Raw genomic sequence first — 525,646 nt, 5'->3', positions numbered from 1 at the left:
CTGAGACACACTGCCGTGTTGTACAGACCAGACGTGAGGCCTGCGAATGTGTTTATACAGTCCTGTTGGTGCTCACATTATTTGCATGCAAGAGCTTATACGCGAGACATGTTTGCCCATTTGTCAGATGATTCTTGGCATAAAAATGTGGGTGAACGTCACAATAAGCGCTGTCTAAATAGCGCACCAGACATTTAGCTTGACGGCGCCATAGGAACTAAACATGGGCATTGCTTCACATCATAAACGAAAACTCGATAGAATTCTAAAAACAATCAAATCAATGGTTAACACATAGGAAATTTAATTTTTTAAGAGTTATGAATGCATTAATAACTCAGATGTAAAATGCAACGTACCATTTTTTTAAATAAGCAGTTAATAAGAGGCTATCCGTGGCAATGTTATCATTGCAAAACAGGGCTTTAATATTATCTAGAAAATAAACCGGCGAGTCAACCATCTACCATGATCTATCCACTGCTGGATGAAAGCCTTCCCAAGCTATAATCTTTGCTGGTGGAACATGCTGACCCGTCCATATTGAACATCTGTGAAAAAGCGCTTCATAGCGCATCGGATTCCTCCAGTCTAAATAAAGATTTTTGATTTGTATAATCCTTCCGTCATGTTTTTGTGACGCAACAATCAATCGATAGCTCCTGCACAGAAGCTGATTTCATTGCTCCATCTTTGCAGCAGGGCATCCTCTCGGCTTTGTCCTCTCCATTGCCTGCCACTTTGTCGTTCGTCTCGACCACTGTGCCATCATAGCCCTCCTTCATCTCTTGAGTGTTCACCTGGTCTAACAAAATTAACTTAAAATTGCAAAATATCGGCCCCTAGCCTACTTTATCTTCGTGCCAGTCCATAATGTACGTGTTTAACTTGCATATGTTTTCGAATGCACGTGTTCCTCTTTCTGTCCCTCATGCAATCCAAGCGTGCACTTCTCAGCGGTCTATTGAAAAAGCTTATAAGCCTTTGTTCCATTTCCTTTGTCAATGGTCCATGTTTCTGATCAATGTCATAGCAATGATCAGCAAAGCTATTATCTGTCTTTCACTCTGCCCACTCAAGTCAAAACCAAGGTATATTACAAGACTTGGCACAATTCCCCAAGGTTCCAAAAGCCATTCCTGTGGTCTGAACACTCGTCATAGATGCTAGCTTGTGGAATAAGCGTGCTTTAATATCTCAAAGTACACTGCTGATTGAAATATATTATATGCGCTCTATGCAATTGTATGGCATGCCCTGTCATTAAAGACGTACCACAGAGAACTGGCGCTAGTTGGCACAATGACAAGTGTCACTGATCCTACCCTTATACCAATGAAAGCCTTCCAACGGCCTGGTGCCATGGTTACTGCAGATTTCAAACAACTCCGTTAATTCTGCTCATATACGTAGGCTTGAAACCTTATTTCCATGTGCAGAATAATTACAATGGGAATTAATCACGCGGTTCAAATTAATGCAGAGGGGGGGTGGGGGGCACATGAAAATGACTGACCCAGCGACACAACATTCACAAGGATGTTTACATAACCGTTTATGATAAATCAATAGCTTGTACATTATTTAAATAATGGCTCTCATTTAAGTTATGATCACCCAGCAAATACAATGCAAAAGCAAACGATAGTCTTTGCAAGTTTACAAACGGCGGACCTGATTTTTTTGTAGCCTTACTGATATTATTGTTTGTAATAAAAAAAAAAGGATAAAGATGCAGCCCTGCCATTTTCTTGCTCACACCACTGCTGGCACGAGGGCCTGCACTAGATGCGGATGTAGAGAGCCCTGCTGGAGGCTGCAATGGCCTACTCTTCCACACTGACCTGGCATCTTGAAGGAAGTGGGAGTACCCACACTGCACCCCACCATATGCATCCTGCCAATGGACTGTTATTATCTGTACTGTACAATAAAACAAATATCCAAAGCTTCAGGGACACCACATCCAATAAACAACCACACACAACCACCATTCGTTAGATCCATCCACTGTTAAATACTACCACCATAAATTACGAAGCACGTGTTGATGCCATTTTGAGAAGCTTCTGAAATTGGCTAAACATGAACACACCAAGAGTAGTTTTCACAGACACAGCACCCACCACACATTAGAAAACCCAACGCAAGCACCCAATAAATCCCAAGGTGTAAATTTGTACCCTGGACAATTGCAGGCTTACTCACAACTTACGAAATAAACACATGCAAGCATACATCTTAACAACTTCACGTCAGTGGTCGAGTTATAAATGGAGGTATCTGCAAGTGATCTCCTAAACATTTACATCGAGTGTACTCATTATTCTCAAGTTGGCCATGTGCAGCACGTGGCGCTGCATTGCTGGCACTCAGCGCTGACCTGATACCGTGTGACGAGCAACGTGTCTGTCAGAGCCAATCCTGCACAAAGCGCGTATCCTCTCCCCCTCATTCTACCGGTAGGGACACATGATGGCACGAACAGCTGATCAGATGGCGGCAGACTTGGAGGTGGTCCAACACACACAAGTGACTGCCCGCACCTCTAGCCAGCTCGTTAGAGGTGACCCCAATGATTCCCACAATGAAATCATGAAGCGGATCTAATGTTACATTTAGTGGAGCTCCTGTGTGGTTTCTCAACGAAGACATCGATTGTTTTTCCCACGACTGAAATGCGATACAGTATACTTTGTGTTTATTTTTTTGTAAAGCAAGTCTTTCACAATCATCTGAATGTTAAACAATGGCATGCATATAGAACAGTGTGAGATTTCAGTTTAGTAATAGCATTTGCACAAGTTTGCGTGTTGTTACATCGTCAAGAGCTATTTGCTCACAACACTGGATACACACCAGCACTTCATGTTAGTTATTACCACAGTGACAGTGACACAGCGTCAGTGTAATTACAAAGTGTCAGCCTTTAAATAAATACATATCCCAGCATACCAGGGTACACCCCTGGCAGACAAAATACGATCTTCAAGTTAAATTGTTATTGGAAAGTAAAAGGTTTACTGGCTCAACAATAACTGAGTAATCTTCTGAATTAGGCGGTTGAGCAATGACTAAAACTTTACACCAGTCGTTGTAGATAAAGAAAACCCATGACATCTGGAGCTATTGAGTCCATGAGCACAGAAATTTTTTTTTTTATAAATCCACCTCTTGCTTAGAAGTTAGGAGGTTGAAAAACGTAACTGTTAGTCTTCAGGAACTTGACTTGAAGGTCGATTATTTCAGATGCATGTGGTAGGTCCACTGCAGAAATAATGGCAAGTATGTAACTCCTTATTTACACATTATACAGAGACGTGCACACACTATGTGTGTCTTTGGTTGACTCAGCCTCAAATGAGTACCTTGTCTGGAGAGACAAAGGCGGCCAAGCGTATGTGCTGGCCCCCACCCCCCTCGTGTGCTGTTCCAGTCTTTATAGGTGCTCACCAACAGCACTTGCTCCAACATCCTTTTGAGGCTATTAGGAGGATCTTTGTTTTTGTTTGAGTGCCTGTTTGTATATACAACCACATCCAGGCACACACAAACAAACAATAGTTTTCTCAATGCATGAGTACAAATTCCTACAAGTCACTTTAGTGGTTAATACAAACTCAAATTACTTGAAATACATATATAAATATTGGAGGGAAATTATACAAGAAACCATGGGAAAATAAACTGTTCTACTGGATATGTGAAGCACGTGATTATTACGAGCTTAAACACTCGAAACTACTAAATATGGGTTTGATGTGACATTACATGGCACTTACATTTCATTTACAGAAATAAGACGTTTAAATGAGGATGTAAAATGGACAAATCAATACCACTCAATTGAATTTCACAAAGCACAATGTTTCCCGTTAGCAATTTAGAAGTGCTATCAAAAGGGCTACTTATGGTGAACCATGGATCCAAGCTAAATTTGACTTAACACTAGATTACAAAACATTAAAAAAATCGGTGTTTTCTACATGAAGAAACCTCTTGTGCAGATCTCAAAACTTTCTCTCAGCCATATGTCCACTAGCCAATTGCTCTATTCAAAGATACTTCCAGATATACTTTTAATTTACACTTTACAAGTCCAATTGGAATACACAGACAGGAATGTGCCGTTTAAGATTAATATTTATTTTCGGTGTTGATAGCATTGGCATAGTAGTTAGCAGAGGTGGGACAAAGTCATTGTTATGCAAGTCCAAGTCGAGTCGCAAGTCATCAAATTCATGACTCGAGTCTGACTCGAGTCCAAGTCACATGACTCGAGTCCACATCTCAGAGGTGGGACAAAGTCATTGTTATGCAAGTCCAAGTCGAGTCGCAAGTCATCAAATTCATGACTCGAGTCTGACTCGAGTCCAAGTCACATGACTCGAGTCCACACCTCTGGTAGTTAGTGCACTACATTGCGAACCAAACTATCTGAATTATATTCCCAGCCACGACTAACATCAGTGGCGAGTGTCATCAATATAGTCCTGGTCCACCCACTTCACCATCATATGCATTATCTCACATGTATAGTATACAACATAAAGTTATTGGACTTTCAATGAAATGCTGCCATTAAAAAATATTTGCGAACTATTAGATCAATAATATTTCAAATTAAACCTCAAATACAAGCCATGATTGACACTGCGTATAAATATCACTTTTTTCAATTAATTTAACCATATTGATTTACAATGTGAGATTGGTACGAGAAAACTCACAAAACTGTGATGTTTTTTTTCTCTTTGGTTAAACTTGTCTATAACACCTGAGAAAAAAAAACTGCTTTTATAGTGGAGGCAGGGAGCATGATGCATGTGACCACATATATGAACAAAAAAGCATCAATTTAGGGGAACAACTTCAGAAAGGTTACCCCCGCAGACTTTAAAAGTCCATAAATTATTTGTCTGACTTACAAATTACACCGTCTGTTTCGCAACACACCGCCAGGAAGCTTGCGTGCAGTAAATAGCTACTCTGTTGCCCTTTCCACTTTCCCATCGTTAAATTGTACAAAATGTGGTAAAAGCGTACAAACCTTTTTATTATCTTCATTCTTACAGCACCTCTTGCAAAGCATTACTTACCCCTAAATATGTGCCCGAGGGGCGATATCTACCACAGTCTGCACTGTCCTGTAACAGCTACCACGAGGGGAAAAGCCCTTCAACACAAATATTTTACTATTTTTTACTACTATTATTTTACCAGGTAAGGCCCAATGAGCCTTATATCTATTTTTCAGAAACAACCTGGCCATAAATGATAGCTCAAAGAAGTGGGTTACCATGTGGAAATATATATCGGCCAAATACTCTAAACGCATGTTTCTAAATGTGGAGGGAAAAACCGGAGAATCCGGAAAAAAGCCACGTGACCACGGTGAGAACATGCAAACTCTAAATATACAGCAGGCGTCAGGGTCGGGATCAAACCCACGTCCTTCTGTATACCAGGCGAGGATGTTAACATCTTGCCACCGCAATAGGTTCCTGCCAAATATATTATCTTATACCTTCCATCAATCTGCGAATTTTACTATTATACAAAAAATCATGGATAAGAGACACCGCATGGAAAATGCATCCTATTACAGTCATTCATGCCGATAGAAGTGCATGCGGAAATGGTATCTGTGAGTGCCAAGTTCTTTCCATTATACATACATTTTTCACGAAGTACAGATATAACAGCCTTCACCAATTGCACCTCCCACATTGCAGATTATCTAAAAACGACAATCGATGCAATCATTTCCTGGTATACAATGGTTTTTAGTGTGCCTTGTTGTACAATCGCTCTTATTTCCTTAACTATACATTTGTCCGGCAGCATCCTTGACTAAATGTTCGTGTCATTATTTATTTAGAAAACTACAACGTACATTTAGATGTACAAGTGTTGCTATTCAAAGAAATCCATACACGGGAAAAGAAAACTGATGTTTTGTAAAGATATCAAATGTGTGTAAACACACAACATATACATAAAAAAACGAAGATAAATCGTGTCTTGGTAGAGCAGTGCACTGGTGGTGCATAGCCCCTGGAAAGCGCATCGGCCTGGTAAGTGCACAGTGTTAACGAAGCCACTTGGGAAAAATCCAGCGTGTCTCGAGGGCCCAGGGTTAAAACAGCTGCCGAACATTTAACCTTTAGGCAGGTTTTCTGCAGCTTCAGGAGCACACAAACATGAGGGCCATTCCTTCAGCTCCAGTAAAGAAAAACATGACCTCTGGGTTAATTGTGCCCATCATCCTGGAATAAACATCTGAGAATTATGCATTCTGCCGAAGCTGCAGCGTCTTATATATACGCATGCTTTCTTCTGCTTTGGCCGAATTTGTGGAGTAAAACTTGCGTGCAAGTGTTTAAGTTTATTTAGTTTGTTACACGCATGGGCCCCTTTCGCCAATTGCCCGGCTTTTTTACAAGGCACAGCCTCGGTGCGTGAGCACAGCAACAACAAAACAGAGACAGAAACAGACGAGTACAGGGTCCTCAAGGATCATTGTGTGTGCGTGTATGCAGAATGTCCGCAGGAGAACATATGTACTCAATTCGTTTTATGCAAATCGCATATATATTACACATTTTACAGGACCATAGTGGTGAGTAGCACAGGAGTTATTCTGCAGTATATGTCATACGATGGAATGAGCCATCATGTAATAATCCAGACTGTATTATGCAATTTCAGTACAGGGGCATAATGGTATTCTATTTACTACATGAAACAGTTAAACAACAGACATACATACTGCAATGCAGTTACACAAGTACAGGTACTGGTTACTTCATTACAAACTTTTTGTCATATAAGGGGCTGAACACGTTCAACGGAACGCCTTCGCGGTATGGCTTGCCCTTTAAAGTTACCGGTGTTATTTTTGTTATAACGGCAACAGGAACACCAACACAGAGAAGCGCCAGCCTTCAGCAAACACACAGACTGTGTGTTAAATTAACAGATGCATAGTTACACTTTCATCTTGAAGGTCCGTATGTACACGGGAATGAGCGTTGGCAAATCGGCTCCGAAAAGGGGCTAAGCATGCCATTCAAGTTAAACTCACTCCTCTTGGAGACACACAAGAGCTTGAAGCTGATCTTCAAGCGGAAGACGGAAGGGATGCACTCATCTTCAAGCGTAGATTGGGGAGCTCAAGTCGCGAGAGCTTGAAATGCAGACTCGAGGAGGCTTACATTTGTTTTCGCCCACAGCCACATCCAGCTGCACCATCGACAACGTTGGACCGAGCTTGATAATGCACCACACTATGCACTCATACTCTTTGGTTCTTTCGCTAAAGTCACGTAGTTCAGCAGTTCTACTGCTGTATCTTTCCACCTGATGACGATTGCTTGTGTTGCGATCGAAATGTCATGATTTATTATTTTATTTTTCTACCTACGTGACTTTACCGAAAGAACCACACAGTATGGATTCCTGCAGTCACGAACACTTAAAATCACCATGCACACACTTTTGCAATACCATTGCTTAATGACGATACAGCATTACTCGTTATCGTGTGCGGCCTTCACACTTTTGATGACGGCAACAAAAAAATAATGTAGTCAGTGTAATAATTATTAAATTGATCATTTTGACAACGCTTGCCCCGTCAGTAAAAAAACACAAATAAGAGACATGGTTTCCGCACAGAAAGCGCCACGTACTCATGAGAAATATTCCCTCAACAAGAGCAGAAATGCAGATACTGAATCTACAAAACCAATCAGCCTTGAGGATTATGAACTCTTTGTTGTGGAAAGAAAGGCGAAACACACAGGTGCAGTTGTGTCACTTGGAAACCCAATCCTCCTTACCTTCATCTCCAATTAGTCATTTGTATCTGGCCACTTTAAGAGCTTGCAATGCAACATCATAGGAATGTTTGTTATCTTCAGTAATCATTATTAAATATAGCATAATGTTTAGCGAGTTATGGGGGGCTGTGGCGCAGTTGTTGGTACACTGCGTTATGAGTTTGATATTCGTGGCGAGTGATATGTGGAGGTGTTCTGGGCCCCTGCACCAACCTGCACTGGTCCAGCATGGTGAAGTAAGCTTGAAAGAAAACCACGACCATCATCATCATTAGACCTCCTTTGCCAGTACCAAAATATAATAATATGGTTTCTCCCCTTTTTCCTGGCAACAAAATTGAAACCTTTTTACAAGGATTCATGTGTGCATTAACCACAATACTTGTGGTCAAAATGCAAACAAAAACCCACTCTGATAATATATGCATTGTCCTTGAAACCGAGTGGTCCATACCAGAGACGGCTTTCTTTTGAGCCTCATCTCAATTGGTGCTAGACCAGAGGACGCCAAAAGGCGTACAGCTCAAAGACAAAAGGGAAAAACCCCTATCATTATATTTTGGTACTGGCAAACGAAGTCTAATGATGTAGATGCTTACCCCGAGCCCTCATTACCTTGATAGTGCATTGTCTTTGAGCTGTACGCCTTTTGACGTCCTCTGGTCTAGCACCCATTGTGACAAGGCTCAAAAGAAAGCCGTCTCTGGTGTGGAGCAATCCGTTTCAAGGACAATGCATATATTATCAGAGTGTGTTTTTTGTTTGCATTTTGACCACAAGTATTGTGGTTAATGCACACATGATTCCTTGTAAAAAGGTTTCAGTTTTGTTGCCAGGAAAACCCTATTATTATCACGACCATCATCATGTGGTGGGTAGACCATTTTCCCGCAGTGGATTAACAAAGTGCAGGGCATTGTAACTCTTAGGTAGTCAAAGAGTGCTGCTGTTACAAAGTACTGCACAGCGCATTGTAACTGAACATTATTTAGTTTATTATATTGAGAGTAACCACTTTCCTGCAACTATGAAACTCTATACTTTCATTAGATGTTTTAATATACTGTACACATATCATATTATTGCACATTTCATATATTTATCGATTCTGACATTTATTGTGAACATGGTGCTGTCTGGCAAAAGCAAAGTCCTATAAAAACAAGCCTTTTATTAATTTTAATGTCACACAACTGCTTACTTGTGGAAATGGTAACCAAATGCCTCATTGCAAGCAGAAGTAACTACAAAGGCCTTAAACAATAGAAATGCATGCCAACATATACAGACAATGTGTTCCCAGTACTTATCATGTTGCTGAACAAATGGCTAAATATACACACACGTGGAAGCGCGGGTACCTATTATTTAAAAGGGGTTTATTTCTTTTTTGATGTTGCGTGGCCTTGTACAACTGCCCAGTTGATTGTCACATCTCTATTCAAAATGTAGCGATGGCTTTGTGGGAGAAAACGGCTTCACTGCACCACCTGTAATCATCCCACCCCGTCTGCTGTACATCTTCACACACCACACACGAAGCAATCGTCCGTTGCTGGCTTCCAAACCACGTGGGAACATCTGCAAGTTTATGTGCCAGAAGTAAATGCTTGCGTTTCATCAGCAGACGGCTCTTTCAGTTCACATCCAAAATTCAAGTGTATTACCAAAGCAGTGAGGTCGGTGGGGGGAAATGGTGGTACAGATATTAGCGCACTGCCCCATGAACCAAACCAACCCGAGTTAAATTCCTGGCCCCGGCTCCCATCAGTTGTGAGAGATATCTGAACTAATCTACCCCCTTGCCCTTATCTACGCACGCTGACCAGCATGGTGAAGTATGGTCCAACAACCCCCAAGACCAACATGGTTTGGATTCACAGCAGTGGATTGACAAATGGCTTTAAAGTAATAAGACCCTAGCATGGAAAGTACTTCGTTTTGTCGCATCTCTTTTATTGTTTCATACATACTATATACAACATATGACTTTCAGTGAAATGCTGCCATTTAATAAATGTTTGTTACCCTTTTATATTAATCGGTATTTGAATTCAACATAAATTTGGTATAAAATTAACTCAACTTTGAGTACAGATAATGAAGCAAACGCTAAACAGACATTGCAGAAGAATGTGAATACATTCCCATTACTTTTGAAAAACAAAGGGTTTTTAGAGAAATATGGTTAAACATGTGAGTAAAGGTCATGGGTTAGGGATTAGGGTTTGAAGGCTAGAGGATAGAGGTGGATATACAGATAATTGCACATAATTACAAGGGACTCCATTTTGTCCAACATAGTCTTCCAATAAATCGCTTTTATTTATACGATCGATCAAGTTTTACTTCATGGATTGTAGTAAGACCATTTGGCCAAAGGAACCAACGTACGAGTTAATATCTGCCGTGGACGATGGTGAATTTTAATTTCCTCCTAAATAATTTGGAGTGAGTGGGGGAATGGACATCAAGTGCACCCTCTGCGTTGTCGCAAGGGCTATGGATCAAGCGTGCAAAGCTATTGCTAAGATCAGCTATAGTTAATTTTTTTAGCATTCCATTCAGTGGGTGGTGCGAAACTATCCCATCAATCCTGTTCTCTTCGAATGTGGGAAGGAAGAAAAACAATAATGGTTTTCTGTCAACAAATCGTAACTCTCTGCCAGCTGTCCAAATACTCTGTATAGAAGACATGTTATCATTTCATAGAGGTAACAACTGTAGTGAGCTAGACAAATAATACTTTAGTAGCATGTGTGTGTTTGTGCCTCCGCTCATCCGGAAAGCTATCGTACAGTATGGAAGATTTGTCCTGTTCCCTGCATCGTTTTCAAATGAATGAGTACATTATTTAACGGTAAAAAGTATATTTTTGTATGTTAGTTTAATGTAAATATATTTAAGCACATGGAATTAATTCTGCTTAGAACTGAGAAGTATTTTTTATAGCTTAATTAGCAAAATATAAGGTTATACTGTATTTGTGTGAAATTACATACAGCTTATCTTCCTTAGAGGTATATGTCACACTACCTGAATACATAATAAATTAAAAGCCAACGTTTGTACTCAAGTTTAAAAGCTACAACATCTTTAAAAACCCTATAAAGTCACTCAGACTATACTTCTGAAGGTTTTCTCCCAATATAGGAATGTGTACAATAAACCATGATTTATGACCGCCCTCGCCGCACTGAGTACATAATCCCAGCTACAGGCAGACTTGTAAAACCCCCACAATGCTTTAGGTGCTATGCGCCATGTGCCTAGCATTCACAATACAATACTGATTTAATTATTTCCAAACAAATACTTATTCTTCCATTGTAAGTCCAACAATGCATATAATTTCAATTAAATGCCTAAAAACAAAGAATGCTTTTTTGTTTGCATGTTCACCACAAGTATATGTGGTGAATGCAGACTTAATTTCTTGATAAAGGTTCCAGTTTGGTGTGTTAATATCTTAACACCGGTTTTATTGCCAGAATGGGTAAAAGCTATTCTTATATTTTAAAGAATTTTAACTCACTTCAGCAAATTTACCGAATAAAACTGCAATTTAAAAAATGCGACTTCAAAGCCCGGTTTGGCAAACTAAACCTGTCCCATTACATTACAATCCTCGCCATAAATAGTGGTGCACTATTCAGTGAGTCTGGCCCCAATTATAGGTTTCAAGCAGCCACTGTGCTAAACATAGATGGGTGAGCTGCAGTTGACACCGCCATCTCACTGGCTAATTTGATCTAACAGGACTCAAGGGGCACTGCCAATGAAAACGAACACACACTGGCCTCTGCATTCAACCGGTTCTCAATTAAAACCAAATCCCCAGCACCTGCCAGGTTCCTCCTCCAAGGGTGGCATTTTACCTCCCGAGGGATTTTCTTCCCGCCCAAGGCAGTTTAAAGGTCAACACAAACAATGGACATTATTCCAATGATGCTGACAAATCAAAGCTGTCACAGTCGTTGTGATTAGACCTGAAAGAAATGTTTACTCAAGGTCTTATTTCTGACAGGTCAGACTATTAAAAACCTTCAAACTCAACCTAAGTCCTGGAAAATAGCTGACCGACCAAACAGGCACTGCTACTAATTCGGAAGATACTGCGATTGAATTGTGCGTGACAGTACAATACCTACACAGCAGTTTTTAACATATAGAGAAATGCACCATTATTATTTTACAATAAACACGAGTGACAATAGTGCCCATTGTCTACTATGAAATATACCTGTGGCACTAATGTGGTATTTTTTAACTTTTAATGACAGAGGGCTTGTGAAATCAGTTGAAATACAAAATCAAGAGATACCACTGTCCACAAAATCGAAAGCATCACATTCTGTCACTAACAATGCTGACCATACCATTTTCATAAATGTAGCACTGTAATGATTTACAGTTTACTATTCTCATCAATCCAGCGCTAGATGAAGGCCCCCGACACTGTGTCGTTCATGGCAGTTGTTAAACCATACTTCACCATACTGGTTCAGTGTGCATTGGTGAACGTAGGGGGGGGGGGCATCATCAGGTCAACCACCGATGTTAACCATGGCCGGGAATCAAACTCAGATGATTGCCCTCACAGTTCAGTGTGATAACCACTGCGCCACCACTGCACCCATGCCATCATTGTAACATCAAAAATAATGCAAACTAACCTTGTTTATTTACGAATATTGTTTTGAATATTCTTTGAGTTGAGTGTGTACACTCATGTCCCCAAGGAAACTTTATCACCTAGTAAAATGCATGCTTTCATTTTAAGCTCTGTTGTACATTCCACTTTTGACCCACCTCCTAAGCCTTTTGGTCCATTTCCATGGAAAGGTAAGCCACTCAGGCAGACAGAACAATAGGCCTATTGTGCCACTTTACCGTGATTGGGTGTCAAGTTTCAGTTTCTCACGTAAAAGTTGTGTTTAATAAGAGAGTTATAATAGATGTATTAGTCGTTATCACTTCCTTAGATTAATTTTGTCAACAAACTGAAGAAAGCTGCAGCTAAAATAATTCCATATACCGTGTATATTAACGATTATACACGAGATAAATGTCCCCCCCCACCCTACATTGTGCAAGAGCACAGAAGCGTGGTCAACACATCTACGCCTCTATATAAGGAACGAAATAGTAAGACTTCTCCACAAATCTGTCTGTCGCCTGATGAAGCTAGTTGTAATTACTGGCGAAACGTCGTACTCAGATTGTAAATGTTATGGCTTAGCTCTTCAACACACCGGTGTACTGTACTAGTGACGAATTGGCATGTTCTGTTGACGTGACAACCCTTACTAGTTGGCTGTGTCGGGTGGTGGCGGATTTAACGACACATTTATATATATGCGCGATCTAACCCAAAAACCTCTATTATGGAGATAAATGTTGTCTAAATTATACCCTTCTGTGGAAAGAGGGGGGGATTTATAAAACTCCATCACGTTTGAGAAATTAAGGAATATATTGTCACCAGCTTCGAATGGGGATTCAGTTTAATTAAATAAAACTTGCTGCCTGCACAATCACATTCTTCAATCGTACAAGTATAGAAGAGGCAGAAAAAGGTTAAGTGTTGTTTTCCCCTTTACAGCTGCGAATTGACTACTCGATGTAGGTTTTCCCATGATGTGTCAGTCACGGGGGGAGAGGGGGTGGCAACAGGAGAGGCAGAAAGTAGAAAGTGAGAGGATAGGTTAAGATATTACCACAAATGTCAGCCGTAGCCAAGAATCAAACTCAGGATGGAGGATTAGGATAGTGTGATAATTGAGTCATACGTTATTCTCATATCGCGCTCCATATTTGAACAAAATCTCAGGGAACATTATTCAATAGCACAAATTGAGCACGCTATTATAAACACTCGGGTCACGCACATCTTAAAAGCAAAAGGTCCCACTCCTGCGTTCGTGAATCGCTTTCTAATGCCCAAATTACCATTATTATCATACATGACTACGGAATAAATAAATCTTTTGAAACAAAAGTTTAAGCATGCGCCATCAAGATCTGTGGAAGTGCCCTCTTCTCGCATTCCGTGCTGCAAGCCGTGGGCGTTTGCCAACGCACTTGCGCGCGCTGCCAGGGGCGCACGAGACACGACAATGCCACGCTTGTGCACAGCCGTCTTTGTGCTGAAATACGAGCCAGATCAGAGCCTGTCCTGCCCATGTTCCCTTGCATGTTTAAAGCATACCGATTTCTGCAAAAATAGACGTGGCATTGCATTCAGCCGATCGCATGTCAGTACTGAATGGATGGACGTCCGCAAAAAAAGATGCAAAATGCATTCGCTGATGCAATGCTTTTTGTCATGCAGAATTAAAGGCAGAGCATTCAATGATGACCAATGCGAGGCTGCTGTTAGTGGTGTTCGCAAATGTAAATGAAGGCTCTAGACAATGACATGGATAATACGAAACTTGTGAAAAGAAGAAACAACTGCAGAAGTATTGGACCAAAAATCCACAACTCTGCTTATTTGTCTACTAAACGTTCCAGGAAATAAAAAGTCCATACATTACGACTGGCATGCTATTAATTCTGAGTATATTGGTGGCACACACTATTATTTTGGTATGGAAGCTAAACGTAGTATTAGTGATGTAGAATAATGAGGCAGTGTTTTTCAAAGTGCAAAACACAGAATGTGAACATTTTTTACATATGCATGCCGTAACTTGTAATCACATATTTCTGAACGCATTGTTATAAATAATGACGGTATGTATTACATTCTGGAAAAAACATGGTCAAATAAATGTGTACATTCCTTCAATGTGCAGGGATATAATGTAGGCTAGGTATTACTGTCAATTGTGTCGGTGACCCGTAAAATTCCATTTAACTATAGTTCCTGGAATTCAAAACAAACTGCATACATCCAGAGCTCAGGTCATGGCTATCATCAACCGGGCAGAGTGGATTGCATTTAGAGAGCTGGAAAGTGGACCATTTTGCACATATTTCAACGAGCATTTGAAGATGTGGGTCATGGAAACCTCGCACGCTGATAAGAGGGAGCCAATAATCTTCTTATCAGTGCTCGACGCAGGTGTGCACTTTGTGTGGAGTCTGCTATTGAACTCGCATGCAATTTTTGTCACGTGATGCATGTCAGGGGTTTTGCAGAAAATGATAGCATAAGGTGCATAGAGAGTGGGGTGGGGGGGGCTGCCAATACTGCAGATACACAGAAAAACAGATGCAACGGAGGGGTTGATGTACTGTGGTCTGACCATATGAAGGTAAAATAGGTTTTCTGTTAGCACTGTGTCAGTCGACAAGTAATAAAATGTACAATTTTTACTGTGCGCTACATGGAAATAAATTACACCCCTTGTCCATTTAAGTGCTATGTGCAGAGGGGACAAACAATAGTACTGTGCAAAAATAATATTTTGGCAGCTGTTCACCTGACAGGAATCACATCTCCTCCTCAAGAAAGAATCCGAGGCATTGGCATAAACCATTCAGCACTGTCCATCAACCTAAAACTGGCTATCCCATTATCTCACAGTGCACGGATAGGCCTCATATATGAAGGAATTTCTCTGTTCACAAATATGCAGCAGTCGATGAAAGGCACCTTTGAGGATGCGGTCAAATGTTTGTTTTAGACGAACGAAATGTCGGGGCGCTAAAAGAAGCCTGCGGTATCGTTTTGTGAACAATCGTTCAACACACGGCGCTGAATGAATACAGCGCACTGCTGATGTACACTTTTACAGGCCCGCGCAAGGTACACAATTACGTCTGAAAATATCGAGGCCCTAACAAATATTCTATCCGTTTAAGATCCACGAAGGGGGTGGGGGAGGATAGGGCGGGCTGCTGTTGTGTATTGGTTGGTGCACTGGAATTGCCATCCGCAGGTCACCAGTGGAAGCAACGGGCAAGTTTATTTCTTGGCCATGAATGAGTGTTTACATGGGGCGAGGAAACCGAAGAACCTGGAGAAAACCCACACGCGCGCACGAGGAGAAAACACCCAATGCCATGCAAACGGACCAGGTGGAGGCCACATTTTTGCTTCAATTAATTCTACTGACAAGCCCAGGGTACGGTAACCTCATCGATGCACGCGAGAAGGGGACTTTCACAACATGTGTGTGTGTGATCTACCAACCCTGGCCTCCACAGTGCCGGATTGCAGGTATGTGCCACCACATGTTTGAATGTACAGGACTGTATTGCTGTGTTAAACATCCGCCTATGCGCATCGTTATAAATTATAGCAACCACCTGTGTTGCATTCTGGAGCAAATATACTTTGGACGACTGACTGCAGTAACTTGACTGGTATAGTCTTTGGTTCTTTCGGTAAAGTCACGTAGGTATAACATTAAATAAATCAAGATTGACTGGTAAACGTTAAAGCCATGCGTCTTATGCTCCTGGGACATTTGGTTTCATTTAATTTTGTTAGCTGACGTATTTTTCAAAATGCACATTCAATTGGAAATAATCCAAAGTTTATTTTTTTCACGTGAAATTAGGCACACCGGTTATACGAGGGATTTTTGCCCCCTCACAATGCACTAACACAACAAGCTTGTTTAGCCTGTGGCTATTTACCGCATTCTTAAACAAAAGTCCTTAGACCAACAGTGGCTGTGTTTACATATCCACAGCACCTTAACGCTACCAGCCACGCTCATGTAACAGTGAGGTCCAAAGTTAGCAGGGAACAATGCTGATATGGGAATGCCGCCTCTAAATGTATACCGTCGAAGTAATGTCACGCTCATGGACGCTCCCTCAGATGCACTGCTCAGTGACAGACAAGCCCCATCACACTCTTCTACATTAAAGGGACACCCGACCCTCGACCCTTCAGGATACAGCGTGCCTCTGTTCGCGAGCTGCCGTTAGGGGAAGCTAAATATCTACCAGTGACCTGCATCGTTATGCTGGCCTGAGCGGAAGTTCCGACGACAGACTGCTGCCACGCCAACTTGGTTCAGCTGCACCGGCTAACTCCGGCTCGGACGGCCTGACACTCCTTCCCACTGTCACTCCTTCCCACTGTCACTCCTTCCCACTGTCACTCCTTCCCACTGTCACTCCTTCCCACTGTCACTCCTTCCCACTGTCACTCCTTCCCACTGTCACTCCTTCCCACTGACATCTGAGACACCCAGCGTCTTGGCAGGTGTCGTCCAGGTAACTGTAAAAAAAAACAAAGCAATAGCCAAGCATGATGCGACGTTCCCCTGGGTCACTTCTTAAAGCAGTTTCTTAAAGAGTGAAAGCAAATAATAAGAACACGTTTCACGAAATAACAGAGCCCTTATCCAATGGTTGTTTTCACTTGCAGACAAAACATGCATTTGTTTGGCCTTGCCAGCAGGTAGAATAGCATTTCATTGCGAGCAAAACAATGTTTGCATGTAGAATGTTAGCCCTATTTATCAGCCAGCCAGACATGTGGATAAAATCATGCAGATAACAGATAGCACTTTAGAAAGATACGATCCTATGCATTTGTATGGCTGTGAAAGCTATTACACAAAGCAGTGCACATATATTTTGACTACGAGTGCATTTTTGAAGACACCACTGTAATGTGAGCCTTTAGGGGGGGGGGGGAAACTCCACCGTTAAGTCCATCAGGCACACACAACAGAGTTTTTTTGTGCATCCAACCACATAATGCAACAAAATTATGGTATGAAAGGAGCCAATGCACTACTTCCTCCATCCGGAAAACGCCGGTCTGATCATCCACCTATCGTGTCTGAAAACGCTTCACATGTTCTCATGAAAGTTACAAGACCCCTAAATCAGTTGCAACCATCGGCATGCTTTTTTTGCTGCGTACGCGCTCGAGCCGCGTTAGGAACACAAAACGCGTGCGAGTGTGAGTCCACAAGCCGAGTGCGTCCGTCTATTCGTATTAGTGTGCGCTCGAGTGTTTCCGTACGAACATTTTTGTTTTTAGCAATTCCCCAAACCAAAGTTATGCTCCCTTAATGGACTGGCTTGCCAGCTTGTGATGGATTGCATTCCCCCAGATGAGTGTCTGCAGAGAAACGCCGATCATAACGGGTGGTGACATTTCCTTGCGCTCAGGAGCACCCCTAGTGTTTTAAACCTTTAATTGCATAGACAGGACTCTTCCAAGTCACGTAGAAGGGAAATAATAAAATGATAAAAATAAAACATAATAAAATTAAAAAAAATAAAAATAAAAATTCTCACGACGTTTCGATTACTGTACAAACTAAGCTATAAACTATTTTTATTTTACCAGGTAGGGCCCACTGAGCTATATAGCTCTTTTTCAGAAGCGACCTGGCCACATATGATAGCCAAATTAAGTGGCTTATCACGTAGGACATTTATAACAGCCAAATACTCTAAAAGCATGTTTCTAAATGTATAGAGGAAAACCGGAGGACCTGAAGAAAAATCCACGCAATTCCACGCGTCAGGGTCAGGATCGGGATCGAGCCCACGACCTTCTGCATACCAGGCGAAGTAGTTAACATCTCGCCACCGTGGCGCCCTTATTCCAAAAACTACGGCCAAATGACCCGAAATGTCCCCAATTTTGTTAGTAAATCTGCTTTATATATATATTCCTATTATAAGGCAGTGTTGATATAGAACAATGTGGTGAGGTTCTTTCGTTAGTGCATATGCTGTATAACAGAGCTCTGCTTTTATGAGACCAAGAGCCGCATTCCTTCATCAGTCATTTACAAGGAGACGTTTAAATAGTTTCCAACACTCGATCCAATGAAGTAAAAGCAACGTAAACTATTTCATCGCAATGGTGCTTCCATATTGTTATATAAAATAAAAAGTAATGAGCATTAGCTTGCACGTGTTTTCAATATATTTATTCTCAAAACTATTTGGCTTCACTTTGCAGTTGCAGACTGAGACTCAATTTGCAGTTTTTGGCCTCTGTATTAACATCCAGGATTTCTACCGAGCTCATATAAACATTGTTTAGCTGTGCAGATGGTAAAGATCCCACAACACTCAATTCAAGGGCGTAGGGTCATTATGTTCTGGTTTACAAACACATTAGTGCTGTTTAACAATATATCCGTCATGGCATGAAAGTACTATTTTCATTTCAGTCATCTGCTTAGACACTTAGTGTTACATTTCATTGCATGTGCATAAATGTAATAAAAATATACATGTGCAAAACAAATGTCTAAAGATTGTATAAATAGCCTCTAAACCCGCCTTCCAACTTTTTCAGTGATTTGAAACTTTACACTTTAAACTAACATTTCTCTAGTTTTGATAAAGACTACCAATATATGACGTTGTAATCGATACTATTTCAACGCAGTCCGACTGCGCTCATCCAGAGTGCAATACACGAGCACCACAAGCACAGCGTACAGCATAAAGTGTGTGTGGCACAACGCACGTTGCCATAAGGAGGTCACAGGGCAGCCCATTTGTCTTACTTGAACGAATCAATATCATCTTGCGCAAACTGGCATAGCGGGATAAACAGCTGCACGACCCTTAGGTTGTACAAACTCGGAGCTGCTCACAGTCCAAAAGAAATCATCGACCTGACGACAATAAATCCGCATTCTGTATCTGAATTATGCACAATGTCGCCGCATGCAAACGCGGCACACGCGCATCGGAGCCTGCGTTCGTGCGCGCACACAACGCAGCATTTAGCCCAAATATGCAGTGGACTGCACTTGAGATCCATCACGAAGTTCTCTAGCGACTAAAGAGCCGGTGGAGAGGGGGTGGTAATCCTCTCCAGCGGATGGCACGCTAAATTAATGCTCATCTAATAACACACTGTACTGTCGGGGTGGGGGGGGGTGGAGGCTTTAATGGGTTTTTCTTTTTATGGAGGTCATCTAAAACTGAAGGCCATATAAATATAGCTGGGCACAGTTTTTGCCAAAATATTCCAATGAGCCATGCCCTGCTGGGTGCTGGCCCTCTTTGCTGTCACCGAGCGTGCTCCGTGTGCCTGCCCACGTGCTTGTTTCAAGAGGTGATGCTTTTTACATGGCCGGGTAGCCAGTTTACTCGGCCACATAAACTGAAATATGTAAAAATAAACTCCTTAAAATCGTTTTTTTTTAAACAACGGTTTTATTTTAAAGTGCTATACAAAATAAGTATTGCTTTAAACGAGCGATTTAATTGCTTATTTGATGGCGATGTTGATACAAAATCCATTGCCTCCGGATCTGAGTATGTGTGCAAAATTTAGGATTGATACTGAGACACGTGGCGCCAGCTTCTGGGGCGAGGCGATTCCAGAGTTTAGGGACCGCGGCGTTTTTGACCACCACAAATATCTATAATTAATAAGTCGTCCATAAAAAAAGTTAATTGCTTTCAAGGAGCCAATTTATTTATTATTTGATGCCGATTTTGATACAGGCATGCATTGTCACCGGATATGAGTACGTGTGCAAGATAAAACTTGGTGGTTTGGCTTTTTAAATGTAATTTCAATCATATTTTAGAAACCATGTGGATATTGCACTCAGGCTGATACCTAATTATAATTCCGAAGACGAATGTAGTTTAAGAATTAATTAAAAAAAAATTGCTGATGAACAATGTTTAAAAAAAAAACGAATGTAGAGCTCATGCGTAAAATGCTATAAGATGCTAATTCTTTCCGAATTAATACATTTAAAGTCACTCGTTAGCCGATACGAGAAGTTACACAAAAGCTAAAATTAATACGTGAGACAGTCATATGATTTAGTGCACCGCCACTGGGGAACTCGGCAAAGTTACAGCTGTTGGAAGGACACACTCGTTCCATGCAGGGGACACATTAATTCCGTGGAGAGGGCACACGCGTTACCGTATGCATTAGAGCAGCCTGACATCGGGTGACGCAACCTGTCATTAGGCAACAGACACCAGGAAATTGCTGCTTCACTTTGTGTCCATATCAATTTAAATCCACTGCTCTATGAGTTACAAAAAAAACCCCACACATTCCAATGCCTTTCGCAGAGACATTTATCAGGAAACATCCATTTGCACAGATGTCTCTCCGTGTATATTGTTTCAGTCCATCTCCCCAGGTTTGTGCTCACACTTAAAATGTAAGCCAAGCTGCATGCTGTAATGCAACTGGCTAAAACCCTGGTGCAAGCCTCAGTGTACACACTTGCAAGAGGGGAATTGCACGAATAATGTAAATAATTATTATGCAACAGCAGCGTCCCAACAATTTCCACCTTTTTGTTCGTATTTTTGGAAACCTTGTCGCTGAGAATAGCAAGAAAAAGTGTTAAGAGTGTGTTTTCTTGACTCATACACGCTCGTTATTAAAAGAAACCAAACCAAATGCCTCAAATTAATTAATACATCTATAAAATACATTCCATACCTTTCAAAGCAAAAAAAAAATGTCCACTCTCATTACTCGTCAATGAAGTACATTTTTCAGTGTGGAGGCAAAGTTCACGTAAATCAGCGATGACTGCCTTCTCGCGTAATTTTTTTTTACTTCTCCCTCGGGAAAATAATGCAGAAAATTTTGATTTGAATGCCAACCCAAGCAACTGTACTTGTGAAATGTATTTATATCCAAGGTGCAGTCAGAATGTTTTTGGAACCACTGATGGGTAATATATAAAGGAGCGGCCCTGCAATGTCTTGCATCACCACTGCTGGCAGAAGTGTCTCCACTGGAGGACGCTTTAGAGAGCCCGTCTAGAAGGGTACTTGGCCTGCTCGTCCAAGCTAGCCAGATGTCTTGGAAGAGATGCCAGTACCCATTATTTATCCCACCATACTGGACTTGCCGATCAACGAATTGAAATGTATAGTATATGATTTGTGGTTCAATATTTGTTTCAAAAAATTAATCTCATGCTTACGAGCAAACAAGCCAGGGATGACAAATATGTTCATTATACAACATAGTGTACATTCAAACTCAATTTATGGCATGGTCATGGAAAGCGGGCTATACTCTCCATAATAGAGAGTATTTTAGCAGTCTCCAGGATATAATCGAACACCATTAACTTAATGTTCTTTATCGTCGTCATCATCATCATTATCATCTACTTTCAGAACTGTTTTCATAATCATCTTCATCATCCCGCACCTGTTATCTGAAGTCTTCTCATGCTGGACCCCACTACATGGGTTCATCTCTCATGCAGTGGCCAACCTCTCTGGGTGCCAACTCCAATTCTCAACCCAGTGAGACGTCTGGACAATCGTGGCTGTGATGGCAACGGCCATTATCAGCTTCCTCATCAGCTGCCATTGATGGGGGCGGCGGTGGCAGCGACGATGGCAGTGGAGGGTGACAAGGGTATTCATCTTCATTATCATTTTTGTCATCATGGTTTTCTATCATCATTTTCTAGACTATCCATGGACAATAATAATGTCCATTTCTCCGTAGCATGACAAGCCGTTATCAGGGCACTCAGAGTAGAATAACGGGATCCACCGAGTACTCGTTCACATTTCCTTCCAAGCTCTTGCTCTTGTTTTTAAAATAGCAGGCAATAGGAACACCAATATGCCTATATCAGAATAAATCATATATCGACCAGACACTACAGATATTTGGCATTACAGATAATCGGGCTGCAGAAAAGAGTCGTTTAAATGTCTACTTGATTTTCTAAAACTAGACACAAATTTGATATGTGAAATACAAACACTACTGTATGTGGTATATTACTCTGTGTATACATCTACGTGTAAAGTGGTAATTGTCTACACCGTATGTGCCCGAGCACTTGACTAGCCACGGGTTCATCTGATGCATAATTTTAATATGCACGAGTGTGGTATTCCTATTTTATTAATGTGACACCACATAACAAATCTGGTTACTTAATTAGGTAAATGTGGCTTCATTGCTACAAAGAAAAGATAGAAACTTGGGGTTTCAGGCAGGCAAAGGAGGTGAGGTCTTGGTGGTTTAGAGAGTTGCACAGAAAATGTCATGCTTAAAAGTTAGTGACTATATAGTTACAATTGTAACAAAAATGTGTACTGCATTTAACCAGAGTTCATGTAAAATACTTGTTAATGTAATACACTACTAGCCATGCAAGTGCTTTAAAATGCAACTTTGTAAAGTGATGTTGCTTGAGCTTCAAATAGCTGCAGAGATACCCAATGGACCATGGTTTGACTTACCCAGGGCTAGGAAGGATCAAGCAGCTAAATATACAGTACTGGCCAAAAGCAGCATCACTAGACTTGCCTTTATTTTGGGCTTCAGAGGTCATACACAAACAATCTTTCAACATCTTTAACATGGTTGAATTCTCAAGCAAAACATTACTACAAGTTCAGCAAAATTAGTTCATAACTTTTAAAGGAAATTGGTAGTCTTCGTCCACGATTCATCATTTCACAGTTTCAGTATTAATCTAACATCAACGAATAAAAATGCAAAGTTAACAACCAATTTACGTTCAAGTGTTGTTATTTTTTTATGGATCGGACAATTGCGACGTTAACCAACAGTAAAACTAGTGCGAGAGAAGCCAAGCGTACACGAGTATTGTGATGTGACGTGGCACATGGGGCTCTCAGAATTCAAGAGCATGTGACAGTCCTGTCCTCAGCAAAGGCATTCCAGCGATGTCCACCAGCCTAATCCTGTGCTCAATCAGCATAGGGGTATCCCTTCACGCACATCTGAGTGGCACGTGGTACAATCCAAGTCAGTCGGGAGCACAGCCCTGCCAAGCAATCCATGCCACGCCACACAACGTCACGCCATGCTAAGCTCAGCACATGTCAGTCACGCGCTCGGGGACGAGGGAAGGACTGTGGAAGGTCAACGACATCCATCAACGTTGTTGCTGAGGACGTTTCTTGAAGAAAGACAAGCCCTACAATTGGCAAAGAATCCCTGCCCCCAGTGAGTCCAGAGGATTGGAGAGACGAGTCACTTGACTCCAGTGACTGAAGCATCTTTCACTGCAGCCAATTCTGATTTGTTTATTTAATATATTTTACTGGCATCTTCCAACGCCAAATAGTTTACAATTCATCGATTACATTCATGGAAGGATCAGGCAATAAACCCATCGTGCAAACGTGCTGTCATAGTTTCTGACATTTCTCAGTTTGTGGAAAATTTTGCCAGAATATTTTTTTGAGTGTAAGCCCACAGATTGCATGTAATACCCCATCAATCGGCATTAAGATTAAGATGTCCGTTATGGGACAAGCAGAAATATGTGACACATTTAAAGCGATTCATAACACATTTGCCTTGTACAAAAAGCACACACACACAATTAATATTTTCCACTGGAAGTGGTGCATACCAATATGCGTGCTCGGTTGCCCTGGAAGCCGTCCCACTTGCTCAGTTTCTTTCAAAAAAATGTTAAGTGTGCAGCTGGCTGCTCCTAACATTCCATGTCTGAGTCTACCATGGACGGATAAATAATCAAAATTAAATAAAATGACAGTATTCTAATTGCTGGATTTAACATTCAATGTTTCAAGGATATTAACAAATATACTTGTTATTATTGGATATGGTCCAAGTTTTGGTTTCCTTAAAAATATCCTTTAAATGATAGAAGTATTGTTAATTATATACTTTTCTTATTACCATATTGCCCAAATGTTTATCAATAAAGGCATCACCACGCAAATGTTTTCACAAATTTACACCTGGATATTTTCAAAACAGCAATGCAATAATGTACTAGGCCTGCTTAAGAAACATTACATATATTATATACTAATACATATGGACATGAGATGATCTTCTTTAGGGTAATTACATTATTAAATGCGAGTTCGCACATGTTTTTAGTATCCAGTCCAAAACAACTTTTTATAGCATTTAATATACCATCCTGTACATGTACATCATGTATGACATCATAATAATCATGATCCAGGGGCTTACACGGGGTTCCGGCATCCTCAGCAGAGGCCAATTAGTTCTAAAACGTTGATCAAAAGGGCAAAGAAAAGGGACAACTGAATATATATATGTGGGGCATGTTGAGTCACAACAATCACCAAGCTCCTATTCGCATGGTTGGCTACGTACGGTGCGAAATAAGTTCAACATACATACATACAGAGAGTAGATCCCTGAAAACGCACATTGAAGAAGGTAAATTTGGATTTAAATCTGGGACCAATAAACCCATCGTGCAAACGTTTTAGTGACTATGATTAACACATTCTAAGGAACAAAACCATAACATGCAAATTAGGATAGCTCATAGTAGCAAAGACTTACAAGTGTTGTGAACACATTGAGATTATTTTTTATATCTGTCACGGATGAATCATAGTATGAGCTGCAAACGTATCCTCTGATGATATTGATCAGCAGCCACTAGCATCTCTTTGCATGCATAGCTCTATAATTACACGTCGCCCTTACCAGCAAAAGTACTGCATGCAAACATATCCGTGCATTAAATTCGCAACACATTTCTTTCAGAGAATTGGCTGCCCGTTTGATATTGGACTCCCTTTATTTTCTTTTGTAACCATAGTTTAATTCTGTCTTGATTACGTTCAGATGAGCAGAAAACAAACGGGTCTAGAGTCACAAGCCGATGAAAAAAAAAAACCTGAAACGTGGTTTACATGATCGAGGAGACACTGACACAATTTGGTCAAAAAAGATCGGATGAAAGTTTTACCTTGAACTAATTGGGCAAAAGATCACTGATTTATATGTAAGAAAATTCATTTTCAGCTTTATGTTCATGCGAGGTGTTTTTTCTGAAAGTAAATAATTGGGCATTGAAACACACATTATAAACCGTTAATAAAAATGTAATGTTTACTAATGTGTATTGAAAAATATCCTATTTTCATTGAAATCACTCAAATATTGCTAAACATTTTGGTATGCTATGACATAACTGATTTTTGTCGTCTTTGACATTTATGTATGCGTTAGAAGTTTAAATATAATCTAACTTCAGCCAAAGTTTTCAGGTTACAAATATATAGTATTAATGCTTTAAAATTGTTATTTGTTGCTGTGAAACAAGATTTACTCAGAGCGATGACTAATAGAGAGATTCTTTCAAATATTTACAGAGCTAAATCAACAAAATACTCTTGAAAATTAGACTATCCTGGTCCCTTTCAGTTCTCACCTGGTTAAACAAAATAAACTTGAAACTTAAACTTGAAACGTGAGAAAAGGGCAAGGAGATATTCACTCTCGCAAAGATTATTCACATCAAAATTAGAATATGTTACCAAACGTGTTTGAAGAAATACATTTATACAATTTAAAAAGAGAAAAAATGCCCATCTCAGAATTACTGATGACATTATCTTTTTAACAACGAATGGTAATTGAATAAAGGAAACTATTAAGGCATTTACAAGACAAGGCTGAAAATGTAAGCTCAAGATACATTTGCACGAAATAAAAGTCTCGTACTTAAAGTTCGATGACCAAATTATTGTTGGAGGAACAATTGGAAAACACAAAAGAGTGCGTAGAGCTATTATTGCAGGAAGACTGGCATCTGGATGATGAAATAAAGAGCTGAGTTTCAGCAGGTTTGAGCGCTTTTGGAACATTGAAAATGTATCATGAGAAATAACGTAACAATATGCCTACAAGGGATCTCTTCATCCAGTGCATATTTCCTCCTGTGACATATGGATCAGAAACATGGAAATAGACAATAAAATGTAATAAAACCTAAAAGATACACAAAGTTGTAATACAAGATGCATGCTGGGAATTACACTGAGGGAGAGAGAAAAAGACGACCACATGGATCAAAGAAAAAAACTTTCAAAATAGAGACATCTTGTTGACTGTGAAGAAAAGTAAGTGATCTTGGGCAGGTTATGTTGCTGGAAGGAATGATGAGAAGATCGACAACACTTGGTGATGGAACGGCAGCCGAAGGAGACATCATGCCTGGAAGGTCGGCCACCGAGGCGTTGGAGCTATGAGGTTATCTCAAATGCAGGAGCGGCGTGGATTCTGGCACGTAAGATCATGAGGGATGTCAATGACATGGATGAGAGATGCTGGCTGTTGACGATGACGATGATGATAATGGCAGACAGAAAAACATGACACCATTCCGTGGTACTAAGGTTCGGTTGGAATGCACTAAACTCGAATCTGATAACGGACATGTCAACCTCTTTCTGAAGACTGGGGTCCAGCTAGTTAAGCCTTAACAGGGTAATCCATGCGTGGTTTAGATATTTATGTCATCAGGAAGGGCCCAATGAGCTGTTATGCTATATTTTATGGGTATTCTGCAACGGTACATATATTAAACAGTAGAGCAATATAAAATAATCTGGAATCACGTCAGACATTAACAATGCAAATTATATTAATTTATAGCAATGTATTAATCCACTGCTAGATGATACCACTTGCCACTGATGTTGGCTATAGTTGGGAAGCAAATTCAGGTCACTCGGGTGCCATCCACAGTACCACCATTCCATGTATCGGGAATTATGAAAATTAAAGTATTAAACGTTGTGTTGATTTCACCAACCTCCACTAACCAGTGTGATTAAGCATGGTAATAATGATTTGTTTTTGATAAATGGGATGTCTTGATGCATTTGAAAAGGGCACCCGTAGTGACAGATGTCCCCGCGGACACAAAGTGATGTTAAATCTTAGTCAACTTTATTGTTTAAATTGTATGTATGCATGTATGTGTGAACATCGTTCGCACTGTACATAGCCAACCGTGCAAATCGGTGGTGCGATTTTAAGGCACAAGGCAACGTCTGTTACTTTCTTCTGAATTCATTTTGTGAGGAAAGGAACAGAATTCCCACTGTGCGGCCACGAGACAAGGGAGAGTTATTTGTGTGGAAGGTAAAAGGGCAGACAGGTGAAGCTTTGCAAGATATTTGTGGAGATCCGGCCTTATGAAGAACATTGCCACTCTCAACAGATGCTTAACAACCACTCCTTTGTATGGGCCCCCTTGCAAATGAACGCCTATCACGCCCCAGAAGGTCTCACAAGCTGCTGTACAATACCTAGCCGACAGGACCGGCTAAGAAACACTACGCACATTGTTCCACTTTAACATTTCACAGATGTTTCAAATTTCTAGCACTTTTGCTGGGTGCTATATGTGTGGTAGACACACATGTTGACAATGGACTTTTTTGGCAATTTTAGGTCAGGTGTGGAATTTAAGGAATTGAAGTTGATGGTGCTTGATAAGTCGTTACCAATAGGTAAACATCAACTGATTGTGTGCTTGTGTTTGTGTAGTGACTAGCCACCATATGGCATGTTTATGTACAAGGCAAGACCTAACATAGCCAATCATCCTCTATAGCTTTACACAATATGTACACGTAACATGTGCTTGTAATGTGCCATATACTTGCAAATAAGTGGCACTCTTCCATATCTAGTGTGCACATGAACGCAGATAAGCCAACGGTAAAAACTTAGACCAATTTCTACTATAGATTATTTAAAAAACGAACGTTCTTGAACAAGGCTGTGGTCTTAAAATGGAAAAATATATATGATAGGTAACGTTTTGGGCATTGGCTCTTCTTCATAGCTCACGAAGGGCCACTGCCAACGTAGCATTACCAAATAATTCACGACAGATTAAGAGCTCAACGCTGGCCAGATATTTAACAACACGTGGGAGTACGTACACTTTTCCGCACCACATGTAATCTGCCGATAAACTAACTCTGCCATGCCCATTTACATTGCTGAGAGGACAGAGGTGGAGCAATTAAGAAACTTACCCATTATTGCAATTGTCTCACTGAGATATGTTTAATATTGAACACACATTATATTACATACGTATTGCTATCTGATTTGTCTAAATAGCTAACCGATGAGTCACTTCCGAGACGGCCATTATATGTTCAGCAGCCCAAATTCCACAGAAATGCAGGATTTAGTGATGCCAGGTTGTTTTGTTCCGTAGTCAAGGAGCTCGGATTTTATCCAGCCTGGAAACCTAACCCAAGCCGATTCTCCAAAGGGAAAACATGGGGGAAACAGGCTTAGAGAAGCATAATCCCTTTCATCAACAAAGGGGTCTTGTATACGCTACCTTTTCCCGACACACATCAAACGTGAATGCATGCGGGCAAGCCAGACGCTGTCAGACCTCGCCTTCACACTGCACGTACAGGTGCTAACAAGACGTTGTTGTGATCCAAGACTTCACGGAAATACTATAATATTTAGTGTTATGCATCCGGAGCTTGTCTGCTTCGTTGTTTTACATGACTGCGTAACATTTTACACACGAATTTAAGGGATAGTGTCTGGTAAAAGATTCCATCGTGCTTCTCACTAAGCGGCGTACTAGGCGAGGTAGTTAACATCTCACCACAACACAAGGTACATCCGTAAAACACATTGGAGAGCTACAGTTCATTACAGATTATAAAAAAAAACCGTTACCAATAACCCTTGAACAAAGTCCTCACAGTAACACGATGGGACAGATATAAATGTAGGAAAAGAGTGCGGTAGTGTAATTGCTTTTTTAGCTTGGTATGAGCTTTTTTCTTACACATACATTTCAGTCATAATGGGCAATTTGTGAAAATGCACTCTTATTAAGAAACCGGCACACATCTTGATAGCCTGAATCAAATATAATGGATGCTTCCTTAGACCAATACTATGCAATACCACATCACAAACAATGCCAACACCATTCCCATCATCGCAATAACTAAAATGGCCACGAAAACTAATCTTATCCACGATAGTTACCTTTTTCCACTAAATCTAAGACGATGCATTTTAAAAGTTATTCCATCGTCATTCTGTGTTTATCTCTAGTACTTGAAAGCATACTTTCAACTTGACATTCGCAATTCATTTCCAAAGAAACGTGACCCACTCACTATATGGGGCAATATACTAACAGAGAGTTATTGTTCTCACTGTATCACACGCCCTTCGAGCTTGAGCTAGAAAGTATCATGGTGGAGTATTTCATAAGAGCGGATAGGTGCATAAAATCCCATTAAAGTTTTTTATTGCATTGGATTTTCATGATGAATTAACACAGATATTGACATGAAAACAAGATTATAGTATTTTGGTTTATGGTACAGAACAGGTGATTATTGGTGTATCGACTCTGTACTATCATACATGTTTTGGACGAAACAAGCAAGCGTAACATACAATCTCACAGTACTTTTTCTGCAAATGTACAGCCATTTTGTTGAAGATTGCTGGATGAAGGCTTCCCTGTGCCATGAGGGTTATTTTACAATATCTCACCATGCCGGTCAGTGAAAACAGGGAAGCATAGACGTACAGTACAATATATATTCCTGCACTGCCCCATTTCGTGAGCACATCACACCCGTTCTCTTGTCTTTGCATTGGGGACCAATCAATATCGAATTTCTTATAAGGTCCTGGTATTGATGTATAAGGCTGTCAATTGGCTAGCACCACATTACTTACAGGAACTGATCCACTTATATACACCACCAACGAGGTCCTTCTTATATTCTGATCTCCTTCTTCTTAGTATTCAAGGCTCCTTTCCTGGGGTGATCGGGCTTTAACCAGTGCAGCTCCAAGACTATGGAGCGCGTTGCCTCCGATAATAAGACAATTCAAAATCTTTAGTGCCATTTAAATCTGCCCTGAAATCTCACCGCTTTAAAATGGCCTTTCCCCATTAGCTTTGGTTGTTTACGCTGCTGGCTCTGTCTAGTTCCCTGTTTTCCATACACAGCACATTAGGATTCTTGGATGAAATGCGCCTTAAAAAATAAAATTATTATTCTATTCAATTAATCACATACTGTAGCACCAAAAGTCTTATAGATGGGGCACATTTCGGTTTATTCAGTGATAGAGTATGCAACGTTCAACTTGCAATACGTCATGTACGTAACACTTACATGTAAATGCACCTCAAGATGCGGTACATAACTTAGTGTGGTTTTTTGCTTTTCTTTTTTATTCACATTTATTTTTTAATTTTAAATCTATTTTATTAGTATTTATATTTTATATCTACGTGACTTTACCGAAAGAACCAAGAATACATAACTTAGTCTTTTAAGACATTCAAAAAAATCACTCTGTAGAGATCTAATGAAAACGGGTGAAAAACACCAAACACCTAAAAAGTTACGAAACATGAGTCTTATGGGTAAAATTATATACAATATAACCCTTAATCCTCATGGAATGTAACAACAAGCTTTAAAAGACCGGTAATGAATTGTAAGCTTTTGGGTCAGTTTTAAGCTGTGGAAATGAAGTAATTACCATTACATTTTTTCTGATTTATTTTCTTTGTAACGGTGCCAAATGTACATAATGAATGGTGTGCACATGCAAGCAAGTTACTTTTATACATAAGCTCTTACAGGTAAGTTATAACAGTTCCTAAAAGTCAGCTTCTAGTTACTACAATGAGTAGTAGGAGTGCATCATTCTATTAAGACAATCCATTAAGACATAACGTGAGTATGAAGGCCATCATGGCACAGAAGGGGGTGGGTGGGTGGACAGCAGATAACTGCCACTGGTATTGGTCGTTAGCGGGAACCGAACTCGGGCTGCTATGTTCATAGCGCAATGCGCTAACCGCTACACAACCGCTACACAACCGCTCTCCACCGTGGTGATATTACCCCCCCCCCCCCCAACTTCACCAACACACACCGACTAACATGATGAAGTATGGACAAACAACACCCATGACCGAAAAAGTGCCAGGGGAGGCCTTCATCCAGCAGTGGATTGACAAAGGGCTGTAAATCATTGTTAAACTAATTACGCATTTCTATTTTCCATCTTGGAGGGGTGATGTAGCATGGACATTTTACATGTATATAAAAATGCAAAAAATATGTATATTTGTATATGCGTGGATACAGAATCTCAAAAGAGTTGTTCTTACGAGTGCTCTGTCAAGGGTGCAGTGACTGCGATTGCGTGCTTACACAAAGACCACACTCACGTTCAGCCAAAGGACAAATCAAGGTTTGACCGGTGAAGTTTTTCCACCTTCTTAAAACAAACGTAAGGTTATGAAATCTGCTTCTGTACTCGACACCAAGAATATGCTAAAGTCATTCAGTAAAGATGAAGAAAAATTATGACTGCGAGACCCATATTAAAACAAAACGATTGAATGCACACTTCTTGCAACCTTATAGTCAACCTATAAGTCAACATTCCATACGTTCCAAAAGCACATATACAGCTTTCTTGGTGTATACACGGATAAAAATGTCAACATGCCATGGAATATTGTTTTCAGAACACACGTTGACTCAAAGACAGCTTCGCGATTTGGCACGAAAAACCATCTTCCCTTGCCTTCTCCAGAAAATGCTCAGCCATGGGGGCAAGAGTTGCACTTGTTTTGACATTCTGCCTTGAGCAACTGCTTGAAACTATGGAGCGAATGTTTGTTACAATTTCAGTGCTGCTCATAACAAATGTTGAAGCCGTATGCTCACACATGGTGTGATCTCACCTGGACTGCAATGTTGACATAATTCACCTGATCGAGTCACATACACAAAAGCTGCAGGTCCACACAGAGTACATTGGGAGGACACACGGGTGAATGCTGGAAAGCAAGGGCTTAGCTTCCTAACTAAATAAGTTTGAAGGCCCATGGAAAAAAAACATAGATCAGCATTTTAATATCATTCCGGTAATGAGCTTTTGTGGAGGAGTTTTCTCCCATGTCATTGAATAGGATTTTAGTGCTTTCAATTGTTGATGTAGTGCCAAATATTTTAAAAGTGGTGGGGTGCGGCTGATAGTGTGGAGAATGGAGGCCCTCCTCGATTTATTCGGCAAATGTGCAGCCTCAAACATTGAGCGGCATAGCCTATTTGACGCAGTGCCATCTCTACATGCGGACATGAACTGTGATGCTTTGTCGTAACATTTAATTTATATTCGCTTTGCAAAGACACATACATTCACTCACATGACCATAATGACCAAAGCAAATGAGGCAAATACAGGATCTTATAGTGCAAAGAATGAAGGTAAATATGTAGCCTTAAATGAGATGCTCTCAAATTACAAGCTGATGGAAGAACTTCTTGTATAGGGAGCTGAAACACTCCCCCTTCTTGGGAGTATTACATCTACCCTTCCAATTATTTTTTATCAGAATCAGACTCTTTATTTATCCATAATATAGGTTGTTTTTGGGTTAGATCACGTAAATATAAATTTGTCGTTAAATCTGCCACCACCAGACACAGCCAATTAGTAAGGTTTGTCACGTGAACAGAACATGCCAATTCGTTACTAGTACAGCACACCGGTGTGTTTGAGATTTATCCTGGAGAAATCCGATGAGCTATGAAGCTCTTTTTCACAGATATCCAATAGGGGTCGCCAGATGTTTTAGAAGAGGTATGAGTTACCCACACTTTACCCCACCACACGTGCCCTGTCAATTCAGAATCAGAATATGTACTTATACTGGAGGAATCCGATAATATATAAAGCTCTTTATCACAGATGTCCAGTAGGGGCGGGTAAGAACGTTTCAACAACAACAGTACAAAAAAATAATAGTCGTGCAAAGTACAAGAAATGTAAAAAAAAATCACCCAAACACACTAACTTCGCTCCAGTATAATAATGGGAACCCTTAGCAACCACATGACATTTTTTTTACCCTGGCTGAAGTTTGAAGCCAAACACCACTTGGTTCATAATAATTTACGATGGACATATTCCTGTTAGAAAAGGTTTGAGAGAATATGATAGGGAAAACTCACAATTTAAATTATTATAATTTCACAGACCTTAATAATTTATACGAACAACCTGCAGATTTCGGATCTGCACAGTAACCACAGTTATTGGACTGGCTCCAAATTATACGTGCCAACGTTTCACACAGGAATAAAGGGGATTTGCTTGATAACTGAGATAAGCACAGTTTCTGCAGTCTGCTCGACCAACAATAATTAATCCTCACTTGGCAATGTATGAAAGAGCGGAGTTTAAATCGAAAACAAAGCCAGAATTCATGGCTGTCGGTAGGATATCCCTCTCTCATCACCTTTGTAATAAATGTTCTATAACTTATTGGGTTACATTAGATTAATTTTAATTAAATAAAAACTGGCAACTCCTTAGATTCAGAGTACGGTCATTTAATTTACAAACATATAAAAATATAATTACAAACAAACCGTGCATACGTATTTACTACTATAATAGCCCATAAATGTGTGTAACGCGCGTGACGTCACTCCACATGTGTTTTTTTTCTCACAAAGTTGCTTCAAATATGACATTTCTTTACAGAAAGTGACAGTATAAAATAAATATACGCTGCACAGTGCTACATCCGTACGTGACGTCACTGCAAAAGAGGCCCCCCCTACCGTCATTAGGGGCCGTCCATAAATGACGTCACGCACCTAGGGGGGGGGGTCAGACATTTGTGACGATGTGACGAGGGGGGGGGGGATGAGAAATGTGACGTCACATCAAAATGCGCACACGTTCTACTTAATTAAATAGACTTTTAATAAATGTTTTTTCCTACAACATCAGAGTGCGCACTACAATGACAAGTGTTTAAAACGATTTGAAGCATGTTTTATTTTGGGGGGGGCAGAGCTTTGTGACGTCATATTTAAGGGGGGTCTGACTTTTTGTGACGCCGTGTGACGAGGGGGGGGGGGGTCAAAAATCGTCCAAAATCGCGTGACGTCATTTATGGACGGCCCTTTACTATCATAAGCAAGACTTTTTTACGCAAATTCGCTTTAAATTTGACGTTTCTTTGTTGAAAGTTAATCAAATAAATAGCTCTACGCAGCAACAAAGTGTATTTTGTGTCTTTATTTCTTCAGCACTTGAAACAAAAGGTAAGTCTAGTGTTGGCTTCTCAATTATGATAAAACTAGCTTGACTACCCGGCTTCGCCCGGGACTTGGATTCACCACGCCCGGCTGCCTTTATCTCCCCAGTGGCGATGTTCACACACCACAGCAGTTACTTGTTTTAGGCTGAGTCGACCTAGGGGAGGCCCAGGACCGGTTAAAAGAATCGTCACCGGTGGTGGCCGTAAGCGGGAATCGAACTTGGGTCGCCGGGTTCGTAGCGCAGCGCGCTAATCACTACACTACAATGCGTTACGCTTCCACGTGCGCGGGTCACGTGACAGATGTGACGTCACAGCTCACTTGCCGTGCAAAAAATAAATGCATTATTGAGCTCCCCCCCCCCCCCCAAAAAAAAAACACAAAAGTGTATTTTTATAATTTTTGCATGGTGTACAGTCTGGAAAGTACCCACATGGCAAATTTCAAGTTTGTTGCATGTCTGGAAGTACGCTATACATTTTGAACAGACACACATAATCAAAACTTTGCCTTTTATATATATGGAGATAAAATAAAATTTATACATTTCTCCGTGATTTTCCAGACATTGTATCCAATTTAAATTGATTACAACCCCAGCGAGCGAAAGCAGAAGAAAATAAAGTATCAGAGCAGTGATTTTGAACTAATTGAAGGTGAGTTAAATGCAGTGCTACAGTGACATGAAGTGAGGTGTTTTATGACATCGTTTGTGCAAGATTCACTGCCATTAAACAGTGATATAGAGAACTGCAGTGACGTGTTTGATGACATTCTTTTGTGCAAGATTCACTGCCATTAAATTTACACAAGATACAATTATACTACATTTTTTCGTAAATATTAGAGCGTCTGTCCTAGGACGGGCAAAAGGCTAGTTTTATTATATTATTGCAATATGTTCAAGAGCTAAATGCCAATGTCAAGGTCTGTTGACCAGAGTTTGTTAAGTTTTGTTATTCCTCAATTGAAGGAGCGCAGACTGCAGTGATTTATTGTGGTCCATAGTTTGGGTTGAATGGCCACAATCGCACTCTATTGTGTTTTTAATGTTTCATTTATGAAGGACATGTGCACATCGGTCTGTTGTTGTTCTGATAACGTTGGCGGTTACAATGTCTTCGAGGGATGTCTAATCCAGGAGGTATGCGATGTTTGGGTCTTGATTGACGTGTTTATTCTAGACATTCATGGTGTTCCATTCTGTTCGCCAGCGACATTTACACGAACAGTGACATTTTTACTTTACTTTGTGTTTTAATCTGAATGAAAATGTTCCTTCAATTGATTTTCTCCTTCACCGTAACAATAACATTGCACTGTAGTTTTGTATTTATTGACACGCTCCAAGTGGCTTCATAAAAATTCCACACGCGAGCATCTGCAGACACAGCAGCAGTGAGAAGATGTCTGCTGAGCCCCACCCGTCTGTCTTGCCTGAAGCCAGATACCATTTACAGCTTTACTACACACTGCTGCTGGACGCCAACAAAAACTCTGTTCACGGCGGTGCATTTACACTTAAATGAATGTTGCAGCACTGATAAAAAAAAAATTCAATCTTTATTGCCAACTTGGTCAGTTTGAAACGTATGGACAGGTTGTATTAATCAATGTATACAACTGGACACAACTTCACAACTACTATACCGTACCCCTTATATTACTAAAATGATATAAATGTGAGCATAATTCTAACAGAATGCTTCCTTTAAAAGATTATTGAAACATTGTCCACAGTGCTGTAATATAAACATCGTATTATGTGAATTAAAATCAGAGTATGTTTATTGACAGACAACAACAAGCACACAGTGGAGAACCTTTTATAACCTGTGCATGTGTATTCCTTAAGCAAGGAACCTCTACTGAATAATGATGTTAAGCTTCAATCTCTTGCCAAAAATACAAATCAAGAGCAGCAGGTAGGTACATCTCATTAGTTTGGACATACGGGCGGGCTGAATTTGTAGGAAAGCCCTAATACGCTGAGGCCAAGGTAAGCAAGCTAAATTATAAGGCCCACCGGGTTGGTCAACTGTAAAGCTACTCAGTGTTCAAGCCTAAGCATTGGCAAACATATGCCATTCCTGAGAACAGGAAAAAGCAGTTCTGAGAGCACTTCACGGTGTCGTTGGCGGACTTGCAGAGGAAAATGCGCGAGGCTTACTGAAGTTGCACCCTGTTGCCAAGTAGAAATGTTTTCCAGGAATTCGACACGCAAAATAATCGCACGTCTACACTTCCGTGAGCAGGTGATAATCACAAATCCTCCCACAATGATAAAACACTAATACTATATCTGTATATCGGTTATTTAAATTCAAAGCATGCTGTGAACTGGAATTCCAGCAAACAAAAACAAATGAAGGATTCGGGTCAGATTTCCCAGTGCACAAAGCAGATATGATCAGAAGGATACTTCAATTATCGTTCTAAATTAACATGACCATACCTTTGTATCCGCTGAGTCGTATTCCACATTGTGCATCGGAGAAACTGAGAGTGAGTCCCCCCCCCGCCCCCCACAAGGATCCCAGCCGGCAGTGGTGTTGACGAAATCACCCGCAGCCAGTGACCCGGAATGTGCTCGATTTGCTTCGTTAGCAAGGGCAGTCATTCCGCATTAGTGGGCCGTGTTCCCGCATTGCACAGCAAAGTAACAGTCTGGTCGGCACAGCAAGCGTGAAGCGCACACTCGACTTAAAGGGCGGGTGTGAAGATTGAGCAACGTTAATGTGATCCTGAGCCAACGGACAGACGCTGATCCGAAGAAGTCAAGGGATTGCACAGATCTAAACTAAATGTATACATGATGACGCAGCTGTGCGACCACTTGCTCAGAAACTCCACCAGAGGGAGCTCTAGAGAACCCCTTTTGAAGGTATTTGACGTAACTATTCCTCACTGACTTAGACTTCTTGGGAGAGGTGGGAGTATTCACGCTGTAAATCACCGCTTGCACACTGCCGATCACATGCAAAAAAAAACATGCTCTGGTAAAAATATCGATTTCCAGATATTTGCATTGTCTTGTCTTTCTTTATGCATGACCTTGTTGCAATCAGTGCACCTATATTTACACTGGGGTTGGAAAAACAACGGACTGGAAATCCTCTGTGATGTCAGAGCCTACGTTGGTTTTGATAGGAGCACTCAATACATGCTCCATTGCCCTTTGCTGTAATCACAGGACAAACCGAACAAAGTCTGGGACTTTAGAGAGGGCCAGGCCAGAAATGCTGCTTAAGTCCAACTGATTCCAATAGGAAGAGACTCCTACTTCTATAATAACAAAGATTAGAAGAGGATTGCAAATGGGAAACTTGTGTTTTAAAGCACCAAAGACAACTCTGTTACTAGAAAGGGTATTGAACTCTGACATTCACTGTGAAAACTACAAATGTATTATTATAGCCTTGGATGCCTTGAATATGTGCAACTTTCAACTACGTAATATAAAAAGCTAGTTTACACAAATCATCTCGTTGTATGTATGTTATTTTTTTAAATGGACTGTCACTGCCTTTATAATATATCTATATTATGTAGGGATATGGCATGTATGTCAAAATAGAATGTTGGTGGCATCAATGACATTGAACGTGCCGACCTGAAGACGAGGCGCTATACTGTACTGTAATTTACAGACCACTGGTGATCCCCTACCGGACGGAGGACTACTCATGCCTTGTCAGTCATCAGGTTTGTGTGACCATACTTCACCACAACGGTCAGTGCAGATTTGTAAAGGGAAGTCCAGGTTCAGTTCAGATATAATTCATCACATGTTGGCCGTGGCCATGAATCCAACACAGCTGTGGCCAGAAATCAAATTCTGCATTCGTAGAGCAGTGCACTCACCAATGTTGCATCACCCCATCCAAGACACTGGACAATACGGTTTACTTTTTAATTTCTTCTCCTGGGAGATATTATTAATATATTTCATCAAATCATATCTTTGTATCTTAATCTTCTTCCACTACACATTATGTGTAGACAAAAGCTCCTGACCTCTAGTTGTGAAGTGCAGACATTCAAATTGTTACACAATAGATCAATGGGTAAAGTAATGAGAACATGCTGGTTACGGAGTTAAAGTGGTAACAGTCATAAAAAAAATCAGCACTGGACCCATCTCGTGCCACGTCTGGAAAGAAAATAAAAAACCGATGCGTCAATCAGAAAGCCAGCACAGGTCGTTTCCACGAAGACATGAGCACATGAATAATCAAACTTCTGCTACGAAAACAATAATTAGTTTAAGAAATAAAATACTTTCACAGTGTATTTAAGAACTGTGGGTTGTTGCAAGTTTCCAAAGACACGCGAGATCATGTTTAGGATCTTGCAATGCAGTGTCAATGCCATTATGCTTCAACAGCCAAACTCAATCAACTTGTCAAAGATCCGAAGAGTAGTGGGAGAAACGCCCAATGCCATTCTGTTCGTTTTGTTAATCGGCAAGGCGGCCTAACAACAACACGTTGCATCATAAAATAAGTAAGCCATCTGTTTGTGTGTGGGCCCTTAACTTCATATACCATTGCCTGCTGGTCTCACTACCAGTCAAGTAAAATTACTGGTATAAGCAACGACATTTGCCCCGTGTGAATGCTTAGGCGAGCCCCATATTCCTGTGCTGAGCCAGTGTGCTGATCCCTTCTTGTCAAATCCAGAAGGAAATGCTTGGCACTTTTTTGCGATGACATTAAATGCGGCACAGGTGAATGTTTTAAGTGTATATATTTTCAATGCGAGGGCTTGGCTATTCAACTAGCGAACAACCCGCCTCATCAGTCTGCGATGATGAACAACAGTGCACGGGAGAGACACTGCAAGGCTGCTCCTAATTCTTCAGTGCACTTCTAGTGAACAAGGGCAAGGCCTGTAAAAGAGACCACCACCATAACCAATGCTACCTCAACATCTGCATGTGCACGAGCAGTTTTTTTTTGCGAGGCAACGCATATGTTAGCAATGTGCCGCACTGCATTCCACTGCAGGTTTCTGACATTAATTGATACGAGCGTCTCTGTATACCTTTGCCAAGTCATGAATGAGGAACACTTGCCGACCGCTTTTGTGGGGGGAGGACGTGGAGGGGGGCACAATTTCAGAAAAAATTAGGCTCAGAAAATCACGAGCACGAACGGCAATGCAGCTTAGATATGCTACAGCCGTCAAATAGTAGCTCAAGAAAACATTTACTGGTTTAATGTATTGCGACGTTATTGCGGACCATGAATTACAATTACATTTGGGAGTAAAAAAAACCATCAGAAGATCATCATTGTTCATAACTAAACACTGTTTTTGGCAGGGGCGGTTTCTTCATTAGGGCGATTGGGCGACGTATCACCAATGTCATTCAACCACAGAGTTTCGCGAGCCGTTACTGTGCCTCTGGATATAGTCCAATCAGCGTCATGCTACGTTCTGTGGAGTACCGCCTCTTTTTGGGCGATTTCACTCCGGCTGAGAATCGCCCCGAGTGTTCCCATAGACTTACATTCAAAGATGTTTTTTTTCGAACGGCGGGCGCTGCAATGCATTCTCTATGGCTTCCGGGAGGGCTCGCACTAACGTGCTTACGTCATCATACGTAAGCACGTTTCAGTCAACAATATTATTTGTCGCCACTTAGTGGAATCTTTAATAAAAGAAACTGAGTGGATTGTAATAATAGTGAGTATAGAAACAAACAAGATGTATTGTAAGAGTCACTTTATTTTTCATTAATATTAAAGAAGTGAAGTTGCCTTTACATGCTTAAGCTGTTAATTTATCCATTGCATGGGTGGACCTTATCCTTATCAATCATCCAGACATTTGCCCCCCCTGAGAGATTTTGCAGGAGCCGCCACTGGTTTTTGGGTGATGCTGCATTGACAGTGGTGTACGCGCACACTTAACAAGTCTTCTTTCATCGCACAACAAGTGCTATTAAGAAGGGCCATTGCCCAAAACGTCGCCGATTTGTTTGTCTTTTAAGGCAGTGTCGTTTACGAGTGCGTGGAGTTTGTTTGCTCAGTGTTCATAACATGCATGACCCCTTACAACCACTCCAGCAATAACAGCAGAATGACAACCCTGACCGTACGTGTACTGTATAGTCTTTTGTCCCCCATGGAACTCAGGGATAGGCATTCGGATCAACGGACGTTTGGTATTGTTAAGTTGTTGTGATCAAGGATGGTGCGCGCGCGTGCGGCCGTGTTGTGCTTGAGGCGGCACAAACGCTGCACCAGATGGGACAACGCCTTTTCCAGGCACGCTTGAGAAATGACAACAGCTGGTGGCCTTTAAGAGTAAAATTGGCGGGGGGCCTCGACCCCCCATCCACCGATGCATAAAAAAAATGTGCGGCTCGCACAACACAGGGTCCTTATACCGAGCACTGCAGGTGACAGCAGACACCAACAGCTTGGCTTGGCGAGCATCCAAAGCGGATTGAATCGTCATTAGTAAACCAGGTCGCTCTTGCTCTCAGCTTTATATATAATTCACAGCATCTGTTAACCCGGTATTTTATTCTGTCAATATGATTCCGTGCTCTCTGTTTTGCTCTGCATTTCTACTAATTTGTTGGTCGAAAAGTGAGAATATCTCAAGCGTTTTCGAAATTAAACACCATGATTATGTCCCTCTGTTATATTTTTTTAACTAAACAATTCTTAAGTTGGAAATGAATGCCATTTTGAAAGCAGGTGCTAAACAAACTGACGTCGTCCCCACGTGATGAGAATCCCCATCAACTGGGGGGGGGGGGGGGGAAATGTGTGTAGACCGAGAAAAAATGTCAAACACACGTCAATGTGATGGGTATTTAGTGTGCAAGGTGTCTTTGGAACATGTGTAAGCCCCACCAGAAGATAGACATGTGTTATGTGCACAATTACCCTGACCTATAAACCGTAAAATGCAGATGTGCATTTTTTTTCATACCATCGTTTAAAAGGCTACATAAATGTAAAGTACACATATTTCACTATCGTGTGTCTACAATTTGAAGAACATGCAAAATATTGTAATTAGCAATACATTTTATTGCATTCCTCACCAGGTGCATAAAAAAAAGATGTAGAGGTGAATTTGCCAAACTAAGCACAGTAATACCCTGGTTTACGTCGCGGATGCATTCCTGAAAGGTGGGACGAATATCGAAAGGACGTCAATTGACAGGGTAGGTGGAGGCAAAAGACGGAGGTGGTGGATTGCGGGAAAATAATAGATGATGCTGTCAGCGACGTGTGGCTTGAGGCAAAATAATAGATGATGCTGTCAGCGACGTGTGGCTTGAGGCAACGCAAATCAATAAAGTTACGATTAAAGTGGTAGTAATAAATAAAGTGGTATTAATAAAGTGACGCCGTGTTTGCTTAAATCAAGATATTACCGTATTTATATTTCTCTGTTAATAGAATAATTTTTCACTTTAAACATGCTTATATTGGTAACGAGGGATTGTTAGACAGTTGTCTTCTTCACTTCTGCTTGCATTTATTATTAATAATAGGGAGTTTGAGTTTCATTTATTTAGTATAGCCCTGTGAGCCATTCGGCTCTTGAATCGGGTGCAACCGCAACAAACAAAAAACAAAAACATGAACAAGAAATCATCTTAAAGTGACTATGCACAAACAGAAAAATCCAGGAAAAAACAGCAAAAAATCTTCCAGAAAAAAGCACCGTACACGAAACGCTCTGTGCAAAAATCCCGGTGGTATGCAAGTCAAACAACAAACAACCACAAGACAGCTTAGATTAAAGCCATCATTCTAACTCTGTACTACAACAAGATGTAGTGGGAACACGTTTTCAACTCGCAATTCTTTTACGAAGTGGATGAACCATCCCAGCCCTTGAGCCCGGCATTCAAAAGCAGAGGTCACGCACAGCATTGGGCGAATTTAGCATCGATAACTTCAGCGCGCTCTAATGCACTTTGCGTCGCTGGGCAACTGACGGGGTAGAGTGAAAACTGATGTAACTAACTCGTGCTGGCTAAATTCGCCTCGAACTCACGTGGGACCAATTTGCTTTCAAGGGTTCTCTTTTCTTTTTGGGCAACCTTCAACGGTGCTGATATCGGAGATGAATGACAGTGACTTCTGTTTCCTAATTTTACTGGTCCCCAGCGGCTCTCTTCAGGCTAAGTGACCTAGTCTTTGAAAAGGACCCCACAGTACGGAGTTTGCAAAAAAGTGTAAGTGGGTTTTAAATATATCTACACTATATACTGTGCACACACATTTTTCAAACATGCTCACAATATATATTTTTAACCACATCAACTGTCAAGACAAGCATACTTCTACAGCATCACATAGCAATCCCTACTATAATAGTATGATTGTTATTTTCAAGGGCAAAATATTAATGAAGAGCCTTATAAACTGTTGGGGTAAATGCTGTCACCAAGCACTTGTCAGGGTCAGCATAGCACATGAGGGTATGTGTGGCTAGCACCACACCAGGCCATATTAACATATCTTTGTTGATGGTGATCACAGAACCACACCAGGTGCTTTAAACTGAGCTGATGTAAAAAAAAAGGCGCAGATCTAGTCTAGATACCAAAATATAATTTGTCAAACTGGGAATGTAAGCAACATCTAGCGCAGAGATGGTTAAAACACCTGACCCTAGCAGCTGCCTGTCAAGATCTTCATATAGCAGAGCCACAAGACGCTGAGTGACTTCGTTGCATACAAACAAAACCTGAATCACAGTACAATACATGAATAAATGTTGATAAACCACCCAACATAGTTAACGCTTATATTGTTTACACAACGGAGGTCTTTATTGCAAAGTATCGTAAATGTATTGCATTTTAATTTACGTTCGATAACATTAAGACCAAGGTAAACTTTGTGAAGAAAGTGGAAAATGTGTTTTAATAGAATAGTTCTCATATCCGTGGCGATGTGTATTGCAAAGAAAATACACAAATACATTAAAAGTTCACAGAGTCCACTCAGTTATGCAACTATCGGTGGTGTGGGAGCAAATACCCAAACAGCTTAGTCGGTATTGGCTCCATTCCATGTTTAATATCTCACACATGCACGACTCTGCACAGATCACTTTGGTATGCACAGGTGTGAAACTGCCATTGTGCAACAGTGATGTATCAAGTTCACTTGTTCATCCGAGCTCATCCTTAGTTAAGCCAATGCGCACGCAACCACGTTAAAATAATCATCAGGTGCGGAATTCAAGTGGTCATATAATTGTAGTGTATTAGCGCCAGCTAGTGGACAGCAGCGGCAGCTGTGGTGGACAGACAGTACACACGCCGGTGAGCGTGAGCACGGGTGTGTTGGCAGAGCGGAGGAACTAGGGCAAGGTTCACGGAGGACCCCATCTGGAGGCCCCTAGAACCTGCTAGCAGGTTTGAGAAGGGAGGCGCGGTTAGGGTGGAGCCAGGCCGCGCTGGCAGCATAACACATTCCTGCGGAGGGAGCTGGTAGGAACGTTGGGTTGCTCGGTCAATGGCCAGGGTCAACGGCAGCGTGGTGTATTCCGCAAATATGCCCGACTGTGAGGGCGGGCACAAGCCGGCGTGAGTAGGTTAAACGTTGAGTTTTATAAGGGCACCACGGGGTGACCAGCCCCTCCCCACCCAGCCCCAGCCCTCCCACCCCCCACCCAGCCCCACCCTCCCAACCCAGCCCCTCCTTCCCCACCCAGCCCCTCTCTGCACGACGGACGGACACAATAATCCCCTTTGGGCTGGTGTAACCAGGAGGTTCCTACTAGTAAAAGAAGCCGAGAATAGGAGCTCCGTGGCTGCCGGTTCTGGGAGTGGACTCGTCTCGTCGCCGCTGTCGTCTCGTCGCCGTCGTCGCTGCCGTCTTCACTGATAGAAGTTGTTGACTATCTCAGTCGGCGCCGTGAGCGTTAGACGGCTAGTGTTGTGTACAGGCTGGGCTAAGCGATTGTGGAGAGTATGTGGACGAGACCGTGAAAGTTGATAAATAAAAGGTGCCTCCAACAAACCTTGTCTCCGAATCACTGAGACTACACAATTATGGAAAATTATACATCTCAATACCTGACGGGGGGGTTTTTACCCCTCATTTTTATTGCATTTACATATTTGTGCATAACATTTGCAGATAATTAGAATCTGTTGTAGAAGTTATAGACGTCATTTGCTCCAAGGTATCATTCTTGAATCCAATCTAGATCTCCCTTGCCAGGCTAGGGATACGTAAAGGCCACCACTCGTTACAAAAGGTACTGCAATACATTTGGCAAGGCATCTATGAAGTGCAATATGTAGGCACAGGCCAATCGCGGAAATTTGATTCAATCAGCTGTATTGTGGCAAAATTGGAGAATCTTAAAGATGGCAAACATGTGAGGTTGAGTTTAGAATGAGTACAAGTTCCTCAAGGAATACTGCACAACATGCATTCATTGTCAGTCTCTCACTTGCCATTAGTGTATTTCCATGAATGAGAAAAATGCTCCGTGTATCAGCCACACACGGAGTATTCAGAAAGCGGGCTAGATTACATCGCATTTGGTATCACGAAGTATGCCGAGATCGTGATAATTGGTTTTTTACCCTTATATCTGGCAACAAAACTGACACCTTTTTACAAGGAGTCATGTTTGCATAGACCGCAATACCTGCAGTCATAATACAAACAAAAGACATAACTCTGATAATGTGCACTGTCCTTGAAGTTGATTGGTCCACACCCGATACAGCTTTCCTTAGAGCCTAGTCTCACATGGGTTGAACCAGATGACGCCTTTGGCTGTCTCGGGTGTGGACCAATCAACTTCAAGGACAGTGCACATTATCAGAGTTATGTATTTTGTTTGTATTATGACTGCAGGTATTGCGGTCTATGCAAACATGACTCCTTGTAAAAAGGTGTCAGTTTTGTTGCCAGATAGAAGGGTAAAAAACCAATTATCATATTTTTACTGGCAAATGAGGTTCCCATAGTATGCCGAGATCATTTGAAAGTTAGCAGAGATTCAGACAGTTCTGCAACATAAGCGGGGCGTGCTCATCATCACGAGCGATTGAAACGTACAACACGATCGCCACCTGTTGACAGGCTTATGAACGCACACGCTAAGAGCAAATGCTGCAACGCAGATAATAAACGCCCACTGATCTGTAGATAAGGGCCCGGCCATGAATGACGTCACACACCTAGGGGGGGGAGGGGGGTCAGACATTTGTGACGATGTGTGACGAGGGGGGTTTTGAGAAATGTGACGTCACATCAAGATGCGCAACTTTAAATAAATATAAACAATAGAATTGTTATAACACTAATTTTGATTAATTTTCATTAGTAACTATTTGATTATTTAAATTGACTAAGGTCACCTTTTATTTATTCCATGAAGGAGCATTTTGCTTATCCATGGGAGAATAGAGAAGCATACATTTTGTAAAAAATTTGAATGATTGTTAATAAACATTTTCATTTTAATGATTCTACCAGGGCTTTTCATTCTGTGGAATGAATATGTAATTGGTATACTTATACTCTACATTTTGCTTCGTTCTACTACAAAGTTTCAAGTATTTTTTAGAGTTATAATTACTTTTAATATTTTATATTCATAAGAGAATTTCAATATAAAATTCTGAACATCTGCAGTTTTAGTTAGACGTTGAATATTTTCAAGTGAATTTTATGCAAAATTTCACCTTTCCAACGCCTTTTAATGTGTTTTCTCCTACAACATCGGAGTACAGCGTCACATTAAATACGCACTACAATTACAATAGTTTAAAGTGATTTGAAGCATGTTTTATTTTCAAAATGGAATTTTGGTTTGGTCATATTTGAGGGGGGGTCTGACTTTTTGTGACGCCGTGTGACGAGGGGGGGAGGGGGGGGGGTCAAAAATCGGCCAAAATCGTGTGACGTCATTTATGGATGGCCCCTAAAGTAAACATTCAAAATATGTAATCACGGTAGAATAAGTAATATTGTATTGTAGAAAAAAACGCATGTTAATTAATACATTTTTCAATGTTCTTCAGCCGTATCTTAAGAATTCCTCATGAAGTAATTTTACATCTGAGAATGATTTTAGTGTGCACTTCCGGTGGCAGTTGATTACCCATGACTCTTCCCATAATCCGCGGAACAAACCTAGTATGTATTACACGGATATAGACTTCATTAAATAATTCCACACCATAGTGATGTGAATTAAGATGTGGATATACAATCAACACTGTCCAGTATTGTCCTTTATACAATACAGAACTGTGTTTAACTTCCAAGTTGACGTTTTGTTCCGATGGATACAATGTCAACTGCACTTTGGCCAATGTTATCAGTCGGCCTTTGTCAACAGCACTGAGTTTATATTAAGCGTTTAACACATTAAAAGTAGTCAGGTGGTCTAGAGGGCACAACTTTCACAGAGTGAAACCCACAAACCCTGCGTGAGATGGCACTAAACACTAATAAATTTACTTTATAATTTGTGGATTTAGTTTAAAAAACAAGTGTAAAAATGCCAGTGTGTTTTTTGTATCTCAATAAAAAAAATGTCGTCCTTGACATTAACTTTCATTAAGTACTGCATTGTAGGGAATTGTGATGTGGTGCCACGGCCTCGAAGCCACTCTGCAAGTGCCGCGACTCCCCCTGGCCCCCACATTGAGTACACACACGCAGCGCACACACGTAGTGTCCTGGCGTGGATTGCTTGGCAGGGGACCCTATGAGGGAAGTTCCACGGTTTCCCGGTGGCTTAATAGTGTATGGGTGCAAAAAGGTTTACCGGGCCAGCCGCGATTCACGACATCGAGAGAAGCTGGGGTGGAATAAGCGAGAAAGGCAGACCATGAGGTCAGGGGAGCGCAGCGTCATGACCCCTCCCCCTCCGACCCCCATACCGAATATACACTCGCAGGGTGTGTATTCGCCAGTCGGGCGTTATTCCGGATTAACGAGGGTGAGTAAAATATATTCCTGAGTTCGGTAGAGAGGACAATGAATCGCAGAAGCACCGGCCGTAGCGATCCATGTGTCCGCCATCTCAGCGTATGCACCATGAAGTGTAGTTTTCTTCCCAGCGGGTATGGCTCGGAAAACAGCGAGGGCGTCGTCGTCTAAAACCGTCGGCAAAGCTCTCAGCGCCTCCTCCTTGGTCCAATTTACTAACCGGTGAAGGTGCTTCAATCACCCCCTGCTGCAACGAATTCCCTGACAGGAGGCAATAGACGGGTACGTTCAGTTCCTCTTTCTCCGTTTGCAGCAGCGGTCATCGCTTCCGGCGAATCACGCTCGAGTTGTAAAATGGCGGCCACCGGCAGCACTTCTCCCGCACCATGCGTAATGGCGGCCTCCAGCTGCGTGTTCTCTGCGTCACGTGTAATGGCGGCCGCCGTGCCCGCGGACGTTCCCGCCAGAACGTCGTTCTCCAGGCGCCTGATCTCTCTCCGGCGAGGTCTGTGTGTTCCGCCCCGCCATCGTAGTTGCCGCCATGAGCCCCACCAACTGTGAGACCGTCACCTGGAGCTCAAGTTGCGCCGATACCATGCGCCAGCCCTCTTCAGTCTGCTGCTGCGGAGAGGCTGCTCCCAGTCCCACCATATCTGGCGCAGCCAACTCTCTCACCGCGGCTTCAATAACCGGGACCACGGTTCCCTGGGCTGTCAGGAGGTCCTGAGTCTCGTTTTCATCGTCATCGGAAGACGCCACAGGTGGGTTCCACTTCTTTTGGTACTTAAAACATTCTTCCGTTGAATACAATTTTCTTCTCAACCACTTCTGACTCCAAATGTAGTGAGCGACTTCCGAGACACGTTGTGTAGAGGCCTTCTTATTTATTCTCACACTGAGCACAACACTGAGCAGGTTCCCGGAGCTTCCTGGCTGACTCCGCCTTTCACCTTTACCCCAGATACGCCCCCTTATGATTGGTCATTACATATCTTCTAGATTTGAAGCTTTCGTGACTGCAAGGATTCATACTCTTAGGTTTTTTTCGGTAAAGTCACGTAGGTAAAAAATAAAAATAATAAAAGTAATAATAGAAATAAAATAATAAATCACGACGTTTCGGAAGCAACACAAGTCTCAGTCATCAGGTTGGACCGTCACAGCTAGATTTACTGTATCAAGTGAGGCAAAACATTTCAAGATACAAGTTCATAAATACAAGTTAAGGGGAGGGGGGGGGGAGAGGAGGGGGGGAGGAGCTTATCTGAGTGTGGTAGCCAATGAATGGAACGTATTGGGGGGGGGCAGGGCTAAAAGAGAACAACAGGTCACATGCTAAGGGTGCACATGGTGCTAGAAGAGAACGACAATGCACATGTTGTTTTACCCAGTGTTGGTGGCCATCCAAATACACTGGTGACAAGGGGGAGCCCATAGGGGTACCCTCATTCTGTTTGTAGAAGGTGCCATTCCAGGTAAAATAAGTGTTGGTGAGGCAATGCCTAACCAGCGCAGGTACATCCGAATTCAATCCATGTTGGACCAAGTCCTCAATTATTGTTAGGGTGTCAGGCACTGGGACTTTGGTAAACAGAGATACTACATCAAAACTGACGAGGATATCATCAGGAGATAGTACCATGTCCTTGACCATAGAGACCAATTGGGTTGAGTTGAGTACTGCCGAAGAGGTCTTACCGAGTGTTAACATCCCCTGCATTTAACAGCACTCTCCTTTTTTGTATTTGGATGGCCACCAACACTGGGACCGTTTGAACAGTGTTCTTCCACATCTTAGCAGTCAAGACCCCCCCCCAGCTCATCCTGCCTTCCCCAGCCGCTCGCAGCATTCGTGTGACGCTAGCGAGGCAGTGTGAGGCAAAGCTTTCTCGTCCTCTTCCCTCCGTCTCTCACAGCGTCCGTGTGAAGCCGCGAGTACGGCTACGAGGTACGTGGTAGGACGCTTGAGTGAGCAGGAGTGTAGATGGTAGTAGGCTAGGCTTTTCTTGCAAGATATTCCCCCCAGGTAGTGCCGACTGAGAAGCTTAATTTAAGGGATTGTGGTTTGCGCCGAGAATAAAAGTTAGCACAGAGCATAGGTGTGGTGTCCGTGATATCTGTGTGGAGCGACTGCGTGTGCAAGCCAAATCCCGGGGTAGCCGTGGGGGAACACATGGCGAGAGTGAACGCAGGGTTGTGATCGCGGGAAAGCTACCACATTTGCGCGAGGTGATTGCACAGGTGTGAGCGCGCTCGCAGTCCCCCTTTTGTAAGCGGGGCCGTGGTGTGCGTGCGCGTTAAGAGTTAATTGCGTGCAGGGGGGAGCGTGCGGTCCCCGCCACTGATAGCTAGTTAATCGCTCGACGGTGATAGCGCGGTTCTCGATTTGCAACAGCTGCGGTATGCATGGGGGTGTGTTTAAAACCCATGCGGCTCCGAGGCCAGCAGCACGAGCATGTCCCTCAGAGAGGGCGCTAGCGTGGATGGTCCCGTCACTCGGTCGGCGGGGGCCCGGCGGGAGCCGACCGACGTGGTGGAGGAGGGAGCGGAACAGGCGGCCGTCGGGCCCCACAGTGACCTTGATTCTGAAACTCATCAAAAATCGTTTGCTTCTTTGTCAGACATGGAGCAAAGTGCAGCGAAGTATGGCGAGAGGCACACCATATTTACCTTTTGGTCGCTCTGTCCACAGTTTCAAGAAGGCCCCTGCACTCTGCGAGATCTTACTGTGGGCAAACTGCAAGCGCCGAGATGTTGACATTGGTGGGCGGACACGAAATGAAAACATCGACCTATACACCAAATTTGCTATCGTCATTGCAGTCATTGTGCAATATCAAACCCCTCAGAGAATTCAATGACAGGTGACCACCGCCCAACTTATGTGGGTGCATATCACGCATGAATGAAGCTATTTCTGTACAGCCTGAAGAACTGGCCTAGAGCACAATTGCGTCACCATTAACAGCAACTCATCACCCACCGATGAAACACGCAGCATTAATAAGCATGGCATCCTTTGGTGTGGGAAACATTTTATAACCATTCTAAGATGTTCATTATTGCTGAATTGGCATACAATTATACGTGTAATTTGATTTATTTTAGAGCTGATGACTACTAGAGTACCTTCTTAATTATTAGTATTGCCAACTCTGCCAGTTCTATATTTAGGTGGAACCTCATGTTCTCTAAAATTGCCCAGATGAGGAATGCAGTTGTACCGGAATTTACTTATCCTGCACGTACTATATCTGTTGTTATAGTTTTATCTGAACTCAAAAAAAAACAAGAATGAGTGGAGAAATGTAGCAAAAACATTATAATAATAAGGAACAACCACAAGACAGACCATACACATATATGGCCAACGTGTTTAATTATATATTGAAATAATTTTAGCAGGAGTGACCTCTATTACGTAAAAGCATATGGAGTTCATGTAAATGTAGTACCGTTGAGGACGCGTGGACACCGGAGTAGAGGCACACGTATTTATTTCACAACAGTCACTGGGGACATACAGTACTGGAGGGGGTATCGGCCCCCTCACCCGGATAGCTGGGAACACACGGCTAGCTACCCCTAGTCTGCCTCCTAATCCTCCAAATACTGGGCTAGGGGAGGCTGTCTGGCCCGACACTGGTCAGTCGGGCTACGGTACCCGGAGTCCCAGAGTCCTGGCTCTGGTTCACGGGACCACGCCGCTGGCTCGGTCCTGCGCGGCCCTGACAAGGGCGGCGTCCCAGGGGAGTCCAGGGCTCTAGCTAGGCAGTCTTCGGTCTTCAAGAGTTTACTTAAACATTCTGCCCCGAGCCCTCTGACACATCCCCCTTTATACTCCACCCCCGCTGAGGGGTGGGGCCCCGGGCTGCCTGGTGCGGACGTCGTTGAGAGCACCCCCCCCGTGCACTCACGTAGCCCCGCCCACTGTGTTTGTTTCCCATAAGCTGCCATGCATAACGGCTCTCTCTCTAACACCCCTACACTAGTTTCCCGTGTGATCCCATACATACAGCTCCTCCGTAACACCCCTACATCACCCCCCCCTGTACAGCTCGCAGCCGTCCCGGCTGCAACCTTGACAATAAAAGTTTATTCACCCCTCGATCCCCCAGCGTGTGCCTCATTTTTACAACAATAACGCAACGAGAAGAACAACAGGAAGGGAAAATAACCCGACGCACCCCACCCCCGAATAAATACGAAATCCGTACAACCAACGTATATACATTTTTTCCCAGGAAACCCCCCAGCACACACACAACACACAGCGAACACAACATTCGTACAATGCAATGTGCCAGGAACACACCACCGACGCCGCACACAGTGAGCATAACATGTGAACGTACACAGGAAAAAAAAAATATTTCAAAAAAAATTTTCTTCTTTTTTTTTCCCATTTTCACTCCGTGCATCACAAGAGTCTGCGCATTTTTGCGCGCGTCCTCGCCGCAGGCCGGCAGGCCGTCAGGTGGCAAGTGTTCATCTCCGAGTGAGTCTGTTGTTGACGTCGCAAGACCCTCGGCATCCCCCGTGGGGGTCGGCGGGCGTGAGCCCGTCACTCCCGGTGCACCTGGGGGCGGGACAGCCGGCAACACGTCAGGCGAGAGCAGCGGAGACGAACTCTTTGAGTCGATCGCCCCCCCACATGTTCGGCCACGCGCGTGTGTAGTGGGACCTCGCACCGCAACGAAGGGTTTGAGCCTGGAGGGGTGTACAAACCACCGGCGCTTCCCCCATTTAATGCGTACGCACTGAGGTCTCAGGACCTCAACCACCTCGACGGGGCCCCGCCACGGCCGCACCAGTTTTGAGGAGGTCGCGAGTGGTACCTGGGGACAGTGCAGCCATGCCCTGTCCCCCGGCTTCCACTGTAGCACATGCGCGCGACCCAGTCTGAGGCGCTCATTAGCCCTCTGCCGCATGTCAGAATTCTGCATGGCAGTATCCCGCGCCTCTGTCAATTTTTGCAGGTTAAATTTAACATGTTCGGCCAATTTAGTTTTTCCCTGTGGCGCTGGGATCTGCAGCTGGGCCCGAACAGGTGGGTCAGGTTCGCGGCCATACATGAGGAAGAAGGGGGAAAATCCCGTCGCAGCATGGGGGGCCAATCTGTATGCTGCCAGGACCCCCTGAATTTTCAAGTCCCAATCTGTCTGTGAGTCCGAAACCTGCTGTGACAACATCGACGTGATGGTACGATGCAACCGCTCGACCATCCCGTCGGTTTGGGGGTGATATGGAGAGGTACGAATCTTTTTCGTGCCCAGGATCTCACAGACCTGTTGGAGCAATTTGCCAGAAAAATTTTTACCCTGGTCGGTCAGCAGCCGCTCGGGAGCACCTTTGTCAAGGACATATCCCTGGACAAAGGCCTCCACGATGGCTGCTGCCGACTGGTTGGCCAGGGGCCAGGCCATAGGCCAGCGCGTGAAGTACTCCACCCCGGTTAACAAATATCTATTTCCTCTGGGGGTGGCGGGAAACGGTCCCAGAATATCCAGCGCGACAAGTTCGTTCACTCGGGAGACCCTGATAGACTGCAGGGGCGGGTTCGACTCCCTCGCTGGTGGTTTCCGCTGCGCACACCTAGGGCACGACCCTAACAGATCCCCGACATCCCTTGTCATGCCCGGCCAAAAAAAATCAAGTTGGAGCAAGGCCAGGGTCTTTTGGGTTCCCAGGTGGAGGAGGCGCTCGTGAGCGGCCCACACCACCCTACCCCGTAACCCCGAAGGGACCACCAGCCGGTGTCGATGGGATTTCCCGTCCCAATGCATTAACAACCCACCGAGCATTTCCCATGCGTCGGCATCACCCCTCCCCCGCCCCCGGTCCCCGACGCGGCGGCGCAACGCAAGGAGGGAGGTATCTTCCATCTGCAAACGCCCCCATTCCGTGGCAGGCAACCCCAACAGGAAATCAGATCCCTGCTGTGCGATGGAATTCGTCATTGACGCTGCGTCGTCAGCAGCCGCCAAGACCGGAACAGGCATTTCACCAGGATGCCTGCACCGACCCGACCCCAGGAGGCATGCGCATTCGGGGGTGGTTGGCATGCGCGATAGAGCGTCCGCGTTGGGTTGGCGAACGCCCTTACGGTACGTGGTCTCAAAATCAAAATCCTGGAGAACCTCCAGCCATCGAGACAATTGTCCCGATGGTTGTTGGACTCGCAGGGCGTACTGTAGCGCCGCATGGTCTGTACGGACGGTGAAACGCTGCCCGTACAGATATGGCCGGTACTGCTGGATGAAATAGACAATTGCCAGCAGTTCCCGACGGGTGACACAATATCGTTGCTCCGCTGGAGACAACACTCGACTACCATACGCGACCACCCGTTCCACGCCCTCAACCACCTGGGAAAGCACGCCCCCAATACCTGTGTTGCTCGCGTCGGTATCGAGCACAAAGGGTTTTGAAAAATCGGGATAAACCAGGGGAGGGGCATTAACCAGAGCATCCCGAAGGGAGCGGAACGCAGCCTCCTCCTCCTGTCCCCAATGGAAGCGGACCCCCTTTGACGTCAAAGCGTGCAGGGGCTTAGCAATGGTGGCAAAGTCCGCGACAAAGCGTCGGTAATATGACGCGAAACCAACGAAGCTCCTGACCTCTCCCACCGAGGTGGGAGTCGGCCAGGAGCTGACGCACTGCGTTTTGGCGGGATCGGTAGCAATACCCGAGCGTCCAACGATGTGCCCCAAATAACGTACCGATTCGCGCAATAAATGACAATTTTGGGGTCTAAATTTCAAATTAGCAGCCCGCATTTTGAGGAAAACGGCCCGCAACCTCTGGAGATGCTCGTCAAATGTTCTGCTAATGACGATAACGTCATCCAAATAGATTAAACACGAATCCCACTGCAATCCAGCCAAAACCAATTCCATCAATCGCTGGAAAGTCGCCGGCGCCGAGTGTAATCCCATCGGCAACCGGTTAAATTGGAAGAGACCATGTGGTGTACGGAATGCAGTTTTAGGCTTAGATTCATCGTCCAGAGGAAGCTGCCAGAATCCCGAAAGCAAATCCAATGTGGAGAAGAATCGCGCCCCCGCCAAGGCATCCAGCGATTCGTCAATACGGGGAAGCGGGTATGCGTTAGCAACGGAAATTTTGTTGAGGCGGCGAAAATCGACGCAAAACCGCAACGATCCATCCTGTTTCTTAACCAGAACGATCGGCGCTCCCCACGGGCTGGTAGAGGGAGAAATGATGTCGGCGGCTAACATGTCATCAACAGCCGATTTGACATGGTCCTTTTCGGCGGGACTCAGCCGGAAGGGATTTTGGCGTATGGGCGCGCTGTCACCCGTATCAATATGGTGACGCAGCAAATGGGTACAGCCTAAATCAAATTTGTTCTGACTGAACACGTCGGCAAATTCGCGCAGGAGTGTCCTAAGTTTTTGACGCTCTACATCCGACAGGTCCGTCGATCCCGCACAAAGCGCCTCAAGCCACCCTTCATCGGTGTCCGAATGTGGAAGCGGCAGAGTGGCAGTGCCAACGTGATTGGCGACAGGTTCCTCGCAGGGCACCGGCGTTGCGTGAGCAAGCACGGTCCCTTGAGGAATTACCACGGCCTGCGACCCCACATTGAGGACCGCGATGAAAGGGTCCCCGTCCCCCCTTACGATGGTCTGGGCGGGAATTAAATGCGGCCCGCTAACCCCGGCCCTAGATGGCCCCAGCAGGACACCCTGGTCCCCAACACCCTTAGCGAAGGGCCTGTGAAGTTTTAGGGGCACCAACATTTGTGCCCCCGGCGGCACGCGAACCGTTTGAACGACAAACGCCGGTACCGTCGCGAACGCCGACCGAGCCGCAGTAGGGGAAGGCAAAAACGCCATCCGTCGTCCCGACGGGAGCTCAATGCAACCTTGATCAATCAAAATCCGAATTGGCATTTTGCCCAAGAAGTCCGTCCCCAGCAGGCACGGAACCGCCAGCGAGGAGGAAACAAAAATCGGGCCGGACAATTTAATATCACCGATCGAAATTTGTGCGCGAATCTGACCCATGATACCCAATGAGCCCCCGTTAGCAGCGTAGAATGGGACATTAACCGGTAGCAAAGGACGACTCTGGACAGGGAGAATGTTGTATATGAGTTCCGAAATGATAGTCGCCGACGCTCCTGTATCGACGAGGATACGCACTTCGACCCCGTCAATGTGCCCTACTACGGCCGACGACCCCGACGACGCAGCCACAACGCGATGGGCCAACACGGACCACTGCCTGGGTTCGATTTGGGTCCCCATAGTGGTGCGTGTTGGCCCGACGGTGCGCAATGTTGGCCCCCCGTTCGTTGCGGTGTGCTTGTGTGTAACGGGTGTGTGCTTTGGCCAAACATGTGGGGTGCCGCGACTCGCCGGGTCATGTTGATGGAGCTTGGAAGGAGGAGGAGGGCCGGCGTCCCGGCGAGGCGTCGTCCCCCGCTGTCGAGGAGAGCGGCACCCCGAGGCGACGTGGCCCCGGATGCCGCAGTTATAACAGCGCGGGAGCGCAGGCGGTGATGACGGACGGTCGGAGCGGCCCGACCCATCCCGGCCCGCCCGTACTCCCACCCTCTGCTGCTGTCGGAAGTCGGCGGCGTAGACCTCCTCCGTCGGGGGGGTGACGGCAGCCACCGTACGCCCGGCCGCTGCCCTGCTGGCCTTCCGTCGCTGTGACAGGAGGTTAGCGTGGAGGAGCCGCGCCGCCTGGAGGGAACCCATCTCCTGTGCGACGATGGCGATGTCCAGGTCGTCCGCCAGCAGAATAATTTTCTCAGTGACCATCGCGTCCACGCCTTGGTCATCCATACGAGGGAAGGCCGTCTTTGCCAACGCCAGAAGGCTCGTATGGTAGGCGAGGGGCGACTCCTTTGCACCCCGCTGGCGATCGTAAAATCGCTGTCTGCATTCCGCCGAAGGTCCGTAGACCCCAGCCAGCAACTGCAGCGTCATCTGAAGAGTGGAGCGCTTGTCCCTCGGTGCCGACGTAAGAGCAGCGAGGGCGTCGCCGTCGAGGAGCGCCGGCAGCGCGCAGAGGGCTTCGGCGTCCGACCACCCCGCCATTTCTTGGTGCGCGAGGAAGCGCCGCTGGAACCCCCCCCAGTCGCCCTCCTCAGCTACAAACTCTTTCAGCGGAGGCAGCCTTTGGTGTAGCACAGCGATCGCCGTGGAGGCCCGCGCTTTGCTGTCCCCGCAACTCGGCTGAGCGTCGGCACGAACGACAGATGTAATCGCCTGTCGCGCTGATGGTGACGCTCCGTCCGTTGGTGGTGACGCGGCAGCCCCTGCGAGGCCGATGTCGGACCCCAGGTTGAGGCTGGCCATGCCCTCGGCAGCTGCTGCGGCGATGGCGGGAGATTCGAAGTTGTAGTCAGTAGAAATGGCGGGAAGGCGCAACGGTCGTCGGCCGTCCTCGCCCCGCGGCGGTCCAGCAGCCCCCAGCCGAGTGATGCTCTCGAGTGTGGCGGCAGCAGCATACAGCAGCTCCGCCAGCCTCGCGTGCGCCAGCCGAAGTCCGTCGGATGGCGACTCCCCTTCCTCCCGATGCCCCGGTAAGGATGCATTCGGCCCCGGCTGCTCGTTGCCCCCATCAGCCGTCTCTGGCACCGCACTTCCCGCGGTGTCCTCCGCCTCCTGCACCCCAGCCCGAGCTGTTCGGCGCGTGTCCATGTTCGTAGTTGTTCACTTCTGTCACCAGATGTAGTACCGTTGAGGACGCGTGGACACCGGAGTAGAGGCACACGTATTTATTTCACAACAGTCACTGGGGACATACAGTACTGGAGGGGGTATCGGCCCCCTCACCCGGATAGCTGGGAACACACGGCTAGCTACCCCTAGCCTGCCTCCTAATCCTCCAAATACTGGGCTAGGGGAGGCTGTCTGGCCCGACACTGGTCAGTCAGGCTACGGTGCCCGGAGTCCCAGAGTCCTGGCTCTGGTTCACGGGACCACGCCGCTGGCTCGGTCCTGCGCGGCCCTGACAAGGGCGGCGTCAGTTTAACACGTAGGCTTTTGCGACCAATATTGTTCATAATCAACGATTTTTGGGTTTAGATCGCGTTATTTATAAATGTGTCGTAACCCTCCACCACCCGACACGGCCAATCAGTAAAAAGTGTCACGTTGACAAAAGACAAATAGTTCACTGCTTTAGCCCACCGGTGTGTTGAAGCGTGAAACCACAACATTTACAATTTGAGTACGACGTTTCGCTGGTAATTGCATCCAGCATCATCGGGCAATTCGCCAGAATGGTGAGGCTCTGCTGTGTCTCCCGTTCTTATATAGAGCAGCAGCAGGGTGACGTCATCATTAACTCATTAACTCATCAGGTGCAAAGATTTGAGGGGGGGGTTATTGTAATTATATACTTGATTAGTAATAAGGCTATTGTTACGATGCGAGTTGTAGATTAGTAATCATTTGGAATGTGTTCTATTGTGATTATGCTACATTAATCATCAGTTAGTGCTTGTTTCCCTTATAAGGAATTGTAATGCATCTTATTTAATAATACGCTTCCAGGCCGCACTAAGCCTGTAGCTGTCTGAGCGATTAAAGTTATTTCTGTTTCTCTCAATCTCAATGGATTCTCTAATTAGTCTTTGCCAGTAGTAACTAGTTTTACACAACACTTCAACGTTGTCAAAATCAATTGAGTGTCCCTGTTGGCAAGCATGTTCTGCCACTGCCGACAGTTGTGTTTGCGATAGTTTAATATTTCTCTGGTGTTCTTTTAGTCTTACACTAACGTTACGCCCTGTCTGTCCAATATAGCATCTGCCACATACACAATTAATCCGATATACACCTTCTGTTGATAATTTAGGTAATTCGTCTTTAGTGCACGTTACTAGTTGTTGAATTTTGTGTACTGTACCAAATCTTACTGTAATGTTTTGCTTTTGCAAAACACGGGCTAATTTGTCAGATACTCCTGAGATAAATGGTATTTTTATTGTTTTAATAATCTGATCGCTTTCAGCAGTGTTGCTTTGCGATCGTGATTTGGCATTTAGTGCTCTGTTAATTTGAGCATTATTGTAGCCATTCTGTCTTAGTGCTTCTTTAACATGTTTAATCTCTCTCACTAGACTTTCATCATCTGACACTGTTTAGCCCGATGTATGAGCGTCTTGATAAGAGAGGATTTCTGAGCTGGGTGATGATGCGATTTCGCACTCAGATAGGCATCAGTGTGCGTTTGCTTTCTGTAAACGCTGTGTGTTATTTTACCATTTAGGCCATGCCCAAGTAAAATATCCAGGAACGGGAGTGTGTTATTCACCTCCATTTCCATGGTGAACTGAATGGCCGGGTTTTGTGCATTGAGATGATTTAGAAAATCGTTAAGTGTATCTTTACCATGTGGCCAGACAACCAAAGTGTCATCCACATATCTAAACCAAAAGGATGGTTTTAATGTGCTCGAGGCAAGTGCTCTGGTTTCAAAGTTTTCCATGTACAAATTTGCTATAGCAGGAGATAAAGGAGAGTGTGGGGGTCGCTAGCCCCCGAGATCCCTCCCTCGATAATGCTAACGGCCGGGCTAGCATCATCAATCGCCCCCCCGCTGCTAGGTTCCTCACCCGTGGCGTGGGAACCATCGCCCGAGGATTCCCCTCCCCCGCGGGTCCGCGTAGCCGGCATGGCTAATTACCGAGTAGTATTCTGCCCCTCCCTACTACGATACCTCCCTGTCCTAATCGCGCGCCTGCAACCCACACGGAGCGAACGTACGCACACACACGCAGCTCCCCACGCGACACACTGCTCAACAAGATCACGCGAGACCACGCTTCGCTATTAATGATTTATTATATGCTACCTGCGAATTGATGTTGAATCAGTGAGTCGACGAGGCTGGCCTATTCCACCCAAACCTGTACCTATTCCCTATTTATCGGCTTACGCTACCCTACTTCACCTCCCCACTCACTGTTTGGTGCCCGCGGTGGTTCGCTGCTCCCGGTGCTAACAGCGCACCTCGACACGTCGCACGGACGTCCGGGTCGCTGGCTGGAGCTGCTGCGGGTCCGCTGGCCTGGAGAGAACCGTCCGATTTCCCCTTTGCGCTTCCCATTTATCCTGATTCCCGGACCCCTACCCCCTTCCCACGCACCGTGCGCCTTCGCTATGCTAATTAATCCTTTGTCCGCGCGGCGTGAACTCCAAACAATGGCACGCGCCCCCCTCGCCCGGGCCAGGCAGCTCCGCGGTGCCTTTGTTCCGCTAATCAATGAGCGACCTGCACGGCGCAAATTCCAATCAATCCTTTTTTCACGCAGGCCCCCATCATCGAGGTTCATGCGGCGGTGTCCATCACAAAGGCCCGTCGTGGGAAGCTGTGCATGGCTCCTCGCGCGCCTCCCCTCTCCCAATTATTTATACTAATAGCCTTATCCTTAAACTCCCCTAACAATGGTGCCTGCGCGCTCAAGCGTAATTATCCCAACCCTCCATGACTATGCGCAACAGCTCCTGCGGTCCCGCTATTCGTGCTGTCCCGTCCCTCCCCTGCTTGCCCCGTCGACCCGTGGGGGTGTGTGTGGGGGGAAAATGCACCTCAACCGCGGTGGCCGAATGCCCCATGCCGCGACCACACCATATTACGGCTGGTCGCAGCGCCGCGGCGCAACGTAGCACGGGGGAGGTCGTCCAATTCCCTGATCGCCGGAAACCGTGAGAGTTAACCCCGATAAGGGTTTCTCGGATAAAAACCGGTCGGCCAGGTGACCTCCCCTCGGAGCTCTATGGGGGGGGGGAATGCGTGCGGGTGTGTTCGTGTGAGGTGAGGTGAGGGGGACGCGGGGTTGGCTCCGTTGCTTGGTGGTGGCGAAGTCGGGGGTTTGGGCGCCTGCCGAACGGCTTCGTGGCGGCGGCATCACATAGCCCCCCGAGGTGCCAGTCCCCGTCCCGGGTTGACTGGAGCACCTCGCTTGGGCCGCGCCCACGAGGAAACGTTGCGGGGTCCGGGGGATCCGTCCGGACCTGGTGGCTGGCCTCGGGGCGGGTGGTTCCGTCCTCTGTAGCTCCTGCGGCGGTCTCCTCCTCCACTCCAGCGGCTCTCCCCGTCCTCCGGCACCTGTGGGCTGGGGCACAAACTCAGCAGCGGAAGGGTTTAGTGGCCGTCGTCCGCGTCTTCTCTGGACTGGATCGGGGCGTCTCGGGGGCCCGGCGGGGCCCATGTAGTGTGCGAGGCCCCCCAACACGAGGGGTGCGGGTACTCCGGGATTTCGGGGCCTTCGGGTGACGGGGTCCTCTCTCGCCGGGGCCGCTTTCCACGGTTTTAAGCGGCGGACGTTGACCACCGTCTCTCGATCCCTCTCCCCGCCATAGATTAGTACCGTCCAGGGGGATATCTGCCGCACCACGGTCCAGGGTCCCCGCCAGTAGGTCGTCAGTTTCCCCACCTGCCCGGCCCCGACGCGAGGGGTGTGTAGCCACACCTTAGCACCTGTCAGGAATAAGGGGGGTTCCATGCGGGGTCGGGTGCCCTGTTCCTGCCGCCGATGCGCGGCTTCCCCTTGCGGGTATGCTCGGCCTCGGGCTTCTCGCAGGGTCTCCAACAGGTGTTCCACGGGGCGGCTTCCCTCCTCCGGCTGGGGGGAAGGGACGCCGAATAGCAGATCTGCGGGTAAACGAGACTCACGGCCGAACATCATTAAAAACGGGGTTTGCCCCGTCGACGTGTGTACGGTGGTGGCGTAGGCGAAAAGTGCGTAGGGGAGGTGTTCGTCCCAATCCCGTTGATTTGCAGCCGCCATACGTTTGAGTTTCCCCGCTAGGGTCTGATTCATGCGTTCTACCATACCATTCGCCTGGGGGTGGTACGCTGTGGTTCGGTCCTTCTGGATTCCGAATTCTCGGCACAGTGCCTGGAACAGCTCGGCCTCGAACTCGCTACCCTGGTCGGTGAGGACTCGTTCTGGGATCCCGTGCTTGAGTACGTAATGTTCCACGAATGCCCGGGCCACCACCAAGGCCGTTTTATCAGGGATGGCCACTGCCACGGGGGTAGCGGGTGAAATACTCTACTGCGACTAGAATATACCGGTTGCCTCGATGGGATCGTGGGAATGGCCCCTGTAGATCGATCCCGACCAGCTGATTCGTGCGGCTGACGCGGAACGGCCTTAGGGGTACCTGGTATCGTGCCGGTTTCGGCCCGCACTGCTGACAGGCACGGCAGCCCTGTACCCAGGCCGCCACGTCTTGTGCCAATTTGGGCCAGAGATACTGGCGACGCAGGGTCTCTCGCGTGCGTCGTTCCCCATCGTGGCCCCCGAGTGGGTGGTCATGCACCAGCCGTAGCAGCTGGGGTCGCACCTGGGCAGGAACACAGATGCACCCCGGCTGGCCGGCCTCGGTTAACTCCCGTACCACTCCGTTCTGCACACACAACCGGGCATACAAACCGCTCCAGGGTCCAGGTAGGGCGCTCTTTTCCTCCCGCAGGGCCGCCTCCACTGCCGCCAGATCGGGATCTCGCTGCTGGGTCTGTCTCAGCTGCTCGTCGTTCAGGCCCGGGAAGGCGCAGCCGACGTCCTCCTGGATCCGTCCGATCGGGTCCCGAGCCGCGGGTCCCGCGCTTGCCGGGCGGTCGACGGGATCCTCGGTGCCACCTGTGAGGGTCTCTGTGGCGCACACTGCACTCTCTCTCGCTGGGGGGGGGTCAGTGGCCGCGGCCGCTCGGGGGTCCGTTGCCTGCCGGCAGCGTCCCCCCGTGAAACACGGGCAGGCCTCCTCCGCCCTTGTCTCGGCGTACACCGTGGGTCGCCTCGACAAGGCGTCCGCGTTTGCATGCGTCCGGCCAGCCCGATACTCGATTTGCAGGTTGTACTCCTGCAACTGCGCCAACCACCGGGCCATCTGCCCCCGCGGCTCCTTGAATGTAAGAAGGAACTGCAAAGCATAATGGTCGGTGCGTACGCGACATCTCCTGCCGTACAAATACGGCCGGAACTGTTTGCATGCGAAAATCACGGCGTACAACTCTTGGCGGGTCACGCAATAGTTCAGCTCGGCCCCACTCAAGGTCCGGCTGGCGTACGCGATGACACGTTCTGTCCCATCCTGTACCTGTGACAACACCGCACCCAGCCCGCTGCTGCAGGCGTCGGTGTCCAAAATAAAATCGGTGGTAAAATCGGGGAAAGCGAGGGTGGGGGCGTGGGTGAGGTGGTCTTTGAGAGTGGTGAAGGCCGTCTGGCAGGCCCCCGTCCACTGGTAGGGGTGCTTAGGGGAGGTGAGTTGGGTGAGGGGGCGTGCAATCTCGCTGAATCCCTTTACAAATCGACGATAATAGGTGGCGAGCCCCAAAAATGATCTGATCTCCGTCAGATTCCTTGGCCGTGGCCACTCCACTACGGCGCGTACCTTCTCCGGATCGGTACGCACGCCTGCCTCGCTGACGCGATGCCCGAGGTACCCCACCTCGCGTTGTGCGATGTAACACTTACGTGGCTTGAGCTTGAGATGAGCCGCTCGCAGTCGCTGGAACACCTCTCGTAGCCTGGACCAATGCTCAGACAAAGATCTACTGAACACGATCACATCGTCCAAGTAAATCAGGCACTGTTCCCATTGCAAACCCCGCATCACCAACTCCATCAGCCGCTGGAACGTCGCGGGTGCATTGGTGAGTCCGAACGGGAGTACTCGAAACTCGAATAGTCCCATCGGGGTGGTGAATGCGGTTTTCGGCCGATCCTCCTCCGCCATCTCCACCTGCCAGTACCCGGACGCGAGATCGAGGGTGGAAAAATATCGCGCTCCGGCGAGGCTGTCAAAAGTGTCGTCGATGCGGGGTATGGGGAAGGCGTCGCCGAGCGTGACTGCGTTCAGTTTACGGTAATCGACGCAGAACCGGGTTGACCCATCCTTTTTCGTTACTAGTACCACTGGGGCTGACCAGGGGCTCGCCGAGGGCTGAATTATGTTATCGCGAAGCATGTCCCCAACCGCCTCTTTGATCTGGGTGCGTTCGGGTGCGCCCACTCGGTATGCAGGGAGTTTGATGGGTCGGGCTGCACCGGTGTCAATTTGGTGCTTAACAAGATCGGTCCGACCCACGTCCGAGTCGTGTTCACTGAATACGTCGGCATACTCCCGCAGTAACTCGCGCAGCCGATCGGCCTCTCCCTTAGGTAAATCCGCCCATGGTACATGTAACGCGTCGAGCAGGGGAACGACCTCGGCTCGGGGAGTCGGGCCGACTCGCCAGGCCAGGTCCTGGTCACCCTCAGGACGCCCGGGGTCCTCCGCCCAGAGTGCGAATACCGAGTCGTTAGAGTGGCGTGCGTGCAGGGGGTGTACGGTGGCTATCGGGGTGCGCCGTCGCAGTATCGCTGGGGTATTGTGGGGGTTAAACATCCGCATAAACAATCGGTCCCCATCTGCGTTTACCAACGTGGCGGATCCCACTATCCCATACCGTTTTGCCAACTCCGGGTGAGGAGTTAGCATTACCTCTCCTGATGGTCGGAGCGCGGGGTCGGTGGGGAATGTTGCCACCGGCACCAGCATCTCGGTGAGCGGGCCGATGGTGACTGCCGTCGCCAGGATAGCGGCCACAGGTGCGAAGCGGGGGCGCATCGGTTCTCGTCCCAAGAACGGTATCCGCTCGCCGTTGCTCTCCATGGTGGCGCATCGCTGGCGGGGTTGCACGTTGAGTCCCAGCCGTTCTAAGAGGTCGGTACCTGCGATGCACTCGTGACACAACGCACTCGACACGTAGAACTCCTGGGTGCACACCTGACTGCCTATGCGGACCTCTAGGGTGGCTCTCCCCAGCAGCCCCATTCCGGCTCCGCTCGCCGTGTGCAGCGCGCGGTCCGGTGCCTGCAGGTGACGCACGTCGACCCCGATCGCGCTGCAGTGCGCTGCGCTCACGAGCGAGGCCACCGCCCCCGTGTCTAGCAGGATTCGGGTACGCACTCCGTTAACCTCCCCTTCCACCAGCGACGTGGCCCCCGTGATCCCCGCCACCAGCTCCCGTAGCCAGTCGCCAGGAGTCACCGTTTCCGTGGGCGTTGTTGCTGGAACCTGTGTGGAGATCACTCGCTCGCCATTATTCTCATTACCGTCTATTTGTATCGGGACCGCGTCGATTGCACCCCTAGTTGGTCCGCTCACTAGGAGGCGTTGGAGTTTAACCCCCGCGCCTGCCGAGGCTCGGGTGATTTCAGGACAGTCTCTCACTAGATGCCCTCGGCGGTCGCACATATAACATGCCCGGGGAGGGGGGGCGGTTCCGTAGCGGGTCCCCTGTCCGCTCCCTCTCCCTCCCCCAGTACGCAGTTGCCCCACATCGGACTCTAATTGGGACACCCTCCCGGCTAGTCCCCCTACTGTCGAGCGTAGTTCACCCATCTCAGACTGGAGGGTCTTCACATTTTTATTTGCTTCCTCGCGTACTTGGTGTACCTGGCTACCAATATCTCCCATGCCGGTCTGTAACCCAGCTACCCACCCCGGAGTTGTTTCGCTGGGTCTCTGGGGCTCCCTTGCCCGTCCCCTTACTGCAATGGCGAGCTCTTCCTCCTCGTCGGAGAGTAGGCTCGCTACGGCGCACTCTCGTCCCCTCCCTCGAGGCTGCGCGCGCTCACCCGAGAGTTTCTCGCATTTTCGCGCGCGCTCGACGAGGGTGTTAAAGGAGAGGCGTGCACCGTCTACATTTGGCTGCCACCACGGGGTGCGTGCCAAATATCGCTGGATTTTACCGGCGGCGAGGCCCTCAATTATTTTTGCCTCGTACTCTGGGTACGCGAGCTGGGTCAACATGCGCACATCCTCGGCGTAATCTCGTAGATCCTCGCCGGGTTGACGACGGCGTGCCTCTAAGGCCGCCTGCGCATCCTCCTCGTCATAGGCGCCGAAGCGCCGTTCGAGTTCGCACATTACTTTTTCCCACTGATTTTGTGCGCTTGCGGGCAAAGCTTCCACAAAGTCAGCTGCCCGCCCATCTAAATGTAACTCTAACTGCTGCAACGCCTCCTCATCTGACCACCCATTAACTTTTTTAGCCCCTCTGATGCTGCGGGCAAACGATTTCCATGATGGAATTCCTTTGCCCGTAAATGTGCATTTGATTTTAATCTGGGTTGGGGGGCCTCTTTCCCTTGGGGGTGCGGGGGATCGTCCCGTTTCTGACACCAATATGTGGGGGTCGCTAGCCCCCGAGATCCCTCCCTCGATAATGCTAACGGCCGGGCTAGCATCATCAATCGCCCCCCCGCTGCTAGGTTCCTCACCCGTGGCGTGGGAACCATCGCCCGAGGATTCCCCTCCCCCGCGGGTCCGCGTAGCCGGCATGGCTAATTACCGAGTAGTATTCTGCCCCTCCCTACTACGATACCTCCCTGTCCTAATCGCGCGCCTGCAACCCACACGGAGCGAACGTACGCACACACACGCAGCTCCCCACGCGACACACTGCTCAACAAGATCACGCGAGACCACGCTTCGCTATTAATGATTTATTATATGCTACCTGCGAATTGATGTTGAATCAGTGAGTCGACGAGGCTGGCCTATTCCACCCAAACCTGTACCTATTCCCTATTTATCGGCTTACGCTACCCTACTTCACCTCCCCACTCACTGTTTGGTGCCCGCGGTGGTTCGCTGCTCCCGGTGCTAACAGCGCACCTCGACACGTCGCACGGACGTCCGGGTCGCTGGCTGGAGCTGCTGCGGGTCCGCTGGCCTGGAGAGAACCGTCCGATTTCCCCTTTGCGCTTCCCATTTATCCTGATTCCCGGACCCCTACCCCCTTCCCACGCACCGTGCGCCTTCGCTATGCTAATTAATCCTTTGTCCGCGCGGCGTGAACTCCAAACAATGGCACGCGCCCCCCTCGCCCGGGCCAGGCAGCTCCGCGGTGCCTTTGTTCCGCTAATCAATGAGCGACCTGCACGGCGCAAATTCCAATCAATCCTTTTTTCACGCAGGCCCCCATCATCGAGGTTCATGCGGCGGTGTCCATCACAAAGGCCCGTCGTGGGAAGCTGTGCATGGCTCCTCGCGCGCCTCCCCTCTCCCAATTATTTATACTAATAGCCTTATCCTTAAACTCCCCTAACAATGGTGCCTGCGCGCTCAAGCGTAATTATCCCAACCCTCCATGACTATGCGCAACAGCTCCTGCGGTCCCGCTATTCGTGCTGTCCCGTCCCTCCCCTGCTTGCCCCGTCGACCCGTGGGGGTGTGTGTGGGGGGAAAATGCACCTCAACCGCGGTGGCCGAATGCCCCATGCCGCGACCACACCATATTACGGCTGGTCGCAGCGCCGCGGCGCAACGTAGCACGGGGGAGGTCGTCCAATTCCCTGATCGCCGGAAACCGTGAGAGTTAACCCCGATAAGGGTTTCTCGGATAAAAACCGGTCGGCCAGGTGACCTCCCCTCGGAGCTCTATGGGGGGGGGGAATGCGTGCGGGTGTGTTCGTGTGAGGTGAGGTGAGGGGGACGCGGGGTTGGCTCCGTTGCTTGGTGGTGGCGAAGTCGGGGGTTTGGGCGCCTGCCGAACGGCTTCGTGGCGGCGGCATCACAAGAGCCCATTGCTGCTCCCTCCCTTTGTTTAAAGAATTCACCTCTCCATAAGAAGTAAGTGTTATTTAAACAATGGTCAGCGAGTTTCGGAATATCTTTTGGTAAATCTGTATTCTTTACCAGTGTATCAAGTAATTTAAGCGACTCGCTCACTGGAACCTTAGTGAATAGCGAAATCACATCAAAACTCACCAAAATATCATTAGGGTTAAGTTTAATATCTTTGATCATATTCACAAGATGTTCTGAATTTCTTATGAATGATGATGTCCTACCGATGTAGGGCTGTATTTGTTTAGTTACATATTTTGCTAATTTATATGTGGCAGAGCCAATTGTACTGACTATGGGTCGTAAAGGGATGCCGATTTTATGGATCTTTGGTAGCCCATACAGTCTAGGTGGTTTTGAAGCCCTTGGCTTAATTAGGAATTGCTCATTTTTTGGGATTAATGAATTTGCAATGATTGCAGTAGTCTTACGTTCCAGAGTATTAGTTGGATCTCGTTTAATTTTAATGTAGGTACTTTCCTCTAATACATCTTTAATTTTATTATCATAATCGGCTCGTGACATCACTACAGTAGTGCTGCCCTTATCAGCTGCTAGGATTTGAATATCTTTATTTAGACGAAGCTCTCTTAAGGCTTTTGCCTCGTTCGAGCTAATATTTACTTTCGGTATTTTACTATTCTCAATTATTTTGGCAACCTCGTGTCTAGTCATCTCTGCCTCATTATGTGGAAGGAGTCTTACTGCTGATTCTACCTCAGCAATTATCTCATCCACTGGAATTGTGCGTGGGGTAACGGCAAAGTTAAGGCCTTTAGAAAGGACAGAAATCATGTCAGTGGTTAAATCAGTGTTAGTCAAGTTCATTACGGTTTTGTTTTTAAATTGTTCGTTTTTAATAGGGATTTGTTTATTGTAAAGTCTAGAAAATTTGTTAATTTAGTTAGCATTTGTTAGATTAAACACTTTATCAGCCGATTGTTGTGTTATAGTATCGATTATATTCCAATCATGCATGGACACACTATTGCTTATATTTAAATGTAAATGCTTTAGCGATTCAGAAATGCTGGATAATTCACTGCTGTTGTGTTGTATTCTCTCTATTAATAATAATTCGCTAGCTTTGTGTAGTATTTTGTTAGCTTTAGAAGACTTTATGTGATGTGTTATTTTAACTGCGTTTGGTATTACCTTCGAATCTCTGCACCTTTTGAGGAACGCCAATGAAGATATCAATTTCATCCGCTTAATGCGGAGCTTCTCCAATTTTATGGTTTTAAGAAAAGTATCCTCCCCATAGAGGTTAGTCAGTTTAACACGTAGGCTTTCGCGACCAATATTGTTCATAATCAACGATTTTTGGGTTTAGATCGCGTTATTTATAAATAACGCGAAAGGTGCAGAGATTCGAAGGTAATACCAAACGCAGTTAAAATAACACATCACATAAAGTCTTCTAAAGCTAACAAAATACTACACAAAGCTAGCGAATTATTATTAATAGAGAGAATACAACACAACAGGAGTGAATTATCCAGCATTTCTGAATCGCTAAAGCATTTACATTTAAATATAAGCAATAGTGTGTCCATGCATGATTGGAATATAATCGATACTATAACACAACAATCGGCTGATAAAGTGTTTAATCTAACAAATGCTAACCAAATTAACAAATTTTCTAGACTTTACAATAAACAAATCCCTATTAAAAACGAACAATTTAAAAACAAAACCGTAATGAACTTGACTAACACTGATTTAACCACTGACATGATTTCTGTCCTTTCTAAAGGCCTTAACTTTGCCGTTACCCCACGCACAATTCCAGTGGATGAGATAATTGCTGAGGTAGAATCAGCAGTAAGACTCCTTCCACATAATGAGGCAGAGATGACTAGACACGAGGTTGCCAAAATAATTGAGAATAGTAAAATACCGAAAGTAAATATTAGCTCGAACGAGGCAAAAGCCTTAAGAGAGCTTCGTCTAAATAAAGATATTCAAATCCTAGCAGCTGATAAGGGCCGCACTACTGTAGTGATGTCACGAGCCGATTATGATAATAAAATTAAAGATTTATTAGAGGAAAGTACCTACATTAAAATTAAACGAGATCCAACTAATACTCTGGAACGTAAGACTACTGCAATCATTGCAAATTCATTAATCCCAAAAAATGAGCAATTCCTAATTAAGCCAAGGGCTTCAAAACCACCTAGACTGTATGGGCTACCAAAGATCCATAAAATCGGCATCCCTTTACGACCCATAGTCAGTACAATTGGCTCTGCCACATATAAATTAGCAAAATATGTAACTAAACAAATACAGCCCTACATCGGTAGGACATCATCATTCATAAGAAATTCAGAACATCTTGTGAATATGATCAAAGATATTAAACTTAACCCTAATGATATTTTGGTGAGTTTTGATGTGATTTCGCTATTCACTAAGGTTCCAGTGAGCGAGTCGCTTAAATTACTTGATACACTGGTAAAGAATACAGATTTACCAAAAGATATTCCGAAACTCGCTGACCATTGTTTAAATAACACTTACTTCTTATGGAGAGGTGAATTCTTTAAACAAAGGGAGGGAGCAGCAATGTGCTCTCCTTTATCTCCTGCTATAGCAAATTTGTACATGGAAAACTTTGAAACCAGAGCACTTGCCTCGAGCACATTAAAACCATCCTTTTGGTTTAGATATGTGGATGACACTTTGGTTGTCTGGCCACATGGTAAAGATACACTTAACGATTTTCTAAATCATCTCAATGCACAAAACCCGGCCATTCAGTTCACCATGGAAATGGAGGTGAATAACACACTCCCGTTCCTGGATATTTTACTTGGACATGGCCTAAATGGTAAAATAACACACAGCGTTTACAGAAAGCAAACGCACACTGATGCCTATCTGAGTGCGAAATCGCATCATCACCCAGCTCAGAAATCCTCTCTTATCAAGACGCTCATACATCGGGCTAAAACAGTGTCAGATGATGAAAGTCTAGTGAGAGAGATTAAACATGTTAAAGAAGCACTAAGACAGAATGGCTACAATAATGCTCAAATTAACAGAGCACTAAATGCCAAATCACGATCGCAAAGCAACACTGCTGAAAGCGATCAGATTATTAAAACAATAAAAATACCATTTATCTCAGGAGTAACTGACAAATTAGCCCGTGTTTTGCAAAAGCAAAACATTACAGTAAGATTTGGTACAGTACACAAAATTCAACAACTAGTAACGTGCACTAAAGACGAATTACCTAAATTATCAACAGAAGGTGTATATCGGATTAATTGTGTATGTGGCAGATGCTATATTGGACAGACAGGGCGTAACGTTAGTGTAAGACTAAAAGAACACCAGAGAAATATTAAACTATCGCAAACACAACTGTCGGCAGTGGCAGAACATGCTTGCCAACAGGGACACTCAATTGATTTTGACAACGTTGAAGTGTTGTGTAAAACTAGTTACTACTGGCAAAGACTAATTAGAGAATCCATTGAGATTGAGAGAAACAGAAATAACTTTAATCGCTCAGACAGCTACAGGCTTAGTGCGGCCTGGAAGCGTATTATTAAATAAGATGCATTACAATTCCTTATAAGGGAAACAAGCACTAACTGATGATTAATGTAGCATAATCACAATAGAACACATTCCAAATGATTACTAATCTACAACTCGCATCGTAACAATAGCCTTATTACTAATCAAGTATATAATTACAATAACCCCCCCCTCAAATCTTTGCACCTGATGAGTTAATGAGTTAATGATGACGTCACCCTGCTGCTGCTCTATATAAGAACGGGAGACACAGCAGAGCCTCACCATTCTGGCGAATTGCCCGATGATGCTGGATGCAATTACCAGCGAAACGTCGTACTCAAATTGTAAATGTTGTGGTTTCACGCTTCAACACACCGGTGGGCTAAAGCAGTGAACTATTTGTCTTTTGTCAACGTGACACTTTTTTACTGATTGACCGTGTCGGGTGGTGGAGGGTTACGACACATTTATAAATAACGCGATCTAAACCCAAAAATCGTTGATTATGAAGGGCGGCGTCCCAGGGGAGTCCAGGGCTCTAGCTAGGCAGTTTTCAGTCTTCAAGAGTTTACTTAAACATTCTGCCCCGAGCCCTCTGACACATCCCCCTTTATACTCCACCCCCGCTGAGGGGTGGGGCCCCGGGCTGCCTGGTGCGGACGTCGTTGAGAGCACCCCCCCCCCCGTGCACTCACGTAGCCCCGCCCACTGTGTTTGTTTCCCATAAGCTGCCATGCATAACGGCTCTCTCTCTAACACCCCTACACTAGTTTCCCGTGTGATCCCATACATACAGCTCCTCCGTAACACCCCTACATAAATGATGAGATACTCAAAAGTGAGTTCAGGCTGGAAACAAATAAGAGTTATTATACAGGCAGAATATGACTTCTGGAATCCAAAAGGGATGACTGACCATTAGATTGGTCCTTCCATCATACCAGTGAGACAGGCCTGTATCTTGTGGCTTTATCTTCTGGTTTTTCAGGTTTTACCAGGGCAAGTACTTTGCTTCCTTCCAGGCTCTCGGGATTGTGCTGCGTAAATGGACAACAGGTAATAAGGTGGCCAGCCAGTGCTGGTCGACAGGTGCCAAGTTCTTGAGGAATGTGGGGTAGATGTTCTCATTGCCTGTGGCTTTTTTGGCTTTGGTAGCCTGTAGTGCGTCAACAATCTCTTCCCTCGAGTACGGATGGGGGAATGTGGAGCTTGTTGGTAGGCTCCAAACAGTTGCGGTGAGATCTTCATGCACGTCTTATTTGTACTGCTCGTATACTGTGGCTTTAGCACAGGCGAGAAGGTGAGAGGTGGTTTTTGTTTCTGGTGACCTGGGGCACCTTTTGATAGCTGGTATGCTAGCACCACAATTGTAAAGGGGAGGGGGGGGCAGTGGGGGAAAGATGTTAACTGCCTCGCCAAGTATACTGGAGGCATGGGTTCGATACCTACCCTGACGCCTGCATATTTGGAGTTTGCATGTTATCCTCGTGGTCGCGTAGATTTTTCTCCCGGTTCTCCAGTTTTTCCCTCCACATTAAGAAACATGTGTTTAAAGTATGTGGCTGCTATACATTTCCACATGATAAACCACTTCGTTGAGCTATCATCTGTGACCAGGTCGCTTCTGATAAAAGAGCTAAATAGCTCAGTGGGCCTTACCTGGTCAAATAAAAATAGTTTACTGTAGTTTATAGATTCCACGCTTAGCAGTCAGAGTGTGCAAAGTCAAGCTCCTTAACCGTTTCTCACGATCACTTTTGTCAGGCAGAATTTAATGCCTCTAAAAGCGCTGATGATGCCTTTGTCTCATCGCCAATTCTTTTGAACTCCTTCAGGAGTTTGAACTCCTTCAAGAGTTCACCGCTCTCTGGATTCCAGCACGGAGTGTATCGCTTTCGGTTGCCTCTGGGGTTATTTGTTGATGATGGCGGCGGCGGGAAAATTTTCATAGTAATGTGTAGCTGAATTGATAGTTTGCAGAGTGATTTCTGTTACGACCTGGAAGGACAACTATCCATAATAGAAGTTTATTTTTGGGTTAGATCGCATAAATAGAAATGTGTCATTAGATCCGCCACCACCCAACACAGCAAATTAGTAAATATTTGTCACGTCAATAAAGCATGCCAATTTGTTACGAGTTCAGCACTCATCCGTTGTGTGCTGGAGAGTTCACCCACATCATTTACAATTTGTGTTCAACGTGGAGTGGACACTACCTCGTTTTTCGGATGGGATTTACAAACTTGAAATCGAATACGGTGTATAAACAATATATACACGATTTCCCAAAAGGCCAAAGTGAGGGTATAAGGCGTGCGATTAGACACTTCACAGGTGGTCTGCGTGAAGGCAGCCCGAAGACTGTAGTCATAATATTCATTGTATTTTCCGAGTTGAACTATAATTTTGTCACAACAAAAAAAGGTGGAGCAGCACAAACCATTAAACAATTTGTAAAGTATGTTCACGCAATAGTCTTAGCCTGAAGAGATGGTTGTGTAATCCAGTCATGGAACAACGACTCAGTGATTCATAAACCTGTTGCTGAATTTTAGCTCTTGCACAGTATGACAGATTCACATTTTTCTGTCACGTGTCAATTCTGCATTATTGAACCCTGAATGTCACGCACCAAATCTATATATATATAATCGCAAATCTGTCTGTCTGTCTGTGTGTGTGTCTGTGTGTCGCCGGACCATACGCAGTTTCATTGGACGGCGGTTGCCCCTGGCAACGGGTAGCGACGCATTCGCTGCCGGGTGGACGCCATTTTTAATTCCCGTTAAAAATATGCGCACGCATTTGTGGTATAAACTCGATATACCCAGCGTTGCCCGGGGGGGGAAATGCATTTAAAATCTTATGAAAACTTTCAAACATTACATACCAATGAAAAAACAACTGTGTAATTACTTTTAAACCCGACGCGCCAAGAATCGATTCTCTGAATCCCGCAAAGGAATCGAAGGTTGTAGATTCCTTTAGATTCGGACGATTCCCGTTTACTATAAGTTGCTTAAAGTCGATATAAACTGCTACAAACGGGAAATATCCGGCGTTGACCGGGGCAAAAATGTAATTAAAAACTCCTGAAAAAATAAAACAATGAAAATGAAACTCTATCATTCAAAATGTAAACCCCCAACATGCCAGGAATCGATTCTTTGAATCGCACAAAGGACTAATCGAAGGTTGTAAATTACTTTAGGATCGCGCTTCCTGTTTAATATATGTTGCTTATAGAGTTGATATAAACGGCTACGAATGGGAAATATCCGGCGTTGACTGGGGCAAAAATATAATGGTGAGGGCGGTTGTGAGTGGCGATTGTTAGTGGTGATTAGTGAGTGGTGAGGGGAGGTTGAGTGGTGACGGTGAGTGGTGAGGGTGAGTGGTGAGGGTGAGTGTTGAGGGTGAGTGGTGAGTGGTGATTGGTGAGGGTGTGATTGGTGAGGATGAGTGGTGAGGGAGAGTGGTGAGGGTGAATGGTGAGGGTGAGTGGTGAGTGGTGAGGGTGAGTGTTGAGGGTGAGTGGTGAGTGGTGATTGGTGAGGGTGTGATTGGTGAGGATGAGTGGTGAGGGAGAGTGGTGAGGGTGAATGGTGAGGGTGAGTGGTGAGTGGTGAGGGTGAGTGTTGAGGGTGAGTGGTGAGTGGTGATTGGTGAGGGTGTGATTGGTGAGGATGAGTGGTGAGGGAGAGTGGTGAGGGAGAGTGCTGAGGGTCTGATTGGTTAGGATGAGTGGTGAGGGAGAGTGGTGAGGGTGAATGGTGAGGGTGAATGGTGAGGGTGAGTGGTGAGGGTGAGTGTTGAGGGTGAGTGGTGAGTGGTGATTGGTGAGGGTGTGATTGGTGAGGATGAGTGGTGAGGGAGAGTGGTGAGGGTGAATGGTGAGGGTGAGTGGTGAGGGTGAGTGTTGAGGGTGAGTGGTGATTGGTGAGCGTGTCATTGGTGAGGATAAGTGGTGAGGGAGAGTGGTGAGGGAGAGTGGTGAGGGTGAATGGTGAGGGTGAGTGGTGAGGGTGAGTGTTGAGGGTGAGTGGTGAGTGGTGATTGGTGAGGGTGTGATTGGTGAGGATGAGTGGTGAGGGAGAGTGGTGAGGGTGAATGGTGAGGGTGAGTGGTGAGTGGTGAGGGTGAGTGTTGAGGGTGAGTGGTGATTGGTGAGGGTGTGATTGGTGAGGATGAGTGGTGAGGGAGAGTGGTGAGGGAGAGTGCTGAGGGTGTGATTGGTGAGGATGAGTGGTGAGGGAGAGTGGTGAGGGTGAATGGTGAGTGGTGAGTGGTGAGTGTTGAGGGTGAGTGGTGAGTGGTGATTGGTGAGGGTGTGATTGGTGAGGATGAGTGGTGAGGGAGAGTGGTGAGGGAGAGTGGTGAGGGTGAATGGTGAGTGGTGAGTGGTGAGGGTGTGTATATATGTAAGGTTATTAAGAAATATATTTTTCACCCGGGCAACGCCGGGTACTTATGCTAGTTAAAGTATAAAGGTGGGGGGGGGGGGTATTGGGGTCTCTATTTTCTGCACATATCTGCAAAAATAACTCCTACCATCCACAAGACTATACACGGATAAATGTGGATAATAGGATGAATTTGTCACCACTTCCAGATCATTACTCTTACCTATGCCAAAAGGAAACATATATTGAGTGTTAGCACTCTTTAGGCGACCATTCACAACCAGGTGACTTGCCCATGAATAAAATACAGAAAATAGTTCACATTTTCCACGACTTCTGAGTAAATTATATTAATTTAGCACTTCTGGTGGACGTATCCACGGGTAAACGTGTCTAACAGGAAGAATCGATCCAATTGCAGGTAATAGGGATGCAAACTCCCGGACCCGATGAGCCACGTACCGAAAATCTTCATGTGGAGAGGAGCCACAGGAAAATGAGTGGGTTACGTGGGATGATCACTCGCGTTTGTTACATGTGAAAATTTATTTTATTATACATGGAATATTCATGTCTGGATTTGTTGTCAAGTGTCAGTGTCCTTGTGGTGCCCCAACTTCATCAGATTTTCTTGTTTAAAATAAAGTTGCATTAAAATGTAAAGAAATGCCAAGTATCTATCCAGCCACTCTTGGACCTGCACATGAGCCACGGTTTGGCCACCCCTGGTATACTGCATTAATCATGGGATCTCCCTAACCAGTATATCAAAATATAATAATATATTAAAAAATAGCATACGACATTTAGATTGCAACACAATCAATCATCATCGGGTGCAAATGAAAGAGAAAACAAACCTAGTAAACTTAGAAATATAATGCAATACAACACGGATAGTCGGCTAGGTTTGTTTTATCTTTCATTTGTACCTGATGACGATTGCTTGTGTTGCAATCGAAACGTCGTGTGCTATTATTTAATTTATTTTTTTCTATACCTACGTGACTTTACCGAAAGAACCAAAGAGTAATTCCTGCAGTCACGAAAGCGTCAAATCAAGTTATAATAATAGATTTTACCTTTTCTGGCAATAAAACAGGTGTTAAGATGTTTTAACACCAAACTGAAACCTTTTGCAAGGAATCATGTCTGCATTAACCATATATACTTGTGGTGAACATGCAAACAAAAACAACATGCTCTGATGATATACACATTGTCTTTGAAACTAATTGGTCCACACCAGAGACAGCTTTCTTTACCAGAGTTCAAGTAGTTCTCACAACAGCAACATTATGGTGATAAATGCATACATGTACACGTGCATACATTGTAGAAATAGCCATTGAGAGGCAGACACCACATAACGGGTTTGATTGGTCTTCCTTTAAATGTTGTGACACTTTGTGTAATTTTTTAGAAACTACGTCAATGCAGACACAAATGTTTGATGGGGGAAAGTAACTGGCTCACAGTGTCACATCGCAAACATAATATTATCGTACGAACATGTAAAATCTAGTACCAATGAATATATGTTGTATGAATGGCAGTAAATTAAACAGCACCTAATTAAGTATGGCAGAGTGAATGATTAAATAATTTGACAGACATTATGGATAATTTTTGTAAGACTAAAATACTTGCGATAAAATGCTTGCCAAACTTTTCCACTCACTGTAAAATAAAAAAAAATACTTCAGACTTGAATCACTTATAATTTCAATGTATCTGTAATGACTTAAATAATTAAATGTCATCGGCCACAAACGTATTAGTTAAATGGAAGACACACCGAGTAATATATTATATTGCTGAAAAGAATGTGTTAAACATAGCCAATAATTACCACCACTGCACACGAACTCACGAGGAAACATTCAATACAATTCACCTGGGCGGTAGAGCATACATTGCGCCTTTAGACCCGTCAAGGCAAATTAGCATTTCCCAGAAATGGAACGGCTGCGTCACATTGACGTAGCTTGCTAGCCAGCAGCCTTATTTATGCCACATTTACAGGTTGTTGTGCAGAGCGGAGAGAATGCATGGCATGCACACAAGTCTGGACCATCTCGGTGAGTGTGAATTAAGGAATATAATACTGCGCCAAAAGCGCTTGCTAAGATTGTGTGAAGTCACACCGCAACAGTTAAATTACATTATGCCAATGTCGAATTAAATAATAGTTGCGAAGTACAGCATGTCTTTCTAACGTGTTTCTGTTTTTTTATTGCTACAGAGAGATGATAGTTTAATAGAAGGTTAAATGTGCTTTCATTAAAATAACAAGTGAGATGGAGCGCCGCGTAAATAGAATACGAACTCTGTTTTGTGCTCATTCATTTGTCTTCAGTTTGGACATCTTATGACTTTCATTAAGCGAGAAGCACAATCACGTATGAGTGTCCAACTCATACGTGCTCAAAGTCAATTATTTCACGGGGATACATCTATCGTCTGGCTTTGGTAGTATATTTAAGCATTTATTCAATCGTCAAAGTATGATTCCTCCCGAGTAAAAGTTGTTCGTTTAAATATGCTTGCTTAGTCTTGTACCCTCGCATCGCACAGAGTAATAATAGGGCAACAAGTAAAGCTCAATGCAGGCAAGCACAGACAAGAGGCACACTATGGCAACACGAGTGCAGATCACACAGCATAGGTAAACAAACACACACACACAAAGAGCTCACCATTACTCTCTACTGACTGTCAGGTCAAGTATTATTACTGACCTCTCATGAAAATATGTCATACCCACGCTTCACAACCAATATCAGGATTCACAATTGGTTTCGTTTAGGTCCGGTCGTGTGAATTAGCAATAATCCTCCACCACGAAACAAAGAAAGATGTCACTTGGACAAATGTGACAAGTGATTGTGTTTTTTCAGCAAATGTTGTAAAGCAAGCATGTGTTTTTTTACAATGTATACGTTTCTCTGGAAATCACACTCAGCATCATCAGAACTCAGATCTTTTACTTGCTTTTTAACATACCCGTTCTCTGAAGAACATTATATCAGTTGGCACATGACAACGTGATTTGTTTTGCTCTGTCCGGCGATGAAGGGTTATAGCTAATTGACATACACTCCACGATATGACCCGAACTAAACCAATCTTAGCTCATTAAGACTATGAATCTTAGCAGTGTGCAATAGTGGGCAGTGTGGCGAAACAAAAGACCCAGTCAGCCCCCTTTATCGCCCAACATGGCAACAAATACTGAACTCATTTTAGGCAGGGGTTGATTTAAAAGGGGCCAGATCCAGATTCCACCTGCCAATGGCGTTGTGGGTGGTTGAGCGTTGAATGTAGGTGGGCTACCAGGATTGCGTCCCTCCACACCCAAACACAAATTGTAAACAGGCACACCACAAGAACATAATGCACTGTACTATATAACTTTTTCTATATAAAACAATTAACTTGTTTGCAAATATTGAACAGATTATCCAATAATGTCAGTATAACGTCTGTATGTGTGTGTGTATATATACACTGGCCTCAAGGTGCACATGGCCTGGCACAAGCGTCGTGGTGACGTCACCGCCACTTAGTGGCGAATGGCGGTTGTTGTTGTATATACACTGTAGTAGAGTGTGGTCAAAATTTCCCAGCTCAAGGTACTTAAACAACTCGTCTTAAAGGAAATAGGCAATTTTCGTTCACGCATTTTATTTATTCGGTGTAGTTTATAATGCAGAGGTCCTGTGCCGGTGGTAATAGAAGGTACAGGTAACAATGCAGCCCCGTAATTGCTTGCTCAGGATCCCATTTTAACCAGGATAGTTTAAGGCGACTGGAGTCTGTATTAAACTATAAAAGCACATACGGTACATTTACTGTGTACATCAGTGTTCATATTCACGACATATATATTTACCACGTTAAAAGGCCAAACATGCCACAGCTCGCCTCGGGGTCTGTTGAAGCTGTTTGTGGGCACTTCACACGCACATTCACACTCATAGGTTAGCCGTACAGGTGTGTAAGGTGGACATGAGAACAGGTTGGGTAATATTTAAACAGAGAGAAAATGATAGTTACGCCATTGTGCACAAATGGGTCACTGGACAAACATCAAGTGCGAGTTGCCTCAAACATAGAGACACAGTGGTTGTTTGGACTTGATAAGTGAATGTATCTGAAATTAGAAGTACATTTATTCGATGTGAATAGGTTGGATTTGTGAACAGTTATATGCAATGACAGTAATAAGATGCACAAATACGGCTCTAGGGGTAGACAGGAAATTGTTTTTTGTGTATATGTACAATGTACAGTACAGTGTCGCATATCCAACCGACTTATCTTACAAATAGAGTGTACTGGTGTCCAGTTCAGTTTTCACTTAGAACAGCAATTGCACCATAGCATCACATGCCCTTCCTGCTATGAAACAATAACAAGAAAAGTGACCACGGTTGGGAAAGAGCATGCCCGCTTCACGCACACGAAAAAATAAGTGATGTGATGTAAAGCAACATTAGCAGATGGCTGTTAATCACAACATCCCAGATCACGAGACACATTTTTGCCTATATTGCTTAGGTTGCTTAGACCCCAAACAATCGGTCCAAATAAACTTACTTTATGGATAACCTTTGCACAGCCATGGCACCGAAGTTTTACTTTATGTAGTTGTGAAGCCTTTTTTCCTGTCTATATATATCGTCAAAATTACCCAAGAAAATTTGGCTGATGAGTTAAAACATGTTATTAAAAAAAATATACAATACAGTTCCATTATTTAATACAAGGTAAACACAATGGGAAGGCCTACATTCAGGAGTGGATTGAGAAAGGGCTGAAAATTATATTATCTTAAGCACCAGCTGCGACCAAAAGTCTATTTTAAAAAATAGAGCTTGGTAAAAAAAATGGACATGTTGTAACAGGAAGCAACTGTAAATGCAACCAAGTAAAATCCGGAATTAAAAAACCACAAACTCCAAATGGGGGTGATATGGCCGAGCGGAACGGCATTTGCCTAGCGATAGCAGAGGTGCATGGTTCGAATCCAGTGACCGCCCTCATTTTTACTGCCGTCTGTTTCGCAGCGGATATTAAATTTACCCTGACATCATTCGTGAGAGAGTCGGCCCATTGCGTGACAGCATCAGGGTCAACATTTTCCTAATTCAAAATAACCCAATTAGAATTATGCATAGCAATAATCGCCTCCTACTGGCTGACTAATTCTCTGGGTCACTCTTGCAAATGAGACTCTCCTGGTGTCTTGAGTTCTCACCTGGTTCTACAATTTTACTTGAAACACTGTAACAGCAACAGGTTCTCAAGTGCAACAAATGAAACCTGACAAATTGTATACATGCCCCCGGAGTCTGTCAGTTCATCATCCCTCTGGGGTAAATTAAATACTACCAATGTGGAGAAATGTACTGGTTGTCCTAACTTCCCAGGCATTGGATTTTCCTTCACTGGCTAAAGGCTTCATCTTCTTGGTTCTTTCGGTAAAGTCACGTAGAAGGAAAATAATAAAATAATAAAAATAAAACATAATTAAATAATTCTCACGACGTTTCGGCTACAACGCAAGAAGCCGTCCTCAGGTGAAGAATGAAACGCCACCAAGCTTGGAGCGTATATTTAAGCTGGGTTGGAGGGGGAAGAAGAGCGCCTTGACAAAATAATTTGTATATCAAGAGGAATTTAGCATATTTATGGGAAATGCTAAAGGCTGTGAACAGGAGATGAGCACTGCTTCAATGCTCATTGCAGCAATAAATCAGCGATTATTTGAATGTATTGATACATTAAGGCCTTCGTTTTTAGTACAATAGCTGAGTGCATCAGTTTCCACGATATTAAATGTCTTTTCATGGTCTAAAATAGCTGGGAGAATGTGTATTTGATATTCATTTAGCCTCTACATCGTCCACTATTCGAATCTGTATGATACTCGTGAACCATTCAGGACATTTATTCGGGTTCGAAATAAAAAAGTATGTTGGCATCAGGGAGGAAGCAGGTAGTGCTTATGCCAGCTATATAGATTAAATTGTGGCTTCATACTCTTCGTTTTTCGGTAAAGTCACGTAAGTAAAAAATGAAATTAAAATTAATAAAAAATAAAATAAATAAAAATCACGACGTTTCGGAGGCAACACAAGTCTCCGTCATCAGGTGGGACCGTCACAGCCAGATTTGCTGTATCAAGTGATAAAGTATCAAGTGATACAGCAAATCTGGCTGTGACGGTCCCACCTGATGACGGAGACTTGTGTTGCCTCCGAAACGTCGTGATTATTATTTATTTTATTTATATTTATTTTTATTTCATTTTGTACCTACGTGACTTTACCGAAAAAACTAAGAGTATGAATCCTTGCAGTCACGAAAGCTTCAAATCTAGAATTAAATTGTGGCTGTTTGTGTTTCGTGATATGGCACAGTACAGGCAGTTACAGAAGGGTTGTGTTCCTGAGAACGATCCGTATCCCGAATTTTCCGTAAGTCGGAAACTGAACAATTTCCCCCCAAAATCAAGAAAAAACCCATAGCCGGTAACAGTTGTGCCTCCCCTACAGTTTTCTCTCAGTGCTGTATGGCACTGTCCGTTTTCTATCGCTACCTTAATCGTATCGCTGTGCATACACTATGCACATCCTACGATTCTTTAATTTCATCGAATATCTACCCTAACACTAACTCACAATTAAAGTAATGGAACATATACTGTGTCCAGTTGTTTATTAATTCCACGAAACATTTTAATATCAATTGTTAACAGAAAGCAATCACTTCCGAATGTTCGTTTAGCGTGCATTAGACTAGGCCTCGACCTCCCCGTTGGCTGAGACCATAAGAAATCGAAGTGTAATTGTGTTAAATAAAGTACGCACAGTAAACAACTCATGAAATAAACTCAAAATTAACAAAACTGGCAATAGAAACATGGGCAAAACAATATATTTCTGAGCATAGAAAACAAATAGGTAATGCCACGAAAGAAAACGAATCAGGTAACGTTTCAAATAATTCCATTAACCTGATTCCGAGCGAAGCATGGCCCCCTGCCTTACGCCTCTTCGAATTTCTGTAAGTCGGGTCTTCCGTAACCCGAGAACTTACTGTTCCTGTAAAACATGTTGTTATGTTAATGATTGAGCCGCGACCAAACCACAGAAAACTCATTAAATGTGGGTGTAGTACTGTAAAGCATGTTGTTGGATCATCGAGACCCTTCAGATAACCTCCAAAAACTTGAATTGTAAACTCATCAATTTAGTATCTTAACCTACAACATATGATATCATTCATGCATGTGGGTGATGTTATACATCGCAATGAATGGAAAATAAAATGCTTAACATGCATACTAATCACTCACGAGTCAGTACATTGTGGTCTGCAAATGAGTATTTCACGAAAATAAACATTCACTGCGTGTTTCGTATGCAAAAATATGATCACCATGACGCAAGTAAACAATTGCACTGTAAGATAACTTTAATACACATATATGCAAAATATTAGGCCTTTTAAAGTTCTGTAATGCCGTCATATGTTGCGTTCAGGTCGATAAATTACTTTACAAAACAATTTTTTGTTCCAAGAGATATTAATAATGGTTGAATTTCAGGAATTCTGGAAAAACAAGATTTTTGTCAAATGCAATCACGAGGCACACCCAATGCTTTCAAAGGTATCTCCGTGTTTGGTAACACTGAGTAAACACCCAAAAATTAAGTTTCATACCAACGTATTTGTTTAGTCATAGGCTCATAGCTATAAAAAAAATATTTGCATAGTATACACACACATTTGTGTTGAACGAGGTTCACGCAAAGACAGAAAGCTGCCAAACCCCAATACTACAGAGTAAAATTTCGATGTAAAGATTTCGTGACTGCAGGGATTCATCTTCTTGGTTCTAATTATGTTATTATTTCCCTTCTACGTGACTTTACCGAAAGAATCAAGAAGATGACTACAGAGTCAGTTTACAAGTGGTCCAGGGCTCAGCTGTCATGCAAGCCAAGCATTTCAATTAAACGACTACGACACCACCTGCACAGGGATAGTTTAATGGTGTTAACAGTGAGTTACCCCCTTGCCTGACCCCACATGGTTATAGAAAATAAATGTTTGAATAATGAACGTAAATATTTGAACCCAATTGTCCATTTAGTAACTGCAAGCGAATACAAAAAAAATCAAAGGAAAGTTCTACATGCGTCACGTTATTTGTTTGCGCTCGCTGGTTACTCTTGAAAACCGCATGGTTTACGATAAAATGAGTTTAGAAATGTATTTTATATCATTTCTACGTTACAATATGGATTGAAAATGTATCGTAGTTATTTTATATTGGCAAATTCACACGCGATTATTCGCCATGAACCTCGTGCACGATATAAGTTCACACATTTATAAATAACCTCACGTACCCCCCCCCCGAGATATTGCCACGTGACCCCCAGGGGTTCGTGTACCCCCCGGTTGACAACCCCTTCAGCCACCAGTGTCGTGAGCGAGACATGGCAGGGTCACAGCGGGGATCAGTTGCCCACACATTGGGCCACCACACGCGTCCTAGCTACCGGTCGACTAACTGTGCTGAACTCATATCATGGGACCTTTTTCTTTTTTTGCCAGTATCAAAGTAGTGTTCGCCTTTTGGCGTTCTCTGGTCTGACACTGGTGAGGCGAGGTCATGAAGAAGGCTGCCTCTGATGTGGAGGCCAATCGGTTTCAAAGACAGTGCCATATATTATCGGGGCATGTTTGTATGCATATTCGACCACAAGCATGTGTGGTGGAAATGCAGACTTGATTCCTTGAAAAAGGTTTGCATTTGGTGTTTGATCATCTTAACACCTGTTTTATTGCGAGCAAGGGTAAAACGTATTATTGTACCACCTGCATATCTTCTACAGTTAATAGTAAGTCGAGGTCGATGGTTGCTATCTTAATCAATGTAAAATGGGATGTTGTGCTTTTTGTGAAGGCATGTACAATTATATAATGAGCTGTGAACGCGATTTTTGAACTTGAATGTCACTGAACATTACTTTTCTTATCATCCAACATGCAGGTAAAGACCAAACTGCGCCCGCAAAATGGACGGGTCAGAAATCTGGCTCGAAGAGCTGGAGAAAAAGCTCTTGCATACAGTCGCCTGCCAACAGTGCTGCAAAACAATTAATTCCATCGATGTTCAGCTATCACGCCCGAATGCTCACCTGTGCAACGGTAACACGCTGCTCGTGAAATTTGCAAGCAGCATAAAAAACAAAGGTCAGAAGAACGCGCCGGCAAAGCACGACGTTTGGAAGATAGTCCGACGTCGGCCGACTAGTTGTCAGCCACACAAATACGTCGTGTGCTGGCATTTTGACCTGAAAGAAGGCTGCTCGGTGCATCGAGCCAGGTGTACGTTCGCATGGTCAGAGGAGGAAGTCGCCCTTTGGAGCTTTGAGAAAAATCACATGTGCACTCAGGCACAGATGGTCGAAGCTGCACGAAGGAAAATCAGAGAACAAAGTTCAAAGGGCATGGCATCCACCGGTGCCACTCCTAAACAAGACACAATCTCAGAGGTGGCAATTAAACAAATGGATGAGTTTGGTGGTATGTTCAGAGAAATTTGCTGCCAGTGCTTCTATAGTGTGCCGCAGGTGATCAGTGACGACGCTTGCCGTCGCCTGATGCCGCACTGGCCTTGGGAAGGTCTGCTGGTCCACGTGAGCAAAACAGATAGGTCGGTCAGTTACAAGGAAGTCCGTCCTCTCAATGACAAGTCAAGGTTGGCACCATGTCACTATGCTTTGAAACAACACCATTGTCCAAAAGGTGAAATGTAAGTTGTCCGTTTTGTTCAGACTTTCATGATTTTCACGTCAGATTACTGTCTATGCAAAGATGTAAAACAATTTTATCATCTTCCTTCTGCGATAAGCAGTCGTGAGGGTTTTTTTTCTGTAAAAGATAGACATGGTAGATATATATAACTTAAACAGTGCCCTTATCGGTACGATATTATCTGTGAATTAGCATTGCACCAACACACCATTGACTGTACAACAATACATCCATGTGTATTGGTCTTCAGATGAACAATACTGTATGGCCCTTTATCTCACCACAAACTGCTGCAACTGCTTGACTTTAAGAGAACGCAATACACTAAGCGTCAAAACATACCGCAGCACCGATATCGAGTACTGTACTGGTTGACACTCCAGGCGATAAACCTCACCCAATGCCTCTTGCATTGTCGAGACAGCCTTAACTGCACTTTTACAACTGGAGACCACTAAAGTCCCCATGTCGAGTAATGATCAGTGTGACTGGTATGAGGCTATGGAATGTACTGCTGCCGGAAAGTATTTTTTGTTTTTATCAGAATATAACCGTCGGCTTGAAGTCAAAGGTCTAAAAGGGTACTTACACTAACTCAGTAACTCAGCACCATTTAGTGTTGGTGACTGAACTAAAAATCACCCAATTATTCACCTGTAATGTGCACCACTAATTTAAAACTGCAGTACTTTGTAACTGGTAAATAGGAAATACAGATGGCTGCAAAGAAAACAATAAGTAACTCCATAATCTGCAAAACGTGTTTAAACAATTGTGCGTAAACCACGCGCTAATTATTCACAATACTCGTCAATGACATGCAACACTTAATTTGAGCTCATAAGATCGCACATTGAATGTATGTTTTAGTACACAGAACAATGATATGCATGTGGAACGCAAACTCCATGATTCTGTATGATCATGGTGTGTTTAAGATTGTTCCACAGAATGGACTCTTAACAATTGACGTGGGGGACAAACGCCGCAGGGCATACGTGCGATTTCATTCCACTTATTATCATCGCGGATAATAATAATAAAATAGTGCCCCAGGTAATAAGAGTTTTCACATACCCTGAAGCTCCTGCGAACATTCGGAATCGTGGGTAACAGAATCGCGGGTGAGTCCTCTTGGACTGCAGCACCAGCTCGGTTACTGTCACACTACGATGTTTTTCTTCTTTTTCTGATCGCAGATGTCCGCACGCACACAATAATGTTGAGTTGTCCGTATGGAAGGCTGAAACCTCGGACAGATTAAATCGAGCGCACCTCTTAAAGCTGTCGAATCAGATTGCCCCGGCGAAAAAGCACGCAGCGTTACCCACGGACGCGAAAGAGAAATTGCCAGAACGCATCTATTGCTGCTTCTGCCTCGTCACCTGCGAATCGCCGCAACAGTTTGCTGCCCACAAAACATCAGCCGAGCACAGGCGCATGATCGCCATGGACTCAGATTTGGATTGGCAGCACAGAAGTCCACCACTGAATGTCACAAACGGACGCTACACAACATGTATCCGGTGAGAAAGATATTCGGATACAATGATCGGTTTATTTGTTTGCTGTGCTTGGCACATTATGAACAAAAAATGTGTTATGAATTAACAAAGTGGATGCGATGATTGCTACAATTTGAGCATTTAGTCAATCTGACGACTGTGGAATTACAGGCAATCCAATAAACAACCCGCACTTACCAGCGTGGTGAAGTATGGCAAATCAAACCTTATGACTGATACGGCGTTCGGAGGCCATCATCCAGTGGATTAACAGAGGGACGTGCATCATTATAGTACTTATTTTTAAAATGTATTATTACTTAACTGAAAACACACGTAAAATGTATTAAATGGGTTCGGACATAGTTTACACGATAGTGTAGAATGTTTTTTTCTCGTCAATACAGTATGGCCATGGGTTGGATTGGATCCAGCAGTGTGTTGTCAAAGTGCGGTGCATCATCATCATCATTGTTATCATCATACCTGTCCACTCCTTATCAATCCCTACCTTATTGCAGACCGATTCAGACTTTATTGGCCACCCCGTGCCCTTATACATCTCAACGTTCATCCTACAGTCCCATCACATGGGAGAAACACACAAGCAGATAGACACTAACACGTTTTTTGTTGCCCGCATTGAAACGTCTGTATGCCGTATGGACCTGAAACCCGATTTCCCTGCACAAAAATACAGGTTTAAACCGTACGGGTCGACAGCTATGCATCATCATCGTCGTCGTTGTCATTGCTGTGTCGCGCAGTGGAGAGGAGTGCGAACTTGGCCGCGAATGCCCCAGGGCGCACTCGACGGAGGAGCTGCGCGAGTGGGAGAGCCGCCTCAAGCTGCGGCAGAGTCGGGCGACGAAAGCGCGCCGGCTGGGTCTGCAGCCCTACCGCGAGCAGCTGCTGGACAAGTACGCCTCGTCGCCGGCTGAGGTGTCCGTGGTGGGTCAACGCAGATCCCCCAACGGCGGTCTCCTGAGCGCAGTGAGACAGTCAATCTTGATTTGAAGCTTTCGTGACTGCAGGAATCCATACTCTTTGGTTCTTTCGGTAAAGTCACGTAGGTATATTCTTAGGTTTTTTTGGTAAAGTAAAGTCACGTAGGTAAAAAATTAAAATTAAAAAAATTAAAATTAATAAAAGTAAAATAAAAATAAAATAAAAATAAAAATCACGACGTTTCGGAGGCAACACAAGCTTCCGTCTTCAGGTGGAACCGTCACAGCACAACAGCTGTTTCAAGTAAATGAGAGATTACAAGAGATACCACTCCGTATATATAATGGTTCAGGGGGAGGGGGGAGGGCCAGGAACGGCTCACTTTTTATTATTATGGTAAGGTGCGGCTTGAGACTATGGCTAGACTACATAACAAATGACTGAGCCTTTATTAGGTATAAATAAAATAAAATAAATCACGACGTTTCGATCGCAACACAAGCAATCGTCATCAGGTGGGACAACTACAGCAATTTACCAATTTTAAGATGATGATGATGACGATGCACATAATTGAGTGTGAAATGTCTTCACGAACAACCGTTACCCGTGTCAAACATTTTTTTCATTGCATTGTAGTGCTGTATTAAAAGACGGCTGTGTTTTTTTTTATAGATTGCAGAGAAAATAGACGATGTCACTGTGAAATGCCAGAAAAGCTTGAGCAAAACCTGCCAACTACGGCACCATATTTCATGGGCATTTAATGTTACATCGAAGGTACGTTTTCTCAAATTGAACAACAGTTGACATTGATGCCAAGAATAGTAAAATAGTTGTTTTGTGTTATTGAGCAAATGTCGGAGTCACAGATGAGCATGTTGGGAGTTACTATATTGAAATAAAATATGAGTCTGCCTGAATATCTTATGTGCATGTATTTCCTGTACAATGTGTGAGCATGCAGCTGCACTGTGAATTGTCTCATGGCCATTGATATTCACTCTCAATATTGATTAAAATGAAGTTGTCTAAACTATACATCATTTTAAAAAGTAATAGTTTAAAGCCATTTGCACTTCAACACAAGTATGGTAGAAGTCAGGAGTCAACACAATTAGTAAGAGTGAAGGGATGTTGCCATAGTGTAATGGTTAGCACACTGGACTTTGAATTGCCAGTTCAACATGACCTTCTGGGGTGCAAATTGAAACAAGGAGGCATGTTTCTAAAATGCCCCTACCTCTGTCCACCCAGCAGTATAAACGGTTACACCAGAATTAGTTGATTGGCAGTTCACATGTAGTGTGGTAAAATGTGGACACTCCCACCTATTACAAGAAAAATGGCCATCATGGAAGAGTAGGCCAAATTCCCTCGAGGGGCTCTTGCGATTCCCCTCGGGAAGGGCCCTTTTGCCAGAAGTGGTCCAAGATGGCAATTGCAGGACTGCACCATTACATGTAGGAGTCACATCAAACCCCACGTGCACTGTAACGCAATGCTCGATATTTGTGTCGCAGAGACCCCTCTCGCAGGTCGCCCTGTTGCAAAGTGACCCTGACGTAAGCTTCCAGCTGGTGGGGCCAGGTCTGGGAGAGACCTGTGTGGAGGCAAAAGGAGATGTCTTTGCTATCACACCAGCCACCGACCCTGGCAGAAATCAAGGGATGTCCTTAAATCCTCAAGATGACGACAAAGCGAGCCATCACGCCATTGTTCAAGTGTCCTTTAAGGCCACAAGGTATGGATGTTACCAGCAATGGCTGGTGTTTGACTTTGGGAGCGGACCTGTGCTCAAGAAGGAACTCCACGTGGAGGTGGTTGATGCCGCTGCTAAAAGAGTGGACTTGGGTAAGACCTCGCATAAATCCACTGTATTTAAAACATGTTTTAGTGGCAAACGTCTGTTATCTAGAGCCTTGGCGGTAGAATGGGAAGACAGATTTCGCCACATGCCATTGAACTACAAAACCCGCTGGTCTGTAAGGTGAAGGGGTGCCCCTTTGGCAAGATGTTATCTCCCCTGCCTGGTATACAGGAGGTCATGAGCTCGATCCTGACCCTGATGCTCGTATATTTGGAGTTTGCATTTTGAATTTTTCTCCGGGGCCCTTTGGTTATTCCCTCCAGATTTAGAAGCATGCGTTTAAAGTATTTGGCTGCTATACATTTCCACGTGATTATCCACTTCGTTGAGCTATCATTTGTGGCCAGGTCGCTTCTGAAAAAGAGCTAACAGCTCAGTGGGCTTTACCTGGTAAATAAAATTGTTTAGTTTTATCTAAAATAGCTTATTGTTTTTAGCGGTCCCCAACCTTTTTGGCACCAGGGACCGGTTTCGTGGAAAACACATTTTTTCACGGACCTGGGGGGGGGGGGGTTCATCATTAGGTCTTTCCCCCTTTTCAAAGAAGCTCTCCAGCGACGTTTGTTTTTTACTCATTTTGGCTAGGGTTAGAGCTTGTGGGCTTACCAAAACTGTGACTGAGACAAGTGTGTAGTGCGGGAAAGAGGCGCGGATGGATGTGGTCAATAATAAAACAATTGGGGCGGGCCACGTGCGGACTCACCGCTCAACTCCTGCTGCTGTGTGGCCTGGTTCCTAACAGGCCACGGACCGGTATCGGTCCGCGGCCCGGGGGTTGGGGACCCCTGCTTTAGATGATACATTTCCATAGCAATGAAGGGCTGTGAGGTGACCAGGAGATGGCAGGACATCAAATTGGTTCATAACGACTCATCCTTGTGGAATTTTGAATGTTATCACTGCATACGTTTAAGTTTTCTACAGGTTCTCCAGTTTCCAGGGAATCTAATGCAACAAATCACCACCCTTCCCGAGTTTTCACGATTCTAGATCATGATTTGATACAAGAATCGGGAGCTTTTTTGTGTTCTTTTTACAATCTAACTTGAATTGTGTGTTCTCTTGTTTGTACAGTATTATTTGTCCCATTAGCTTAAAAGTAACATTCACATATAATTATCATAAACCAGTCAATTCTCACACGCGATTATTTAATGCAACTATCGTATGAGAATCAATGTTAATTTACGCTTTATTACATGCATAATAATACATATTCATGTATGTATCCATTTAATAATTACTCGTGTACTCAATTGATCAAGACTGGGCATTAAAAATGTAGTTTTTTCCCATCCGAATGTGTATTGAAAATTAATAGAGCTCAACTCAACCATATACAAGTTATTCAGGCCATACTGTACTCACAAAAGGCAATACAGAACAATACTTTTATCAGATAATCGCTTTAATTTAGCAATTCCTTTCTTCATGAATTACAAATTAAAATAACCCCCTATTATTGTGCAACGAAAACGCACATTCATCAATAACATGGCCCTCGAAATATGGGAAATTATACAATCGCCAACGTTTTGGGTAATTGCCCTTCTTCGTATCAGATGATGAAGTAGGGTCTTGTCCAAAACAAGTTATGCTCGTATCGAGAACTAAACTACCTGAATATATAAGAATGGGTTTTACCCTTTCTTGCAATAAAACAGGTGAGCTCTTTGCCTTTTGGCGTCCTCTGGTCTCACACTGTTTGAGACTAGGATCTAAAGAAAGCTGTCTCTGGTGTGGACCAATCAGTTTCAAAGACAATGCACATACTGTCAGAGCATGTTTTTTGTTTGCATGTTCACCACAAGTATATGTGGTTAATGCAGACATGATTCCTAGCAAAATGTTTCAGTGTTTTAACATCTTAATACTTGTTTTATTGCCTATTTTTATATTTTGATACTGGCAAGGGAGGTCCCATGATGTACCTGAATATAAACCAAAATATATGTGAAATAAACCCATGGCTACAAACAAGGACCATATCCAACATGTGCCCTGCAGGAAACGTGGGTCACGTGCCAGTGATAAGCACACGGTGGCACAGCGGAAACCGCACTGTTATGTTGTTGCGAGATTACTCGGAGGATGAGCATCGTCTGCTGGCACGCTATAAGAGTCCTGCAGTCACACTGGACCCCCTCGCAAAAAGACCGCTGCCAGCACAGATCACAGTTGACAACTATCAGCAGAGCCTGCACACAGCGCTGTATCGTGAGGAAGCGGCACAAGAGACGGTACTGTCCAGGTGAGTGCTTACTAAACCTGGGACTTAATCCCAGAGCACTCTTTAAACGGGCATGCTGCTGTGGTGCAATGTTTCGCGCATTGAACTTGCCATCCATAGGTCGTCATTTCAATGTTACCTCTCAGTGCGGTAACTGAAACAAAGGGCAAGTGTCTTAAACCCCCGCCACACATCTCTGTCCACTGCACCTCCGATTAGCGCGGTTGTCTACGTACGGTGTGAAAGAAGTTCAACATGCATACACCCAATAATATTTTTAAAAATCCACCACAGTTATTAAATCGGCAGTTCTCGTGTGGTGTACTCAGGTGCGGGTACTCCGACCTCTTTCACGACGTCTGGCCAACATGGACGAGTAGGCCAATATCCACTCTAGAAGGGATCTCTAGTGCTCCCTCTAGTGGAGGCCCTTCCACCAGCAGTGGCACGAGTGAGACATTGCAGGGCTGCACCTTTACCTTTTACTCTTTAAAATAATAATTTGAGGAACAAACTGATATCTGTTGGGTTTGCAGATACCATATAGGGTGTATGTCCTAAGGTTATGTTGTACAATCTTTGTTCCATCACACAGTTTGGGGTTCATCGTGGAAAAAAACATGACTTTGTTCCTGTTTTAGCTGTGCAAGCTTCATCAGTTCTGACGTGTTGTGAAAAGTGTTAGTGCCCTATAAGCTGCCAATATACATATTGGGTATTATATGCTGTATTCACTGATGGTTATATATGTGATGCGTGATTACAGGCTCAATTTGCAGACCGAAGTGCTGATTAAAAATATGGTAAACATGCCAACGGGGGAGATATACAGAGCATCGACAGGGAAGCTGTATGCAGAGGTGCCGATACCTCCGCAAATGGGCCCAGACTCAGAGGAAGGCATGCTACTCTGGTAAGATAACAACAACGACAATAACCACCAGTCACACATGGCATTATAAAGGAATCCAAAAGAATAGCCACAAATGCAACACACCAGCGTACTTACAATGACTGCAGTACTTAACACGTTGCGGAACTTTCATTGTAATATTCACTGTCTGCATTGAACACGGGAAAATATATGAAATGTACTAAACACACCTACTCTACATATCATATACCAAGCATGATTATCCTCGCTTGATTAAAGTATATAGAGTTGTTAACACAGTAAGGGAGTTAACATTGGTGGGGAGAAGACTGGTGAAAAGATTTGGGTGGCCCCAATGCATTAGTGAAATAACTTTAATTATTAATACTCTAAACGCTGCCCTCTGATTGGATATAAACTAATATGAAGTATGCAATATTATAACCTACAGTATATACAATTATCAAGCTTGAAGACATGACATATCCCCACAGGGAACACAAGCAGGACAAAATATATTACTACTGGACAGACGTTGTGTTGCGATTTATTATTTGAATGAAGAATAACTAAAATGTTTCCAATTAAATGCCAATTCCAGTTATTTACATTTATTACATTTAGAAAGTGTTAATGTACGTATTTTCCCGCATATAGCCCGCGGGGTATACCACTTTTTACAAACAAAACAAGACCCTGCGGGGTATATGGAGGTGCGGGCTATCTGAAATTTGTTTTACACAAAACGCTATTTTTGCGGGGTATATGCGTCTGCGGGTTATATGCGTATGCGGGCTATATGCGGGAAAATACGGTAATTCAGCCTATGATCAAATCACACAGAATGCACCCAAGATCAGCATTAGGGTTAAGCATCGGTAGAAATTGCACAACCACTATAACACAGGTTTTATAGGCTGTAGAGTTATGTTGTGATCAGCCAAATAACCCCTACAACCCGCACATCATGGAGAGGGCCTTCATCCGTGTATTGACAAAGGGCTGTGCACAAACATGTCATGCAATGCATAAATGGATGGTGCATCACTACCTCATCCAAATGATACGTGTATTGCAATACAGACTGACTCACATGTGGACAAAATTAAGTTTCTTAAAATATACTAATTTATTACTGCCATCACAACTTGCATTAAGATGGCTACACCTACACTCGGTATGGGTTGCTACCCCGGTGGCCAAACACGCAATGGCGGTGCCAGGATTTTCAGGTAGGGGGGGGCAACCCCTCCAGAAATGAAAAATGATAGGAGTTGTTAGTAAGTAAGGACTTGTCCCTTGCTTTTTATTCGACGCTTTTGCGGCGATAGCGCAGCCATCCATCGAGGGTCGAATTCGAACCGTGTTGTGTGATCGCATCGCGCTCGCTGAAGGTGTTGATGCCTTCAGGGAAGTCGTGTACTCCATACGCAACTGCGCACAATTCTGTGGGTCACTTATAACTGCTTTCCTGTTACTTATTGCCAATTATGGACACAGACTATTGTCCTATCATCTCATAGAGTCCCTGGCACATAATAATATGCTACACAGTGGCAGTGGGGGTCGCAAAATGACGATTTATTACAAAAAAACGTCAATTATCCGATCAAAATTAGGGATTTTGATTGGATCATTGGGGAGGCACATGTCACCCCCACTGGCTCCGCCAGTGCACACACGTGCACATCACGCTTTTAAAACACGACGCGTCAACGTTGCTCACCCCTCCGCCCTCCCGGTTCGGCTGCTGCTGCCCTCCAGCCAGAGTGTGAACGTGGCACTGGTCGCTCTGCCTGGCAGCGAGGATGGCTCGCCAGTCTACGAGGTTTCCCTGTCCAAGGATCTCTGCTCCGCCGACTGCTTGCGCCTATTGCTGCCTGAATCGGTCTGCCGTGCTCTCGCGCTCGACGACGGCACCAGCCGGCCCCTGGACGTGCAGTTCGAGTTGGACCACCACTCGTTCTGTGTTCGGCACGCAGCGGTCGACCTAATGGATGCACGGCTCATCCTCCCCGACATCACCAAATGTGCCTTGCCAACAACAAGGCCAGACATGCTCCCTACCACTCTCAAAGGTGCCATATCAGGCTACAGCTTTCAGAATATCAGAATCATAATATTTATTTATACTGGAGAAATCCAATGAGATGGAACACTATTTTGCAAAGATGTCCAGTAATTTTCACAGATGTCAAGTAGTTTTGTGCAATACTATACAGTAGAAGTATTCATTAAGATTACACTCATTACACACAAAGTGCTTTCCAAAAATGAACCACAATACCTTGCTGATCTCGTCAAGGAGCATAAACCATCACAGCAGCGGCTTTTGGCTAGCCATCGAATATTTAGACATGTATTGCACGTGCAAACATCTTGTTTGTAAATGAAGCATGCCATGCCAAATCACCATTATTATTACCACCACCACCACAAACTTAACACTTATAATATCCACACATCACATACAACGCATTGCCTTGCAGGCAATGACAAGCAGAAGAAGGTGATCATGTTTGCAGTGGGGGAGAGAACGTGTGACAAGCCAACACCTCCATTCCTCATGTACGGGCCTTTTGGCACAGGCAAGACCTACACTCTCTTCCAAGCAACAGTGCAGATCCTGGCCGAGCCAAACGCTCGGGTGCTCATTTGCACCAAGGCAAACAGGTGCGTTCTCTCCCGCAGGGCTTCGTGGATGTCTGCCAGGTCCCACGTCGCATTGTGCGTGTCGTGAATCTCCTGCAGTCCACGTCGATGTTGGCGATGATATTCGCGGACCCTCTAATTCGCGATTTAAAACAAATGACTCACGTGATAAATGTGAAAAATCACCAATTTTAGCAGTTTATTATATGCGCAATGTTCTACACTTGTTTATCAAGGAAAGTCTCAGTGAATCTCATGACTCTTTTTCAGTAGTGAACACCCAAGTTTTCACAGTAGGGAGCGATGATTGCTATGTAGATTCCAAATGAATATTTAGCTTTTTTGTTTGGCCCATATTTTTAAGGTTAATAGATCTGCAGTATTAATAAAAGCGGCCACAGTTCTCTAACAAACGGTGAATGCACTACTGCTAGGCCAAGTCACCACCCTTTATAGGCCATTTACTGCTGTACTAGTAGTAAAATAGGCAAAACAAGTGGTGGATATTAGCTAGCATGCCTTTTATGGCAGAGCCAACAATATGCATTCATGCTCTGGGTATTAGTGACCTCCACTGGACTTATTTTCACAGGCATTATTCGTGGTGCAAATCAGTTGAAGTTTGGATTGATTCTTTTACTGACAAGAGTTATTTTGCAGTGCGGCTGATCTCTACATCCAAGAATACTTTCACGAGTACGTCACGTCTGGCTTCAAGGAAGCAACGCCGCTCCGCATAATCTACAAGTTGCGGAAAATAAACACCGTAAGCGAGGTCGTGAAGAAGTACTGCTGCCTGGATCCTAACGGCCAATCATTCACCGTGCCAAGCCTCGAGAGTGTGAGGGCTCACCGCGTGGTCATTTCCACGTACGCGGAGTGTGACACGCTGCGGCAGCTGGGGCTGCCTCGGGGCCACTTCTCTCATATCCTGCTGGACGAGGCGGCGCAGGCACTGGAAGCAGACGCGCTCATTCCACTCGCCCTGGCCGACTCGAACACCCGTGTGCTCTTGGCCGGCGATCATAAGCAGATCACGCCCAAGCTCTACTCTATGCCAAATGATGGTCAGTTTAATAATGCTGGATACGTTATTGCCTCCAATGTGAGAATGTTTCTAACGGACGTGAAACACGTAAGCAATTTAGACATGAACAAGTGGATTACTTGGCTAGTGCAACCCATCTGTTATATGTTGGCCAATTAAATTGGTAATTTAACAGCGTTCTATTGAATGGAATATCCAAAAGTTAATGGTTTTTTAACTATATCAGTGCCTACGTAGAAAATAATATTTCCAAATAACCGGCATTATGAGCCATTACATCTCAGCAGTGCTTGCTCATGAACACAGAAACCGATGAGATGTAAACCTGGGAATCACAGTATGATACTTGTATCTCGGTCCCCTTTTTTTCAGATAAGCAGTTCGTCATACGGACTCTACTCCAGAGACTCTTCCACCATTACCAGCGCCAGAATCACAACACCGCACAGTGCAGTCGCATCATCCTGACGGATAACTACCGTTCAAGGCCGGAGATAGTCAACTTCGTATCAAAGCATTTTTACCTGGGCAACCATGACAAGGACTTTAAAGGAATCAAGGCTCGGGCCGATGTTCTTCGTCACCCCGATCTCTACCCACTGACCTTCTCTCACGTCAGCGGCAAATGCGACTTTGACGAAGTCACTCGGACATGGTAAGAAGCATGAGCAGCAGCCAAGCCAATGTAGAGTCACAATATGCAATTACCAATGTTTCATCTGTAGTGAAAAAGAGTGTATGCATTGCTTTGTGTGGTTATAGGATACAATAAAATACACATAGATTTCAACCAAACCTGTGATTGATACCTGATGTTAAAGTAAAGAAAAAAATATTTTCGTAATTTTAGCAATATATGCCAACAGAGCTCCCACCCCCTTTTCATTGTTGTAAATTCCCAACTGTCCGCATATCTTACACAGCAATAACTAATACAGTATTCAGTATCTATACACTTATGTACAGTAAATAATAGTACAGTAGTAGATGACACCGATTGTGTAACAACTGTTGAGCTCAAATGTGTAATTAGTATACTGTACCCATGAATATTAAAGTTAAAATGTTGTGTGCTATACTCATTGGTTTTTTCGGTAAAGTCACGTATGTAGAAAAAAAATTAACTAATAAAAAAATTAAAATAAATCACGACGATCATCATCAGGTGGAAATGAGGCACAGCATACAGCAAGGGAACACACAGGGGGACACCAAGCACACAGCACACAGAGAACGGTAAACTGTACGGAGGCAAACAAGAAGATGGGAGACGAGAACTCAACAAACCTTAGAAACATAATGTGATGCAAAACCAGTCGGCCAACAACACAGTCAGAAACTAACCTGGTTGACCACGTATTTCAAAAGACTGCTAAATCTCGTGTTCAACTTCTGGGCTGAACGTACCAACGTAGACAGAGTTGGTATGTTCATCCTTGCAGTCACGAAAGCTTCAAATCTATTGTGAAAATATGCCCTTGCCTGAAGGTACAACACCACGGAGGCCCTGGAAGTTGCGGAGCGTGTGGCTAACATCCTACAAACTTGGCCTGAGAACCATGGACGGCTGGAGCAAAGCCAAATTTGTGTCATCTCCTATTACACCTCACAGGTTCGAGTCTTTCGGATGCTTGCAACAACAAAATCAATGAAAACCTTCAGTCGTACAGAAATACTTTACTTGATTAATACTGTGGCTTTGGCTAAATCTTCTCGCTCGTATATTGTTACCATTTTTAAACAAGTCGTGAGCACCAGAAACATTGAATACTTTAAGAAAACAAAACATAGTGACATTCCATTATTTTTCAAGCATATACAATAAAAATGTAGTAAATTGTGGTTTTGTAGAATTTAGGTGGTGAATGAATACACTGTTTTCAGCATGCCAATTCAATTTAATATCACCATACTTTTACTCGGGTTGCTTTTGTGTGCCATCAGATCCATTCATAATTATGTATATATAGCGTCTTTCAAAGATCCCCAAGTGCTGTACATGTGAACATTTCAACACACAATGAACCATCTATGTAAAAAGATGGTAAATACAAGATGTTGAGCACAAAACATTGAGTAGTACATGACATTTGCATTAGTTAAATACATTCATTTGTTTAACACGTAGACTTTCGCGACCAATATCCATGATACAGGTTTTTTTTCACACGATCTAACCCAAAAAACCCGTATTATGGACATTAACTTATGTGTGTGTGTGTTTTCAGGTCAAGCTAATCCGGCACGTGTTACGGAGGAATCACATGGCATCTGTCAATGTCGACACTCTCCAAAACATACAAGGTGCTGTCAATACACAAACTGCTCTGCACACACTCGCACAAGAGATTATTTACGTCCAGTTGCGTTACATCGTGACATCACATTCGCTTTTTTCACATCCGAAGAGAAATTTCATTGCAAATGTGTTTTTCCAGATTGCTCCTCATTATTTAAAGTAGTCAAGGGTATAGTGAGCAGCATACATGGGACATTTTAAATTGGAAACATTTAGCTTATTTTCACCTTTTAAAAGTGTTTGTGTATCATGGATGTATACATGTTTAATCTATTGTGATTCTCACATCGTAAAAATGTTTTGACTTCATTTCATGAGGATATTGCAGCAGACAACATGACACAACCTGCCAGGGAAGTAACAATACCGAAACCCTTGATTGATAATTTCCTTATCAAGCCCAAGAACCTATGAATGTGTCTTAGCATAAAGTTAGCTCTTTGATCTTCATACCACCATGACTCCTTCTTGGTTTCGATTTAAAGCTTTCGTGACTGCAGGGATTCATCTTCTTGGTTCTTTCGGTAAAGTCACGTAGAAGGGAAGTAATAAAATAATAAAAATAAAACATAAAACAATTCTCACGACGTTTCGGCCACAACGCAAGCAGCCGTCCTCAGGCGAAGAATGAGACATTATCAAGCTAGGAGCTTATATAGGTGTAGCGAGGAGGAGCGCCTTAACAAAAGAATGTGCATATGAAGAGGAATTTAGCATACCAATGGGCACCACCGTAGGAGGTGGGCGGAGGGGTTTCAAAGTCCCATTATGCCCATGCATTATGCAGGATCAACAGCACCACGGGGGGGCGCAAGGAACAACGTTAATAAAGGAAAGGAATGTTAATGATATGTAGCTGCATTTACCAAACAACCACGTAGAAAACCAAAGTAAAAACTACATAAAAAACTAAAATATAAACTGATACTTATGTAGGGGTGTTAGAGAGAGAGCCCGTTATGCATGGCAGCCTATGGTAAACAAACACAGTAGGCGGGGCTACATGAGTGCACGAGCAGGTGCCCTCTGCGACGTCCGCGCCAGACACCCTGGGGGGTCGATTCGGTCGTTATGATCCCCCGGGGCCCCACCCCTCAGGGAGGGGTTGGGTATAAAAGGGGAATGTATCGAAGGGCTCGGGAGTGATGTTTAGCTAAAGAAGAGAAGACGGAAGACGTCTTAGATAGAGCCCTGGACTCCCCCTGGTACGCCGTCCTTATCAGGACCGCGCAGGCTCGAGCCAGTGGCGTGGTACCAGAGCCAGAGCCAGTGCTGGTCTGGACTCTGGGTACCGGGCCGACTGACCAGTGTCGGGCCAAGATAGCCTCCCCTAGCCCATTAGTGGAGGACTCAGAGGCAGGCTAGGGTTAGCTAAGAGGTGTGTCCTCAGATAGACGGGTGAGGGGGCCGATACCCCCTCAAATGTGTATGTCACAACGTTGGTGTTAAATAAACAAGTGTGCCTCCAACTCCGGTGTGAACGAGTCATAAGCGTTATTACACTTACTATACTCTACAATAAGCTGAGTTACTAACAACAAATAATAAATTACAATTCTACGTCGTAAGAAGTATATAATATACTTCCATCTAAACTTTATTCTCTTAGCATATACAGTACTATATACTGCCATAGATAAACCCAACATTAAATTATATACTGTATTGCTGTAAACCACCCTATACTTTATACATTTTAATATAACACTATGTATCATTCAACTCACCCTAATGTGTATCGAAATGGTTTATTACGTCCTTCCAATGATTGCTAAGCCTGAATCCATCTTCTCGGTTAAAATTTTCTCTGTGTTTGTATATGTGGATCGCCTCATGAACGAATCTCTCATGATAGCCAGATGGCTTGCAGAGAACCTCCGTCTTGGAGAAGTCAATGTCATGTGAGCCCACTGAGTTGTAACAGTGGTCTGCCACGGCTGAGGTGTTTGTCCTACCGTGTTTTAGATCAGCTTTATGTTCACGAATGCGGTCTGAGACGTGTCGTTTGGTTTCCCCAATGTAACTGCTACCACAGAGGCAACTTAGTTTGTAGACGCCAGGGTACTGTGTGTCTGGAATCACATCTTTTACAGACGGTACCAGATCACGGATTTTATGTACTGTGTTGAATCGGACCTGGATCTTGTGTTTAATCAGGATTTTGGAGATCTTTTTTGTGACCCCAGCAATGTAGGGTAAGGTGATGGTCTTGAAAGGCTCCTCAACAGGATCCTTCTTGATGGTTGGAGTGATGGCTTTGCGGATTGTGTAGTCGGAGTAACCATTAGCCTTAAGAGCTTGGCGTACGTGTTTGAGTTCACTGGAAATGTGTTCATGGTCGGAGATGCATTGGGCTCTATGATATAGAGTCTTGATGAGGGAATTCTTCTGGGATGGATGGTGGTGGGAATCCGGTTTTAGATAAGCATCCGTGTGGGTGGCTTTCCTGTAGACAGAGTGGCTCATTGAACCATCAGGTCTCCTTTTGATTAGGACATCCAAAAAGGGTAGCTTGCCATCATTTTCGACTTCCATGGTGAATCTGATGGCTGGGTGTATGGAATTGATGTGGTCGAGAAATTGGTCTAGAGCAGGCCGGCCATGTGGCCAGATGACAAAAGTGTCGTCTACGTACCTCTTCCATAAGGTCGGGCGTAGAGTGGGAGTCTGGATGGCGTCCGTCTCAAATTTCTCCATGAAGATGTTGGCTACAACCGGAGATAGGGGGGAGCCCATTGGGGTGCCCTCAATTTGCTTGTAGAAGGTTCCATTCCAGGTGAAGTATGTATTGGTTAAGCAGTGTCTCACCAGGGGGGGTCCCCCAGCATTCAGTCCTTGATGAACCAAGTCTTCAATGATTGTGATGGTGTCAGGCACAGGCACCTTGGTGAACAAGGAAACCACATCAAAACTGACAAGCAGGTCGTCTGGGGACAGGGCAATCCCATTGATTGTCGATACCAGGTCAGTAGAGTTTAGTACTGCAGAGGTGGTTTTTCCAGTGAAAGGCCGTAGGATTTCGGACAAAAAACGAGCCAGTTTGTAAGTGGGGGAGTTGATAGTAGAGACAATGGGACGAAGAGGTGTATCTTCTTTATGTATCTTTGGCAAGCCGTACAATCTTGGTGGCCTGGCTGCAGAAGGTTTCAACGAGAACTGTTTGCTCTGATCAATTAATGCGGTTGAAGCAGAAATGATGTTGTTGGTTTTGGAGACGAGGCTGTTGGTGGGGTCTCTTTTTATTTTTGTATAGCTGCCATCGTTGAGTAGTTCTTGAATTTTGTTGTTGTATTCTATTTTGTCCATGATGACAGTGGCATTGCCTTTGTCGGCTGAGAGGATGACAATGTCATCCCTCTTTTTTTAATTGAGCTAATTCAAAACACTCATCTTTGCTGATGTTGCTAGCTGGCATCTTAGCGTTTTTGAGGGTTACAGAGATTTCAGATCTTGCTACGTCTGTAGCGATGTGACTCAAGCCCTTGAGAGCTACATCTACTCGAGCAATTATATCATTAACTGGTATGTGTCTAGGTGTGACTGCAAAGTTTAGTCCTTTAGCTAAAACGGATTTCAAACCTTCAGAAATAGGACTGTTACTGCGATTAATTACGACTTTGTTAACATCTAGCTTTTCAATGTGTGGGTCCGGTTTCTTGTTTGAGAGGCGGTTGAATTTGGAAATCAAGTTGTCCTTACATTTAGTCGACATAGCGGCAGCTGAAGAGGCAGTCATTTTTTCCACGTGTTCCCAATCCGATGTGGACATTGTTGCACTCAAAGATAAGTGTGATTTGTAGAGTGTCTTGTCTAACTGATCTAGTTCGGTGCGCGTAAGTCTGATTTTCTCTGAGATAAGAGCTAAGCTAGTTCTAGACAGAATTCGTTTCGCATTAGAAGAAGTTACAGCAGCAGATGTTAGTGTAAATGCGTTTGGTATTACCTTAGAGTCGCGGCATCTCTTCAGAAAGGTGAGAGACTCGATTAGCTGAGCCTTCTTATCCCGGAGCTTGTTGAAGGATCTCAAAGTTATGTGGAAACCCTCCCCGTAGAGGCGGTTAAATTTCGATTTAAAGCTTTCGTGACTGCAGGGATTCATCTTCTTGGTTCTTTCGGTAAAGTCACGTAGAAGGGAAGTAATAAAATAATACAAATAAAACATAATAAAACAATTCTCACGACGTTTCGGCCACAACGCAAGCAGCCGTCCTCAGGCGAAGAATGAGACATTATCAAGCTAGGAGCTTATATAGGTGTAGCGAGGAGGAGCGCCTTAACAAAAGAATGTGCATATGAAGAGGAATTTAGCATACCAATGGGCACCACCGTAGGAAGATCCTTCTTGGTTATCCAGCCACCGAGCTTTAATTTATAATTGTGTAAATTATATACATTTACTTCTTATCATATGGTTCATAAATGTGGTCATTAACCTAAAACTATACAACAAAAACGAAGAAGTGCCCAAAGAAGCATGGAGTATTGCATGCTTGGTATTATACTTCAAGACAGAAAGAGGAGCACGTGGATGAGAGCACATATGCCGGTTAATTTCATCATTCAAGTGGGCGTGGGCAGGATGTGTTGCTAAAAGTGATGACGGTCGATCATGAAATATAATAACAAAATGGCCACCACGGAAACTTATATATCAGGTTTCCACAGCCTTGATAAAAATTGAATTTTTCAACTATATTCAAGTGTGACTGCATTTGTGATTTCATCACCAGTTGATGCTTAAGTGGATTGTTCAGCAGTAGCCGCTTTGCTTCAGAAGCGTTGTCTGGCATCAGATTTGTTTGATCAGCTTCAGGCTGTTTCAGGCCAAGTAGGACTTTGTGATGATGGGCATCTCGTGTGTGATCGGGGTATGTAGACTTTGTGAGAGACCACAGTGTGATTACATCGTCCAGTTGGATTCCTGAGGATTGTCACAAATGGAGTGTTTCCTGGCGAAACCTTGTAACTGCAGATTGTATTCTTTGGGTCTTTCGGTAAAATCTCATAGATAGGCTCAATCGATCGCAACACAAGCGACGTCATCACCTGATGACTTTACCGAAAGACCCATAGAATATGAATTCCTGCAGTCACGAAAGCTTTAAGTCACTGCAGACTGTAATATGAAAGAAGCATGTCCTAGAGTATGTCCGTAGAAGAGTTGAAGTGCCAAAATCAGCTTCTGTCCAGCAGCTGAGTGGATTATTACATCGCAATACAAATGGTGACAGCTTTGAGGAGGCCTTCAATGCCGATGATGAAAATGACGAATGTCGATATTTAATGCTCAAGTCGACCACTGTCTCCCACCAGGGAAGGAGTTCACTGTGATCGTGCTGAGCACAGTGAGGACGAGGTCCAGCCGGCAGAGCGTGGTGACGGACGGTAACCTGGGATTCCTGGCCGATGCGTGCGCCCTTAACACGGCCATGACGCGGGCGCGTGCCCTCGTGCTTGCCGTGGGCGATGCCATGGCGCTCTGCTCCTTGGGGAGCTGCAGCCGCGTGTGGCAGAGTTTCCTGCGCGAGGCTCACGTCCACAGCAGCATGCTACCGCCCAACATGGTGCCTGAGGACATCGCCGCCAATCTGTCAGACTTGGCCAAGCTGGAGGGTGTTGAAAGGCAATCGCAGCTTCCTGGCTTAAAAGGTAGCACGTGTCCACTTACAGATGTATTAGACGACTGAACTCTATATGGCGTTAAAGATGCATGGCTTATAGTGTACAAATAGACTCCAGCACCTTACCACAACCAATTTTAGTATTTAGCCGAGCTGGTTCATCTAAATTCGGAATCCGGCTAGCCGTGGTACAACTAATTGGGGTATTACTTCATTCATAGTTTAAGACCATAAAATGATCACTCCCATCAAGGTGTCTCGTGAATTTTAGGAGCAATTAGTGGCCCTTCATAATATGCAAAAACTGTCTGATTGTGGGGTTGCCACAAATATAAAATCTGTAGATTATTAAAATCTACTGTAGCATATTTCTTGAGATATTCTGTTTGAATATTTTCACTTTCTACATTTCATAATTTACTTATACCTCTGGCTCCATTGCATTTTCTCCTTTAAGTTTTGTCAATCCGTTTGGACGGCGCTGGGATTTAGTGCGCGACTCACATAACGTAAGGGTGAGAGTTCAAATCTAGATCCAAATATGTGAACAACCTTTCAACTCTACATGGCTATAACACGACTTCCACATCGTACAAAGTCAGTATAGTATAAAAGTGGTTAAATTGAGTGTAACATACCCGCCCGTGGAATGTGGAATTTTCAACTATGGCTCACAGCTGTAAACAGATAAGCACTGTTCCACACTCATTCTAGAAGGAACCATGACGATTTTCTATAAGATTATTGTATCTCTCATGGCAGGGATGCTTCCATGGTTATCGGCCTAGACTTGCTGCCCATAGCCCACCGATTTGATTTGATCTCCTAGCGTGGCAGTTGAAACTATGGGCAGGGAAACTTTCTTAAATTCCCTGTCTCTATCCAGCCAGCAGTATAAAAGGGTGCAGCACAATTAGTCCATCAGAGGTTGCGTGTGATCGGATAAAGTGTGGGTTCTCCCACCTGTACCAAGATGTAATACCCTCTAAAGGGGCTCTCTAGGGCTCCTGCTAGTGGAGACCCTTCTACCAGCAGTGGTGTGAGCAAGCAATTGCAGGGCTACACCTTGGTTCATATACTGTGTGTATATATAAAGAGTATCTTATCACATTTGACAGCGTTATATTTTGCCTTTTTCCACACAGATGAGTCCTGGGTCTCAGCTGACAATGGTGAAAGTGATTCTTTAAATGACCCAATTCTCTCCGAGTTGCTGGATGAAAGCAAAGCTGTCTATATCCTGACAACAAAAGAAGGCTACACTACAATTTCTGAGAAAAACTCAGAAGAAGCCAATTCATCACCACCCCCAACTAATGCAGCCAATCCAGAAATAACATCTGGTAACAAAAACATCCAAAACAAGTTTATAAATCATTCGAAAGACAGACTTCAGGAGCTATTAACAACACAGCCACATGTTTACAAGCACTGTGAGATAGTGATACAATCTTTTCATAGTGGCTACGGAATTCCAAAAGACCGAAGTATTCCTCGAATATGTCTTCAATCGAGGGAAAGCATTGGCTGTTCATTTTCAGGAGATGAGGTTGTCATTGAAATTTTGAATAAAAATGATAAAAAGCAAGGTCAGAAAGCTGCCAATGTTGGTGAAAAAAACACCAATGACAGTGGCCGCGTGGTTGGGGTACTTAATCAGGACGTTGAACGTCACGATAGTGTTGTGTGTGGTGTAGATCTCTATGATGCCAACATTATGATCCCCATTGACAAATGCATGCCCAAGATTTATAACCCACCTATTTACAGAAGGCAATGCCCGAATCGGAACAAGGTCGCTGTAAGAAAAAAGTGTCCTGATGGAAGGTGGTACTATCATGAACATTTAAAGGATCAAAACAGGAGCAGCAAGCTTTTTTTGGTAAAAATCCAAAAGTGGCATAGGGGTTTGCCTTACCCACTTGGTATTGTGGTTGATGTCCTGCCTGAACCAAAAGACGTTCGTGGTCAACTTGAGATGTTTAAAGAAATTAATTTGTCTAAGAATGCACATCAAATTCATTCCATGAATACGTGGACATATGAACAAGAATGTGCAAATAATAATGGCAAAGATTGCCGCAAAATATTCACATTCACTGTGGACCCGCCAGAAGCCAAAGATCTGGATGATGCAATTAGTGTTGAAGACCTTGGAGAGTGTTTCAGAATTGGAGTGCACATTACAAATGTAGTGCATTTGGTAAGGAAGGACAGTGATGAAGATACATGTGCCCAGGAGCAGGGAAACACATACTATGAGGATGGTGAAAAACCCCTCCATATGCTACCCAAAGGCCTGCGTAAAGCTTGCAGTCTCCACCCCGATAAAAAACATTCAGCCTTCTCACTTTTCTTCACATTCAAAAAGTGTGCCAGCACCATTGAGCAACTTGAAACGTCACTTGAAACGTCCTTTGAACAAACAGTCATCCACTCGAAACGGAAGCTTACATACGACGAAGCCGACGAGATCATCAGTCGCTACCAATCGATGCCCCTGGACATAGAGCAATTAGATGACTACATCGCAGTAGCCTTTTTCTATTCACAGGTAAGATTAATAATTGCAGGCATCCCAGTTTAATGTCAATTATTACCTGTTAAACGTAATTTTCCAATGAGAAAAGTGTTTATTTTCCCATAGCCAAGTTATGCTATGCACACACTGGGTAAATGTTACGTCTACCTGAGACACACTAGTGAAACAACTAATAATGGTTATGTAAATAAGCCATGATGTCAAATATAGTCTCAGAGGCTCGCTGCTTGTCTGGTTAGAAAATAGATGTTTTTATTTATTTAAAACATTATATACGCAAACATTACTGCTTTATACTGCATATTTTACTGAAATGTGATACAGTACAAACATTTATATTTATATGTGGGGACACAATGGAACTCTGCTTATAAATTAATTTACCCATAAATCTCCACAGCGCATATGTTTTTATACAATGTTGCTTTTGAGTTGAACAAGCCCTCATCGCTGATGTAGATTAACACTGGTAACCCGGCAGCATTTGTTGAACAAGCATGACTTACTGATGAGACCCAGGAGGATTAAAACCGGTCCGTTGTTTGCTTGCTTAAACAATTGCTGCTGGCTAATATTGGTCGAGAAAGCCAATCTGCCAATGTACTAGAACACGTTTTATTTACGTGCAGACACAACACAGAGTTCAGCTTGTCTATACTTTTACACCCATCGTGCTCAGCAACAGTGCATAATGATTTAAAGCTTTCGTGACTGCAGGGATTCATCTTCTTGGTTCTTTCGGTAAAGTCACGTAGAATGGAAATAATAAAATAATAAAAATAAAACAGAAAATATTTTATTATAAATATAAGTCACGTAGAATGGAAATAATAAAAAAATAAAAATAAAACCTTTTATTATGTTTTATTTTTATCATTTTATTATTTCCATTCTACGTGACTTTACCGAAAGAACCAAGAAGAAAAAAGTGCATAATGAGTTTGTTATCCATTTTGTGAACAAGTTTATAAATTGGTTAATTACGTCTCCATTTTATTCGCACCTTGCATGTCTGGGTGCTTGTTTGCCCATTCGTATATGATCAAGATCCTGCGTCAGAGGCGACTGTGTGCCGGCGCCCTGTACATTCAGCCGGATGAAAATAGGCCCATTGACGGGTGCCGGGGACGCGTCATGGTTGAGGAATTCGCGATCACAACCAACCACTTGGTGGCGAAGAGGTTGGTGGAAAATGAAGCCACCGCCGCCATTACTCCATTGTGCCACCAGCCTCCACCGTGTCCAAATGACATTGATAACTACTTGGAAGAGTACAAATCGGTCATCCCTTTTTCGCTGAACCTCACCACCATCCTCTCTCCAATGCCAACAAAAGGTACATCAATGACCCTGCCTCTGGTGAAGCGGTATGACGTGAACGTCTGCAGCAATTCAAATTACAACACTGTAAACGTAATACAACATCGAAGCACATTTTGCAGTAGTAAAGCTTTGTTTAATGCGATAATACGGTAAATACGGTCTTGCATAATTGTGTTGTTGAAGCCCAATTTTGACCAAAGGTCTCAGAAAATGTACGTGACAATCTTTTATTATGCCAGGGTATAAGGCTTCAATAATATGTACCATCCAATGTAGGAACCTATTTTAAAGATATTTTTTTTTAGGTTTTTTCGGTAAAGTCACGTAGGTAAAACATCAAAATTGATGAAAATAAAATAAAACAAAAATCACGACGTTTCGGAGGCAACACAAGTCTCCGTCATCAGGTGGGACCGTCACAGCCAGATTAGCTGCATCAAGTGAGGCAATGATTCAAGATGTAATCCCTTATAAGCAAGTTGAAGGGGGGAGGAGAGGGGGGGGGGAGTTCATCAGAATGTGGTAGCCAATGAATGGAACGTATCGGGAGGGAGGGGGGCGGGAGGGGGAGGGAGCCAACAAAAAGTTGGCGACGGCTTGGACGCGGTTGCTGCACAAGCCAACACAATGGACAGAGGGGGGGGGGAGGGGAGGTCTGATACACATGATAGAACAAAGGAACGAAAATGCCCATGTTTATACCAATGCTGGCTGAACAATGAAGAGAGTACTGTTAAAAATAACTGGGGATGTTAACACTCGGTAAAGTAAAATAAAATAGTGCCTGCAAAAAAGTGTAATTAAGTCTTTTTTGCGTGGTTGATAACATCTTTCCAATGATTACTTAGTTTGTACCCATCATCACGGTTGAAATTATGTCTGTGTTTGTATATTTGTATGGCTTCGTGTACAAACCTTTGATGGTATCCGGGAGGTTTGCAGAGAACCTTGGTCTCGGAAAAGACAATTTCATGAGAGCCCACCGAGTTGTAGCAATGATCGGCAACGGCAGAAGAATCAGTTCTGCCGTGTTTCAGATCTGACTTGTGCTCGCGGACACGATCAGAAACATGACGTTTCGTTTCTCCAATGTAGCAATCACCACATATGCAACTCAATTTGTAGACTCCAGGATACTGTAAGTCAGGAACGACATCCTTCACAGATGGAATCAGATCACGGATTTTATGCACTGTACTGAATCGGACTTGGATCTTATGTTTGTTTAGAATTTTGGAGATCTTTTTGGTCACGCCTGCGATGTATGGTAACGTGGTGGTTTTGGTCGGAATTACATGTGGCTGTTTCTGTGTGGTGGGAGAGACAGCTTGGCGGATAGTACGGTCAGAGTATCCGTTCATCCTGAGGGCCCGATGTACATGTCTTAATTCACCGGTCATTGCTACAACTCGGTGGGCTCTCATGAAATTGTCTTTTCCGAGACCAAGGTTCTCTGCAAACGTCCGAAACGTCGTGATTTTTGTTTTATTTTATTTTATTTTCATCAATTTTGATGTTTTACCTACGTGACTTTACCGAAAAAAACCTAAAAAAAAATATGATTCCTTGCAGTCACGAAAGCTTCAAATCTAGAATTATTTTAAAGATATTGGTGAATGTGTGCAATGGACAATCAAAGATACAATTTTAGAGAAGGATGAACTTTAAATCCAGTTAAGAGCCCACTGATAATTCTAACGAAAAGCTGGGTAAAAAATACAGGGAAATTATTTTTTAATTGTATAAACAAAAAAGAATACACCCATTAGATATGTGACAAAATTAATAGTAATTACTGAATGTAGTTACTACGTGACGGTTTGTGCTGTCTACCGGGCTTCTACTGGAATATAATATAAACATTTACAAAAATAATAACATTTTAAGTGAAATCTTGAAGTGCCCACAATGAAAACTTTCCTCCTAATCTTGGCTCCCCTGTGCTTCATCTCACAAAGGTTTAGCCCATCAAATTATACTCTTGGCTCGCAATGATTGGAAAAAATGCCTTTCAAAGGGCTGGTGGGTAAAGACATTGTTGTCTCAATTCCCCCGAACACGGTAGCGAGGTATTACAGTCGGAATAAGTAAGGCTGAGGGTGGCATTTCCTACTTCTGTAGAACCCAGATGCACACTTTGTCACGAAGCTAGTTGTGTATGGTGACAGCGGTGTTGGGTGTACTGGAGTGACTGTAAAGCTCACGAAAATTGTTGCACTTTTAAGTATTATAATTGGAGCCAATGTGTACATCACATCATAATAATTGACATAAACGTGATTGGAAGGGTTTCAAGATAAATATGTATAAAATATACCTGTATATCTATTGGAATCAGGAAAAGCCAAAGTATTGAGCCTTTGGGAAAGTTTTGAAACGTAAGTATCTGATATGATGTGTTACTAACATTCAATGAAATGTGTTTTTAAAGCTATTGAAAATCTGAAGACACCAAGTCATCTGGAGTTCATGCAGTTTATTTGGGAGAAGATGAAGAAAGCAATACAGGATAATGATTCCTTCAGGCTATTTACACTAATTGCCTTGGATGACATGCATCCTTTTTTGGTGGCTGCAGTGAAGGAATTCCGTAAAATTCAGTTTCACTCAAAGTATATCTGCTCTTCTCCACTATCGACGGAGATGGGCCACTACAGCTTACAGCCTTTGTACACAAAATCAACATCCCCCATTCGACGCTACATTGACCTGGTGGTGCAGAGGCTCTTGGCAGCCATATCAATGCATGAAAGACCAGCCTATTCGCCTGACGAAATTGAACGCCTCTGTCGTAAATTCAACGATCAGAGGAAAGAAGCTGCAGACTTAGAAAAATTGGCCACCAAATTAAAGTTCTCTGAAAAACTTTCAATTCGAGGGTCGCAAAAGCTGGCACTGATTTCCTCAATTGACGAGCAAAACAAGTACTTTGATCTGGTATTTCCACTCGATAAAATTAACTTGCCTGATTATTACAATGTACATTTTCAGTCTCTACAGCTGGCCACACAGCCTCTGTTTGGCAAAGATGAAAATGGAAGGAAAAATGTCACGGTCCAGTGGAGAATCCGCATGTACTCAGTACAATCAGATCCCCCTATGCCAAAGCATTCCTCGACAGACGTTTGTAACGTTAGGTTAGAATCTTGGAATCAAATTCTGTTGGCTGCTAAGAAAAACGATTTTGAAAAGGCATGCGAGCTTATCCAGGAAGAGGACAAGTACATGGATGAAATTGGTGCAAGTGAAAGCAGTACAACTCCATTAAAAGACAAGGATTACGTAAGTACTATTCAGTACCACAACAATTGGTTAAATATAATTGAATGTGCCATGGTGGAAAGATGTTAACTATCTCGCCTAGTATACAGGAGGTTGTGGGTTCGATCCCGACCCTGGTGCCTGTATATTTTAAGTTTGCACGTTCTACCCCATAGTTGCGTGGAGTTTTTCCCTCCACGTTTAGAATCAACGTGCATTTAAGAGTATTTCACTGTGAGACATTTTCACATAAGCCACTTCGTTGAGCTATCATTTGTGGCCAAGTCGCTTCTAAAAAACGCTACATTGCTCAGTGGGCCTTATCTGTTAAAATAGAAAAAAGTTGAGTTTAATAGAATGTTGGTAGGAAGGTGGTTTCAGTTATTCCTCGATTTTTACATGCAAACCAGAGTTTTAATTCCAGGATCATGACAGCTCACCTTTGTCCCAAGTTTACACTGCATAGCACGTCTCCCACCGATGAGCAAGTGCCTCAATGTCGACAGCATAGAAGGAAATGCCTCTCTGCTTGAACCATTTCGGGGCACGTCTTCACTTTGTCCTCTGCTCGGAGTTTGTTGTTCACCAAAGCGCTCCTTTAGAGGGACTAAACAAACGCTTTCTGTGAGCAAAAGTCCAGTAACCTTCTCATTCAAAATACAGACCAATACTTTTTCTATTACTGTGGTCAGTGTAAATGAACGAGCTACACACAATGCCCTCGTTAATGACGCGGATGTATTATGTTATGAAGTAGCTTCACATTCTTCTTTCCGTGCTTCATTCCTAGACGTAGATGATACACGGCATAAACAGGACTAAATACTGAATGTCACACCCCTCTTCCACCCAACATGATGGTTAAACTATTAATTATTCTTAATTTAGGAGCTTTCGTGACTGCAGGAATTATTCTTTGGTTCTTTTCGGTTAAGTCACGTCTGTCTATAGTTTTCTAGTTAGATTTTTGTTGCTATTTCTTTTATGCCTGATGATGATTGCTTGTGTTGCAATCGAAACGTCGTAATATGTTATTTTAATTTATTATTTTATTTTTAGACGTGACTTAACCGAAAAGAACCAAAGAATAATTCCTGCAGTCACGAAAGCTCCTAAATTAAGATTGAACCACTTCTACGGGGAAGTTTTAAGCTTATCCTTTTTCTTTCTGGCTATTTGTTCTCTCTGCCTGTGTCATCTCTTTGGAATTTTCACACTTAAAATTCTAACTTAGCAAATTTTGAAACACGTAATCAACCAGGCTATGCGTTAATTGTGTCTTAACCGACTCTCTGTGTTGTATTACATCACATTTCGATATTTTGCTAGGTTATTTCATTTTCGTGTGCCTGTCTCCTAATTTTCAAGCTTGCGTGCCCGTGCCACGTCGTCATCTTACTTGCAGCAGCAGTACGCTGCCGTACACTCATTGATATGCTAATTCTCTCTGCCCCCTCCCTCTCTCCGTCCCCGCCCCCCCTCTCTATATTTAAGGGACCGTCACAGAAACGACCCCTCTCTTTGTGCCGATTTGTGTCCTCTCTCTGTGTGCCGTTGTGATGTCTGTCTGCTTGTATGTCTGTCTATAGTTTTCTAGTTAGATTTTTGTTGCTATTTCTTTTATGCCTGATGATGATTGCTTGTGTTGCAATCGAAACGTCGTAATATGTTATTTTAATTTATTATTTTATTTTTAGACGTGACTTAACCGAAAAGAACCAAAGAACTATTAATTATTATTTATTATTATTCAATCGTTTTAATATGTATGGTCTTTATTCTTTTTTTTGTATTGTGAAAAGTTATATAGGTGTATTTTTTTAGGTTTGGAGTAGAGTTGGAAGGACTGTCTGAAAAACATCCTAAATTTCTCGTATTAAATTAACGATGGTCCATGAAAACAATGTTGTGGGTTGTGCAAATATCTGCTGCTTTAGAAAAGTTGGGAACCACTGCAACAGAGGCTGATAATTAGCATTTCGATTAACTTCGTGCAATGTTTCTCAAAGCTCTGATGGTATTCTCCAGCAGATGAAAGAGCATTTCAACATCGGGAACGTTGTTCTGAAGACCGGTACTCCCATCAGGGTGCAGCTGGGAGTCAGGGTGCAGGGCGCATTCCTGTCCCCTGTAGTGCAGCTGCTCTCTCTCAATGAGGCCATACCAGATATCTGTATAGAACATGCGGAAGACCCTGTGTCCACGTACAACTGCCATGCTGAATGCAAAACCAGAGACCGCTACAAAAATGTCAAGGTAGGATAAAAGCTGTGTACATATGAAGAATTGTTCCCCGTTACAAATGGATGAGGACATTTCCTCATGTGTAGAACACGAGGAAATGAAACTACTCGAGGATGATGCAGATGAGTTAGTATCACTACATGAAGAGAACATTAGAATTTGTATTGTGAAAAATCTGCCTCTTTCCGAGGTGTTAAAATTCTTGTGATCGGCTCCCCATGTCACGTGCCCTAAACAAATACCTTACCTCTGAAATTGCCTCACATTCACATAAGTAAGCTAATTCGAATAAGCCAAAGATGAAGTTTCCATCAAAAACACTATTCAAAACTGCACAGGGAGCCACATTTGGTCACGTGTGCATGGCTTTAGTTCCGAGCTCTTGGAAGTGACGGTAAAGTATTTATGAATACCATCATATTTCAACGTCATCATCAATCATCATCAATCATCATCTTTCGATAATCTATTTCACTCCTGCACCTGAGTTAACCTCACACCCCCACCATCTGCACAGTTGACATCCTCTAGAACAGTGGCGGCTCCTGCAAAATCTCTCAGGGGGGGCAAATGTCTGGATGATTTATAAGGATAAGGTCCACCCATGCAAAGGATAAATTAACAGCTTAAGCATGTAAAGGCAACTTCACTTCTTTAATATTAATGAAAAATAAAGTGACTCTTACAATACATCTTGTTTGTTTCTATACTCACTATTAATACAATCCACTCAAGTTTATTGTATTAAAGATTCCACTAGGTGGCGACAAATAATATTGTTGGATGCAACGTGCTTACGTATGATGACGTAAGCACGTTAGTGCGAGCCCTCCCGGAAGCCATAGAGAATGCATTGCAGCGCCCCCCGGTCGAAAAAAAAACAGCTTTGAATGTAAGTCTATTGGACCACTCTGGGCGATTCTCAGCCGGAGTGAAATCGCCCAAAAAGAGGCGGTACTCCACAGAACGGGACATGACGCTGATTGGACTATATCCAGAGGCACAGTGACGGCTAGCATGACTCTGTGGTTGAATGACATTGGTGGTGCGTCGCCCAATCGCCCTAATGAAGAAACCGCCCCTGCTCTAGAACTTGTTTTATCCCTTTGGTTGTTATTCTGTCGCACACTGCATTCATGCAATTGCAATTTGGCCAGGTCTCTAATAGCAATGCAACTTCATAGTAAAGTTTAATTCATTTTGAATCACCTTTCTAAGAGCTATCATGGCCACCCACCGCCCACCATTATGGACTGATGGACAGAGGCTAAATCGACAGAGCTAATGCGTACATGCCTCAGTTGGAAAGCATTTGAAAACGAAGATCGTTGTTTGAATAAACACAGCTATTTTATATTTTCAGAACTATCAAGGAATATGGGCACCATTGTCTGCAATGGAATCAGTCACAGTAGCAGTGAATGAACACAGTTCTATAATGCTACGTGGCATGAGGATCCTATGGAGTAGGGATGGCGAGATAGACCATTCAGAGGGAGAGATTCCAACAACGAACAAAGACAAACTGAAAGGAATGTTTGCTCTCAAAAAAGTTTTATTGGATAAGAACTTCATAAAGTGTGATTTCAGGCACTGTTATCTTTGCATTCGTTGCAAGATCAACCCCACCAAGGTCAGTGTTATAAATATGCATTATAATCTATCTGTGCAGATATTACACCAACTTTATTGTTTCGTGAAATGTTTTTACTGTATATTCCTTTATATAAATTGTGTGATCGATGTAATTAATCGAGTTTAGCTCATTTATACTTTCACCTATTTTTTTCACTCAAAAAAGGGTCGTATTTTTTTTTCTAATTAAGAGTCTTGAAAGCTTTTTTTTTTATAATTAGCTTCACCATTACTACCATGACAATTATCTCCAACTTAAAAATTATTTCACTCTCAATACTCTGCCCATAAAACTCATCCACCATTGCCTATCCACGTTGGCATCCTGTATTACTGGCTTGGTAAATGCCTTCATCTCTTACAATACCGTTCCTGGAGCTCTTGAGACTACAGCTGTTTCTGCCATTCCAAAGGGTCATCTGTCCAATCACATTTCCCTCCATGGTCGAAATTAAACTGGTTTCCACACTGCTCTCCTATCTACTGAACTACCTTCTCTCCTAAGACTGTGGATTTCTCTTGACGCCCTAGTATTTCTAGAGTTCCCCGATGCTCTTTTCATTGACCACTCCCTCCTCATTAAATATCTTGACAACCACATCAGCATTTCCAACACACTTCTCTTATTCCAATTCTTACCTCTCAAACCACTTCGACCTTATATCCATGCCAGGATTGACTCCTGTTAGAAACCTCTGTGCTATGACACCCCAGATAGTACCATTCATTACCCTTTCCTCAATATATCTCCTCCCCTTGGAAAAATAGTCTCCGGCTCTCATGTCAAATCTCACTTCCATGCTGCTGGCACTCAGTTCTACATTTCCTTTGCCACAAACAAACCATGATCACATCCTACTTTGATGTGTTTTAATCTTGTTTTTTTTTATCAAGATGAATATAATTAATTTCGAGTTATTATTCTCTTCCCATATATCTCAGCTCGGCAGGACCTCCCACCGCCACCTGTGCGACATTTCCATTATCCAACGCTTCCCTGCCCCAGCTGCTGCCGAAATCCTTGTGCATGTTTTCATCACCTCATTTACTCAACTGCTGCCACTCTCTCCACTACGTTCTCCAAATCTGTCCCCTCCAATCATTAGGTGCAAAAATATCACGACCGGATCCCTCACCCGCACCGGTAAATTTGACCACATAACCAAATGATTTGACCTATCCACTAGTTCTTGATCCTATCTGCGATCAACTAACTCAAAGCCCATCCTCAGTGACTTCAGGATCCTCCATAGACCCATCCCTGCCACCTCTTTCTGTTCACCTCAATGACACTCCTTCAATGCTCTATACGAAGGCCTTTTAGTGAAGCCCTGAGTTAACTTTTTCATATTACTTCTACTCTGCTGCCACCATAATATGGCTATCTGCACAGTAGTTTCTTCTATTTAAGTTCAGGGTCATGACATAAAAATTTCTCCTTTGCCTATGACCAATCCTTTTATTTAAAATATATGGTCAGTTTTTTCCACCATGATGCTTCTTTCATTTATTTTGTATGGCATCTTAATATTCTGTTCCATTTACATTTTTATAAATCCATATTGTTGTAGATTTTAATTGATGACGTGCAGAATTGTGTTTAAATCTTTCTTCAGGGTGCTCAAGATCAGAAACTCACCACAGACAGTGACTGGTACACCTGGGTCTGTCATGCAAAAACGACAGAAGTACACATCCCCAAAGTCAATCATGATGAGACATGTAAAAACATGGATGATACTGAGGTGAAGGTGAAGTTTGTGGAATGCACAAGGTCTATGCAGGAGATTCCAAAGGAGATTTGCAACAAGTATCAGCCTTACATTATTGAACTTATTCCCAAATCCATCACGGATGTGTACGTATAACTTTCACAAACAATGTGTATTTAAAATGTCCATACGTTTCAATTCAAAGAGTTTTTTTTGGGTTAGAGCACGTTAATATATAAATATGTCATTAAACCTGCCACCACCCGACACAGCCAATTAGTAAGGGTTGTCACGTAAACAGAACATGCCAATTCGTTACTAGTACAGCACACCGGTGTGTTAGAGAGCCAAGCCACAACATTTACAATCTGAGTACGACGTTTCGCCAGGAATTACAACTAGCTTCATCATAATTACTGGTGAAACGTCGTACTCAGATTGTAAATGTTGTGGTTTGGCTCTCCAATACACCGGTGTGCTGTACTAGTGACGAATTGGCATGTTCTGTTTATGTGACAACCCTTACGATTTGGCTGTGTCGGGTGGTGGCGGGTTTAACGACACATTTATATATTTATGCAATCTAACCCAAAAAACCTGTATTATGGATGATATTGGTCGCGAAAGCCTACGTGTTAAACTGAGTTATATTAGTTTACGCTTATTCTATGACAAGTGAATTTTGTTTAATGGTCACAATAAACTTCGATGATTCTGTGGATATACAAATATAAATACTGCATACTAGAATGAAGGAATATTGGTACCTCAAGTTGATATTAGTTTACCTTCTCTACATCAGGCGGAAGGAGAAGGCGATTCAAACGCTGTATGAAGCTCCCCTTGCTAAGGATATTGCCCTTGGCTATGATGATATAGCTCGAAGTAAGTTTACCAAAACGTACACATTCTTCACATCTTGTTTGTGACTGGACTGCAGCGTGTTTCTATTTACATTTTTAAACTATTCTATTTTCCATGTAACTTTCTTGCTGAAAAGTTCTCGCACATACGTTGACAATATACGACCACTTTATTATATTTCTATACTGCCCAAATAGTCGTTATTTATGTCTTCTTGAGCTAATGTCCTATGCGGCTGTTGTTCAGCAAGTGCACAATCATAGCTCAAAGCCTTACTAAATGTGTAATTCTCTTTAACTTTCCTAGTACACCGACATCGAGTTACAGAGAAAACAGATTTCAACATTCCAGGCTTTAAACTAAATGACATGCAGGCGACGGTTATAAAACAATCTCTCACGTCTACGTTCACGGTCATCCAAGGCCCTCCAGGTTCGTAGTGAACATGTATCGACACAAATGTGTTTGTGGCTTTTGGGTGGCTTGATATTATCATTTATTATTATGCTGAATTTTAAGTTTAATCGTATGTCCTGGGACCAGTATTCAATTACATGCACTCCTATCCAAATGTAATAAGGAATCATGATTTGAAGCTTTCGTGCCTGCAGGAATCCATACTCTTTGGTTCTTTCGGTAAGGTCACGTAGGTAGAAATATTATTATTTTTATTTTGTTTTATTTTTCTACCTACGTGACCTTACCAAAAGAACCAAAGAGTATAATGGGAAAGTTAGGATTCAAAAATTATCAATCGATGCTTGTAATATTTGAGTACTTGTTTTCGAGAGGACTTTATTTCACTCACGAGTAAAGGGGCTGGGAGTATAAAACTATTAAAGTACAACATTCTCTTAGCTCCTATTCACAACAGTGTCAATGATGTTTCACTTGAAGTATTTTATGCAAATCCACACAGGTGTATTTGTTTTTCATAATTAAAGTTTTTGGGTTAGATCGCGTTATTATGTCGCAACCCTCCACCACCCGACACGGCCAATCAGTAAAAATGTGTCACGTTAACAAAACGCCAATTGGTTACTACTTCAGCTCACCGGTGTGTTTGAAGAGTGAATCCACAACATTTAGAATTTGAGTCCGACGTTTCACTGGTAATTACATCCAGCATCTTCGGGCGATTTGCCAGAATAGTGAAGCCATCCACCTGCTTCCGGTCTTAAACAGTGCAGCAGAACGACGTCATCGTTGTTGAACCCCATCACGTTTCGAGATCAGAGGCAGAGGTGGGGGGTATTGTAATTATATAATAGATTAGTAATCAGTTAATTAGTATGTGATTCCTCTATAAGGAATTGTAATATGTATTGTGTATTACTTAATAATACGCTTCAAGGCTGTGCTAAGTCTGTAGCTATCAGAGCGGTTAAAATTATTGGTATTTCTCTCAATTTCGATGGATTCTCTCACTAGTCTTGGCGAAACGTCGTACTCAAATTCTAAATGTTGTGGATTCACTCGTCGAACACACTGGTTATAATGGCTTTTCTAGCGGCAAGGATCACAAACTATTTACAGGTAACATACGAATTTAATTATACATTTTCGGATGCACAATTTGATGCATGCATTGGAAGCATGAGAATTCGTTTGAATGGGATGAATTCGTTGATCGTTGGACACGTAGTTTTTGTGTATTTTGTATTGTCTAACAAATATGAGCACTGTCCCAAATACTCCTTTGAGCATAGATGCCTTTTTGGCTTCCTAATTAATGTTCTCCTTGGACCAACAGGCACTGGAAAAACCGTTGTGGGAATCCACTTGGTCAAATGGTTCCATGAAGTCATCAAAACACTGCGAGAGAACTTGCAAGCTGATGCCAAGCATATCTGCAGCCTTTATTGTGGACCTTCAAACAAATCTGTGGATGTAGTAGCAGGTGGGTTATCAGTACCAAGGATTGTATTTCTCAGAAAACGAAATCTACACTATGAACCATTGATATCATAATTTAGCATAAACTAGAATGTTGGCCAAAAGTGACACACATTTCGTTAAAATATATATTGTGCGAGATTTTGTGTGATTAATTGAAACATACGTTGCATTTCATTAAGAAATGCAACTGACATTATTAACAGAAAAATTGTAATGGAGGTCATGTCGACTATTCCAGGGCATTTGGTGAAAATTGAAGACTTAAAGCCTCTAAGAGTGTATGGTCAACAGACAGAGGAAGAAGAATTCCCAATTCCAGGGGAAACTGATGTGATGTTTCTAAGGAGCAAGAAAGTACCAAGAGTCAACCTGACTATCAAGTACATTACATCAAGTGCATCACGTGTTTTTATCAACGCACCTGCTGACAGATAATATATGATACTATATTTAAAGTTTAATCATAAAATATGATTCCACCCATGTTAACATATCACCCAATATTCTCACGAAAAATGCGAGGGTATATCTGCCAGACTCATTCAAATCAAACCATTTCAGGAATTCTGATACAACATGGGACCTCCTTTGCCAGTACCAAAATATGAGAATAGGTTTTCCTCTTTTTTCTGGCAACAAAACAGGTGTTGAGATGTTAAAACACCAAAATGAAACCTTTTACAAAGAATCATATGTGCATTAACCACAATACTTGTGGTCAGAATGCAAACAAAAACATACTCTGATAATATATGCATTGTCTTTGAAACTAATTGGTTCACACCAGATACAGCTTTCTTTCGAGCCTAGTCTCAAACAGTGTTAGACCAGAGGCCCGAAAGAAAGCTGTCTCTGGTGTGGACCAATCAGTTTCAAAGACAATGCATATACTATCAGAGTATGTTTTTTGTTTGTATTGTGGTTAATGCAGACATGATTCCTTGTAAAAGGTTTTAGTTTGGTGTTTTAACATCTTAACACCTGGTTTGTTTGCCAAAAAAAAAGGGAAAACATATTTTCAATTTTGATACAAATTGGTGTCACCAATCGGAGTACTTCTATAGATTAATATGGCAGCATTAAAAAAAAAATAGTAGATAGATTTATAATTGAGGTGTGCACAACCCAGGTAGCACACTGAACAATTCATGTATTTCAATTGAATATTTGGTATCAAAAGCAACACAATGGATTCTAAATTCCAAATATATTGTACTAGACTAAGGCCTCCTATATCTGCGTATTCCGTATGTAAATATCTCTCTACTCAAGCCTTCAACTGCTCTTTAAGAAATGTTATGCTCTCCATTTCAGATCCATCACGTTGCACTACAAAATCAGGGAGGATACCAACCCGAATGCACAAAATATACGTAAATATGATGACAGGATTAAGATTTTGAAAATTAAGAAAGAAGAAAAAGAAAGACGCGAAAGGGCTGAAAAGGAAAAACTTGAAGCTACTGAACAGTAAGGCTCTTATATGTTGCACACTCGAAATGAAGGACGTGGGCAGGTGCTCCAAATCGAGGGCAAGCACATTTATTTATTGTGGTTAATAGCAATCTTGTGAAGAACAGCACCGTTACTCTGTAAAATGCAACAGCACGTGTTACAACAGCATTTCTTCCGAGTCGCCATTAACCATGTGGCTGGTGTATCCGCGCGGTCATTCAATAACCCTGCCAGCCACCTACAGGCCCGACTCAGTCATCACATGCTGCTGTACACACATGCATTGATGCACTGCACAGCACATCAGGACTTTCACAGAACCACACTTTACTCCCTTGCTGCACAAGGACATAATTAAAAGAGTGATCCATTCCTAATGTGCCACATATACTTTACATGTTTCGGAACATATGTTTCTAATTTGTTGTCTAAACATCTGGTAACTTTAAATACTCTATTGCAGCAGAGGAATGAGTTTTATTTTGGTGCAACTGGGAAAGAGCACAAGTTATGGGATTGAATTAAATATTATGGGAAACTAAAACAGTTGCAGTGTCTCACATTTTCCCAACGTGTACCATTCTTGTACACGATGTCACAACATATTTAACACTCATCATCATGATGATCCATCTAGCACTGGATGAAGGCCTTCCTGTCATCACCATCCTTTATGGTTTCATGATGCAACATTATATCTCATTCCTGCACACCAACTAATCGCATTGAATCAGAATCTTTATTTATACTGCTTGAATCCAATCGGCTATAAAGCTCTTTTTCACAGATATCCACTTCCACGGTGATCATCCTCTCAGGCTGTTACTCCATTTCCAGTCTCTACCATTGGCAATCGTCCCTTCTAGCGATGTGTCCTGGACAAAACTCACTCTTCTGAATAATCCTTTTTGTCGCAAATTAGCATTTTTTTTCTCCAAACCATGTGTTTCATCTTCTGTCTTTGTGTAATTATATCTACTCCCCTCTCCATTCTTTTCACACTTTTCAGCTTTTGCTCCATGATATTTGTTAATGTCCACGTTTCTGATCTAAAACGGGTTTTTTTATACTTGATTAAAAACAGTCTCGTTTTGGCACACTGCTCTGTTGGTTTTCATTAAAATATACAGACAATAAAAGTAACAATACAAGTAACAAGATAAAAACATCGATGCTTGTGATTATTATGGTATGTATTGTACAATGACGCCACACATGACATCATTGGGAGTGGAGGGGGAAAGGAGGCACACACATCATGGCAAGAAAAGCGAATCCATCTAGCGCTGGTTTTCGTCACCATGTTTTGGCCACCCTTTATTAATTTTGCTGGTTTTCCATAGGCTAAGTCCCTTATGACAGAGCACATTTTATTGACCTTTACGAGCGTTATTATGCCCTGTTGCAGATGGACAAAGTAGATGCATGAACACTCTCGAATTCAGCTGCAAAACACCAAAACACCAACATTCCAGAAGCTACAAAGTGGACTGAAATCACAAACGTTCCTTAAGTAGATTAAAAATATATATTTGTTTATCTTTGCTCACTGCCTAATCTACCAACCGTGTTTCAGCATCTAATACAATTACTTTCTTATCCTCAATTCAGATCAATGCAATCCAAGAACTGTGAAGATTCCCACCCAAGTGTGGCAGAATTGGATGAATTTGATGATCCTGATGGACAAACTGATGGACAAACGGAAGAAGTAAAAGACCTTACACCTGAAGAAATTATAGAGTAAGATGTTTATCTGTACATATTACATGTGACTTGATGCCCTTAATGGTGATTCAAAAGGTTTCGAACGTAGTAGCTTTGATTTATGGGAGTCCACAAGTTATAATACTTAAATGAACGTTGCATGCGACATTTTCAGTCAAAATCCCTCAACATTTTCCAGTTATTGCTTTTTTTTTCAGTGAACGTTGTTCGTGAGTCTCTCACGTGCGTGTACCTTTGTCCTGTACCATGTAGATATAAAAAACTCATAAAAGAAGCAAAGGTAATTGAGCTGAAGAAGAGCGACGTCGTTATAACCACGTGCTCGACCGCCGCGACGAGCATTCTCCTCGAGAACCTGGATCCTCGCGTGTGCCTCGTAGACGAGTGTGGCATGTGCACGGAGCCGGAATGCCTCATCCCTCTCACCAGCTACAAAGATATCGCTCAGGTTTGTCAGCACACCGTAAACGACACAAAGGCTTCGTCAGTCAATCTGGGCACAACATCGGCTAATGTGCATTTTATTTGTATTTGTTTATGCGATTGCATGTCTTAATAATAATAATAATGAATATTGATGTGCTTCATGTATCCCGGAAAACCTTGCCGAGTGTAGATATCTACTGTATGTTGAACTTCTTTCGCAACGTACTTAGCCAACCGTGATAATCGGAGGTGTGGAAAGAAATACTTGTTAGGGGTCTTGCATTAGGATGTTTGACCAATTCAATGTAGTCTTTTGACTCATTAATGACCAAGTAAATCAGAGAGGGGCTACGTAGAAAGATGTCTTGTTGTACTATACTTCTCATCCCCCATCTATTGCTTTCAGCCTTCAACTTTAAGTGACCAGAGTGGTGAAGTATGGTCCAATAACCCCCATGACGTGCATGGTTTGGGGAGGCCCTCATCCAGCATTGTATTCACTTGTTAATATCACAGGGGTGTGATATTAACACATCAATGTACCCAAATGCAAGAGCTATTTTTGCAAAGATACCTTTTTTGTTGACTCTCGTATCTGCATTCCTTTTAGGTTGTCCTGCTGGGAGACCACAAGCAACTTCGCCCCTTTGTGCTAAACCAGACGGCAGCCAGACTGGGAATGGAAACGTCTATGTTTGAGCGCTACGCAAAACGGGCCATTATGCTCGACACACAGTATCGCATGGTCAGTCCTAGACATGTCCATTCTGGTATAGAAAGACCAGGCTATGGACATGTATACTTTGTTTTCACTAACACTATATAGCTGTAATTAAAACATATCTTCGTGTTAAGGTTACATGGTTAAATGAAACTGTATTTTTCCCCCTCTTTTTAAGTGATATTACCAGTGTTGTATATACATATTCAGACAGTTTGAAACATGAATGACTCGTACCTGTTTCTTCGATTTATAGCATCCAGATATCTGTGAATTTCCAGCAAAGCAGTTCTACAGTGACACCAAAACAACTCTTAAAACTGCAGATGAGGTTCTTGGACGACCTAATAGCATCCTAGGATATGCTGATAAACCCAGCTGCCCAACCCTGTTTGGTCATGTTGTTGGAATAGAAGTGACACTGGTGGTGTCTACAGAAGAAGGCAGCGAGAACTCCAAGGCCAACAAAGCGGAGGTTGAACAAGTGGTGAGCAGAGAAGTATACACCAAGCATGGTCTAATATTCCAATCTGGTGCAACGTTCGCCGTCTAGATTTTCCCCGGTGCGGCAGTTTAAGCCACTTGCTTAGCACCACAGCCGATTGGGAAGGTTGCGTGTGGTGTGGTAAAGTGTGGGTAAATCCCACCTCTTCCAAGACATTGAGACAACATGAAAGGGTTGGCCAAATAGCCTTTCAATGGCCTCTCTCGAGGTCCCATTCACAGAGTCCACCCCCCTCTGCCAGCAGTAGCATCAGCAAGCGCTCGTAAGGATGCACCTTTGCATATAACACTGCAGTGTAAATACATAGATTATTGTATTTTTTGTGTTTAACAGTATATGTTACATTAGCAGTACTCATTATTTCCAAATTGGTGAGGGTGATTGACTTGGAAATGTTAAACTATAATCCTGGAATAGCCTTCTACGGCATAATGTGCTAATTGTCTTCAGCAAATGGCTTTTTGAAAGATCCCCTTTGTATTCTCTACAGGTGCGTCTCGTAAGTGAATTGGTCAAAAAAGGCTCCATTGCAGAGAAGGACATTGCAATCTTGACGCCATACAATGCACAAGCGAATGAAATTCAAAAAGCTCTGGAAAAAAAACACATCAAAAAAGTTACTGCAACCACCATTACGAAGAGCCAGGGTAAGCACATGTCCTCTGTTTTGTAATGTATAATTGTTTTCATGTATTATGGATGTATTATGGATGTTTTCCTGTTACACGCACTACATTAGCACAGTGCATATATGTATCGATACCTGCAATATATTAAAACTTTAGTTTGACATACACCGCCCTTAAAATTCTTTTACCAACACTGATGCCACCATAGATTTGTCTTGGTATCTATCACACATGACATAAATATATTGAATAAACTTTTACTTATACCACAACTGGCATTCTTTATTTTAAAAAGGCAGAAAACTAGAGGTATAATCAAATCAGCACTCTCCAAATGAAGCCTCTTCTGAAGTTTCCATGTACGGTGAACCAGCGTTCACTGCCCTGCAAATATCTAGCAAGTAAACGACCACAAAAAAGAGCCGAAGATGTGGCCATCACCCTCATTTAATGAGCCGAAAACACATCTAGTGTTGGTAAATCCTTAATTTCATACCAGGAATCCATGTGCCTTCACAAAAGAGGATCACCTCTTACCTTAAAGGCATAATATTGTACCAAGAACTGAATTATTCCTTGAAAAGCTCCTAGCAAATGAAGAAAAACCTGAGACATTGTGCCAAACAACACGTATATCCCAGACTGAATGGTCACCCAATTTTCAACAAGTAATATTGGGGGTTACAGAGGTCCTATCTAAACATAGGTATACTCCAAAATACCATAATAGAAAACCATCACAATATTCAAGTCTCACTGCAGGTCAAACACTTCTTTCTGCACTTTCACACACTGCTCAACTTTGGAATTCCCTACCATCATCTCTTTTCCAAAATTCGTATAACCTTGCTCAATTCAAGAAAAGTATTCACTCTTTAGCTGTTACAATTTCAAGAGCACTGTTTATCGCTGGCTGCTCGATGTTTTGGGCCTATGTGCTTGTGCTCAGAAACCGTAGTGTATACCTCTTGACAGCACCTCCCTGCCAGCCACATTGAGGTGACCAGGTGTTCCAGGGAAGAACACGTGGAAATGTCCATGGCATATCCTGTTCGAATAACACAGAGGGCGCACATGCCCACTGGAAGAAGAGGGAGGGGGCAGCTATGAGAGAAGTGACTTCACAATACTGTCAATTATAGCCGGGAAGGCAGCAAGTATGGAGCAAATTTGGAGATGGCAGATGGAGCAGCTCCAACGGTCCTAGAGAGGTTTCTGCCGGTGTATTCACAGTTAGTTCTGGGTTATACAGTCGGTCATGCAGTGTTGAATAAACACGAGTTTATTCGGTCTGCGTGAGAAATATAAGCAAAATGTATGGTGTCGTCTAGTGTGTGTACTATAGCTGAATGCTTTACTTGCAGAGATTTGTGTTTATGCCAAATGCTAGAAAATGATCTTTGTACATCCACTATTGTTGTCCATATCGCAGGAAGTGAATGGCGCTACGTTCTACTATCAACGGTTCGTTCTTGTTCTCTCGACGAATTACAAGCCAATCCATCAAGGGGCTGGCAAATGAGGAGGCTGGGATTCATCACCGACGAAAACCAAGTCAACGTGGCATTAACCCGAGCAAAGGAAGGGCTCTGCATTATAGGTAAAATGTTTCCTTACATACACAAGATTGTAAGCATTCTGCTTAAAGTGCACTATAACATAATCATGGGGGATCTTCTTAAGTTAATAAGTGAAAGTTCAAATATATATTTTCCAAAATTTAATGGGATTCATTTCCATTGGCAGTCCTAATTCAGTGGCAGAAATTCCACATTTGTACAGCATGGACCAGTCTCGATAGCAAAGCACTGTTAAAGTAAAATTAAGGTCTTGAGCTTATTAATAAGTGTAACATCCTTGGCCTATGACCAAATCATGTGCCAAGCACCCGATCTCGTGAGGTCTCGGAAGTTAAGCGGGTTGAGCCTCGAGAGTGCTTGGATGGGTACCACCATCCACAAAGGGGTTGTCATAGGCTGCTGCGGAGCTCAGAGATGGGCAGCAGAGGGCAGCAAAATCCATTACTATATTCCCACTTGGCCCTTGCATTTGTAGAGTAAAATGGGGACGTGACGTCAGGTGTGCCATTCAGTACGATGACGTCACGTCTCCTAGGGTACTTAAGGGATACCCCGTGACGTAAGCGGGGTCACTGTGAAAACGGGTAAAGTAAGCAGGGTGAAGAGGGAACCAGGGGTAGAGAGAGGGATCGAATAGGGAGTCTGGGGAGAAGCCGGTGGTAGCCGTAGAGGTGCTTCTCTCTCCGGTCGGTGGAGTCGGCAGAGTCCACGATCCGACACGAGAGACCGGAGCTAGCCGGCAGGGACCCAGACTCAGAGTAGGACCCCTAGCCCCTGCATTCTCTACAACTATCAACCCATACTCCCGTGAAGGTAAAGTCACCCCCATGTCCCATATGGTGTAGTGACGCCCTCGTCCTGAGGTTATGGATACAAAGTGGATATGTACAATCCACTTTGTGCATCTATTCTATGCGGAATACAGGTGAAACTGCACATGACCAAAGACATGCATAATTCAGTAGCATTTACCTAAGAGTAAAATGCTGCCGTTGCAATCCAGAGGTTACTAGTTGGGTGGCCAGTCAGGTTCACCCCCCCCCCGCCCCATATTATCTACCGAGCAGTAGAAATGCCACAGCGGTGAAGCACTCCTGTAATCCAGCACTGTCGAGGCAAATGTTGCGAAACTCCCTTCCCGTGGGCATCTAGGTACTATTCCCTGGCTTCCCAGAAGGCAGTTCACCATGGGATCTTGTTTCCCCTTCATCTGTGTGGGCTTTCTCAGGGTGCTCCTCTTTCCTCTCGCACTCAATAATTGGCTGATAACACCTTAATACATAGAGAACCCAAAGAGCTTTGGCAATTGTAGGCGACTCACCGCGTGGCTGCCTTCCCACTTGTCTGTGGTTCCTCACGCCTCCCGAGTCGTTCTCTTAGAGAGTGAGTGAATACTGTGCGCGTTACGAGTTGACGTTAAATAGGTAAGCCGGAGTTAGTCAATAGGCAGATCGCATGTGATGAGGTAAATTGTTGATACTCGCCACCTTTTCCAGGACAACTCGCCAGGGTAAATGAGTAGGCCAAATACCCTCCAGAGGGGTTTTATAAAGATCCCCCTCGTGGAGGGCTTTTGCTAGCACTGGCATGAACAAGGTATTGCAGGGCTGGAACTTTATCTAATCTAAAAATAAACATAGCAGCACTGGATAACGGTTCCATCCGATGCTTGCTTTTCTTTTCCAGGAAATCAAGATCTGTTGATGCGCAGCGATTTGTGGAAGGAGCTCATTGAAAGTTACCAAAAAAAGAGTTGCGTTGGTAATGCCAATCAAATCATTGTGAGCTCAGCTAGATAACAGGGCCACACGTTGATTCCCATAATGGAATTATACTTTTTTTTTAAACATTAATCCCAAAAACATGTGGACATTACAAATCAAGATTGAATGTATATTTTATTCGATTTAAACTATGAATAACTGAACGAGCAGAAAAACATTAGCAACTTACCTAACCAGTAGGTATAATATGTATACTGCACTTCATTTTTCCAAATGAAACAACTTTCTTAGTGTGTTTGCATTTCCATACATATTATTTTAAAGTACGTAAAAAAACCTCAACTTGCAGTGATCCTAAATTCAATTATAATTGATTTCATCAAAAATCCTAATCATGTTTGCAACAAAACATACACTGTGCTTCCTAATTATGTTTTTGATATCCTCTAAATATATATATATATATTTCCTATTTAAAGTAATAAATAGTTATTTATAGATCTTTGTTAATCCACTACTCGATGATGGCCTCCTCACGCCAGGGCTATCATGTATAGACTTTTCGTTGCCATGTGCAGACATTCGCACAGATAACAATATGATCTATGGATCAATTCAGGGAACATATAAAGGGCAGAAGAGATAAGAGGAGAGTGTATAACAGGAACTTCCCTTGATGTATTGGTCGATTTAAAAGCCATACAAGGGTAACCGGCTGCTATAAACACAGTTGTTTGTTAGTTCACCAGATCTATGGATTTAATATGGAGCTTTACAAATTTGATAATAGCCATCAAGTGACATAAACTAATAATACTAATAATACAAGCAAGTTATATAGCATATCGCTAGTGCAATTATGATATAAAATCAGTGCCAATTATACTGCAAGATTTAATTCCTCTAAAATCTGCAGGATTAAACAATTATTTTGATATTTGTAAAATCGCGTTTTATTAGGTATACAGTTATTCATAGTTTTTCAAATTACATGTATTCGTCAGGTAGCACTTTGTTTATTGGTCTAGTGATTAAAATGTTTATACCATAGCCGTTTGAATGTTTTTATGAGTGTCTATACGATTTTCTGTTCCATACACATATAGTACATATTAGCAATTTGCTCCTTGGGAACAAATCGCAACATTCCGAGTAGCCCTGCACATATCAGTTACATAAACATTGAAACATGCCTTTGAGATTAGAGGTGGCATGTTTAAACTCTATTGTTTATTTGAAACAAATCTCTTACGGTCAAGTTCACTTCGTCAGGGAACCAAGTAACAGATGATTTAATGACATGAAATACAATTTTATACTTTGAAATGCTACTTGTTATATAGTTTAAATAAGCTTTTTAACCAAATGTAAACAAAAAATTGTGTGTTTTAAAGCCTATGAAAGTGCTCGTTTTACATTGATTAAAAAATTTGATTCTATAAATTGTTATACTTTTTTTTATTCTACATCACACGTCTGTGGGACCAGAGTTCCATTTTCTGGTCTTCCTTGACCCAAGGGTTGGCCGTGAGATGGACTCTACTACGTCACAGGGCTCTGTGTTCAGCAGTTCTTGCGAGTTTTCCCATACTGAGCCCTGTCCAAAGCAATTGCATCATCAATCCACGTTCTTCTGGTCGGCCTCACTTTCTTGGGGGCTGAGCCTTGAACAATCATCTTCTCCGGGCAGTCTCCAGGGTTTCCACAGGACGTGTCCCAGAAACACCATCTCCTTAATCTACTCACGAAATACACTTTGGTTGCCTGTTTAATCGAGGATTGGCTTATTTGTCTGGTGGGCTGTCCAGGAGATTCTTAGAATGCAGCAGAGTCCATTCATCTCCCAGGCCTGGTTCCTTCTTTCTTGACCTATTCTAGATTGGTGTGCTGTCCTCTAATTTTGGAATAAAGGTCAAACACTTGCCTTTACTAAATAAATGCAGGTCTCTTCAATGATGAAACATGACAATTGCCAAATTGTTTTAGTCAAAATCACCATGTCACTTATATGCATTTCTAAAGCATTTTTCATATATTAATATCCAATGTCAGAAAAATGGTCCATGTTATTATATACTTATATAAATGTGCCTATCTTCAATACCAAATCAATTCAACCTGTAGAAAGAAGGGCCTTGAGTTCAGAATCTTCTTTCAATAGATCGCAGGCCTTCCTACACTTGTTGTCAACAATGTCCTTCAAATCAGGCTGCTGTTGGACTAGCAATTTACAGACTGATAAATGCCCTCCCTCGGCCACCTGCAAAATCAGATTTTAGTTTGAGATGTTCATATTGCTAGTATACATTTTATTTTAAAAAAGTATAAAATGGGCATTGCACAGAAAGCACCTCCTTAATGCTACACAACACCTGGCATAATTAAGTAAGTTTCTACAGAGTGAGTGAATTAAAAAAAAATACTTCTGCTAATAATTTAACTATAACTGTGTGACTTGCAGAACTTTGTGACGTATATTATAAATATTAAAATGACATACCAAACAATCTCAAAAGGCCAACAGAGAATTCACAATTTAAAATGTTATTTGGCCATTGCTTTATCTTCTTAGATTTAAGTAAAACAATCATAAACATCACTAAAAAATAGTATAAATTTGAAATAAAATCGAATGCTAAATATTATTGCGAAGATAAAAAAAAAACCTGTTGCAACTGTTCAAATACTTAGCAGAAACGACAGGCTTACTTTGTGAAGCGCAGTCATTCCATCGCTGTCACGAAGTCCGCAGTCAGCTCCGTGCTTGAACAAAAGGGACACAATGGTAGCGTGGCCACAGTACGCCGCTCGGCTCAGTGCAGTGGCTCCCCCCGGCGTCTGCGCGTTCACGAGTGCCCCATGGGACAGCAGCGCCCGGCAGACTGCCTCATGCCCATTCCGGCTGGCGTAGTGCTGCCACACACAATAGAGGACTCTTGTATTAACGTTGTTTACCAGCAGATCATACATCTGGCCAGCATAGACGAGTAGGTCAAACGCACCTGTTACGAGGGGCTCTCGAGAGCTTCCTCTAGTAGAGGCCCTTTTGCCAGCAGTGATCCATACCAGTCAACCCATATGGTTTAACCCGTATTCTTGTACAGGGAAATTTAGTTTTCAGGTCCATACGCCGTACAGCCGTTTCAATACGGGCAAACACATTTTTTGTCTGTGTTTCTCCCTTGTGATGGGACTTTGTAGGATGAATGTTGAGATTTATAAGGGCACGGCGTGACCAATAAGGTCTGAATTGGTCTGTAATAAGTAAGGCACTGATAAGGGGTTGACAGGTATGGTGATCTGAGCAAGAAATTGCAGGGTTACACCTATCCTCTTTGCAACCTTTCTTCTTCACATTGTTTTAAAAGCAGACCAAGCAATCATCGTGCAAGAGTTCCAACTGTGCTCTCCTGAACCAAACAGCCAATTTGGCCTACTCACTTTAAAAAAATGCAAATTAGCATTACAATATATCATCTCATATTTGGATTGAAGGTACCACTGTTAATAAAATGTAAGCACGTAAAAAATATAATTGTTTTACAGTTGCATTTGTAAAAATTAAACGACTGAATTATATTGTTACTCTTCTTGGTTCTTTCGGTAAAGTCACGTAGAATGGAAATAATAAAATAATAAAAAATAAAACATTTAATAATTATCACGACGTTTCGGCCAAAACGTCGTGAGAATGATTTAATTATGTTTTCTTTTAGTTATTTTATTTCCATTCTACGTGACTTTACCGAAAGAACCAAGAAGATGAATCCCTGCAGTCACGAAAGCTTTAAATCGAAATATATTGTTACTATTACAACAATTGGCCACAAATAGCCATTTATATATTTAGAAACTCTAATTTAATTTCTAGTAATTTTACTCAAGTGTTAATACATACGAGCCTCTAGAAATATATTCCAATATATGTTTACATATGGCAGTATTCGTAACAAGCAAATAAAAAATGCTTACTAGTCCAGTGTAGCCAGAAGCATCAGTCTTGTTTGGATCAGTCCCCTTATTCAGTTGAGACACCACTCTATTGAGGTCCCCTTCACCGGCTGCTGACCAGATTCCTGCATGCAGCCAGTTTCGACAAATTATTATATCATTCTTCCACAGAAACACAGCTTCTGCAGACATTTGGGTTACACATAATTTAGATGGATATGGTGTCTAAATACAACAGCAAACCTCAAGATGCTGCGCAAAACAGTCGGTCATGTGCTTCCTTGGGATGATTAGTTTCATAGAATGAGAGACAGTCATAGGTGTAGGACACAAATTACCTCAAACTGCAACAGGGGCAGGGAGATGACAGCATGGATAGCAGGAGAAAGGGGACAACAGGCGAAAGAGCACTTTCCCAACTCAGGGAAGGTTGACTGGGGGCTTCGATAAAAGCCTTGCTTACTGGAGTAAAGAGTTTGTCAGGAGGAGTAAAGTGAGATGAGAAGTTAGCATAAAGAAACTAATCGAAAATGGAACAATAGCAACACAGAATTTGAGAGTGGATCGTGAATTTGAGTTCATGAAGTCAATGCTAATAGAGCTGTGTGTGATCAGGTATGATTTGACGGTCAACTTGCAAAAATGTACGTGCCTTACGAATAAATTAATGTTCATGCTTCGGAGTCACAATTGATGAATACAATTTTTTTGACATTGTAAATGTAGTGCTGCCCGTGTAAGCAGAGGTCTCATGAACCCATTACATACAGTACATACAAATGACACATAATATATAGTGAAAAACCATAATCTGACATGTATCGCAGGCATAATCAATAATTGAATCAATTAAAGTATGTGTAGTGACATCGGGGATGTCACTGTATGGTGCCGGCCTGAGAGGGCCACGGCATGCGATGCACTGTCATCGCATACACCCCGTGGCAGGTGTAGTACCAGCCCTAGCGGCGCTTGGTGAGTGCTGGGATAGCGCGAGCACCACGCATAGCGTGTAGTGCGGGCCCCCACAGGGGGGAGTGGGAGAGTGTCAGCCCAGGGGCAGGGTTGCCCCAGGCCATGGCACTCTGGTTGACCCCGCAGACACGTGATCCAGAGTGTCCACAGAGAGGCCCCCAGGTGGGGGGGCTAGGGGGTGATCACATGTCTGGCGAAAGCTCTCGAGAGGAATCGAGAGGGAGCTGGAAGGCTCCAGAAAGGAGTGGGGCCAAGGGCGGAGCAGCCCCGACCCATGGGGGGATATAAGGCGGGTCCCTGAGAGGGACCAGGGTCGCTGCATTCTACAAGCTGGAAGCTCCACGTCTCAAGCTGGAAGCTCTACGTCCTACGAGGCATCAACACGTGGTCGCGGACCCGAGTGAGAGGGTCCGACCCTCCGTAGCTGTAACTCCTCTGTGAAGTGTAGTTAGCTGGGTGGTCACCACCCTAGGCTGTATCTGGTAAAGGGGCAGTTATCCCTTTGTGTTACAGTGTTACAAATAAAAGTGTGGCCTCTGAAAGGAACAACGTCTGCGACTCCGTTGGACCCACTACATATGTATCATGACATGCCTATTAAAGAAACACTCATGGAGTTTTAAGCTTGCATATGATGAATGGGACCTTTATAGCCTTTTGCCAATCCACTGTTGAAGATCACCCTATGTCGTGTCATTCACTGGGGTTGTTTGATCATACTTCACCATGCTGGTCATTGTGGGTTAAATAAGGGGGGGGGAGGGGGAGGAGACCCGGGAACGTTTCACATATCGCTCGCCACTGATGTGAGCTGTGGCCAGGAATCGAACCCAAGGTTATTAGGGTTTGCAGCGCGGTGCGCCGATCACGGCCCCACCGCTCAATCTTACCGCGCTCAAAGTCCATCTCATCAAGGGTCTGGTGCACGCCGGTCGGAGCAGGGTCCAGATGACAGCAGGAAGCGTGGGGGCACTGGTGGCCAGACATGATAGTTCAACTCCACTGCCAGAAGGGGGCTAAAGAGTGAACAAAAGTGTTCATGGTTATTCATCATCTGAAAAGTGTTCATGATTCGAGCCGAATGGCTCACAAGGCTATACCTAATAAAAGAACTTGAACTTGATCTGAAGGGGGAAGCTAAGCGTGCAGTTTCCTGCAGTGGTTCTGCAACTCTTCGAATGCATTGTAACGTGCAAAGGGTTGTATGCAACTTAGTTTCTTTTTGTTTTTTACCTGTTGTACCTGACCGAGCCAATACAGTTAATAACGGGACAGCGTGGTGAAGTATGGTCAAATAAACCGCGCCCCACGACCCGCAAGGCATGGGGAGGCGAAATCCACCAGTGGGTTGATAAAAGTTATATATTACAAATATATATTGCGATCAGCATTAGGGGCCGTCCATAAATGACGTCACGCACCTAGGGGGGGGGTCAGACATTTGTGACGATGTGTGACGAGAGGGGGGGTTTGAGAAATGTGACGTCACATCAAAATGCGCAACTTTAAATAAATACAGACAACACGTTCTACTTAATTAAATAGACATTTTAATAAATGTTTTCTCCTACAACATCCGAGTGCAGCGCCACATTAAATACGCACTAGAATGACAATAGTTTAAAGCGATTTGAAGCATGTTTTATTTTATTTGGGGGGGGGGGGGGGTAGAGCTTTGTGACGTCATATTTGAGGGGGGGGGGTCTGACTTTTTGTGACGCCGTGTGACGAGGGGGGGAAAGGGTCCTTACACGGGGCAGACACTCGGGGGGTGGCACATTCCACGTTCCTATGACCGAGTCAGTCCATCCAGAGCAACGTCTTATCAGGGCACGGGGTGACCAATGAGGTCTGACTTGGTCTGTAATAGGGTCGGGCACTGATAAGGGGTTGACAGGTATGGAACTAGAGGCAATGCGAGCGGCGTTTCAGCACAGTACTCACGCTGTAACTTCGCGGACGCACTTTCGATCCGTCGGGGATCACAACATTGGTGGTATCGAGACGAGACGAGAGGGTCGTGGAATCGATTCCTGTTCATCGATACTAAAAACATTTATTTTCGATTCCCCCCACCCCAAATAAAAGTTATAACAAATTTAACAATCTATCGTGTTTGAATACAATCGGTATATTTTAGGTCTGTTTGTTGTGAACGTTAAACGTTCAAGTTTGCTTTTATTTAATTTGTATCTATCGTTTATAAGGTCGATTCCTTTTATTTAGATTAATATAAAATCGACTCCGTATCGGACGGCGCGCGACGAGGGCCACTGCACTCTAACACGAAATCGCTTTTCACGTGGTGCCAAACTTGCACGCGACACGGAGCCCCTTTAATCCGAGAGGTGTCAGACTCGGGCCAGAGTGGGTGGCCCTCAACACGATTCACTCTCAACAAATGTATTTTAATTTTACCAGGTATGGCCCACTCACAAATTACAACGGACCTTTACGCGAGAGTTTCATTCAAAGTGGACCCACTTGACGAGAGCAGCCGTGAACTAAAACTAAAATACTTAATTTACCAGGTAAAAGCGCACTGAGATGTGTGCAGCTCTTTTTCAGATGCCACCTGGCCACAAATGATAGCTCAACGAAGTGGCTTATCGCGTGGAAATGTATAGCAGCCAAATAAGTACGACTCAACTTATGTTTATAAATGTGGAGGGTAAAACCGGAGGACCCAAAGGGAAGAAAAAAAACACGACACCACGGGGAGAGACGTGCAAAATCCAAATATACTGGGGTCAGGGTTTGGGACCGAACCCAGGCGAGGAAGTTAACATCTCGCCACTGCGGCACCCCACTATTACATGCGACCCCATAGAACGCTGATTCGTTATGGCACTTTGGACTGGAGCATTTTTTTTACGAAAACGTTCAATCAAAATATCGACAAAGGTCTTACGAGCAAGAGAACACACAGCTGCACCGGCCGAGGAAACGTCATTCGCTCAGTCAATGCAAGATTAATAAAGAAACGACCACTCCACATTAAAATAAAGGAACGACCAATATTTTTCCAGGGCCATCTGTTTCAGCAAGACAATTTTCGACTGGTTTTGCCTTCCAATATTCCCACCAACAGTCAGATCCGTGATACAAATTCTGCTAATTTGCCAGATGGGTTATTCACTCGGCCACCAATCAACACATCTGAGCCTATTCATTACAAATACAGTTGCTTTAAGATAGTTGCGTTCATGTTTTATTTTCTGTGAACAAGTTTCTATAACCAGGTATCCATTCAAAACTGAGCATGTATTGCCAAATGGGGTTTGCCCGTGCCAAAATAAAATGCAATTAAGCAAAATTGTCCAAATATAATTTTCCACCGTCATGCACGACGACGACGATGATGGTGGTGGTGATGAATAACCTAAGGACAAAGTCATGTCTGTCCACGTTCAAATAAAAGCGCTCTTTTTTTGAGTGTGTACGTCAACTTTTGAGAAACTATCCCGAGGCAGAATGAACATTTCCGGAGGCCAAATCTGCGGTTATTTTGTGCGCTGGTTGGCGACGTTAATTTTATTACGGATCTCACCGTCTCGTATACAATCACATGCATTCGCGGCTCTTGATATTTTTAAGTTGTTTTTAAACAAATAAACTGGATGCTTATTGTTAATGTTGTACTTGCCGGGCCCCCTGCACGTAACGAAAGAGGAAGTGTACAGTACATTTTAGTTTTAAAAAGGCACGGCAAGACTACGTACGGTAAGTCGTGTGTTTTTTTATAGTAAAATGTCTTCTATAAAGATAATGACAAGTATTCACTGTTTGTGGTTTTGTTGCATACACGTTGTCGAAAAGTATATCTTTAAGTTTTCCCGTGGAGGGGGGGGGGTTGTTTTGTGTGTTACAAAGAGAAATTGAATGTTTCGGTAAGTTTAGCGTGGCGGAATCAGGAACCGGCCTGAACTAAAAACAGCGCTCTAACAACATTCGCGTTCCATGCTTGTCATTCCTCCGATAGCTGCGTAATTTCTTTAATATTGCAAAAATGTGAAGCATCGGGAAAGCAATGTGTAAAGATATCAAGCTCATACCTGTCAGCCTACCTTACAGACCAATTCAGACCTTATTGGTCACCCCGTGCCCCTTATACATCTCAACGTTCATTTTATAAAGTCCCATCATAAGGGAGAAACACAAACAAATAAACAAAAACATTATTTTTGCCGGTATTTAAGCGGTTGTGGGCTGTATGGACCTGAAAACTACGCGAATACAGGGTAAACCGTATGGTTTGAGAGCTATGCAAGATTGTTTGCCATCATCATCGAACGCATCATACACGTGCTGTAGAGTACTCACCAAACTTTTAAATGGTAAATAGCCGGTGTTAGAAGAGAAAAAGATTCAACACAGGTGGATTCTTAACATCGCAACATCGTGATGTGGCAAAGGCGAGGCCTTCATCAAGCGAATGGCTCACAGGGCTATACCTAATAAATGAACTTGAAGCAGTTGATTGATAATGACTGATTAAATAGCTGTGCCAATAAATCAGAAACATTTCCTCGATTTACAGGGTAGTCCAGATGTCTTGTGACCCCCATTTAATTATCTAGAACTGAATATCTTGTGGAAGTGAAAGACATGTTCGGCGTTATTAAATTGGGCTGTGCCTATGTCATGGTGAACGAGGCTGTGCCGATCAGTGGTGTTGCCAATACTCACAAAAAACTTACTGGTGAAGAGTTCAGACTCCCTTGGAATTGTCCTGGGACTCACCGATACAATTATGTTGTTAGATTTTGTTTTTACTAAATGTGTGTACAGGTAGTCCCCGACTTACGATGGTCCGACTTACGATATTTCGATCTTACGATGGCGATAGCGATACGAAAATTGCCACCAACAACCTAACATCATTCAAGTATGCAGACGACGGACAGAATCTTGGCGAGTACAGTATAATATGATACGTTACGATACATTCAATGCATGTTTGATACGTAGTTTTAGCGATTTCATTTAGAGTCATCACGATACGATACATACGTTCAATGCATGTTAAAAGTTTTTTTTTTTTTATAGCAGATAGGATTGTTTCCTGAAAAAACTTTCTATGAAATTGCAGTTCGTATAGGTAGGCTAAGAATTTACCTTGTTTTTTACTTTACATTTTACTGTGCAATACAGTATTGTAATTAATAATTACATACACACAGGATATAGTTTATACAGTACTGTACTGTAAATTGCTCTGTTTTGCAAAATTATCACCATTCTTTAAGACACCTGGGTAGGCTAGGCCATCTTTGACTTACGATCATTTCGACTTACGATGGGGTCGTCGTAACGCATCTTCATCATACGTCGGGGACTACCTGTATATTCAACTTCTTTCGCACGGTACGTAGTCAACCGTGATAATCGGAGGTGATGTGAAAGACAACAAACTAAACAATAAGCAGCTCTAAAGAAATTAGTTTTCAATCTAGGTTTAAAAGTTCTATAGCTGCCGTGGCTTACTAATATCGGAAGAACGTTCCAGACGGCCGCAGAAGTGCATCTCAAAGCGAGTGATTCATTTATGTAAATGTGTCGTTCATCCACCTCCACCCGACACATCCAATTAGTAAATATTGTCACGTGAACAGAACGTGCCAATTTGTTACTGCAGTACTTCAGCACACCGATGTGCTGGAGGGCAATTCACAACATGTAAAATTGAGTGTGACGTTTTGCTGGTGATTACAATTGCAGTTTTGTTTCTAAAATTTGTTTTAATTGTGATCTTCACAGATAAGAAGTGCTGTATTAAAGAATACATTATACATGGTACGTATGTTGCAATATATATACACATTCATCTGATCTGTTCTACCTATCGCTGCCTAGTTTTCTGTAATCAATTGTATTTTCTACACAGGATAGTCGCCGATGTCACCTGCCTTGTCTGAACAACCTGTTGAAATCAGCTGAAAATCTTCTCCCCATTGCATACACGAGGTAAATGGCCAAAACCCCATTTTCTCATAATATTCATTACAACAGCAAACATTCAGTGCATTGACAGGACTTTGTTATAATTGTTGCTTGTGTGTTGCATCAGGAATCAGAAGAAGGAAGCACTTGAACAGGTCTTGACTTGGCACTACGTAGCTACAGATGTCCCTTGGCGTCAGCAGCATGCTGTTATGAAGATGGCCAAGGCGTACCTTGAACACAGGAAATATGCGGTAAATTGCATTTTAATGACAGCTATCAGATTAACACTTTATACACAGCAGATACGATGTGAGAACTATGTAATTTTAATGTAGTAGAACATCCGTTTCAAAATAAAAGCTATAATTTACAGTTTTAACAATACAACATACATTCCAATACAGTAATTACCAACACCTTTTCCAACCATATTGAATGAATAATGGTGAATGTGTTTTTTTAACAGGAACCAACCAAGATATCAACAGATAACCTTCGTAAGTTCACAACACTGCAGATGACACTAATATCTGAAATACAACTTAACTACATTACTGTAATCCATTCCGTTCCTGAGTTTCCATTCCTGATTTTGCACTCCCTACATACATTGTTCGGAAGCAGTGGCATATTGGTTAGGGTATTGATTTTTTTAACACAACGATCCCAGTCCAATACTTGATCACAGTGAATTATTCTTGGGTGGGCCCCTTCAATAACCTCGCCAGCATGGTGCATGCATTTGGGGAAATACACCATAGCCCCAATTATCCACTATTTTTATGGATAAGAGCATTGGCGACGCAAATTCCTCCAATTTTCTGCAATTAAATTTCGATTTAAAGCTTTCGTGATTGCAGGGATTCATCTTCTTGGTTCTTTCGGTAAAGTCACGTAGAAGGGAAGTAATAAAATAATAAAAATAAAACACAACAAAATAATTCTCACGACGTTTCGGCCACAACGCAAACATTTTACTCGCAGTTAAGTGGAGTAAATTCACACCACGAATAATATGATTTGTGACATTGTTCTCCCCCCTCCCACCACGGATAGGGGCCATCCATTTAGTAGGGACGCAAAAATCTGTCAAAACTTGACCCCTCCCTGTACGCACGCGTACTTTTTACCCCCCCCCCCCCACCTGCGTACATACGCTTGACGCACCGCCCCCCCCCCCCGAATCCTATGCAATGGCCGATATTTGGCCGATATTTAATCCACGTAGAAACGATCAAGGATTAATAATATTAACGTGTTTAAGCAAACAGATAGTCCACGCCGGCTGCATTAAATAATTAAGTTGCTACCTTGGCCACTTATTTTGCTGAGCTGCGTGATAGCTCGCAGTGAGGGGCACGGTGGCACACAAGTGACACCTCTCCCACAGTCCCACTTCTCCCGGTAGTACTTGTTGTCTCACAGCTGAAGAAACTGAACTGTGGCTCATTTGAAGGCCAATGTAGACAAATTATTATCGAGGCTTCACCCCCCCCCCTCGTTTCCTATACATACGTACATTGTCAGTAGACCCCCCATACGCAAGCGTACGCATTTGGGTTAACCCCCCCTCCCCCTCCATGCGTACGTATTAAATGGATGGCCCCATAAGAGTTTTCCTATAACGTGCATAATACCAAGCAAGACTGTTTTTTTTACACCCTGTGGCTTTTGCCTGCAGGCAAAATCCGGCAGGAGAAGATAAGTCCTGCACAAGCACCCATGAATAAGGTATCATACGGGAAGCACCCATATAAACCAAAACATTTAACCCGGACACATGGTAACAGTTTTAAAAAAACATTCTTTTAATGTGGTCAACCAGCCAGTTGGCTCAGTGGTAGAGTGAGCAGCTCACAGTTGGAAACTCGCAAGTTCAAATCCTGATTTGGGGTTGACTCAGCCCATCATCACTCTGGGGTTTATAAAATACATACCACTTGTGGAGAAGTCAACAGTGGTTGTGTTATGGGTAGACTCGCCCCTGCCAAAGGATCATGGAATCTCCTCCACTGGCTCAGGGTAATAAACAGGAGGTGAGCACCGCTTCAATGAGCATTGAAGCAGGAAATAACTTTGACATTACTTTAATGTGGCGTATTGGTGTGATTGCTTACATTCATGAAAATAATGCATTGGAGGATATTTAAGATCTTGCTATATTTAAGACCGGAAGCAGGTGGATTGCTTCACTATTCTGGCAAATCGTCCGATGATGCTGGATGTAATTACCAGCGAAACGTCGTACTCAAATTGTAAATGTTGTGGATTTACTCTCCAGCACACCGGTGGGCTGAAGTAGTAACTAATTGGCGCGTTGTTTGCGTGACAAACCTTACTGGCTGGGTCGGGTGGTGGAGGGTTACGACACATTTATACGTACGCGATCTAACCCAAAAACCCGTGTTATGAATATTGGTTGCGAAAGCCTACATGTGTAGTACCGTTGAGGACGCGTGGACACCCGAGTAGAGGCACACGTATTTATTTCACAACAGTCACTGGGGACATACAGTACTGGAGGGGGTATCGGCCCCCTCACCCGGATAGCTGGGAACACACGGCTAGCTACCCCTAGCCTGCCTCCTAATCCTCCAATTACTGGGCTAGGGGAGGCTGTCTGGCCCGACACTGGTCAGTCGGGCTACGGTACCCGGAGTCCCAGAGTCCTGGCTCTGGTTCACGGGACCACGCCGCTGGCTCGGTCCTGCGCGGCCCTGACAAGGGCAGCGTCCCAGGGGAGTCCAGGGCTCTAGCTAGGCAGTCTTCGGTCTTCAAGAGTTTACTTAAACATTCTGCCCCGAGCCCTCTGACACATCCCCCTTTATACTCCACCCCGCTGAGGGGTGAGGCCCCGGGCTGCCTGGTGCGGACGTCGTTGAGAGCACCCCCCCCCCCCCCGTGCACTCACGTAGCCCCGCCCACTGTGTTTGTTTCCCATAAGCTGCCATGCATAACGGCTCTCTCTCTAACACCCCTACACATACAGCTCCTCCGTAACACCCCTACACATGTTAAATTGACGGTAGTTTAGATTGTCACTTTGCCCACTTTTTTAAAGTCTATGGTTTATGTATGTTGTATTGTAAAATTGAAATTATTTGTCTTCTCTTTGCATGATCAAAGACACCACCAATTCAGGAAACTGGATATGTGGTAAGATATATCACAGTGCTGTTTTGAAGTAAAAAACAAACAGGGATATAACAATTTATTGTAAAGCCTATTTCATATGGATTACATGCTACGACTATGGTAGTTTTATAGTTCCTTATTTTATATATGGTAATTACAGTAATAGTAAAACAGTTGTGAACATGTGGAGCATAACAGCAGCTTTAAATATGTGTGATTAAATGAACAGAAAATGTGGCTAACATGCAATTCATGTATTTCGGGAATCACCCAAACACCCTTTTGACACGTTTTATCATTGTTCAGGAATATAAAAGCTGATGAAAAATTTTACTTTGATGAATGGTATTTGATATTGTAATCTAGGAATCTGAATGTTGAATAAATAATGAAGTGGTAAAAACCACATGCAACAAATCCCTCTCTGTATTGCAGGGAAATCCAAGAGAAGAGTTTTTCCAAGAGGAATACCTAAAGATGAATGCTCTCGGCTTTAAAAAAGTAGCACTCTTCATTGTTTACGATACACTGCATAGCATTGAATGCAGTTTCCACTAAATCTTATTGCCTGACAATCTCCGTCAATTATATCCTTGGTATGGCCGTTTGCTTTTTTGCCCCTGTGATGTCCTGTAATCTCAAGTGTCATCATGGTTTTAATTAGGCAGGTCGTAGGCTTAGGTTATTAATAGGCTAGGTGGGAAAGCGTTCTTATAAACATTACAAAACTAGCAGATTAACCTTTTAACATCATGATTTATGAGGTTTGAAAAATTCAAAATCACATGTGTTACAGAATCCTTATCTCAAATAAGGATATTTCCTGGTCTTTCTGTACTCCTTGAGTATGGCTACAACACTGCCTAAGCATCTATATATTCAGAAAGCCATTTTTCAAATAGAGTAATTAATTTAGTATGAAATGTACAGTAATTTATGCTTAAATATATATTAAATTATTTCCAGGTCAATGCTTCAAGGTCAATCATACACGATGCTAGAGATTCACTTTTTAAAACCTAACCATTATGCAGAGGTAATGCTGAGAAATATCAAACGCATGTAATACTAGGGGGTGTTCATGAATTGTGACCAAAGCTGTGTAAAAGACAATGATCCTTCCATAAAATATACACTGTGAAATTCATGTCATGCCAATTATAAATCCGTTGTAAAATTATTTGAATTTACATCTTGGCTAACATTTACAGAACATGTTAAACGAATGTTTTTTTTATATTTTACCAGCTCGTGGGACGTCAATATATCATTGAAATGTGCTTTTAACCTACAGGACTGTATACTTTACTTAATATATAGTAAAATACTTGAATAGTTAACGATGTTATAAATATATACATACTTACTTAATATATTACTTTATTCAGCCATAGAATAGTGCTTTATGTTGTAATCATAAGGAAAATACAAGCGAAATTGATACCAGGATATTTTTATGTGGATTCACCAAGAAATAATGTCAGTAAATATCATAACCTGATAACAATTTTTTTTATCGACGATCAGACACTAACAACACAAATTGTTGACGACTTGATTAAAATTATTTTTAAAGACTACCCATCGGAAACTGCTCGATTTAAAGATTCCGTTTTTGTATTAGAAAGAACAAAAAATAATTAACTTAATAAGCTATGAGGGGAAGCTCCTATCTTTTACTGTTTTCAAATTATTTTTAAAGACTACCCATCGGAAACTGCTCGATTTAAAGATTCCGTTTTTTTTATTAGAAAGAACAAAAAATAATTAACTTAATAAGCTATGAGGGGAAGCTCCTATCTTTTACTGTTTTCAAATTCAGATTTGAACATCATAAAATGCGTGTTTTTTGGTTCAACCCCACCTTAATCCAAAATATCTCAAAAACTTAAAATAGAAAAATGGTTCTCCCTTTCATTTTATTTGCTGTTTAACACTCTATCAAAGGGAAAAAAACGCAATTCTTTTTTATTTTGAACGGTTTCTGAATGACACGCACACACGTTTATGGTTCACTTAAAATCGAGATTTGGGAGTCTTAAAATGAAAAATCCGGATTTTCCCTGTTTATGTCTGAAAAGCTACATATATACCAACTTTCAGCATTATGCCTTGATTTTTGAGACATACAGATTAAGGTATTTTTTTTATTTATATGTGTGTATGCCAACTATTTGTATATTACATGACTTCAAGCCACATTGCATTTCTTTTCAGTTCTTAAATAAGCTTACATTTATTTCAGTTCGTACGTAGTGTAGTAAAACGACACTGCATTGGCTCGGTATGGGGGCTGTAGGCAGGTGTCACGGGGGTCGTGTCGGGCCGTGACACCGTGAACCCAACAGGACACGTGACCGGATAAAGGGGTACCAGGGGCCCCAGGGGGGTCACGTGGTTGGGGGCTCGGGCCTTCCCGAAGGATCGGGAAGGGGGGCGTGGCCTGGGGCGGAGCCGGCCACGCCAGAGTAGTTATAAGCGGGGTGTGGACGCTGTTCTGTTGTGTCAGGTCTGGGATGAAGCCACCATCTAAGATCCTCGGTCTCGGGTCCAGTAATGTAGTATCACCGTGTGTTAGCAAGTTAGGAACGGTGGTTACCAGCCTATGTCGTTATCCTGTTAATGTTCAGAGCTACCCGTTGTGTTTAGCTAATAGTGTTGCCTCCAAAGTTCCAGTGTGCGCCTGAATTTAACCCACTACATATGTAATGTTGCGTTTTCATTTGCACTGCAACATATCCGAAAGACGGGGCACAACCACGATAGTTAACATCAAAATGTAGACCAGCAGGTAACCGAATATAGGCGAACTCTTAAGCACACAAATTCAAATGGCTATAGAAAATGTATCAAAGAGATGCCACCAATTAAAATAATGAATTAACTCGGATAGTCATTCCCAGTACTGTACAATATTTTGAAAGTGTGTATGGAAAGCTAAGAAAACTAAATTTGCCTGAAACCACAAAAGATTTGTTGGGGAAAAGGAGAAATATAATCGGAGATAGAAATACAAAAGTGAAGAATGAATACACACAAGTCTGTAAAACAATCAGGAAAAGAATAAGAAAACAAATCTTTAAAAATGTCATAGCATGCAATGGGAGTGTAATACATTTTTAAATAATTCCATTCCACCACCATCATCATGAGCCATGGTCAATCCACTGTTGGATGAAAGCCTCCCAAGCCACAGCAATGTAATATTGCATTCCCTATCTCCACATTGTGTATATGTTATCGGTTTGTTGATTTCCCAGGCGTTAAGGTATCCGTTTGAGACTACTGACCGTTTCCGAGTTTGCTAATCCAGTTAAATCCAGTTCAGAATGAGCACGATCAAACAAGTTCTGCCGGTGACAATGTTTGGAATGCCAATACGTTAAAAAAAAGATTTAAATCGTTTTAAGTGGATAGAACGGAAGGTGATTTGTCTCCGTAATGTTGGAATCGTGTTACCAATGTACTGTACCCCCAACGCAGTAGCAGACCTATTAAATTAAGTATTAAAGGCATTAATTCCGAACGACAATCTGGGCAGTCCTATAACAGCAATTTTCGGCCCTTTGTCAGTCCTGTGCTGGGTGAAAGGGTCCCCCATACCGTGTCTATACATCACAGTGCTGTCATACACAGGACATTAAAAGTTTTGCTGTCTGAAGGGAAGGACGGACTGGTCACGACCAGAAGACGTGCGGGTTGCTACAAACATACGAGCAAAAGTGTTATTTTGGCCAGGACATTCCCGCAAGAGTGTGGCTCTTTCCGAATGAACAATTTTGTCCCGCCGCCCAGGGGAAACAAAAAAAAAGTCCAATGGGAAAGCCAAAAAAACTACCCGAAGCGATTCCCTCGCGTTATCTTGGTTAAATCAGACGGAATGCGGCTTCTTCGTTGATTTACAGCCGTACGAGTACACCCGATGTTGTTTACGCGAGCCGTGATCCAGACCCGTAAGCCTCGGCTATGACTTTTCCCACCCTCTCCTTCTCTGACCCAACTGCACTGCCCCCTCTATGCTCTCAAAATCTAAGCTCCACCTCTACCTTCACAATCCACGCTGCCAGTGTGCGGTTGCGTCTGATCAAAAAGCATTGTTCGTGGCTATTGAAAGAGGGCTATTAAGTTACGTATTATGAATGTCAGGGCATGTCGATGACCACACGTACGCACGTTTACTGTCGTGTTTAGACACGTGCGTCATGCAAACAAGGACTTACACTCTTGGGGAGTTGATGCGTCCAGCATGCTCACTTAGAATACTAAGCTTAAAAGGCACGAGTCTTATTGGCAATGCAGAGTGCTTATCTGAGAGTTCTCAAACACGATGTTTATCTTAATTTGGAGCTTTCGTGACTGCAGGAATGTTTATTTTGAGGCCAAAGTAAAAATCCATTACGTGTAGATCTTTGATTTTTTGTTTGCGTTTGTACGTGATATGAAAGCTAGGTAAATAAAAACTAGGTGTATGGCCATTCACGTTGTGTTTCATTGTGAAATAATGAATACTGACTGGGATTCGTAAGCATATTCATCTTTACTTATAGATTGCGCAAGGAGAGGAATTTGTTAATAACAGATTTAAATATTGAGTGAAAGCAATGTGCTTAATGATTCAATTTACAGGCAAAGGGAAAAAAAACACGTAGACTCTCCAAAATAGACAAGGCACATACTACAATACAGTGTTCATGTTCTTGGCTCTTTCGGTAAAGTCACGTAGATATAAAAAATCAAAATTACAAGTAAAAAACCCACGACGTTTCGATCGCAACACAAGCAGTCTTCTTCAGGTCGCTTGTGTTGCGATTGAAACGTGGTTTTTTTTTGCTTTTAATTCTGATTTTGTTTTCTATCTACGTGACTTTACCGAAAGAACCAAGAATATGAATTCCTGCAGTCACGAAAGTTTTAAGTCAAAATTTTACAATAGTGTTTATTAAAAACTACGTAGACACTCCCAAGATAAACAAGGCACATACTACAATACAGTGTTCATTAAACAAACTACGTAGACACTCCCAAGATAAACAAGGCACATATTACATTACAGTGTTCATAAAAAAAACTACTTAGACACTCCCAAGATAAACAAGGCACACACTACAATACAGTGTTCATTAAACAAACTACGTAGACACTCCCAAGATAGACAAGGCACACACTACAATACAGTGTTCATTAAACAAACTACCTAGACACCCGAAGACAGACGAAGCACATACTACAATACAGTGTTCATAGAAAACTACTTAGACACTGACAAGACAGACTAGGCACATACTACAATACAGTGTTCATAAAACCTATTTGTATCAATGCGTTGTTTTTCAAAGTTACGGTAATGGTATCAACCCTTATATAGAATTATCATTTTGTAAAACACAATTTTTTGCTTGTTATTTGATGATTCTGTATTGGTAGTGGTGCACAAGCGCAATAAAAAAACGCACATCAACACCACTTCCTTAAAATTAAAAAATATATACAATCGGTGGCGTTTTGGCCAATTCTTCTTCTTTATAGCACACGAAGAAGGGCCATTTCTCGAAACGTCACCGACTACATGGATTTCGGGCAGTTATTTATGAGTGTCTTAATGTTTGCATGGAGTATAATGTTAATGCAATTCACACATCGCCGCTCGAAATCATAAATGCAAAGGGCACAACTCTCATCTGAAATTATCACAAATTAGCAGACAATTATTGTTCACAATAGTAGATGCTATGGCCAACCTCTCCCGCAGGGTTCCTTCACACACACACAATTGAATAAAGTTGTTGATGACTGGTTGCTAGGTACGGTCACATATTTTACACGGCCATTCTTATTCTATTTGACCAGATACACGCACGGTATCGTAGCACACTCTAAATGCACCGTCTAGAATAGATCATGAAACATTGTAACGCATGTAAACGGCACGGTTCAGATCTCACAATAGCTCAATTGGTTCGTCATTTGTGAGACACTTGGCACGTAGAAATTTGCTTCTGTTTCTCTGACTGTGCCTCACTATTTTCTCATATTCTACATAACGTTAACTCATGTTTGCTCTCTCCCTGACCCTCGATCTAAACCATGTGTCGGCAACATGTGGCTCTTTGGCTACCCCTTGTGGGCAGCCTGTAAAAAAGTTATCTTAAACAATTCAGATAATGTATCAAATGTGGCAGAGAATGGGTCACTGTGGAATGTATTGGTGACAACAAAATGTACAGTTGAACACTATTTTTAAAGAATAATTACGGGGGAAATAAATTAAATAGATGCAGTTTATTCCACCACATAATTTGTTTATTCAAGTCAGAATTTGTTTGCCATCTGCTGTATAACTGTTGCTGTGTTTGTGTTCAAGTGGCTGTGGGTGTCATGCGGCTCTCGAACTTTTTTGCTCAAAGACATTTTTTTAATTCTAGATTTGAAGCTTTCGTGACTGCAATGATTCATATTCTTAGGTTTTTTCGGTAAAGTCACGTAGGTAAAACATTAAAATTAATGAAAGTAAAATAAAACAAAATAAAAATAAAAATAATAATAATAATTATTATTTTTATTTTGTTTTATTTTACTTTCATTAATTTTAATGTTTTACCTACGTGACTTTACCGAAAAAACCTAAGAATACATTTTTTTAATCTTCTTTGAAAGGTTGTCGACCCCTGATCTAACATTTCCTTGATTAAAAATTTTCCCTTCCCCTCGCTTGTTCCTGGAATCTAAATTAAATTCCTGTAAATATGTGTGTCGGCAAATGCGTTGGCTTTTTTTGACCGACCATTCTTTCACGCTGCAACAATCTTAATAAATAAAAACCCCACTACGGGCAGACTTCAAATACCCCAATAGAATTTTGGACGGGCCTGACTAAAGTACTGCAGTAGAACGTTGCAGGTCCGACAGTCACATATCTACTATCACCCAGTGCAGAATTTGTACATGATGTAACTGTAATTTTTTATGCATGTTCACATATCCGACGTTTTCCCATATCCGATAAATACCCCACTCAAGTTCCCAGCCTGTCAGATATGAGACGGTTTTACCGCACTAAAGTAAACACTAAGATTGGGCAAGACAGGAAAAAGTACGCAGCTTAAATATTGCACTGTAATATAGCAAATTCCCTTATTCTCTTTCCAATGCCCACAGTACTGAATAAACTACACACTGCCATACGCTTAGCTCCAGCCTAACTGAACAACAACAGTGTGGTTAATGTGTCTTGGAGGAGAAAAAAAACCCACACACACTCGTTTGCAACTCGAGATTGTCAGAGGTGAGTCTCAAAGGCAATGCACTACAGTGGGTGCTGTGCGTGGCCTTTGGTCCACATTGCGACACAATTCTGCCGACTCGAACCAGCCCGTCGGTGGCCAAGACGCAAACACGAAACAGGTTTTCAACCAGAATCATCGCAGTTCAGATGCATTTCGTCTTCCACTTCGATGTACACATTCGTTCGCGATGGAGGAAAGGTTACTGAATTTGCAGCCGCGTACATAATGGGGCATTCCAAATCAAATTATCCAGGGTGAACCATTTTATGGGTATGTCTAATCCGTGACTGCGGGGTGGAGTGGTTAGCCAGTGCACAACGAATCCGGCCCGAAATGAGTTTGATTCGATTCAGAGCCACGGATAACATCAGTGACGAGCGATACACGAGCCAATTCTGCGGGGCCCCAATTCGTTAAACCGCACTTGACCACCACAGCCAATACCAATAACCCCGACATTCGCCGTGGCACCACCACGGCGTCTGTGCCAGGCTAGGTGCACTTTGAGGCCACGTGAACAGACCCAGCAGGTGCCATGAGTCGACTGAGATGACCTGAAGATGCACCACCAGCTGGACCCCCCTACTGTTCCAACTTGCTTCTTTTTATCCGTCCCGGCGATCCGCTCGTTGTTGTGAGCGTCGCTCCTCCACCCTCCGTCGTTGCTGGAGGGCGACTGCCTCCACCTGCCCAGCAGCAGCAGCGTCCTTCACGAGCCTCCTCCTCCAACGGAGGTCGATATTGACACTGCTGGTACCGTCGGCAAGTCGTCCACTCAGCCCCACGTCCTCCCCCTACCGCACCAGCTCCATCTCTTCTCCAGCCCGTGTCGTGCCCCCCTCGATGCGGTCAAAACAGAAACTGCTTGGACTCCCCATGCCTGACCGACAAGGCATGGGGAGTCCTTCATCCAGCAGTGGAGTCAAGGATATAATTAATGTATGAAAAATAAAAACAAGGAATGGGAAAGGGGAGAGAGAAGATAAAGAATGGGAAACCAGAGGAAAGAGATGTAAATGCTTTTATAGTTAGACCCACATGAATCAAACAATGCTGTATTCAACTACACTAACAATTGGTGTAATTTGTTTAATTTGCAGATCCAGTTAAGTGAGAAGATATGCTGCAAATGGTGATGGTGCACGTTAACCAAATCAAATGTTTTCCTCGCTCAGCCATAGAGTCAGTGAAATCAGTGACCAATTGTTTCTGATGGGATTAGGAGGTAAACACAATGATGAATGGAGAGCCCTGTTTGTGGCGTGCATGTGACTGCCTTTGTAGCGATTAGTGAAATGTTGGTCCGATTTAAAGTGGCGAATGTTATGGTGCGACAGGATACGTTTGATACGTAGCTCATGTAGAACACTACTGCAATAATGGTCGGTAAGCGGTAATACGTTGTAAGATACGCTGAACGTAAGAACCAAACACAACATTAAATATAATGTGGTACATATTTGCAGACATGTACTTTTCAGCAGAAGTAATCATAGAAACGCACACGTCTTGACCTACTGACAGCCATATTATACGTGAGGAGTCTCCAAAACAAACACCTCTGTCATCTTTAATCACTAAAGGAAGCTTGATACAAAGCCGCATGCTTCGGATAAGATAAACTAATATGGACTACCCACAACTAAAGTGTGTTGTTTTCATTTTGGGAGATAATCTATGGTTTTTAAAGGCCAGTGTCAAATATTATTGACATTACATTAAATGCAGCTGAACACAGAGCCGGAGGAAACAACTTTAAAAAAGTAACTCATCGTTTAAACAATCGAAACGTCGTACTCAAATGGTAAATGTTGTGGATTTACTCTCCAACACACCGGTGGACTGAAGTAGTAACTAATTGGCACTTTTTAAAATATGACTAACCTTATTGGTTGGCTGTGTCGGGTAGTGGCGGGCTAATGCCAAATGTATCTAACCCAAAAGCCTTTTATAAATAAACAAATACAACACTGTACTACGTACTAATACGACTACTTCACGACAGTACTAGTACAGGACTGATATTTTTAAAAAGCCTATCAAGACATCATGATACACAAAAGCAACACATTACATATAAGACATCTGAGAACGTTTTTGTATGACCTTGTTTGATTATGTAGGGTACACTGGTAGGTTTAATAATTAGCAAATCCCAGTTTGATCTTGATTTGACCAAGCAGTCTGCCATATGATGGAATGGAGAGATAAAAAACACCACTTGTAACAGCGCCTGACAACAGGATATTTCGGCTCAATCTTCTGTCGTGCGCATCCATTTGTTTAGAGTAATTGGTCTTCTAATTACTCAGTCTGACACTTCATTTCCCTGCCAATTGTAGGGTTTTTTTTTTAAATGATCAAATATATAAATAAGTACAATGGAATTAACACAGGCTCTCAGCTATATTTATAGACTGCAGTTAGTCGACTTATTTCAAGCGTTCCAAACAGAAAGAGCAGGTTTAAGAGGGTTTTAGGTTGCGCTGGATCTGGCTGGATTTTCAAACAATTACCACGAGCTGTTGTCGACTCAACCCGAAGAGCTTGCAGAGAGGGCTGCTTCTCAGACCACAGGACCTGTGTGTATTTTGCAGTCCCTGACAAGGGACGGCACTTGTGGCACACTGGGCTTGCAATGGCCAAGGACGTGTTATCATGGTTCACCGTGGCCTGCAAACTGCTTGGGATCTCCACTGCCGGAGGTGAGTGTATTTTACCCGTAAATGGTTCGACTTGTAGCTTTTAGTCAACAGACTTTATACTGTTTGAAAATTGATATGTTGGATATCCAGCAATGTGCGGACTTTGATACCGAAAGAAGGTCACAGTGCTATTTGCATGGCCATGCCACCACTGCTTGCCCCTTTACAATGAGTGACAAGGTCTATACCCTGTATATTTGAAATGTACCCCAAGACTCTTGGGGTACTTTTTTGATTCCTTACACGTACCCGTACCCGGCCGCACCAGGGTCGCAAATGGGTACCGGTACCCGGCCGGGTACGGGTAGCCGTTCCCTACCCATACCCTACCCGAAATGGGTGACAAACGGCTACTCACCAGTGACTCACCGCCTACCCTTACCCGGCCGCACCAGGGTCGCAAACGGCTACCCGTACCCGTACCCGGCTGGGTACGGGTAGCCGGGTATCGGGTAGGGTACGGGTATCGGGTACCCGGTTGCGACCTCTGCCCAAGAGTAGTATGGTATTGTAGTGAAATAGGTAAAGCACTTTAATCCACCAGTAACAGTATATTAGTGTTTTATCCACTCGTAATCTGGAATGTTTTTTTGCTGTACTGTAATGGAAATTATTCAGTTATTGTTTAATGATATCTCAACAGTAAGTATTTAAAATGGCCTGTTGAGATTGATATGACGTATATTTTTTTTACATAGCACAATTATGAACTGAGTGAGTTACCGGGCTGTTGGAGTGAAATACTAAAACACGCTGTTCGCAATAGCAATCACTAATCGCCATAGCGATTGCCCCATTAAAGCCAACCCTTGGGGTTGAGAATGTGAAAATTAAACATTACTAAGGCACCAAACAAATCGTGGACTAAGCTTGATAATTAGGAGGAATTCACAGTCACATTCCCATCGGTTGTATAACCCTGTGTTAAAGGAATACTGTGCATTCGAAAAAGCAAAGTCTATTTCGCCCAGATGTTGGTATTAGTTGTGTTTAAAGTAACACGACAACACATAATAGGTGGGCTACCGTCTTCCACAAAGTGGTTTATCATAGAGTAAACCACTGTAGTTATGCATAATCAAATGGAGTAATAGCTAAACTACACGCACTGTCTCTCCTGAAGCCCTCTAGTAAACAGCAGAACTAAACATTGGCCTTTAGCTCCTGAACATATTGCAATGAGCAAGAATAGAATAGAACTGGGAAATGTGGCTAGAATTGTTATCGTGTTAACGAATGTGTATGTTACGGTATGTGAACTGGATGTTATTCATCCAACGACTAACAACTTTGGAAAAATGTGTGATTAATGTTGGCATACCACTCTATTAGAGTCCATGCCTTTTTAACCATATCCTCTTTTTAACCATATCCTTGTTGCAATAATTCTGGGACAGTCACCATGTTCATATAAGCCTTCAGTTTCCTGTGATGTTTATTATTCTCTTGTCCCTTGCTTCCCCAAACTCTCTTCACGATGACGAGTTACAATGTGTTCCTACCAATCATTATGGCACACTGGCACCACCTACATTTGTACCATAATCGCAAATAGTGAAATAATAGGTGACCTTATTGTTTTCATTACTTGATGGCACCGCACATAAGATGTACAGTACCTTGTTCAGCTATACAATATAGCAACGTTATTACCTAACGTGTTCACAGTTGCTAATATTACATCTCCAACATTTGCATCGGGCCATTTCTCAGAGGTGGCAAGAGATGAAAGGCTTCTGCAACATGAAGGGATAATGGATCATGCATGACAGAGTTTGTTGCTGTTATTATTCTCAGTGGAACTGCCATTTCAGGAATGTTCAACCTCCTGTCTCACTGCTGTCGCCATTCCTTATACATGCTGTCTTGACAAAATACAGTATTACAACAAACCACGGTGGAGGACTGTCGTTTAAAATATAATAGCAAGTGAAATATTTTCAGAACATGTTAGGATATAAGGAGTTTTCTTTCTGTTGGAACTTTTTTTTAACACCCAAATACTGTTCTGTATTCATAATATGAAGGGTACTTTAATGCTCTGCTGCCTTTTAAGGACATGTTATTAAAGTGTCACAAACGAAATGCGTATTCAGAAGGTAAAATGCTGAATCGTTTGCTCACGAGACTAGCAGAAAGACCTCCACTAGACGGAGCTCTTGAAAGCCCCCTCTAGAATGCATTTGGCATACTATTCCACACTGGCCAAATGTCATGGAATAAGTGGTACAACCCACAATTTACTCCACTACATCATGTGAATTGCCGATTTGAATAACTGTGGTGTACACACTGGGGCGGTGATGCGGCCTGTCGGTAACATGTTGCAGAGCTTCACGGTTCAAATCCAGTGGCCACCCTGGTTAACACAGCAGATGTATTAACAGTAACAATAGGAGCCGTCTGGTTCACAGACGCTAAAAATCCTATGATGTCATTCGCAAGAATAGGCCCCTGTGTGCTAGCGTCATGGTCCAAATGTTCCACATTTTATAAATTACCTGCAAATTATTCAGTTGGATTTATGCTCTACGTAGCAATCATTACCCACTATTGCAAACACTTTGCAGGACCCTCTCGAAAAAATCATGAGACTCTGGCTTTCCTGGATAAACAAGCTTAATAATAATGTTTAACATAACGTTCATATTGCTGGGTGGACAGAGGCTGAGGGGATTTAAAAATATTGCACCATTATTTCAACTGCAACTCAGTCCGGTGCACTAACCATTATACACGATGACAGGATGTTTAGAAAAAAATATATATGGAGATAAAATACAACTCTTTACCCCGAACACTTACAAAACCAGTGGTGTCTCCATAACTGGGGAAATCTCCCCAAAACACAATTTATTTCTCAAATGCTGTTCTGTGGTCACTTGTGATCAGCTTTCTCGGGGCAAGCACATTACATAAAATGTTACAGACGAATGACTTACATTGTGCTGGACTGCATTGGTCTATGGTTACAGTCCTGTGGGCAGTGGGAATCGAAACATCTCTGGATGGGACCCACCCTGGACTGGCTGTCTACCTGCTGTAAGTGCTTTTTGCATATTTAACATTTTGCATATTTAACATTTAGCATATTTAACATGCATCGGGATTAACAATACGGGATGTCACAAGGATCGATACGTAGTAGCTAAAGAACATGATTACACTGTGTAACAATTTTTTGTTCCTGGGTAGTTAAGTGTTATTTCCTAATTGCTCTTGCCTCAAAAGTACAGAAAATGGCTATTATTCCCCACAAACTTTGCTTTTGTGACCAGGACAGTGATATTTTGAAATGTACCTATTTTCAATGAGAAAATGGGCGAATTTGTGTCTTTTCGTTCACGTAACGTCATAAGAAAACAACATATGAATCAAAATTAATATGTATTTATACTAAAGTAATAAAAAAAATTACTACAAAAGATTTAGACACCAAGGCGCACTACCACAGGCGGGACTAGCCACAGCGGACCGAGTTTTCTGTGGGGAGGTACAACGTAAAGTGGGAGCCACTGGTGGACCCCCGGAAGGCGCTGATGCCACCACTGCACATCAAATTGGACCTTATGAAACAATTTGTCAGAGCTGTAGATAAGGAGTCGGCAGCCCTCAAGTACCTTCAAGACTTCTTCCCTAAGCTGTCTGAGACAAAGGTCAAAGCCGGTGTCTTCGTTGGACCAGAGATAAAGAAGATCCTGGAGTGCAATGAATTCCCCAAGAAGCTCACTAGTAAGGAGAAAGCGGCTTGGAACAGCTTTGTCGCAGTGGTTCGTGGCTTCCTGGGGAATCACAAGGTCGAAAACTATGTGGAGCTGGTTGAGACTGTGGTGAAGAACTATAGCACAATGGGCTATAGGATGTCCCTCAAAGTCCATATCCTTGATGCTCATCTTGATAAATTCAAGGAGAACATGGGAGCGTACTCGGAAGAGCAAGGCGAGCGCTTCCACCAGGATATACTGGATTTTGAACGCCGCTACCAAGGACAGTATAACGAGAACATGATGGGAGACTACATTTAGGGGCTGATTCGTGAAAGTGATTTACAGAATAATCGTAAATCTCGAAAAACTTCTCACTTCTAAATCTTTTGTTGTCATTTTTGTATTACTTTAGTATAAATACATGTTCATTTTGATTCATATGTTGTTTTTTCTGACTTTAATGTGAATGAAAATACACAAATTCGCCCATTTTCTCATTGAAAATGGGTAAATTTCAAAATATCACTGTCCTGGTCACAAAAGCAAAGTTTGTGGGGAATAATTGCCATTTTCTATACTTTTTCGGCATAAGCAATTTCGAAATAACACTTACTACCCAGGAACAAAAATTGTGTTACATAGTGCTATGTGTCATGTGTGTCGCTTTTGCACACCGTGATTACTTGGTTTAACACGTAGGCTTTCGTGACCAATATTCATAATAAAGGTTTTTGGGTTAGATTGCGTAAGTATAAATGTGTCGTAACCCGTCACTACTTCAGCCCACCTTTATTATGGACCGTGATTACTGACTAAGCCTCCTATTGGCTATTACGTATGTACGTATGCAGAACTTCTTTCGCACCGTACTTATGGGAGTTGCGTTTAGAGTGTCTCCCCATTACATTTTGAGTGAAGAGATTGTGCAACGAAAAATGTAATGTCAAAAATACACAACACACCGAAAGTGATGCACATGGTGTAAAGTTGGCTGATTTCATTGCTTATGTGATTCCGCTTTAATGTCGCATGTTGTAGGTCTCTGAAAATAGAAGAAATAAAGGATTTTTTTTTGCATGTGAATTCTCATAGTTTCATGAATTCAGTTCAATCGGTAAAAATATACGAGTCACCTTATTGGCGTAACAAATATTTGCAAGTACTGTGTACAATTGCAGAGTGCTTCATATGAGATTATTTAAATTAGCTATTTTTACCCAGTATAGTACTGTACTGGAGTAAAATACTATTTTTGTGAAGCTCATAGACGAAAGAACCTCATTTAATGTTTAGTTACGAGGGACATTTAAAATATGTGATGACATTTATTATTTTTTATAACTTTTTCCCATTCTCTCGTTGCAACAGATGTTTCATTGGAATAGTATTGTTAGTAAAAAAAAAACTATCATATACAAAGTAAATAAACATCTACAATAGTAAGAATGATTGGAACGTTCAACTGTTAATGAACTCCTCCCATTCATGTGTTAAAGGATTTCTGCCGTGGCCATAACATTTCTGGAAACGGCTTACCTGGTGGATAAGTTTATTATGGCATGCTGCAGGTAAGAAACAATTCCTGTCGATTATGTACCTTTGTCAAAAGCTTTGTTTCTTACAGTATGCAGTGTTTTGTTCATGATAAGTTACACATTTTTTAATCATTAGGTTGCTGCTTTAGTGAACGTATGCGTAAAGTAAGAGGTTAATTGATAATAATATATATTTTTCCTGTCACTGAAAGGGAAATAAGTTATGGACGCTTTGGATGACTGACCTTCTGATGTATATCCAGATGGAGATCAGTTGATCAAAACATTCTGAGACATTCCTTTCCTCACAGTGAGAGTATTAAAAACCTGCTAATGACATAATGTTGCAAAATTGTATCATATTTGGGTTTGGACTGTAACCCGGGTCTCCCTTGAGAAAGATACAGGCTCTTACCTGATGTAAATAAATAAAGGATATTACTTCAAAGTTCACTAAGGCACACTGTTATAACCTTATAATGCATCGTCTTTTCTAAAATGTACACGTAATATGTAAATTGGGTGACCCACATTAGTATGCTTATAAATAAATCTACACCCTTGTGACCAAGCTAGAGTAAACATCCTTAGTGGACTACAATCCATGAATAACCCAGGAAAACTTAAATGAGTCTCAAAGCTCTTTTTGAGGACATTTGGAATGTTTGAAATAACGTTTTTTGAATACAACAGGGAACCAATAATGTTGAAACCCAAGCTTTATGGGATAAAACTCAATATGCAATACAAATCAGTTTATTAACACGCAAGCTGTACTGCCATTTCCGAGCCATATCACAGCCCAGCAAGTTTAAAATCACACCATCACGTGGAGAAAACTGTCCCCCCACCTCCGTGGCATTCAATGATTTGGCCACACCTGGCCAAAGCTTATCGACGCAATGTCCAGCAAATCTAATGCTCATACAATAACGGGGCGTTGGTGACTGTGCAGTCCTGACGGCAGGGCGGTGCGGGTGTGGAAGAAACTGGCGTGGCTCGACTACTGCCAGAGGTTCCTGCTGTACGGCCTCATGTCCGTCGTGTGCTTCCTGCACCCTGTTGCTGTGTGGCTGGCCACAATCCCAGGTACTCTCCTCCAGCAGATAAAACACGGTTGTTATATTTTATTCGTATCGGCCTCGTAGTACCGTGGAGAGAGCACTGGAGTAAAAATATAAAAACAGGATGGTGCAATGTAATAAAGTTAGGGCACTCAATTGCGTTATTTCTAGGAAATGCGTCACCATCGGAATGGATGTTTGTCCAATACCAGCTATAGCTTCCCGAGCACGGATAGCGACAAGCAGAACAAAATGCGAATAACAGCCTGAACCCAGGCACCAACCCAAGTTTGAGTGGCCAGTGTACAAGTATGTATACCACTGCAGCCACGCTGTGTAAGGTGGTACCATATACCTTGTGCTTGACAGTCGCATTTTCAGGAATAAATAAAAACTGGACGCATTTGCCAATGGCATTGCCATAAATGAGAAAAATATATCTAAAAGGCATGGTAATGGCCCTTTTTCATAGCAGATGGAGACCAGAGATTAAATTAATAACTGGAGACCGCATGATACACCATGGGGCATTTAAATAAAAATGTTAAGAATGCTTCTGGATTAAGTCAAACTGATATACTCTTTGGTTCTTTTGGTAAAGTCACGTAGGTATAAAATAAATCACGACGTTTTGGGCGCAAAACAAGCGTCCGTCATCGCTTTCCCACCTGATGACGGACGCTTGTGTTGCGCCCGAAACGTCGTGATTTATTTTCTTTTTATTAAATTCTTTATATTAAGTTCGCTTGCTTGCTTAGGACCGTGCAAATCTTTCGGTCGTTTTTTAACCCACTTCCCGTGATCCAATCGAGCTGACATTTTGCACACAGTCTCGTTGTGCGTGACAATGCATTTTCGTGAAAAATTTTTTCAAAAATTTGACACTGTTTAGGGAATTTTTTTTAAATATTTAATTACCAATTGTTTAATGCTGCCAGACAATCATTTGACCCATAGGTGGCAGCCATTTCAAGCCAGAGGACGAGAGGACTCTAGCCGCCACGCATATAAAGGATTTATAGTGAAAAACTTTGTTTTTACGGGTTATACTTGTACCTCCATGACTTTACCAAAAGAACCAAAGAGTATGGATTTCTGCAGTCACGAAAGTTTAAAATCAAGATCAAACTGATATGTGAAGAGTTACCCCAAGTTTAGGAATGTTCACGTAAAGCATTATCTATCTGCAATGAAGAAGAGGAATTGGCCAATGTTTAGGTCAGTGCTACTGACAAAACGTCTGGAGTATCTTTGTAATTTGTGCACAACTGCAAACGCAGCATCACAGACGTTTTGTTTCACTTTTCAGGAATAATGTTGATCGCCAGTGGCACGGCCTACCTCGCCCTCAGCTACAAGGAGCGAATTCGCAAGTCGTTCACAAAGGGCACGCCTCGAGGCGACCACGCCGACACTCGCTCGACATCGGCGGCGTCGGTGATGGGAAGACCAAATGGCAGCGAGCAGATCTTCACGTTCGAGTCGGAAGCTGGCAGCCAGGAGGGCGAGCAGAGGAAAAATCTCACGATCGACTCGGCTCCCAGGGGCCCATCCGATAAGTCGGAGGACATGATGGAGAAACGATCTGGGACGACGACGGCGGCGGCGGCGGCGGCGAGGAAGCAGAACAATCAGAAGCGCGTGCGGTTCGAGACTCTGCACGAAGCTGCGGAGCAGGACGAGGTGGAGCCCTCGGTGGGCAGCGCGGCCGAATTCGTCACCTCCGACACGGCCCCCATAATCGCTCGGGAAAAATGAAACGAACGTTGTTTTTTGGCCGGAAAACACGCGCGAATGTATTGTTGACGTTTATACTCTTCGGTTCTTTCGGTAAAGTCACGTAGGTATAACATAACATGAATTAAATCACGACGTTTCGGGCGCAATACAAACGTCCGTCATCAGGATGATGCCGGATGCTTGTGTTGCAGATGATGACGGACGCTTGTGTTGCGCCCGAAAATTCGTGATTTCATTTATTTTATTTTATACCTACGGGACTTTGTCGAAAGAACCAAAGAGTATGGATCCCTGCAGTCACGAAAACTCCAAATCTAGATTGTATTGTTGAAGTTTATACTCTTTGGTTCTTTCGGCAACGTCACGTAGGTGGAAAAAATAATAGATCACGACGTTTCGATCGCAACAACAAGCGACCTTCTTCAGGTGAGAGAATCAGACTGGTGTGGACGAGGTATTAATGCCCAAGGGACTTAACTTGCCTCGTCCACAGCAGTGTGATTCTCTCACCTGAAGACGGTCGCTTGTTGTTGTGATCGAAACGCCGTGATCTATTATTATTTTTACCTACGTGTCTTTACCGAAAGAACCAAAGAGTATGGATTCCTGCAGTCACGAAAGCTTCAATTCTAGAATTAATATACTGAAAACAAATTTAAACATGTGTTTTGAAATGTCCAATATGTAGCTGTAACTGGGCACTATTTGCCTGTTCCCACGTATTGGTTACATGCCCCCACCAAGATTGTTGAAGTTTCTTTTGGCGGTGCTGGGGAAAAAAATGTGCGTAGCCGCTGTTGTGTGCAACTTGTGTGTGAATGGTTGTGCGTGCGTGAAAACCGCATGAACGGAAAGTCGTTATCAAGTCGAATGCAGGACTAATTTGGACAACGGACGATATGTGAAAAGGATTATCATTTGTATTAGTCAAACAATAATTGACATTGTAACGCATATACTTAAATAAGAAATGTTCTTACATTTATAGTCATACATATGCAGTCAAATGTCCTGTTGGATTGTAGCTTATACAGCTGCAATATTTGTACAGTACTGTAATGCTTATTCCGTGGAGTTAAAAGTTGTAAAAAATTTGCAAACGGTAAAAAAAAAGAGCTGAATATAGTTTGCATTTTTAAAAACCGTGTATAAAGCATGCTTAATCCACTATTTCAGGGGTGGAGGAACATTTGTTCTGCCAAGGGCCATTTGGATATTTATAACATCATTCGCGGGCCATACAAAATTATCAACTTAAAAATTAGCCTGTTATATTTGGTCAAACATTTAATTAACTCACCCCTAATGTGATGACTGAAACTGCTTCTCTTTGGCGAGGCGTGTGATGTTAGCTGGTGTTGATGATGTTGCTACTCGCAACTGCTTTTCCAGGTTTGCTCCTAGATTTATTGAATTTCGAGTCCCGCCTGCGGTTTCCCTGCCAGTGCCACACCAAATGATTTTGCGGGCCTCATACGGCCCCGCGGGCCGGACGTTTCCCACCCCTGACTATTTAACTTCAACACCATAACCTGTGGTTGCGCAAAGGGACTTAACTTGCAGCGGTTTTATGTAAACAGCTATTTAAATCATGTTCACCTTAATGGGGTTCTTCTATTTATGTAATGGTGCAATGTGTATCAGGATTTGTGTGCTTGATGCTATTAATATTGTATAAGACAAATGTAAACGTATTATGTTGCTGTTAAGTACAGTAGATATATATACGAATGTTTTGATGCGTGTTTATAAACTTCGCTTTGGTGTCAGATATGAAACATCACAACATTTTAGCATTACGTGATAGATATAGCACAATTAAATCATGATAGTGTTTTTTTATATAAATGCTCATTATCGATGGGGAAACTGGTTACAAACGTGGCGACTCAACAAATATTAAAATGCCTTTGCGAAGCTGCCAATGTTATGAAGAGATGATGTATGATCTGAGATATGGGCAATTAACAAAATGCTCTCACCATTGCAGTCTGACACTGCATGAAACCTGTACATAACAAGTGGAATAAGAGCTGATCAGTCAAGGGGATAAGGCATTATAGAATTATTTGAGATATGTTTTACTGTGTAAGACTTTTAAATGTTTTTTTTTTATAAATGTGAACACATCTACAAAACTTACCCTCGCAGTGGAAGTGTTATGAACTCTCGGGCAAGAAACACACATCTGCTTTTAATCGAATTAAAACTGTAGACTCGACACCAGTGTTCTTATTCATATTCTTGGTTCTTTCGGTAAAGTCACGTAGAAGGGAAATAATAAAATAATAAAAATTTTACATAACAAATAAACATAACCAGTGTTCTTCACTCATTTTCAGAGGGTAGGGGGGGGGCCCTTTCGCCAATGAGACATCATCAGTGCGAGGGCCGCCACACATTTGAAACCATTGGGGGGTTGACAGCACGATGATGATGGTGGAGGTGTTTTTCACCTTTGGATATTGTCCGGTGCCGCACTAAAGGCCACTAGAGGTCGCCAGTAGCCCGCGGACCACTGCAATGAAGAACATCGCAAGTAGACATTGACCCGACAGGATGAATGGAACAAGGCAAGCCATACGGAGTAGCGTATCATAAATGGTTTTGTAAAAGGTGTTATAGTGTTATCATACATTACCTATGGAATGACCTTGCTTGGCCACCCCAGCTCACTTTTAGCATTAAAATAAACCGAAGCTGGTCCAGGACAGTAAGAGCAATGACGCCTGTAGACGAATGTAGCGCATAGATATGTAATATTTTACATGTTTATTAATGGTGTATAATATTTTCTAAACAATCATTGTTCTAAGATCGCTTTGTATGGTGTTTTCCTCGGCTTACTTTACTTCGCGTGTGTCCACGTCACACGTGCATTTTTGTGATGTTGAAATAAACTTTAAATGTCACCATTGACAAAAGCATGAAAATGCTTAAGTACATTACGTGTCGTCTTGGCATGAAACAGCACTTGAGTCATAAATTGTGACATTTCAAATGCCTGTTATTTTAAACCGCGCGCTAGTTAAAGTGCTTCAATCGTACTGGCATGTCACTGGTGTTGGACGTAATGTTATGAACATTTGGTTGAACATTTTCTTACCGTTTTCCGTACCTCAACAACCGTCCAGCAGAAAAATATATAGTAAATGGATATGCATAAAAAATATATGGACGATTCACAAAAGCTAGGACAATGCCTTTCACACACACACACCACACTTAAAACATCATATTAAGCAATTCACTTAAATTGCCCCTGAAGATGTGACACTGTTTGGGGTTAAAAATAACGTTATATTTTCTAGCTTTTTGGCTTCTTTTTTCAACAATTGTACTGTTAAAAAAATCAAATGGATCATCACAATAATTGTAAGCATGCAGGCGTGTTTATTAATAAAATGGCAATACAATTGAATCAAATATGCACCAAATATAAATGAAAATCAAATGATTTTCCAACTAACAAAATGATACCAATGTGAATTGACTATAAAGGCACATGACATTTGTCCAATGCATGACTTGACATAATATGGCAGAATACATTTATACTAATATTTTGAGCACACTTAAATGGGAAAATGTTATACTGGATGGCACCAATAAGTTCGGCATTCACAAGACAGCTGCTTACATTCCATCTGCCATCATATCAACTTAAGTCAACCTTTCAAATGTGCATTTACACAAAAGTATCAGCAATCCTTTACAATTGCTGGAAGCCGACTTGAGATCTAGAACATATAAAGAACCCCCTAATATTTAAGTGTTGAGAAACAGCCAGTGTAGTGATGAACTCGCTAGTTTAACTGTAGAAATAAACTGGAGGAAAATATGACGTACATCACGGACATTTAATGTTACGTAACCAACACTTGGGCAGGATTGTGTATTTTGGCTTACACGATTGAGACTGATGTGGCTGAAAATGTACAGTTTTCTATTTAAAAGTGTTTTTACCCATTTATACCTGTTAAGCTATACTTACTACATTAACAATTTCCTCATATGCACCAAAACAACTAAGATCAGTCAACTGAAAATAATTCCACAAGAGCTGCGGGAGTGGCTCATGCATTTTACCTTGTACACCACAACACATTATTAAAAAATATAGACTATACTGTAAAGTTGTATACACTTACTCATGATTTTCTACAGAAGTTAAATCTAGAACATTGGCTCAGAAGTGATATTACAATTGATGCAAATATGGGAGGGGAATTGTTTATAGATTATACACTGTTGATTGACAGTTCACCATACCATATCTTGTTTTATCTTTGAATGGTTGCTTTTGGATTACTGCCGATTCATATGGCCACTCATTAGACTTGGCAGCTAAGTGTGGTGGGATTAAATTAATGTTTATACCATTGGAGCACAAGATATTTGGTTATAGTAACACGCTATGTATAAACATTCATATACTGTACATACATTATACAACACTATATATACACATGTCTACGTTTTGAGAATGGGATGTTAATTAAATATATGCATTTATATTCAGTGTAATTCACAGGACTATGACCAAATTATCCAGAATGTTTCGGATTTTGTCAGACCTCAAGATTGTTTTAGTGTGGGCGAGTGCTTGGGATCTGCGACCACCATGCACAGCAGGCTGTTATGGGCAGCGGGATATGCGGTGGGCAGCAGAGGGCAGCGCAGCAAAGATCCATTGTAATACTTGATACTTTCACACGTGTGCTAACCACCTTCACCAATCTGCACTGACCAGCATGGTGAAGTATGGTCAAAAAATCTCCACAACCCACAATGTGGAGCCCATTATCCAGCAGTGTATTGACAAAGGGCTGTATATTATAAGTATTGGCCAATAACAATACATGTGCTGTTGTTTACAAACCGATTAGAATGTAAGTGACTTGAAAATAAGCACAAAACAAGTTGATGTATATTCTTGATTCTTTCTTTCCCTTCTACGTGACTTTACAGAAAGAACCAAGAATATGAAGCCCTGCAGTCACGAAAGCTTTAAATCAAAATTTAAGTTGATGTATATATTTTAAAAACACTTTTTCTTAGCATCTCATTCTTAAAACATGTTGATACATGGTACATATAGAGTAGATATTCAGTGAGTTAGCTTCAACTAAACCAAAATTCCCACGATACAATAAAATATCGAAATTTAGATAACAGATTTTACGTAGTTATCCCACACCAAATTAATATTTTATTTCATAAGCGTTCATTAGATACTCGTAATGGAAGTTCATCCAAGAAATATATCATGATAATGTATGTGTTATTGCCATTGATTTTAATATCATAGTTCACCCCAGGTATCTGCAGACAATTTGATTCAACTTATTTAAAACTTATTTGTCACAATATAGGTTCACATGATAAATGGCATCTACATTAATGAAGACACGAGAAGTAGCATTCCACTTTGCAACCGAAAAAAGTATAATTTCATATGCACAATTAGTTAACGTTAAAATTTAAGCTTAATCAATGAGTGGAGTGTTTTAAATTATAATTAAAAAAAAATACTTTTGATTTGCTATTCTTGCTAACGTTTGGAATCACTTTGCTGAAGTTAAAGGCAATAATCATATTTGGAATTGGTCAACAATTTTTCATGTTATATTTCCCCCTTTACAAATCATAGGCACATTAACCAACTGTTGTGGCCATCTTATATTTATTTTGGAATTTGGCACGGGAAGGATAATACGATTAATTTAAAGATACCAGTGGCACCTTTAAAACACTAATTTCAATGAGGTCATGTGAATGGTTCAACAGTAGTGCTGGCATTTCATCAGGCTATTTGCAGTCATATTGGTTACAATGACATTAGCTATAGCCTGTTAGTGTATGTGCTGGTTGTGAAAATTCTATTAACGCATAGAAGCATTTGTCATGCGCGTGTACATTTGTATACACAGTTGCTCAAGAGTAAATGTGTACCTGTGACCAATGTGTGCGTGTCGAGAGTGCTGCAAGACATCATTAGTTCATTCCCACTATGGCCACCAGGATGCGCTTGTAATCCCCGCTCGTGTCCCCCTGGATCATGGTGTACAGGGTTTTCTGGTACTGCTGCAGGAAGGCTTGTTTGATGTCTTGCAGGTCAATCTGCAGGAATAAAGTCAGAATAAATTCACAAAAATATTTATTATAATTGTCGTCACTTATATTTAAACTACGTCTCCAAACGAGTGCATCTCAAACCCCGGTGGCAGCTGTTACTGTGAGGAGGGTGGACGCAGCACCAGTGAAACAATTTGCCGTTTGGGCAGTTGGGGCCATAATTTGCTATGTTGCTTCCCAATTAACTAAGTTGTGAGTAATTTAACCCATCTCTTCTCCCAGGCACATCCTACTGCCACTTCCTGCCCCCCCCCCCCACCCCCAGCTACGACCACAGGCCAACCCCCAAGCATTCTTTAACCTCTCCAGCCTCTTCTCCTGTCAACATAATGACACCACCACTATTAATATCCCCCCACTCTAACAATTGCTGCAAAGTGCCTTGGAATAAGACGCTATATATGTATATCTATGTAAGATAAGATGTTCTGCTACGAGGAATTGATTAAAACTAGAGCTGGGCTCACTATACGAGTTGACGTGCCGCTCACCTCACTGCGAGAGACGATGACACGGATGAGCCCAGAGTCGTCAGTGCCGAGCCCCTTCATGGAATGGAAAAGCCTCTCGGCAAAGTACGCCGGCCGGCTGCGCACGCACTGAACTGCAGACGGAAACACAGGGTGCAGCGAGGTTAAAGAGTGCACACTTCAGGAAATGTAGCTTATTGTTACTCGTATTATGCGATGCGTTACTGCGACAGAAGGTTGTGTACGGTGCTTTACCAATAGCTCTCATGCCGTCACGAATATCACCAGAAAACTCCCGGTCAATTGTGTTCACAATGTCACGTTGCGCCATCTGCAAAGAGCACAGGTAAATAAATACCTCATTTGTATTTGCAAGTCATTGCTAAAGAAGGAATCTTTACCTTTTTTAACCGTTACAAGACAACAATGGACAGAATTTACACATTTAGATAAAGTGTATCATTACATGCCTTGCTAAACAAACGACATGTACGGTAAAACATAATGTGTCCGACTCACTGGGGATCGATGTACAGGCAGATATGTGAAACGGTCAGAGATATGTGAACATTTATAGACAATCATAGCAGTTACACCAAGCACAATACTGGCTGTGGGCGGTGAAACAGTCTGGACAGACGTGACGGTTGGATACGTGACGTCGTATTGTACGTGGACAGGCAACACAGGGACATACGTCGACTGGACATCTGTAATACTCGTAAACATCTGTGAAAAAGAGCTTCATAGCCCATCGGATGCCTCCAGAATTCCGATTCTGAGATGGTGTCCAGGTGGAGCGTACCCGGGTGTACTCGTTGAAGGTGGCCTGCAGCTGTGGGAAGCTGCGACAAGCCAGGATCATGTTGAAGGTCGACTCGTCGGTTCCGAGTTTTCCCTCTCCGGCAGTGTACAGTCGCTGCGCATCGGACTGCGCTTTGCTCATGTCCACTGTCTGGGACTCATCACGATTACCCTGTGTGCATATAAACATTGTCCAATGAAGACGGCGTACTCAGTTGCAGTCACACGTGTTTGACAGATCTGATACCAATGGATTCACTTGGTTAACAGACATCAAATGCAAGCGGATGTTGACAATGCTTCAGACTGAGAATAGGTTTTCCATCTTTATTCTGGCAACAAAAACAGGTGTTAAGATGTTAAAACACCAAACTGAAAACTTTTACAAGGAATCATGTCTGCATTAACCACAATACTTGTGGTCAGAATGCAAACAAAAAATACTCAGATAATATATGCATTGTCTTTGAAACTGATTGGTCCACACCAGAGACAGCTTTCTTTGGAGCCTAATCTCAAAAGGTGTTAGACCAGAGGATGCCAACAGGTCATTTTATTTTTCTCCCCCTTTAACTGTAACTCTAGCCAGTGAATAGCTTCGGCAGGCTAGAAGCCCTGTGGAACTATTTAAGGATCTCTGATGTAAGGAAGTAATGTTTCGCAATCGAAAAAGGCGGCATCATTTATTAATTAGACCACGCCTCCCATACAGTACATGTTGAGGCACCAGAATGAGTATTTGAGATAATTAAAGGTTTAAGGTAAAAAGGTTAATTTTAAATGTATTATCACCCCCACTCAGAGGTATCAAAACAATGTAGAGTACAAACAATTACTCTATAAGGAAGTTATTTCGGACCAAATACGACGTTTAAAAACAACACAGTAGAGAAATGTATGCAAAACACCAGAATAAATTTGTGTGAAAATCTAAACTGTTTCTTCTTCTTCCACGCGTTTGTCCCACTCATGTGGGGTCCTCTGTCCTTGCCAAGCTTCTCCATGCCGCCTTGTCCTGCACCATCTCTCTTTCCGCTCCTCGGGCCACCATGTCTGATGGCACTACATCACCCCACCTCTTAGTCTGCCTTCCCTCTAGATTTGAAGCTTTCGTGACTGCAAGGATTCATACTCTTAGTTATTTCGGTAAAGTCACGTAGGTAAAAAATGAAATTTAAAATTAATAAAAATAAAACAATACAAAAACAATAAAATCATGTGATTTTATTGTTTTATTTTTAGTCACGTAGGTAAAAAATGAAATTTAAAATTAATAAAAATAAAACAATAAAATCACATGTTTTTATTGTTTTTTTTATTGTTTTATAAATTTTTAATTTCATTTTTTACCTACGTGAGTTTACCGAAAGAACTAAGAGTATGCCTTACCTCTCTTGATCTTTCCTTCCACTTGCATCACTTGCACCTTCTGACTCACAATTTTCCTGTTGTCTTTTCCACATAACCAAACCACAACCAGCCTTTTCTCTATAATCTTCTCTGAGATTTCTACCAGCTTGAGTCTTCCTCTCACTTCTTAATTTCTCACCCTGTCCTTCCTGGTGAAACTCAACATCCACTGCAACCTCATCTCTGTGACTGCCATCGATTTGTCCTCCTCTTTTCTGTGCCCCAGCACTCGTTCCCATTTAACTGCACCGGCCTCACCACCGTCTTTGTACACTTTTTCCCTTCAGCCAAACTGGGACCCTCTTATTGCACACCCCACTAGTCATCTATCGCTATTTCAGCCATCCAGCCCTCGTTCTTGTTCTCATCTCTCCTTCTAGTGATCTATCAGCACACACCATTGCACTCGGCTACTTAAACTCGTTTGTTTGTCTTTATTAACTGGTCACTTCCAATTTGCAATCATCCTTCTGCTTTATTTCCACTGAAATTTGCCACCATGTACTCAGTTTTTGTCCAACTGATCCTCAACCCATTCCTTTCAATTTTTTGCACCCAGAACTTCAAATCCTCTTCCACTACCCCTCTGCTTTCATCACATAGCACAACGTCATATGCAAACAGCACACATTAGGGGGGGGGGGGGGCTCCCTCTGAAAATCTAAACCGTTTCAAACGAATGCCTTAAAAAAAGTACCTGGCACATGGAAATGAGGAGGCGTTTGAAGTGTCCACTGGTATCAGAGCGAATGTCCTTCTCCAGTGTGCGATTAAACTCTTCACGGTAGACACGAACAATCTCTTTAATCTCCTGGTTGGTGCGTGTGCACATGATCTCAATGAGGACCTTGTCATCCGTGCCAGCTCCCTAAAATGAACAAAAACAACAACAATAATGTTATTAGTTCAAGGAGCATTGACTAGATGCAAATTGTCTAACCATAAAAGCGAAAATCTAACTGGAATATTAGTGATCCAGAGTAAAAGTCAGATGTGAGTTTTTCCATTTGTGTTCTACAAATCCTAGGTCACAATATAAAATGGTACCCTTTAATACGGTATCGCGGCATATATACCTTTAGTATTTACCTAATTATTTGTTCAGATTTCTAAATATAATATTTGAAGAGTATAAGACTGCATCATTAAATATGTAAGAGTAAAGAAAACAAAAACTGAATGCTAAATGAATGTAAAATGTTAATTTACATTTGAACCAACATTTTGATAATTACCAAGTCAGTATCCACTAGATTTGCCTTAATATTTGTCCATCAATCCACATAGGGTCCTATGAACGTAAACATTATGGAAGCACTACGACAAGACATTAACGACTTCTTGTGTGCACTGAAATGAAACGCCATACCTTGATTGCCTTCATGAGGCTCCAAGCATCGTAGTATGTGGTAGGCATGAAAAGAGCCAAAATTATTTCCTCAAAATTACCACTCAGTTCCGACCTCAGATCTCGGATTAAGTCCTAAAAAGAGAAGGAAATATGCAAGTAAATATATAAATAAGCACGATCATTTACAGTTCCAAAAAAGTTAAAAGAATAGGATAATGCGATTTATAGAAGATCACTTTTATAGATAGTTTAACCATGTTACATTATTTAAATTGATGTGCTACTTGTGAAAAGTATTAGTGATGTGTAATTAAATAAATAAAAATTTTACATGACGACAAAAACCTCCGAGTTCATATAACTAAAGCATTTATTTGGCCACAAGTACATTTTTGGCAGAAAAAAAGCTTTTCATGGTTGTGTGCTGTTTTCACCTTTCCATACATGGTTTTAAAAGCCAGCTTAATCTTCTGTCGCTGATCGTTGGAACGATTTACAATTATATCAATTAGCGCTCTCTCGTCAGTGCCTGTAGAAATAGAAAAATAAAGCAGCATTACAAAAAATATTTATTGTTACGAGTAAAGGAATCTGGCAATAACATCAAAACATTGATTCACATGACTTGCCAACCAATCCCTAAAAGTTCAGGTTAAAGCTGAGGGCAGCATCAGTGGTATAAATGTAACTTTTTGCCTCGATTGAAGCGCTGAAATATATTTAGATCTGTGCCAGGAGCAAATAAAATACAACAAATGCAATATTTTATCTTGAAGGCATTTGTACTTCATTTATTGCCCAAAACCTCTCTTGCAGCCTAAAGAGTATAGGTAGCACCACATCTTACTGGTAGGAACCTCCTGGTTACACCAGCCCACAGGGGATTATTGTGTCCGTCGTGCAGGGAGGGGAGGGGCTGGTCACCCTCACAGGTCGGGCATATTTGCAGAATACACCATGCCGCCGTTGACCCTGGCCATTGACCGAGCAACCCAACGTTCCTATCAGCTCAACTCCGCAGGAATGTGTTCAAACCCGTTTGAAAAGCATGGACAAGGCAGATACATGTCCTTGGATATAGGGGGTCTGAATTGGTGTGAACATTAGACAAAATGGTCACAATTAACTTAACTTTAAGATGCTGAATACATATGTAGGTGTAAAGTTCAATACATATTTATGAACACACACACACAAAGCATGTAATCATCCAGCACATCACCATCATGACCAATCATGAATTATACTTTAAGCAGTTGAGAAATCAAACAATTAAACAAGCATAGCCAGGTGTTACATCCCGCTGCTAAAACTAGTTGGGATGAGTGTCCAAGGATAGCAGTCGACTTGTGTAGTGTCCAGAAGTGCATTTTTATCACCACACAATTTATCTGGGAATATATCAGGAGTGCTTGATGTAAACTACGGCTTACCAAGGCCCTTCATGGCACGTCTCAGCACCTCAGCGTCATCCTGGGCATTGAAGTTACATGCAGTACGGACTGTGCCTCGTGCTACTCCACCAGCACTCGGGTACGACACCTGAGACGAGATTCACGCACACAACGGCTCGTACCGCGTCCGTCCAGTGCTCGCCGAGCTGCATTGGCATACATCACTAAGTCACACTTATTATACACAAAGTGCTTGCCGCAAATGAACAACACATTGCCGATCTCAAGCAGCATGAACTATAACGCAAACTCCGATCATCCTCGCAGAGGCTTTTGGCTCGCCGTCGAACATGAAGACAGTCACTGAACATTGCATAATTTAAAAAAAATATGCTGTATAATACACACTGGCTAATAATTTTACATTTTATGAATTGCGCCACAACAATTCAGGTTTTTACTACCTCGTCTGAGATTTAGGCAGCACCTTCCCAGCTGGCCTCAATCAGTGTGAAGCAGTGTGTAGTATTATTATTGTCAGCCAGGATAGGCACACCTGAGCAGGGGTGCTCTGGGATTGCTGGTAGGCTGGTTGTGCGTAGGAAGCACCAGATGGCTGCTGAGTAGGAGGTGCTGAAGGAGCATATGATGCCGGGGGATTCTGGTACATGCCACCTGTACGCACGCGCACACACAAATACCAATATATACGTGAATGGATTTCGACCTACACACAACCAGTCAAAGCTGAAATCGCAGGATCCGAGTGATAAGAGCGCCATCTCGCGAGCAAAAATAAGACCCATTACCCAAATTCGCAACAATGCACTGGGAAATAAGGTTGTTCAAAGCAGAGCTCGCATACAACATTGTCATTTGTGGGGAGTTAATTAACATTATTAGTTATGACACTTGTTTTCACTTAATGTTATGCCTATGACCACATAACCCAGATGGAACCCTATCTTGTCAGATCTCGCAAGCTAGGCAAGGATTTTGAGCTCGGACAGTGCTAGGGTGGCTGATCGCCAAGCACACAACTTGGCGTTGCAGGCTACTTGTAGGGGCAACATTGTCAGCGTTAATTGTTGCACTGTGCTCACACCTCTATGCTTGCCGCCTTCACCAACCCCCACTGACCAGGGCGGTGGAGCGTGGTCGGGTAACTCTCGTGGTGAGACTTTCACCCAACTGCAGATTTATGAAATGACTGCATGACTAATTTTATATCAAGAGCTGTGAGAAGCCCTGGGACAAAGGGCGTTTTATATATATATAAATGTCATACAACTTGTTGTATGACAGTTGTAATCTGCCATGGAAATTAGGTAAAATAAGAAGAATCTTTGTGTCTGTACACAATAATTCTAACGAGTGACCATGAATGAGGATTGAGTAGCATCAGTGGTTCTAGTATGGTCAAGAACCTAATGACCTGAAATCAATTCCTGGCTACAGCTAACATCAGTGGTGAGTGATACCTGAACTTATCCTGGGCTTCTGTGTCACCAACCCACACAGTCCAGGTAAGGTGGAGAGGTATGCAACCAGAAGAGAATTTACAAAGGGGCTGAACATTTGTTTTGTTAAAATTGTATACAATTATTACAGATATTGAATGTCTCATGATACGTGTACTACAATAAATCATATTGCAATTATGAAAAAATTAGAAATTTCAGCCTGCAAACAACATGCATACCAACCCCTTTGACAATACGCCATGAATTATTTAAAAAAACTGAGCTTTCAAATCGGTTGTATTTTTTGTTAACCAACACAGATTGCATTTTACAAGCAGTCTCACGTTGAATGTGTGCCGCAGCCAACAGTGAAGGAAGGACATGCCCTGCGTTGTACGATGGGGTCTCGATTTCCTACTTCTTTCATACGACTGATGTAGATGCAGCAACAACTACAATTTCACATTTCGGTGGTCAAGCCAGATAACCATGTCAGGAACAGCGGAGTGGATCGCTGCAATGTCTTCCTTCGTATTTGTGCATTGGGCATCACGTTGTGATGTTGTATGGTCTGTTCTGGATGACCAGTCGTACACTGGGGATTTTTTTCTTTTCCATTTGTGCATCAGGTATCCGCTGTGCTGGAGCAAGTGTTACCTTGTGGACCGGGTTGAGGGGCGGCCTGATAGCCAGGTCCTCCAGGGGGCGCAGAGTATCCACCACCAAAGCCACCGGCAGCAGGGCCTACACAAAACACACGCGCGGGAGTTGAGGCACAATCGAGTACAGCGGTACTCCCTCCCACTCAAGTGGCATTGTACCTCACCAAACATGCATAACACAACCGCGAGCAATTCCTTGTGCAAGAGACCACTTCCAGTTCAAATCCTTTAAAAGCAATACACAATTCGCCGTTCTCAATAATCAGAAAGTAACTAAACGTCAATCCAATGTTATTGATCTATTACAGTGGTATTTAAAATAATTTAAATATTGAAAATGTGTTACTTTCTGATTCAATGCATTGTTAGTGAGTATACACATTCATTATACAATGTGCGGCCAATGTATACCTGGAGAAGAACATTTGAATTTCACATGAACATGCTTTACAAAATGTTAATCCTGCAATTAAAACTCTATATTCATGAATAATTGAAACTTCTGCAACAGCCTGCTATAAGTGTAAGGTGAGCTTTTTTTTCTTAATAATAAAGACAAAGGTTTCAGCAATATTGTTTACTGAAAAAGGTAGCATATCTGTTTCCCACCAATAACTTAGGATTTTTTTTTTTTATAAAACACAAACACTATATTCTTTGGGTCTTTCGGTAAAGTCACAAGATAGGTTGTTATGTTTTTTCAACCCATCTACGTGACTTTACCGAAAGAATATTAATTCTGGCAGTCATGAAAGCTTTAAGTCAACACAAACACTGGTTAAAAAGCAAAACCAAGTTATTTTATAAATTGGTTTGCAAGTGTTTTTTTTGTTTGGTCGATTGTAGGTTGCGCATTTGAACTCAATGGATTAACTCGTTGGATGGTTTAAAGAAATTGGTCTGGTGGATTAACTTTTAACCATTACATTTAGAACACTAACATTACTGTATATATTGTATGTAGAATGGTCCATGCTATTCTATGGACATGGACTGCAGCATTCTATTTCACATTAATAAACATGGAGGGGTATATGGGTCACAATGCCCCGTTCCAGAAAATATGACATTCTCCGCATTCAATTAGCATCCATAAATACTTTCTGGCATGACGTTTTAGAGTTTAGACCATGAACACACACACAAAAACATCGATAAAACGTGCACACTCAAATACACAAATTGCACACCCATGTGTGACTGTGCCAAAATTCTCACAATGAAAAGGTAAAGCTGCAAAAGCAGTGGCTGGCAAACCAAGGGGCAATGTTCAAGTTTTGGCTTCGGTTATCTTAATCCACAATTAAAAATACATGGTGTACGAGAATAAAAACACAATTTGAACATGCAAAAGGCCAGTCAGGAAGCAGAATGTATTAACCAATGTGGAAATAATTTCCATTAACGTTTAATTACATTGTCAAAGACGAGAGGATCACACACTTTTTTGTACAGATCATTAATATAAAATTAACACTCCATCTGGGATTGCCAGTCAAGGTGAAATAAAACGAATGTCTCGGGATGAGAGAGTGGATGTACAACCCTTCCAGAAGAGTAGGTCTAGCCCTGGAGATGAAGATAGGAGACACATAAAAAGATAGCAAAACAAAGCAGAGTACAGAAGCATTAGCTAAGAAGCAAAACAGAGCTTTCCAAGGCATCTAACACATTATTAAAACATGGCAGGGGTGGTGTAAACAAGCTACTAAACAAGTGAAATCCCATGTTGCCAATTTGTGTAATGTTTTGGTTGTATATTCAACAATGAAATTACATTGGAGTTACTTTCATGTTGAATATTAACACAAAAATAAAATCAGTCACTGAAAACACACATTCTACACGTCAACATAAAGACATTATTGTACAGCAAAGTATATTATTTCTAAAGGTATTTTCTTAACCCGTCTGCATTAATCTCTGAAGTGGCAAAATTAGGTATCAAGATGAAAGGCGAATAAAGTTATTTGAAGAAAAGTGCCAACGACATCGGTTTCCATTATAATCAGCAGCACATGCTCAATCGACTGCTGGATGAAGGCCTCCCAAAATTTCTGCCATTTTTCATGATTTTGCAATGTCATAATAAATCTCATGCCTCCATAAGAGGTAATCTCATCTCCACATACATGATTATCATCCTCAAATACATTCCCTCATTTGGCTGTCATTCCATCATCATGTGATGTGTCCTGACCAAATGCAACTTTTCATAAGATATACCAAACTTGCATGTCTCAGATCTGTTCCTTTCACTCAATAAGTCCCAGAATGCGTCTTTCCATGTCTGTATATTTTTGGTTTTAGGTCTATTCTATATGCCAGTGTACAGATGTCCAATATGTTATAGTAGGAAATAAACATGGAAAAAAAATGTGTATTCTTTAAAAAGTATAGTCGTATGTTTCTTTTAATTATCAAATTACATTTTTTTAAAACACTGCAACCTACTCAAGCTCGCCTCTATTTAGTACCCTAAAGTTTGCCACGATATACATCATTTTCCCAGTAGTGCAAAAAAAGTTCCAAGTACGTTGTGTTTTGCTCATTTATCCTTAAACCTTGCAAGATTCTTGTTCTTCAAATCATATCTTGAAACATATGGAGTCTATAGTATATTTGCCTCTCAAAATACTTTGCCCATAATTATAAAACATCTAATTTGGCATTATATTATTCAAAGGATGTGCTTTAACAATACTATTCAGCATGTGTAATTACATCTGCATGTATTGCACACTCAGCCCAACACTTGTAAAAATGACAATTAGTGTGCAATTGCATTACACTGTCTGTAACAAAGTCAAGATTAGCTCTTCAATGTGCTTTGGGGTTGCACGACAAATAGTTCTGGATGATGTCCTGTTTCACTCCAAATACTGCAAGCTTCTTCAGAAGCTGAATTGCTGAAAGCTAAACGTTGCACATCATGCCGAACACCACCTTTGACCATACAACCAAATAACACGTAAGTGAGCTATACGGAACAATGGCAAACTCGTACGAAGTAAATAAGTTCTTTCGGTAAAGTCACGTAGGTAAAAAAATGAAATTAAAATTAATAAAAATAAAAGCAATATTTTTATAAATTTTTATTTCGTTTTTTTACTTGCGTGACTTTACCGAAAGAACTAAGAGTAGGACAAACACCTCAGCCGTGGCAGATCACTGTTACAACTCAGTGGGCTCACATGACATTGACTTCTCCAAGACAGAGGTTCTCTGCAAGCCACCTGGCTATCATGAGATTCGTTCATGAGGCGATCCACATATACAAACACAGACAATTTTAATCGAGAAGATGGATTCTGGCTTAGCAATCATTGGAAGGACGTAATAAACCATTTTGATACACATTAGGGTAGGTAGAATAATACATAGTGTTATTTTGAAATGTGGTTTATTGCAATACAGTATATAATTTAATGTTGGGTTTATCTATGGCAGTATATAGTACGGTATATGCTCGGTTGATGTAAGAGAATAAAGTTTAGATGGAAGCATATTATATAACTTTTACGACGTAGTATTGTAATGTATTACTTGCTGTTAGTAACTCAGCTTATTGTAGAGTATAGTAAGTATACTGATGGTGCTATGCAGTTTATATTTTAGTCTTTGTATGTAGTTTATACCTTAATTTTCTACGGTGTTGTTTAGTTACTGCAGCTACATATCATTGGCATTCCTTTCCTTTGTTAATGCTAATCCCTGCACCCCCCCTTGGTGCTCTTGATCCTGCATAGTGCGTGGGCATGGTATGACTTTGAAGCCCCCCCCGCCCCCTGCGCATTTCCCATGTATATGCCAAACTCATCTTGATATGCACATTCTTTTTGTTAAGGCGCTCTTCTACCACCCCCAACCCAGCTTATATGTAAGTTCCTAGCTTGAAGTGTCTCATTCTTCACCTGAGGACGGCTGCTTGCGTTGTGGCCGAAACGTCGTGAGAATTGTTTCATTCTATTGTTTTATTTTCATTATTTTATTACTTCCCTTCTACGTGACTTTACCGAAAAAACCAAGATGAATCCCTGCAGTCACGAAAGCTTTAAATCGAAAATTGAATCCTTGCAGTCACGAAAGCTTCAAATCTAAAAGTAATTAAGGTTTAAAGGCTCACAATATTTAATGTAACATTCTTCACGAGGGTCCACCTTAAATGCAATACATGACAGCATTCACTGGCTTTGGCAATCAAGTATTATACTGCACATATCTATGTGTTTTAATAATTCAAATAGGACCCTTTTGCACACACGTGTTTATCCATTGAAGAGCTATGTTGCTTTTTCAGGTACACTGTGGTTACTCTTTTGTGATAAAACCTCAGAAGTAAAATTTGACAATGTCTGTGCTGCTAAACGCTGTCAGCTGAAATCAATTCTATTAACATTATGACCTTTAAATGATGTTATAGAATTTCCAGCTGTGAGAAAGTAGTCTCATTTAAGTAAAATCATTCATTAAACCCCTACTGAAAATACAAAGGAAAAAGGAAGCACACGCAACAGATCAGTATAGTACTTCATTTATTAAATTTCTAAACATTACATAGTATTGAATTGCAAAGAAATACACCAAGATACATTAAATCAGCAAAATTTGATTACAAGATTAATGCCACAAGTCTACCACGAGAACACCAATTTTGAGGAGACATTTTACCATATAGCCAGAAACAGCGTGATTTTTCAATTTAAATGCCTTTACAAAAACGCAACTTCACAGACAAGCTTTGGGTCATTTAAAATTAACATTAGTGCATTCTAAATGGCATACGATCTTTGGCACCAGTGGAACTAGAGCTAGGTGTGTGAGCCAGAGTAGTCGTGTGCTTTTTTGCAATATATTTGTAATGGCATACATGCATGCAATTGGTTTAGAATGCTCGAATGAACAGCCATTTAAATATAACAGCATTAATTAAAACAGGTTTACTAAAAGCTATATACAATATTCAGCCCCAATGAAATCAAGGCAAAATATTTCGTGGAAAATTTTTGTGGCGTGTATATTTAATTTAATCGGTGCAAGAGTTCAACATTAAACTATTATTTTGTAGCATTAATCTAGGGCCAGATCAACATAATTTCCACACTTGCATAACGATTAATAAAATTCGACAATAACCATATGTTCTAGTTAGCAATAATTGTGAGCACCAGGCAAAACAAAGTATATAAAACATGGATATTTGGAATTTTGATTAATCATTTGCAAACTTTCAAAGTTAAATTCTACCGAAGAAAATGACTTTGTTCAAAGCGGACCTGTCTCGGGCAATTACTGTTAGTAATGGAAAGTTGAGAAGATTATATAGCATTTTCTGCTACACTCTACATGGGATCTTTCACATTTGAGTTGGGGAATCAGATTGTTGAAAATATTCATAGCCAACTCATTATCCATGAAGTAGATTACCATGTATGTTTCTTGTTGGTATCAAAATGCCATAATTATTCCCAGGTTAAATGGACTTTATTATGCATGTTGAACTTCTTTCGCATTGTACATAGCCAACCGCACTAAATCGGAGGTGATTGTAAGCAAGTCTCTAAATATTTCTATAATTAGTAGTTTATATAACTGGATCATCAACAATATAATCGAACCTTTTTGCTGAAAAATACATGGGCCAGTGGACAATCAAATGACAGAAATTGGACTAAGAATAATTAACATCCAAGTGCCTGGTTACACATCTCTCTGTACATGTGAGAATGATATAAATTTGCAACACTTTCCTGTACAGGATATCAACAGAATTGGGTGAAATGGTTTCGGAACTTAAGCAATAATGGGTTCAGTTGAATGTTTACAAAAAATCCCTCAAACAATAATGAAAACCCCTTAAACGTTTAATTACTCCCAAGTCATCATAATCTCTGATTTGGCTATATGTGCCCCATTGTAATTCTGCAAGTAGAAATTTAACACCCATAAAGATAAAAAGTCAGGGGATGCACTGTTTGGGGAATAAAACACATGTTGACATGTTTGCCTGCAGGCATAACATTGTAAGAGACTTTGAAAAATGCATGCAAAAAGATAATTGTGCAACAGTGCCTCCCTTGTATTCACATCACTGCCAAAGACATATCACAGAATACATGAAACACACATATATTACACACACACACACGTGTACTTGATATTCACCAACTAGTTATCAATGTCTGTCAAAACACAATCATTATGAGCTATGTATGGGTGTTCAGTTAAATTAACCTTGAGTTTTTTTAATATATCATAACTGTACTCATATACCATGCATACTTTGGGATACATATCATTTACTGAGATAGCCTTGTTTCCTTTAAAATTTGAAGATAAATCCATTTCACATTACTTTAGCTACTGACAGTATTCAAATCAGCACTGACCAGAATGGTGAAGTATGGTCAAATAACCCTCAGGACTGACGGCTTTGGGAGGTCTTCTTGGCCAAAGGTTGAACATTATATAGGGAATATTAAAATCAAAGTAATGTGTGCTGTATAGTACTGTGATTTACCTTAGTTTAAATATTTTTGGACAATAAGGAAAACATGTTTAAGTACATGTAGCAATGGTATAGCTGAGTAGAATTATGGTATTATGGTATTTCATGAGCAAAATATGACACCTGTGTATATTGTGAAAATTACAGTTATTTAAAGTGCCTAAACAAACTATAATTGGAATCTAACATAGTATGTACACTAAATTCCAAATATTTGTAATCACAATAAAGAACATTTATAGTCTTAAAAAGACGCACCATTTCATATCATGGCAATATTGTTCAAAGTATGTCCTTGAGTTTCACGGCTGACTAGAGTTAAAGGCATTCAGGTTGCTTAACAATTAATAAAGGATCTGCTTCATGGGGAGGCACTGGATTCAGTATCCACCTGTTTGAAAGACATTAAGAATGTATGTTTTATTTACAGATCAAAGTAAAATTTAACACAACTTGTTAGCAATGATACAAATGTGATATTTTGGCCAAGTTTCTATAAACAATTGCATGATTAAGATAAATAAATTCAAAACACTATTACTGTAATTGTGCATAAAGCATGGGTAGTGATCATACCCAGGATGTACAATGTTTAAGTATTTTCAATGAATAATATGCAACCTGTACAATAATTCTCATCAGCGTACATATACAGTAGAACCCCAATTATCTGAAACTGGTTCATTGTGTCTTGCATATCATCAGGCATTTTCACAATATACCGAGTTGAAAAATCATGAACACTTGAAAAGCAGTTTGATTTACAAAGCACATTGGGAAAGATGCTGATGATGATGTGTTCATAAAAACAGGCTATTCTGATTTTCATCAGGCTATTCTCATGTCATCTCCAGTCCAGGTAGAAATTCTTGAAATTCATTCCATTCTTGTACAGCAGTTGCATAAGGATTCCACGTGAAGCAAAATAGTCACTCAACTAAAACAGCAGACATCTCAGACATTGAGTCAGTCAAGCCCGAGGCTGAGCAACAATTGGAAAAACTATAACATCCGGTTGAGGGCATTTCCTGAGAGTTAAACTAAATCAATTTTCTTTATAAATCCAGACCTGATGACATTTATAGCAATTGGTGCAACAAAAATAGTTTGCCAAGAATCTTTGGCTGAAGCATGGAATTCAACTCGCAGAAAATCAGAAAATCCTGCGAATCGGTTTTCCTGAATGGGCGTGCTCCAGGGCATCTTCTGAATACAATTCCACAAGTTGTATTTTCTTGGAATATTTTAGAAGCATAATTTGACAATTATTTCTGCAACCATGCTGAAGCGGGTCATCTGGGTTTAAAATCCTTCTTGCTTCAGATCCTGGGTATTATGAATCCACCAACTTGGTCAAACTTCCGATGCCACAATGCTTCATATTTCAGCATCAGAGAACATTCCAAGGTGTTGAGTAAATCCTGGTCACTTGCAAGACCCACACCATTCAAAATTTTCAGTGAAGTAATGATGAAACCATGCTATCTACATCCAGAAATTTGCTCAATAGTGATGGTAATATTGACTCTTTAAACCAGGCTATAGAATGTTGTCTTTTCCTCTATTTGTTCCTTCTCCCAATGTGATCAATAAAGCGGACTTACTGAAAACAAAAATACCTAATGCAATCGTATAAACTCCTAAATCTGCACATTTTCATTATCATGTGCTTATTCTTTACAGTCACTTGGCAGAACTAGGACCTCATTCCCATGCTGGCAACTTGTCAGCATAGACTTACAAAACCACATTTGTAGACAGGGCTATTTGGTACCATTCATTAGTAAGCTAGACATTTAGTAATGAATTCTCGCATGTGTACATCCCTTTTTGGAATCCACTGCTGGATAAGGGGCCTCCCCATTTAGTTCAGCTTGTGGAGATTCTTTGACCATACTTCAAGCTGATCAATGTGGGTCAGAGGCATGGGAGAATATAAGAAGAGCAACATATCTTTCTGCACTGTCCTTTGCTGCCCACAACATAGCCCCATATGCCCAAGATGATAACTTGTTTGTATATGGTCACCCATTAAAGCACCATATGTGCTCAAGCCTGGATATTTAGTCATAGGAAATTAATTACCATTGTATGAAGATTTCTAACAAATATATCATCATGTAATAATTATGCCATAAAATTAAAAGTCCGTAAAGTATTATATTTTCTGCTCCACCTACCTTACTGGGAGCTTATTTAAAAGGTACAGCCACATTCATCCACTAAGCATTTGAAGTGATATGGGGGTGGGTTAAGCTTGCTAATGCCTATCAACAACCTTCATTTGTGTATTCAGTAATGTATTCATTAATACATTTATTCAAACTCTGTCATTGCTTTAATGGAAGCAATCATTGCACCAGTTAATAAAGAAAGCGAAAGTGATGGACATGTAAAAAAAATAGAAACACTTTTTTACAAGATATCACAGATGGTGAAATGGTGACAAAGAAATATACAAGACAGTATAAGTCTATATATAGACTTCCTTAGGTATTTCAGCAGCTCGACACCATTACAAAAGCATATTAACATGTTTGTGTGCTTAAAATAGCTTGGGTTAAACTATTACTGATATAATAGGTTGCCCTTTTTTTCTGACAACAAAACAGATGTTAAAACACCAAACTGAAACCTTTTACAAGGAATCATGTCTGCATTAACCACAATGCTTGTGGTCAGAATGCAAACCAAAAAACACTGATAGTATATGCATTGTCCTTGAAACTGATTGGTCCACACCAGTGACAGCTTTCTTTTGAGCCTCATCTCAAATGGTGTTAGACCAGAGGACGCCAAGAGGCATACAGACCAAAGACAATGCACTATTAGAGTAATGAGAGCTCGGGGTGAGCATCTACATCATGGGACCTCCTTTGCCAGTACCAAAATATGATAATAAGTTTTCCCCTTTTTTCTGGCAACAAAACTATTACTATTTTTATTTTACCATGTAAGGCACAGAGCTATATAGCTATTTTGCAGAAGCGACCTTGCCACAAATAGCTCAACTAAGTGACTCTTTACATTTCTAAATGTAGAGGGAAAAACTGGAGGACTCGGGAGAAAAATACACGCGACCACGGGGAAAACATGCAAACTCCAAAATATACAGGGGCTATGGTTGGGATCGAACCCACGACCTCCTCCATACCAAGCGAGGTAGTTAACATCTCGCCACCATGGCACCCCACATATGCAAGCAGCACAATATCCATAAAACCCAACCAATGTTTCATTCCCATAAAATTTTTCAGCTGCAAGATTTATAACAGATTAAAACATGTCCATGTCTACATGTCAGCATAACTCACCAGTAGACATGAGGCAAAGGTTCCATGAAATCAGCAAATGATACCGCATCAAGAACTTCCGTTGCTCTCCCAAACACAATACTTGAACTGTGATTCCAATAAGGAATGATATTGCCTCCTATACCCACATTGTTTTCACACTGGAACTGCCACGGCAATTTATGTAGTATGAAATACTGGCGTTTTTCCATGTTGTAGATATAGTAACTTAAATTTGCAGGTAATTTAGCTTGACAGCACGTGCAGCCGTGCAAAGCAACACATGTTTTAACAGGAAAACAACCAGAATAGGAATGCAGTACTTACTGTACAGATACTACAATGCAAATGTGAAACGTATTTTCTAAATTATTTATATCTATAAAAGCTGAAAATAGCATTGGGCACTGTCAAATTCCCTTTCCGGAATTTTCTTCCACTGGCCATCTGCAGTCCAGGCTCAATACATTTCTCTTCGATTCTACTTATGACTTCGTTCCCAAAAAGCAGCTACATTTGCACTTCTACTATAACATCTTAAGTCCCTCTGGCTTTTTAGCATTTCCTTTCCCTAAAAAAATAACCCTTTTCTTAAAATTCTCTTATTGTGCATACTTAAACAATATCTTGAGATAAACCAGTGGAATTAAGTCCAAAGTTTATTACATTACTGTACTTGAGATTTTTTTTTAACAGTAAATACTCTATTTTAATCAGTCGGCTGGAATGAAGGACAATACACGTGGACCATGGAAATGGAAAAATAAGGAAAGCTGCATTACATCTCTCAGTAGAAGACAGGCAGCAATGTGTGAAGTTGCCAGTGGATGGCATGACATTCGCTAGTGGTAGCAAGAGACCAGTAGAGATAGAAGTGGGGGTCAAAGTAGCATTGACTAAAGAGCATTAAAAGAATGCAACATAAAAATTATCAAGTAATATATTACAATCGGTATTGCTGCCACGAGTGCAATACACGTGCATAATCATGAGTTTTCATGTGGAAAACATGAAACTTTGTCTTTATTTGGGATCAGCCCAAAACATGATAGTCCTTGTGACTAATACAATTTGATCAACCAATGCCTACAGTGTTGCTGTGAGCTTAGCTGCAAAAAATGTAATCTTCTACATTTACAAAAATAAAAGTCACACAAAACCAAATGAAACCAAGACACACAAACAAGTCAAGATTACCAAGTGTTCTGATAATCGGGGTTTTACTGTATACCTGACTACAAAGTCCAAAGCAGGTTGCACATTTCCAAGATGCTGTACCGACAAATGAAATTCTTAAGCACAATAAATACATACTACATGGCCGATACAAAACTGTTCATACCTGGATACTGGGGGCCTGGAGGACCAGCGCCATAGGGGGGAGCTCCAGGCGTGGGATAGGGAGCTCCGCCAGGGTATCCACCTGCACCGGGCTGCGGCGCGTACTGGCCTGGGTTGGACGGGTTGTATCCCGCCGGTCCGGTTGGGTAGCCCCCGGCAGCTGGGTATCCAGCTCCAGGCTGCTGTGGGTACTGAGGGAAGGAGCCCGGAGGCTGCCCGTACGGCCCTGCCGTGGGCTGGTAAGCGCCTGCGTTGGGTGGGTACCCCCCAGCGGCAGGTGCGTAGCCACCGGCTCCGGGAGGGTATGTGGCCCCGGCCGGAGGGTACGCTGCTGCTGAGCCCGGGTATCCGCCTGGCCCTACTTGGGGGTAGGCAGCGCCCTGAGGGAGGTTAGAAGAAAACGTGGCACCATTATATTGTCACAGGACCCTTCGTGGCTCACACGCTGGGGATGAGAACTGCAAAATGCAGGATTCCACTCCTGGTGGAAGCAGTTGAAATTTCAGGCCACTTTTTCATACACTGCAGCCAGTCCCCCACCTAGTAACAGTAAAACTTCAGAGTTAATTCGAGCCTTTTAGCGAGATAAACGGATGTGAGCACAAGTGTGCTTGATGAATTGTTTTTTTGCTGCAAACGTAAAAATAATCAGGGAAGCAACAAATAGTGTTTATAACAGGTAGTTATTTGTTATGATAAGTGAATAGCCATTGTACCCAAAATATGCATTTGCATACGGATAATGGGATTTTAAGTCACTTTTAAATTTTTAAAACGTTGAAACTGACCACTTCAGACCAATGGGATATGTTTTTATAAGCATATTATCTCCAGGAAATAAAATGTATAGTATTTTTTCACCAGTTGTCAATCTATACATTATTGTACGGTATACGAGTTTAGATTATCCAAGTGATAAATGCATTGATATGAAAAAAATGTTTACCCTTTCTGGCACTAAAAACAGGTGTTAAGATGTTAAAACACCACAGAAACCTTTTGCAAGGATTAAAAAACACATACTTATGGTGAACATGGAAACAAACATGCTCTGATAGACGATGCATATATTATCTGACTGGCCTACACCAGAGACAGAAGCCTTCTTTAGGGCCTAGTCTCAAGTGTCAGACCAGAGAACGCCAAAAGGCGAACAGTATAAACACATTCCTGCGGAGAGAGCTGGTAGGAACGTGGTCAATGAATGGCCAGGGTCAACGGCGGCGTGGTGTATTCCGCAAATATGGGAAACTGTGAGGGCGGGCACAAGCCGGCGTGAGTAGGTTCAACGTTGAGTTTTATAAGGGCACCACGGGGTGACCCGCCTCTCCCCACCCAGCCCCACCCCTCCCACCCCTCCCCGCACGACGGACGGACACAATAATCCCCTGTGGGCTGGTGGTAAAAAGAATGCACTATCGGAGCATTTATAGCTCGGGGTGAGCAGCTACAAAATGGGACCCGTTTGGCAAAAAGGTACCAAATGCATCCATTTCTACAGCACTGAACGTAGCTACTTCAGGTGGTTATGAATAAATCACGTACTTTCTTCCAAAAAGTTAAGCCATTTTAATATTATACACAGTCAGAGTTTCCTGCTTCATGCTGTAAACTCCTTATTGATCGAACCATATTTATTTAGGGGTTAAGCCACGTGGGAGTTTTATAGCAAATTCTTTCCATTAAGGGTCGACCATCTGATACGATTGCAATGTTTACAAATATAAACTTATCCTTTCCCTCATTTATTAAATTCTGACCAAAAGAGTTAACTAATGGCTTTTGCCTGTTAATGGATAAATGCAACATCAACATACGACATTGCACTTAAAACTCCATTGAGCTTCCTCATCAATCATTGTAGTTGGGCAACCCATACATTTTCAAGTACACCAAAAACCCTAGTCCATTGCGGGGGTTATGTTCTTGAAACTAGCATAAAAAAATCGGCAAATTCACGAACCGCAAACTCAAAGGCATTGTGAAAAGTAGGGTTTGGTTCGCAGTTCGTAAGACAACCGTTCCTTTTGTTACCCTACATTAACCCACAAATTAAACGAGATGCATTTATAATGTAAATTATTAATCATTTCTGCAGTATTAAATATAAGTTGCACAGCAAAATAAAGATACGGTTAATGACATACGTACTCTAAATATTATGCAGTTAAAATTTGTTTTACTTGTATGAATGACTATGGTGTGTGTATTCTTCTGCGGCCAGCATCACTGCGAGTAGTGCAGTTAGGAGTACGGTACTTTAGAATGCACTACTGTACAACCATTTTGTGGTCAACCACAAATGGCCAAGCCACAGAGACACGATCAGCGAGCTCTACCTCAAGGAGATTTGGCACAAATAGTGAAATCCGCGATGGGAAAACCCGCGATGGGCAAAGAGTATCTTACTATAACAATCGTAAAAGAATGTACCAAACAATTACATGTAGAACACAATTGTCAGTCCACTGCAAGATGAGATGAGTACCTCCCCACTTCCAGGCAGGCAGTGAGGGTTATTTGAGCATACTTCATCATACTGGTCACTGTGGGTTGATGGAGGCAAGGAGAGTACAGAATGGCAATGGATTTTGCTGCACTGACCTCGACATATTGCCCAATGTCAAGCGCACTTATTTTTTGTGCTTGATAGTTGACCATGCAAGTACTGCCTAGGCTCAACTCTGTTAAGCTTTCGAGGTCCGAGGGGATGGAGCACATTACTGGTGATTTTTTTCACAAGCACCAAACACGTATACAAAACGGCTTGCAATAATGCTTATCGAAAGAGATGTTTCTTGAAGAGCAGAAATGTGTTTTTACTTCAGAGCATGTTTATCTCCAAGTACAGTGTACTGTACTGGAGCACAAGTAGGCTCCAGTAATTTGTACAACTCAAATAGAACTGGAAACCACAAAGGCACACCCTGACAATCTTTCCGTTTCGTGTGCGAGCTTCGCCGATTGGACCATTTTGCCCTGACTATTCCCACCCCCTAAATACTTTTTCGTTGAAAAACTGTCAGCTTAGGCTTTAACTGATTCCAGGCAAGTGTTTTTTTATTACATAATCAGAGCCAGAGTAGTGTGGAGAGTTGAACTTTTGAGGCTGAATGCTATGCGAATAATTTTCTCGACTCGGACCGTGGGGCCCTTTCGGTCCGATACATTATGCTCCATAAAGCTCGTTGAAAACACATTGCTGGTATGTCCGAGATTTCTAAATATATCAATCAGTGTAAAATCGATTTTTATTTATTAACTGAACATAAAATGACACGTAACAATACAATCTCTAGTGTCCGATGACAGAGTGCTCGAGGCACGGCACGTTCTCTGACACACACACAGAGGGCAGCGAATGACATGGCAAACTTGAGTCACATTTTCCACCAACACCCTCGGTTAAGGCAAATCCCCAAGTATGTTGCCATCGTTCCATTTTACGAGGTCTAGACATTCTGTAGGACGCTCATCGCAACCAGTCTTCAACACCGAGGAGCCATCTAGCCCAGTCACCTATCCGCATTTACACATCAGGCTAATTTCCACCGTTGTTGACATTTAAATTCCATTCAGTAAAATTAAAATCTTTGCATCCGATTGACTTCAAAAAGCAGCATATTTTTTATTACTTAATGTTAGCAACATTTATGGTTGAGCACGAAAATGCATTTCTAGGTCACTTGAGTTATATGGAAAGTTTCCACATACAACATGGTAAGGCTGTCCGAAACAGAATAGTGCTGCATGACGAAGCAGATTGATAATGCACCGGGGTTTACTTTACAGTGCCGTGTCCCAAGTTTGTCAAACCCCCAATTCTCAAAATGTAGGTACAGTATGGGTGCGGCGATAATAGTAAGGGTCTGTGGGATGGAGTAGAGCTCACCAGCACAGTGCTGGAATTTAAGGGAGGGTTGTAGTGCTTGAGTGCCATTGGTGAGGATGTGCGTTACAACCAAATTTAAATACAAGGCTAATAATATACCAATGCCCACAACTCCCTTCACCACACCATATGCAGCCATGTATGTGAAAGCGAGTGGTAGTGAGCTAAAGCTTACTGGATATCCTGGAGCTGGTTGGTAAGGGCTGGGGTTTCCACCAGGGTAGCCGGGATAAGACATCCTGCAAAACATAAAAAAACACAAACATTATTGTGCTTTCATGTGAAGCATTTGAAAAAACAATGCATTAACAACATTGAATTCCAAATTTCTATTATATATTATAGCTAACATTAATATTAAAATTGGCAAGTCATCCTCTTATGCCAACAAGGGTATATCTAAAAAACACTTTATATCAGCCATACCATACTTGCATTAATCTAAAACGACCCTCAAAGTCATGCAAAAAAAACTATGAAGATCAGCATTTTCATTCTGTATGCCAATGATCCTTCTGCCGACAACATGTTTAGGTCGGTAAAGATTACTTTCTACAACACAGCTACAATGAGGAAAAGGCTAATACAGTACAGACTAACGCCATTCAGGAAATGCTACATTCTTAGATGCGAACAGGGCCCCAAGACAGTAAATTCATTTCATTCTGTGGTGAAAGAGTAGAAAGAACACATGCAATATGTTTTTATTAAAAGCTATTCAGTATCATCTTGCAATTTATACGTGAATAAAATATTTTGCTATAACTACACATGCATTACATTTGTGAAACAAAATGCTTGCCACACACTCTAGCCCAAAGGGCTCGCTGGCCTTGGTCATAATATTGAAAATGCTGCGTCATCAAATACTTTAACAGAAAAAACACACTTATTTGGGCATATCCATGATTTTTAATACATAACTGAACCGAGCCAGACACATTAAATCCTGAACCCAACAGGCAAATTCACAAGCACGCATTATAATATACGCAGGTGGAAGGACATTTACAATGGCCCAACTAGATAAAGGGTTGAACCACTATAGGTGTATGTTATTCAATTGTTGTACCTCTTTGTGGGTTATTAACATATTGAACGAGTGGCGCTGAATGGTCTTCCATTGGCAACGGGATGGCGTGAATAGCCACAGCAGAAACACTTAAACAAAAAGGAAATTACCACTTCCTTCACAACAAAGCAAAGTGCCTTTGTTTTGGTGCATTTCAAAATTCAGACTTGACAAGACACCATGAATTATCCATAGCCACCCTTTGCTTAACATTGTAGCTTTCTCCATGGTGTATTATTTAAGCACCGTGACACTCGACGTGTTATTCGAGCACCACATTACCCGCAAATGCGGGCCAGAAATCAGCGAATTATTTAACTTGTAGGAGGTGTCATGGTGTCTATTACAAATGAGTCCAGGTGTAGCAAATAGCATAAACACTAGGAGGCAGTCAAAACCGTGGCGTGTATACATACAGTACATAATACAGTAGAGTACAGGGTGTACGAAGTCTGTACACTACGTACTTAATATGCACAAAATACCACAGTAACATGCAATAATAAACATAATTAAGCCAGTGACGGTGCAAAATACATAAAAAATATAAAGGAATATGTACGGTAGGGGGCAAGCCAAATTAAAACTGTACATTAAAGACGATATCTTATATTCTTGGGTCTTTCGGCAAAGTCACGTAGATGGTTATTATTTTAACCACCTAGGTGGACTTTACCGAAAGACCCAAGATTATGAATTCGCGCAGTCACGAAAGCGTTGTCAAGAAGACGACATCCATTTCTTAAAAACTTCGTGTAATTATTACAAAGCAATGCAAAACGTTCAGTGTCGAATTGCGAATTCCAACCGCAGCCATCTCGGGCACGGCATCTTCACACAAACACCACGGTAACGCCCCAACCACAAGCAACATTGCCCCCCTTTGGCATTAAAGGCGGCTTCGCAGAGCCCACACAACACAACACACAAAAGGGCGAATAACAAGATAAATTCAAATAAATAACATCTTGGCCGAGGCTGGGAATCGAACCCCGGGGTAGCCTATAGCGAGTGAGACGACCCTCCCCAACCACGGGAACCCAGCAACGATGGTGAGAGAGACACAGCAGCGTCAACACCCCCGCCCCCCCCACGACTTACAACCCAACACAGACGACGAACATCGCCAACAAACCAAACCCGAGCCGAGGCAGAGCCGCGCGGGGCTTTGAGGGGGCGGCGAGACCACAACGCGGTCGTCGTCGTCGGAGAAGTGCGCCTATCGCTCACCTGCTTTTTGAAGACGTGAAACGGCGAAGAGGAGGAAGACGGACGGACGAGCGAGGACGACGACGATGAGGAGGAACCTCACGGAGACGATGACGACGACGTCGTCAAGATGGACTCTTTTAAAGGGAGCTCGCGGAAGCGCGCGCGCGCGAGCGAATCCCGTGCGCGCGATTGGTCCAGCGGGCACCACGTGACGGCGCGGTACGTTACCACAGTGGTGGGAGAGGCGCGCGCGGGCAAGCGGTGGGGGTAGTGGGAGCGGCCATCTTTGTCAAGGAACAGCGAGGAGGGGTGGTGGTCAAGCGGTGAGGGTAGGGGAAGCGGCCATCTTTGTCAAGGAATAGTGAGGGGTGGTAGTCAAGCGGTGAGGCCGTGAGGGTAGGGGAAGCGGCCATCTTTGTCAAGGAACAGCGAGGAGGGTTGGTGGTCAAGCGGTGGGGGTAGGGGGAGCGGCCATCTTTGTCAAGGAAAGCGGGAGGGGAAGATTACAGCATCCGGTCCGTGACGTCACACGGCACCCGTGGTTTTCTGTGGGGGGAGAGGCTCAAAGCCCTTTTTGGACCCCAATGCGTTTATTAACTTTCAAAGATGCGAGTTTAACAGCCACCCCGCCTCCGAAGAAGCTGAATTTGAGTTCAAAAGAGACTCGCAAACACACACCACCATTTAACACGTAGGTTTTCACGACCAGTAGTATTCATAATAAAGGGTTTTGGGTTAGATCGCGTTATTATAAATGTGTTGCAATCCTCCACCACCGGACACGGCCAATCGGTAAAAAATGTGTCACGTTAACAAAACGCCAATTAGTTACTTCAGGCCACCGGTGTGTTTGAAGAGTGAATCCACAACATTTCGAATTTGAGTCAGACGTTTCGCTGGAAATTACACCCAACATCTACGGGCGATTTGCCAGAATAGTGAAGCCATCCACCTGCTTCCGGTCTTAAATAGTGCAGCAGAACGACGTCATCGTTGTTGAACCCCATCAGGTTTCGAGATCAGTTAGAGATGGGGGGATATTGTAATTATGTAATAGTAGCCCACTTCAGCAATTGTTTCTTGCTGTGGTTGTCCCACCTGATTACGGACACTTGTGCCTACGTGACTTTACCGAAAGAACCAAAAAGTATGATGTAATAGATCAGTCATCAGCCAGGAATCGGATTATTAAGTAATACACAATACATATTGCAATTCCTTATAGAGGAGTCACATGCCAAGTGGCTGATGACTGATCTATTACATAATACTGGTAGGAACCTCCTGGTTACACCAGCCCACAGGGGATTATTGTGTCCGTCCGTCCGTCGTGCATCCAAAAATGGGAGGGGTGGGGTTGGGTGGAGAGGGTGGGTGGTGGGGCTGGGTGGGGAGGGGCTGGTCACCCCGTGGTGCCCTTATAAAACTTAACGTTTAACCTACTCACGCCGGCTTGTGCCCGCCCTCACAGTCGGCCATATTTGCGGAATACACCACGCCGCCGTTGACCCTGGCCATTGACCGAGCAACCCAACGTTCCTACCAGCTTCCTCCGCAGGAATGTGTTTGCAATACTCCCCCCGCCTCTGATCTCGAAACGTGATGGGGTTCAACAACGATGACGTCGTTCTGCTGCACTATTTAAGACCGGAAGCAGGTGGATGGCTTCACTATTTTGGCAAATCGCCCGTAGATGCTGGATGTAATAACCAGCGAAACGTCGGACTCAAATTCTAAATGTTGTGGATTCACTCTGCAAACACACCCGTGGGCTGAATAAGTAACTAGTTGGCTTTTTGTTAACGTGACACATGTTTTACTGATTGGCCGTGTCCGGTGGTGGAGGGTTGCAACACGTTTATAATAACGCGATCTAACCCAAAACCCTTGATTATGAAAAACACCACGTGAAAAATCCAACGCAGAAAATCCGTGGGTTTGATATTCCACGAAGCTCATGGTGCCACCCCTAAACCGAATCCAATGCACAAACCACGGCAGTAGAGATTGCGGGGATACCCGATGCACAGATTGAAAAAAATAAATTGAAACATTCTCCAGTGTTGCCGTAATGCCCGATCCGCAAATACGAAGGACACAATCACAGTGAGGCATCGCTTGCTCCTCCTGGACGCGGTTATCTGTCTCGACCGTGCGAAATTGTAGTCGTGTCAAAAAGCTCAGCATCTCCATCAGCCCCACGAGAGAAAGAAGATCCCTTACCAACATGCCCGCTCTAAATATGGCACGGCCTCTTCTGGCTCGGATTTAAAACATAAACATTTAGTAGGTTACCCTCCCACCCCCACTTGCTTGACAACAACAACAATAATACTAATGTAATAACCGTTTATTATCTCGTTCAAAGGGGCCTTCCATAAATGACGTCACGCGATTTTGGACGATTTTTGCCCCCCCCCCTCATCACACGGCGTCACAAAAAGTCAGACCCCCCCCCCCCTCAAATATGCCCCCCCCCCAAGCCATATTTCCATTTAGAAAATAAAACATTCTTCAAATCGCTTTAAACTATTGTCATTGTAGTGCGTATTTAATGTGGCGCTGCACTCTGATGTTGTAGGAGTGTTGTTATAACAATTAGTGTTGTTATAACAATTATATATTTATTTATAGTTGCGCATTTAGATCTGACGTCACATTTCTCAAATCCCCCCCCCCCCTCGTCACACATCGTCACAAATGTCTGACCCCCCCCCCCCCTAGGTGCGTGACGTAATTTATGGACGGCCCCAAATTCGCGTTGAGTCATTCTCGCACATTCCTAACCCTCACGAAAGGGTAATTATTACAACGGCGGAGAGTTGCGACAGCGTGTCGACATTTGCGTGTGGGTTTTCTTTTAAACTTTAACCCGGTGGTTAAAGTTAATGGATTTAAATGTTGCCCCGTTGGGGGAGCAGCAGGAGGAGGGGGAGGGGGAGAGAGAATGGCGGGGGGGGGGGTCATGGGAAATGACGTCGACAAAAACGATTTCGATTTAAAACACGCGGTAAGGCCTTTCGCCATCGATATTACCCATACAATTATCCGTATATATACAACGCGTCGTTATTTACGCGATCTAAACCCTCTTATTGTGCAAAGAGATTTTTTAAAACAAGAAAATCGGTTGCGCAACGCCGTGACGTCACAAGGGTGTGGGTGGGGGACAACGCCCCGACATTTGCTGTTGCCGTGGGGTCAGCGCGCGCTCTCCCTCGTTCGCGTTCTTTCGTGAAACGCCGTCGTGGTTTTTAATGTTAAATTCTTATTTATGAAAAAAAAACCGGTGTTGTGTGTGTGCGCGCGGTGGCGCCAGTCGCTCACAACAACGAGCGGAGCGCCGGGCGGTTAAAACACAGCAAGTTGGTACGGCAGGGGGTAGAGCAGCTGGTAGTGCAACTATCGGTCATCGTCCAAAATCGCGTGACGTCATTTATGGACGGCCCCTACCCCCTTACTGCGTCACCAATACCAATAACCTCGCCATTCGCCACGAAGTGACGGCGGCGCCTGTGCCAAGCTAGGTGCACCTGCTGGGTCCGTCCCGAGACCTCCTGTCAGCAGCAAGCCTTCGACACTTCACTTGGCCTCGAAATGCACCTAGCCTAGCACAGGCGCCGCCGTCACTTGGTGGCGAATGGCGGGGTTATTGTTATTGGTGACGCAGTAAGGGGGTAAGGGGCCGTCCATAAATGACGTCCCGCGATTTTGGACCATTTTTGACCCCCCCCCCCCTTCGTCACACGGCGTCACAAAAGTCAGACCCCCCCTCAAATATGACGTCACAAAGCTCTGCCCCCCCCCCCCGAAAATGTAACATGCTTCAAATCGCTTTAAACTATTGTCATTGTAGTGCGTATTTAATATGCCGCTGCACTCTGATGTTGTAGGAGAAAACATGTATTAAAAAGTATATTTAATTAAGTAGAACGTGTTGTCTATATTTAAAGTTGCGCATTTTGATGTGACGTCACACATCGTCACAAATGTCTGACCCCCCCCCTCTAGGTGCGTGACGTCATTTATGGACGGCCCCGTAGAGCTGTTGCATCGGGCAGCAGTCATCTCGGTCGGTCGACCCATGGCGCCTGCTGGGTCTGCCCCGTGACCTTTTGCCAGCGGGCGTTCGACACTTCGCGTTGGTCTTAACGTGGTGCACCTAGCCTGGCACAGGCGTCGTGGCGACGCCACCGCCACTTGGTGGCGAATGGCGGTTGTTGGTGGCCCTGTGGTTAGCCGACTGCGATACGAACCCGGCGATCCGAGTTCGATTGTATGCGTGTACAGGATGTTGAACTTCTTTCTCACCGTACTCAACGGAGGTCGTGGGGGCGGACAACAAACTAAACACAATAGGTTCGATGACGACTATCTGAACCGGTTACGGGCCCTCCCCTAGATAGACTCGGCCTCATATTAGTATTGTACCTGGGGCGGTAGTTAAACATTGGCACTTAGGAGACAAAGGCAGTTGTGGCGCTGGTCACCCACCCACCCCTCGTGTGCCGTGCCGGCCTTCATAGATGCTGGCTAACAGCACTTGCACAAAATTCTATTAGGGCTATATGGGGGATCTTTGTCTTTTCCTTACATAAATGCGTTTATTATGCACTAGATCCTTGTTTTGATCATATATCAATACATTTAAGATGAAGTGGATGACAATGGAAAAGCAAGATACGCTTTATTTAAATTCCATCCATGATTTTATTTTATTTCTACCTACGTGACTTTACCGAAAGAACCAAAGAGTATGGATTCCTGCAGTCACGTAAGCTTCAAATCAAGTAGGAAATATATCGCTGGAAGATGTGACAAAAATCCGTCAAAATGACAGGTTTTATGGTATTGGTCGGTCTAATATATAGGGATGAGTTTCTGATTTTAAAATGCCAGGTTTCATATTCTCAAAGAAAAGACCTTTTATTTGCCAGGCAAAGCCCACTGGATTCCTGAACAATACTACTATTAGTTGCATTCTGTTTTCATGGTATGTTGAGGATACCAATCTAACTCTTGAATATGCTGTACCTTATTGCAAAAGAAGCAAGTACTTGTACAGATGCTGTTGTGGCTAGTAAAAACTGGCCAGTGTAGAGGGCAAATGTAATTAGCTCAAGTAGGGTGCAATTTTGAGCAGTTTTAACTGGTTTTTGCGTGCACGTAAAAAGATGGAATTGGATAGCAACACAATACTGGTTTGAAAAAGGTTTAATTCGGGGTTTGGCAATTGGCTGGAATGCAAATAAGACGTTAAATGGAAAACTATATCGCATTCATTTGCTGCACAACTACCTTTATCCGTGAAAAAACATTGCAAATATGATGCTGTTTCGCAAAGCTGAATGCGAAAACCACATAATAGAAAGAATAAGGACAATATAAGATTTCACTGACCCTACATCTGTGGATAATTAGAATTATGGCTAATAGGGTCCTAGATAAAAGGAGCTTTACTAGATGTCACAAAAGGTCAGCTACTTGTAGTTTAATAAGTTGTAAAATCTTATATATAAACATGATTGAACAGTTCAAGATCATTCAGTGGTTATTTTTTTATTTTAAAATGCTGTAAGTCAAATTTCCATAAATCCAACCAAGACCATTTGCATGCTTTCCCGCTTCCTTCAGGTTGTACATACCTTATTCATTTTCATCATTAGCCACATTAAAACATCCTTGTAAGTTCATTCATAGTTCGAGTAATACTAATTAAACTCATAATAGCAATAAGCCACCATTTTTTTTATTTTATCAATTCGATGTTATCAAGGGTAATTTTAGATATAAAAAAATTAGAATTTAAATTATATTATGTATTTGTCTGCAAACTCAACGTCACGTGACCGCTTTTGTTAGTAAAAGCTTGGAAGGGTCATCACATTGGTGGCACCACTTCCAGTGTTTGAATCGGTCCAAAACAAATAAAAATCACATTGTCAAAGATTCAGATGAATATGAAAATAAAATGCGGGTACCCACACAATTGACAAACTACTGTACTTGAACATATGTACTAAAACACAGGTGGATTCTTAAATACATTTTTATGAAACAATGTGCATGTACAGTCCTATGTCAGCCCACTTGTGGATGAGATTCTTCCCACACTGTGTGGATAGTGGGGATTATTTGACCATACTTCACCACGCTGGTCAGTGCGAGTTGGCGATGTCAGCGAGCATAGGTGTGTGATCATATAAGCACAGTACAACAATGCCATTTGCTGCACTCCCCTTTGTTGCCAACCACACTGCCCCACTGCCGATGAACATCTCTTACACATGGTTGCCCATCCAAGCTGTATACCATACTTATCTTGGGATCAAACGTCATGGGTTCAAGCACATTCTGGGTGAATTGGTCTTAGGACTCCAGAGCAATACTATGATTAATGATATTCTGTTTTCATGAAATGCTGATGGTCTCAATCTAACTCTTGAAAAAAGTGCAACTTATCTGACCCGCCCCGACTGGGCATCTGTGAAAAACTGGTTATTAGCTCATTGGACTCCTCCAATGAGCTGATTCTGAAAATAATGACACACTCGTACAGCCACTATTGTGGCGAGTAAAAACTGGCCAGCGTAGAGGGCAAATCTAATCAGCTCAAGTCAGGTGCAATTTTGAGCAGTATTAACTGGTTTTTGTGTGCACATGAGAAGATGGATCTGGATAGCAACATAGTTGACATCTTCAAAATACTGGTTTGGAAAAGAGGGTCATAATTAGGAGTTGGTAAATTGGCTGAAACTAAATAGTAAAGTCTGAATATTGTAACATGCAAATAAGACGTAAAATGTATTACATTTATATCATTAATTTGCCGCACGACTACCTTTATCATTGTAAACTTTGTAAATAGAATGCTGTTCCACAAAGTAGAATGGAAAAACGATAGATAATAGGAAGACTAAGGATGTAATATGATATTCTGACCTGAGAGCTGTGGATAATTATATTCATGATTAATAGGGTCCTGGATAAAATGAGCTATATGAGATGTCACAAAAGGTCAGATACTTTGAGTTTAATACAATGCTGTTATGGCTTTAGATATAAACATGATCGGACATTTTAACATCAATCAGTGGTTATTTTTTTTAATTTTAAAATGCTGTATGTCATATATCCATAAAATCAACCAAGACCATTTGCATGTTTTCCCCCTTCCTTCAGGTTGAACATACCTTATTCATTTTCATCGTTGACCATATTAAAATGTCCTTGGTAGTTCATTTGTAGTTATAATACTAAAACTTATAATAGCAACATGCCACAATGCCTTATACTGGTAGTAACCTCCTGGTTACACCAGCCCACAGGGGATTATTGTGTCCGTCGTGCAGGGAGGGGCTGGGTAGGGAGGGGAGGGTGGGGAGGGTGGGGCTGGGTGGGGAGGGGAGGGTGGGGAGGGGCTGGGTGAGGAGGGTGGGGAGGGGCTGGGTGGGAGGGGTGGGGCTGGGTGGGGAGGGGCTGGTCACCCCGTGGTGCCCTTATAAAACTCAACGTTTAACCTACTCACGCCGGCTTGTGCCCGCCCTCACAGTCGGGCATATTTGCGGAATACACCACGCCGCCGTTGACCCTGGCCATTGACCGAGCAACCCAACGTTCCTACCAGCTCCCTCCGCAGGAATGTGTTTTTATGAATTCAAAGTTTTGTAAAGTTCGACCCATCTTTCTTTAACATTCTACTGAAGTAAAAAATACCACTCATTAGTATTTATCATTAACTATGTCCAACAGTGGACTAGCACAATGCCTTCATAATAAAAATTACAATGCAGTACCACACTGTAATAGTTGTTTATGTGAAGTGTAAAATTAGTTATACTTCAAATCATTTTAACCTCCTTGATCAAAATTGAGCTGAGAACGTGGAGCCATATATGCTGCATATACGCAAGTATTGGAGATAAAGAAATTTGTGCTGTATATATATATATTTTTTACGTATATTTCAATAATTTAATAAGTGCATTTGGGTTACTCTAGCATTCAGATCTAACTACACTCCACCACAGTGGCAAATCTGGAGAGATACGGCACCATAAGCATGCCATTAAATGTACAATTCATCCACACAGCATGACCTATGCACAGTATAGTATTTGATGGGTAATATGTTTTAACCAGTTCTAAAGTAATTATAAAGTGGGTCCTCATTTATCACTACTGGCCACACTTAGGGAGGATAAAGTATACATTTGTTTGCAGATTGTGATGCCTTACCTGTTATCATGGCAAGGCAGTACAATAATACACAGCGTGTTATGTCATAATAGATTCCGTTTTTGCTAACGTGTACAATATTTACAGCAGATGTTATGAAATGTATGAACACCAATTTTTCATTATGAAAATAAACACCTTGTAAAATGACAACAGCCTTAAAGGTGCATGCTGTACCAGTCTGTTCTTATATATAACAAGCTTTGCTTGGATATAGCAAATAATGCTGCGTAGTTGAGAGATTTAGTGAGATTATCGATTTAACATGATCACTTTTATGCTGTGTTTGGATGATACTTAAAACTATTATAACTACACAATTCCTTGAGCGGATTGAATCTAAAGTATTTGGATAGAGCAGCAGGAAAAAAATACTTTAAAAAGGCAATTAGAAATGTCATGAAGACTTGCAAATATGTATACGTATAATTTCAAGTTCAAAATTTGTATCCCTTTAAAGTACTGTACCGCAATAGAATCAAATTCATATGAAAGTCTTACATTTAATGCCGCATCATTTTTCTGATTCTGAAATATCACATTTTCAGGGAAACCCGACTTCGAATGTTTCATGAAAATTGAACCTGTCTTAAAATTTACTGCAAACTCAGATTATTTTAATCCGAGAACTTTATACGAGAACGATTGTGCAACAATTCCAGTGGCTAGCTTTGCATCCAGTTTAGAGAGACGTGCTTTCCGTTACATGTGTCATTAGCTCAAGCAGCAGTACTCAAGCGTATTTTCAAGCTGGACCAAGCTCAAACTCAGCTCAGTCCTCTGATAGCTCCCAAGATTCCGTGGCCACCTGCTGTCCTGCCATCTCCTCTGCTTCGTGCTCTGCCTCCGTTGTTGAGAAATACTTCTTGGCCTTGCCAATGAGCCGAAATCCGGTTGCCGCCATACACAGAGCCCTGCCTCCATACTGCAGCACTGCCGTGGCTGATGGGCTCATGGGGGAAAGCAGGGCTTTGGCCGAACTGCCTCGCACGGGGCTCTGAAAGGGGCGAGTTGTGGGGAGGGGGGGGGCAAACCACACGTTAAACTAAACTATGTTTTATTTTCCCAGGTAAGGTCCACTGAGCTATACAGCTGTTTTTCAGAAGCGACCTGGCCACAAATGATGGCCCAATTAAGTGGCTTATCACGTGGACATTTATAGCAGCCAAATACTGTACTCTCAAAGGCACGATCGAAATGTGGAGCGAAAAACCCGGAGGACTAGGAGAAAAATCCACACGACCACGGGGAGAACATGCCAATTCCAAATATACAGGCGTCAGGGTCGGGATCGAACCCACGACGGACCTCATGTGTACAAGGCGATGGAGATAACATCTCACCACCATCACAACACATTGCTTGATAACATTGCTTGATAATCACAATTTTAAAATGCGTGACCTGTATGCGTAACAAATACAAATCCTGTATTATAGTGGCCAATTTGTATGCGCGTTGACTTACTTGTTTTGAGGTTGTTCGTGGATGAGGTTTTTTTCCACTCACAGCTGAATGTTTCCCTGAAACTCCGCTGCTGTTTTTAGATGCCGGGTGAAAAGGGGCACTTGGTGCTTGTGGCATTTTCGAATGTGAACATGGTGGCTCTAATCAAACAGATCAAACCATTATTCACAATGTATTCTGTATTGCATTGTGCTATATTATATATACTGTACACAAGTCACTTTAATGGTGAAATCATCTGCTGGGCTCCAAAGAACGCATATGTTATATACATTATAAACGGTTTAAGGATACACTGCTAAAGGATATACATTGATAATGTTGTGGAAGAATTGATAGGCACTTGCACATTAACACAATTTCCTACCTGTAGGTGGTTGTTGATGCTGAGCATGGAACGCCCAGGCTGCCTGGTCTGGGAAATAGTTGGGCCCTTGCGCCATCAGTGGAGCAGATTTTGGCGGAGGATACATCGCAGAGTGTTGAGGGAAGACCTTACCAGCAGGCGGTGGATAAACGTGGCCACATGGTGGAGCTACCATTCCGTCTGGCCCGATGAACCCTGAATGACTCGGACCAGCGAAGCCACTCACTCCCGGTGAATGGATATATTTGATGGAGGGATCTTCAGCCAAAGCATTGCCCCCAGAGAGATGATGGCAAGGCTGGCTGGAGCTCGCAGGGTACGCTGTGCCTGTGTACACGGGGCTGTTTGGTGCCGCAGAATAATCCGAACGTCTCACTGGGAAGGACATGGCACTCGTGGATGATTGATAAAATGTGGTTTTGGAAAGGTAGAGCATTTCGGTTCCTGGTGGATAAGGGGCACTTATCGTGGCAGATGGCTGACTTGGATTATTAGCATTGCTGGGCACATTTTGGTCAGGATGGTTTGCGGTTGGGTAAACCAGGCTGTACGTTGGAGGCTGGGCCATGTTGCCAGCAAAAGAGGCTCGTGCTTTTAAAAGTGAGTTGGAACAGACTTCACTTGCTCCACCTGTTGAAGCTACATTCGAACAAAGGGTTATTGTCTGTGTGTGTATGGCATATTCTATATATGAATACTGAATATTATAAAGCAAAGCCTCATACAAGAACGTCTGCTGCATTTTCAAACAATGAAAACTGTGAATGTGTATGCATTTACATTTGAAAAGTTTATCTGAAATATCTAAGGGATGTAGGAGAGTAACGATATAGTAACCCGAGGACTGCTTTATGTTACACAAGTACGTTTTAGGCAATAGCAATGAACAATACATTCGGGATCAATTACATTTTTTATTACATTTTGGGAGAAGAAAAATCTGTGACATTTTAACAATTATAAACATTATTAGCTCATGACGTCCACGACAAAAGATGTGTATAAAACGGTATGGTGTACATTCATAGACATTATTGTAAGTTTTTATCATATTTGGTATATCATTCCAAGTTCAAATGCTATTCAGTGGGTCAGTGAAACATGGGTCTTTAGAGATATGGATGTCACAGCACCGGTTTGCATTACATTACCGCATGTACATACTAAACAATACTCTATCACGTAAAAAATCACAGATTTGATACAAATCCGTCAATATGCAGCTGAAATCACATTGTAACAATAAGGAAAGTATTCAATAATAAAAAATGGTAATTAAAAACCCAAAAAACTACATTATTAACAATATAGCTAAATCAAGTTCATTACTGTAATTACAATTCTTTTACGTTTCCACAATTGTACTTTCCACAAAATAACCTGCGGACATAGAATTAATTGACCATTAAATATCGGATATAAAGTGAACTTTTATTTTCCAGATTTGCCACCAACACGATACTTACACAAGGGTGTCTGGAGCAAGGCAATTGGAGAGTGACTCTGCTAAGGAACACACGGCTGATTTCTATAAGAACACGACTGCTCTCATTTGAGTTTAATGGTTGAAATAACTCAAGCACCGAATCGCGCCAATGTATTGTGCTGCAGCAAAAGAAAATAATGATAAATGTGCATTTCAAACCACCATCCACTGCACTGTGGATTTACAGCAGTTTCAATTGTTATTGTGCCAAACAGAGCATTTGATTACACAGCGTTTGGTGGTAGATTTAGAGACACACAAAACAGATGCACACTGTGCTTTGTGTTTGTTCCAGAACCATTCGTGGAAAGTCAGCTCAATTTGTATTATACAATTTTTTTTTACAATTACATGTGTGCGTTATGCTTAAACTTAGTCGCTACGAATGTAATTTTGTACAATCGCAAAAAAAGGTTTAGGAAAATAAATATATAAGAAAGCTTTCATTTTGGCCAGTAACTGTTTACATTATTATTTTCATTTTATTTATATGAACATTTAAAGTTTAAGAATATAACGGTATCTTAATAATATGTACAGTACAAAATGAAGCTGAACTTTCTAATTTAATGGACTTGTATTGTATTTTACACATTGTAGAAAATAAAACAAAGTATTTGTGCATTGACCCCTAAATTACACAAGAGAAAGTGTATGTACATCATTTACTCGGAGATTGTAAATATTTAGTCCTGATACATAAAACTTATTTTATTGGATTTTCCCACTCATGAACTTGTAAAATAGTTATGGCATAAGACCTCAAAATAATGTCTTAAATCTTTCATGGGGTCCCCATGAATCTTGCCTTGTTTTACAAAGTCAGAAAGTTTGTAATCTATATATATAAAAGGCAAATTTGCGAATATGTGTGTCTGTTCAAAATGTTTAGCATATTTCCCCGACATGCAACAAACTTTAAATTTGGCATGTGGGTACTTTCCAGACGTGCAGCCTCTCTGCGAATCCACTGCTAGATTCGGGCCCTCCCCATGCCGTGGAGGTCACCTGGGGTCATTTGAGAACACTTCATTCACAGTGGTCAATGGTGGTTTGGTGAAGGTGGACAACATTGACGTGGGAGCTCATATGCTGCAGTGCCCTCTGCTGCCAAATATGTAGCCCTACGGCCTATTATGCTTCGTTATCACCTGATCGCTATCAAAGGCTCAACCCCGCTTTTCTTCTAATATTTGGTGATAGTGGGCACGCACCCCTGGTCATGTGGTCACTGGCAGCTCTGAAACAATCCTTTTAAAAAGTTTCACAGTCTCTCACAGGCGCTTGCAACACTTACACTTCTGAATTAAAGCTATCAACGATTATTGTCATAACATTTTATAAGACATTTTCTGGATGCACAGTCCTGTAATTTTTTTTATTGCTCGCAATCGGCTGGATTTTCAAGCAGGAACTAATTTAGGACACTGTTCTTATGAAACGCAACCTTATTATCCTATTTCTTTTAAAAGTAAAGTACACTTTTCCAGAGAAGACATACAATATTGGATTTACACACATGTGCAACCCCGCCATGGGCTTCGACACAGTATAAATCGCGTTTACAATTTCTCTAATGTGGCACTTATGCGGGGAATACGACAGTGTTTCAAGTCGAATGACACGCATGATGTGATGAGGCAGGAAGGAAATGGTGAACATGATGATGGTGGCGGCTATAAGCCTGGCCGATCGACTTCTTGCCGGCTGCATCGTTCCACGGCTGCGCCGGATTGTCCTTACAATGACACACTGGCACAGCACGATGACCGAATAGGGCATAAGGAAGCCAAAGACGATCAGGCACCAGCTGTAAGCAAACTCCTTGTTCTCATACAGAGACCTCACCAAATCGTGGCACAGTGCGGTTCCATTTGAATCGGTGGTCTGCTCTAGGGTCGCCACCTTGAACAATCCCAGGGTCACAGCGAGCCACATGAACACGCAGCTCAAAATGACCACGCGCCTCCGAAGTATTTGTCGAGCGCGCACCGGCGACACGACCCCGACGCAGCGATACACGCTCATCCACATCAGGATGGTGATGCTCAGGTAGAGGTTCTGGTAGAATGCGAAGGTCGTGAACTTGCAGCGAAAAATGACTTGAGGCCAGGTCATTGGCGATTGGTCAATGTAGTTGTACATGCAGATGGGCAGGTTGAGCAGGTAGAGAAGGTCCGACAGCGTCAGGTTGAACAGGATGATGGTGTTGCAGGACCAGGGACGGGGCTTGCCTCGGTAAGCCAGGAGGGCAGTGCAATTGAGAGAAATTCCCACCACGAACACAATGCCGTAGAGTGTGGGCAGCACGTACGTTTCCATAACCTTTTTTAAGCTACAACACTCGACCAAAGAATCCTGAAAACGGGAAGGATTCATTCTGTCCATGGCATTCCCTGTAATGTCTAAACGGCATTCATGCATGCAACGACAGTGTCACAAGTTAACAAACGAGCAAAGGTAAGGATGGAATGGATTAATTTAATCCGATGTGAATTCGACAATTAAATTAGCTTCAGTGTTCCGTATGGGTACTGTATACTGATTTTAAAACACTTAAATATCTTCAGATATTCATAAAAACAAAGTAATATTATTCATTGAATTAAACTACTGTCATAAACATTGGTGGCCCACATTAAATATGCAATGCATTTAAATGCACGTCAATAGCCATCATACGTCTGGATAATTATTATTATAGATGAACGAAACATATTTGTATTGAATGAATAACCTCACAATGTGTGAAGTAATTTTCCTACACAGAACGAAAGGACACTTATAAGTAACTAGATTTAACTTTTCCTCACCTGAGCTCTTGATTATGTTACAGAAGTCATGATGCGGCATATTACTCGTGGACAGTTAGTCGATTCAAACCGATGTACCACAAGATCTCCGTGCTGGGGACTGGATACATGAGATGACAAGCTCAAGCTTCACGTCATTATATATTTGTGTGCCTTAAACAAATGTTATATTTGCTTTTGTTTAGTGTCTGCAATAAACTGGGATTGCAGCCTGTGCGACACTTTTACAGCTGCCCGAATACGAGGGAGAAGTGTGCGTTCGTAATTAAAATATGAGATTAAATTAACATGAATGATTGGAAAACAATATATCCTCGTAGCTGCCAAAGCCACCCATTGTTAAAAAAACAATGAAACTTTCCCTCTGTCAGCATTCATGTGAGAGACACTATTGGCAGACACTATTTTTGCCGTTTTAGAACATTACTGAGGTGTTCCACACAGATAGCCTCTGATAATAGAATAAATGTCACCAGCTCGGGTGATACCTCTTATCTGCAAAACACATGAATACAATCTTACGAATTTAGCACTTTCACGAGATCATCTCTGGGCGACTTATCTGCGGATAAATGCGAATTACAGGGTGGATTTGCCAACACTTATGGACGACGCCTTCTGTAGATCGATTGGAGGAGTCTATACAATGAAGGAGTTTTTCCTTAAATATTCTTATTATAGACACTATAGACATAGTGTAATGACAAACAATTGTTCACATTTAAAATCTCTGCATGACCTACCTAGCCCCCACATTCTATGTCGCATGTTTACAATAATGCACCAGTTTATTAGCCAACTACAACACGGGCAGGACTGTTTAACTATTGTCATCATATTCACAAGTGGGGGTAGATGTTGAACTTCTTTCTCACCGCACGTAGCCAGCCCTGACAATGGTTTTCCACCTTTTTGTGATCATCAGTGCTTCTCATCAAGATTCCCATTAAACTTCCGCACATTTGTCCCACGAAAGGGTCCTTTTCCTCCCTCGTCCATTTTACGTTTCCGTTTTCCCATATAGGGTTATCTTTTTAATTTCTCCAGCTGACTAACTAATACATTTATAACAACGAATACATATAATTATCTACGCACGTATTCACGTAATTCCTTGTGCAAATTTTTCAGACAAGAGGACTTGTATGAAGGAAAAAGCAAGCAAGATTTTTCGTAATGTAATCAAATTGTTGGAAAACACATTGTTAGCTCACATTTAAGATGAAATGCAATTAAACACAACACTAATTATTAGTTACACAGCAGTGTTTGACGTGACAAACGATTGTGTATAACAACCGTATAATACCTTACCATAAATATATTGGTATAAATGTAGGTTTTAACTGTTGTTTGTGTGTTAAATAAGCACGGTATTGTGACATGCTCCCACATTGCAAACCGTTTAATTTCCAGCAAATAACAGCTCACATTATTTCCACTTAGTACTGCACACATAATTTTAGGTCAACCCCCCCTCCCTCCCCAGACATGATGTCGTACTTGCTCTGTAACGATAAAAAAAATAAACATTGACATACCTTTTCTTGGCGTTATGAAACACATGTTTTCAACCCAATTGCTGCATTGTCTCATTTTAGATCATGTAATATCCGGAATTGCCTTTGCAGAGTAAAGAGAAAATTGTCTTTACATAACCTGCACAGAATAAACAGCATGTCCCACGAGAAAAAGGTTACCTTTTTCATTTCTGTGGTTTTTGGTTTATGTGGCCTTAATAACAGCGTGAAATAACTAAATGAAATATCCACGGAGGGGAAAAACATCTTGCAATTATACCAAACCAAGTAAACATAGATATATTTTACATTTATTACAAAAAATCTAACACAGAGTATTTAAATTATATTCTGCACTGTTAAGTGGAGTATGCAACAATTTGCATTACATACACATCTCACCATCAACCACTAAATGAGTTAGCCCCCGATCTCCCGAAAAACCTACGGGAGGCACTAAGTCAATCCACCACAGGTTAACCAAAGCAATTTTTCTCGACGTAGAATTTTAAGTTGCTATTCATCCAGCCACACACAAAAGAGAATGGCCAAATGTTGTAAAAAATATGGCACGGTTCTTGGCAGTGCCATTGGTAAGCTGCGCGGCAAGTTGTGTAAGCGATTGGTGCTGGGTTTTTTTTATGAGCGTGAAAATGATGGATGTCTTATGTAAAATGTTACACTAAGTAGCAGAACAAGCTACTTGAAGGCACTTAAGCGTTGACCTGATGCAATGCTTACACCATTAAAACACATGAATAGACCAATGTAAAACACACTACACCATGTAGTAATATGAACTCAACAGCAAACATAACGTTTATAAAGTGTACTTTATTGTACTCATAACATCAATAAATGATAGCTTCCATCAGATATTAAAAATATAGGACTTCATAAGGCACATCAAATTCTATCCTTTTCACTTTCCGATGGGCAAGGGGATTTTTATTTCCTATTTTTCTCACCCCTGTCCCTGCAGGATGGATCCATCTAACATCTCCACGAAGTATTATCATCCCAGTAATGTCAATGTCAAATGAAAGTATGATCTAACTTGAGTCGAAACAACTAGAAAATGTAGTGGTTATGTTTGCGCCTTCTCGTATTTGTGGAGGTGGGGAATTTATAATTGCAGCTCTAGAGAGCCCCTCTTAGAGGGTAACTGGTCTACTCTTCCAAGTTGGCCAGACGACTTGGAAGAGGTGAGAGTACCCACACTTTACCCCACCATATGCAACCTACCGGGGTCAACCAACTGTCCTGTACCCATTCACACTGCTGTGCAAGAGGCAGGGGAATTTTGCGAAACTTGCACCATTATCTCAACTGCTGTGCCAGGAGATCTAATCAAACGGGCGACCTCTGCATTCCAAGTCCAGTGTGCAGATCGTTTCCAGAAGCAGCACAATAATTGTAGTCGTAGTAAAGACTGTTAATGTGAGTAATTACAATGCCTTTATAAATCTATAAAACACTGTTTAATAATTGCTCAATTTGCCTGCATAAATATACAATCATAAGACATGAAACGTTCTTAAAATGGTACTGTAGTTCATTTACTAATGTTATGTGCATGTGTTTTGATAACATACCCCAAAACAATATGTAAAGCTATATGTAACGTGTATGCAAATTCTTGATGTCAAATAAGTAATTAATGAAGTTGAATACAGACAAAAATTCAATGATACAAGTTAAATGGATAGTTGTGAGAAAGAAATTGGCTTTAGCTTACGACAATACGTCTTTGGCAAATACATGCATTTCAAATGCTAACTGAAAATCAGATAATGCTTTTAATACATTTTAAAAACAGAATTAACTAAAAATATTGTGCTGTCGTATTATAGCAAATCCAAGGTGTAAAGTAGCAATTGAAAGTTAAACATCGAGATCAAACGTAAAGTTGATCAACGTTAAACATTGAGTTTCGTATGCAAAATAAATGTATGCCGCTGACATTTGCAATAACATTCGTACATATGTTGTTATTGGGCACAAGTTGCACGCTAAAATATTTTGCAATGCATAGTTGTTTGTGAGTGTAACTCGACATGAAAAAATTGCATTGTCACATGTACAATAAACATGCATCGGGAAAAGAAATAAACAAACCACGTCGTTTTTCAACAGAGAAGTACTGTCAAACACCAAATTAAACATTTTATTTCACAACTTTTTGTAAATCCACGGATATATTTATGAAATTAAGCATTCTGTGCCTTTCTCACACGGGCATAAGTAATGTATCGTGTGCTTCTTATTTAATTGTCTCAACTAGTCCACAAATAAACTCGTAAGACGACGACAGGTGAAGAATCGCCGTCTAAGAATCTCAGCTTCCATTCTGCTCAGCTGTCATTCTACTCGGGCATTGGAGTTAAGCTACTTAATCCGAGCCCCCAAGTCACAGAATCAAGCTGGAAGTCTTATAAACAGTGGATGAATTAACAATACAATTTTTTTTAAATATGAAAATCGCCCCACTCGTAGTTCATGGCTATAATTTTCAAGACAGTGTTCGTGTTTTATTCCATCATTTAAAAAATACACTTTTCAGCTTCAATTAAACATTTTCGTTTTTTAAACGTCACTCACTAAGTGTGTGGACACTCCACAAGAGCATACCATAACATCCCTAACCAAATATACCTGGGGTGTATCTCCCGTGTAATCGCAGCAACTTCTAGAACATCTCCTCCTCTGAGCTTGCCGCTTACTTGGGGGACACCGCTTTCAGCTCGTAGCCAGCGGGCGGTTGCAGGCGCACCTTGGCGTGAGCGTCGCAGTAGATCTGCCCGTCCACAAAGTAGAAGCCCTTCTGCTTGAGGTTCATTCCACAGTCACCGCACGTGAAGCACTCGGGGTGGTGGGGCTTATCCCGGGCTCTCACCACGGGGCCTCTGTGTACGTCACACACACACACAAACAAACAAATAAAACAGGTCACCGAGATCACGTTTTGCTCCAGGCCAATGAATAGAAACAGATTTCTATTAGGATCATGGCCGAGCGGTTAAGCATTTGCTGCTTTTTGCACCGACTGCTGCATAGTGGGTGACCAAGATCCTGTGATCCTTATTTGAAAGAGAGAGTAGGAATCATAAATGCCGGCATTCCAGAATCCAATTTACTAAAATGTGGAAAAATATCCAGAACAAAAAAAAAACACGGGAACATTATCCCCTACTGGAAAACTTTGACCATCTGTCAAACAGTGCGGCCATTACAACTTTGTAGGTGAAGTATGGGACAAATGCCAAATGTACTCCAGGAATTATAATCATTCTATCAATAGTCCAAGTTAAATTCAGCATGGAGGTTTCATGGCGTAATTCATAAAAAGTCCAGTATATGATTGCAGAAGCACCAATAAAACCATCAACTACACAGTAACGAACCGCTGTGAACTCTGAAAATTGAATGGAGGCCTTGGAGCAATCTACCATGATCTGGCTAACTAATACTCATCTTATACGTTGCTGGGTTTACACTATTCATTATTTTATTATTTACATTTTAAAACGATTACCAGTTCACTTAATATAAATGAAAGAATGCATATGTTTATCTTTTTGTTCATGTTTTGAATAATCCAAAGATAAATGGCACAACATTTTTCATTATGTGAACTCTACAAAGGTTTTTAATTAATTGCAACCATTTGGTGGCTGTGGTTCCTTCTGTTAAGGGAATTTGCATAAAACACAGCTAGCATTAATTAATATTTGTACCATGGTAACTTCCCCACGTGGAGATGTATTCAGGAAAAAATGTAACCATTTACAAGATGCATTCCCATAATGTGCTTTAAATTACGAACGTAATTTTTTTCAAACAAAGGTGTACTAATTATTACGACATATTCCATCTTAAATACAGCTGCTAGTGAATTATAAGGCAGGATATGCAGACCGATGCAATGCCACTTGGTAGTGGGTCACTTACACAATTCCATTGCCACACTTGGAACAAATAGGCAGCTTCTGCACTCCACCCACATCTGCTCCCACTTTCGTAACAGGTGCCTTCACACTCCGTATGCCCACAGTGCGTTCAGAGCCTGTGAACATTCAGCAACACACTCACAATGTAAATAAAAACATGCACCCCCCCTTAAAAATGCACAAAGTACGAGCGATAGGAGAAAGGGGGGTATAAATATTCCACGGATGACAAGCCCCGGGGCAAGGTGCCCACGAGATAATGGGAGAGAGAAGGGCGATTGCACTCAATGCCCCCCCGACTCACGTGGGGGTAACGATTGGGAACGTGGTATTTTTAGGGGGAGGGGAAAGAGAGGGAAGGTGGTGAGGGGGGAGAATATACTCAAACAGAACAGCAAACCAAAAAAATAACACGCATGCGCCAAGTGAACTTGTCAAAGAACATGCACCTCTAATCCCTCGGTAAAATGCTCAGATGCAGACAGTTGAGCCATGACTGTCATTGACGTGACATTCGAGGTGGCAGAGTTGACATGTCTATGCCAAATACTCTCTTTAGGCTGAGACGCCTTAAAATGGAGGGCCACAAAAAAAAAACAATTTCTACCGCTGTCCATGGCCTGGAATCACTTTCACTTTGCTGGTATTCTACTGCGGTGCATTACAGCACCACTGTTACACAACCACACAGTCGTGTATTGATAGCACTTTTGCCAACCCACTGTTGGGGAAGGGCCTCGCCCCAAGCTGTACAGGGTTTATTTCAAAATACGTCACCCGACTCGTCATTGCGAGTTGGTGGAGGTGGGGAGCATCAATTTCGAAACAATACAGTACAAGAATGGATGTTCCTGCACCACCATCTGCTGCCACGCCGTGGCCTATAACACACGTTTTTAGGCAATGTGATCTCCCATTCAAGCATTACCCACCCTCAACCCTGTTTGGCCTTTCGAGATCTGATGAGGCAGAGCGCATTCTGTGCGAATTGCTCATCACCACATAGTTTCACGCAAACAGATTGCGCAGTGAGCACGGGGATTAAATTGGATTAAGGGTTTCAATACGCTCTTAAGCCTTGCCTGCACTATGAGTAATGCAACTGTGGACATGAGCAATTACACCCCATGCAGCTACACCACTGCAAAACTTTTTTTTACGGGATTTGCCCACCTAGGCAGATGTGCGATCGCCCCCCCCCCCTCATTGTCATATAATTGTGATCTTCCGAGTGTGTGCGTGTGTATGTGTGCAGGTCTCCCACCACCTGGGGCATCCTCCAGCATCTCCTGCAGCCTCTGGAAGGAGCCGGACTGTTTCGGCCCGTAGCCACCCTCTTGGTTCTCTTGCCTCAGCTTGTACACCTCCGAGTCGGCGAGGAGTCCACCCTTGAGGGTTGGGCTGTGTGGCTCGCTGGAACACGCGTCGAGAGATGTGGTGCAGACATGGGAAGTATAACCGTGATCACAATGCTCGCTTCACTTGCCCAAGCCTTGTGTAATTTCTGGAGAGTGCAGGAGGCTACCTAATTGATCCTGCCGTTATTGTGGAATATATTAATGTTTTGATTTAAAGCTTTCGTGACTGCAGGGATTCATATTCTTGGTTATTTCAGTAAAGTCACGTAGAAGGGAAATAATAAAATAATAAAAATCTAACAATAAAAATTCTCACAACGTTTTGACTGCAACACAAGCAATCATGATGATGATTGAGAATGTATTGTTAATTTCCCTTCTACGTGACTTTACCGAAAGAACCAAGAATATATTAATGTTGACCAAAAAACTTTGCCCAATGACGAACACTCTGATTAAAGGAATATATACGAATACTGTACTCAATATTTGGACTACTTTAGTCGACTAGACTAAGACAACAAGTCAGTGAAATCCACAGACTAAGACTCGACAAATATTCCACACATTTTTGGAAAACGGCGATTTGCCCATGGTGCTGGCTTGCTCTCTAACAAACAAGGTTGCACTTCCCTAAAAGACTGTCAAATGTATAAGACATATTGATGTGACACTGGTAGCACAATCGGATAATAATTTAGGCAATCCTCCGCCCATCCCCCCACCCCCAAGACACATCACAGCACCCTCTCACTCACTGAGCACGATCGACATTCGCGAATCCTGGCTTGCTGTGCGACGTACCTTTGCTGACCGTCGCACGCCAAGGCCGAAGAGACCTGACCCTGCAAACTGTCCATGATGTTATCTTGAGAGTAAAGCTGCATGGGCGAGTTAAACTGCGCGTGGAAGACCTTCATGCCAGGCACCTCCACCTCAATGGGTTTGTTTGGTGCGGCCCTGGCCATGTCCTTCAGATCTTGAGGATTCACGCTAAGCAGGCTGGTCACGGACGGGGTGTTGCGACCACTGGACGAGGAGGGCACGGCGTGGCTAACGTAGGGCTGGATAAACTCGACTGGGGGGAGCGAAGGGGTGCTACGTTCACTTGAGGGCACCGGCGTGACATGCCCGCTGTCTACGGAGGGCGGAGGGGTAACGGTTCTGCCGCTGCTTTGTGAAAATGGATTTGCGACACGTGTGGGGGACACCAAAGAGAAAGAACGTCGTGGAACGAGATCACGAAAGCAAAAAAGTGAAGAAAAGTTGAAAGGAAATAAACGAGGAGAAAACGGGGAAAGGGACAGAAAACAGAAAGGACAGAGAAATTAGATTTCATCGAGTTCATTTGGAAAAAATATTGAAAGTACATGAGTTGACAATGCAACCGTTAAATGTTAATCTAATTATTATATACATCTACACGTTGAACTGGGCATTAATGTAAAGACGACTTTAAGCCGACATTTAAAAGATGACATTGTGGAATAGGATTACATTTAACTTATTTAAATTCACACTATAGTTGTCATGTGTCAAGTAGCCAAACAACTAATCATACAAATCAACATGTAAAAGATATAACTATATTGCGTCTAAGCTATGTCATACTTCTGATACATCTGCATTGAAAACATAACCTATAAGAGGACAAATATTTTCACCCAACAATCAATTTTGCCAATCATCTGCAACCACAGCAGGAAGCTACAGACATCAAATAGAAGGAACGTTTGACATAGCGCTCAGCTAGGAGACAAAACGACCCAGGCAAAACAACTTCTAATATTGATTGCAAGCATTGTATATTATTTTGTTTTTATGGATTTTGTTAAATGCCCTCTCCCACGTCTTTTCCCGTTTCTTTTGTTCCTCTTCCCTTACCCTCTTCCCCATGCAACAGCCTACGCTCCCCGCTCACGGTCAGCAGCGGGGCAGCGAGTCCAACCTTCTCTCCCCTTCTCAGAACCCAGGAGCACCGAGTTCGGGCTTTGGTCCGCAACATTTCTCTACCCCCTCCCCTCCCCCCCTGTTACATTCTGTGCCTTGTATCGGGCTCTTGTTAAAGTATAAATATATAAAGATTGGTTGCAAGCAGATTCACATGCACACAACGTTGTAAGGAAGCAGTCGAGCGAGACCTGGGAGGAACGTAGGGCTTCGGCCTGGCATTGAATTTGTGCTCAAAGTAGTCTTCATCCTGGCGAGAGAGAGAGATACGACTAGGAGAAACAGAGCAACAGAACAAGGTGAAGGAACGTGAACATCTTTGAGAAGCAAAACAAGGGTAGATGAAGGAGATGAAGAGGAGAGACGTTAGCCAGTGGCAAACCGCAGATGGCGCAGGATAAACGTTGCAAAAGAGTATCTGCACACGAGAAAGTCGAGGTTGGGGGTAAGAAATTCGAAGGAATATGACAAAAGGCAGAGCATGGGAAAATAAATATAGAAATTGGCTTTCATGAATCACTTGATGATGACTCGGACTGAATGTTGCCATCATCAATCATCAATCGAGAAGAGATTCTCGATTTAATGCAAGTTTTTAATATTAGTTTCAGTGCCCTCATGTAATGTTTACTTTGAGGCACTGCCATCTTTGTTGTAGAATACTCTAATTTCATTCATGTCGGCAGCTCTTCTATTGAAACTTTCAATCAGTAGGTGCCATCCGATTACTTTTAAATCACATTCTCTAAACGTGTCCACACCTACCGTATGCATGTATACGTGACGACACACTTGCTGCAACTTGATTAGTATGCAGAGAACCGATAGCAGGCACAGTCTCGTCCATGTGTACGTGCCAACAATAGTACCACGAATGCACGTGTTTAACCTTCTTACATATGAATGCCAGATCTCGATGTTCTAGCTGGTCAGATTCTAAGATGCCCAAAACTGTTTAAGTTTTGAATAAAGTTTATAAAAATATATATTGCTGTAGTATTATCTTACCAACATGCATTTTACTGTGAGATATCCGATATAAAAGATCATACAATGCCCATTACCACACACTAACAATATATAGCCATGACGGACACATTTATAGACTCTTAAATCACTGCCAACACAAAAATGTTAACATGAAACACGTGTAGAAAATACTTTAGTCAAAACACACTGTGGGTAAGTTCAGACAGGGTTAGTTACGCTTAGGTCAGGGGTCACAAAACAAGGTATATGTAACTAAAATCTTTAATGCCTTACTATATTTTAGTCGTGGCATTTTGTTTTTTTTAACATACTTTAATATATTTACACTGGATGTTACCGAACAAATCCTGCAGTGGATTCTTTGAAATGTAAACATCGTGGTGTCTAGGCAGCTCAGAGGCCAGAGTGCTGAACCAGCACGACAAAGAATCTGGGTTCGAATCCAGACAGCCACTCATGATTAAAGCATGTTCTCAAATCGAGCGAGTTGGTCTCATGACGACGTGAAGAAAACAAATATCACATTACATCTTGTTATTTGTTTTACCTTATTGGGCTAAAATCAGTTCGACTGGCACATACTGAACATTTCTCTGTAGCAGGATATTTGGGGAAGTTTGACTTCCCTAGCGTGCAAATAAAAAGTGTGATTAGAAGGGATCTTAGAAGAAGTTCTCTGACATTTCCTTTTGTGGGCCACCCTCCCACACGGAGTTATGCACTGCTGTCAGAGTTATTAATGGACACTTCTCTTCATGGCATGACACAGATAGCACAATTGGTATTAAATTGTGAAAAAGACACACACACACAAAACCACGTAATTTGCTTGTCTGAAAAGAGTAAAAAAAACCTGTAACACATTCAACACAATATTTTCCTAAATAAACCAGCTCACGGTGGTATTAATTAATGAATCAAGGACATTTTTTTTTTTTACACAAACCACCAGTTTGGATAAACAGTCGTTAGGTGGTAGCTGCCATTTGTTACATTTGCTTTGGAGAGAGACAGAGAAGACACAATAAGAACGAAACCCAAAGCAACTTTATAGGAGGACACATACGGGGATCTGCTGGCCGGTGGTGCGACGGCACACTGCGTCTGCAGAGCGTGGTGCAGGTTATCGGACGAGTAGAGCCCCGCCGGGTTGTTGTATTGGGGCCCAATCACCTTTGGGGCACTGCCCGCGGGGGCAAAGGGTGCCGGCTTGCGGTTGTGGCCGACGCCAATCGGCTTGACTTCCTGCGGATTTGCGCGAACCAACATGCACGGGGCAAGGCTCACATGCCAGTGGCAAGCATGCGCGCGCGCACACACACACCCACAGGCATGCAAACAGACCTGCCAACCGACTATCTCATGTCAGAGAGTACGCCAAGCGGCCGTGCTGCTGCCCTTGCGCTGTTGTGGCTCTGGTTTTCACTGCACCGAGGCCCCAATTAGTGGCAGAGTTTAGCTTTCAATGTGTGGACGATGGTGCTTTGTCTGCAGTCAACATTGTCCACTTCACAATCAATCACTGCCAATCCATCTCCAGTATCTATGAGTGTAACTTTGTCAAGAGTCTTATACGTGATAGGAAGGATCATGAGGTATCAAAGATGCCAAAGCGATTATATTTGTATTATACTTATAGGTTGTTCACCAATTAAAATTATATCACCAATTTAGCCATGATGAACCTTGTATTTGTTTATATATGCATTTCCACAATTAATAAATTAGAACTGTAAAAAATATTTTTACAAATCACAGACGCCCAAGCTTAGCTTTGAAGCAAAATAAGGGACGTATTATGATCCAACATCAAAACTAATTATATTGGTCACGTATGAAATGCAAATAATAGTTTTCACAAGCGTGAATGCATTGGCTTTTTGTCTTTCCGTTTACTGCTAAAATACACGCGAGGTTTTCATTCACAACCTGCCACTCCGTCCAATTTACTTTGACGTCTGTCTTGAATGAGGCCAGGATGATGCCATAGGCCTGCAGGCAGCATAACGCCATGGCTGCACTGTTTGGACATGTTATAATTGGCCTAAATACGGTTTGCACCTGTGTTGGCATTTTGTATTAAAAAAATAACTTGTACAAACCCAGGTACCACAACCAATGCCTCCCATAACCACAATATCATTATGATGACCATCACAAATTAAAAATCTCCATAGAAACAGCCTTTGAAGTGTTCATTAATAATCTATGGAATAGTATTGGGTCCAATATGAATCCTTATTTTAGTTTCATATATAGTGCCGTAATTTATCCTGTACTCATTCCATCAGAATATTTAGCAAATTGGCAAGTCTGTATGAAGCTATGCAGTTTTACACCATTCTTTACACAAAGCAATGCATTACACTTTAGAGCATTCCCTGAAACTGCAGCAGAAATAGTTCACAAGTAATGTATGGGTTATGAACACATGTACACACCACTCATGAGTCTTACATTCTTACCACATATCTATAGTCAATGTTACAGCCATGCAGTGCTGTTTTGGACCTGCACTATTGTGTAAAATATAAAAAATACAGCTTGAATTATTTTTTATTGTTACTACTGAACTATATTAAAAAATGTTGTAGTTATCCATTCAACAAACAGGGAAGGATTTATTAGAAATATTTTATTTATTAATTAGCTAAATACTTAAGTTGAGTTGTTCGTACAATCACTAGTATCAAGACAGAAATTATAAAACACAACCACAATTATAAAAGCTAAACAAAATATGATTTATTTAATCTGCAGCATTTGGTAAATGCTTACACTATAAGTAAAACTCTGCTCTGTATCTCCTCATATAAAACCATATTTTTTGTTGTCCATAGTAATCAAGGTGGTTTATAGTGCATTTTTGTAAACTGGCATAACTTCAAAGCATAGGGTATGACCAGAGGAACAAAAGCTTGTAGAATTATTGAATTTATTTAAAGCTGAGCAAAATTTTACACAAAGAGCACGGACCCAAGCAAAACAAAAAAAGATAGCTGGATATATGTAACTATATGAATGGATTAAAAGCACAGTTTTTAAACTACAACCAGTAAATTGTTTACATATTCGAGAACCGTTTCTGAAAATCAGGAACCCGTAATTGTTTACAGTTTAATTTTCCATAACGAATGCACCGTTTGGCGCACGCGAACGAACAAACGGACATGTCGGCCTTTCCACTTTCCTCTGTCTTGTGCTAATATGCTCAAGTAGTGACCGCCACATCTTCCTGGCACCAATCTCTTATTATTATTATTATTTCGTCAAACCATTCTCTGTTAGGTCTTCCTCTCTTTCCGGTTCCTTACATTTTTTCCCAAACAACGCATTTTTTTTTCGATTTAAAGCTTTCGTGACTGCAGGGATTCATCTTCTTGGTTCTTTCGGTAAAGTCACGTGACTTTACCGAAAGAACCAAGAAAACGCATTTTTTATTTTCCTGTTGCTGCCCATTCTACACGTGTCCAAATAGTGCCAGTTTACTTCTCATCACGACCTGCATCAGGTCTTCTTCTCGCTTCTCACTTAAAAGATAACGGTGCGACCTTGAAGCTGCTTGCTTGTTTGCATGCTCATTCGCCACTGCGGGTGGGTGGACAGATTTGGTCAACTCCTCTCTGTCGATCGGATATCTTGGAAGAGGTGGATGTCTAGCCCCACTTAATCCCACCACATACCAGCTGCCAATAGACTGTCCTCTTAGCAGTCTAAATGTTTAAGCAACAGAGGTGAGGGGGGGGGGATTTAATAAATGTGTGCCATATCACTGTGGCAACTGCCTTCGTTTCTCAGTTGTAAAGATCGATCATGTTACTGCTTAAGACATATCCATGTACGGAAAAGACATTAGCCTATAGCGCCCTCTGTTGAGAACACAAGCCCTACATTGCATGCTTTTACATTCAGGAGCATTTTCCAATACATATTGATATTAGAAAGAAAAAACAAGCCACACGAAGCATACACGTTAAGATGTTAAATAATGTAATAAGCTGAATTTTAATACCGGGCCTTACCTGTGGATTGAATAATGGTCGATGCAGTTTTCAAGATCCAGTGCTTACCTTTGGTACTACAGTAAACGTACTTTTCAAATAGTTAAAAGAAAACCTTCGCAGATGGCTTACCTGTGGTTCGGAAGCCAAATTAACCTTGTAGGGATGAACCTTGCCTTCCTCCATCACATTTGGCCTCCATAGAGTTGTTTGAGGCCTACACAAGGAACAAATGTAAGCACTTGATTTAGCCTACATCCTGAAAGAGATTAATAATAACACAGTATGTTTGTTGAACTTCTTTCGCACCCTACGTAGCCAACCGTGCTCATCGGAGGTGCGGGGAATGACAACTAAACACAAGAAGTAGTTCTAAAGAAATTAGCTTTCAATTTAGATTTAATAGTGCATATCTCCAATGGCTTCCTTATATCGGAAGGAAGAGCGTTCCAGACCGCCGCAAAAGTGTATCTGAAAGCGCAATAATAATGGCAAATGTTTATCCAGGAAAGACTCGCCGAGTCCTAAGACACATCTTCAAGGTCCTGTGTTTAACATTATACAAATTAAGGTATCATCTGACATTGTTATATTGTATCATTCCCCATTTAATACAAATGCAGAATGCGTAATGAAAATCTACACATAGAAAACTCAACAGGAGTATAACTTTGGTAATGGCTGGATGAACTTGTAAATTACGTGATGAAAAAAGGCAACACACAGCCAATCCACTGCTGAATGAAGGACCTCCCCAGGCAGTGTTTGACATGAGGGTTGTTCGATCATCCATTACCAGTGGTTTGTGAAAGGAGGGCACCTCCCCCAGGACTGGTTCAGATATCGATAGCCACTAATAATAGCTGTGGCCAGGAACAAAAAACTACAGCGCAGTGTGCTGGGCTCAAGGCGCATAACAACTGTATCACTGTTCAACCAACCCCAGCCGTGCATATGCATACAACTGCACAGAGAGGCACACACCACAAGGAATACAGAGTTCTTGAAACACTTTAGCAGGTCACCATGTATTGCGCTATTAATAAACAAATGAGCAACACACTGCCAGATTTAATCTCTGCAATGAGGGACTTTGTTATCCAGTCAAGGTCAAATAAGTGTTTTGATGTATTTTCAATTTATAATGCTAACACTACCAAGGTCATTCATAATTGTTTACAAAGTTTTCATTTTGATTTGTTTGGATAAAATTATGTTAATCCAGAACTCACATGATCTGCTGAAAATGGCTATACATTGTCAAAAGCTTAAATAGCAATCATTCTTGGCAGAAAAAAAAATCAAGTAGGCTTCCCCCTTGATTAATTTTGTAAAAAAATGTTTTACCTTGTTGCAACACAACCCTCTACTATTTTTTTTTTTAATCTGGATAATGTTTTCAATGGTCATGGTGCCCTCAGAATGATTGAAGCGAATGCATAATAACCGCTTTAAACCTTAGTGAGAAAACACAGAAATTTTAAGAATTGAATAAATTTGTACCGAGGTTTGACAAGTGAAAACAGTCTCAGACGACTGAAAATAAACAGACGTGGGGTTTGGTTGCTGGAAGGTTGGGCGTTTGCAAGATTCCATCATTATGACGATGACATTCGGAGGGAAGAGAAGTGGGCAACGACAATCTAACAGTGCTATGATACGAGGCCGAGGCCAGGCAAGGCCAGGTGAAGTGCTGGATTGTTCCCAATTGTGAAATGTCATGATGTTCATATTCTAATCAACATTATGTGCAGCTGCAGACGACATTTGCCTCGGAGACGCTGGTCGGCTGTGATGGGGAGCCTCTCTGGAATTGCGTGCCAAGCATTAGGTCATGCTTTAAGGATTTGGCAAACAACCCAGGGGTTTGATTAGTTGCAGGTGGCAAGAGCCAACGGTGGTGGGCTGTGATGTGTGCAATGTTAAGAGCATTCAGGTCGAGATGTGCCCCGATTATGTATCAGGCCTATAATCCTGCTTGGAACCTGGACAAGCATGCACACGATAAAATGGTGAACTCTTTGAAATGGAGCTTACATCGTGTGCAGTTTCCAAAAATGAACTGGATCAATGTGCATGTCTTAAAATATTAATTACATGAAATCAGTGATAAGATGTATTCGAAAAAAACTTGTCCGAGGTAAATCCTTTCAAAATGACGTGGATAATGTGCGTGATTGTATTTGCAATCTACAGTAAACATTGCCATATTTGTATAGGGGCAAAAAGCCTTTCTGAACTTGTAACCATAAACTAGCTTCTAAATAAAAGCACGCTTAAAAGTTATCGTTACTTACAAATATTCGTGTTAAACCTCACGATGGGGAGCTCAACAAATCGCGCTCGCCACTGCTCCACCTCAGCCATATACCGTGCCCCATGTCACTCCACTGCTGGATGAGGGCCTGCCCAAATCACGCAGATCATGTAGGGTAGTTGACCCATAACTTCACCGTGTTGGTTATTGCGGGTTGTAAGGGTGCATGGAAGAGATTTGGGAGCACAGAAGCACAGTGCAACTACGTATTTTTCCGCACTGCCCTCTGTTTTCTACCAAACATCCTCCGTTGCCAATAGCCAATCACGGCCTTAAATTAATGGTGATCGCCCATCCAAGCACCATCTCGGTTAAACAATGCTCGCCTCTCGACATCGTCTCGGGTGATTTGGACCAATGGCCATATGCCGCATATAAGTTATTTCTAAATATAGATCAGAATGCAACAAATCAGGGTAAATTAATACACACGAACTATCACGTATCACAGAGCTTAAGCGCCAGGATTGATGGCAGCTTTACTTGGGCGATAGAAGAGTTTCAGCGTGCCCTTAAAAAAGAAAACATGACAAATTGCTTGATATCCTCAACTCCGTGTCACGCTGTGGTTCCCTGTGCTGGATTTCAAAGCAGAGTCCGCATGAAATCAGGGCTTGCCAAGATGTTGCTCGGCTTTAAAATTCAAATGTCCATATCGTCCGCGAAGTATTATCCATAAATCTACCGCGCCATCCAAACCCACGGTAACATGTGAGGTCTTGTTTTTATTTGACCTTAATGACATTTGCCGACATATTTGCTTATTATTGAGCTATTAAATGTAATAATAATAATAAACTTTCCAACCTACTGCAATAATACATTATCTTCTTGGTTCTTTCGGTAAAGATGAATTTCGCATATATATATAAGCTGGGTTGGGTTATATATATATATGCTAAATTCCTCTTGATATGCAAACTATTTTGTCAAGGCGCTCTTCCCCCCCTCCAACCCAGCTTAAAAAGACGCTCCAAGCCTGGGGTTGTCATTCAGACTCTGTCTTCTCGACAGACCTGTTCTTCACCTGAGGACGGCTGCTTGCGTTGTGGCCGAAACGTCATGAAAATGATTTTATGTTTGATTTTTATTATTTTATTACTTCCCTTCTACGTGACTTTACCGAAAGAACCAAGAAGATGAATCCCTGAAGTCACGAAAGCTGTAAATCGAAAAATAATACATTAATCAACATTATCCATCCCTTCCGTTAGCTTTGTAGTGATGGTGGGGCTGAATAACAACCCACCATGGTGTTATTTATTTAGCGAGTGTCACTGTTTAATTCAATCTCAATCCCTTTTCTTCTTGATCCTTTACCACTACATTTATCTACCTGATTTTCTTTCTTCCCTACTCATATTTCCTGTGTTCCATTGCCAGGTACAGCACCCTGTCCAGGTGGATTCTCGTAACATGTCCGACTAGCGGCACACCTCTTTCCTTTCACCTGATCTAATAAAGTTGCTTTCACTCCTACGTGTTTCTATTGCAACAATATGAAGGCTGCAGAGACTGTAAAATAACAATATAATTCGTGAATAATAACATTCAAAACATGTATGTGTGTGTGTGTGAACTTCTTTCGCGGGGGAAGGACAACAAACTAAACACAAACATTTTGTTGTATCATTCGTATTGCTTTAACCAGTTCATTTTTGTGTAAACAACTATCCTGTGCTGGAATATATGGATACATCATGTATCTGTATTTAGAAAAATAAGATGCACAAATGTGAAAAACAACACGATTGATTTACCTGATATAGTTACCACCAGGCCATTTTTATAGCACCATGCCATACTTAAATTTTAAATCTCTGCAGTAGAGAGCCCATTACATACACCCTTAGGTATTTGTATGTGCAGCACAGTGAGCCAAGGCAAGTGGTATTCCAAAGGGAGAGTTCACTAGATCACAGAGATCTACAACACGGACCAATATAGGCTTAAAGGGGGAAGACCTGTAACCCAAGCCATACTCCAATCCAGCACCTCCCCCACCCACCAGTTCACCCCGATGAACCTGTGGCTCAATAATCAGTTCAGAGACAACAACACGAAAGGGTCCAACTTACATTTAAATACGTTAAACAAACGTGAACCTTTCACTTTTATAAATATATCTCCAACATGTATGTAAAAGTTAAATAAATAATAAAAGCTGGCATTGTCACTTTGCACGGCAGTGAAATAGTGAAGTGAATGCTGTCGTTTAGACGCAAGGGAATCAGCCCAAGCCCAATGGACCCCAAAATGCATACAAAACACGCAGCAGAGCGTTATAAACCACTACAAATTATTTGATATAAATACAGTCCTTAAATCCTCAAGCTAATAAAACACTTCAACAAATTATTTCATGAAGCTACATTGGCAGCGGTGGACGAGCACCATTAACAAAATACGCTGCCTGAAAATAAAATATAACTGGCCACCTTTCGGGAAATTATCCTTCAACGCACATCATAATTTAACAACCACAACGGTAACATCTCTCTTGTCATTGTAAAAAAGACACGAGTGGAAATGATGTCAGGTGTAAAAATCCCATCGTTGTTGACTTTTCCCCTGATAACCCTAACAAGTGCTGCCTACATGCGGTCATGCAGCTGCTATGTGAACATTACGCAATATCGACCAAATTAATGGGACAATTTAAATGCACTTGACATGCGGACATAATTTGGAGTGTGGCGGCTCTTTCGACATGTTTTGTAACCCATGTCGGCAAGCGTTTTGCACTTCATACGCTCATGTTATGTTGTTATTGGGTGTCCATTAACAAACTGGCATACGAGAGATACATTTCAGCGAGGTGCATTTTTTTATTCACTTTAAATAACAAAACTAAACTCCTGGACCAGATAGCATAACTGTGGACAGTTATTTAAGAACATAAATACATCTGCAAAGTGGAACTCAAGATGAATGACAAAAACATACAAGAAATGTCCGAGTGATCAACTCTAGTTATCGAGTTGGTTGAAGCCAATTGCCCAGCGAGTGTTAGGGTAGTTGTACAGAAACAGTGCCTCTCTGTATTAGTACTTAACCCATCCCAATTGTGTAATACCTTCAAGGTAAGAGTTGCTCTTCATTGGTTTGGACATTTGCATTTAGATACTTATTTGTTGAATTTAATATACATACGACAAGTCTATTTTTTTTATTAGTCTATCAACGTATTATTTAGTATTTGGCTAGTATACATTTCCACGTGATAAGCCACTTCGTTGTGCTATCTTTGTGGCCAGGTCGCTTCTGAAAAAGAGCCATGCAGCTCAGTGGGCCTTACCTGGTAAAAAATATAAAGTTCTTGTTTTTTTATGGGCTCTCTACAGCTCCTCTTTGGTGGAAGCCCTTACACCAGCAATGGCTTGAGCGAGCAAATTCAAAGGTGCATCGTAGCGTATTAAAGTACATTATCATTAGCGTAGTCTAACACTTTATCAAAACTCATGCCGAATCTCATGGACCGATTACGATCGATCCCATGGAAACGTAGAACAGATCGGCCCGATTGTAAAATAGATCTTCAATACGATTCGGCCCACGTGGTCCATTACAACAACCAAAAATGACACCAGCCCTAGCAGAAAACTAAACGATATTTGCAAGTAGCTTACACGTAATGTAGAACAAAGTGAAACCACTCCCAGGCAGATGCTCATGTGAAGTGGGAGCTGAATTAGGAGTAGCAATAGGCAAAGTTCAAATTCCCACTGTCGAGGCTGTTGTTGTGCAGGGCAAGTAACCGAACCTGGATGGGGCAGTGTGGTGGTCACGTATACAGCAACACAACACTAAATCAAAGCATTCTTCATTTCTCACAAGGAAGACATGTAGGCATTTTGAAAGGTTCAAACACCAAAGTTTATGTAATCCAGCTACCTGCCTGGGAAAGGTAGCTGCACAGATTCAAGCAAATAAGGCGTAAGTGCATTTAACTACATACATACATTCTAAATTTCAGATACATTTTGTTCGAGTAAACATTTTCAGGACTGGCCCTGGCCATTCTAGTGCATCTACAGCACAAACAGCAAAGGACAAACTGGCATGCGCAACACTTCTTTTAGAAAATCCCTCAGCGCTTCACGACTCCCAGCAGGTGTATCATATTACTGGGGTGGTAGGCGGGGGGGATCAGCCTGGACATGTGACTCCCCAATCAATCCGTGAAAATAGTTACTGCCACAAACAAGAATCATACTTCGGAAATTATTAAAGTGGCTAATGATCCACTTTTAGCAGCACAATGGGGGGAAAAGTGAGGTGCTTCTTTGTCAAACTCCATTGACATTCAATTTAAATGGATGTAACTTCAATATATTTATAGTGAATACACATTTTTCGTTGTTAGGTTGTTGCCATGGCCCGGGGAGTACAGTCGTGTATATTGCCGCTTGTGGCAGAGGTTCTGAATTTGAGCTCCATCGCCGCCCTGGTTAATACCACGGAGTATATAAACCATACAGGCTGTGCGCGTACTGCAAAACTAGCTGCAAGACTGTCACCTTACGTGATAGCCGTGAGCTATTAGAATGCTGTGAATAATACTAATGCTTTGATTATTTGACTTGTTGTCCACTTAAACATTTCCTACTTGTCAGCTAGTTTATGAGATTTCGAGTCGTAGAAAAGATGGTAATTTTTTTGACATGATGACATTACTTCCACGTGGACAATATATATATATTTTTTTACATAAGCCTGCACTTACATCATTAGACCTCGTTTTGCCAGTAACAAAATATAATATGTTTTTGTTCCCTTTTTTCTGTCACCAAAACTGAAACCTTTTTACAAGAAATCATGTCTGCATTAACCACAATACTTGTGGTCAAAATGCAAACAAAAAACAGATAATATATGCATTGTCCTTGAAACCGATTGGTCCACACCAGAGACAGCTTTCTTTTGAGCCTCGTCTCAATTGGTGCTAGACCAGAGGACGCCAAAAGGCGTACAGCTCAAAGACAATGCACATGTTATAAAGCCTGCACTTGTGTCTCAAAAATTACCTCAACCTCTTCTTCTGAAATGCACATGATGTTAACCGAAATAGAATTGATTAGTTGAAACTCAATTTGTATGAACTATCTAACGTAACTTGAGTTGTGTGTTGACTGAACATAAACAAACCGCTCAGTAATATTGGAAAGCCTTTGGAAGGAATAGGGTGCACAAAAGTACGGGCCACTGGAGCACAATAACCACACTTTACAAAATTAATGTTCTTAAGCACATATTAGAAAATATTTTTTTTATAGGAATGCTAAAAGTGGGAGTAAATTAAAATGTACGTTGCTTTATAGTATCAATCTACACGTAGGTTAAAAAGGCACCTCTTTTGCATACAGTTGTCAAGTAATCTCAAATATGAACAAGATAAATTGCCTCAATAAACAACACTATGATTGATTGAGTTGATAACTATCGTTCGGACGTGTAATGAAGTCCATAAATCACAATGCATTAAAGGAGAACTCCCAATTTAATAGTTGAAACTAAAAACTCTCACTTGGCTGTGATCCAAGCCAAGAGCAATGCAAGCATTTAATCAGCGGAATTTACCAGGAACAAAAGTTATCTTACACAGGATTCTTGGAATGTTATATTAATGAAGCAATTTAGATACAGGATTCACCTACAACCCATATACATGCTATCATCACCAACTGATTATTGCTAATTATTTACAGCTTGAATCCCTTATATTTTGCGCACACTTATCCGGCAGGGTCCATATCTTTTTCACTCGGAAGGCCATTCCGTTTATAGATTCCGAGCACGTGCAAACAATCACCTTTGTTGCGAGTCTCCTCACTGGTCGAAAAAAATACCATTTCGAGGGTCCTTCAAGTTGGACTTTAAGATCTTGTTAAACACCCTTGCCATGCACGTTGGGTTTCAAGTGCAAGGGTGTGGGGCTGGCCCTTTATACAACTAAAGCTTTACACAGTTGACATGCACTTTCTAACAATTCTAGACCATGCAGCACTTTCCTTATCACACCTTTCAGAGATTCCAAGGTTCCAGATGTTCAAACAATGGGGTGATGTAAAGCACATGCGCTGGAGGTTCAAGTTCTACGTGCAGGATAAGTAATACAGCATTATTTTTCTTTGCTATTTAGATCAACACTGAAGAGTGACGTTATCAACAGTATTACATAAAAGGTAAGTGTTATAAAATATGAAAATGTAAAGTTGCAGATCTGCCATGACTTGCTCAAGACACTGCTGGTGGAAGGGACCTCCACTAGACGGAGGAAGGAGTACCCACACTTTACTCCACCACACACGACCTGCTGATAGACTAACTACGTTGCACCCATTTATACCTCTCGGGAGGACAGAGGCACGCAATCTAAGAAACTTGTCCGTGAACGTATCTTCTCAAGACTCTTTCAGGAGGGCCATGTGTTCCCATTTATGATTGTTTGTAATGTGGGGGAAAAGGCATACCCAACAGAATACCCACACATATTAAGGGGTAACACTCGACCTGCCATTACAGCAAGCAGTTGGGTTTTACTAAATACAGTATATAAGGTCACACGATGGATGCGTACTGAACTTATCTTACTGCCCTGGCACGTCTAGTGCCACTTGTGCATGTTCACAGTTCTATCGTATGGAGTGCATTCCACATTTTCAAGGCACTCGGTTATCAGCTGCCAATGGCATTTGGCCGATTATGTTTTACTTTGGCAACTGCTAATTGAGCATATGCCTTGAAATGCAGTACTTAGTTGCATTCCATTAACAGCACTGCAGTTCAAAACATCATTAAACATATGTGAAGAATTTAAGTTCATACAGTATGCATACATTCCAACTCACAGATTTGTAAGCATGAAGGAATACTGGGCATGATTCTTATTTGTTTGACAGGCGTTCATTCATACGTGGTTGGTGGCCGTGAGCAGACATGGACATTGCCCTCTGTGACAGGGTACACGTCACACAACGTCCTCGCTTCCACACTGCTGCCCCCATACAAAAACTGGTCTGGCCATTAACAAGCCTATTGTGTGCAAGGCCTGAAATGACCCAAATACAGTGCAGTCATATTTCACTTAAATCTCTACAGCACAGTGTACTGTACAATCTTTTTAAAAATTATACTCAATCTAAAACAGTTTTATATTAAGATGAGGACAGCAATGGGCGAAGATGCATTTAAATAGAAGAAACAGCTCACGATGGCAAATGTTGACGAGAAACTGATCAATGCATGCATCAGAAGCTTAGGCCACTGAGAATGGACACTGCTGGGAGAATGGACAGGTTTTGAAATGTGGATTTGACAAAAAATAGAAAAGACCGGCTGGAAAGAAAGAAAGACGAGTGAAGACGTGTTAGGATAAGACAAGCAAAGTCAGGTTTGCAAGATAATCGTACAAATAAAAACAAAATACAATTGGCCGTATTGTAAACGATGAACGCTCGATGAGAGACGTGTGCGAGGGATGAAGGGACAGGAAGAGAACAAGGAGCCGTAAGAGGGAATATTGCTAAATGAGTTGAGGAAGAAAGACATTTTGAGGATACAAAGAGAAGAGCAAAAAGACAGGGGAACGGAGAAAATAGCGAATACTTTGACGTATGCCGAGGACCCGCTGAAATAGAGAAGGCACATATTGTATTGGACTATAAACGTGAAAGGAATTCACGACGTCGCGATTGCAGACTATATGTCCTTTAGATTTGAAGCTTTCGTGACTGCAAGGATTCATACTCTTAGTTCTTTCGGTAAAGTCACGTAAGTAAAAAATGAAATTAAAATTAATAATTTTAATTTCATTTTTTACCTACATGACTTTACCGACGGTAAAAAATTAAATTAAAATTATTAATTTTAATTTCTTTACCGAAAGAACTAAAAGGACATATGTCCTTTACTTCAACCATCATAATATACAGCCACAGAAGCTCAAGCCTCGGCGCCAGAAGGACTCCCTGGCACCGCCCTGCTCTGTCCTGATATAACCCCAACCAGTCCTGCCACCTTAATTTGGAGCTTTCGTGACTGCAGGAATTACTCTTTGGTTCTTTTGGTAAAGTCACGTATAAAGATAAAATAATAAATTAAATAATAGTATACGACGTTTCGATTGCCTCGTCACAGAGACGTTCTCTCTCTGTGTGCCGATGTGTGTTCTCTCTCTATGTATCTTGTGATATGTCTGCTTATGTCTGTCTATAGTTTTCTGGTTAGATTTTTGTTTCCATTTCTTTTATACCTGATGATTGCTTGTGTTGCAATCGAAACGTCGTATGCTAATATTTAATTTATTATTTTATCTTTATACGTGACTTTACCGAAAGAACCAAAGAGTAAGTCCTGCCACCCTGGGTTTATTCCCCATTATCCACTCCAGCCTGTCAACCACCTGCAGACTTGTTGCCCATTGTGTATGTGGGTGCAGACTCACTCCCCAACCCCATCATTACCCAATTGTCTTTGATATTACACCTCTGCAAATGGTCGGAGTAACTTGCTTTGTTTCATGCACAAAAGGGTTTAATAATTTTGTTACATACAGTGCCGTATTTTAATGTTGAACCTCTTTCGCACCGTACGTAGCAGCCATCCCACCTGTGTATAAACTTTTTTTTTATCCTCAGCCACGAGAGGCTGCTACATTCACCACAGCATTACCATTTTCACAAACACGGGAACACAATTGCGAGGAGAGCGTATCGCTACACCCCCAACATATACATGTGCGTACATTACAGTGCATCCACGCTGGGGCGTGTAAATGCATAATCGCTTGCACTTGCATGTGTGGACTCGTTTCCTGTCTTGTTACCGCCCATTGTTGCTGCAAACGTTTTTCCTGTGAGCTCAACCGTTTATCACCACGGAACAATAAACAGCACCGAATTGCAGTTTTTTTCTCTCTCCCCTCTCTATCCATTAAAAGTCCATCCGAATTGTGCCAAGAGAATAAGAACCCTCAGGAATCTCACGGGCAGCTCGTCGCGATGTAGTGAACTTACGCGAAATCTCACAAGCACCCAGGGGGGACACGTGTCCAAAAGGTGAAGGAGCATCATTACCCGTCCCTCTGTCAGGTTTCTGTGGCAGCTGGTGCACAAGGGTGCATTGTACACCGAACATTCATTCCCACATGCTTACCGAACTCCCATTCCATCCTCTTTCAGATGCGACGCGGAAAAAATACCTGCCGATAGACGAACTGACATAACTATCGGTCGATGTACAAGAGGCAACCACTGGAAATCAGTGGTTGCCTCTTGTGAATGATATTTACTTCAGAAGTATCTCTTTTGAAGGGGATTTGCATGATTTCGTGTGTTTGGGTATGATAATGTTTCGCCTGTTTTGCCAATCGCCAAGTGGGCTTTTTAAACAGAATTTAAAAAATTAAGAACGAATAGCTGCAATGTTTTTGCTATCCATTCAACAGTTAAATTAATGTATGGCGCTCCATAGCTGTATGAAGGCCTCCCACGGCTGCGAGGTCATGGTGCTTGTTTGACCGTACGCAACCACACTGGTCAATGTGGGTTGATGAACGGGGGAGTAGGGGTCCAACAAAGGTGCAAATGTAACTCTAGCCACCGATGTTAGCCATGGTCGGTGATCAGACTTGGATCACCAGGTTCGTAGTGCGGTGCGGTAACAATTGTGCCACCGCTCCACTCTAATTGGTCTGGTATCTACCTATCTATCACATCTGATTTACAAGATGGCTCCGTAGGTGCTTGACAATTACCCCACCACGTGCAAGTGGGTGGCACAGCACGTCCCATCCCACCGTGCGGATTTGTTTTTTTTTTAAATGTGCGTGGCACTTGCCGGTCGATCTTGAGCGTGAGCGTGGCGGTGCTGCACGCCTTGATGCGCTCCTGGGCCTCGGCGTGGGTCATCTCCTCCGCGTTCTCCCCCTCGATGGCCAGGATCACGTCGCCGGGACACAGGTTAGCCGAGGACGCGACACTGCCGGGCGTCACCTGGGAACGCGAGCAACAAAAGATGAGACAGCACACGCGAGCGCGTTAGCCTGAAACGCACCCTCGAACACACACGCACACACACGCGAGACAGGCGACTGAGTACGGTTAAGATCACGCATGGCATGCATAATAACATACTTAAGCGCATATGTGCAAATACACCGCTGAAGAATGTGTATGCTTTGAATGAATGTAGGGTCAACAAGGGGCATTTCTTTACAAGGATCTGTACAAATGAATGAGCAAACGTGCATTTGAGGCGAATCCCACGCCCACTATAAGCGAGTGTGTTTAACAGTGGGGGCATAGCGAGACGTGATCGAAATTGTATCACAACACCTGTGCACGATGGTAATTTTCCATAAACAGACTGGAAAGTTTTGAGATGCGAGCATGGTCACAAGGGAGAATATGGGTTGGATGGAGAGATAAGAGTTTAACACGTAGGCTTTCGTGGCCAATATCATTCAAAATAAAGGTTTTTGGATTTGAATAATGATGAAGGATGGGTTTAGGAGGAAACTCCAGTTGAAACAATCCAGGAAATACAAACGATGTTTATTGAGCACATTTTCAGGAGGTGAAAACATTACAAAGAGGCCTAGAGGCAGACAAAGAAAAAATGCTTCTTGATTACCTGAAAGGATAGGGGTCTAATGCAGTTAATTGAAGAAGCAAGCTAAAGATCGGACAGGATGCTTGAGGCAAAAACTTAATAATGAAAATGCGCATCAAAAACCGCCATTACTATGTAGAATGGTGGATATGTTTGCCAATGCCCAAGGCCAACGCTTAGGTGTCCATGCGGTTCTCAATAGGCCATACACTCGGCAACAACAGCGCAATTTAAACTGTCATAACCACGACATCAAAGGATACAACACCACACGATCTTCCACGAGAAGCTACGAGCGCTACATGGCCACATTAAGCGTCCATTCACAACGGTTATGGTGAAGAAAGAAGGAGTGCCCAGGGCCCAAGTGACCGCATTCTGGGGGAGAGGCTCCCCGCCAGATGGGGTGGGGACCCGCATTCCGTTTATAGCCACAGTCACCCAGGACAGCTGTCATCACCTGCAAGCCCAGAGTGGCGCAAGGCGAGATGTCCTGCTCGTGCGCATGTGCTCAGCTATGCACGAGAACTCCTTTTGCCAATGCTTGACGATGGCCTCCCCAACGCCCTGGCCAATTAACCGCCCACACCCACGGTGTTAACTGCCGTTTGCGCAATGGTGTAACGGTCACGTTCTATATATTCACACATCCGACCTTTGCAAAGATCCACCCACACCACAATCCCCGGCGAGTGAGTCAGCCATGCAACGCCATCCTGCAACTTGGCCAAGCTCGTCGGTGTGGGTTGGTGAAGGTGGAGAGCACACATGCGGGAGCATTGAAATATAATATGGCGATGTACGTCTGCACTGCACTCTTTTCAGCAGAAGCGTAAGATTATAATAAATGCATTGTGGTAACTAGAAGGCAGCCAACAGGGCAATCTATTCGGTGTCTCCAGAGACTGTGAAGAGAGCGCGAGCTTGACGCAAACAGGAAAGCATGAAGTCATTGTGTGGGAATACTTTGACAGATCAACAGTTGTACAGATAACTCCAGAACATCCTTGCAGCAGAGATGGCCATGCTAAATTAGATGTTGGGAAATATCTCGAATAGAAAGGAATTTGAAGTTTAATCCATTGCAGAAGTTATTGTTATTCAACTCTAGACTTAGATGGAAATCTAGACTTACCTGGTTTGGGTATGTATTGAGAATAGAGTGAGAAAATGGCATTAGCAGGGTATGGAGATGTTACCGGTGCAAGGCAAAAGGATAAAGGAGACCAAGAGTGAGATGGCAGGATCTGGTTGAATGAGATGTGAAAGAGATGCGCGGAGAGTGGATTTAACTTGGGGCAAACGTACATGAGGAAACAATATCTGAGCATCAAAAGAAATGTAACTTCTGGCTAAACTAAAGAATTCGATTCTTGCAGATGTATATATTATGGTCTTGCTCTGAAAGCCTTCACAGACATTGGCTTTGGACGAAATGCTAGCACAGACGTTATGAACAATGGAGTGCTTTAAGCTAAGAAAAATTAAACCACAATTTTTTCTGGCGAAAGGATTGCACATGTGAGGGAAAAATAGCTAAACGTGCATTTTGTTAATGGCATGGTGTCAAAAATGGAAGAAAATAAATATAAAATTCAGATTTTGTAGTGTTGTGCCTTTAGTGCTGAGAAAAATGTGTTTATTTGAACATTCAGCATATGTAGCGCTTCTCACACTCTAGTTTGAACGCGTCTCCAGAGGCAATGCCTATCCAGATATCCATATCTTTAAAAAAAAACAGATGCTAGCAAACTACTATTGCTTAAGTGAAGAAATCGTATGAAAACAGCAGAGGGATGGTCCACTTGTGTTTAGTTTGTTGTACGATTTAAAAAAATATATGAACTGCCTCTATGGCTAGTGATTTGTGCATCTAGTTTTTTTTAGGAGATTGAACTCCAAAATATCAGGTCAAATCGACTAATGTCCCCTATATAAAATTAAGCATTTAAACATTTGAGTAACATACCTGGCAAAAAGCACCGAGGTCAGACACGCGGTAACTGAGGCGATGCTTTTTCGAATGTGACTTCAGTAAAAGTGTTCAAAAGTGAGGCATTATTTTTACCGTCATCTTCACCCTTTAACGCATACTCTTTGGAAAGCCATCAAGGGACACAAGAAACCCCCCTCGGCATCATAGACCAGTTGTGCTTCTGTCGTTTGGGTTTTAGACTGTGCGAGTATATTTAGAAAACAATCTGCAAGACTGATCACATGAGCTTTAGCGACACACAAGGGCAGAGGCTGCCCAGCCAACGCGGGCAGAAACACCGACACACGTCACCGGAATGAGAGGCCGTGGCTGGGAGGCGAGCAGTACACAGCTCTCTGGCTGCACTCCACCGGAGGAAACCTTCACTCGCCTTTCAAAAAAGATTCCATGCTTGTACTACAGCGCTGTTTATTTAGACATAAAAGCCTAGCTTCTATCTGCCCTGTGACTCTCGCACGAGCTGCGTTCAAACGCATAAAGGCCTTCTTCAAGCTAACGCCGATGCATTGGAGGGCAAGCCGCTTTAAGCTGGCATGTTTGCATTTCCTCTCCCAAATGTTTTCAGTGCATTAAGACCACCGGCCACTATGAGCCAAAGCTGCCTTTAAAAACTCTTACTCATTCCAAACGACGACGGACGAACGTGCCCCGACATTTCGCGACGGTGCCCTCAATACACAGGTTATGCTCAAATTGTTACCACACCAACATCCTATTTAACCTCGACTTGTTCAATTCAGAGATCTAAATTGGTGCAGCGTTTATGTATGTGTAGGGGTGTCAGGGGAAGGATTCCCACCAATAGATGGGTTAGGGGGAGGGGTGATCGAGGTGATATAAGGGGAGAACGGGCGGGAAAGGGGGGCCTTTGGCGGGAACGGGATTGGGACGGCTGGCGACAGGTGTGAATGGAAGGAAAGGAATAAAGGACGAGACCCCTGCAATCTCGTGTCGGCCCCTCTCTACATTTGGTGGCAGCGGTGGGATCCTAATGGCTACAAAGAAGAATCCTCGCGGGAAGGAGCCGAGGGAGGAGGAAGCAGGGGCCGGGGATCCTTCACATCCTGGGCAACAAGGGGGCCTGCTGTCAGAAGCAGCAGAAGGGGGCCCGGATCGCCTGGAGGATCGCATGGAGGACCGCATGGCCCGCGTGGAGAGGGCGCTCCAGGAGCTCTTGCAGAGGCTCCCTATGGGGGGCCCGCCGGCACCGGGACCCCCACCCCCACGCGTACTACGGGAGGAGAGGCCACGGGAACCGGACGCCGACCAGCCGGCCGGGCAGGAGCCGCAACCAACCTCGTCACGCCAGCCGCCGCCGCTCCCGCCAAAACCCCCAGGGCTAAACACCCAACACGGAGAGCAGGTGGCCGGACGGCCGCGTCGGCTGGGGCCCGTCGACAAGTTTGTGGCTGAGGAAGAAGATTGGGAGGAGTTTGTCCGCCGATTCGAGGCTGCCTTCCACGCTCTCGAGTGGACAGACGAAGAGGCCCTACGAGCGCTGCCATCTGTTCTGGGCAAAGAAGCACTCTCCTCTTACACCTCCCTTCCCTCGCACAGCAAGTCCACGCTACAGGCGGCCTACGAGGCTTTGGGGGAGATCTATTGCCCGGCGGAAGGAGCCTTTAAACGGTTCCAGGATCGCCAGCGAGGGGCTAAAGAATCCCCTTTAGCCTACAGGGGGGCGCTGCTCGTGTTGGCGAGGAGAGCTTTCCCTCGCCTGGCTGAAGAAGCGCTCGAGGACCTCGTGGTCGAGCACCTCATCGCCTACGCTTGCCGCGCCGGCGTTGTAATGCCCGTAGTGACGCCGGAAGAACGCACCTCGCTGTGGGCTGCCCGGACCATCCAAGCCCACGAGCAGGTCATGGGCCGGGCGCCACCCGTGGGCCCGGTGGCTGGCGCGGCGGGGGGGAACAGCCCAGCCGTTGCCGCGGCGCTACTTGGTCCAGCGACACTAACCGCCGAACCTGCACCGTCACCACAGGCTGCCGGTGGGGCATCTGGGGACGGACCGCCGACGTCTGAGACGGAGCCATCGCTGCGGGAGGTGTACGCGGCGATCCGGGGACTGGCGGAGCAGAGGGACCAACCGCCGCGTCGCTGGCAGCCGCCTCTACAACATCGCGCCGAGCCCCCCCGACGCAACGCCCCGTGGGTCTGCCACCGTTGTGGTCGCGAGGGGCATGTGGCGAGGGGGTGCCGCACGGAGCCGGAGGCCGCCAACGTCACCTGGAACCTGCCGGGGCCGAACGCCGACAGGAGCCAGGCGAGTGACGCCGTCCCACCCGGCCTCTCGGGCGGGCCGGGTAATTACACTTCCGACGCCGCGAACTCACCGGGAGTCTCCTCGGGGTGGGCGCCGGTGGTGTCGTTTCCCGGTCCCCGCTGTTCTGGTCGGGGGAAGGGGATAGCGCCGGGGCCTGTGGTCGCATCGCGACCCGGAGTGGCGTCGCGAACGGACGTGACGTTGCGTCCGGAAGTGACGTCGCGGTCGGAAGTGGTGTCGCGGATCGCGCCGGGAATTGCGCCGGGGCCGTGGACCGCGCCTGGAATCGCGCCGGGGCCAGGGACCGCGTCGGGGATCGCGCCGAGGCCGGGGACCGCGCCGGGAGTCGCGCCGACGCCGGGAGGGACGTCGCGGACGGAGGTGACGTCGCGGGCGGAGGTGACGTCGCGGGCGGAAGTGACGTCGCGGCCGGCAGCGACGTCGATGCCGGGCGTGACGTCGCGCGCGGGCGGGGTTTCGCGGGCGGGCGTGGGTTCGCGGGCGGGCGTGACGTCGCGGGTGGGCGTGGTTTCGCGGGCGGGCGGGGTTTCGCGGGCGGGCGTGACGTCGCGGGTGGGCGTGGTTTCTTATGTATGAAAAGGTATCTCTTCATGGGAGTTATGTTCAAGTAGCTCATCATTCACTTGGGTAATTAATGAGCAGTGTCACGGTACTACATTTACATATATTTGGTGATTTAATAGTTGAGTCCCATACTGCTCAATAATGTGTAATATTCTCCGTGGGCTTTTTGCAATACCAGTATTTATACTGTACATACAGAAATTTGTCAGTTTACAGACATCACCTACTCTTCTTCTTGGTTCTTTCGGTAAAGTCATGCTCCAAGCGTGGTGGTGTTTCATTCAGACGCTGTCTCCCCGACAGACCTGGTCTTCACCTGAGGATGGCTGCTTGCGTTGTGGCCGAAACGTCGTGAGAATTATTTTATTTTATTATGTTTTATTTTTATTATTTTATTACTTCCCTTCTACGTGACTTTACCGAAAGAACCAAGAAGATGAATCCCTGCAGTCACGAAAGCTTTAAATCGAAATCACCTACTCGTTGTTTATGCAACGTTGCTTTATAAAATAAATTATTGGTAAAAAGCCAATATATATCCATGAATCTCCATTCCAATCCCATAAAAGGAATGATTTCCCTTTCAATACCAATGCCTGATCATCCCTGAGCATCACAGCTATTATGCATCACAAAGGAATTGTACCCTCAGTTCACATGAGCCCTGAAGAGCACGCATCACGGGACTGAATGCAAACAAGAGGCCGAGTGCTGCTCTCTTTGTACAGGAATTCAATGACATCATCCCCACGATGCAAACAAATGGGTGTCAGCAGAGTTACCAAACTGAAAGTGTGTTCTGGAGAAATGCCCATATAAAATGACTGCAGTTTCCTGCAGGTTTCACTATGATAGTCAACTTTGGAAGCATGTTTCTTGGAAATGGTGCAACACTCGAATTTGAAGGAGTCTTCTAAAATAGAATGTGTAAATGTGTCTTCTGTGAACTCTGCTAGGAACTGTGAATAGTGGAGGAAATAAGAAGTTTAGTTTCAACATTTAATTGAACTCAGAACAAAAAACACGTCAATTAATGCACCACAGTTTATAAATAGCCCGAAATGTGAGTATGCCTGTGTGCTTTTTCTTCTGCCCTTATAAGGTAATCATTACGATACGAGTCAAAATATGTGACATGACTAGACTGTCACTCCAATTAATTTTGATAAGAGGATGCTGGTATGATATATAACTCGGATATGTTTCATCTCAAATAGTGCATCCACTTACTGGCAGCACACGAATCCACAAACGACTGTCGCGTGAACTGCAAACACAATTTCTGATTTTAAGAAACTACTCAAGCGCCATTGTTAAACAATGTTCAAAAATGTTCACTATTTTTTCCGAATGGTTCTTTTCTGGTAACCGCTTGTTTGCCCATCATTATGATCGTGGCTTCATGCTGTGCTCGGGGACACTGGACACAGAACTGGCCACTCAAGACTGAAATGCGATCTGTGCAGAACAGGTGGCTGGCAGGGCTGCCCACATCCTCGCAGGGCCCACACTCGCAGGTGATGATTCACGTTGCCCAAAAAAGATCGCTTCAAAATGGAGCAAGGCTCAACCACAGCAGGAACAATATCCTTCAGGAAGCCATCTTCACAGCTGTATTATATACCTGGTAGTGGACAACCATACGGTATTCTATACAATGCAGTGGATATATGCGTTCACAGCTGTATTATATACAATGTAGTGATCAGGCATATATGGCATTATAACAAAATATATGCCTGTGTGATCAGGCATATATGGCATTATAACAAAATATATGCCTGTGTAATACAATGTTGGGTCAGAGAATGGCTGCAGAAGGGATTATTAATAAACGACATCTCCAAAAAAAAAAGCCCGTTTTGGTGGCCTATTCATCCTTTACGTAACAAAGGGCCCACTTTTCCACACGCAGCTTTGTTTGCCACATGACAGCCAAACTGATGTGTTTTTTCTTCTCAGAGCTATAATTTAGGCGAATTAAGTACCCAAAACTACATTTTATGTGACTGGGGATTTCTTTTTGCGCAATCGGTGACCAGGCTGAGAACATCAACCCGCGACACTGGAGAAACTGTTTTAATCACAGGTGACCAAAATCTAGATTCCCACTCAGAAACTCAGCGGTGCCAACAACACACTCCCACTCCGACAAAAGCGGTGCTTAAGAGGCAAATTCGTGGCCCATTATCGAGTGCCCAAAAGTGAATTTCCAAGACTGACCACTCATTCAATTTTGGTTTGACCACTGTAATGTACGTAAGCCATGTCATGGTTCCAGTGTGTAGGGCCAAGATATGTATTTGTGGCATTATTGTGAATACACTAAAATGGAAACTCCTATGTTAGTTGTACAAATTTACTTTACAGCACCTCAATCCCAGTGCCAATAGCCCAATTGTCTTGTAGATGAAACAGGTCTTGCAACCGTAAATATATCGAGGGCTTTAAAAAAAAAAATGCACGCATTGTCAGACGCCACAATGTTGACTGCAATCATAACTGAAATTTTATTTTGGAGAAAGTCAATAACCATTGTTTTGGCCTGGATTTAAAAGTAAAAAAACCACACATCCCAAGCCTTCAACAGCTTTCCAGAAATATCCAATCTACTCAGACCTGCCCCACAGAGTCCACAACCCTGTGGGCATATTTTCTCCTCCACTTTGAAATTCAACATGTGCCCATGACATCAGCGTTTTTGGGCCAAGTGTACAGCTGGCACTATGTTAAAATAATGTACAACTTTCCCATCTGTATTTCACGGTCTTGCATAGGCCAATAGAGCCATGATAATTGCTCTACTGAGGCTAATTTACTGCTAATTTACATGAAAAACACACACAGGCAAAACTCTTGCAAGTGCACGCAACTTGAAATGTCTCGTTCGGGAGCTCAAATCACTGTGCCACAAATGGGTTATTATTTGGAGTTGTGTCCCAGAGGTAAGTGCACTTGCACTACGAACCTGTCCAGCCGAATTTGATACCCGACCACGGCCAACATCTCAACCCGCCATGGGTCCTCCACCCGCCACCAACCTGCACTGACCGGCGTTGTTTAGTTCGCCAAAACAAGCCCCACGACTGACGTGACCTGGAGAAGTCTTAATCCAGTCGTGGATTGGACAATGACAGGGCCAATGAGATCAGGTCACGTTGCAGGAGTGAGATGAAGCATGAAGGGATGGCGACATCATGGGGAGGCTTTCATCCAACAGGTGATAGACCATGGCTGATATTGATGATGTTCAAGCTGCCTGTGTTTCCTAGACACGTACTGTACAATTGTACTAAAAGTGTGGTGAGGAACACGTTCATTAATTTGACTACATCAAATTAATTTGTTACAGTAAAACACAGATCGTTCTGACTGAAATTTGACCACAACCAGGCAATAGTTATCTACATTTAACCATTTTAATTCAACGATTTATTTTCCTTTAAATATTAAGCAGGTAAATTGTGATATTAAACGCTCGAGACCGCATCTGGCAAACAATTGTATTTGTGCTCAAACACTTTAGAGCAACCCAACACACACACACTGTACTGTGCATCCTGTCACTCCCAGGGGCTGCAATTGATGGCTGCACTTTGTACCGGCAGTGAAAGTTAAACAAGCAAGAATATGTGCTCAGAAATCATAAATAAAGGAGTCCATTTACGAGGTTACACTTAATTACAACAGTGTGTGAATACTACAAAGCATTGTGCGTCAACACTTCTATGTTGAAATCTCAAATGTGTTCAGGCGACCAACAATGCATTTTAAAGTTGAGTATAATTTGAAAGAATATATGTAGAAGCAGACATCTTGCCCGTGTAAACATTACCTGCGTTGCTGTGTACGGCATCTCTTTTTAAACGCCACCGATTGCCGAGTATCAAATAGCATGCTATACATGCGTCTGCCAATTAAAATGCTACGCAGCACTGGAATGTAATGCAGAGCTGTTCATGATAGTAAAAGCATCAGTCGCGCAAACAACTGCATTCTAATTTCTGACCCAACAGAGCAGGTAATTGTCTACACTTCCACAGCGGCCAGACGTTTTTGAAAGAGTTTAGAGTTATCCACACGTAACCCCACCACACGCCGACTGTGGTGAACTCATTTATACTGCTGGGGTACAAACATTCTGTGCTATACATGCGGAACAAGGTGTTGCTGAAAGATAACGTCGGTTTCTCGGAGTGATTGCAAAAAGAGGGGCAGCTCTGACATGCAAGCGTGTAAAACTGGCATCGCAATACTTAGAGCCCGTGGCATTTAAATCCTCACCAAGTGTGTAAATGCTGTTGATCCAGGTAGCCGTCTCCCACCCCCCCCCCCCCACTTCTTTAAATGTATAACCAGTTAACCAGACAAACCACCTGTATTGTCATTTAAACGGATATATATACAAACTGCTAAATTATTAAGTGTGTAGATCCCAATTTTTCCTACATGCGTTCATACAAATGGAGGTATTTTCATCTCCTTCATAATATTACGAGGTCAGGGCTGGGTTTATAAGGAGCACGAATTCCACATGGAGTCACTGCTACTGGGATTTAACAGAGGAACCTGGAGGACAAATTCATCGACAAGGTGCCAAGACAATGTTCCCGAAAAGTTAAATACTGTACCAGATTCCAGGAATTCGTATTCATCCACGATGTGATCCATAACGATCTGTTTCATCGTTACTTTTATTTCTGAATGCGTGTATGCCTCATTTAATTTTGCTTCCTTTTTACAATGCTATTACATTCACATCCTGCCATTATTATGCATACGCTTCAATATAACAAAAACTCATCATGTATTTAATACAGTATTTCAATAATGTGCTGTATTTTTGAAGGTTGAGTTTGAACTCTGTCAGGTATTAGAATCTCTGTTGTTCCCTTATCTTTATATGCTCACTCTGTATGTCAGTGCACTGTTTTTACACGTTGATGTTTCAATGTGTAAAAATACGGTGCACTCGGGTGCTGCACGTCAAATATTTTAAACACTGAGCAACGTTAAAGACCTCCTTCATGTGGCTGATGTCGATGTAGAGCAACAACTAGAACTTCACATTGAGGTGGCTGAGCCAGATCACTGTCACGAGTACTCGCCGCCTGATTAAGGAGCCCACTTTGTAATGAGGACCATCGCATATTTCATGGATGTTACTATTTGTTTAGCAAAAAATACAAAGTAAAACCTTCAGGTTGTCACCCCTGCACCAATAAAAAAACATCACAGGTCACAATTTGAGTCATTACCACCTTGAGGATGGTGTTGGGCCATTTATACCCGAAGCATTAGGCTCGCAGTGTCACTCACCATTTCCCAAATAAAGTATGACATTGTCAACAACTTGTGATTTTATAAATGCGGAGGGTGAAAATAAGCACTGGAGCATAGCTATAATATTGCTTACAAAGCGTCATACATCCAAAACATCAACACAGCGTCATTGTGACAGCACCGTGCTAAAGATAGCAAGACAAACTGCGAAACTGCTGAAGATTTTCAGAAATTGAAATGTGACCCGCTTCATGTCGAATCGTAATTTATTCTTAGAATATTGCTGTTGACACATTTGTATGACAAGAAAGGCTGAACCCCATAGCTGCATGAACATCTCGTTTCTTTTTAAACTAAACATTCATCTTTTTCATGGCAATGGGTAACCCTTGAATTATGGTACCGCTAAAAATACGTTATACTCGACAGATTTACAACATTTCTCACTTACAAAGCACATTAATCTACGTGTTGTAATTTAAATACAGACCACTTTGTGGGTTTCATTTCAATCAACAAAGCCGACTACAGTAATGAGTAAGTGGCCGATACATTACATGCACAAATCTCTAAAGAGAGTTCACACACTTCTATGCTATAATGGTCAAAATGTGTAAAACATTAAAATGGAAAAATAAAAGACATTCAATGTAATTAGAACTATAGAGGTGAGAATAAAATGGGAGCTTGCTGGTGTGTCATAACAGGAGACGTAAAATTAAGTGGCGATGGAGTGGCAGTAGCAGCGGATGGCTGATTGTGAAGTCGGCGACCTGAGTTCAATTCGTGGTCAAAATCAGTGGAAAGTGATTCCTGAACCTGTGATGGGTTCCTCCTCCACCACCCACGCTGACAAGCGTGGTGAAGTATGGTCAACAACCCTCATGGCTGACACACAGAATTGTATTGGCAAAATAATGTATATTGTATGTACTCTACTATGTTACAGTACAGTATATAAAAACAATACGTTTACAGTATGCATACAGTACTGTATATTATAGTTGACAAACTGTATAAACAGACACAAAATTAACAACAGTATTTGTTTGTACTGTGCGATTACACACTGTATTTAAAAAAAACAGCCACACATTTTTCTTAGGATGTCAGGAGATGCATTCCATGTAATAATATTCATCACCAAAATTAAGCCATTATTCTTTGGAATCTAGATGAAAAATAAACACATTGAGATGCAGAGGAAATGAAGACAACATTCCAAACTTCTTGCAATAGAGAGGACGTGTAAACGAGTGGAGGTTTTAACCCCTTTTTATTCCAAAAACAGGGACATCATACGGTCTGCCCAAGTTTAGAAATGTATGTTTTCATTGGCATTTAGCCTGATTTCTATCGTATGGACTTTGTAACCTGATCTTTGGCAAAAAACACTCATTTAAAGAATGCGATTAGCCATGATTATTTGTTCACCCAAATTCAGACAAAAATGTAATTTGAGAAGAAAGAAAGCAATACCTAGATGTTTTCACTTTTTTTTACCTCATGACCAATTTGGTCTGCCATCTTTACAGACATCACAGGAGAACATTCTGAGAAAAGTGGTGCCGTATCCACCAACCCCTCTCCCCCTATGCCACTTTTACAAAATATCAGTGCAAGTTGAACCCATTTTTCCCACAATACTTTTTTTTATGTTTCTATATTGTTAAAGTTATCTCTATGCACGGCCATGAGATATTACGAGTGTTGTAGACCACCGTTCTAGATACGTAGAATACTTCAACTGTGATCCAGGGCCTAGAAGTGGTCCATTCGGGAAAAAAATTGATTAAGCGCATTCGTATGGCCACACCTAACCCAGCGGCCCTGCAGTTTGCCCAAGTGTCAAAGCAATAAATAACTCGATGGCAGTCACTCCTTGAAATACGACATTTTGGGACCTCCAAGCTAAGCACAACCACCAGAAGACTTGCGGTAGGCAAAGGTAGAACACACACGCCACTATACACAGCTTACAGTGGTGTAGCTATCTAGTAGTGTACATGCAGTGCAACTACACTGGGGCCCAGGGACCAGGATACACGAAAGGGGGTAACTCTTGGTTTGGTGACCCTATTCAATTTCTTGCACCAGGGCTCTCATGTCGGCCATACAAGTGCCACCGAAAGCCAAGTAACTGCCACTGTATCTTGAAATTCGCTTTGTGTTTTCTGTAGTTTCACAACTCTTTTGATTCACTCATGTCTATAATTTAAATGCAAGTGCCGACTAAATGTTATACATTAAATTACATTGAATGGTGGATTCAGGTCTGGAGGCCTGGAGTTGCCACATAGATCACACATGATGTAATTTCTAACCAATCATACGGAAGTTAAATGTGCAATGGAACGTGGTACAGTGTGAACCGATGAAGATGATATGTAGATAATGACAAAAAAAGTGACCAGATGTTCAGTGCACATGACCGATGTCCACACGCAAAGCGTTTGATTTATGGCAGCAAGTGGCCGTGACGCTACAACAAAACAAAACCGTTGGCCTGCAGTGACAAACGTTTCAGACCGTCAATGATAGTGGGCGAGAGATGGCGAACACCGATTCAGGCTCCTGGCGGACCTGCCAGAGCACATTCCCCATGAGCCACACCCACATCACAATGTCAAGCGCCTCACCCCGTTGCTCCACCGTTTACACAAACCTCGTCCAAGCTTCTTTGCAGCTACAATGCCATACCTGTCAACCCCTTATCAGTGCCCCACCTTATTACAGACCAATTCATACTTTATTGGTCACCCAGTGTGCTTATAAACCCCAACGTTCATCCTACAAAGTCCCATCACAAGGGAGAAACACAAAGACAATTGTTTTAAGATTTTTGTTTTGCCCGTAGTGATACGGCGGTACCCGTATGGACCTGAAAACTCTATTTCCCTGAAAAAGAATACGGGTAAACCGTATGGTTGGACAGGTATGTGCACCCGTTCACATAAACCTCGCCCAAACTGCTTTGCCGGCTACAATAAAAAAAAATGTCAGGATAAAACGGTTTGTGGTGCGTGTGCCTGAATAGTTTATATATATACGCATATTTCCGTGTTATTCATCATCTTTTCATTTCAGTAAAATGTATGGATTCATAATCCTGCCAATAGTTACATGTTCAATTATTGCCACATGTAACAATAGGCTAAAAATGAAAGAAAGTCACAAGGATATATTTGTCTTGTTTCCACACGAGACGAGGAAGCAAGGTCTCTAAAATTCTGCCTGCTAACTACTGAATTTGAAGACATTCATTTTCAGTAGTTTCGAGATGAATCATGATGAATGCATCTCATACTCCCACACAACACATTAATGAACGTGGAACAACCGTATGTCGCAAAGCATCTCAAGTGCCCTTTCATATTAATTATATCATATTAATTATACGGTCTATAACATTACTGTATTACGTGTAATTTACAGCCCTATATGGTGGCGCATGCCTGTAATCCAGCACTGTGGGGGAAAGGGTTGGTGGGTCGCACACATGCAGCGAAACTCCCTTCCTGTGTGCGTCAAAGTGCCCATACCCTGGCTCACAAGGAGGAAATACAGCAAGTGTACTGAACGCCATCTGTTTTTTTTCACTTCTATAAACACTCATTAATTGGCTGAAAACATCTTAACATCAAAACCCAATGCAGGACCCTCCTGCAAAGCAAGTCATAGGACTTGTGTGATTTTCTTTGATAAATAAGCAAATTAACTGCTGGATAAAGGCTTCCCCCTCGCCATATTGGTCCTGGGGGTTGTTTGATTATACTTCACCGTGTTGGTCCGTGTGGGTTAATTAATAGGGGACCTCCGAATGGCTCGTATCACTTGTGTTATCCATGGCCAGGAATAAAACTCAGGTCACCAGGTTCATAATGAAATGCGCCAACCACTTCGCTAATGCACCACCACTATATAGTAAGTGTCATTAATATCAACAAAAACATCCGTTAAAATGTCTTTCAGTTATAAATCTAAGTACAGTACATTACTTCACCTGTGACCACATTACTCAGATTTCACCTAGTCTCAGAAGCTAAGCAGCAGAGTTGAGCATGTGCAGTGCTCGGATGGGCAACCGCCATGCATGACACGGGGGCTATGGAGCTGCATGATGGGACAGCAGCGAATCGTGCAACAGAATCTGTTGTGACACTGCCCAGTACTTTCTGTGCTCCTCACCTTCAGCAGCCCATACTAAACAGCACAGTGAAGTATGGTTAAATAGGCACCCCCCGTGACCTGCTAAGCATGGGGAGGGCCCTCATCCGGTAGTGGATACAAACAAAAAAACTGGAAAATTGCACGCACGTAAATTATATCAATCACAATGCAATATCTGCATGCGTCGGTTCAATGTTTTTGGCTCATTTCCACTGTTGGTTGCTCTCTTTTTGTTTCCCCACCGCCCTCGAGTTTATTTTTTCTTGCAGGGTCCCCCATTGACTCTCGACACAAAACAGTGAAGCACAATCGTGAATAAGTCAAGACACAATGAAGCCGTCGTTTTCAAAAACATGACAACTGGGCAGTAACGTTTTTCGTTGTTTCATTTAAGTTCTCATTCAACAAGACTCTTCAACAGCGTGCAAAGCAGACAGAACGTGGGACTGCGCGGCACGTGCGAAGGAAACAACAAGCACATTGTGCAAATGTTTCTCGTTCTGGCACGTGGAAGCCAACGGCAACGGTTAACACGCTAGGCTTTTGGGTGCTTCTTCGCCAAACCGAGAGTTCACTTTATAAATGTGTGCGCTTTTAGACGGTGATTATAGTCCCGTGTGTTTTTAATTGACTAATCGTTTGGCACGAGGAATTATGTTGGCGTCAAACAAAAAATTCAGAAGAAATTCATGTTCGTGACGACTATATTGGAAAATGCGGTATATTGTTAAGCTCTAAGGCAGCCAAATTCGAAACAGATGCATGATGATGATGCGTCCAAAAAGTTATGAGGCAGGAAGCCTTGGGTGATCACTTTTAAAGCCCATTCATTCTGAGACTTAACAACGTCATCCCTTAACGTCTAACAAATTACAGTGGCCAGCTGTTCCATATTAAAACTGAACAATTATTTAAAAAAAAGGTTGCTACTCTCCCCAAGAATAGTAGCTACGTACCAATACTTGTAAAATAACTATAATACCTCGTACTGTGATGAAGAGGCACTACACTCACGATTATAGTATGTAGTACCCATCGGGTAATATTTCATTGACAGCCAACTAACCGCATAGGTGTAAATTAAAAGTAAGAGGCCCAAACATAATTCTCGATTACAAATTCAGGTCTGCAAATGGCTCGTCAACCCTCTTGTCATCCGCTCACGGGTCACAGATTAAATGCCAACTTGGAGAGGCCACGCCAGTCCTGCCGGGTTTGCTGGTGCCACGTTAGAAGTCCGGGGGTATTTGTGGAATTTCCTGCGTTGGCCAGAGCTACGCGCAATATCGGAACCTAGCAGGCCGTGAGATAATTGCACTGTACGGCAGATATAAACATGTTTCGCCAGGCAGGCTCTGACTGCTATATTGCTGATAAAAAAAATATCTGACAACGGTAGCATGGAAGATCAGGGGGGCTGCCAGCCTTGTCGCAATATCGTCCTCTGTAATCTTGATTTGAAGCTTTCGTGACTGCAGGAATCCATACTCTTTGGTTCTTTCGGTAAAGTCACGTAGTTTTGTTGTGATCGAAACGTCGTGATCTATTATTTTTTATACCTACGTGACTTTACCGAAAGAACCAAAAAGTATCGTCCTCTGTACCCACACACCGTGTCCATGTTACCCGTGAAACAATGCTAAGAAGAGTGGAGTTGTTTTAAAGTGACGGCAGGCATCCCCCAGTCAGTTTTAGCAAAAGGTAGCATGCATGACTGGAGATGATATAATGTACAAGGTTGTAACTTTACCCTGTAACAGATAGTTGTCACATCACTGAACATCGTTACTTTGAGGTGAGGATAAACACCTAAATAATACATGCTGGTGTCCACCATAACAATGGTCAGTTGCAGTTATATAGCTGTAAATGTGAGCCATATAGAAAACCCCTCCTAAGTTGTCATCCTAAAACTGAAGGCAACACGTACAATCAGTGACCAGCGTATGAACTTTAAGTTGAACCGGTCACCTTTGTATTCATGGTAAGAGGGTGTAAAACCGCACAGAAAATGGTGTGATATCTGTAACGATCACCCCACGTAGAATGCCCGCCCACGCACTGACCTGCTTGAACTCAATAAACGACCGAGCCAGCACGGGATCAATGAAACGGGGAATTACGGGGCACTCAACGGAAAATTTAAAGCACCACTTGTACCCTTCGGGTTGTACGTCTGATTTGTCCTGAATTAAACTCTTAAAATATGGCTCCCCAGCAGTTGTCAGCATGGCAGCAGCCATATACTATCGGCTCGCATGTAAAATTATGTGAGGGGTGCTCAAAGATAATCTTTTGTGAATAAACACGTGTGTTAAATATCACCTTCGGAACGTAAAGTCTGCTTTGATGGAGGTGCGGAGGTGCCTCCGATTAGCACAGTTAGCTACATACGGTGCAAAAGGTCAACATTTATATGTACACGGTGGCTCTGGTGGAGAGAAACGATAGGTTCACTCATCTGCAAATTAAGTGTATTGCTTAATGATGAAGCCTTCGGCGAGGACACATTCCAGCCGTGTGGACTCCCTCGTGCCACTGGACACAGGTGGTGGAGGCAACGACAGTGAGCCTGGGCGCCACGGTGGCGAGATGTTAACTACATCGCCTGGTATGCAGGAAGTCGTGTATTAAATCCCAACGCTGACTCCTGTTGTATATTTGGAGTTTGCATGTCTCTTTCCCCGTGGCCGTGTGGATTTTTTCTCCGGGGCCTCCGGTTTTTCCCTCCACATTTAGAAACATGCTTTTAGAGTGTTTGGCTGCAAAAGATTTCCACGTGATAAGCCACTTCGTTGGGCTATCATTTGGGGCCAGGTCGCTTCTGAAAGAGAACTGTATTGCTCAATGGACCTTACCTGGTAAATTAATAAAAATAGAAATAACAAAATATAGCCACTGGGTGTGATTGAGAATGTATTTGAAAGAATCAGTCGTAAATGTAATTATATAGTACAGATTGTTACAATGGAGAGGGCCAATAACATCATTTACACTGGCTGGGGCAAACATTCACCAAACTATGTGGCAAACATATCTTCACTTACTGTGTTAGCTGGTCACAATTGTGGACAAATCATAACACTGCCCTCTGCTCTTGAACGTGCACAAGTGTCCTCCTCAGTTGGCAGCTTCAACTTGAGAGTTGTTGTCAGCAGCATTATATTCATTTGTATCAAAGTATATACAATGATGTATCTTCTTCGAAGCCAAACGTCTCATTCTTGCATGGGGTCGGCTGCTTGCATTTACTTTATCAGTGTACGTCTATTCAATACAAATAGAAAGATCCCCCGTATCACCTTAAACTGTTTGGGCAAGTGCTGTTAGCAAGCACCTATGAAGGCCGGCACGGCACACGAGGGGGTGGATGGCCAGCACCACCTTCGTCTCCCTTATAACGATGCTTTTACACTGCACTAGGTACTCATTTGAGGCCGAGTCAACCTAGGGGAGGCCCAGGACCCGTTCAGATAATCATCAACGGTGTTGACTTCTCCCCATATTCTGCCTCCCCTTACATCACACCCACTCTCTTGATATCTCATTCCACCACATTGTTCCATCAACCCTCGGTCTCCCTCTACTCCTCTTGCACTACACCGGAATAATCTCCAAGGACTTGTTCGCTCCCGTGTCTCTGCTCACCCGCCTTCTAACAAACCTGCACTGACCAGCGTGGTGAAGTATGGTAAAATAACCTTAGCGACCCCTGATGGTGTGGCGAGGCCCTCATCCAGCAGTGCAATGACACGGCTCTGTACATGCACACGTTCAAAATTTTTTATTTTGTAATTAAATACCGTGCCACTACTGAATAATGGAATATTTCCCTTGTCAGCAAGTATGCTGCGCTAATTCGTCAGAATGCTTGCGGTCGCTTAATCTGGAACCATTGTCTGGGCGGATGGGCTAAAAAAAAGCCTCGGCGGTAATTATAAGAAGCGTCTGTTAATGACGACGGTGGTAAACTATTCCGTGCATTTCAGCTGCTCACACATTCCGAGGGTCATTCCATCATGCCCTGAAAGCAATCAGGTGGATTCCAGCAGACAGCCAGTTTTGCCCGACATGTGGTTAAGCCCAATAAATAGCAAAACACAAGAAAATTGCCGAAACAACAAGGCGACTGGATAATGTACCGAACGTAGCTGTAAATGGTTAATTAGCAACATGGTGCACCCTGGCTTTGCGTAATTAAATGAGTGCTTAAAAGGCTGCGGTTTTACAGCCGAATTACAAACCTTAAGGTAGAAATGTCATTACAGTAGTTATATTTGAGCGTGGAAAAGAAACAGCTTCTAAAGGCTGACCACGTTATGTGCCACTGGTTTCCCACCGCATTTCTGAAACACTGAACTGCATAAAACAAAAACATCACCACATGAGCATAAACACCAATAATTAACGGTGTTTAATTTTGTAAAGTTCAGCACACACCGCATGCAGCAGAATTTGCCTTTTTCCCACACCGAATCAATGCGCTGCCCTTCATGGAAAACAGGCGAAGATTGCTTAGAGTTTCATCACCTAACGTGCAAAACTCGGGACCGTTTACAACACCGCACGCATTTCCCCACGGGTTGTCCCGAATGGGATGGACGTCAAACATCAATGGACGTGATGGAAGGGTTGCCATCTCTTTCCCACACATCCTCCGATTAGCACGGCTGGCAACGCATGGTGCGAAAGAAGTTCAACGCGTATGGATGTGCAGTACATACAAGCTCCAAATTAAGTACACACATCTCTGTTGAAAGCCGCAGCAACGGGTGAAGATGCGAGTGAAATCTCAGAGGTGTCAGTGAAGGTGAACGCAATCACACGTAGTCGCGCATTGACGGCCCCCAAAAGGAACTCGAAAGATACGGCGAATGAGACAGCTGGAGGAGTTGATGATCGAGTTATGGGTGAAACTTGTTGCCATTTGCCAAGGGAAGAACGACGACTTACCCGGCTGATGGTGAGAGGCTGGTCAAGGTCCCTTCCTCCCACGAGACGGAACCCCCACGGCGCTGGACCCGTCAAGATGACTTGCTGCGGCATGGCTGGACGACGGCTGGGAGGAGTGATCTTCTACTCGTGGCTGTGTAACGAAACGTCAAAGAAACAAAATAACCAATAAAGGGACAACTCAAGTCCAACCCCGCCACCACTACACACACGCGCACGCGTTCACACAGAGCGTACACACTCGATACGGCAGGCTCTGGGTGTGGCTATGCACAATGCAACTTTTATTCGCACGAAATTTGAGTGATGTTTGTGCTTTGCGGATTTAGGAGCGTACGTGAGATGCCGTTATAGTCTTGGTGTAGGGTATATACCTGAGAAAGTGCTCCCAAGTATGTGGATTTGCGTGCTTAGGGACTCGGTGTGTTGTGATTTAACCTGAGACTATCAGCTTAGAGCCCCGTGTGTGGTTTAACCTGAGAACAATATCGGCTTAGAGCCGGTGTGTGGTTTAACCTAAGACCAATATCAGCTTAGTGCCCGTGTGTAGTTTAACCTAAGAACAATATCGGCTTAGTGCCCGTGTGTGGTTTAACCTGAGACCAATAGCAGCTTAGTGCCCGTGTGTGGTTTAACCTGAGAACAACAGCAGCTTCGTGCCCGTGTGTGGTTTAACCTGAGAACAATATCGGCTTAGTGCCCGTGTGTGGTTTAACCTGAGAACAACAGCAGCTTCGTGCCCGTGTGTGGTTTAACCTGAGAACAATATCGGCTTAGAGCCCCGTGTGTGGTTTAACCTGAGACCAAAATCAGCTTTGTGCCCTGTGTGGTTTAACCTGAGACCAATATCGGCTTAGAGCCGGTGTGTGGTTTAACCTGAGAACAACAGCAGCTTCGTGCCCGTGTGTGGTTTAACCTGAGACCAATAGCAGCTTAGTGCCCGTGTGTGGTTTAACCTGAGAACAACAGCAGCTTAGTGCCCGTGTGTGGTTTAACCTGAGAACAACAGCAGCTTAGTGCCCGTCTGTGGTTTAACCTGAGAACAACAGCAGCTTAGTGCCCGTCTGTGGTTTAACCTGAGAACAATATCAGCTTAGTGCCCGTGTGTGGTTTAACCTGAGAACAACAGCAGCTTAGGGCCCGCGTGTGGTTTAACCCGAGACCAATAGCAGCTTAGTGCCCGTGTGTGGTTTAACCTGAGACCAATAGCAGCTTAGTGCCCGTGTGTGGTTTAACCTGAGAACAATATCAGCTTAGAGCCCGTGTGTGGTTTAACCTGAGAACAATATCGGCTTAGAGCCCCGTGTGTGGTTTAACCTGAGACCAATAGCAGCTTAGTGCCCGTGTGTGGTTTAACCTGAGACCAATAGCAGCTTAGTGCCCGTGTGTGGTTTAACCTGAGAACAATATCAGCTTAGAGCCCGTGTGTGGTTTAACCTGAGACCAATAGCAGCTTAGTGCCCGTGTGTGGTTTAACCTGAGACCAATAGCAGCTTAGTGCCCGTGTGTGGTTTAACCTGAGAACAATATCGGCTTAGAGCCCCGTGTGTGGTTTAACCTGAGACCAATAGCAGCTTAGTGCCCGTGTGTGGTTTAACCTGAGAACAATATCAGCTTCGTGCCCGTGTGTGGTTTAACCTGAGACGAACAGCAGCTTGGAGCGCGTGCGAGCCTTCACCTATGGCGACACGCAGCAGAGCTCCTGGCGCGTCCTCTCCTGCACGGCGCGCCTCTCGGAGTGAGTTGAAAAGCGCTGCGCCAGACGCCGCCTTTATGAACGACGAGGGGGTGCAACCAACGGACGGAGGCGACAGCATCCAACAACTCCTCCTCCCACCACCACCTCCTCCTCCTCCCCACTACCCTCACCATCAACCCAGCCCAGCCACAACGCCTTTCTCTCTCGCCATCACACAGCGATTGTCCATCAATTCGTAGATTTTTTTTGGGGGGGTGGGGGGCCCTAGAGAGCCCCTATCCAGGGTGTTTGGCCTACTCTTCCAACGAACGTCCGACGCATTGCAAGAGGCGGCAGTAAACAGTGTCCACGTGTTTCCCACTTAGGGGCCGTCCATAAATGACGTCACGCGATTTTGGCCGATTTTTGACCCCCCTCCCCCCCCCTCGTCACACGGCGTCACAAAAAGTCAGACGCCCCTTAAATATGACGTCACAAAGCTCTGCCCCCCCCCCCCAAAACCATATTTTCATTTTGAAAATAAAACATGCTTCAAATCACTTTAAACCAATGTCATTGTAGTGCGTATTTAATGTGGCGCTGCACTCTGTTGTAGGAGAAAACACGTATTCAAAAGGAGGCGTTGGAAAACTGAAAACATTCACTTGAAAATATTCAACGTCTAACTAAAACTGCAGATGTTCAGAATATTATATTGAAATTCTCTTATAATTATAAAATATTAAAAGTATTTATAACTTTTGAAAAATACTTGAAACTTTGTAGTAGAACGAAGCAAAATGGAGAGTGCAATTATCACAATCACATTCATTCCACAGAATGACAAGCCCTGGTCGAATCATTAGAATCAAAATGGTTAATAACAATCATTAAAAAATGTACTAAATTTATGCTTCTCCATTATCCCATGGAGAAGCAAAATGCTCCTTCATGGAATAAAAAAAAAACAATTATTTTTTTGCGCACAAAATACTAAATCGTGCACACGATATACTGAATCGTGAGCGGTTCAAATTTGTTTTTATTTCCATAAGGGAAGTCCGTAGTTAAAACAAAGATCCCAAATGGTTAAATTCAGTCACTCATGGTTCATAGTAGGAGAATGGCGAAAAGAAGCATGACGCCATTTTCTGGGTACAAAGAACTAAAATTATATAACGACTGCATTAAAATTTTATTTACACTTCCTCTTTCTGACGAAATATTATTCTCAATAAAAGTGTGACGTAGATTGACTTCTGGTTCTTATGTTTAACATTATAATATAATCTATACTTTAAATAAAAGGTGACCTTAATACATTTAAATAATCAAAAAGTGAATAATCAAAATTTATCAAAATTTGTGTTGTTATAACAATTCAATTTAATGAAGTAGAACGTGTTGTTTATATTTATTTAAAGTTGCGCATTTTGATGTGATGTCACATTTCTCAAACCCCCCTCCCCCCCTCGTCACACATCGTCACAAATGTCTGACCCCCCTCCCCCCCCTAGGTGCATGACGTCATTTATGGACGCCCCCCTACGACATTTGTGCGTCAATGCACGCATCTTAGCCGCACTAAACAGATACTAGAGGGGCATATTTTCGACCTTACGACACCTTCGGATTGTACGGCGCTCAGTCACTTATTTGACTGCAAAAGCTTCTTTACACTTCGCTGATTTGCACGTTGTTTGATTATTACTATTGGATACCACTGAGGTGTGTGTGTGTGTGTTATTGTTGGCCCACCAAAGTTATTTGATAGCTCGTCATTCGGCTCACAGAAAGAAAAAAAAGAAAAAGTGCCCGGTGAAGTGATGTGTCGCGAATCACAACCACCGTCATCACCGCGTGTTCCTGCGGCTGGGTTCATCCCAACACGACCCGGTTCACTCGCGTGATCCGTGCAGCACGCGGGGTTGTTGCTGTTGTTGTACGCGTCTGTGATTCAACAAACACCCTGCATATGAGAGGGAGGACAGGAGCCCAGATCATTATTGTGATGGCTGGTGACGGTGAATGCCTCGGAGTGTACAGCCCTTTGTCAATCCACTGCAGGATGAAGACCCCCGTTCCCCGACCTTTCAGTCGTGGGGGTTGTTTGGCCATACCACGCTTGGCCATGCAGGTCGTCTACGACCGCTTCAGATATAACTCAACCACTGATGCTAGCCGTGGCCAGGAATTTAACTCGGGTGGTTCATAGCGCAAACCCAGTAAACATAGAGTGTCGGGCTAATATTGGGGCAATTTTGGTCGTACGGTTCCAACCATATGTAAAGGAGAGCCGACACAAGATTGCAGGGGGTTCGTCTTTTAATCCTTTTCTCCCATCCACACCTGTCCCCAGCCGTCCCAATTTCGTTCCCGCCAAAGGCCCCTTCTTCCCGCCCGTTCTCCCTTTATATCTCCTCGATTACCACTCCCACTAACCCTCCTATTGGTGGGAATAATTCTCCTGCCACCCCTACAAATATGCTAACGCTGGCCCCGACGTTACATGTGTAGTGGTTCAACGCGTGCATATTCGAGAATGGCTGCATGTCCGCGCTGGGCAGCCAGAAGAGGCGGTTGGTGAGCATCATCATGGGAATGTCAAGAGCAGCCAGGGTCAGGATGACCTTTGGGGTAATTCCGTTGGGGTAAACAAGGGGGGAGGTGGACCGGAATTCAAAAGACCGGTATCTGCCAATCATAGAGGGATCTTCTGGAGAATGTTCTGGAAGGGGTCGCGAGGGATATATAAGACGGCCAAAACGGACAGATCCGCCAAGCTAGTTAGAGTATTCTTGGGCGAGAGTAGTCCTGTGTGGACCTGGGTAGGCTAGGATAGGTTCGCTAGGGGCAAGCGCAGTCCGTACGTCAGCACGCTTGACCCCCGGGGCTGCCGTGGTGTCAACTCGCTGAGACAGCGAGACACGGCAGCCGGGAGGGGTGAAACAAGGAGGGTAGAGAATAGGATAAGGAAGGAGAGTAGAGAATAGGATAGGGACGCGGCGAGTGAGGGAGCGAACGAGCGACGGGCGGCGGATCCTCGGCTTAACTAAACAAGTGTTATATAAACAGACTGGAATATAGTGGCCCGGACAGAAGACAAGAAATCGTCCGCCTTTATTTACTGGGAATGTGACAACTACTACACCACCACTCCACCACATGAATTCATGGTAACCATTTACTACTATAATGAGCCAAGAATGTCTGTGTGTCCCGCGCGTGACGTCACTCCACGTCGACCAGCCCCCCTAATTAATAATCATGAATAGATGACGTCATCCACATGGACCCCCCCCCCCCTCATTAATATTAATTAGCGGGGGACGTCACTCCACATGGGGAGGTGAGGCACCTCCTCCCCCCTCCTCAGCGTCAACTTACAAGGCTAGTTAGTTATACTGTAACTAGTTAGTTATACTCTAACTAACCATTTGCCCGTCCAAGGACGGGTGTATTTCAGTAAATTTGATACTTGCAAGCGAAAATTAATGTGTGTGCAATTTGTAAGGGTGCGGTGACACAGACCTATTTCATTTAAAGGTTATAATCACTTGTTCATCATGACGTCCTTTTTACTTCGATGTCTCAACAGCGTTACGGAGATCAAGTGACGTGAGGGTTCTGCCTTTGTAGTGAGGGTTGTCAGTTGACGCCGAGGAGGGGGGAGGAGGCGCCTCGGCCCCCCATGTGGAGTGACGTCAGCCGCTAATTATTATTATTGGGTGGGGGGGGTGTCAATTTGTAAGACGTCACCTCTTCATGATTATTAATTAAGGGGGCTGTTCAATGTGGAGTGACGTCACCTGTTCATGATTATTAATGAGGGAGGCTGGCCGACGTGGAGTGACGTTACACGTGGAACACACAGACATTCTTGGCTCATCATAGTAGTAAATGACAGTAGCAAAACATCCACGTCACACCTCCCTGTCATCATCCCACTCCGTGTTCGATGTATAATCCAGAGGATTTTAAGTAGTGCTCGTGCACTATTCAGATATTGCACAAGTAGATGGCACCGAGTTAGCCAACTAGGTTGTCTGCGTGAGGTGGTACAGCAAGTAGGGTTATCAGAGGTTACGTTGGAGGTGCTTGAGAGTTATTCTCGTATGTTGAAACGGAAAAGTCTAAACATCCCAAGAAAAGAAAAAAACTTCTAAAAAATGGTGAGATCCTCTGTAAACTCTGCACGTTACTCAGGTTGTGTGCTGTGTTGGGATGAATAGGTGATGGGTAACACCACTTGAACAATCCATGCAGGCTACAAAGCATATATTTGTGTGTGTGCGCTAACAGACCACACACCTGGCGAGATATGTATGTAAACACTATACTGGAAAGGTATTTAACAGGAAGTGGGCACAGTAATGAGACGTTAACAAATGGAAACATTTCCTTTTAATAAATGTGAAAGTAAACAGCAATCGAAGACGCCCAAGACGCGGAGCTTACGCGCAAAACATTGCGTTGGCAAAATCTTAATGCAAAATAAAACCCTTAAAGTCCTAAAGAAGACAATGCAATTGCCCATCATCGCCATTATCAAAATGCACAGGTGTGCGATGATTCTGACAACACGTCATGCTATATTAGATGTGTCTTCAGGCCCATTACTTTAGAGACACCCCACTGAATTCTAATTACCCTATTTACTTTATTCGCAACAGGCCACTGAATACTGTGGAAGTCATGGCTCAGGATCTCCAACAAACGGGTGTTAAATTATGTACGGTAATCCATCCGCTTTAGATTGGTGAAATGTTGTTTCCTCTGTGATGTCTAACACACACAGGTCGCCGTGTATACTGCGTGAGTCTTCCAGCACTTGCACAAGTACTTTGGACACCTGTTTATAACGCAGTAAGAGGCGTCGTTTATAAAACGCCACGGAAGACACAACATCCACGGTAGATAAGGATGCAGCGTGGGAATCACGATAACTCCACTGAAGCGGACAGCCCCGTCTGGCATTTGGCCCAATGTGAATCGTCTATACGTCTACGATAACAAACAAAAAACAGCGCTCTTCCTGTTGCCGAGACGACGGTGTTGTGTGTGTTTGGGTTTGAGTCTAGGGCGTTCACGCCCTTTCATCGTTTAGCTCATCACCTGCCATGCGACCCGCGCAGGTAAGTCACACACCTAAGTCACACACGTGTGCGGCTCGAGCGCCCTGATGAGTCATGCAGGACGAAGGCAACGTGCCCTTCCTTAAAAGCAACGAGGGCCAGAAAGGAAATGGCCAATGTAAGCAATAAAACAATACCACCTCTTATGCCTTCGGCACCGCACATTACTTGGTTAATGCACTCCGCGTCAACACCTTGGCTGCCTTGACAATTCAGCCATTGATAGTAACACAATCACAGTCGTGTAGCTTGATTTATACGGTGATTTATAACAGCAAATAACCCATTTGTGTGTGTGTGTAGGGAATATAGCAATTTCACTGGATGCGAATTGTACGAGTATAATTTGTAAACCTGTGTGAAATGTGTGCAATTTACGATTCGAACGATTAAAGTGGAATGTGGATGGAAATTCCATGTCCAACGGTTGAGAGGAAAAAAAGAACATTCAGGAAAAAAATGTTTCACAAGTGATTAGCTAGTAACCGTAATACAATTGTGCGCGAGATGAATGGTGAGAACCGAGCCAATCTTAACATGGCTCGAATAGAATCCTACAAGTTATCGTCTTATCACCTGGGCATGGCCCTTCCACGAATGAAGGGGGGAAATCTCCAGCTCGCATGCGTTCACTGAAACACCAATGATACCACCGAAGGGCAAGGCGAATGAAAAGTTCAAAACCAGGATTTATCATTCGGAGACCTCCATGCAGAACTTCCTCGTTATCGCTTGTAAACATGTACACTATGTTGTAGGCTTCCAGTGAGAACGCATTCATAAAACAGGGGTAATAACGTCTCAATTGCCAAGGTTACGCAGTGGCAGGGCTATACGTTACAAACAGGCAAGTTTCTTCCCTCCCATCAGCCTTTTATAGTCTTTCAGGCGACATCAATGGATTTGTGGTTTCCAACTTAACCTGGGCCCTGAAAAAATGTGATTTTAGAAGCCCAATTCTTTATGTATTTGAAGAATGTTTGAGTGTTTCAGTTTTGTAGTTGAGTACTCATGATGTACAAAACGCCTCGCTCTCGGCTTCACCCTGTGGTTGGACTAATGTCACAGCATGTGTAACAGAAACTAAAGATGCTGCGGCAACGAGCTGTTATTTCCCTCGGCCGGTATAAGTACGTTGTGGGTTCGACTTCTAACCTTATTCCCTCCACATTTAGAAACATACGTTTAGAGTGTTCGGCTGCTATACATTTCCACATAAGCCATTTCGTTAAGCTTTCATTCGTGGCCAGGTCGCTTCTGAAAAAGAGCTAAAGAGCTCAGTGGACTTTACCGGGTAATTAAACGTTTATAATTTTAAAGATAAATCAGCAATATTCAGCCTTGTGTGCTGCCAGATTCATTTTAAGTATAAATAATTATCTTACGCTATTCCCCACAATAGAGGCAGTGTACCTCTTAGCCCAGTTATGGATGTTTTCCAAAGATAACGGCTGCAGAGCCGAATCTTCAAACGAGAGGGCAGGATAAATGCGCTCTGTGCATTAAAAATAATATAACCCGTAAAAACAAAGTTTTTCACTATAAATCCTTTATATGCGTGGCGGCTAGTGTCCTTTCGTCCTCTGCCTTGAGATGGCTGCCACCTATGGGTCAGATGATTGCATTGCACCATTAAGCAATTGGTAATTAAATAATATTTTTGTCCTAAAAAGTATCAAATTTTGGAAAAAAAAATGCACGAACATTAATTGTCACGCACAACGAGTCTGTGTGGAAAATGTCAGCTCGATTGGTTCACGGGAAGTGGGTTAAAAAACGACCGAAAGATTTGCACGGTCCTAAGCAAGCAAGCAAGCGAACTTAATATAAAGGATTTAAAAAAAGAATGGAGCTACCAAGTGTAAATAAGTTAAATACACGTTACTCTGTGGTTATGCTTATATGTGACTGCGTAGGTGTTTTTTTGTTTGTGCCGTGTAGCTCTCAGATGTATTTTCTTAAGCTCTCAATACGTGGAGCGAAACCTCAAGACATCATGCCGAACAACACGTGGTACAACCTACAAGCAGAGAACAATAATTTGTACGCACAAATATATTTTCACGTCGTCTCTATAGATGAAATCAGATTGGTAAAATACAGTACGGGTTCACTTTGCAGATATTTATGGCTGTTAAAAATGCGCAAAATAATCCAATAATCCTAAGTGTTTTCCAGAAAACCCGGAATGACAAGACTTTAATTCGGCGGGTCCTGCATTGGGATGGTTTTCCAATTTAATTAACGAGTGGCACGAAAAACCCAGATAAACATGTCGGGTACCATATTGTTGAGTAAAAGTATTGAATCCTTTTTTCACGTGATTAGTTAGGTCTGCGAGTGCTCTGACGTAATATTAAACGAAACATGACAAAAAGAATATGGCAAAGTTTTCTAAAGTTCCAACTTTATTGAACATTGCAAATTCAAATTGAAAACAGCAGCGCACAGATAATGGATCTCCAAGGCATATAAAGGATACATATTGTATGCGAGGATAATGTCATAAGTACAAAGGAGTCCTAAAGTACATGTGCGATACCAATTACCAGAATTCCGTAATTAAAACTGTAATCTTAATCTGGAGTATCAAAGGCAAAACGCTTTTTGCTTTGGGTAATGGCCACGTTTGAAATTTTGTTTCCTATCTTTTAAGTACAGTTCTGCATTTGAATTTATATTGGGGAAATTGTGTTAGAAACGTAAAGTGGGAGAAGTGATTTAGCCTTTACACTGCAAAAAGCTATGATATATAAATAATGGCTTAATAACATACCTGTCAACCCATACGGTTTACCCGTATTCTTGTACAGGGAAATTTAGTTTTCAGGTCCATACGGCGTACGGCCGTTTCAATACGGGCAACACAATTTTTTGTTTATTTGTTTGCGTTTCTCCCCTGTGATGGGACTTTGTAGGCTGAACGTTGCGATTTATAAGGGCACGGGGTGACCAATCTGAATTGGTCTATAATAAGGTAGGCACTGATAAGGGGTTGGCAGGTATGTAATAAGGCCATGTGACTTGCTCAAAGCTTTTAATTAACGTTAGACATGCAGCAAGCCACAGTTAGTGAGAAAACAATAATGCAAAATATATTACTGCTATAGCAAGACATTACAAAAATATTTGGATGATATAACTAATATACTGCCAAAGCAAATAAAATAATTTTCAAGACAAAAAAGCATTCATAATGGAGTCGCTTTATACAGTAATACTCTAGTTTCACTTATAATAAATATTGCATATACTGTACTGTAGCAAACCAAAATGAAACATTTTTTAAATGAGTTTACATAAAATATCATTTTACAAACACCACTATGAGTTGAGAATGCTTTCTATACAAAGTAGCTTTGTTTTTATCATATATATTTAAACATTTGAAGGATTTTTTTAAAGGTTTTATTTGTTGAAGTTTACGTTATATACAACAGTGCAGCAGCTGCGTAGACATCTGAGATATTCCAGCCTCTGTTTTCTTGATAAGTCTAGAAAATGATCACTTGATGCCTAAAGCCAGAGTTTTAACCAACATTAAAAGCGGGGGATATTAATAACTTCGTTTCATATTTAGTTTCGTTTTTTACGGTTAATATTTAATCACCCAAATGTTTTCGACCAAAATTATGTGCGGGGACAAACTTACGCCGATTTGTTTTAAGAACTGTGGAGAGCAGTTACGTAACAATTCCATTTGCTCAAATGTAACAGGACCCTGCGGGGTGGGCTGGTAGGAACGAATAACCAAAGAATATAAACATAATGTATTATTACACTTGTTAAGCCAGGAAAGCCCCACTGAGTCAAAAGGTTTTTGTAGGGTCCTGCCAAGTGTTTGCAGTAGGGGGCGATGTTGATACACGGACGGACGGACGATATAATCTATTGGTGGTCTGGTCCACTTCGTTCCTACCAGTATAAATGTAGTTTGGTACACCTGCAGGCATTGATGGGTAGATAGCACCGGTGCACCTGTGTTTTGATTACATGCAGGTGCATCTTAGTGCGGTGTCTTTTCCCAATTCCTTTGACGATTTATTGGAAAGCACACTATATCATAACTAAGAGTACTCCCCAGTTGACATGCTACACTTGCTATTCACCCCCAACGCTGCCCTTAGATGCAGTCAAAAGATTAAGGCACTCCGCCAGGGGAATACCAGAAAAATATTGTGGTGATTAAGGCAGGACAATTATACACTGTGACACTGGTTACCACCATAGAAATTGGGGGCTTTTCAACATCCTCATGGAGAATGTATGGTTTGTCATTTACTTAACCGGCGAAATAATTTACAGAAGCATAGACCGCAAGGAGCCTTTGCTTATTGCCCACATAAAGCCAAAGGGAAACACTGGAAAAAAAATTCTTTGAGATGCTGTGTGGCATCTTTAAACACGTGGAAAAAATAAGGCGATTACAATAATGCTGTGATGCAAAAGCATATGCGTCATCACTTTGGCCATCGGGGCCTTCACCAGAACATTATGACGAGTCCCTTTTATAGGCCTTTAGATTACAAGTCTGCCGGGTTTGCGTTTGTATCATAGTAATAAATTGACAAATGTCACCTTTTTGCTGTAGTCTGCGATACATATAATTAATATGAGACCATACTATATTGTATTGGTCACATCACACCTTGACAATTGTTATACAGTTTTACCCTGCAGGGATTTTCGAAGTGACGTAAGTAGGCACTGCAGAATAACACAGAAGTAAAACACTGTCCACCTAATGTAATTTGCTTTCAAAATACCTTGCACTACAAGTATTGTGAAAATGTTAGAAAATGTAAGATTGAAAAATTGCGTAATTTTTGCCCTCAATAAGAGACGGCTATTCACGAATGTGTAACGGTTCAGAGCACATTCATGTCCTTAAAAGTTGCATGCTTTAGAGTTGAAATGAGGCAAAGCACAATGCCACTGCGCGGCTAATGCATTAATAATGAGCTGATTTTACATCAAATAGCGGTCAGATGCAGTGCGTACTCCATCAAGTGCCAATTTAGATACATTGACTATCTTCCGTGTTGGTAATTGCCTTGTAAATATTACGAGTAACAGGATTCATTTCCAAAATATTACTTCTCACATTACCATGAGCCACAACAGAGCAGAAGGAGGCATTCTGAGATAGTTCAGTAGTTTGATTTAAAATCAATAACAATGGCAGATCAGTAAAAGTTAAGATCTATTATTCAAAAGCAATACGTTCATATATGAAATATTGTTTTACACGTTGATTGAATAACATGTATTTTCTACTCTCAAATTTCAATCAATGTCGGAACAAAGAAAAACATTAACAATAAAACATTTTAATTGCATTCTGAACTTAAATAACAGAGCACACAAATGAAACTGGCATCGTATTCATACAAGGATCAATAACTCAATGAAAGCAATAATAACATGCAGGTTATTTTGCATATCAGCAAATAAAATATCATGGCTATATTAAAGTCCACTGAAGAATGCAACACTGACTGTTTCATTGGGAGTCTATGTTTTTAAAACAGAAATAGTTTCCTCGATGTTTAAGGAACTTCAGTTTAATATACACATTATGTCACACCATTTCCAATCATCTTTAACCAGTACAAATCCTCCCGAAACTGTGAAAACTTTATCAACTGCCTAACTCGGCAAGCCATCCGTTTCTCCTAACACCGTCCCTTCCAATAACATACAAAACATTTAGCAAGAAAGCAATGGTTTAGATCTTTTTTTTATTCTAATTTGCAATCAAAAATAAATCATTCAATCAATATTATATTTTAAGAAATATGCTTTTCTCATTACAGTCTTGCATAATAAATTCTACAAACATCTGCCTTTGCTGTCCAGAGAGCTCCGTTAAAAGAATGCCCCTTCCCACGACACATTCGCGCGGTAGCTTGTGGCAGCTCCCTCTCACACCCGCTTCACGTAGTTGCCAGGGAACGTCCCAAACAGCCTTGTGCGTCTCGATGTACCTGCGGAAGCAGTGAGAAAACCCAACGGTCACCAAAACAACGAAAACTCATCTCCGCACGCATTACAGTACATACAAAGTGTGTGACCTTGCATGATCTCGTCAACAAGCGAACTCCGGTCATCCTCACAGCGTGCGTCTTCTGCCTAGCCATCGAACAAAGATGGTCACTGCATTGCACGCTTTCAGATGCGTTTCTGCAGCCATCTGGAATGCTCTTCCTTCTGGTATGAGGAAGCCACTGGAGCTATGCACTTTTAAATCTAGAATGATAACTCATTTCTTTAAAACTGCTCATGTTCAAAGCTTGTTGTCCTTCCCTCGCACCTCCGATTAGAATGGTTGGCTGCGTACGGTGCGAAAGAAGTTCAACGTACGTAAGTTCAACGTACGTAGGAGCAGCCTGCATGCTGCAGCACAAACTCCGCCTGCAGTTTTCAGCCAGGTTCGTACGCACCATTATTTTCAACCACATGCCTCTGTTATTGGATTTTAACAGTGCTAATCAGTCCCATATAAAGGTAGGCCTTGCTATAAATGAATTAGTGATTCTGTAATAATACCGAGGATGCTGCAGCCATGTAATGGTTAAAGAGTTGAACTCGCAATCTTGGCGTCTAGTTGAAACAATGGGCATGTTTTGTCGTGCCAATGGGTAATTTGTGTGTATATTCAAAATTAAACAAACATGATTGCAGTCTGGCCACTAATTATAACGCTAATGCCATGTTTATGCTGTAAGTTTGTGATGGTAGTGTAGAAATTTTAGACATCTTCATTAAGTTTAAATGTAGCCATGAGCTCTTACCTACAAACCAGCCATCATCGCATTTCTCCATCACCTCCACCACGTCTCCCACCAGTAGCTCCAGCTCATCCTCGTTTTGGGGCTTGTAGTTATAAATTGCCTGGAACCTGCTAGCCGCACAGTACGGACAAAATCCCTCTTTCTGCACAAGTGGGGTGAAGGCAATGCAAACGGTCCACATTTTGCCAAAGTCTAACATGACCTGCATATAACTCAATTTCGAGCAATCACCACCCACTCCGGGCAGGCTAATGTCAATTTGCAGGCCAGGCGCCGAGTCGCGCTTATCGCGTGTAAAGCACATTGAGACATCCCCACGGCATCACGAACGTGCTAAAAAAAACTAATCATTATTACGATGAAGACCACTCTCTGATTTTTTAAAAATAACTTAATCTTTGAAATTAAAATATTAACATTTAATTGGGCTTGTAGTTCACGTGTCCTAATTATTTATTATAATACATCGATGAATTACAACCATTGCGTCACAATAGATAGCCTCTATCCATTTACATATAGCTGGCTACAACACATTGGCGGTGTAAAGTGTTGGTACCCTCGCTTCTCAAATTCACATGCTCGGTTTGAAAGAGTTAACTAAACTCCTCTCAATACAAAAGCGAAGACATCCGCATTCGGTGGCGTGACCTTTTTCCATATACGGCGCATTAATTGCTTACTGCCTGTTCATTTACACAGCGACACAGACCCACGTCTGTTTATTACTTTAGTGCCCGCGATCCTCGACGACATCACAATAAATTGTCTGCAGTGTTAATTAGAAAGTTTGATTCATCATTATGATGATGAACATTATGAACACGTTTCATTTTAAAGGGAATCTAGATTATGGACATGGCGAGGCCCAAATGGTGCATTTAGGAACGAGACTGACTTTACTCGAAGGGATAATCCCCAGATCGGCGCAGACGCTTCATTCAACAAATTCAACGCGGGACGTTATCACAGACTGGCGAGATATCACTTGGACTTTAACATAGACAAAGAGAGAGCAAAACCAAGTGCAGGTTAAACCAAAATCATTTCATTGTTGTCTCTTTCTCTGCAGTACTTATCAATCATTGGCGCGTACTAACAACAACACAAGAGTAACACAAACTGCCATTGGGGTGTGAATGAAATGCCATGTTACTTACGGCTCTCCTGTAAGGTGGAAGTCGTCAGGGATGCGGACTGGCTGCTGGGGCTGGGGCTGCTGAGAGATTATAACAGATGGTGTTTTATCATAGCCTGAACCAGGCCGCGACATTGCCCTCTGGTCAAAGTCACGCTCTGCGAGTCTGGACCTATAGCTGCTCTCTGCCAGCCGATATTCATAGCCGTCCCTGCTGCCCCTCTGCTCGTAGGCTGCCTGCTCTGTCGACCGAAGGCCATAGCCGACCTCCAGAGGCCTGTATGCATAGCCCCGCTGCACTGAAGCATAGGCATATCCTGGATCGTATAACCTGGAGTCGTAGCCTGGGTGTGATGAGCTGGGCCTCAGCCCGGGCTGACGTGCCAGGCTAGTCCTCGAGCCAGGCTGGGAAAGGCTGGTCCGACAGGCCATGCTGGGACTGTGCATCGCGCTGGGTATCAGGTTCGGGCTGTATCTGGGCTCTACGAGCCGGAGGCCATAGTCTCTGTGGGAGGGGCTGGGCCTACGTTCGGTCTTCGAGCGGCCGTACGAGCAGCCGGCGGCCGGGCCCAGCCATTCAGACTGTGGGAACGGGGAGAGGCTGCTGCAGTACTGCACCGACTTCTCGGCTATCTGCAGGATCTCGTTACAGACGGCCTCCTGATGTCAGCCACGCGGCATGGCGCGACAGCACGGCAAGGAACAAGGTTAGGGTTAGGCATATCGGATCGCGATTTCACAGTGGGTTATAAGCATGTAATTTTGTTTTGCCATGGTGACAAGAGAGGCAAGAGAAAGGATTTGATGCCCAGGAGTTGTAGACAAATCCAGAAGAAGCGTGAGCAGGGAAGAGAGAGAAAGGCGAGCGCATTATAAGCAAAAAGGTAATATGCTGACATATGCAATTACCAGTAATGGATGTCATAGATGCTTCAAACAGTGCATATGCTCAAATGCAATCATGCAAGTTCCTTTGACTTTCATTTTGTTGTTGTTGTTGTATAAGTTGCAGTGTGCCACAAAATCTAAAGTTGCCGAATCTGAAGTCCGATTTATGGATAAAAAAAATTACGAAGTCTTTTCTGCTCAATGATTACATTATTTCCATTTTCTTGAAGATAAATTATTGTAAAAATGTACTTCACTCCAGTATGTTTTTATGTTATATATATGAGAGTATATCTTCGTGAGCATATACTACACGTGAATATATTAAAACACTTTAAGAAGTGTGCAAGAAACCAAGGCATTAATGAATAAACAGGGCTTTCACATTTTCATGTCAATGGGAGAGTAAAAGTAAAACTTGGAATTCAATTATGTAAACACTGATGACCTCCTGTTTTTGGGCTACAGATGAATGAATGAATGCATAAATATTCCCGTTTTCTTGTAAAATAACTTGGTTTAATTAAGTAGGCGGAATACTTTTCTTCACACAGCTTCCAAACAGGAAATGAATCAGCTATAATGGTAACAAAAATGAACACTGTTTGTGCTTTGCCGAAACATTTCTCTCCTCAACCAAACACACTAACCAAGGCGCAATTCAAAGACTAGCGGTGTGTGCCGGACTGGAATGTATTTAATTATTCGATTTAAAGGCATATTCTGGACCTTAAATTCTAAATGTCACCATTCTTTATGGAAGCTGCATCATAAATAGAGCCTACTTTTAAGTATACATTCCTTTTAATTTATTATCATGTATAGGCTGTGATAATTACATGGATGCATCATTTTGTGAAATAGCAGTCTTTTGAGAACCAGAGGGTTAAGTGTATTACGTAAGATTTAAAGTAAGATTAGCGGTGCACGGTATTGACATTTTAATTACGTATGCACAGGCACGGGCATCTCTGTTGCACAATATTTCTCACTGTGAACAGCAGTGTGATCTTGACAAATCAGAGATGACAAACTTAAAAAGCAGTCTGAGTTGATGTGGCACAAGGCTTCTTTAAATAATAATACAAGTTCATTCACCTCTATATGTAATGTGCATACTGCCCCCTACTATTAATTACTGGAGTGCTTGACTGCATTATTTCCTGAAACCAATTAATCTATTTCAATTGTCATTCATCAACACAATTGTCATTCTTCACAAAGCCATCCCTGTAGCATAGTGTCATGGTCATATTATCTACTATTATACTGAAATAAGGACACAAATCTATGCTTGTTGGTGAATTAGCTATACGGAAGTCATTCAACTTAAGCTTTGTAAAAATTAAGATGATCATATAACCTTCACTTTAGATTAAAACCATACATTTGCAATTCCTAAATAATGTAGTACTTTTGAAATGAAAATACTATCGTACTTATGGTCATTTCAAGATGTTCTTAATATATTTTTTTAGAAATCGTATATTTTAAAGTGTTTTGCTGAAATGGCATGAAGGTCATTTGCAAAGCATGTCAATCCAACTGGAGCGCATGGGTTATGAGCTATAAGCTTACCACATAGCTGGCCTCACTCATGGTTAGTGGCAATCCAGCAGGCAGCAGCTGATGGCACGAGAGCAGGCAAGTGTGGCCATGGGGGGCAAAGGCAGACAAACAGATGGAGCCGCAAGAATGAGAAGGGCAGGAGGATGCAGCAGCCAAGAACGGTTTAGAGGCAGTGGGCAGCTCGCGTGGAGGTATTGCAGCACAGTCCGTTTGAACGCCACTTGCTGGCACGTGACTCAGTGCGCATTTCTCCCTACAGACGTAGACCCCGCTGTGCGGAAAATAGCTTACAAAATATAACAATTCACAGCCCCTTTTCAGTCGACTGCTGGAAGCAAGTTTTTCATGTCATTGCTCATGGGGGGTGTTGGGTCGGGGGGGGCGGGTGTTTGACCACACTTGCCAATGATGCCAAATGTTGATTTGGTTGGTGAAAGGATCAACAGGGCACCAGTTCAGATATTACTCGGCGGTGAAATTATCTGCCGTCCGATTTATTTAGTAGCCACTGAATCACACCTCCACCTCAGGATAGCTTATATTAACAAATACAGGATGGAAGATGCCAATATTGAACACGTCCTTAAAGTAATCAAATATTTCAGATATAATAAAAAAACCTGGGCATTATTTGTGAGAAGGTTCCATTATTGTTACAAGGGGTAAGTGTATATTCACATTATGAGGTAGTTACCTCACTCCATAACCAACAGCCATGCCACTCAGTTGAGCAATGACAGCTGCATTGAAATAATTATTTCAAATAAGCACAGGTCACTGTTCATGATTTGTGGGGCCATTACAATCACACATCTGCCAAGAAACACCAACTGACATGACCCACATGCAAGCTCTAGCGCTGGAGCATATGTTAAACAAACAGCTTTGCAGGAACAAATGAGCAAAAGCATGACGAGCAAAGAAACGTTAAAGGTCTTGACATGCTTAATCACATTAATCACATTACGCATGTAATGCATCAAATAATTTCACCACACCGTTGTACACAGACATACACTTCAAAACCAGTTTTCATGTATCTGTTAACTTTGTTGACAAGTATAGATGAAAGAATAATCATTTACACGCACACATGTAGGAGACATTTTGACAATTTACAAACACGAATATATTCATGTGGCTGTCATGTGATCAACATTACTGCCGTATTCAGCTGCGGTAGGTGCATGCTTCCCTCTGCTGTGTTGACTAGAGGTCGCTCCCAAGAATCTCAGAGGTAGCGCTAGAAAACACACATTCTTGCGCGGATCGCTCTCTAACACAAAGGGTTGCGCTGCTGTGCCAGAGATTCGAATAGGCACTTTATCTTGTGACAAAGTATCTAACCCGGCAACTCCGATTAGCACGCTTGGCTACGCATGGTGGTGAAAGAAGTTTAACATACATACGTACGTGACACCGACAGCATATCGATTTAAAGCTTTCGTGACTGCAGGGATTCATCTTCTTGGTTCTTTCGGTAAAGTCACGTAGAAGGGAAATAATAAAATAATAAAAATAAAACATAATAAAATAATTCTCACGATGGCTGCTTGCGTTGTGGCCGAAACGTCGTGAGAATTATTTTATTATGTGAAATTTTTATTATTTTATTATTTCCCTTCTACGTGACTTTACCGAAAGAACCAAGAAGACACCGACAGCATAGTCGGGATGACAACGCAAAGAGCGTGGGATAGAGAGAGAGAGGGATGATGAGGGTATGGGACTGTAAGGGTCAGTACCTTGATGGAGTGGGTGCCTGCTCCTCGCAATGGGGACGAGTTACTGGGAGGCTGGGAAGGCACAGGGCTGCGGGAACGGCGACCCCACATCATCTCGTCATTCCACACACCAGGCTGTGGGGCCACAACACACGGACCCCGCCTTGCCGTCACACTCCAGCCACCCGGCGCACACACACACACCTACAGCTCAATGTATCAAGCTGCTCGCAAGGAAGCAGTCGTACGTTGTGGATGAATAGGAATACCCACGGGTGAATATGTGATTGGAAAACTTAAACAATCAATGGACGGAGAAAAAGTACGGAGATGCATATTTGTGAATAAAAACAACTATCATTCAAGTACCACGAGTACGTGTAAGCCTCCTTACATGTGTGCAATGAATGCATTGATTAGTAGGCAACTAATGAACCAAAAGGGCACTCGGTGAGTGAATGAATGTCAAAATTGTTGTAAAATGATTAATTCTATAATGGTCGCAAGTATTAAAGCAGCACATTGTCTTACGGTAGTCTGATGAGAATGGGGCGGTGGCAATCACCCATGAAATGTACTGATTGCAATGTTGTGCAGTGTGAGGATGATACATGCCAGGCAGCGTGGCTCTTACAATAAATGACCACCCTTCTTAATGCTGATAAGTACAACAGAGACCACGTGTCTCGTTAAATCTATAACACTATCCTTTAATCATAACACTCACGGTTAGGAAGTAATAATAACAATTGCAGCTTACACTGAGCCTTGGCTAATATCTCAATGCGCTTTAATGAAATTGAAGCCAACAAAGTGAGATTTGTCGTTTTACTGAAGAATAAATGGAAACTGAGCATAATACAGTGTTATTGTAAAACCAATTCAATGTACAGTCCATCTATTGATCATCGTCACAGGATTGCCGTCTTTTGCCTAGAGCTGGTCAGTCACAGCTGTTTCAACGTCACCATGGCCACCTTTGTTTTGCTCACAATGTGCTATCAGGATGTGACATTAAACTGGGCACCCTTGAACGAAAATGTGCTATCTTGGACTCTATTATAGAGATAGGTTTTCAGAAAGATTTTTAATGTTTACGTGAATAAATATTATATATATATTTAACCTTTGTATTACATTCCTCCTAAAGTACAAGACTCAATGCATTCTGTCAACCAAGAGTTTACTTGAAAAGTTTTGTTTTAACAAGTGAAAGTATATTTCATTTGAAATATATATATTTCATTTGAAATATACTTTGCATTACAGCTCATGCAAATTATTTCAAAACATAAAGAATAAGCTGGAACTTAATGATACATACAAATCATGTTTTCGTTAAAAGTGAATCATGAACCGTGGATGGTGTGGTTCTTGCACAGCCCGGAAATTTCCAAAAAATACTTCTGAGAATTCCTGGCTCATTTTGTCAGGCTCTGTTTAATTTTACGCTCTGATTTAAGGCCACGCTTTCACCTAAACATTTTCGATCAAACCAGCCCTGGATACGGGTGGTCCCAGCCGTACTTGTGGTCGCCCGATTTGTAGGAATAAACATGAAGGTACCTTTCCCTGGGGGGCCCAGGGCTTGCAGCGGTGAAAGGGTTTGGAGGAATTGCGTGTGGGAACGGGAGGAGAGTGGGAGGAGTGAGGCAGAGGGGAGGGTGCTTCCTTGGTGTCAGACACCGCAGACCTCCTTACACAGCCAATGAGTGATGGTGCCAGGGAAGGAGTGACAAGCTGTAAGGATTTCATTGTGGCTATCACCTGTGGAGATATAATGAAGACTAATAGCCATCACGGTTCCATTCAACTATTGTGCAGCATATTTTTTGCCAAGCTCTTATTAATTAACGCACTGTGATGTTGTTTGTTGCCAATGTAATGAAAAGGATTTATAACATATTATTGTAAGCGCAACAGCTTCTTTACAGTGTTTATTTAGCCAATCGCATTGTCCCAATATCTGATAACACAGCAAGCAAAGCTCCGATGTATGAAGTATGAATGGAAATGGGTTGCAGATAAACAGGTGATTTGTTCACAACGTGTGGTGGAGCCATGCGCAAGGCGAAGCTTTCAGCAATTCAGATGGGAACACGGTCAGCTGTGGAAGCAGCAAACACCACGCCGTGCGTGTACCTTTTGCCACGGTCTCGACGGTGCCTTTTGGCTATCCTCCCGTGGCCGGGTGCCACTATCTGCCACAGGCTCCCCTGACGTTTCCTCGATAGCACCTTGCTCAATCGAAGGTACTTTGATGACTCGAGTTCTCTGGGGCCTAACACGCTGCCTCACGACTTCCTTGGTTGGGCCAGGCTGTGCCGAGCTAGCTGCCTTTCTCACCACCAGTGTGTCAAGGCCATTGTCATCATCAATGTAATGCTCCACTTCCTGAAACAATCTGTCTAGGCTCTGCCCATTGCAATGCTCTTTGCCAGCTGCGGCCATTGGGTATCCTGTTGGGCACAGATGCCTGCCTGCACCTGCACTGTCCGAGTCTTCTGGTGGTGACACAACGAGGAGAGGAGGGGAAAACAAAGCGGGTGACGATGAAGTGACAGGGGACTGCATGGTGGGGCTGGTTCGATGCATTCCATAAGCTTGAGCGTGACTGCAAACCTTTGGTCTGCCACGAGTCGTAACATTGCCATGGCGAGAATTTATTGGCAGGGTTGCGAGAGACCTAGACAGCTGTTTGTGCGCGCATCCCTGCGAGGACGGGGAGGAGGAACAGGAGACCTTCAGGGGATGATCGGCCTTGACAGATCGCAGAGTATATCCATCAAACGCAGGAACTTGTTTGGGATCAAAGTGCGAGATATTTGGGAGAGTTTTGTACGAAACCATCTGGTAATCGACAGGTGACAGGCTACGCTTGTCTGGCGATGGAACATATCCGTGTCTCACAATGGCCACCGAGGAAGGAGATGGAGGATTGACCTTTCTCCCAGGAGCGGAGGCGAGCAGGTCAGGAGTCAATGGAGGGGGGGGAGGAGTGGGGGTGCCCGAGGGCGACACCCTAACAGTCAGGTCGAGCCACTCGGACGTGACGGCCTGCAAGAGGGCCCTGGAGCCGTCTGTGCCCTTAGCGGCATGAGAAGGGAGGGTGGAGGAGCGAGGAGGGAACTTTCTGCTCAGACGACCAGGCTTGAAAAGGAGCACAGGGCAAGAGAGAGGGATGGTGGGTAAGAAAAGAACATGGAGATGACAAACAATGAAAGATAAAAAAAACAACTGCAGCACATTGGAAAGGATGCATTATAAAATAATATATTTTGTTGATCAAGATATTCAACGTAAAAGAAAAGCACAGTATGCATGTGTTGAAGAAAGTAAAAAGAATAGCTTGAAAAATGCCAGAAAAATACATTGGGATATGAAAACATGTTAAGAGATGATGGACAGTTTCCAAACGCTATTTTAAATCAAAGCAACATCCATCTGACTTTGAATTAGGTTTGCAAACCACTTGAAAAAAAATGCTTATATACTATATAAATGTATTAAAATGCAACTTGCATATCCAATTAAAAGTTTAAGCAGATTGGTGACCCACTATCGTCTAAACTTTATCTACTAAGCGTGAGCAGCTGGTCCACCAGTTTCAATGCAAAAGATGAGCCAGCTAGAGGGTGGGGGTTTGGAGTGGGGGGGTTAGGGGGGGCGTTGATGCGAGCCCCCGTACCTCTGCGTTCCCTCCTTGCCCTTGGTGGTGGCTGTAACCGAGAGGCGACGGCGCGTCGGGGTAGTCGGCGGCGTTCTTCACCAGGGGCTTCCTCAGCACCTCGACGTACGACGCGGGGAAGATGCCGTGCCGCGCCGTGCCGGGGATGCGGCCCTCGTACCAGTTCTCGTCCACTCGCCGCAGAACGGCGATCCGCTCACCCTGCCGGAGGACGCAGGGTGCACCGGGGGGTGTCAACACTCGCAGAGCGCTCGTTCAACATCCGGCAGGGTATGCTCAAATACCTAAAACAAACTTTTTTTTATTTTACCAGGTAAGGCCCACTGAGCTGTATAGCTCTTTTTCAAAAGCAAACATAGCCACAATTGATAGCGCAGCCAAGTGGCTTATCGTCACGTGGAAATTTATAGCAGCTAAAATAATCTTAAACGCATGGTTATTTTAAATGTGGAGGGGATAAACCGGAGGACCTGGACAAAAATCCACACAACCACAGGAAGAGAGAGACATGCAAACTCCAAATATACAGTCGGGACTGAGCCCATGACCACCTGTGTACCAGGCGAGGTAGTTAACATCTTCGCCACCGTGGCACCCAATAATGTACCATCATCCCAATCAACAACATCATTGATTTGTATGTAAGTAGAACTTCTATCGCACTGTACATAGCCAACCGTGCTCATTGGAGGTGCGGGGAAAGGAAAATACACTAAGCACAAAAATCATCTCTAAAATAAATACGTTTTCTATCTTGTCCTATGTAACTTCAACTTCACCTGCAATTGTGGTAAAGGTGCAGTCCTACAATGACTTGCATATGCCACTGCTGGAAGAACAGCTTCTATTCGAGGTACCTCGAGACAGCCCCACTCGAGGGTATTTGGCCTAATCTTCCACAGTGGCCAGATGTTTTGGAAAAGGTGGGAGTGCCCACACTTTACCCCACTACGCGTCACCTGCCGATTGACTGTTGTATACTCATGTACACTCTTTGGTGGACAGAGGAGGATAATTTAGGATAATTGCCATCGTTTCAACTTCAGCATCAGAAGACTGAGTTGAACCGATGACGTCCGAGATGCAAGTTGAGTGTGCTACCCATTTTACAATGGTAGCATCAATGTTTGCGGAACCCGAAAAAAATCCACATTAAAATAATAACTCCTTATGATCAATGACAGACATTTTAAAGTACAGTACAGTAATCATGTGACCTTGAGTATGCAATGGCAGGACTATGTCGCTCAGCTGGCCTGGGAATTCCTCAGGAAGAACGAGAGTCTGTGTCTAGTAGTGTATAGCGTAGTGTATAGTGTAGTGTATAGTAACGTAGAGCGAGAGTCTGTCGCCAGGGAAAGGGAGGTCTGGACCGCCCTACTCGATGTGGTGCCGCCACGACCCTCACCAGGACAAGTGGACTGAGGAACAGACGAATCTAATATTTTTTAGCCACGGACTATACAGTATTGGATGAAGATTTTTCAACACCATTATCAACCTTTACAATACATCTATCTTCTATACATGGGCTGATCTCATTACTACATATCATCAGAGGTGATTTTCCTCTCAAACATGTTATTTATTCCTTTGGCCATCATTTCATCACCAGTCTTTTCCACTGGCCACCGTCCCTCTTATTGATGTGTCCTTAAAAAACTCACTTACGTTCCTTTAGTCAATTTGCCATTTTCAATTGAATTTGTGCCCTCATCAATGTTTGCTTTTCTGTATATCAGTGCAATTCTAAGCATGTACCCCTTTCCACGCTTATGCACTGTTTCATAGTTGTGTAAAATGTCAACTTTCTGCATTTGATGCCCAAAAATCTGGATTGTTTTTTTTTGCGATTTGGGATAATTGTCTCATTGCATATGTGACTCTACTTAATTGTAGTTTCTTTTAGTTTTGTATATTTGGACTGCCTTTGATAATGAAGCCAGGGCTTGACATCTGTTTGGTCTCAGTCTCAGACCTGATAATCCATTGTACTGTCATCCGTTGGCACTGTGGTGAGACAAAAGCTATGCAATAGATAAACATATCAATAGTTTTGAAAATTCAAGGACAATGTCTGAGAAAATACTACTCATATCACTGGGGGGTTCACATTTATGCTGTACATTAAACATGTCATGAGTTCATGGACAATGTATAAAAGAAAATGAACAGAGGGCTGACCTTCTTGAAGGACATCTCGAGGTGGGAGTCGGCTGTGAAGTTAAACTTTCCCACGGCTTCGCCACACTGGATCACCTGCGGGGGGGCTGCAGGGAGTGGGCTCAGCGGAGCTTTCTCCTGAGTCGGCTGCAGCTGAGCGCAAATCAGATGATGGGGAGGAGGGTGCCACAACAAACCACAGTACACCGTTGTTAGAATCACTTTCAACAAGTAATTATTGATGAGTAACTCTATCGGTGCAACCCTACAATTTCTCACCACTTGTGCCACGACTGGCGGATGAGGGTATTTTGCCTATTCCTCCATTTTGGCAAAATGCCTGGTAAAAGGTGGAAGTACCAACACTTTACCCCAGGACACATGACCTGCTGATTGACTTATTTATACTGCTGGGTGAGCAGAGCCAAAGGGGGAGTTATTAAACTTGCTGCCACACCAGACTGGTAATGCAGATGTCCCGATGGGGCTGTTAAAGAATTTAACCGGATTATTAATGCCTCTTATTATACTGTAGTTACCATTTGGAGTGACTGGCCTCTATCATATGAATATGGAACTTTCGTTCCTAGCTCCAGGTCATGAACCGAGATAAACGCCACCCCCCCATGCTCGCATGAGCATCGAACAAATATTTTTGACTCTAAAAATGGCAACGCTTGAGAATGTGACACATTATTGTGGATCAAAAGGCCTGGAGCTCACCAACTCAAATGTGACTCACCTCCACGTAAGTTGCGGGGAAAATTCCAACTCTGCCGTGGTGCTCCCCTTCGTACCAATTCTGGTCGACTTGCCTGTTAATGTACACGACATCCCCCTTGTGGAGGGGAAGCTCCCTGGACCAGGCAAACAGAGCAAGCAGCAGTGATTAAGACCTTTTTTTATGCTAGGCAACGTGGTACCACACTTGACCATTTTTCCCCCCACATACCAACTTTAAAATAATCCACTTAATAATATTTCTGAAAGAAAAAAAACCTGTTTTGACGCATTTTTTTTTGCTTTGAGAATCAGTCTGCGATAAAAGGATTCAAAAACCGGCAGCTTGCCGCTTAAGCCAGTATTGGTCGGCCACCTTCATGCTTACATCCATATCATCGGCAAGTTTGCAAGATCCTACATTATTTGAATATACATTTTTTGTTTTGCAAGCAACAATACTTTTTTTATTTGAAGCTTTCGTGACTGCAGGAATCCATACTCTTTGGTTCTTTCGGTAAAGTCACAGAGGTATAAAAATAATAGATCACGACGTTTCAATCGCAACACAAGAAATCGTCATCAGGTGGCGATTGCTGAAGCAGTTTTTTTCTAAACTATAATGTTATTGTACATTTCTGCACATTATATAATCTCTGGCATGAAGCAGTTTTTTCTTGCTGTGGTTGTCCCACCTGATGACGATTGCTTGTGTTACGATCGAAACGTCGTGATCTATTATTTTTCTACCTACGTGACTTTACCGAAAGAACCAAACGGTATAAGACTTTTTTTTGTACAGTGATTGCTGCTCGATCCAAAACTATGATTTCAGCTGTTTTGTTGGTGCTGAGTCATGCGAATTGGAGCCATTAGCCCCTCGGCTACCTCCAGAACTGCTTTAATGTACATCTCCCATTGTCATGGTTTATTTAACCTGTTAGTAATCAACCCACAGTGTAAAGAAAATGCATGAATTCAAATTCAGAAGCTTAAAACGGAATCTGACGATTCGTGCACAAATTGCAGACTTACTTTTGTGATTGGGCTCTGAAGTTATATTTTGCTCTTGCAGTCTGTCGAGTGGGCTGAACAGAGCAAAGCATGTTAATCCACAGTTGCACAAAGACATTGACATCTACAATAACAAATTAAAAAATTGTGGAAACCATACATTTTTGCAATTATGATAAAAAAAAACATGTTTGTGAAATAGGTAAACATCCATTGAGTTAAACTGTAATGGTATTGTACATTTATGTACATTATATAATCTCTGGCATGAAGATATGGTATAATTAACAGTCGAATACAGTACCCTACAAGGTGGGCTGATTGTTATGGTCTAAACAGGATCAAGGTATAATTGAACTCACACTGCTTCTAAAACAACAATCTCAGCCAACCTCTCGTACAAGTTTAAGGTGTTTCAGGTCTATTAGCCAGATTTTGCCTTGCCTATGTAAACACGATAACACACCGGCTCTCACAAAGCTTGTGCTGTAATGTTTACCGTTTTCCTAAATACCATACACGGTACATGTTGTGTAATGTTTATATGCATAAACAATGAGTAATGTTTCTAAACGTGTTTGTTGACAGATATGATATAATGTTAAAATGCCTAACAACATCTATGTAAACAGGACAAAGGACTCATAATCCTTGTTATTAAGCACATTTTCTAATGAACATTATTTTGCAATAATAAATGGGGCAATAGATCACAATTGACAGAATTTTCCATAATGTGTGCACACCGCTGGGCTTTATTAAAGCATGTTAAATTAATATTATACTAACCAGTCAACAAACACTGTTAGAAACGCATCACAACTGCAGCACATTTATTACGCAGTAGTTCTCAACAGAAACGACTCTGGAGGGATTAAACAATTTATGATTAATTCCTTACACTCTTGAGACACCGTGTGTTTCTGAGAAATTAAAAAGGTCAGACAGATGGTCAATTAAACACCCGATTGATTTAAACAAAAATTTTGCAATTTAAATGTTGAGAACCACCACTAAAATTACAAAAAAGCACTACACGTTTGACCAGGAAGTGTTAATTATGACACGTGTTGACAGAGAAGCAAGGTAAGTATCATGCAACAATTGGGCAAATGACACCGTGAACAGTCAGATGGATTAGCGAGGTCATTCAAATTTAACGGTTGGTGCTATGAGTTATAAAGCCAGGCAAAACGTGTGAAGAGCATCACTCAAAGAAGCTTGTTTTCACAACATAAAAAAAACAACGTTGCAGGTGAAAAGAGGTTAATCACAGCACAGAGTGGAAGAAGATTATGTTGTGAAGAAGGGGAAAAGGGAAACTAAAATTAAATTAAAATTGCTAACTTGGGCTGGCGATGGCGAGCTGGGACAGACCTCTCCCACCGATGTCCGCTTCCAGGAGTCATCTATGTTGAGGAGATCTCCAAAGCGATCGTTGGTGATAAACTGGTGGTGGGAAAGGAAGACTCCCGAGTGGCGCCGGGAAGCGATATCGGCCTCCTCCTGCTCGCGTCTTATCCTGCGCTGCTCCTCCAGCATGCGCTGTTGTGACAATTGGACACACGTTGGACACCCACTATCTGTATATCTGTAACACGTGTCCACACGTCTAGCAAAAGTCAGACGTCCCAGTCATATGTCGCAGTGACTACTGTTACAGCCATCAGTCAAACGTCAGGTGTGCCCTACACGTGCTATTCTTTTTTTACAGTATTAATGTGGAAATGTAATTAAATGTTTTAGCTATCATTCAGTGATAACATTACTTTACACATGTAATTAAGTTACTAATAACAGTAATCCTGTTGATGTGGAAATGTATTTAGATGTTTTGGCTATCGTTTAAGTTATAACTATATTTAACATATGCCATTCTGTTACGAATAACGATAATCCTGATGTATTTGAGATTTTTTTTCGAAAACATTCCATTTTAAATATAACATGTCATCTTTGGAAGCAAAACATTGCAGGATTATAATTCAAGATATATTAACGGCCTGGAGTCAGCTGCACAAAACAACTAAAGTACATTCCCTTAACTCCTATATAAATGCCAATTAAAGGATATGTTTACCTTTTGTTTTTAAATGTACAACTGCCCCACTGGTTTTCTACTTTATATGCAGGTCACGCTGCAACCCAGCAAACATAACAATGTACACACATTATTATTAGAATCCCTGTGCATTTGGCCTTGTAGTGCAAACTAGAATGTGAGAATTTTCCAGTATTATTTTATGAAAATGAGACTCGAAGCGCTGATATACACTCAAGAATGTAAATAGTAGGTATTTGCCAAATGGAATTTTATATCTACCCGATGTTATTGTAGCTGCTGGCTAAGTTTGTAATGGTTCTCAAGTGGCCCCAGTGTCTTGGCCAGCATGTGGTGAGTATATCTGACGCTAGTCTTTACATCTCTCCATGGCCCCACCTTATCTTGCCTCACTCATCTCCTTCAATGTCCCGTCTCATCTGCTTCATTCTCAATCTTCTGTCTCTCTCTCTCTCCCTCATCTCTGAACCCATTCCAGTTTTTGGTCCTTCTCCCTCCTTGCACTCCTTCCCTGTACATTAAGCAGTCACCCTCCTTACCCTCCTTATATTCCTCTCGAAGAGCCTCATCTCTTCTCTACTGGCCATTCTTTTCCTCTTCCCTCCTCTCACCCCTCCACTCCTTCCCATCCCTCCCATTTCATGATCCCCAAGTACCCGCTATCAAGGTCACTCATTCCACAACCCTTGCCAGCCCCTGTCATTCGATCCGCTTCTGTCACCATTAAAAAAAACGATGTTAAGCACCTTTATTGAAGGTGCTCTTTAAATACAAAATTAGATTATATTACTTTCAAACAGCATTCATATTTCCTCAGCTACCATCCCTGTGGGGATAAATATATTCTTGGAAAAGGCATTTTTTTTTACTCAAACTCAAAACACGATGGTTTAGATCCTTGCCATTGCTGACAAAAATGACCAAAAAGTAACTCATTGAAGGGTTCCATAAGCAGGCTTTTGATTGGAGAAATTTGACAAAAGTTATTATTTGTTTTGTACATCTCCTGAACATTCTTACTGGAGGAAAAAATCACCCTTTCATACTGGGCAATAGATTCCCAATCAACAACACAGAACCTCACCAATTACAATGCCCCTAGCCAGGGGCTATACTCAAGTGACCTCTTTCAATACAGCACGTGGTCCTTCTGGAATTGGCCTGGTTTTATTTAACCTGTAACATAATCGGCATACGAGGTTGAAACAAGGACTTGAGTTCAAGAAAAAAGAATTTGGCCAGATCAGAAATTAATACCATCTGAAATGGCAAAACTCCAAATGGTTCCAATTCCTTTGTAAGTTCAATAAAAGTGAATGATGTGATGATCTGCTAGTTTGAGAACTTTAATTGTATACTTTACAGTAAATAAAAGCGGTTATTGATGATATTAAGAAAATAGTGCTCCTGAAGATTTGACGTCCTCAGTTCATATCTAAAAAAAAGGTAATTTATCTGGCTTGGGCCCTTGGAAGTAAACGTTAAAAATGGGGCAAATAAAAAGGCGGCATTGGATCCAAAGAGGGCCCATCACCAACAATGTAGCTCCAGCTCATATTTGAATCGCCATATAAATAACGCGTTTCTTACCCCGAAATGTGTACAGGTTTCTATTATTGTTTCACATATGAATCTGATTGAAGAACGCTTAAATTAATTATTCCCATTGCAGTTAATTAATGACTAATATCTGATACAATGCACAGTAAACCTCTTGATCCACCCTCAAACACCGGCTTGATGATCTGGATATTAAGAGCACTATAATTTAGGCTTTTCATGCTACCCAGCAATTGAAACGTGAGATGGGACTGAGCCCCATGAGTAATGCTGCTGGCTGTTGAGATGAAAAAAAAAACGCATTGCCGACATGAAGTTTCACTATTCTTTATCCAGCTGCTTCAGGTTATTACATTCCCATGGGATATTTTCCCCTTTCATATCATGTTTTGCCCCCAAATGTTTGTAATCAGCAGCAGCAGCAGTAGTAGACACGTGAAGGACTGAAAATACTTCTCGCGATTGTGAATCACCAAGAAGGCACTCAAAAATATCGCCAAAGTCTTTAATTACGTGCCCAATGCTCGATTTGCGGACGCTTAAGTGGATGGGATAGATTTGGAAGGGACGTGGGAAGGTGACGACGGCAGAGGAGCCACGCGCTCACCTCCTTGTCCTCCCGCCGTCTTCGAGATACAACTTCTGCACTCTCACGGCTCTCGTAGATGGGAGGCGGGCGGCCCGTTGGGGACGAGCAAGCGGACATCGGCCGGGGAGACAGAGATTCTGTACACACGCACACAAAGCACGCACGCGCACACACACCACACGCAAAGCACGCACGTGCGCACACACACCCCACAAAGCACGCACGCGCATACACGGACACACGAAAGATGGTGCACGCATAACAGGAAAACGTTCAAGACGATGATTTATGGACAAGTGCACACGCACGCAAAGCACATTGCAGATGCAGACGTAGTCAAATCAGCGCGCATCTGTGTCAACCCACACAAAACATTTTCCACTTTCGTGTGTTTTTTTACACATATATCTCCTGGTGCTCAAGTATATGTACATTACACTTAAAATAAAGACATTAATTTCTACATGTATAAGCATGGCCAAGTATGCTGAAATGTATATATTAAGATACTAACGCCCAAGTTTAAAAGTACTCAAGCACGTAAATTGGTAATCTGTCACTTAAATAGGCTCACTCGGTTCATCCATTAAAATAATTAACTTGGGGCTTAAAAAGATGCCCATCAATATATTGGTGCCTTCCATTTACAGATGTCTTTCTCTAAATGTTTAATTCCTCATTCCACTAAAAACATATCAATCGCTATTACAACAGGTTATGTTTAACTGTTCCCCACCCCCTTTTTTGTTTAAATAAAAAAATGTAATAAAAAATGAGCAATTCACTTCTTAATGAACATCAAGTTAACGTGAATGCCGACACAAAGCTTAATTAATGGAGAAAGTCATGCATCGCTATGAATTATTGGTGTGCAAGTCAACATAAAAATGAAGCACATGCCCTTCAATGGATATGTACAGAACACAGTGTTGCCTTTCACCATTACAGAACAACGATATAATTTTTTCCAAGAACGTACATCTCGTAATTACTGTATTTACAAATGCGCATTTTTGGTACTTTATTTTGTGCACAATTAGCGCATTAAGAGGTTGATTTCCTGCAACACCACGCAAAGCACTTTGTGCTAAGAGTAGTATTAATAAAAAATAATTCCAAAATCAAACGTGATAAATGCAAGTCCAATCGCCTTCGTGAATTTGGAAGCCATTGAAGGGGTGAAAGTTGTTCTGGTGTGCAGCGCAATAATGCCGGACATCATATCCCATTTGCTACGCTCCTACTTGACCGCCTCGTTGCCTCAGGACGAAGCAATTGGCACAAGTGTGGTGCTAATGTGCCTCCTTTTGTTCATTGCCTCTTCAAAGCATTATCATGTAAACGAATGCATTTTAAAGGCATCTGCAGATTGACCAATATGAATGATTATAAACTGTGTTTTGAACAGTTTTCTTTTTTATACTGCGTTGGTAGTGGCTCACTCCCAAGCAAAAACTCAAGAAATTCCTCGATAAAACGACTCTAAAAGAAAACAGACAACAGAAGAGGTGACACGTTCGGAGCAATGTCCCTTCTTCAGAGCGGTGTTACTGACGAACATATTGTCCTTGGTGATGTTATGTTTTTTCATGCTCAAAACAAATTCGTACATTTTCTGTGGCAATTTTTTTTATCTCTTATAAATGCATCTGCAGAAATTTTAATTCAGGCCAAACTCAAGCGCAAGCCTCCAGCAAAGGAAATGAGTACGTGAAGACCTCTAGGTTTGTAGCAAATGACTATGTATGCAATGCTTAGTGCTGAATGTATAATAAAATGTGTATCGCAGCTTTGTAAATAATGCAAACGAGGAGACAGTAAAGAACACGGGGTTGTTAGAATGTTAGTTAGTCTCAAACCAAAGTCTTTCATTTAAATAGTTCTCAACCTGCGTAGCATTGACAGTCCCACCACTAAGAGATTGAAAGTGCATCAAGAAATGCATAAAAACGGTAAGTTAGAAATGCTTTGGAATACTCTGCAACAACCCCAATGTCCTCACTTCAAAAAGGAACATGAAAGTGTATGCGTGATGTAAATTACGAAAAAGTACATCCAAGTGACACTACATTCATTGCAGTTGGAAAATGACATACGCAATGACATGACATAAATATAATGAAATGGAATTTAAGGACGCATTTGATAAAACAATCATCACATCTGACAGATATCAGCGATCACAGGACATATACATGACCAATCACTGGACACTGACGAAAGGCAAGGCAACAGATTTCCACCTTGGCGATGGACAAAATGGTAATCTCCCTGGGCTCTGTGGCTGGGGTCCAGGCTATGGAGCGAGAGCTCAGAGTGATTGAGGTTCGGCTGAGGGTAGAGCGCTGCCTCCAGCGGTAGAGGGCTGCTGCCCAGCAACCACAGGGGTGACATTGAACGACCTTCTAAGCCATCCACGTGGCAGCTATAAGCTCCTCGCACAGCAGCAGGCAGGTACGTGGGCTGGTCTCTGTCCAGAAGGTAAGTTGATGGCGGGACGGGCGAGATGGGTTTCAGGAGCGGGTAGGATGAATCTACAAGGTATTCTGCATATTGTCTCTTTGGAAGAAAAGGACAGGGCATCTCAATGTTCTCCAGATGACCAGGATAATGGTTTTCTGAAAAGTAGGGGTAAGGGGCTTCGGAATTTTCCCAGATGTATCGAGAAGACTTCCTCTCTGGTACAAACGGTTTGATCTCGGTTTTGAGTTCTCGAAGAAGTCTGTTGTCAGGCAAACTTCGTCTCCGGGTCTCCCTCCGCATCCTCTCTCGGTACGTCTCGTGCACGGATGACAATGTTTCTGCCCTGTGCTCTTGCCTGCTCGTAGTCTGCAGTGGGGAGGTCAAACACTTCTTCTTTTTCTTGAGTCTGACAGGAACTGGGTTGATGAGACACGCTGCCCTGGCAAAGCTCGAGCGGTCTGGCTGTGCCTGCGTGCGGTAGCTTCTCGCGTAGTTTTCCATTTTCATGGATTTGTAGTTCAAAGGAGAGCTCCTGCTCCTGTAGTAGTCGTAGTTATTCTTGTCGTACAAACTCATGAGCGTGAACCGGGCCCACGATGCCGGGCAGTATCCGGTGCAGCCCCCAGAGAGGTGTTTATGTGTTCGCCTGCGTGCCTTCTCTAAACTCTCGCACGATGCGAAGGACAAGCGATCGAGTTCACTCTCCGTGCACACGGACGTCCTGTCCACCAAAACAAATTCACTCAGCTTGGACGCAAATCCATCGGTGTCCGCATCGTCGTCTCTTTCCCTCTCCAATGAGATTTGGTTCACCACAAGTGGTGGTGCTGCCGCGCTTCTTTTGGGATTGACCGCATCACTGCTTGCAAAGCTCGTTTTCTTTCTGGGCACAGCGCTCGGTTTTCGTTCGGTTGATTGCCACTTGCTTTCCATTGCAACCTCACTGTCTAGCAGCGAGTCAGCGGAAAACGAATTTCCCATTCGCCTGATGGAAAGTGTATCGCTTTTACACATCACCATGACAGCCACTGGCGATGGAACAAGATTTGCTATTTTCAGGTTCGGCATAGACTTGGTCCTTTTTATGAATTTTTCAAACTCTGTAATCCTGCTGGTTACCAGGTCCTTCGGCACTTCCTCTGTTTGTCCGCCCTGGTTGGGCAGCAGGCCCATACCGCTGCCCTCGTACCGTTTCACCATGGTCCCAACGCAGCACAGCGACGGAGACGGAGTAATTTGCTGCCGATCGATCTGATGCATGGTCCTGTACAGCTCGGAGAACTCCGGGTCGGTGACGCGCACCTTGCGCTTAACTTTTTTCCTCTTTCCGCGATCCCTGCGGTTGATGTCGCCGATCTCGGCATATTCGTTGCGCTCCTTGGTGGTGAGGTTTTCGGCGCTCTCGGACTTGAAGGGCTGCTCGGTCTCCACGCTGTGGCTCTCGTTGAGGAGGTCGTCGCAGCTGTGGGACCGCCGCTTTGCCAGGCCTTGGTCGACGCCGACGTCTTCGTCGCAGGTCAATTTTGACGGCTCGCTTGGCCTATCCGCCACGGTAAAGCGAGAAGCGCCTGGGGCCTCTGCTTCTGCGCTACGGAACGGATGAGTCTGACTGCTACCGGGGTTACTACAAACTACATCACTGTCAGAAAACAAGAGGGCAGATACCGAGTCCCCACCTTCACCATCCACAGGAAGCGTTAGGAGAGACGAAGAGAAGGAAAAGAGCAGTTGACGGCAGAGTTAAGAACAGGATCAGAACGTGAGAGAGTGCAGCAAACAGGGGAACATTTCACAACGAGGTCTCTGCAATTGTTGATTAATTATTTTTGACGAGATAAAGAGTCATGCAAATTGGCGAAAGTGTGTGTTAGGTCATCCATGTTAATGCATTCAACACATGCTTGTTACGATAGAGCATCTCTTTTATGTGAAGATTAAATAATGTCATTAAATTTGATTACATTTATGTATTTATGTCATTCAATTATTAGATTTTATAAATGCATTTGCGGCAACATTTTATGTACAAGTAAACATTTGCAGACAGGAAATTAATTTGTTAACATGTAGAATCGGAAATATTGAAAAGATGAAAATAAGAAACATGATATTTCCATGATATCAATCAAAACGATCAACTAATAAACAAAAACATTCCAGTGCACATAAAAGGTAAAGGTGCAGCCCTGCAATTGCTTGCTCAGATCACTGTTGGCGGAAACGCACTCCACTAGAGGGAGCTCCAGCGAGTCCTTCTGGAGGGTATTTGGCCTATTCTTCCCTGCTGGTCAGACGAGACATCTTCAGAGAGATGCGAGTACCCACACGACCTGCCGATCGTTTTACTCTACATATTAAACAAATTATGCATTATATGTGCTATCGAGGAAGACTATATCCCTTGATATTAATTATACACATTCACTTCTGCCCGAATGAAATACTGGCTCGAAAGGTGAAAATAATGTTTCAATGTGTCAGGAGTTTGTTTTCGGTGAAATAATATGAAGAATAAAAATACTAAATCCAAGCAAAACAAAACCAACATAAACACCACACAGTGAAGTGATTACTGTATTAACAATCCTTTTGTATTCGTTTCTACATAACGCGTTCTAGACAAACAAATTACATGTAATCCTAACAATTTAGCCTCGAATTATGCCGTGAGCCGAGCGACACGGCATGTACCAGTATTGAAAGAGAGACGCACACAAGGGGGCACACCCGCTTCATCTGGGGCAACAAATTTAGCTCTAAGCCTTGCAGAGTGGCGCCGGTTTGCAATGCCCACTGTCTGGCGCACGCCAACCACACACACGTGCCACTGCTGACATTAACCGCACGGGACTCCCGTTGAACACATCGATCCAACAAGTCACCACGGTGGCTCGGGGGGGGGGGGCTATGTTTGTGTAAACCAATCCATGGGTTGACAAGTTGAGCGGAATGCGTTGAGCGTGCCATGTTTTTCTCCAATGTAGAAATTCCGCGAGTAGGTTTGGCGAATCGGTAAGGCGACAAGCAAAACGAGGCGTTTACAGCAACGTCGACTCGCCACGAATTGCGCGCTCGTGGATGACGTGAAGCGAGGAAGCGCGACAGGGCTCGGCCATCGTACCTTTGGAGCGAGGAGAGAGCGGTGCGGAAGTGATCGAGGGCCTCTTGATGACGCTGCTGAGGCCCTGCATGGGGATGTCCCCTCCTTCCAGCACTGCCTTGTACACCTGCCTCTCTTCCTCCTCACAGCCGGGGGCCCCCACGGGACTCACTGCCGGCTCCGACTGCCTTCTCACGGCGTAATATCCCGGCTCCATGGAGCTGTGCACAGGGGAAACGAGCACACAAAAAAACAAGGGCTTTTTGGTCCGTTGTCCGTGCGCGCGACACGGTTTTCGTCTCGTCTCCGCGTGCAAGTCTCCCGGCCACGGACGCTTGCAGAATAGCAATAGGATAAAAGTGTGCCAGCGGTTGGTGGCAGCCGCTTTATTTATACAATGCTGTAACAGCTCGAGGGTGGAGGCGTGAATAGATTGCAATTGATGACTTGATAACAATAGCTGCAGTTTATCCTCGATTGTCAACCTACATTAGGGTCTGAATGCTATGTAGGCAAGTGTATGGCGGCTTTAATATGTCCACCTAAAGAGAAAAACATACGATGCAGCTGGAAATGTTTGAATTTTGAATTGCTTGACATCTATTCGAAGAAAAACTCACCGTCAAAAGACCGTGTAAAAAAAAGAAAACTTGGAAATAGATATATGCAATGAAATTAAAAGAATATAATTTCACATACCTCGTCAGCGGTTAATGCTTTAACATTAATTCAAAAAACTGTTCTTCATTGTGCCGATATCAAATCATAAACATCTAAGCAGGCTTGAGCTTGGACAGAACTTGAATGGACAACCACCGTGCACAGAACAGGTATTATAGGCAGCTACGGTTGGTATGTTGCATACACCAGTGGCTGGTCAAGCAAAATCTATTGTTGTACTATACCTTTATGCTCACACATCTACGCTCACCCTTCAACAACCCACACGGCACAGCGTGAAGTACGGTAAAAAAAAACTCCATGATCGCACAGCGTGGGAGGGCCCTCACCCAGTAGTGGATTCACAAAAAGTGCCGCGTGCACACAGAGACCCAGACAGCTCCATTTCCATGACAATTAGAAAATGAGCCGTGCTGGCTTAATGCTGGAATGGCCCAGCACAGCGTATTTATTGTCCCAATGCTTTGAAAGTTGGGCAGTCCAGCCATAAGTGGAGGGAACAGGTAAACTTTATTTTTAAATAAGATTTAATATATTTTTGGGTGAGTTTACACTGTCCATCCCGGGCTAAGGTCTATTATTTTTAACAAAACATAACCCAGAAGTTGACCTAAGTGAGGGATGCATTACTTTACTGTTGATTTGACAGTGTCGAATGGCAGCTCGGATGCTTGCCCATTGCACGCTTCTGATAATCCTTCTCCACTGGCACAACTGAGCCGAGCTAGGCCGCAGCTGTCACGATACACGTGGTTTCCCACTAGCAATTTGATGTGATGAGCCGTGACCAAACTGTGATAAGCTGGACTAACTAAAAAAGATAACCGAATCTACCTCATGACCAAGCAGGACCAAGCAGGACCATGCGCAGGGCTAACGACACATGTATCGCATGTGGCATCAGTCACTCCACTGAGGAGTATTAATGATATGGTGTCACCACGTCATATACGTGCGTATCGACATTGTGTTACATCGGTGGCATAGCTTGGCTTTCTGCAGTGGGAAACAGCCCGTACCCTCCTTACTGATCCACGATGGTTTGGCCTGGCACAGCCCCGGCACAGCATGGTTGTGCCAGTGGAAATAGGGTATTGAAGGGAGCGAGCGGATTGGTCATCCTGTTAAGGCCTGTCCATAGCAATAAGCGTCTGGCCTACTGGATCATTGAAAAAAGTGGCAATCGGAACATAGCATTAGCCACGCATTAACAGAATCAAACCAAATATACTTTTAGAAAAAATGTGTAACATTCAACTTTTGATGTGATGTGTAAATTTTTTTAATTTGAGTATATCAAAAAGATGGAAGAGTAAAATCACCTCACACTTTCAGCTGCTAAAGGAAGACCTTGAACCTCTTTTTCAGTTAAAAATATATAATTTAAAGGGATTCATTATTGTGAGAGCACATCAATGCAAACGATGAATCAACATAATTACAAGCAGTGATTAATATCACGGCCTTTATTGTTATTAAAAATGCAAAAATAAGACAAATCTAAAATATTAATGACAAAATTACCAGACACAAATTTATAACTTGCATGATAAGTGATATTATAATGACCTATTCTTTTTTGTAGTTTCCTTAATGCACTTAAAAACAAACAACCAATCTGTAAACAGCTTTACGCATGTGCATGGAATTCTGATGACCACCATTGGTTCCTTCGAATATTCTTTTCAATTACTTTAAGCAACGAAAGTGAAAATTGGCTGGAATCCAAGCAATTATCACATGGACAGCAATACCCTATTGGCTGCACTTTCCAATCGAATGGTGCACTTTCCAAAACAGATACAATTCTTCCCACGGAGCCCATTTTTCATGTTTACTTGTTGAGATCGGCTCGTCTTATTTACACCAGCCAATTAAATTGCCATAAATCCTCAGGGAATGTTTTAATGGAGGCTGTTATCTTTATGCAATGTGTTCCTCCAGCCTAAATAAAGATTCTGATTCTATAAACATGCTTAATACTTGGAACTCTGTTCTCCAAAAGCATTTTACCTTCACACATAGCTATTGCAGTATATGGCGAGAACAAAATGCACTCAGTTTCGCGTGGCTTTTAAGAATCCAGTATTGATGCTGATAAAATAATTAGCACTTGACTCACTCTTTTTAATTAGAATCTGACTCACTCTTCTCATTAAGCTCATTTGGAAGTATAGGGCATTTCACTGCCGTTACGTACATTAACTACAGCTCAGGTTTGATGGACACATTGATGCAGTCTTATCACTTTTCACGTGTGGAAGACTTACATACATATACAAATGTTACAGCACACGAAGCAACGTTATTTTTTTATCTCCCTTTTGCATTAACGTCGTAACATGGAGAATGTTATGCATAATTAGCGATGGGACTGTCTAGACCTGTCTTCTCCACACTGCCATGTTAAATCCAACACACACACAGCAGCAGCGTGCCTTGAATGGGACATCTGGCCAAGGGGGTTAAATTCCACGGTTCATGCCACTTCTAAACCATCTCAGTTATTCTACCATTTTTAAATAGGCGATACAACTCCGATGCAACATTTAAACCCGAATACAAATATTTCGATACTTAATAGTAATGCTATAAATGCATTCTTACGGAAATCCTCACCTCATTTTGGTTATCATTGTTACTAAAGCAAATGTATATGCAAAGAATATACAGTACACCATATAATCACAGAATATCATAGGTTACGGCTTTCGGAGCTATTTTGTTCCAATAGAAAATAAGCGTGTGTGTATATAAAAGCAGTTTATAAAACAAATGGACTATATAATACATGAAACAAAGTGTCATGCCATCCAAATGCAATGTGTTGGCAAGACAATAGCCTCCGATAATAGACAACAAAGAGAAGCAAAGGGGGGCTGGGGCATAATCGTCGTGAGTTGTGTAGATGGAAGATACTCACTAGCCTGATTTGTCTGTGGGCTGTTCAGCAGACGTGCTATAAGCAGACATCTGAAACAAGAAATGGCACTGGGGTTAAAACTCAATTTTTTTTAAAAAACCCAGAAGATACACATATCAGGGTGGGGACACTTGCAGCAATGATGCTCGAATAAAAGCAACGTAGTCATCTTGGTACACTCGCCGACGAATGAATAAGCTTACCCACATGATAAAATGCACACACAGAAACAAAAGCAAAAATAATGACGAAGCAAGCAATGAAGTTCACGTATGAATTGTATTTTACATGTAATGCAAATACAATGTAAACTAAATAACTACGCAATAAACGCCGAATCGTATTAGCTTAACGACGTCGCAACCTGACATTTTCTTAACGCAGATAATTTCCCAACAAAACCATAGCCTGGGCACAACACAATGCACAGGATAAAACACACAAATGCCGGCCGGCTTTGTCTCCTAATACAATGCGTGTAACGCAGATCCTTTGTTACAAACCCACAAACTGGGCATCCTTAAGCAGCAGCAGCAGCACAATTTTTTATCATTCTTTTTTTTAAAGCCCACCCCCTCCCCTCCTCTCTCTCTCCAGGCACCACCACGGGGATCACTAACTTACCATTCTTAACGAACCACCACCAACACCACCGCGCATTTCGTCCCATTCATGATATCATCTGCTACGACTTGCAGGGCAAAACAATGGGAGCGTGCGAAAGCACACGCCGACTGCACGGCGAAGCTCATCCCTCGTGTTGACTGCATGCAGCACGACTGTACAGTGCTCCACACACACACAATGTGATCTGCTTTGGGGGGGCAGCAGCGGCTGCTGTGCCGTGAATTCAGATGACGGGGGGGGGGGGTGATTTAAGGGACTCTGAGTGGGGCAACCTCGTCACTTGCTCAACGCTGAGCATTATACGGCGTTTTGATTGTGGGGAAACCTCTGGGTCGGCTATTTTTCATCCACCCCCCATGACATTTAATGCCTCTTCCCAAGTATATGCTATAACAACACCTACCGGGCACGCAATGGTTTTTTTTCTCTCGATATTTTTGTAAAAAAAAAACACTATATAATCATGAATATTTACCCATCTTTGTATTTCACTTCCAATTTTGATTTATGTGACTTGGAATTGTCTATTCCACATGTAACCATTATTCTAATTACAAACACAATAGACTTTGTGCATTTAATGTATTATCTGCAAGGATTCACACTCAATCGATATGCATACTGTCTGATAAAAAATCAAATGCAGAGGTTTCCAATAACAACCTTTAATGCTTCCTGTTAAGATAACATACTTTACAAACCAGCTCTCCAACTATCCAATATGCGGGTGATGTTAACAAATAAAATAATTATTTAATGTTACGTGTGTTTCAAATTATCGTTCATAATATAAATTGTACAATAATTTATAATTATCATAAAATATAAACACACTATAGCTATTTAAGTAAAAACAAATATGTTGTCATTGTTCTGTACATACATTATTTTTTATTTTATTTTTATTTATTTTTTCACCTACGTGACTTTACCGAAAGAACCAAAGAGTATATATACCAATACCATTTATTAAAATAAAACAAAATGTCCATGGGCAAAATACTCGGGGCTTAATTTCAGCCAGATCCTGGCTAGCAACGCAGAAAATATGAACACACCTGGCAAATACATCTTGCTTTGGTCACATGCCACCCTCCCAGAATGTGTAGCTATAGAGCGACCCAGAAAATATTCGGTCAGATATGAACCCTGGAAATACTTTCAGTTAAACCTACGCCCACCACCGAGCAGTAAAAGAATTAAGGCAGGCGAGTCAAGTCGAATGAGAGTGACACACGAGCCCTTCAACCGATTTCAAATGTTCTTCTCGCCCACGATAAAAATGGGATGGTCGCAAAGAGAAGCGCAAACCGACTGGGGGACACCAGCTGTGCTGCATCAACACCTGGACCTGCAACGCTGCATTGCTGGCAGCCAATATAATCCACCTAAAATCGGACAGCTTACGCCTAAACCCCTGCAGACGCCCTCACCAGTTGGCCCATATCTTCCCCCCTCTTACCCCTGGGTGTACGTGAATCACGGCCACACGTGTGTAGAGTGGTGCCCAGGCACACGGTGGGGGGGGGGGCCCTACGTGGGAAGACGCCTAACATTGCATACCATAAATGTGGGCGAAATGTGACAGCAACACAAAAAAGGCGTCGTCTTTTGATGAATTTGTTCCAGCGGGGATATGACACGCGATTACAATGTGTCTCGTGTCGCAGCGAGGGTTTTGAAGAAAATAAATTGCAAACCGCTGAAATGATGTGCTGTATTTTTCATTCGGAGGTCGAGCAGATGATTTCAAAGCAAGTTGAGTTTGAACATTGATATAGCATAGCACTGATGAAGGCTTCCTAAGAACAGCTGAATTAGATGAGTTGTGTTGGTTGCATCAGCAGTGTTATTTTGCTTCCCATCTAGACTTTGTGCGTTAGCCTATCAATGTTACATGACAAACATTTAATACATTACTGAAAATAAAAAAGAGCCACTTACAGTGATCGCATTTGGAAAATGAATAATTTGAAATTAGGGGAAAAAACTATGACATTTAGGAAACTGAAATGTATTACATCTGGCCAAAGATTATGAATTAACACAACTCCAGATTAAAATAACTGTTTTAATGGTGTGCATGTACCTTCAATGTGCATTTTTTTCCCTATTTTAAATTTATAATATACACAGCACAGTACATCAGTTTGATTTGCACGCTGTCTGTTGTTTTGAAAACCTGTAAATTCAATATGAATCCATGAATCTGCGATGCTTGCGAGTCTGACCTCAAACCAATGCTGACCGACAATGAGAGGAGACTGCATTTAATAACAAAATGCTGAAGAAGCGGTAACAGAACATTACGATGGGCTTAAGCTATGAATCAGAACTAATTAAAGCTTACGAGGCAAAACTTTACACAATAGATTTCTCCTCCACATAACTTACCATATTCGAATCTAAAATCTATTGAAAATAGAAAAAAAACTCTCGTTGAAGCTGCACCTAAACATCTATATTAAAGCCCATTTATATATATAAAAGACAAAGTAGCTTACCAGAATTTATAAAAAGGATCTAGACATTAATAAGTGTAAAACCAACATCATCTTCAGCCATGGTCAATCGACTGCTGGAAGAAGGCCTCTCCAAGTAAAAAAAAAGTACAAGCAGCCTGTTATTACTCAGATAAATATGTCGTATTTGCAGATCAGTCAACATATTTAATTTCCACTTGGTTAGCCTGGCATTAGACGATGAAGGCTGGTCAAATCTTGCCGTTACCATTGCCAGGCTCTGCATGTAGGTTCAGGCAAGCACAGCAAAAAAGCATGTTAACAATACTCCTGGGCGGAGACATTAATGCTAAACGAGGCCCACCAGCGCAATGGTGCTTGGTTCACTGCAACCTTGAACGTTTGAAAAACATCTCTAACATTAACACACGAAATAACTTGACAGCACGTAAATACTTATTCCTAAAAAGCCCTTAAGAATTGGCTGACAACTCCCAAGGGAAATTATATTACCTAGAATTTATTGTGCAAGAGATTAAAATGGAAGTAAATTTACGAATTACTTTAACGAGTATTCGGTCATATATTATGCACGAGTTTAAACACATTTTGGTACTCAAATGCACAAAAAAATGGGACGGTAAGAATGCAAGAAAAACTTCACAATTTCCGTAAAAAGGTAAAGACTCAGCCCTGCAATTGCCTGCTCACGCCACTATTTGTGAAAGGACATCCACTAGAGGGAGCTCTGGAGAGCCCCTCTAAGTCATACGTTGGTTCTAGATTTTAAGTTTTCATGACTGCAAGGATTCACACTCTTTGGTTTTTTCGGTAAAGTCACATAGGTAGAAAATTAAAATAAATTAACTCCAGTAAAAATGCTGTAGCGTATGAAGCAGTTACACCTGATGACGGAGGCTTGTGTTGCTTCCGAAACGTCGTGAGCTAATTTATTTAAAAATTTTACCGACGTGACTTTACCGAAAAAAAACAAAGAGTATGATACGTTGGTCTACTTTGGCACATTTGTCAGAAGTCTAGGAAGTGGTGGGCATACCCCCACACGTTACCCCACCACACTTGACCTGCCAATCAACTGTGGTGTGCCCATTCACGCGGCTGGGTGGAGAGAAGCGGGAGGATTTAAGAAACTTGCCCATTGTTCCAACCGCCACGACGGGTGACTTCTGGATTGCAAGTCCATTGTGCTATCCATGATACCACTGGCAGCCCCTTTCTAATCAGCACCATGATTGAAATATTATCAATTAAGCCACATTATTGGGGGTAACTGAATTGAGAAGATAATAAAGATTGCATGGGTTAATGCATACACCTGCAATGAGTAGAATATTGCCACTCAGCTGTGCTTTAACGTGCCACACCATAACAGTGTAGCTGAATCACATGTGCGGTATACTGTACTCTGCAGATGTGGGTGTCCACAACCACATGCTCAGCCATCAGACGCCCAATGTGTCTGGTCAGCAATGAGCTTCTCTTGGAGTAATAACAGGAAACAGATTTCTATTGTCATGGGTGAGGTGGTGGGAAATGGCAGCACCCACAAGGGAAATCCCTCGGCCAGGAAAACATGCCACCAAAAAAAGACTTAGCAACAGCTCCCCCGACCCTAGCCTCAAAAGCAGCGGTGGCGGCTTTTACTTGTGGGAATATATCAGGAATGCAAACCCCTTTTGTTTTAATTCCAAAGCAATGTGTTGTTATTCACTCGTGCAATGCACTTTTTCAAAAGTGCACAAAAATACACTTCATAAAAAAATGCTGGACAATGGATAAGAGTGCAACATCACAATTTCAAGCCAAAACCATTGATTTATATTTTTCCGTTATTTTTTTCCCCAAACAGCTTTTGGTTGCCATGAATAAACTCAACACGATCGATAAATAGCTCTCACGGACACTCAAACAGAAAGCTTTGATGGTGAAATATCTAAATTAAAGCTGAAAAATTAGCAGTTCTCTTTTTAGCTATGAATAAAAATAATGCAATTTTTGGAAATACCTCAGATTTTTTTTTCTTGGCCTGTGTGTCACACTTTCAAGTTGCGTGCCACATTCTGCATCATATTGCGACACCTTCCTTTACAAAAAAGTTTAATAATTTGCTTGTCCCAACGTGGACAATACCATTGGATCATAACATTGAATGATATAATTTGTGAAAATTACCAGTATCAATTTTATTTGAAATAAAAAGCTTATATGAAGGGAATATGTATTTATACGAATATAAATGTGGAGGAATGTGTAGATGCGTAAATAAATAATACACTTGATATGACCTTGGTCAGAAACAGAAATCTGAGAAGTTAAAAAGGATTTTTAAGACACGACTGGGTTTCAAGCTGAGCTTCAGTTAACTGTGTCATATAATACCACGGAGGAATTACTGTCTCCCAGTCACCTTGTCATACGCCGAGACAATGTCATGCAACACGTGAAAATGTCGAGTACATCAGAACTGTGCGTATTGCAGGAACTGACAATATACTAAGTGACATCACTGCATACCGAGATTACACAGAGATTCCAGTTGTACCCAACATTACCATAGAGACACTGTCACAACACGTGTCGAATGAATAGTCACATTCTACTTGTAACCTTTAAGAGGGTTACAACAAACCCCCATGTTGTGCGGAATCTAGTGCCTTCAAGAGACGACCACTTCGCAAGCGGCATCACTGAACCATGCGCACAGCCTCGCGAAAGGAACGATTTTGCTCTACATTATAGGACCTCCTTTGCCAGTACCAAAATATGATAATAGGTTTTTCCCCTTTTTTCTGGCAACAAAACAAGTGTTAAGATGTTAAAACACCAAACTGAAACCTTTCACAAGGAATCATTAACCACAATGCTTGTGGTCAGAATGCAAACAAAAAACATACTCTGATAATATATGCATTGTCTTTGAAACTGATTGGTCCACACCAGAGACAGCTGAGCCAAAAAAAGGGGAAAAACCTATTATCATATTTTGGTACTGGCAAAGAAGGTCCCATGATGTAGATGCTCACCCCGAGCTCTCATTACTCTGATAGTGCATTGTCTTTGGTCTGTACGCCTCTTGCCGTCCTCTGGTCTAACACCATTTGAGGCTCAAAAGAAAGCTGTCTGGTGTGGACCAATCAGATTCAAGGACAATGCATATATTATCAGAGTATGTTTTTTTTGCATTCTGACCACAAGCATTGCGCTTAATGCAGACATGATTCCTTGTAAAAGGTTTCAGTTTGGTGTTTTAACATCTTAGCACCTGTTTTGTTGCCATAAAAAAGGGGAAAATCCTACTATCAGATTTTGCTCTACTCGAGCACAATTTCCTACAGTTATATTCTATCCACTTGAAAGTTACCCCTCTGCAAAGTTCAACTGCCAATTACCAGAGGTGGGTCAAAGTCATTGTTATGCAAGTCCAAGTCGAGTCGCAAGTCATCAAATTCATGACTCGAGTCTGACTCGAGTCCAAGTCACATGACTCGAGTCCACATCTCATAGGTGGGACAAAGTCATTGTTATGCAAGTCCAAGTCGAGTCGCAAGTCATCAAATTCATGACTCGAGTCTGACTCGAGTCCAAGTCACATGACTCGAGTCCACACCTCTGCCAATTACATAAACAAATAATATCGACAAAGCTCCCTAGTTCACCCACTGGCATACAACTCCTCTGCTTCACGCTGCCCTGATATTAAGATCTCCGCAACTGCTTTTACCTTTGATCTGCTGCGAGTACTAAATTTACTTGCCACGTTTACTGCTCACCACGCGACTATTTGATCCTGGGAGTTGGCAACAGACACCAGGCTGGGGACCCGATCGTACGCATGATTAAACAGCGCGAGCACTCTAGCCATAACCACAATCTGTAATTGTGAACACATAAAGAACACATGTCAAATTATATTAGTGCCCATTAAGCTAGATGGATTCCATCAGGCTCGTCACTGTCTAATTAATAGATATTTAGCATTATTTATACAGCGTACGCTGGCTATGAGCACACCCAATGAGAACAAGATCAGGTTATGCTTTGTATGTGCGGTAGTTTACTCGTAAACAAGTATAACGTAAGCATGTGTTGTTTAAATCAGAACTGTGCTTAAATAAGGTGCGCTTATATCCAGCTTCCATCGTTCAATTTAGTCAGCAGCAATACTTTATTAAATGAAAGACTGATCAACCCAAGTTAGGCTTCAACACTATATCATAGTTGTTTTGTCTGAAAACATTGTTCTTCCCACAGATAAGTTATTGCATTCAAGATATCTACAAGCTGTTAACACACCGAGACGCAAGTTCCATGAATGCACATACCACACACTCACAAGTTATGCAACGAGGGGCGTGCTTACACCCACATTTATGCACACACATAGCCAGTTATAGACACTCTCTCATATTCATACTTTAGATGTAATGTAGCCCAACAAATATTTGGACAGCCACTGAGATATGACCCAGTCACAGCAATCAATGTATTAATTTCCTATTGTCACGACAGCCACCTTGGATGTTGCAGAACATCTACGTGAACCAGTTTCTTTTCTCCGATTGGCAACAACCACATGGTGGATTTGTGATAACGCAGTAATTAGCACACTAATCTATGAACCAATGACCTTGGTTCGATACTTGGCAAGTGATATCTGAATCAGTCATGGGCCCTCCCCTCTCATAAACCATACAGACCAGAATGACGACATATGATCAAACAACCCCCACAACCAATATGGTATGGCAAGCCTTCATTCAGCAGTGGGCTTACAAAGATGTGTACATTATTGATACTATAAGTAATCCGTTAATTCACCATTATAAATTGTATCCATTCATAACCTATTTATTACTTTTACAAAAAATATAAGTTGTGGTACCCTAACACCACATTCATAGAAAGATACCTTTGAATGTTAAAGACACAAAAGACACATTTCTCCCGTATAGGCTTAAGATACTGTTGGGGAAAGTGCTGTTAGCGAGCATCTATGAAGGCCAGAACGGTAGACGAGGGGGTGGGTGGTCAGCCCCACGCCCAACCGCCTTTGTCTCCCTAGTGGCGATGTTTACACATCGATTTAGGGGCGGCCCAGGACCGGTTCAATAATTGTCACTGGTGTTGGCCGTGAACGGGAATCAAACTCCGGTGGCTGGGTTCATAGCGCAGCTACATATACGTACACATTAGTCCATCCATTGGTCCACCAATACAGCAGGAGGAATGTCAAGATATATTTGTGATTTGTGCTCAACATCGAGAGAGAAAATGGAACGGATACATTGTTTACACGATGGTTTGGCAAAGAACGATACTCCGTAGTTTGCAGTTATTCAACAATAAGAGTCAAGAAGCATGCCCTATAGCAATGAGTAGACTGCAGGTGAGGTTCCACGATGCATACAAAGCAGCAGCAGCAGCGAAAAGAGCAACAAAACTACGAATGATATTAAGCATTAGAACACCAAGTGCACATAGCTTGACTGTGTCCGACTGCTGTTGTTAATATAAGCGGCCGAGTGCAACATGACGCGGGCTAATGAAGATAATCTTCCCTGACAAGAGCCTTGGTCAATCGAATACAATTTTACTAGAATTTGATGCGGTATTGCTACGTATTCTTCGTCTTCTTTCGTATGGCTGGTGTAGATACAAAGCAACAACAACCTGAATTTCACGTTTAGGTGGTCAAGCCAGATAACCGCGTCAGGAGTAGCTGAGTATGGTAGCGTATCGCTGCGATGTCTCTTTTGCGACGTATTAATGAATACAGTCCAATTGAACGGGCTATTATGCAATGTTACATATTTGTTAGGTTACTAGCCGCTATTCAATCTTATTTTAGCAAAGCGCTTATTGGTGTATATTAGATTTGGTTTTATTATGGATATTGTGTATATGATGTACACGTACAAATGTAGAATTCAAGAATAAAATCATTGCCATCTTGTGTTCATATTTGTATTGTCTTTAAATACCGATCCATATGCTTTTGACTTTAAGAATATTTCCAAATTGAGAATTATATTACAAGTGGACATACATTTTTTACGACTATTTATCTTTTTTTCTCTCTAAAATCAGGCTTTAGTAGAGAGAGAGAAAAACCCAGTTCAATAGCATTATAAATGTATTCTGACTTGATTTGTAAGTTTATAATACATCGTGAATGTATTTATGTGCCTATAAATATTATTTTTAAAGACTGAAATCGCTTTAAAATAGATCATGGGTCTGCGCTGAAAAATACTACACAGGTTCAACAAGATTGAGGGTAGTTGGTGACCCAGGGTGGATATATATTACCTGCTTTTCCTGGGGAGGCAGAATGGAACAGTTGCCTGGCGTGTATTCCCAGATCTTTCTGCGAAACTTATGAGGAGGAAAGGACAGATGAGATGAGAGTTGGAAAGGAATTGAGGGACTAAGATAAGACATGCAATACGAGGAGGCATTAGTAGCAGAAGCGTCATGCTGGGAGACAGAAGAGACTGGGAAAAATCCATAAATCTGAGAATATACCAGGGTCGCTTGTGTGGAGGAAAGGAGCCATCCAGGCTTCACTGGTGAATTTTGCATTTGCACCAGCTAATGAGATGAAATGGAGTTACAGTGCAAATGTGTCACTGTAGAATAAAATACGTGTACACATTTAGCAGGCACACCGAGATAAAACATATAGATCGTGATTGAAAAACATAATCTATTTTAAACAATAGACAGTTCTAGGCATCCTATTAATATATGTATAAGCCAAAAGAAAATGATAATGGATGATTCCAAAAGATAATAATCATGATGATTTTTACAAATTACATTTAAACAATACAGGATATTTTTTGTTTAAATGTACAATTTAAATATCCGTATCATGAAGAAAATATTAGTGAAGTATGAATGTTTTTTTTTGTAAAATGTGTGATCTATATTGTACTTGCAAATACAAATGTTTTTTTGGCAATATTAGTATTTATCCGACTTTATTTTTTTTCAAAATGAGATTTTCTCGTGAGCGAGGATTATATGAAAATTGGCATTACAATCATCAAGCTCATGCCCAATGAAAATAAATGTCATTGTGAAATGAACCTGTCATTTTGCTGACAGTTCTGCAGATGCACAGGATACTGTTTTTTGCAGCTGTAATAATCATAGACTCAGTAAACACTGTAGTATTAGTTAATGATGTACCTCCCCGTATTGCAGACATACTTTCAAAACACTTCCTAATAATTGCAAAAGTAAAAATTACCATGATCAATGATAAAAACCAAATTAATTTAATGTTCGAGCTATGGTAAACACAGTATCATAGCTCTCATAAAAATATAAATACACCATCCCAAATGCCTACTAAAATATATTATAACAAATCCTTCTAAAATATCGAAAATGAATTTAAAATTAGTCTTAAATTCATATTATCAGCGAGGTTCCTCAACTGCTGTAGGAGAATGTGAACAGCTTCAGCAATTATAGTAGGGTCCTAAAATTCATACATATTTCTATGATGGGTGGCCGGAAGTAATACAATATCATGTGCCCACTGCCCAGCTGTGGACATGGAAGCAGCATCATGATTCAGGTTAACCATTCGCATGTGAAGTTGCCGGGACTGAGGACTCGAGTACAAGATGGTCATGCCGGGCATTGAGAACATGTGCTACGCAGGACCATTTGTTTTCCTGACCCAGCATACGTAAGTGTGGAGGTGAGGGGGTGTAAAGGCCTTTATTCGTTTTTTTTCCCAGAGCCTGCAACAACACGTACTCAATTCAGGTTGTCCTGACCTGGCATGGCCCTCAAAGAGCACAATGGATATAATCAATTGCAAGCCACAGCAACGGGAGCACAGTGTACTACCCACAACACCGTTACCAAGTCCATCCATATGGATTTGTGCAGCCTCACAATTTCTAAATATATATTTTGCCCTGACTGCAAAGAACACATCCTATAGAATTTCCAACATACCCATGAGATTATTTTAAATGTCCCAGCCAATCAACGAATTGCATATAAACAGAGGTGTTTCTGATTTAATAAATGCAAAGAGTAAAATATTTATTATACAGGTATCTAATCAGACAATCAATAAGTTTGTTGTCAAGGAAAACATTGTTTCAATGTTCAACAACATTACGTAAAATCATGAAATCACTTTAAAAAAACGAAGCCTGATAAAGCCAGTGCCGTGTATATTTAAATTGTCGATTTTTATCACACAAATCGGCATTTTTAAATTTCTCACAGTGATATGATCTCAGTAAAAAAAAAGTATAAATTACATGAGTGCGATTTATAATTATTTTGAAAAAAAAGGCTTCATTTCACACCGCGACCTTCGAATATAGTTGCGTAAGGAAATAAAATCACCCATGGAATGATTTTCCACACAGCGGTTAGACCGATAATGGGAAGGACTGAGCCACATTAGATGAAGACAAAGCTGAGCCACATGATATCACACGGTGCTGATTTGCCACTAGTAGCGTGAGATGGTTGCCGTGATCAGGGCAGGCCCATGATTCAGCTCAAGACACCCACTTACCGGCCTTTGGCCAAACTCCAGTTCGGCAAAGAACTTATACCACTCCTCGTTCTGAACGTCTATCTCCTCCATACTTACATAGCTCGGCTAGAGGATGCACAAGTGAGAAACAAGCATGACACAGGAGGGAAATTTTTCAAACAAGAGAAGGAAAAAGGAAAATTAAAACCCTGATACAACATTGCCATTGGACAGAAAGGACCACCATAATTCAGAATCTCTATAGAGAAGAACTGCCAAAAACAAATGAGAAGAGTGAACACTAAAATAAAACAAAGTAGATTAATTTCCTTTCAGTGAGATATCTAAATATTAGGTATACTTCCAGACAACAGTTTTACACAATTTCAAATTCACAGTACTTTGTGATAGAATGCAAAACAACTAGCCCGCAATGTACACAATTCACATGGGTTTAAGGAATCAACTTTTCTGGTCACCCAGCAGTTTATTCAGGAAGTAAACTTACTCTGCGTGTCATTCCTGTTTCCCTTCCATTCTGTCTCTCCACCTGTTCCTCCTCCTCCTCCTGCACAATCTTTCTTGTACCCACTGCTTCAGGCCCTGTTTTCATTCGCTCGGCTGCGTTCTCAGCTCGTCCGTCTGAACCCAGCCTTCCATAGGCCTGCGGCTTCTTCACTGGGAGCTCCTGCCACAGTGTTTGTGGCTCCTTCACCATCAGGCCAAACGTGGTACAACATGCGGAAAGAAGAGACATTGTGCTTTTTTTCCTGTCCCGTGTGCCTTGCCGTGCAGTTGAAAATTTGTACCTACTCAACAGCTGTTTAACTGTCAGGCGTTTGGCTCCCACTAATGCACAATTGTCATTTCACTCAAAAGGGTATCACCTGCTCTTCATGCATAAATAAAAAGCAGCCACTTGTGATCTTGGCACCCATTGTCTGGACTCGTCATGGATAGAGCTAAAATAGGGGCCATTACTTCATCAACAAATGGTAAAATGACAAAGAACAAGGAAATCAATATCCGAATGACAGTCCAGAAAAGTTTTAATACAGCCTTAAGTTTGAACATAAGAGAAGATGCTGTGACAGCAGTTTTTGTTATTCACCACAACTGCTCATAAAAATGTCAGAGCAGTTAATAAACTTGGAAAACACCTCAGTGTAATTAAAAACAAATCCAATTGACTCAATTAAGTAATAAATTATCTCCAATTATGTCACTCCCATTCGCACATTAACAACATTGATGCTAGTAGATACCACATTAATTAATATTATTCTCCTGAAACAGAAAACCTTCTTTCTTGTATAAAACAAAAGGAAAATTGTGTATTAGAGTCATGCCAGGCAGGCTTTTTCATGAAAACAATATCTGGGCACAAGGTCAATTATGCCCAATTATGTTCAGAAAATGTAAAAAAATAGATATATACTTTTTATGAACAGTTATTTTGAAATTTCATTTTTACCTTCTCATTAAAGTCACAAAAGTGAATTTATGAATACAATTCAACATTTCTAAGCATTAACTACAAAGCTGAATCACTTAAAGAGTCCAAATAACACACTAAATAAAAAAAAACCTGGGGGGTAGTAGCATTGGTGCGGGTGGTTAGCACACTGAAATAAACCTGGCGATCTCGGTAAAATATCTGGCCGTTGCAACATAAGCTGCGATTGATATTTGAACCAGTCACAGCTACAACCTCATTTTCTTCACCAAACAACAATGACCGATATGATGAAGGAGACTGGACTGTACTAAAACAACCCCCATGACTGAAATGTGGGACAACCCTCACCCAGCAGTTAACAAAGGGCTTTAAAAAATAAGGAATTCAAACATACCGTCCCCTCTAGAATGCAGAAATTTAAGTGGACTTCCTTCACAACTCAACAGCCATCACTGGACTCAAAGGGCCTGCCAGGAACATATTGTGCCCCCCCCCCCTTTGGATGACACACACATAAAGACACCGGGAGTAATAGGAGGATCGAGATACACATCGTCAGCTCCTAGCATATCTCAGCAACCCAGCCAGCGAGACAGAGCAAAGAGTCACACGAGCAGAGCCTTCAGTGACAACCAAAGCAACTAGCTCAGTCTGCTTCGGCATGGACACAGCATCCAGAATCAACCAGTGGGGTATGAACTCGGCACACCCTGTACACAGTCCTTGGAAGAATTTAACACACAATGGGGGTAAACAAATGTGTATATTTTCTCAGTTGATAAGGAATAAATAATGAGCAACATTTTTTTAAGGCAGCAAACAGCAGTTATATATGTAAAGGGCACAAGCTTATGAGAAAATGTTGTTTTGGTAAAGGAGTAACTCACACATTGCTAAGTGTTTGCAAAAAAAAGCCAAGTTAAAAGGAACGAATCGTGAGACAAAGTGCATAAATCCTTCTCTTACCGGCGCTTCCTTGTCTAGAACGGATGACCTTCCCGGCTCATACTCAAAAATACTCTTGGGCTCCGCACGATAGCTCCGTGTGTCCACGCGCTTGTCAGGGGGCTCCCACTCGCTGTCGGGTGGGTGGGTGCAGGGGAAGGCGAGGGTGGGTGGGTTGCAGGATGGGGGGCGTGGGGTGGGTGGGTGCAGGGGGAGGGGAGGGTGGATGGATCCATGGGGAGGAAAGGGAGGATAGATGGGTGCAGGGGGAGTGAGGGTGGGAGGGTGCAGGAGGGGAGGGTGGGAGGGTGGGTGGGTGCAGGAGGGGAGGGTGGGAGGGTGGGTGGGTGCAGGAGGGGAGGGTGGGAGGGTGGGTGGGTGCAGGAGGGGAGGGTGGGAGGGTGGGTGGGTGCAGGAGGGGAGGAGGTGCAGGAGGGGAGGGTGGGAGGGTGCAGGAGGGGAGGGTGGGAGGGTGCAGGAGGGGAGGGTGGGTGGGAGGGTGCAGGAGGGGAGGGTGGGTGGGAGGGTGCCGGAGGGGAGGGTGGGAGGGTGCAGGAGGGGAGGGTGGGTGGGAGGGTGCAGGAGGGGAGGGTGGGTGGGAGGGTGCAGGAGGGGAGGGAGGGTGGGAGGGTGCAGGAGGGGAGGGAGGGTGCAGGAGGGGAGGGTGGGAGGGTGGGTGGGTGCAGGAGGGGAGGAGGTGCAGGAGGGGAGGGTGGGAGGGTGCAGGAGGGGAGGGTGGGAGGGTGCAGGAGGGGAGGGTGGGTGGGAGGGTGCAGGAGGGGAGGGTGGGAGGGTGCAGGAGGGGAGGGTGGGTGGGAGGGTGCAGGAGGGGAGGGTGGGTGGGTGGGTGCAGGAGGGGAGGGTGGGTGGGTGCAGGAGGGGAGGGTGGGTGGGTGCAGGAGGGGAGGGAGGGTCGGTGCAGGAGGGGAGGGAGGGTCGGTGCAGGGGATGGGTTGCAGGAGGGGGGAGCGTGGCGTGGGTGGGTGGATTGCACGGGGAGGGGTGGGCGTTTGAGAGAAATGCGGAAAGTGAGAGTGGGGAGGGCGGCAATTGGTTGTAAACTCCCAGCAGCATCGTCATATGGCAACAACAACGACACAGTGCGCATGGCATAAAAGAAGCCTCATAGCGAGCCGTCATATGCGACACCAACTATCTTCATCACGGATGATATATTCAAAAGAAAGGAAACTGTTCTTTAATACAATACATGTTTTAAAAATACACACTGAAGGCATAGTTTTACTCAAGGACAATACATTATAACAATCATACAAACTCCTGTCATTAAAATTATTACGTTTAAATCAAGTGTATTTCAAAACACAGTTCATCATCACATCATAGACAGTACCGAATTATTAATTTATATTAAGCAATGCAGAGCTGCTCACATAATAGTATTTACTTTTTAAATAGAAATTACACAGCTACAATGATAACTATCTCACGGCAATAATTATCAATCCTTCTGGTGGCAACACACAAAAATGTAAACCCCATTTTTTTAATAAACGAGCAAACCGCACATCCTTTGGATGCGACCGTCCACCCCTCCCAGCCAGCCAGCAAAACTTTAATTCTTCTATGGAGCCCATTCTCTCTCCACCTTCTCTTGCCTTCTCAGTACTGTCGGAATTTATCTCGATTTCTCGCCGTCTCTGTTTCTCAAATCTTGTCTCCTCTCCTCCATCCGCTATCTCAACACCCCCCCCCCCACTCCTTCCATCTCTCCCCTTGTTTTTCTCTCTCACTTCTCTCCCCTCCTTAATTCCCACCTCCTCCCCCCTTCCGTCTCAATCTCTCTCACCTCTCCTCTCCCGAATCCTCTCTCTCCCCACAGCCCGTCACGTTCCCTCGCTGTGCTCTTTCCGTTTTGCTCTCTCCCGTTTCATGCCCTTTCACTATCTGCCCCCCCCCCCACCGTGTCTTCCTCCCCTCCTCTATCTCCCACCCTCATCTCTCTCCTCTGTCTCTGTCGCTCACCTCCCTCCTCTATGAAGTTATGGCCGTATGATACACAAGATGTGACAGCAATGGCCGGGCAATTGCACTGGAGACACGTCCGGAGTGGAGGGTGGACAGAACAAAGACAAAGATCCCCCCCGTATAGCCTTAACAGACTGTTGGGGCAAGTGCTGTTCGCGAGCACCTATGAAGGCCGGCACGGCACACGAGGGGGTGGGTGGCCAGCACCACGCCCGACCGCCTTTGTCTCCCAAGTGGCGATGTTTACACACCGCACCAGGTACTCATTTTGTTTTAGGCTGAGTCGACCCAGGAGAGACCCAGGACAGATAAAGATAATCGTCACTGGTGTTGGCCGTGAGCGGGAAATCGAGCTCGGGTCGTCGGGTTCGTAGCGCAGCGTAGCGCTAACCACCTCTCCATGGAGTGTAGGGGGGGGTGACGTCGTCACGCAGATGTGCCCTGTGACGTCACCACCACGCACGCGCACTTGGGAGCGCGGCAGTCAAGCCAGACAGGAATCCACCCAGGTCATCAAGCCGAAGAATATTTTTTGTTATTATAATGCAGTATATATGATACTGCACGTGCACGAACACTCTGCCGATATACAAGTGAAGCCATAAAAGCAATATTCTCAAAATAATACAAACCAAAAAACACAATACATATATTTGGGATAAACATTACCCCAAACAAAATACATCTGTCAACGTTTTTAAGGGAACCTTCGAATAACTTTGGAAGAAAAAAATCCTCCTTGCTTAAATACTCACCTATGTTAAACGATTGTGTTGTTGGTGATGATGATGAAAAAATGGTGATGCAGCAACATGGGGGAAATGTTGAAGTTAACTTACTTGCACGCCACTGGGGCGAGAATTACGGAGTCCATGCTGCCTGTTGTTAGGGTTGAGGCACACCGCACAGTGTGAATTCACAACTGAAGCAGCATTATTATACCCTACAGGGTCCGCTGGGAATATCACGCGGCTTTCCACAATTCTCTCTCAGTCTGGGGTGGTGGTGTGTGGTTGGAGGAGAGAGGGGGGGGGTAGATTTCCTACAGTCACGCCACGTGACACCACCACAAGAAAATGCTCTCACGTGTAAAACAAACTAATGGCTTATTGTTGCTGGAATACAAACTATTGGCAATGTTGTTGAAATACAAGGCACAGAAGGACGGCGATGAAAACTCTTCTTACTCGTGATGTTTGTTCGCGACAATTCTGTTAAATGACGTTTCGCTTACAATTCTCTTGCAATGAAATAAAGGTCACGCAGAGAAAAGTTTAAAGAGTCAGGAAATGGCTCGCAAGATTTTCTTTTCCTGGCTCCTAAACTGCACCAGTTAAATGCAACTTCCCGTCCCTGGGCAAAAGTAAACATACCCTCCCCATTGCACACAGCGTTACCAGCCCATCCACACTACAACTGTAGCCTGTGTTCCTCTATCCTAATTGCCATCGAGAAGGCCTCACACTGCTCTAAAATATAAAAATATAACACATGTAACGTCAGAGCACGACACTGCTATGCATAGGTTTACGAAGTGTGTTTCACATACGTGATTAATATATATTCCTTTTTATTAAATTATGCACTTCATTCACGCTGTAATTATTATGGTTCTGTGCAACATTCACCACAACAGAACAGAGAAGACCGATTTGCAGTCCGATCAAATCGGTCAAGAAAATCTATATTTTAAGCAGACATGTGACTATATCCCTGATGTGTTACACAAACAAGAAGTATGTACAAATGGAAGTAAACACAGTAAGCCTTACCATCTGTTACGAATTAAGCACAACCCTGCACTGTAAATACACAGCAGGCAGAGTGAGGTTTGATGCAGTAGTAGTGTGGATAAGACAAGCATTAACTCTTTTTGTGTTTGGACATAATAGAGGGGTGGACATATTTGCTATATTTCGGTGTTCATTATGACGCTATTTTTTCAGACAGCTCTGTTCTTCACCTGAGGACGGCTGCTTGTGTTGTGGCCGAAACGTCGTGAGAATTTTATTTTATTATGTTTTATAATTTTATTATTTCCCTTCTACGTGACTTTACCGAAAGAACCAATAAGATATTTATATAGCTATTCCTCCCATTTGTTTTTCTTTTCTCAAAATAATTTCGAAAACTCCATCATAAAATCTACGCATTGTTACATTATCATTATTATTCTGGCATGAAAATATCCACCAATGGTACATGGCACATGGCGAACCACTGGTCTTTCCATCAAACCCGTGCAATATTAGTAAATGAAACTACACTATTAAACTTGTTTTACCAGGTAAGGCCCACTGAGCTATATAGCCCTTTTTCAGAAGTGGCCTGGCCACAAATGATAGCTCAACGAAGTGCCTTATCACGTGCAAAATAAAAGCGGCCAAATATTCCAAACGAATATTTCTAAACTTATAAAGACAGGTGGGATGTTTCATGGAGAAAGTCTGATGAGTAGAATGTCATTGTCGTCACCCTCTATGGGTGTATCATCAACGTGTTGGTCATCATTCCAAAGTACACAATCCGGAGCCATCCGATCAGCTGCTTCAGAAGATAGGCTGAAGATTGCCACAATCTAAAAGTAATTTCACAAATAAGGCTACTTCTAACCGTATACAGTATATATAAAGTGTTTTTTCTTTACAACTTATTGAACATATAAGTTCGCTAAAGCAGAAACTTGATAACGTGAAACGGCGATCAATCACAATGAACATGTTAAAAACATTACCAGTGCCAAACAGTCAAAATGCCTACGATGAGATGCTAAGCGGGTTAAGGCCTGGATAGCTCTTGGATGGGTGACAACCATGCATTAACCAGGCATTGTAGACCTATGCGGGGCAACATTGTCTCCACCTTCACCAACCCACACTGAGCAGCATGGCCAAATATGGATAAGCAACACCCATGACGGTTATCACGCGAGGAGGCTCTAATCCCGCAGTGGAGTACCACACTTACTTTACGTTGTTGGAAATCATATAAATAAAAATGAATTGTAACAAATATCATGTCATACATGTACACTAAACAGCCAATATAGAACACATTCCTGCGGAGGGAGCTGGTAGGAACGTTGGGTTGCTCGGTCAATGGCCAGGGTCAACGACGGCGTGGTGTATTCCGCAAATATGGCCGACTGTGAGGGCGGGCACAAGCCGGCGCGAGTAGGTTAAACGTTGAGTTTTATAAGGGCACCACGGGGTGACCAGCCCCTCCCCACTCAACCCCACCCCTCACCCAGCCCCACCCTCCCCACCCAGCCCCTCCCCACCCAGCCCCTTTCCACCCTCCCCACCCAGCCCCTCCCCACCCTCCCCTCTCCACCCAGCCCAACCCCTCCCATTTTTGGATGCATGACGGACGGACATAATAATCCCCTGTGGGTTGGTGTAACCAGGAGGTTCCTACCAGTAATAGCAAAAATAACTTTTTGCTCTGGCTTGCAGAACAGTGCAAATGTATATTCTTAAAAGATGACTAAACATGCAATGATGCACCATCATCACGAGTTAATTCAGGAATCGGTTCTGTTTCGTCTTGTTTTTACAATCTCATTTGTTCCGACTCTGTGTAATTCTCCCTTTTTCACAATCTTCATGTAACGATGAATCAATTCGAGTTAGTGAAGCCGTACGATATGCAAATAATGCAATATGCAAATGAGGCCAGACTGAATTTATGAAGTCTGATCAATACTGAAATTGTGGATCAGGTCCACTTTGTTCTGAATTAGATTTTCACTACAATACTGGCAACGTGATTATAAAAAAAAAACACTCCCCTTGTACTTATCACTGATTTATCCGAATTGTAATCTCCGTTATCCAGCTGTTCAGTATAAACTGGGGGAAAAAGCACATCTGTTACGTGTGCCTGTTTTAAGCAAAAAGTGGCAGCTTACCGCTGGGCCGCCGAGCGGAGGCAGATGCGCGCAGGCAGCGTGGCAGATCTCTGCTGCTGCTGCGCGTCAAAATCCGGGCCGTCCGACAAACTCTTGGAGCGCGGCACCGAGTGATCTGCAGGCAGGCGAAGAGCAACGCGACTGTTAACCTCGCGCAACACTGCGAGGAGGATAAACACGCCGCCAAATGACAGAACGATGATGCATCGACAGCTCTGCTAGAGCCTCTACACGTTCAGTGGACACACACGTACTTTGTTGTCCTGGAGAGTCGAGCTCCATTTTGATTGTTATTGCAAACAAGTACATGCAGAATTAATATAGAGTATGGTGATCATCATCATCATCATCTATTCCTTCTGTTGGCCCATAAGCGACAATGAAACTCAACAAATTTCTGCCATGCCTCTCTTTAGCCAGCATTACGGCTTAGTTCAGTCCCAATCCTTTCTGTCCTCGATATTTTACGTCACCTATCCACCTGGTTTCTGTCACCCCCTACTCCTACTTCCTTTAAAATGACTCCAGATTTATTGTATTTGGTGAAGTGGTCTAGGAGGAGTGTTCTGGACAAATGTACACACATACATCTGAGCTGCTTATAAGGTAGATGCTATGAAAATGAAACACGTAAGAATATTTCTATTTTCCACACATTCAAACAATAATTCCCTGCACAGGACCAAAATAACACCTGAGATTTCGCAACAGAGCAATACACACTTTTTTTTTTATAACTCATCGCAGCTAAGTTATGAGTATATTTAAAATGTAGGAGCTGAAGCGTGACAAATGGGAAAGTGGCCTACATTTGTGAAAGTAGTGAAAATTAACAAAATGTGGCACATTTAAAATGGCTGGTGACAGATGCGCATTTGCAAGCAATCGACCGTAAAGGCAAGCCTTCTGGTACGGTTGCTATGTGACAACCGATAAAGAAACGTGCAGAGCACAGTTCTGGCCAATACCTAACTGTTCTGCAAAATTACATTTTTTTTGTATCACTATGGGATAGAAAGGTGTTAGTGGTAAGTTTGAAAACATTATTGTGATCTGTAAATGCATACAATACATATTCTTATTCTTAGGTTTTTTCGGCATACAATACATCCATCCTGAGCTCTCTCTTGTCACAAAAGTGCCACATATTCAGCAAATTCCACGCATGTCACATTGTCAGAAACATATTCTCGATATCACTGTCAGCACCAAAGGTAGAATTGCAAATGATCTACATTTGCATAGATATTGAAAATGTCGCACTAATATATGCAAATGAGCAAATACATAAGAATATAATATTTTAATTACATTACATTGACAGCAAGAAAATGAAGTTTTGGGATATATAACGATACATTAGCTGCACAATGTTCAACAGGATAATCGTTAAATGAAGCAGGCAACTGCACCAGGCCAAATTAATTATCCACTGTAACGTACAAACTAATTAATTATATTAAACACATTGATTATTTTTTTCACTTTCACCTGTTTTTTACGTGTATATGCATTTCGCGTATTTAATCATGTTCACGCCTCCATTTGTAAAAAAAATATACAATCAATTATACCTAAGGGAATACGTAAAAAATACTGTAATTAAGGCATATGCAAAAAATATATGTATGCAGGTTAAAACCCACCAGACGTACCATCTGACCGAGGTGTGAAGGTACCATCTACTTCATCATCTTCTGTAACAACAAAAATCACATAAACCGTGAAAATAGCAACAAGAATGAAAACACCACGAATTGTCCCTCCACATTCAAGCCTTCGCGAGTGGCCCGTATCTGGGTGGGGTACCAAGCCCAATTCTGTCCCCTTCATTATGCCCCGCCGGGACAAACTTGGGCAATTTTTTGCGTGATTTTTGTTCTCCCTCCATTCTGTGATCGGCGCTTTGTACCGGGCTCATATTCAGTTGTTATTAAAAACTATTTTAAAAACACACCATTAATTCATATCAGTATTGTAGTGGAGGGCACGACTGTTAGCACCGGTGATCTTTCCGTATTTGGGTGAGAGCGTGGCTATGTGCCAGTGTTATTGAGCGCATGCCCAGCCCAACACAATTATTTGTACGCACCTGGGGTTGTTACCGTACTTGTAATTTGCGACCCAAATAGGGGATGAAATACCAGCAGCTGGATTTACAACGCATCAAAAGTGCGACATCCTAGAACAATATTTCTGTGCACATCAAACACAGCCGTGCATTATAAAATATTGAGATACCCATGCAATGTATTGCACTCAGCAAATGTAACGCTACTCAGAGCGACATACAGCAGCAGGAAAATTATTTGGATTTAAGGGTTACAGCTTTAGCCAAGCACTTTATAACATGAATTTACTTTCTCAGAGGTGTTTTCTTGTAAATCAAAAGTATACTATGCAGAGGCTACTTTTTCACGTAGCTGGAGGCGTTTGTCTACTTCCCATGCACTACTCATTCTCATGTCTCGTTTAAACTGTTTAAACTTAAATAAACTCTACAGGGCAGTGCAGCTTTCTGGGTAGAAACATAATCAAATAGACCACCTTCTGTTCTGTATCGCCACATCAGAAACAAAGTATCTAATAGTCTATCAACTACTGTATTCTCCTTGTAGGCTTAAAGCAGCATGTGTTCAAATGCCAGCAGGGAAAAACTTGTGCATAGTTTGAATGTTTAAGCAAATGCCACGACGTGAGTCTAGAAGGACAGTAGACTAAGGCCAATAATCTAAAACATACTTTACTTGCACATGGAAACACCAAATGGTTACTTTTGAAATATACTGCATAAACATCCATTATATAACAAAGTGTAGATTTTTTTTATGGCTGGGCTACTATAACTCTTTGATGTGTTTCCAAGTTGTACTGAGTGTCGTTCCAAAAGAAAGCTCCCAGCAAGTGGAGTGAAACGTCGGATATCATGCCAAGCAAGACGCAATACAACACAAGACCTATCCATTCTATAAACCTATCGGCATCATAATCCTATTTTCAGGTATTAGCAATGAGCAACGGCTGAGGAAAGTCGATTTTAAAATGACATAGTTGTTATGGACCCGAATGTTGTTGGTACCTAAAAAAAGTTTTTCAGCGATAATCATCAAGGTAAGGCAGCAACATAATCTGGCAAAATGATAATCACCATATAACAGCACACAGCATTATACAAACCAACAATGTCTTAATGAGAAGGCAAGATTACTGTCCACTTAAGCCAGTGACAAAGTGTTCTTCAGGTTGCTCTGTGGAAACAACAAATCTATTTCCTGCCTTTAGCCCAGTGACGACAGCCCAACCTCAAACCCAAAATGCTACACAGGAATGTGTGCTGGGGTATCCGGCAGAGGTGGGACAAAGTCATTGTTATGCAAGTCCAAGTCGAGTCGCAAGTCATCAAATTCATGACTCGAGTCTGACTCGAGTCCAAGTCACATGACTCGAGTCCACACTTCTGGTATCCGGTCAGGGTCACATCTCAATGCCTTTGAAATCTCAGGGATGCAGGCAACTATGCGTACAATGAAAGGTCGTCAACATAACAAGTAATCAATAGAAACAAAAATGCTTAGTTTTTGGAGGTGCACTGCAAAGAGATTAAGGCCCCATATTTAACAATGTCTTTCTTCTTGTGACCAATAACGCGACACAGCTTGGCAGAACAAAGATATGTTTTCGCACAAAGAAGTCATGGAATCGAAGCAACCCACAACTATATATTCTTGCCAGCAGCACTATTTGTGCTTTCTCAAAAGAAATGAATAAATAATGCCAAAAAAATGACACATTTTACAAATGTACACTGCACTTGAATTGACCTCGACTCGACACTCAAAGTGCCTCGCACTACTCAAGAGAAAGCCACATGAGGAGACCCTCGTGGCCCAAATGGGAGGTTGTCATGGCAGCTTTTGTACTTTTGGGAGATCGCAATTCAGCAGGTGACCCTGAAAAGTGCCGGGTTCAGAAGAATATTTAAACACATTCCTGCGGAGGGAGCTGGTAGGAACGTTGGGTTGCTCGGTCAATGGCCAGGGTCAACGGCGGCGTGGTGTATTCCGCAAATATGGCCGACTGTGAGGGCGGGCACAAGCCGGCGTGAGTAGGTTAAACGTTGAGTTTTATAAGGGCACCACGGGGTGACCAGCCCCTCCCCACCCAGCCCCACCCCTCCCACTCCCCACCCAGCCCCACCCTCCCCACCCAGCCCCTCCCCACCTTCCCCACCCAGCCCCTCCCCACCCTCCCCACCCAGCCCCTCCCCACCCTCCCCTATCCACCCAGCCCCACCCCTCCCATTTTTGGATGCACGACGGACGGACGGACACAATAATCCCCTGTGGGCTGGTGGAACCAGGTGGTTCCTACCAGTACTACCGTGTATATAGTGCAGCATTTAATTGCAAGGCTCGCTTGAGATTGTAGCCAGCGATGCGTACGCAATGTAAAGGCTCATATGTCAGAGCTGTAAATTGTGTCAGGCGTTGGGAATTCACGGCTCGCAAGCCTCGACGTGAAGATATAAAGGATGCTGATCGCCTCCCCCACCACACAAAATAACAATGTCAAGCCAAAGATGTGCAACTATAGTCTTATTTAATATGACGTACCACCATGTATGGCCAATTGTCTTGAATGAAACCAAATACCGATCAACTTAAAGGTGGTCCTAAACATAGCTAAATAACCCTGGTTTATGTCATTCGCTACCACACGATGGCACTGTTTACCAACTCAGCTCAACCTCATTTTCAGCATGGAAGAGTAGGCCATAAATACCCTCTAACAAGGCTCTCTAGACCTCTCTCTCGTGAACCCTTTCCACCAGCAGTAGCGTGAGCAAGTCCAGTAATTACCGGGCTGCACTTTAAACCTTCACTCTTTCAGTGACTCAGACACATGCACAAGTCACATATTCCACCATTGTAAGCGTACAGCAACCCTGGGGATGGGAATCGTAGATTTCGTCAAAGAAGCCTTATCGCATGGCCTAACATGACGCGCAATTTAAAATGAAACGAGCAAACGTAATACATACAACAGCATGTTCATGGCTGTATATAAAAAAAAAAGTCGAAAATATTCCCCCCGTGACTGGCTGCTGACCCCCTCTGCATAGAGCCTCATTGTTCATCAGTGCTCCGGGACGCGGTGGTTGGTTTTCCCTTCTCTCAGTCCATACCCCAGTGTGATGCATAAAGAAAGATTTTAGATTTCCCTTAAAAAATAACGAACCACCCAGCCACCCCGAGATACGCTGGATTTTTCCCGTACGCCGAGTTACAGAGACCACTCCCATTACAAGAGCATTGCACACTGCTATGTTTGCAATAGCATAGGACGTTGGTGAAAAACAGAGCAAATGGTCACAGCGCCGTCTTTTGACAGTAGGAAGGATTACACCGTGGGATGTTTCCTTATCTTCATGTGTCACGAAATGTAACGAAAATTACAAATATCTCTGCAACGACATTTTTTTCTGAAATGTCTAGGCGGTGAGAAAAAAAAATGACAACCGTGCTTTGCGTAATCTGAAATAGCAGTCAATGAAGACAAACAAACAAAAAGACCAAGGGGTGAGTAAAATGACGGGCAAAAAAGGCAAGTCCAGGGTTTGATAAGAGAAGTAAACAAGCAAATGTCACAGATACCTTCTGGATTAAGGCGCGAAACAAATTCAGAGAAGACATACGTGGGTCTGTAGGGATTCTCCTCTACAAGACGGTGGGGGGATGCAGAGGGATGGAGAGAAGGAAGAAAAACAGGGAAACGCGGCCGACAACACAAAGGGATGTGGAAAAAGGACTGCAAAGCCAAACTAAAATATTGCAAAATAAACAGCAAAGATCGTGCAGTGTCAATAATGTTCATATGAAACAGGTAAAATGTGATGTAGGGGTTGGGTAAAGCGAAGACTAACTTTTTTGTTGCCTAAAGGTAAAACAAAATAAGTGAAATAAGTTTATTTTACCACTGATTAGGGACTGACATTCCTATGCTATTCGATTTGGAAAGTTGAAATGAAAATTTCATATCTCTATAGGATGAAAAGCTCGCCCTGGATATATACTTTCAAATGCACAGATATATAAAGATGATATTGTAATACATGCTTTTTATTATTATGAAGTAAAAAGCAAATTACACAACACCTTACAAAATATGCCCGTCTTAAATGTGAATTCGTTTTATAATTAATCATAACTTACTGAAACATGTTTAAAAGTATACTTTGAAAACTTTAGGGAATACTTGGAATACATTATGCTTAACAATAAGATTAATAAACCACGGGCTTATTCTATGCAAGTGTGTCTACAGAGGATGGACAATGAACTCCTGAATATGCACATATAGGCAAGCAAACAGATGCTGATATGTATAAGCGAGAAAAGTAAATTGTCCAAATGTTCTATGAGATACAGTTGTGCGAAAGCAAATCAATGTAAATCAAAAATATACATACTTACCCCAAAACTGTAATTTTAAAGTTAGTGGGTTCAGATTAATGACATGCTTTTTGTTTGTGTTAGTGTCAATCAGTAGATCTCAAACTCTTCTAATTAGTGGCTCTGCATGGTATAACATTTCATGATTGGTAGTCAACAAAACCATGCAATATGTAATTGTTAATTACCTATGTTTTCGTTTAAAAGATAAATGCTAGATATTTGATATGCACTATATAGCATAACATATTATGGCCATGCCCAAGAAGAGTAAGGAATTTGGAAACTGTTCGTGAGGTTAAAATATATGCAGCCAATTTATATGTGCGAGTAGGGATGATGGTTTTATACTATGTTGCATACATTTCTATTCTTACGGGCAGACCAAAGAGGTCATCAATTCAAGTCTTCTCAGATCACTCAGGCATAGCTTGTAGCATGGAGTGGTAGAACAATAATGGCATTTGTCTTGTGACATGTGCCATGTACTGTACATTAACATCTACACATTATGTCACATGACAAAATGTTACTCAACACTTTGCAAAACCGCAGGCTATGATTTAAAAAAAGATACACCTTTAAAAACAATCGGACGCATTCACTAATATATACAGTAACGTTACGCAAGAAGTAATTTCATTACAAAAATAATTCTGCAAGCTAAATATGCATTTTATGAAGATGGTACAGAGTAATTCAATGGGCATAAAAACTTCAGTTTATTTTTTATAAAGCACAATGGCTTGCGTCACTAAGATCTCGTTTATTAAGCATGCAATTACCTGTGGATCTGTCTGTATTAGTAAGCATTTAGTGGCAACACACACAGAATGTGTTCACAGAAGATACTCAAAGCCCTTATATGCTTCTCCACTTTAGCATTCTGAATGTTTGGACAATCTTTTGCCACAGTTGGGAGTTATTCACATATGGTTTTATATGTATAATTTTGTGAGATTTGTAGTTATTTTTTTAGTGCCTGGAATATAATTTGGGACACAATGAACTAGTCGTGTTATTATGAGCTGTTACCCAACTCTGTAGCAAAAGGCAAGATACCTGATACAAAGATAACGAGCAGCACACACTATTACATTACAGTGGTGACAACTCGCCACTATGATTGAGCAATGAGTATCTTGGCTCATGAATGAGCTAAACATAGGCACAATATATTGAACTGTAGGCAGAACTAATGAAAAACCAAAAAAATCAAATCATCACCACAGTAATAACAAAACAAAATCTCAACTATTTATTAGGATTGCTTGTAACCATCATGGTTAGCAGCTTCATATGTTGTGATATAATCCTGTTGTATTAAATGACATGTATTTATTCATTCTGTATTTACCAGGATTTCATGGAGATGTACGCATACATTACTACACGTCGTAAATTTTACCTTTAACAAAAGAAAAACAATAGACAAGCGTTGCTAAGGGTGGAATGGCCGATTTAATGTTCCGTTGCAGACATGTGGGCTCAGGGATAACGTGCTGGTAATGCGCAATCAAGTAGGCAGGGCATTTAAAACAACGACCCTGAGTCTCAGATGCATGCCTGGTGCATTGAAACCCAGCCTAGCATGGTGTTGGCAAACGAATGTAAGACACCTTAAATTCAATAAAAGTATAAACTAAGCACTTTATATGTTAATTTTACGAAGAATATTAATGTTAATTCTGAGCCAAAATTGCCTCTCCGTCATTAAGATAAGACTCGTATAACGAGACTGATTCATCGTCCCCATTGCTTTTTGATTGAAATCGAGCATTTAAATACTGCCAAGAACCTGACCATTAATCACCTTGTTGTTTTATAATCCCATTATTGTTTTTTAATCTCTTCACCTCACGTAGTAACAAAGGTATTATTCAAAAGTTCTGCGTACAGTTTAACTTGTGAATTTGCCCAGTGGAACACTGCTTGCACACCGAGCTGGGTCAGGGTTAGACTTCAAGGGTCCCTTGCTGCTACTGCACACCAGCCAAATGCTGCTGTACCTGGGTCAGGAGGCTTTTCTGTGCCCTCTGGAAAAATGTATGTGGGTTTGTATGCATTTAGTTCTGCAGACATGGACGACAGCGGGTAAAGCGGTGAGGGGGGCATTGAGTGCAGTTTGGTTGGGGTGGAGGGATAGTGGAGGGTGGGAGGGAGGGAGGGAAAGTTGGGAGCGAAAATGAATAAGCAAACAGGTCGGTGGGAGTGCAGGACACGCGGGGAAGAGTAAGGCAGCAACGTGGGCACGAGACTGAAAAAAGCACACTGGACGTGCCACTATAAACATCGCCAGGACATTAACCACGAGGTATGAACAACAATAATTGTTACGCCTCAAACATCATGAGGATGTTTTTTTTATTTAATAGTTTATACAAAGTCGGAGTGTGTATGGACCAGCCAAATCATGTCACATACAACATTTAATTTATAATAAGTTCCACAACTTTACGATTTATTGTTATGGGGTAAAAGTTAATTACGTGTGATGATAGAATGTGCTGATTAACAAGAGAAAAGGTAGCCTGTTTACATTAACAGAATAATGCACTGTAGCCCAGTCAGGCAAACATGCACCTGAAGAAAGAGATGTTAAACTGCCATGGCAATAGTTTTTTATTTCCAATCAAATTATTTGTTATTCATGATGTCAATTAGATATTACATGATCATAGCATGGCGAGCATGTATGCATGAATAACAATACTTGAGTTTATGAAGTGTAATCATGAGAATGTATAATTTCCATTATTGGCATGTGTTCAGCCAAACTTCAGTGTCGATCACAGTATCATATTTAGGCAATAAAACTTGCTTATGAAAATAAAGTACAATCCAGCTGTCTGAAATTATCTTACATTGCGTAAATATATTTATACATGCCAAACCACCCCCCAATGCGAAACAAACCAAATTAAATTCCTTTTAGATATGGACCATTCACTGCAACGAGAAAGGGCCAGATGGCTTCACACAGAATGGCTGCCAGTACCTTGACAGTGACTGTGTTGGGCTCTCTCTTCAGGGAAGCGATAGGTAGGCAGGTAGGGATTGCAGTCGGAAGGTTCTGCCAGGAAGCAGAAGCAGGACAGTAGGGAGAGGGGACGGGGAAAATAAAAGAGAGGGCATGAAGAGGACAAGGAAAGGGCAGGGAAAACACCGAGGAGAGGTAGGAGAAAGGCTTGGAGAGGGCTGAAAAAAACTATGGGAAAGGTCAAGGAAATATCCATTAAAAGACAAGGTAAGGTTTGGGAAAGGTGAGTGAAATGGCTACAAAGGATAACCAAATGACCTTACATAAGCCCAGTATGCAGCATGTGAACTAGGAAACGGTTTGACACACATAATTACAACTAGGCACATATTATACAGGGACAACATGTAGTATCTCTGCAGGGCTTTTAAAAGTACTATAGAGGTGATTCAAGACAATGACAGAAATAATTTCAAATCACGGATAGTTGTAAAAAAGCAAAAGCTAATTACCCTCTGCTTGAGAATGTTTTCATGGTGGAAGTGTAGTATGTTAAGTACACTACATCTTAGCGTTCTAAATTTTAACCAAAGAATAAGGTGGTAACGGTCACTCACTGAACGGCATGGGCATAGGATGAGTGCATATAAAGTTATTTTGGTTTGCAGGCAACTCAGCTTTAAGAGTAAGGAGAATTGAACGGAGCTGATGGAACGCTGCTCAGATAAATGAGTGTGCATAAGAAAAAAAGCCAGAATGACACGCAGATAATTCATGTAACTCAATTAAAAAAGTGAACTGAAATCATAGAACAACAAAAGTATCTTAAGGTGCATTATTTGGGCTATGAAATTCCAACACTCCAATATACATCAAGTCGTAATTACTTCCGATGTTGTTTTATCTTTGTTTATTAACTTCAAAGCCACAACTAACACCCCTGGCAGGTCAAAGAAAAAATGTTGAGCCTGGATATGTTTTTAAAAGTTATATTTCACTGGCACAGATGTCATCAAAAGATGCAAAGTTTCAATGTAAGTTAGACCTTCGCACGACTTGTTGCAGCTGTAACATGGGATAAAGTTAGCAACGGTTAGAATTTGAAACGTATCTTGGTAAACCATTATGTATTATCTCCTGTCAATGAAAATGCTTAAGAGTACATGATATTTTGATTTAAAGCTTTTGTGACTGCAGGGATTCATATTCTTGGTTCTTTCGGTAAAGTCACGTAGAAGGGAAATAATAAAATAATCTAAATATAAAACAATATGTAAAATAATATAAATATAAAACAATAGATAAAATAAATAATATTTTCTAATATTTTATTATTTCCCTTCTACGTGACTTTACCGAAAGAACCAAGAATAGTACATGATATGTAGTACAACAGCCATATTGACTATTCTTAATTTATGATATCAGCATAACATCAGTGGTCAACATTGTGCAATACTGTAAAAGGTAAAGGTGTAGGCCTGCAACTGCTTGCCCTTGCCACTGCTGGCGAAAGAGCCTCCACTAGAAAAAGCGACAGTCTCCCTAGAGGATATTTAACCTACTCTTCCACACTGTCCAGGTATCTCAGAATAGTTGGGAGTACTCACACTTAACCCACCACACACAACCTGCTGATCGACTCACTGAGGCATATACATTCATGCTGCGAGGTGGACAGAGATTTAAGAAACTTGTCCATTGTTTCAAAAGCCACGCAATGGAGAATTAACTCGTGACCTCTGGATTGCAAGTTCAGTGCGCTAACCATTGCACCAAGGCACATCGAGTTAAGATTTGAGATTGTGTATATCACACTTACCTTTGTTCACCTTGTGGATCTGATTGAACATAGTTTTGTACCAGTCCTTTGGCCGGTCTGTGCTCTGCAATGACAACATTTAGCAGTGCAAAAGGGCATGTCAGTAGAATACTCTATTGATCAATTTATTCTCCAACAAAATTAAACATCCAAGTAATGTAAATAATGATAGGTGTACAGCACAACCGAGAAAACAACACGTTGTTAAAAGCACTGGCGATGATAATGCCATCTGTAATGGTGCGCAAGTGTGTACAAACAACGTAACCAGAAACACGCAAGCCGATACAGAATAAGCAAGCAATGATGACAACGATGCCATCAAAAAATATACTACACAAGTGCGGGCGTGTAAACGTAAGCAGAAGCGCTCCCTTGATGGCGAACGGATAAGCAAGCAATATTCAAGCAACGGTCACGACGACGCCGCCGCCGCCGCTAACTTGAATAGAAACACGTTCGCAAGCCAACGATCGAACCGGCGTTGTGCGTGCCCATGGCCACAGCCACGGCCCTCACAGTGAGAGGAATGCCGGCCTCGTCCACGCCACCAATGCCGGGGAAGTCCGGCGGCCGGATGACGCGCACCGAGGGCCGGCCGTCGGCCACCCAGCGCTCCCCGTCCGCGTAGCGCTCGTAGGCACGGCGGTCGTGCGGGTGCTCGCCCGCCCGCTCTCCCGTCTGACCCGCCGCGTCCGGCACGGGTGAAGGCGTGGGAGTAGGGGAGGACGCGTCTGCGTCGGAAAAAATGCGCGGCTTCCATCAACACAGGCCGCCCACCGCGGGGAGACTCGGGCACATGCGCGCGCAGCACTCAACACTCCACAGCAAGGTGCCTCCGAACAGTGCAGCTGTGCGCACAGGCTAAGTTAACTTTGACTCGTCACACGCTGCTGGCACGTTTTACTCCGGAACTTTCGGTCACAGAGACTAAGTATGTTTGAAAACATAACGCCTCTGATCTGTGCTGATGCGATGAACCAATATTGCAGATCCTATAGCCACGATCTTGCTCCACTTATCCACCAGGGGGGAAAAAAATGCGGATAATCGTATGAGGAATAAGGTTACGTAAATAGGAGTATTTTGTGGGCCCTATAACTCCCATGCATAATGGGAGTCGGGGTGAGAGGTGCGCAGATATTAAGAGATGTTGTACAATAGTTGAGCTGACACTAAATGAGGCAACGAGTGTGGAATATTTGCTGTGCAGCTTTTTATTTTGAGCTAGGATCTTGTGGTGAGGTGGCAACAGGCAGCTTAACCATGACAACAGGCAGCTTAACCATGATAAATTTTAAGTTTGCTATTTGCATGCCTGTCAACCCATTCGGTTTACCCATATTCTTGTGCAGGGAAATTCAGTTTTCAGGTCCATACGGTGCACAGCCGTTGCGATACGGGCAACAAAAATTTTTCTCTATATGTTTGTGTTTCTCCCTTGTGATGGGACTTTGTAGGAAGAACGTTGGCATTTATAAGGGCACGGGGTGACCAATAAGGTCTGAATTGATCTGTAATAAGATTGGCACTGGTAAGGAGTTGACAGGTATATATTTCAATAATATAAAAAATACACTAAAAGTGAATAGGCCACTTGAGTTAATAGGCACATTTGAAACTGTGACATGGAAATATGCGATATGGAAAAGGACTCGGGCCTCATACGATGTACGGCATTATATACCTGCCAAGACAACCAGTGTAAGCGGTTGGATCCCAATTTCTAATCCTTTTACTGCATATGATGTGTTTTGTAGCTGTGCAGATTTTTCTAATTTTAAAAGTAGAAGTTGAGAGATTTTTAGTTTCAAAATTTATATCCAGTAAACGGGCGTTCGAAAACAGCCAGACGACTGATTAAATTGGCAGAGTTGGCAAATATTAAGTGAGTGTGCATGATTTATATAGAGGATAACCACGAAATAACGGAGCCAAATCCCCACTGGGCGTCATTGGCCTTGGAAACATGTGCTGAAATGAATCAGTTAACTTTGATCTGTTACTTTCTTAGTTAATGAGTGTAACTACTCTGTATGTACTTGTTTTTCAATTTAATGAATTAATATCTACACTGTCGATTTACTAGATAACAGGCAAGCTACTTGCAAGAGTTACACAACAAAAACCTTCCCCTTTTCTGAAATGTTAAAAACCGTACAAGCTTTTATGTAACATCCAGCAATGGATGGCTGATAATTAAAATAAATTACATTAGAATATACATTTTCAAATGTGTCTCATGAATTTGCTTTGAAAGTATCTAGTTTTTGGGAAATGAAATGCATTTAACGCTATTTATTTACATAACACGAGGAAAATGCAACAACAACAACCACAAGCTGCAATGAAGAACACATTAGTTGTCACACAAAATACATGTGAAAACGCATTTCAGTCACCACACAACTTGGATTGATCACCATAAATATTTTAAGACAATTGTTCTCCTTGGAGACATCCAGCTTTGAGCGAGAGTATTTGAAGTGACCAAACCATGTGCTCACACGGCAAGAAGGAAAGTAGTGCCACGAGGAAAGAAAAGGGACAGATCCAGTAGCAGCTCCTGCCTCCAGGTTGAGGAGAAAACAACAAAGTCCACCTCGAGTTTTCTTGTCACGTGCAAGTGGACTAATTGATGATTGGAACATCAGGGCAGAGTGTGGTGATAAAGCACCAGCACCGGGCTCCTGGGAAACACCATGGGCTGCATGCACCCGTCTGGTGGAGAAAGTGGCGGTGAAGCCACTGCCAACGCATTTCACTTTCACATTGAATCCACCTGCACACACGTTATAACCTGACACTGGAGAACCCTCGGCAGATGTTGTTGCTTTTTCTCAAGCGCGAGCCACGGAACACCACTAACCGTGGGATGCTTTGGTACTGCTCAGTCAAGCAATCCCCCCTCCACCCAACTATCCCATGTTCAAAGAGAACAATGAAAGGGCACATTCTCAAGGCTAAAAGATCCTGCATAACACTGATGTCCTTTTGGCATCTCTAAAAATAGGTGTGGTTTGCCTGGCGCAAGTAGAATGAGGCAGGCATGACGTATTATTGCGCCATTCCAAAATGCCACTGTACCTGTCTGTTGAACACAGCTTCTGAGTGCATCTAAAGGCACCTCAAGGTGGAACATTTGAGCTACTGTATTTATAATTGAGCGTTTTTAAGCCTCAACTTGAAGGCCGATGGAGTGCAATATCATCATCACTAATCTACTTTACAAAAGAACAATTGCCAGATGTAATGTACCAAATATATAAAACATTCAGAATGCTAAACATCCCAAGCATTAACATTACATTAACTTATATAATGAACAAAACAACTTAGTATGGATTTAAAATTATGTTATATTCATTTATACAGTTTCTCAGTGCAAAATAACAAAATAAGAAATTAAGTATTCCAATTTAACTGAACAATCGTTTGTTTCAAAGAAACTAACATGGCATTCAGCCATTCCGTCATTAAACTGGCATTATACACGTGTGCAGGTCAAGTGGCTAAAAGTGCACCACACTCTGAAAGCAACCCTCTGTGTAGCTGCACAGCAAGCATGCGGGGAACTGCAGGGTTAAGGAATAAGACTGGAACTCTCCTGGGAAGAAATTACCCCATGGATCGACAGAATCCACCATAGCAGGTCTCCCAGGCCACACGGTAGGGTTGTCACCTTTGAGGTATACAATAACCAGGACATATCATTGAATAAAAAAAAGAAATGGGAATTGTAATTACTGATTTACCAGGACGGCTACCGGTTTACCTTAAAAGTTGTCCTTCCCCCGCACCTCCGATTAGCACGGTTGGCTACGTATGGTGCGAAAGAAGCTCAACATACATACACGAGAACATTTGGATTTTCCTGGGGATACCAGTAGAGGTGGCAACCCTACCACACACATTAATAGATTTCTACTAAAATTTGATTAAGAAACATAAGTGGTACAAACATTAAACCCAAATTCCCATTATAACTTAGCTTCACAATTAGTGTATATACCAGTGGATTCTGGGAGGCCTGATCCAGGTCAGGGATTTCACGCAGGAGCGATAACCTCTTTGCCAAGGGATGGCCTTACCAGCCTGGGCCTACCTGACAGCCTACTCAGCCGTTTTTGCTGCTCTGGGCGTGAAAGCAAAGTTCAAGAGTGAAACACAAAACGCACAGGGGACAAAACAACGTCGTTAGTCGAGATACAACAGGCAAACATAACAACAGTTAATTCAATGTGGTACGTTTCCACGTGAAAATAAATGTTATGAGAAAATACATTGGGAGAATACTGTAGTAAATGAGCAACTAATGCAATTGAAAATTTGCTTTAGTGCCAAATATTGACTTGTTTTTTTATCATGCATTAAATAGAGTAATATACTGCACCAACGTTCACAAAAATCAATGCGTCTTTCATGAACTGTGAAGCCATGCAAGTCTTTTATTTTCTTTGAACCCATCTACGTGACTTTACCGAAAGATCCAAATAATATATTTTAACACTGTTTATACTGTTTTTGAAAATATTATTTTAATTAAATATCTTTGCTGATTAAACAACTATTGGACATGTTCACATTTGATCGTTAAACCTGCTTATTATTGATTGTAACCGATTGCATGAACTGTATACACCTCTGCTATGTGTGAATGTCCGAAGAACACAGTACCGAATGCGACATTTACTGCCACATTACTTAATTCTTGTGCAGTGTCTTGATCATGCACTATCTGTGCCAACTGTGATGGCACATGGCCTTAAGAGTAACTGCGTGTCAGACGTTCATCCTAGCAATACACATATGCGAATACCAAAACCCATGACAGATGGTTTATTTTAAACTAGGGTTAGGGTTTCACTCCACACGATGGTATATACAGTTGCTTTGTGCAGTATCCACAGTCCTTCTCTTGTACTGCTGTATATTCAAGTCATTCAGCGGTGAATGATGATATGGGCTATACACTAAATGTACATTTACCCTACATGAAGCGTAATGCTACGCAGTCCTTTATGTACAGAGTTTGTGCTCAACAATGAGGCCCAATGATGTATGCAATCTTGAAAATAAGAGGACGGTCCACGACCACAAATTACATTATTCACTTATAACATTAAGAGTCAGGGGAACAGATTTTGTAAACAATCACATGCACATATATATATTGCATATGTAAAACTAATTATTTAAATATTATCTAATCTATGCAGCCACTTTGACAGAATAAAAGATCTTGCTATTTCTAAGAGGGTGTTGTGTAGAAGCATGAGTCGCAAAATAGTGATATGTTATAATTGTTATATATTATTCCAAAATAAATACAAAAGGCATGTGCCTAAGTCTCAAAAATGTGTATAGTCTGGAGTAGTTTTAATATTAGGGGGCAACGTTGCTATGCGGTTTTAACTAATTAGGTAATTTGCAAATAATTTGAACATTTAGACCGTGACGCTGGCACACATCCCCGTTAACTCCTTGCATGCCTTTCATGCATCGCAAAAAAAGTGTCAAGCAAATTCAACAAACGTCGGCATTCCTCCGCATCCAGGCCCCCTCCCCCCCGCGAAGCTATTCCCGCGACCCATCCCTCCCATACGCACCTCCCATCAGGCGATTGTGCTGCAGCAGCACGATGGTGGGGTTGACGGCCATGGTGGACGGGTAGGCAGAAGCGCGGCCCGTCGGCGAGAAGGAGCGCTGCGAGTCGCTGTCGGAGCCTGGGGGATGCCCCGCGGAGAGCGTGCCGGTAGGGTCGCCGTCCGTCGCGGAGGCTCCATCGGGTCCCGAGGACGATCCCACGCTGCCGTTGACGACGGTCTGCCGGGCACCGACGAGGCACAGCTGCACTTTAAAACGCTTTCAATCGGCCCGCTGTGGTGGAAACCGCCCAATACATTGAGCGCAGTGCGCGTGGGTAGGACAGCGGTTGAGTCTCACTTCCAATCACGAGGTCTGGATTGGTGCTAAGGTCAAACTCTTTGACGTGTTCTCGGGTTCTTGTGCTCGTGTGTTGTACGGCACACGGTAGAACCCAGAAAATATGTCAAGAGAGTTACCAAAGCACAAGTGTAAAAACCCAAGCAGTGGCGGTTAACTAATTTACTAAAACCTTTGAGAGGAATAAAACTGCATTGAGCGATTCAAATTCATCCTATAATAAATGTACTTCTTTGAATGTATGTGATAGAAATATGTGATATTATACCGTATGCCTCATGCGGTGACTAGTACAGTTTAATGTGAGGTAGTGTTCTGCAAACAGAAATGAAGAATGCTTGAAAATGGTAATGCCATGCAGAAAGAAGTACTTAATTTTGACATAATTTTTACTCATTTAAAAATGAAATATCTTCATGTAAAACAGCCACATTACTGATGGACCTATGAAAAGTCCCATGCAGGGGAAAAAAGACGTGAACATAAATATTCACAAGGATGTAAATCAGCACAATAACACTCGAAGGAAGATATGAATACTTTGCCAAATGTGAAAGATGTCACAGGCCCTTTGATATGAATGACTGGTGCCGCGCAAAAATGGCTGTAATATTACCATAATGACATTAAGGATGCTATGCGGGATGGATTTTAATTACAATATATTACCAGCAATGCTGCGTGATGCCACATCTGCATCCGCGTTTTAATTTGCATTGCTTGGCTTTAAAATAGTTATATCCTTTTGTGAGCGCTACGACTCCCATCTGTATTGCGAGTTCACAAGCTAGATCATTTGATTTGATGTAAATATTATGTGACGAAATCAAATAATGCCCACAAGTAGATTTTGCATGTATTTAAATATTTGTGAATAATTTTCAGTCACAAAAGAAAACATCACATTGATCGAGCCTGCCAGTATCGTGCAAGAGTTACAATCGGATCACCGTAACTACATCTCGGCGGCATCAGTCATCATCACAGAACACTCCAGTCAGGCAGCAAAGCTGCTACCGTTGACAAAACGTCAATCATACGCTATTGCTATGAAAATGCAAGTGCTTGCAGCTATTGTGCACTTTAAATGGCTGAGTTTTGCCATGACTCTTCGCAAGGCACAGATTTAAATCATTATTTTTGCCAGAACCTTGAGTGATCATTCTTGCGAATGTGACAACTTAAATAGGGGAACGTTACTTTATTGCCCACCGTTCGCAAGGATATGACTGATGAGGACATGCGCATGGCATTTAAATTAGAACATGAAATCAATCCACAGAAAGAAATGAGAAAAAACAATATTCAAACATAAAAGCAATACTGCAGTGGACTCAGAAAAATAATACAACAAGCATATACAAAAGCATAAACGGAATGTCTTTCAGGAGAAAAAAAGAAATTAGTTTCCAATTAATGCACGTTTAAAGGGAAATGTGGAGATCATGAATCAGACATGCCAGCCTCAAAGCTGCTTAAACATGCATCCCATCTTTTTTCAAGCGGTGTTTTAGAAAATAAAGTAGTCCCGTAAACTTTTCATAATTACATCCGAAGATGTTGTGAGCAACTCTTCACATTCGTCTGGGGTTGTTGCCTGGTCGATGTCTGGTCTGCTGGAGGCTTGATCGTCTTGCACAGTCTTGCAGGACTGGCTTTGTTCCGCAAGGACGTCATCCCGCTCCACGGCTCCAGGTTGAAGGCGAGCGGGGTGCATCTCCAACTCAGGTGGCTCTGCAGACGAATGTTCTGGCTTTCCGTCTCTTGGCAAATGAACGGGGATGAAGTAATTGAGGTTCGGAAGATTCAAATCTTGCGGCTGAAGGTCAGACATGTTTTCTGTGATGGGCAGCGCTGGTGGAGGATTGCCAGCTGGCTCCATTTCCTCAGATGCTGTGTGCTCTGAGCTATAGGTTTGCTCAAAAGCGCTGCCTGGGTCATGTGTGGCATCTGTGCTCAGGCAGGATCCATCTTCAGGCTGTGGAACCCATTAAAAAGGATAAACACAGCTCCTGCGAGTTAGCATGCCTGCAATGGGTTAGAGCAATCTGGGTCTTATTATCACAAGGACTTCGTCTATTGTAAATATTAGGAAAGTATACTGACAGTCTTCACCAAATATCAGCACAGTACTTAAGCAAATTAAGCAAAATGCAGATTTGTGATGGTTCATATCATGAAGGAGCAAGAACATCTAATCATGCACATTTGTTTTCTTTTAAATGTCCAGTCTTACTACTGTATCTTCAATTTGTGATTTCTTAATGAACAGTGCTGTTCTTTACAAATTCGGTTGTATTAATAATGCATGGGATATATTTTTAAATAACATTAATCTATACTCCACTTACTGTTGTGTGTTCCGACTCCCGAATTAACATTCCAAACTCTCTTAGTGGTGGAAATTCCACAAATTAGCATTCCACTTTCCCTCATACATTTCCTATAACACAATCGTCAATAATGCTGCCTTACAAGGCAAGGTATATAATAGGTGACGATTCTGGCAATATCCCTCTTTCATAACACATACATAGAGCCCAGACCTCTCAAAACACACATATCTGTTTTTTTTTACATCACAACTAGAATGTAAAATATAACTCAAGCCCTAAAAACACATTCAATTGTGTACATGCCAGGTGTGTTGAGCAGTGTTAGCCTATTTCCATACAAATGTGAACTTAAATGCATATACAGTATCCTTGAGTTATGAAATTGCAAAACATCCCAAATGTCCCTGCATGGATGCGTGCGAATTTATACAGAAATGTACAAAAATGTATTTTCAAATTGAAAACATGATCTTTAACATTTCAAATTGAGTAAACAGAGCGACATTTCACTGGCAGAGACACAAATTGCTGGCGTTCCATCCCAGTTTTAAAGCATTGCCTCACTGACATTCCTTAGAAATTACAAATGTTTGGTACATTTGCTTCGTTCAAGTATGCAATTTATTATTTGGTGTTGGATGACTCCAAATTCCACCCCCTTTTCAAAGATGGATGTCGGGTTTGTGAGCGAGAGCGAAAACAAAGTGGACTCTTTTGATTTCAACAACAGAGCTCGAAAAAAACTCTGAATCAGACAGATAAGAGCCACCCCCCCCATGGTGAAAGTGAAGAGCAACCTGTTCATCACATGACCGACCACGTGCTTATACAGAAGCTGCGAAACCCTCTCTGCAATGCAACTCCCGATACTTTCGAATGGATTACCAAACTCAACATAAAGTAGAAATAATATTTAGCATATTTTTGTCCATTTGCATACGAAATTAAGAGAGTGCATCTTAAGTACAAGGCACAACAGGCTAAATGTCGTGACATCTACATCACCTCTTAGAAACAGCCACCACTCTCTCTTTCACCTTGAATAAGTCATTATATAATGCATTATATTTTTTGTACAATTTGGGGCATTCAATTATTAAGAAAAAACAGGTTTACTTATCGATCTACATCACTGCTGTTGATAGTTTGGCAATCACATGAAACTGAGGGATGTATGCATTGAACAAAGTGAAACAAGTTTCCACTTTGTTAAAACACTTTAGAACAGTTGATCATTTCTACACTAACAAAGCACTGTATTCTTTGGGTCTTTCGGCAAAGTCACGTGACTTTACGTAGATAGGTTCTTGACTTTTCCGAAAGACCCAAAGAATATGAATTCCTGCAGTCATGAAAAGCTTTAAGTCAAGATTTAACAATGCACTGCTCTCCAAGTAGTGTACAGTATTCTGTAATTAACAGTAACTAGAATGTTACGATGTATGGCCTTGTGTCGTTCGGTACACATTGATTTTATCTTACAATACTTCATCATCCCACTAAGATGTTGTATGCTTTACAGAGCACCGTTCATTTGCACACTTTGTTCTTAAGACTTTAATGCGTGAGAGGAGCAAGCTGCATTCAAAACAAAAAGACCGTGCACAAGCGGCTAAGATCCAGTGGCTCTTAGGGAGACCTCGTCCTTTAATTGCTTCCTATTGGCTTAATTAGTGGTCCTTTCCTTCCACTGAAATTTCCTGTTTATCCTACTTGTATCCCAGGGAGTATCTCATTAAACATCGCACTCATCGCAAACTGATTATCCTAAATGCCATAATACAATGGAGGAATGCAGATCCAATCACAGCCGAAAAGCATAAACAAAATCCAACAGCATTGACACGTATAGTTTCTTTTGAACAAAAATTTAAAGTTACAAGACTTCACCATTTAGTTGAAAACGTTTTCGTAGATAATTATCTAGGCAATTCTTGATCTTTTTATGCAAGTGTCAGAGTTCAAATGTTCCCCTTGCATTACTCAAAATACAAAAGCGAATGTAAAATGTTGTTGTGAAACTATTTTTCAATTTCAACTGTTAAAAATTCATCGGGCCTGAAATGGTGTAGCTGTGTATCCGAAACCAAAAACAGAGTGTTTAAAACAAAACATGTTTCAACGGTCATATCCGTACATAATATGTCAAAGGGTTTCCACTGACAGATTCACCTCTGTTTGGAATAGCTCAGGTTTAATTTGGCACACCTGCGGTTGGACATATTTTCCGACTTATCACGTACACGGCAGATGTGCCGTGTTTCATATGACAATCATAAATATGGTTTATGGTACAAGGGAACACAAAATAGACATATACAAATACTTACGTGTGCTCACGTAAACACCCATTCTCAAGAGTACATTCCGAGAACCATATATGTCTTTGCAACAAATGAGCTTTTCTTAGTTAAAAAACACAAACCCACCCTTGCACAATATTGTATATGAACATCCCTCGTGTCAATCTGCCGCTTGATGAGGGCTTCTCCATGCCTCCCAGGTCACTGGAGAGGTAAATTAACGGGACTTCACCATGTCGGTCAAGCAATGTTATAGGTGCGGGCCCTCTGTACCTGCGTGTGTTTTTTCTCGGTCGTGACGAGGCTGGGTTTCACACTGCGGAATCCCTTGGACACCAGGGGCGATGAAGATGCGTCTCCATTCACGGGGCCGATGTCAGCATTCTCACCCGGTGGGGATGATGCAGCCTCAGATACTGTGTGCACATATACGTACGCAAACTCCGGTCATCCTCAAAGCGGCTTTTGGCTTGTCCATCGAACCAAGATGGTCACCGCATCACATGCTTTCAGATGCCCTTTCGCGGCCATCTGGAAAGCTCTTCCTTCCAATATTAGGAACCCGATAGAGCGATGCCCTTTTAAATTTAGATTGAAAACTCATTTCTTTAGAACAGTTTTTTGTGGTTAGTGTGTCGTCCTTCCCCCGCACCTCCGGTTAGCGCGGTTGGCTACGTACGGTGCGAAAGAAGTTCTACATATATACATAAAGATAAAGTTCCCCTGATACAGACGTGAAGACAAGTGCTGTCAACGAGGACTATTAAGGAATGAACAGCTTATGGGGGAGGCACAGTCAGCACCATACCCAGCCAGCCACCTTTGCATCCCAAACTCTGGAGTTTCGCACACTGCAGAAGGTATTCATTTAAGTGTGAATCCACCTCGGGGAGGTCCAGGATGAGTTCTGATGTTCGTCATGTCTGGGTAATGTACTTGGATGGCTGGTTTTGTAGCACAGTGTGCAAAATCCACTGCAACGCCGCTTTCCACAGTGTACGCATGTACAAAGACAAAGATCCCCCGTATAGCCTTAACAGACTGTAGAGGCAATTGCTGTTAGCGAGCACCTATGAAGGCCGGAACGGTACACGAGGGGGTGGGTGGCCAGCACCACGCCCAATCGCCTTTGTCTCCCCAGTGGCGATGTTTACACACCGTACCAGGTACTAATTTCAGGCTGAGTCGACCTAGGGGAGGCCCAGGACCGGTTCAGATAATCGTCACTGGTGTTGGCCGTGAGCGGGAATCGAACCCGGATCGCCAGGTTCATAGCGCAGCGTGCTAACCACTACACTACCGCTTCCCAGGCATGTACACATACATACACATATGCATAAACAACACACAACTGTTGGAGTCAGTGCTATAAGTGAGTGCCTTTACAGGGACATGACAGCACAAGGTGGGCGATGAAGCCAGCCTGACCACAATTTCTATTCTCTGCGCTAACAATAACGTATTGTACCAAGTAACCATAACATACAGTGGCAACTGGTGTTTGAACCGAGCCTTGGGCCAGGTTCAAACACCAGTTGCAACTGATGTACGAGCCAAGAGATGACAACCCGAGCCACTGGAATCAGTGTGGTGTGCTAACTACACTACCTTGATACACACACCACACACGTGTTACCCAATGGCGGAGCCAGGATTTTCAGGAAGGGGGGAGCAACCCCTCCAGCAATGAAAAATGATAGGAGTTGTTAGTAAGTAATGACTTGTCCCTTGCTTTTTATTCGACACGTGTGGGTCGAATTCGAACCGCGTTGTGTGATCGGCATCGCGCTCACTGAAGATCAATGCCTTCAGGGAAGTCGTGTACTGTATACGCAACTGCGCACAATTCTGAGTCACTTATAACTGCTTTGCCGTTACTTATTTCAAATTATGGACTCAGACTATTGTCCTATCATCTCATAGAGTCCCTGGCACATAAACATATCCTACACAGTGGCAGTGAGGGTCGCAAAATGCCGATTTATTACTAATAAACCCCAATGATCCGATCAAAATTAGGGATTTCGATCGGATCATTGAGGGGGCACGTGCCACCCCACCCCCCTCCCCCGCTCCGCCAGTGGTGTCACCTACTGAACCTTCCAGCAAATATTTATATTTTCGTAAATGTTTATGAGCATAGACGGTTTTGGATCCCCACACAAAATACTACATTCCACAGCAAACGTCCCACCTGTGCATAACGACACAGTGGCTAATGTGCAGGCACAGGTGTGGGACATCTACTCTGGAATGTTCTATTCCGTTCAGGGGTGAGATGCACGGCATCTCCCCTGCGGGCTGAGCCAAGGAGAGCACTGATGGTGGAGGCCACGGTACATTTGCTACAGTACTGCCACAATGGAAACAGGGGTAACGCTCACGAACACATTGTAAACACCGCAGTTGGAAGTGAATCAGAAAATGTTTGGAAATATGTAAACGGGCACAAGTATTTACTGCTGCAAGCAATGATGCATCCAAATGCAGTTTCGTGTACTCTTTAGGAAAAAATCTGTCCACTGCCAAGGATTAAAGTCTGTCAAGGGATGGTTTAAATGCTTAAGGGATAAGCGGCAGTGGTGGTGAATGTAATGTGTTTATTACCTTCATGTTCTATATGATCATCTGCACCAGCTGTGAATATACAAACACATTTTGATGTTTAGTTACACTTCTAAACAAGAGGCGAATACATCTTTAAAATATAAATTGTTGATAATTTAACACGTGCACAACAATAAATCACGCATCAAATTTCCACTATATTTCTCATACAATGTTGTCCACACCATGTTACTCCATTTACTTGCGCATTGTGTTAACCTCATATGTAGCGCAAACTTGTACGTCGCAATTATGTCCTTGACAAGAGGAATATCAGTCACCCTTAATACCAAAACACATTTGCTTATTTTGATACGAAATGTCATTGGATCATTTTTTATTAATACATACAATGACGTGAAAGCAAGATTTATGGTACCAGTAGGGGCGAACATATTTTATAGTGTGGACACCACAAAATCCCACTGGGAAAGATTTATGCATAAGAACAAATTAACCTTGGAATCACAGGCTAACCGACAGTTCGAGTCACCCGGATACCCATAATGCCCAGTTTCCCTGTTCTCTCCCAAATCCGACTCCAATCACGGAAATATAAATAATATGAATGATCCGGCATTGCTCTCCGAAACCATTCCCTGACACCAACGAGAACCAATAATGCCACGATGTTGATGTCATCTCCAGTTTTTGTCTGAAAAAGATTACCCTTTCCACCAAAATAATGCTTGCAATGCATGATTAAATAAGACTGAACATAAATCAAAAGCAACTGCCTCTTTCGAGATTACTATGAGTTAAGCACAATTCATCAGTCATCATTCGCCATGTTCTATCCACACCTGGATAAAGGCCTCCCCTTTATCATCGTCGCTCCCTATCTGGTCATCCTCTTGGCTGCAATACCTCCCTGGCCTGCTACTCTATCACCAGTAGCGTCCATCGGCCATCAACATTTATAGCAATCTGTGTGCCCTGCCCAAACCCACTTACTTTTCAGAGTCATATTTGTTTTCTTATCCATGTCTGTGTCTCTCAGTATAATGCACAATATGCGTCTTTGCATGCATTTCAGATTTTTTTTTCCTACGCTATTTTACTTTGCAGCATCTATATTTCTGATCCATTTGTCACAGCAGCTTATATGTACAAATTGAAATGTTTCCTTCTCTAGACACTTAAGCAATCACCAATTCCAAGAATATTACTCACAGTGACTGTGCGTTAGCAATACCAAAATTAACGCTGCATTTTTGGAGGTTTGTAATTTTATATAGGCTATCAAATATTTTAACTCCCATCAATAATACAATGGATATTACAATCATAAGTTAAGAGTAAAACATCTAATTTTCATGTTGCTTCTATGGACATGAAATGTTGAAAATATTAAAAGCAAAGATATAAGCATATTCAACATGTTAATTACTTTTGTAAAGGCATAACAGCAGAATAATTATTTTAACACGTAGGCTTTCGCGACCAATATTGTTCATAATCAACGATTTTTTGGGTTTAGATCGCGTTATTTATAAATGTGTCGTAACCCTCCACCACCCGACACGGCCAATCAGTAAAAAAAGTGTCACGTTGACAAAAGACAAATAGTTCACTGCTTTAGCCCACCGGTGTGTTGAAGCGTGAAACCACAACATTTACAATTTGAGTACGACGTTTCGCTGGTAATTGCATCCAGCATCATCGGGCAATTCGCCAGAATGGTGAGGCTCTGCTGTGTCTCCCATTCTTATATAGAGCAGCAGCAGAGTGACGTCATCATTAACTCATCAGGTGCAAAGATAATAACCCCCCCTCAAATCTTTGCACCTGATGAGTTAATGATGACGTCACCCTGCTGCTGCTCTATATAAGAACGGGAGACACAGCAGAGCCTCACCATTCTGGCGAATTGCCCGATGATGCTGGATGCAATTACCAGCGAAACGTCGTACTCAAATTGTAAATGTTGTGGTTTCACGCTTCAACACACCGGTGGGCTAAAGCAGTGAACTATTTGTCTTTTGTCAACGTGACACTTTTTTTACTGATTGGCCGTGTCGGGTGGTGGAGGGTTACGACACATTTATAAATAACGCGATCTAAACCCAAAAAATCGTTGATTATGAAGAATAATTATTATGCTATATAAAATAAAAATACAGTGTAGATGTCCTTTACGTGAACTGCATTCAGCCTGTTGTTTAATTCATTCATGTGTCATAGTTTCATAATCCCGTGGTTAAGGAATGCATAAATAGTATTGCATAAGAAAAAAACTGTATAATCCTTGTTTTAAATCACATGATAATGGTGGACCAAACTTTTTAATAAAAATGCCATTTTTAATTCTTAGCATCAAATTACAAGAATATATTTTTTTTATAAACTTACAAAAATGTTTTAACAGTGTACATTAATAAATACAACAGCAATGCTATTGGAGCATATTTTTTAAAAATCTATGTTTAAATTTAAAATAAAATCCTCTAACAAAACCATTTGCATATCCAATCGGAGCAAATGCCCCTTCATGAATGGCGAATGCTACGATGGGTCAAAGGAAATATCTCTTTGTAAGGTAATTGTAATCAGGTTACCACTGCTCTAATAAGTAAATTACTACTTCTCCTTATTCCTGCACCGGAAAGGCTGTCTACACAGCCATGCGCATTTGTAGGATGGCATTTTGCCAATTGGGAAGATTTTGAAGGAGAGATCCCTGGGAAAAAATCTCTTCTGCAGCCATTCTCAGACACGCGGGGCACACAGCTTGGCGAGATTTATGAATGGCTTCCTCAGTCTCATGACGCGATGCCAATAGCACAATCGGAATTCTTTGAAAAACACACGTAAAAAAAGTTAGCTTTTTTACACACTGAAATTAGCGTTAAGTTTAATTTCAGCAGAGGATTAGCCTATTCACATAGTCGCTGCTTGTTGCCAGTGTTGTCAACAGTCAAAATCAGTGGACGTGACAATCAACACATTCACAATTGCTGGTTGCAGCCGTGGTAGCATGGCAGGGAAAGTGACTGCATAATGAGAAAATGTATTGGACGCATGTAGGCGATCAGTCTAACCACTTCCCTTCACACTTAACCATTGTAACAAATTGATTTAATACATTCTATTCATGAGTATGGCAATATGTTCGGGAGCTAAAAGCCAATATCAAGATCAGCTAGCCACGAGAGGGCTTCAGGAGAGTGTTCATGTAGTTTTGCCGTTCATACGTTGAAGGAGCGCAGACTACAGTGGTTTACTATATGGTCATAACAGGTGAAATTAAAGGCTAATGCATTTCATGAAAATATATGTACAGGTTGGCGAATGATGGGGCTTCAGGACTAGTCTGGTGAACATCTGAACTGCTGTCAGCGAATTGTGAAAGTGGGCAATGCCGGACTGTGTACTCCATGGTTTGAGATTGGCGACAGAAATCCCACTGTGAACTATTCTTAATTGTCCATTGGCGTCGGAGACAGCCGCTTCTACCGTGTGACGCCCCGATGAAGTTCACTGGCGAGACGATAACGTTCACGTGGTTGCCCCCCATTGTGTGGCACTTGTTTGGGCCTTCCCTTTACTCGACGCCGACCACAGATGTTGTCATCAGGCCTCCAAACTCGGACTCGACACTCTTGCGGTATAATCAGCAAGTAATGCCCGAATGAACCACATTAAGTTTGAGACTTAAAACATGCCCACTTGATCCACCTCATTAGCATTGTTTTTCAAATTGGAGGTCTACTTAGCTTAATAGTATTTCCTTTCATCAGACTGCCTTCCAAGACAGTCTGTTTACACAGGCTGAATGCTAACAGATGTCTCATGATCATATCAGCAGATCCATTTACGGATTAATCCCATTATTGTATAGATAACACATGCATCTCAAATTCTGTGCAAGAAAATATAAAAAAACATTACCATCAGCTGCAGCAGTGTCCACTTACTTTTTTTCCCTCACATTTTTTCGTGATTATGTTACTTATTTAATGTGTAGTTGAATACACATGCATTATTAAAATCTACAAGCTGGTGGGTTACTTAATAATGGAGGCATTCTATCTCCACCAACATTTTGTTGTGCAATAACAGTCAAAAAAGTGAGAATGTCTCCGTCTAAAACAAGATTATTATTGACAATATTACTGCATTAAAATCCCTCCGATGTGTTTTCAGTTGATATCACATGTTATTGGGGATGTCTGAAATTTTGTTCCAGGTACTCGGAGCTTCTCATCGAATTACATTTCTGACGAAGCTCCCTGCACGTGGAACGAAATGTCAGATGTGATACCCAAACAATGCGTATTACAACCCCCAAAAACACTCCGGAGTGCCATACAACACAGCCACGAAAGACCTGCGCAGTAGCATAATGCATCAATAACAAACCCAATGGAGGCAAATAACATTTGTATGACGATGCAAACTCGTCCGAAAAAATAATGATTCTGCCCTTCTTTTTTCGAACACAGGAAATCCTGGATACGTGAAAGGGCACGATGACGTGGCAACTTACCGGCGGCGGTGTATATGTGGGCAGTGCTGTGTTTGGTGTGATGAGCCCGGGTCGAACAGGCAAGCAAAACCGAGCCCCTTCCTGTGCTAAATCTGGAAGCGTCTGTTTCTGCATGCAACCCCGGCGGCACGCCAAAGACAGAGAATGGCAGAGCAAACGAGAGAGAGAGAGCAACGGGGAGAGAGAGGGAGGAGACAGCAGCACACCAAGCATGCAGAAGGTGGGCAAGGAGACCGGTTGCAGAACATATGGATTCCTCGCACAGCCATAAACTGGGAAAAATAAGTCATGCAAAACATCGAGAAACAATGCTTTGTTTTAGCATTGACAGCAGTATCCAAAAGCACAAGCAAGAGATTTGCATTAGTGCTTCATATACTGCACATTTGCTTTAAGCATATTGCATTAAAAACAACGGGGATTGAAAGGTCTATCGTTAATATGCGTATGTCAATGGTACAGTACAGTACAACACATATTGGTGGCCATCTAGCCAACAGTTTTTTTTATTCTCAAACCATCCGGTTGGTTTCACTTGATCATGTTTCCACTATAAGCATAATAAACTATGTACCACTGCACCAAACACATCACAGTGGTATGAAATTTTATTTTGGTTGGAAGTTATCGAAATAAAATAGATTTTGGGAAATTTAAAGAGCACAAACAATCTGTTGCTAAAATTAACTACGAAATGTGAAAGTAACAAGTAATCTATTCAAAATGACTGTGGAAATAGTACTATACCAATTCACGTAGACAACACATTACAAATGCATTGTGTTAAGCATTTGGTCACATAAAACTGAATTTTTTTTTATCTAAGAAATACAATATTACGTTCAGTACATTGTTATTGCCAACATTCTGTCTAAAGTCCCACCGATGCATTTATACGGCTGCCTTTAAGTTGGTATTCTCTACTGCCAAGATCTTCGGATGTCACAACAGGGAGCCTACATTGGTCGGCGTGTACACAGAATCAATCAATTGCTGTACCCAGTCTGTGTACCAGAGGGAAAACGCATCGGGAGATTAATGTTTGGTCGATCAATATTTCCTGACACATAAGGATGGAGTTGAAACCCATAATCAAATTTAAACTTTACAAAGAGATGTAAAATTTGTTTATCAAGATATTGACAAACTCTTGCATTAAAGGACACCCTGAAAATGTCATTAAATGTGCGCAACGCTCCCCAAAACTGGCAATCACCTGTTTAGCAGACACAAAACGAGAGTGGCGACTCAAATAAAAAAAAACGCTAGAGCTAGGTACATCGTACAGTGTTGAGCTTAAATCGAACCCTGATACCTGTTAACCACGGAATGTCAGGAGAGCTCTGCGCTTTCTTCATGTGAGAAATAGTGACGGTGGAAATAACACGTCTGCGAGAGGTCCGTGCGGAGTCTGAGGACACAAAACACGAGGCGCATGCGGGCGTGCAACGACCGTGCGGAGGCATGCGCGCTCCACGCTGGGGGAACGTCCCCGCAGGAAGCCACAGCAGCAGCAGCAGCACCACGACCACCAGAGCAGCGCCGCAGAGCGAGGGCCAAAGAGCAGCAAGAGCATCAGCACACGCCCCCCCGCGAGGAGCGCAGAGAAGCGAGAAATATACACAGCTCATGTGGATCCAGAGCTAATGGGAAAATAACAATAATCTACTGCAGGTAACTTTATTTAATGGTCAAATGTGCGGTGATATTTTAAACACACATAGATGCAACAAACCCGACCGATTACAAAGTACAATTCTGGGGTCAAACTTAAAGATGTGGAATATGTTTTTGGAATGAGTCTGCAAAGCTTCCACGTGGGCGAGACTGTGTCAAGGGGGGCCCTCGTGTCAATTGCGAGAGTGCTTTTGTCTGCCTGTGGGAACGTCATACCTTCCTCCACGGATGGTTTTCCATTTTCTTTCAACTCCTCCAATGTATTGTGGTTGACAGAGATGTGTTGTGCTAAAAAAAGTCAATAATATAGGACTTTTACATTTTCAAAAACGGCGCGCAGATATTTTGAGCAATACCCCAACATGGTGATTTGAGAGATTTAATGAATGATCGGCTAGAGCTTTTCTTAATTTATCATCAAGTCTCTTCTGTTGTAGCTAAAAGAGACTTCAAATGCCAACTTAACCTTCAGTTATTCACTGGTGATGCAAAAGCCATTCCTAAAAAAATATATATATATATAACAATGAACATAATCATCAAGAGCATACAAGTAAAAGCCATGCACTCTGCAAGAAATTAATGAGATTTTTTTAGCATTTTCATTTAATAAGTAATTATCAATGCTGGACAGAGTTCACATTCGTTCTATATCATGAATTAGGTGAACAATGTCCATTCGTTGAGTCAAATATGCTGATACCACAGATGTGCGTTGTTCATCTCTCATCATGATCATAAACATATTTCAGTAGCCAATGCATTTGTAATAATTATCTACACAATGCATTAATGCAAAGCTAAACGATCACAATCTAGTTTACCATTTACAGTACTCCAGTCAAATATTAGTTTGAGCAATGAGTTCAATCTCCAGCCATGGCTAACATTAGTGGCGAGTAATATGTCCTGCATCCGCCACCCCCTCACCAATCCACACTGACTAGCGTAGTGAAGTATGGTCAAAACAACCCCACAACCAATATTATACAGTAAGGCCTTCATACACCAGTGGATTGACAGAGGACTGAACATTATTGCTATAATTATGAGTCAAACACAACTTTAATCACAATTCATTTTAATATATATCAAGTTTAATGTTTTATATTTGTACCCATCACAGCAATGACGGCAATGCAGCCAATTGCTTGTTAATTTAATTGGGAAAGGGGTTTGCCAGTTATATTAGTATTCATGGTGCTTAATTGATTATTCATTTATTCAGCTAGTTTGTTCCAATGACGTTGGAGCACATAAATCACATTGAAAGAGTTCCCATAATGTTGTAGCATAGCCCGAGGAAAGGCCTCGCTGGTCATGCATTAATACAGAAGGGATTGAATATTTCACTGGTTACTGGTAGAGGACTCAAACGCTGCAATCAGCTCAGTGGCTAGACACAATTGGGACATTCAGGAAACATAATTCCTTTCGAGTTTCTTTTTCTAGTGAGCAGCATTTCAAGAATGTCAAAATGTAACTTCCACGTCACAGTGACGTACACCAAACAGAATACAAAATTAAGTGTTCTGGTCCACTTTAGATTACAAAAAAATCTTGGTTGTTTCCAAGCAAACATTACTGAAATATACAATTCAGACTGCTGGACAATTTTTTTTTAAGTTACTTGTATACGGTATACAAATGTAAAAACAACACATGCATTTACTTTATGATTGTTACTTCCATAATCCACCATGAGGTGGAATGGCCAAATGAAATCCTGCTTAACTCGGCACAGAGGCTCTTCACCAAAGCAAGTGTGCAGGAAGAGACATTATGATTTTTCAGACGCTAGTTATGAAATGTAAGTGGGCGTGGTCAGAGATGCATCATGAAAAGGATTTATGGCTGACAGTCAAGAATAATGATGGAGTGCCAGCCAAGTAATGGAACGCATCAGAGACGGCCACCAATGAGATGGAGCAATGAACGGAGTTTGCGTGCAGCTGCTGTGTGGATTATTACATCATTCAGCAGTGGATTGACCAAGGCTGACCATGATGATGCAGGCACATAAAGTCCCACGCTTATGAAGCACATTGCAGAATCTTTGAGGCCAACACTATGGCCACAGACTTTGGTTGTACATTAATAACAAACGCAATCATTCATACATAAAGTTCTGTCTTGTAGAGATTTGGTATTGAGATTCACAAATATGAGTCATATATAAAATACATAACTCACAATATCTACCATGCTTATACTGATTACCTTTTGGAAGACATTGGCATGCTCATGACGTGTTTTTTCTCTCGTAATTTATGTATTCAGTTTTGTATTTGCTAAGTAGTGGGGTTTTGTTTTTGTATTAATTATCCGTGTATGGAACTGGATAATTGATGTGCAGTGTTGTGGAATATAATTGCATGAATGACACGATATAAAATGAAATTACTACTACTTTTATATTCAAACAGCTAAATAAGCTCTACTTAATTGACCGCAATCCTACTTTATTGCCGATTGCTAAAAAAGAAAATAGCATTACACAGTAGTTTGAGAGTTTGCATTCCAGAGGCTTGCGAGTCATAGGCACCAATGTGTGTGCAATGCCCAGTGACAGCAGCTACTGAAATGCCCCGTTAAACAGCACAGCCATTCATTAAAGAACGATTCTCTGGGAACTACTCTGCATGTGGCAGCAATAATGCAATTAATGTGTTCCTACCATTCATTAGGACGGCACGTACAACGTTTCTACCAACCCAACGGGTGACCCTGAGCAGATGCCAAGAGGATAAATGTTACCGTTAACTTCCTTAGGTTTCCCCCTGCTGATTTCAAACTGCGATTTGTGTTTCAGCACCGCAGACTGTTGTGTAGTTGCCACTTCGTAGAATTGACTTCGTGGGTGCAGCTTAGGCTGTTCATCAGAATGACTTACCAGCTTGTGAGCTCATAGTGAGTGTTCTCTTGTTCCGTGTTCCGACCACAGCACAGGTGTCACTGCAAGGTTAGAGAAGATGGCATGTCACCTTCAGGCCATTTACTGATATCATCAATGGCAATTACCATCACTTAATACCACAAAGACTAATTTGTAAGCGCACGCATACCAAGCAATTAGGCACTCCGATTGAAATCATTGTTTCAATTGCCTTACTCAGATGCTCGATAGACCCCGTGCCCTCTGCATTGCAAGTTCACAGGATGCCAACAATGGGCACATTTCTAAAGTCCCCCCACCTGTGTCCACCCAGCAGCATAATTGAGTACAATTGGGTGATCGGCAGGTCATGTGTGGTGGGGTAAAGTGTGGGTATTCACATTTCTTCCCAGACGTCTTGCATATGTGGAAGAGCCGGGTGAACACCCTCTAGAGGGAGCTTTCTAAATCTTCCTCGAGTGAAGGTTCTTTGGCCAGCAGTGGCATTATCAAGTAATCGCAGGGCTGCACCTTTATCTTTACGAAAAAAATTTTTACCAGGTAAGGCCCACTGAGCTATTTCGCTCTTTTTCAGAAGTGACCTGGCCACAAATGAAAGCTCAACGAAGTGGAATGTGGAAATGCATAGCAGTCAAAAACTCTAAACACATGTTGATTCTAAATGTGGAGGGAAAAACCCGGAGAAAAATGCACACGACCAAGGGGAGAACATGCAAACTCCAAATATACAGGGTGTCAGGGTCGGGATCAAACCCACGACCTCCTGCGTACCAGGTGAGGGAGTTAACATCTCGCCAACATGGCACCCCATCACACAGTATATAGGCTGAGATCCATTAGCCAAAGTACAAACTTGACAGAAATGACAGTTACTACCAGGCGAGACACTTGAGGAAACTTGGATAAATATATCTTGCAACACGACACTTGAAGTTACTCAAGCAGACGCCAGGAAAGCGTACGGATTGTAGTGCGCACAGACGCTGTAGTAAAACGTGCCCGCATTAACTGCTCATATCGACACCCCATTAAATAGACGCAACGCAACTCACACTAGCACGCTGAACTTTAATTGAATGAAATATTAACTAGAAGCAGCGGGCATATATTATGCATGCATATTCACAGTTAATTATGCAAAAAAATGAATACTTCATTACAAATGTATACTTGACAAAGTATGGTTCCGTAGTTACATTTATTTAGTTTTGACACATTAATTAGCAGACTGGGCTTTCTGTAAAATATGTATTGTACCATACTGTTGTTTGCATCCTTTAACATGTCCCAAATGTTTGTACCCTCGTGTTACTGAGCCACATTTCTGCAATCCACAAGGGTGATATAACCTGCTACATGCTCACTGACACGATGCACTGTCTGGATAGATCGTTGAACGTGGGGCTCATGCCACGGTTTGTATCGACTGCGTCCAAGATAAAACTTTGCTTCACATGCACTCGTAAAAAATGTAATTCATCAGCCAAATCATCGTCTCTAAATAACCAACATGTCAAAGTCGTATGTTTATCAATTCACAGCACCATGTGAACACACCTGCAAGAGGTGCAAAAAGTGAACTACTCCAGTATCATATTCTTGGTTCTTTCGGTAAAGTCACGTAGAAGGGACATAATAAAATAATTCAACACTAAAATTCTCACGACGTTTCGATTGCAACACAAGCAATCATCATCAGGTGTGAAAACCACAGCAATTTACTCCAGTATCGTACAAATAACTTCCTATTCCCATAATTTTATTTGCAAATACAAACACAGAACCTTGTGACAACATTCGTTTTTCAAGGAACGTGGCCGAGAGTACGTCGATGAGGAAATACCGTGATGATATCGGCCCGTGTGCCGGATGGATTCTTACACGAGAGCATCGTGAGAAGCGGCGACGACCTGGGGAGGCTTTCATCCAGCGGTGGATTGACAATAGCTGATGGTGACGAAGGGAAGCACACAGTGTTCAAACGAAAAATTGCTCAAGATGAAGTTACCTTGGGTATTCTCTCTGCCACTTCTCATCAACGTGACACATACATCACTGTCTACAGAGTTCCCCCCCCCCTCTCTCCAACCTCAGGCCACTATTATTAACAAGCAGCCCAACTATGGCACCTCGCACACACACAAAGACACACAAAATACCTACTCACATTACTATGCAGAAGGTTACTTTGCCAGTTGCCAATTTTCTTTTAATCTTTGCCGCTCCTTATAAACATATAAGAATTGGTATTTACAAGGCAGAGCTCGGCTAATACTGTGGAATGCGTTGAGCTCAAAGCCAAGTGAACCCTCGGACAGCCTCGGTCTATAGTTATCGTGCATACTTATTTCACAATGGGGGAGGCTGTGCACGTGAGCTCACATGGCATGCCGAGTAACGGGAGGGCATCAGCGACTGGAAACTCTCATGAGGTTTTCTGCTTCACTCTCATCTCAATTGCATTAAGAAGGAATGTACCCGGCTCGTGCCAATATTCCACTGGCAGCCATCACTTATTGCGAGATAAATATAACACGGTCTAGACACACGGACTTCCTAAGCTCAAGAAGGAACCCGATTTCCTACGTCTATAACTGAACACTTTTACAGTGTTGTGAGTTGCAGTGCAGGAAGTTATCGCACTGCACTATGAACCTGGCAATCTGAGTTTTATTCCTGGTGATGGCTTGCATCAGTGATGGGTGATATCTCAACTGGTTTGTGGTTCCCCTGCATCACCAACCTGCACTGGCCCACGTGGTAAAGTATGGTCAAACAACCCCCATCACCGAAAGGAGAGGCCTTCATCTAACAATGGCTGAATAAACGGCTGTACAACAATACAGGATTGTATTGTATTTAATGAATGCGAGAATGAGTGCCGCATACTTGCAACATGAGCTTGCAATCTCTGTGTAAGTGACTGACTATAATGTAACATTCCACTGCAGTGGTAAAACTTCTGGCTGCCTTCAGCCGATAAAAAAAAAACAGTAAACAGTGTGAATACCAATGTTTACACGTGCGTTACTGATTTCCAAAATCTGCAAATGCCATAAAAAACTATCCTCCATTAATTGTTTTAAAATATGTGTAAACTAGACTAGAGGGGTACACATCAAGTTAAATCGGCACTTCCTTTTTTGCACACAAATGCACTGTTAGATTTGGTACGATACAAAAACATTTTTACTAAGCTACATAGGACCAAAACGAAAGTTCTGGAAGTGGAAGAGATGATGGAAAATTAGGAATCCGAGGGATAGAGGGGAATGATGGAGAGCCCAAGCAAGGATGTGGTAGAGATGATTGAGGTGGTCGACATATGTTATGTGTTAATCCCTTCATAATATACCAAACGGAGCCAAAATTAAATCCTTTGGGACTCAGGAAAGTTTGTCTTTATTACTATAGTTTAATTATGAGAGAATGCTCAAAATTTGTATTATATTACAATTGCTAAAATTATCTTTCATAACAATACTTATAATGTATTAAATATTTTATGGAAAACATTTTAAAATATTCTGAAGCGGTATGCAGAGTAGTAGTGGCGCTATCATGTATGGGTAAAGCACGGGGGGGGATAATAAACTCGTCATGTTTATAGCCTTTAGTGAATCCACTGGTGGATGAAGGCCTCTTCACCATGTTGGTCATGTGGTCTGTTTGTTCATACCTCACCACGCTGGTCAGTGTTGATTACTGACCCATAGGGGTCAGCTCAGCGATGTGTTGCCTCCAAAACGTCGTGATTTAATTTAGTTATTTTTATTCTTTATTTTTCACCTACGTGACTTTACCGAAAGAACCAAAGAGTATGGTATTAGCCGTGTCCGGGAATCAAAGTTCGGTTGCTGGGTTCATTGTGCAGCGCACTAATCGCTGCACTACTCCTCCAACCCCATGGCATGGTTCATGTAAGGTGCAGAAATGTATTATAGGTTTTAAAATTTAAAGAGAGTGATGTGGAGCATCACCATATAAATCCTTATATATGCTCTCGAGTTCCAAGAAAAGCAGTCATTTTGGAGCGTATGAATTATATGACATCTTATATCATGTTAAGTGCAGAAACTTCTACATTACAAGCATAGTTTGACTATAATACAGCACGTGTTTCTAATTTGCATGGTTATAACTGCTACAACATTGAGTGTTTAAAGTGCTATATTTCGAATCCATAATACCTGGATATTATTGGAAGAGTATCCATGTCAAGTAAATGAAGAAACTAGTTACATGCAGTTAGGTAATATTAATAGGTTTCTATCGGCATCACAAATGGATTGTTGTTACCATCTTCAGAATTCTTACACCACGTAGCTTGAATGAGCCGAGCCTGCCAATTTGAGCCCTAAGCTGGGCCCCAAAAATGCGCAGGAGCATTGCCGCCAGATGTTCCGCTTACTTGAGCAGGACACATTTCACGAAGTAAGAGGAGTGCGTGCATTCACGTGTATATGGTCACCCACACACAATGCTCAACGTGCATAGGAAAAGGGTAGACGATGTATCGACTCTCCCACTGCCGCAGCAAACGTCAATGTTCTGAACACAATGAGCAATAACAGGTACAAAGGCAAGGCGAAGCCCTGAAATAGCTTGCTCGTGCCACTGCTAGCAGAAAGACCTCCACAAGAGGCAGCTACTGAGAGCCTCTCGAGAGTGCATTTGGCCTACTCTTCCACGCTGAACAGATGTCTTAGAAGAGGTGGAAATACCCCAGAATTTACCCCACCACACACAAGCTGCTGGTCAATTAACTGTTGTGTATCCATTTATATTCTGATTTACGCCACTGGGTGCAAATAAGTGGTGTGGGATGAGGAGGTGGAGGGAATTAGGAAACTCGCCCCCCCATGGTATAAAATGTCGCTCCAGAGATCGACCCGGTGAACCTTGGCATACTCCCAGTCCAGTGTGCTAACCATTACACCAGGGCTATGTCCAAATGAATGGAACCTTTAATGGCCAATGACATCCAGAAGAACAAATTCTAGTGTATCACAATCTACAACGATGTGAATATAATACAACTGACAACGAGCTAAGAATGCGTCACAAACCAGTAGACTAAGTAGTATTGTTTCCCTCCTACAGCCCTACAAAAAAGGTCAACAAAGTTTTTAACAAATATCCCTTGGAGATTCACATTGCATAAGAATCTGTAAAAAAATTACACAGATAATTAAATTAGTATTTATCTCATTGCTAACCCAGTGCTGGATGAATACCTCCCTACACCAAGCCAGTCACGAGGATTGTTTGACCATACTTCATGTGGGCGATTTGAAATTGCCTGCCAACGTTAGCTTGGAATCAAACTCACGCCAACAGATTCATTCCACTGCATGAGCAACAACCTCCTAATTTCCATCTGACGTTGGTGTAAAATTTGCCTTCTACTCCTCAGAGATGTCATCTTAAACAAGTTGCCTTTTTGGGGGAAAATTACTGCTTCGACCCCAACGCTCAACACACGGGTCTCCACCACAGCGATGAGAATGCCACCCGTAATTGTCTCAAATTTCCTCCACTTTCTCTCTCACCTTTTCCTCCCAATGGAATTTTTTTCTGCACCCCATCTCACTCCCGTTTTAGCAGACTTCAAGAATCCCCCCATCACAAACCACAGCCACTCACAGGCTGAGCAGCCTGCAGCCGCCCAACAGCTCGAGGGAGCTCGGTGCAAGCGATTCACCAATCACGCTGTGAGACAGCTCGATGCGACAGCGCGTGCGTACGTTCGCTCGCTCGGCTTAACGTCACATCGGATGTTGCAGGCAGGCCATTTGCGTGACCTATGCCATCAGTCTGCTTTGCCCTAACTCGAGAGGGGGGGGGGGGCAAATGATGCATTACATAGCTAAAATAAACAAATGTATATCATTGTCACGTATGGCCTGCACAAGTGTCGTGCCTTGTCTCGTCTATTGTCTTATTAGGGTGGACTGGCGTGGCTCTGGGAGCCTTGGGCATTTATGTGAAAGTCGAAGAATATCTGCACCTCAAAATAGTCATGGGCCATTAAACAGGAAGTGATTTTCTTTGCCATGCTGCCTTCAATTATTGGCTTATATACGGCACCAAAATCAGCCAGAATTTGCAGTGCACCCCGCATCAAGCACGTGCAACGGTGTTAACGCGAACTGCGTGAAACACGATCAATCATTCACTTACACGCAACAGACATCCGATAAAGATACTCCAGAAAGCTTTACTCCACGTGGCAGCAAAACAATTGAAGACACTTTGCTGCCAGCTTACGATTTTTCTTGAAGGTTAAATTCTACCTCTCCAGAATAATAAACATACAACTTTCGTCCTCTGTTATTACCAATCAAACAATCTTTATTTATTTAAAGGCTCCTTTCGTAAACCCAGGTATTATCCTCCATTCAAACTTGAAAACCATGCAATTAAAATAGCACCACTAATTTAATATACAGTACTATATTACTTGTACGAGTATAGTAAACACTGTATAAATGTATGTGGCAGTCACAACATTATGATTGCAAGATTTTTCACTAAACCTAATGCTTTATTAGACTGCCATTGAAACCTTGTGTTTATGTTCTAATCGCAGAGTGGGAGCATGACTTGTCTGGCTTACTCTTTGAAAAAGCAATCATCTTTGGGCTAGTGTATAGATAAATCAAATGCGAGGTCAATCGTGAAATAGCAAACACATCATATGTGATGCAGACAGATAAAATGTGTGCACATCATGAACATAGTGGATATGAATGGAACTGAAATGATGCCAAACGGTTCAGTGAGCTTTTGCTCAAGAAGGCTTGAAATGTTAACTTACCAAAGTTTTTGGCTTGACATGGTTGCTGAGCATACATCCTAACTGTGGAGGATGTATTCTTTGGGTCTTTCGGTAAAGTCACGTAGATAGGTTCAAAGAAAATAACAAAAAAACGACGACGTTTCGATCACAGCACAAGCGATCGTCATCAGGAGGAACAAGTAAACCCGTAAAAACAAAGTTTTTCACTATAAATCCTTTATATGCGTGGCATCGTGGCGGCTAGAGTCCTCTCGTCCTCTGGCTTGAGATGGCTGCCACCTATTTATTTTTCCCTAAACAGTGTAAAATTTTGGAAAACATTTTCACGAAAATGCATCGTCACGCACAACGAGTCTGTGTGAAAAATGTCAGCTCGATTGGATCACGGGAAGTGGGTTAAAAAACGACCGAAAGATTTGCACGGTCCTAAGCAAGCAAGCGAACTTAATATAAAGGATTTAAAAAAGAGGGGAACGCTGCCGAGGCAGACTGTTTTAAAGGTTTAGAATGGGTGTAGCCCAAGGGTCATAAACGAAGTGGGCGGGGCTAGTGATGTTAATGTGATAAATTAGCATGTCAATGTAAGATCGTAGAGCGGCCTCCACGACGAGGGCGCGGAGGTGGCTATGTTAACGTGAGAGATTAGCATGTTAACGTGAGAAATTAGCATGTTAACGTGAGAGATTAGCATGTTAACGTGAGAGATTAGCATGTTAACGTGAGAGATTAGCATGCTAACGTGAGAGATTAGCATGTTAACGTGAGAGATTAGCATGTTAATGGGGGATCGCAGACCGGCAACGTCGAGCTTGGCGAGCGAGGTGGCTGTGTTAGTGTGGGAAATTTCACCTGTTAATGTAAAATCAGAGAACCAAAAATAACAACTAACATCGGAAGGTGGTAGGATGGGAACATCACAGCCAGTTATGACTTAAACTGGTTGATAACGTCCTTCCAATTATTGCTCAGTTTATACCCATCTTCTCGATTGAAGTATGGAGGATACCCAGGGACCAGGTCGTAAGACATTTTCATGGCCTTCTGTTATAACGACTCATCTAGTCTCTTCTACTCAATGCATTTGAACTTGATCATCATTCTAAACTCACAATAGAAACCGTCTTTGTCGTAATGCGTGTGCTCATTTCTTATTTATTACAAAAAATACAATGTATGTCTGTAGAGGGAGGTCCTGAAGAGTTCATGTTTAAAATAACTAAAATGCCTCATTCAAACGTGGTTACCTTACATGTGGAAAGGCCACGTATGGGATTAACGCCTCTGCCACTTTAGCCTCAAGCGAGCAACTGCCAATGTTTGTCACAAGCAGGAATGACAAAGGCAGATAGGCCCTGCGATGGCCACCAACTTACTAAAGGGAAACCAATAACAGTATCCAATATAGGTTTAACCATTTCCAAAGTGTTAACCGTAATCAGGTTATCTACTGCTGAATGAAGGCCTCAACGCGTCATTTCCATCTCTCATGGTCCTACAACGCTAAAATCCATGGTGGCTGTCCTCTTGGCAGTGTTTTCCCTCCCGTGGCTACGATTCTAAAAACATGTGAAAAGGAGCTTCATATTTAATCGGATTTCTCCAGGATAAATAAAGATTCTCATTCTGATTTCTGTCACTAGCCTCAATCACCCGCCATCATCCATTAGCAATGTGTCCTGCTCATGGCAGTTAACCTTTAGAATACAAGTTGATGTCTCTAATTTTTATTTGTTCTCTGATCTATGTGTTTCTCTTTCTACCTCTCAGTATAATTTTAGGCATGCACCTCTCATTGTGTTTCAACGTGCGTTCCATTTCTTTAGACAGTGTCCACGTTTGTGCTCCATTTGTGAAAGCAGGTTATGTACACCGAATGAAAATGTGCCTCTTTAGGCGTGGTGGTATGTGTTATTTTCATTATCAGTTCACATTTTCGAATAGAATTCCAATGTATCCTCGTCCCGTCTTCAATAATATCCAATTCTAGCTTCCATAAAATTACTTACATTTTTCACATGACTACGAATTTAATTATGATTGTCCTAACATTTAATACAAAGTATGTTCAGAATCTTTGCGGCAACAGTATATCGGTTTGTGTATTGTTAGTTGTTGTAACTTTCTGACCCGCCCCTCATGGACATCTGTGAAAGAGCTTTATAGCTCATCGGATTCCTCCAGGATAAATAAAGATTCTGATTTCAACTTCCTTAAGCTTGCTTAGGATATGCCCTCTGGTTCTAGTTAAGAGCAGGGAGGGTACATCATTGCAAAATGTCATTCAACTTCTCCTAATTGCATTGTGCTCAAACATATGAAAGCGGTTACTTTTGCACGTTTTTTACCTTATTTGAACCATTAGTACAATAAGATTTATCTACAAAGTGATCCCCAATACTTCTATTCCCTGGAAAAATCCTCACTCCATATACAGTAGTTTCAAGCCTGTCTGAAGGTTGAACGTGTTAGGGGTAACAACGCACGAGACACTGGATCCACTGACATGAGCAACACCAACACCCATCATTACTAAAACATTCCAAGATGGGGAAAAATATCTACTTAGATGACTAGCGGAGTAGTTGACCATAAAAAAAGCAAACAAACGCAGCCTTCAAAGTCTGTGCCCGACATGGGCTATGAAATTGTTAGAGTTGGCAGCAAGACAGATTCACTCCCAAGAAAATACCTACTCTTGCAGTCCAACAAAGGCTAAGGGGTGATTTAACTCGTGTATTCTCCCTGAGCCATGCAGGCACTATAAAAAAGGTGCCTATCGCAAACTGCAACAAGCCTATCCCACACACACACATAAATTTGCACTAAAACTCATCCACAAAATTGGTATTTCACATGGGGATGATGAAAACTCATCCATCCAGCTGTGTGAGACATCTAAAGGGTGAAATTGACAGCATGTGCTCCATGAAGTCATAGCATAAGCCCTTCATTAAGAAGCCATGGAACATGAGACACTTCATATGAACGTTATGGTGAGACCCTGGGGTCCTGAATAAACGTAAGTCAAAAGCGTAATTAATTAATTCATTTTTGGCGACTCCATACCACCACACAAAATGCCACGACCCACCTGGCGCGGATAATTCTGTTGTCATGTCGTCCAATCTCAGCGAGGACGAATGTGCAGAAGAGCTGAACAAAGCAAATGCACTCCATGCTCGGGTATGGGTAGGTCATAAGTCTTATCCAAAGCTGCTCAAACTGCCTACACGACTTAAGTCCTTTATTTGTCATAACAGTATGCATGGTACAGTGAAACTGCTCTCTTATCTTCATTATTATTTGTGACCTACCAATGTCTGCAGCCAGGATCAATCGATGACAATCCTATTACCTGCAGATATTTAACAGATGAAATGCGTTGCACCGTTAATTCCTCCTGTTTGATAATACTTCTCGTCCATATACATCTGTGCAGGTTTTTTTTTGCGGTTAAGCCATAGTCCCCACACACCTCTCATATAAATACGGATAAGATGAGCGGCAACCCACTACTCTGTAAAGTAACATTGGTATAAACGCTTGTTACAATATGAACAGCGCATTGAAAATGCGTACCATTTTATGCACTGTGTGTTCACAAATCCACACTGAGAAACACGATGATTGACAGAGGGGTGTAAATACAATTTTCGACAGTGTATTTAAATATAGGTACTGTAGGTAAGTAGTTTTCAGTTTTAAAGGCATAGTTTAACAAGACAACACTTGCCACCATCCTTCAAACCCATTGGTGAAAAAGAGCAAAGTTTTTGTTGACATTATAATATGTTTATGCGAGAGCCGGGGGCTTATGGGACCCCGGGGTCCTGCCATGAGGTTCATATGCTGTGACGTTTTAATATTTTCTGAGGTTGTTTTGAGGAGTATTGAAAATCAGCGTGTCTTTCAGAAATGCAGCGATTGTTTTGTTTGTACAGATGGATAATTGTACTGCAACGATGTTTATGCATTTCACCTTCATGAATGAGAATTTGCATTTTCTGTCCATGAGGGTGAATTATTCCCTTGACAATGAAAAACGGAAACAACAATAAAGTTTATTTTGCTAAAATATCCAAGTTGAATTTACATTTCGGCCATTTAGGGTCCTGGCAGGATTCCTTTCTTTCTTGTGAAATCCAATGGGAAAAAGTAATCAACATTTGTATTGTTTTTAATTTGATGATATCCTACAGAAATGTTCCTGACATAATAGTATTCTCATTATACAACAGCCATTTACATTAAATGAAGCGTGATCCTGTGGGTGGGTGAAATGGAGATAATTTGCCACAAGGCCTCGTTCATGATAATTCATACGTGTGTAGAGGAGTAGTGAGTGACGTCCGGGGAGTGACGTCATGTCCCAAGGGGGTATTTAGGGGGAAGCACGTGACGTAAGGGGGGTCGCCGTGGCAGCCAGGAACGGGAGAGGTTGAAGGTTGGGACCCGGGGTAGCGTATCCTCACACGAGGCTAAGGGTGGCTACTTCACCCGATCGGCCGAAGTTGGGTTAAGCCCTCGGCCGGTGTAGGGAGGAGAGCCCAGATAGCCGGGGTGGTAGGATCCCCAGTACCCTGTCCCCTGGGGAGTTATAAGCTAGGGCGTCCCTTGTTAGGCGTAAGCCTGTAACCTGGTTAGGCGTAAGCCAGAGGTCGCAAACAGGTTTTGATTCCTTACCCGTACCCGGCTGCACCAGGGTCGCGAACGGGTACCCTACCCGTACCCGGCCGGGTACGGGTAGGGTACGGGTATCGGGTACCTGATTGCAACCTCTGGGATGAAGCCATGTTGCAGGCGCGGGTGGGTTGATTCTAGGAACTTGAATTGTGAGAAGAGACAAGACGTTGGGAAATGAGTGACAAACAGTTACTCACCAGTAACTCACGGCCTACCCGTACCAGTACCCGGCCGCACCAGGGTCGCAAACGGATACCCGTACCCGGCCGGGTACGGGTAGCCGGGTATCGGGTAGGGTACGGGTATCGGGTACCCGGTTGCGACCTCTGGCGTAAGCCCGTAATAAACTTGGCGTGAGCCCCCTACAACTCACCTGCCTCTGCGTTGTAGTTTGCACCACAGCACGTGCTTAAAGTGGCGCACGTGGCACGTGGGCCAAACAGAATACGTTCTCAGGGACCACTCAGGAGTACACAGAGGCCACCTGAGACACACCCAGGCAACCTGAGACACGTACATACTACCCAGGATATAAACAGATGGGAGGCCTTAGTCGTGTATATTACCTGCTGTAACATATTGGTTAGAGACATGGATATGGCCCAAGAAAGAGAACAAAACGTGAAAAGTGCTCAAAGAAGCATGGGGAGGAGCTTACTTTGAATTAAACTGAGACAGAGGATTAGAGAACATGCATTGATTAAAGATATCAGTTTGTTCAGAAAAGTAAGTGGCCTTGGGTGGGACACGTGCCAAGAAGGGATGATTGGTCCGTTATCAAGATTAACGATAGGTTGACAGCCAATAGAGCCAACCACGCCTGAAAGGATGTCCTCCGTGGAGATGGAACCATTAAATAAGCTCGTGTGCATGTGCTCGATGGATCATTACATCACAGAACCGATCGAGATGGCGACAGCTCAGGGAGGTCTACATGCAGCAGTGGATTGATCATGGCTGATGATCAACTTTACATTTTTTACAAGGTGTGTGACTTTAGAAATAGGGAGAAGCAAATTTTCAATACATCAGTATTTCGCAAGGTTATGCTGTGCCTTCAGTTTCCAAAACAACTATTCCATTAGCTCAGCACAGATGCCACTCAACGATACTGACACCAGAGCCATTATGGGGAAGAAGTGGACAGAAAGTGCAATTACACAGTGCACATGAGCCATGAGAGTTAACAATATGTCATGTCAACATACGTGATCAGTTAATTTCAGTGTTAGAAACACTTAAATGGGTCTCTGCAGTTTAACTTGTCTGTATTTCACAGCTGAGTGCATCGTACCCCATTGTGCTAACATTGCTTTTAGGGATTTAATGTATACAGTGCGTGCATGTATATGATCAGCTTGTGGTACTTTCTAAAATCAAAACTTCCGGATGTATTAATAGAAAAGCATGTTCACTGGACCCCTTCATGTAACACCACCCTCTGGATATAAATAATTCTGGACCGTGATATTTATTGGATACCAGTAAACATTCATACCCAAGATGCCTCCAACCCAGCCTTCCCAGCCCACTATGGAATCCTGAATGTTAAATAATCCTATTTAGGATCTTTACTCAAATTTCAAATTGTAAACAATGCCAAAGCCTTTTGGAAGCACAAAAATAATGACATTAGATGGGCCAGATGACAGCTGATGGACCAAATGGATCAACTACTATTTATCCCGAATATAAAAACCTACAACCGATGCCCATCACAAATATCACAAGCTCAGAGGTTAGGGATCTGAGCTGGCGCAGTCGTAGATCCTTGGTTCGATTTTAGTTCTCAACCATAGGGAGGAGAGAGCTAAAAAAAAAGTAATTTGGTTCTGCACTTAAATTTGGCTAATATCCCATCTCTGAGAATGAATATCGGTAAAGTCACGTACATAGAAAACTAAAACTAAAAGCAAAAAACCCACGACGTTTCGACCGCAACACAAGCGGTCTTCATCAGGCGGAGAAGACCGCTTGTGTTGCGATCGAAACGTCGTGGGTTTTTTGCTTTTATTTTTGATTTAGTTTTCTATCTACGTGACTTTACCGAAAGAACCAAGAATATGAATTCCTGCAGTCACGAAAGTTTTAAGTCTAAAATGTGTATCGGTTTGATTGTCATGAGACCAACATTACTCTCAGTGGCAGAACGGGTGGGCAAGTGCTGCCCCTCCACCATGAGGGGCAGAGGCCACTTGGGTTGCCCTTCGAGGAATCCGAATAGATGACATGACACTTATAGCACAGTGAGGAAAACATTGTGGAGGAGATATATACAAGTGCAAGATCCCAGATAAATAAACATACTCCAACTCAAACTATGCAAATCCCATGTCATTAAAAAGTATGGATTCAAATAAAATTTGTAATATAAGACGATGACGTTTAATACTGTAACATTTCTAAAAAGACAGCTACTTTGGTATTGCATATGAATAATTTAACTAAAATGTTGAGTCCTGTGAAATTCCTTTTACAATAGGTGGCGTGAATCGTATCGATCATCCGTGTGTGAAAACTTAACATTTCAGCTGTTTTGTCTGAACATGACTTCACACCTTCATTTCTAATTCCTATTCCATAACGAATGACAAAGCAAAAACTGAGATACAAGCAGAGGTCGCAAACGGGTTTTGTTTCCTTACCCGTACCCGTACCCGGCCGCACCAGGGTCGCAAATGGGTACCCGAACCCGGCCGGGTATGGGTACCCGTTTCCTACCCGTACCCGTACCCTACCCGAAATGAGTGACAAACGGTTACTCACCAGTGACTCACGGCCTACCCGTACCCGTACCCGGCCGCACCAGGGTCGCAAACGGGTACCCGTACCCGTACCCGGCCGGGTACGGGTAGCCGGGTAGGCTATGGGTATCGGGTACCCGATTGCGACCTCTGGATACAAGCAAAGTTATGCAAGCAGCACACAAAAGGACATAACCAAGCTGCGGGCTGAGGGCACTCTGTGCCAGGACCTGGACTTCAACACCCATAGGCTTAGCAGGCGTGCCTGGCGTGTAATTCCAGACCTACAGTAAGCCTTAGCATCCAACTTCCCAGCTGTGGTTAATGCAATGGGATTATTTGGACAGTTTCAGTTATATTGCCTGAATACTCTTGCATTGCATGCCTTATAAACCATGACACCCTTATGAAATGGATACTCTTGATTTCAAACGAATTTCAAACTAAATTACCTGGAATTATCTAAAGAGCCTGAGAATCGGTTGGTCTTACGTACGTATCATTTGTACAACTATATGACAAATTGGGAAACAGGTGTAATAGAAAAAGAATACCTAAATGTACGGCATATTCTCGACATCAGCAGATACTGGGCACCACCAGTGATGTCACCATTGTGAGTGGTCACGCGTTCATGCATGCTGTTGGCATGCATTCACACTCAAGTTACGTGCCTACGAGTATGTGCGCTGGAGTGTGCACAACGTGTAATGAATTAAATGTGCACCCATTTCCTGAAGGAGTCAATATATGTGCATATGCAGGTGGGTGATGCAAATGTGCCACAATGTGGTCCTTTATCTGTGTAGGTGTACATGCAGAGTTGACTTGAAGTAGCTGATGCATTGCGCTTTGATTCCCGTCACCCAGAATTAAATTCCTGACAACTCACACACCACCATCAAAAAATGGCAGTGCTCTCCAAGTACTCATTTTCGACTGGCACATGTGAGCCAAGCTAGCGCGAGACCCAAACGGCACTCGTGTTTTTTGTACTGGGCTATGTAACGAGTGAAAATCCGGATCCAAACTTTTATATGATGACCTCACAATATATCTGAATGTTGCTCTGAGCTAAGCAGGGGTGGGGCCAATGCCACATTCATTGCACACATGTCGGTATATGGCGAGCGTCAGTGCTACGTCATCTACACGTGACATCAACAGCACGGCTCAGCTTCTGTAGTAGTAAATCAACCTGGCACCTGCGCCATGCCGGGCTGGATTGGCATGGCCCTGGCGCAGATAGGTTGCACAGTGGAGAAGAGCTCCTGCCCAGGTAGGTTTAACCTGAAGTGCTTACCTGGTGCGGGTGTATAGTCGCCGGACATAAAAAGGCAGCCGATGCCTCCGCTCGCACATCTCGAGCCGAATGGCTCACAGGGCTATACCAAATAAACTGAAACTGAAAACTGAAAAAAAAACTGCTCTTAGCAATTCATCTCAAGCCTCTGTCGCCCCGTCAGCACCGCGGCTCGGAGACGCGTAAGAGTTCGCCATCGGTCGGCAATCTCACCCACGCTGGGAATGCGTCGACGTGTGCACAGATCACGCGCCTATGGCGTGTACCGCTCCTTGCTCAATAAATGTCGGGATCAGAGGCCCTGACACGCAACAGCAGCCCGTGGGTTGAGCGACGGGGCCGTGCCACGTATCCGTGCCGCTCGCTCGCATTCCGAGTCATTGCAGCTCGGAGCTTCAATGAGGGCCAGAAGCCACGGCTTCCTGTGCTGCATGCCAGAAGTCATGCCGTTTTGTTTACCGTGCTATCAGGTTTGTGAGAGAGGACAGCTGTGCATGCGGACTAAATTAGATCCTGAATCAGCACGGCCAGGCCTGGTTCCCGTAAGTGCCACGAGTGGCCAGAATGTCCTTATTATATTGCAGACTCCATTGGAAATAGAACTAAATTTGTCACCATATTGTTTATTACTGTACTACTCTGCCAATAATACGTATAATATGAAGTGATAACGAAGCACCAAACAATGCTTTTGGTTCGCAGTATTGGAGGTGTGTGTGTTAAGTGCACACTGTTGTTCTATTTTTATATATAATACAGTAATCAGTTTTTTTTTGTTGATTTGTACAGTGCTTGACATATATATGGAAGCAGAATAACGAAAAAACAAGAGGTCAAACAACCACAGGAGCAAGCAGGGTTTTGGAAATATTTATGTATATAGACCACATCCATACCATTCAGCAGAATAATACATTTCAATTACCATCACGCCGAGCCTTTGTATACTATGAATCAGAGGCGGATCTAGAAACTTCCCAGGGGGTAGGCGGTCCCGAAATAATGAAGTTATTTCAACAGGGCCCTGCATAATAATAAAAAAAACATCTAATTTACTTTCTATTGTAATTATCAATAAAAAATGCAATTTCCGGGGTCTCAAGAAGGGAGGCGCAGAGGGGGGTGCGATCACCCCCATGCCCCCCCTTAGATTCCCGAACACTATGAAAAAGCATTCGACTAGCAATTGATGTACTCATCTAAATACCACACATCTATGAGCAATATATATTTCGTGTCTGTACAACTTAATTAATTATCATTGCATTTAATTCCCTTTCTACAGGTGAGAGCCTATTAGCGCTCTCGTCCAAAGGAGACAGTGGTACATATACAGGTAGTCCCCGAGTTACGACGGTCCGACTTACGATATTTCGATCTTACGATGGCGATACGACAAAACTGACACCAACAACCTAACATCGTTCAAGTATGCAGACGATGGACAGAATCTTGGCGAGTACAGTACAATATGATACGTTACGATACGTTCAATGCATGTATGATACGTAGCTTTAGCGATTTCATTTTAGGGTTACTACGATACGTTCGATGCATGTTAAAAGTTCTTATAGCAGATAGGATGGTTTCCGGAATTGTATTTATTTATTTATTAAATTGCAGTTCATATAGGTAGGTTAAGAATTTACCTTGTTTTTTACTTTACATTTTACTGTGCAATACAGTATTGTAATTAATAAATACATACAGTATATAATTTATACAGTAAGGTACTCTAAATTGCTCTGTTTTGCTAAATTATCACCATTCTTTAAGACTCCTGGGTAGGCTAGGCCATCTTCGACTTACGATACTTTTGACTTACGATGGGGTCGTCGTAACGCATCTCCATCGTAAGTAGAGGACTACCTGGAAACATATATCATTTCAAATACATCAGAGGATTTGGGCTTTGATGTTACAAAAAATGTTCCTCGCGAAAGGTCGGATATGGAACTTTACAAAATATAGTAATAGGTAATAGGTGCAGCCCTAGAATCGCTTGGCCACAACACTGCTGGCAGAAGGGCCTCCATCACAGGAGCTCTGGAGGATATTTGGCCTACTCATTTACACTTGCCAGAAGTCTAGGGTGTCTTTCTGTTGAACTTCTTTCGCACCGTGCGTAGCCAACCAATGCTGATCGGAGGTGTGTTACGAGTACCGACATTTTTACTTCCCCACAACGTGACCTACCAACACTCGAACTGCTGGGTGCATAGACATAGGGAGATTTAAGAACCTTGTCCTCTGTTTCATCAGCTGTGTCAGGAAATCGAACTGGTGACCTCTGAATTTAAAAAGGCCCAGTTTTCTAACCGTCACACCATGGTGGCACACAAAACATGGTATGCTTTTTAAACATCCAAACAATTTAATTTGACTTCTGTAGAAATCACACCGTCAACTTCACATTCACTCTCTCAGGGAGGAGCACCCAAATAAATTGGGCCTCCCAGCTAGATATATCTGCGACACATTTTTTGCCACCAATGTGTTGTCACAATCAATTATGTTCCAATGTATATGCACTACTGCAATTAACAATAGCACAATTTATTATCATTCACGTACTTGTTACCATATTAATTTAAAGTGTGATAAAAGTCCAACCAGAAGTGAATGTTGTTTTTCAAAGACACAAACAAAATGTACAAGTGAAGAAATGTTTGCTATGGTACAGTTAAGACTTCAATAATGTTACACATCTAAATGAAAATGTGAGGCTCGAGTACTGGTTGCATGTCCTACATTCCAGGATAAAGCGGCGTACTTACCCAGATGTTGCTTTATAATATCAGACTCCCACTGAAGAAGAATGCCGAGATGCACACCAAGTACCGTTTTCTGCCAAATCCTCCTCCTGAAAAACACAGCAGAATAACCCGACATTATTTATATATTATGCAGCAGTAAACGCACAAGTAAAAAAAGCACGTTTTAAGCACCTACGACTTTATCACGGTTGGTTACATGCTGTGCGAAAGAAGCTCAACATACATACGGTCCAAAAATTAAACCTGCGTAGCACGAATTAACTGCTTAACAGAATTTTAATTCACAAAAAACTGCGAGGGTTAAAAAATGCTAAACCTTGCCCTCGCAATTGTAACAAAAGTCTGGGAAACACATACAGACTGTCTTGGAAGAATTCATAATATGTTGCATGGAGGACTATTTCAAAAATTTCCACTTGGCAGGCGAATTTGTACATTTGACCATCCAAAAATAAAATACTTGAACCATTTGTTTTCATTTCATACATAACCCCAGTACTGTGGTGGCATCAACAATATTTTAAAAACTAAAATATGGATTATCTTTACAGCTAGTCATAGTACAAGCCTGTGATGATAAAAAAAGTATATACCTGAATTATATTATATTAATCTTATATTATTCATATTAATGTAAAGGGAAAAAAACAAATGCAAATAACATTTAGAATATGGTAGGCAATAGATACACAAAGTGATCATGCAGTAAATAACACTGCATTAAATATCAAAACGCTCTCCACATGCTCCTGCGGAAACTTTTATTTACTGGAAAGTGTCGTGAAAAATAAACGCCTCTTCTCGCGCTTTCGCCTCCACCGCCACACCACCACGCCGTGAAGCCCAGAAGGTGGGAGACTGGCCATGCGAACTCGTCAGGTGAGTGACAGCCAACACACGGCACACGCGCCGCAACTCGCTAAACCCCAAAACGCCGAGTCTTCTGTGCCGGCAACTTATGCGGAAGGAATGGGGCAGAGCTCTTAGCAGAAGTAGAGTCTCACATGTGCGTATGTCTGTGTGTGCATCTGTGTGTGTATAATAATATGACTGTGCAACTATTTGTTTTCCAGAGCCACAAAAGCTGCATTGTGGAAGCCCATTGGAATTGTTGCATTCATCTGAGAGTGATGACGCTGGCTGGACAAAACACACTGGCGTGACAATGCAGCACAATCTGCGGCAGCTGATCGACGCAAACAAGCTGGCAGCCAGCACAGAATACCTGCCTTGTTTCAATTCAAGGGACTGCTATGTTGGCAAAAAATGTCACCTGTTTGTGGAGTAACTGCATTTGCAGTTGGCATGTTAAGGGGCAATTAGTGCATGCTGCGTGACATTTCTTTCATACTGGTAGGAACCTCCTGGTTACACCAGCCCACAGGGGATTATTGTGTCCGTCCGTCGTGCAGGGAGGGGCTGGGTGGGGAGGGAGGGGCTGGGTGGGGAGGGTGGGAGGGGTGGGGCTGGGTTGGGAGGGGCTGGTCACCCCGTGGTGCCCTTATAATACTCAACGTTTAACCTACTCACGCCGGCTTGTGCCCGCCCTCACAGTCGGGCATATTTGCGGAATACACCACGCCGCCGTTGACCCTGGCCATTGACCGAGCAACCCAACGTTTCTACCATCTCCCTCCGCAGGAATGTGTTAAATTGGTGCAGGGCTCATTAATGTTTTAATACATCACTGCACATCATCTCAATTATAGTCAGTGGTAGATAAAGCACATTTCTGTACTAGCATTGCTGGAAATGGTTTTAAATCACACAAAATCATTACGTACCATTAAAGAGCTTGAATTTTTTTTTTGTATCTGTCACTACTTGTAAATGGTTACATACATAACAGCGATGTTTGTAAGAGTGGCAGTGGAGGGACAGTACTAGATGGACTTCTCACACCGAAAGGCAAGGAGCTCGTAAATCATTCATTATTTCGGTTAACATGTGATCCCTATATGACACCAGTCATTTTCATATAGTAAATTGCTTATTCTTTGGGTCTTTCAGTAAAGTCATGTAGAACAAAAAAAAATTAACAAAAAAACTATGGCGTTTCGATCGCAACACAAGCAATCGTCATCCTGATCACACCGTTTTGCGATCGAAACGTAGTTTTTGTTAATTTATTTTTGTTCTACGTGACTTTACCGAAAGACCAAAAGAATATGAATTCCTGGAGTCACTAAAGCTTTAAGTCAAGAGTAAATTGCTTTGAACAGAATCTATTCTAATTTTTTGTAAATGGTTGGCACACTGGACTTGGGTCGTCGGTTTGACTTCCCGATGCGGCAGATGAACCAACAGGCAAGTTTCTTCAATCCTGGCAGTACGAATGGGTAATAATCGATGTCAATGGATTAATTTATGCATTGTTACCACCCCTACTTGGTTAGTCGAAACACAACAGAAGTGCTTCCTTAAACTACGTAAGTCAAGATCCCGTTTAGATTCGATGTAAACGTGTGCCACCGTTTAATACGATACTCGGACTTTTTTCATCTTCTTGGTTCTTTCGGTAAAGTCACGTAGAAGGGAAGTAATAAAATAATAAAAATAAAACATAATAAAATAAAATAAATTATTTTATTTTATTATGTTTTATTTTGTATTATTTTATTAAAATAAATTATTTTATTTTATTATGTTTTATTTTTTATTATTTTATTACTTCCCTTCTACGTGACTTTACCGAAAGAACCAAGAAGATGAATCCCTGCAGTCACGAAAGCTTTAAATCGAAACTCGGACTTTTGTTTTGGACACGGACCCTCCCACGTGCCTGTAAATCATCTTTGTGGGTTGCTGCCTCCCAGTGAGAGGAAAGCCTTTGGAATGTGCCTACAGTCAATTAATGCAGTTTATTTCGGTGGGAACACCACGGACACCCCATTGCCACAGAAACACATAAACCCCAAGCTGAACACATGGTGTTTTAAAAACATTAATTTATAAAGGCAAAATATATTGAAACGCCATGTGTGTGGCATAAGCCCGTCATTTATTTCAACTGCATAAATATATTACGATGCTACGTGGCCCAGGACCTGTTCAGACATCACTTGCCACTTGATGTTAGTCATGGTCGGGTGTCCAGGTTCATAGCGCATGACATTATTATTTTTACTCAGTTCATACGGAGTAACAATTGAGAAATATATCCAATGTTATGAGGGTTAGTTTACAGTAAAAAAACACATTTTAGGAACAGCAGGACAATATTTAATAAGAATGGTTCATCGAACTAACCAAAAAGAAAAATGATGTTGGAACTACAGTAGTTGAAATCCTATACATCAGTTTGGTTGAAAATACAGTAGTTAAACGGTTGTAATGATCGCTTGCTTATTTTGAAAGAAGCAAACAGTATGGCTCTTGTAAACACGAAGCAAACAAAATAAACATTTAGCCCAACATTAAGTAAGAAAACATGCGATGGGCTTCCTTGTGCAGCATACACAGCTGGCAGGAGTAGCCCAGATAAGTGTAAACACCCTTCGCTAAATTTGGTACATAATGGCTATCGATAATTGTTATTTACAGACAGACATTCAGTCCCGGACAAAACCACTGGAACGGCAAACACCCGGGTGCCAGGGTCACTATGGGGAAACAAAAGAGGGCCTCAAAACAAGTCACAAACAGATACGTGAGCTTTATTGAAATATCATGAGTCAGTCTTGAGCCCTTAAACAAGTACCGGTAAATGCCACCGAGACAGCTATAACCTTGTACGTTATGACGAAGACGACAGGAGAGTATCACTGTGGTTTTTAGCACTTGTGACTAAACCAAGAAGTTCCGTGGAAGTGATTTCACTATCCGACAAAAAAAAAACATAGTTTATTCGAGTTTTCAATAAAAATTCTGGACCCAACATACCCAGCGTGATGTGTTTGGGATACACGCTTTAGGCTCTTGAGTGACCTTTACAAGAAGTGCAACATCTTATTAAACTAAGGTATCAATGTCAACCTTCTGTGAACGTAACTTGTTGCTTTGTGCCGATCTTCCATCTGATCACGGGAACAGTGAATATTTTAGGGCTGCATCCTCAACAAAAACAAATTTATTTTTTTATTTTACCAGGTAAGGCCCACTGAGCTATACAGCTCTTTTTCATAAGTGACCTGGCCACAACAAAGTGGCTTATCACGTGGAAATTTAAAGCACCCAAATAATCTAATAGTTTAATACTCTCCCAGATATTGTTGGCCATTAGTAGGCACACATTTAAATTACGTACGTATATGTTGAACTTCTTTCGCACCGTACGTAGCCAACCATGCTAATACATACACACGAAGGGGTGGGTGGAAACGGTGCGAGCATCTTGTATATACATATACTCAGTATGGAAGTGTAAGAGCAAACAGGGACAGCTCTGTGAATGGAAAAAAAACTGAAATAAAACGTTTAAAAAATCCCAAAGAGTCATGCAATTGTACTCTTAATCCAAAATGAATGGCTCTTACTTTAAGCATCCGCCTTTGCGTGCGAGGCTACAAGAAATGTCCCAGCATGCTCTGACAACAACCACAGCATACGACTGCCACTGGATAAATGTCAACATGGGCTCTGAAATGCATGCACAGTGTCAAATATATTGCCAGTACTTACACGTGTTGTGATGTATAGTAAATATGCTTGTTGTATGACCGGTATATCCTAAAGTAGTGGAGGCCAACACAGGGCTCAAGAGCCAAATGTGGCTCCTAGGCAGGTCAAGTGCGGCTCAGGAAATATGCATTTTTCTTACTTTGCAACATAACTCGATTCAAAACAGGAAAAACAGGGACCCTCCTGCAGGCTATAACATATTCAAAAAATCCACAGCCAACGAACACAAGCGAGTCAGTCACATGACCAACTGACGTTACCCACTCAGTCGGGTGCGTCTTGTGGCTCTCTCGGTCACATGAAATATTTCAGCTTGTGGCAGGAAGGGTCAGTAAGTTTGGCCACCAGTGGTAATTAGTAACAGGGCATTAACATAAGGTCGGAGCGAGATTTTTAACCCTTGTTCTCAAACATTTACGACCTCGCACGTGCTGTATTAAATAACAAAAATCCGAATCACATTTTTTGGGAAAACACCCTCCAAATTCCAGAGTGAATAGTTTCAAAACGGACATCTTTTCATTCACTTGTTGCAAAATATGCAACTGCAAGTTGCTCTGTTATTATAGACTCTGGCTGTTTACGCAGCAAATTCTTTCCAGTCGTTCCGCTGTTCGAAGCAGTTCCAGTGGTGAGCAGGTCACATGGCTGGCAAGCACATATCACCCAAATATGGCCAGGGTTAGTCCATGCCCAGTGGGGGAGGGAATTATAGAATCGTTTACAGCAGCTGAGCACACATCCTAAACAGCAAACATTTAGTTCACACTTGTATTTACATTATCCATAATTAGTGAATTAAAAAAACTGAACATTATAGTGAGCCGTGCTTAACTTCAAAAACTGAGGTAATGACTTCATGGGCGTTGACACCCAATGTCAGGGATGTACAACGCTGTATCATCACGCTCTGTCCACACACACGCAGACGCAAAATAAACACATCAGCAATCGACCATGAAAAACAACATGGTATATCCCTGTGACAGTGCAATTAAATGGTGAAGTAAATGTCCAGGCATACTGCCAGCCATGTCCGACACCAACGTGAAGGATGAGAAAATCCAGCAGATGATTTTCTGGTCTGCCAGGTCGTGATAATTTATCATTGTGCCGAAAATCGGTGGGTCGAATGCTCACAAGCGAAAGAACGGGGTGCACACACGTGAACGAACTCATGCTGTGGCTTGGAAAAAACTTGCAAAAAATAGCAAATATTCAAAACGTAAAGTGTTTGATACATTACAACTATATGTGTAGTCGTTGCGCTTTCAATGTATAGCTGCCTTTACAAATAATAAAATATAGCATTTCCATACGTATATTCATTTCATGGCCTCTTTTCTATCACCACTACTCATCTGAAAATGGCTGCGTTTGGTTTTCTGAGTTTGTTAGAAACAAAATTAGTTATGAGGCAAAGAGGGCAACCATAGCTTATCAACCATAGCTTATCAACCACCGCATCACAAGAACACAAATACAGGAAAAATATTCAACCCATCGCACACCAATGAATAACAGACCTGTACTTAAATCAACTGCATTGGTACAATGGTGGTACTACTTTCTTCCATCGTTTATTTGGGTTTACAGCTTTATTGTTCTTTGGTTCTTTTGGTTAAGTCACGTCTAAAGATAAAATAATAAATTAAATAATAGCATATTACGACGTTTAGATTGCAACACAAGCAATCATCATCAGGCATAAAAGAAATAGCAACAAAAATCTAACTATTCCATTTATGCCTGATGATGATTGCTTGTGTTGCAATCGAAACGTCGTAATATGCTATTATTTAATTTATTATTTTATCTTTAGACGTGACTTAACCGAAAGAACCAAAGAATAATTCATGCAGTCACGAAAGCTCCAAAATGAAGCTTTATTGTTATTGACGTTTCGGAGAAATTTAATATTTAATGTAAACATAAGCATCCACGATCGAAGATAATAAATTGTGTGGGCCTTTCAAACACTACAAATGGGTACTGTGCTCAACGTACGTGGCACACATACCTGGAGTGGTGGTGCATTGGTTAATGTACTGTGTAATGAGCAGCTGACATGAGTTGAATTTCTGGCCCTGACCAACAGCAGTGCCAAGTGATATCTGAAACAGTCGTGGGATGTACCCTCGTTCCTCCAACCCTCCCCCATCCCAACCCCTACACCAGCTCACACTGGCCGGTATGGTGAAGTATGATATAAAAAAAAACAACCTTCTGTATCAGACATTGAATTTTAGTTTAGCCAGTTTCTCAGCTACTTTACAGGAACAAATACATAAATATTAGAGAGAATGAGGACATGGTCCTAAAACAATATTGTACAACAAATCAGGTATTTAAAATGGTCCTAAACGAAACACACACGAATACAAAAAGTGCTATCATGTGTGAGCAAGAGACACAGGAAAGGTTAGGTTCAGGTGCAAGTATGCTCTGCATTGTTGTTATCACGCTCTGGGTTGTTGTATCGCTCTGACCCGCCTTTACTGGACGTCTGTGAAAAAGAGCTTCATATCTGATTGAATTCCTCCACTAAAAATAAATATTATGAATCTATATTTTGGTTTAACAGGGAAATAAAGAATGGGGAGTGAATGGAGAGAAGCAAGCTGCAGATTAACTGCAAGAATGTTCCAGAAACATGGAGCAGCAACGCACAAAAAAACTTTATCAAACAAAGTTTTAGCAAATTAAAATTTTAGTAGGAATAAGGAGGCACTTCTGAGGCGATGGGTGGGAGTTTGAGGAACTAACTGGTCCTTTAGGCAATCGCTGGATTTGTTTAAGAGAAAATTGCATGGGGAGGCCTTTGTCCAGCAGGGCATAGACTGCGGACTGTGTATTATTATGCTGATTGAAAATAGGCTCCGAAGTAACAAACACACACTCAGTTTGGTGTTTTAACATCGTAACACCTGTTTTTTTACATCTTAACACCTGTTTTGTTGCCAGAAAAAAGGGGAAAACCTATTCTCATACATGGGAAAATGCATCGCTGAATAGGTCAACCAAAACCATATAGCACAAACCAAGGGCATGTTTATAGAGGGCATCTTACAATGTTTGGTTAGCGTTTAAATAGGTAATGCACTTGTAAATGTTAGTGTATTCTGTGTAAGGTTTTATTAGTTACAATCCAAAACTGGAAATGGTGGAGTGTTTTTTCAGCTTCCCACTGGAATGCCAGTATTTGTTGCAAGATTGGGGTCCTTGTGAAACCGACTTTTGCCAAAGGTCAAAACCAACTTAATTACTTTTCAGAAATTCCCATTATGGATAATTCATCCCCTTAAGATATGCGACAGCATCTTCTGCACAGTAGCACATTTTTTTGTTCCACAAACCGAAGTTTTACAGTGTTGAAATTGTCAGGATGAGGGTTGGGTTTTCACGACCAGGTTATATGTATCTATGTATGTTGAACTTCTTTTGCACCGTACGTAGCCAACTGTGCCATTTGTAAGTGTGGGAGGAGAATGTCTCATGAAGGAGCTTTAAAAAAATGGGGCATATCACGGGCAGGAAGAAGAATATCTCACAATACCAGAAGCGGGGATAACTACACGCAAATGGATTGTCTTGATTGGAGTATTATTACACAACTGACAAAAAACTGGTACTATTAATGTCCCGGGAAAGACTTACATATTTTCCAGGACAGCAGCTACATCGAAAGTGGATGATTCTAGGTAAACCATAAAAGGTTGGGAAACCTTAAGCTGGGTCTACATCGCAACATTTCAATCTCAAGACCAATGTGCACAAAGTGCCTCGGATTAAAACTTCCATCTTTTTTTGACCATCATTCATCGCGGCGATGTCATAAATACAGATGCTCATAATACTGTGCAACAGTAGATTGCATGTTTTCCATTTAGCATTGGGCTTCATTTTAGGTGAGAATTATGTTTTGCCTCATGCTTTGATGGTTATAATAGGACTGGCTACTGGTTATAATACGACTGGAATAATGCAACGATTCATCTATCAATATTGATTCGATCAATATGTATTCTTCTCCTTCGTATGCACATCGAAGCGTGTGTTTAAGAATCTATTATTTCGATGCTTGCACTGGACGTATTGAGTTCATGTCACCCCTCCAGCCACTAGAAGTACTATTCAACACAAATGTAAAACTATTGTATTCCTGAATAGTGATGACCCTGAATTGCAACAATTCTTCTCATCGATTGAGGGTTAAATATTCTACCCCGCTGAACACCTTCCGTTATAAATGTGGAGATGAATGCACTGTTTGGATTTTTTTTTCCTCAAAGAATTCGAAAAGTAGTTCTCACTAAGTCCACGTGGTTTATTATTTCCATCTTGAAATCCTCATAAAGTAATTTAAGATGTGCCTCAACATTCCTATGCGATGTCCCAGGGGTAAAATTAACATTTGTCAAATTGCATTGAGACCCAGTTATCCCTTGAAATAGATACGTTAGTCTCAATGGACTCTCACCTGCTTTAAATAAAGTTGACGATTTATTGAAACTAATGGCAGAAAAAAGGCAAAGTTTAAATGGGAAAATTTCTTCACATTGGTCAAACTACCAAAAATGATTGCGCATCTTACAAATAATATACCAGTGGCAAAGAACCATGATGCTATTATCAAATTAGATCAAGCATACTTCTAACTTAACAAATAAACAATACAAAAATAATTCATACGCATGGATTAGTTTATGCTGCCCAACATGGCAACTCAACTTTATCAAGTATTTTTTAACATTAGGTCATATTTCTGAGCGTTATTGTTCATCCTCATTTCGCACAAAAGAGAGACAGACCGTCAGCTTAAACTATTTTGACCTTGGTTGGAAAGCGTTTAAACATAAATGAGATAAGAACAAGATTGGGGTAGCTGTGTTTGACCTTCATCAGCCATGATGTGTTTTTTTTTTACCCAACGTGATGCACTCAATGAATACAGGAAGCTCATTGTTCTTCTAACAATACTGGAAAGACCTGCGGGGAGTTGCTGCCCTGCTGACCCAGAAACACATGCGATGTCTGTCAATAAGTAGCCAGCTGCAATCACCGGTGTGGGACTTGGCTCTGGCCCTGTGCTGCAATTATTACATTCCAAAACACGTGTGAGGTACACTCTCCGAAAATGTCAATTCAACGCCTGTGTACTGGACAGAGGAGACTGTGTGGTTATATTCTTCTTCATTTTTCAGTAAAGCGTTTTGCAGAAAAAAGTTACAACAAATATTTAGGAACGGCAACAAATGTTATAAATTATGTCTCGGTTCATGAGCCATTCCAACAACGCCTTTGGTTGACAGTAAAACTAGATACATTTGCATCACGAGGCCTCCTTGCAAAAGGTTTAAGTTTTGTCGCCAGAAAAAAGGGGGAAAACCCTATTAGTATATTTTGGTACCGGCAAAGGAGGCCTCATGATATAGATGCTTACCCCAGCCCTCATTACTCTGATAGTGCGTTGTCTTTTAACTGTGCACCTTTTGGCGTCCTCTGGCCGAACACCGTATGAGACTAGGCTCTCAGGAAAGCTGTCTCTGGTGTGGACCAATCAGTTTCAAGGACAATGCATACATTATCAGAGTGTTGTTGTTTTTTGCATTCTGACTGCAAATATTGTGGTTAATGTAAACATGATTCCTTTCAAAAGGTTTCAGTTTTGTCGCCAAAAAAAGGGGGGAAAACCCTATTATTAGATACATTTGCTTTGGTGCTGCTGTTCAATGGTCTTGAAAGGGAACAGTTAAATGTGTTTTGTTGTTCTGTTCCCAAGTTGTAGTTTTATTCAGAAACGCTTTAGAAAAGTTAAAACATGTTGAGTCTCCTGCAATGTGCATTAATTGGTCCTACGATGTTACCACGGTGGCGTGTGACACTGCTGTGCAAAACGTCAGTCATGCTGGATGGCTCTCCGTTGTGTTCTGGGGTTTGGTACCCCCGCGTGTTTCCCAGCGTGACGTCTGACGTTTCGATCCACGTACCGTTGCTGCTCCAGGAATCGATTCGTTTCCCGAAGAAGCTTCCCAGCACGTGACACAACCCAGTGCCATGGTGACATCGGAGTGCTGTGGTGTGTTTGGCCAGACCTAAATGTGTGTTAAAGCCCCTTTAAAGCCCCTTGTGGCAGATGTAAATCTAGGGGCCTATATTTTGAATGAGGTATGGAAAGAGGATAGTGCTGGAGCTAACCTTTGTGGGCAAATGAATAGATTAAGCAACACAGTCCTCAAGAAGTTACCTATGATTAGCTTTATGAAGCATTTAAAAAGCTGTTATTTTCATTTTTGGACTCTGCTAATGTGTCTATCATCTGCTTGCAGCAGGCTATGCGAAAATATGGCCATAGTCTCTCATGGGTAATAGATACGTGACATTTCCTGCAAATGATGAGTCATGTTTTACATTTACACAATCAAATAGCATAAAATACAGCACCTCAAATATGACCTACTCCCTAAGCGGCTACATCCATTCTTACAATGCGACTTATAGCTTCACCGATCTAACAAAAGAAAAACATTATTTCCTCGTAATTAAAATATTTTATTCAAGTTAAAGATGTATTCGACGGTAATAAGATATATGACCGAATGATTTAACAAATCGCTTTCAAGCATAGTCAAATTAATTTGAAATATTTACGTACCCTATGCATTATTACAGAGTGAAGCCATTGAGCAGGGGCGAGTGCAGTGACCTTGGTTCAATAAACTGGCCACCGCTAACATCGGTGGCGAGTGATATTTGAACCGGTCCTGAACTCCCCACCAAACCGACCTACGCGCTTGTCAGAATGGTGACAAACGATCAAACAACACTAAAGATGACAAGGTGTGGAGAGGCCGTCATCCCACAGGGGATAGACAAACGGCTGTTAAGTATTTTATTTAAAAACAAAAATGACAATACAACACTCTATATGATAACGTACTTTCAAATGTGTTTCAGAGATTAAAAAAGATATATATCCATGGGAAACATGCTTAAATGTTGTGACATATCTCCGCGCGTGTACCCCCGTGTTCGAAAGCTCCGATGTCACCAACTCGACTGTGAATCTTAATTTTAGAACTTAATAATAATAACTCGACTGTGGTTTCCAATCAGTGGAGATGTTGCCGTCCAGTAATCTCCTTGTGGTGTGTGTGAATGCCTCATTAGAGGCAGAGATCCCAATCACTTCTCCCCCTGGACCTTTGTGCCTCTTCCCCTCGGCTGCTCTCAAAAAAGGGGAGGCCGCACACAGGCAGGCATCGCCGGTGTCCCGTTTCATCCCCACAAGCGCCACTGGCCCGCCTGCGCACTTTAGACGAACGCCCGGACCTCCGAGCGTCCGCTCTCAAAGTGCTCGCAGACAGCATCCGGCACTGTCACGGGACCGTCACCTTCGACGTTAGCGCGTTGCGAATTTACACGTCCTTCACCCGTCCCTTCTGTGATGACGTGCGTTCATTCGGCGGATATCAAGCCTTGGAAGATTACATCCGCCCCGCACGGTTCCGTTTCAACACGTGCTTCACGTTTGCTCCAGCAATGATGGAGATGACAGTTGTCACACCTTTAAATTGGGATAAAAGCCACAGGCTAAATCGCATCGTGAATTGGTGAGCATGTGCGATGATGCTCGGGGACAAGCCAGATAATTAAGTGCTCACTTTATAATTAGGCAAAGTAACCGATCTCACATTTATCTCCACTGTATTTGTGTGCGTGTGCGCATGTACAGCCCTTTGTCAATCCACAGCTGGATTAACAGTGGACTCCCCTTGCTGCACGATGAAGGCGAAGAGCATAGGCATGGGAGCATAGAAGCACAGTGCTACAACAGATTTAGCTGTACTGCCCTCTGCTTACCACAACATAGCCCTGCAGCCTTTAACACCTGTTGCACGTGGAAGTCACCCTGTCAAGCACTATCAAGGCTCAACGTACGGCTTAGCTTCAGAGACGTAATGAGATTGACCGCACTTTGGGTGCTCTGGGCATAGGTATTCTGTATCAGTGTATATGTGTGTATGTTGAAGTTCTTTCGCACAGTACGTAGACAACCCGTGCTAATTGGAGGTGCGAAATAAATATTGCACGACATTTTAACGTCTTAAAGCCACGTATATAATGCTCGTGCCGCACTGAGTGGCACATAATAAGAATGACATTAGCAACACGTACGCGTTCATTCGGAAATGTTAACGAACCATCATGGGACCTCCCTTGCCAGTATCAAAACATCACCAGAGGTCGCCACAAATACATGTGGTTAATGCAGACAATGATTCCTTGCAAAAAGGTTCAGTTTGGTGTTTTAATATCTTAACACCTAAATTTTGATTTCAAGCTTTCGTGACTGCAGGGATTCATATTTTTGGTTATTTCGGTAAAGTCACGTAGAAGGGAAATAATAAAATAATGAAAATATCAAACAATAAAAATTCTCACGACGTTTCGACTGCAACACATGATGATGATTGTTTGTGTTTCAGTCGAAACGTCGTGAGAATTTGTATTGTTTCATATTTTTATTATTTTATTATTTCCCTTCTACGTGACTTTACCGAAAGAACCAAGAATATATCTTAACACCTCTTTTATTGCCAGATAGGGTGCAACCTATTCTTATGTTAACGAACCAGTTGGTGCATTCTAAACAATACACAGACAACTCAAGCTAATTTGTCTGCCAGCATCTGAACTCCACGTGCTTTAGTTTCCAGGCCCCACCGCAGAAGTCGGTTCTGTGTCGTTATCCTATTCTTGCGTGTGGCGGCAATATGTTCTGGAGTTAAGTGCCAATGTCGAGGTCTGCTCGCCACAATTAGGGTTTCAGGAGAGAATTTCTGTAATTTCGCTATTGCTCCTCCATTGAAGGGGCGCTGACTGCAGTGGTTTACGAATACGGTCCATAATTTGGGTTGCATGGCCAGTCGCATTACTGTGCCTTGTGTCTTTTCGCGTTTCATTCGCCAAGGAAATGTGTTGGCGCATAGGCCTGCGGATAGTAGAATACGGAGGCTGTATCGGGGGAGGACGATATCATTGAGAAGTGGCATTATGCCTGCAGTAGCAGTGCCTTTTCTTGTGGAGATCGAATGACGTGCTTAACAATAAGCGGCTATTGTTTGCCGCTGCAATGACCACCAGCAAAAAATAAGAACTATCGCACTCCCTCCCTCCCCATCACCCCAAACAGCAGGGTTCGTTTGCAGACTGTGCAATTGCCAGTGTTTAGAGAACACCATGGGTAAAACTTAATGGATTTCTATTGCACTATATTTACCCAGGAATGCCTCGGCCGAAGGCGTCAATGTCAAGGCTGTTTTCCGGGCGGTTCTGTTTGGCAGGCGTGTAAGACTGGAATTAATTGATTAAAATTGATTTTGGTTCTTCCCCTCATGATACATGCACCGTGAGAAGCCTGTGTGAGAATCGATTGGTGTTTTTTTTTCTTTCCCCGTGACCTTTGCAGCCACTAGAGGCGCTACATTCACCACTACGGTTTTAAAAACAAGTGCGTACGTTCTGGAATCGAATTATGGCAGTTCATTGCATCACGAGGCAGGTTGAATCATTAATTGCTACAGATGTTGGGCCAGTTCATTTGTATTTCCTTTTCCTCTGAGTAAGGATCATTGCCCAAATCGTCAGGCCTACACAGTCGAGTGTATATGCTTATGTCTTTGAGGCAGTGCGAACATTAATGTGGATTGCATTCGTGGTTCATGGGAGGGTTATACTGGTAGGAACGAAGTGGACCAGACCACCAATAGATTATACCGTCCGTCCGTCCGTCCGTGTATCAACATCGCCCCCTACTGCAAACACTTGGCATGACCCTGTCCGACAAGATGGCCGCCCGCTCCCCCTGCGATCTGTGAATTAAACAAGATGGCCGTCGCTTCCGGCGCCTCACGGCGAAACTTTTTGATCGACTGACTATGGGCGAACTCATTTATTCTGGTGGGTGAACAGTGGCGGGGAGGGGTGGAGGAGGAATTGATGATAAAAACAAACTTGCACCATCGTTACAGCTGCCGCGACGAGATATGTGGGAGGAGAAGCGGCGACCGCTGCCTTGTAGGTGAGAGGTGCGTGTGTGTGTGTGCGCGTGTGTGCGCGTGCGTGCGTGTGTGTATGTGTGTGCGTGTGCGTGTGTATGCGCGTGTGTGTGCGTGTCTGTGTGTGCGTGTGTGCGTGCGTGTGTGTATATGTGTGACTGTGTGCGTGTGTGTGCGTGCGTGTGTGCGTGTCCGGCCCACTCGAGCGGCGTGATGAATGGGCGCTATTGGGCTTCGGATCGTTATTCACGGCGAACTGGAAGCGTAGCAACACAACTTCATTACGTGTGCGTGCGTGCATGTGTGTGTACGTGTGTGTGTGCGTGCGGTGTGTGTGCGTGTGTACGTGTGTGCGCGTATGTGCGTGTGTGTGTGCGCGTGTGTGTGCGGTCGATATCCCTGTACCGGTATTAGTATTATTCCTACCAGCCCACCCCGCAGGGTCCTGTTCTTCAGGTCCCTGAGAACACCCACGTAATAAAAGGTGATAAAAGACAAACATCCCCCATACAGCCTGTAACAGGCAGCTGGGGCAAGTGCTGTTAGCGAATCGCACCTAAGAAGCCCGGCACGGCACACGAGGGGGTGGGGTAAGCCAGCACCACGACTGGCCTCCTTTGTCTCCCTAGTGGTGATGTTTACACACCACACCAGGTACTCATTTGAGGCCGAGTCGACCTAAGGGAGACACAGGACCGGTTCAGAACTCGCGTCGCCAGGTTCGTAGCGCAGCGCCATATCCGCTACACTACCGCTCCCCACAAAGGTGTTGAAGGACACTATAAATAAAACACGGGCACACTTTCTTGACAACAACTTGTGCCTTCAGATTGTAAAGCGTTGTTGTTGTTCAGAGTGGTGCCGTGACGTTTTCAATGCTGGACAGCTCCTTCTTGAATGATTAACTGCCCGAAGAGGCAGGCTCACGCCACGTGGGAGCGAAACGTCACACACACACACGCGTCATGCCGAGCAGCACGTGGTACGACCAGCACGTGGTACGACCAGAATACACATCGAGGAGTTTGTAACACGACATTGCTGGTTACAAAAACAATCTTGTTTTAGAAAAAGGCACCCGTTTTATGGACCATGCTATTTGCTCAGGCAATGTTATGTAGTAGTAAGCATGTCTAGACATTGCGCTTCTTCCGTTTCTGAAGAAACTCCAAGAGCGGACATCGTGCCAAATAATACCACGGGAGAACTCCAAAACATATGGGAGAGCAATACAGCAACAAGTGTGGAAAGTAAAGCAACAGCCAAACCCACTTGCTGTGCTGCTTTGTAAAAAAAAACATCATTCGGGTGTGTCACTCGTAAGATGATATAGCTGCAATGCGACCTCCACAAACTGCTGGACCCACAGGCACCCAGAACCACGCCCGGCACGAAATATATTCACCAGTAATAACATGGCTCCAGAATGACAACACAAACGCAGTGTAGCCAGTAGTGTACACTAATGTAAAAATGTATATTACACCAAATCGATCACTACTGCCACACTGTTGCAAATGCCTCCACGATTGCACTCTGAGAACACTTTAATGGATATGCAATGAATAGTTAATTGTGTGTATAATACCCAACTGTTACCTGGTGCCAAAAAGGAAACTTTTCAATTTGTGCAAGAAAGAAACAATATACAAGGACATGCATAATGCTCTGCAGGCTTAAAAAGTTGAATCAATAATTCTCCATTACCATGCTATCAGGTTATCAATCTGTTTACCTCATCCGCTAAAAAAACTGCATGGAATCTAGAATTTGCCGTATTTCAGCGCAACAGTGACATTGCTCAACAGGAACACGAAGCTATGTACAATAAACTACTTTAATGTAACCTGCACATTTTCATATCCTATATCATTATCCATCCTTTTTTGTCCTCAGGTAATTTTATATTGCACGTATTTTTGGGTAGAAGTACAAAATGTACAATTTTAGAAGTTATCTGTCATTACTGTATAAATGTTCTGCCCAATTACGATGAAACGATGTTTTTACATAAACATTTGAAAGCAGTTTTTTTATGTTATTTATCCAAATTAGATTTCATTTGGGCTCTCGGAATCATAAGACGAAGATATTTTAATTGAGAACTAATAAAATAGCAGTGCCATCAGCCTGTAATAAGAATAGCCATGGAAGTAAACATGACAGAACTACTTCTAAAGTCCCTTCAATAGCCTTGTAGCCACAAGTCACACCCTTTAATGCCACGCAAAGATTGGCACATATCGATCAAACTAAAACAATTAACTGTTAAGGCTACAATGCACCAAATTAAGCGAAAAATCTCATTTAATGTGATGTTTTTTATGCAGTCATTGGTGAGAGGGCAGAAATCATCAACTCGCTACATTTGATAATCCTGTTTAAATCGTAGTCAGCTTCCTGGATCTGGATTCGAACCCAGGCCTCAGCTACGCAGGCTCAGTACTCTGACACCGAAGCCACCATGGTCACCGTGCCAATATTATTCTTGACATGCACTGTATTAAAACTGGCCAATTCTATATTAAATTAAGCAACTTAATGCTCATGAACAAAATAAAAAAAATATAAATATACTACTGACAACTTCAGAGTTTACACCGTCACGGCATTAAAAACATCACTGAACGTTTCTATTTTAGTGCCTGTAATCCTACTACAGTACTGTACTAGAGTAGCATTGTAATAAAATAAACCACGCTTAGCTAATTGGCAGTGATTTATTTATATAAATGGCGTCCATACAAGTTGGTAGAGTTGTTGGTCTTTTCTACCAATTCATGCCACTTTCTCTGGCCAATCTCATTCACTCCTTCATGTTGCTGGCTCTTAAGAGAATATTCAACAACAGTAAGTAGTTTGTTGTGCTACATAATGACCCAAATTGCTGTCCATTAAACAAACAAAAAACACTTGGCTTTTGCTAATCTGGCTTGACGTTCACACCAAAATGTTCAGCCAATGTGTTTGTTAAACTGAATGTGTTTGTAAATAAATAAATTGGCCGGCACACGTACGCACATGGCTCAATGGGGGTTTTCTTTTCAATTCACAATGTTGCCCGTAGCGAGCTCAACCGGATTTGCTGTGATATAATGTGGAGCACGTGTGTGTGTGTGGACTGTTGTGATGTTGGACAAAGGGGGGTGAAAATATTTTTTTAAGGAACTAAGGGAATGTACAATGAATTGTTTTAATTTAGCTTGCATGATGTTGTGTTAGTCTTAAAGCCATTTGTAGTTGTATTAACAGTTACTTCATTGACTCTTTTTTCTGCTTCCCGCAATCACAAGGGCCTTTATACCAGAATAACAGACAAAGCATAGACCCACACCTCAAGCGATCATGATATAAGAACACTGCAATAGAGTCCAACTGCTTAATTACTTGATTGTTTGCAGATGTGTGCCACTTTTGTGTTGAATCCTTTGTTCTGAGCAGTAAAACAAATCTTTCATTGGATTAAACAAAAAATGTATAGTGCATTATGTTGTTATATTATAGTGATAGTGCACTAATCTTGTTTTCAATTTTTTTTGTATTGGGTATGACTCATTAAAATCCATTATATACCAACTCCCTTAACAAAGCGTGCTTGGATCTTCAGAAGTTCCTTACATATGGGAAATGTAAAATATCCTGCCGGTGTTTTTTAGTTCTCGTGTATACATCAGAGGTCGCAACCGGGTACCCGATACCCATACCCTACCCGATACCCGGCTACCCGTACCCGGCCGGGTACGGGTAGCCGGGTACCCGTTTGCGACCCTGGTGCGGCCGGGTACGGGTAGGCCGTGAGTCACTGGTGAGTAACCGTTTGTCACTCATTTCGGGTAGGGTACGGGTACAGGTAGGGAACGGGTACCCGTACCCGGCCGGTACGGGTACCCATTTGCGACCCTGGTGCGGCCGGGTACGGGTACGGGTAAGGAATCAAAACCCGTTTGCAACCTCTGGTATACATGTTCCAGTGCAAATATATAACAATATATGTTTGTGTGGAAAAAGAGAAGATAATCAGCTACTTATTTGTTTGGTCTTCATTTAGTAACAAACATAACTTTTTTTACTCAAATAAGTCCTTCTCATGTAATTATCGTGACAGAACAGGAATTCCGGGATTCATTTTGCACTTAATGATATAAAACCCTATTATTGTAAAGGACGAGGCATGAATATATTACATGTAATTTTATTATTTCAATTCATACCAATGGCCAAGAGACACTATTAATATTAGTTTTTAATATTGTCAAGTTATTACAAGTACGTACTGTCGTCAATTTTGCAAGCTGGCCCAGCGGTAGAGTGAGCAGCAGCTCGTAATCGGAGAGTTGCAAGTTCAAATCCTGGTTAGAGGTTGGCGCGATCCATCATCCTTCCAGGGTTGATAAAATTTGTACCACTCTGTGGGGAAGTCAACGATGATTGTGTTCTGGATAGACTCGCCTCCGCCATAGGAATGTGGAATTTCTGCCACTGGTTCAGGGTTGTTAGCAGGAGATGAGCACCGCCTCGATGCTCATTTGAGAGTGGAAATCACTGCGAGGAGGACAGCGGGGTTTTCTTTCACGAAGAGACGTTGGAATCTGAAGTGTCCACCCAAGGTGGCAGCGAGTTATCTCCTGCAAAACAGATCTACCTCTGTAACCATGTGCCAAATCCACAGCACAGAGCACTCGGACTAATTTCACACCATGCTACTCAAGTAATATTAACCACTTCAATTGCCGTGTTATATAAACAAACAGTGAAAGAGTTGTAATGGAAATGCTTAAATAAAACTGCCTTTAAGGGGGTGGAGCAGAGGGACTAGGTTTCGTGAGATGGTAGGTGCTGTTGTTGTGTGTCGAGAAATTGGTTATTCACTGCAGGCGATTTATATTCGTAAAAAAAAGGTTACGATTTTTTTTTACAACTCGACAGTTATTTGAGTAAGTGGTAATTCTCAAATAATTCATGTAAAATGGTGCAAGGACAATCTTTTAGCAACTTTGCTTCAAAGCACAACAAATGCAGTGTCTTCATACGGTAGTTGTAGAGTTTTACGGAGGGCTGCTAATATAAGTAATTTAAGTATATGTATGTTGACATTATTTTGCATCGAATGTAGCCAACAAGTGACCATTCAAATGCGAAGTTGTTGGTTTGATTACAAAACTGTTTAAATGCATTACATTACAATTTTAGAATATAATTACGTCATTTTCAAGGTGAGTATGGCTTTTTGGGTGGTTAAGCTTGCTTTTGAGTTCATTTCATAGGTTAAAGATCCAACGCGGTCCTCAGCTGTGGTGTTGTGCACATTACATGGAAATAACGTGCATTATAGCCAGCTTGCTTAAAGCCATAAATTACAATACCCCAGACATGCATTTAAAATGGGTACCTTTGATGTGATCACAATGCACAGGCTTTACTCACTATTTGCAAGTGTAATGTTCATGAAATTAAAAAAAAGCTAAATGGACCTCAAGTAACCAGTCACATTACATATTTAAGAATTTGTGTACATTTTTGTACATTTCAGAACTAAATGCCACAACAATATTGCCCATGGCATTACATATTACCATTCATATGAGAACACCCAATTTGAATCGATCAGGTTACTTAAAAAAAGGAATTACTATATCTTGAATAAAAAAAATATAACAACATCTTAACTGCCTGTATTTGACGATAAAATGTTGTGACATGTGTGCATCACTGCCCAGCACATGAAGTTGCCTTGTCATCTCAATAAACTTGTTCATGCATGAAGCCCTTCCAGAACATATTGCTCCACAGTAAAAACAGGTTGCTTGAAGCAATCACACCTCCTCTTAACAATAATTCCCTGTACGCACACATTATCGGCTTTCGTGCATTCATGGGCTAAAGTATCATAACACAGAGGAACTGATTATTCTTATGCCTCTACCGCACCACCATCACATTAGAAAAAGTACTATATGTGGTATATCTATTTATACAGCTGAGTAGGAAGAAGCACGGTGATTGAAGAAACATGCCCATTGCTTCAAATGCCACGCCGGGAGAGTGCGCTAACAATTATACCACGGCAGCATCCTGGTTCATTGGTATTATAGATCAAATATTTGTTTTTACAGTGTCCTAAAACACGAGAGTTGCGAGATCCTTTGGCAGTAACAAAAAATCCCTTGAGCATGACTATCAGCCCACGATCGATTCTGGTCATCTCAATGCTTTCCAAATCAAAGACATCAACATCCCTGTCAAATCGCAGAATAAATGACAGGGACTGCTGAAGACATTTCCTCTCCAGTGCAGAAAAACAAACAGGATCTTTCCACTTAGCCAACTATAGCAGATGGGGCATGGAATGCACCCAGGTGGCAGATGAAAAATCAAAATTATTCCGTGGGGTTTCTGCATTGCCTTAGGTTTGTGCTTGCATTACCAATTGCACGTGCCATTAGATATGGAAGGGAGGTGTTGTTCTTTCAGCAAGAGCACTAGGGTGAAACGCTCTTCCAATGAGCGTATTTACAGAGTTAAGATGCACATGTGAAAATCTCGAAAGAGTGCTGCTTGCATACACAGTGCAAACTTTGCGTGCCAACTGCCTAGCCACTTATGCCAATACTATATTTTACTTTGGTTGCTGCAATGGAATCTATTTAAATCAATAAAGTTCTGTGCTATTTAAAATTATGTCATTACGGTGCTTTATAATAACATTCACCTACTATGTGTACATTTTGACTTGCATAGATAATGGATTATATAAGACACAAATATATTGTCAAATTTTTACTTAAAACTTTTGTGACTGCAAGAATTCATATTCTTGGTTCTTTCGGTAAAGTCATGTAGATAGAAAATAAAATTAAAATAATACAATAAAATGAAAATGTTTTTTTCTATCTACGTGACTTTACCAAAAGAACCAAGAATATGAATATATAGTCATATGCATACGTATAAACATAAGTGTTTATGCATGCATGGTGTATTCCTTCGTCGTAACACACATGCATACTGCACTTATAATTATGCCCAATACAAAGGGCAATGAATGCTCTTCAGAGGCACACCAAGCCATTTGCCATGAAGTGTCATCTGTGCAGGAGAGAGATGGGCCCGGCTCCTGTGTTGAAACTGCAACCTCAGCCCTTTGACAGCCTCCATCGGTCTTCTCGCGAGCCTCATCTCTAACGACTCTCCAAATCCCTCGTAGGATGCATCAATACAATAGAACACAATGCCCAACAGATGAGGTCTGACACAACATGCACACATTCATTTACATGTAAACTGGCATTTTTGTCCACCCAAGTTAGACATTGTGCAAGGTTTTTTTTTTACATAGTGCATAAGGTAAACCATCATCAGTAGCCATTGTCTATTCACTTGCGATCGGTAAACCTTCGAACACTAGAAATTGATGATCACTTACAGAATGATATTTGACCATACAGGGGTATGTTTGGGTAATTTTTCCTCGGAAAACGAAACCATGACATAATTGTTTTTGCTTGACACACAAATGCAGCTTGCACATTCCAATGGAAACGGTATGCATGGTATATCTCATGGAAAGCTTGATAATGTAAACAATTTAGTGCAAACAAAACTGCCTTTCACACAGTAATATCAATCGTGCTCAGCTCATGAAACAAAGTTATTTTCGTGAGTGCATTAATAAGAGACTAAAGTTACGTTTCAGTAAACATTTGTTTGTAGCAAGATGACAGACTATTTCTCCACAAAGTCACCCTCTTCTTCTTGGTTCTTTCGGTAAAGTCACGTAGAAGGGAAGTAATAAAATAATAAAAATAAAACATAACAAAATAATTCTCACGACGTTTCGGCAGCAACGCAAGCAGCCGTCCTCAGGTGCGTTGTGGCCGAAACGTCGTGAGAATTATTTTATTATGTTTTATTTTTATTATTTTATTACTTCCCTTCTACGTGATGACTTTACCGAAAGAACCAAGAAGATGAATCCCTGCAGTCACGAAAGCTTTAAATCGAAATTTAAGTCACCCTCTACTAACATACAGGTGTCCACAAGCTTCCTAATGGCAACAGACGTTTGGGGATTGGTCCATTCGCAATGACTCCATCATTGGGTTCACAGCCTCGCCTGCCACGTGGAGATGCTTTCCCATGGGGCAACTGCTGGGCTGTATAGTCCTGAGCATCCCCATCCAAGCCATGCCAACAACTATAACATTGCACATGCAGTGTGTGTGTGTGGGCATGCACGATTATGATGGCAAATCACTTCCTTTTGAAACAGTCCACGGCGTTTCCAATGAATGCCAGGATTCGTACAAGATCAACCTCTCGACAGGAGATGAAGCATTAATTGGCCTACCACTTCGGTCATCTCAAACATGCTCACATCCCGACTGCAACCATTCCATAGAATTGTCAATTTTGCCCCGATATTTTGCAGTTGTTACCATATTGTATCTTAATTATTCGCGACATTTCAACTTGACTTTACATCCTCAGAACAAATCATGAATAACAGCTCACTATGCTTCTAATGCATGGTTGTTCAAGGGTGCTGCCATCTTTGGTCATGTGATATGTATGTCATCAAGTAGAAATCTCTGAAAAAAATATTTCACATTTGTAGCAGTCATGCCCCATTCACGACACAATGTCGACCAAAAGTGTGCTGACAAAGTCTGTTTACCGACTGATAAATATTACGAATTGCAGCAATTTGAAAGAATGAAATTACTAACATAAACAATATCTGAAATGTTAACCTGGTATGGCAACGTTTTTATTTACAAGTGGTTGAATGCCGTGGATGAAATGTTAACATGAAGCTGTAAAAAAGATAACAGTTTAATGTACTGTATTGACATGGCCAAAAACAAAACAAGACACTTTCTACATGTGCAAAATGCTTTTTTAAGAGCTGAATTGTCAGAGTACTGTGCATAAATATTACATGGCTGTGTTTATTCAATGTTATTTTCACAACTGTGCTGCTGCACATTAAATCAGTTTGAAAGCTTCACAGTTTGTTTATGCATATGTAAGTTAATATTTCAAGAATTATAAAATGCACACTATATATATTAAATTCGAATATGATGAAAACCAGACTGTTAATGCTATTCGTGACTTTTTTGCCAACACGTTTTCAAACATTTCAAAACTCATGGACATGAAGAAAAATACATTTCGTTACGAATTAAGAATAATTCAAATAAATGTCTGGTATGGGTTTATTTTTACTTATTTCTGTTAACGTGAGATTATTCCGTTTCTAAAAACCTGTCCAAGAGGACAACCATGATAGAGATGAAGCGACGTGATCAGTGCACGCGCAGGAATGAGGTGGACGGTAGTAGCACTGGAGAGTGGGTGATGATGACACCGTGGCGTGGGCCTTCATCCAGCAGTGGAGAGAAACAACGTTATATTCTTGGTTCTTTCGGTAAAGTCACATAGAAGGGAAATAATAAATAATAAAATATTTGTAAATACGGCTATTATTTTATTATTTCCCTTCTACGTGACTTTACCGAAAGAACCAAGAATATGAATCCCTGCAGTCACGAAAGCTTTAAATCAAAAGAAACAACGTTGTTGATGATCATGTTTCAAAATAATAATTGCAGGTATGAAGTTTTAACATGAAACCAGTGTGTACTAAACTTATAATGCTTTCAAAACACAAAACCTTTTTTCATTTTGATATGTAACGAGGCACTGGCTTGCTCCACCGTGATGCCAAAATGTATTTCAGTCATCAATCTTCTTATGGTCCTGCTCAGTAAATTAAAAGTCTAAAAAGCTCACTTGTACAAGGTCTACTGGGATGATCCATATCAAGACAAATGATCTCAAGACAAAAACCAGCGGAGCTTGCCATGACCAGGTACGGAGCGTGTGACCTCTTGTGGTCTGACGTCTGTCATAATGCCTCAATGCGTTATAATCTCGGTTGAGGAATGTGCCCACGTTCTGTTTACAGCTGAAGCTGGATATAAGCGCATCCCTTTATAAACACGGTTGTGGTACAAGCAACAACATCCTTATATTCCACTGGTGGGGGAAGGAAAAACGTCTGATAAAAGCACACTTTGAATATAAGAACACCTGGCCATGCTCCTCAGGTGTGCTTATACTCAGCTTCTACTGTAATATATTACTTTTAATTAATGATTGTTGTCACATTATAGGTGTTCCACAACAACCAGATCCCCTCATAGATGCTCTCTTGTCAAAACGAAAACATACATGATTCCTATAGGTTTTCTCTTGTACATTAGCAGATTGTGCAGCACAATACACAACTGCCTGTCTTGTGGCTAAAGGGCCAACAGGAGCCTAGGATGACGTGGAGTTATGGCACTTTCATGCTCAATCGATCGATCAAACCCAGGCACCACAACACAGGTAATGCCCCTCTATCCCGACTTGTGTTTTGCAATTTCAAGTTGAGCACTCTGACCTTGCGAACTCTATCCAAACTAGGCACAAACAAACCACACTCGGGGGTGTATACGCTGCCCTTCTCTGGCAATACAATTCGAAGGGGGCAATTTACAATTTCACAGCCAATAGATGCCTGTGGATTATATACAATGCCCAAGTGGTGCTAATAAAAATAAGTGTTTTGCAACTGGGACTTGCTGTTCAACTGCAGTATTTCACAAGTTCGAGTGCCTACAAAGTATGTCATCAAAAAAGTAAAAAAAATAACAGCTGTTGTTTGGTGTTACATTTTAGACATTCATGCTCATTTTAAGGGCAAAATTTCTCACTCGGTATTTTCCAGAACGCTGTTAGGCTAGTTTGGAATAGGAACACTGCAATTGGCAGTCACTACCACTCGAGTACATGGTACGCTTATCCATAATAAGCAGGTATTATTGTACCTAATACTTCTACAGTCCCCCATGAGGAAAAAATAAGCATCATGAAGACAAAATATGGTGAGATGGAAGTGGCATGCTAAAATAATTCTTGGAACAATATTCCACATTGTTGTGGCTGATATTATGCACTTTGTGTTTTTTATATACATACACACATTTATTTTCTATTGGAAATGCCTCCAGCAACCAGATTCATAGTTAAGCTATTTCCTATAAATAGAACTTCCAGTCAAAGTATCGAGCATATTTCTTGGCCGGGAATGGCTATTGGAATTCAAGCTTCATACATTTCTCAATTTTTGCCAAAATATCATGAATGGGTGCTTTGAACCAGCCTCAACGGTGTACCTTTACAGCCAAACCAGCAACCATTTTAGACCCTTATAATTCTAAACAATGACTACAAGTGATTTTTAACATCAAACACGAGTTTTGAAACGGTTTTTTGGCACCAGGGTGGTAAGATGTTAACTACCTCGCCTGGTATACAGGAGGTTGTGGATACAATCCTGACGCCTGCTGTATGTTTAGAGTTTGCATGTTCTCCCCGTGGCTGTGTGTAATCTTCTCCGGGTCCTCCGGTTTTTCCCTCCAAATTTAGAATCAACGTGTAGTTTAGAGTATTTGGCTGCTATAAATGTCCACATGATAAGCCACTTTTTTGAGCTATCATTTGTGGTCAGGTTGTGCATTTGAAAAAAAGCTATATCGCTCATTGTGCCCAATCTAAAATAAAATAAAAGTATTGTTCAGCTTAGTTTCCATTGAAGTCATCAGAGCAAGAACAATATCCATCCATTTTGTTCATTTTTTTGTGTAAAGGTAAAGGTGCAGCCATGAAATTGCTTGCTCATCCTACCAGTGGCAGAAGGGCCTCAACGAGAAGAAACTCCAAAGAGCCCCTAATTCGAGATATTTGGCCTACTCTTCCATTCTGTCCAGACATTTGGGAAGAAGTGGGAATGCCTTACACTTTACCCCACCACACCAAACCTGCTGATCGACTGGTGTACCCATTTATACTGCGTGGTAAACAGGAGTGCGAAGATTTATGAAACTTGCCCAGGAATACAAGTCCAGTTGGCTGACCATTTCACCATAGCACCATCCAAATATAATTTATATTACTGATTGCATTGTTTAAACACACATGATGATTATAATGTAACAATTAATTCAGAAAAAGGGCAAATTCTGACGGAAATTTCACCTGCTGAAGCAGGAACAAGAGACTTAATTTAAGAATAGATTTTTTTACCCTTTTTTTTGGCAACAAAACTGAAACCTTTTTTTTACAAGGAATCATGTCTGAATTAACCACAATACTGGTCAGAATGCAAACAAAAAACATACTCTGATAATATATTCATTGTCCTTGAAACTGCTGGTCCACACCAGAGACAGCTTTCTTTTGAGCCTATATATTATCATGATGAAGAGACTTAATTCCATATCACAATTCTGACACGACATTTTTAAGAATGTTCTTGTTACTCATAACCTGTGCCTACCTCTAAATATAGCTAGGCTTCGTGGCATGATTGATATAATTTTGGGCAAGCGTATTAACGCGCCATTCATGCAATTCATCCAAGTGTTTCCCATCTCGGAGGTTGTAACTTCCCTTCAATAATTATTAACCTGGATATTACCTTCGCATAGCCCCCCTCAAACACCCCACCCCCCATAGTCCCCCATACAGTACAATCCAATTAACACGTTGTGTTTAAAACTCAGCTGTTTCAACGAATTGAGAGAGGACAACATATGGCTGGCTCAGCTAGACAACAACAACTCAACACTCAAGCAGGTGACAAGGCCACGACACGTGACAAGGTCACCACAGTGACCCGCCTTTTGTTCCAAGTTCCAGACAGACCTGGACAGATGTTAATCCAGAGCTCTAAATGGCACCGATTAATAATTAAACTCGCCGAGTTTTCATCGCACAACAATGTGATGCAAATGTGAACACCCTGCAGCCATACTTTGAAATAAAGAATACATATATAATGTAAACAATGCACAGCCAGGCCATTTGTCATTCTATTAATTTGGCTTGCCCATCGGTTCCCTTGTAGAATGTTTAAGTGTAATCAATACGCACATCATAAAGAAAGGTATTTAATTAGAGACTTGGCCTGAGAAGTGTGCTAAAATAAGAATTCATTCAGCCCAGGCAAAGCTTTGATTAATGAGAAAGCCTTCAAACTGGCATGCCTCATATTGTCTAGTCTAGAAGCTACTGTCAGTGAAAACTCAGAATATGTGACAACATCCACAGGAAACCTCAAAACCAGCTGAGAAGAGCATCTGCCTAAGTGAAATGCATCATTTTCTCTTTGCTCAGCGGTACAGACACATCACTGCACTGTTGTAATATCATACATATGAAGATAATGCATAATCAAAAGAGAAAGTACTTATTTATTTTATACACTGTACAGATGGCATTTTAAATGTATAAGTTCAAGCTTACGTGACTTGCCTTCTCCTAATGTACTTATGCAGGCAAGGCTATTTTGGTCGAGGATTGTAGGCAGCTCATTGGCTCAATATGATAAGTCTGCGAGTACGAAGCTAACCCTTTGAGTTTCAGGGCGAGGTTTCGAGCAGCGATGATTTATTTCCTTCTGCCTTGGTGTGTTTGAGCATTTCTATGACTGATGGAATCCAGGATGAAAATGATGAAAGAGAGGCAAGGAACAGCAGAACGGAGGAAGCAGCTTACCACAAAATGCCTGTGCAAGAAAGTTTTCAATCAGTACATAATTCCGGATAGGACTGACATAAGATGTATAAACATGGACATTCACAAATAATATGGAATACAACATGGAAAGTTTGTAAAATAAGCATGGGGAGATGCATACTTGGAATTACACCACAAGACAGAGAGAGGAGCATTGGAATCAGGCCACAAACACAAATCAGACGTCATATTGACCGTTGAGAAAAGTAAGGGAGCTTGGCTAAGAGACACCACTCAAATGGATGATGGCTGCTGTAAAAACAAACTGGTGATGGAACGGCAGTCAAGGGAGAGAACACACAAGCAAGGATGACCGCTGCATAAATGGAGCAATGAGATCAGTTTAAATGCGAGCAATGAGATTCAATACTGTACAGAAGGCATGTGAGGGTTGGCAAGGCTGTGAGGAGACCTTCATCCAGCAGCGGATAAACAATGGCTGATGATGAAGCTCAAAGTAGTACAAAAAATGCTTTGATGGTGCATTGTCTTTGAGTTGTGCGCCTTTTGGCGTCATCTGGTCCAACCCATGTGAGACTAGGCTCTAAGGAAAGCTGTCTCGGGTGTGGACCAATCAACTTCAAGGACAGTGCATACGTTATCAGAGTTATGTTTTTTGTTTGCATTATGACTGCAGGTATTGTGTTCTATGCAAACATGACTCCTCGTAAAAAAGGTGTCAGTTTTGTTGCCAGATAAAAGGGTAAAAAAACAATTTTACTTCGTGTGGAAACAAACGTCGAACTCCGTTGTGCTGGCAGGGAATTAGGTGTCCAGAACTGATGCTGCACCACGTATGCAGGGCGGTCCACAATATAATGAGCAGCAGATGGCATGTAATAATATTTATCTGAGAATTCCCTTCAATTACTTTTCACAATGTACATTTGTCAAACACGTGTTTGTCCTGTTTATGGCCTCATGCAATATTCTCTTCTGAAAGACAAACATTGCAATGAACATTCTAGAATTAAAGGGCCTAAAAAAATACTGACGCTCATAAAAATACATTACTTTTCCTCGTACTGTGAGCCCCATTTATAAAATATAGTACACATTGTAAGCACATTTTACAAACATATAAGATTGTTTTCACGGAATATATTTTTTCCAAATAACCAGCAGCCTATGGTAATGCCTGTATCAATATTTCTTGATCACATGTGGAATGTCCTTTGGCTTCCAGAAAACACAGGCACTCCCAAGAGGAAAGCCTGACCCTGGCAGTAAAAGTCTGGAATCTCAGAATACAAAGACAAGCTTTCCTTGTCCAATGTTACAAACACTCACAGTTAACGGTTAAGTACAGAGGGGCAGCCAAATTGGTGACCAACCAGCCACCCAATCATTAAGCAATCAGCAATAGTATCTAGAAAGCCCATCATCCATATGCTCTGTCAGCTTACCACCATACCGAACTCCGAAGCCAGTAAACCTCCCCAGTCAAGTGAACTGGTTAAGTCCCCTGGCCATAAGATAATCTAATAAACCAACATAACAGCCACGCACCACTTTGTAGCTGGCCAACCAAACTACCCAGCCAAATAAGGCACAGGGCAATTCGTGTTGCTCGTGTAGAGAGCTTTGGAAAACCTATCTGGAGACTTCCACACTGACTCGGGTGTGTCCAACAGCTGCAGGTCATAAAACGCCCCCACACAGAGACATACGCACGCTCTTCCGATGGGATTCCTTCCCATTCTCAATTAACCTTGCGATGCTCCGCACGAAACTGTTGTCTCAACACAACAATGTCAACATCGAGGTTTTTTTTTAAAAGCCCTTTGTCAATCCACTGCTGGACGAAGGTCTCCCCACACCGTGATGTTCATTGGGGGTTGTCTGACCATACTTCATCACGCTGGTCAGGTCGGGTTGTTGATGTGGGGGGAGGGGCAGGGGGCAGGGGTTGGAGGGGGTTCAGGACCAGTTCAGTAATCACTCGTCACTGATGCTGGTCGTGATCGGAAATCAAACTCAGGTGTTAGGGTTTATAGTGCAGTGTGCTAACCACTGCGCCACTGACCCCCCCCCCAAACAACGGTGGAGTTTTGTGTAAAGAGACGCTATAAAAAGTAAATGAGGAAACTTCAGAGTTCAGAATGATGTTCTCATGTTACCACAGCGCACGTCATTAGAACTCAACGAACTTTTGTCATTTTAAAATCAATCGATCATATTTGACTGCGATTTGAGGTTGCTATACTCTGGAATAATTTGCGTCGTATTTTTCTGCTCCTCGTTAAAATCCAAGACGCCATAATTATGACAAGATTACAAAACAAGAACTTCTATGCCATTTATCAATCGATACCAATCGTGTTGGATATTCGAGAGACACCAACCCCATTCATGGTGAAGCACATCACCAGCGCACATGACCGCAAATCGGCCCTCGTCCGATTTTCCCACAAAAAGCCAAGAACATTCTCTCATTGTGCTTTGGTGGAACTCCGAGATGTATCTTGTTTTTTAGTGTTCAGTTTGTCGTCGTTTCCCACCGCACACCTCCAATTAGCACGGTTGGCGACGTACGGTGAGAATGAAGTTCAACTACCTCTGTATCAATGCCATGGCCATGGAAGAGATGACGCAGTTGTCCCGACTTGCGTGAACCCGGGGGCCACCTGAGTTCAAGTCCCGGCCACGGATAACATCGTTGGCGACTGCTACCCGAACCTCTCCAACCCACCACTGACAATCGCGGTGAAGTATGGCCAAACAGCCCCCCTATAACAACGTCCTCTTAGTCCAGCGGTGCATCGACAAATGCACTTGCACGTTGTCAAATGGCACATAAACACGCTCTCCCAACAGGCTCGTTAACCTTCAAGACGTAAACGCTTACAACGCATCACAAATACAAAGATTCCCCCCGCCTACAAAACATTCGACTATTGGGATAAGTGCTGTTAGCGAGCACCTATTAAAGGGCCCCGGCATGGCGCACGAGGTGGTGTGGTTGTGGTCAGCAGCCGCACCAGGTTATGAACTAATTTAAGGCCGAGTCGACCTAGGGGAGGCCCAAACACCAGTTCAGATATTTTGCCACCGGTAGTTTGGTGGCCGTGAGCTGGGAGTCGAACTCGGTTTGGCCGGGTTCGTAGCACATCGCATCACACACACGCGATCATCGTATCCCGGGCCACAACACGTTTCGTCAATTCAATAAAGAATCCTTTACATCACCACCCTTCTATATATATACAAACGCGCGCTGCGCATAGACGTATCTACACCTCCCTTGTGAAAGATGTAGTAGCCACGCAGTTGACTTATACGTTATGAATACAACACAGCTCTGTTGTGAACGCGAGAGTAAGAGCACCAACCTTCTGAATGAAGTTCAGACGTTGTTTAGTCGGGGCGCGCCACGCGCAAAATCCACCACCACGACCACCAGCAGCAGCACCACCACCAGCACCACTAGCAGCAGCTCCCTCTCGAGATGCTCGCACGCGTTCTTGTGCTAGACAGCACCACCAACACCAACGCACGCTGCTGCTGCTCCTCCGTACGCTGACACAGTCATAATAATAATCACGGATCGGCGTCCCGGGCACAACGCACGCGCGTGGATTAGCTGCCGGGGCTATCCCGTCTCCGTGTTAATCTGTAATATTTAAGCGCTGCAGTAAAGGCGGGTGGGCGCCTCCTCTTCCCAGCACCTCCTAAGAGGTTATTCCAGCAGCAGCAGCGGCGTATGACAGCGTGGGTTTATCCCGAGCACGTCACAGCAGCAGCAGCAGGAGGATGATGATGATGAGTGCGTGGATTGCCTGTGTGGCACCCCCGCTCCTGCCACTAAGCAATGCATCCCCCGCCCACTTTACGCAGCAGTGCGGGGCGGGTGTCCCCCTCCTCCACCCCCTCCCCCCTCCACCCCCTCCCTCCCAACCCCCTCCCTCCTCCACCCCCTCTCCTTCTCCCCTCCACCCCCTCCCTCCACCTCCCTCCCCCTCCACCCGCTCCTCCACTCCCTCCTCCACCTCCCTCCCCCTCCTCTGCCCCCTCCCTCCCCCTCCACCCCCTCCCCTGCCACCCCCCCCTCCCCTGCCACCCCCCCCCCTCCTCCACCCCCTCCCTCATCCTCCCTCCTCTCCCAACCCCTCCCTTCTCCTCCTCCACCCCCCCCCTCCACCCCCCCCTCCACCCCCTCCACCTCCCCCTCCCCCCCTCCACCCCCCCTCCTCCCCCCCTCCACCCCCTCCCTCCCCCTCCACCCCCTCCCACCCCCTCCTCCAAATCCCCCTCCCACCCCCTCCTCCAAATCCCCCTCCTCCAAATCCCCCTCCTCCAAACCCCCCACCTCCACCCCCTCCCTCCTCCCCCTCCATCCCCTCCCTCCTCCTCCTCTCCCCCCTCCTCCTCCTCTCCCCCCTCCTCCTCCTCTCCACGTCCCCCCCACCGCCCTCCGCTTCGTGAGGGGTCTCTGCGACGGGCGCAAGTGACGCGTTAGATTTTGTTTTTTTTAGTTTTGTTTTTAAATACCGTTCGCGCACGTTGCCTTTTTTGTTGCTTTGAACGAGAATCTCCTCCATGTGTTCTGTTTGGAATGGTATCTGTAGTGGCATTGTACGCATGTTGAACTTTTTTCGCACCGTACGTATGCCAAACGTGCTGAATGCGTGGAGAAAGGACAACAATCTAAAATACAAAAAAGCAGTTCTAAAGACACGAGTGTTCAATCGTTTAAACACGCCTGACCTCTCACCTGCAGATGAGACCGAGAAAGTCGAAAGCAGTCCAGGCTTTGGCTTGCTTGATACAAACGCTGCTTATTGATATTGGTCTACATTTCCAATAGACTAATGGGCCAACACACATTTGAACGTGGATACTCATAAATGGAGTTCTGTTGAAATTTGCTTTAACTAAAAAATACGGAGTCAATGCCGCACGAGCATAGCAGCATCAAAGGCATCCCAAAGCTTTGCTCGTCTCATATATCATGGGGGCGTGGGGGGCACACTGAGGTTTTGCGCAACGGACGCGCCGAGACCATTTCCCGTGGATGGAATACACAGCATGAGAGAAAATAGCCTGAAACAGAGATTCAAAAATTCCCTTGCCCGCCAACTACGCGGTGGGTACACGTCTGTTGACGTTACGCAATCTCCTCCGTCGTAACGCGCTGCACGCGCATGATGATTGTTAAACACATCCTACGGGACAGGGCTCTTGATGGATATAGTTTGGGCTCTTGATGGATATAGTTTGTGCGCTTGTGTGTGTGTACATGGGACGTGTACCAACAACACTATGTAACACAATTTTTGTTCCTGGGTAGTAAGTGTTATTTCGTAATTGCTTATGCCTAATAAGCATAGAAAATGTCTATTATTCCACACCAACTTTGCTTTTGTGACCAGGACAGCGATATTTTGAAATGTACCTATTTTCAATGAGAAAATATGCGAATTTATATATTGTCGTTCACATAAAGTCAGAAAAAAACAACATATGAATGAAGATTAACATGTATTCATACAAAAGTAATTCAAAAATTACTACAAAAGATTTAGAAGTGAGTAGTTTTTCGAGATTTACGATTATACTGTAAATCACTTTCACGATTGTACTACCATCATGTTCTTGTTATACTGTCCTTGGTAGCGGCGTTCAAAGTCCAGTATATACTGGTGGAAGCGTTCGCCTTGCTCCTCCGAGTACGATCCCATGTTCTCCTTGAATGTATCAAGATGAGCATCAAGGATATGGACTTTGAGGGACATCCTACAGCCCATTGTGTCGTAGTTCTTCACCAGAGTCTCAATCAGCTCCACGTATTTTTCGACCTTGTGATTGCCCACGAACCACTACGACAAAGCTGTTCCAAGCCGCTCTCTCCTTACTAGTGAGCTTCTTGGGGAATTCATTGCCCTCCAGGATCTTCTTTATCTGTGGTCCGACGAAGATACCGGCTTTGACCTTTGCCTCAGACAGCTTAGGGAAGAAGTCTTGAAGGTACTTGAAAGCTACCGACTCCTTATCTATTTCTCTGACAAATTGTTTCATAAGGCTCAATTTGATGTGCAGTGGTGGCATCAGCACCTTCCAGGGGTCTACCAGTGGCTCCCACTTGACATTGTTCCTCCCCACAGAGAACTCGGCCCGCTGTGGCCAGTCCCGCCTGTGGTAGTGCGCCTTGGTGTCCCTGCTGTCCCGAAGGCAAAGGTAGCAGGGAAACTTGGTAAAACCGCCTTGGAGACCCACCAGGAATGCCACCATTTTGAAGTCTCCGATGACCTCCCAGCCATCCTCAGCATACTTCAAGGCGTCCAGCGAGGTCTTAATGCTGTTGTAATCCTCTTTGAGGTGCACCAAGTGAGCCAGGGGAAGAGACGGGTACTTGTTACCATTATGGAGCAGCATGGCTTTGAGGCTCCTGGATGAGCTGTCAATGAAGAGGCGCCACTCATTCTGGTTACAGGCCTCGAACAGACTGGTCACATTGTGGCAGAAGCAAAGCCCATCTTGACGGGTGAAGAAGCTGCAGAAAGGTTGGTGACGCTTCCTCTGATCTGCGACTTGCACACTTTTATTCAACAAGTTCCACTGCTTGAGCCTAGACGTCAAAAGCTCGGCATTGGACTTTGTGAGACCATTATCTCTGATCAAGTCGTTGAGGTCTTTTTGGTTGGGGTAGTATGGGTTTCTCTCCTCAGCTCCACCTCTGAAATTGTCATCTGGATCTACGTCTTCCTTGCTCTCTGACTTGCTGCTCTCTTATAAAGACGGCTGCTCTGGAGTGGGTACAGGGAGCTCATGGCAGTGTGGCACCGGGGCGATGGATGAAGGTCCGGATACCTGATAGCAGGTGCATTCTTGCCAGTCCGACGTTTGGAAGGGTCCACCATGCAGAAGTAGCAGTTACTTGAGTGGTCAGTGGGTTCCAGACAAATTATTGGGATAGCGAACTTCATGGCTCTCTTTTCCCCTCTGTACCATCCTACAAAAATACATTTATTTTACCCATGACTAATGTGTAAAAGATTATAGAAACATTTTCCATATATGATATATTTTTTTCAATAACATTGAAAATTGTAAAACATTTTAAAATTCAACACTTTTACAATTTTTAAAATTTGAATAAATTTATAACATAAAATTCCGAGCAACAATTGTCCATCTTATCTTCCAGAGTTTTTTTGCATTGCTCGCAGGTTAAATGAGGTGTCCCGGGTTTGTCTTGAACCCAGACAGGCATGCCGAAATATGCCTTGTAGGCCTCACACATCTTAGCAGATGCTTCCACAGAGTACTTTTTCGCTCGTCTTGAAAAATTGGCCACAGCAAAATGCGTCTGCCAGATGCTTGCAACCTCTTGATGCCATCTCAGAAAAATGCAGATATGTATCCACTTAGGCAGCTGGAACTAAACTGAACTGGTGGGCGAAAGGCCCCTGTATTTATACTACTATTTATATTACTGGAAAGTTCTAGAATATTCGAGAAGTTACCCCAAGTTAACTCAGCACTGAATCTATCTGGAATGTTCTGGAAAATAGGTACATTTCAAAATATCACTGTCCTGGTCACAAAATCAAAGTTTGTGGGGAATAATAGCCATTGTCTGTACTTTATAGGCATAAGCAATTAGGAAATAACACTTACTACCCAGGAACAAAAAATATTGTTACACAGTGCAATCATCATGCGCGTGCAGGGTACAATGACTTCAATTTATATTCTCGTACGTTGCGAGAGTTGACAGTTTAAAAAATATATATATGCCCGGCTGGCCGGATAATTCCGCGCCCTGCACACCACATCCAGTATATATGAAGCTATGGCTGTGGCTACTAGACACCTAGACACGTGCCCATCTACTCAAGTCAACAACATGCCTCGCAAAAAACGAAAGCCCTTGCACGCAAGCCACGCGGGGAATTAATTAACTGAAACGATGCACGGCCACGCCACGTGTCGATACATGGGCTGTCAATATCGCGGCACGTAAATTGTCTTAATGCTCATCCCGTAATGTCAGCAAAATGCATGGTGATTTATATCATGCCGGGATAAAAAAAAAACTAACAAAAACACGTGCAGTATATGCGTGTGTGTGTGTCGAAACGTCAGTTGTACGTGTTTCTACACAGATGTATACTTTGAGAAATATTTTTGGGGAAAAAAACAAGAAATGTTCTCAGTCATATATATACAGCACATAAAGAGCGCCCCCTTTTGCAATTGCCAGGCAAATGTAGTATATACAGTAATGTAATGAGGCTGCAATAACCTATCATCATCGCCACAACATCACATCACACAATGCTATAATGGAGCAAGTGTCATTTGCTCCTGTTTGCCGGTCCGGAATTACTGAGTCAAAACCATTTATCTTTAGTGCATAACATTTGTGAAACATTACTATTTAATGAGGCGTTGATATTTTAGTATTTTGAAATGTCGGTTTAAACAAAAAAGTACGATAAAATTGTTTGATCATACTTCCCCATGCTGGTCAATGCGGTTTGGTTAGCCGTGGCCAGAATTCGAACTTCGGTCACTGAGCTCAGGAGGCCAACAACTGCGCTATGAAAAGTTTATCTGCAAATGTTGAACAATTAAGCTAAAGTTGCATTCTAACAATGTACTAATAATAATTGTTGCATTTTCGACGAACTGCTGCATCATCCTGGTTGTGTGAAATCTAAACCTTGTCTCTTCTACTCTGGTTCCCACTTATTTGTTTTTATCTTTTGTCAATGTACCGACCTTTAGCGCATTAAATGCAGAGGCACTCACCACCGACTCAAGACCTATTTTCATTTGTAATCTCTCAGCACATCACAGAAATGTCGTGTCCCTACGGTACAGCGGCAACTTTAACAAAAATGTACAATTTGTTCTATATATCTGCTAAAAGCAAATAGTGTACCTCACCAGGCACACTCTTTGCTTTTTCACGGGCCACTAAGGTCAAATCTGTCCGACCAATATGGAACTCCCTCCCCCATGCCGTCCGGACCGTCGACTCACTTGCCCCATGTTCACATTGAGGTTCAACACTTTCCTCGCGTCTTCTGCCTGCGATTGGCTATCTCGTCTGTAGAATGTAAATACTGTGCATGTTATCGTCTAGGGATGCTGCTGTGGTGCAATGCTTAGCACACAGCACTTGCAAATCCAGAGATCACCCGTTCATCCTGTCGATCAGTTTCAACAAAGGGCACGTATCTTAAATCTACGACCCCTGTCCACCCAGAAGCATAAATACCCACAGTGAGCCGATAAGGCACGTTGTGCGTGCTGGCGTAAAGTGTGCTATTCTCACATCTTCCAATAACTTCGCCCAGCATGGAAGAGTAGGCCAACTTTCCCTCGAGAGAGACTTCATCGAGCGCACTCTAATGGAGAGCAAGCAACTGCAGGGCTTCACCTTTAGCTGTTACATTACTATCTACATGATGCCGATCACAACGTTTTTGTACAATTGTATAATTATATAAACTAGCTGACGCTTATGGAGGTCCAACATGTTAGATATCTCATTATAAAAACCGTACGTTATGGTTTGTACGCCTCATTATTGACGCTTCTAGATAACAGAGGAAGGGCATTGAAGACGATGATCAAGATCTGCTCAAAGATGCAGCATGCCACTGCTTGTGCTGTTGCCCGTGGGCTTAAATAAGGTCCCGACGTCCACCCACACCCATAAGTGTGCAGACATCCAACACAATAGCCCGAGTGCCTTTGCACAGTCAATATTCCCACGGAATTAGTTTCACGGTTATTTCGTGGCAGTGTGAAAATCATGTAGCTACCAAACCAATATAGGCTATAACATTTCTGCCAGCTTTACGATGAGATTTGATGTTGAATGTAAGCAAGCAGCAGACACCTGTGAGGTGATAATGTAGAAAATAATTTTAACGTGGAAACCCTTTACTACATATGCTAGTTTGTGTTCTACTTTTGTTGGTGTATTATCCATGCGAGAGTAGACAAGATTCATTTTAATATGCAGTTTTTTTTTTGTAGTTTTGTAGAATTTAAAATTAAATGCGTTGTAAATGTAATTCCAATTGAGACTGCAAACAAAATTAGTGGTTTCCACATAAGCCAAGTGAGTTATGAGTGAGTTGCTATGAAGATAAATTAGATTATGCATATACAGTACTGTAATGCGCTCAACATTTACAAATGCCCTTATGGAAATTAAAATTACCTCATCGTATTGCTATTATGATTCCAAATATAAAACATATGCCTGCATTAAACAATGTTCAAACAGCATATCAGCATAATTCCAGTAGAATTACCACAACTAGTTGGTCTAGTAATACTGTATAACTTTAAACAATGTATACATTGCAATGGTTAAAAAAAAAGAATAGTCACCTTTTGAATGGCAAAGAAATATAAAACTACTTTCTTATATTTACTAAACATAGAATAGTTGAATATGAAACGTTTATTTATCCACAGTTGGTGTTCAATTAATCAGCTAATCACTTCTATTTCTGCATTACATCAAATTATAATAAGCATTGGCTAGATGTAACAAATATAACCGTTGTTTAGTATACAGTACTTTTTTTAAAATTCTGCATTTGCAACATAGCCCGTGGTGAAATTCTTTGGTGTGGAAATCTGAAAGCTATTATTTAAAATAACAAACTAATTGCATTGCATATTTCACAATAACATAAAACAAAATTCTGACAGGTTATGTGTCATGTTACATCTGCACCATCCAATTGAATTCCCTTAGAATTTATGTATATGCCTTGATTTTTAGTAAAATACTACAAAAGACGAACGAACTACAAAAGACTTGTGTGAAAATAAAGGAACATTAATCACAATGCATTGTTATTTTAGTGGTTGATAAAGCAGTCATTTGTTTCAATAATATGCTGTGCCGTATGTAAAACTCTGCCTTGTGACAAGTCATGAGAGCAGAAACATACATGACACTCACAGGTACAAAACGGTATTAGATGTATGTTGCATGTAGATGGTGCGGAAGATTTTTCTTGTGGGAGTTGCAAACATTCCACTTTTTAAAATGGTCTCTATGAATGTGTTTCGCATGATGAGTGACCTTTGTCAAACATAGTCAACATGTACTCTGCTCAACTACCATACTGGATGGCAAACCCCTTTTCTGTTTCTTCATTCTCACTGCTCAGCTTTGGAATTCGCTTCCATCGTCTCTTCTCCCAAGTGTGTTATAACCTTGCTCAAGTCAAGCAACCTATTAACTCTTATCTGTTATAACCTTAATAGTTCATTGCCTAAAAGAAATACACCTGATATGGACGATGCTGAGCAACAGGCGACTATGTATATATGGGTGACAAAGCCAGGTCAACCCGGTTCCCCAACAATGGATTGCCACGAGGATCAGTAATTGCGGCAACGCTCTTCAATGTCTGCACGAGCAAGACGCCACCAATTGGGTCACGAAAATTTGTATATGCGGATGACCTTGCCCTGGCATGCAAGCGGCCACTTTCAACGGCATCGAATCTCCTCCAAACCAACACATAAACACCATGGGAGAATATTTTCAGAAATGAGGCTCAAACCAAATCCACACAAAAACATTCACTGCATTCCATCTTGATAATAGGAGCACCGAGCACACTCTAAAAGTGACCTGCGGCAACATTGTGCGAGATGACCCCACTCCAACCTATCTCGGAGTGAAACTGTATTGTACGCTAAACCTTCCACGACCACCTGAGAAAGGTAGCTGCCAAGACCAAACAAAGCAAGGGTCAACATGGTCAAGAAACTGGCAAGCACGCGCTGGGGAGCATCAGCACCCAGTGCTACGGACATAAACGATGACGCTTGTGTACTCTGCAGCTGAGTACTGTGCACCAGTAGGGACCAGAAGTAGTCGCACTCGACTCGTTGATATCCAAACGAACACTGGAATGCGGTGTATCACTGAAGCCGTCGAGTCGACCCCAACACCGTGGCTGCCTGTGCTGTCACACATCTCTCACTCGCCCATCTGCCACGGCGCTGCAATCCTATGGGAAGTCTTGCGAATTGAGGAATATAGTCGCCATCCCATTCATCAAGAACTCAATAACGTCCCTCCTCGTTTGAAGTCACACAAGCCCCTTTGCGCTTAACTCGAAACAATGAGAATTCATCCATAACACAGGGGTTTTTTGGGTTAGATCGCGTATATTTAAATTTACGCTATCTAACCCAAAGAAACCTGTATTATGGATGAACTGGATGCGAATTCAACCCCGATGAAGCTTGGAAAGCTGAATTGAGTTCAAAATAAGTCCCAAACAAACACCTTGTCAAAGACCCAACGCACAAGATCCGTGGTTTTGATCTTCCACGAAGCTCATGGCCCACCCTAAACCGCATCGGCACAAACCATGGCAGATGCGGATACCTGATGCACAAATGCAAAAATGGAAAACTCTCCAGTGTGTGACTGTGGTCATCCAGAACAGACCATGACACATACAACAATGCAGAGTTACACTCCGCTGCTCCTGACGAGGTTGTCTGGCTTGACTGCCTGAATGGGAAACTGGAGTTGGTGCTCTGCATCTACATCAGCAGCCGTTTGAAAGAAAGCGAAGACCTCAGTGGTGCATTTTGTTGCTAGACACTTGGCATTTTTTGGGTCTTTGGATGTGCGCTCAAGCATCTGTGATAAAAAAAATATAAGTATGAGAGCATACTTGAAATTAGCGTCCATAAAGGCAAAGCACAATGACGTGATTACGTAAGTTTAGGAAAGCGTATATGATTGTACACCTAAGGATTTACATGATGATTAAGGTTTGTTGAGTTACAATCTCAAATGTAATATTTATTGGGGCTTAGGAAACAGGATCACAATCAACAATGTCTGCAGGGATATGTTATTGGTTCATACTTAGTTCTTTCGGTAAAGTCACGTAAGTAAAAAATGAAATTAATAAAAATAAAACAATAAAAATCACGACGTTTCGGAGGCAACACAAGCTTCCGTCTTCAGGTGAAGGTGAAGACGGAAGCTTGCGTTGCCTCCGAAACGTCGTGATTTTTTACCTACGTGACTTTACCGAAAGAGCTAAGAGTATGAATCCTTGCAGTCACGAAAGCATCAAATCTAGAATGTTATTGGTTGTTCTTCGGAATGCAAGACTTTATCTCATTTAAACTTTTCACCAATGACAATATATACCACCACACATGTATTACAAGTGCTAGAATAAAGTAGAAGCCAAATGGATACTTCAATTATATTTCTGTACTCGAAGTATTAATGACACATTTAGCTTATCTGAAAAAAGAGTTTAGGTAATAGCAGATTCAGGAGCACGCATTTGTCATTTATAGCAATAATGTGTGAAAATAAGCATTTCGTAGCAGTATCATTTTTGAGAATGTAATATGGTCTGATTTTAGGGGATAGAACCTCTTAACAGTGTATAAAGGTAAATAGTAAGCGCAGCATGATAACATCTGCACGAACACAAATGGCAGAGACATCCATGGGCGATAAGTGAAGAAAAGTGACCTTTTTGTATCTTACTCCGTTGCTTTTCGCATTTGTGCTGTATATCTCTCTGATGTGTTTTCAGACTGTACTCTGTGTGTTTTCTCTGGCATGTCTGACGGTCAACTCCGACATTTCCGGAGCAAAACGCTTCTTCGGGAAACTCGGATCCTGAAGAAGCTCCCAGTTCGTGGAGCTACTAAACGTCAGGAAACATGGGACAACAAGCGGCATTGCAAGCAATCGTCATCACCTGATGACGATTTATTGTGTTGCGATCGAAACGTCGTGATATTGTTATTATTTTTATTTTCACTATTTTTTTCTATCTACGTGGCTTTACCGAAAGACCCAAAGAATATGAATTCCTGCAGCCACGAAAGCTTTAAGTCAAGACTTACTCATTCTCATTAAGATTGACACTAATTCTAACAACGCCACATACACAGCAGTGGTGTGGTCGACCCTGTTTGACTTCAGGATGTTCAAATTTGTGACCCTCAATCAAACATATCCTTATAAATCACTTTTAGCTAGACCACAGAATGTTGTGGTAAACGCTCAATGTTTATTTGCCGCTCCACAGCTCTCATTTTTGTCATAACAAAATGAGATGTTGTATCCTGATAAAATATTTTCAGCATAATTCTACCCATTAGTAAATAATACTGGTAGGAACCTCCTGGTTACACCAGCCCACAGGGGATTATTGTGTCCGTCCGTCGTGCAGGGAGGGGCTGGGTGGGGAGGGGAGGGGCCGGGTGGGGAGGGTGGGGATGGTGGGGCTGGGTGGGGAGGAGAGGGTGGGGAGGGGCTGGGTGGGCAGGGTGGGGCTGGGTGGGGATGGGAGGGGTGGAGCTGGGTGGGGAGGGGCTGGTCACCCCGTGGTGCCCTTATAAAACTCAACGTTTAACCTACTCACGCCGGCTTGTGCCCGCCCTCACAGTCGGGCATATTTGCGGAATACACCACGCCACCGTTGACCCTGGCCATTGACCGAGCAACCCAACGTTCCTACCAGCTCCCTCCACAGGAATGTGTAATGACTACACATCCTTAAACTGAAATTACCTCATAAGTATTGATCCAAATTTTTTATATTCTTGTGTTATATTCTCATCGGGTCGCATGGTGTTTAGTGCAGTCTCTAACCCTTATTAACTCTCTCGGACCTCTCTGTTTACGTGCTATGAAGAACCATTGTCCAAAATGGCACTAATATATTTTCTTCTTTTAAAGCAGTGTTACTGACGAATGAGTTGAGTTTTGTTGATTGAGCGTGTGCACCACTGCTAACGCAGCATCACGAAATAATTAGTTTGACATGTATTGATCGAAGGTTATTTATAAAGTAAAAGCAAGTCAAGATGGTGTATGCTAAGAGATTCCCAAGCATCTGGTATTGCAAGACTGTAGTGGTAATGCAATGAGATGGCATGTTAGCTTTGTTGTCTATGACGTGATGACTTTTGTAAATGCGGTGAAAACTATGACAATGACTATGCCATGTCGATGATGATAACGTCAAATTGAACGATCAAAATGATTTTTTGCCAATTCAGAAACAAATATATAATACTAATCAGCAAAACAACTTTAAAATGGATACAAATAACAGCTCGGATTTATTGCCCACGCAGTAGCAGTATGCTGTGAAACTAATTAGACCATACATGCCATGGGCCTGAATGCTAATTCAGGATCCCTGTTAGCTTCATAAGGACACATTACATCAAGGCTATGCTATTTGAAGCCAATACAACAGAAACTGACATCGCATGCCCTGTTCCAAGCCAGCACATGGATTTGAAGCTACCCCACTGGCTTTGCGCTTAACAAAGCGGCGTGTAATTCTGGTTTCATTTTGACAAAGCTTCGCCTAACATCCGCCAGCATGACACGCCACCGACTTCTGAACATGTCATTGGGATTCAGTGTTACACGCAGAAAATTAGCCACAGGATTCCCACCGGCTCTCAACGCTAAATACGACAGAGCACAATGACTGCAGTGAGTAGCATAACGTTTATGCTCTTGTTCCACATGTGGCACGCAAATATGACAAATATGTTAACTGATTAATTAACTACGTTGTATGCAACCATTTTCATGTACATTTTATTGTGTTTTAAAGTTCAAATCTCTATGTTAGGTTTGTTATCAGAGCTGGTTATGCAATTACTTCACTGGTGAATCTACTGATTACAAGTTCAAATCGGATAACACAAATTATTATGAAAAAAGTCTCAGCTCTCTGCGCGCGTGTGTCGCTGGACGGGAGGTGACATTGTTGACGTCATCAATCGCATCATGCTAGCCATACATTGTAGGGGGGTTCCTGCCTTCAGTAGGGTATTGAAGTGGCCACCAGTTTTAAAGGGCCCAGAGTAATCGACCACATACACATAGTTAACTAATTAACTTAATCGACTTATCATCCCAATTCTATTCGCAAAATGTAGCTTAAATTTTCTCAACATGTGTAGTTTTCCTCTATGATAACTGAAACAGTAATAACACGAAGATATAATTAACTAATTGCTGTGTGTTTACATCTGACCACACGTACACCTAAGCCTTTAATGTTACAGAATGGCGCACAAACAGTTTCCACTGACTCATGTTGGCATGTTAGGTTAAAAAAACACGACAGGTTATTCTTAATTTATAAACAGGCAGGTGCTTTAAAGGCACAGCCATCCTCTGAAGGTGGATAGTGTTTTATGGATAGCACATGCCTATGAAATGTTACTCATTAAGACCACATTGGCAAATGGGCATGTTCATATGGAGTCAACATTCATGACAAGCTACATACACCATGCCACACCTTATAAGATTGAAAACGACAAAAGCTAAGGCGAACGTGCTGATGAGAATGTGTTCGTTTTAAACATTATGAAAATTCTACATGTCACATAATGCACATTTCACGTGACTTAATAAGAAATGTCAAATACTGTACGTGAATTTCACAAAGTATACACTCCACAATATACAGTTGTCATTAACATAAGATTATTATTAATTACAAAAATTGTGGGTTAGCAAAAGTCCTCGCTATTTGCAAGCATATTGCGCACCCATTACATACAGCTGTATGTGCCCACATTAGTCAACTTCCATGAAGTCATGTGGAATTTAGAGAGCAAGTGCCATCAGTTCACTCAAACAAATGGAGATAAATTACAGATTGTAAGTTTGCCGCTACTGCAACTACAGTTTTCTAAAAAGCTTGGATATAGACCAAGCTGAGTCTGGTCCTAACAAAATGTTCACTCCAATCTATGCCATGTATAACATCCAGTACAATAGGTTATATATCTGCCTTGACCAATTAACCACCCAAACCCATTGCAGTATGTGTAGATGGTGTAACTCTCAATTTCATTAAGACAGATGTTCACAAATCTGACCTTTTGTCACACTCGGTAATGTATTCTTAACCTCATGTACATTCGCTTACTTCCAGTACAATCGAACATTTCCCATTTTTCTGCATTTTGCACTTTATTTTTGTCCAGTAATCTATTTGTGCATGGTGTAATAATCTCTTTGCATATCCAACATTTTACATATCCACCTATACTGTACTTCAATCCCCCATTATGAGTCGGATAAGAAACTTTGTACTTTACAATACCTATTACAAGCAACAAGGTGGAATTTATATTACTACGAGTTACATATGAGGATTATAAATAATCTATAGTCGTGCAGTGGTAATCGTAATTGTATTATAATTATAAATCTAGTACACAAATGGCATTCAGCATCCGAATCTGGCCTGGACCTCTATTCAGTTGATTCAGTCTAAAATTAACATCTAGCACATCAGCGCTTGTGAGACAAAGATGGGCTATGTGGTGTGAGCCCTCTACATCCCATGCACCATGCTGGCCTTAAGAGGTGCTCAGTACTAGAAATTAACCCAACGGCTCATATAGTCAAACATTTTTTTTGTCTTTATTAGATGTGTATAAAATACGAGCCCAGGAAGACATTTCCATTCTTCGAATTTTTAGGGTGCCTCATATATATGTGTATACATGCATGTGTGCATGACTGTTTTAAACCATAATTCATGTCTCTGGAATTTTTCAAGTATAGAGAAGCCAAAAACAGCAATTGTGTGACTTATTGGGTGCCTATTTGAATAGTGATAAATAATGGTAGCTACACATCTGTTTAGAACTGTTTTGAGAACCCCATTATTTTTATAGTAAGTATTCAGTATAAACCTGCTTGGTAAAGTATAGCTGGCATCCATTATCAGTAAACACATGGGGGGCATGATTAACCAATTATGTGGGTGATTTCACTGAAGAGTGAGTATTTTAAATAAACATTCTAATCAGTAGGTGCACACTCGTGGTTCATCGAGTGCTTATCCTCACTAATCTTTTCCGCTCCATGTGATTTATTCTCCGAGTAGCGGCGTAGTTAGTTAAGTTGTGCTCCAGGAAATTCCTGTCCGTCTCCACTGTGCTTTTTTTTGTTTTTATATTTTTGCTGTTTATGTTTTTTGCATAAACTTGACTGGAATAAAATTACTCATTTTGGCAACAAACAAGAAAGAATTGGCTACACTGTTCAGGATTACTTTTTTCTGGCTTGAAATTGAATGACTCTACGGTTTGTAATGTAATAAATATTTTCCACCAAGAACCAACACGTTCTTCCATGCCAAATAATAAATAACAAAAAATATTGCAATTGAGAATTTGGACCGATGCAACAGCAAATATTGTCCTTGTCAATTATGAACACTGAACATAATAATATTTTACATTTGTAAGGTACATTTAATCTGTAGATCCCAATAACGCTGTCTATGGAAACAGGGCATTATGACTCGAATAATGAGAAGACTTGGACAAAATATTTGCACATAAATTCACTTCATATAACATACATTAAAAAAAACCACATTAATTAAATAAATAAAAATGTCACTTGTACCTCATATCCCGTTTTTTTTACATTAATACAATCTGTTATGCCAAAAGTTGATGGTGTAAAAAAGTATTAACACAACACGTACATTACCACGAGAACATATTTATGTATTAACCAACAATGTGAAAATAAAATCTCACGTGTTAAATTGAATGGCAGGGAAAACATACCTAAATATACTTGAAGTACTGTAGTTGAAGCCAGAGCTGTATATACTTAAACATAAATAACAACCTTTAAATTATTGCTTCAGCTGGATCATCAGGGTGAGGAATATCGGAGAGATCGGGACAGAGTGGTAACCTTTTCTCACTAAAACCCAAGCATGTGTGACTGCTAGTGTAAAGGGATTCTGTGCCGAGCAAATCCAACAGCAGAAATCAAAACTTGATGGCTACTTGGCTGTCGATGTGCCTTTCTTTATGTGCCCACTTGCCCGAGTTGATGCAGGGGAACTTAAGCGTACCACTTCAGAGTCGTGCTATTACCTTCCTGTCATGGCCTCCCCCCCAAGCAGTCACATCAAAGCCTTTACTTGGTTTGAACACGAAGCTGGGAGGTCTACGGAATTAATTGTGCTACCATATCTCTGTAAAACTTTGTAATTGTGTACAAATATAGTGTACGTAAACTATTTTACACCACAGCTGACAGAGGTGAAATAAAATTTGGATTTACGTGATGTCTAAAGACTACAACATTGGGTTACAGTTCAATATGGGCAAAAAAAGGAGGGTACAATGCGTTTTCTAAACAAAATACTAAATTTTATGCATATACGTAATTTGAAAATGCAGCAGCATATTTATACCTAGCAATTACAATTACTTTTATTTTATCAGGTAAAGCCCACTGAGCTATATAGCTCTTTTTGAAAAGCGACCTGGCCACAAATGATAGCTTAATGTAGTGGTTTATCACGTGGCATTTTATAGCAGCCAAATACTCAAAACGCATGTTTCTAAATGTGGAGAGAAAAAACGGAGGACCCGGAGAAACATCCACACGACCACGGGGATAATATGAAATATACAGGCTTCAGGGTCGGGATCCAACCCACGACCTCCAGTATACCAAGAAAGGTAGTTAACATATCACCACCACGGCACCCCTGAAGGTAGGTTGGGATCAAAATAATGAAAAAGAGATGAAGAAGAGTAGGATTAAGTGCGATTGGAAAGCTCAATCTGATAATAAACGACAATATACCAATGTGTAACTTTTCAATTCGTGCAAACTTGCAACTATGGCATTGGGATCAGAAACATAATCTCTAAAACGACCATGGAACAGAAACTGAAAATTCATTAATTATGTGTGGAGAGATGCATTCTGGGAACTACAATGAGAGACAGAAAGAACCATAAAAAAACTCTTCAGAGATATCGTAGTGTACGTTGCCACAAGTGAGTTTGGGAAAGACATTGCGAGAACGAATGATGGCCAATGGAAATGATTATTGAGAGAATGACAGCCAAAGGCATAACACGCCAACGAAGACAACCATTATGAAGATGAAGCAATGACATCTGTTCATGCGCAGGAATGAGATGGCTTTTGGCGTCGCAGGATTATGATGGCAACAGCGTGGGGACACCTTCATCTAGAAATGGATAAACAATGAACATGATAATGTTGAATGATTGGATATATGATGATGATGATAATTTTGTATGTCAACAGAGTATGTAATCCATAATAGAGCTTTTTTGGGTTAGATCGCGTAAATATATAAATGTGTCGTTAAAACCCGCCACCACCCACCACATCCAACTGGTAAGGATTGTCACGTAAACAGAACGTGCCAATTCGTCACCAGTACAGCGCACCGGTGTGTTGGAGAGCCAAGCCACAATATTTACAATCTGAGTACGACGTTTTCCCAGTAATTACAACTAGCTTCATCAGGTGACAGCCAGATTTGTGGAGAAGTCCACCTGTTTCGTTCCTTATGTAGAGGCGCAGACGTGGTGATCACGCTTCTGCGCTCTTGTGCAAAGTGGTCGCGAATGCCTACGTGTTAAACAGAGTTTGTAATGATGCATTACCCGAAAGGGTTCCATTTCAGTGACAGATGTTAATCTAATTCTGCTTTTATGTGATATAGATACATGCTTAATAATGCATGAGTAATTTTCAATGTTATATATTTTATGTGTTTATATAACGTTGGTTTCTTGCACTTAAGCTCATGTTTACCGTGTTTTTTGCAATATGCACCCTCTTTCGTTATCTCCAATACCTCAGCTGACAGTTTAAAACAAACGTTTATTTTAATCTTAATTTACATTCATACTATTGTATCATATGACCTATGTTTAAAACTTGTATCAGCCTTTGCTCATCTCTTTATATATACAGTACCTGTTAAAAACCCCATCAATAACAGTAATATCAATTATGTAGAACTAAAGAGTTGAGTAAAAGGTAACCTATGCTATGCTCTTGTTCTACCTCAGGGAGAACGACCTATTCTGGTTAACAGTCATTGATCTTTGAAAATATGAAACCAAACCTTTCTGACACTGCAAAGTAGACGTCAGAATTCTTGAAAACGTCTCTAGGCCAGACACTCTCAATATGTGGCCATGTTTGTGAGCATGTGCTTATACTCATCTGTGCAGAAGCCTCCTTGAGTCCTTGTTGACACATGACTGTTCTCATCATACGCTGGTTTCCCAGTGTCATGTGACACAAGTTGTTGTCGTTGTGAGAATGTAACTCCATGCTACGGGCAATGACCTCCCACAATTTCTTCCATTCCCTCACCAGTTGCTCATATCCTCCAGTAGGGGCCTTCAAAATCTTAGATTTCATCTCACCAATCTCCATCCGCTGTCTTCCTCATCTCCCACCCCCCTTTCTCTCAGTATCTACTCTACGGTGAATTTCGTCTCTCATCTCTTGCATGTGACATGTGCAGGCAACTTAAAGTGATATTGGAATTTGAGGTCGATGTCTGGTAATGTACCAGTGCTGGGCATCCACCTAGCACAGGGGTCGGCAACCTACGGCTCCGGAGCCGCATGCGGCTCTTTACGGGCTGCTTATTGACAATATGTACGTATGTACAGTATGTACTCAGATGCATTGCGGCTCTTGAAATACTGAATTTTGTACCGAATTGGAAAGAAATGGCTCTTCTTGTTATTTTGGTTGCCGACCCCTGACCTAGCAGGTTCTCCTCGTAGGCTGCTGAAGTTCTTCTGTATCTCCTCTCAGGCTGCAAGTACCCATCTGTTGGAGAAAATCCTGGTGAGGCCACTTATCACATTCTAGTTACTCAAATAATCCACCTTCAAGCATCACTCGAGACTGGAAACACAGACGTGAACATTGTTGCCTTTTCAAACGGCGGTCAAGAGCCACCACCGGGAAAATGCATATCGTCCACATGAAGCTAAGTCAGTTGGTAAGAATCGAATTGTTTAGCTTTGGCTCTGAAGGAGGACCGCTCGTGAAGGCCTTGAATGCTGCGCACATTAACTCATGCATAAAAAAAGTACCCTGTAAACAACACTAAATCGAGTTACACTCTCACATTGCATTGCTAGAAGCAGTGCATCACAGATGACTCGACCAGATGTGACATCGTCACTTCCTTTTTAAAAAAAAATCACAGTCGTATTTCATAGGGCAGTCGGGGCTTGTTTTTTTTAAGCCATTAAAACAAAACTGTTGTTTATTGGCCTTGAGCAGCAAAAAAAACATCGGCATGAAGGAAACATTCAACCCCACTCCAGATTTCCTTTTTCTCTACTTGAAAAAGCACATCACAAAGAGTTATTGTGTGCAAAAAAATAAAAATATACGGGCCCATTGCCAACCATGATATCGCAGGTGAGCCACAACATTGCGGAGGCTAATAAAGTGCTCTTTGAGTGGTTAAACAGGGAGTGCTTTCTTCGATGCTCTCTATTCGGAGGGTCCCCCACGTGGCTACGTGCCTGACAGCTTAGGCATATTTTTTGTCCTCAAAATGCATTCTCTTCCCAGGATTGTCCTCTTAATGGGGAATCTATACGGCTTCCATGAACATTTAAACAAAATTTGATCTGGAGTGTAATAATACTCCAATCACTCCCCTCTTCTGGGCTTGTGATATATTCTTCTCATTCTGTCCCAGTTATTTGTACCTCAGAGGTGGAAAACCTATTTCTATTAAAGTATTTGGTGATACTGCATTGGTAGCGGGTGCATAAGCACAATTAACAACAACAAAATCAACAACACTGCTTTCAAAAAAAGGGTTGAAGACAACACTGCTTTCTGAAAGCGACTTGGTTCGTTATTTTAGTTGTTCTGCACTTCAATTATGCGGGGACGAGAGCTGCAATGCTTGGTATCCGAGTTCTCATGAGAGTAGGCTACATGATCATATAGCCATGGGCAACATTGAGTAGCGGTGTGTATACTAGACATGCCCAAAGTTAATTGTAGCGTCATACATTCACCGCACCTCCGATGGCTTTGCACGCATGCGATTTCTGCCAATTGGCTGAACACGGTGCGTTCAAGATGCGATCGCACAATTAGAAAAAAGGGGCAATTTGAGAAAGTTAATTTTTTATTCGGGCAATAACTATTAATCTTGCATGAGTGTTGCTGAGTGGGCTTGTAGTTTTATGATGATGATGATGATGATATAGTGTGCATTTTTTTTTTACAAGATCAAACTGCTCAGGGCAATGTCGTGTTCTGAAAGTGATTCACTCGAGCACGTGCTAATTTGCATGCACCAGTGCACACTGCAGCTAATAGTGGTATTCTCATACCGGCCTTAACAAGCAATGCAAAAAACATGAACGATCCCATATTCATAATCCTTAAGGACCTTGCAAGAAAGTGCTGCAGAGGCAGATAAGTACTTGTTAGCGCACACGTAGGTTGAAAGCCAGAAATTTTACCCAGAGGGAAAGTCAGAAATATATCCAGACGATATTCTTGGTTCTTTCGGTAAAGTCACGTAGAAGAGAAATAATAAACTAATAAAAATAAAACACAAAAAAATTATCCAGACGACTTTCTTCGCCTCGTGCTGTATATAACCTTAGCACACCATTTCAGCACGGATCGATCAAGAAATAATAACCAAGCACAGATGCCAACAACAGCAGCTGCAGTTTCGACATCAAAAACTGACAAAACACGTGATGACTGCAATGGAAGCGCTGTGTTATAACAAACCAATCCGTTTCCTCGCCGCTTCTGAATGTGCAAGGATGTTTGAATTATTTACAAGAATTAATGCACGGATCACAGAAAACAAATTTACTTGTAGGAAAGTGATGCTTGCATCTTTTACGCTCACAAATTGTTGTACATTAACTATAAAAGATGCAGCACTTATCCTTAACCATATTTTAAGAGAGTGCAAGTATTTTATGAACACAATGAATACACGGCTTATGAAATTTAGATATAAGTATATAGATTTTTTTTTTTATCAAGTAAGGCCCACTAAGCTATACAGCTCCTTTTCGAAACACCCTGGCCACAAATTATAGCTCAACGAAGTGGAAATTTATAGCACCCAAATACTCTCAAAACACGCGGCCACGGGAATAACATGCAAATTCCAAATATACAGACATCAGGGTTGGGGTGGAACCGACGACCTGTAAACCAGGAGAGGTAGTAAACATCTCGCCACCGCGGTGCCCTCGAGAATTTGGCTTCAATGCTCAATATTCAATTTAACTATTTTTATTATTGAATCGCACTCTGACAGCCTCTTGCTAAGCTTATTGTGAAGTCTCGCTTTCATTGATATAATAAGATTAATTATTCACAGTCCTATCGCAATCCAATGCTGAATGAAGGCCTCACCATGCCGGTTAGGTATAAGGGCTGTTTGACCATACAGTACAGTACTTTTTTTTACGGAATGGTGTAGCGGAGGGGGGAGCACAAGACTGGTTGTAGATATCATGAGCCATTGTGGCAAGTGGAAAGTGATAATGAACTTAGGTCGCTAAGTTCATTGCGCTCAAAGCACAAACCACTGTGCCGCCAATATTTTGCTACATATAGCAAGAAATCACACACACACAACATTATTCCTTAGATAATATCACCATCCAGTACAAGCACTACATTTTTAATGAACGGTGGGTATGAAATGCCATATTATAACGATAAATTTGCATTTTGATAATGTTTTCACACTTTTATTGTAATCGTTGTGCTCATCATTAAGTCTCAGTACTTTTATTAATTTGAATTTTTTAGCTACGTGACTTTACCGAAAAAACCTAAGAATATGAATCCTTGCAGTCACGAAAGCTTCAAATCTAGAATTTTTATTTTGTTTTATTTTACTTTTATTAATTTAAATGTTTTACCTACGTGACTTTACCGAAAAAACCTAAGAATATGAATCCTTGCAGTCACGAAAGCTTCAAATCTAGAATTTTTATTTTGTTTTATTTTACTTTTATCAATTTAAAATTTTTACCTACGTGACTTTACCGAAAAAACCTAAGAATATGAATCCTTGCAGTCACGAAAGCTTCAAATCTAGAATTTTTATTTTGTTTTATTTTACTTTTATTAATTTAAATTTTTTACTTACGTGACTTTACCGAAAAAACCTAAGAATATGAATCCTTGCAGTCACGAAAGCTTCAAATCTAGAATCTCAGTACTCTTCTGTTTGTGGGTCCAGACTTTTGGAGATTTGACCAATTACATTAACAAGCATGTGGGAAGAAACCGGAGTACCCAGCGAAGTCCCATGCCTATGGGGACGTAACACTCAACACTTCGCACAGGACCGGTTCAAGCATCCAACGCTCTCCTGCCACCTCTTTGCCACTTCGTAGCCGAAGTCGAGGGCTGTAACAGCACAGCCTTCACTGGTGGAACTGTTCCAAAGAGACCACCGTTTGTGAATGGCAGGGCAATCAGGTTTAATGTTCTAAAAGTGAATGACCTGCCAGGATAAGCAGCTGACATTTTACATGCTTGAGACATAGTCCTGCTGCTGTCTGGCGAGCTTATGCTATCAACAGTGGCTTAACTCATTCACCAGAACTATTTTGGTGCTGCCACACATTTTTTTCCGTACCAGTGGAAGAATTATAGCATGAATAAAACGATACAGTACTGTAATACCTATACGAGTGTCACTCATTGCATACAATGTATCTTACAATTATGTCATCATTAGATTCCAACTTAGCTTCATCATTAGTGCTGGGAAAAGTGATCAAATAGTATATATTGGTGATATTTTCTTTGTGCACATTCCAAGTAATGTGTGAGTTTTTTAAAGAGTTTACTCAGCACTGTACATTCTAAAATTGTACGATATGATTTTTTTCCATGAATGGTTCTTAATTTAACTATCATTTCCATAGCAATTATCATTATGCTTACATATAATACATACCGTAACAGCCCGTCATAATTTACAGCTATTTGTCACGAGACTGCTGAATGGAGGCACCTCGACACCATGTCAGGTACACTGTTTGACCTTACGTTAACCATGCTGGTCGGTGCAGGTTGGTGAAGAGAGGGCCCAGGGGTCGGCAAACCAAAATAAGAAGAGACATCTTTTTCGAATTTGGTAAAAAAAAATGTCAAGAGCCGCAATGCAGTCCTTAAAGGGCTGCATGCGGCTCCTGAGCTGCCCTGTCCTTTGCTCAGATATTACTCGCCACCATGACCGGGAATCAGTCTCAGGTTGGCGGATTCATAGCGGCCGTGCAATATCCACTGCGCCAGAACGCGAATCGGGTAATGTGCTGCAGACACACCTGCAACAAAGACAAAGATCAGGGAAAGTGATAACCAGGTTGTTTTAACAACCAAGCTCATTCACCGTATTGAATGGGTATATTAACATGGCAGTACAAAGTTTGGTAATTTTTCATTCTGATTTATTGAGAAACAACGTAAAAAAAACACATCATTAAAGTTTCGATTTAAAGCTTTCGTGACTGCAGGGATTCATCTTCTTGGTTCTTTCGGTAAAGTCACGTAGAAGGGAAGCAAATTATTTTGTCTAGGCGCTCTTCTTCCCACCTCCCCCCCTCTAACCCAGCTTAAATATACGCTCCAAGCTTGGTGGTGTTTCATTCTTCGCCTGAGGACGGCTGCTTGCGTTGTGGCCGAAACGTCGTGAGAATTGTTTTATTATGTTTTATTTTTATTATTTTATTACTTCCCTTCTACGTGACTTTACCGAAAGAACCAAGAAGACATCATTAAAGTGTTCGTCTTAAAGTTAATCCCGTAGAAACGCGTTTACTTTTCCGCATCACAAAGAAGGAGAAAGTTGCTTTTTTTATTGTTAACAGCTATCGGTACACAGCAGTTAATTCGAGCCTCTGGGACGATATCAATGTTTGCTTTTGCACTCAATTTTCCCACAAACATTGCATAGAAAATTACAAACTAGAGCGATAACATGAAGCAGTTTAGTTTTGATGCAATGGCATCTTCGTTTTTCAGGCTGTGCTCGGTGAATGCTGTACATTGTGCGTCTGCATTATTTTTGTTTTTGCACATGCTCAGGCTGCAGTTCTACACCTTTCAAAACACAGACAGGATAAATATGTATATTTTATAATAACGCTCGAGAGGACCATAAAAATACAGTTTTTCTAATTCGTGAGGGATGAAAATTTACTGCTTTCATTACATTAGCGCTCTTGCTCACTTGTAACAAAAACGAATTAAAAACTCGAATATGACCACGTAGTGTAGGACTGTATGTTTATTTTTTAATCACTTATAAAGGATAGCATATGGTATGGAAGAAAGACAAAGATCCCCCGTGTAGCCTATTAACAGACTGCAGGGGCAAGTGCTGTTCACGAGCACCTACAGAGGCCGGCACACGAGGGGGTGGGTGGCCAACACCACGCCCGGCCGCCTTTGTCTCCCCAGTGGTGGTGTATACACACCACACGAGGTACTAATTTTAGGCCGAGTCAACCTAGGGGAGGCCCATGATCTGTTCAGATAATCGTCACCGGTATTGGCCGTGAGCGGGAATCGAACTCAGGTCGCCGAGTTCGTAGCACAGCGCGCTAACCGCTACACCACCACTCGCCATGGTATGAAACATGTACAATAACGCAGCCTAAGGGACGCAATCATCATCTATGAAGAAAGAAACCACCCGTTTACTCCCAAAATTAGGGCAAAAGGAATAACAGGGTGCTCTATTTTACAAAGGTTCCTTGATTGATGTGTCACATCCATTTTATGGTGGTATTCTGGCTATTGCCAAAAACCCAGTGCCAAAGACAACATTCTAAGTGAGAATAAGGTCGGTCAACTAATCGCTGAAAACTGCAAACCCTGGGAAGCGAGGTCAAGCGGGGATCCACAATGATCATGTTTCTTGATCAATCTGACAAGGTTGAGTGGCACTCTTTGAATATTGCTCATTGACAGAGACCATAGGGAGGTCTAAATCCAACCGACGGCTTAACTTAAACAGTGCCCTTTCTCATGTAACACCTCGTTTGTTTTCATAACGCTTCTGCGGTGAAAGACGTTAGAGTAATTGAATGAAACTGGTCCGCTTTCCGATGACTCACCAAATAAATTAAATTTCGTAAGGACTATATTCATAATCGAGAAAGAATGATTACATTGATGTAAAAGTGCAAATCTAAGTGACGTTAGTGTTAGTTTACAATTTTATGTGGAATGGAACGATTTGCAACAAAGGCTTCCAATGGATTATATTTTGGATTCATGAAATACCCATGAAAAATGATTATGCAGCCTTAAATGTCTCCAGCGTTGGTACTAACACCATACTTGACATTTTTTTTCAGATCAGAATAAAATTTTGCAGAAAACATTTTTTTTAGTTTTTCACCATAACAGTTATAATGTAAAAACTATATATTTGTAAGCATCTGGATCTGGTGTAAAGATGAACTTAATTAAGCTATAAGTGCAGCAACATTACAATTACCTAAACCATTGCCACACAATTATCTCATTAATCCTCAGTGGAAGTACTCTACGATTGGCCATGTATCATCAAAAACAATAATGATAATTGAAACCCCTTTGTTTATCTAATGCTGGATTTAAGGCCTTGCCAAATAATGTCAGTTCATTGGGGTTGTTTGACCATACAACACCACGATGGTCAATGGGGAATGGTGCTGCCACGATCCAAAGCCGGTTTAGATGTCACTGATCGCTCATGTTAGCCATGGCTCGGAATCGAACTTAAGTATCTGGGTTCATAGTGCAGTGTGCTGACTGCTGCTCCACTTCTCCATCCCTATATGAAACACATTCCTGCGGAGGGAGCTGGTAGGAACGTTGGGTTGCTCGGTCAATGGCCAGGGTCAACGGCGGCGTGGTGTATTCCGCAAATATGGCCGACTGTGATGGCGGGCACAAGCCGGCGTGAGTAGGTTAAATGCTGAGTTTTATAAGGGCACCACGGGGTGACCAGCCCCTCCCCACCCAGCCCCACCCCACCCAGCCCCACCCTCCACACCCAGCCCCTCCCCACCCTCCCCTCTCCACCCAGCCCCACCCCTCCCATTTTGGATTGACGACGGACGGACGGACACAATAATCCCCTGTGGGCTGGTGTAACCAAGAGGTTCCTACCAGTAAAAACATTGCATTATTGCAAGAGTCTCAACTGCCACCGGGCATCACTATCGTTATAAAAAGTATTTTGTGGTGCGGCAAGAATTGTAAAAATCCTCATTATTATAGTGAGGTTTGAATGTATACTTTTATAGGCAGTAAACAAATACATGACCCTTTTCAATAGTGTATACACTGTCGCACCTGAAATGGTAGTTTCGAAGCGTAATTGCCTTCCAGCACCCTTATAAAAGTATATCTTGGTTCCCTGAATCCAATCACTGTGCAGTCAGGATCGATAATAACCTCGGGTCCGATGTAGCAGTGTTGTATCCCAAAGTCAGACTGGTCCTTAATAATATTCTTTCCCCTAAATCCTCCTCATGTATTTTTTTGTTTTACAAAAACTGCTTTCACATGTGTGCTTGTGAACATATCTTCCATATCAGGGAGAGTGATGGAGAGGCCGTTTGGAAAGGCCCGACAAATGTAGCCACGAGAACAAAGTAACAAGATATGGCAGAAATACATCCGAGATAAGATAGCGACGCACGTTAAAGATGGTGCTTCCATTGTACATTATTAGTCACCATAAACAGGGGGGGGGGCTTCAGCAGCCATAGATTTCCTTCGTCTTTGGGTGCAACCTTGAATTGACCAGCTAAACTGTACTCTTTGGTTCTTTCGGTAAAATCACGTAGGTATATACCTACGTGACTTTACCGAAAGAACCAACGAGTATGGATTCCTGCAGTCACGAAAGCTTCCAATCAAGACAGCTAAACTGTATTCACCAAAATTACGGGTCAACTTTCACAAGTACAGTGTAAGCGATCATTTGTAGACAAATCTGACGTAGAATGGAATTTTTGTTTAACCCCCCTCCCTCCCCCACAGAACCCATTAATTATCAGTGTGACAAATGGTGAGCGTTTAAAAATGGCACAATCTCCATCATGTGCATTCTTCTTCTTCTCGCACTTTGGCCTTTTGGGTAATCGAGGCCTGACCATTTCCTTCACTGATGCTCTCCGTCATCTCCTTGCAGTGCTCTTTCCACTTCTCTCTGTAAGTTGCTGCTTCTTTCAACTGCATTGCTTGTGTCCATTTGTCAATGGCCTTTAATGTTGCCTGCGCACGACGTGAATCAAAAACTAAATCTCAATTGTGCCTCGATAGTAAGGGACTACTTCAGCAGAGTTATCAATAGAAAGGCATAATCACTTGTGCCCTATTTATTGATCAACTGAAATAATGTAACTCTTGTAGGTGAGTAGCTCTCCCAGGTTGTCATACATTAGTTTATCAGGTGTGCTGTCAAAAGTTGTGAAACTGGATTTACATTGCATTAAAATGTATGGGATTGTCTAGTGACATGCCAAGCCAGGCCACTTATGTAAAGTAGTATTTTTTCTCATTAGGCAAGCTTCAAAATAATGTTCAATAGCCAGGGACACACAGCCACAATTATTTTTGTTTTATGAATTCTGTGTTGCTTTATATAAACTATCGGCATATATTTTCCATTCGCACCCTGTTAATATTACAGAGGACAATGCTAACTTCTTTAAAGCACATTCCTCTCCTGCAGACTTCGCCTGTAAGCATCCCTCTTCCTACAATACATCTTCTCAAACCAAGTTTAAGTTAATGCATCTGGAAATTATTGCACTCTCCTCTTCACTTTGCTCTTTAACTGTCACTACTTCTACTGCAGGGGTGGAAGGAAATCCTGCCAGGATACTCAAGCTGGTATCGTCACTCCCACACTCAAGTCTGGTGACCCTATGGATCCCAACAAATGCCACGTTTTCCTGGAGCCAGAAAATAAAATCCATACATGACCATTATATTGTGGCTTAGCAGCTAATGGAATTTATATGTCTATGATTTATTATATAAAGAGTGGTGTGGGTTGTGTAAGAATCACTCATGGGTCATGTGTTTGATTCACTGTTTGAGATTTCTGTAGTGAGGCCATGGATGTAGGTGGGCTAAGAGACCTTGTGATTTGAGACCTTGCGATATCATTTGATCGTCACATCCATTCCACCCCGCTGAGAAAACATCAAACTCTATTTCACTTAAGTTTGAAAAGTGTACACTAGTTGCATCTCTATCTCTCGGGCAGAAAGCCAGCGACTGAATTCAGATGCACGGGCATAAGTAGTACTAATCACATACCTGCATTTCCCATAAATATGCTAAATTCCTCTTGATATGCATATTCTTTTGTCAAGGCGCCCTTTTCCCCCCTTCCAACCCAGCTTATATATATGCTCCAAGCACGTGTGCTGTTTCATTCAGACGCTGTCGCCTCGACAGATCTGGTTTTCACCTGAGGACGGCTGCTTGGGTTGTGGCCGAAACGTCGTGAGAATTGTTTTATTATGTTTTATTTTTATTATTTTATTACTTCCCTTCTACGTGACTTTACCGAAAGAACCAAGAAGATGAATCCCTGCAGTCACGAAAGCTTTAAATCGAAATTGAATTCAGATGGTCACTTTTCTCAACCACTGCCCATTAACTGTGAAGTTATTGATTCCTCAGAGCTTGGCTATTTGCTGTTCTTGTTTTACATTAATTAGCTATCGTCAAGCACAAACAACTTCCAGGTCATAATGTATTCTACATGTTCCAGTGTCTTATTAAATATAGGCTATCACATTTCTTCGAACATATTTAGATAAATTATATTGACATTGAATCTCAGCAATACTTGGTTTCCCTGTAATTGGATCCTATCAACAAAGAAATACATTTTACAATATGCAATTGATTATCAGTAGCCGGACTGTTTTCGATAGTGCATCTGTTACCCACCTGGATAAAGCTGTAAATTGAACTCTCTCCTTTGTGGACATTATAAAGTTTTGCACGATAAAATATGCTTTTGCTTTGACATGCTGGTCTCTGCCTGAGCTATAAATTATCGATGCATTAATTAATTTACAAGACCCTCACAACCAGTCAACCCAGCCTCTGAATTGGTGACCTACATAGTGTGACATGTACAGAATAAATCTGTACAATATATCATGCCAAACCATGACATTTCCATTGATGAGCATTTCAATTCTTTACAGTCGGCACTGCCGCATACCAAACCATGTGTCTCATGAGCTTGTGCTAAGTATAACATGTTCCAGAGTCAAGCCCCGGTGTTTCTATACGAGATTCATGACCAGGGCCATGACACGCAGCCATAATAGCAAATCGTGTAGCCATGGTGATATATCCTGAACCTTTTACCAAACGAGGAAAACGATCCAGGTGTTTATTTACAGAAGCTTTGGAACACACTGCTCGCCAATGTCCATTGTTCTTTCTCAGTGGTGTTCGGATAAACAATACATCCCTCTAAAAACACCTATCCCCTACAAGCGCTGAACGTTTTCCGTGTTATTTTATGTTTTGTTTCATAGATTGATGTCGTGTATCTTGTACGGGTGCCTTAGGCACTACTACTGAATCCAGAAAATCCTTATTTACTTTATTCAGAAATAACATCACTGAGCTGGTGCTAAAATTTATTGTGGTGCAATTGTGGTTTTACATAGGTGAACTAGTCAGGTCAACTCTGAAACAATAGTTGTAAAGTTGACAATTGCGCACCACAGATAATGCCATGCCAATATTGCCAAACACGATAGCACGCATAAAGGGCCTCAGTTAATTTTTAGATCATTGTTTACCAACAGCAGTGCCAAATTTCCATGCCTATTAGGGTTGCTCTAAAGGACAGCCATTGCTCAGCCACAATGCCTTGGGGGGGGGGGGGGCATCAACCGCAATGGTGGCGAGATGTTAACTACCTCACCTCGTATACAGGAGGTTGTCGGTTCGATCCTTACCCTGATGGCTGTGTAGTGTAACAGCGGCTGAAACTGTGGTTGACAGACAGTACACACGCCGGTGAGCGTGAGCACGGTGTGTGTTGGCAGAGCGGAGGAACTAGGGCAAGGGTCACGGAGGAACCAATCTGGAGGCCCCTGGAACCTGCTAGCGGGTTCGAGAAGGGAGGCCCGGTCAGGGCGGAGCCAGGCCACGTTCGTAGGATAAAAGGAGCTGAGAGCGGGAGCTCGAGGCTGCCGGTTCTGGGAGTGGACTCGTCTCGTTGTCGCTGTCGTCTCGTCGCCGTCGTCGCTGCCGTCTTCGCTAGATATTTTGTTGCAGGATCGTTGTTGGCTATCTCAATCGGCGCCGTCAGCTAGTGTTCTGTACAGGCTAGGCTAAGCGACTGTGGAGTGTGTGTGGATGAGACCGTGAATGTTGATAATAAAGAAGGTGCCTCCTACAAACCTTGTCTCCAAATCACTGACACTACACCTATATATTTGGAGTTTGCATGTCTCTCCCTGTGGTCGCGTGGATTTTTCTCTGGGTCCTCCGGTTTCCCCCTCCACATTTAAAAACATGTGTTTAGAGTATTTGGCTGCTGTATATTTCCAGATGATAAGCCACTTCGCTGAGCTATCATTTGTGGCCAGGTCACTTCTGAAAAAGAGCTATGTAGCTCAGTTGGCCTTAGCTGATAACGTTAAACATTGTTTAGTTTTAACCAATAGTGGATAGATCATGGGCAACAACGGTGATTGTACAATATTATAATGCACACGTTTCACAGGCATATTGGGAAAATTATGTTTTATACTACCTGCATTGCAAGTTGGTGTTTCTAATTTACAGTACAAACACAATTGTTTTCTATACTTTATTTTTCAAAAACAACGGACCTGAAAATTCCTGCTCACCATGAGAAAAACTAAGTTCGCAACCCGAGGTTGGCTGCTTGGGCAAATAAACGTCCTCCCAGTTTTGTTGCTTTCGCCCGTGATATCGTGTTCCTCTCCACAGTCCGCCATGAAACCTTACCCCCGAAGAGAAACGACATCCTGTTAATTCGACTCATAACGTGTCATGAATTAAACATTTGTGGCGCTTGGGTTACGGCACGACAGAGCGCTTGGCTCAGTCACCCCCCATTCACCGGTCAAATAGGAGCAGGTGAGGGGTAGATTTCATTCTCTTTGTGTGTGGTTGCTTTCCATCGGCTCTTTCATGAAACTTTTAGCTATCCCCTGAAACCCTGTGACAAAGCACATTTTGCTGGATTGCCGTGCGAGTTTATTTGTAGGCCCGAGAACCCGGTGCCTCTTATCGCACGAGATGTCTGTGCTTGGCCCGTCTACAGTGTCATAAAACTGTGTTGTAGCCCTTTCTCCAGCAGTGGATTGATCATATCTGTGGGCAATGATGCATTAAATACAGTTTTACAAAATGACAAATTAGACACAATAATGCTATCTTAAAGATATTAATATAATCTTTACTTATACAATGTGTATATCATGGGACTTTTTTGCCATTGTCAAAGTATTAAATATAAAAATAGATTTTACCCTTTCAGCACATCACAATGAACCCTTTTTGGCAGAAAGGGTAAAACCTATTCTTATTGACTTAAAGCTTTCGTGACTGCAGGAATTAATATTATTTGGGTCTTTCGGTAAAGGCACGTCAATAGATTCAAAGAAAATAAAACACTCCGACATTTCGATCGAAACACAAGCAGTCGTCATCAGGAAACGTCGTAGTTTTTTGTTCTTTTTTGTTATTTTCTTTGAACCTATCTACATGACTTTACCGAAAGACCTAAAGAATATGAATACCTATTCTTACGTTTCATACACTACGTATAATTGCCATCATTTCTGTCACATTTTTTTAGTAGTACGTACACGTTATTAAACATATAAACGCGTTAATGGCCCTATATGTCCAATAAGAATGCTCAAAATGAGTTGCTTTCATTGTCAAGACATGACATTTCGGGCACCAGTAAATAAAAGGCGTAAAACGCATTAATAAAACCATGGCTTGTCTACAGCACATCATAGTGAATCTTTGCTTTATTGAACAAGTGGAGGCTGATGGCAGAGAATTGTTGTCACGAGAACAGCCCAGACAATTACCATTATCATTCCCATAGTTCAATACGGTACATGAAACCAAGATCTGAATACAGTCCTGGTTTTGATACCGACTCGTCCGTTAAAAAGATACTCTGCATGCACAGAGATTCAAGTTACCCATTCATGTGTCGTCTAAAAAGTTGCATTGTGGTAATTGTGGTTGTTATCTGCAGTGACATGTCTTAACACACCCAAGCAATGTGGTTCATCGTATCAGCTTATTGTCAATCACACGCTGTCGTATGTTGCAACAGCTCTGTGCAACTCATTGCTCCTCCTGAGCCGTCTTCTACTTAACATATGCTGTAAATAAACGAGATAGCAAACACGTGCATGGAAATATATGGGTGCTATTATAATGAAATGGAGAATGAAAGTAAGTGGTATGAATTGTAATTACCATATATTTAATAATACAGATTGGCTTGGAATATGTCTACATGCCTAGTTGAGAATGTATTCCAAATGCATGATGAAAATGAGAGTGGTAAGGGCTAAAGGTCCCATAAAAACCAGCCAAGTAAGAATCAAGCAAAGATAGCAGCTGTGCTTGTGCTTTGGTTATTCATCAACAAGGACGAAATGAGAATACCAAATGGCACTCCATCAAAATGAAAAGTAACTTTTCTATTATATTGGTAGCTTAATTTAATGGAACGCATGATTACCATTGTGATATATTTGTATGAGTCATTAAGGAATATATTTACAATATTTAATCCTGAGAGTTTTTTTAACCATTTTTTTATTAATGAAAAATAGTCCATCTATGTAAGGGTCTCTTGGATTATTTGCACATGTCAAATGTAATGGGAGCATTCATGACGTTAGACGGTTTTCGTAAACCCTCTGTAAGTATAGCTGGGCTTTCTAACCACAGTGCCACTTCAAATTGCGTTGTGTTTGCTTTATTTTGTTATACTGAACTGTTTCCCTCACTACTGCGAAGGTAGCAGACAGCAGACACGGACCACTCTGGTAACTGTCCAGAACTGCAGCCATGGAAATGTAGGTTGCTGTTTTGCATATCTATGCCACGGTGGCGAAATGTTAACTACCTCGCCTGGTATTTGAGAGGTCGTGGGTTCTGATCCCGACCCTGACGCCTGTATATTTTGAGTTTGCATGTTCTCCCTGTGGTCACATGGATGTTTCACCGGGTCCTCCGGTTTTCCCCTCCAGATTTAGAAACATGGGTCTAGAGCATTTGGCTGCTATACATTACCACATAAGCCACTTCGGTGAGTTATTATTTGTGGTCAGGTCGCTTGTGAAGAGGAGCTATATAGATCAGTGGGCCTTACCTGGTAAAATAGAAAGTTTCGTTTTAGTTTAGCTGTTTGCTCATTATACACAACAACATCATGTGAGATACCGGTGTAAACAATTATATGATATCAAAAATACAGGATTTATTTATGAGTCATGATTATGAATGTAAATGCCTAGAAAACAATTTGTTATTTACAAGGCAGACTGTTATAATCATGGGTTGGTACTGTATTGTTGCTATTGTTTGAGTAAAGCAGAGAAATTCAATATTTACCAGAGGAGCGAATTGGCAAACCCAAGCTGAATTGAATGTAATCTCACTGAATTGAATATAATCTCACTTTTGCAGATGACACAATGTCTTACAACTTTCACATTTATATTAAACATACTTCACATAATGATTTGCGCAACATATCAATGGCAGTATTATTGGAGTTCAGAATATCCATATAGTACAGTGTGTATAGATACATGTAAAGTACACACTTTGTAAAACAAAACTTGATATTAAATGTTATTCCCATGAGAAACTAAAGAGCAGAGCAACTGTATAATAATCTTAAGCTTAAAAAAAACAGAACAAATGAACACTTATATCGGCAGCTGTGTTATGGCGCATTCAACACTTTCTCATAAAGGAAACGCATGGTTTATTCAGAATATGGCCAGCTGAAACCTGACGCTACAGCATTTACACTTGTGTTTTTTTTTTGTTCAGGGTCAATGTAACTAATTAATTCCAACCTCAACTCAACGGAAGGTTTCTTCTTCCTCTCTGCTGTCTCCTTTGCCTGGAACTCCCCTTGGACATCGACACTGCTGAGACCCATCCTCTGTTCAAGTGCAGGTAAAATACATTCCTCGTGTCCTCTGGCCGTTGACTGTATTTATCAAGTGCCCTCTTTGCCCTGCAGCCTTGGTGGCGGGTTTAACACCCCCTCCACCCCCCAAAAAAAACCCTTTATCATGGATAATATTAGTTTTGAAAACCGACGTGTTAAACCTCATAGACGTCTCCACCATTGCTTTGCAAATAACGTTTAAAAAAAAACAACTCTTGTCTCTCCAAAACTCCCAAGACTGCATACAGTGAGTGATACCTTTCCAATTCTAGTCTCGTGATGCGGTCACATTTATACGTTTTATAAACTGAATTTTTTTACAATGTACATGTTAGCCATGTGTGCGCGATAAAATGTCTTGCTACAAATGGCTTTTGTTAAATATCAATTGTATTTCTTACATCTACCTAAATGCATTTCCTTTCATATACAGAATAAATGCATGTGAAAATGGAATATAAACACAAGCTTATTTCAATTGCAGAAAAGTATTGCTTTTAAAAGGAATGCAAACAGCTGAGTGCACAGTACCGTGGTGAATTTGTAGTAATATCTATCCGATACACAATTATTGGGTTGGATAAGGAGTGGATATTGTGATATTACAATGGATGCATTTTTAAACTCTTGTAAATACTTGGCAAAGGATCATGTCTGAGAATACGGGTAACTCTTGACTTAAAGTTTATGGTTAACGTTCATCGGCAAACAGTAATTATCTTGCATTTGCACAAACCCACTGCACCTCACAACACGAAATAAAATGTAAATACAATTATACCATACACTTGTATTGAGTATAAACTTTGTCCCCCAGATGCTAGAGTAATGTAGCTGCCAGTGTCAACAATTAATTTTAAGTTCGTGAAACAAATATGAACATAAAGTATGAAGAATAATTATACAATAAGCACTATGTATGTGATACCTAAAGTACAATTTGAGCAAAAACGCATTTTCAATGCGGCACAAACAAAGGAACACAAATTTTAAGCTCTGTATTTCAAATACATTATTCAGGAATAATTTCGCTGACGTTGGAATTGACTTTGTTAATTGTATTCATTTGAAAAGATCAGTACATCTTACATACAAAGACAGACAAAGATCCCCCATATAGTCTTGACAGACTGTTTGGACAAGTGCTATTAGCGAGCACCTATGAAGGCCGAAATGGCACACGACGGGGTGGGTGGCCAGCACCACACCCGACCGCCCATGTCTCTCAAGTGGCGATCTTTACACACCACACCAAGGACTCATCTGAGGCTGAGTGGACCTAGGGGAGACCCGGGATATGTTCAGATAATTGTCACTGGTGTTGGCCGCGAGTAAAGCTACCACTCCCCACACCACTGTATACACATATACATACAGACATGTAGTAAGTATAACATATGTACACATATAAGACACTGAGCATGTTCAATTACTTAATTCAACCGATAACTCAAGTGTATTTAACAAAAAAACTATAAACAATATTGTCAAAACTAATTAAAATTTACATTCGCTGCTTGTAAGGTCACGCATAACCGTGGGTGGTTTTTTTCTCTGTTCAAATTCTAACCGTTTTGAAAAAAAATGTAAAAATAAAGAGCGCATAGAAATTATGAAACTGCTGAATACGGACTTGTTAAGCTCACTGTGGGGACTTTGTGTTTTTTTCAAGCTGAAGGCCGGACGGAGCGGTCTGATTCACTCCAGATTGAGCCACTCCTCGACTGTGTCATGAAGCAGCTTTGATTTTGTGTGGGTGTTTTAATGGAAAAAAGAAATCCGTGGAAAATTCACACGAGCCCCCATCTGGAAGTCATTCTGGCGCAAAAGCAAAAAGGATTTTCGAATTTTCATACAGGAACAGCTATTGGTTGTTTTTTTTTGCTTCAAAAAGCTCCTCAACTGTTCAAGGCTGCACAAGTAATCATCAGTTCATACTTTGACACACATACAGTGACACACACTACCCATATTCAATCACCTTGCTTTGCACAGAAACTATTTTAAGTTTCAATACGCTAATTTCACAGACATATATAATTATGTAATCGAATACAATGTAATGTCTGGCCATTATCCAGTTTGTAAACAATGGATTTTTTAAAAAATAATTTAAGTTGTAGACGTGAGAGGAGATTTAAAACGCAATTTTGTCAAAGTGACCAGAAAGTTGTACGTATGTTCATACGACTCTGCTACAAAGTTAAACAAAACACAACAATATGCATTTAGGGAAAGGTTTAGTGCTATATATATACACCCTTGGCATCTACACTGGATTGGGAATAACCGTAACATTCTGTACATAGAACACAATGAAAACAATGCATGGGCACCAGATGCAACATTGTAATGATAGCAGTCATCCCTGCAAACGATGCAGATGTGCATACGGTTGCAATTGGTAATGGGGTACCAAGCTACTGAGTAGCAGTAGTTGATTGAGTGCCAACATTAGAGCAGGGCAGGTCATCACACAAGAGTACAAATTCCATTGGGAAGGGAGCCATGTGACTCATGGGTCAGAGCAGAGAATGGAAATAATGATCTTACTGAGAATATTCAAACAAATGCCGTGCATTAATCGGTTACCAAAGTGGAGTTTATCAACTAACGTCGCTTGAGAACATCACACAAGAGTACAAATTCCATTGGGAAGGGAGCCATGTGACTCATGGGTCAGAGCAGAGAATGAAAATAATGATCTTACTGGGAATATTCAAACAAATGCCGTGCATTAATCGGTTACCAAAGTGGAGTTTATCAACTAACGTCGCTTGAGAACATCACACAAGAGTACAAATTCCATTGGGAAGGGAGCCATGTGACTCATGGGTCAGAGCAGAGAATGAAAATGTATGATCTTACTGGGAATATTCAAACAAATGCCGTGCATTAATCGGTTACCAAAGTGGAGTTTATCAACTAACGTCGCTTGAGAACATCACACAAGAGTACAAATTCCATTGGGAAGGGAGCCATGTGACTCATGGGTCAGAGCAGAGAATGAAAATAATGATCTTACTGGGAATATTCAAACAAATGCCGTGCATTAATCGGTTACCAAAGTGGAGTTTATCAACTAACGTCGCTTGAGAACATCACACAAGAGTACAAATTCCATTGGGAAGGGAGCCATGTGACTCATGGGTCAGAGCAGAGAATGAAAATAATGATCTTACTGGGAATATTCAAACAAATGCCGTGCATTCATCGGTTACCAAAGTGGAGTTTATCAACTAACGTCGCTTGAGAACATCACACAAGAGTACAAATTCCATTGGGAAGGGAGCCATGTGACTCATGGGTCAGAGCAGAGAATGAAAATAATGATCTTACTGGGAATATTCAAACAAATGCCGTGCATTAATCGGTTACCAAAGTGGAGTTTATCAACTAACGTCGCTTGAGAACATCACACAAGAGTACAAATTCCATTGGGAAGGGAGCCATGTGACTCATGGGTCAGAGCAGAGAATGAAAATAATGATCTTACTGGGAATATTCAAACAAATGCCGTGCATTAATCGGTTACCAAAGTGGAGTTTATCAACTAATGTCGCTTGAGAACATCACACAAGAGTACAAATTCCATTGGGAAGGGAGCCATGTGACTCATGGGTCAGAGCACCGAGCCAGCACTGTTGAGGCCCCGAGTTTAAATCCAGGCAGCCAGCGGGGATTAAGCCGTGTCCTCAAGCGACGTTAGTTGATAAACTCCACTTTGGTAACCGACTAATGCACGGCATTTGTGTGAATATTCCCAGTAAGATCATTATTTTCATTCTCTGCCACAGGGCGAGGCACTGCTCGTTGTGACGGTTCCAAGCAGAACTCACTTTGTCTCGTGCCGTGACGCTGCGAGCACAATTGGAAAGTAACTGGGGGCAAGCATTTTTCTCATGCGATTTGTATTGGCTCAGCTCTGAGGACGTTCCATTGTATACACAAACCAACAAATACCTTCACTCTCGCCAGCAAATTTAAAGACCAAAGTGCTCTGGTACGGTGCGTGTGTGAGAACCTCCTCTTATCCTTTCCATTTTGCATGCTCACATAGTAAATAATACCCTTAAAGAATAATTTGCAAAAGCAAAAGAAGCAGATCTCTCCTTTTCTGTGACGAACAACAGCAAATGTGGCTTCTAACAGAAAACTTCACCAAGCTGCCCTGATGAAAATGGTGAAGCATGGTCAAATAACCCGCCCCTCCCCCTCCCCTTCACCCAATGGTGGATTAACAAAAGGACATTCATCCCATATACGCCTCTAACACCATCACTGCGATGAAGGGCACGCGCACTCTTGGGCCACGATGCTTGTTTGTAGTGGGAGACACGCATGGTTCATGAAGGATGGACACTGATTTACAAACGTCCACGGACAAAGCAAAACAAGTGACCTTGTCTCCATCAACATGGTAACAGCTTGCCGTGCAGAAGTCACCCCCCACCCCGCGCCCCCCAGCCCGCCCAGGGAGATGATGCCCTCTGTGATTTTGTGGTCGTTGCCCAAGAAAGGGGTGGTGGACGTTCGCAACTGTTTTGAACGCGAGCTGCATCACCACCGCACGTGTGTCCACAGGAGTTGGACTCGAGTCAAAAAAAAATTACAGCCCACCTTGCTGGTGGGTTCACAAGCACCAGCTGCCAGAACAAATGAGGGCAGTGCAGAGAGAGAGAGTCTGTTTTTTGAACACATTTAGATGGCAGCAGATGTAAAAACAATCAACAAAAGAATGTGAGTTGTTTATATATTTATAATTCTCTATTTTTAGAATGCCTACAACAAAATGTACAATGCATGCTTTAGTAATTACATGCACTCAAAGACACATTTTATTAATTATCAAAGGCTTAATGCCAACAGATATTTGGACATCAGGATACTGACGTGTGATAACATGTCATATAAAACTAATCAATAACATGCCATTAATGAAAGTAAAGTTTAAGTGTGGCATTTTAAAATGCTTCAACATATAATAAAATGCTGCTTGACATTTTTAAAAGTTGGTGTCCATTGTGGTTATGTACTGAGGTTGTATCAGTGTGCCCTACATAGGTTTCTCCTTTGGCATGTCAAGAAAAATAAAAACGTGTCCATGAAATAGATGTTGCACATTCACCGAGATAGAGATATTTGTTGATTTCTTTATTTCACTTCACGAGGTTGCAGCTATCCTATTTTTGGTAGGCATGTCCAGCAGTCAGTAAGACTGGCAGGCAAGCATTGAGGGTTCAAGCTGCCCGCTGGGAAGGTCAAATAGAGAACATTTATAGTCTCGGTAAAGGCATCCTGAAGCATCTATGTCTCGGTAAAGGCATCCTGAAGCATCTATGAGATGTACATAAGGAGACAGATTATTTTCTTTTTTAGGAAACCTAAATATAATAAATATAAATTAAAACGTGTTTCTTTTTCTCTACAATCATTGGTATATTTAATCGTAGTTATTTGATTTTGTTGTCTGTCAGACTTCAAGAAGTAGCCATTGCCTTTTACTTGTGTGAAAAGAAGAAAGTTCTGAGGCCAGGTGAAATGTGTACAAACATCATTTTATGATGTCTATCACAATAGAGGATGTGTACCTTTGGCAAATTATTGAACGTGACCGGGATACAAATTCGGAAATAAATCTGAAAAGGAGAATATGTTAGCAACATACTGTACCACATTGTCTGTAGATATTTAAATCTGTCCATATTGCATTCTATGACATAAAGAGAAATGTGGACACCGACAAAGAAAATGTAGCAAAACCTATCAAGTACACAAAAAAATTGAGATTTGCATGCTGGGAATTACACCGAGAGGCAGAAAGAGGAACATATGTGTCAGATATAAACAGCAAATTGGAGACATAGTCACTAGAATAAATGATGGGTGATAGATAAGACTAGTGATGGAATGGCAACCAAAGGAGAGAACACATTCAAGAGAATGACCACCATGGAGATGGAGTGATGAGATCAGTGTATATGTAGGAATAAGATGGATTATGGCATTGAAGGGTTGCGAGGGTTGGCATGGACACGAGGAGGCTTACATCCAACAGTGGAGAGATTATGTGCTATTCATGGAAAATCTAATGCTTCTACACCTGCATTTTTTAATTGCGTGGCATTAAAAAGACATTGTGACCCAATATAATACATTTCTGAATCTAAAATACATTGCAAACATGTATTAGTCCTTGCCAATTGCTCTCCAGTTCTGTTCACAAAGTATTTCCACTGTAAGGTAAGAAAACATTTCATTATAAACCTGATTTATGGCTTTAATAAAGTAGAAATTGAGAGAAACTGCAAGCATGTCTTTTTTTGCACTCTCAAATAACAAAATAATTCCTGAAGACATTATATTTGCAAGAAAAAAGCCACTTAGAAACGTTAGTTTCATTAAATGAGCTTTTGGGAGTAATTAAACTCTTTACTGTTCATTTGCCTCTATACTATGATTATGTTTTACATAGCAAAATTTGTATTTTATATTGACCTATATTCATTGTAAAATAAAATTAGCAAACCATCACCAACACACACAAAGGACCCAATCTATGTAGATCTATCGGTCATCATTCCTCCAGATATTGCTGAAAGATGGCCATTATTGCAGAAACAAACGGCCCCATACCACAGATTTCAATGTGTGTACAGCAGATTCATAAAAAAACACACACCCATTTTGCAACTACTCATACCACAAGTTTGGAATGGTCCAAAGTGGGCAGGGTTAGGGTGGAGCCAACGACGGTGGAAAATTTCTGCAAATATCACATCTTAGGGTGTGTGGAATGTGCAGGGATTGCTTACCATAATCTTCATTTATCAACATCAGATCACCATTATTTATCAAGAATGTCATGATCTTCATTTATCATCAGAACCACTATCATCATCATCGTCGTCGTCGCTGTCGTCATTTTTTATATCACCGCCTTCATCGACACAATTCTGTGCCTGGATGCAGGGTGGATCAACACACACAGGAGAATGTTGGACTGATGTGTGTTAGTATATCAGACGGATGCGGCCTGGTTGGCTGGCTTAGTCTGTTGCACTCCTCCAGCTTCTGATTGGCTGCGGGAGTTTTTGTGTGAAATGGGGCTCCACTCCTTTCGCAAGGTGAATCAGACCAAAAGAATGCTTCATGTTTGAGGAGCTATTGCTTTTGCAGAAATTCCAGATAACGCCAGAATTCTACAAAACTCTGAAAACCAAAATATACATTAATTCTGCCCAAATAAACACGTGCATGGACGTATTAATGTGTGTTTCCAAACCCAAAGCCCTCCCCAACAAATCTGTTGAGTTCCTTTGTAAATGGCAACCATATGTGCACAGATGTAGGTGAAGATTGTGGAATTGATTGACCATTATTTTGAATTGTAAACTCAATTATTTTCATAACACTGGAATAACAATCATGCCATTCAAATGTATATGTTTTCTGTTAACGAGGCCCTATATGAATAATAAGGAAGTTTAACACGTAGGCTTTCGCGACCAATATTATCCATAATACAGGTTTTTTTTGGGCTAGATCGCGTAAATATATAAATGTGTCGTTAAACCCGACACCACCCGACACAGCTAATTATTAAGGTTTGTCACATATGTTCTATTTACGTGTTCTATTTACGTGACAATCCATACTAATTGCCTCTGTCGGGTGATGGCGGGTATAACGGCACATGTATATATTTACGTGAGCTAACCAAAAAAACCTGTACATATTATAAATAATAAGGCAGCCTGAGATTGATTCCTGCCCATGGCCAGCAACCGTGGTGAGTGGTATGTGAACTCGTCTTGGCTCTCACAATCCATAATTATCAACCCACTCTGATCAACATGGCAATGTAAGGTCAAACAACCCCCATGGCCAACACACCATGGGGAGGCCTTCATCCCGATGTGGAATAACAAAGGGATGGAAATTATCCTTAATTGAGATTTGAATACTACATGGAAATGTTTCAAACACAATGGCATATTCACGTGATTTACATTGTCAAACATAAAAATGAGAATATTGGTTTTAGTAACTTCCCTATAAAATGGTGACACACCTAGATAAGCTTTTACAAGTGTGATAGTCGTGGGTTGTAGATATCCTTTGGCTGTGCAGTATTGAAATAAAATAATATATAGCTGTACTAATTATGATTAGAAATAAGCTCAATTACGAATAAGTCCAGATACATATTGGTGATATTCGAATGATCAGGTAATGTGCCCTGTGTTTAACATTCAGTAATGAGATCCACACAGAATGTAATATGGATTTTCCCATGTATTAAATATTATTGGAACATTTTAACTGGGTAATCGTACATGCCACAGCCACCACAGGCATTGGTAGACTGTGAATGTGATCACAGAATTGTTACACGGAAGATGCTTATTCTGAGCAGCTCAACAACATTATCAGCATTAGCAAGGCACTGGGCAAAATGCCAACGTGAATGCAATTTATCCCCCAAAATAATAAATGGCATGGACCTTGATGCTTCAAACGCACACCCTCTTCCTCTATTGCTATGACCGGTATTTGGAGACACGACCATTGTGGAGTTTTGTAAATCAATAATAATGTGTCAAATAAATGGCTCTAGAAGGTGTTCTCTGGTTGTAACATGTGTACCGTACAACCTGAAAATACACTGGACAGCTCATACAGCAACAATGTGAAATCCCACGCAGTGGTAATGTGTATTGTGCTTGCAAAAAACGACGAATGTGTTGTAAATATCAAGCCTGTTTGAATGAATCTACCGCTTTAGGCAAAATGTATTCCATTTTGTCGAAACAAATCTAACTTTGGCACAAATTGCAACTCCAGAGTAAAGCATAAATTCACTTGTAAGTGAGCTACATAGTTCAGTCGGCTTTCCAGCGTATCTTTTTTCCCTCTAAAAACAAGGACACAGGGGAGACTATTCTTGTTTCAATGCAACTTAACCGTCTCATTGCAATCAATAGAGATGGCTGTAACTTTCTCATGGACATCAATAGACGTGGCAAAACAGCCTGAAGCAAGAATATCTGATTTTCAAAGTGATAAAGTACATGTGGTGTGGACATTGCTCACACTTCACATACACACATATTGGACGTACTTTCATTTGTAAGTGCAGTCACAGAGGGGATTTTAAGGGGTCTAACTTTCTCAAACTCTTCAAAGGCTCGAGCAATGCTCTGCACCAATGTAACTGCAATGTGCCTCGAAATACAATTTTTTTAAAAACATGAAAACATTCCATGTCCTATTTTTGGATCTTTCGGTAAAGTCACGTCGAAGGGAAATAATAAAATAATGAAACATTTACATAATAAAATTCTCACGACGTTTCGGCCACAACACAAGCAGCCGTCCTTGTGTTGTCGCCGAAACGTCTTGAGAATTGTATTATGTTTAATTTTCATTACTTTATTAATTCCCTTCTACGTGACTTTACCGAAAGATCCAAGAATATGAATCCCTGCAGTCACGAAAGCTTTAAATCGAAAATTCCATGTCCTGCATATAATGGTGGGATTTTTTGTGGGGATTCTTAAAGATTGAAAACAAAAATGTAATTAAAAACAATGAAAATCACACTCCCGAAGCTTGTGAATTGACCAGCGTGTAATACGATGACGACTCGTGTTAACTGCGCCTCCATACTGCTCAGAAATGTCACGTGCCAGGCAGCCCCCAGATTAGTACCGTACATTAGAAGAAATACTCTACCGTTGGATTGTGCGCTCTATAGACCAAGTAAGTTCTTTATATCTTGATTTTCTTAAGTTCATTCAAATATTAATATGAAATATTAACTGTGTTTTCATGTAATATTAATTGTTGGGCTCTCAAAAATAACATTGCAAGCTGTTAAGGTAACCCATGTGGTGAGGAACCCCGCCACTGAATTGGCGAGGTGTTTCAAGGACCCACTTAGCAGCCTGGGCTACGAACCCAGTCACCTGAATGCAATTCCTGACCGTGGACAACGTTTGTGGCGATTGATATCTGAACCACTCTTATTCATTAACCTTGCACTGTCTAGAATGGTGAGGTATGGTCAAACAATCCTCACGATTGATATGGCATGGGGAGGCCCTTAAATCAGCAGCAGTTTGGCAAGCAGCTGTAAATTATTGTAAAGTAAACTTTGTATATTCTTCTACATTTCCTTTTTTTATTAAAGCCAGTCAAACTCCTTTTATTCTGTCTGATCAAGAATTCTTATCGGGTTAGGATGATGATGCTGAAGTTTATTTTTAAGTTATCCATTTTGACAGCGCTTGCTACTGTCGGGTATTTTCAATCTGGAGGAGCACAGTTTGGCTGTTTTTAAAGCCAAGTGAAGTCAAACACACACTGGAAAAACCGCCTCACTGCATTTGAGTAATCTCCCGCTATCCACACGGACACAAAAATAATGGTGTTTATTTGTTCAAGTTACTTAGCATTGTACAAGATACCGCCTGTTTCTTTTTTTTACTTTTGACCAATGCTCACATGAACAGAGCAAGCAGGAAAGTTCTCACTTAAAATGTGCACTTTTATTACAGAAAAACGCTGTGGCCGGATGAAGCAATCATGATGATTGCTGAAATCTTCATTTATTCGTTTCAGCCCAATGTCTTGCACGAGACTAGCAGGAATTACAGAGACATTGTGGAGAATGTGTGTGTCCCTAACATGTGGAGTTGGGGGGGGGGTTGAACTTCCTCTGCTGACAGTCATCACTGTGTTGTACCCCCCCCCCTCTGGCCTCTGGGTTTAAAAAAAGTCCCTCTTTTTAAAACGAGGTCACGCGACAGGTTGCTGTAAAAATGTGCTCCTAAAACTGAGAGTGCACAAATGCATGCACTTGCACGTCTATTTTATTTACCACCACAGGCAATGTGTATGACAAAAAAAAGGAGTGGAACAGCATGTATGGTGAGCAAGCGATGTTGACGTGCGATTGAAAGTGCGGCGATCGTGAAGGGGTCGTGTGCATATTTATTGGGCGGATACGACGCTTGTGCAGATGTGCCAAGCGAATCGACCTAAGAAACACGTCAACCATTCTCATAATGATGGTCACAGTGTTTTCTGGTACCCTGCAGCAATTAAATGTGTTGTTTACAAAGAAATTAATGCGTTAAAATGTTCGGTCTACCTGAATGAAAAATTACTCGGATAATCCTTCAGAAACCAGTCATAGAAATGGCATGGTCCCAGAAAGTAATAAAGCATAAGTTGAATATACACACGCAGCAGCTGATATAAGCACAGTTCTGATGTAAGCAACACATGCTCACATTACTCTGATGGGGGGAAGGAAAATGGCAGCGTCTAATACAAGCAGATTTTGTAGAAAGCACAGTTGACCTTGCTAGAAAGTCTATTTATCTTTTCATGATTTTTGCAATGTGGGGGGGGGGGATAGTGACGCATTAGCTAGCACACTGCACCCTGGAACCAGCGACCTGAGTTTGATTCCCTGCTCTGGCTAACATCAGTGGCAAGTTATATCGAAACCAGTACTGATATCCCCCCCCCCTTTCACCAACCCATACTAACCAGCGCGGTGAAGCATCGACGAAAAACTGCCACGACTGAAATGGTGTGAGGAGGCCTTCGTAGTTTTACCAACATTTATCGCGGTGGCTGAACTAGTACAGAGGTGTCATTGCTGAAATATGGTGCATCATAGAGCTACTTCAATGGAAATCCACTACATAGCTACTTTAATGTTAATTCTGCAACCTGAATGTATTTTTTTTCAATAAGCAAGAAATCTCATGAATATTCTGGCCAGTATTACAACCGCATATACATATACGAGACCTTTTGATTTTAATTGGGTACCGACAAACGCTCTGAAGATTGCAATGCTTTTTTGTGTGTGTTATGCCTCTTCTCTTTAATTCCATCGCTGGTATTTTATCCCACAGTGGTTCTTGAGATGCCAATCCAGCAGCACCGAGGGTCAATGTAACATCACACGCTGTGTTGGACACAGCTCTCAGACGTGGGTTTTGCACTCAACCACACGTATTGCACCTCCGCCTAGCACGATTGGCTACGTACGATGCGGACGAAGTTCACCAAATATACATACTGTGCATAGGTATCGTTCGGCATCATTGTCCCACGTTTTTCGCTCCACGTGCTGGGAGCTTCCGCACGTGGAACGAAAGGTTGGACATCATGCAAGCCTAAGAAACACACACGGGCACAACCCGTTAAAACATCGGAGCGCATTAGCCCAACAGCAAAAATCTACACCTTCATAACACAAGGCAATGAAGCTACCATTGGCGTAGATATTAGTTTAGTGTGCTCTTTAATCTGTCCATTTGAAAGCGAAATGCGCAGTGGTAATTCGATTACGATTTGGCACAAGGGAGAAGAACTATGGTATCAACTCAAGTCACTTGTGTTCAGATACTACATGGGAAGGATCAGGTGTTTGTTTTAAATGTCTCCATGTTGACCTTTTCTCTAAGTCCAACCCCACGTCAATGATGCTTCTCTCATTAAACCTGTCAATTGGGATATACTGCCCAGGTCACAGAGCTTGTATCCTCCCATTAGCTAAATTGCTTTGAATTTCGCATTCAGACTCGGGTCAATGACACTTAATGTTACACAACAGAGCAATGCGCTTTGTAGCAATGTGTAACATGCTGCAGCATTGAAAAAAATAAATTGTGCATCACATGAAGAGCATAATGCGTGTTTTTTTTTGTTCGTAATTCAGATAATCTCTTGGTCATTTATATTCTCCCAAACACTCATCTGTGTGCCCTTTGGCGTCACCACACGATGAGCCGTGCAACGTCTCACAAATGGCACCGAGAAGTCACGTGACTGGGGAAGCCGACGCTTGAGGCACAAGGCAAGCAGTTGATTTGCCAATGTGCGACACGGTAATTAATGTGACCACCATGGGTGCTGACACTGGCAATGGGGGGCGGAAAAAAAACTCAATACCAATTTGAGTACGGAGGAATTTTACAAATTGGTTGGTTAACTGAAAACGAGGAGCTTTGAAGCGTGCCACCACTGCCTGATCGCTCGTGGGTATGGTGTCACATTGGTAACCAAAGCTCCAATTCGCAACGGCCATGTATGAACACGATGTGATATTGCTTTTGCAAGCAACAAAGGAACTTGTGAAACTTATGTGTATTAAGTTAAAACGTCGACTTGGTTTTTGTACGTTCAAACAGCCCAAAATCGTGTTCACTTCCTCCCACTCACACCGAAATCGAACAACAGCAGCTTTCCTCATTGAGATTAATGAGGCAGGCGAAGGAAAGGCAATGCACGTGTTGTTATGCGACTGGCAAGATTCATGGTGGAGGGGCACAAACTTTCCCTTGCAAAGTGAAACATTCAATTAAAAACGACCAAGGAACACAGAATGTGTATTTAACATCAACCTGGTAGCTAAATATATTGAACTCAGAGAAAAAAGATATATCAGGTATTATTTCAGAAATATGTATTGAAAGAAACAATAATTGTATTGTTCGCACCATGAATAAACTATGAATCGTTCATTCATATGTAACTATCATTTCATACGAGTATATGTTATGTTGCATTACTCGATATAAAATGTAATGAAAATAATATGCAGCCCCCTTGTGAATCCAGTGCTGAGTTAATTCCTTCACCACACTGATGACTTCCTTACACAGGGTTGCAAGTAGATGTCATGTGTTTGTCAACACATTCCTGCGGAGAGAGTTGGTAGGAACGTCGGGTTGCTCAATGGCCAGGGTCAACGGCGGCGTGGTGTATTCCGCAAATATGCCCGACTGCCCCACCCTCCCCCCCCAGCCCCTCCCCACCCTCCCCACCCAGCTCCTCCCACCCCCCACCCAGCCCGACCCTCCCCACCCAGCCCCTCCCCTCCCTCCCCACCCAGCCCCTCCCCACCCAGCCCTCCCTCCCCACCCAGCCCCTCCCTGCACGACGGACACACTAATCCCCTGTGGGCTGGTGTAACCAGGAGGTTCCTACCAGTATAACCTTCTGCTCCGTTGTGTCTCCTGTCCATCAAAATGATGACAAAAGGATAGGCTTCACCCTTTCCGGCAATACACGCGCTGACAGATGTGATCACAAAAGGTATTTCATTGAACAACTACAGCATCTAGCGCTAAGTATAATTATCGATTGTGCCTATGAATATGAAAAGGCATTTTAACAAAATGGAGTCAATCAGACGATAATTAATGATCAGTCGGCAGTGACTGCGCAATAGAATGCACCACTGTTTAAAGTATACTGTGCAGAATACTTTTTTACTTTTGGTGTGAAGTCATTTGCTTCTTTGTTTATGTCAAACAAATTAATAGTAACTGTGCCGCATTTGTTGCAATTTGTGCAATAATCGCTCGACATATTTTACGATGCAGATCACAAGAGGATGATTACTTCTGTCTAAAGTTTCCACTCTCAATCCACTACCACGCTGCCAAAAAGTCTGAATATATCATTGCATGCAAATAGACACCAATTAATTTTTTAATGATTTTTAAACACGTTCTTACCAAAGTTAGTCCAATTCTTCAACAGGATGGGCTTAAGCAAGACTTGTCAAGCCCTATGCTAAAAACATCACGTAAAATGTCACTTTATGACCATTGGATTGCAATTTAACTGTTTCCCACCAGACAACTCTTGGCATGAGGTATGGATGAGCCCTGTTTAAATGCAAAACAACAAGGATCCTTTTAGATGTATCACGATGTTTCACTTTAAAGTTGGTAATAATAAATTTAACTGGAATGTATAATTTACATACATTGACACAAACGTTTAGTAACTGTATTCTTTGGTTCTTTCAGTAAAGTCACGTAGATAGAAAAAAAAGTGAATAAAAATTAAATAATAATAAAACAAAAAACCATAAGTATAGACTGTAGCTTGGTTCTTAATCGGAGTGAGTGTACTGGCAGTCTATAATGTAGACTGTAGCCTGCTTATTAAGTTTGGTGAGTGTACTGGCAGTCTATAGTGTAGACTGTAGTGATGGTTATTAAGCTGGGTGAGTGTACTGGCAGTCTATAATGTAGATTTATTCTTGGTTCTTTCAGTAATAAAAATAAAATTTAAAAAATTAAAAATAAAACAAAAACCACGACGTTTCGATCACAACACAAGCGATCGAAAGATGGAGATGGTCACCTAAGGCAACCGTTTTTAAAGGTCTAAAAAATGGGCGTAGCACAAGAGCAAAAGCTCCTGCGGGGCAACGAAGTGGGCGGGGCATATGTGCCCTGGGGTCAGAGAGCACCAATGTGAATCACGGAACATGCAGTGCCACAAGACGTCTTGGTGTCAGAACAAAGTGGGCGGGGCACATGTGCCCTGGGGCAAGACAACAAGAACACGACACGAATCAAGTCATGACTTGAGCTGTGCTCCATGAGACAAGAAAACACAAATCAAGTCACGACCCAAAGTGGTTGATGATATCTTTCCAATAATTGCTGAGTTTATAACCATCCTCTCGGTTGAAATTGTGTCTGTATATATGGATGGCTTCATGAACGAATCTTTGTTGATAGCCAGTGGGCTTGCAAAGTACCATCGTCTTAGAGAAAAGCTTAATAACCATTACTACAGTCTACACTATAGACTGCCAGTACACTCACCAAACTTAATAACCAGGCTACAATCGATAGTATAGACTGCCAGTATACTCTAATTAAGAACCAGGCTACAGTCTACATTCATGTTTTTTATTATTTTATTATTTTAATTTTATTTTTCTCATTTTTATTTTTATTCACTTTATTTTTATTTATATATCTACGTGACTTTACCGAAAGAACCAAAGAATATGAATTTCTGCAGTCACGAAAGTTTTAAGTCAAAAGTTTAGTAACTGCTCTGGGAATGGTATTCCAGACCAAGCTACAACTTGGGTGCTCTACAGAATTACCCGCGCGTGACGTCACTCCACGTGAAGCCCACCCCCCTGTGTGACGTCACTCCACATGAGGACCACGCCCCCTCATTAATATTCATGAGTGGGTGGATTTTTACACTAATGCAGAGGAAGGTCGAGCTGAATTAAAACATTTATTACGCAAAGTCGCTACAAATATGACGTTTCATTATAGAAAGTGACGGTAAAAAATAAATCTCCACCGTGCGTGACGTCACTGCAAAAGAGCCCCCCCCACCCCCTTCATTAATATGCATGCCCGCGTGGAAATTTACACTAACGCAATTTCAGAGGTGGAACTGAGGAGAGAAACCCATACTACCCCAACCAAAAAGACCTCAACGACTTGATCAGAGATATTGGCAGAGGTGGGACAAAGTCATTGTTATGCAAGTCCAAGTCGAGTCGCAAGTCATCAAATTCATGACTCGAGTCTGACTCGAGTCCAAGTCACATGACTCGAGTCCACATCTCATAGGTGGGACAAAGCCATTGTTATGCAAGTCCAAGTCGAGTCGCAAGTCATCAAATTCATGACTCGAGTCTGACTCGAGTCCAAGTCACATGACTCGAGTCCACACCTCTGGATATTGGTCTCACCAAGTCCAATGCCGAGCTTTTGACATCTAGGCTCAAGCAGTGGAACTTGTTGGATAAAAGTGTGCAAGTCGCAGATCAGAGGAAGCGTCACCAACCTTTTTGCAACTTCTTCACCCATCAAGATGGGCTCTGCTTTTGCCACAATGTGACCAGTCTGCTCGAGGCAATCGGAATCGCCTGTAACTAGAATGAGTGGCACCTCTTCATTGACATACAGAAGACTCAAAGTCGTGCTGCTCCATAATGGTAACAAGTACCTGTCTCTTCCCCTGGCTCACTCGGTGCACCTCAAAGAGGATTACAACAGCATCAAGACCTTGCTGGACGTCTTGAAGTATGATGATGATGGCTGGGAGGTCATCGGAGACTTCAAAATGGTGGCATTCCTGGTGGGTCTCCAAGGCGGTTTTACCAAGTTTCCCTGCTACCTTTGCCTTTGGGACAGCAGGGACACCAAGGCGCACTACCACAGGCGGGACTGGCCACAGCGGGCCGAGTTCTCTGTGGGGAGGAACAATGTCAAGTGGGAGCCACTGGTAGACCCCGGAAGGTGCTGATGCCACCACTACACATAAAATTGGACCTCATTAAACAATTTGCAGCCATCAAGTACCTTCAAGACTTCTTCCCTAAGTTGTCTGAGGCAAAAGCCAAAGCCGGTGTCTTCATCGGACCACAGAAAAAGAAGATCCTGGAGTGCAATAAATTCCCCAAGAAGCTCACTAGTAAGGAGAAAGCGGCTTATAACAGCTTTGTTTCAGTGGTTTATTGGCTTCCTGGGCAATCACAAGGTCGAAAACTATGTGGAGCTGTGTGAGACTGGTGAATAACTAGGACATAATGGGCTGTAGGATGTCTCTCAAAGTCCATATCCTTGATGCTCATCTTGATAAATTAAGGGATAACATGGGAGCGTACTCGGAGGAGCAAGGCGAGCGCTTCCACCAGGATATACTGGACTTTGAACGCCGCTACGAAGGACAGTACAGTATAACGAGAACAAGATGGGAGACTACATTTGGGGGCTGATTCGTGAAAGTGATTTACAGTATTATCGTAAATCTCGAAAAACGACTCACTTCTAAATCCTTTGTAGTGATTTTTGTATTACTTTAGTATAAATACATGTTCATTTTGATTCTTCTGTTATTCTTTTTCTGACTTTATATCAACGAAAAGACACAAAGTCGCCCGTTTTCTCATTGATAATAGGTACATTTCAAAATATCACTGTCCTGGTCACAAAAGCAAAGTTTGTGGGGAATAATAGCCATTTTCTATACTTTTTAGACATGAGCAATTAGGAAATAACACTTACTACCCAGGAACAAAAATTGTGTTACATATTGTAATCATGAGCTGAACAATTTTTATATTGAATATTTCAGCTTCACTGCAATATACACCCGTCCTTGGACGGGCAAAAAAGCTAGTTGATACAGTATATAACAGGGTATTATATTGCATTGATTCACCAGTCAATTCTACTTCTTAAACGCACAATACACACATCAAATAATGTGCACAAGATGTCATTTGATTCGTGCGAGTTGCATCGAATTGGTCACGTGACTTGCAGCTGCTAGAAGGCGATACTATTCACACCAATAAAACTCAACACATTCCTCAATAAGGTACCTACCTCTGGCCCTCTCTAGGTGCTGTGATGAAGGGTCATTGCCCAGAATGCGGCCTATTACATATATATTCGTTTTGAGGCAGTGGTATTGCTCAATGTTGAGTTGTTTTTGTTATTTGTGCTTTGTGTAATACTGCTACATTATCAATAGGAGCCAGTGCAGCCAACATACATTGTTATCCTGTACTATCCTCCAATATCTATGCTCCCCATAACCACCAACTCATACTAACCCGTGTGATAAATATGGTCAAATAACCTCTACGGCATGCATATGCCCTCATCCAGCAGTGGATTGATAAAAGGGGGGTCTACGCGTGTAAGACAACTGCAACGCGAAGGGGAAATGCTCTCTCCCTGTCGACGTATGCCCTTTGATATTTTTTTTGAGGGGCATGCATCGTGGCTCTTTGTTTGGGGGGGGGGACTTCAAGTGTGTTTCAAAAACAAAAGCCGTGGGGAGAATCTTTGTATCGCCTGGTAATAACTCAGAAGTACATTCTCCAGTTGTGTAGCCGTAGGTCAAGAAGTGCGTTTTCGTGATTTTATTTGACCTCGTAAACTGTATTCTCACAACCGACCTTCAAAGCTCACGAACGTCGGCCGTTCACATGTCAATCAATACAGATTTATGGATAAACATAAGCACTAAGCAACATAAATACTATGAATGTATCACTAGATGCAAAAATCCAGACCTTGCCAAGCCACAGACAATGAATTATGAAAAACTAGTAAAAAACACTAATCGTATGAAAAATAAGAATAGTTTTTACCAGATGTTAAGATGATCAATTAGATTCCGTTTGCAAGGAACATCTTAACATGTTTTATTGCCATAAAGGGTAAAAACTATTCTTCTTTTTCATACTTTGATACTGGCAAAAAGGTCCCATGATAACATTGATCGTACCTAAAAGTCTGCACTGACAGCCACTTGCATACAAAAAGGCAATGTCTTGTCGCTTATATTGAAACTGAGGTTAATTAAGGCAATGTCTCACGTGATACACTGCATGTATTAAAATGTACGAGCTTCAACTGGCACTGAAAAACTTAACTTTTGCACTCTCACATCGAGCAATCTCAAGAACAACATTTCTTTGGCCGTGGGCTGGAACATCCTCACTGAACGCGTGCCAAAACACATGTGGCCCCACCCAACCAAAATGTCTGGCATATTTGTTGTACCGAGCAGCAGGCTGCCCGAGGACGCCTAAGGAACAAGATGGCAAAAAAAAACTTAGAACACTAACAAGCAATGCTTATTGCCTCCACCTGCATGCTCAAGTTTCCTTTCGTGAAATCAGCACAGGTGTTTGTAATCGTCTGCAAAGTATTTTATGTATCCCTGGGACTGTTTAGCGCTGCATCTCTACCTCTGTCAGCATACAAAGACAGACATTTGTTCTGGGTAATAAAACTTCAGTGGCAAGAAGAAGAAGAAGAAAAGCACAAATTTTAAAAATGCAAATAATTACAATTTCACGGTATGTCTACAAGATCACAGGGGTATAATGTGGTCATGGTTCTGCACGGTAAATCCATGAGCTCTAGCGGTTATATGCAAGCATCCCCGCTGTGTTTTTGTTTTACTGAGGAGATGTAGTTGTTTTAAAAATGAGTAAATGAATACCCCATTTGATTTTGTATATGAACTAATTAGAAACAGAATGAGCTGGGATAACTGGATCATCAAGCGAGCCTTGCAATTTTACATTTAAATGTAAATTTGTAATTACAGTTCTATAATACACGTAATGAGCATATATATTTATAAATTTCAAACAACACAACATTGAATTGCTCTCGCTAATTCACAAGGTTACCAAAATGTGAATAAACTTAAATCCATCATAAGAATAGACAACATATTGTCAAGGTTAAATTCATCGGCCAGTTATTGCCAATACATATTGTAGCTTTCGATTTAAAGCTTTCGTGACTGCAGGGATTCATCTTCTTGGTTCTTTCGGGAAAAAGTCACGTAGAATGGAAATAATAAAATAATACAAATAAAACATAATAAAATAATTCTCACGACGTTTCGGCCCCAACGCAAGCAGCCGTCCTCAGGTGGAGAACAGGTCTGTCGTGAGAATTATTTTATTGTTTTATTTTTAATATTTCCATTCTACGTGACTTTACCGAAAGAACCAAGAAGATATTGTAGCTTGTTATTATAAGATTTACAATCATGATGCCAGTAAGAAGAGATAGATGAAAGTGCTGGAGATAGCACATATAGCGTGGTCACACTTTGAAAACATTTTTTAAAGGGCATAAAAGACAGGAAAGTTGCCAAAGCCCACGGTGCAATGCCAAAACCTAGCCCAGCGAGCAGGAGTGGCTTTCATAGTCATCACAGCACGAAAACAGTGATGCTTTTTATTATGACATCCAGATGGGAACGGCACTAGAGTTCAGATCCAGAGAGTCAGGCAAAACAAGGAGACTAAAAGGTTAGAATATTGTACCAATTATCAAAACACATGTGTTATGTATGTATTTACAAGTTGTTTTCCAGGGCAGGGCTTGACAACCATTCAAATGTTGTATTTCACAACATCTGCTTATCAATGGTTGTTTTAACATATACCGTAGTAATAGTCCGCAATTATCAGCTTGTTACACGGTTAGATGATGAAAAATACAGTACAGGCACGTCGTTAATAATCACTTAATTATTCAGTTACCTTGCAGATGTCCAAATTTTGTGTGTTTAAGATGGAGCACCCACAAACGATGCATCGTAATTTAAAATAATAAATCATAATTTGGAGCCTTTTTTTTATCCTGTTGAATGGGGGCCTTGCTTGCCAGGTGGTGTTGATAACGGAGGGCCCGGGAATGGGTGAAACATATCGCTGGCAACACAGCCCAGGACGACCTCTTGCAGACGGGTCAACGGTGTGACATCTGAGTTATTTCAGTCACAAGTCGGTGATAACTAGGCAGTTCCAATAGGGTGTAGGACAATTTCGTACTCAATAAGCTCTTTCTATAATACTGCAGAATAAATTCAATAGCAATGCTACATGTGATTAATGTCTGCGTTGAAAAATTTCGAGTGATTCCTTGATACCTCACCTGAGTTGATGACTTTAGCAATCTTGTGTACAAAACATAGCGTATTCGCATAATAACCAATGCATAATATACAGTTATTATCCTGTAATGACCGAAATTAATAGGCACTCACCCCAATCCAACGTGCAGCCAAACGGTTCTTGAAAAAGTAGGCCAAGGTCTCATATTGGCAGAAAGAGGCATCCGCGGTAGTTGATCAGAAGGCAGGGTTTGAAGTGATTGGAGGGAAAGGTTTAAATGGAAAAAGGCAGTGCTCAGATTGTAAATGTTGTGGATCTGCTCTCCAACACACCGGTGTGCTGTATTGGTAACAAATTTGCATGTTCTGTTTACGTGACAACCCTGACTAATTGGCTGTATCGAGTGGTGGCGGGTTTAACGACACACCTATATTTACGTGATCTAACCCAACAAAAATTAACCTATATTATGGATAAACAAAATATGTTTAAAAGCCCGACGAAAGGGCTGTCAATGTGCATTACATATAGGTTGGTTGAATTTAAAATAAACATTTCAATTTCACAGCAGCAACTCATGATGGTTTTGCCTTCGAACCTCACAGAGCGGAACCCATAGGCGACGGTTGGGAGAGCAAATCCACAACATTTACAATTTGAGTAGTGAGGGAAGATTCTAGAAAGGGGGCTCGGGAAGGCTAAAAGGTTGGACGTTCAAGGGAAGGGGCAAGCTTTAAGACCAAGCACCAAGCTCGGACCTAGTGTTGTTATTGTGTCTTAATAAAAGAGGCTCCTAGGAGACAGTCGTCCGAGTCATTTCAATCCTATATGCGATATGTGGACTACACACAGTGTGTTTAAATGCAGAACATTTTGCCCAACGCGACTTTACCGAATGCGTGTTTTGGCGCTACACCGTTTACCTAAGGCGTCTGTTGGAAGGTGTGAATGAATCGACTGTGAGAACAACTGATATATATATACCATGTGTGTTTGTGTGTGTGATAATGTAACACACTCAATGCGCACAAGGACACAAGGCGAATGTTCACGTATTGCCGCGTTACCTTTTTTGCCAGTATCAAAGTATTAAAAATTAAGAATAGGTTTTACCCTTTCTGGCAATAAAACAGGTGTTAAGATGTTCGAAAACCAAACATTAACCTTTTGCAAGGAATCAAGTCTGCAATAACCACACGTACTTGTGGTCAACATGCAAACGAACATTCTCTGATAATATAAAACATTGTCTTTGAAACTGATAGACCTACACCAGAGACAGCAGCCTTCTTTAGGGCCTGTTCTCACCAGTGTCAGACCAGAGAAGAGTAATGCAGACGGGGGTTGTGCGTTAAGGTGAAATTGAGTGTACACGCACAAGAAATTGAGAGTGACTCAGCATCATTTTAGTACAATAACAAGTGTGGCTATAATGTAGAATCAGTTCAACAAAGAGGGGTGGGGGTGATAATGTCGGATCCAGGAATGAAACCGTTTTCCCCCCTAAAACGAATCTTATTTGTCGAACAAGGTTTTTCCCCAACACGGCATTTTACAAGAACATAACCCCCCACGTTCGAGGAAGTCTGCCTGCAAGCATTAATATATTATCCTGGCTGCTCAGACCTTGCCTGACCTCTGCTCCATCTGCTCCAACTGACGGCAGACCTCATCTGCTTTGGCTGCTCTGTACTCTGATGAGTTTTGTCTGCTGTGCTGGACCTTGCCTGGCTAAATCTTCCTCTGCCTAGGGCCGCCAACTGTCATGATTATCTCTGGATCATCCTCATTTTGAGATGAGCTGTCCTAGGAAGTCTGTGAGCCTTAGGATATTGAAACTTCCGGTTTAAGTCAGCGATTAAATAATACACCACCAAAGACCACCATTTACATGTGGTTCTCCCCTCTTCTGGTAATGTGAGATAATCTCCCCATATCTATCTGTTTTGTTGTAGTGCCAGATGGCAATCACACCTGAACCCTCATCTGCTACCCAGGACCTTATTCTACTGCTCTGAGCGTTATTTGCCATCTGTGATTGTTGTCTGCTGTCCTGATTTTCATACCCTCTGAGCTGTCTCTGCTCTGGGCCTCATCTTCTAGCCCAGGCATTCTTTGACCCGGACCTCATCAGCCCCGGTCTTCAACTTCCCCAGACATCATCTGCTCAAGGCTTCCTCTGCTGCCCAGAGTTCATTTATTTCGCCAGCCAGGCCTTTGCTGCCCCAGGCCTTGTCAGCTGCCTGGAGTCATATCTGACACTGCAAGCCTCGTTATTTCTTAGCTGTCCCAGGCCTCATTTGCTGCCACAGGCATGATTCTGCCCAGCACGTTGTCTCAGCTGCCCTAGAGACTTTAGAATGTGAGTGAGATTTGGGGTATGTGAACCTTTTGTCGTCTGGTTTCACCTTTTGGCAGCGGCACACCGTGCCGCTGCCATCTCTCTCACTGCCTTGTCGTCGCCCCTGCTCACCACCATCCTCACGAGTTGGCCTCCTTACCCTCCTCCCCCTGTGTGTCACCTCTCCATGGATCCCTCCCTGCGTGGAATGTGTGTGTCGGGATGTAGTTGCCCCCACTTTGTTGAAGTCCGTTATGGTTGCGCTTTATTTTTTTTGTCCTAGGTGTCTCTTACAAAAACACACTGCACTCTCAGCCACCTCTCAACCGAGTTTAAAAGGGTTGCGACTACGACGTACACCTACTTGTGACACTATATAGTACATGGCGATATTACGTGTCTAAGTGACATAAGCGACTCGCTGTTCTAAATGCATTTCAAATATCAACATTTTGGGGGATTTTTTCACCCAATTATAATGCATATGTAGTACATAAATACAGGCAGAATTTGCCTTGGAGCCTCTATGGAAATAATGACGCTGTTAAAATTCCTTCAGCTACGGTTCTCATCCTCCCACAGGTGCAATCCATTCCCTACTTATTAACATTGCTGAATAAATAAGACTGAATCCAAATTTAAATTCATTCTCAGTGATTTAGTACACTTTCATGAATAATTACCCATGAAAATCTCACAATTTCGTGCAATATTACCAGAGTGAAAGAAATGTATTTATGAATGGGTGTGTAAATCATAACTTTATCTATGATTATGTGAACCTGTCAAATTTATCTGAAATGCTGAAACGCAGTTACGAAATGAAAACGAACAATTGTGGACGAGTGTATTGCAGGAGTAATGCTATGCATTTTTTGAATGACATTTCAATGAGATGACATATTGCTACATCCTGTAAGGAAAAATACATACCGTAAGGAATGATTAATGAAGCAATTTAGAGCATGTCTAATTATAGTTAAGCAAATTAGTCTGTTAAATTATTAAAATAATCTGAATATGTACGTTCCATAAGTAATGAATTTATCAAGAACACTGTTCACATGACTGTGTAAAAGATTAAAGGTCCAAGTTGAATATTTGCAGAAGCTCATTTTCTGAATCAATAGACCATTTCCTTGTAGCCTCCTACATATTCAAACCTTGTTTTTTTATATGCAGTGTTTATGAGGACCACTATTTGTGAAACAGAAATACAGACCATGTGAACATGACTTGATTTTAAGCTTTCGTGACTGCAGGACTTACTCTTTGGTTCTTTTGGTAAAGTCACGTAGACTTTATCTCGCGTTGCTATTTTGAATATTGTTACACTAGCCTTTTGCCCGTCCAAGGACGGGTGTATTGCAGTAAATCTGAAACTTGAAAGCGAAAAGCAGACTGCGACGTGATATTCATTGCAATAATGCGTGTGCAGTTTGTAAGGCCGCGGTGACACAGACCTATTTCATTTAAAGGTTATATCACTTGTTCATCATGACGTCCTTTTTACTTCGATGTCTCAACAGCGTTACGGAGATCACGTGACGTGAGGGTTCTGCCTTTGTAAGTTTGTAGTGAGGGTTGTCAGTTGACGCCGAGGAGGGGGGAGGAGGCGCCTCGGCCCCCCAAGTGGAGTGACGTCAGCCGCTAATTATTATGAATGGAGGGGGGGGGGGTCCATTTGGAGGACGTCACCTTATAATGATTATTAATGAGGGGGGGCTGTTCGATGTGGAGTGACGTCACCTGCTCATGATTATTAATGAGGGGGAAGGGTGCTCCATGTAGAGTGACGTCACATGCTATTGATTATTAATGAGGGGGGGGTCCATGTGGAAGACGTAACCTGTTCATGATTATTAATGAGGGGGGCTGTTCGATGTGGAGTGACGTCACTTGCGCATGATTATTAATGAGGAGGGGTGGGGGTTGTCCATTTGGAGGACGTCACCTGCTCATGAATATTAATTAAGGGGGCTGGTCGATGTGGTGTGACGTCACGAACGTTAAGGACAGACATTGCTGAATGATTATAGTAGGTATATACCTCTGTATTACATATATTTCCGTCACCATTCGCATCGGATCTCAGAAGCGAATAAACAGGGTTGAGCTTAGAGAGTGCTGAGATGGGTGACCACGATGTTACGAAATATTGCACTCATGGTGGAGTTGACAGTGGAGTGCAACCGAGCAAAATTCATTGCTAGACTGTAATCATGTCTAACCATTGCTGTGCTCCCCGGCGTCACCAACCTGCCGTCGCCGTTGTGGTGAAGTATGGTCATCAGGGGCCGTCCATAAATGACGTCACGCAATTTTGGACGATTTTTGACCCCCCCCCCCTCGTCACACGGCGTCACAAAAAGTCAGACCCCCCCCCTCAAATATGACGTCACAAAGCTCTGCCCCCCCCCAAAAAACATGCTTCAAATCACTTTAAACTATTGTCATTGTAGTGCGTATTTAATGTGGCGCTCTGATGTTGTAGGAGAAAACATTTATTAAAAAGTCTATTTAATTAAATAGAACGTGTTGTGTATATTTATTTAACGTTGCGCATTTTGATGTGACGTCACATTTCTCACCCCCCCCCCCTCGTCACAAATGTCTGACCCCCCCCCCACCCTTAGGTGGTTGACGTCATTTATGGATGACCCCCAAGGCCGTCATGCAGCAGTGGATTGTCAAAGGGTTGTGTATGTATTTATTCCTCAAAATGTAATACTAGTTTCCTTAGAGCTGCTTTTTGTGTTTAAGTTTGTTGTCCTTACCCCCGGCACCTCCGATTAGCACGGTTGGCTACGTACGGTGCGAAAAAAGTTCAATATGCATACACTGCACAAAACTGGCTATTGGGAGCCATCACCATGAGTGCAATTAAGTACCATTTACATTCCTCAGTTTAACACGTAGCCTTTCGCAACCAATATCCAAAATACAGGTTGTTTTGGGTTAGCCAGATTTGTCAAAGTTGGCTGCCACCTGATGATGTCGGTTGTAATTACTGGCGAAACGTCGTACTCAGATTGTAAATGTTGTGGATTTGCTCTCCAACATACCGGTAACGGATTGGCATGTTCTGTTTACGTGACAAATATTACTAAGTGACTGTGTAGGGCTGTGTCGGGTGGTGGCGGTTTTAATGACACATTTGTATTTACACGATCTAACAAAAAAAAACTTGCATTATGGATTTACATACCTGTCAACCTGTTGTCAGTGCCTACCTTATTACAGACCAATTCAGACCTTATTGGTCACCCCGCGCCCTTATAAATCTCAACATTCTTCCTACAAAGTCCAACCACAATGGAAAAACACAAAAAAATTGACAAAAAAATGTTTTACTCAATCTCTCTGTACAAGAATACAGGTAAACCGTATGGGTTGACAGGTATGCATTTAAACAATTATGCACCATCTACATGGACTGAGGTTGGCTAATGGTTTGCGCATCCAGTTTTTGTGTATGAGATGGATTCCTCCAAAATATCAGGTCAAAAAGAATATAATTTTTCTATGTAAACATCTGCCAATATTCTCAATTCACACTACAAAGAAATGGATAATGTTCCAATAGCAAAAAAAAACTACATGTTTATTTATAGGAACCACAGCTTTGAAAAAGTTATCTTAGATGTATGTATTATTATACACTCAAAGAGAATTGCTTTGGGCAAACACATGCAAACAAGATTAGAGCCGAGTCTCACGAACGACCACCCCCCCCCCCTTGCTGTTGCATTTTCTCTTCAGAAATGTATCATCTCCTCGTACGAAGATGATAGTGCAATGGAATATGGAAGACAAAAGGGGAATAGAAATTAAACAGAGGACCAATTTGTAGGATAATGCGAGCAATTCAACGAAACTCTCTGTTACATACTTAGGATCGTGAAATATGGAAAGCATTTATCATGGACAATTACCTCAGTTATGAGGATGGTGCGAGATAAATAGATAGTATTCATTCTAGACTAAATTGACCTGGTAAGGTCATATAGCTGCTTTTTCTGTTCAGTTTGTTGTCCTTCACCTCCGATTAGCACGGTCGACTTGCGTACGGTGCGAAAGAAGTTCAACATACACACAGAGGACCGTGCAAGTAGGCTATTAGAGTAGCATTCGTCCTCCAAAGGGGTGTGTAACATTGTACACATAACCGCTCTGTGCTCACACAATAATTTTCCCATTTTCAAAACAGTCCTGAGTCAAGTTGTTTGAAAAGGGCATGCGCAAGCACAGCAAACTGCAATTACATTCGAACGTTGGTGGTGTCCAGCCCCCTCCCCCCAGTATTGCCGTGCAGAATTTAAAGCATTTCCCTTCGTTTGCAACAATATTTGAACAAGCATTGGCTTGCTGCCTGCATCTTAAAAAGGGCCCTTTTACTTCCATGAAAAGCTGCAGTGGAGTGTGCTGTTACTGGCAAAAAAGGGGAAGGCTTAACTGCACCCACACTTTCCAAAGTGCCGGGCTGTACAGAGTCATGGAGCATGCTGTCCTTTAGACGGTGAAGCTAATCCTTTCAAAGTCGTGTGCAGGAGTTGTGAAAAGCTGCTCTCGATAAGCAGAATATCCTCGGTTGTTAATGCGGGAGCCACAGAGGTAAGGGCTTGACTCAATCACCAGGAAAAAGCCGCATCACATTGTACGATGAGAGTTAATAAGTACATTTGGGATGAGGACCTGTGGCATGATATTAAATTGTTATTATGAGTACAATATATAGGGTTGGGAATCACACTTTGTTTCAGCATGAGCATACACACCCAATGTAGACTATAGAAATTACATCTTAATGGGCAACACAGCCAGTTTGCATGGTTCAGGCCATCTTCATCTCTGCATATATCTTAACCTGTTTAACTGATCGTGAAAGCAGATCAGTGTTAATGTCAGGTGAAATTTATAATAATAAAGTGAGGCTATTTGTGTTTTTGTCTTCATTACATTACGAGAAGCATTTAATTTACGATATATTTTGTTATATACAGCATTCGCAAATTATGACATTGATGATCGAAATTTGAAACAAACCACTTTAAAGTTTACGTACCAAAAGAAAACAATAATTGCATAAAATGGGCAGGATCTGAAAGTGTTCTGCACCTGTTGCTATTTTCCACTGGTGTTCAAGTGAAAGTAAAATCTTCATGAAAAATAACACAGGTGAATAGACAATTTTCATTTTCCAAAATTCACTGACAAAATATGTAAAGTTAGAAAACTCGAGGTGAACTCACAACTACAATTTGGGTTTATGTGGCATCAAAGTGCAGCTACATCTAAAAATAATCGTTTGAAAAGTCAGAATTCTCGTTTTGTTCATGACCCATACCTAAATATCAAGAAGGACAAAAACTTGTACATTACTAAGCATCGTGTTCTGTAACTTACCAATTGGATTCATGCAATATAAATGTTATAGTACATTATTTTTGTTGCATCATATTTTCCAGATAACAAGCCAAGCTTATATCGATCATTTTGCAACAATAAACCAGTGATAATCGGTGGAAGAATACATTTCAGGTGGATTACATCTCTTGCCAGCCCGGCACATAGTTACCGTCACGTTCCATTCAAAGGAACATGCTCTGGATGTATTTAGGAAAATAGATTCACATTTAACATCAGGGCAATGACACGCACACATTGGGCTCAACATGCCCGGATCACAGTCTGCCGTACGTAATGGCACAGGCATGCTCTCACCTCGTACGAATGTCTTTGTTTAACTGTAGGCATTTGAGGTCTGATATCTCCATAGACATTGGTATATGCATTAAAAAATTGTGTGCATTTAAAACATACAGTATCCTAGCTACCAATTTCACCCACCACTGAACATTCTGTTCCAGAACAGCTATTGGCCCTTGCCCAGCATGTGCATCAAGGCCACTCATTCTTGTTATCAACAAGACATTTCTAACACATGAAGCCAATGAACAGCAATGCCCAAACACTGGCTGTGGTGCAAATGCTTATAACTGTCACCACTATCAGTGACTTCTGTAGCAAATGTTACGATAATAGAATGTTCCATGGCTTTCACCCACGTGATATACATGCCAGCTCTATACATGCTAGAGAATGTTAATATACTGTCGAAATGTTCACTTCTTCTTTGCTGATGATTATGAAAATCTACCTATGGATATAACTACAGCAAAGGTTTTAGGTCTTGCTATTTTATATTCGGATTGCCAAATTGTACAACTTGGTCATATTATCTCTGTCGCACTCGCAATATGAAAACTAAACTTGTTTTTATTTTAGCAGGTAAGGCCCACTGAGTTATGAAGCACTTTTTCAGAAGCAATCTGGCCACTAATGATAGCCCAACGAAGCAGCTTATCACGTGGAAATTTATAGCAGCCAAATACTCTAAACGCTTGTTCTAAATGTGGAGGGAATAACCAGCCAGGGGTGGAACATGCAAACTCCAAATATACAGGCGTCAGAGTCGGGATCTAACCTACGACCTTCTGTGTACCAGATGAGGTAGTTAACAGCTCACCACCTTGAGGCTCTATGTGTGTTATAAGTACGGGAGGGGAAAAGTGTACTTTTAATTTGCAGTAACACAGTTCTCTGTCTTATCGACAGACCTGTTCTTCACCTGAGGACGGCTGCTTGCGTTGTGGCCGAAACGTCGTGAGAATTATTTTATTATGTTTTATTTTTATTATTTTATTATTTCCATTCTACGTGACTTTACCGAAAGAACCAAGAAGATGAATCCCTGCAGTCACAAAGCTTTAAATCGAAAAGTAACACAGTTATTCAGGGCCAAATAAATAAAATCTCTGCTACCATAAAAAAAAATATAGGAAAGCAGACGTATACACACTACGCAATACGCTAACCGAGACAAACATTTGGAAAAGCTCGGAAGTGATGCAATAAATGTGACGTAATCTCCAGTGACATACTTTCTGATTAATCCTAAACCAAACAAAAATACAGATTATCCAAAAATGTTGGATCTTGGTCTAATTTTCAGATATTTTTCGACTAATACAAAAATCAGGAACACATCAAACACTATCAACGTACCGTACTTGCCGTAATTTTAATTAAACAAGTGCATTCATACTCAATTGTCTCTTAAAATGCCTTCTTGTAATTCATTGTGGGTTGTTAAATTGCCCATGACATGGGGACACGATGTCCGACTGGCAAAGGTTCACAAGACCATTACATTCAGCAAGTATTTTTGGCAGCAGCTTAGAGTCCTGTAAGAATGTCAATCAGCTGTGTGATGCAGCACAACACGATACATGCACTAACCTGACGCAAATGGGAGAAACATTAAAAGAAGATCATGTTTGTGAATTGAATGCTACTTTTACGGTACTCCCAGAACTCTACGGAATGTCACCAATGCTCGTAATAACACAGCATTTTAAAAATAAATGCAGCTATCACGAAATATCATAAGACGCTTGAAATGTAATCCCTGAATATTGTGAAAAGCTCAAAAGAAAGAGGGGCATGCGAGCTTTTACTGCTAAGCATAACAAGTATATTTTTCTCTGAATGCCGTCACAAAAAGGGTGTGTAAGGGAACAACGGTACAATGCAGGCTGTGTTGAGAAAGAGAAAAAAACATGTACAACGTAAACCTTCGCACAATGCAATACGTCAAGAGAAAAATGTGATGAGACCTGGGAAACAAAACAAATACCGTGACCGGAGAACACACACCGAAGCCCCCAATTGTCAAAGTTTACTTTTTACATTAAATAAGTACTGTTTTTTGGAAAACCAAAACACATTTAAAGCGGTGAAAACAATCTTGTAACAATTCATTTCAAGGCTGGTTCTTGAAACCTACATTGAACCTTTGTGTACTTTAAAAAATAAGTCACTGCAGGCCGTACAAATGTAGCTTATATACATTGAGCTCTACATAATTATTAAATAGTTATCAGTAAAGCTACAGGATAATGAATTTCCTTTCAGACAGGTGTAATACAAGAAACAGCCTTTTGGCTGACCTGTTTTAGTGAGATTGAGGTACTTGATCGTGACGGAGTAGCACCCTTAGCATCTCAATTGAAGAACAACATTTTCCATGGTGTTACAGCCATGATCTGGCATGAGGGGACTTTGGGTGGCTCTAAAAAAAGGCCCAAAGGCCAATCTACGTGTACTTTCGGCAATTCGATCCAGAGTAAAATTGAATTCCATCACTGAGCCCTCTTCAATTGCAGTGACACTACCTGCATGAAACCAATTCCATTACCACATTCCACTGGGTACATCTCTAGGCATCAATACGTTTCCCGATTACAATTCTATTAAGTACCACTTACCTGAGTGAGAGGCACTGTATGCGTTTCGCTCTGTGCATCGGAGATACCAACTTATGAGGATTCTGATATTCAACCGAACATATGAAAGTGTTTCACCTCAGAAGGTAACAACAGTGCTTCAACCCAGGGTCTTCAAGGTGAAATCTCTTTGCTTTGGCACAATCAATAGGCCCTCTGTCCCACCAAGCCACCTCCATCCCAACATACGTTTGAGGATAGCTGACAGTTTGGGACCGTGACTTTTGTATCTCCTGGGAGAATAGCATATGGTAGAACTTCACGATCACATAATGGTGTGGATAAAGTGTATCATTATCAGATAAAGTATCATAAGTAAGATGATATCACTTGGAGAAATATATCAACTGAGAATTTGTTTGTTCAGCTGCTTTGTTTTAAATTCCACAATCATTTAAACTCTTTTATGGTCTCATACTGTAATTTTTTCCTAAAATAATGTAATTTTTTAAATTACAAAGTTCTTCAGATTTTTCGATTTAAAGCTTTCGTGACTGCAGGGATTCATCTTCTTGGTTCTTTCGGTAAAGTCACGTAGAAGGGAAAAAAAACTTAACAATAAAATGTATTTTATTTGATTTTGTTTTATTTTTATTATTTTATTATTTCCCTTCTACGTGGCTTTACCGAAAAAAAACAAGAAGACGAAAGTTCTTCAGCTTATGCCCAGAAAGCAAAAGCCTACACAGGCACTGTATGCTGGCATCATAGTTTAATTATGTTTTAAGTAGGCCTCTAAAATGTTACCTCCGAAATGTACCATTGGGTGCATCACTGTATCGCATAAGGGGCCGTCCATAAATGACGTCACGCACCTAGGGGGGGGGGGGTCAGACATGTGTGACGATGTGTGACGGGGGGGGGGTGATAAATGTGACGTCACATCAAAATGCGCAACTTTAAATAAATATATACAACACTTCTACTTCATTAAATAGACATTTTAATAAATGTTTTTTCCTACAAAATCAGAGTGCAGCGCCACATTAAATACGCACTACAATGACAATAGTTTAAAGCGATTTGAAGCATGTTTTATATTTTTTGGGGGGGGGGGCAGAGCTTTGTGACGTTATATTTGAGGGGGGGTCTGACTTTTTGTGACGTCGTGTGACGAGGGGGGGGGAGGGTCAAAAATCTCCAAAATCGCGTGACGTCATTTATGGACGGCCCCTAACTCAAACATGTAATTGACCTTTAAAAGAGAAAAAACGCAATGCAAACGGATATAAATTTAACAAAAATAAGGAAATGAAGAAATGCTTAACCTGCATTGAAAAACGCCACCTATATGCAAATTAAGGTAACTATTATAAATCTTCACCATGAGTGCTGGCAGAGAGCGTGAGGTGAGCCAGAGGGTAGGAGCCATCATCACAACACGTCACTCTTGTGCAGGAGGCCACCTGGCAGGGCTTCACGGCGGCGGTTCCACGCTCCGCTATCGGCTCCATCTCCCCATGGGGAGGTGACGGACATGCCAGCGGCCACCGCTACCTTTCCAGCTATTGCATTTACATTCTCCCAATGTTCAGTAAAACATCGATATTTGTATACTCTACAAAAGCCCTAACTTTGTTATGCCAGAAAAATATTCATTACAAAGAATATGTTATATCATGGAAAATGGGATGAATGTTTACTGTATCGCCCATACCTCCCAGAGAGTGAGGTTAGCCAAAGGGGAGATGAAGTGGTACATGAGGACATATGTCAGGGCAAGATGGATTGTTGCTACACAGGACTACAGATGGCCGTGGCATTGCCACAAGAGGAGGTCTTTATTGAGTCATGGATTTAAAATGACGATAGACCATAGTGATGATGACAGTGATGATTAGTGATGTTTGAAAAGGAAAAAACCCAATAAAAATATAATTATTATTATTTTAGTTTAATTATTTTATTATTTCCCTTCTACGTGACTTTACCGAAAGAACCAAGAATATGAATCCCTGCAGTCACGAAAGTTTTAAATCGAAATTTATAGAATTACTACTTAATAATCGTTATATACAGGTCATAGAAAATCTGTTTAGTAATACCATACATGTGTACACTATATTTTTCACGAAATAAATATTACGAGCTTTTCCCAACCTTATGTGACCACATGTTCAACTGGAGTTTTTATGTGGAAAAAAAACGAATGTGTAATAGTTTAACGCTCTGAGGACGATTGTTGAAGGGCACTTTATAAATGTAAATTATTCTTAATTAACACAGCCTCAAACAATATCTCACAGAATGCATCGGCAATGTTTGATTGTCAGAGCAATCAATTCATCAAAGTAAACTGTAATGAGACATGTGCCAAGTGGCAGGAAAATGAATTCACACAGAGCCAGATACCGTTCCACATGACTTAGTATTTGTGACAAACGAGAGGCACTTTGTTACATAGGTGCGTAGCTGAGAGATCGATTATTATTGTTACAGCCGGGAGAATCACCCTGCAGGCCTACGCACAGTACGAATTCCTTGCTCATGTTTGAAAACATACTCAATCCAAAATAATTGTTAAATAGTACTATAAAGTGGCTGTCGTCACGTACAGGATGCATAAAGTGCACACTTCTGTTCACATATATCAGTTGCAATGCAATAAAAATGAATGAAATTACTTTAACAGATGCCAAGGCATAGCAATGTGTTTTTTTACTGCCATTATCATACTCGCCAAACTGGACAAACAAAATGTCAAAACATGCTTATGGAAAAGTTATGTAACCTACACAACACCATCTCCAGTCTGTACATGTTTTGCTTGGGTGTAACGATGCAATTTCCCTGTTGTTATCTCGATTGTCGTAACTGCAGTACAAAATCACAGTGTCGAGTTGAATGTGCTGTGTAGATTACTAGACTGAATGCTGTGTGCATACTGTACGTTAAATATATTACAGAGGGTGCCATGGTGAGGTGTGGTGACATCAACAGCATTCGCCGTGAACACCTATAGATCTTAACCTATCGTACACATCGATTACATGTTTTTTCTATCGACTGCTGGATGTAGTAAGCCTTCCCATTCCATGTCAGTCATAGGACGTGTTGACTATACTTTACCACACCCACTCAAGATTCGTTGATATATGGGTGAAGGAGCAAGACCGGTTCAAATATCTCTCTCTGCTCTAATCACCGGGTTTATAAGGCAGTGCGTTAAGCACGGGGACAACGATCCACCATTATCACTGCTCTATCCAATTATATGATCTACATAGTGTACGTCAATGCATAATTCCATAATAGAAGTTGAGTTTCAGCAGTCAATGAAGAAACTATACACTTCAGGATATAATGAGAAGAGGTCATTTAATTTTGTTCAGGGCTGGAAGCACCTACTGTTAAATACTGGAGTTGTGCCGCAGTGGTTAGCACACCGCACCATGAGCCCCAGACACCTGAGTTTGATTCCTAGCCGTGGTTGTCATCAGTGGAAACTGAACATGAACCGCTTCTAGGTGCCCTGCTCACAAAACCTGCACTGGCCATCGATGTGAAATACCGAACAATCAAATAACCCCGATGATTGACATGGCCTGGGAAAAGACTTCATCTAGCAGTGGATTAACAAAAAGCAGTAAGTCATATGTATGTTTTACATACAATTATACGACAAAAAGTGCTTGAACGCCAACAAAAAAAAATCTGATTACTATGTTGTTACACATTGTTAAATTATGTGAAAATTGATGGCCGCCTGTCGCAAGGCAATTGTCAATGTGCTCCATCCATGTTCTGCAGAATCGACTTCATTACACGGGTCAAGGATTCTGGTCCTAGTTCCACACAAGCTGTTGCCACAAAGATGCCTTGTATAGCCTTTAATAGAATGTTGGGGCAAGTGCTGTTAGCGAGCACCTATGAAGGCCGGCACGGTACACGAGGGGGGTGATTGGCCAGCACCACGCCCGGCCGCCTTTGTCTCCCCAGTGGCGTTGGGGAGACAAAGGCTAAATCGACCTAGGGGAGGCCCATGACTGGTATAGATAATCGTCACTGGTGTTGGTCATGTGCATTGATACACCCACACATGTGTATACCGCATCAACATAAGAAGAGGAAGTGTGTTTGACCATCCGGTTATCTTCAGGAAAAATGTTTTGCTAAAAAATGAAAATTTTATGAAACTTCGAGATCTTACCTTTTGCTCTCACTTACTAGTAAAAATGTTTTAATGAACTTGTTATTCTACGTAAAGTTCACTTAAACGCCACGTTTAACCTCAGTCGCTTTCTTTAAAAAATAAATGTATACCAATCAGACAGGTCTTTGTGAAAATGTTTTTATTTCCAGATATTAGTCAAGAGGCGAGAGAGCCAACACGTTTGAACAGGCCCAGCCATCGAGGAGACGATGCATGGAACGAAAACCACGATTATGGTTCAGGTGACAGCGAGCACAAAAACATGAAGGAGTGGTCAAAATGATCTGACACTTCAAAAATGTTTGTATGCTCATGCTGACATTATTTAATTTTAACTGCGGTTATGCGTACATGTAAAGACTGTCTATTTTTGGTTCGCAAGGATGGAGCTTGATATTTTATTTAATAAAATACGCAAATAAAAACATGAGGCGATGATTATTTTTTTCTGCAATCTCTCATTTACTTGATACAGCTGTCGTGGCTGTGACGGTACCACCTGAAGACGGAAGCTTGTGTTGCCTCCGAAACGTCGTGATTTTTATTTGTTTTTATTTTATTTTACTTTTTAATGTTTTTACCTACGTGACTTTACCGAAAAAACCCAAGAATATAGATAAAAATAGTATTAATTTCATATTATGCAGCAATTAACGTTCAGTACCGTAAATGCACTTGTGACATTAAATAAGAGATGGATTAATGGAAGTTCATTGCATTGGCCATATTTTTTTCTAATTCTAACAATTAACAATGTGCGGCATGCAAGCTATTAACCACTGCTTTTCGTGAGTATTCACTTCAGTCATTTATCATGTGCATATGACTGTGTGCTCATGCATTAAACAGCAACGTTGTTCATTTGTATATATTGTTAGGTTTAAGCAGATGCCGGTATATCGACTGTTATACTGGTAGGAACCTCCTGGTTACACCAGCCCACAGGGGATTATTGTGTCCGTCGTGCAGGGAGGGGCTGGGTAGGGAGGGAGGGGCTGGGTGGGATGGGGAGGGTGGGGAGGGGCTGGGTGGGGCTGGGTGAGGAGGGGGGGGGGCTGGGTGGGGAGGGTGGGGCTGGGTGGGGGATGGGAGGGGTGGGGCTGGGTGGGGAGGGGCTGGTCACCCTGTGGTCCCCTTATAAAACTCAACGTTTAACCTACTCACGCCGGCTTGTGCCCGCCCTCACAGTCGGCCATATTTGCGGAATACACCACGCCGCCGTTGACCCTGGCCATTGACCGAGCAACCCAACGTTCCTACCAGCTCCCTCCGCAGGAATGTGTTACATTGTGGAATTGTTACCACTGGCTCATAGCTGCTAACAGATATACACGGGGACCATTTCTCATCTGAACAGAGAGAGACTCAACTTTTTGACTTATTGAAAAATAAAATACCTTATGAAATGGACATTATTGTAAATGTTCACTATACAGCGCCTTGCTCTACACATTTCAATATATATTTTTATGACATAAGCATAAAAAGTCAACCGTATTGCTATCTTAGAGTTGGTATTGTGCATAAACCAGGCATTGTGAACTGCTGCCATGCACTGGCAGCAAGTTGATACAGTAAAGCAGTGCATTTCTAATATTGCAATTGTAAAACAAGTCATTGATTCTCTTCTCCCTCAGCTCAATCAATGACAAATTTAGCTGATGCCCTCTTTATACGTTTGATCTAATAATTGATTGCGAATTTAAAAGGTTGAAATGCCTGACAAGGGGATAATAAAACATAAGCCAGTCTCAAGCATACTACATCTCCATCACATTACATCCACCACATGTATCCCCTTATCATGTTACAGGTCTAACTACACCGTCTGATATTGTCAACCGCTATTATCACACTCTCTTTACTGCCAACAGCAGCCTAATTATATGTGTACTGTGTAGCGATAGAGATGAAGGCACAATGCACATACACAATCTTCCCAGTAAGAAGATAAGGCGACACCGGCAGGCTTAACACACATTCTGCTGATACAGTCTCGAAAATTTAACTCGACAGAAATGCAGTTTCCATAGAGTAGACTGTGCGATTGCTGCAGTAGAATTACCGGCAAGGCTAACGAGCCTACTATAGTTTAACATCGGCCTGTTTTCATCGGATGAACTTGCCCATTGCAATGTTTTTTTGTGTTTGTAAAATGTGTTGAGGTTTTTCTGCGTGTGTGTGTGTTGTTTTTTACTTGGTTTGCCTGGCTGTACTCTTTTGTGAGTCCCAACTCCCATGACTTAATAAATGATGCATCAATAATTGGCTCCCTGCTTAGAAGCAAGTGTTCTGCCTCAATGAGGCAGTGTGCCTTTCTCCGAAGTAACAGTCCTAGCACTCCCAGAAATGCGCGCCCCCGCCCACAAACAAATGCTCCCTTTGTGCGGCAGCTGATTTTATTTTGTGGGTTCTCGTTCGGGGGAGGGGAGAGGTAAAAGTTTAACCTGCACATGGAGTGTTCGTCAATCCCGAGAGGCATTTAGAACGACGTTCACCCTGGCCAAAAAGTGATGGAAGGCGTGGGATAACACCCACACACGTTATGCCAAAAAAGCACGTTGGTTAAAGCACAGCCTTGTAACCTGTACAATCCCTGCTAATCAGAGACATCTCATTTGTGTGGTTTTGACAAGACGAAGAAGAACACAACTGTCATCTTCGCCGATTACAACAAGACCCTCCATGCAGCTGTACCAATTGGCAGGCTTCAATCGCGCGCGCACACAAACACATTGCCTAAGAGGCAAGCGAATGTGGCACTCGCCCAAAAGGACCACGATAAAATGAGGGCACCGTGCAGTTGACCCCCAACGACAGCTCCCCCACGAGCGGGTCAAACGACAGAAGAGCAGCACCACGAGCAAGTTCAAGTTCATTTATTAGGTATAGCCCTGTGAGCCATTCGGCTCTTGAATCGGGTGCAACCGCAACATGTAAACTGGCCGAAAGCTCACTCACGTGTGTTAGCGGGGAGGTTGATGCGGGGGGGGGGGCTCTGAGCAGTAGCTGGTAGAAAGGATCGACGTCTCAACTTCTTCCTCTAACCGCCCCCCTCCCAGACACCGCTTAACGCTGCAGATGTTTGTGAGGCCACTGAGAGGGGGTGGATGTGGACAGCGGCTGCGCGCAAGCCCCGAGCTTAAGATTCGAGTGACCCAAGGTGGATCGCATTTGCGATGCATGCCGCGCTCTGCTGCAGAGAGAGAGAGAGCGAGAAACACACGCACACGCACTGCTCTAAAGGCGACAGGTATAGCTGGTTGGCAGGACGTGTCTCAAAAAACACGAGACACTTTCATTCCGAGGTTGGTTAGTTAGAAACCAATTTCCCATCTGGGTGCTTTTCTTGAAACATTGCATGGATTGGTATTGTTTTATTATTGTTAATATCGAGTGTTATACACGCATGTTGAGCTTCTTTCGCACCGTACGTAGCCAACCGTGCGAGATGAAGTGAAATTAAGTGCAGTAAATACGCATAAACATTGTTTTGGTGGCAAAAATGTTTAAATTTTTTAAATCAATGATGCTAAAATTACCAAAGCGATTCTAAGTGCAATTCCTTGCTTGTACGCTTGTGAATTTATAGAGTCAAAAAGCTATGCTACCAGATGGTCTATAACATAATTTAATTGTTATAATTGACAGCCCTTTGATAATCCACTGCTGGATTAAGGCCATCATACTAACATTTTACATTTCCTAAATAACAATGCCAGATCAATTCTACACTTTACACCTACATACTCAAAGGTTGTACGGTACAGTAATTGCTTTTTTAATGTACTGGACTTAAGGGAAAATTTAATTTACTTCCTGAAAAATAACCACATTGATCATTATTGCCTTACATATATAATCTTCAAATACTTAATGAAAACAATGGATGTATTATCAAGAAGACTTTAAAATGAAAATGTGAGCTAAGGAAAGAGCTGAACACGAATGATAACCAGTGAACAAGCCCAAAATCTATTTTTATTCAAACACAACGTTCGTGGCATGTTAGTGGGTAGACGTACTTTAAATCTGGATTTGTGTTTGAAAGGAGTACAAAAAGGGGATAGGATAGCCGTGGCAGCAATTACAAAAAAACAACAGTGATCGTTTTTAGCAGGGCCAGCCCACAGGATGTTCAAACTCTAAGCTATCATTGGGAGGAGAGCTAGGAAATGAGTTATCACTGCACAGAAAAACAGATTATAATTATTAATGACAGTGCACTAGCTTTGTAAAGTGTTGTAATTGAGTGAAGACAGTTACGGACATTAAAAAAAACTGGGTAGGTTCCATCAAAATGAGGTAAAGTAACCGAAAGGTGCGTTTGTGTTCTAAAAAATTGTGTGCTCAATCTTTATCTAAGTGGTATCTTTAAAGGATGTTACCGTGGGCCCCAATTCAAAGTTAAACAAATACTGTACTGTAAATCTGCTTGCATGACCTCATAGTGCAAGATGGAAAAAAGTGCAGAGCATTGTTGATGCCAGTGGTTGAAACTGCATTCGCATTTCACGTCCCAAGTTTAACGGCCGTGTTTGCGCGCTAAATAACATTGACAGACACACCGCATACCGACTGGCACAAAAAAGGCAAATACGGAGGAAAATATGTGTGTACGAACAATAATGTCCATGCGATTTTGGAATGCAAAACAATTATATAACTTACACAGAAAGCACGGCGTGTTTACAGAAACATATTGGGACTGCAGTGGCTTTGGGTATGAAATCGTTTATTGCAGAGGAGAAGTCACGTCCTCAACGCTGGCTGAGAGAACCTCCTCTTTCCATCTGCTCACCTGTGTGGGTTTAACTCGTGAAGCCCTTAAACGTGTGGTCACGGAAATAACAAGCCAATTTGACGTCAACAATGGCACTGTTGCAACGTGCCGTATAAATGAGAACAAAAGAGTAGGACAAGGATGAGTTATTTAGAATGTTGAACATTTATACAATCAATTATGTTGAGAATAACCAGTTGTTAAATTAGTTATTGAAACTAAAAAAATCGTACATTTTTCATTCACGAAATGTATCAAATATGTTTGTGTTAATCTAGATTTGAAGCTTTTGTGACTGCAAGGAATTCATACTCTTTGGTTCTTTATACCTACATGACTTTACCGAAAGAACCAAACAGTATGTTTGTGTTATTAAAATATATATAAATATTTGCATGAATGTATGTTGAACTTCTTCCGCACTGTACGTAGCCAATCGTGCTAATCGGAGGTGCGGGGGAAGGACAACAAACTAAACACAATAAGCCGTTCTGAAGAAATTCGTTTTCAATCTAGATTTAAAAGTGCATAGCTCCAGTGGCTTCCTAACATCGGAAGGAATTATCTTCGTGGGTTGACTGGGTGCAGTCTTAAACAAAGAGAAAGCACACGAGGTTACGGAGACAATGCTGTGTTTCTGAATTTCAGCTCACGGGTGAGAAAGCAACAAAAAATTAGTCATCTCTTTCACCGGAACACTAATGTGGCGCAAGGAGTCGTGAAATTGGTGTTTCCAACGATTCCGAGGGGCTGCGCTCTGAGGTTAAAAACAGCAACAGATTGCAGCGAGTGAATTGTGAATACGTCCATAACGGTGGGAGGGTTCATTAAGGGTACGTGGTTATGCCTTTTCTTTTTAAAACCATGATTCGTTCAAGAGATATTCCCAGCAATGAGACGAAGTTTTGACGAACAAAATATGTTTTCTTCTTGATCAACTCTTGCTTGGTATACACTTAAGAAAAAAATAAGAACTATGCCATACCTCTTCTTGGTTTTTTCGGTAAAGTCACGTAGAAGGGAAATAATAAAATTATAAAAATAAAACATTATAAAATAATTCTCACGACGTTTCGGCCACAAAGCAAGCAGCCGTCCTCAGGTGTCTTTCCGACAGACCTGTTCTTCACCTGAGGATGGCTGCTTGCTTTGTGGCCGAAACGTCGTGAAAATTCTTTTATTATGTTTTATTTTTATTATTTTATTATTTCCCTTCTACGGGACTTTACCGAAAGAACCAATAAGATTAATCCCTGCAGTCACGAAAGCTTTAAATCGAAATTTATGCCATACCTGTTAAAAACAAATCATATCTACACGTGCATATAATATATTCGTCGTCTGAACTTACGAATGGATTGGGGAATTGTGGAATTTGTTCATCATGCCCATTGCCATTGAAGCCACCACACCTGTACTTCTGTTTTACTCATTACGTTACAAAACCAACATCATAGCAAATATTCTACAAGTCAGGGAATTTGGAGCCAAAGTATATACGTTGTTCCTGCATAACAATTAATTCAATCATTATTTACATTAACAGCAGTGACTTTTAATGGAGAGCAAATGCCTTCTCCGACGACTTGCACCTTTGCAAGTAAAATGTTCCCTGCTTTGAAATCCGAACCAGCTCTGTCTTCTTTGACACGAACAACATGAAAAAAACACCGCTTTTCAATTGAGACATTCGTCTTGGTCATAGCCCCATGGGTATGTGAAACTATACAATGACATGCCATGAAAAAGCAGGCCATTTAGTTCCTGTTGGTGTCATGTCAAATTTTACTAACAAGCAGCATGCAATATCCCTTACACACTGTGCAAACCAGGAGTGGCTATTTACGCACACACACACTTTAGACACAAAATTACAGGGACGGGTTAATTTGTGGTGTAACGGTGCATTCCATTTATTTTGACTCTTCCACTAAAATACATGCACCTAACCGTGGGTTTAATCATTTATGTTTTTTCCATTCGTATACATGCTGCAAAGAGCTTTCGGTACCCCTCCAGCCACTAGAAGCTGCTGGATTCGCTCCAATGCAAAAATAAAATAATTTATTCCCAAATTAAATTGAGGGAGTGAATCGCAACAATTCATTGAATCGTCACAGTGGAGGCGAACCACGACTTCCCTCGTTTTAATGCAGTTAGAAAAAACAGTTAATGTGCTTTCACGTGAATAAACATTAAGGTACACTCGGGTATATAATGTTAAAAGCTATTGGCATGCTATAGCAAATAATTTTAAATAAATTAAAAATATATAATCAAATCTACAAGTAGATTTTTAATAGTCTTGTGTTTTGGTTTGTTACAGATACGTAAAAGTGAGTGATAGTAAACGGCTGCTTCCCTTGCAATGTTTCCATGCCCAAGGTGCCTTGGCTTCAGGGTAAGAGTGTCAGTTCTTGATAAATCAAAACCCAAGGTCCAGAGCAATGGTTCATCAGAAACTGTCATGTCGCAAAGAAACAACAGCGATATTTTATACACTGCTGCTGCTGCTTCAAGGACTACTGTGTTAGGTATTTTGCCTTCATGAATCTCACACAACCATTTTATACCTCCGTATGATCCATGCGTGGGCATCCCATCGGTTGCCACTCGTGTACGATGATAATTAACATAGCATTTGTATATATGACTGGATATAAACTACGGTATGTATAGTACTACACTGCATTTTGCTTATTATTCACAACACTGATGTGGGATCATCCAATACTGAAATTAGTAAATAAAAAGCACAATTTAATCGCACATACTGTAACGATGGCATAGACTTGTACATGTAACTTATCATGAGGGCTTGATTTTCTCAACATGTGAAAATACAATTGCATATTGAGTGGACTATGAAATACCTTTAAATATCGGGGTGTAACCAAGGAATGCCAACAGTAAATTGTGGAGAGAAATGTAAATAATGCCCATCCAATAAAACCAAAAGATTCGATTTTATTTGGAGGTATGTTTTCGTCCAATGGTATGACTGCATATCCAACAACAAACTCTAAATAAAGGATAAAGCAAAAATCCAAGTTTCATGAGCTAATTCGGAGAGAACCAATTTTTTTCCGTTTTACTGTTGTCAAAATTGTTCTTGATTCAAACATCAACAACGATCAATAAGAGCATTGTGGAAAGATCTTGTTAAGATAATTAAGGAGAGCAAGGTGTACACTGATGCAACCCTGGCATGTGATTAGGGGTACAAAATAAGCCTCGGCCATTTCACTGCCTGTAAAGAGATGCTGAAAGATATCCGCATTGGAAAATTTTTTTTGGAAAAATAAGGTTATAAACTGTAAGGGCAAGAGCTCGTGCAACAGCTAGCTTTGTGAGAGTACCAATGGCGTCAGGAGGACTGGTAAGTGGTGTATTGCTGCAGGGCTTTAGGGTTTGATTTGAAAGAGACAGTGACTGCTAAGAGGCAAGCAGGCATTCCCACACGCGTGCTTACGTAACCAGCAGTGTTGTCAGCACATGACCACAGAGGAGAGCTAAAGTGGCTTGCTCAACTGGCTCGGCATGTACTTATAAATATAGCCTTTTTTTAACGTGTCACAAATCAATCTAAAATCTTAACTCACAGCACGCAACCCTGCTTCTAGTGTGATGTAGATTTTTTTTCATATATATAACAAAGTAACAAGATAATACAGATAGATGTTAAAGTAATAACAACAAAATAAGCTAAAAATGCATTTACTTGAGCTCACTGAGAATAGAATGAAGATGATAATAATTATTTGGCCACCTGGCCTTCCTGAGGGAAATAAATGCGGTGTGTGTGTGTGATCATGATGATAGTGGTGTAGCGGTTAGCACTACGCTGCGCTACGAACCAGGCCACCCAACTTCGACTCCTACTAAGAGCCAACACCCAGTGACGATTCTCTGAACCGGTCCTGGGCTTCCCCTAGGTCGACTCAGCCTCAAATGAGTACCTGGTGCGGTGTGTAAACATCGCCACTGGGAAGACAAAGGCGGCCGGGCGTAGTGCTGGTCACCCACCCCCTCGTGTACCATGTCGGCTTTCATAGATGCTCGCTAACAGCACTTACCTTACCAGTCTGTTAAGGCGATGGGGTGATTCTTTGTCTTTTATTTGTGATCATCTAACAGTTTCTTTTCTGATGCACATACAAACAATGGAAATTTAATTTTACAATAAATACACTGTTTATGTATTTTTTATATGAAAAACACATAGTTTTATGCAGTGCAGAACTATATTAAAACTATACTGGCACTGTTTTTTAAAGTTTATGGTTTAAATATTTGTTCAAAAGCTTTTAAAAAACATACCTGTAAGAAAGAGTTTAGTACATTTCTGAATACAATTGTAATGTTGAAGGTGATTCGTGCGTTTTAAATGTCAATGCTCTGACGAAAGTCAGTTACAAGACCGAATATTTTAGCCAAGATACAGATCTATATGGCTTCAAAGAACCGACGTATGTGTGCTTCGATCACTGCACACACACAAATACAAAGTGTACAGCGCCCCAGACATTTGCATGATGTGTGTAGCCGAGGAATGCACAACTGTCCAGCGTCCCACTTTTATGATGTCCTATCAGACAAAACAGGAACCTCCTGTAAGCCGAATGGTGCAGTTATATATTTAATGCAACTTTGCTTTAGGAATTGTTTGTTTTTAGGAATAAACGATTTGTTTTAAGTTTCAATGCTCTGACTAAAGTCAAGTTACAAGACCAACATTTTTGAGCCAAGATACAGATCTGTAGGGTCACCGATAGCTTCGAAGAAACTCCGCACTTCGATCACTGCCCACACATGTATACAATGCTGCATTCATACGTTTGGCCAATTCCTTTGTAAATATTTGTTCGCATTAAAATCAGGAAAATATGCTTTCACCCATGCCAGGCCACACACTCTCATTTTTGAGAAAATTATCAATGTCCTGTTCACTTTAAATTTAATAATAATAAGCCATCACAACGGAACAATTAGTGCAGGCCAAAAAACATTTAATAACACACAGAGATGTGAATTGCACGTGTAGTGGCATAGCGCTGACTGTTGGACAGCAGCAGCAACTGCAGGTGGGCACTTGGCGCACACGCCGCTGAGCATATACGTGGTGTGTGTGCTGGCAGAGCGGAGGAACTGGGGCAAGGGTCACGGTAGACCTCGTGTGGAAGCCCCTGGAACCCTTTGGAGAGTTCGAGAAGGGAGGCGTGGCTAGGGCGGAGCCAAGCCGCCACTTTTTTCAAATTTTCTTGCTGTGGTTTTCACACCTGATGATGATTGCTTGTGTTGCAATCGAAACGTCGTGATAATTTTATTGTTTTATTTTTATTATTTTATTATTGCCCTTCTACGTGACTTTACCGAAAGAACCAAGAATATGAATCCCTACAGTCACGAAGTTTTGCCAGTAATTAGCTTCATCAGGCAACAGCCAGATTTGTGGAGAAGTCTTACTGTTTTGTTCCTTATATAGAGGCGTAGATGTGTAAACCACGCTTCTGCGTTCTTTGCGCCACGTGAGGAAATATACATTATCAGTTAGACTTCTCCACAAATCTGGCTGTCGTCTGATGAAGTTAGTTGTAATTACTGGCAAGCGTCGTACTCAGATTGAAAATGTTGTGGCTTGGCTCTCTAACACACCGGTGTACTGTACTAGTGACGAATTGGCATGTTCTGTTTACGTGACACCTCTTACTAATTGGCTGTGTCGGGTGGTGGGGTGTTTCAAAGACACGTTTATATATTTACGCGATCTAACCCAAAAAAACCTCTATTATGGATGATATTGGTCGCGAAAGTCTACGTGTTAAAATGTATACTTACTGTTGAACTCGTATTGTTCATAACCCTATTACCCATGGCTCTATCCACAGGAGCTAAAGGGTCCACACACACCCCAATTATCCATGCCCCTATTCACTCGGCAGATTCATCTTATTTCTGTTGGGTTATTCCTGGGTATTGACCGGTGATTTTTTCCTGGAATCCACTTCTACAAACTATGTCGTATTTTCTATGATCTGCACATTGTTTGAATGTAAGTGGAGTTATTTGTCAAAGCCGTCCTATTAACTGCAACTCTCCGTGATGTTTTGGTGAATAAGTGGAGTAAATTTGCACAGAGCATTGCTGATAATAGCATCGACAATATTTGTCTTTCACTTCAATTCGAATAGGAGTTCTACTGTATATCCTTTCCCTGGCAAGGTCGTCCCTGGCAGAATTCGTTCAATGGCCTTTTTGTTCTGTTTCTCTGCTTTGAGCCAACTGAACTTTCCAACTTGCAGTTGTAGACATATATGACTTTACCTTGCAAACGTTGAAAAAATAAAAACGATTCCAGTGGTTGAATTGAAGAAGCTACAGTGCTTTGTTAGCATTACAAGATAGAAAATAAAATGCTCTAGTTTCATTTGAAAACACGAAGGATTGTTTTGTAAGGGTCTTTTGGCTTCTCTTTGCATGCAACTTAACAAAATTAGACACTTCAAAGGAGACATTATTTACATAAAAAGAATGATATAACATTGGCAATAGCCTACCATGAATGCTATAATGTGTATTACACCAGTGTCGTCAATTGGTAGTTAGGACGACAGATTACAATTTAAAATGATAGGTTTAACACTTATTGAGTGCATTTCATGAATCATTCTGACGTCATTATGGAATTGGATTAGGCTGATGCACCTTTTAGACGGAGGATGTCATTGTATTTGGTGGCACCCGTCTTTGAGAAAATAATTTGTTTATTATGCCATAAAATTCAGCTCGGCTATGTATTTTCTGTTAACGTTATTTTGGAGTGGAATGAATATACTGTAAACTCATTTTACTGTGTGCGGCTAATTTACATAATGCTACCTCTGCCTCAAATAAGTCAACGATTGGAGCATTGCAATACATTATCAATCAGCGACTGATGGATATGGTCACTAGTCACCCACAGCAGTGTCAACATTAGTCAACGTCAAGTTTCGTACTTTAGATCTGAGAGCACAGAGCTGGGCCGGATGCCGAACGACACACTCAGTCTGTTCCAACATCAATTGTACCTCCCTGGAAGCAACATGAAGGAGACCTGTTTTATGTCATGAAATGCCACATATATCATTTTATTGCAGGTATTTACTTTGGCCAGAGCACACAGCACATAGCAGCTTACTCCTGCGACATATTGCACGAACCTCACAGTCCACAAAGCAAGTGAATAACCGACTCAACGATATTTTATCCCTAGGACATTCTTGTACAGATTGGGACAAACCTATCAAACAAACATATAAAACAAGCTAGATTAAAATTGGTTAAAGACAATACCGCTCAAAAAGAGAAAAATATAAATATATATGAGTGACGTTTTGGGCAATTTCGCTTCTTAACACATAGAGAGGCGAGAGGTAGAGTCCATGATTCTAAAGAGATCACTTTATAACACAATCCTATACGTTGAGACCTACATGAGGATTGCCATCTCTGAGGTACAAAACCATAACATTTAATGGAAAGAAGATATTCTTGGTTCTTTCGGTAAAGTCACGTAGAAGAGAAACAATAAAATAATAAAAATATAAAACAATAAAATTCTCACAACGTTTCGATTGCAACACAAACATTATCAGGTGTGAAACCCACAGCAAGAAACGTCGTAAGAATTTTATTGTTTTACATTATCTACGTGACTTTACCAAAAGAACCAAGAAAATGAATCCCTGCAGTCACGAAAGCTTTAAATCAAAGGGAAGAAGATAATTACATAATAACGTACAAGGTGAGATCAACATGTAAATAGATTGCCTTGAGTGGTGTACTGTATTATTCCACAATTGGGACTTTTAAGGTCCCCCGATTTAAACATTTCCCGGAACAGCTACATTAAAAAGAAGGCATCCTGGGAAAAGCAGGACAGCTTGCAATCATCCTAAAACAAAGCTACGGTCATCCTCGCATCGCGCACTTTCAGATGCGCTTCTGCGGCCGACCGGGAAAGTTTTTCCTTGCGATATTAGGAAACCACTGGAGCTATGCACTTTTAAATCATCAAGATTGAAAACTCATTTCTGTAGAACTGCTTTTTGTTCGCTTGTTGTCCTTTACCCGGACCTCCGATTAGCACGGTTGGCTACGTACAGTGCGAAAGAAGTTCAATATACATAGAAAACTGACCTTGTCAAGGGTATATCTTATTAACTATGCAAATTCAGCAGCATCCGGTAATGTTCAGTACGTAAACAATGTGAAAGCGCCTACGTTGAGCAATGTCACACAGCAGCCACTGTGCAGATTTTCTTCCACGAACTGTAAAATTCCAGTCAAACATTCCAGGCTACCCTCTGAAATTACCAGTGCCCTGTATGAAGCAGTCATAAGGGGACATCCATTTCGTACATACGCATGGAGGGGGGTTAACCCAAACGCGCACGCTTGCGTATGGGGGGTCTACTGACAATGTGCGTACGCATAAGAAACGGGGGGGGGGGGTGAGTATAGCCTCGATAATTTGTCTACATTGGCCTTCGAATAAGTTAGATAGTCCGGCGGTGAACTATCATTTTGCTTAAACACGTTCATATTATGAATCCTTGATCGTTTCTGCGTGGATTAAATATCGGCCGTTCTATAGGATTCGGGGGGGGGGGGGGCGTCAAGCGTACGTACGCAGATGGGGGGGGGTAAAGTTTTCACAGATTGTTTTGCGTACGTACTAAATGGATGGCCCCTATGCTGCACACATCTGTTGAGCGTTAAATACGGAAATATGTACAGCGAGGAGTTCCAATTCCCCAATTCAACAAAGCGCTGTAATAGTATAGACTATAAACAAATTAGAGAAATCATTAAATAATACGGTAAAGAGTAACAGTAAAATGTATACATAGTATTTGATTAAGCTTTTACATTTTTCTGTTTTAGAATAAAATGTCAAAGACGAAGTTCGATCAATTATTTGTATTGGTTAACTAATTTAACACACATACAGATGATGCCCCCAAGTGGCTAAATGGCAAATGGCATTTAGAACTGTAATAAAGTCATTTAGAGCTGGGATCATTTGATTGAGTTGATTCATCTGAGAAAGTGTAATTCATACCCTTATCAGTGCCTACCTTATTACAGACCAATCCAGACCTTATTGGTCACCCCGTGTCCTTATAAATCTCTACGTTCATCCTACAAAGTCCCATCACAAAGGAGAAACACAAACAAATAGACAAAAGTGGTTGCCCATATCGAAACGGATGTACGCCATATGGACCTGAAAACTCAATTTCCCTGTACAATACGGGTGAACCGTATGAGTTGATATGTATGGGGCCGTCCATAAATGACGTTACGCGATTTTGGACGATTTTTTGACCTCCCCCCCCCCCTCGTCACACGGCGTCACAAAAAGTCAGACCCCCCCCTCAAATATGACGTCACAAAGCTCTGCCCCCCCCCTCCCCCCAGAAAATAAAACATGCTTCAAATCGCTTTAAACTATTGTCAATGTAGTGCGTATTTAATGTATCGCTGCACTCTGATGTTGTAGGAGAAAACATTTATTTAAAAGTCTATTTAATTACGTAGAAGTGTTGTCTATATTTATTTAAAGTTGCGCATTTTTATGTGACGTCACATTTCTCAAACCTCCCCCCCTCATCACACATCGTCACAAATATCTGACCCCCCTAGGTGCGTGACGTCATTTATGGACGGCCCCTATGATAATACATTTATTTTAATGGTGGCCACCGGAAAACCCTGCCTCCCGAAGGCAGGAAACCCCCTGCAAGTCACCCCCAGTGTCACACGGCCGATGATGCCGATGGCAACACCAAGCAAAAGCATCTCCCGTCCAGCGGCACGCACGCGAAAACAAATGCGATACATATTCTTGGTTCTTTCGGTAAAGTCACGTAGAAGGGAAATAAAATAATAATAAAAAAATTACTACAATATTAATCCACGCAGTCACGAAAGCTTTAAATCGAAATGCGATACAGTTAGTCGAATAATTGAACCCATAATCGGTAGAGTACGCGATTATCAGATAGTCCAGCTCTAATTGGAAGAACTTTTGGCACAGAAAACCCATGTGCACTGCTATACTTGTATTGCTGACAACGCACCGTGCATGCTTTACTGTGGCCACACACGATGCATCAATTGGATTGGTTCCTTTAGATTGTTCTTTCTATTTAATTGAATGATTGATTTTTTTTACGCAGCTAAAATGTCAGTACAGTACAATTTTTTTCTTAAATTGATTTCACTGAATTCCCTGTGGTTCAAAGTATTGCGGTAATAAGATATTGAGAAACGTGCATTGAGAGCATTGGCTGCTCTACATGTCTACATGATACACCACATCGTTGAGCTATCATTTGTGGCCAGGTCGCTTCTGACAAAGAGCTATATAGTTCAGTGAGCCTTACTTGGTAACGTAAAAGAAATAAAAAAAGAAAATACATTGCATGAAAAACAGATATCGAGAATTATAACACGTTACCGTATGTATGCATTGTTATACAATTTATCATTATAACATATGCCATCTCGCATTCGATTCCTTCAATTCCACCTGGAACAATTCCTGCAGGAAGCAGGATTCTCATACTGTTTGGGCGATTCCCACGTTAACATCTCAATTCGTTTAAGGGGATTCTTCTCTGCCATGGAATATTCGTGCAATACAACGGTACTCTGTTGCAATTCGATTGTGAAGCTAGCATTGCATAGATTCGGCTAAGCATTGCCGATTGCAGTTAGCGAGAGTGGTGAATTTCAGGCGCAGTATCCAGAAATGACATTACAATGCATTGCTCATTGGCTTGAATGCCACACGGGGCTCTGCAGCCTGGCCCACCTACAACTCCACGTTTCCACCAATCCCGCGATCCTATTTAATAATTGCTAACAATTGATTGTGTGATTACAGATTAGCAATAGTGAGCAATGCCTAGAGCTAGTGCAATATGATCACCTAAGAAACGGGAGATATTGTCACAAGATATTTAATATTTTAATGGGCGGGGGGGGGGTGAAAAAGAGGGAATAGAGGCAGTATCACAGGGGAAAAATGGAAATAATAACAGCGAGACCGCTGCGATGGTGGAAAGAAATGTGGCACAGGGAGACATTATGTGATGGGATTGAAAAAAACGTTTTTCCCATATTACTGCGACTACCCCATTATATAATCCAAAACAAGGCGTACAAGTGAAATAACATGGGATACCATGACAATAACATAGGATACCCTAACACGGGTCACCTTAATGTGTTTAATCCATGGGTAAGTCTCCATTAACTATTCTTCTGCTTGTTTTTCTCTCACTGGGAAATTATAATGGACCTCATTGAAAGCCAGGCACTGAAAGCATTTTATTCAATAAATTATTACGTAATGAACCATTTTCTTAATAATTGCTGCACTGTGTATACGCCCATAATGAAGGCGACCCTTATTTAGCCGATTATTAGTCACATAATGTGCTTGCATAATGAATGCAAAAAATCAGGTTATCGATGTGTTGGTAGCTATTATGCCGACTCCATTTCCCAAAATATCACGAAAATATTCCCACGTGTTATTCATTATGCACGTGTTTATAGTTACAGTGGTGCTTAATATTCACACACTGTAACATGGAATACATTTATGCAAAAGGTTTTGGATTTCAAAATGCCAAGTAAATTTGGAATCTGTGTAAATCTACTTATGACGAATATTATTAATAGCCTTTTCAATTAGGAAAGCATCACTAAGTCCTAAACTTGGTTTTCAGGAGAGTCATGGTTGAAGACGTTTTTCGTAATGAATTGTTTTACTATTTTACACTGTTTTGCCATTTTCCCAATTACATTCCAATTGGGAAATTAGCAAGATGTGAGGAGATGAAGACATTTTCATTCGGAACTCTGCAGTTAGCAGTGCATCACCACGTGTTAAAAAACAGCTCCAGAAGATGATATCACAGAACTACTTCTAAGATCACCTTCAGTCGACCTCTTCCTCCACGCTAGCAACACACCTTGTATTTCCTTGCCAACGATTGTTGATTGTTAAACTGATTTATTATTTAAAAGTTGCTACAATTGAACCCAGTTTAATTATGGGTGGTTTGCTCAAATTTGAACCTAATCCATTCCAGGTGCCAGCTCTGTCCTCTGAACTCACCCAGCCACGTTGTAGTATTATACCAATTATTTTAAAGGCTTAAACATATACCAGGACAGCTAAAAGATCATCAAGCACTGTGAAATGAGGCCTGTGCTCACGTGACCTAATTGATTCCAAAAGGTCCTCTGATCAATTGTAATTGATGACGGTCTCACGTCTTTTTTCACACTGTCTTTCGTTTTCAGTGGGCCATTACAAGCCATTGAGTTCATGTTAAATGCATAAATCACTGGCAATCTATTGACACTCAAAATTTGGTAATTTACGTCACGGATCTCATCATTGTAATGTGAAAATTATGATGATGTCTTTCGTTATATGTAAGTCAGTGTGCAGTATTATGAAAACATGCATTTAGTGATGCACGGATATAGAGCATACATCTTAACATGGTTACATTTGCGTAATGTTACACAATTAAAGTAAATTAGCTTTGCATAATCTTCTGTAACCCTTGCTGAACAGTACACCATAGGTTTACAGAATAGAGGCACGCATCAAATAGCATGTGATTATTCATGATTAGTTTTTATGAAAAAATAGGTTGAAAATATTTAATCGGGAAATACTCCACTGTCCGCTAGGACAAGCTATTTGCTATTATTCTATATACTTGTGCGGTATTCTTATTAGTCTAGCAATGAACTGTTACTTTACATGCATCGCGATTGCCTATTAATGATTTAGTACACACCAGTCAATTGATGAAAAAAACATCAAGCCGATGTTTGCAACCCATACATTAAATATAAAACAGTGGTTATATTTATTCCTGCTTGATGGACAAAGCACAATCGATGTTAGCGACTTCGGAATGCCCTGTCAAAAGCATAAAGGTGCGGTCCTGCAATTGCTCACTCATGACACTGCTGGCAGAAGGGCATCCACTAGAGGCCGTTCAAGCGAGAACCTCTATACAATATTTGACCGACTCTACCAAGACTTGGATGTATGTGTAGTGTTGTAAGGACGGACTTCTAAACGTCTTTTATAGCACACACCGTTTATTATCTTAATAACACAGTCCCTATCACACTAAGTGGTATATGGTCCCCTCACCCGTTTCCCTCAGAAGGTACAAGCCTCCGGACCCTGCAGGCTATCTAATCTCCCTGCTCTCCCAGCGTCCTCTGGCTGGACCTAGGGGATCTCTCCCCGACCACTGGTTACTCTGAGCCCTAGCCCTGATAAGGGCTGGAGGGCTTGGTCCAGGGTCCTAGACGTCTTCGACCGACTTGGGTTTTCGTGTAGCAGAACCCCTCCATAGCTCTCAGCGCTCTGGCTTTTATACCTGTTCGTGGCCGGGTTGTCCAATCCCCGGCCACCTTGTGAGACCCTCTGATTGGTCCTTCCCAATCTGGGTTTGGATCCTACCTCACCCCATTTGACCCTGACCGTTTGATTGAGCGGGAAAACCTTGTTTACGATCTGCTGTCACAGTTTGCGAACAGCGAGTAGTTAACACCACTACATATGTACCCACACTTTATCCCACCACACGCGAACTGCCGACCGACGGTGTTGAACCTATAAACACATTGCTGGCCGGACAGAGGTTTGTGTGGTGTAAATTTAAGAAATGTGCTATTGCTTCAACTGCCGCGCCAGGTGAATGAAGCAGCGACGTCTGTATTGAAAGTCCAGCAGTGCTACATTACACCACGTCCGACATACCTGGAATAACAAAAAGCAGTTCTAAAGAAATTAGTTTTCAATCTAGATTTAAAAGTGCATCCCTCCAGTGGCTTCCTAATATCGGAAGGAAGAGCGTTCCAGACGGCCGCAGAAGGGCATCTGAAAGCGCGCGATGCCGAGACCGTCTTTGTTCGATGGTTAGCCAGCCAAAAGCCGGTGCTGCGAGATGTAATGGTTTATGTGGCCACAAGGTGGCAATGCGGCTGCACAGTGCAAAATCTTTCAAACGTTTGTGCTGTTATTGTGTTTACTTCTTGCGGCGTTACAACTCTCACACGCCTTACGATTCGACTCATAGTTGTGTTGCATTCAAGAATCCATCCCTTAAAAACATTGTCCTGAATGTGGTGACATCTACTGGCTTGAGGGGTCACGATAATCGATTAAATATCGTACAAAATAACATATAATACGGTATTCTTTCACGCGTGATTCGATGTATTTATAGTGAGCATGAGAATCGACATAAATCAATGAAACTCTGCATCATCACACCACTAATATCTATACTCCTGTGTTGTACATCAGCACTATTCCTGTGCTACAACCGAGAGCATTGATTTCAAGGATCCTCTGATTCAATCGCGAGCTTTATAACCCTTTCTCTTTAAAGCCCAACATCACGTATGATCTCTGCAGTGAAAAAGTGGCAGTAATAGTGCTAATCATACACTGATTGTTAATAAACCCTGCATACTATATATAGGGTAAGATAAATCAAGTATGCAAATTGAGTCATCGGGTCCAATAAGGTTATGTGAACGTGACTTTCAAGAGAGTCGGCTAAAATTTCACGCAAGATTATTTTAAAATCTAATTTTTCTCCCCCTCTCTCTCCTTGGTTGGTGTTTTCGATGTGGAAATTTTACATCCTATCTTGAAAACACATCAAAATTATGTATGTCAGTGCTATGTAAGTGAATGAACAATTACGTTTTCATATGGATTATATATCCATACATTACATGCATTTTTGAACACATCACTATGGTCTTAGATATAAAATGACAATTCGAAACAACTATTGTACTAAATAATCCCATTATATTCGATATTTTGTGTTTAGATGCCTCTCTTTAAGTTTACTTGCACAGTGGACAGATTCATGAATACCTATGCCTCACCATGTACTCCAAATACTCACATTGCACCGAGGAACGTTGCTATAAAAGCACAAACATGTGGTATATAAAATAATTTTAATATTCTGCTCCTTCCTTGTCTCCGTAAAAAAAGGATTTGCTGGGTAGGTTCCACTTTTTTTCGCCATTGGGCAAAATCAATTCCAGTCTCAACATAATCACCATGTTGATGATACCCACTGTGCCTTGCCATCGACTCGATTGATTGGGGAAGGGATATCTGATAAATGAAGTACACAACAACACTGTGGAGAGGTCAACCAATTTCCTATCCACGCATTCAAAGGAGGTTCACCTCCGATTAGCATGGTTGGCTACGTACGGTGCAAACGAAGTTCAACATGCATAAATACAAGGCACGCTACACAAGCCTCAGAGCCCCTGAAGTCGCAACGGAAGCTTAAAATACCATGATAAAACTGGTGTAGTGTACTTTATATTGATATTCATACGCCACGCGAAAGAAATTGTCCATGCTGACGGATGACCCTTCAACCTCTGCTTCTGACGTCACGAGTAACTTCTTCAGCAGCGATTCTCTCCCCCATTCTGTTAATAAATCTCCCTGTCCTCGCTCACCGTCACATTTATGGCTTTCCCCTTTGTGTTCAGCACCATGGATAGTATCACGTTTATGCTACATGTTATCATTGCCGACTGTATGGCATTTAAATACCACATGGCAGATTCAATTCATGCAGAAGATATAATTGAATTTATCTTCGCTTTGTGACAATCTCATTGGAATTGCAAACGACACATTGAGTTTTATGAGACATCTCCTTTACCAGTGGCAAAATATAGTAATAGGTTTTTACCCATTCAACTGGTACACAAACTGACACCTTTATACAAGGCATCATCTTGTTTGCAATAACCACAACACAAGCAGTCAAAATGCAAACAAAAAGAAACAACTCTGATAATGATAATGATATGCACTGTCCTGTAAGTTTATTGGTCCACACCCGAGACAGCTTTTCTTAGAGCCTAGTCTCCATTGGTGTTGGACCAGATGACGCCAAAAGGCGTACAACTCAAAGACAGCGCACTATCAGAGTATTGAGAGCTCGGGGTAAGCATTTACACTATGAGACATCTCCTTTACCAGTGGCAAAATATAGTAATAGGTCATCATGATGCCTTGTATAAAGGTGTCAGTTTTTGTACCAGTTGAAAGGGTAAAAACCTATTACGACACATTGATTTGTTTACGTTGGTGCTACCTTTGTCTAATGTGTAATGTAACATTGCAAAGAAGACTGTTAATTAATTACACTGTGTAACAAACATGTTTTTTTGTTCCTGGGTAGTAAGTGTTATTTCCTAATTGCTTATGCCTCAAAAGTACAGAAAATGGTTATCATTCCCCACAAACTTTGCTTTTGTGACCAGGACAGTGGTATTTTGAAATGTACCAATTTTCAGTGAGAAACCGTGTGCATTTGTGTCATTCCTTCAAAAGGTTTGTGGGGAATAATAGCCATTTTCTATATTTTTGAGGCATAAGCAATTAGAAAATAACACTTAGTTCCCAGGACCAAAAATCGTGTTACATAGTGTTATCTGAGAGAATATATCACGACAGTGTATTTATTCACTAAAACTAAAAGTGTTTTCAGAATACCTTCGGATTGTGTCAGTCAGTATATCTGCCAACCTGCCATCACAATGTTACTACGCACCTTTATCATGGGATGCATGTTCATTATTTCGAGTAGAATTTTTGCGTTACTACAGATGACTTTGCAACAGACATTCGAAGTGAAGTATCCAATGATAACAAGTTTTTTTATGATGCAGATAACTGCGTTAAATATTTTTTAATATGAAAATGTAATTCGAAATGTATAATAGCTTAATTCACTGACACTTTTACATGTCATGTTTTATTTAGTAATGCTATCATTGTGCTATTTATAATGCTGAACAGAAAATTGTAATTTGATATCAAAATTTCAAACGTATATTCGAATTAACTTTTCTACTTAGCATTATGAAAACCATAATTTTAGCGTAACAGGTTATTAATGACTTTTCAAAAATACATGCAGAGATAATTACCCATTTATGACAAGTTTGTTATATTTTAAGTTATTTTAATGTTACAATGTGCATCAAAGTCTTCAACGTAGTACAGTGTGGATATGAAGCGGTGGAAACGCTCACATCATTTGTATGCATGCGATACCCTGTGTTTTCATGCTAATATTATTGAGGTCTCTGTCATTGAATGGCAGAATTATCATTAGCGTCATTTAAAATAAAAATAAAACTGTAGACTGCCAAGAGGCCCTTCAGCCTATCGTATTTGTTCTACCATTGTTTAAATGACTGCCTTTAACACGTTAAATATTAAAATGCAGTATGTGGCAAGTCTAAAACCTAGTGCCCGTTGTGCCCGTTTCAGAAATGAAGGCATTAGTTTCACATATCGATGGGAGAGCTGATTTGTAAGAAAGGAAACGTGTACATATTCCATAATAGAGGGGTTTTTTTGTTAGATCGCATACATATATAAATGTACAAGTTCAAAGGGCTCGCATAATGCATAATGTACGTTGCCTCAGTAATCCCGCCACCCCCACATTGTGCAAAAGCGCAGAAGCGTGGTAAACACATCTACGCCTCTATATAAGGAACGAAACAAGTGGACTTCTCCACAAATCTGGCTGTCGCCTGATGAAGCTAGTTGTAATTACAGTACTGGCGAAGCGTCGTACTCAGATTGTAAATGTTGTGGCTTGGCTCTCCAACACACCGGTGTGCTGTACTAGTGACGAATTGGCATGTTCTGTTTATGTGACAACCCTTACGAGTTGGCTGTGTCGGGTGGTGGCGGGTTTTAATGAAACATTTATATATTTACGCGATCTAACCCAAAAAAAACCTCTATTATGGATGATATTGGTCGCGAAAGCCTACGTGTTAAAGTGTCTACATATTATATTCTTCGGGTATTTCGGTAAAGTCACGTAGATAGGTTCAAAGAAAATAAAAAGAAGAAAGAAAATAAAAATAAACCTATCTACGTGACTTTACCGAAAGACCCAAAGAATATGAATTCCTGCAGTCAGGAAAGCTTTAAGTCAAGATGTATACATATTGTTTTCATATCTGCTGGTTGAGTTATGTTTCCGCTACATCAAGCAAATACGGAGCAGTGCTGGATGGAGTTCTTAAATGTGCAATAGGTTTTGCAAAACAGTTAACATATTGTGCCTTCATGCCACGATGAAGGCTCATTGGGCGCCACAACATGAAAAAATCTGCTTTTCATCATTCGTTTTGCATCAACATAGCTCACGTGTTTGTGCCTGCTGCAACGAAAACTCTTTCCGAACTATAACCAAGCATGCGAATTAAGTAACAACTGACACGTTCAAATACTGGCAGATGCTATTCCAGTAGCGATGTATGGACCAGAAAATACAACAACACAAGTGCTTAATTAAATTGCAATGTAGTACAGTCCCGCAGGAATGCAATTGATATGCCTGCTTGATGTGCATTCGCTTCTCCTTTGTACTCGTAGTTTTGAGAACAACATGCAATCGTACCTTTACATTCAACGCAAACTTTTCCAGTAGTACCTAAATGCTTTGAAACGTCGTTTGTTTGAACCAAAGACATGAGCAAAATGTACACGCCATTGTAGAAAGTGTGGTTATTGAAGAGAATAATACAACAATTGGAGCCCTGCTAATTGCTTACTCCTGGTGGAGGGGCCTTCACTAGAGGGAGCTCCAGAGAAGCCATGAGTATTTGGCCTACTCTTCCACGTTGGTCAGATAACTCGGAAGAGGTTGGAGTACCCACATTTTACTCTATCCCACAAGATCTATTTGGAATTTAAAAAAAAAACCTTCTGTTCTCACGTGTGCTTCTGGGCGGGAGGTGATGGCCAGGTTTGGCGACATCATCTGGGTCATCGGTTACCCCCCTCCTGGCGGCTAGATGTGGGGCCAGACAGCATTTTTAAAGGGGCCTGCATAATTCCTGGCAACAAAAGAAAGTCGAATATAATTTAGGTGATTAATTCACTTAATTGCCTAATCGTACCTGCTAGAAGAATTTTTTTTTAAGACAAGTGGTTTGTCTCATATTTGACTTATACAATACCTCAAATGACACACAAGGGGGCGATATTACATGAGTGAAGACAGGCAATAGAAAACACATTCCTGCGGAGGGAGCTGGTAGGAACGTTGGGTTGCTCGGTCAATGGCCAGGGTCAACAGCGGCGTGGTGTATTCCGCAAATATGGCCGACTGTGAGGGCGGGCACAAGCCGGCGTGAGTAGGTTAAACGTTGAGTTTTATAAGGGCACGACGAGGTGACAAGCCCCTTCCCACCCAGCCCCACCCCTCCCACCCCCACCCAGCCCCACCCTCCCCACCCAGCCCTTCCCCACCCTCCCCTCTCCACCCAGGCCCACCCCTCCCATTTTTTGATGCACGATGGACGGACACAATAATCGCCTGTGGGCTGGTGGAACCAGGTGGTTCCTACCAGTATAACCACTCCTTTCATTTCTGACTGTGCAAGAAGCTCCATCACCTGCGGCACCGAACCTCCGCTATAAACATTAATTGCTACAATCTTAATTTGGAGCTTTCGTGACTGCAGGGATTACTCTTTGGTTCTTTCGGTAAAGTCACGTAGTATGCTATTATTTAATTTATTCTTTTATCTTTATACGTGACTTTACCGAAAGAACCAAAGATTAATTGCTACTGCTCACGTGACAGCATTATCTGTTGACGTATCACAATTATTTCATGTTAATCCAGTGACACATTAGGAATGGACCACTCTTTTAATTATTTGCTCGTGCAGCAGGGGAGTAAAGTGTCGTTTTGTGAAAGTCCTGATGTGCTGTGCAGTACATCAATGCACGTGTGTACACCAGCATGTGATGACTGAGTTGGGCCTGTAGGGGGCTGGCAGGGTTATTGATTAACCGCACTTGTACACCAGTCACTTGGCTAATGGCGACTCGGTTGAAGATTGCTGTGTGTGACACACGCGCTGTTGCATTTTACAGATTTACCACAATAAATGTATTTGCCCTCGATTTGGAGCACCTGCCCACGCCCTTCATTTCGAGAGTGCAACATATTCACTGTAGTAGTGTGCATGGAAATGATTTAAACTTAAACAAATAAGATAGATTCAAAATTCCTAAATACTTGAACATTTGATTTGGAGCTTTCGTAACTGCAAGAATTACTGTTTGGTTCTTTCGGTAAAGTCACGTAGAAAGAAAATAAAAAAATATCTTTGGGTAATTATTATTGCCAATTAGTATTTTATTTTGATATTATTTGATTTCTTAAAATATTTTTGTCACAATGCAGATGATTTAAAATTACTCAAATGTAATAAAATAATAACCCTTTGTCAATTCACTGCTGGATAGAATGTCTCCCTACGTTGTGTCAGTAAGAGGGCATGTTTGATCATATATCACCAGGCTGGTGAAGGGAGTGGGGAAGGGGTTGTGGTGCAGGACAGGTTCAGATATCCCTCGCCACTAACGTGAGTCGTGGATGGAAATCAAACTGAGGTGCACCAGCTTTCCATACCCTAAACCCATTAATAGCAAACATGTATTATTGCTCACGGAAAGTCTGACTAAATATGCAAACAGTTCCCAGTATAATAGTACATGTACAGTGCACTAAAGTAGGTATTGTTATATCAGGGTTAACGCAGCCTATCTTCCCTCCAGGCTCAATGCAATGAGCACTTGCTTGGTCAGAAACACTGGATGTAAAAGATACATCGGTTGAACTATTGAAAGACCTACTACAGTGCAGGCATAATCATTTTATTTTACTGTGCCAGGAGCACAAAAATGAGCACCGCCTAATTATCAAAAGAACAATGAGTCACTATTATTTAGTGGTGTCTTACATGATGCAATGTACACGTTGTTTTTGTTTTAATAGTAGCCAGCATTCTTTATATTAGACAGATTGCCAGATGACTTGAATACAAAATGCCACTTCATATTGTGAGACTGAATTTGTAATGTTACAAATGTATAATTATATCTGCATAGCATATTTAATCTTTTCCGCGGTTGGATATCCCCAAGCCCATAACAGACACGTCCAGCTTTGTCGGGAATGTATGTATATACAAGGCATGTAGCAAAGTGAGAGAAATTGTGTATTTACAAAGCTTTCCATGGGAATGTAACTCAACAATTGCCGATAAGCATATGATTTATATAAACACCGTTGAGGAATAACAAGCGCAGATCTGGGTGAGTGAGGGGTGCTGGGAAGATATGGATGGCAAATATGTATTTTTGCATTGTGTTACGCAGTGTAAATAGCCCACCAACTGGCAGATTACATTTAAGTGACCTTACCACTCACTGCTGCGACACAGCAACACGATAAACGCGAGCGTGTTTACATTTAACAGAAATGTGTTTACCAGACTTACATGAAAGTATACATTCACGTCATGTTAGAATTTAAAGGGGTACATTGAAAGGTATCATGAAAAAGGGTGGGGGAGCATTGGCACAGTGGTTAGTGCACTGATGCTGTGAACCTGGCGAGCTGATTTCATTCCCGGTCACGGCTAACATCAGCGGTGAGCGATATCTTGAAATGACCCTTGGTCCCTCATTCACCAACCCGAATTGACCAATGTGGTAAAGTAAGACCAACCAAGCCCCGTGACTGATACTGCATTGGACTACGCTTTATCCTCCAGTGGATTGACAACAGAGTGTACGCTACGGTGTCGTTACCACGGTGAAAATAATGATCGGTAGTTTACACTTCTAAAGCAGCCCGTCACCCGAAGATCGCAAGGCGCTGAGATGTCGCCGAGCAACACGTGATAAAACGAAGAACAACCCTTGTAAAGTGATTTAAATGAGCAAGTTGTGCAATTCAACAACTGCTGACAGGCAAGCGGCACAAATAGAAGCTGCCAGCCACGTGGTGCACATCCGCAAAAACCTACGCAGCTTAATAGAATCGCACTCGCTAATAATAAGATAAATAGATGTGCAAAAAAAAGGCCACACATACACAATATGTAAAACACAAATAAATAGAGGCAATAAATATCAATTTAAACACACGTTTCCATTTTGAATATATTTCGATACGCGCATTTATCTGCATTTAAAATGACAATCGAATGTGCTGCTTTAAATGAACAACTGCGGTGATTGTTTCCAGCATTCACATCGCTGTTAAGCCAGCGATATATATATTTTACGCGTCAAATGCCACAGCACACCATTCCATTTAGGTCATATTCAGACATCCTCATTCGGTCATGCGTCACCATTAATCAACATCACTTTTGTGCATGGAGCCCCCTTTTATTTCGTCAAAATCCTGCAGCCAATCACATTGCGATTTGGCCGTACACTCCACATGATTGCGGTGGTTCACAAACTGACCACAGTAGCCAACAAGGCTATGGGAAATGTTGAGTGCAACTGTTGCGGAAAGGATGGAATTATGATGAAGCACACTTTAAATACCGTATTCTACATTACAGAACATATTCTATAATTACGTGTTTTTCTTTTCTTCATATTGTAGTTTTGACATTTCTAATATATATCTTAGGACCCTAAAGACCATTTATGACGACATTCTCAAAATGAGAATATCATCAACTAATATCTTATTCAATGGGTGGTTTTTTTCTCCAAATTACACAAAAAATTCAAATCACAAATAGAAAATGTCATAAATTGTCACAAAACACAACGACTGTGCGGGACGATTCATGAACTTAAATGACACGTACACAACTGCACAATGTAAGAGGGAACATTAATTCGAGTGGGGGTTTTAATAACAGTAAGTATGCTACTGAAGGCTTTACAACGTGATTCATAAAACCTCAGATGTTAATAAATAAATAAATGTATGTGCTTACAAATAAAGTACTTATTTTATTACACAGACATCTTCACAACAGCACATGAGGTGCTATGCACAGAGAATAGTCTTTTGAGAGCATGTGCGTGATAGAGATATCTTCGCGTATGTAAAGATACATTGCAGCTTGAAAAGACGGAGCTTATTTTTCAATTATTATTTTTTTAAACGCATGCGAATGCTGGGATCTGACTCCTTTGTTGTGTGTACTGGTGTTATGTTTCATGTATACTTGTTTGTATATTTGTTTTGCAACGTGTTCAAGCTCTTGGAGAGACAATCATATTGTGCCGTCACGCCCTCAGAACAAAGGATACAGCCATATGTAGGACGCTTTCCGTTCTCAGTCCAGTCACTGATTATATGTTTTCGGATAATTTAAAATTTCACTTGAAGCTGCCTTACGCAGCTTTAAGAGTCGAACACATGGGAACAGTCAGAGTTGAACATAAATATAGTGCCATAGCGAAAGACAATTTTCTAAAGAATGGGCAAATGGAAGTCTGCCCCTTTCCCTGCTAAACAAACGATGTTACACATCCTTCTTCTCGTTCGGTGTGCACGTCTTGTATGGCGTCTTGAGATGTGGTGGCATTTGCACACTTTATCAATACAGTGTGTGTATATATATATTGCCACATTGTTCAATGCCACTGGAGTGTTTTGGTCAATGGCTACTTTCAGAAGTGTGCCATCCAACCAGGAGGTGTCCAAGAGGGAAAATAGTTGTACCTGGTACCACAATTTCAGACACTTTAAAGATGTGGATGCTCATAAGCGTAAATATGAAGTTGCTTTTTAAATTTCAAATTAGTATGTTACTAATCATGACTATAATTCATATATTGGAGAGAAATGCTCATAGCGGATCTCCGTGTGCAATGTACTAAGACAAACACATTTTTTATTTAACGCTCGAATGGTGATGGTGTATTCAGTTTCAATTATGTATTGAGCTTTTGACTTATTCCTTAAATAAGCGACATTTTCTGAAAATGTAGAAAAATTGCCTTCAAAATTACACATTGTGTGTATTATGAGGATGATTATGAAACATTGAATATGCATTTGCCTAATTTACGGAACTGCTCACTAGTAGCACAATTATGAAAAATAATACATTTTTCGTACAATCCTGGCCAGAGGTGCAATGGCAGAGATATGTCAGTGATGGGGGTCATGGGGGCAGGGCTGTCATAATGCTTCTCATCACTCGTTGGCAGGAATGCTAGCAAGCTCATGTGGTGGGAATTGTTCGATGATTTCAGGATGTCAACATTATGATAGTTTGAGTTGAGTGTTTGGAAATAACCACGTACGACATTTCTGCTTAAAATACAATACACTGCTCTTTAGCTTCAGTTTTTTTACAATCAAAATTTTTGCACTTGGCTTTAGCTGATATCAGTCTCATGATGCTGCAAATAGTTACATTGAAGTGTTAGTGCCCATAAGCAAGTGTATGTTGTTTATTAATATGTTTATATATACTTACTCATTTGTGTATATCATACAACACCGTGCATACTTCATATTAATTTACAGACATGAGAAAGGAAGGCAAAGACTTGAACTCTGAAACAAATTAACTCGATATTTAGACCACTGGGTAACACTGTAAATGTTGTAACTGTAAATGTTGTGGGTTTACTATCCAACACACCGGTGTGCTGAACTAGTAACGAATTGGCATGTTTTGTTAACGTGAAACCCTTACTAATTGGCTGTGTTTGGTGTTGGTGGGTCTAATGACACATTTATATCTACGCGATCTAACATATAATAAACGCTATTATGGATAATATTGGTCGCAAAAGCCCACGTGTTAAACCGAGTAACATTCCCCGAATGCATCGTGATATTAATACCACCCAGCAGTCAATTAAATATGAATAGAAACAGCAATTTGTTTGAGCAGACGATCAGCCCATGCAAAGGAATCTTTATAAATCATATAAGCCTCACCCTAGTCTGAACCACCCTTCTATGATTAAGGACATCAACATTCTAGAATAGGGTATACAACGCTACCTACTGGCGAAGCCAGTGGGGGTGGGGTGGCACGTGCCCCCACAATTATCCGATCCAAATCCCAAATTTCGATCGGATCATTGGTGTTTATTAGTAATAAATCGGCATTTTGCGACCCCCACTGCCACTGTGTAGCATATTATTATGTGCCAGGGACTCTATGAGATGATAGGACAATAGTCTCAGTCCATAATTGGCAATAGGTAACGGCAAATCAGTTATAAGTTACTCACAGAATTGTGCGCAGTTGCGTATACAGTAGACGACTTCCCTGAAGGCATTCACCTTCAGCGAGCGCGATGCCGATCACAACGCGGTTCGAATTCGACCCTCGATCGATGGCTGCGCCATCGCCGCACACGCGTCGAATAAAAAGCAAGGGACAAGTCCTCACTTACTAACAACTTCTCTATCATTTTTCATTGCTGGACGGGTTGCCCCCCCCCTACCTGAAAATCCTGGCTCTGCCATTGACGCTACCACCAATTTGTCTGTCCTCTTACCTATTATGGTGACCTCGTGTTTGGATTGCAAAAATTAAGCTCCTGCCACACCAGAAAATGTCTCCGGATAAACGAAAGCATGTCCGATATAATCTGCAATCCAAGTGAAAAGATATTTTTGCACTGATAGTATAATGAGCGCCAATTGGGTGGGACGCAGTCAATGTCACTGGATGTTGGTTTGGTGAGTGGTTAAGAAGGCCTGCACTATTATTGTAAGAGAGATGGCCTCAGACCGGGGTCGGCAACCAAAATAATAATAAGAGCCATATTTTTCGAATTGGATAAAAAAAAGCCCTCAATATTTCAAGAGCATGTGGTGAATACGAGACGGTAAGTCGTTAATAAATAACGTCATGAAGCAACCCTTAAAGAGCCGCATGCGGCTCTGGAGCCGAAGGTTGCTGACCCCTGGTCTAAGATATACCCAGCATTCTTGCTGGAAGCACGAACAGCAACACAAAGCATGTCAGCCTTCTGCGGGAGATTCTAAGCTCACAATTCATGTTATATGCTTTGTGTTACACTACCTGCAAGATTATTTATGAGTACGGACCACAGGGTGTCAGAGGTCATGACAAAAATCCCATATATTTGTATAAGCCCTTGCAAGGCTAGGTGTTAAATTTCTGCAAGTGTCCTTAACGTATTAAGTATACATATACACTGGCATCTCCCAGCATAATAAATCGGTTTTCATAGTAGCAATATTCAGTTGAGTCGAGAGAGCAGGACATGTTTTTGTATACAACATTTTCGGAACATAATTCGTCGAAAAAAATATACACAAGATTTCCACAAAGGCATCGTACATTATTTTAAAGGATTGCACGGTTCAAATGGTGGTATTATAAGTCTTAACCCAAAAAGTTTCAGTGATCTTTGACAGCAAATAGCAGAAACAAAGGAAATGAGCCGAGCCGAGATGTTGGTGAACACTTGGAACTCTCAAACATTTCGATTTAAAGCTTTCGTGACTGCAGGGATTCATCTTCTTGGTTCTTTCGGTAAAGTCACGTAGAAGGGAAGTAATAAAATAATAAAAATAAAACATAATAAAATAAAATAATTCTCATAATAATTCTTTTATTTTATTATGTTTTATATTTATTATTTTATTACTTCCCTTCTACGTGACTTTACCGAAAGAACCAAGAAGATCTCTCAAACATTGATACGGAGTCAGAATATCAGAATCAGAATATTTATACTGGAGGAATCCGATTAGCTATTCAACTATTTTTCCACAAAAGTCCAGTAAGACGGGTGTCATCAGCACCAGGGCGGACAGAATTAACGCGACTGCAAGATGTGCATTGCATGTGCAAAAGCTATCGACCTTTTGCAGACCACCAGCTCAAAAGAACCGCATGCGTGGCCACTTTGTCAGTAAAACTATGGCAGACATGTGGATGTTCAGAGGGATGAGACTCGTGCAGTCTTCAATCCGTCAATTGTTTGTGTGTTTTTATAGTTTTATTGATATTTCACAACATGTACGATTTAATAATGGATGATACCTTCATGGGCATGCTGTATACTGAATCAATTAATATGAACGTTGTACTAAAATGGGAATGTGTGCACGACTACATGAATTTCACTCTCCTCCCAATCTAAAATATAAAAGCCTTAAAATTAGTCGAGCGCTGTGTTGTTGAGCGTATAAAAAAATGAATTGTGTTATACAGTGTGCGATTTCCTGTCTCAGACTATGATGCCATGAATTCGACGGGAAACAGCAATCCCAGCGGCATTCACATCACATTCGCGAACATAAATGCGTGATGTGAGAACGCTGTATATTCTCAGTTCACAATGGTATATGAATTACTGATACGATTTAATTAAATTACAAACGAGTACTGTACTTGGTAAAATGGCACCATGGACGAATAGTTATAGTTTACAGCCCTTGGTCAATCCACTGCTGGATGGAGGCCTCCATGCATCATGTTGGTAGTCATGGGGGTTGTTTAACCAAGCTGGTGAGTGCAGGTTGGTGAAGGGGTGGGCCCAGGACTGGTTCAGATATTACTCGCGATTGATGTTAGCTGTAGCCGGACATACAACCTTGGTCGACAAATTAAGCGCACTGTGCGCTAAGCATTGTGCACTAAGCATTGTGCCGCCGCTCTATACAGACCAGTGGTAATATCTGATGCTATTCCAGTACGAATTCTAACATGGCTTTAAAGCAGTAATCAAAACTATATGACAGTACAAGAAAAACTATTTATAACATAAACATCAGTACGTTTTAAACGACGCACAAAACTGTGCACGAAATCACTCATCCTAGTGCATTATGCAAAAAACAATCAATATTCCCTGAATAACTTAATTGTGGTCCTCTTGTTGTCAGCAGCATTTACATGAGATTGGCATTGTAAATGCCCATGGCTAATTTAAACAAAACCTTGTCCATTCCCACAATGCTTCATCGTCATCGTCATAATAATGAACAAACATTGCTCTATTCACTTCTTGGATAAAGGCCTCTTCCATATTGTCACCATCCCTCACAGTCTTACATTACCATAATCCACATTGCTTCTGAGAAAAAGCCAATCTCATTATCTGCCGTTATTTCACCAATCTTGTCCATCGGCCAGAAGCCATTCTGGCAATGTGTGCCGCCCAACCCGAGCAAGAGTCAACGATGCCAATCATTTGCAACTCTTCTCTGATCTATGTGTTCCTCTTTTTAAATCCTATATAATAAGTTCGCTTGCTTGCTTGCGTGCTTGCTTGCTTGCTTACGACCGAAGCAATATCTTTCGGTCGTTTTTTAACCCACTTCCCGTGATCCAATCGAGCTTACATTTTCCACACAGACTCGTTGTGCGAAACAATTAATGTTCGTGAAAAAAAAATTCCCAAAATTGTACACTTTTTAGGCAAAAAAAATGATTTTACATATATTCAAATAGAACTCATTCATGGCTTTGGCTGAACGTAACAGTGTAAGAGCCCAGAGCGTAACCCCTCCACAGGCTGTGGCGGAGTAGCGCAGTTGGTAGCGCCCTTGCTTCCCATGCCAAAGGTCGCGGGATCGATCCCCGCGTCCTCCACAGGCAAATATATTTTTAAATCCTTTATATTAAGTTCGCTGCCACGCATATAAAGGATTTATAGTGAAATACTTTGTTTTTACGGGTTATACTTATTTTTCTTCAGTACATTCTCAGCATGCACCTCTGTCTATGCTTATTTGTGTAGTTTACACTTTATTTTTTTTTTGTCAATATCGGTGTGATTGATTAATATGTTATAGCCGGGCAAAATTCATAATTGGTCATGAGAAGCTTATCACCCACATCGGCCTCATAACATGAGGGCAGCTCCAAACTGTGGCAAGGTGAGATAATGAAACAAACAATAATCAAGCATCCACAGCAAGGCCGAAATTATAATATATATTTGGGGGGACACATCCCCCCCCCAATATTCAAATATGCTCATAATGTCCCCCCCCCAATATATTTATTTTTATTATTTTATTACTTCCCTTCTACGTGACTTTACCGAAAGAACCAAGAAGATGAATCCCTGCAGTCACGAAAGCTTTAAATCGAAAGTTATTGTTGTACTTTATTAATCCCTAATCTCTGCCATTACATACAATGAAACAAGAAAAGGTAAAAAAAGAACAAACAGAGCAATGTAATACAATACACGATTAGACATTATTGTAAAAAATCAATGAAAAGTCCATGCTATGTGTTAGTGATTAATTTTTTTATTTTATGCAGGAAATTCGTTTTATAATTTTTATTTTTTTTCTGGAGGAGACCCCCAGACCCCCTGGAAGATTTGGTGCCCCCCAACGTTGACTCCATGGCTACGGCCTTGATTCACTGAATATATGAACAGGCAAAAATGCGCATCATTAAGGGACACCAAATAGTAAGACACCACGTTGCTGGTAAGTAAGTACATTTTCAATTGCGACTGGAATGTGTCTAATGTATCAAGACAACGACTTCATTTATCTCTTTTGGAAAAACGGAACCATGTTCCCCCCCCCACTATCCACCCACGTGAAATCTGGACTCAATTTACACAAGGAGATTTAACACCGCCGTAGGGAGTAGCAGAACGACTGCAAAATGCACTCCGCACAACACTCATTTTTAACAAATGTTCAGAGTCCATTCACTTCCATCATCATCATCATCAGCCATGACCAATCCGCTGCTGGTTAAAGGGCTCCCCCCCCATCCGTCATCGTGTCTCACAGCCCTGCGATGCAACAAGCCACCTCGCACCTGCCCGTGGGCAGATTGCATCAGCTCCATCCATGGTAGTTGTCCTCTGAGGCATGTTCTCGCATTTGGCTGCCATTCCATCCTCTTCCATCGGCCATAATTCCTCCAAGCTTTGTGTCTTACCTAAGCAATCTTTAATAGATATTTTAAGTCAAAGTGGTTTCTGATAACTAAAAAATTAACATGGGGAAATGCTCATATAATGTTTAAAGTCATAGGAAAAATCCATATTGTCATCTGAGGCATGTTCTCTCATGGGGCAAGGCTCATATAATGTTTAAAGTCATGTTTATATCATTAGATAACTATTGTTGACCTCCATACAAAGTGATCTTAATTTAAATCAGACATTGTCTCAACCACAGATGCATTATGAGCTGAGTCAACCTTCGACCAACATTTGAACTCGCAACCTTATGATTGAATCACGCACTCTAATGTCGCACTTTCCAGCCAGATGGCTGTAATATCGATGTAATCCTCACTTCGTTTTAATTGACGTTTATAATACAATTTCATACATATGTAAATGTCACCCATAGCGACAAATGTAAATTGTGAAAAGATTCAGTTTCAGTTCAGTTTTTATTAGGTATAGCCCTGTGAGCCATGCGGCTCTTGAATCGGATGCAACCGCAACAAACAAAAACATGAACAAGAAACATCTTAAAGTGACTACGCGCATCAGAAAAATCCAGGAAAAAAACAGCAGTCTTCCAGAAAAAGCACCGTATATCAACACTGTGTGCAAAAATCCCAGTGGGATGCAAGTCATACAATAACAACCATAAAACAATTTAGATTAAAGTTATCAGTCTAACTCTGTACTATAACAAACAAATATGGCTAAACCATAACGTTTTCGAAATCACCAAAATAAATCTATAAAAACAATGTAACAGTGATCATAGGAACTGTGATTCCAATTTAACAATAAACGAGACACATAACATGTACGACCAAACTTTGCAGCCATAGCTGGCAGCATGAGTCACTCCATAACAGCAGGAGTATCAGTAGGAGTATCAAAAATGTTCAATGCACCTTTAAAGATCAGCACACTATAATCAAAACTCAAGATCATACTTCGCGGCGGTCATCCGGAGCGATACATTTAATTTCAGGCCACTAAATAACAGTGGCAGCTCGGGGTATAATACAACTCCTCTAGAGCAGTTTTGAGTGAAGATCTCACAGGTAGTAACCAACAAGAGGATCAGCTTTAGTATTTATAAGATATGAATGGCAGGCAAAACATTTTCGAGAATGAGATGTTAAATGTGACATTACCCTACATATAGCCTTACCTAAAGTATTGGACATTGTTTAAGGTAAAAGTGCAGCCCTACAATTGCCTGCTCAAGCCACTGCTGGCGGAAGGCCCTCCGCTAGAGAGAGCTCCAGAGAACCCCTCTAGAGGCCTACTAAACTAAAAACTAAACTAAACATTGTTTTTTTGTGTATTTATCAGATAAGGCCCACTGAGCTATATAGCACCTTTTCAGAAGCGACCTGTCCACAAAATTATAGCAGCCAAATACTCTAAACGCATGATTCTAAATGTGGAGGGAAAACCCGGAGGACACGGAGAAAATCCACGCGACCACAGGGTCAGGATCGAATCCACAGACTACTGCATACCAGGCGAGGGAATTCACATCTCGGTACTGTGGCACCCCTAGATGATCATATCTCTTGGAAGACGTGGGAGTACCCACGCTTTACCCCATCACACGCGCCGTGTTGATGGTGGCCGTCCATAAATGACGTCACGCACCTGGGGGGGGGGGTCAGACATTTGTGACGATGTGTGACGATAGAGAGGGGTTTGAGAAATGTGACGTCACATCAAAATGCGCAACTTTAAATAAATATAGACAACACGTTCTACTTAATTAAATAGACTTTTTAATAAATGTTTTCTCCTACAACATCAGAGTGCAGTGGCACATTAAATACGCACTACAATAACAATAGTTTAAAGCGATTTGAAGCATGTTTTATTTGGGGGGCGGGGGGGCAGAGCTTAGTGACGTCAGATTTGCCTTTTTGTGACGCCGTGTGACGAAGTGGGGGGGGGGGGTCAAAAATCGTCCAAAATCGCGTGACGACCCCATGTGCACAGGATTGCATTTTTACGATTTGATGGAGAGAGACGGGGGATTTAAGAAACATGCCCATTGTTGCAACTTCCACTCTGGAAGATTGAATTAAACCTCTTAACTGCAAGCCCAGTGTGGTACCCATTACACCAAAGCAGCATCGCATACATTATGTATGCTCTAATTAATATTCATGTATTTGTTCAGGAGTTTTATTCTCCCATTCTCAACTGGAAATTATACTTTGTCCAGAACAAAAGGTACGATGCAACACTTCTTTGACTATCATTCGACCTTAAACATAATAACAATGCAGTATTGGCAAGATGAGTTTTATGACTCCAAAAAGCATCACACCGTATAATAACATCCTGGATTTGATGCAGTGAACAAAGTTGAACACAAAGTTGAACACAAAAGCGAATTGGAATAATCTAACAACCTACCGAGTATCAGTGGATGCACCCTGCTATAATACAAATATCACTTTAAAAATAAGTATATCTGACAATTTTATTTTGTTACAGCCCTTTGCCAGTCCTCTGCTGGCTGTAGCAGAGGACTGGCCCCATACTTCATGATGCTGCTCAGTAGTGCTGGTTGGGGAAATGGTGACCACAGGGCCACTGATGTTGACTGTCGCCAGGAATGAAACTCGAGTTGATGAGTCATTCACAGTGCCGTGCGCCAGCCACTGTGTGCCGTGCCACTCCACCCACGTGTGAGTGTAGTTATTGCATTTCAGATTTGATGTCTTGTAATAATCCACAAATCGATTTGTGGACACATTCCCCCCCCCCTTTTTTTAGGTCACTTTATTGATTTGTACTGTTGTAAATAAACAGGATTTTTCTTGCCAGTGTAACATAGTAAGTGAAACTCTCTCTTTATTTCCATGAGAGGTGCTCTTAAAGTAATGAAGTCGGTGACTTAAAGGTCCTCTGCATAGTTTGTCTAACTGCACTTGCTGCCGGATCGGGCACTTTGCAAGAATAAGAAAGTAATTGCACATTTAGATGTCTTTCTTGAGTCATATCATGTTAACGTTGAGGCTTATAAGATCACATTTCGTGTCTGAAATACAAACTTGGAATTAAAAAATGTTGCAGTATAACTTATTTTTAATGGAGTGGCACAAATGTAAGAACTGTGGCCTTCGGTTGTTTTGTTGTGGGAAAAGAAAAGTACGCTTGCAAATTATATTTTGTACACAGTAGAGACCACCCGTTAAACACCTAATGATGGTCACTCACAAGCAACAGAGAATTGCGCAAATACTGGCAACACACATAACCTCGACAGATGCCGCCGCCGCCACCGCCGCCACCGCCGCCTGAAAAATAATATGCAATGCAATTTTACACGAATGTTCTTGCGCTGAATACGCTACACAGCAAGGCTCTAAATTATCCTCCAGGGAAAAACACGCACGAGCACTGCTAATGATGGCTATCAAAGCTGCTGGGTGCCTTTTTTAAGCTGCGGGCAACGGTGCAAGGAAAGTAAACATAAATAAATATTAATCAAACACACCCTATATGTAAAATTAAGTTTTAAAGTATATTATTTTTTTTGTCCTGAAAGTAGCAGTAGCAGACTACTTTAAGGTCCAATATTTTGCTTCGAAAATTCTCCAGTGTTAAGAAAGCAGGCGTTAGGTGCACCGTTGACAACAACCGGAGAACCATTTTGCAGAGCGCTGTGCTTGATGCTTCGTTCAGCGACAAAATGGAGCTGTGGAGAGGGTAGCAGACGTGGGAGCAAACGGGCAAACCGCGCACGAGGGCACGCGTGGGCGGGAGGTTCAAGCCCACAGCATCGTTCACCTCCTTCTCCAACGCCTTTACGATTACTCTAGCGCGTTTCCACCCGTGTCAAACAAAAAAAAAGCAATCAAGGCTTTCCCACGCATCTTTAAATGCCTCTCTTTGGTGAGCATGAAATGCACCGGGATACGGATGTACACTGACGTTGTGTTTAGCAAACCTGTCAACCCCTTGTCAGTGCGCTAACTTATTACAGACCAATTCAGACCTTATTGGTCACCCCGTGCTCTTATGAATCTCAAGTCCCATCAAAAGGGAGAAACACAAAAAATAGACACTTTTTTTTACTCAATTTCCCTGTACGAGAATACAGGTAAACCGTATGGGTTGACAGGTATGTGTTTGCATAAAATATCCCCGGCTGTGACAACGGTTACACAAGTAGACATCTGCCTTTGCATTCCAGGTATATAGCGATCGAGTTAAAGTCAAATCACTGTATTAGCAAAATACATTACCTATAAATTTGACGACCCATTCCATTAATTCGATTATGTTTATTTTTTGGCTTCATGAAAAACGTACCATAGTGCATTTGTATAATTAACGGAGAATGCATTGTATACGCATAATGTAGATGAATTCACAGAAATATATTGAGGTTATGTAGGCATAATTATATCAAGTAAATTATTAAGCCATTTAGAATTTTCGGGGCAACACTGTACTCGTGTTATTTTTGCATAATAAAGCTGTGTTTTATAACATTAAAAACATCCATATGTTGCTTCATTATTGGATTATAAACTCTCCCATCAGCCACTACGATTGGCTTTTTTGCTTGGTGTTGGTTGAAATGTTATAATTGACATAACTTTGGCATGATTACGTATTTCCATGACAGCGCTACCCCAGAGACACACACGTAGATGTGCGGAATGTGGTATGACATACAAAAGTCAGTCGTCATTAGATCCTGCACATTATGTATTTTCATAATGGCCAAAAAAACATTAAGATTCATGTATGCATACGTTTTAAGTCATATATGACATGTAACTAAACAGTGAAGAAAATAATTATGAGATAACAATCCACTTAAATTCATTTATGAATATATTTTTTGTATAATTAAAAGTGGCACTGTAATTAAATGAGCGATAGGTGCTAAAAGATTATATAGAGTGTATTAATATTGCAAGACTTCTGTTAATGTTAAACTAACAAGTGCTCGTTGATGAGACCGTGCAAGTTGTTTCTAAAGGCTGTCTCAATCAACCTCATCCCCAGCACAAAGCTCTCTTATAATTAATGTCTCATTAAAGTTATACATTACATTTCTAAACATTTGTTGCACAGTTGACAACGACTGAGCTGATATTCTGTTACTTTCTGTAATTATTTCAGATTTCACCCTTTCTAGGTGAAAAACATATATATATATACAACACTTTCATTACCATTACGTGAAGCTGTATTTTGTACTTGAGAGTTGATGACACAAACAGTGACACTAGCATGGTGCATTTCGTAATTATTAAAATCCACTTTATTAAACCTCTGAAAATATTAAATAAAAAGTTGTATGTTGGGGCTGCCTGTAGAGCTAATCAGCATCCCCGACGGCTGTCAGCCATGCAAAGCAGATTCAAGTGGTGCCATTTCTGTCATCTGTCAATGTAATATCATCCCACACAGCTGAAATTTAAACATGATTTTAGACATTTAAAAAAAACCTGGAAGTATAGCTGTATTAGTTTCCATGGAAATCCAATTAAAGTAGAATAGTTCAGAGCTCCTGATCATATGATCCATGCGCCAATGTAATGACCCAGCTTTAACATTCTAATGAGATCACCTACATATCTAGGAGGCTGATGTGGCTATAATTACAAAATCCACAGGCCAATATCAGCTTTAAAATCACTCTCTAACTTCCTGCAATTCTCCTCTTAAAGCGATCACATTATTTGGCTTTGCATGCAAAAATATCAACATGTAAAAAACTGATCAAAACGTTAAATATGTCACTCAGTACTCACACTTATATTTATACCAATCTACTACTGGATGTAGGCCTCCGCAAGACAAAGGCTTGGGGAGGCAGGATCGATGAAGATCCAGGATCGATTTGGATATCATGCAACACTGACATTAGATGTGGCCAGTAATCACATTCAGGATCTTGTGTTCGTAGAGCGGTGGGATATCCACTTTGATAATGCTTCACTCCAAATCACAACTTATGATAAACTTATGAGGTTTAACTTCATTGTGAATTATCTAAACACTGTTACCATTGACAATAATGGTACCATATATTAAGAAGCCAATTATAACTAGCAATCTCATCAAGCAACCTGGCCCATGTTCACTATTATGGTCGTGTGTATATATGTAGAGGTTTTATACTGGTAGGAACCTCCTGGTTACACCAGCCCACAGGGGATTATTGTGTCCGTCCGTCCGTTGTGCATCCAAAAATGGGAGGAGTCGGGCTGGGTGGAGAGGGGAAGGGTGGGGAGGGGCTGGGTGGGGACGGTGGGGAGGGGCTGGGTGGGGAGGGTGGGGCTGGGTGGGGGGTGGGAGGGGTGGGGCTGGGTGGGGAGGGGCTGGTTACCCCGTGGTGCCCTTATAAACTCAACGTTTAACCTACTCACGCCGGCTTGTGCCCGCCCTCACAGTCGGGCAAATTTGCGGAATACACTACGCCGCCGTTGACCCTGGCCATTGACCGAGCAACCCAACGTTCCTACCAGCTCCCTCCGCAGGAATGTGTTTGGGCGCGATGCGCATTCTCCAATACAGTTATTCGGTAGTACCGACCACGTGCCAATAGGGGGCAGAAGAGGGGCTGAGCCCCAGTGGTCCACGAGACCCAACGGAAGCCCCTAAGAAACGGCATGGCCAGTGGTGCAGACCACAGACCCCAAGAGTGGGCTGGGGGATGACATCACCCCCAGGTCCTGCTAGAAGGTTCCAGAAGGAAGCTGTGGCCGGGGTGGAGTGAGCCACGGCTCGGTATAAAAGCCGGACCTCTGAACGGTCCCGGCAGTCGTCGTTCGCCTGAAGATTGAAGAAGCCTCCTGAAGTGAAGAGCCCCAAGGGCAGAGCCGAACCCCTGGCTAGGGTCGGCTCAAGCTATACCAGTAATGACCCAAGCTTCATTCGTGAGGGGTGAACATATCCAGTGAGAGGCTTATTAGTCCGGAGGGGCTACCTCCTTAGCGTATCGGGTGTAAGGGGCCGTTACCCATTCGTGTTATTGTTAAAATAAACCATGTTGCCTCAAGGAACTCTCCTCCAGTCATTTACCCACTACATATATATGCATTGTTCTGAACACCACGATAGCTGGCTAAATCCCCTGAAGGGCTAGTTATTTGGTCTCAGCCACCTCATGCCTTATTCTTCCAATATCCTGACTTTGCTGGTATCCTCAAGGCAATGCATCATTGACACACAGGGTATAAAGGAAAGTGTTATATTTTAAAGGCTATCTTTCGGCGGCTCTCTAAGGCTCTATCCATTACACTGACACACATTGATAAATGTGACACCAAACATTGGGATTTGGGTGATCCTGAAGTGAAAAAAAATGTACAGGTCAGCATTGCACCAGATAGGACCTCACCACATTGATGGATGATAGGTCCCTGCCCAAGCTAAGACATAGCCACCTGGAAATAGTCTATGATAGGGAACAGTGGAAGTTGACATCCCTGCTAGAATGCCCTAACGCAATTGAAGGAATGCCCTCGAAAATGCATATAGGTGTGGTCAGTGGGGATACATCTCTCAGTGAAAACAGCTCTGCAGACGTTCTCCCCTATGTTACACGGAGCGTGAGCTGAACTTTAGAAATCTACATCTATCTTCGCTTTTACGGTGACGAAGATAGCTTCTCTTCCTGCCACCTCGTTATGTTAATGCAAAGGCATACACGCTCCACGTGATTACAGCTTCGTTGCCGGAGGCAATACGGTCACCGGAGGCGTATTCCTGGAAGTTAAATTCTATGTGTACTCCATTGAGAACATTAATGTTGATTGTTTTTCTGTTGTTCTCCAAGTTACACAAAATTAACCGAAATGTATTTGCATAGACAGCACCAGTCAGAAAACATTGCCCATGCTATTGGTGGAAAACTCACGACACAGTGGATTCTCGATTATCTGCGCGGACGGGGAGGACGGCCACAGATAATTAAAAATCGCGGATAACCCGAAAATATAACCAATTTCTGTGGAACTCTATGTCAAAAAACACTAATATAGGGAAACATGTTTAAGTTAAGAAAATTTAGTTAGTTAATGAACAAACGAAACATTTGCAGTAACGAATGTATTGATCTTGTTTTATTACAAAAGTCCATATAAAAACACACTCGTTCGATTTATGTGCATGCTCAGTGATAACACTTTCCTGCTTTCGCACAGAAGAGCCCACCTAAGTGGATAGCAGAGCCACGCCAATGAACATCAATCAACATCCGCCCACTGTTGTAACGATATGCAACTACTGTACTGTAGGGGCGATCAGGTGGATTTCCGATTAACTGGAGCAATACATTTGTTCGGTTTAAGCATCGTGTGACTTAAAATAAATATTTTCAAGAATAACAATGGAAAACTGTTTTTAGATTATCAATTTGGGCTCAAGGGGAAATCCGTGAGTTATTAATATATGTCAAAATCTCAGGTGCGTGGTTAATCCGCAAATCGGATAAACCGCACACAGATAATGGAGAGTCTACTGTATATCCAATTCATTTTAAGTTGGCCATAACTTCGGATTCCCAGGAATGCGTCTCTTTTTTTCTTCTTAAAAGCACCTGCATTTTTACATTTCCAGCACAGACCAAGACTATGTCGTGAATGGCACTTCCACGCAATAATCTTCCTCCTGATGATGCTGAGAAATTATTTTTAACAACATACCTCAATGGCTGCTTATCAACAAAATTAAGTAGATTGCATGTCTCTCCTTATCCGTGCACTACCACTACATCAATTGATATTGCTTCAGGCTGTTTCTGTCTTACATGGAGGGTATGAGACATTGTCCATGTATAGCTTATGTTTACTTAAATGTAAATTACGATGGGACATTTCATTTGCACTGGGCTCATCAGGCAATCGAAGAGTCAATTTAAAGACTGCACAGCAGATTTAAAAGCATACCTCCATGTTAACACGTGTACTTTTGGGAAAAATGGCATTATGGGCATACATTCATAATGTTCAGCTTAGGGCAATGTAATACTGTGTTTTTATAAAGATTCCGATTATGTAGCGGTACCTTTGTGATGGACATAAAGCTCATTTCTCGGCGGTCCATCATTTGGCACAGGGTTTCTTTTGAGTCCATTATAATAATCTTCCTAGCTGTAGGAAAGACAGGCCATAAAATATTCAACTGATGACAGAATTCCTGCAGTCGTTGCACAAGTGTCAATCCCAAAGCTGGGACGAGGAGGTGAATTACAGATTCACACGCAAGAAGTTCACTCGAATGAGGAGCAGATTGGATAAGTAGTGGGAATGGGTCCATCTCACACTAAATTCAATTAGCCAGACCTTTCTAAGATAAAGACTGATTATAGCATTAACATGTTACGTGTTACTTTTCTAATAAATTATCTGAATGATAGTGCTTAATACAATGTGTATTGTGTATATTGTGTGTACAGAATGTGCGGATATGGTTCCGACCATGAAAATGTATACAGTACACGTAGTTACCAAAAAACTGCATTCTTATTGAATAAAATAATGGTTAAAGCAATTAAGACATACATATGTATTCATATTGTTTTCCTTACGTTTATTATTAACATTTTGAAACATGTTTTTTTTACATTTTAATAACGTCGAAAAAATGTGTTTCCTCTGTTATGTAACGTGTGGTAATGCAGCACAGTTAATTAGCCATCTCCAGACTGTCTCCTCTCGGTTACACAGAGCGTGAGATTGACTTTGGAAATCTATATCTATCTTGACCGTCCAGTGACGAGATAGCATCGCTTGCTGCCACCTCATTATGCACATGCATACACACTCCACGTAATTACAGTTTTTAAACAAATATTGCGAACATCCGTGTTGATGCGAAGGAATCAGTAAATTGTCCGAAGTCACGGTGACACATTGAACGGAGCAGCTGTCTTCAAAGCCACTCCTCACAACGCCACCTCCCTAAACTTCTCCCAACGTCTCCCAATTACTGGGACATGCAAATTACATACAGTATCACTCACTCCATACGTCCACTGATACGTGGTCTGCATACAAATGCAAGATATCATCAAATGCGAAAATATTGTTAAGGAAGAAGTCACGGGGACTAGAGTTTATGAATCACTGCAGGACTCTCCTGCATACATTTCTCGAACACCCCAAGGCTTCCATTTGCACAGATTATATGCACCATAAAACTATTTCAAACTGGGCCTACTTGTTTATCAACGAGAAAAGCGATTAAGTGATCACTAAAACTTACGGTCACCAAAAAAGCACTTCATTGTATGGAGATCAGTTACATAATACAAAAAAAATAATTGGAAATACATTTTGCACGAACCGAGATGTCACCTATGATGCTAAGGTCAGAGTGAAGCAGGCCAGTGGATCATTTTAAAATCTGAACAACAACTTAAAGTCAAATACCACGTCAGCAAACCCAGCGAAACATCTTCCACAGCACCGTACTGTCCTGCTACGTGGATCAGAGGCATGAAATCCCAATAACGTGATGAAGCAAAACATCAATAGCTTTTCATATTCTTTGGGTCTTTGGGTAAAGTCACGTAGATAGAACAATAAAACAATAAAAATGAAAATAAAGTGAATACAAAAGAAGATAAAACATCACGACGTTTCGATCACAACACAAACAATCGTCATCAGGAGAAATAAGTATAACCCGTAAAAACAAAGTTTTTAACTATAAATCCTTTATATGCGTGGCAGCGAACTTAATATAAAGGATTTAAAAATATATTCGCCTGTGGAGGACGCGGGGATCGATCCCACGACCTTTGGCATGGGAAGCAAGGGCACTACCAACTGCGCTACTCCACCACGGCCTGTGGAGGAGTTACGCTCTGGGCTCTTACACTGTGACGTTCAGCCAAAGCCATGAATGAGTTCTATTTGAATATATGTAAAATGCAATTTTTTTACCTAAAAAGTGTAAAATTTTGGGAATTTTTTTTCACGAACATTAATTGTCTCGCACAACGAGTCTGTGTGGAAAATGTAAGCTCGGTTGGATCACGGGAAGTGGGTTAAAAAACGACCGAAAGATTTGCACGGTCGTAAGCAAGCAAGCAAGCACGCAAGCAAGCACGCAAGCAAGCAAGCGAACTTAATATAAAGGATTTAAAAAAGAGGGGGAAAGCTGCTGAGGCAGGCTGTTTTAAAGGTTAATTTCTCCAAGACGAAGGTACTATGCAAACCTACTGGCTATGAACAAAGATTCGTTCATGAAGCCATCCAGATATATAGACACAGACACAATTTCAACCGAGAAGATGGGTACAAACTGAGCAATCATTGGAAGGACGTTATGTTCTGCCTCACGGCAGGAGTTTTGCCTCACGGCAGATGGGGGGGGGGGGGGGCGTATGTACACAGGAATTTCCTGTTTTTGATGCTGGTTTTGGTGACGTGACCAGGAAGTTGCGAATTAAGATTCCCGCTTAACCACGCGGGCGTCGGCACTTACGCACATAATTCAAGATGGCGGCACACATCGCGTCCCAGTGAAGCCAGCCGCAGTTATCCATCGTGGGACTTTGAGAAGCATTGTCTGTAAGTTTGTTTATGTTCTTATAATATTGGCAATGCTGTTGTAATGTTGGAATGACCGTTATAGTGATGTAAATGCCTTTATAGTGCTGTTAAGTTGTTGTGGTAAATACGAGGCCTAGTTAGCAACGAAGCCTGCAACTTTCCTTATTGTGGATGTTACTTGTGATTTAGTAGGTCGAGTAAGACTTGTGCCCAGGTGGCTATGTTGCGACCCTGAGAGCAAAGATGACGAAGTATCTCATCCACAGTTTAGTGTTATGTGTAATGCTGTACATTTGGGGTGCAGTGTGATGAATACACGATGTGCCTTTATGCAATGCAGCGGCTTGTGCTCTTGTGTAGTTGTTCAGTGGTAGTGTGGGGGCCTGGTCCATCCAGGGTCTATTGCTGGGAAACATGTTATCTGGGACAATGTTCTGGTGCTGTGGTGTTCATTGTGTTGGTGTTTCCGGGTTATAACAGATGCTGTATCTGTGTTTTCTCACCAGTTTTAACTCGTTAAACTCAATAAATGACGTTTGGAGTCGGACGTTCATCCTGGCTCCGAGGGTTTATTGAACGCGAGGTTAACTACTCAGCTAGCGGTGCAACGCAGCGCACAGCGAGGCCGAGACATAACTGGCTGTTATGTTTCCATCCTACCTTCCGATGTTAGCAGTTATTTTCAACTCTCTGATTTTACATTAACAGGTTCACACTAATACAGCCGCCGTTTACATTGACATGCTAATCTCTTACATTGACATGCTAATCTCTTACATTGGCATGCTAATCTCTTCTTCATTTGTGACCCTTGGGCTACACCCATTCCAAACCTTTAATACAGCCTACCTCAGCAGCTTTCTCCTCTTTTTTCCTGATGACGATTGCTTGTGTTACGATAGAAACGTCGTGATATTTTATTATTATTTTTTATTCACTTTATTTTAATTTTTTTTATTTTATTGTTCTATCTACATAACTTTACCAAAATACCCAAAGAATATGAATTATTGCGGTCCAGAAAGCTTTAAGTCAAGATTAATAACTTTACTAACACGTGCATCAGAAGTATTATAAAAATCTCATGGTCAGACACGGTATTATTGAAGGAAAACTGAAATGCCACCAGCTGCTAGAGCAAAACAGTGCAGATGGCCTTCCTTGTGTCACGAACACTGCACGGCGAATGTCGGAATCCAAAAAGAAGCTTTCTGCTGAAAACTTGAGCGGTCCACGTGAGAGAGGTCAACCGAAAGGGACGACACTTCATCTCCCCATAATATCGGACACCAAAGCACTTTATATCGACATACGAGACCGACAACACCTTGCCCAGGATATATCAAAGTGGAAACGTCTCGGGTCTGCGTTATGTGTCCATCGGTATGACGAGACTCGTGCATCTTCACGCAACGTTATACGATTATGCAGGACTTTATAACACGGTATTGTTTTACAAACTAAATGTTTAACTAGTGGCAAATAAGCGATTGTTATATATGCAAATGTAAAAATAACTACGTTTTCGAATATGTACATTTATACAGAGAATTGTGGGGGGGGGGGGGGGGGGAGAATATGCCCAATATTCTAACCAAAAGGATGACCACCATGGACCATGGATACGGTAGGATGGGGATCAACTCACGTGCAGGAGCGAGATGGATCGTGGCCTCGCCGGACCCTGACAGATGGCAGCAACTGAAAAAAACTAAAATCAGAGCCGATGATTATTAGGCATATAATGATGCATCGTTTCATCGATCAAAATTGTATTCTAATGCTCACGACGCATGCATTCAATCGTGCATATGCATGCATGTGTTATGTGTAATTTATGCAATTTACAAGCAATTCTAATATATTTAAGCTAAAACGATAAACATCAATGGAAAAGCGGGACATACTATTGGGGGGGGGGGGGGGGGTGGTGGGACGAGACATTAGACATTATAATTGATACAATGTTGGTGGGGGGGATTAGTTATGACTGTACAAACGTATTACTATAATATAAAATAGATGAAACTTACATATTTAGATGTGTGAATGTTTTTTTTTTCAGACAATTAACTAAAATTTACAATTCAATGTAAACTGAGCAAGGGCATTTGCAAACAATAAATAATATAGCTGCAGAGGGTAATAGCACAAAATTGGGCATTTATGCTACAGTGGTCATTTCCCTTTAATTTAACACATTGTTGCATAATGCAGATGCAAACATTGATGTACCACTGGCAAGCATCATTCATAATGCATCTCTGCAAAAGCACTATTCAATCAGACAGAGCCTTTGTGGTGACATGAGCCTGAAATAACGGTGACTTACTGAAAACTCAGGGAACATCCTAATCCATGATTGGTGTTTTTCTTTTCTTCTGCAGCCCTTTAAATTATTCTAGGCATCAGTTATCAATCATTGCTTTAAATATATGACAATTGGGGTTAAATGATTAAAGCTTTTATTTACGGTCAACATGTACACAGTGTTTCAAACCATAAAAAATGTTTTTAAAAACCACTGCCTCTGGGCATTATGCAAAAAGGCAATCAACATTTCTTGAAGTGCATTGTGGTCCTCTTTTCTTTGGTCACCATCAAAATAAATGCGAGCGAATATTATCGACCCACAGCAGCCGTAATAGACAACTAGTTGCCTGTGTTATGTCGATGGGCTTTACTCATCATTTACAGATTTCATGTGCACAGCAACGCAAATCAAACGTGACGTAAAAAAAAACCTCGATAGAATCACATTTACCAAAGAAAAATCTGGTCCAGGTGTCGTGTGATCGCCCAATTAATTGAGCCCTAGCATGTTTTTCCTTTGCATGTTAATTTCTGTTTTAAATCAACCTTACTGAAATAAATAATGTTTCAGATAATGTAATTTAGGGTCACAAGACATCTGGATCACCTTGTAAGCTCAGCAGTTTGCTCTCTAGAGCTCATGGACCAGCCTCTCTACCCTATCCTTCTGTTTGCCTTCTACATTTAGACAGCGAATGTGCTATGAAATATACTGTACTGTACATTATCTAGGATAAGTCCAACACAATTTTAAACAATGGAGGGGATTTAAAGGGAAAATTATGTAATCTATATTCAGAATACTTGAAGTTATATTTGTCTGTACGTTATGTTAAGGGGTAAAATATTACAACTATATTAAGGTTTTAATTTCTTTTCTATAATCGCAAATGCAAAATTGACACTTCAAATTGCCCTTTTGGAAAATGTAATGAACAGAAACTTCGTTTCGCTTGGGATAATGGGAACATCTTAAACACTGTTTCTTGAAAACCAAAAAATGGATTACGCTGAGACATACAAATGGAGACTGCCTTTACTCTCCATCCGTTGCTTTAAATAATTCAGCAGCAGCAGCAATGCGGTACGAGACTCGTACAGTCGCCACATTTGGAAGAGTTCCACTTGGAAGGTTAACGCAGACAGCTTCCTATGAAGCGCATTATTATTCACAATTAATGTGTGCCCGTGCATTGTGTGGGTGTGTTTCTCTAAGGGCAAGCCCGTGTGAACAAACCATAATACAGCATCCATGAAACCTTTTTGATATATAATTTGGTGCTTTTGCACAAGACAAACGCAATGAAATGTGTGTAAATCCAATCAAAGCAAATATTCGATTGTATGTCAAGCAATGCATCCATTCGGAAACGGGGGGGGGGGGGGACACGTGGTTTCGACTACATTCCCATATTATAGACATAATTTTGTCTGTTAATAAAGTTAAGTGCGCTTGGGACAGGTCGCCTGAATAAATGATTGTGGATGGTCGATAATAGCGATGGAGTGACCGCCCTAGGGAGGGAAACGTGCCCAAGAGGACGCCTACCGTAGAGATGGAGCGATAGAATCAGCTCGTGTGGAGGTGCTGGGTTGATTGTTACATCACAGGGCCATGGCGGATAGCAGTGGCTTGGGGTGGGGACGTTCGTCAAAATATTAAAGTAATTTTTCTCCACTAGACAGGTTCATTTCTACCACAGTAAAAGTTAATAATTCAAATATAATATGACATTCTAAACACAATTGTAATATTTTATTTGAAATATGTGTATTTTATTTTAAAGGCAATACAGCACAGTGAATCACAGAGGAATGGTGACCCATATGGAGGAACTTTCATTCAGTAGTAGATGGACCATGGACAATGACGATTGTGATGATAGAAGTACAGTATATCGTTAACATGGATTAGGTTCATTGTTGAACAGAAACAATACCTTGTACAGAACAAAATAATCAACACTCGGAAATTGGTTTCAATTGTTCCACAAAAATCCTATTATCTGTTCCTCGATTTTTCCTATTATCCACACCTTTTCACGGATAAAGACAGGTTACATGGAGGTGGTGGTAAATGGATAATTGTTCAATTTATTCGTGGATGGGTCACTTGATAGTGGTTGTCCAGTCGAGGCAAATTCATATCATCTTTTGTGTGCATCCGTCGATAAGTGCATGAACATCAGGAGCTAGTTTCACGGATAGACACAAATAGCTGGGCTATCCGATTATTTAAGGTAATCATTTACAGTTTTACACAAACGATGAAACCTCTGTTTCCACGTGTGTCGCTGGATGGGAGGTGGTGATAACATCAGAATCATCACCCACCACACGCTGGGCATGGTTTCTAGGGGGGTTCCCACCTTCAAAAGACAGGATATGGGGGGGGGGTAGTCACCATTGCTAAAGGGACTCGATTTTTCGACCAGTTGAATGATCGACTTTAATCGATTAATCGTCCCGGCTCTCAGAGGGATCCACCAACAGCACACCATACGGAGGTGCATATGAGGCATTGAACTGTGATATAACATCAACATTATCATGTAAACATTTCAGACATTTGTTGGAGGGACAAAAATGGAAAATAGCCAGAGTATGTGCACCCATGGTAATGTAATGTCATGCACTGAAAAGCATACCTGGCATTTTTGGCAGATAATACTGTGTACTCTGACATCACCCACACATGCTCCTTCACCTGCTGTAAAGAAGCAATGCATTTTTGAGTTCACTTTGGAAAGGCACATGTTGAAATATTCAAACATTCAGAATAAGAATTTGCATTTATATTCGTACGCTCCACAACTGCAGAGAATGAGCATGTGATACTGCAAAAGATAAGGTTATGCATCTACATTGCAATATATTTCCAATGGAAGCACTGAATCACAATTGATTTACAACTTGTATGTAGACAGTGAATATTATAAACGATTGTGATAATATACTGTGCTTAATATGAACAAAAATAATCATCATACTCATATTGAACATTTTTAATGAATTAGACACATAAAACCCATATATTACGAATAATATGGAGTATAATTTAGTACGCACACTACATCCTAGGATAATGGTACATTAAATTGATATCGACAATTAATTGCATAAAAACGTAAATGCAAGGAAAACATCTAAAGAATTGTACTGCGGTAAGTGGCACATAATTAACAAATGCACAAAGGCCTCCATGCCAGGGACGGTTTCTTCATTAGGGCGATTGGGCGACGCACCACCAATCCCATTCAACCACAGAGTTACGCTAGCCGTTACTGTGCCTCTGGATATAGTCCAATCAGCGTCATGTCACGTTCTGTGGAGTACCGCCTCTTTTTGGGCGATTTCACTCTGGCTGAAAATCGCCCAGAGTGTTCCCATAGACTTACATTCAAAGATGTTTTTTTTTCGAACGGCGGGCGCTCCAATGCATTCTCTATGGCTTCCGGGAGGGCTCGCACTAACGTGCTTACGTCATCATACGTAAGCACGTTTCAGTCAACAATATTATTTGTCGCCACCTAGTGGAATCTTTAATAAAAGAAACTGAGTGGTTTGTAATAATAGTGAGTATAGAAACAAACAAGATGTATTGTAAGAGTCACTTTATTTTTCATTAATATTAAAGAAGTGAAGTTGCCTTTACATGCTCAAGCTGTTAATTTATCCATTGCATGGGTGGACCTTATCCTTATCAATCATCCAGACATTTGCCCCCCCTGAGAGATTTTGCAGGAGCCGCCACTGCTCCATGCCATACTGGAGAGGACAATGGAGCTACCAACAATCCAGTAATCAAACAGCCAACCCTCCATGGTATCATGAGTGGTTGTGGGGAAGGTGTTAGCTTCTACAGATGAGTCAATGTTTAAGGTCACCGAGTAGCCCATATCACTTCAGTGCAGCATACCGCTGCTGTGAGTGTGTGACCCTTGGCTGAACTCTCTGCGCAAAGCATTTGCCATTCATCTGAGGTCTTTTGTGAGCGTGCAGTGGCAGTTGCTTCTTGAAATAGTGAATGGAGTAGACTTTTTTTTTTATCTCACATACATTGACAAATTTTCCACACCGATATATTTCGTGAACATTAAACAGTGGAAAAATAGAAATGTACACCTCTCTGCAATCCACCGTTAAGGGAAGGCCTCCCCATGCCTTGTCGGTCATGGGGGTCGGTTGACCATACTTCACCATGCAGACCAGTGCGGGTTGGTGAATGGGGGTGCCCGGGACTGGTCCAGATATCGCTCATCATTGACAGCCACAAGTAGCTAGATTCGTAGCACAGTGTGCTAATCACTGCATCACTGCTCCGCCATAAATAGCGTAAAACTTGCTTTAATGTTTTTACCTACTGCTGTCAGTAACGAATCACAACTTTGCACGGATGTACATGTATTTGTATTCATTGTTGATATGCACTTGTTGGGATATTAGCTTTGCATTGTTTGCTAATATCAAAAAGGGTCCCATAGCTCCTGAAGCCTAATTAATCTCGATGCCAATACAGACTGTGGACTTGCAATATTAAAACTTGGTTGCTCTGCAGTTATTTTGTACGTAAAAAAAGATATGAGACCCCTGTCCATCGCAAAAACACACTTGAGTGTTGATGTGTGTGTGTGTGTCCATTTTTGTTAATCAGCAGGGCACTGTCATAAAATAATGATTTAAATAAACCAAGAGCCCAATAAGCATTGTTGCTTCTCACGTGATGTTCACAGCCTGCATGAAAACATGAGCTTTTATGAAATACAATTTCTGAATTCAATCGATTTTTTTACACATTCCATCGAACATCTGTCAAAAAATATATGAAGTGAACAAAAGCACACGTTTCAATGTCTGTGTCAAGGAAAATAATAATGCGAGTTTCAGTTGTGCCATTTGCAGTGGGTCTAAACAGGATTTCTTATGATGCCTCGAAGGCCACAATTGAAATATGTACCGGAGTAGTGTGTTAAAATTACGCTAAAAGAAACCAAGTAAACACAAAGGAAATGCAAAGCCATGTATAGTTATCGTGCGATTGAGGTTGGTGAATAAGCATGCGATGCAGTGGCTTAAAGTCTTGGACTGGTTAATTAAAGATGAAAAACAGTCGTGACAGCCTGCACAGTCATGCACAGAAACCCTACCCACAGCCACACACTGAGGTCTCAGTGGAATTTGCCATCATACATAATTTAAATGTAAAATGCGCAATTAAAATAAACTTTCATATTCCTCAAACTACTGACTAACTGGCTTTCTTAGACTGGTGTGGTTGGACTATTCTTCTTTTTGAGTGTTCTGAAGTTGTAGGTTATCTAATAAAGATGCTGAGGTGTTGTCTGTTCATTATATTTTGCTATTTCTCACTTAAGATTCATGTGATGTTTTTTTTGCTCGCTTTCCTGGTTATAAATTACGTCGGCTCCAACTGATTCAAAATGCCAGAGTTCTTACTTGCTCATGCCGTTCACAACACATTACGGTACTCCGCTTCTCAAATCACTGCACTGGCTTACTACTGTATTCCTTTTTTATTCTTCCTGCTTATAAGGCGCTTCATTGTCTTGAGCCTTCATATATAAGGGAACTGTTGACACCTTAAGTTCCTATCTGCACCTTGAGATCAGTGAATACTGAACTTCTTGTTCCTAGAAGTTGTTTAAATATCAACAGCCGTTAGATGTGATGCTTACATCTAGATGTGATGCTTACAAGAACGCAGACACCACTATTATTTTAAAAAAAAAAACGTTTTATAAATCAAGCCAAAGGCTTTATATTTTTATATTGCAAAGTGCCCAGGGGTCTGCTAACATGAAGAGTGATGTGGTTCAGAAACGTGGACACTGTAACAACACGTGGATCAAGAACAAACACAAATGGGAGACATGATATGACCATGATCTTCTCTTCTTCGTCGTGTCTCCTATCCAACCTCTATGGTCTTTCCCCAATATTCTGCACAGGCCCACCGCTTCTAGTGTTGGCATTGCCACATCTTGAGGAGTGCATTGTGGTGCTGCAGGGCATCTCAGGAGATGATCCATGGATCGCATCTCCCGACAGGCACCATTGTGCAGAAGCACCCCTTGATTTCACGAGAGAGTTGCACCTGCCGAACCTCACTCTCAGCCTGTTTAGGCTCCGCCATGTGAGCCATTTGGAATTGGAGCCAGGTGCGAGCTCCTCACTCGGGGTGATTCCTCACCGCCTCTATTCAGCAGCGTTGTCGCCTGACCGTGATGAAAAGTGGGCTGGGGCAGGAAACAGTGCAAGAAGGAATGGTGGCCCCGATGGTCAAGACTGAAGATGGAATCGACAGTCAAAGGAGGAAAGACATCTGGGAGGAAGATCATTGTAGGGATGGAGTGACAAAGTCGGTTAGCGTGCACAAGGGGAATGGGTTGCTGCATCGTGAGAGTGTAGAGGATGGCGACAACTTGTGGAGATCTTCATCCTTGCAGTGTACAGATCGTGGCTGATTATCCCTCGCACCGTACTTTTTACACATAATGTTTATATACACATAGCATTTTTATAAATATGATCAACTATTAAAAGCAGCTCATGGTAATTTGCACATCTTGTCTCTAATTGCTAATTCAATTCATTTTAATCCCTACACAAAGGTAGCGGGAACAAAGAGCATAAGAATCCATTAATCCTCATCAGCCAAAACTGCCTCATAACTGCATAGGCAGCGACAAGAGCTGAATGGCCCAATTCTTGAATATAAATCCCAATACTCACATGCACGTAATAAACGTCATGTTTTAGGATGTTAAAATACTTTTATTCAGGGGAAACATACAAAAAGTGGCCATGTAATTTTTTTAAAATTCAACAAATTATTTTTAATTACCCAGGAAAATTCTCTTTTTTTTCAGGAAGAGCCTACTGTCCAGATAGATTCAAGAACATATGTCTGTGCTACCATCTCCTGGTCACGTGACGAACAAGGCCTACAAGACGTGGCATTCCCAGGTAGTCTCCCATCCGAGTGTGCCCTTGACTCAAGTCTGCTCAGCTTCCACGATCCGGCAAGGTCAGGCACATTTAGGGTGATTTGGTTTGCGAAGACATGTCCACAGTGGCAAAGTAGCGCTGTAGATGTTGCTGATTAGACCAGTCGAGAAAGCAATGTTGCCAATTCGTTTTGTTCAACCAGGTGAGAACTCAGGACCCCATGATGAGTCTCATTTGCAAGACTGACTTCAGTCACCAAAATGATAAGAAAAAAGTAAACCGATAAAATAAAGTGAAGCTTCAAATCAAACAGAAATCAGTCACATGAGAAATCTAAAGCACTGCACAAAACACAATGCCAAACACTATTCAATGACTTGAAGCTTTCGTGACTGCAGGAATTCATATTCTTTGGGTATTTCAGTAAAGCCACATAGATAGAAAAAGAATAATAAAAAATTATCAAATATCACGACGTTTCGATTGCAACACAAGCAATCGTCGTCAGGTGAAAATATAGTGGGAGAGCTACTGAGGCAGGAAAAAGTCAGCATAGTTGTTTTTCTTGTCTCAGCAGCTCTCTCTAAATTGTGTCACCTGATGACGATTGCTTGTGTTGCGATCGAAACGTCGTGATATTTTATTATTTATTATGATTATTTTTCTATCTATGTGGCTTTATCGAAAGACCTCAAGAATATGAATACTATTCAATGAGTTTAACACGTAGGCCTTCCCGACACATTATCCATGAGAGGGTTTTATTTTGATCAGATCTCCTAACTGTCGTTAAACCTGCCACCACCCGACATACCCAATATGTAAAAAAACACGTGCCAATTCGTTACTAGTTCAGCACACCGGTGTGTTGGAGAGTAAACCCACATTTATGAATGGGATTCCAGTGGTTGAGGATGGTGAAATTAGCCTACTGTGGGAGGTAGGCAACCCAATTTTAATCGGAATATTCACTCTGCTTCCTTTAAATTCAGCATCAGCTGGCCATGAGTGCAGGATGTCCCCCCTCTACCCACCTCAAATCAGTGTCGGGCTGCTGTGAAGCTCAGCTCCGCTGCAGGCGGTACATTCAGACTTGGCGAGTCATCTTGTGTGGGTCAATCAGTTTCAAAGACAATGACGATATATTATCAGAGCATGTTCACCACAGGTACCGTGTGTGGGTAATGCAGACTTGATTCCTTGCAAAAGTTATCTATTTGGTGTTTGAACATCTTAACCCCTCCTGTTTTATTGACAGAATGGGTAAAACCTATTCTTATGTTTTCAGCCCTTGATACTGGCAAAAAGGTCCCATTATGTGGAGAGTGGTTATGGTCCAAAGCAGAACTGTTCATGTAGGATAGTAGTACTTGAGTGGCCTGCAAGCAGACGCACAAAAAGTCCTTGGAAAGAGAAAGCAACATTGACTGTTTCTGTGCATAGCCTCGTAAGGGTTGGGTGAGGGGGGGTGAAATACAAAATGTGATGCGGGGGTTGTGGGTGGGATTTAACTTGGCCGCAAAAGGATTGGGTTCCAGAAAGCTTGGTAAAGTGCTGGATGTGGGAGTCAACTTATTTGCTGCCCAACGGACCTGGGGCTCGTATCAGACAATCCCACAGCTTAGTGAGACATTTTGCAGCCAGATATGTCCAAGACAGCAACATTTTTCGACAAAATATCGCATCTTCTCCCTACGACAAGGTTACGACATGCGTTGGTTATGCTCATAGTAGAGCCTATAAAAAAAATGTTCAGTAGGGCACGGTCAGTAGGATGAGAAATGAGATCGTAGCCAGTAGTTGCAGCAGAACTCCTCTTAACCTGTGACGAAGTGGAGTAAGGAGAATCAATAACCACCGCAAACCGTTCTCGGGTAGCGGGATGCTCCCAACTTTCAAGGCGTGGGTGGCTGTTGTCGACGTGGGCAGCAAAGGGCAAGGTGCAGCAAAATCCATTGTTGTACGGGGGTGGTCCAGATGTCTTGTGGCTCACCCATTTAATTCTCTAAAACTTATTTTTTAAAAGGAAATGTTTATGCGAAACATAAATTAATATACACCGGGGAACAACAATTGGGGGTGAATTAATTGGGAGTCACAAGACATCTTTACCACCCTGGATTGTATGAACATTTTTTTACCAGGTAAGGCCCACTTAGCTCTTTAAAGCTTTTTTTCAGAAGCGACCTGGCCACAAATTATAGCTCAATTAAGTGGCTTATCACGTGAACATTTATAGCAGCCAAATACTCTAAACGCATGTTTCTAAATGTGGATAAAAAATCCGGAGGACCCGGAGAGAAAAATCCACGCGACCAGGGGGAGTACATGCAAACTCTAAATATACAGCAGGCGGCAGGGTCGGGATGAACTCTGCTATCTAGACACCCACCATATATCTTCCCCGCCTTCACGAACCTACTTTGACCAGCGTGGTGGAGTATAGTCGAATAACTCCCACGACCTGCATGGTGCAGGGAGGCCTTCATCCAGCAGTGGATTAACAAAAGGATTGCAACATGGGCTTTTTTGTTGTCCATTTAAATACTAAATGGAATGAGACGAGATGCTGCAAAATATAAACTCCACAAATGGTCGTGTGGAGCGATTCAAACGGTTATAGAGCAACTAAGGACGATTAAACGTGTGCACACAACTGTTCAGACAATGCACACTTATAATGCACTGCACGTGTGCAGTAATTGGAAACAAGTGTGAGGAAGCTAAATAATGTCAGGTCGCCCATTCGTACATGAAAAACAAGTTTTTGTCAAGCAAAGTGCTTACGCGAAAACAGCTTTCCTTTATTTGACAATTATTTTGATTGCTAATTAATTTCGGCAATTAATAACAATGTCAATTTGTAACGCTCACAGGATTCACTCGCGAAGAGGGAGAATGACCCGGAGGTATGAGAAACCAGACAATCGGCAGGACTGTCAACAATTTCCCAAGCTCTGCGGTCCTCTAAATATTAAGGCGTTATCGGCCAATCAACGTGTTTACATGCTGCAGGAAACTGGAGCACCCACGCGCGTGAGCAGGGGAACACGCTATCCCATACATATGGACCAAGCGGATTCAACATTTTTGCTGTATCGCACCTCGATGCCCACGTCGAAGGGAGCTTCACGGCAATTTGTGCGATGAGCCACCAACCCCGCACCTCCACAGCGCCGGATTTACAAGCGCGCATAGCCCACCACCATGCCCACGAATACTACCCAATGGCGCGCAGGTTTAGCACAGAGATATACGTGCATAGGTAAGCAAAGTTTCTTCCCTCTGGAAAAGTGCCACTTAATTTGGAAACACCGGTGGCATATAATGAGGGGGGTGGGGGGGGCAGAGGTGGAACGTGAAATCGCACGTCCCCGGGCCCACCCGCGTCCATTCTTTTCCCAAGACCCAAATCAAGCCGGCGAACACACGGCCCTATTTTTATAGTGCGGGTGTGATTGCCGACAGCAGACATACAGCACGTGTGCTTGTACCCACCAAATAGAGAGACCTTGATCCACGCGTTGGATTTCAAGAATGTGTAACCGACCCGAAATCAAGAGGGTCCCCTGGGGCGCGTGTTGTTCCACTCCAAAGTGATGGTAATGTACATCTGTTCTCATCTTTGCCTATTACCGGTTGCTTGTCTGGGAGCGTGACCTGTGCTTGACCCTATCTTGTCACATTCAGCCGGGCACTTGCTTCCGCCGTAGAGTAATGCAAAGGCCTCGAATATGCAGCAAATGCAAGGGGTAGAGAGGGGGTAGAGGAAAACGCGTTGATCGTAATGTTACAGCAACATTGCTGTGGATAATAGGAGATGGTAGAATAATACGATGGTGCTTAAGGACGTAGCACCTATCTCTTACGAATGTATAAACTACTGTGACTGCATTTAAATTTGAATGTATTACAGCTTGAGCAGGATACAAATTGTCATTGGTTTAGTGCTTTTACAACACTGAAAGCTTCATATAAAGCACTATTACTCATGTATTTACCTTCATATAAAAAAGGAAAAACATCACACTTTTAATTAATAAAACTGTTATTGTAAGCACCTGGCAATGACCAATTAAAACGGTAATGTGTGGTTATATAAACATTGCCTTTTTTCCGGTACGAATGTTGTTAAAACCTCACTTCAGACGACGCCAACTTCCCGAATGTCTCAGGTCATCAAGTTCACGTTCCCATTTCACGATTGTTTTATGACCACCAGTCAAGATTGACGATTGTTCTGGTGTGTCATTTACAACACTGCCAGGCCAAACTTGTGTTGGTGCCCATTCATTCCACTGCAATGCATCAATTTAAAACAGCTCCTATGAGCATTGGGGACACTATTCACTGCAAGTTATAGTTACAAATGAAAATAAATATTATCTTCCCTCAAAGCAAACACAATGACCCGTTTAGGCCAAATGTGTCAATTGTAAAGTATCATTCGGTTGCACGTGTTGTGTCTTTCGGTTGTCGGGGAGAGACGCACAGGCCACACATCTTGAACATGAAATCAATAAAGAATTTTATCTCTCAAAGTATGTCAAAGTGTATTTAGAAAAATACAGTTCTGATCCACTGTGCAGTACTTTCGTTTCCAATGCATTCTAAACCCAACTGAACACTTAAAAAGTTCAATCAAACCTTATATTATATTTTACGGTATGTTTAGAAGTCTTATTACTGAACGAATGAGGGCTGGGCCGGAAAGCCATGGTTGATTGCAAAGCTTTAAAGTTTCTTCTTTGTATTCCCACGAGGACAGGGAAAAGCATTTACCAGCAAGATGTTTTGAGAGCCTCGTTATCCCAGCTCGCAGATCACTGAATCTTCCGTAAAGTTGGCGCAACGTAAATTCCACTGACACCACACGCATGCCTAACCATTTCAACGCAAACATGCATTAAAAATGCACACGTGCTTAATGTGCAAGATCAAATATCACAATGTAGTTGTGGCCAAAGCCATTGATGCCCGCCACAACTCACCAACGCTTTCGATCCTCTGCCCAGTTGCCACAGCTGCTGCATGTACAATAGGTAGGTGACCTCCATGATCTGTCCTAACAGTATCACGTGGATTCTTCTCCGGGTCCTCCAATGTTTTCCCTCCACCTTTAGAAATACGAGATTAAGAGTGTTTGGGCTGCTATAAATGTTCACGTGATAAGCCACTTCGTTGAGCTATCATTTGTAGCCAGGTCACTTCAGAAAAAGAGCGATGTAGCTCAGTGGGCCTTACCTGGTAAAATACAAATGGTAAATAGTTTGTTTTATCCCACCATCTGCTCTTGGGTATTGGTCTG

General features: G+C 42.1%; 9 protein-coding genes across 30 annotated transcripts; 3 read left to right on the top strand and 6 right to left on the bottom strand.

Moving 5' to 3' along the window:
* Positions 1 to 77,180: 77,180 nt before the first annotated feature.
* On the top strand, positions 77,181 to 129,784 carry HELZ2 (helicase with zinc finger 2). 2 transcript variants are annotated; one of them, XM_078597530.1, is made up of 33 exons: positions 77,181 to 77,287; positions 84,280 to 85,044; positions 86,246 to 86,572; positions 87,319 to 87,502; positions 88,175 to 88,279; positions 89,023 to 89,353; positions 91,377 to 91,620; positions 92,366 to 92,512; positions 94,238 to 94,551; positions 94,963 to 95,146; positions 95,786 to 96,192; positions 96,546 to 96,828; positions 97,662 to 97,785; positions 98,402 to 98,477; positions 103,786 to 104,121; positions 105,239 to 106,647; positions 107,683 to 107,971; positions 110,390 to 111,240; positions 113,251 to 113,475; positions 114,827 to 115,096; positions 116,715 to 116,956; positions 117,613 to 117,695; positions 117,981 to 118,106; positions 119,428 to 119,574; positions 119,812 to 119,953; positions 120,888 to 121,043; positions 122,640 to 122,771; positions 123,009 to 123,204; positions 123,793 to 123,927; positions 124,160 to 124,390; positions 124,899 to 125,055; positions 126,470 to 126,637; positions 128,304 to 129,784. In XM_078597530.1, the coding sequence occupies exons 2-33, from the start codon at positions 84,305 to 84,307 to the stop codon at positions 128,414 to 128,416; spliced, it is 8,874 nt and encodes a 2,957-aa protein (XP_078453656.1). In that variant the 5' UTR covers positions 77,181 to 77,287; positions 84,280 to 84,304; the 3' UTR covers positions 128,417 to 129,784. The 2 variants fall into 2 exon arrangements, with proteins under 2 accessions (XP_078453656.1, XP_078453655.1); XM_078597529.1 differs by having other exon boundaries at positions 113,248 to 113,475.
* LOC144720634 (ankyrin repeat domain-containing protein 39-like) lies at positions 121,100 to 135,322 on the bottom strand. The gene is made up of 5 exons (XM_078597532.1): positions 135,212 to 135,322; positions 134,158 to 134,283; positions 132,314 to 132,417; positions 131,051 to 131,254; positions 121,100 to 130,601 (listed from the first exon to the last, which is right to left on the bottom strand). Exons 2-5 carry the CDS (start codon positions 134,252 to 134,254, stop codon positions 130,455 to 130,457), a joined length of 552 nt encoding a protein of 183 aa, XP_078453658.1. The 5' UTR covers positions 134,255 to 134,283; positions 135,212 to 135,322; the 3' UTR covers positions 121,100 to 130,454.
* Positions 135,323 to 136,626: 1,304 nt separating this feature from the next.
* On the top strand, positions 136,627 to 147,806 carry LOC144720632 (uncharacterized). The gene is made up of 8 exons (XM_078597528.1): positions 136,627 to 136,990; positions 139,028 to 139,063; positions 139,155 to 139,234; positions 139,338 to 139,464; positions 139,680 to 139,710; positions 140,895 to 140,944; positions 142,340 to 142,369; positions 142,784 to 147,806. The coding sequence occupies exons 2-8, from the start codon at positions 139,061 to 139,063 to the stop codon at positions 142,904 to 142,906; spliced, it is 444 nt and encodes a 147-aa protein (XP_078453654.1). The 5' UTR covers positions 136,627 to 136,990; positions 139,028 to 139,060; the 3' UTR covers positions 142,907 to 147,806.
* A 4,072-nt stretch (positions 147,807 to 151,878) lies between these two features.
* TMEM72 (transmembrane protein 72) lies at positions 151,879 to 160,678 on the top strand. The gene is made up of 5 exons (XM_078597527.1): positions 151,879 to 152,336; positions 155,312 to 155,378; positions 157,540 to 157,611; positions 158,534 to 158,667; positions 159,952 to 160,678. Exons 1-5 carry the CDS (start codon positions 152,270 to 152,272, stop codon positions 160,398 to 160,400), a joined length of 789 nt encoding a protein of 262 aa, XP_078453653.1. The 5' UTR covers positions 151,879 to 152,269; the 3' UTR covers positions 160,401 to 160,678.
* Positions 160,679 to 163,755: 3,077 nt separating this feature from the next.
* LOC144720630 (annexin A4-like) lies at positions 163,756 to 191,534 on the bottom strand. The gene is made up of 13 exons (XM_078597526.1): positions 191,411 to 191,534; positions 189,284 to 189,347; positions 185,218 to 185,596; positions 174,070 to 174,156; positions 172,506 to 172,624; positions 171,989 to 172,097; positions 170,990 to 171,084; positions 170,574 to 170,687; positions 169,902 to 170,072; positions 167,796 to 167,966; positions 167,246 to 167,321; positions 167,012 to 167,124; positions 163,756 to 166,505 (listed from the first exon to the last, which is right to left on the bottom strand). The coding sequence occupies exons 2-13, from the start codon at positions 189,344 to 189,346 to the stop codon at positions 166,380 to 166,382; spliced, it is 1,623 nt and encodes a 540-aa protein (XP_078453652.1). The 5' UTR covers position 189,347; positions 191,411 to 191,534; the 3' UTR covers positions 163,756 to 166,379.
* A 7,847-nt stretch (positions 191,535 to 199,381) lies between these two features.
* Positions 199,382 to 202,359, bottom strand: LOC144720626 (uncharacterized). Its single transcript, XM_078597518.1, has 3 exons — positions 201,465 to 202,359; positions 201,098 to 201,237; positions 199,382 to 200,627 (listed from the first exon to the last, which is right to left on the bottom strand). The coding sequence occupies exons 1-3, from the start codon at positions 202,357 to 202,359 to the stop codon at positions 200,403 to 200,405; spliced, it is 1,260 nt and encodes a 419-aa protein (XP_078453644.1). The 3' UTR covers positions 199,382 to 200,402.
* On the bottom strand, positions 202,359 to 207,779 carry LOC144720628 (P2Y purinoceptor 4-like). The gene is made up of 3 exons (XM_078597519.1): positions 207,305 to 207,779; positions 205,764 to 205,863; positions 202,359 to 205,355 (listed from the first exon to the last, which is right to left on the bottom strand). The coding sequence occupies exons 2-3, from the start codon at positions 205,801 to 205,803 to the stop codon at positions 204,370 to 204,372; spliced, it is 1,026 nt and encodes a 341-aa protein (XP_078453645.1). The 5' UTR covers positions 205,804 to 205,863; positions 207,305 to 207,779; the 3' UTR covers positions 202,359 to 204,369.
* Positions 207,780 to 208,097: 318 nt separating this feature from the next.
* Positions 208,098 to 253,510, bottom strand: PDLIM3 (PDZ and LIM domain 3). Of its 5 annotated transcripts, XM_078597525.1 has the most exons (10): positions 253,352 to 253,497; positions 251,714 to 251,846; positions 231,690 to 231,844; positions 219,665 to 219,749; positions 216,598 to 216,776; positions 214,733 to 214,813; positions 213,396 to 213,761; positions 212,498 to 212,646; positions 211,235 to 211,349; positions 208,098 to 210,189 (listed from the first exon to the last, which is right to left on the bottom strand). In XM_078597525.1, the coding sequence occupies exons 2-10, from the start codon at positions 251,804 to 251,806 to the stop codon at positions 210,003 to 210,005; spliced, it is 1,410 nt and encodes a 469-aa protein (XP_078453651.1). In that variant the 5' UTR covers positions 251,807 to 251,846; positions 253,352 to 253,497; the 3' UTR covers positions 208,098 to 210,002. The 5 variants fall into 5 exon arrangements, with proteins under 5 accessions (XP_078453651.1, XP_078453647.1, XP_078453650.1 ...); XM_078597521.1 differs by lacking the exons at positions 213,396 to 213,761; positions 214,733 to 214,813 and having other exon boundaries at positions 253,392 to 253,510; XM_078597524.1 differs by lacking the exons at positions 213,396 to 213,761; positions 214,733 to 214,813 and having other exon boundaries at positions 212,501 to 212,646; positions 253,392 to 253,509.
* Positions 253,511 to 260,916: 7,406 nt separating this feature from the next.
* Positions 260,917 to 395,459, bottom strand: SORBS1 (sorbin and SH3 domain containing 1). Of its 17 annotated transcripts, XM_078597514.1 has the most exons (35): positions 394,990 to 395,457; positions 363,348 to 363,433; positions 345,036 to 345,097; positions 342,359 to 342,430; positions 341,781 to 341,876; positions 340,466 to 340,573; positions 335,977 to 336,006; positions 333,643 to 333,785; positions 330,280 to 330,708; positions 328,394 to 328,610; positions 326,890 to 326,919; positions 323,304 to 323,518; positions 322,785 to 322,848; positions 320,981 to 321,055; positions 317,185 to 317,247; positions 313,177 to 313,227; positions 311,531 to 311,645; positions 305,653 to 305,764; positions 303,736 to 303,936; positions 303,267 to 303,353; positions 301,022 to 301,087; positions 291,603 to 291,652; positions 288,020 to 288,219; positions 282,454 to 282,572; positions 279,572 to 279,769; positions 278,246 to 278,298; positions 277,233 to 277,347; positions 276,512 to 276,643; positions 274,328 to 274,528; positions 273,583 to 273,789; positions 270,661 to 270,774; positions 268,925 to 268,972; positions 266,481 to 266,539; positions 265,321 to 265,427; positions 260,917 to 264,513 (listed from the first exon to the last, which is right to left on the bottom strand). In XM_078597514.1, the coding sequence occupies exons 3-35, from the start codon at positions 345,049 to 345,051 to the stop codon at positions 264,452 to 264,454; spliced, it is 3,855 nt and encodes a 1,284-aa protein (XP_078453640.1). In that variant the 5' UTR covers positions 345,052 to 345,097; positions 363,348 to 363,433; positions 394,990 to 395,457; the 3' UTR covers positions 260,917 to 264,451. The 17 variants fall into 17 exon arrangements, with proteins under 17 accessions (XP_078453640.1, XP_078453626.1, XP_078453627.1 ...); XM_078597500.1 differs by lacking the exon at positions 268,925 to 268,972 and having other exon boundaries at positions 272,782 to 273,789; positions 276,512 to 276,637; positions 394,990 to 395,459; XM_078597501.1 differs by lacking the exon at positions 268,925 to 268,972 and having other exon boundaries at positions 272,782 to 273,789; positions 276,512 to 276,637; positions 313,186 to 313,227; positions 394,990 to 395,459.
* Positions 395,460 to 525,646: the final 130,187 nt, after the last annotated feature.

Source organism: Lampetra planeri, chromosome 9, assembly GCF_965212315.1.
Source record: "Lampetra planeri chromosome 9, kcLamPlan1.2.h2, whole genome shotgun sequence".
NCBI lineage: Eukaryota > Metazoa > Chordata > Hyperoartia > Petromyzontiformes > Petromyzontidae > Lampetra > Lampetra planeri.
The sequence above is the reverse complement of the archived record's forward strand: the minus strand, read 5'-3'. Positions and strand labels throughout refer to the sequence as shown.

Bases quoted from the DNA above. Each gene is read 5' to 3' on its own strand.
- LOC144720628 (XM_078597519.1), bottom strand. From the start codon at position 205,803: ATGCCGCATCATGACTTCTGTAACATAATCAAGAGCTCAG. The intron at 205,356-205,763 runs GTGAGGAAAAGT...AATGCCGTTTAG, and splicing joins TAACATAATCAAGAGCTCAG to ACATTACAGGGAATGCCATG.
- PDLIM3 (XM_078597525.1), bottom strand. From the start codon at position 251,806: ATGCCGCAGCAAGTCATCTTGACGGGTCCAGCGCCGTGGGGGTTCCGT. The intron at 219,750-231,689 runs GCAAGTGCCACG...TTCCTTGTGTAG, and splicing joins CTCACGCTCAAGATCGACCG to GCCTCAAACAACTCTATGGA. The intron at 213,762-214,732 runs GTCTCGCTCGAC...TTCACAAAGCAG, and splicing joins AAGCCCTACGTTCCTCCCAG to CGGCAGAACCGTTACCCCTC.
- LOC144720632 (XM_078597528.1), top strand. The intron at 140,945-142,339 runs GTATCATACGGG...GCATGATCAAAG, and splicing joins CACAAGCACCCATGAATAAG to ACACCACCAATTCAGGAAAC. The intron at 142,370-142,783 runs GTAAGATATATC...TCTGTATTGCAG, and splicing joins TTCAGGAAACTGGATATGTG to GGAAATCCAAGAGAAGAGTT.
- LOC144720630 (XM_078597526.1), bottom strand. From the start codon at position 189,346: ATGTCTTATCCCGGCTACCCTGGTGGAAACCCCAGCCCTTACCAACCA. The intron at 174,157-185,217 runs GTATGAACAGTT...TGTTTTGTGTAG, and splicing joins TCCAGGCCCCCAGTATCCAG to GCCCTGCTGCCGGTGGCTTT. The intron at 167,322-167,795 runs GTACGCTCCACC...TGCTCTTTGCAG, and splicing joins CCTTCAACGAGTACACCCGG to ATGGCGCAACGTGACATTGT.
- HELZ2 (XM_078597529.1), top strand. From the start codon at position 84,305: ATGGACGGGTCAGAAATCTGGCTCGAAGAGCTGGAGAAAAAGCTCTTG. The intron at 96,829-97,661 runs GTAAGAAGCATG...CCTTGCCTGAAG, and splicing joins GACGAAGTCACTCGGACATG to GTACAACACCACGGAGGCCC. The intron at 122,772-123,008 runs GTAAGATGTTTA...TGTACCATGTAG, and splicing joins ACACCTGAAGAAATTATAGA to ATATAAAAAACTCATAAAAG.
- SORBS1 (XM_078597500.1), bottom strand. The intron at 276,638-277,232 runs GTGAGTCACATT...GCTCAGCTGCAG, and splicing joins TCCCCGCAACTTACGTGGAG to CCGACTCAGGAGAAAGCTCC. The intron at 274,529-276,511 runs GTCAGCCCTCTG...GTCCTCCGGCAG, and splicing joins TCGAGATGTCCTTCAAGAAG to GGTGAGCGGATCGCCGTTCT.
- LOC144720634 (XM_078597532.1), bottom strand. From the start codon at position 134,254: ATGTCTGGCCACCAGTGCCCCCACGCTTCCTGCTGTCATCTGGACCCT. The intron at 132,418-134,157 runs GTAAGATTGAGC...GGCTGCATGCAG, and splicing joins TGAGATGGACTTTGAGCGCG to GAATCTGGTCAGCAGCCGGT. The intron at 130,602-131,050 runs GTAAGCCTGTCG...CTGATTTTGCAG, and splicing joins GAATGACTGCGCTTCACAAA to GTGGCCGAGGGAGGGCATTT.
- LOC144720626 (XM_078597518.1), bottom strand. From the start codon at position 202,359: ATGTATTGTTCATTGCTATTGCCTAAAACGTACTTGTGTAACATAAAG. The intron at 201,238-201,464 runs GTAGGAAATTGT...CTGTTTGATTAG, and splicing joins GCATCAACAACCACCTACAG to AGCCACCATGTTCACATTCG. The intron at 200,628-201,097 runs GTAAGTCAACGC...CGCCCCTTTCAG, and splicing joins CACGAACAACCTCAAAACAA to AGCCCCGTGCGAGGCAGTTC.
- TMEM72 (XM_078597527.1), top strand. From the start codon at position 152,270: ATGGCCAAGGACGTGTTATCATGGTTCACCGTGGCCTGCAAACTGCTT. The intron at 152,337-155,311 runs GTGAGTGTATTT...CTATGGTTACAG, and splicing joins TGGGATCTCCACTGCCGGAG to TCCTGTGGGCAGTGGGAATC. The intron at 157,612-158,533 runs GTAAGAAACAAT...GTGACTGTGCAG, and splicing joins TTTATTATGGCATGCTGCAG to TCCTGACGGCAGGGCGGTGC.